This window comes from Anabrus simplex, chromosome 6 (genome assembly GCF_040414725.1).
Source record: "Anabrus simplex isolate iqAnaSimp1 chromosome 6, ASM4041472v1, whole genome shotgun sequence".
In the NCBI taxonomy this organism is placed as follows: Eukaryota; Metazoa; Arthropoda; class Insecta; order Orthoptera; family Tettigoniidae; genus Anabrus; species Anabrus simplex.
Genome location: NC_090270.1, coordinates 306,039,533 through 306,616,248, shown reverse-complemented (window position 1 = coordinate 306,616,248; position 576,716 = coordinate 306,039,533). Strand labels below are relative to the sequence as shown.

General features: G+C 41.3%; 1 protein-coding gene across 1 annotated transcript; it reads left to right on the top strand.

The window, feature by feature from the left end:
- Positions 1–135,309: 135,309 nt before the first annotated feature.
- alpha-Man-IIb (alpha-Mannosidase class II b) lies at positions 135,310–556,624 on the top strand. Its single transcript, XM_067149358.2, has 3 exons — positions 135,310–135,478; positions 490,494–490,627; positions 553,355–556,624. The coding sequence occupies exons 1-3, from the start codon at positions 135,399–135,401 to the stop codon at positions 556,198–556,200; spliced, it is 3,060 nt and encodes a 1,019-aa protein (XP_067005459.2). The 5' UTR covers positions 135,310–135,398; the 3' UTR covers positions 556,201–556,624.
- Positions 556,625–576,716: the final 20,092 nt, after the last annotated feature.

Genomic DNA, 576,716 nt, shown 5'->3' with positions numbered 1-576,716 from the left:
GCATTCTAGAAAAGTGAGGATTACAACGTTTTGATGGCAGGTAATCAGTTATTTAGGATGTAACACATCACGTTGAGAAATTCGTGTTGCTAGCGTCATGAATGTAGATGCCGGGTCCTCTCGCACGACTGCGACGCGCATATTGCTACAGTTGTATAGCCGGGGGTGTTATATAGGACTGCTAATGATGCATTGATGAAGTCCTACTGTCCTAATTTAATGGGAATTGGCGTATTGACTTGGCACGGCCATCTATATACAGCGCTCTCAGGCAGACAAGCATGGCCTCTTCAATCAACAGCGCACACCTCCACAGCCTTCTCAATTAGGTTCCCAATACCTGCCCGGCAGAAATTAGCTTAAGCAGACAAGGTAAACCGCATCCTTCTCAATAGGGGGCTTCCAATAACCAAGATAGATCGAACACAACATCAGCACTGTTGCGGTAGATAATGATTCTTGATATCTTCATTGTTTGTCCTCAGTGCAGTAAACTCTTCGTTATTCGGACTAACACCGAGCAAGAGGCTGTGCAGTTTCGGTTACGTAGCTGTCAGCTTGCATTCGGGTGATAGTGGGCTCGAACCCCACTCTTGCCAGACCTGAAGATGATTTTACGTGTTTTCCCCATTTTCACACGAGGCAAATGCTGGGGGCTGTACCTTCGTTAAGTCCACGGTTTTTTCGTTCCCTCTCCTATCCCATTGTTGCCATAGGAACTATTTATGTCGGTGCGACGTAAAACAAATTGTATTCAGACTAATGAGGGGAAGAATATCCACGAAAGATCCAAAAAAGAAGATGAAAAGAAAATCTACAGTTGCCTTTCACGCCAGCAACTTAATTTTGAAAACATCCTAGGGATATGAGCTTGCATTATAAGTGAATAAAATATAATAAATTATGATAATATATTCTGTATTTATTCCTAAATATAACAATCCTTTTCTTAATTATAGTTATCTGGTCGATTAGATTAGAAGTTTGCCTTTGTCTACCACTACGAGCGCTAATGTGAGTCAGTACAGAGTTTCACTTAAGTCCTTATTACTACACTCAGTATGGACATTTTTCAAAAATCAAAAAATACCTGAGGGTACTGAACCAAGGAATACATTACAGAAATAATTATTATGTAAATAAATAAATTTAACTATGATTTGAATAAAAAAAAGAAACGAGGAAAGATACGAGCGATTTTAGGCTGTTTTTCTGGAACTGCATTTTGGTCGGAAGTAATTTTCAAAATTTGTTTTTAGTTTGATAGAGCTATCCAAGAATCACAATTTGAAACCTTCCCGGGCCCTTTAGCCCTTCTGCTTTGGGCACAATTGAGGAAATTTTCTTATTTTACTTTTTTTTCGTAGTATGCGGACCCCTACTTTGTCTGAATTTTTTTTTCAAGAATTAAAAACACGGATGATGTAAATGAGTGAAGGAATCTTGATAACATGGCAGGGTATTTTGAATCAAGCAAGAAAATATACTTTTATTAAAATTAAATAATTTTCGATAACATCTCGTACGTAGAATATGTGATAACAAAATTGATGATGATGATAAGGATGGACAATTAAAGACTTACTGAAAATATATTTAATCATGCCTCCTCACTAAAAGTCAAGGATAATTGGATATCGAATTTGAAAAAGACCTTCAAGAAATCAGCATAACAGGTGAAATTATAAGGGACAGGTCTAGATTTAGAACGCTGCTGAACAAACATCATTTTGTTGAAAAACCCAAGATGGGAACCACCACTGCTTGGACGGAAGAACGCAAGAGAAAGTACAGTGAGAGAATGAAGAGATTCTTGGGAGTAGAAGAAAGCAAAGTCGTCTGCTAAATACATTCAGTCGCACTCCGTAGTTGAGCAAAACGTTTTGAAAATAATAATAATAATAATAATAATAATAATAATAATAATAATCATAATAATAATAATAATAACAATAATAATAATGGAGTGTGACCTCCGGAGGAGGCAGGTGCAGTGCACTCGAACTGACGCCCGTGGACGACCTGAAATTCGTGTCATCATCCAGATGTGGTGCAGCTCTTTTCGGACACACCCCGAATGGAAGTACGTTTAACCACATACCAGCCCTTCCGCCAATCTCAAATTTCTGGAAATAGCCTAGCGGGAAACAAACCCGCGCTTCCTAGGACGGGAGCTACTAGCGCTAAACTTAACACTACGCATGTGGACTTGATAACAATGAAACGATAAGAACATGTCAATGGGTGTTTAAAATACTATTTTATTATCTGACTTCTCTCACTACAGAGCGAGTTGGCCGTGCGGCTAGAGTCGCGCAGCTGTGAGCTTGCCTTCGGGAGATAGTGGTTACGAACCCAACTCTCAACAGCCCTGACGATGGTTTTCCATCGTTTCCCATTTTCACACCAGGCAAATGCTGGGACTGTACCTCAATGGAGGCCACGTCCGCTTCCTTCCCGCCCCTATATGTGTCGATGCGACGTAAAGCCAATTGTAAAAAAAAAAAAAAAAAAAAAAAAAAGTGAAATTGTTCAGGGAATCAAGATGAATAAAAAGTAAATGAACACCATCTGCTATGGAGATGACGCCGCTATGCTTACTGACAATTTAGAAGACCTTCAGTTCCTTCCGAACAACATCAACTAACACATTCTGAAAAAGAAATTCTACTGAGCAGTGTGGCTCTAAAGTGAAGCTCTGCATTCAGGAGGCGTGTATGTTGACCCTCCCCATCGGCTATCCTGAGAATGGTTTACAATGGTGTCCTAGTCTCACTTACAGGCAAATGTCGGGACAGTTAATAATTATATGGCACTGCCGATCCCGCCTGACCTTTCACCTCACTCCAAATTAGTAGCACACATCTCCTGGGCGTAGAGAAGTAACTGGCCCACCGTATCAAGGGATGAAAAGAAGAGACGTCATGGTGATCGGACAACAGAAAATCGCCACAGACAGAAACACCATTCAAATGGTGTCACTGTTCAACTATCTAACACAAGAAGAGGGTAGTCAGGGGTTTGGTTACCATGGAAATGTGGGCGGATCACTGCGGTCGCCATGGAGACGAGCTTGCTGTTGCTAGGACTCGCCAGAACTTTCACTTCCAATAACGGCACTACAGTAGTCCTTCCTTCTTGCGCTGGCAGTCATAATGCTAATTTTAATATTATGGTTATAAACCTCGTGACTATCGACAGCCCTGAAGATGTTTTCTCGTTTTCACACCAGGTAAATGTTGGAGCTGTGCCTTAATTAATACCACAGCTGCTTCCTTCCCACTCCTAGCCTTTCCTCTCCCATTGTCGCATAAGTCCTCTCTGTGTCGGTGTGACGAAAAGCAAGTTGTAAAAAAATGAAAATTAACCTCGTCACCAACGAGAAATCGTATGAAGTTTTAATCGTCGCAAAATGCAGGAAAGCAGTCAATTTCAGTCAAATCTTCTGAAATGACGAGTCCAGTCTGATAGAAGGAAAACGTGGACGTGGATTATATACGATCCAGTCATACCAACCTATACAGAAACAAGGTAAAGTTGTATTTTCCACTAATAATTACAATATTTATTTGCTAACTGCCACACCACATCGAACAGTTATTCTTTACGACCTCCGGTTTCCTATTTCTATCTGAATAGTGTTTTCTGCAAAGAGAGATATAATACATTTTTAATACTGCATGATACTCCATGTGAAATAAGACAGTTTTCAATATAGCTTAGTTTATGAAATGCAGGAGTAGCGTATATAAATGCCATAATAGCCTTCCCCAGTAGAAAACAATTCTTAGCAAAGTATTGGTCCCCATACTATGAAAAACGTAAAATTAAGAAATGTCTTCAATTGTGCCTGAAGTCGAAGGTCTAAAGGGCCCGGAAAAATTTCAAATGGCGAGTCTTGGATAACTTTTTTCTTTTTAAATAAGAAGAATTTTTTTTTTTTTTTTTTGCTAGGGGCTTTACGTCGCGCCGACGCAGATAGGGATTGGAAAGGCCAAGGAGTTGGAAGGAAGCGGCCGTGGCCTTAATTAAGGTACAGCCCCAGCATTTGCCTGGTGTGAAAATGGGAAACCACGGAAAACCATTTTCAGGGCTGCCGATAGTGGGATTCGAACCTACTATCTCCCGGATGCAAGCTCACAGCTAAAGAAATTTTAAAAATCACTTCTGACCTAAATGCAGTTTTGAAAAACAGCCTTGTTTCTTTACTCGTTTTATTTTTTTTTTTTCAAATCCTAGCCAAATTAACTTATTTACATAATTCTTTGTGTAATGTGTTCCTTGGTTCAATACTCTCAGCCGTTTTTATAATATTTTGAAAAATGTACACACCGAATTTAGTTATAAGGGCTTAAATGAAACTCAGAATTGACTCATATTATCGCTCGTCGTGGTAGGAGAAGGTTTAATCAACCAGATAACGATGATTAAGAAAAGGATTGTAAGTTTCGGGAATAAATAAAGAATATATTCCCACGTTTTATTATATTTTATTTACCTAAAATTCCTAGCTAGATTCCTGGGATGTTTTCTACATTGAGTTGTCTGCCTGAAGGGCTAGAACTGTGGTTTTTTAAGACAGCCAGAAATCAATATCGAATTTAAAATGCAACCTGCTAAATTGGAAACAAATCCACACGCTGGTTCGTATCCAGGTTTAATTGAGCTTTCAATTCGACATCCAAAACTCATTCAATTATCCTTCTAATTATGGAATAGATTGTTATAGGACGCCAGGAAGATAATTTATTAACACGTCCTTTTCCCTTGTAAATTAGAAATGTTCGTCTACATCTAAACTTTTCTGGTACATGGTAAGTAAAGTGACAGTATACAGGTTGTCCTTTAAACGGTTCCAATATTTATAGGCGAGGCAACACTCAAAACAAGAAGGAAATAAGGTCCTATAAACATTGGTCTCAAACCAGTATCTTCGGAGTTATGGTCCGCTACCATCACCATCAATGATAATATTGTACTGGCATATATATCGTTCTTGATACTGGGTATATCCGTCATGATGTTCCAAACTTTCAGGAATGATGGAGAACTGCAAATGGATCAATTTGAGATAAGGAAGCATAATCCGAAAAGGATCGAGTCAAAAGTTAAGGAAAATTATTCTCATTTAAGTCCGTTTACCTGCACAAGTTTCACAAACTGCTCTGTTTACAACAAATGTTCGAAATCGCGTCCCACTGCGTCAATGCAGGCGTGGCAATGTTCTGTCGTACCCATTCGAATTTCCCCGGTATCGTTTGAACAGCGTCGCAGGCAGCGAGAATCCTTGCTAAGATGTCATCGTCAGTGTCGACATGGCAACACAGGAAGAAATCAAGTGGGGTGAGATCAGATGAACGAAATTCCCACACCCCGGCGTCTCTTAAGAACGGGAGAGTCTTATACAATTTCGATTATTGTTAACTTTTCACTCGAACGTTTCCGGACTGCTGTTCCTTATCTCAAATTGATCACTTTTCCTTCCTCCCCCTTTCTTGAAAGTTTCTAATATCATCACGGATACATCCTGTATATGTGCCAATGCCATACTGGGGTATAGTGCGCATTGGTATCACCCAAATATCACTATAAAATTCGTCACAAATAGAACATAATAATTGCTTTTTCACATATCAAGTGAAAAATCTGCGGCAAATTAAGAAATATTTAATTTTTGGAGGATAATATTATGTCTTTTGTCTTACACTTTCAACAATTTCGTGTGTGATATCTGTGTTCACTGAAGTTCTTTACTTTCGTTTCATTGCTTCACTTGTCAATGACATCATTTCATGAACTGTATATAGATATGCAATATTTAATAGGCGACAAAATGGTATGGCCAATGTACATAAGAATTCAGAGAACTAGTGATTTATTGGTCCAGAGATCGAGCTACTTTCGTTCGAACAGAAATAAAAATATTTATTGGTCCAGGGATCATGCTATTTTTCTGTTGACCTCCATTTTGCTGTTTGAACTGGCCGCTCTAGTCATCTGGACAAAGATAATGATAATCTACAGACATAGCACTCCCATTCCACGGTGCTAGCCCTGGACCTGAAGAAAGTAACAAAAGACGACGCCAGCAGCGAATGGACAAAGATAATGAGAATCCACAGACATAGCACTCCCATTCCACGGTGCTAGCCCTGGACCTGAAGAAAGTAACAAAAGACGGCACCAGCAGCGGAGTACGACATAAACTAGTCCTGTCTACAAGCCTTAAGTGTGTTTTCATATTTCTCAAATAACGACGGTATTTCTTAATTTGCCGCAGATTTTTCACTTGATATGTGTAAAAGCAATTATTATGTTCCATTTGTGACAAATTTTATAGTGATATTTGGGTGATACCAATGCGCGTCGTACCCGCCTTACTGAGCATGGTGGTGTGTTGCCAACATTTTATATTCAGGTATTCTACCTCGAGCTAACACACCATCCGTGTGTGTTCCTTGCAGTACTAGAACGTCAGGTTCCTGTTCCACTAAGATCTTACCAATGAAATCACTCTTGGCTATATTTTATATACCTTCAGTGTCTAATTGGCAGGTTGTTACTTGTGGGCCTATTATCCGTGTTTGGAAAGGTACCTCCTTAACAGGACTATGAGATGTTTTCGACTTGTTGCCGTGAGGCCCTGAAGGGCAGTGTGGCGGCATATGAATCACTGTTGCTTTTTTTTTAAATGCTATTTATTCGAGGCGTCGATCTAAGGAAATATTTTACCCCTACTTTGCACCATATGTTATGAACCTGCATGCATTTGGAAATTGCGGAAGTATAAAGTGTTGAATGTGAGAAAAGGAACATTAAGGACGACACAAATACCCAGTCCCCAGGCCAGGGATATTAATCATGTACAATTGAAAACCCCTGACCCGGCTGGGAATCGACCCCGGGGCCGCCGGGTGACAGGCGGACGCGTTTCCCCCTACACCGCGGGGTCGAACATCACTTTTGCTTACTTAGCACCACGCGGGGGACACGTGTAAGGTAGCGACCGTCAAACAACGCTCGACGGAACTAGAGTATGGTTCCAGTGTATGTGATCCTCACCAGGATTATCTGATTCAAGAACTGCAAAAGTCCAAAGAAAAGCAGCTCGATTTGTTCTGGGTGATATCCGACAAAAGTGTAGTGTTACAAAAATGTTGCAATGTTTGGGCTGGGAAGACTTGGGAGTAAGGAGAGGAGCTGCTAGACTAAGTGGTATGTTCCGAGCTGTCAGTGGAGAGATGGCTTGGAATGACATTAGTAAACGAATAAGTTTGAGTGACGTCTTTCAAAATTAGCAAGAAGATAAAGTTGGAATTCAAGAGGACAAATTGGGGCAAATATTCGTTTATAGGAAGGAGAGTTAGGGATTGGATAACTTACCAAGAGAGATAATCAATAAATTTCCAATTCGTCGCAATCGTTTAAGAAATGGCTAGGAAAACAACAGATTGGGAATCTGCCACCTGGGCGACTGCTCTAAATGCAGATCAGTAGAAATAGATAGGTAGATTGATTGATTGATTGATTGATTGATTGATTGATTGATTGATTGATTGATAAACCTTATTGCGACTGTGCTATCATTCCACAAACAATGGAACACACACTGTTGGATTGTCCCCTCCGTGCCTTCCCTGGATGTCTGGAGGACCTGAACTCAGCTATTCCTGAAGCGGTGGATCAAGAATTTAGAGGTACAAATCTAATCTTTCAGCTGTGTGAGACTATATTTGGTGATTTACTTATGTATCTGTATTATTTCATTTTTATTTTGCATTGCATCATACGCTAAATAAATAAACCGTCAGTGATCACCATGTCTTTGATCTACTCTTCAAAAACAAGTGGTCGACGTGAGCGCCACCCGTTGTAATGCAGCCTTCCACCCTACGTCGCATGGAATCACGCATTCGTTGGAACAACTCTGGCTGTTGCTGGATTGCACCAAAGGCATTGTACACGCGTTCTTGTAGTGTAACCATATCATTCTTGGGGACTGCATATACCGTAGTCTTCACATGTCCCCAAAGCTAAAAATCTAAATGGTTAACGTCAGGCGAACGGGCAGGCCAAGGTATTGGCCCTCTCTCGCTATTGGAAGACCCGTGTTGTGTGTCACGTAAGCCTACGATGAAAATGAACCGGTGCCCCATCATAATAAGACCATAACAAAGCACTTACGGCCAACGTTTAGGTATGAAAGTTTTCCGTTTTTTGTTCCATTGGAACATTGAAACATTGTGATTATTGATAATATGTTTGATGTACGACCAATGTTTATAGCACCTTCTTTCCTTCGTTAATTGCGTGCCGCCTCCTCTGTACATATTGGAACTTTTTTCAACGACACCCTGTACAAGCTAAAGTAGCGTAGATTTGGAGCTCTCTGACCGTTCTTAACAGTACACGATCTGGTCTGGTAGAAGTGTCCAAAGACATGCTTTTAATTGCTCTCTAAATTTTGTTTCATATATGTCAAAAATATTGTTCTTTATGTCACTAGTGATGCAAGTGTAATATACTAGTATAACCTGGAAACAATTCTGTAACCCATGGGTTGTTTGCTATACATCAAGAAGTTTGGACATTTCTCCACAGATGACACTGCCAAAACAACTATGATCATGCACCCTGGTGCAAAGTGAAAGGATTTATAATTTAAAGAAGTTTTGTATTTCTAGGTTTTTGTAACTGATTGATGTTCATTTATTTTTGGGTTGGCAATATTTCCTTTTCCTTTCCGCCAGTTTTGAATCTGGCCAATGAAAAATTTCTGTAATTAATTTTCAACTTATCACAGGCTTCTTCTTCGCTTTTGAGTGTTACTTTTGAACTCAACCAATAAAATTGAGAGGGTGTTGTTAGTTTAGTCTTGAATGATCTCGAACCTTCTCTGAGGGTTTGTAAACTGCGGCTTTTCGCGTTTCTTGGCCAATTGATCGTCATCTATCTGAGTGTGTGTGTGTTAAGCAGGAGGAGGGTGGCGTCTTTCGTCGGCAGCTGAACATCTATAAGGTAATGGCCACATAAACTACATCTCTCTTGTTGTAGCTACCTCCGCAGATTATTCTAAGGGGAAGGTCCGAATATTTAACCATGTAACCTACGTTTCTGAAATGTAACGTTCTTCCGGCTAATGTAAAAATTTCATAAAATCTTTGACTGTAAATCGGGAATAGAGAGTCAATTACCCTCTCGAGCTCCCCTTCATCTTGGTTTGAGTTGACTACGTTTTGTAACTTTTTCTTCTGTAAGGTGTTAAAGCAATTTCTATACGAGTCACCTCAGTAGTTTAGGAATAGCCCCTGTTTCATCGACCTAGAGCCTTTTAGGTTTTTAACCCTGACAGTAACACCATACGTTTTTCTGACGTGTTGTGCGAATGAATGCCATATATTCCTCTTAAGGAGGGGAGAGTTATCCCCTCCACCACCTCTATTCCTTGTTCATTCCATCTGGTAACTTTAATGTAACTTTAAATAATAGGCTTTGAGTGACACGTCTTCGAAACGTGTGGTGTAACTAAAGCGATATTTATAGACGTGTTACTGTCAGGGTTAAGTGTTCATTATTTTGGAGCGCGTGTGCCTCCATTCACCTTGGGTTTGGGCCAGTTACCTAACATGTTCTTTTCCATGAAGGCCCCGTAGGTTGGTAATTAAATACCCCTGTAAAAATAAGTTCCATTTGTAAATGGTGGTTTGAAAGACCAGAGATTGATGTAATGTTGCCTTGAGTAGGCAGTGAGGAACCTAGAGCTTGTTAGCCCTTTTTCAAGTTTTGTAATTGTAAAGAGTGCCTCTGGAAGGCTACATAGTGTAATTTTAGGAGCAAGTGCTCTCTGAATTAGGGGATTTCTGCCCTGGTAAATTTGAAGTGCTATAAATATAACCTTCAGTTTAAGTTTAATTAATTTTGATATTGTAGATAGACCTATTCACTCCGGCACCTTCTTTAACCTCTTTCTGCTCCACGGGTAACCCCGTAACAATTATTATTATTATTATTATTATTATTATTATTATTATTATTATTATTATTATTATTATTATTATTATTATTATCATGTTGTGTCGTACTTTCCTAGAAGCCTGGTCAGGCAATGTACAGTATATGAAGAGGCAGTCTTGGGAGTTGGAATTGAGTTGTTTAGCGAGACTTGTAGTGAAAGTCATTAGCCGAATGTGTGAACCCATGTTGTGATTCTGTTGTGTTCGTAATGGTTGACATGCTAATGGAGCAGTCTTCTTCTTCTTTGTAGCAGTGCTTTGTTCAAGCCGGCAGTTTATTAGTGTGCGTCTATATAATTTGTAAGTAAAACAGTTCACACAGATGACAGCATCTCCTGTGTGCATCCTTGTGGTTACAACACTAGTTGCACAGTATTCTGTGACATTTTCATTAGCTGCGCCAAATATATTCAGAAAACCGTCCTGTATTTCACTTGGCGAAATTGGGCACCATTTTGAGGGTTATCTGCACCCATACTTCTACGAACCACTGTTCTTCGTCTGTAATACTAATTATACTGAGCTACTTCGTACTTGCATATTCCTTGGTTTCTTTCCCTTCGAGGGTGGGAAGATCTCTGAGGGTTAGACGAGCTCTTGTGATGTATAGCTGAGGTCTGTTTACGTTGTTTCCTCAGTCGATAGCAACGAGTGGCAGGGTGTTCCGAAGCTGGTGATTTAGAGCTGGCTGCATGCAGAAATGTAAGAAAACTAAAAGTTTTGCTATTAAATTGATCAGATTCGAAAGAAGGAAGCTGATCATGGATTTCCTAAAGCAGTCTTCGCCAGTCTTCTAATTTAGATTGCACTTCTGGGCTTGCGATTAGGGGCGCTCAGCTGTGAGCTTGCATTCTGGAGATAGTGGGTTCGAATCCCACTGTCGGCAGCCCTGAAGGTGCTTCTCCGTGATTTCCCATGTTCATATCAGGCAAATGCTGGGGCTGTACCTTAATTAAGACCACGGCCACTTACTTCGCACTCCTAGTCCTTTCTTATCACATCACCGCCATGAGACATATCCGTGTTTATGCGACGTAAAGTCAATTTTAAAAATATTCGGCTTATTTTCGAGTTGAGTGTTTGAGAATTCCATGGGCTATAGTCGTAATATTGAAAGATTCGTTCTGACAGTTCTTAGAGGGAGGTCCGTTTACTACCTACCTGGGCGAGGAGAAAGGTATAGGAGGTATGGTTACCATGGAGACGTGGACGGACCCACTGCGGTTCCCATGGAGATAAGCTTGTTGGCCGACTCATGTTGCTTGGAGTTGCATAACCTCTCACTTCTGAGTTATTTACACCAGAACACAGCGGTCTGAACGAAAGAACGAGTGATCCGGAAGCGAAGGGAATGGGAAAGGAATGCAGAAATGTGGCAACATGGCAATATCATGCAATGGCACGTGCACTGCTCCTTCCTTTATCCCTATCTGTCAAAACACTTATTTTAATATTACGTATATAGTATATCCTCTTGGGACTTCTCTACCTCAGGCCTACCTTGCCGTAGAGATTAAGTATCCTTACCACTTGACACTTGAGCTGCCTCTTAATTCGTGGACAGAACTGAAATATAGACCAGAAAAAGGACAACTATGATTAGTATCGTTATTTATTTCATCGCCTGCAGAATCTGCTGTAGATTCTTGGAAACAGTTATGACTTCCGGTTCCTGGTCATGCATATCTTCCCTGTGGCAGGAATTTTTGGTTGATTGAAGAAATGAGAAAGGCTGATCCCTCTGTTTTTTTGCCGGATGAATGGATGGTTTTAGTAAAAGGAGATGAAGTAAAAAATGTCATTTCAAGTAGTAAAAATGACAAGTGAGCACTCAACCTTGAATGGCATCTCTGAATAAGGAAAGAGTACTGATTAGTAAAGTTTCAAGTATACTATTTAATAAAGATGAACCATTTAAGGATTTTTTAAAATATTCATACGGTATTATTGAGCAATATGATTGTGTTGACATTGACAAAAGCAACAGTATTGGCGGTCGACCGTCACTTGCTGGTATTGAGCCGCCACAAAAATACAATCGTACAAGACCAGTAAAGCAAGCAAAGATGAGGGGAATTGATGTCGTATCTACAAATAAGTTTGCAGGATCTTTATATATAAAAACACGTTTCTTGTATTGTACAATCATAAAATAAAGGTAAACTAAGCCTACTGGATAAACAGTTAGTTACCCCTGGAGAAATCATTACAAGTATCATTTAATACCATGTAACTGCGCCTCTGGACTTGATGAACGCCTGGATTTGGTTAGGAATTGAGTCCAGGAAGTTTCGCAAGTACGTCGCATCCAGGTTAAGCCACTTGCTAAGGATTTGATCGCACAGTTCCACTAAATTTTGGGGATACTTATGTCGGCGTTGTACCCGCTGTTCCAGCATGTCACGCAGATTTTCGCTCGGGTTCAAGTCAGGTGATTTTGCAGGCCACTCGAAGTATAATAGTGTGGGAGTGTGTTCCAAAAACCAGCCACGTATGCGTTCAGACCGATGAACTTTGTGTTGTTGTCAACTTGAAACAACGGGGTATCAATAATATACTCATCATGCAGATGTTGACTGAAAGGCAACACCTGATCATCCAGAATGGTTCATGTTAGTGCTCACCTTCATGAACGGGCCCAATCCATGATACGTAAAACCTGACTTTGCACGCATCCAGGATGAAATGCTACATTTGGTCTTCGGTGCACTCGACGACGTGCGTCATTGGAATATCCACGTTCGATGATTTCTAGCCCATTGAAGATGCGCAGCTCTATGTGCCTGTGTGAACAATGACCTCTTGCGAGGTGACCGACTCCAAGTGTTCATTGGATGTAGTTCCCGTCGCAATGTTCTCTCGCTAACAGGTTGAGGTGGACCTTCAATCACTGAATGCAGGAATTCCTGTCGGGTTTGGAAGCGATTTTGATTCACAAGCCGTGAAACGCGTCTCCGGCCCCTCTCAGTCAGGATCTTTTTCCGACCACAGTTCTGAAGACATGTTTCGTGGCCCCGTGTAGTACACCACTGCTTGTAGACACGTTGAATAGTCCGCTAGGAAACACCAACAAATCCAGCAACTTCACGCACCGTTTGGGCATGGGCACAGCCAAGCACGATTGCCTCTTTTTGCCACTCTGTCACATGCTTATATCTACCCATGGTGAAATACATTGTCGGCTTAAAACTTCTATGTCTGACTGATCACTGGTGCCTTATACTCACGTAAAGGCAGTGCTCGTGCGGTTGAGCATGAGACTCGTTCGCTGCGCATCTGTACAGGGATAAAGATCCATTTGTGCGTGCGCACTAAGCTGACTTTTTCTTTTGTCCGGTGAGCATAATATCTATAACTACGTCAATGCAAATGTAATTTCTCTTCAGTTTTTATAATCCTATTTTTCCAAGCATTTTAAATATACTAAACGGCCGTAGCCGTGTTGAAACACCGGATCCCGTGAGATCTCCGAAGTTAAGCAACATTGGGCGTGGTCAGGAGTTGGATGGGTTGCCACGCGCTGATGGTGAGGGTAAGGGAATGGAGGAGCGGAAGGGAACTGGCCACCCTACTGCACGTAAACTCCGGCTCAGAAACACCTCTGCGGAGGTTCGGACCTGCCTTCGGGCAGAATAACTCTTACCTTACCTTAAATGTACTACATTCAGATAAAATAATGAAAAAAAAAATTTTTGTACAGGTCTTTTATAGACATTTGCAGACGTTGCTTTATCTCTGTTCTGACCAAATGATGGTTGTCCCGTTCTTAAAAGCACCTATATCCGGCCCTGCGGTGTAGGGGGCAACGCGTCCGCCTGTCACCCGGCGGCCCCGGGTTGGAGTCCCGGCTCTGCCACGAAATTTGAAAAGTGGTACTGTAACGGTTCAAATCCCGTTACAAGATGATATCTGTATTTTTATTATTGTATGATTTTATCTGTATTTTATTATTATTATTATTATTATTATTATTATTATTATTATTATTATTATTATTATTATTATTATTATTATTATGTCAGTATTATTATTATGTTATCTGTGATATTGTACTATTATTGTAATTATCCGTTTTATTCAATTTTGCAATTGCCTGTTGCTTGCAAGATTGCACTTAGATGTATACATATATACGTATGTGTAGTATAACACTCAATACCTGTACAGTGAGAATTGTTGTATATATCAGAGATTGGAAGTGACGTTGTGATATTGCGACACCACTGGCGATTCTGCCAAGTCATCGCCGCGCCTTGGCTATGTCATCGTATTTATTTAGATATGCGCGCACGGAGTCGATCGCCGCGGGGCTATTTCACCACTGGATGTAATATCTGTCGCGTAGGTGGGAGTATGTCATTGTTATTTCTGGAGATTACGTAGCTGTGTCAACCAACGTCTATATAAGGTGGATGCATATTGTAGCGTCAGTCATTACTTATACGGATGCAGTACAGTGAAGTAGTCTACTAGATCAAGAGGCCTTGGTTGGCCAGTCAACCAGTGTGAACGAGAGATGGAGAAGACTCAGTGAGCCATTATTGGTCATTGAGAGAGTGAGACCAAATGGTTGGTCCGTCACTTAGTGGAAGACGCGGACGCAAGGCTTACCAAGGAGTCAGAGAGGGCAACCCTGGACCTACCAAGAGGTCATACCATATTGACTTACAAAGAAGTCAGATGATATGGAGAAGAAGCAGTCTCAAGGATGTATCACCACGTTAGGCGTGACACATCTACAGTAAACACCAGAGCAATGGATTACGTCGTAATTACACTAAAAGTGTTGAAGGTACAGTCAAGTGAATCAGTGAGGGAAATATTTCGTATAAATTGTTAAATGTCCGGTCAAGAAGAATTCAAATTCATGCCTAGTTTCTTTCAGTTGCAATGTCATAATTTCATATTCTCATCTGTTTTATCGCAACAAGACTCACTATTTTTTTGATATATTATTTAAAGAATATATATTGTTCTATCAAACGAATTCATAGTTTCATTTCATTGACAGTAAAATATCTTAACCTCAAAATTAATGGGGAAACCGAACGCCAATCTCCTTTTCCCAGAACTTATATGGTATGTTGTCAAAAGTAAGCTTATTACCCCACACCCTGTTAGTTATTTTAGTAATAAATATAGTCACAATGTGTCGACGCAACGTGGGGCTCGAATAAATTCAGAACTTGGTCTGAATGACAGCATATCATAGGTTCATTCTGGGAAGAGTATGCACAATTAAAGCCAACGGAAGTATTACCGGTAAATGTCAGGAGTATAATTTTGTGGTATATATTTGTATTTTGGGGATATGTCAAGGGATTTGAAGAGGGAAATTAATTTGAGATCGCGTACTATCACTAGTGAACCAAAGATGGACAAGGAAGACAATAACAAGTCATGTGAGGACGAGGTCATTGCTTCTGCGGACATCCAAGGTGAAATTCAGAGTAGGGAACAGGTGAATACGATGGAAGCTTCTGAGATAATTCAGGAAAGTGCAGAAGTTGGAAAGCACACTGAAACTCAAAAGAAATTCTCCGGGGTAATGAATTTACAACAATTTAATTTGCTGATGGCCAAAATAACCGAGATGATTGAAGACTGTAAGAAAGGGACAGAAGAAATAAAGAATAGTAGTTTCGAAAAGTGTAAGGAAAAGACTGATAATGATAATAAAGAAATTAAAGAATTTTTTATTAGTAGTACTAGTGAAAATAATAATAATAAAGAAATGGAACAAATAATTAATAGTACTGAAAGCAGTCATAAACTGAAGGAGGAAAAGATTGATACTAGTAGTGGAAATAATAAGAAAGAGATGATAGAGATGAAAGAATTATTTAGTAGTAGTAGTAGTAGTGAAAATAGTAATAAACGAATGGAAAAGATGAGTGAAAATAATAAGAAAGAGATGAAAGAATTAATTGATAGTAGTAATGAAAATTTTAATAAACTGTGTAACTCTCTATGTAGCAAAATGGATCAGTTTATTAGCAGTAATAACGAAAATTGTAATGCGATCATTAGTAAAATAGATTCTAAGATATTAGAGATAAATAATCAAACATCTAAGTCAACATGTAAGTTAGAAAGTAAGTCAAATGAAGAATGTGTTGAAATTGAAGGTGAAATGAAGTTGGATCGGAGCGATTTTCATACTCAAATTAAGCATGTCAAAGGAACTTGTACAGAGAATATCGTAGAATTAAGTGATAAAAGTTCTAGTAATCGGGAAGAAATTCATGAGGTAGTCGAGAAGAGATTGGACAAGATTTGCAATGCAGTTGGGGAAGAGATGGGGGAACAGATTAGTAGAAATGAACAAATTGAAAGCAAACTTGTGGAGGTCACTGAACTGCGGAACGAACAGGAAACGCTATCACAGCAGGTGAGAAAGAGAGAAGAAGAATTGCAGGAAGACGTGAGAATAGTGGAAGAGAGTTCTGAGAGAGCAGCGGAAGAAGAAGAAGAAGAAGAAGAAGAAGAAGAAGAAGTTGTAAACTGCCAGGAAGTGATACGGCAGAAAGGTAGAGGTAAGACAGGTTTAGACGTGATAGTAGTGAGTGGTTTGTTCAGTAGGGATCGTGATTTAACCAAGTTTTCTGGAGAACAGTTCAGTTCTGTAGAATTTGTAAAAGTAGTTGAGAAAAGATTTGCAAGTAAGTTGTGGAATAATGTTATTGAATGGGAATATGTGTTGGAGATTTTGTCTAATGTTTTTGTCGGTGAAAGTAGAATATGGTTTCGAGTGTACTGGGATAATATGTCTAATTTGGGAGAATTTAGAGAAAATTTCATTGACAGGCTTTGGAAGGAATGTGTGGAAGGGCGCGCGCGTGAGAGAGAACGCATGATGTCTAGGGAAAGTAATATTGTAGAGAGAAGGGGGAAAATGTTAGCCGTGTATCAGAGAAGTAGTGATCATGATCCGCAGAGGATTAACAGTTGTGTTGATGGTGATAGTGGTCAGAAGAGTAACGAGAGAGAATCGGAAGATGGGAGGCTTATGGATTTCAGTTGTGAGAGAGAGGATCAGAAGAGTAATCAGAGAGAATCGGAAGATGGGAGGCGTACGGATATGAGTTATCAGAGGGACTATGATAGTCTTAATATGAATGTTATCCAGGTGTCGTTATCGAGCCAGAGTATTTCAGATTCACAGGGAATCGGGTAAGTTAAGTGAACAGGCTGAAGGTGGAAGTTGAACCGTATTTAGTATAAGTAGTTATGTAGTGAAAGTAGATTTAAGAGTATAGTGTGATTGTGACCTAAGTAATGTTAAGTGAGATATTTAAGTAATGACGTAGTCGTAGATAATGAAGTAATTAATGGTAGCAGTAAGTTAGACGTAAGAAGTGTTCTGGTAAGTGATGTAAGTACTTGTGATACCGAGAATATGATGTAAGTAGTGAGGTCGTAACTTCGATGATGAAAATTGTGATATGAAGAAGGTAAGTGAAGGTACTATCAGATCTTATAACAGCCGTTGGGTGAGTCAAAGTGAGTAAATAAAATAATAGCGGTACCGATCATAAGTAAAGATAATTGTAAGTTTCAGACATGCCTTGTTGTACCAGAACTTGTGTATTCAGTTGTTTTAGGAGCTGACTTGGTTGCAAATCATGGAAGTAGAGTAGACTTTAATTTAGGTAGTGTGTGTTTGTTCTGGGAGTAAAACTAGCAAAGAAGTACGTGTTAATTATGATGGTCTGAGGTAAGTGTTCGGTGACGTGTGTTCTTTGAAATATATGAGAGGTAAGTGAAGTTGTTCCTAGTGAGAGGAAATGTTAAGGTGTGTTACGTGTCTATAACGACCAGTATCCGAGGGATCGTCGGTATGAGGCAGTGACGTGAGGTAATTTGAGTGAATTACAGGAGGAGTAATTGTGGTCGATGTTAGGTAAGCATCGAGATGTATTTAGTGGTAAGTGAGGAAGAACACGTATATGAACATAAATTTGTAGTACATGACCATAGATCGTTTGTGGGAGGTAAGTACCCCAGTCAACTTAAACATGCTAGTGACGTCTAAGAACAAATAAACATTATGCTGGATTACGGAATAATTGAACCATCTTGTAGCTATGGTATTGTTTCTTTAATTATTGTTGCCAAGTAGGATGTGATTTATTGAGATATATAAGTTAACAAGGGCAAAATTGATTCAGTTTGAGTGACAGAGTGCTACTCAGAGTTCCATTTTCATCATCTGCAGAGGCGGGAAATATATGTTGAAGTTATTCTTTTGTATCAGGGGTATTTCACTATTGTGAACCGTATCGGGGAGTGTGCATATTCTTATAAAGATCAGGAAGGGAAGATTGTCGGTATTTATAGTATAATCAATGTAAATAAGTATTTCACGTGAGATTTGTTGAGATAATAATAAGATGATTAATTTTGTGAGAAACTGGCAAAATAAAACTAACATAAATGAATTTGCGTGTGAACCAAGTGTCGTATTGGTATATTGGAAGAATAAGTGCTACATTGTCATGTACTGTGTGACAAAAAAAAACGGAGAACAGGACATTGGACAGTTATCTGCGATAACCATATGCGAGAAAAGTTCTCATATAAGTGATATTTCACAAAATATTTTGATATGTTAAAAAAAAAGAAGAATGTAGTGTAATCATTTAAAATTATTTGTGTGTGTTAAATTAAGGGCTATGCTCTTGTGTATTGTATGAGAATGGGACACTGAACAGTTATCTACGATGGCAATGTGCGAGAAAAATTATAAAATGTATGGATGCTGAAAAAGAAAATTATTGTTGTATACTCATTTAAAGTGTTTATCTGTGTCAGTGTTATATATATAATTTTGTTCATAAATCAATCGATTCTTTGTTCTTCGATTTATTTATGAGGGAGGCGAATTGTAACGGTTCAAATCCCGTTACAAGATGATATCTGTATTTTTATTATTGTATGATTTTATCTGTATTTTATTATTATTATTATTATTATTATTATTATTATTATTATTATTATTATGTCAGTATTATTATTATGTTATCTGTGATATTGTACTATTATTGTAATTATCCGTTTTATTCAATTTTGCAATTGCCTGTTGCTTGCAAGATTGCACTTAGATGTATACATATATACGTATGTGTAGTATAACACTCAATACCTGTACAGTGAGAATTGTTGTATATATCAGAGATTGGAAGTGACGTTGTGATATTGCGACACCACTGGCGATTCTGCCAAGTCATCGCCGCGCCTTGGCTATGTCATCGTATTTATTTAGATATGCGCGCACGGAGTCGATCGCCGCGGGGCTATTTCACCACTGGATGTAATATCTGTCGCGTAGGTGGGAGTATGTCATTGTTATTTCTGGAGATTACGTAGCTGTGTCAACCAACGTCTATATAAGGTGGATGCATATTGTAGCGTCAGTCATTACTTATACGGATGCAGTACAGTGAAGTAGTCTACTAGATCAAGAGGCCTTGGTTGGCCAGTCAACCAGTGTGAACGAGAGATGGAGAAGACTCAGTGAGCCATTATTGGTCATTGAGAGAGTGAGACCAAATGGTTGGTCCGTCACTTAGTGGAAGACGCGGACGCAAGGCTTACCAAGGAGTCAGAGAGGGCAACCCTGGACCTACCAAGAGGTCATACCATATTGACTTACAAAGAAGTCAGATGATATGGAGAAGAAGCAGTCTCAAGGATGTATCACCACGTTAGGCGTGACACATCTACAGTAAACACCAGAGCAATGGATTACGTCGTAATTACACTAAAAGTGTTGAAGGTACAGTCAAGTGAATCAGTGAGGGAAATATTTCGTATAAATTGTTAAATGTCCGGTCAAGAAGAATTCAAATTCATGCCTAGTTTCTTTCAGTTGCAATGTCATAATTTCATATTCTCATCTGTTTTATCGCAACAAGACTCACTATTTTTTTGATATATTATTTAAAGAATATATATTGTTCTATCAAACGAATTCATAGTTTCATTTCATTGACAGTAAAATATCTTAACCTCAAAATTAATGGGGAAACCGAACGCCAATCTCCTTTTCCCAGAACTTATATGGTATGTTGTCAAAAGTAAGCTTATTACCCCACACCCTGTTAGTTATTTTAGTAATAAATATAGTCACAGTACGAGGGCTGGAACGGGGTCCACTCAGCCTCGGGAGGTCAACTGAGTATAGGAGGGTTCGATTCCTACCTCAGCCATCCTGGAAGTGGTTTTCCGTGGTATCCCACTTCTCCTCCAGGCAAATGCCGGGATGGTACCTAACTTAAAGGCCATGACCGCTTCCTTCCCTCTTCCTTGTCTATCCCTTCCAATCTTTCCACCCCCCCCCCGCAAGATCCTGTTCAGCATACCAGGTGAGGCCACCTGGGTGAAGTACTGGTCATCCTCCCCAGTTGTATCGACCGACCCGAAGTCTGAAGCTCCAGGACACTGCCCTTGAGGCAGTAGAGGTGGGATCCTTCGCAGAGTCCGAGGGAAAAACCAAGCCTGGAGGATAAGCAGATTAAGAAAGAATGAAAAAAGATTGATTAATTCCAAGCACACTAGAGAAAATGTACTCATGTGCTCAAAGTTCAAACTTACGCCCTCTTCGTACGCAAGTGAAATAGTGGATGGTGTAATATGCTGTAGCAGTCTATGTCTGCTGACCACGTATTGCTGATGTATTCCCAGTACATGCCGAGGCATCTTTAAGGAAGGAAGGAAGGGACTGAGAAAAAGGCAGCTTAGTCTTGGCGTGTAAGGGACGACGCTGCTCCTGGCCGTATTTACAAGGCTAGCCGTAGTCTCATGCATATAAATGACAAGATCTTTCTCAGGCCGGGGTACATAATGTCGTGATGTTGGTACACCAGGCACGTCCGAATAAGAGTGTGACAGTAGCGCGATCGAGGAGGCTGTGCAAAGGAGAAGCTCTGTCCTTCCACTCTTGTCCTTCATTATTAAGTCGTGTTCTCCTGTTTATTTCAGTTGCTAGATGTCTTCTTTTTTATTTAGTGGACGTAAAAAATAGTAGTATTCCGCTTCATGTCGAGGTACGCTCGAGATACACATTGCGTACTTTTCAGACTAGATTTATCCCAGGCAAAGCGATATTTTAAGAATATCTCTGGTAGGGCAGAAAAAGAAAAGTTCAGACGAGTAATAAATTAATAGAATATTCACCAGGCACTACAACAACAGGTTGAAGAGCGAGCGAGTTGGCCGTGCGGTTAGGGGCGCGCAGCTGTGAGCTTGCACTCGGGAGATAGTGGGTTCGAGCCCCACTGTCGGCAGCCTTGAATATGGTTTTCCGTAGCTTTCAATTTTCACACCAGACAAATCCTGAGGCAGTAGCTTAATTAATGTTACGGTCACTTCTTGCAAATTCCTAGCACTTTGATGCTTCATTATCGCCATAAGACTTATCTATGTCGGTGCGACGTACAGCAAATTATAAAAACAATGCATTTGCCTGTAAAATGAACTTTATCCATGCGGGCTCTAGTTATCTTATATTATTGTAAATTCGATCGAAACATAGCCAGTCTATTTGTAGTCTAGTTGCTAAGTTACTACTAAGTTCCCGAAGGTGGTGGTGGTGATCATTGTTTTAAGAGGAAGGACAACTAGGCAACTATCCTCTATATAACACTAATCAGAGAGGAAAATGCTTTTTTTTTTTTGCTAGTTGTTTTACGTCGCACCGACACAGATAGGTCTTATGGCGACGATGGGACAGGAAAAGGCTAGGAGTGGGAAGGAAGCGGCCGTGGCCTTAATTAAGGTACAGCCCCAGCATTTGCCTGGTGTGAAAATGGGAAACCACGGAAAACCATGTTCAGGGCTGCCGACAATGGGGTTCGAACCTACTATCTCCCGAATACTGGATACTGGCCGCACTTAAGCGACTGCAGCTATCGAGCTCGGTAAAGAGAGGAAAATGAAATGAGTCCGACGCTTCGTAAAATGAAGATATCGGCCAAAGGAAGACAAGGGTGACGAAGAGGGTGAAAATGGAAGACACCGTAGACCTCCATACGTTATACCATCGGGGTCGGAAAGGAACAAGAGTTGACCAAGAGAGGTCGGATAGGATAGATGAAAGTGAGGAGCCTGGCACAAGTAAATAGAAGCAATGCCAGGACTCAGCTAAGGGCCCCATGGTCGCCAACCCACGCTCCAATGTTCAGAGCCCCTGGGGCCCCTTTCAGTCGCCTCTTACGACAGGCAGGGGATACCGTGGGTGTTAAGTTTCCGAAGTTTAGTACTAGGAGGATCAAGTGAACCCGGTCCCCAGATTCATTCTACTGTGCGCTTATCAATAAGTTGTCTTAGGAGGGGTAAGTTAGGTGTTTTTAATACACCAAGCAAATCTTGGCTCTTCTCTACAACTGGTACGTCCTCTTCGGAAACAGTTCATCTGTTGTTTCACAGTAACCTATGAACGACGTGCAATGTTCGCCGTATGTTATCATGCTGCAAAGCACCTTCGTGCTCTGACACACCTTTATTTGTGTCTTTATTAAGTGGCGAAGTTAGGGTTCTTGGACCTCTCTTACACTTAACCACATGCATTTTTAATTTATTTTTACAGTGAACAATGAAAACCTACAACCTGTTTTCCAGTCATTGACCAGGTCAGGGATGTAATGAATGAAACATATATAGGCTGTTATTACAATGGGGTCGCCACTCCCAAGGTGATTTATTAATGAGTGATAAATGCTATGAAATGGTAATGGAGAGTGTTGCTGGAATGAAAGATGACAGGGAAAACCGGAGTACCCGGAGAAAAACCTGTCCCGCCTCCGCTTTGTCCAGCACAAATCTCACATGGAGTTACCGGGATTTGAACCACGGTATCCAGCGGTGAAAGGCTGACGCGCTGCCGCCTGAGCCACGAAGGCTCTTTATTTTTACAGTATTAATTTAAAATATCATTGCAATAAATAAGTGAGTCAGGTAAGGAATAATAATAATACAATTAAAATTACTATTGATGAAAAATTATAGGATAAATACAGAGTGGATAATAACAAAAAGATATCAACTTAATACCTAAAGAATATATCTACTAACTAGCGTAAAATAAAACTTATTCAAATATAAGGCTAAAACAACTTAACTGAATATTAGTACGTTAAAATCTGAGTATACTAAAATCTAGTTTCTATGAAAGATTCTAGGAACATTAAGTGATAAGCATAAACTGTCTCCAGATGTGTCGTACCTCGCTACAGGGATACTGCATTTCTCATACATCACTGGATGAAACATTCGATCTGGTCATATCTGAGGGTAGGCCGGTAAACTTTTAATAATGTTATTGTTTTTTTTTGTCCCGATTGCTACTTTCTTACGGTATTCGGAGATGTCGAGGTGACATAATTTTTTACCATAGGAGAAAATCTAGAGAGACGAAGCTGGCGTATTTGAGCATCACGATCACACTGAGGCGAGAGAGGACCCGGAAACATGGGATAAAAAAAAAACAGCGTTCTACTGTACTGCCTGAACTACTCATCCTGGTGACACGCCTTTATTTGACTTCCTATTATTTATTTATTTATATATTTATTATCTTTGATTATTCTTACGTTAGGGCCTACTAGGGGTTTTATTCCAATTTCAATTCTTCATCCTTTGTTGTTGTTCCTTCCTTTTCTAATATTCCTTCATTGTTTCACTAGGTTTCTTCGTCTCTCTTCACACCACTTTGTGCCCGTTTTCTTTGCCTCCCTCCCTTAGAATCCTTTCATCTTTAAAACTTTCTTCCTGAAAATTTATCTTTCCATTATTTCTTCTTCTTCTCTGATGTTGTTCCTTTCCAAGTCTTTTTTGATCTTTTGAATCCAGGTGGTTGTTGACTTTTTCTTCCAAAGATACGCGAAGATCTTTATGGTTAGTCTATTGTAGTCCATTCTGTAAATATGTCCAGAAAATAGCAGTCTCCTCATCCGTACTGTTATAGATATGTTTTCTATGTTCTGATAAATTTCGTTATTATCTCTTAATTTCCAAAATTCTGTAGTTTTTAGAGGGCTAATATTTTTCTTATAATTCTTCCTTTTAGTACTTCCAACCGTTCAAGTTTATATTTCAGTACTAAGCATTCACTGGCATATAAGCATTCTGGTTTCACAACTGTATTGTAGTGCTTTATTTTAAGATTTTTAGATAAACATTTTTTGTTGTGTATGTATTTTTTGCTATACAATATGCAATTTCCATTTTGTGTATCCTTACCTCTATAGCAGATTTCTCCAAACCATTTTCTTGGATTATTTCCCCCAAATATTTGAATTGCTTTACCCTTTCGATTGAACCAACATCTGTTCCTAGCAATTTTGGAGCATTTTTTATATTCGTCAAGAATTTTGTTTTCTCTGGCGAAATTCTTAAGCCTGTCATGTTGGCCGTCTCTTCCAGAAGATTTACTTGTATTGCTGCATTAATCAGGCTTTCAGAGAATATGGCAAAATCATCTGCGAATGCTAGTCAATTTATTGCAACAACTTTGTTCTTTCTCCCCAGCATAAGTGGTAAATTTATTTATTTATTTATTTATTTATTTATTTATTTAATTAATTTCCCTATTTTATAGTTGGTAATATCGCTCGTTATTTCGATATTTTACTTATAACGAGTAGAAAAATCATAATTTACAAAAACTTACAATATACGTCTTCAATATTCTCTTCGATGTAGAGGTTGCAGCTTTTTCTATTTATAGTCCGTACTGAGCATTCAGGAATGTTCTTATGATGTTGCAGCATTTTGTGCCACGTTCTGAGTGTAGATGGGGAGCTGTGTTATATTTAATTTCTCTGGAAATGATTTTGGTGTGAGGCCAGAGGGATAAAGGACAAAAGGAAGAATTGTCACTCTGACTTGTTTCCAGATCCTTACTACTTCCATAGCCAGAGGAGTATATTTGTGGATCATCTGCGGGAGGAAGAGGATTTAAAAGAGGAAGTAGGAATGTGATTATGTCTTGCTGCCTTGCTGCTTGTATCTTTCCATCAGTTATTTTGCGCATGCACTTTTACATTTCTTTGGCACTGATATCGCTCTGACATCTTGAGGCAGGTTGTTCCTTTCACGAATTGCAGTAACTGTGAAGGAATTGTCATATGCTGAGGACTTGTGACTGGGTATGGTAAGGATATACATGTCCTGTGCTCTTGTGTTTTTCCGTGGTGTAATGAGAGCTTACAGAAACATTCCTTATGATAAGGAGGAGAAGTGGCATTTAAAGTTAGTTGCAGTAATGTTAGAAAGTGAAGATTACGTGTGCCTTGCAGACGGAGCCAGCCGAGTTTGGTGTAGGACAATGTCAGTCTTTGTATTTAAGTTTGCAGATGAACCTCACACAAGCATTTTGCGTGCGCTGTAACTGCTATAGTGATTTATCAGTGAAGTTGATATAAACTATATCACAGTAATAAATAATTGGCATAAAATGTTTCAATTAAATTCTTTTTGAGTTTAAATGGGAATATAAATTTGAACTTGCTGAGGGTATGCAATGATGTAAATACTCACCTGCACATCGATGCCGTATGTGTGGACCATGATAGGTGTTGCTAAACTGGACAACTAAGTGAAAATCCTCAGCCTGTTTCCAGTGATTCGACCGGATCAAGAATGGAATTAATGAAGCCTCCATCTAGCGGCGAGGTCATGAAATATGCCGGCTACCGAAGCCTGTCGCACTCCTCTGGGGCAATGATTAATTAATGACTGGCAGATGAAATGAAATGATATTGGGGAGTGTTGATAGAATGAAAGATGACAGGAGAAACCGGTGTACCCGGAGAAAAATCTTGTTCCGCCTCCGCTTTGTACAGCACAAATCTCCCATGGAGTGACCGGGATTTGAACCACGAAAACCAGCGGTAAGAGGCCAGTGAGCTGATACCTTATTCACGGAGGCTCTAAACTAGGCAGTTAAACAAAGAGCTAAATGGGAATTCAGTGCAGTATAGAAAATCTGCATGATGCAATAATGGAGCGTCCGACTCGTTGGCTGAATTTTCAGCGTTCTCGCCTTCGGTTTAGAGGGTCCCGTGTTCGATTCCCGACCGGACCGTGGATTTTAACCTTCATTGGTTAACACTCTAGTGACTGTTGTCATCCACGGGTATAATTTTCTTTGTATTGTATACATTTTTAAACAATTCATTTGAATATTTTGCGTAATCCTCAAAAAACAATCCCTAATGATATCTCTGAAGTTTAAGGTTAATTTCTCCAGATACTTCATTATTATGGCATTTCAAATGCAAGTGGATGACAATAGTCACCCATGCGAGCACTGACGGTACAATTTATTGTTTAAGTTACCTATCATTTTTATCATATTCACGAAGTTTTCGGACTGATGAAAGGGACATGGCACGTTACCTTAAGGAGAGTATGATGTTTCTAGAAACAGTCGACGCTGACCATTGAAAGCACTTTTTGATCTTATGAACACTGGTGGAACCAATGCATTAGTATTTTATAAGAAGAACTGTGGTTTTCCAAATAGTTTGAGAAGGAAGTTCCTACACGACCTGTCAAAGGATCTCATCAATCCCCATATATTAAGGAGTATACAACAAGAAATGATTCTCAAAGAAATGAAGAGGCTGTGTAAGTTATTTGTTTGAATTGAAGATGATGAGAGACCTGCTAACTGTCCGCAAGTTTGAGCGCGAGGACGCTGCTACATGTTCGGAAGAAGTCGCAACAAAACCACCCAAAAATCCTGCAGTACGTATTTCAAATGGATTTGCGCTCATCATGCAGATACAGTCTGCCTCCGCTGTTCGTGTGAAACAGGAGAGGAGGCAACAGACAATCAAAGTGGTTGCGGACAAAGACAGATGTAAACAGTTGTAAATTTCTGGGAATTTCTGGGAGTTTCTGTCATAATCTTCAAAATATTGTTTGTAGCGCGTGATATTAAGTTTCAAAGATAAACGGTATACTTTTTCGAATAGATAATGCCGTTATTGAATAGATAAAATGACCTATGAAATACGTATATATATATTTTTTAATTTCGTGTGGCTATTTCTAGCCGAGTGCAGCCCTTGTAAGGCAGACCCTCCGATGAGGGTGGGCGGCATCTGCCATGTGTAGGTAACTGCGTGTTATTGTGGTGGAGGATAGTGTTGTGTGTGGTGTGAGTTGCAGGAATGTTGGGGACAGCACAAACACCCAGCCCCCGGGCCATTGGAATTAACCAATTAAGGTTAAAATCCCCGACCCGGCCGGGAATCGAACCCGGGACCCTCTGAACCGAAGGCCAGTACGCTGACCATTCAGCCAACGAGTCGGACATACGTATATTAATACTTGAGGTAGAATAAAGGAATTAATATGGATGGCAATTGTCATCCGCGCGAGCACTTGCGGTAGAATTTACAGCGTGAGCAGCGCAGTGTTAATTCCAATGGCTCGGGGGCTGGGTGTTTTTGGTGTATCCAACATCCCTGCAACTCACACACCATACATAACACATAGTTACCTACACAGGGCAGATGACGCCCACCCTCATCGGAGGGTCTGCCTTACAAGGGCTGCACTCGGCTAGAAATAGCCACACTAATAATAATGGAACTATATTCTTGATGGATTGGTGATGAACACCAGAGTCGTACTAACCAGGCGCAGTAAAAGTGCTCCACGTCTTGGGAACGCGCCAGCAGCCTTGACCGCTCTGATCGATAACTAGTTTTACGCTTCGCTTGTGAACAGAGACCTTCCTGATAATGAATGGCCTGTAAGACCCGTCTACAATTACTGTTATGTACATACGAAGTAGCCCTCCCAAACTCCCGGGAACGTCCTCATATATTCATCTATGTTGAGCCTGCTAAGGCCCTAGAGCAGGACGTCGACAGACGATCAGAACCCCGTTACGACTGCATGAGAGAACGCCTGCTGCCTCCTACCCCCAATGGTGACCCTGATGCGAACGGCTGAATACCGAAAGTGATTAGTCGTTCGTCTGGTATGTTCACGAGATCGAACCTTAAGAGTACTAACATAAAAATACCTATTTACTCGAAAATAAGAGCCCCTTTTTAACGCAATTTTAGCCGTAAAATATAGGGGTCTTACAAACGGATATTTCAGAAAATAAAAATCAGGATATGCATTCTATTTATCTCGATATATTAAATTTATGCTTTATTAATCACTAAAACTGTTGTATGTTATACAGATAAAAGGGGTGTTTTATTAGGTGTTGCGTGTTATTTGACATCCGGTTGTGTAGCTTTATCTCTTTGATTTCTCCAGTGACGAATCATGTTCGGTTGTACCGAATACTTGCAGCTTGCGGGCCGCATACAATGGTTTTTCGGCAAATTCCAAAACGTCTACGTTAACTTAAACTCCACGAGGAAGATTAATTTTACCGGTAACCCTGACAAATACGGTAAACTAAAGAAGCACTCACTCAAATGGGGTTGCTGCTGTACTGACCACAAGACTTGCTCTACTAGCGTAGTATACTAGTACTTACCGGGCGAGTTGGCCGTGCGCGTAGAGGCGCGCGGCTGTGAGCTTGCATTCGGGAGATACTAGGTTCGAATCCCACTATCGGCAGCCCTGAAGATGGTTTTCCGTGGTTTCCCATTTTCACACTAGGCAAATGCTGAGGCTGTACCTTAATTAAGGCCACGGCCGCTTCCTTCCAACTCCTAGGCCTTTCCTATCCCATCGTCGCCATAAGACCTATCTGTGTCGGTGCGACGTAAAGCCGCTAGCAAAAAAAAAAAAATACTAGTACTTTCACTTACCTCTACCCCTCCATCACCTCTCACTGAACCTTACCCGACAGTTGGAAACAAGCTGATATCACACTTATTTTCAAATCTGACAACAAACGTGATATTTCATCATACCGCCCCAATATCTATTGTCCCAATACCATCCTCTGTCCTTGAAAGAATAATCCACAGTTAACTCCTCTTTTTCACACAGCCGTACCTATTTGAAGAACAACATTAATTCACTCCGGGAAAATCATGCTTCACTAAACTCAGTTCTCAATCACCACATCATTTCAGCAATAGAAAATGAATCTCATTTAGATGTAATCCATACAGCTGTGCCTAAAGCATTCGATTCAGTGGATCACGCACTTCACCTTCATAAGCTCGCTACCAGATTCCATATCCGTGGTCCCGTCTTGTCATTGATAACTAGTTACTTTTCCGGCAGAAAACAAAGAGTGTTACTCCCCGAATCTGCCTCATCATGGTTATCTGTCACCTCAGGGCAGTACTCTGGGACCCCTACTGTTTGTTCTCTATATCGACGACATAATTCAACGTTCCCTCCTCTTGTACGCCGACGATCCTAAAGGAAGAGTCTACGCCTGATGACTGTTATGAATTACAGACTGTTCTCAATTCGCGTAGTGGTGGTTTAAGAAATGGAATCTTTCTCCTAATGTTAAGAAGTGTAACACAATAACATTTTTCATTGATAAAGCAAAGAATGAACACTGCCTATACCATCCAGGGAAATACTCTGCAATCGACTTTTCAGTAAGAGACCTTGGTGTTACAATGGTCTCTAAAGTGATCTTATCTGCTCAAATTGAGTCGGTTACTATTATTAGTACCATTATTAGTAGTAGCAGGGCCAAGGTTTTGGTGATTTAAAAATGTTTTAAAATGACCTATAAAACTACGGCAAAAATCCAGTAAAATGTTTTTCGCATCTTCAGAAGAAAATCTCCTCCGTTCACGAGAAAGATTTCTCCAGTTGGAGGTCTCTCCTGGAATGTGAACATTTCCAAAAAGTAAGTGATGAACAAAGTTTCATTAGTCCCCAGACTGGCAAAGCTTTGTGAAGATTATCAAGTCTTCGTATTCATCCTCACTTAAAGTTGCTATAATAGCCAATACTACACGCTTAAATGCTTCAGAATTTTCAAACATGTAAGAAAATGATTCAAAAAGTATAAAATAGTCTAGTAAATTCCATAAAATGACCAAATAGTGATGTATAATTTTAGTGTGTCGCCCAAGTATACAAAATGGCAAAATGACGAAATAAATTAGCGTTTCTTGTCATTGATAACAAGTTTCTTCTCCGGCAGAAAGCAAAGAATAGTACTCCCCAAATCTGTCTCATCATAGTTATCTGTGTTATCTGGTGTACCTCAGGGCAGTATTCTTGTCATTGATAACAAGTTTCTTCTACGGCAGAAAGCAAAGAATAGTACTCCAAGAATCTGTCCCATCATATTTATCTATGTTATCTGATGTACCTCAGGGCAGTATTCTGGGACCCCTACTCTTTGTTTTCTATATCGATGACATAATACTTTGCACCCGAAATAGTCAGTGTTCCGTCCTCTTGTACACCGACGACCTGAAAAATGTGGAAAATATGATCAGGATTTCTGCACATGTTAGCAATGTGTATTATGAACCAATTAAAAGATGACATGTAATCAAAATCCTAGCCCTGATTGTTAGTATATTCAGAATTAACTTTGTTATTTGTAACCAGTGGAAGTACCCTCCTGTCGGAGAATTTTCTATTCGGACTTCATTAAACTTTAAGTTATTAATGACACATACTTGCCTTCAGACCTACGTTTCCTCTTTGTAAACTTTGTACGTTTTGAAATACCACGGCCTGTTTCCAGTCATTCGACATGGTCAGAAATGGGATGGATGAAGCCCCCATCTAGCGGCGAGGATCGGAATTGTGCCAGCTGCCGAAGCCTATCGCACTCCTCTGTGGCAATGATTAATGACTGACAGATGAAATGATAGTGGGGAGTGTTTCTGGAATGATTGATAAAATCTGTCCCGCTTCCGCTTTGTCCAGCACAAATCTCACATGGAGTTACCGGGATTTGAACGACGGAACCTAGCGGTGATAGGCCGGCGCGCTACCGCCTAAGCCACGGAGGCTGTTAAAGTTTGTACATTTTGTAAAGTTTTATTTCTGAATTTTGTAAATATAAATTAGAAATGATAAAGTGATTGTTAAACATTTCGATCCACCTTCGCTTCCCCTCTGGTGACTTCCTTTCCCGACGGCCTTTGTTAGTACCTCCTCGGAGGGGTGGTTTCTTTATCAGTGACAACACTGATATAATTTCCTTGTGAACATAAAACAATGATTTTCGCGTATACATACGTCAGGATAGTACCCAACGTAACTCACAGTAGCCTTCACGGACTCGTCCATCGAAGAGGAGGGTTCATCTCTACGAGAGGTAAATACCGTATCTCAGCCACATCTCTTTTCCTCCGCCAGTGTAGAACCAGAGACGTTCCCGTCTCATCGGTATTCTCGGAAACAGATGAGTTAAGGGGCATAGTTTTCGCCTTGGGACTCTCAGGTACTAAAAAAAAAAAAAGAACGCTTTCCGCATGCGCTATGCTGCGAATAATACCGTAATCTCTGAGAGACCGATCGAATGGTTAGTATCCAAAATGTTCTGGGAACAGAAACAGCGCACATGGATTAATATTGAATGTGTAGCACGACAGGTCTTCGTGAGGCGTGCGGGAATTCGACGTTGCCGTATAGAACCGTGGCACTGTGGGTTAAAGCCTTCAATAACTAACGACAGCTTGTGGCCGCCATGTCTCGGCTGGGTCACCCTGGTCGCAATTAATTGGGCTGTACCTTAATTAAGACCACGGGCGCTTCCTCCCCACTCCTAGGCCTTTCCTCTCCCATCGTCGCAGTAAAACCCATTTGTGTTGGTGCGACGCAAACCAGTTGTAAAAATGTAAATACATAAATAAATTAATAAATTCAGTAAAAACTTTTTAACAATGTAAAAGTTATCTGAGTTTCACTGCATCAGATATCTAAACTTAATGGTACGGTATTGATAATTTTTTATGAAGTGCTACGCAGGTGAAAAATTTAGGATGGTGATTTTAGAAAGAGATAAGCAAGATTTAGTGTACAATTTTAATTATTGCATTGGCGCGTTGTTTAGCTTAAATTTTGATTTTCATTTTTTAATTTATTTCCTTGTAGACTACAAAACATGTTAGTAGTAATGCACCAGGTTTGCAGTCGTGAGAGTTGTTCCGTTTAGGTTGTTTGTAACATTATATGTATTCTTTCGGATTTCTTTCTGTTTTATGTGTGATATCATTAAGGTAGGCTGTTTTTGTTTTAACTACTAACATTATTAAGGCAAAATTTGTAACCCCTGCCCAGAATTATAATTAACTATTGCATATACGTTGTTATACACTTAATTTTTTACTTATTCTTCTTCTATACAATCCAATAAATAAACAAATAAATAAGTAATATAACTTTAGATTATCACTGTCCACCAATCATACTTCTTTACGAAATACAAGTGACACTGTTTTCTGGAGGTTAATCTACAATTCATATTAAAACTAAATTTTCCTATAATAGTCGAATAAACATTGAACTAATGCCCAATTTCTCCATTTCTTTTGCAGGTGAGTTTGGAGTCTGGTTCCTTCTCGGTTTGTGAAGCAGTTTGCTGGTAAGTTACATGAACGAAGTAGGTTATTCTACTATGTATTATCACCTGTCTGTGAGGAACACCATGGGTCTACGTTGCTTGTATGGGATCCCCTTATGCGAGGAACACCATGGGTACGCGTTGCCGTGAGTAGATCAACTGATCTGCATTTAGGGCAGTCGCCCAGGTGGCAGATTCCCTATCCGTTTGTTTTCCTAGCCTTTTCTTAAATTATAGCAAAGAAATTGGAAATTTATTGAACATCTCCCTTGGTAATTTATTCCAATCCCTAACACCCATGCTTATAAACGAATATTTGCCCCAATTTGTCCTCTTGAAATCCAATTTTATCTTCATATTATGATCCTTCCTACTTTGAAAAACACCACTCAAACTTATTCGACTACTAATGTCATTCCACACCATCTCTCCACTGACAGTTCGGAACATACCGCTTAGTCGAGCAGCTCGTCTCCTTTCTTCCAAGTCTTCCCCGGCCGAACTTTGCAACATTCTTGTAACGCTACTATTTTGTCGGAAATCATCCAAAACATATCAAGCTGCTTTTCTTTGAATTTTTCCAGTTCTAGAATCAAGTAATCATGGTGAGGGTCCCATACACTGGAACCATAATCTAGTTGGGGTCTTACCAGAGATATGACCTCTCCTTTACATCCTAAACACCCTCATAACCATATGCAGAGATCTGTACCCTATATTTACAATCCCATTTGTGTGATTTCCCCGATGAAGGTCTTTCCTTATATTAACAACTAGCTATTTACACTAATTCCCAAAAAGAACTTTCACCCCAACAACACAGTAATTAAAACTGAGAGGACTTTTCCTACTTGTGAAACTCACAACCTGTGATTAGTACCACCCCATAAATAAGTCGGATAAGCTGTAGGAAGTTTGTGTCGTTAATTTTAAGGGTACGAAAATGTTATTAGATTATTTTTATTACTATTACGGCCGAAATCGCTCCTAATGACCCCGAAGAGACCGCCAGTCAACGGTCATTATAGGCGATAGTCGCATAAACCTCTTTTTTTACTGTGGTTAAAATGTAATGTCTGTAAGTTTTAGGCTGCGCACGTACATGGTTAATGAACATAATTATTAAGCTAAAACTTCAAAAGACGTAACTGAAATAAGTACTGTATTTACAGAACAGGATCTGTGGTGTGGGACTGAGGGGAATTTCATTGGCTTTCGCTCGAAGAGTAGGTCCAGTGATCGGCACCTATTTCTAATCGCCATATGTGTGTGAATTTCCTTCAGTATTAAACACTTTCCTTTTCTTTTGCGACATCTTCACAGTGATGGTTTCCTTGACTATTTAACATACAGACTGTTGTGGAATCTATAAGATCAGGTGTTAGATTGTTGTCAGCAATCCCCAAACACGTAACAAACAAAAACCAACAGTTGACGTATAGCCGATATATTTATCCGAAAATGTTACCAAAATTCGTCGTTTTATACGACGTCGTACTAAGCTATATTTTTTATATACGGTACAGTGTTTGTATACGATTTAGACGGGACCATCAATACGTCGTTGAAAGCGATGTCGCCATGAACGGTTTCGACTATATTATTATTATTATTATTACTCGTGAGGTGTGGCTAAGAAGTTGTTTAAATCTATTAGTATTATTTTTATTTACGCACTTATGAACGGACTTTATTTGGTATAAATCGTGATCATATTATTTGTGAGGTTATGTCATGAAACATCTGCTGTATGTACCGTATATATGGTGCATGAATCCACTGAAATGTTGTGCACACACGGAAATAGTGGAGAAAAACGCATCTCCGGAACTAGAGAGTTACAGGAAAATCCATCCATTGTGCTTGTGACGATGATCATGATGCTTGTTGTTTTAAGGGGCCTAACATCGAAGGTCATCGGCTCTCCATTCATTGTAGTTACGCTATTCGAGACTCTCGAAATTACGAGAAAACATGTCGTGTCATATTCTTCTAGAAGCCTGTCAGGCAATGTACATAAAGACGCAGTCTTGGGGGTTGAATGGAGTTATTTTAGTGAGAGTTATGAGTGCAAATCGTTAATCGAGTATGTGAGTTTGTTACGTTGGTAGTTGGTTGACATGCAAGTGTTGCAGTCTACTGTCTTCTTCGTAGTAGTGTTTTGTTCATGATGGCAGTTTATTAGTTTGTGTGTGTATATTGTGTAAATATTTGCAAATAAAACAGATATTAAACTTAACTAGCTGATGTCGTTGCATTTTGCTTCTCCGTAAACCTCTTCACCTTCTCGGTGTGGCTTTTCCTTCGATCTTTTGACCAGGTTTTGTTGGTGGTAGTGCTTGTATGATGTGTAAAGTGGTGATTGTTGTCTAATTTTCTGAACTTAGATCTGTCTAATACAATGTCATTTCTGATGCCTATTTCCTGAAGATACCGTATTTTCCAACTTCGAGCAGCCGATAGTGTTTTTTTTTTTTTGCTTTACGTCGCACCGACACAGATAGGTCTTATGGCGACGATGGGATAGGAAAGGCCTAGGAGTTGGAAGGAAGCGGCCGTGGCCTTAATTAAGGTACAGCCCCAGCATTTGCCTGGTGTGAAAATGGGAAACCACGGAAAACCATCTTCAGGGCTGCCGATAGTGGGATTCGAACCTACTATCTCTCGGATGCAAGCTCACAGCCGCGCGCCTCTACGCGCACGGCCAACTCGCCCGGTACATAGTGTTTTACTTTCGCTGATATGGCAAGGTTCAGAATTCTTTTGGTCAATCTTTGATTACTCATTCTGAGAATATGTGCATAAAATATCAATCGTCATTTCCTAAATATGTCTGAGGTTTTCTCTGACTGTTGGTACAGGTCATAAGATTTCCTTGACATCCAGATTCTCCCTGTTCAGACTGGTCTTAAGATTTTTCTTCCTTGCTTTTGTACATATTATTATTATTTCAGATGTAAAGCGTTCGTAAACATCTTAAATGTTCATTATTCAGCGGCATTCATTTTTATATTTCACTGCGTTGTTTATCTCTTTTCATAACTTACAATGTCTCTCACAAACCAAAAAGAATGCGTGTGTTGAAATATATGATTTGTAGATCTTATTGCATTTTAAAGCGGGGAAGATTTGGAGAATAAGGCTAGATTGACGTCTCTAATATCGGTTGTATGTTGGTTCCGCAGTTTCTGGTTAGGGGAGTAATATAATTCATCTGCTCGCTGTTCCACCATGTGGGAGTGCCTGTAGTTTCTGGCCGATCGCTTGTTCAGTGAACTGAGATATGAACGGAGTCAATAAAAAGATGTTCTCTCCTGCAGCTGTGTAAACAGACCGAATTCCCTGCTTCCTTCCCTGCAGATTCCTAATAAATATAGGGCACAATGTTCCTTGTTGGTTTTTTCTTTGCTTGAATCTGTCTTTTTATGAACTCTTTGTCGTCGAGACTGACTATGCACCCACTGAACACCAAAGGCTACAGTGATAGTTTTCGGGTACGGCGCCATTCTGAGGAGTAGAGAAATTCGAGTCTGAATCTCAAGGAAAGCTTGTAAACAGTTTCGTTTGTTAGAGATATTGTAAGACGTGAGCTTGCATTTGGTGGTAGTAGGTTCGAACCCCACTATCGGCAGCTCTGAAGATTGTTTTCCATTGTGAACAGAAGAGGTTTTCTTCTGAAGACGTGGACTCTACGAAACGACGGAAGTAAGATTGTAGTTCTACGTTATGCATACACTCAGGAAGTACGGCAAAATAAATTATTTCAGAATTGGATTTTCCGGAAATCGCAAAAACACTTTGGATGTAATATGATTTGTTCCGCGCAGTACGGTAACAGGAGTGCCCACGTGGCTCAGGTGGCAGCGTGCCGGCCTCTCACTCCTCGGCTCCGTGGTTCAAATCCCGGTCATTCAGTGCGAGGTTTGTGCTGGACAAAGCGGAGGCGAGAAAGGTTTTTCTCCGGGTACTTCGGTTTTCCCTGTCATCTTTCATCCCAGCAACACTCTCCAGCATCATTTCATCTGTCGGTCATAAACCGTTGCCCCAGAGGAGTGCGACAGGATTCGACAGCGGGCAGAATTCCTATCCTCGTCGCTAGATGGCAGCTTCACTCATTCCATTCCTGACCCGGTCGAATGACTGGAAACAGGCTGTGGATTTTGAATATTATCATTCACAACAGCACTTTGTACAGTTACACGGACTTACTTAAATTATTGCAGTCTATCGCAAGTGAAGGAAACTAATGTATGCAGTTCGCATTTAGTGTTCCGCTACATCGTATTCTTGCTTTATCATCGAACTGCAAATGAGCTCAGTCCGTCTTGTGTTGTCGTAAGCGAACGGCGCTTAATTTGGAGATTTCCAATATCTCGCAGTTGTCAGCAAAGAGAGGGCTATATTCTGTTTCGTTCAGTTTGGGCGGTATATTGTCCGCAAACAAGGAAAATAGAAAAAGCGCCAAGAGCCCTGCCTTGTAAGACACCGGAGTTGACTGGTAGCCATTACCCTAATATTACTTCTATCTGCCAACGGTTGTGTAGGAAGCCATCGAGAAAGGTCAGAAGACTGTCATATATGAAATGTATAAAGTATATAGGATATATAACCCTATATATTAAAAGTTCTGAGAGTTTAGGGAGCAGCAGAGTATGGTCTACAGCAGGGGTTTCCAACCTTTTAGCAACTGTGTAAAACTTGAAATTTTTAGAAATACTCACCTACCAACAGTCCTAATTATTTTTAGGAACATATTTACTATCGGAAAAGTGCCCAATGGCTTGTTTTGTTTTAATTCATTTATTGAGAAAAATTCATAGTTAATTATTAACGCGCTTGTATTTCCCAGTCAGCATTGAGTTTCACATGTGCTTCACAATTTTCGCACCATTATGCCGCAAATGTTCTTGCAGTGAATTATTTCTTAGCTCACAATGAACTTGCAGACAAGTTTTTGTGAGTTCCAACGTATTTAATCTCTTTCCGCTCAGTGATCATTGAAATTCAAAGTGAACTCACAGTGAACTCACAGTGAATTTATTGTGAAATTCAATGATGACTGGGCTTTATCAAGACAAAAATAAATATATATAGATTTTTCAAAGTTTTCTTGCTAATTCTTATTTAAAAATCTATAGAGGTATACGTATATCAATAACATTTTTATAATAAAGGGAAAACGATTACTGCAAATTATAGTTTTTTATTACTCATAGATCTAAAATTCTATGTAATTAGTACAAACTAAACAAAGAAAAATCAACATAATCAAAAAATCAACTTTCAGTGCGAAACTTGGTGTTTGGAACTTAACTTTTAAGTCCTCTTCAACACTTATTCTGTTTCTAAGATTATTTTTCATGTACAACAGTTCAGAAAATTCTCTCTCCTTCTATCTTCGATGCATCGGATCGGCGTGTTTGCGTACTCTATCTCTGTATTACCTCTACGCTCGTATCACCCACGCGTACCACCTGAAACGTTCCCGCGTACCACTGGTTGGGAACCCCTGGTCTACAGAATCAAAAGCTTTCGAAATGTCTACATAGTAGGTATCCAGCTGCGATTTAGTTGCAGTGGCATGGGATGCGAAACTATGCAGAGTGGCCAGGTTTGTTAGATAAGAGCCACATGGTACGAAACCATGCGCACTGGTTATGCTTTTCACGGATATAAATTAATACCCTTTGTAGTTAGTCCTCGGTATGAAAATGTATCTTACGTTCTGTTATGTAGGATATGTTTTCTTGATTATTATTATAAGTAATCTACTTATTGATTATGTATTAGTGGCAGTTAGTTGCAGGCAAAGGGATCTCAGGCGACTTATAATTAACTTAATAAATAAATAAATAAATAAATAAATAAATAAATAAATAAATAAATAAATAAATAAATAAATAAATAAATAAATAAATAAATAAATAAATAAATAAAGTTGAACCTCGATATCTCGAACCGCCATTACTAGAATATTCGATATCTCGAAGTAACTTAAATTTCCCGGTCGTTTCTCCTATTCTTCATGTGTATTTATTTCTCTGTTACTCGAAATTCGGTTAGACGAATTTCTCGATTTCTAGAAGCAAACATTTCCTTCCTTGAAGCAAAAAATACTCTCTAACTCGAATTTTGTGCCCTATTAACTGTGCAGTACAGCATTAGTGAGTGATGAGGAACAGTTAACAAGTAAAGAAAGAGTTTCAGTGATGCTGGGAGCTAATATGACGGTAACCGAATAACTAAAACTTCTAGTGATCGGAAAAGCGGCGAAGCCTCGCTGTTTCTCGGTTGTGAATTAATTAGCGATCACGTTCGAAAGCAACCCCAGAAGTCGTGGATGACAAACTCCATTGACGAATCTCCATTGCGTGGTCTTGACGAGAAGTTTCATCGTGGAGGGAGAGACTAACGATTTTTTTTCCAAAGGTGTTAACGGAGGTATGTTTCTTGTTTCACTGCTGTATGTATAAGTATTGTAATTATTTACTATAATAAAACCAAACCAAACCCCATGGCACTACAGCTCTTGAAGGGCCTTGGCCTACCAAGCGACCCCTGCTCAGCACGAAGGCCTGCAGATTACGAGGTGTCGTGTGGTCAGCACGACGAATCCTCTCGGCAGTTATTCTTGGCTTTCTAGACCGTCAGATAGCTCCTCAATTCTAATAACGTAGGCTGAGTGGACCTCGAACCAGCCCTCAGGTCCAGGTAAAAATGCCTGACCTGGCCGGGAATCGAACCCGGGGCTTTTGGGTAAGAGGCAGGCACGCTACCCCTACACTACGGGGCCGGCTTACTATAATAAGGGTTATAATTAAAGTGATGCCTTAAAATAGATTGTGTTTGTATATTTTTAAATTTTGCTGAATTATTATATTTAGTATAAGCCAGTAGATGACCGCCTCTGTGGTGTAGTGGTTAGCGTGATTAGCTGCCACCCCCGGAGGCCCGGGTTCGATTCCCGGCTCTGCCACAAAATTTGAAAAGTGGTACGAGGGCTGGAACGGGGTCCACTCAGCCTCGGGAGGTCAACTGAGTAGAGGTGGGTTCGATTCCCACCTCAGCCATCCTGGAAGTGGTTTTCCGTGGTTTCCCACTTCTCCTCCAGGCGAATGCCGGGATGGTACCTAACTTAAGGCCACGGCCGCTTCCTTCCCTCTTCCTTGCCTATCCCTTCCAATCTTCCCATCCCTCCACAAGGCCCCTGTTCAGCATAGCAGGTGAGGCTGCCTGGGCGAGGTACTGGTCATACTCCCCAGTTGTATCCCCCGACCAAGTGTCTGAAGCTCCAGGACACTGCCCTTGAGGCGGTAGAGGTGGGATCCCTCGCTCAGTCCGAGGGAAAAACCGAACCTGGAGGGTAAACAGATGATGATGATGATGATAAGCCAGTAGATAAATATGATTCAATTATTTGTTATACATGCTCAAAAACGGTATTCCTTATATCTCGAAATTTTGATAATTCGAGATAAAATTCAGCTCCCGAATTGATTCGAGATTATCGAAATTTCGCTGTACATTTCAGTTTAAATACTCTTCATAAACAAAAGGTTATCTTCCATCACATCTTGAAATATTGAGTCCTTTGTATTAAAATTATTATGTGATTATGCAATTCAGGAAGTGAAGAAGAGGAATCTACTCGTGTTACTCCCTAGCTTTACGATGCTGTGGCCCTGCGACCACTGACTGCCCGTCGTAACTGAGGTTTCACTCCCTCCCCCTCACCGTCGTGCGCCACTCACCTGCCGTGCAACCCCTTCGAACGGTCAGTGAGACTAAATTAATGCCGAGGAAGTGCAAAGCGTTGTTTATACTCCCGAAATGCCTTGACCAAACGCTTAGAGTGGGTTTTTTTCCTGTTTCATTTAGGGGCAGGATTCGTGGACTGAGAAAGAGATAGGTGGAGTGACGGAAAAATTAAAGTGTTAAAGTGAGTGGGGGCCTGAACAAACCGCGACATAACCTCAGCGTCGTGCCGGCTGGAGACACGGAAATTAGTAGAAACCTGTCTTCATTATAACACATTACATTTAATTAAAACCCACCTCCCGGCCGTGGAGATTATGAGCACTTTCTTACCGACTTGAAATGGGCACTTATGTCTTCCTAGGGTCACGGATTATGAAGATATTTCTCTTATAATTATGCAAGGATGACTTCTGAAATAACTATGAGAGAAAAATGTTTCTTTACAAGTCTACAAAAACGGCGTTGTCTTTGGAGAAATCTAAAATCTCCAAATAAATTAAATCGCATCTTCCGGATTATTCTTGTTATTCCGTTTTATTAAGTACAATTCTTCCTTTATACCAAAATATGACCGTACAGAAACAAAATTGGCGGTAAACACTATTATAACGGCCGTGGGGTTTTGTAGACTTAAGCACTTAAAACTACACTGGGTGTGACATTTTTCAAAAAATCATAAAACACCTGAGAGTATTGAACGAAGAAACACATTACAAAAATAATTATGTAAATAAGTTATTTTGGCTAAGATTTGAATATAAAAAGAAAACGAGTAAAGAAACAATCGATTTAGACTGTTTTTACGTACCTGCATTTAGGGCGGAAGTGATTTTCAAAATTTGCTTTCTTTTTAGTTTGATAGAGCTAACCAAGACTTACAATTTGACACCTTCCCGGGACCTTCAGCCTTTCAGCTTTCGGCACAATTGAGGAAATTGCTTAATTTTACGTTTTTCGTCGTATGGGGACCCGTACTTTGCCAGCTATGAAATATTTTGAACATTACAAACTTCGTGAGCAATTCAGTACGATCCCTCTCAAAGATTTTCATGAAAAAGGAATCAGGAAACTACCAGTGCAAGGAGAAAATTTTTACTCGTTAGTGGAGTCCATTTCAAATCCACGTCTTGTTTCTAGTATTCTGCCGGGTCAGGAATGGAATGACCATCGAGCGGCGAGGATAGGAATTGTGCCGGCTGTCGAAGTCTGTCGCACTCCTCCGCTGGAATTGCTTAATGACTGACAAGTGAACTGGAATGATTTGGAGTGTGTTGCTGGAATGAAATATGACAGGAGAAAGTGAAGTACCCGGATAAAATGCCTGTCCCGCCTACGCTTTGTGCAGCACAAGTTTCACATGGAGTGACCGAGATTTGAACGCCGGAGCCCAGCGGTGAAAGGCCGGCGCGCTGCGGCCTGAGCCACGGAGACTCTAAAGGAGGCTATGATTGTATAAACATAATTTTGTGTCCATTTGATGTACATCAGTTTCATTAGTGTTTTGATTGAATTTCGTAATATTCTTAATCATTCGCAGTATTACTGGAAATCTTGGAATATGTTGGACCAGGTTGCAACTCCACCTGTTATACCGTTCAACGTTATCCGTGAATGCTTTGATTCACACACACTGTCCCCTGAGTGCAGTAAATAATAAACTTTAATGTCATATTAATTAGATGATAATTAGATTTTAATGATATATAGAGTCACTAAATCGCGAGGATGCCACGGGGTAATGTATTGTTAATACGCAAATATGTTATTGTAATATGTAATAATTTAATGAGCCCTTGGCGCACTCTGATAGTGGAATTTATTATCCGCAATCATGTTTCCCACTGGGCAGAAGCGTAATGTATGAAATGTTTGCATTCCCTTGAAAGATGTTTTCCTCATCATCTTCATATACTAAAGGCTAAGGCTTGTCGCTGCAACCATTCTCCTCTCAGTGCTGCTGTTGTCTTCGCTTCCTTGTAGTCTTTATATCCCATCAAGTTACTCACTCTTCGAAGTAGGTCTTCTTTGGTCCCTCTCTTTCTTTCTTTTTTTCTTTCTTTCTTTCTTTCCTAGTACTTTTCCTTCAACGACGTTTACAAGGAAGTCGTGTCTCGGGATATGACCTACAACTTCTAACTTCGTTCTTTCCATATCCTTTATCAATCTCCGTTGCTAATTGACTTCATTTAGAACATCTCCAATCGTCTTTTTTTTTTCTTGAATCCATCATGTCCTCGTTATTCTCCTCCAAATCCATATTCCAGTTGCTTTCAGTGAATCTCTTTCCTTTTTTCCAATAGTCCAGCTCTCACAAAAAACCTTCTTCTTTCTGTGGAAACCTCTGTGGCTCGGGAGGCAGGCTCCTGCCTCTCACCGCTGGATACCGTGGTTCAAATCCCGGTCACTCCATGTGAGATTTGTGCTGGACAAAGCGGAGGCAGGACAGGTTTTTCTGCGGGTACTCCGATTTTCCCTGTTATCTTTCATTCCAGCAACACTCTCCATTAAGATTTAATTCCATCTGTCAGTCATTAATCATTGACCCAGAGGAGTGCGACAGGCTCCGGCAGCTGGCACATTCCTATCCTCGCCGCCAGATGGGAGCTTCATTCATTTCATCCCTAAGCCGGTCAAGGGCGCCCATACCAAGGGGCAACGTGGGGCCGCCCCCCCCCCCCACCTGTCTCACAGGGAAAGGCAAAAGTCTAGTCTAGTCAGGTGTTTTCCTTTCAAGAAAATGATTTAAAAGTCAGTATTACGCAGAAGCGTTGAAAGTACAACTGCAATGAAAGATTGTAGCGAAAACTGGAGTGCCCGGAGAAAAATCTCTCCCACCTTCGCTTTGTCCAGCACAAATCATACTTGGAGTGACCGGGATTTGAACCACAAAACGCAGTGGTGAGAGGCCGGCACGCTGCCGCCTGAGCCACGGAGGCTCCATGATGCAGCAATTCAAAATGCATAAAGACTCTCTTTGCTCCTTCAGGTACCGATATGAAATACAAGATTTAGTTGCACGTTTCCACTGCAGGACCCCGAAATAAGGCTCTGAATTAAGCAATAGAAAAGTGATAATAGTCGCTACACGTTAGACTGTATAGCTCTCACTGTGGGCAAGCTAGCAGTGGAGCGACGAGCAGAAAACTGTGAGTCCGAGTCCGCACAGCTCGCCGGAAAGGTAGGGATTGTCCAGCTGCTGCGCGGTACCATGTGATCAGGTAGGATTCCAGCTTCGATTTCTGGGTCATGCAGTGAAAACTGGCAGCTATGTTTTTGCATGTGTTCCTCTCGTAGCACACCAGTTATATCACCCAATCTTTAAGGAAAGTGCTATACTTCCCTTCTTAATAAAATTCACTCTCTCAGAAAACCGAATTTACACGTTGACTTCTTCCAAAAGTTCCTCTCTATTTATACAGAGTGTCCTCGTAAAACGTTCCATTGTTTACAGAGGATGCAGCACTCAACATACGAAGGAAAAAGGCTCCTATAAACATTGGTCGCAAACCCAGTATTTTGGAGTTATGGTCCGCTACCATCAGTGATCACCGTGTCTTTGATCTTCTCTTCACAACATGTGCTCGATGTGACCCCCATCTATCGATAATTCAGCCTCCCTTACTACGTCGCATGGAATCACGCATTCGTTGGAATACCCTTCGCTGTTGCCGGATTGAACACGCGTTCTCATAGTGTATCCACATAATTTATGGGAAACGCATACATATGGTCTTTACATGACCCCAAAGTCAAAAATCTAAGTGGTTAAGGTCAGGCGAACGGGAAGGCGAAAGTATTGGCCCTTCCCGACCAATCCATCGCTCTTGGAAGACCCTGTTAGGTTTCGCTTAAACCTACGATGAAAATGGCCCGATGTTCCATCATAATAAGACCATGACCCAACACGCTAGTAGGTTTACGACCAATGAATAGGTAGGAAAGTTCTTCCGCTTTTTGTTGCATATGACCCTCCATAAATTATTTAAACCTTGTGATCTGTGATGGCAGTGATAGTGGACCATAACACCGAATTATTGGGTTTGCGACCAACGTTTACAGATCCTTTTTTTTCATTCGTTTGTTGCGTGATGCCTTCTCTTTAAATATTGGAACCATTTCAAAGACACTCTGCATAGTGCTCTACCTATGTAAAATATGAAATATGCCTGTAGTGCATTCAACATGACTCTTTTAATATTATCTTCGATTCCTGGCTGTCTTTCGCTTTACAGTCTATTTGGGTAACAGGAACAGGAAACAAAAGTTTAGTCGTATTCTGCTGGATTGTTCTGAACGTGTGTGGGGGAAGAAAAGTCATTCAATTTGTAATTCAGCCAGCAATCTCCTTCCCTTTGATACTTTAAACCCAACCTCATCTGAGTCTGTTCCTCGTACTGGGTATTGAGATGATATTCTAGAGCTTTATACAAATGAATTACAGAATTGATTCTGGAAAAAATTCAAGGAAAGCCAGCTTTCATATCGTATAGATTGCTTAAAGTTGGGTCGTCTCACAGACGGCTGCTTTGGACGAAAGTGGAAACAGGAAGAAAAAGACTGTATTGTAAATTTCAGTAATAGTTTTATATTTTCTTGCATATTTCCTTTTAGTGGCTATCTTTTGTTGGTGGATGTGAAAACTAGTGATGAATGAATGAATTAATACTTTTCTCTCCCTATAATGAATGAGCAACGGCTAAGAAGAGAGTATATTCATCGTAATCGTAACTATTGCGAGGATATATAGTTGACGGCATGGACGATGAGGGTAGTGGAGACCGAGTCAGAAATACAAGTATCACACGAACTACGACGTTCCAGCAATAGGCTGTCAGTTATCCTTACATTAGGTTGTGTTCTGTTAGGTTTCATTAGTATACAGGGTGGTGAGAAATAACGTGAACCGAGTATATGAGTGCTAGAGCGTTGGTCATACTGATAAGTAATTTGAAAAAAAATATTACGTGGATATCTCGCGCCGTTGTAATTTTATAAGCTGCTGAAATTACCCAAGAATTTATGAGGCTGTGTTGCTAAATCTGCACGTGGCTTGGTCGGGCTTGAGAGCAATGAGCATCAAACATTAACACACCGTGGGTTTCAGTCAGTGCCACCGTAGCGTGCTTGCTGTGGGCCGAGGCTATCAGCAGGGAAGTGCTTGTTCATGTCCCTCCCCTGGAGAAGTTTGTTTCTTCTGTTGGTATTATATTGTTATAAGCATGCACAGAAATAGTGTCCCCACATAAACAAATCCTCCTCGCTTAATGCATTGGTGCAGGTAGACAGCCCGCTACAATTGTGTTGTGATTGAAATGGGCACAGTGGCGGATGTACAGCACCACACACACTGTGCCTTCACTCCATTCAGTCCTTTTCAGTTCTGTAGTGAGGCAGAGTTGATAATCTATGTCGGGACACTATTTCTGTGCATGCGTGTACTCTCAAGCCGGTCATTAGCGCAGATTTAGCAACACCATCTCGCAAAGCCCATCTGATATCGCTCGCGAAGCGATCTCATTCGGTGACTTCAACAGTTACGGCGCGAAATATCGAATTACTTTTTTCCCAATTAGTTATCGGTATGACCAACCCTCTAACGTTTATGTACTCGCTTCCGACCACCCTGTATAATTATCACGTAAGATTCTAGCCGTTGGAGATATTCAGCTACAAACCTCCAGTATACAAGACACATTCAACATGTTGCTGTTGTTGTTTGAGTCATCAGTCCATAGCCTAGTTTGATGCAGCTCTCCATGCTGCCCTATCCTGTGCTAATATTTTAATTTCTACGAAACTACAACATCCTGCATCTGCTCCAATCTGCCTATGATATTTATATTTACCCCTACCGTTCTTACCGTCTACACTTCCCTCAAGATCCAACTGAACAAGTCCTGGGTGTCTTAAGACTTGTCCTATCATTCTATCTCTTCTTCTGGTCAAATGTAGGATCCAAATCGATCTCCTCTCACCAATTCGATTCAGTATCTTTTCATTCGTAATTCAACCTACCCATCTCACCTTCAGCGTTCTTCTGTAACACCACATTTCAAAAGCTTCTATTCTCTTCCTCTCTGAGCTAGTTATCGTTCATATTTGACTTCCATACAGTTCCACGCCCTATATGAAGGTTTTTAAAACAGATCTTTTAATTCTTTTAAGAATTACAGAGCACATCTTAAGACACTGAAAACTTATTCAGTTGGTTTTGGGGAAAGAGTAGATGGTAAGCACTGTAGAGGTAGACCAAAGTTTGAATAACACAAGAAGATTAGTCCAGATGTAGGATGTAGTAGTAATGTAGAAATTAAAAGTTTAGCACTGGATAGGGTGGCATGGAGAGCTGCATCAAACCAGTCTATGGACTGAAGACTCAAACAACAACAACAAAATGAAATAAATATATGAAATTGGCGTAGTAATTTATGACATAAAATGAATTTGCCTAAATGTGATCTGGTGCCTACAGGTTGAAAACTCCTGCTCTGGGGTAAGCAAGTACCTGAATACTAGGAAATATTTGTAGCTTTATCTATCTCGATAAATTCGCGAGGCTACATCTCCGAACAGCATAAATCCCGTGTTATCTGCATAAGAAGAGAGTTGTATAAGGGCGCCATTATTAAGACGAGTTATCGCCGTTCCGGCTCTTATCATTAGTGAATATGAATTCAGGTTTAAATCGTATAATTAAATGAAACTAGCTCTTTAAGATGTGTAGCGTGCGGGCAACCGCGGTAATTCATGGTAAAGGTTCGCAACTGTGATTGCATGTCGGCAACCGGCGAGATGAGACTCGATCAAAGGAGCGGTTTTCTGACGCCTGGCCTGCCCCTTGTCGACTACCACATCTTGATACATGCATCACTCCCAGAAGTGAATAGCTCGGGCGTGCAAATTAATCAGTTAAAATGAAAGAGAATACAGAAGCACACGAAAGTCTAATTGCTATAGTTCACGCTCCTCTCAGCGAATCTACACGTTTTATAACATATCCGGAAGAGTATAATCGGATTACTAGTTTTAACCTGACCTCCTAAACCACTGGTTATCACTCTATGGTACGCGTACCCTTCGAGGGTACGTGAGGAATAATTGATGATGGGTAGGCAAATCTTTTCAGTGATTTTTTTTAAATATTGAAAACATTTCCTAGCAAACAAAGTGTCCACATGAAAAGCGTAAAATTATGCAATGTCCTCAATTGTACCGAAAGTTGAAGCGTTAATGGGCCTGGGAGGGTTTCAAATTGTGAATCTCTATCAAACTTTTTTTTAAAATTCGAAAATCACTCCCTGTTTAAATGCAGTTCTGGAAAACTCCTTGTTTCCTTACTCGTTTTCTTTTTTATTCAAATCGTAGCCAAATTAACTTATTTACATAATTCTTTCTGCAATGTGTTTCTTGGTTCGATACCCTCAGGCGATTTTTGATTTTTTGAAAAAATGTCCACACCGAATGTACTTATAAGAGAGTAAGTGAAAGTCTGAGTTTGACGCACATTAGCGCTCGTAGTGGTGCTTAAGTGAAACAATGCAATGACTCACATTAGCGTTGGTAGTGGTAGAAAAAGGCAAACTGCCAATCTATTCACGGCCGACTGGATCCCTCGCTGCGATCCTAGCTATAGCGACGCATCAAGTTGGTCGTGATCTAATCGACCGGATAACGATGATTAAGAAAAGGGTTGTAATTTTTAGAAATAAATAAATAATGTATTCTCCTACTTTATTATAGTTTACCTACAAAAAATTCGTAGCTCATATCCCTAGGATGTCTTCAGCATTGAGTTGCGTGCGTGAAGGTCTAGAACTGTGGATTTTTTTGTTAAATTACTTCACTATCACAGCAGTGACGATCGCTTCATCCTCCAGGTAAAACTTGGGGAAGTTGAAGAACGGGTGGTCGGTATATGCAGAGTGGGTCTCGATCCCTACGTGGCCATGGCTCTACCGTGGCTCTACGCCTCTGCATTCGGGAGACGGGGCAGGGCTAGATCTCACGGCTGGCCACAATCGTTGGCTGTCCTGAGAATGGTTTTCCATTCTCCTGCACTAAGGCGAATGCCGGGACAGTTCTTAAAATAGGCGACGGCCGCCAACCCCCTCACCTTCTCCGAACATTTCCTTCACCGAACACATCTCCCGGCCTGAGAGACGGCGTCACCGTCTAGGAGGCCCGCCTCCCCCTTCAGGGGAGCAAAGAACACATTTTTGTAGTAGCAGCAGTAGTAAGAACGGGTGAAAATAAGTGCTGAAAAAGGGCAAGACTTTATCTGATTTCAAAAGTGTGACGTTAATTTTTTTAAAAAAAAGCAATGTCATCTCCGTACGGGCCATGAAGGCTCTTGGAGGAGTGGGAGGTAAAGGTTTCCGCTATCCGTAACCTCGGCACTTGATGGAGTAGAGTGGTTACCTCTACACCCGGCCGCTTTTGCCCCACGATTTAACCTGGTACTCATTTTTGGTGAAGGATGATTTAACATTAGGGCCAGTTCACCTCCAGAAGTGGAAATCTCGTTTCATAAATTTTCGTCTTTCTGACGGGGAATCGAACCCACGTCCTTCCGGGTGAACCGAGCTTAATAAGGCATGAGTATTACACTGAATGTCCGCGTCTGTGGTTCAGTGGCTAATGCTATTAGCTGCCACCCTGGGAGGTCTGGGTTCGGTTCCAGGCTCAGCCACGAAATTTGAAAAGTGGTACGAGGACTGGAACAGGGTCCACTCACCCTCAGGAGGTAAACTAAGTGAAGGGGATGGGGTTCGATTCCCACCTCAGCCATCCTCGAAGTGGTTTCTCTCTTTTCTTCCAGGGAAATGGCGGGATAGTACCTAACTTTAGACCACGGCCACTTCCTTCCCTCTTCCTTGCATATAGCTCCCAGTCTTCCTATTTCCTACAAGGTCCTTGTTCAGCATATCAGGTGGGGCCCGCACGGATGACGTACTGGTCCTCCTCCCCATTTTATGTCTCGCGCTCCAGGACATTTCCTTTGAGGCGATAGAGGTGGTATCCCTGGCCGAGTCCAGGGGGAAAGCACTGGAGGGTAAACAGATTAAATAAATAAATAATAATAAATTGCACTGAATGATAGCAGAAAAAAAGACTTGTCAATAATTCAATTCATCCTTGACGAAGAACACAAATAGTTTCATCTCAACATAAAATTTAAAAATTTGGTGTATAATTATCATTGCCTCAAGAATAGGTACGATAGAGAGTAAATTGTTAACAAGCCCCTTTAATAATTCTTACAGCCAAGTCAGTAAGAGTGTGTTGTTAATTTTTGTAGATAAATAGACCAATCAATAATACAGTTTAAATGTTTCGCGATTTTTCAGTATTTTATAAGTTTATCCGGGAGGGTATTGGTACACCACCAAACAGACGAAAAAATGACGAACCTAAAAGGAATATGGGGATCAGTGTAAGTACCCAAGTGTTATTATATTGAAAGAACTTCATTGTGGTTATCGCATAAATGGGATTTTAAACAAAGGGTGCGACCTCTCCATATGGTTATGCATGTATTTAGGGCTTGTAGTTATGATGCGAAGGAGAGGACATGTAAGTCTCTGGTAAGACCCCAAATAGAGTATGGTCCCAATGTATGCGACCCTCGCCAGGATTACTTGATTCAAGAACTGGAAAAATTCCAAAGAAAAGCTGCTCGATTTGTTCCGGGTGATTTCCGATGAAAGAGTAGCGTTACGGAAATGTTGCAAAGTTTGGGTTCGGAAGACTTGGGAGAAAGGAGACGAGCTACTCGACTAAGTGGTATGTTCCGAGCTGTCAGTGGAGAGATGGCGTCGAATGACATTAGTAGACGAAAACGTTTGAGTGTTGTTTTTAAAAGTAGGAAAGATCACAATATGAAGATAAAGTTGGAATTCAGGAGGACAAATTGGGGCAAATAGAAAATAGACAGAGGAGTTAGGGATTGGAGTAATTTACCGAAAGTGATGCTCAATAAATGTCCAAATTATTTGCAATTATTTAAGAAAAAATAGGGGAACAACAAACAGGGAATCTGCCACCTGGGCGAATTCACTAAACGCAGATCATTGGTGATTGTTGTTGTTGTTGTTGTCGTTGTTGTTGTTGTTGTTGAATGGAATAATAGATGACATTGGAAGATCAGTGGTTGGAAATCATTACTTATTTCGAAGGGAAATATATTGAGACTACATAAAATATTATTATTATTATTATTATTATTATTATTATTATTATTATTATTATTATTATTTTCTTGTAACGTGATACAGTCTGCCCTCGGTGTTTGTGTTGTGACCTCAAGTGATTGTCGTGTGCCCTCAGTCTTCTCGGATTGAAGACATGTATCATTGTCACAGAACCTTTTTCTTCCCTTGTCGGCTCTTCATTACACATCTCGCGAATTGCCTCAGCTCATGTCCACAGGGAATCGCTCATCGTTTATGAGACTCTCTTCTTTCTCCACAACACGGTGTTTTTACAACGTCTTGAGTGGCCGCCAGCAAGAGTTTAAAAACAAGTAATCTGAGATATACCAAGTGAGTAAGCTTGTTGTTTTTATGTAATTGATGATATCGTTTTCACAGAAATTATGTGGAATCCGCCGTTCCCATATATATTATCCAAGATTGGATCGCTGTCGTCGCATTTCTTTTCTTCCATAAATTGACCTTTGGCTACATTACCATTTGGTCATCACAGACCTCAATATAAAGCAATATACACAGAGCAATAGATAAAAATTTACAACACAGATTACCATGGAATCAAAATTTTACTTTAAAGACTTCGTGTCGATATAAGGAAAAGTAGCACACATCATACTGTTGATGGTAATTCGTCTGTCGGATGGGGCCGTAAAGCTTTGAGCAGAGCCTTTAGTGTTAAGCGACACCGGCTTTCACCCTGTCACTACCTCATTGCCATTACAATTCGACATCAAGACGCGCAAGGAGCCTATGGGTGCCGAATAGAAAGGTCTGCATCAGATGGACCGAACATGTCCTCGGGCACTCCCGGTACTGAAAAGACATGCCAGAAAAAGAATAATGAATAACATCCTCTCAGCTACTACTACTACTACCACCATCACTATCACCGAGTGAGTTAGCTTGGAGGTATCGGCCGCCTAGCTGTGAACATGCATTCGGAAGATGGTGGGTTCGGACGCCACCATCGGCAGTACTACTATGGTTTCCCATGACTTCCCATTTTCACACCAAATTCTACGTCTGTACCTTAATTGAGGCTATGTCATTGCATCTTTCCTATCTCATCGTTCCCGAACACCGTTTTCAATTAAATGACTAGTAGCTGGGCTGAGTAGCTCAGTCTGTAGAGTCCTGGCCTTTTAAGTTCAAGATGGTGGGTTCGATCCCATCTCAGTCCAGTGGTGTTTGAAGATGTTTCGATACTCCAACCTCGAGTCGTGTCGATAGATTCGAATTCCACTGTCGGCAGCCCTAAAGATGGTTTTCCGTGGTTTTCCATTTTCACTCCAGGCAAATGCTGGGGTTCTACCTTAATTAAGGCCACAGCCGCTTCCTTTCAATTCCTAGGCCTATCTGTCTCGGTGCGACGTAAAGCAAATAGCAAACAAAAAAGAAGATTTACTGGCTCGGAAAATAACTGCTGCGCGACAAAATTCCGGTATCTCGACGTCTCCAAAAACCATTAAAGTAGTTAATAAACGTGAAGCTTACGACATTGTTATTAAACCGCTACTAAAATAAGAGAAAATGTGTTTGTCAACGCTATTTCTTGGTCGTCCAGGAGGGAAACAGCATAACTTTCTATGCGTTTCAAACAGTCATTGATGTTTCTTAAAGTCCGACTCATTGGCAGAATGGCTAGGATTGAGGCCTTCGGTTCAGAGGATTCCGGGTTCGATTTCAGGCTGATTAATTATTGTGCCTCGGGGACAGGCTGTTTATGTTTGTGCCAACACTGTCCTCTTCATATTCAGACAACGCACCACACTATCAACCCTTACAAAAACACGCAGTTGTGATGAAAACCCTCCACATAGGTTTTGGCGTTAGGAAGGGTATCCTGGCGTAAAACAGGGTCATGCCCACATGTGCTACCCAACAGCTGTGGGAAAAGTAGCAGAAGAAGAATTTGTGTTTCCTAAATTATCCGCTTTTGAGAAAAGCAAATCGGATCTAATTATTTATGTTGAATCTATTGGCGAAGAAATAGAAATGTAAACTTCGCTGAAAATTTAAAAAATTCACAGTTACCCAAGGCAAGGAATTCAATGTTGAACACATCCTGAGGATATGAACTACGAATGTTACGTAAATAAAATATAATACAACATGAGAATATATTCTTAGCTATTCCTAAAAATTATAATCCTTTTCTTTAATCGTAAATCGGTCGATTAGTTTGCCTTTTTCTATTACTACGAGCGCTAATGTGAGTCAATACAGAGTTCCATTTAAGCCCTTATAACTACATACGGTGTGGACATTTTTCAAAAAATCAAAAACCGCTTGACGGTATTGAACCAAGGAACACATTACGGAAATAATTATGTAAATAAGTTAATTTCGCTAGGATTTGAATAAAAAAGGAACCAAGTAAAGAAACAAGCGATTTTAGGCTGTTTTTCCGGATCTGCATTTAGGCCGGAAGTTATTAACGAAATGTGTTTTTTTAGTTCGATATATCCAGGACTCAGAGTTTCAAACCTTTTCGGACCCTTTAACCCTTCAACTTAATTTTACGTTTTTCGTAGTATGAGGACCCTACTTTGTCTGTTATGAGACTTTCCTAACTGTCTGACGAAATTTACAAACATATGTAAATCTGAATTTAACTTGAAAAATCTGAATATCTGCATTTAACATGAAAATCTGAAAATTAATATTCATTAACTAAAATACACACTCGTCGGACCTTGTACTCACACTTACTTGTTACCTGCTTACTTACACATACGTTATTTGAAGGGCGCCAGCTACCACTCAGTGCAGCAATAATAGAATGAGAATCTTGACTACCTCTAGGGTGTGGGGTAATAAGCTTACTTTTGACAACATACCATGTAAGTTCTGGGAAAAGGAGATTGGCGTTCGGTTTCCCCATTAATTTTGAGGTTAAAATATTTTACTGTCATTGAAATAAAACTATGAATTCGTTTGATAGAACAAAATATATTCTTTAAATAATATATAAAAAATAGTCTTGTTGCGATAAAACAGATGAGAATATGAAATTATGACATTGCAACTGAAAAAAAAACTAGGCATGAATTTGAATTCTTCTTGACCGGACATTTAACAATTTATACGTAATATTTCCCTCACTGATTCACTTGACTGTACCTTCAACACTTTGAGTGTAATTACGACGTATTCCTTTGATCTGGTGTTTACTGTACATGTGTCACGCCTAACTTGGTGATACATCCTTGTGACTGCTTCTTCTCCATATCATCTGACTTCTTTGTAAGTCAGTATGGTATTACCTCATAGCAGGTGGTATCCCTCTCTGACTCCATGGTAAGCCCTTGCGTCCGTGTCTTCAACTAAGTGACGGACCAACTTTGGCCTCACTCTCTCAATGACCAATGATTAATGGCTCACTGAGTCTTCTCCATCTCTCGTTCACACTCGTTGACTGACCGACTGAGGCCTCTTCATCTCGTAAACTTCTTCACTGTTCAGCTTCCGTTTAACTAATGGCTTATGACCGACTGAGGCCTCTCCTTCCCGTAGACTGACGCTATAAGGCGCTGGTCCTCGTATTTATAACCATTGGTTGGCACACCTACGCAATCTCCAGAAATAACAATGTCATACTCCCACAACGCCTCAAACTGTTGCATGTAATGGTGAAATCCCCTGGGGCGGCTGAGTCTCTGAGTGCATTGCTGAAAGCTCACGATGACGTAGCCATGACGTGACAATGACTTGGCAGAATCGCCAACAAAATTGCACAATATAGCAACGTCACATCCACATCTGATATATCGAAACTCTCACTGTACATGTATTGAGTGTTATTTTACACACACGTATATATGCATACATCTAAGTACAATCCTGCAAGCGACAAACATTGCAAAATTGAATTGAATAAGAATTATAACAAAATAATAGTAATCTCACAGATAAAATAATAATAATACGGACATAATAATAATAATACGGACATAATAATAATAATAATAATAATAATAATAATAATAATACAGATATTATCTAGTAACGGGAATTGAACCGTTACAGTTAAGAAATGTTTTTCAGCATTAAAATATATTTGTATCTCTCAGTTTGATGGTGGAAAGTATTATCATTATGCTTGTGATCTCTAAAGCTAGGAATATCGTGTCATTATGCGGTTCTAGATTAAGTTTTGATGTTGACTATTGATTACATTGTTAAGGGCAGTCCACTATGCCACTGGTCTGGCATGACTAAATAGAACTACTAGAGGGTAATCATTTTATTAGGGCCCGTTTGCTGCTACCCCGTGGCCTCGGGCTCACGTACTGCTCGCCTGCTGACGTTTCATCCTCTTCGGCGGAGCACTTCCCCACCTCCTTGTACTCGGCTGACCTTGCTTTCCAACTTTATTGCTATTTGTTAGTGGGTGAGCTAGGTGTCTGTGCTCCTGAGACTCTGTCGCTCAAGAGTGCGCCTGCGGTGCTGTTGAGGTGTGCCTTTTCCACTTTATGTTACGTGAGAATGTGTGCGCGTCCGCCTCTGTGGTGTAGTGAATAGCTGCCACACCCGGAGGCTCTGCCACGAAATTTGAAAAGTGGTATGAGGATTGGAACGGGGTCCGCACAGCCTCGGGAGATCAACTGAGTAGAAGGGGGTTCGATTCCCACCTCAGCCATTCCGGAAGTGGTTTTCCGTGGTTTCCCTCTTCTCCTCCAGGCAAAAGCCCGGATGGTAGCTAACCTGAGGCCACCGCCGCTTCTTTCCCCCTTCCTTGTCTATCCCTTACAATCTTCCCAACCCCCGCAAGGCCCCTGTTCAGTATAGCAGGTGAGGCCGTCTGGGCGAGGTACTGGTCATCGTCCCCAGTTGTATCTCCCGACCAAGAGTCTGAAGCTCCTTGAGGCGATAGAGGTGGGATCCCTCGCTGAGTCCGAGGGAAAAACCGACCCTAGAGGGTAAACAGAAGAAGAAGAAGAAGAAGAAGAAGAAGATGTGTGCGCATCGGCTCGGCTCTCGGCTGTAGGAATTGGAGTGTCTGCAGGCGAACAGTGCGGGCCCGAATAAAATTATGACCCTGTACTAACTACTACTAATACCGAACGCTCCAACACAGCTCGGAGGCGAGTACGATCATCGCTCTCTTAACTGAGCAGCACGAATTCCCTATCAAATAAAATCCCATGTAAAATCAACGCAGCGATTCAAGTTTTCCGTAATATTTCTTTATAAGAACCCTAAATCGAGCGCTTGTAATGACGCTTAGGTCATCATCAGAGTTCCTAGTTGCTTCACTAAATAGTCCATTAAATTGTTGTTGTTCTTGTTTGGGTCATTAGTCCATTGAGTGGTTCGAAGCAGCTCTCCATACCACCCTATCCTTTTCATTTCTGTAGTTGGGTGCGAACTATTAACGACTGTCGGTGGGGGTTAATTATTGGATGTAAATCCTAGTTCTATTCCCCGTACGGCCATCCCTGCCTGTAAAGCCTCACCAACTTGCTCTGGCAGTCACCTAACCCCTACCATAGTAATTGAGTATAAGCGCAGCTTGATCTCTTACTTGCATGTTAGCTCGTGTTTATATCCGGCCGTCTTCGCCCCTGCTAACACTGTTGGGACTCGCTCGGCTGTGAAGTGATGTAGTAATATCCGCTACCGGAGGGCAGCACCTGCGGGTAGCTTCCTTCATTGAACGGCTGTTGGGGGGCCATGACTACGCCATTTGCTCCAGTATTAGCAGGATAGCTCTAATACACTACCGGTTTGTTACCTTGAAGTATAGATTGTTGCTTGCGAGAAATTTAAAGGCGTGCATACCAAAACCTAACTCTAGAAATATTATTTTTAACACAAGTAGGCTACGTAAAGAACACCGCCTACATAAGGGGAAGATATTTTTTTCTCCCTCATTTCGGCCGACTATGGACCACGTTTGACAATCCTTGCGGAATTTTTAGCCGTCTCTCTTTGCCACTTTTTCATTGTCTCCTACTTTTCTGTTCTTCTGTATAGGATCTCCCTTTTTTTAACTACTGTTCCAAAGCCTCCTAGAAACCGCGGAACTTTTGGAGAAGTTGTCTAAATGGATATCCGTCCATGATGTAATTTTCCGCAACCCCCGTCTTCGTCACGTCCAACCTCACTTCTCGAAACCATTTCAGCTGTTATAATAATAATGATAATAATAATAATAATAATAATAATAATATCCGGCACCGTGGCTAAATGGTTAGCATCCTGGTATTTGGACACAGGGGTCCCGAGTTCGATTTCGGGAATTTTAACCATAATTGGTTAATTCCCCTGGCACGGGGGCTGGCTGTAAGTATCGTCTTCATCATAATTTCATCCTCATCACGAAGCACAGGTCGCCTACGGGAGTCAGATCAGAAGACCTGCATCTGTCGAGCCAAAATTGTTCTCGGGCACTCCCGGCACTAAAAGCCATACGCATTTCATTACAATAATAATAATAATAATAATAATAATAATAATAATAATAATAATAATAATAATAATAATAATAATAATAATAATAATGCAATTGGCTTTACGTCTCATCCACGCAAATAGGTGTTATGGCGACGATGGGATAAGAAAGGGCTAGAACTGGGAAGGAAGAGGTACAGCCCCAGCATTCTTAATAATAACAATAATATAACCGAAAAATGAAGAGTCTGCCATGGATCCAAGAAGTCTAAAAGGACCTGGAGAAAGCCCGGATAGATACATCAGAAATATTAGACAGAAATCTATTCCGTAGAAAAGTGAACATATGGGGGTAATGCAGCCAGAGAATGAAGTTGCAAGGAGAACAGGAAAGAAATGGACTGAAGAAAGGAAGAGGCCCACGGAGAATAAATGAAAGCCATAAGGAAGACCAGATTAAAAAAAAAAAAAAAATGCTATTTATTAGGGGCGTCGACCCAGAAAAATATTTTGCCCCTACTTTGCACCATATGTTATGAACCTGCGTGTATTTGAAAATTGCGGAAGTGTAAAGTGTTGAATGCGAGGAAAGGAACGTTAAGGTCGATACAAACCCCCAGTCCCCAGGCCAGGGATATTAATCATTTACAATTGAAAACCCCTGACCCGGCCGGGAATCGAACCCAGGGCCGCCGGGTGACAGGCGGACGCATTGTCCCTACACCGCGGGGGTCAGACTAAGTAAATAATAATAATAATAATAATAATAATAATAATAATAATAATAATAATAATAATAATAATACAATTGGCTTTACGTCGCACCGACGCAGACAGGTCTTATGGCGACGATGGGATAAGAATTATTATTATTATTATTATTATTATTATTATTATTATTATTATTATTATTATTATTATTATTATTATTATTTATTACATTCTTTATAGGAATTAGAAATAAATATTTTTCCGCCTTTGTGGTGTAGTGGTTAGTGTGATTAGTTGCCACCAACGGAGGACCGGGTTCGATTCCCGGCTCTGGCACGAAATTTGAATAGTGGTACGAGGACTGGAACGGGGTCCACTCAGCCTCGGAAGGTCAACAAAGTAGAGGGGTGATCGATTCCCACCTCAGCCACCCTGGAAGTGGGTTTCCGTGGTTTCCCACTTCTTCTCTAGGCAAGTGCCGGGTTGGTACCTAACTTAAGGCCAAGGCCGCTTAATTCCCTCTTCCTTGTCTATTCCTTCTAATCTTCCCATCCGCCCCACAAGGACCCTGTTCAGCAGAGCAGGGGAGGCCGCCTTTGTGAAGTACTTGTCATCCTCCCCAGTTGTATCTCCTGACTTAGAGTCTGAAGCTCCAGGACACTGCCCTTGAGGCAGTAGAGGTGGGATCCCTCGCTGAGTCGGAGAGAAAAACCGACCCTGGAGGGTAAACAGATAAAGAAGAAGAAATATTTGAAAATTTTTGTCTGGAGCGTGGCGTTGTACGGAAATGAAACGGATGATAACTCGCTTAGAAAGAAAGAGAATAGAAACTTGCGAAGTGTGGTATTACAAAAGAATGCTGAAGATGAGATGGGTAGATCGAATCGCGAATGAAGGGATACTGAATGGAATTGGTGAGAGGAGATCGATTTCGCTGAATTTCTAGGAGAAGAAGATACAGAATGATTGAAAACATGCTAAGACACCCGAGACTCGTTCAGTTAGTTTTTGAGAAAAGTGTAGGTGATAAAAACGGCAGGGGTAGACCAAGGTATGAATATGACAAGCAGATTAGAGTAGACGTAGGGTGTAGTAGTTATGAAAAAAATGTTAGAACAGGATAGGGTGGCATAAAGGGTTGCACCAAACTAGTCTATGGCCTGCTGACGCTAGCAAAAACAGCAACAACAACAACATTATTCACTTATGATTATTCGTAATGGAACCTGCGAATTACCTACTGTGGGTACAGGTGCAGAATGCGGTACTTCCTGGCCTACCTGCCGTAAGAGGTGGCTGAAAGAGGAGGACTTCTCAAGGGTTCGCAATTTCAGACCATTGCTTCCGTTTACATGTGCCAAGTTCGTTTCTCTTTCATTCCGTCTTCCCTTGGTAAACACTTGTTCTCTTCTGGCTCCAAAGGTTTTAGTTAATTATATTTGCTTTACAACCCGTAACTAATATTTCGGTTTTCTGAGACGCCGAGGTGCGAGAATTTAGTCCCGCAGGATTATTTTTTTTCGCGCCAGTAACTCTACCGACACGAGGCTGACATATTCAAATACCACCGGACTGAGCCAGGATCGAACGTGCCAAGTTGGGGTCAGAAAGCCAGCGCCTCAACCGTCAGAGCCACTCACCCGGCCCCAAGGTTTTAGGTTTGCGAGGCCAGGGTACAATTTTCACACCCTTCCGTTCGTCTACCGATGCTCTCACTCTTCGAAAGGTCGGAATTCTTCCAGTGTTTCGTATTGTTAGTGTTAAGAGGGGAAGTTTGCCTAGTTGTACTTTTCCTTCAAAAAAATACCTGTGGGTGAGGGACGCAGACGAAGAATACACCCACGGTATCCCCTGCCTATCGTAAGAGGCGACTAAAAGGGGCGTCCAAGGGATGGTTGTATTTGAACCATGAAACTACTTGTGATTAGTACCATCACGCAGGTAACACCATGGGTCACCTTTACTTGAGAGTAGTACGACTATATTAATTACACAATAGGTTTGTGATTAGTAGCAGCCGAGAGTGGTTCACTGTGGGTTTCCAGTACCCGTGATTAGTACCACTATATGAGTAACACTACAGGAATACCGGCGCCCGTGATTAGTACCACTATATGAGTAACACTACAGGAATACCGGCGCCCCTGATTAGTACACACACATGGGTGAGGAACACTATGGGTTTGCGTTGCCCATGATTGGCGCCATTCTGTGAAAAACACCATAGGTCTGCATTACCTGTGCGAAGTACAATACTTGTGAATGATACTATAATGTGTGGAACACCGTGAGTCTTCGCTACTTTTGATTAGTACCGCAACATGACAAATACCATGGTTCTACTTTATTAGCGACTAGCGAATGTACCCGTGCTTCGCTACGGTATTCTACATTGTATTCGAATATCGACGTAAATAGTGTACATGCAGTAAATAAGATTGTTTTAAAATTGCATGTCTCTTAGCGTTATCCGAGAAAGAGCATGGGGAGGTCCCCGTACGTTGTTTCCAATGTAACAAGTTTGTTATGTATTTGTGATATAACGGCAGGCTCACTTGTCTACTACCATTCACAATCGAGTTGGGAAGTTTACATTATAATTGCAGGCCCCATTGCCTACTACGCGGACAGAATCGATTTGGGGAGTATCGTTAAAATGGCAGCCCCCTTTCCTACTTCCAGACAGATTACAGTTGAGGAGTTTTTATTATAATGGCAGGCAATTACCCTACTATCACTCGAAGTTGAGTTGTGCAGTTATCATTATAATGCCAGGTCCATTTTCCTACTTCCAGCTACCTTACTGCCAGTCACACCAAGTTGGTGAGTTTCCATCAAAATAGCGGGCCACTATGCCTAATGCCAGTCACATTTTAGATGAGGACATTTCTTTATAATGGCGGGCACCCTTGCCTACTGCCAAACACAATCGGGTAGGGGAGTTATAAACAAAACTGCATGCTCACGTGCCTTCTGCAAGTCAAATCGAGAAGGGAACTATTCATTACTATTGTAGGCCTTCCTTACTAATGACAGTTACACAGGAGTTGCAGAAGGAACCCTTTCATACTGCCTGTCAAAGTGCGTGTGGGGAGTACTGATTACAATAGCAGACCCACCATTTCTCGATCGCTACAAATCGACATCAGTGAATATATATAGATCGCCATACGAAAGTATATGCGTGTTTACAATATTGAAGACCTTCATTTACAGATTAACTGCTACTAAACGTACGTCATATCGACAAAGGATTATACCATAAGACACGCCGGATTTAGTGGCCTAAATGGCTGGTCTTATGATATGTCATCTATTCTTGGGTCAGATTGAGTTAGAAACGTGGAACAGGGTAACGTTTTTGTAATATTATCTCACATTACATTACTTTCCGGATAATTATGTGACGGCTACATACATAGCATTTGGCTCACATATGGCTACTGGGTGGGCCAATTTTCGTGAAGAGTTTGATGATTCTGTATTTCATATGAGTAATCGAAAGTATGAATTATGCTGTGAAAATTCCAAATTGACTTAACATCGATTAATAGAGAAAAATCAAACGTAAAATGTATACAGATACGGCAAAAAGTCATAAGACCAAGGTTGTAGATCATTCCAAATTGAACGGAGATTGTGCAATCTGTTATGTGGTAGGAATTTCCGAAGGTCTGCACCATCATAAAAATTGCCTGCATATTTCGATATTCTTCGGGGATAAAAAATGAAAAATTTAATGATCTTGGATGTTTTCCGTTCGTTACAGGCTAAAACGTATAATTTTGTCAAATTTCAATTATCTTCTTTTTCTTCTGGCAAATTATGCCGCAATCTGGATTTTGGGCGAGGCGGGTAAAAATTAGGACTTTCAGGAAACTAAACCAAAAATTATGGAGATGGTCATTATTACCCCTTAAACGGAAAGCTTTACGAAAATTTCGCCAAAATAGTCAGTGTAGAGGTACACAGTCGTTACGATTTGATTTATATTGATAAGGAATCTGCTCCATGTAAAACACCTTTTGGGCTATGTCCGCTGGACTTAACCTGCAAAACTGACCATTCATGATATCTCCCTTATTAATCCTCCTCACGAAAAAATGCACATGAAAAAAGGTTTAGAGGTGGAATTCCATCACGTTTGGTCGATTTCCAGTCAGGTTGGTCTTGTTCTGTATATATTGTGGAAGAGTAAAATCACCATTTCGGTTCCCTATAGACCGCCAGTCCATCCCGGAACATGAAATCTTATTTACGTTTAAAACCTACCTTTGGACAGGTGGATGCTAAATATAAATTTTGGTTCGAATGTCTTCAGTAGTTTTCAAGTTGTAAGGAATACGCTTTACACGCACCCGCTCGTGAGTTAAGTCCGATGGGACTTGTACAGAAAAACGGTCCGTTAATGATATCTCCGTTATTAATCCTCGTATCGAAATGATGCTCATGAGAAAAAAGGTTTAGAAATTAATTTCTACCAAGGCAGGTAGATTTAAATTAACTTTGGTTGTGTATATTTTGTGGAAGTGCAAAATCACTGTTTCGGTTTCGTATAAACCTCCAGTCTCGTCGCCATAAGACCTATCTGTGTTGGTGCGACGTTAAGCAAGTAGCAAAAAAAAAAAAACCTCCAGTCAGTTCAGGGATTTAGAAACAATATTTGCCCTAAAACCTATCAAGGACAGGTGTATATTCTAAATATGAGTCTTGGTGGAAATACATCCAGTAGTTTGTAGCACTCGCGTACATACGGCGTAATTAAGGAAGAAAATAATACAGTTAAGAAAGTTGAAAGTAGGCCTAATAGAAAATGGATTATAACTGAGGACACCCGGATAACGACAAATATGTAAATGCCAAGTGAATGTATTGGAAAATCAAATGCCCCTCAATAAATTATGCTAGTGTGAGTTATGGATATAATAAAGCGGTAACAGAGGAGAAATTTAGGTCCATTGATTCCTAGGTAAACAAATAATAAGATGACTGATGGTGTTATTACTTAATCTATTCGAGGGAGCCGGAGTTTACGTGCAGTTCCTCTCCGTTCCTCCATTCCCTTACCCCCACCAACAGCGCGTGGCAACCCACCCAACTCCTGACCACGCCCAATGTTGCTTAACTTTGGAGATCTCACGGGATCCGGTGTTTCAACACGGCTACGGCCGTTGGCTAAACAACAAGCAAGCCTTTAAAAAAGTGGTGTCAAATTTCCCTATGGGAAAATCGAATGATCATAAGTCAGTCTCTCAGTCATGGCTGCTCACTTCAAATTTTTTTATGTTATTTATTTAATCGTGTCAGAAGCTACATTAGTGTTAAAAGTACAAGATTAACGTAAGAAGTACAATATAAAAGGTACAAATTTTGCTAATACTATAAACAGTCACATTTTAACCGTCAACGATAGGTTATGAAAACTCTATAAAGGGAACCTGAATTAGATATTACTGTGTGACTGGTATCTTGCCACATATGATCCTTCAGGAACGATACGGGATCCTGCTGTCAGATCATAATTATACAGAGTGTATCATAATTCATAGAGGAAATTGAAACAGCTCTAAGTACACGACACTAGAAGCGAAAGAGTCTTAATAAACATGGGTCCGCAAACGAGCCGTTTGCGGGATAATTTAGACTTTGTGGCTGCAAGTCACCACTGTCTTGACTGCATTTAAATGTCGCACTAGTTAGGAAAACGTATTAATACAACATTAGGAAAAGTTGTTAGATACTTTGGTAGAAGTGCAGTTGTGTTCTGATGAACAAGAAAACAGTCTTACTTAGAATGACTACAGTGTACTGACTCGTAGTTAAAGGAAGTGTTCAAAGTGTCGTCCTTGTACCGGAATGCAGGCCTGTAATCGTCACCGCTTTAAGTTCCGAATTCTTCCATACACCTCTGGATCATTCTGAAATTATTGACAAGCACTTACAAGTATCTGCTCCAATTATTCAACCGCGTTAGCCGTACATTTTACAAAACAATCTCAATGGACGGGATTACCTTCGGTTTCTGCGGCGACATCTTCCAGGATTCCCTGCATCCGGGTACATGAACGACGCTTTGAAAACTTCTTTAACTACGACTAAGTACTCAGTACAGTCATTGTAAAATATAACTTTAAAATACTAAGTAAGACTGCTTTCTTGTTTATAAAAAACAACTGCACTTCTACCAAAGTATATATATTGTCTTGATGTTGCATTGGTACCTTTTCCTAACTAGGACGACGTTTACATACAATCAAGTCAGTGGTGGATGGTAACTACAATTCTAAATTGGTTTGCGGACCCATGTTTACTAAGACTGTTTTGCTTCTAGTATCGTGTACATCGAGCTGTTTCAATTTGCGCTATTATTATGATAAACCCTGTATATCTGTTTCCCTTCAGCAAGCACTCCAGAGGAGACCTGTACCAACACCAAGACAATACACTCGCCCGTCGCTCGCGAATTGTGGTCGATAGATCCGATAAACACTGCACTGACATGAGAATGCTTGTCTAGCTACAGTAGTTGCCCGATATCAGTTATTGCGCTCATACGTGTCTGCTCGTCCTGGACCCTGCTAATCAGATATTTCCTTGCATTACGAGAGACTGCGCAACTGCCATGGATACGTATGGCTCCCTAGCGCTTCTGGTGTCTTGTGGACTCTATATCACACCGCCGTATGATGGGCGAAGTGTGGGGGGGAGGGAGATACAACATTCTACTAACCAGGTAACTCTAATTCAATTGCTCATCGGTGTAGTGCAGTACAAGAATTACTAAGCAATCACAGAGAAATTCGCAGGCAACTTAAAATAATATTTCCAGTACCTTAACACATCGATTTGCCGTAGATTCAGCAGTATAATATATTTACGAAAGATGCTTCTGTTGACCCTGCCCTGAACGAAGCTTGTAGGTTAATCACATGATGCTTAAAACCTACCCCTGTTGAGAAGTTATATACTGTCTTCTGACGTTGCACCTCCAAGTAGTCGTCGAGAAGTCGCTGCTGATCAAGACGTTGAAGCTTACCCACTGTTTGGTCATCAACGATCTCAGTCTAGGCTGAAATCCAGGAAAAGTTTCCTCCAGACATCAAAGCCATGGACATAACCCCCAGATAAGGCAAGACTTTCCTTGTGGAAATCTAAGCAGCGAGACTGGATAGATCCGCGTGAACGTCTTCCGACTGGCTACAATGAAGACTGGAGTGTTTTGAGGTCCCTAACAGGTTATGAACTGGTGTAGGTAGGGCTAGGTGTGCTCTTAAGTTATGGTGTTTCATATCAGGGGACAGCAAGTCCGACTGCGATGAAAAACAAACAGTGAGCCATATGTACCAATGTCCTCTCGGCCCATGTTCATGCTCAGAGCAAGATTTAATGCTTGCTGATGACAATGCCGTAAGTGTGACACAGTTTCGGAAAAACACCATCAAGATGTACAGTAAATTTGGTCAATTTCATTTGTTTGCTAACTTTTGTAAATATTCAAATTATTATTTTATTTTCACCGTATGCTTCTGACACGAGTAAATAAATAAGCCGTATAATGATTATTTTAACATTTGCATATACACTACAATCACATAGGTAGTCCTAAACGTAACAAATTGGCTGTGCGGTTAGGGGCGCGCAGCTGTGGGTTTGCGTTCGGGAGATAGTGGGTTCGAACTCCATTGTCGGCAACCCTGAAGAGGGTTTCCCGTAGTTTCCCACTTTCACGCCAGAAAATGCTTTGGCTGAAGCTTGATAAGGCCATGGTCGCTTCCTTCCTTCCTTCCTTCCTTTCTTCCTTCCTTCCTTCCTTCCTTCCTTCTCCTAGCCCTTTCCTATCCCGCCGTCGCAGTAAGACATGCCTGTGTTGGTGCGACGTTAATGAAAATTGTAAAAAGGAATAAAAACCTGGCGTTTTTTCTTTTTGGTTGTGCTTCTATTCGACTAAGTAGAGAAATTCATGAAAATAAGTGCATCCATTTGGTCCTTGTGACAGTTGTAATTTTGTGGAGTCTACAGGAGGTACTGATATAGAGTAAAAACACAGTTTAATTATTCCCATTATCCTCATTTCTTAACTGTTCAGCTGTGGTCCGGATAATGAGAGAATCCGATTACTATCCAGTTGTAATTATTGGCGATTTTCTATAGTTCAGCAGTTACAATAGAAGACATTCTCATTGTTCACATCTGCGTTCTATCTGGCATTTTAACTTTTCCGATATGAAACATTTGACGCTTCCTTCAACAAACAGTGGAATATTGCCTGGACCTCAGCTGGAAGAGACCAGCATTAAATTGTGGACCGCGCCAATGTGCGTGCGTGTGTTCATAGTCGAACTTCCAGTACTTTTTCAGAATGTCAATATCGCCGAGTTAACGGTACTAAATGTGTTCTATCAGACCAGGAAAATGTTAGGACTGTACATTAATTAATGCCATGGTCACTTCCTTCCCACTGCTAGCCCTTTCCTATCCCTTCTTCGCCGTAAGACCCATGTGAGTCGGTGTTACGTACAATGCAAATTGTGGAAAAAATATGTTCGATTAAATGCAACTGCACTATCTTCTTGACGTAGCATTATAATAAGGGGCATTGACAATTTAAGAGTGTGCTTATTTTCGAAATCCGACAAGTAATTTTCTAGAAAATAGAATGCCTTTAAACTTGCTTCACTTACCAGTTGTGGATGCCCTACTTAAATGAATCACCAATCAGGCGGCCAGGGCAAGCGCTTCGTATGATCCTGGGCCTCTTCTCATTTAGAGGTTTTCACCCTGTTATGCCAACGGCCGTAGCCGTGTTGAAACACCGGATCCCGTGAGATCTCCGAAGTTAAGCAACATTGGGCGTGGTCAGGAATTGGATGGGTTGCCACGCGCTGTCGGTGGGGGGTAAGGGAATGGAGGAGCGGAAAGGAACTGGCTCAGGAACACCTCTGCGGAGGTTCGGACCTGCCTTCGGGCAGTATAACCCTTACCTACCCTGTTATGACACTTGGGTATTCACTCTAATGTGTACTAAAGTGTTCTATGATACTATTGTATTGTTGAAAATGTGATGTCCAACCAATGTGTCTGAATGCTTGAAATTAAAATTGTACACTGACTGACAGAGCAAATGCAACACCAAGGAGGAGTGTTTCGAAAGGGATGAAAGTTGGGGAAAAAACAGAGTCGGCACGGAAGAATAATTGATGTTTATTTCAAACCGATATGCAGGTTACACAATGCGCACGGCATCGACTCAGTAGCATGTAGGACCACCGCGAGCGGCGATGCACGCAGAAACACGTCGAGGTACAGAGTCAATAAGAGTGCGGATGGTGTCCTGAGGGATGGTTCTCCATTCTCTGTCAACCATTTGCCACAGTTGGTCGTCCGTACGAGGCTGGGGCAGAGTTTGCAAACGGCGTCCAATGAGATCCCACACGTGTTCGATTGGTGAGAGATCCGGAGAGTACGCTGGCCACGGAAGCATCTGTACACCTCGTAGAGCCTGTTGGGAGATGCGAGCAGTGTGTGGGCGGGCATTATCCTGCTGAAACAGAGCATTGGGCAGCCCCTGAAGGTACGGGAGTGCCACCGGCCGCAGCACATGCTGCACGTAGCGGTGGGCATTTAACGTGCCTTGAATACGCACTAGAGGTAACGTGGAATCATACGCAATAGCGCCCCAAACCATGATGCCGCTTTGTCTAGCGGTAGGGCGCTCCACAGTTACTGCTGGATTTGACCTTTCTCCACGCCGACGCCACACTCGTCTGCGGTGACTATCACTGACAGAACAGAAGCGTGACTCATCGGAGAACACGACGTTCCGCCATTCCCTCATCCAAGTCGCTCTAGCCCGGCACCATGCCAGGCGTGCACGTCTATGCTGTGGAGTCAATGGTAGTCTTCTGAGCGGACGCCGGGAGTGCAGGCCTCCTTCAACCAATTGACGGGAAATTGTTCTGGTCGATATTGGAACAGCACATGCTGAAGAATGGCGGTTGACGTGGCGTGCGGAGCTGCCACCGCTTGGCGGCGGATGCGCCGATCCTCGCGTGCTGACGTCACTGGGGCTGCGCCTGGACCCCTCGCACGTGCCACATGTCCCTGCGCCAACCATCTTCGCCACAGGCGCTGCACCGTGGACACATCCCTATGGGTATCGGCTGCGATTTGACGAAGCGACCAACCTGCCCTTCTCAGCCCGATCACCATACCCCTCGTAAAGTCGTCTGTCTGCTGGAAATGCCTCCGTTGACGGCGGCCTGGCATTCTTAGCTATACACGTGTCCTGTGGCACACGACAACACGTTCTACAATGACTGTCGGCTGAGAAATCACTGTACGAAGTGGGCCATTCGCCAACGCCGTGTCCCATTTATCGTTCGCTACGTGCGCAGCACAGCGGCGCATTTCACATCATGAGCATACCTCAGTGACGTCAGTCTACCCTGCAATTGGCATAAAGTTCTGACCACTGCTTCTTGGTGTTGCATTTGCTCTGTCAGTCAGTGTATTTTTCGGTAATAGCATGAATCAGTAGCTGAGACCTGCGGATTATTATTTTTTACAAGTTACTTTACGTCGCACCGGCGCAGATAGCTCTTAGTGCAACGATGGGATGGGGAAGGGCTAGGATTGGGAAGGAAACGGCCGTGGCCTTCATTAGGATACAGTCCCAGCATATGCCTGGTGTGAAAATGGGAAACCATGGATAACCATCTTCAGGGCTGCCGACAGTGGGGTTTGAACCCACTACCCCCCGAATGCAAGCTCACAGCTGCGCGACCCTAACCGCACGGCCAACTCGTTCGGTCCTACTATGATTATTAACCTTGATTTGTTATGCACAAGTAAGAAGCGCGCTTGTTTGAACTTATTTAGAGTCAGGTTACTTCTTCCTTACTTCCCAATATCTAACCATTCGTTCACGATGTTCCTTTCTCCGTTCTTTGGTCCATCCTGTATATTTCTTTTTAGTTTGTCTACCAACTTATGCTCGCTTATTAGGATTATAAATTTTGCTTTATCTTGAAGGGTTTCTTCCGTAATGCCAATTTCTTGTAGATCTTAGTTTATTTCCACTAACTAATTGTTGCCAGATTTTTTTTCAGGAATGGTACTAGGTTAGGAGTTTCTTTATCAACTAGTGTTATCCATTATGTGTAGGCATCCGTAGAATTGAGTCGCTTTTTCGTAATTGTATCTGTGATTTGATATATTTTCCGTGGTTTCATTTCCATCCAAATTCCATTTTCGTATTTTTGTCGTGGGAGTTTTATGAGAATTTTCTTCTCTTGTTTTTCGACTTTTTTAAATTATTGACCTCCAGCTTTTTATGAAGGTTTCGGATACATATTATTATTATTATTATTATTATTATTATTATTATTATTATTATTATTATTATTATTACATTAATAAAGGTACATAGTAAGAGACACAATGGTTAATATCGCACGTCAGAATAATTATGTTGTTCCATAGAACCTGTTGAATATCCGTGTTTCCTTTACGTGGTACTTGCAAGAGTATTAAAAGTTTTAAATCATTCAGCGTTATCAGCATGCTTTATTTACGTGCACGTTAAGACAAACACGTAGCTGTCAGAAGAACGTTGAAGTTCACTGTGTGTTAATAGGCCCAGGATTCATGTGTAGTGTGTAGCGTGGACGACTGCTTAGTGATTACTTCGCGCAGAGCGGCCCGCGGCTGTCGAATGAAAGATTTACCCGGCAAGTATTATGTACTTATTCTGACTTACATTTGTGGCGAAGTTAGGGCTCACAACCCTCTCTTACACTTAACCATTTTAAATAGTATAATTTTACAATGTAAGATATAGTAATTCTACAAAAAATTCCTACAGACAGACACGCTAATACCAGGTTACAGATCAGTAAGGCAATTACTGTAGAGTGATAATACTAATAATAAGAATAAAAAGACGAAATATTAATATCATAATAATAACTGAAGTTCGTAATAGATAAAAGAACACCCATTCACACAACATACGCACGATGACTCACACAACTAAGTTATCATCATACAACTAGTCGTTCTGCTCATTGCTGAGCGTCGAGACCTCGTAACTCTCTCATTTCTGCGTTACAACCTTGACGAGATGTCTCCATCCAGAGCGGTTTTCAACTTTCCTTAGCATGATCTGAAGAGGTAGGCCAGTGATCTTCTTTGCTTGATCTAACCATCTACTTGATGTTCTTCCCCGTGGACTACTGCCTTCATCTCAGTTATATGTACCTAGAAAAACCTTTCGGCGGGCAGATTAGAATTTATGAAAGGAATTCAAGTGCCGAATGTCCATTGGGAGTGTATTCTAGTCTCGATGTTGTAACTAAAAAAGAATGATTACAGACATTCGTTCGATTGAGTGGAATTTCAAGTAGGGAACCAGAACGGGTACTAATTTCATGGAATGTGGAAAGGAAACGAAATTTAGAAGACAGGTAAGTAGGAGTGTTTGTCGAGAGTCGTTGGTAAACAAGTGACATTAGGTGAAAATTTTTCCATTCATTTATGCGTACATCTCAAATTTTGAAAATATGAATTCGATACATTCTTTCCTACTGTGTTATATGGAACAGCTGACTGGGTTAGAATTGAACTGCCTTGTTGTAGGCCTAAATGTGCTTCATCTCCCATGAACACAGATATCCAAGTTACAGAGAAAATAACATCTGTCCCCAACCATCTCTCCCAGTGGGAGAGGGTGGTAGAATAACACCCATGGTAACCCCTTCCTGTCGTAAGATGTGCCAAAAAGGAGCCCCAGGTGCTCTGAACTTTGGAGCGTGGGTTGGCGACCATGGGATTCTTAGCTGAGTCGCCGCGTTGCTTCCACTCATTTGTGTAAGGCTCCTCACTTTCATCTATCCTATCCAACCTCCCTTGGTCACCTATTGTTCTTTTCCGACCCCGACGGTATTAGAGCACTCCAGGCCTGGGCAGTCTTTCATTCATATGCCCTTCGTGGCCCTTATCTTCCTTTGGCCGATATCTTCATTTTCGAAGTTTCGGATCCCTTCCGTATTTGCTCTCTAATTAGTATTATATAGAGGAGGGTTGCCTAGTTGTACTTCCTCTTAAAACAATAAATACCTCCACCTCTCCCACCATCCTACTTCCTATTTTATTTGGAAGTGAACTGCAGTTTCGTTTTCAGTTTAAGAAAGTAATAATCATTCGCAGGACGCACACAAGTACAGACATTACAAGTTGTCATACACGAGAACACAGAGATTATGCGAAAAGCGTGACAATCGTAACGAGAATTATGTTTAATGCTAACGGCAACATTTAATTTCAATTTCTCTGCTGTATTATCAAGTAAATATGTACGCCCTGCTCGTTTTCATCGGATATAAAATAGTAAATAATTGAGAGGACTCTCTGCTCGTCTTTATTGGGCCAATTAAAGTAGATGAAGTGTATTGGACTATTGCAGCCAATATAAGAAATGAGCTCAAATTAATGAAATATTTCTTTTTTTAATTCGAAGTGGACCGTGTAAAATGCTCACCCGTATGATTTAGCTCTAAATAACTCCGAGAGCGGGATACAGCGTCAACTTTCTCCTGCCTTGTATATAAAGCAAGCAATTAAATGTTTTTTAATTTCATCTCGGCTATTTTACGTAGCAATCCTCCATATGTACCGTACCGTTTAGCTCCTCCCACCATTTGCTATCCTCATTTCGCTGTCATTAATATGCCGTCTCTAATGTTCGCTCTTCTCTGTGAAATTCAAACGAACGTTGGCGATCCTTTACTTTCTCGAACTGCAGTTTTCGTCTCTTAAAAGCCGTCCCGTTCCCGTTCCAGCCTCTTAGTGCATGGGCTAACGTAGCCATTTCCGCCACTCCTGTGGTTTATGCTAAAAGCTTTACGTCTGTCTACCTCCCTGCTGCTACTGCTGTTGCTTGCTTCTCTGCCGACTCTCAACTTTTCCTCTCCCCTCTTCACTTCTCCGTTGTAGGAAAAGTTATATCCAGAATTGAAATTAAAAGAAGTGAAAGTAAACGCCGATCACAGATCACGGTGGTGGCTCCGTGGCCACATGAATGGCATTATATTAGTAGAGACGGGATTTCTGAGCTTTAGTAGGTTAGAATGCAAACTTATTGAAGCGAGTAACAAGTATAGTCTCTCCTGTACAACGGTTATGTTATGAGTCTTGCATAAGCATTAGGAGTTAGGCCCATCAGAACCCCTAGCATGTATGTTACTCTCACTACATCACGGAACAGAAGTCTAAACGATACCTCCTAATAACCAAACTTGTTTGTATTCTAACCAATGAGTCCGTAAAAAGCCTGATTTTAGAGAGGTGAGAGACCGGTATTGTTTCCCATTTTCACACCATGCAAGTGCTGGGTTTGTACCTAAACTAAGGCCACGGCCGCTTACTTCCCACTCGTAGGCAGTTCCTATCCCGTCGTCGCCATAAGACCATACTGTGTCGGTGCGACGTAAAACAATTTCTAAAAAAATAAAAAAATAGAGAGAGTTGAGATAGGCTATTGGTTGTTCTATTGGAAACGGTTCGCAGGTCCATCCGGAGAGCGGATTCTCGTAATCGAGTACCGAGTCTCGCCATACTTTTAGCCCTTTCATCCTATGTTGGCACTAATTGACCTACACATCAGTTTCGATTGTATGCTACTATCATCGGAACCATGAATCAGTTGTAATGAAAATCTATACGCAGACAATCTAGATCACTTTGCAAGATTCAGTGGTAAAAATCCTGAAAGAAAACATTATTACCAAAATTATAGGTGAACGAATTATTGTGCTTTAAACGTTCGACAGGTACATTTATGAGCTGTTGAAGTAGGTGGATGCACATATCACAAACCAATGGGACGTTCTAGATCTAGTGTTTCAAGTTTTTTAAAATGTCATCTTCATGGGAAAAGATATATTAATTTCTCTTCTCAAGCTCTATAAACAGAACCATTTTTATTCACCATAAAAGTAATGCACAATACAGGGTAACCCGAAAGTAATTGGAGGTAATGTGGTAATAATTGACACAAAATAAAGTACACAAAACAACCAACAGATGGTGCTTCATACGATACATAAGCAATAATTAGCTTAACAGTTGAGGTTTAACAAAGGCGATGTTCTTTATAACACAGGCTCACCGTGCCGGCCATCATTCATCAACAATACCTGTAGTTGAGGGACAATGTTGTGAAGAGCACTGTACAGAATATCCGTAGATATGGTGAGAAATTTCCGTCGTATGTTGTATTTTTGCATCCCTAATGAGATCGGACGATCGTGGTAGACTTGCGACTTCTCGATGAATTAACCATTAAAGGTTAAAATGTTAAAATCCCTGACGCGGCCCAGGATCGTAGACGGGGCCCTCTGAACCGAAGGCGACTAAGCTGACCATTCAACCAAGGAGCCGGAATGTTGCGTGGCCTATGTTATATTATATTTCAAATGGAGAAAGAAATTTCAAAATGGCTCCAGTAGTTTCTAAGATTAGTCTACCCGTTACGTACAAACAAACTGACTACCCCTGTTTATATATTACTGTAGTATGGATTCTAGTATCGAATAATAACGCCACGTTCTATGAGTAATGCACAAAGAAACACACATTATACTTATCATAATATTTAAAGATGCGTTCTGACAGTTCCTTCTTATTTTAATGTTGAAAACATTCCCTAGCAGACAATCCCCTTACTACGAAAAACGTAAAATTAAACAATTTCCTCAATTGTGCCGAATGTTGAAGGGATAAAGGGTCCGGAATGGTTTACAATTGTGAGTAGTGGATAGCTCTATCAAACTAAGAATAAACTTAGAAAATTACTTCCGGCCTAAATGCAGTTAGGGAATGAAGGCCCAAAATCGCCTGTTTCTTTACTCGTTTTCTTGTTTGTTCAAATCTTAGCCATTCTAACTTATTTACATAATTTTCTTTCTAATGTGATTCATGGTTCAGGCGTTCTTTAATTTTTTGGGAAATATCCACACCGAATGTAGTTATAAGGACTTAAGTGAAAGTCTCCATTGACTCACATTATTACCCCCTGTGGGTGGGGGCGGTAGAATAACACCCACGGTATCCCCTGCCTGTCGTAAGAGGCGACTAAAAGGGGCCCCAGGGGCTCTGAACTTTGGAGCGTGGGTTGGCGACCACGGGGTCCTTAGCTGAGTCCTGACATTGCTTCCACTTGTGCAAGGCTCCTCGCTTTCATCTATCCCATTCGACCTCTCTTGGTCAACTCTTGTTCTTTTCCGACCCCGACGCTATTAGGTTTGCGAGGGCTAGGGAGTCTTTCATTTTCACGCTCTTCGTGGCCCTTGCCTTTCTTTGACCGATATCTTCATTTTTCGAAGTGTCGGATCCCTTCCAATTTTCCCTCTGATTAGTCTTATATAGAGGATGGTTGCCTAGTTGTACTTCCTCTTAAAACAATAATCACCACCACCAGACTCACATTATTGCTCGTAGTGGTAGAAAAGCGCTAATCTAATCGACTGGATTACGATGATTAAGCAAAGGATCGTATTTTTAGGAAGAAATAAAGAGTATATTCCCATACTATATTATATTTCTTCACCTGAAATTCGTAGCTCATATTCCTAGGAAGTGTTCAACATTGAGTTGCTTGCTTGAAGGGGAAGAACTGTGGATTATTATTAGGTTTTTTTACAGTCTGCTTTATGTCGCACCAGCACAGATAGGTCTTATGGCGACGATGGGCTAAGAGTGGGAATAAATCGATTAATCGATAAATCGATAAATCGTTAATTAAGATACAGATCCAGCATTTGCCTGGTGTGAAAATGAGAAACCACTGAAAACCATCTTCAGAGCTGCCGACAGTGGGATTCGAACCCACTAACTCCCGAATGCGAATTACCATCTGCGCGCCCCTGACAGTACTTAAGGAGATCCGTTTACTTCCTGCCTGGGTGGGGAAAAGAGGGTAGCGAGTATGCTTGCCATGGAAACGTGGACGGACCCACTGCGGTTGCCATGGAGATAAACCTGCTGGCCGGCTCATGTTGCTTGTAGTTGCCGAACCTCTTACTTCTGAGTCACGTACAACAGAATACAGCGGTCTGAACGAACGAACGAACGAACGAACGAACGAACAAGTGAGCCAGAAGTGAAGTGAAGGAAAAGGAATTGCAGGAGTGTGGCAACACCGTGCAAAGGCATGTGCAATGAACCTTCCTAAATCCCTGTCTGTCAAAACGCTTTTAAGATTACGGGTATACACGATGTATCTCGTAGACGTACCATGCAGCTAAAACAAGTTAAGAACTATGGAGGAACAGATTTTAAGTACTTAAGAAAAGCAAAATATAAAGAATAAGATTGTTAGATGGTGACTCAAACCTGTGTAAGTTATATTAAGGAGCTATGACCATTATGCTATGAGGAAGATTTTGAAAATGCTGGCTTGTATGACTGCTTATACCTGGTGACTGAAAATTGAAACAGTAAAATCTCGAAATTAAAGTGCATTACAAAGAATACCCCATAGATATTGGTAATTTGACCTTGTGAAAACTCCACAAAGCACACTCTACAACAGGGGTGATCTCGCTGGGCGTTTCGTCCCGCGTGTGCCCAGCACTGTTAGCGGGTGGGCTGGCAGGCGATTCACGTGTGCTAATCAGCCACAGTGACGTTGTGGTTACGTCACAGGTCGTGAAGGTTGGGCGAAGTTCTCCGTCACGCTCGATCATGCAGTGGTTCCCGAGCTTCAAATGGAGGCAAATATAATGAAAGAAAGAGGGCAGAAATCCTCGTCATTTTCAATTTACGTTCTAAGGAATAAGTAATTTATGCTCATTCCAGTTTGTGATTGGATACAATAAAGAGTTAGGCCTTCAACCTCAAATATCTTTGTAGCGTACGTAATGAATTACAGCTTTCACTATTTTATTTTCAGGGGTGATTTCAGAAATATCTCTAATAAGGTGGATAAGCTGTGGCTTGCGGTTGCTTGGATTTAAATTATCTGATAAACTCACCAACAATCAAATCATGCTTATCGGGAATGACATTAGTCTATCTATCTATCTATCTATCTATCTATCTATCTATCTATCTATCTATCTATCTATCTATCTATCTATCTATCTATCTATCTATCTATCTATCTATCTATCTATCTATCTATCTATCTATCTATTAATGCTTTCATTCCCCACACTGAGGGGGTGGGGCGGGCCACCTAGAGGGTAACGCCCTCTCTCAGGCCAGGTAACATTAGTTCGATTATTTATTTGAAGGCATACTGTACATTTATTCGGTAGATCCATTTATATTGTTGTTATATTTTAATTTTGAATGATCAATATGTATGTCTTCACTCATGATTAAACTCCCTCGCCATTTAGAAGCTAGCTATTGTCATCGGACTTCTGATAATATTTAGATACTATTTTCAGAAATTCATTGAATAATGAAAGTCACACAACATTGTGCAAAATCAAGCAATAAACTTGTTGAATTATGTAAATATATTACATTTATCTTAGGGGCTGCCTGGCCGAAGCGGTAAAGACGTGCTCGGTTCGCCCGGAAGGACGTGGGTTTGAATCCCCGTCAGGAAGTCGTAAAATTTAAGAAACGAGATATCCACTTCCGGAGGTGCACTTGGCCCTGAGGTTCATTCAGCCTACACTAAAAATGAGTGCCAGGTTAATTCCTGGCGGCCGGGCGTAGAGTTAACCACTCTACCCCATTAAGTGCCGAGGTTACGGTTAGTGGAAGCCTTTACGTTCCACCCCTCCAAAGGCCTTCATGGCCTGTATGGAGATGACTTTGCTTTGCTATTACATTTTTCTTAATTAATGACGTTAATTTTACTTTTTAAATATGAAAATACTGTCATTTAAATCCAAGGATTTGTGAGTCGTGCCTTATATGCTTAAACTTAATCTGCGTAAATTGTAACATAAAAAATTAAAATATGTCAGTTTTCATTCAATTTATAAATATAAGGAAATAGTTGTAGTACTCGGCCTTGCCCGATTGATTTTTGAATGTTTACTTTTAAGATTAGTACTAACAGTTAGTTATGTGCGAAGTGAATTTTTATAGAATTCATTTTTGGGATATTTATTTTTAACATTTATTATGAAGCTTTAGAGTTATTTAGATGTGTTTGATTTCAAGTTTTCGATTATTTAATCATCAAGTAAAACTTTATCCTTGTGGAAGTTCGAATTGACTGGGAAGTATTTGATCCTTTCAAAGTTAATAAGGGGTAACTACATGTATGTATTAGTCGCGCCATAGATATGATCTACACGATTTCAACTCTCTTTGAGACTGTCACCTATCAGCCTTGTGACTCCAAAAGCAGTGGATTCAACACTAATCTCGGTCATTTTAGACTATTTACTGTACTATCAAACCCCATTCGACCTCCCGTCTCAATGGAGGCTGAACTTGGACTTAAACGGTATTCACAGCGTCACAGTTCATCTCAGCGACACATAAACATTGGATTAGACATTAATATCCGTTATTTTCTATTATTTTCAAATGCCATCTCCTCTCATTCCCAACCCCCAGCCTGGGTTGGTATGTTTTATCTCCATAGTATTATTCTTCCAGATGGTAAGTCATATGTGTAACAAGATTCGTTGAGAGCTATTCTGGAACATACCCACATACACCCATATGTAAGACTTAACCGTCCAGAGTATCATAGTTCAACTCAGCGACCTCGTAAACGATGGTATTCGACATTAATATCAGTCATTTTCGTTCATTTTCATATTTCACCACCTCCGCTAGGAGTGCTAGGGGTGTTTTATACAACAGTATTTTCTTTAGATATTAAGAAATATGTGTACCAATTTTGTATGAGGCCTATGTTGAAAGAAACACTTATACATCTGTAATTTCGGTCGTTTTCGGCAATTATCTTTCCATCCCTTCTCCTCTCCATGCCTATTTGGGCTGAAGATGGACCAGTGACGTCCGGAGTGTCACTATTCTTCTTAGCGACCACGAAAACTATGGATTCGACACTATTTTCGATTATTTTTACATCTCAGCCCCTCCCACCCCACCCATAGGGCTGCTAGGGTTACCCTACCTCCTCGCAGTTTGTCTCCTGGAAATAAGTCATAAGTGTGCCATGTTTGGTTGAAATCTCTCCCGTAGTCCAGAGAAGTATGGATTCAACACTAATATAGGTCGGTATGAGTTATAATTATATTTCGCCCCATTCTGTTGGGCTTCTTGGGGTGCCTTGCCTCCACAGTATTTTTTTCAGATAGTCCGTAATATTCTTACCAAGTTTAGATGGCACATATGATGGAACAACATATAAACATCCATAATACTGTATATGGTCATTTGGACATTTTTATTTCATCGTCCCTTCTCTCGCCCCTGCCGATTGGAGCTTAACTTGGACTTATACGACATCCGGAGTGTCGCAATTCATCTCAGTGACCACGGAAACTATGGATTCGACACTATTTTCAATTATTTTTATGTGTCACTCCCCCCTCACCCCCCACCTCAGAGGGTGCTGAATATGGACTTCAGAAAACCCGGTGTGCAACTATTCATCTCAGTGACCCCGAAAACTGTGGATTCAAAACTATTTTCGACTATTTTATACCTCTCCCCTTCCCCGACCCCTACCTGTAAGGGTTAAAAAGCCTGGAGAGTCACTATTCATCTCAATGCCCCCGAGAACTATGGATTCGACACTATTTTCGATTATTTTTATATCTCACTCCCCCTCGCCCCCACCCCAAATTGGGCTGAAATTGGACTTTAAAAAAACCCATAGTGTCACTATTCATATCAGCGACCCCGAAAACTATGGATTCAAAACTATTTACAATTATTTGTATATCTCACTCCCCCTCGCCCCCACCCCAAAAGGGGCTGAAATCGGACTTCAACAAATCCGAAGTGTCGCTATTCATCTCAGCGATCCAGAGAACTGTGGATTCGACACTATTTTTGATTATATTTATCTCACTCCCACCCTCGAACCCACTGCAAAGGGGGCTGAACTTGGATTTTTAAAAAATCCGGAATTACACTATTCACCTCAGTGGCCGCGAAAGCTATGGATTCAACACTATTTTCGATTATTTTCATATCACCCCATTCAACCCCCACCCGTAAGTGATAAAAAGTCCGGAGTGACACTATTCATCTCAGCGACCCCGATAACAATGGATTCGACACTATTTTCGATTATTTTTATATCTCACTCCCCCTCGTCCCCAGCCCAAAGGGGCTGAAATAGGCCTTTAATAAATCCGCAGTGTTACTTTTCATCTCTGCGACCCCGAAAACTATGGATTCGACACTATTTTCGATTAGTTTTATATCTCACTCGCCCCCGCCCCAAACGGGGCTAAAATTGGACTTTAAAAATCCAGAGTGTCACTATTCATCTCAGCGACCCCAAAAGCAATGAATTAAACACTATCTTCGATTATTTTTATATCTCCCCCTAATGGATACAAAATCCGGATTGTCACTATTCATCACGGCGACCCCGAGAGCTATGGATTCGAAGCTACTTTCGATTATTTTATATCTCACTTCCCCTCCCCCACACCAAAGGGGGCTGAACTTGGACTTCCAAATATCCGGAGTGTCACTATTCATCGCAGCGACCCCAAATAAGGATACGATGCTATTATCGATTATTTTTTAAAATCAGCCTATCGCCCCCTCCCCACTCGCATTTAAGGGTGCTTGTGGTGTCTTTGCCCCACAAAGTTTGTGTTCTGATACTAAATCACAAGTGTACCAAGTTTGGTTGAAATCGCTCCAGTGGTTTAGGAGATGTAATACATAAATATCCACATATAATGACATTGATGTATATAGAACTACAGATAGATTACATAGACTCGCGTTTGCTCTTTGGGAACCTTCAGTTGCTCTTCGTTAGAAGTGGGTGATAACTCGTGTCATTCCACTCTTGATATTCTATATGTTTCACGGTTTCTTAAATATTTTACACATCTAATACAGAGCTACATTCTTCAACTGGGCAGACCTATCAAAGTTGGTCCTATATATTGAAATTACGTCTCGATTACGGCATGTTGGATTGCTATTTTCAGATAACAGCCACGGTCATTCATGAAGCTCCTAGCAAGGTATGGTACTTTATAAACCAGGGTGACGTGTTCCCATCCTCCTACATACAGCATCTCTTAACGGACTATCAGGATATAGCGTAAGGTGCTGTCGCCTAGCAACAATTTGTCCATCAAGTCGATTCAATCTTGGTGCGGCTTTGAAATTTAATAAAATTACATAAAATTACTCATAATAAAAAACTACCTATCCGATTTCATTCAAACCACTTCATAATCGCTCTCAGATGTAGTAAGAACAAACTGTGAAAATTTCAGCGAAATCGGTCCAGTAGTTTTTGAGTCTATGAATTACAAATGTACCAACATCCAATTTTACATATATAGATAAAACTGACGTATATCGAGCTCTGTACAAATCAAACCGGAATATCTTGAACAGGTTGGTTTTCAGTCTATTATAATGTTTTTAATATTGTACGGAACCACAGTCAACATTTCGCCGTGTAGTTGAGGAGAGATTTGTATTCCCAATCAAACGTCACCGTTCCACATCCCTCTCAAATGTGTTCGCTCTCTCACTTCACTGTGACGTATGCTTGCTACGTAAGCTGCCCGCATTTACGTCAGGCCATCCCGGGCGCACTGGGCTAGCCTCAACGAGCGCCCAGGTGAGCACGTCTCATTGTAGGCCAAGTGTAAGTGTCAAGTATCAAGCCCTTTAACTTCAGTTCGTCCAGGGACGTTCGAAGCCTGTATAGAGACAGCGTACCTTTACATTTACGAATGTAAAAATTAGAATGGATTCAGTGACGTAAAGATCAAAAATTTATGTATATGTGTTCGATTTGACGTGTAATGACTCACATGTAATAGCTGTCACATAGAATATACAACACTTCAATGTGTTATCAAAAAGGGAACCGCATTCCCGTCTCGAAAGCCTGTAAAAATAGTTCAGTGCTCTGTTATTTATTGGAGAAGATATGCCCGAGCAGAAACCATTCCAGTCAAGAGTGTAAACGCATCACATGCATGAGAATTCTATAACATAGCGAAATATCAAAGGAAGAGGAGACGACGACGAAGTATTCTCTACAATAAAAAATATATATTCGCATCACTCCTTTCACTCCGCTTTCCTTTATTTACAGCTGACAGGGCAAACACAATTCCCCAAAACTTTTCTTCTGAGCGGATTTGACTTAGCCTGGTTCCTCTTCATTGCTTTATTGATTTGAACGACAAGGCGACGGTCGGGACATCAAATATTCATTGAAGCAGGAAATACAACGTCATCAACAAAGGAATCTTAAAATCACTTTGAGGATGCTGTGCTTACACGCCTTGAGCAAGGTAATTGGAAACGATGAGGCAAATTATCTCTCCCAGTAATGTGTCTACTCAGGTATGAGGTGAGTATCTGTTGAAATAATTTGATTCAGGGATGGTTCATGACCGTGAATACTGTTGCCTCCTCATTGAAGATGGTATGAGGCGTACCATGTAGATAATGGTGAAATTCAGGTTGCTTGTTTCAAGGGAACAGTTAAAATTATTTCTGTCTTGGGTGAACTCACCATCAGTTCTTTTACCTAATTTTCTGCATGTTGTAGTCCGCCTGGTGGCTGTGAATGTCAAGGTAAATGAAAAATAAAATGGCGTATGGCTTTTAGTGCCGGGAGTGTCCGAGGACAAGTTCGGCTCGCCAGTTGCAGGTCTTTTGATTTGACTCCCGTAGGTGACCTGCGCGTCGTGATGAGGATAAAATGATGATGAAGACGACACATACACACAGCCCCCGTGCCAGCGAATTTAACCAATTAAGGTTAACGTTCCCGACCCTGCCGGGAATCGAACCCGGGATCCCTGTGACCAAAGGCCAGCACGCTAACCATTTAGCCATGGAGCCGGACAATGTCAACGTGTCCGTCATGGTCTGACACCGTGGTTAATTGGTTCAGTTCCCATTCTCACCATCAGAATGTTGGCCGGCAAAGTAGAAGTTGTGGTAATGAATATCTAATCACAAGATTTCTTGCTAAACGCTTAACTTCAAATCAAAACCTTTCCACACTGTTCATATGGAGTAAGGGCATGACACTGTTGATAGTGACTCGTCCGTCGGATGGATACGTTAAGCATTCAGCAGATACCTTTGTGTCGACACTGGATTTCACCCTCTCCCCATCTTATAATAATAATAATAATAGTAATAATAATAATAATAATAATATCATCGTTTTCTTTTGTCCCGCTAACTACTTTTTACGGAGACACCAAGCTCCTGGACTTTTGACCCGCAGGCGTTCGTTTACGTGCCAGTAAATCTACCGACACGAGGCTGTCCTATTTGAGCACCTTCAAATACCACCGATCTGAGCCAGGACCCCCCTGTGGGTGGGGGCTGTAGCATAACACCCACGGTAACCCCTGCCTGTCGTAAGAGGCGACTAAAAGGGGCCCTAGGGGCTCTGAACTTTGGAGTGTGGGTTGGCGACCACGGGGCCCTTAGCTGAGTCCTGGCATTGCTTCCACTTACTTGTGCCAGACTCCTCACTTTCACCTATCCTACCTGACCTCTCTTGGTCAACTCTTGTTCTTTTCCGACACCGACGCTATTAGGTTCGCGAGGGCTAGGGATTCCTTCATTTTCACGCCCATCGTAGCCCTTGTCTTCCTTTGGCCGATATCTTCTTTTTTCGAAGTGTCGGACCCCTTCCATATTTTCCCTCTGATTAGTGTTATATAGAGGATGGTTGCCTAGTAGTACTTCCTCTTAAAACAATAATCACCACCACCATCTGAGCCAGGATCGAACCTGCCAAGTTGGGGTCAGAAGGCCACCGCCTCAACCGTCCGAGCCACTCCCGGCGCGAAATTCCTACAGCATGTCACTAGCTTCCGCGGGACACAATTTCTATAAAACCAAATGAAAATTTTGTAACAGGGAGTATTCTATTGCTCCCGAAGAACCTTTCTCTGTTTGAAAAATGTTTCCACAGTGTCTGTCAGATAATTTATTCCAGCCATGATTCATTAGAACAGGAGGCTGTTGCGGAGTGGCTGTCTTGGTGAAACGTGTCATTATGGTATTCTTAAAAACTCAGCAACAATAATCTACACAATTTTTCGACTGACTGGAAAATGTTTTCTCATTCAAAAACTAGTGAAGATTGAATGTAAATCATGGTTTCTCTCCAGTCAGATTGCGAACTCTGAAGGAGGTGGTAGATGGCTAGATATTTTCTTGTAAACCATTTGAATTAGGGATAGTTCAAAGAAACTATTGTTCAGTACGGTACGTTCCTCCAAAATGTTCTACTACTAATCTGCAACTGGCACCATGATATTTCATACTAACCACAAGGAGATATTTTGTCTGTTGCTGAGGTATCGATTTTCGAACGAACGAACAAAACATTTATCGTTGGTATTGGCAGCATCAAATTGACAGTTGATGTTCTGCACGCTATCGCATTTAATTATCTTCCTTGCATTGATCTGACGTTACTCAGGCTGCTGTCCGTAACGCCATGTCTGCCAGCGACTCATATCGTATTTTAATGAGACAAACTGCGTTGGAGGACAGGGGAGACTTGGGAGTTCTTGTTAATTACAAACATGGCCCACTGTCGATCAACAAAACATAATTTTCTGTACCTCTATAGTTTTTCGATAACTTTAACACTGGAGAAGCCAAAAGCTACATCGACGGTGCGCGAGCAATATCTCGAATCCCGCAATGTTCTTCCTATCCATTATTCTCCTTAAGACTGGCCACGCCTTCCAGCCACACATGCATATGCTGTCCATCAGAACAATGTTCTTTGTGTTCATTTTCCTATGCCAGTATGTAAAGAAAAATGATCTTTATTGTACCGTACTGCAGCAATGTATATTTTCACTAAGTATCAATCAATACTGATCTGCATTTAGGGCAGTCGCCCAGGTGGCAGATTACCTGTCTGTTGTTTTCCTAGCCTTTTCCTAAAAGATTTCAAAGAAATTGGAAATTTATTGAACATCTCCCTTGGTAAGTTATTCCAACCCCTAACTCCCCTTCCTATAAATGAATATTTACCCCAGTTTGTCCTCTTGAATTCCAACTTTATCTTCATATTGTGATCTTTCCTACTTTTATAAACGCCACTCAAACTTATTTGTCTACTAATGACATTCCGCGCCATCTCTCCGCTGACAGCTCGGAACATACCACTTAGTCGAGCAGCTCTCCTTCTTTCTCTCAGTTCTACCCAGCCCAAACTTTGCAACATTTTTGTAACGCTACTCTTTTGTCGGAAATCACCCAGAACAAATCGAGCTGCTTTTCTTTGGATTTTTTCCAGTTCTTGAATCAGGTAATCCTGGTGAGGGTCCCATACACTGGAACCATACTCTAGTTGGGGTCTTACCAGAGACTTATATGCCCTCTCCTTTACATCCTTACTACACCCCCTAAACACCCTCATAACCATGTGCAGAAATCTGTACCCTTTATTTACGTATCCCTACATAAAAATGCATTTAATGTTCATTTTGATGGCTTAAATACTTCCTTGTCTCCATAGGTCCTATGATACAGTTTTGTATCCAATTTATAATGATGTATAGGGTTAAGCGTGAGATTTGTGCTGGAGAAAGCGGAGGCAGGACAGGTCATTCTCCGTGTACTCCGGTTTTCCCTGTCATATTTCATTCCATCAACACTCTCCATTAACATTTCATTAAATCTCTCAGTTATTTATCATTGCCCCAGAGGAGTGCGACAGGCTTCGGCAGCCGGCATATTTCCTATTCTCGCCGCTAGAGGGGGGTACGTTCATTCTATTCCTGACCCGGACGATTGACTGGAAACAGGCTGTGGATTTTCATATTCATATAGGGTTAAGGCCAAGCTGTGTTGTACTATGTCGCGAATAAAAAGGTAGGCTAAACTATGATAGGCAGCCCTTTAAGGATGGTGGACTAATTGAAGAGGAAGCTTTGTTCTTTGACCCTGTCGTGGAAGATGCAGAAAGAGAAAGAAATTGGAAGGAGAATAATTCATGGTGAATCCCATCATTTATTCTAGAATTGTATGAAAAAATGATGAATTACAAATTATTTTCGTCTAAATCAGAAACAGTTTCGTGAGCTTCTCTCTATTAATAAACAATGACTATTATTTTTAGAATTGGCTTTACGTTGCATCGACATGGATACGTCTTACGGCGACGATCGGATAGGAAAGGCCTAGGAATGGGAAGTAAGCGGCCGCGGCATTCATTGAGGTACAGCCCCAGCAGTTGCCTGGTGTGAAAATGGGAAACCACGGAAAACCATCTTCAGGGCTGCCGCCAGTGGGGTTCGAACCCACTATCTCCCGGATGCAAGCGTCAAAGCTACGCACCCCTAACCGCATGGCCACCTCGCCTGCTAAAAGTGAATATGAAGTACGCAAATTATAGAATGTAGGTTAAAAATGTATGTAAGAGTAATAAATGATACATGAAATGACCTACCTTTCCAGAATTTCTTTTATTTCCCGCCAACTGTTGTCTTTCAGAGAAGTGTATTTTTGTACCTCAGTCAGTGTTCTACTACTTTGATAATTCCCTGATAATTAACAAACACAGAAAAAATTAAGAAATACACAGTCAAAAAATTAGGGGGGAACATGTTTTTGAACGTATACCATGCTGCACAAAACAATACCTCACATCCAGGTGTATTACCAAAGAAACCTTTATTCTTTACCGCTGAAGTATTAAAACACAAACGGAAATGTCCAATTAGGGGTGAAAACAAAGTGACAACAGTCCTCCAGGGTGGATTTTCATCACAGTTGGAGAGCTTCAGTATGGTGTATGTCCTCCACGAGCATTTATCACAGCTTGGCACCTACGTGGCATGCTCCGTATAAGTCAACGGAGGTCAGGTTGCGGTATCAGGTAATATTCTACAATGAGAGCCTGTTCGAGGTCTTGGAGAGTCTGTGGTGGAACAGGACGCCCACGAACACTTCTGTCAAGCCTATCCAACACATGCTCGGTGGGATTAAGGTCAGGACTTACTGCTGGCCATTCCATCTCTTGAATATCCGGTTCTCGAAAGACAGCTCTGATGATGCACGCTACATGAGCCTTTGCATTTTCGTGCAAAAGTACGAATTCAGGGCCAACACCGTCTGTAGCAACCAACACATGCTGTAGCAGTATCTGCTCGGTGTACCCCGCAGCGGTAAGATTACCACGGACGACGACAAGATCCGTACGGCCATCAATTCTGATGCCACCCCACACCATCCCAGATCCTTGTCCGAATCGGTCGCCTTCCTGGACAACATTTGGCATGTTCTGCTCACTACGGCGTCTCCATACACATTGACGTCCATCACGCTGTGTCAGGGGTAATCTGGACTCGTCTGTGAACAACACAGGTCTCCATTGGAGAAGTTGCCAGTTGTCGTATGTACGGGCAAACAGAAGGCGAGCTGCGCCATGTTGCTGCGTTAAACGGGGCACTCGAACAGGACGTCTGAGTCGTAAGGACACTTCTATTGACATATTCCTTACTGTCTGGTCAGACGCCGTGACTCCAGTGTCTCTCCTGAGGTCTTGTTGCAGTTCCCTGGCAGTTGCTGAACGACGCCGCAACGCACAGATTGTCAGACAACGTTCCTTCTGTGGGGTTGTCATGCGTCCACGACCTTGTCCAGCCCTCCTTGTGAACTGGCCTGTCTCATTGTAGAGATTCCACAAGCGTTGAATAACTGACGGAGGGACATTGAGATCTACAGCAACATGACGAAAAGTCCATCCTTTCTGGATCAAAGTGACGGCCCTTGCGACTTGAACCTCGTTAAGATGTATCATAGGATGTGCTGGTTGACGTACAGCGCGCTCAAATGACCGCAGTAGTCTGTGTATGAAACAACGACACACAGACGCACCGCTATTCACTTTGTTTGAGGGGTGACCTGACAGTTTAATGCATGGCTACGCCTACAGTTGGAGTATTAACTTCGATTTGACATACACTGAGTAGCTGAGATCTCAAAGTACGCTGTACGAACATTGAACCCCATCTACCAAATTAACGTTAACATACCAGATGTTACAGAACATGTTCCCCTATTTTTTGTAACTGCCGTATTGAGGTAATTCACGAAAGCCACTCACGTGAACGTACTGTTTGCTAGATGCTGGGCAAATAAAAGTACTCATGCGCATGTGCGAAGCCAGCTACAGCTACGAAAATCGGTCCCTTGGCGATCTGTAAAATTTAGCTTGGCATTGCTTAGGTTAAAATACAACCTGTGACAATAAAGTTCGGTGAATAGTCCTGTACTATCAACATAGATGAACAATGCACGACAGTTACCTTAATGTCCTTCGAAATAGTCCCCTCCCATAACTATGCACTGCTGAGATCGGCGATACATTTCCTGGAAACTTTGCAAGAAGGCTTCCTTTGGGATGGTGTTCAAAAGCCACGCCACGTTTCCTTGGATGCCAGGAATATCGTCAAATTTCTTTCCTTTCAAAGCGAGTTTGAGTCGTGGGAATAGGAAGAAGTCTGGAGGATTGAGATCTGACGAGTATGGGGGATGTTCAAGTTGCACAACCCTCTTTGTCATAAACACTTCCCTGCCTCCTCGAAAACGGGCCAAACACTCGTACACACACTTCAAGGACAGTGCGTGATCTTCATAAACAAGTACTTGCATCGCATGTTTTTTTCGGTGTCTTGCCAAGCTTAAAACAAAGCTGTACATTGATCTTTTGGTCGTTCATGTTCCTGTTCGGAGTTCAGAACCAATGCACTAAACATGCACTGTGTCAAACAAGTCTTACACGGCACACACACGATGCTCAACCGAACAACGTTGGGAGCAGGTGGTCAAAACCTGCTGCTGTGCAGGTGCAGCGTTGCTTGTCGCCACTGTTACCGGATCGACCGTCCTGACTTCATTCACCGAACTTTATTGTCACAGGTTGTTTGTTGGTTTCCCTTTAAAAACGTCGCGTGACCCTCAACTGACCATCTAAACTTTCCCCAAATAAAACATGACAAATAGCATGTTCATTCCCCCTTAATATTAAGCAACTTTTATTTCAGACAGTTATTTGTACACCGTTTAGGTTTTGTGATATTATACAGTGTCAGCCTACTTGGTCCACCCTGTGCATTAGCGGTCCACAATAATTGGGTGTCACAATGAACACGCGGTCCGAGTGGAGCGCACGTTGGGGAACAAGCCTTGCTGTGCGCTGAGTCCAGCCGACAATAAAGAACGCATACAAGCATTTGACGAAGAACTCACGAACACGACGGGGAATTCAATTGTTCATTATTATTTTGTGGAACACTTTCAGAGTGTGGCGCCTGCTTCTGATTAGCAAGCATGAGCTCATCTATGAGCTTGCTGTTTGAAGTTGGAAGGAGAATAAGCCTTCCATCGTCTCGTACACATGGCGCGAGCTGTGTCATTGTATTCAGGTATCTGTATGCTACAAAATGAGGCCACATGGAAGCCGGATACATTTTTAATATTACTATCTTGTTCACCGACGAGAAACAGAGCGTAAAGCAGAGAAAATATACTGCTCTTCAAACTAGTCTACCGTTGGTGCCGGGGAAAAACCTTTTCAATTAGACAAACATGGAATATAATTTTTTCTAGTCGTACAGCGTGTAATCACAGAGAGCAAACACATTCATGATAGAATCTAGGACACATACTAGCGGAAATTATTAATTCATCAAGCTCGCGATTGGACTGGGATGGTTGGTACAGAATAAACCGAAATTCACGCACTCGGGAGTCGCAGCGCGACTCCTCACATGCCAGCAATAAAAAATGTCTCTCATAAAAGTTCGTCCTGCGAGTATATCCGGCAGAAAAAGGACGCTGAAGAGTGGCAATCTGGCAACTCTGTAACCACATGTAGGGTAACTACCCCTGTCAGCACATAATAGTCGTGCTGTACAGTTGGTGCAGTGGACAGAGTTTTGGGTTAGCATGCAGGAGGTCGAGGGGGTCGATACTGGTTTGAGGCGTATGGTTTTTATTTCGTAAATGTAGTCTAGGCCCGGGTTCAATTCTGGGCTCTGCCACGAAAATCTGAAAAGTGGTAAGAGGGCTTGAACGGGGTTCTCTCAGCATCGGAAGGTCAACTGAGTAAAGGTGGATTCGATTCCCACCTCAGCCATCCTAGAAGTGGTTTTCCGTGGTTTCCCACTTCTCCTCCAGGCAAATGCCGGGATGGTACCTAACTTAAGGCCACAGCCGCTTCCTTCCTCCTTCCTTGCCTGTCCCATCCAATCTTCCCATCCCTCTACAAGGCCCCTGTTCAGCATAGCAGGTGAGGCCGCCTGGACGAGGTACTGGCCATTCTCCCCAGTTGTATCCCCGACCCAAAGTCTGAAGCTCCAGGACACTGCCCTTGAGGCGGTAGAGGTGGGATCCTTCGCCGAGTCCGAGGGAAAAACCGAACCTGGAGGATAAACAGATTAAGAAGAATAAGAATATTATTATTATTATTATTATTATTATTATTATTATTATTATTATTATTATTATTATTATTATTATTAAAGAAGTACCGAGCTCGATACTGCAGTCGCTTAAGTGCGGCCAGTATACAGTATTCGGTAGATAGTGGGTTCGAACCCCACTGTCGGCAACCCTGAAGATAGTTTTCCGTAGTTTCCCATTTTCACACCAGGCAGATGCTGGGGCTGTACTTTAATGTAGGCCACGAACGCTTCCTTTGCACTCCTGGCCCTTTCCTATCACATCGTCGCCAAAAGATTTATTTGTGTCGGTGCGACGTAAAGTAACTTGTAAAAAAAAAAAAGAAGTGTGTACCAATTAATTATATGGACATAATTTTTTGCAAATGTTAATAGTTTAAATCAAAATATACAGTGGCCACAGAAAGTATTCTTACACGTATTGAAAGTGATAGAACATCATTACGACTTACGAGCTGAAGTCAGATTTATAAACGGCATAACGACAGACATCAGATATAGGCTACACGGTGAACATACAGATCGTTTTAAAATGTGACATGATCGGCACGATACTACATATACAAACTGCAGATCGTACCGCCAAGAAAGTATTCGTGCACTGTCTTTGTGATTAGTTAAATCAGTTGTCACCACAGTTGTGCCTGCTGGTGGGGTTGTTATCTCTTCAGTCATCACTGTGCTGTCGTTGCCGTAAGGTTATTTAGTATGGGGCGAAAGAAGACGGAACCTTCATTGAGTCCACGAGATAATATAGTGTTACTGTGTAAGCAAGGTAAAAGTTATCGTCAGACTGGAAAACAACTCGGCATTAGCTTTACTACGGTGATTTCAGTAGTTAAGTACAGCGGGCAAACGGAAAACAAACCCAGATCTGGTCGTCCAAAGGTGCTGACAATACGGGAGCGACGCAATATTGTGCCTTCGGCACGAAGGAACCGTTCCGAAGTGCTACAGAACTCGCTTCAAGGCTCAGCAAAAAGGTGAGTGTGCAGACTGTAAGGAATGTATTGCACAGTGCAAACCTACGCAGTAGATGTCCACGAAAGAAGCCATTTATAAGTGAAAGAAATAGGCAGATGCGCCGACAGTTCGCGAAAGAGTATTATGAAAAGGCAATGGACTTTTGGAACACCATTATCTTTTCTGATGAAGCGAAGTTTACACAGTTTGGAACTGGTAGGAACAGGAAGATATGGCGGCAGCCAATCACCGAACGTGAATCTCAATACGTAATCCCCATGGTAAAACATGGAGAAGCGAGTGTTAAGGTTTGGGGCTGCATGGCTGCGAATGGAGTGGGAAACCTGGCATTTATTGATGGTATTATGGATGCCAGGATGTACATAGATGTGTTGCGCCGTAATTTAAGCAGCAGTGCACACAAGCTTCATCTGGAAGGAGTCTTCCGCTTCCAACGGGACAATGATCCTAAGCATTGTGCCAAGATAACCAGTGAATGGTTGTTGTACAACGCCCCAAGGAGACTTCCCACTCCACCGCAGAGTCCAGGCCTCAATCCCATAGAGAACCTGTGGGACCATCTAGGCAAAGAAGTGCAAAAACGCCATCCTACTAGTAAAGAACACCTTAAGAAGATACCCTCAGATGCACGGTCCAACATATTTGAAGCGTACACCAAACGTTTAGTTAACTCAATGCCAAGACGTCTGGAACAGATCATCAAAGCTAAAGGGATGCATACAATGTATTAAGACTGTGTTGGAATAAAAACTTCGGAAAGTGTTTGAATTATCTAGTAGTGTACGAATACTTTTTGTTTTGTTAAACGACCAGTTTATTTGTTTATTATGTTGAGCGTTGTAAATCGCATAGCAAATGTACAGCTAGGTGTCTTTTCTTTATGCATATGTCTCACTGGATGTGTTTATATTACTTCATGGTGCTTAATATACAAGGTATACATTAAGATGTTGGTGTACGAATACTTTTTGTGGCTAATGTACTCTCAACTCTCAATTAACCGGGATAATGTAGGGTTAAGGCTTCCCGGATAAGTAAAATCGCAGTTAATCCGCAAAACGTTAAAAATAAAACACGCGTTCTGAAAGTAAAGTTAAAATGATAATAAATGATACTACTGTATTGTTTTTTATTAACTAACCCAATACGTTGCAGTAAAACTAGCACTTAGCAAAATCAGTATATAGAAAATTAAACAGCACATTTCGTTGAAACTGATAAAACAAAGAAAAATATTCAGACTACCTAACTTTCCTGATTTTGTGCCGAGAAACACTTTTTCTTTATTTCGCTTCTCAAATTTCTCAAAACAAGTTTTTCGGTGATAATAGCATCATCCTGGCCCTCGATGCACTCCAGCAATGACTCGACACTTGCCAACGCAGCCCCATGCGTAACTGTTTGTTCTGCTTGTGCGGCGCAAGAAGCGATATTACGACTCGGCAATATTATCCTGACCCTTTGTAATTCTGCATTTCTGTAACTCCTAACAGTCGTGCATTTTTAGTGTTTTTGATGTCGCGCTTAAGCCGCAACTACAAAAATCAAACATACTGTATACTCTAAATGGTTGCAAGTATCACCACCAAGATTTTTTTTGAAGACTTAACAATAGGCGGGGGCCATTTTATTATAAATTAAAAAAATCCAAAAACGTGTGCTTTGGAAACAGCCCCTTGGTAAGTATATACCATTGTTTTAACTTCATACTCACTGTTCACCGCCGTCTTTTTAAAATTCTAGTCAGTGGATTGATTTTGTATTTTTTTAATATTGTGAGTTGCATCCGCTGAATTTTTATATTTATCAAATTTTTAATTCTGGTCAGTGGATGAATTTATATAATTTTAAATTGTCATTACATTTCGTGCCATTCTGACATTCACAAATTCGTCATGTGGAGTGAGAAAAACGTGCATTCCCATTGGCCTTCAGTACGTATTACGTCATGCGCTTCCCCTCCATGCTCGTTCAGCTGCTCTCGTTCATCAACAGCGCGGAGCAAACTGTCTCAGGAGTTATTTCACTCTGAGTTGACACGAGCTGCGCAAGAGTAAACCGGGACTGAACATCGTGTCACACATTTTGCATCGTTCAGTAAAGGAAATCAAACAGGAATTTGCAAACGAAGACCATGCGATTTGCCGATGATATTGTTACTTTATCTGAGACTGCAGAAGATCTCCAGAAGCTGCTGAATGGTATGGACGAAGTCTTGGGTAAGGAGTACAAGATGAAAATAAATAAGTCCAAAACAAAAGTAATGGAGTGCAGTGGATGCAGGAAATATTAGATTAGGAAATTAAGCCTTAAAGGAAGTAGATGAATATTGTTACTTGGGTAGTAAAATAACTAACGATGGCAGAAATAAGGAGGACATAAAATGCAGACTAGCACAAGCAAGGAAGACCTTTCTTAAGAAAAGAAATTTGCTCAGTTCAAACATTGATATCGGAATTAGAAAGATATTTCTGAAGACTTTCATCTGGAGCGTGGCATTGTATGGAAGTGAAACATGGACGAAGACTAGCTCAGAAAGTAAGCGAATAGAAGCTTTTGAAATGTGGTGTTACAGAAGAATTTTGAAGGCGAGATGGATAGAGCGAATCACGAATGAAGGGATGCTGAATCGAATCGGTGAGAGGAGATCGATTTGGCTAAATTTGACGAGAAGAAGAGATAGAATGATCAGACACATCTTAAGACACCCAGGACTTGTTCAGTTGGTTTTTGAAGGAAGTGTAAGCGGTAAGTACGGTAGGGGTAGACCAAGGTATGAATATGACAAGCAGATTAGAGCAGTTGTAGGATGCAGTAGTTACGTCGAAATGAAAAGGTTAGCACAGGATAGGGTGGCATGGAGCGCTGCATCAAACCAGTCTATAGACTAATGACTCAAACAACAACGAGCCGATGACCTAGATGTTAGGCCCCTTTAAGCAACAAGCATCATCGTCATTATAAATAATAATAATAATAATAATAATAATAATAATAATAATAATAATAATAACAATAATAACTGTCTAGTGCAGAGTCGTTTCATACTTTTAAAAATAAAGCAATGGCAAGCCTTAACTCGCTCCACATCTTATGCAATGGCACTGCTTCTTTCTTTTTCTAAGCTGCCTGCAAACGAGTGAGTATATTATGGCGAAGTGTATCTGTTTGTAGGGATATTGTGCGGTATACCGCAGCGTGTGATGATATTGTATGCTGCTGATGGGTTGTAAGCTTGTGCTGATACTTTTTATCCTAGGTGAGCTTGCGAAAGGGAGTGGGCTTAGCGGTCTGAGACTTGTGGACCGTAAATTATCCGGCCGGGCCGTTCTCTTGTGTACGGCGGAATATCCACTTCGCATTGCGTCTGAGCGAACATTTTGTTCAAACTGGTGTGATAGATAGGATTTAACTGAAAGTATGCGGGTGTGAAATGAAAAATGACTAACTATTTATCACTCCCTCTCTAATTCCAGTTCTAATTCTCGGTGTTTAGCTGCTGTGATAACAGTATCATTCTCAAAGTTATTCGTCTGGAAATTTTGTATTATTTTAAAAGGGTTTTTTAATAAGCTCTCATTTACGACGACAGCGTCTCAGTTGAATCCGACAGTTCAGATTGTGTTGCCATTTTATAGTGCGATATTCGTAAGAGCTAACATGACGGATTTAGCCTGAAAGTAGAAACAGTTTAGCAGCATTACCGAATAGAATGTTAGCGTGCTGGCCTTTGATCACTTTGGTCCCGGGTTCGATTCCTGGCAGGGTCGAGAATTTTAACAATAATTGGTTAATTTCGCTGGCTGGGTGTATGTGTCGTCTTCATCATCATTTCATCCCCATCACGACGCGCAGGTCGCCTCCGGGTGTCAAGTCAAAAGACCTGCATCTGGCGAGCCGAACTTGTCCTCGGCCACTCCCGGCACTAAAAGCCATACGCCATTTCATTTCATTTTACCGAATGGAATAATCTAATTTGACTGTTAAAGTTTAGAACGAGTTGGCCGTGCGGTTTTGGGCGCGCAGTTGTGAGCTTGCATCCGGGAGATGGTGGGTTCGACCTCACTGTCGACAGCCCTCAAGATGGTTTTCCGTGGTTTCCCATTTTCACACCAGGCTGGGGCTGTACCTTAATTAAGGCCAAGGCCGCTTCATTCCCATGCCTAGCCTGTTCTATCCCATCATTGCCACTGTGACTGTACGACGTAAAGCAAATTCTACAAAAAGTAGTAATAATAATTTAATAATTAAACTTTATTAAAAAATATACGGAAGTTGAACTTAAATAAAGCGGGAGGCCGCTTCACTTACTCACATCTATTCTTCTTTTTTTTTCTGCGACACACTTTTCTTTCTATCTTCATGTTTATTGTATTCCTCTATCCTTTTAGTCCTTCGTTGCACTTTATTTTATTTTATCATTTCATTTTATTTTTTCTACCGCATTCGTCCCTGATCCATCTGATGACCATGTTATTTACTTCGCACGCTCACACGACAGAACAAGAATCATGGAGCTCGGAAGGCTATCGCACAGTGAGCCAGTCATCTAGTGACGAACAATAGTACCACTTACTATAGTCGAACGTTAAAGTATTCTTAAATTCAAAACTTCATTATTACCCAGTGAGTTGGTCGTGTGGTTAGGGGCGCGCAGCCGTGAGTTTGCATTCGGGAGATAGTGGGTTCGAATCCCCAATGCCGGCAGCCCTAAACATGTTTTTGCGTGGTTTCCGTTTTTTCACACCAGGCTTTGGCTGAAGCTTAATTAAGGCCGGGGTCCCAGTCCTAGCCCTTACCTAAGCCTTCGTCGTAATAAGACCTATCTGTGCTGGTTCGACGTAAAGCAACTTGTAAGAAAAAAACTTCATTATTAAAGATTTGGTCCGTAGCTGCCAACCCCAGAGACCCGGGCTCGATTCGCGACTCTGCCACGAAATTTGAAAAGTGATACGAGAGCTGAAACGGGGTCCGCCCAGCCTCGGAAGGTCAACTGAGTAGAGGGGTTTCGATTCCCACCTCAGCCATCCTCGAAGTGGTTTTCCGTGGTTCCGCACATCTCCTCCAGGCAAATGCCAGGATGGTACCTAACTTAACTCCACGGCCGCTTCCTTCTTTCTTCCTGGTCTATCCCTTTCAGTCTTCACATCCACCAACAAGACCCCTGTTCGGCTTAGCAGGTAGGCCTGCCTTGGCGAAGTGCTGGTCCTCCTTCCCAGTTGTATCCCCCGACCCCAAGTCTCACGGTCCAGAACACTGTCCTTGAGGCGGTAGTTGTGGGATCCCTCGCTGAGTCCATGGAAAAAAAACCAACCCCGGACGGTAAACTTATTAAGAAGAGCGGACCTCGTTCCTGCGGGAGAATGATAAGTGGATGAAGAATATATTAGTGGAACATTATCCTCTGAACCATCTTACTGTCCTTCTTATTGTAACTACCTGACTTACTTTATGTTTCATAGTTATAGATTCCCAGTTAGAACATAACACTCTTTCAAGTAAACCATCCTAGATAACAGTCCCAAGAGGAGATGCAGAATCTTTCGAGCTCGGCTGTGAGATTTAGGTTGGTAGGTCTGAAACGTCCTGAAAATTGTCTCCACATTTTGATATTTTCCGGGTCCTAAAAGTAATACATTTGAACAGTCTGGAATGGTAGTCTGGAATACTCCCTCAATGGAAAAAGTGCGCAGTGACCAAGCGAAATAATGTACATAACAAAGGAACGTAACGTATAAGGGATGTTTAGCATGTAGTCCACAGACTTTACAGAAAATCAATAGTATAAGAGAAAATGGAATAAAACTGTTGCGTCTTCCCTACAAACCCCCATTGTGTTCAGTGATTTTCAAATCATGTGCATATCTAAACCCTCCCCTGGATCATTATACTCTATACGTGAAGTTTGGTTGAGATCTATTAAGCCGTTTCGTCGTGAAGGTAAATAGTAATTTCGTGTGGCTATTTCTAGCCGAATGCAGCCCTTGTAAAGCAGACCCTCCGATGAGGGTGGGCGGCATCTGCCATGTGTTGGTAACTGAGTGTTATTGTGGTGGAGGATAGTGTTAAGTGTCGTGTGTGAGTTGCAGGGATGTTGGGGACCGCACAAACACCCAGTTACCCCGGGCCATTGGATTTAACCAACGAAGGTTAAAATCCCCGACCCGGCCGGGAATCGAACCCGGGATTCTCTGAATCGAATGCCTGTACGCTGACCATTCAGCCAACGAGTCGAACGCCATGATGGTGGAACAGACCGACAAACAGGCACGAAAGCTAAAACCACTGATACGGACTTGATTTGACATAAATCGAATAAATATCTGAAAAATTGGCAAAACAAACGAAATTACAGACAGCGGATCCCTAGAACTTCATTTATATAGATAATTATGTTAATTGGTTTATATCGAATATAGTTATACCGCTGAAATAGGTAGCCTTTTCTGAAGCTTGTAGTGTAATTTGTTTTGCAACATTGTGGGATGTAACATCAGGAGCGTAGTAGAGAACAAATTGCCTCGCACTCCGATATGATGTGTTCAGTTAGATATTTCTTCTCCAGTAGCTACATAACATTGGCAATAGCGAAAATTCTCTGACCCCACCTCATTTGGTGGCCGCGACTATTAGGATATTTTCAACTATATTGAGGCCCTAATTTATTTATCCTGCTTGTAGACTAGTGTGTTTCTTAGCTCACCACGGTAGGGTGTAATTCTCAACAAACACACTGTACCGTAATGGGTTATTGGGTTTGTGTTAGAGATAATGGCTTATGTGCCAAAGTCTCCCGTCGACTCCTAACCTCATCGCTAAGTGCTGCATTAGAGGGTGAGATTCCAGCTCTCCTAATTGCCATGGAAGTTATTTATTAACGCGAGGACTTCTTTCAATACTCGTAATTAATTAATTCCTGGAGTCAGATGTGGAAATATATTAGAGGATTCGGTCGAAAGACATTGAAACAAACGTCTGTTATCGGTGGGATAGACGTTGCCGTTCCATTCTCAAGTTAAAGGGTTCGATCTCAGCCGATATCGGTAGATTTTGAAAGTGTCTGAACATTTAAGTAGAATTAAAGAACCGGACTAGTTGGCCCTTGCGTTTAAGGGCGCGCGGCTGTGAGCTTGCATCCGGGAGATACTGGGTTCGAATCCCACTGTCGGTAGCCGTGAAGATGGTTTTCCGTGATTTCCCATTTTTTCACAAGGCAAATGCTGGGACTGTACCTTAATTAAGGCCACGGCCACTTCCTTCCGACTCCTAGGCGTTTCCTATCCCATCGTCGCCATACGACCTATCTATGTCGGTGGGACGTAAAGCTACCAGCAAAAGTTTTTTTAAAAAAAATTAAAGAAACGTACTTTTTAAAAATTAATTACAAGTAGAACTAGAGGTCCCTTTGGCTGTAACTAACTGCCACTGTAATTAAACGAATCAATGAATATACAAAACCTAATATCTTTCTTTCTTTCTTTCTTTCTTTCTTTCTTAACCTGTTTACCCTCCAGGGTAGGTTTTTCCCTCGGATTCAGCGTGGGATCCCACCTCAACCGCCTCAAGGGCAGTGTCATGAAGCGCCAGACTTTGGGTCGGGGGATACAACTGGGGAGAATGACCAGTACCTCGCCCAGGCTGTCTCACCAGCTATGCTGAACAGGGGCCTTGTGGAGGGATGGGAAGATTGGAAAGGACAGGCAAGGAAGAGGGAAGGAAACGGTCGTGGCCTTCAGTTAGGTACCATCCCGGCATTTGCCTGGAGTAGAAGTGGGAAACCACGGAAAACCACTTCCAGGATGGCTGAGGTGGGAATCAAACCCACCTCTACTCAGTTGACCTCCCGAGGCTAGGTGGACCCCGTTCCAGCCTTCGTACCACTTTTCAAATTTCGTGGCAGAGCCGGGAATCGAACCCGGGCCTCCGGAGATGGCAGCTAATCACATTAACCACTACACCACAGAGGCGGACAAAATCTAATAACAAGAACATAATAACGCGTAAGATGCATATCTATGACAAATGAACGGACGAGAAACATATACCGTCAGTACTGTTTCGCGGTTACAACTCGTACTGAGTAAGGGAGAATATTAATTTTTTTTTTTGCTAGGAGCTTTTCGTCGCACCGACACAGATAGGTCTTACGGCGACGATGGGATAGGAAAGGACAAGGAGTTGACATTGAAAGAAGGACGTTAAAATACAATGTTGAATATGCGAACTGTAATATTATTGAAGCTCAGGAAACTCAAACACTAACATTTGAATGATTATTCCAGAGGCATAGCTATAATGGGTTGTCGGAAATAACGTGAACCGGTTATATCAGCGTTAAAAGGTTGGTCATACTGATAACTGATTTGAAGGAAATAACTTGGTATCTCACACCGTCGTCATTTTACCAGCTGCTGAAGTTAGCCAATCAAATCGCTTCACGGGCGAATTCAAATGGGCTTTGTGAGGCGGGTTGCTAAATCTGTACGTGCTCTAACACCGGCATGATAACAGCAGTCGAAGAATAAAACGTCACCAGTGGAGGGGTTTGAATACAGACCTCCAAGCAAGTTCACCGACTAAAATCAACCTTGTGTTTGTGTTTGATGCTGATTTCTCAGCTTTTTTATTTTTGAGAAGAAGTGTGTTAAGACGAGTGCGAACACCCATTTCCCGAACTAGAGTAACCATACATACCTAAAATCATCTTCACCGAGCAAGTGACTGTGCGGTTTGGGTCACATCGTTATCAGCTTGCATTCGGGAGATAGTGGGTTTTTCGTGGTTTCCCATTTTCAAACCAGGCAAGTGCTGTACCTTAATTAAGGCTACGGCCACTTCCTTCCCACTCCCAGCCCTACCCTGCCCCATCGTCGCCATAAGATCTCTGTGTGTTGGTGCGACATAAAGCGGATTATATAAAAAAAAAAGAGAGGAGCTGCTCGACTAAGTGGTATGTTCCGAACTGTCAGTGGAGAGATGAGGTGGAATGACATTAGTAGACGAATAACTCAGACCAGTGTTTTTAAAAGTAGGACAGATCACAACACGGAGATAAAAGTCGAATTCAAGAGGACAAATTCGGTAAATATTCGTTTACAGCAACAGGAGTTATGCATTGGAATAATTTACCAACGGAGTTGTTCAATAGAGAACCTCCGTAGCTTAGACGGCAGCGCTCTGGCCTCTCACTGCTGGATAACGTGGTTCAAATCCCGGTCATTCTATGTGGGATTTGTGCTGGGCAAAGCGGAGGCGGGACAGGCTTTTCTCCGGGTACTGCGGTTTTCCCTATCATCTTTCATTCCAACAATATTCTCCACTATCATTTCATTTCATCTGTCATTCATTAATCATTGCCTCAGAGAAGTGCGACAGGCGTCGGCAGCCGGCACAATTCCTATCCTCGCCGCTAGATGGGGGCTTCATTCATCCCATCACTGACCCGGTCATTGACTGAAAAATGGATTGTAGGTTTTTTTAAGTAGTTCAATAGCCTATATTTACTAATTCTTTGCAGTTATTTGAGAAAAGTCTAGGTATACAACAAGTACAGGGAATCTGCCACGTGGGTGACTGTCCCTAAATACAGACCAGTGATGATTGCATTTTTTAAGAGAGAACACTGGTAAGTTGCCTCCCTTGAAACATGTTGCACTTTTACAACACAAGATCCTTCATAATATATCAATTACCTCTTTCTCCATTGAATCTGATAAGTGTCTCTCATGTTGTTTATATTCATAACCTTTTACAATATCGGACTGACAAAAAGACAAGTACCCCAGTTGACGTACGTGAAACATATTTGTAAATTAATTAAGATCATTTTATTGCACACTTTTATATTGGCTTGACGACGTTTTACTATCCTGTATACGTGGAGAAATATAGATTGGGGAGGTATTTTTATATGAGCTATTTGATATATGAATGCTGAGTTTAAAATGCAAACTATAGTACTTTCCGTTTCATTTATTATGCTCAATTAATTATAAATAATCTTCTGATCCCATTTTTATAAAAATGCCATGTTTTATTTATAGAGAAGAGCATTTATATTCGGTCTCTTTCTACTTCATTGGTTTTCAAATAAATAGGTGATTATACATGAATAAATCCGAATATAAACTAAATGGATGGTTGGACGTTAAATCCATAATACATTTTAATATTACAGTGTGATAAAAAATGTCAGTCTTGCATGTTACATTGATGGAGCTGAGCTTGAAATGAGTTCATACGACCAGAAGGAAACCTACGTTTTGCAAGAATTTAGACATCATGTGATTTCCCTCCATGGCGAAGTTCCTTCTCGTTGGTGTTGCTACGCGCTTGTCATTTTCCTGAGACTGAGTCAGTCTGACATGCATTGCATGTAAGTTTTGGGAAAGCATTCTTTCTGATTATATCAGACATATTTGTGAAATTAATAAATGGTTCGATAGAAGGTAATACGGGTATGGAAAAGGTTATAACACTGAAGATCAGCTTGTAGGATTCCAGCAAGGTATAGCAGATTTGGGTTCAGGAGGTCAAATGGACTGTATTGTGCTTGGCCTTGTTAGGCATTTGATAGCCTGGATCATGGGAGATTACTGGCAAAAATAAGTGCATTTGGACTAGACAAGACTCCTGCCATAATAATAATAATAATAATAATAATAATAATAATAATAATAATAATAATAATAATAATAATAATAATAATAATAATAATAATAAAATTGCAAGACTTAGGAATTAACATAACCTAAGCTTGGACATGTAACACTCTCTAAGATATCTTTGTAAAAAATACATTTTTCCCTGACATGGTCTTAACGAAAACAGTTCCGCATTTAGCATTAATCTGATACTTTGGAAGCTCTGTAATAAATGTTATTTTTGCCATACACGCACGGTGGCGATATAGTTTGCTAAAATATTTTACTATATCAGGTGTTGAAAGGTCATCTCCGTCTTCATCACTACGACGCCTGAAGCGTGTTTACCAGCGGGAATGTCGCATCCGAGTGAAAAATTACACTGCGGAGGAAGCTAATTGGTTCCATCGGTGACGAATCGACGTAGCTGATGGAGCTGCGCCGGAGAACTTTTGAGAGTTCATCCATCATTGATATGTCACGACAGTTCACCAAACATATCTAAGGTAGGCCGGCTAATTGTGGAAGCACTTTCCGTCGCAGTAACAGCGTCGAGTTCTAACGTTCTCTGCAACTATATCACAAGAATTCATGTAATTTTTAATATTCTACCACCAGAAGAGTGTTGAAGATGAGATCGATACATCGAATCACGAATGAAGTGATACTGAATCGATTTGGTGAGAGCAGATCGATTTGAGTAAATTTGACGTGAAGAAGCGATAGGGTGATAGGACACATCTTAAGGGGAGTCATGAATGAAATTTGGAGCCTGCCTGATAGTCATGATTGTTAAAGCGTGAAGTCTATATGGTCTGACACCGTGGTTAGCCGGTTTGAATCCAGTTGGTCGAAACAATTCACCGTCAGAATGTTGGCCGGCAGGGTAGGGGAGGTGGTGATATACAATTTCTAACCACTAGATTGCATTCGAAAAGCCTGGATTAAATTCCAAACCTCTCCGCAGTGCTCATATGGAGTGAGGGCATATGACGCTGTTGATGGTGATTCGTCCGTGGGATGGGGACGTTAAGCCTTGAGCAGACCCCTTGGTGCTACTCGACAGGTGTAGGCTATGTGCCGGCACTGGATTTCACGATCTCCCTTCCTACTTTCATATATCACGTCGTCAATCATTTCATCTCATTAACTCTCTATACGCCGTGCCGCTACTCGTTAAATCTGACATTCAGAGCTGTAGAAAAGGCGTTAGGGCAAAAGTGATGACGGGATTTGAAAGAGGAAGAATTGAGGATTTTTAAGATTAAACTGCAAATTCGGTCCACCTCTATGGTGTAGTGGTTAGTGTGATTAGCAGCAACCCCCGGCTCTGCCACGAAATTTGAAAAGTGGTTCGAGGGCTGGAACGGGGTCCACTCAGCCTCGGGGGGGGGGGGGGGGGGAGGTGTCACCTGATTAGAGGGAGTTCGATTCTCACCTCATCCATCCTGGATGTGGTTTCCGTCGTTTCCCACTTCTCTTCCAGGCAAATGCTGGTATGGTACCTAAAGGCCACGGCCGCTTCCTTCCCTCTTCCTTGTCTATCCATTCCAACATTCCCGTCCCTCCGCAAGGCCCCTGTTCAGCATAGCAGGTGAGGCCGCCTGGGCGATGTACTGGTCATTCTCCCCAGTTTCATACCCGACCCAAAGTCTCACGCTCCATGACACTGCCCTTGAGGCGGTAGTGGTGAAATCCCTCGCTGAGTCCGAGGTAAAAACCAATCCTGAAGGGTAAACAGATTAAGAAGAAGAAGAACGTTTCAGTCACGACTCCCCTTAACACACCAGAACTTGTTCAGTTGGTTTTTTAGGGAAGAGTAGGCGGTAAGAACGGTAGCAGTAGACCAAGGTATGAATATGACAAACAAATTAAAACAGATGTATGTTGTCTTAGTTACGTAGAAATGAAAATATTAGTAGAGGGTGCAGAGCTGTATCAAACCTGTCTACGGACTTAGTTGTGAAGCTTCTACATTATATAGATTTATTTAGTTCTTCTTCCAGGTTGAACCGTGTTGTTGTTTTCTTGCTGTTTGCCGACGTTTCGAATGCTAACTCTGAACAAGAACTAAGAATCAGTTTTCTTTCTTCTTGTTTCCGAATTTTGCCGCTTATGGTCCGCATTGATCTTAAGGCGTTCTCTTCTTCTTCTTCTCCTCCTCCCAGAACCTCTTCATCTACTTCTGATCTTCCTTTCTTTCTCAGATATGACCAGTTTGGGTCTACATTTTGGTGGTTTCTCCTGGAATGTTTTGATGCTGTCCACTCGGCTTCTAAATTATTTTCTGTTGTGAATCATATTCATTGTAAGTCCAATTTTTATTGCATCTATTTTTACCTCTTCTACCCACTGCGTCGAAGCTTTCCGTCCAGTGATGTACTTGAATATTTTCTTAGCTGTTTCGCATCCGTTCCTTCTAGATGCCCATAGAATTTTAGCTTTCGCTTTCGCATGGTGACAGTGATTTTTTCGGTGTATTTATAGAGATCATCATTTTTTCTATTCCTCCACTCCCCATCAACATTTTTCTGTGGTCCTAAAATTTTTAATTAAGATTCTCCTCACCCTTTTTTTCGAGATCTTGAAGCTCACCCTTTTTATTCATTGTCAGGCTCTCTGAGCGTAGAGACCCTTTGCCTTTACCACTGTGCTGTAGTGTCTAAGTTTCGCCTTTTAAGATACTGCGCTTTTGTTTTATCTGTTCTGGGTTAACCTGTAAGCCAATTCTAGTTTTCTAATTCTTACCCCTACTCGCCTCTTTATCCAATCTGTTAGGTTCTATCCATTCCCCTAGATATTTAAATTTCTCAGTTCTTTTTACAGTCACATGCTTCACTTCTAAGTGTCTCTCCCTTTGATCAGAATCAGTCTGTGGAATGATGACCTAGATACACACATGGATTCCAGCGCCGAGAGTGTCCGAGGACATGTCCGGCTAACCTGTTGCAGGCCTTTCTTTGTGACCCCCATGGGTGACCTGCGTGTCCGGATGTGGTATGATAAAGAGGTGGGGAGAGGGTGAAACCCGCTGTCGGCATGTAGCCTACTCCTCCATAATAACACCACTGGGTCTGCTCAAAGCTTAACGTCTCCATCGGACGGTCGAATCACCATTATCAGCGTCATATGGCCTCACTTCATAGGAACACTGCGGAGAGGTTTGTAACTTAAAGTAGGTTATTGGCACGCAAGCTAACGACTATAAATTGTATACTACGACTTCTCCTACCCTGCCGGCCAACATTCTGACGGTGAAATTGTTTTCGATCAATAGGACTGAATCGCCTACCCTAACCTAACCTAACCTAACCTAACCTAACCTAACCTAACCTAACCTAACCTAACCTAACCTAACCACGGTATCAGACCTCATAGACATGATGCCTTAACGATTCTCGCCATCAGGTTAGAAATACTAAAATATATCGCTCGAAATCCTTACCAACAAATAAATGAAAGATCATTCTTTTCACCGAAGAAATTGATCTTTCAGAAAATGTTTAAGAAGAAACAATTCAAAAATAACAGAATTTTACATTTCAGCTACAGTAGTACGGTTAACATGAACAAGTGAAAAACATAGGCCGAATTACGGAATATTTTATCATTGAAATGCAGAAGTATCATGCAATTTGTTATAATAATTTAAACAATTAATTTCAAATTAAATGTTTTCATGTGAGTAGAAGCAGGCCTTTGTAAATTACATTGTTTAAGATACAATTAAATTATCCAATTGTAAATTATATTAATATTGAATTCCCTTTAATTTCAACGTACAGTATCATAGCTATGGAATTTGATATTGCCCTCAATTTAATTTCGTCCCGAGTATGAAATAGCAATAATAATTATATTAATTCTAATAAGTGGACATCGTATTACATTCACCAATAATTAATTATTTTTAAAATTCTATTTAGTACCTTGGAAATTTGATTTGATATAATAATAATAATAATAATAATAATAATAATAATAATAATAATAATAATAATAATAATAATCCACTTCTTTTCATAAAAGTGGACAAACCAAGTATATTAAATGAGAAATGTTGTGTGTAGTTCGGTCACTAACATTGATGGAGTCTTATGCATATCAATACAGAATGACAGACAATATTCAAAGAGAAAAGTGTAGAAATGGAAGACAGGAATTAAGGTTATTTGAAGTGGAAATCAGATGTTGTACGACGAAGGAAGTGTTTATCTGCCAAGCATGTTATGATCTGTTCTGTAAATAATATATATTGAACTCGGCGCAGTTTCGTTTCATTCACAAATTAGTACGTAGATATTTTGCTAGATTGCCCTAATTTACCTAGATGCCAGAAAGGTTGTCATCATCTAGTGGCCCTAGGATTTCTGATCAAAACGAGTGGGATGGTGGATATAATTCGTCCGTCAGCTTGTTAAATTCGTAGACATCTTAGGAATTCCTTTTAGATAGTCTTCCTGGTTTCCTGTTCTACTGTATGGAGAAATTAAAAATATTTACTACTTTGTCAGTCATTTTAATATATAGTTCCTTATTTTTCACTTCTTCCATATCTGCTTTGAAAATACGTATATTGCTTCGTTTATACGAGTAATAATAATAATAATAATAATAATAATAATAATAATAATAATAATAATAATAATAATAATAATAATAATAATAATAATAGAGTCATTTTCATTCTGTTGATGATAAGTAAAGAACTGTTAGTTCATGAGATACGGTATGAAAACATTGTTTCTTCTCGTGTTGTGGACATGACTCACTAGACCAGCTATATCGTTTACATGTGAGATTGCATTCCGGAGATGGTGGATTCGAATCTTTTTTTCTATTTGTTTTACGTCGCACCCACACACATAGGTCTTATGGCGACAATCGGACGGGGGAAGGGCTAGGAGTGGGAAGGAAGCGGCCGTGGCCTTAATTAAGGTACAGCCCCAGCATTTACCTGCTGTGAAAATGGTAAACCACAGAAAACCATCTTCAGGGCTGCCGACAGTGGGGTTCGAACCTACTATCTCCCGAATACTGGATACTGGCCGCACTTAAGCGACTGCAGCTATCGAGCTCGGTAGGATTCGAATCCCACTGTCGGACTAACCACATAAGAGTGGAAGCTTAACCTAACAGACTTAAAGTTCGATATCCGAGCTAACTGCATAAAACTGCAGGCCTAACGTTACTACCCGTTAACCTAACTTAACCTCCTAGGGACTTGGAAAAAATGGCGGCTGTAAGGCTCAGTACTTATGCTTTATTCATAGGGGCGCAACATTGGAAAGCGACTAAAGGTAGCTTGGAGCTGAACTTGGAGCAAGATGGCGGCTATAGGGCTTAATACGTGTGCTTTATTCGTAGGGGTGTAACATAATAAGAGAAGGCTGGCGCCGTTGAACTTTGAGTCTCGTAGATTAAAGCTTGTACTCTTAGGATTCGAACCAGGGTCTCTACGGTTAACGCCCTTAAGCCTGGGGTCAAACGCGGGTCTGTAGGTTAAGCTTGGACACGTAGCCAGCGTAAGGTCATGTAAGGTTAAGAGCGTGCTCTTAGCCAACCGCTCTAGTGAGGTCATGTGAGATTAAGCACGTACTCTCTGTCAGCACATGCCGGGTGGTGGAGGCCTCGTCCAGGGGCCGGGTGGTGGTAGTGGTGGTGGTGGTGGTGGTGGTGGTGGTGGCTGCCGAACCCGTGAAAAGTACCTACTTATATCCTATGTTCCTTCCTTTGGGACAAAATTTTTCCCTAAGTTGATCAGCTAGGTTATGGAACTCAATTTTGTAGGATGATACTTAGTTTTATCAGCTTAATGCCCGGATGCATCATTCTCGGTAAATATCAGGCGTTACAAAACCGTGTTAATGTCATTAACCTGTTGCACCATTGCTAATCCTTGGTTTCGAACCCGAGGTTTCTTGACGCTCTTTCCTCTCGCTATTATTCTCCTCAGAAGAAATTCAATGTAGTATTCAGAAGGCAGTGATGAGTTTGACAGTCACTTGTTTTTAATTTATCCAGAAGGCAGTGATATGTTCGACATTCATGTGGGTCTCATTTGTCCAGTTCAGCTGTCTTTTTATTTATAGAACGAATATTATTTAAATTATTTTACACTTCTATAAAAAGTTTTATAATCATTTTTCTCCTTTTCAGTATCATTGTAGTAATTTTGATCATACCTTCAATTACAGCCCTTTATTTCTAAGATTAATGAATTTTGTTTCGTTAGGTTAGTTTAGGTTATCATCAGTATCAGACGATATGGAAAAGGAAGGGCGAACGAGAGCGCCAAATTTTACTGCATTTGAAACTGAAAAGTTCACCGATTAGATTACTTCTTGGCGAAAAAGGATTACTTCTATGAGTTGGGAACACGAGTTGGTCACCTGTTAGTTGTAACAAGGACGCCACATCTCTTTCTCTCTGTTCATCATCCTCAAGATATTGTAGATATCCATTTTAACGAAAAGATCACGGCACTTTGAATACACGTGATGTGAGGTTCTATCGCTCACTCATAATACACAGTGAGTTTCTCTCATCTGTTGGCCGGCAGGTGCACCCAGCTTACCTGCCTCCCGTTGACTCATCACTACCCGCTCCGCGGCATAGCAACAAGTACAGCACTTATCTCGCTTTATCCGTGCATGAAATTAGCTAACAATTAAAATTAAGAATTAAGAAAATAAGTAGTTAAGTATTAAGAAAATAATCTCGTACCTTATGACGGGAGACGTTGGAAATGTTCTTCTCCTGCATCCACACACTTCTACCTTGTGTGGTTTCAATTTAAACATTTTTGTAGCCCGACATGCTGAGCTCTTCGAAATTCCGGCTTCTTGTCCAAGTTGTCTTAGGGATATTTTAGGCGTATGTTCCTAATCTTTCTGCGATTTCATTTACTTTTTCCTCGGTAAGTACACGTATCTTAACACTTCGCTTCTTATCGAGTAGAGAACCTGTTCCTCTCAATTTGTTTACGAGTTTCCGCACCGTCTATCAATGTGCAGGGCGTGCACCTGGAAACTGTGTTACAAATCGCCTAACGATTTCCCTGCAAAACTCTATTTTCACATAATTACCGTACATAGATATATTTTTCTCTACCGTGTACACATGTGGAGGCATTAAAAGAGTTATACCCCGCAGACTTCACAATTCGAGAACATTTTGAGCGATAGATCAACACTTAATACACGTTCTAAGCACGGACATGAACAGCGAAGTGCGAGCATTGCAGTGCTGTCGCTGCGCTATATAACGGAAAGTGATGAGTCAACGGAAGTCTGATAAGCTGGGCGCGCCTGCCGGCCAAACGATAAGAGAAATTCACTGTACAACTTACTCGTGAGGTTGTGTAGCGTACATAGGCCTGAAAGCCTCGGTTAGCTGCTTAAACTCTTGCTCACGACCGGTTAACGTTTAACGCGGTAAAGCGGCACAGTTTTCAAAACCAGGCTTGATGCAACAGAAATTCAACTTAACCTTGGTGAGCTATCCACGGTTAAAGCGTAACCGAATTTGACGTACCCGGGCATTAAAATTAATTATCCACTGTATTTTATTCTTACAATTGGGCCGATGACCTTCGATGTTAGGCGCCTTAAAACAACAAGCATCATTCTTACAATTTGCTTTACGTTGCACCAACACAGATAGGTTTTATGGTGACGATGGTGTATAAGTGTACTTGCCTCCGTCAGAACCTGACTTCATTGGCACCGACATTCCGGATCCGTGGAGCGATGGTGAAAGCTGCTGACGACGTCTTAATCACAGGAATATCCCACAACTTCAGCCGCTAGTCAGTAACGTTTTCCTTTTTTTGTCTTTAGGTACAGACCAAACGACCGGCTACAAATATATTGGAATAAAAATCATCCCTTTCCGGCCCTTAGCGCCCGAAAGCGCCCGATTGTTCATTTAGCCTTCCGGTCCTTAGCGCCCGAAAGCGCCCGGCTGCATTATCTGCATTCGTCTGCGATCTGTGCGATAGATTTTTATTTTTCTCGTCAGAGGAGTATTTATAAGGCATTTATGAACACGCAGTGCAATCTACAAGTCTTAGGGAATAAAGGAAGAGAGATAATCTGTCTTGACGTTGCCTAGGCAACGGTCTTGAACTTCCGCGAGCGCGGGTCAGCTGTTTCGTCCGTAAACATGGCGGGATTGAATATCGCGTATATTGAAACTGAGCTGAATATGGGCGAAAAAGTGACACAGAATCCTTGTGTAGGGGTGCAGGTGAATTTTTAATGAGTGAATAATGTATCAACGAAGATAATTTTAGTGATAACAGTGATATGAATGAAAACGAATATCAATAAATCGGACCTGATGGCGATGCCACGGCAATACAGTTAACACAAATATTACGTTTCGTTACTCCGAATGATTAAATGGATGATGTTGAACCTGCGCATAATTCGGAAGGAGTATTAGGGGAAAGAGATTGTTTTTACGTATGTTAGGAGGAGAAAAACTAATAATAATAATAATAATAATAATAATAATAATAATAATAATAATAATAATAATAATAATAATAATAATGTTATTTGTTTTACGTCCCACTAACTACTTTTTAAGGTCTTCGGAGACGCGGAGAAAAACTATTCAGTGACATAGTCTATTGCGCATATAACAATGCAGCCTTCAAACAGTCGCATTCCGGTAAGATAAAAACAGAATGGGAAGACCCTTGCCCAGATGAAATAAAATAGTATATACATGGGCATCATTCCACTTTCAAAATCACGTGATTATTGGTTTTGAGGGATTCAGACAACATGGGAATGTGACAAATGCAGACTGTCTCTGTGTCGAGTATCACAAGGAGGGGGGAGGGGAACACATTATGACTCAATAAACAGAGAAATGGATGTGATGGTACATTTTCTAATGTTATTGAAAATTTGAATTCATTGTGACCAATAGTTTTTACTGTATTTAACTTTTTCTGAAACAATACGGTCTGTTTCAGTTTTGGCTAAATAATAGGTTGAAACCTGCGGATAAGCGGAGTGAAAATGCGGGCAGGAAAGGGTTATAAGGAGTAAATATACACTTAGAATACATATGCAAATATGAATGTTCCAAAATATTGTACTTGGATTTCGTAGTTTTAGTAGTTCTTGACCTTGAAAAATACTCGCGCGCACACACACATAAACAGAGAAAAAAGGAGAAATCTAAACACTGCAACTGTAGTATGTTTAGTTAGTTTTTCGATGTGGTAGCACGTCAGATATTGTAGTCTTAAATCGGTGTATTTTAAGAATATGGCGATTGCATTATACACCTCTGGTTGCTGGAATGATCAAATGCACTGTATGTTGAGTGGTAGTTGGAAGTGGATTGAAAGTAAAATTGTTATTCATTGTTTCCGCTGTACATTATAAAGGTGGCGCGAGCAGAAGATGTGGTTGAGGTCAGCGATTGCTTGGCGGTCACAGAAACAGTAAGGCGAGTTTAGGACTCTTGTACGGCAGAGATGGTTTGCAGAACTGCCGTGATGGAACCTAATGCGAATAAGAGAAGTGACGTATCGGCGACAAGCTTTCCGTTTGGAGAACTAAGATGAGTGAGGAGGGTATGGTTGTACTACAGCGTATTGTCTTTCCCGTTGTCTTTTTGTAAAATTCCATTCTTCTTCAATTTGCGTTCGGAAACGCTGCTTGATACGTGGAACATAGTCTCGAATAGACTCTGATGAATTTAAGCGTTGTTGACCCAAATGCATTGCTGCTCTACAGCAACATATTCGTTGTGTTGGATACATTTATGGCTAGGTATCCAGAGGAAGTGCACCTCAGTATTGAGACGTGAACGTTGTAGAAATATCTGAATGATCTGCATTTGATTAACCGTTAGTCTGTCGTAGTAGGTGATTGACACTGAGACACTGAGAGAGTCTGTAATTATAAGAACTGCTGAACGTTTAACACTTAAATTGTACGCTGGAGCTTCGGGAATAGCAACAGCTTCTGCTTTAAAAATAGTCCAGTTATATGCAAAGTAAATAAACCATATGCTTCAGTTGTGGGACAGACGGTTTTCGGAGACGCGCGGTTCCGGAATTTAGTCCCGCTGGAGGAGGAGGGTGCGGAAGGCCGTGGGGAAAATCCTTAGAGATAGAAAACCAGAACAAAAAGATGGCTCTGAAGCCATCCAAATTGACTGATAGTAGCAGATAATGTTACCTGAAAGCATCCCATTGCAGACGCTAAGGGTATTTTTGAGTCATCAGCGAAGATGCGAAGAGCATTGGGCCTCTGGCTTTGAGTATATTCTACAAAGTAAGACTGAACTCTGGTTACAGGAAGTAAGTCTATTATGATAAGATGTATTGGAATGGAAAATAATGACTAGGAGTACGGAATCTCAAATGCAAGGCAGGACTTGCGGAGTGCTGACGATGGAAGTATGGGGCATAGAAACTAAAGACTGTTCAGAAGGCAAATATTTTTTCATCCATTTTGGGTTTCCGTGCTCCCCCATAATGGTTTCTAAATCAGCTGCAGATTGGTGGATCAGTCAGCAAGTTATACGCTCTACTGAAACTAGGCCAGTATACTGTAATTAATTACTAGCAGTAAGAGATCGGGCAGGGTTTAGTTCTTACGGGTGCAGTTTCCAATATTTATCTCTGGTAGGATAGTCTCTGGAATGGATCTCATTTAGTGTATTAAATCTCGGAATGCCGGCATTCGAGGTGGTATAGCCTGGCGAATATCCATTTCATTCCACAACTGAGGCATAGCTCGTGAAAAATCCGCGAGCATTCCATTCCAGACCATACAAAATAATTGAAAAGTCGAACAAATATGAATGAATTTCTCGTTTTTCCTATTTGAAAAAAATCCCTTTCATTTGGTTAATGTACAGCAGGACAGATACAAAAGTGTTTTTCTACAAGGCCTCTAATAATGTCCACACATTTCTACCATAGCACTGGTAGTTTCTTGATTCCTTCTCCATTAAGAAATTACGGGTAGGTAGCTAGTTGCGCAGTGTTCTACATCTACTTCTTCGGACTTTGGAATATTGGTTAAATCCTCTGGCTTGAGGGCTGGGTATTGGTGCCGTCTTCATAAATAATAATAAGAAGAAGGAGAATTGACTTTACGGCCCACTAATTTCTTTTACGGTTTTCGGAGACGCGCGGTGCCGGAATTTAGTCGCGCCGGAATTCTTTTACGTGCCAGTAAATCTACAGAAACGAGGCTGACGTATTTGAGCACCTTCAAATACCAACGGACTGAGCCAGGATCGAACCTGCCAAGTTGGGCTCAGAAAGCCAGCGCTTTACCGTCTGAGCCACTCAGCCCGGTAGATTGAGATAGAAACAGGTGGTTTATTACGAATGTTTATTTATTTATTATTCGCTAATCGCCCAGCTAGGGAACACGATAGGGCTTAAGTCCCATTATATGTCCTGGCTTTTTTTTTTTTTGATCCAGCAAGTTTTCATCAGCCCACTGTGTCGAACACGGTGTTCGCCTGACCATTTAGCACCAGTTGTTCATTTTTTCATCTTGGAAATCCCCGAAAGTCACGATACTTTTTCTGAAGGGTTCTCGTTTGTGCCCATCTTCTACGTCGTTGTGGTGGTGGTGGTGGTCGCCACCCCACGCTTCAAAATTAAGAGCCCTTGCGTTTTTGATGGTAGATACGTTTCTTTGAGGTGCTTTTTGATGGTTTTTTTTGCTAGTTGCTTTACGTCGCACCAACACAGATAGGTCTTATGGCGACGATGGGACAGGAAAGGTCTAGGAGTGGAAAGGAAGCGGCCGTGGCCTTAATTAAGGTACAGCCCCAGCATTTGCCTGGTGTGAAAATGGGGAACCACGGAAAACCATCTTCAGGGCTGCCGACAGTGAGGTTCGAACCTACTGTCCCCCGAATACTTGACACTGGCTGCAATTCAGCGACTGCAGCTATCGAGCTCGGTTTTTTTAATGTTAAAGTACCCAAGAATTATTATTATTGAACACAGGAATTTCCTGAGATTGGTATGAGTTTTAATTATGATTGTGTTTTTTTTTAATGAAAAGACGAATTTCTGAAGATTGGACTTTGTATGTTAACCACGTCGAAAAGATTTTTCTTTTCGTTCCTGCAGCCGTTGCTAGGTATTGAGTTAGTACTCACGTTAAGTTGAACAACAGCAGTGGTACATTATTACCGTCGCGTACTCGCGAGATATATGTGTGCCTCTGTGACAGCTGTTCTTTGCTTTGCCCGGCTTGCTTGTCTTGAAACAGCCTCCTGTGTTTTAAGTCCTTTCCTTTGCTCGTATAGGGGAGGCTTTGATATATTTCTTACCTACTTTTTGTATGTGTGTGTGTGTTAACTTCTCTCTTCCTCTTAGTTGGGTTCAGAGGACTTTGCCAATCTTTTCCTGTCGGTTTACGACGCATCTCCTTCTTCCTGTCTCATTCTCCCGTGCCTCTCCTTCCTAGAATTGTATTAGTCTTCTTTTACTTTCTTTTACATGTAAAGTATAATTATCATCCTCCTTGTTCCTTCTTTCCCTCTTTTTCTTTTCTTCTCCATTTTCTCGCCGTTTTTCTCTCCTACTCCTCGTTGGCAATTCACTACGTCAGCGCCCCCTGGTGCTGTAATTATCCTGCTTCTCTCCTGGCCTCCTGAAACGGCGCGCACTCTATGGCTTTACACAAGAAGTATGGAAATGACTGGGTCTGTATAGAAGAGGCCGTGGATCTCAGCGGCTATCTTAGAACGTGACTTCGAGGACCCATTTTAAGGTAAAGAGACTAATAGAGATTTCTGACTGTGACCTGATTGTGTAAATGGGAAGACGACTTAATGCAACGATAAAGATAGGAGCGCATTCATTGTAATTACAGCTAATTCGTAGATAATTGCTCCTTCACAACTCGGTCGGTTACACTGATACCGTAACATGTAATACTTCAAACCTTACAGATAAGGAGTGGGTGACCGGGCGAGTTGGCCGTGCGCGTAGAGGCGCGCGGTTGTGAGCTTGCATCCGGGAGATCGTGGGTTTGAGCCCCACTGTCGGCAGCCCTGAGGATGGTTTTCCGTGGTTTCCCATTTTCACACCAGGCAAATGCTGGGGCTGTACCTTAATTAAGGCCACGGCCGCTTCCTTCCAACTCCTAGGCCTTTCCTATCCCATCGTCGCCATAAGACGTATCTGTGTCGGTGCGACGTAAAGCAATTAGCAAAAAAAGGAGTGGGTGTGTAAATTATTTTAGAATGAAAATTCTCAGAATTCAAGAAGAAAGCAGGCTCCTGATCGTAGGAACCTTGTTCGGTGTTTCTAAATCATCCTTGTAGGATAATTTGACTATATTTATAAATTAATGATTGGGAATTTCAAAACCAATTTTCCCGTATAGTTTCAGCACGTTAGTCTATTGGTGCATGCGGGAATGAATAACTCCTCCAACTTCCTATGAATAAAGGGAGTGTACTTAAATTTGTTCTATGTTTCCGAAATCGTATGAATTGTAAGCGTGGAAAATAGTGAATAGAATTTTACACTTTGGCATTATAGCGTGAATAATATAAGGTTACGTACATCCTAACCATGATGTAACGAAAATCGTGTACTTACATTCGTTTTATATTTATTTATTTATTTGTCTTATTTGCAATTTGGGAAGCCTCCGTGGCTCAGGCGGCAGCGCGTCGGCCTCTCACCGCTGGGTTTCGTGGTTCAAATCCCGGTCACTCCATGCGAGATTTGTGCTGGACAAAGCGGAGGCGGGACAGTTTTATCTCCGGGTACTCCGGTTTTCACTGTCCTCTTTCATTCCAGCAACACTCTCCAATATCATTTAATTTCATCTGTCAGCCATTAATCATTGCCCCAGAGGAGTGCGACAGGTTTCGGCAGCCGGCAGAATTTCTATCCTCGCCGCAAGATGGGGCTTCATTCATTCCATCCCTGACCCGGTTACTGACTGTAAAACAGGCTGTAGGATTTCATTTGCAGTTTGCTTTACGATGCGCTGACAGAGATAGGTTTTATGGAGACGATGGGATAGGAAAGGGATAGGCGTGGGAAGAAAGCAACCGTGGTCTTAATTAGGTGCAGTCTCAGCATTTGCTTGGTGTGAAAATTAGAAACCATCGAAAACCATCTTCAGGGCTGCCGACAGTGCGGTTCGAACCCACTACCTCTCGAATGCGAGCTTCTAGCTACGTGACCTTTACCGCACGGCCAGCTTGCTCAGTACGAGCTACTAAAAGTCGATCGTTCGATATTTACATACCTCTATTGACACATGAAATAGAATTTTGTTGAAGTTTGAACGAATATTGTAGATTACAGTAATTGTGTTTGAACATTGTTCATTTCACAATTATAACATATCGTACTTCAATTACATATCTAAAATACACAATTCCCTTGCAGCACATTTACGAAAAACCTATGATCGTCTTAATGTGATGTTTAGAAATCCATTTCATTACTCAGGATCTTGACGTCTGCTTCATAATTTGTTTACATCCAACCGGATGTATAAGTCCAGATGTTTATATATTAACCTGTTTCCGTGTTTATTTATTTTTTAAACTTCATGGTCGCAAATATTGATTTTAAGAGAGGTAATTGGAGCAATATAACACCTTCATTTTCTGAGCTATACTCTTCTATACTGCGTATTTTTCGCTGGGCAACGAACATACCAAAATCTGTCCTCATTTTCTTCTCCAACGGCACTCTCCCACACAAGCCGTTTCTTAAATTAACTGTTTCAAATTTAGCTGTAGCTTCATCTTTATTGAAATATGTTTCAATGGTAAGGCACAGTTCTTCAGGTTAAGAGGCATACTACAGGGTCTAGCATATAAACTAAGGCCATCCAAGCGTCGTTTTTACTCTGAGGTACGTAAGCCTCCGTATGGGAGGCGCGCGCATATTCCTTGACCTTCCAAGCAGCCTGCACGTGTTTGACCTGGCAAGCATCAGTCGCCAGTGTGAATCTCAGCTGTTAACGTAGTGAGACAGTTATCATTGCAACACTGTATTTTCGTATGTAAAAGTTCTGTTTTCGTCTTAATGGCCATGTGAACAGTCATAACTCTCACTATTGATGCGTAGAAAATCCTAGCGGTGTTTATGAAGTCCCTCATAATGATAGGAAGATTGGTGTTTTGTGTGCTGGCAGTGAAAGACGAATAATTGAGCATTTTTTTTTTTCGAGACGACAGTAAACGCCGTTCTTCCATCAGTTGACGGAAGGAAAAGAATCGCGTGGGTGATTTCAACAAGATTCAGCCCCTGCTCGTACAGCAGAAGATTCCCTTCTTACATTCTCAGAAGTGTTTGAAGTCAGAGTGATCAGTGCTGGTCTGTTTCCCCCTCGTTCTACAGATCTAACAGTCTGCGATTTTTATTTGTGAGTAAACGCAAAAGTGTATCGAACAAATCCTCACACATTGGAGGAACTGAAAGAAAACATTACGAATGAAATCAGAAACATTACAGTGGCAAAACTCACTCGCATCAGTCAGAATGTGGTTATCAGATACAATGCTTGTATAACCCAGGAAGGACGACACTTTTAGCATGTTATATAAGGTAAGGTTTCATATGAGACTGTATTCACGCTTAAAGCGGGGCGGCCGCGCGCGCGACATAAGTTCGGCTGAGGCAGCTGCCGTAGCGCAGAGTACAAACAGCGTGCTTTCGGTCTTAGTTTATAAGGGAGACTCTGTATACGGATACGAAGTGAACTCAGCCAGTGACACAGTCACTGAACAGGGGAGGCAACAGTGAACAATCATTTGTCAATCACGTGCTGCCTTCCTGCGGTGATAATCTAGGGAAAAGATTTTTAGGCTCAAATGTCTTCTACCCGCACAACACTTCTGCAGTGTGATTTGCCTAAATACAGGGTAGTTCCAAAATGTACTCACTGTTTGTAATTCAACAATTTCGAAACAATCTCATGCGTAAGTATAATGTAACGATTACGTTTGTCATGCGTTGGGGATGCTGGATATTCTCCGCGCATGCGTGAGTGGTTGTAGCCAGAACAGCGGACGACAGTCAAGTAGCAACAATTGCCGCGGTAAAGTTGTCACTTGCTGAACGCAAGGCTGTGTTGAAGTAGTACTGGAAGTAAGAGAACTCTCAGGAGGTGCAAAGGTGGTGGCAGGAGGAGCTTTGAACACTTCCACCAACTCGTCGTACAATTACTCGTCTTCGTGGTAAGTTTGAAGATGTCGGAACTCTGCATAATGTGCATAAGGCAAGATCCGGCTGACCACAGACAGCTACCTGCCCAGAGTCCGGTGCTGCGGTGTTTTAACTTAAAACACGATCACCGCGAAAATCAGCATACCACGGCGTGCACGAAAATGGGGTGAGCCATTCATATGTGAGACACATTCTTAAGGATGCAAAGTGGAAAGCGTGCGTACCACGACTGCCACCACGATGAACGAAGACGTCCCGTATCGAAGGACTGAATACTGCTATTGGTTCGCGAGGATGAAGGTTTTGTTGGGAAATTTGTGAAGTCAGACCAGGCGCAATTCAAACTTAACGGTACAGTAAACCGCCACAATTGTACTGGGCCCTTGTAAATCCTCACGTTCGTGTGGACAAAGCAGTGAATCTACCAGAGCTTTTTGTTTGGTGCGGGCTGTCATCGCGTGGTTTGATTGGTCACTTTATCTTTTAGGATACAGTAAGTAAGGATTTTTCCTGCCATCAAAACCCTCTGTGGCAATAAATTGTTTCACTTCCAACAAGATTGAGCCCCGCCTCACTACCATCGAAATGTCAGGTTGTACTTGGACGGTGGGTAGATCGCAGTGGTGCTGATGCTAAGTACCCACCTCGGTCACCTGATTTGACACCAATGGACTTCTACCTGTGAGGAAACATCAAGAACGAATATGGCGTTGGCTTACTAGGAAAACCTCGTATCTCCCAACGCTCTTCCTGTCCATTATTTTCCTTAAGAGTTTGTGTTGCGTATTTTAATGTGTTATTTTAACGTCTAACGTGAATTATATATATATCTGTACTTCCAGGCAATTCCTTACTCCTCTGTTACCTGTATTTCCTAATATTTTATTAGAAAATAAGGCATTGCAAATTAGATCCACTGATTGTTTCAATCTCATATTCATTTTTCTTCATCACCATTCTTTAACTGTAGTCAGTGTATACATTTTAAAATCTTAATTATCATCTATCATGTCGTCCATCTTGTTCCATTAGGGACCGATGACCTTCGATGTAAGGCCCCTTTGAACAACAAGCATCATTATCATCATTTCCCTTGATACAGGTCACGCCTCTCAGCCACATGTGAATATGCACTCCATCAGAACAATTTTCGTTGTGTTCCTTTACGTATGTGAATGTGCAAATGAAAATGAACCTTAATTACGCTACACTATACGAGTGCGCAAATACGTCACCAAACTTACAGTCCTATGGCATGATACGGCAAGGTTCATTTTCTTTTACACAACAGCCTAAGAAAATTAACCCAACAAAAATTGCTCTGATGAACTGCATATCCATATGTGGCTAGGAGGCGTCACCAGACTCAAGGCGATACTCCGAAGATAAAAATCGAAATATTGGTCATTTTGGTGAAATATTTTTAATGACTGAAATTGAAAGGATGGGTTTCTTTCTTCTCGTCACGAAGTTATTTAGCTGAATTCAAACAATTTATCACTGTAATAATTCTCTGTTTGCCTGTTGTAAATTTACATATAAATCCCATTTTCTCCCCTAATATTCTGCCAAATGTAACAAAATTTGTATGGTATATGTATCACAGCTATATTAAGAAACCTGCGTATGGAATTTTGATTGCAGAATTTTTTAGTAGTAGGGATTTTTATGTCCAAAATTTTAGAACAGAAATTATATACATAATTACAAATTTACATTGACATGTTAATTACATTTCATGAAAAATATAATTAACATTTCAAAATAAAATCATTATTTTTAAAAACTATTAAAATTGTATATCAAATAAATGTTTGTGTATCTGTACTTTTATGTAGGTGGCATTCCCACAAAGTTTCGTGAAAATCCATGCTTTAGGAAAATATATTTTTTTATCTCCGGAGTGTCGCCTTAAGGGAAATAATTGCTAGGGAGAGCATAGCGAGATACGAGGTTTTCTTAGTAAGCCATCGATAAAGACTATCCAACAGTGACTACATTTTTGGACTATCCTGTATTAGTGATCTGAACTATCTGAACCCGTAAATTGCATGCAATTCGCGGACTTAGCTGTAGAGCGGCTGGAGGTTACTTGCGCCTAGCTCAAATACGTTTGTATTCTCACCTAAAATTCCTTTACCTAAAATCACAACTCGATGGTTATCTCTCGGAATACTCAAAAGCCTGTTTACTAAAATGTCTCCGCGACCTACCTCAAATGTCCTGAAGATCCACGCGCTGCCGACCCCTACTACAAGATCTCCCATTCCCTGTTCTGCTGCAGAATCGTCATGAAGGCTTTGCGGAGGCTGGGAGCGTCCCTCTTGCCTGCGATGCCCGGGCGCGTGTATTAGCAGTAATGTAGTAATAATTATGTAAGAGAGTAGAAGCCATAACTCACATTTATGCTCATGTTCTTGAGCGCAGCTTCCTTTTCTCTAGCTCAGGTGATTGTCTGCCTCAGATGCATACAAATGGCAGTGGATATTCAGGCGGTAGCAATGTTTCTTTTCTAGCAAAGATCTGAGTGTTATACTTCGTTGTAACTTCTTTTTCATTTTTATCTTTAAACATCAGTAATTCGTATGCCTTGAACTGTGTGATGAGACTCTGCTGTTGGGAGATGCGAGCATTCAAGCGAGATTGTATTTTGACCAAAGCAACGATAAGGTGGAATAGTATCAGCTTTTTCAAAGGCTAAAACAAATAGGAGTCAAATATAAGGACATGAGAGTTATCTGGAGTCTCTGCAAAGAAGAAGTGGGGTTGATAAACTGCGGAGGGAAACAACAAGAAGCGAACATAAGACAGGGTGTAAGACAAGGATGTGCCATCTCACCAGTAATATTCAACTAATACATAATAGCGAGAGTGAAGAACAATTAACGACAATGCTAGATTTTTTTTTTACAATTTGCTTATGTCGCACCGACACAGATAGGACTTACGGCGATGATGAGATAGGAAAGGTCTATTAGTGGGAAGGAAGCGGTCGTGGTCTTAATTAAGGTACATCCCTAGCATGCGTCTGGTGTGAAAATGGACCAAGGAAAACCATGTTCAGGGCTGCGAACAGTGGGGTTCGAACGCACAATCTCCCGGATGCTAGCTCACAGCTGTGCACCTCTAACCGTACGGCCAACTTGACCGGTAATACTGGAAATATTGGACAGTACTTATAGATATAATGTGAAAATAAATTCAGACAACAAATGTAATGGTGATAAGTAAGCAACAAAGAAGAAACAAAGATAGCTCTGCGTGAGAACCAGCTGAGTAATGTTGGAGGGTTTGCTTAATTAGGAAGGAAAATAACAGCTGATAACCGAAGTAAAAGAGATCCGGTCAGCAGAATTAATAGGCGAACATAGCGTTCAATAAAAGGAGAAAGCTCTTCACATCTAAAAATATCAGCTTAAAACTGAGAAAAAAATTAGTTACGACACGTGTTTGGGGAGTATTTCCGTACACTAAGGGTGGCGGAGAGAAAGAAGGTAAGAAGCCTTTGAACAGTGGTACTATAGACGAATACTGAATATTATTTGGGTATACTTCTGAATATAGCATTGTTTGCACTTGTCCCAGATCTCTTTTACATCGTTTCTAATCTTCGATGATCAACTTTACTTCATTAATGACCATCATCTTCTCTTCAGCGGACATTAATGTATGTAATTAATCAACAATTATAATTGTTCCACACTAGATGCAGTATATATGGCGGGAGTGTTGCCTATCCAGTAGGCACCCCAAGAAATATCTCGCGTACTTTGAAAGCCTCCCTAAGTAACTCGTATCTCGAAGTCCTACGAAAAGCATCACTAAACGGATATTCGTTTAAACACTCAAACAATGCACTGCGGAAGTTTCTCGATGATTCCGCTTTCTCAGAGGAGTTCCTTCGCCAAGACTTGAGTACAGGTTAATTACTGGCCAGCCATGGAGTCGACAACTTTGTCCAATTTAATGCCGAGTTTATGGCTTATCCCGAGGACCCTCAGAGGCTGTGTGAAGATGGGTAACTACGGTAAAACATCTTCAGTGCTGCCGAGAATGGGGCTCGAACCCACCATATCCCGAACGCTAGCGCATAGCTAGCCTACTCGCATACTCTGTTAGAAAATTATTGATTTTCAGAGTGTACCCTGTACAGAAAATATCTAGCTGGTTTTGGCTGTACTTGTGAAAGAAGTGACCCTAATAAACCATAGAGCTCAGCTGTAATCGTTTGCTAGCATTTGCATTTCAGCGTAGTTTGTCACGGCTTGTACCATTCTTCTTTCATAGGCTAGAATAGGGGTTTCCAAATAGTGGCCTGAGAAGCTATATTTTGCGACTCACTAGGGCGTTTAAAAATATTGTAAGTAATCTGCAGAAAATGTACAAATAATATTTTGTAGCTCGTTCAAAAATGTGTTAATTTTACACCCTTCATAGACACAAATCGTTCTTTAATATTGTTTCTTGTTATTAGGCATTCACTTGTTATGATTAGATTATTGTTATTTAAGAACTTAAAATCCAAAATTCGGTGGAAAATCAGCTCACACGAATGCCAGTGCTAGAACTTAACCGTTATAAATATAGCTATGGGCTCCGTACCCAATCTTGAACTCCATGTCAACTTCACTGTGGAAATTTTATGCACGGTGAAGTACTCCTAGAAGTACATTGCTGGGATTATAGGCTCTTTCAACTGTATATCATTGTTCCCGTCACTCTACTCCCTCTAAACTGCCCTTCTTTGAGTTTTGTTGTTTTGACTACATTATCAATTCTGAATGTTTTTAGGTATTTTTTTTCCTTTTTGTCATTTTTCCAATCTTAATTCAAATGAACTAACATTGTTGTATGCTCTTCTTCCAAATTCAATTGTCCTGGATGTAAGACTGTTTCATTCTAATTTTATGAAACTTGAAGATTGTGTTTTAAGCAATTAAAATTATTAAGCCCTCATTCCTGCATTAATATTTCATACGGGTAATTCTATACTATTTGTGGAATATTGCGAAAATTGGCCTACAGTTCATCCGTAAGTTTTCTTTTCCGTGGTTTCCCATTTCCACACCAGGCAAATTCTGGGGCTGTACCTTAATGAAGGCCACGTCCGCTTCCTTCCCATTCCTATCCCATCGTTGCCATGAGAACTATCTGTGTCGGTGCGACGTACAGCCAGTAAAAAGAAGTAAGTTTTCCAATGTCGCCTTCGAGCACTTCCAAATTGGAAACCCCTGGGCTAGAACATACTGTCCTCTCTCCATGCTCCTCTCCTTCAAATTAGACATTACTGTGAAATATGCAAACTAGATGTTAAAAAAGAATTATGAATAAAACGAGGGGGCGTTTTATTCCCTTCCTTGCTTTAGAAAAAAATATAGTTGATTACGTAGTCTTCTAACACAAATTTTCCTTGCAACCCCGTTTTAATTGTGTCGCTATTTGCATAGCATTTATGTTGCCTGAAATGTGGTGAAAGTGAATCACAGCGGGGAAAAGAAATGGCTGGTTGGAAACCTCATCCACTGAGTGAGGAAATCGCATTACAAGCCATCTCTGTGGAGAGTTGGATGTCTGTTTTTAATCACCTTTGGAGGATATTTTTATGACCAAGTTTCTCGAGAGACATGGTGTGAAACTTGGATGTGCTCTATGTGTCGTGTAATTGTGGGCTAAGCTTGCAGTCGAGAGGGTAGATTCGAATTCCGCCGTCGGCAGTCCTGAAGATTACGGTGTTAAAACTTAGTCCTTTGGCTTCCCATCGTTGTCAAAAACTTTCAAATGTTTTTGCGACCTTAAACATATGTTGTTGTTGTTGTTGTTCGGTCATCAATGCATACACTGGTTTCATGCTGCTGTCCATGCCACCCTACCCCTGCAGCTTTTACCGCCTACACTTTCCTCAAAAACCAACAGAAGAAGTCCTGGATGTCCTAAGATGTGTCCTATCATTTTGTCTCTTCTTCTGGTCAAATTTAGTCTCCTCTCACCATTCGATTCAGTATCTCTTCATTGTGATTCGATCTGTCCATCTCACCTTCAACATTCTTCTTCAGCACCACATTTCGAAAGATTCTATTCTCTTTCTTTCTGAACTAGTTATCGTCCATGTTTCACTTCCATACAATTCCACGCTCCAGACGAAAGTCTTCAAAACCATCTTTCTAACACCTATATCAGTGTTTGAAGTGAACAAGAAAGGCCTTCCTTGCTTGTGCTATTCTGCATTTTATGTCCTCCTTACTTCTGTCATCAATACTTACTCTACTACCCAAGTAACCATATTGATCTACTTCCCTTAAGACATCATTTCCTAATCTAATATTTCCTGCATCACCCAACTTCGCTCGAACGCACTCCATTACTTTTGTTTTGGACTTATTTATTTTCATCTTCTACCCCTGTATCCATACCATTCAGCAGTTTCTCCAGATCTTATTCAGCTCAGATAAAATAGCAATATCATCGACAATTCTCAGGATTTTGATTTCCTCTCGTTGGATAACGATTCCTTTCCCAAATTCCTCTTCGATTTCCTTTATCGCTTGCTGTATGTGGATATCGAAAAGGAGAAGGGACAACTAGCAAACATAAAAGCACCGTATAGCATACAGGTCCTAGTTATTCAAAGTTGAGGCATTCGATTTGGATCCTCAGTATGTTTCGGTTGGGGTCCAGACCTTTACCTTTTCTTGTAAGATCAGCGTTCAGGCCTTCAGTTCAGAGGAACCTATGTTCGATTCCAGATCTTCCAGAGGATTTAAATCGCGTCTGGTTGATTCATCCCGATGGTGGGTTAGAATCTTTGAAAAAAGTTTTCCGTGGTTTCCCATTTTCACACCAGGCTGAATCTTAATTAAGGCCATGACCGCTTCCTTCGTACTGCTAGCCCTTTCTTATCCCACCATCGCCAAAGAACTATCTGTGCCGGTGCGACGTAAAGCCAATTGTAACATTAAAACATCTGATACGGGACTGGATCTTAATCCTTTTCGCAACGGTTGGCGCCAGGAAGGGCATCCGAACAAAAACTAGGCCAAATTCATATGCTCGACGGAGTTCACAACCGCGAACAAACCAGGGTGTGGGGAAAAGCGGTGGAAGAAGAAAAAGAAGTGTATTTCTGTTAATGACGTGATGGCCTCGTAACGTTGTTAGCAAGGCGAATGGGATTAGAATCCTGGCTGGTGCATATGAGATCTCTGAAATGAAAAGACGCGTCTCAGTCTTACAGATTTCGTGTAAAACTAAAGGTCCCATAGCTATGGTCATGATATCAAGTAAAAAGAAAGACTTATATTAACCAGTTTATTATTTATTTATTTATTTATTTATTTATTTATTTATTTATTTATTTAACGTCGCACCAACACATCGAAGGTTTTCGGCGACGTAAGGGTTGTAAATCTAGCGACCGTCGTATTGATTAATGTACAACCCTAGCATTTGCCTTGTAGAAAATGGAGAAACTACGGTAAACCATCTTCAGAGCTGCGCACGATGGGATTCGAACCGATTTCCCCCAACTGTAAGCTCACAGCTACAAGGCCCTAACATTGTACGAGAATTCAATTGATCATCAGTTTAGTAGTAAGTGTTATCGCAAGTCTTTCGGTAATATTATTGAAAAGTGAAAACCCATTTTTGATATCTGTAACGGTGTATGAGCTATTTGAGATGAACATATTAGCTGATTCTTCCTGTAGAAATGTATGTAAAAATTCTGTGCATACATTCTCAGGATCTTGTAAGACGTTATCAAACAGTTTCGGTTTAAGGGCGTTGCTGCAGCGGACATGTAATGTACTGCGACTCCGATGCGGGTATATAAGCACGGACATGCAGGCAAAGGGATTGGTGTGGCAATCGTCTCAAGCTATAGCGCGTACGTTAAATGCGGCCACGGGAACTATGGCGACGTTATTACTGAATGCGTCCAAACAGGACCAACGTGCTATTATCCTGTTCTTTTCTGCCGGAGGTCAAAAACCGGTGGACATCCAGCGGAAAATGAAGACTGTGTACAGGGCAGTAAGTCTGTAAAAAAACCACCGTTGTGGAATGGTGCACCAAGTTGCGAGCGGTTCGCGTTTCGAAACAAGACGCCGATCGCAAAGGTCGTCACGCAAAAGGTACCCCAACTCAAGTGGGAGACACTCGAGCATCCGCCATATAGTCCTGATCTCTCCCCATGAGATTATCACGCCTTCAGGCCCCTCAAAAAGGCCTTGAAGGGACGACACTTCCTGCCGGACGAGGTTGTGCAGCAGGCGGTTACCGACTACTTCACGCAGCAGGACGCGATGTTTCACTCGATCCATGACTGTACGGAAACTTTTTGATCGCCCGATCTAGGGGTTGTATCGAACCGGTCCGACGGTCAAATCATTCCAAACATGTCTTTCTTCCATTACGGAACGTCGCCGTTGAACTGGTCCGACGGGTAGTTGGCAGTTAGAGGCAGGAATTTCCGAATGGTTACTAATCTAAAAGCCAACACATAACAACTGCCTCATTTGGTGTCGTCCTCATTGCGAACAAGTGGGAAATACTAAGTTGCCCAACCCGCTTGACTAGACATGTTGACTTGCATATGAACAAAATTCTAATTTGACGGGCTACAGAAAAATTAACCCTCAGTTGGTACACCAAGTTCTGGTACACATAATTGGAATACTGGGTAATACACACACAAAAAAGTTAAAATCATGTAAGAAAAAACCCACGAGTTTCCAAATAAACTATTTCACTTATTATGTATTATTTTGAATAATAATAATAATAATAATAATAATAATAATAATAATAATCAATAGTCTAAAGGCTAAAGCCTTGTCGATGCAACCCCTCACTTGTTTCATTGGTATAATAATAATAATAATAATAATAATAATAATAATAATAATAATAATAATAATACCGGACGAGTTGGCCGTGCGGTTGGAGACGCGCGGCTGTGAGCTTGCATCCTGGAGATATTGGGTTCAAATCCCACTGTCAGCAGCCCTAAAGATGGTTTTCCTAGGTTTCCCATTTTCACACCAGGCAAATGCTGGGGCTCTACCTTGATTAAGGCCACGGCCGCTTCCTTCCTATCCCATCGTCGCCACAAGACCTATCTGTATCGGTGCGACGTGAAGCCACTAGCAAAAAAAGTACTAGCAGAAGTGTTCAATGTCTTCCATGTTATGTGACAGGGGTTTTAAGTTAGTGTCTTTTAGGGATTTAAATACACTGACTGACAGAGCAAATGCAACACCAAGAAGGAGTGGCCAGAACTTTATGCCAATTGCAGGGTAGACTGACGTCACTGAGGTATGCTCATGATGTGAAATGCGCCGCTGTGCTGCGCACGTAGCGAACGATAAATGGGACACGGCGTTGGCGAATGGCCCACTTCGTACCGTGATTTCTCAGCCGACAGTCATTGTAGAACGTGTTGTCGTGTGCCACAGGACACGTGTATAGCTAAGAACGCCAGGCCGCCGTCAACGGAGGCATTTCCAGCAGACAGACGACTTTACGAGGGGTATGGTGATCGGGCTGAGAAGGGCAGGTTGGTCGCTTCGTCAAATCGCAGCCGATACCCATAGGGATGTGTCCACGGTGCAGCACCTGTGGCGAAGATGGTTGGCGCAGGGACATGTGGCACGTGCGAGGGGTCCAGGCGCAGCCCGAGTGACGTCAGCACGCGAGGATCGGCGCATCCGCCGCCAAGCGGTGGCAGCCCCGCACGCCACGTCAACCGCCATTCTTCAGCATGTGCAAGACACCCTGGCTGTTCCAATATCGACCAGAACAATTTCCCGTCGATTGGTTGAAGGAGGCCTGCACTCCCGGCGTCCGCTCAGAAGACTACCATTGACTCCACAGCATAGACGTGCACGCCTAGCATGGTGCCGGGCTAGAGCGACTTGGATGAGGGAATGGCGGAACGTCGTGTTCTCCGATGAGTCACGCTTCTGTTCTGTCAGTGATAGCCACCGCAGACGAGTGTGGCGTCGGCGTGGAGAAAGGTCAAATCCGGCAGTAACTGTGGAGCGCCCTACCGCTAGACAACGCGGCATCATGGTTTGGGGCGCTATTGCGTATGATTCCACGTCACCTCTAGTGCGTATTCAAGGCACGTTAAATGCCCACCGCTACGTGCAGCATGTGCTGCGGCCGGTGGCACTCCCGTACCTTCAGGGGCTGCCCAATGCTCTGTTTCAGCAGGATAATGCCCGCCCACACACTGCTCGCATCTCCCAACAGGCTCTACGAGGTGTACAGATGCTTCCGTGGCCAGCGTACTCTCCGGATCTCTCACCAATCGAACACGTGTGGGATCTCATTGGATGCCGTTTGCAAACTCTGCCCCAGCCTCGTACGGACGACCAACTGTGGCAAATGGTTGACAGAGAATGGAGAACCATCCCTCAGGACACCATCCGCACTCTTATTGACTCTGTACCTCGACGTGTTTCTGCGTGCATCGCCGCTCGCGGTGGTCCTACATCCTACTGAGTCGATGCCGTGCGCATTGTGTAACCTGCATATCGGTTTGAAATAAACATCAATTATTCATCCGTGCCGTCTCAGTTTTTTCCCCAACTTTCATCCCTTTCGAACCACTCCTTTTTGGTGTTGCATTTGCTCTGTCAGTCAGTGTATTCAAAAGGTGACAAGACACAATCGGGTCAAATGTTGCTACCTAACCTAACCTAAAGTACACTACATACATTTACTATATTGTAGTGTGTAATTTTATTGGGACAGTTGGTATAATATACGAGAAGACGATAAGGCTTCTTCGATCCCTGGTCATGATATATTAGCATCGGACCAGTTCGGCCCCACTCTCTGTGCTAATCGTGGGACCAGTCTGACCCCACTAATTGGTTGATATCCAAATTCTTATAACCATCGGACCAATTCGACAACACACCGTTCTAGATCTCCAGATCCAAGCTTCCATTTTTTAATCACATTATGTATTATTCTTCTCTCACACCACTCCTGAAAATTCGCGCTCTTTTTCACTCATTTTCTCACAAGCAGTTTCTGTGCCCATTAAAAGGCTCGGCGTCTCGAACAGCCCTGTTCACAGCAATATGAGGATTTTTTCTTTCAACGCTCTCTTACGGATAAAATCTTTTCATTAGGAAATTCATACTTATTAGCATGCTCGATACTTGCAAGACTCGTGAAATTGGAAAACAAAATATATTCCATACTTTATCAACAACCACTACTTGGATAATTGTCTTAATAATCTCGCACAGGATATTGCTCCGTGCCGCTACGAAACCTCCGTTTTAATAACAGGAGATCCCAGTGGGATTACGGAATATCGACCCCGTCTTCATGCTCTAATATATTAATATTAAAAATTGGATATTGGATATTGGTTTCACCATTATATAACCACAAGCTGAGGGAATGTGTTTGCGCCTCTTGAGTAGGAAGTTGATCTATCCACTTAGAAACGTGATAGCTTTGGAAAGTGCCTCACCGGTTCTTAGTAATCAGCATAATGCTCTAATATTCGCCTTGAATCGCACGGACACAGGTAGGCCTTATGGCGACGATGGGATAGGAAAGACCTAGGAGTGAGAAGAAAACGGCCGTGTTCTTAATTAAGGTACAATCCCAGCATTTGCCTGGTGTGAAAATGGGGAAACTAGAGAAAACCATTTTCAGGGCTGCGAGCAGTGGGGCTCGAACCCACTATCTACCGGATGCAAACACAGCTGCGCGCCCCTAACCGCACGGCCAACTCGCTCAGTGCTTATTTAAAAACATTGTGAATAATCTGAGGTTGCACTCTGGAGATAGTGGATTCAAACCCCACTGTCGGCAGCACTAAAGCAGGTTTTCCGTGGTATCCCATTTTCCATCCAGGCAAATACCGGGGCTGTATGTTAATTAGGGCCATGGCTGCTTCCTTCTCACCCCCACTGCTCTCCTATCCCACCGTCGCTATTACACTTATCTTTGTTTGTGCGACGCAAAGCAAATTCAAAAAAAAATTTAAAAAATCTGAGGAATAGGAAATTAGTTTTTAATTTACTTTCTACATTATATGCATGGGTTAGAGGTAATACGCTTCAATGACGTGCATAATTGTTGGTACAACACATGGGAACAATGGCAGGAATATTTCACATTACCAGACTGGCTGTGTAATGATCGCCTCCTATACTCAGGCTTGCCGAACTGAATAACCGACTTCGAATTCAGGACGTCTGTTAGGAATGTACGAATTTTCCGGGGATTTTTCGATGATACAGACCACTATCTGATCTGTAGTGAACTAATTATCTCTAGGCTTACAATAGAGAAAGTGAAATCTGACTGCAAACGAATAAGGGTAGAAAATCTCCAGGACGAGGAAATTAGACAGAAGTACATGGATATGATTAGTGAGAAACTTCGAGCAGGGTACAGTAAGCAGGTTCAGGATATAAAAAGGCATACAGTGATGCTGTAGTAGAAACAGCAAGGAAATGCCTAGGAACAACTGTGTGTAAAGAAGGGGAAAAGCGAACATCTTGGTGGAATGATGAAGTGAGAGCAGCTTGTAAACATAAAAAGGAGGCTTATCAGAAATTGCTACAAACAAGAGCTGATGTAGACAGGGAATTGTACATAGATGAAAGAAACAGAGCGAAACAAATAGTTGTTGAATCCAAAAAGGAGTTGTGGAAATATTTTGGTAATAACCTGGAAAGGCAAGGTCAAGCAGCAGGAAAACTTTTTTGGACAGTAATGAAGACTCTTAGGAATGGAGGGGAAAAGGAAATGAACAGTGTTTTTGGGCAATTTAGGTGAACTCATAATAGATCCAAGCGAATCACTGGAGAGGAGGAGTGAATATTTTGAACATCTTCTTAGCGTAAAAGGAAATCTTCCTGGTGGTGTTGCGAACAGCTGAGTTCATGGGGAGGAGGAAAATGGTGTTGGTGAAATTACGTTTGAGGAAGTGGAAAGGATGGTAAATAAGCTCCATTGTCATAAAGCAGCAGGAGTAGATGAAATTGGGTCTAAAATGGTGAAGTATAGTGGGAAGGCAGGGATGAAATGGCTTTATAGAGTGGTAAGATTAGCATGGAGTGTTGGTAAGGTACCTTCAGATTGGACAAAAGCAGTAACTGCACCTATCTATAAGCAAGGGAACAGGAAGGATTGCAACAACTATCGAGGTATCTCATTGTTTAGTATACCAGGCAAAGTATTCACTGACATCTTGGAAGGAAGGGTGCGATCAGAGATTGAGAAGAAGTTGGATGACAACCAGTGTGGTTTTAGGCCACAGAGGGGCTGTCAGGATCAGATTTTCAGTATGCAACAGGTAATTGAAAATTGCTACGAAATGAATAGAGAGCTGTGTTTATGTTTCGTAGATCTAGAGAAAGCACATGACAGGGTACCGAGGGAAAAGATGTTCGCTATATCGGGGAAATATGGAATTAAAGGTAGATTATTAATATCAATCAAAGGCATTTATGTTGACAATTGGGCTTCAGTGAGAATTGATGATAGAATGAGTTCTTAGTTCAGGGTACTTACAGGGGTTAGACAAGGCTACAATCCATCACCTTTGCTGTTCGTCGTTTACATGGATCATGTCCTGAAAGGTATAAAGTGGCAGGGAGGGATTCAGTTAGGTGGAAATGTAGTGAGCAGTCTGGCCTATTCTGACGACTTGGTCTTAATGGCAGATTGTGCCGAAAGCCTGCAGTGTAGCCTTTCGAAGACTAAATTGATGTCAGTAGGTAAGAAATTCAACAGAATTGAATGCTAGATTGGTGATAAAAAGCTGGAACAGTTAGATAATTTCAAGTATATAGGTTGTGGGTTATCCCAGGATGGTAATATAGTAAGTGAGATTGAATCAAAGTGTAGTAAAGCTAATGCAGTGAGTTCGCAGTTGCGATCAACAGTGTTCTGTAAGAAGGAAGTCAGCTCCTAGGCGAAACTATCCTTACATCGGTCTGTTTTCAGACCAACTTTGCTTTACGGGAGCGAAAGCTGGGTGGACTCAGGATATCTCGTTCATAAGTTAGAAATAACAGACATGAATGTAGTGAGAATGATTGCTGGTACAAAAAGGTGGGAACCGTGGCAGGAGGGTACTCGTAATGAACAGATAAAGGCTAATTTAGGAATGAACTCGATGAATGAAGTTGTACGCATAAAACGGCTTCGGTTGTGGTGTCATGTGAGACGAATGGAGGAGGATAGATTACCTAGCAGAATAATGAACTCTGTTATGCAGGGTAAGAAAAGTAGAGGGAGACCAATATGATGATGGTTACACTCGGTATCTAATGATTTAAAGATAAGAGGTATAGAACAAAATGTGGCCACATCACTTGTTGCAAATAGAGTATTGTGGCGACGTTTAGTAATTTCACAGAGGCTTGCAGACTGAACGCAGAAAGACATAACGGTCTATATTTATAATGTATGTTTGTATGTACATAGGTGTACACTGTGTTGCCTACATTGTAGGTGCCAGTTCATGAACGCATTGACTGCAGTCGTATTTACAGTAGCGGTACTTGTAAGTATAATGAACGCCCATCACTGAGCCAGGCTGTTGCTTCACTTTGCCTTTAAGTTCTCTCCCCCTTTAGACACATGCTATGTACGTTGCATTACCTAGGTACACAGCTACTCTACGCACGATCACATTTCCGTCAGGCTTATTATAGCTGAAATCTGACCTCAGTTGACTGCAGAGTAGCGAGCCACGTCGCGCATGCATACACTCTTTGTCACGTTCCCTTCTCACCCTACAGTAAATTAATATTCTCTGTGTCCGCTATTGTTTATCGCCCCTGTTGGACTCGGTACTCCGTAACTAGCTTCTACCTTGTAAACGAAGTGAATAGGCCTCGTTAGGGACGTCTCCTTCACTATCTGCTAGACTTCAAAGTATTTTATTGCGCTTTCATGGAAATTTCATTGAGACACGTTACTGTGACTGCCGTACTACTTCAGTTATTGCACTGGGGAAGGCCCTGGTTTCGGTTCTTGTCCCTGGTCATGTATAGCAGTGGTATTCAAACTTTTTGGTTGGTCTTGCCCCATGATGCAATTTTTCACCTTCGTACCCCCGAAGTACGAGTATATTGCGATTATACCTTAAATAACGAATTATTATTGCTGGATGCTACGTAATGTTAACTCAGATAAAAGGGAATTTTGTTTTATTCACATTCAATTACAGTCTATTTTTTTACATAGATTCCTGCTTTGGAAATCCATTTGCCCCAGCGTATGGGCACCTTTTTGATGCCCTCATCGTAGAAGGAACAGGTTTGTGTCACTAGCCAGTTACGCAAGAAGTCTTCCACACACTCATCATCTTCAAATCGTTGTCCTCCTAGAGCTTCTTCAAGTGGTCCGAACAAAAGAAATTCTCAGAACGATAAGTCAGGGCAATAAGGAGGATGATCAAGTGTTGTCCAGTGCATTTCATGTAGCTTGGAGGCAGTTAGAGCTGCAGTATGGGGCCGCGCATTATCGAATCGGTTGGTCTCATCTTTTGCTGCGATATGCAACCCTCGCCTTGTTCAGCAGCTCGCAGTAGTAATCAGCATTGATTGGGCGTCACTCATGCCAAAAGTCAAGCAGAAAAATGCCTAGCCGATCGAAAAAACGGTTGCAAGGACCTTGCCAGCTGACAGTTGAGTCTTGGCTTTCACTGGTGCTGCCTCCCCTTTCCTCCGCCACTCCTTACACACACGCGTCCTTGACAATGTTTGATGACCGAACTGAGCAGCCAATCTCTGGCAAATTTCCTCTACTGTAACTCCTTCACGAGCAAGAAATTTTATAATTATGCGTTGCGCAATGGAGGGGTGCATCTGTTGCTCCGACGTCGTGAGCTTTACTGGCGAAACGGCGGGAAGTATCTGACAGCACGCTCGCCCCACTCCTAACGGACCCACTTAAGAATAGCAGAAGCGCGGGGCCAGTCCTACCAACTGTTGATGTTCAGGAACAAAAATCCCGTTTATATTTGATCCACCTTAATCATCATCATCATCATCATCATCATCATCTGCATCTGCAGGTTAACCCCCTCGCTCAGAGTCTCTCCACGCACTGTGGCATGAAAGAGTTGTGGCCAGTAATTTAATGTCGTATGCCCTTCCTCACGGGCTTTTCAAGTGATAACCCCACCCCAGCAACAAGACCAGGAATCAAACCACGGTCGCCGGACATAGCAAACCTCATAACTCCTTGGAGTAAAGTTTACAGAAGAAACCCAAAACTGAACAGTCAGCAATGGCCAGAGAACTATCCCTGGCATTTTCACTACTTAAATGATATCCCAGTTATTCAACCATTGGTGCCTTCTGTTCTTTTCTCAGGGAACGCGACAAGCCCTCATAAGGCATGTGGAGAAACGTGGTTTTCTCGTGAGTGGTATTACAATGTTTTCATTGCCTAGCAACTATACACATACGAATATAATTCTGTTTGATTGTTTACAATTTGTTTTACGTCGCACCGACACAGTTAGGTTTTATGGTCACGGTGGGATAGGAAAGGCCTAAAAGTGGGAAGGAATTGGTCATGGCTTAATGAAGGTACAGCCTCAGCATTTGCCTGGTGTGAAAATGGGAAACCGCGGACAGTGGAATACGAATATATTCATTAATGCAACAATTACTATTTTCCTATATAACTTACACTGTACCTGAAAACAATTGACTGGATTTTGAAAGAAATTAAAAAGAGCATTGAAGCATGGTTACATATCTAGTCAATGGGAGGTACAAGAGGACACACATTTCAGAATGAACAGTTCGGAAAGGTGACCCTGATGTAGTGGTAGACAAAAACACTAAATCAAAAATAGATTTTATTGGAAATGAGCAAGCTCAAATCTTTTTTGAACTGCTCACAGCTATGAGCTTGCATCCGGAAGATAGTCTGTTCAAACCCCAGTGTCGGCAGCCCTGAAGATGGTTTCCCATTTTTACACCAGGCAAATGCTGGGGTTGTACCTTAATTAAGGCCTCTGTTAGATTCGTATTGACTACTAATTTTTGAATGGTATTTGCTTTACGTCGCACCGACACAGATAGGTCTTATGGCGACGAAGGGACAGGGAAGGCCTAGGAATGGGAAGGAACCGGCCGTGTCTGAAAATGGGAAATCATGGAAAACCGTCTTCAGGGCTGCCGACAGTGGGGTTCAAACCCACTATCACCTCCCGTATGCGAGCTGACAGCTGCCCGCACTAACCGCACGCGAAACTCGTCCGCTTTCATTATTGAACAACCTGTGAGAAAACAGGACTCCAAAGGGTCCGTCTGTCAATGCAATTGGTAACACATTCAGTATAGGTCAAAAATTGGAATGTTATACTCAACAAACTGCACTCAGTTCTAACAATGTATTGTACGGCAACACTTTAATTATAACCCTTATTGCATGGTTTCTCATTTTCACACCAGGCCACGATAATTGTTTCCCTGTCCTAGCCGTTTCCTACGCCATAATTCCTTTCTATGTTGGTGCGACATAAAACAAACATCAAAAAGGAAAGAAAGTGACCTGCATGCTTTATTTCGTGCAATATCGATACGTACAAGATGTACAAGATTTGGTCTTTACGTGACAAAATTAACTAAAATTCTGCCATGGATTGCGGAAGAGATCTGTTTCTGCGCCATTGACGGGTTAAAAGACGCAATGTGGAAACTGACGCGCAAGCAACCCGAAAGGCGTTAAATCAAAATGCCTGCATGCCGTAGCTGAGGCTATATTATTATTATTATTATTATTATTATTATTATTATTATTATTATTATTATTATTATTATTATTATTATTATTATTATTACCCAGCAAGTTGGCCGTGCGGTTAGGGACGCGCAGCTGTGAGCGTGCGCTCGGGAGATAGTGGGTTCTGACCCCACTGTCGGCAGCCCTGAAAATGGTTTTCCGTGGTTTCGCATTTAACACCAGGCAAATGCTGGGTCTGTATCTTAATTAAGCTCACGGCTAATTCCTTCCACCTCCTAGCACATTCCTGTCACATTGTCGCCATAAGACCTACCTGTGTCGGTGCAACGCAAAGCCAATTTTGAATAATAAAGAATGATAGTCGTAATTACAATTTAGCAGTAATAACAGTCCGAGTGTAAATGGAGAGTAAATATTTCTTATATGGGATTGTGAATAACTAGCCCAACGTTAAGCTCCGTAATTCGTCTGGTTTGTTTGTTCGTAGATATTGTTTACCGTCAGTGAAGAATGTTGTGATGTTTTGTTGCAGGTGATCCTCGTACCGCACTCGCACAATGACCCGGGGTGGCTAAAGACCTACGAAAGTTACTACCACTATCAGACGCGGAATATCCTCAACAACATGGTGGATAAGCTGCAGAAATTCCACGACATGACCTTCATGTGGACAGAAGTGGCCTTCTTCGCGCAGTGGTGGGAAAGGTGAGTTCGGAGTTCTTTTGTCTAAGAATGTATTTCCCTAAGAAGAACTATAATTAATGTCATGTAGGAATTTATTTCTCTTTTCGAACTTGGATCTTTGCTGTGTTTTTGGTGAACATGAAGTTTTAAATAATAAGAAAATATGGAGAAATTGCTGAATGGTACGGAGAGTCTTGCGGAACGATGAAAATAAGTAAGTCTAAAACAAAATTAATGGGGGCGCAATAGAACCGAGTCAGGTTATGCAGGAAGAATTATATTGAGAAAATGAAGTCTTAAAGGAAGTATATGAATACTGATACTTTGGAAGTAATTTAGTCCGCCTCTGTGGTGTAGTGGTTAGTGTGATAAGCTGCCACTCCCGGAGGCCCGGGTTCGATTCCCGCCTCTGCCACGAAATTTGAAAAGTGGTACGAGGGCTGGAACGGGGTCCACTCGCCCTCGGGAGGTCAACTGAGTGAAGGTGGGTTCGATTCTCACCTCAGCCATCCAGGAAGTGGTTTCCCGTGGTTTTCCACTTCTCCACGCAAATGCTGGGATGGTACCTAACTTAAGGCCACGGCCGCTCCTTTTCCTCTTCCTTGTCTATCCCTTATAATCTTCGCATTTAGCCGCAAGGCGCCTGTTCAGAATAGCACGTGAGACCGCCTGGGCGAGGTACTCGTCATCCTCCCCAGTTGTATCCCCGACCCAGAGTCTGAAACTCCAGGACACAGCCCTTGAGGCGGTAGAAGTGGGATCCCTCGCTGAGTCCGAGAGAAAGACCAACCCTGGATAAACAGATAAAGTAGAAGAAGGGAAGTAAAATAACTAATGATAGCAGAAGTAAGGAGAACACAAAATATAGATTAGCACAAGCAAGGAAGAGCTTTCTTAAGAAAAGAAATTTGCTCACTTCGAGCATTGATGTAGGAATTAGAAAGATGTTTTTGAAGACTTTCGTGTGTAGCGTGGCATTGTATGGAAGTGAAACATGGACGAAAAAATAGATCAAAAATAAATAGAATAGAAGCTTTTGAAATGTGGTGTTACAGAAGAATGCTTAAGTTTAGAAGGATAGAGAGAATTACGAGTGGAGAGATAATGAATCAATTTGGTGATAGGAGATCAGTTAGGCTAAATTTGACGAGAAGAAGAAACAGAATGATAGGAAACATCTTAAAACAACTAGGACTTTTTCAGTTAGGTTTTGAGGGAAGTGTAGGTGGTAAGAACGGTAGGGGTAGCCCAAGATATGAATATAACACGCAGATTAGACCTGATGTGAGATGTGTTAGTTACATAGAGATGAAAAGGTAAGCACGGAATGGGGCAGCATGGAACCCTGCACCAAACCAGTATTTGGACTGATGACTCAAACAACAACAAAATTATAATATGGAACTTTTTTCTTGTTGCAGTCTTTTCAAGATGATTAAGTTCTTATGTCTTATGAGTTTCTCATTTTTTTTGTGCAAACTGTGCATTGAGAAAGTGATTATGTTAAACATTCACATATTTGTCTCCCATCCCCTTTCTCAAACTATTCGCCATTAGCTGCCGATAAATTGCATACAACTTAATAATTTAATGTATTTCTTGTTCACGAACACTCATCTCGATGTCTGGGGTGGGTTTAATTGGGTAGGGTCCCTTGTTGGCAATAATATGTGTGAGGTAGATGTTGTCCTTACAGTTTGTAGACAATATGTTTGTTCCCCTAGCATCAGCACAGCTCCATAATCCTCAATGCGTTGGCGAGCTTGGTCCTTGGCAAGGGCCTCGTAAGATAGAGAACGCCGCGTCGTGTGAGTTATGTATGTACGTTGTGGGTTGACGCTATCATGACGTGCCAGTCTCACAGGACAGATGAGAATTTGCAAGCAAATTAATTGGAGTATCAAGGTGGTGTGGTGACGGCAGAATATTCAAAGGGATATTAACAAGGAGCAATCAAAGTATATGGAGTTTCAATTCTACATACATGCCGGTAACAATGACGTGATTGTTGAAGGTTCAGGTCAACCAATCTTCTTTCAGTAATCTAGTTAGGGAGTGTGTGTGTGAGTGGATGCAGGGCTTGTTCTAGATTTTTTCTGAATTAAACTATAATTGGCAATTAGGACCGATGCGTTCAACACCCAGAAGGGTTGTGGTGATGGCCAACTAGGCAACCATCCTCTTTCACGGGGAGTCATAACAATCAAAACTGACAAATTTGGACAATTTCATTTTCGCATTTCACAGATAAATGGATCAATCTGCTTAATTTGCTGTTTGTTTTGTTAAAAGTCCCATATTTACGATCTGAAATTTATTTTTAAATACACGGTATAAAAAATTTAGGGAAACATGTTTTTTGTACGTATGCCATGCTCCACAAAACAATACCTCACACCGAGGTATATTACCAATGAAACCTTTATTCTGTACCGCCGAAGTAAACGAAAGAACATCGATAAATTCGCCTTCATTTTCAGAACACAAACGGAAATGTACAAATAGGGGCGAAAACAAAGTGATAACTGCTCTCCATGGTGGATTTTTATCACAGTTGGAGAGCATAAGTAGGGTATGTCTTCCACGAGCACTTATCACAGCTTGGCACCTACGTGAAATGCTCCGTATAAGTCTACGGAGGTCACGTTACGATATCAGGCGCCATTCTTCAATCAGAGCCTGTTCGAGGACTTGGAGAGTCTGCGGTGCAACAGGACGCCCACGAACACTTCTGTCAAGCCTATTGCACACATGCTCGATGGGATTAAGGTCGGGACCCAATGCTGCCCATTCCATCTCTTGAATATCCGGTTCTCGCACGACAGATCTGGTAATGCACGCTACATGAGCCTTTGCATTGTCGTGCAAAAGTGCGAATTCAGGGCCAACATCGTATGTAGCAACCAACACATGTTGTAACAGTATCTGCTCGATGTACCCCGCAGCGGTGAGATTACCACGGACGACGACAAGATCCGTACGGCCATCACTACTGATGCCACCCCACACCATCACAGAACCTTGTCCGAATCGGTCGCCTTCCTGGACAACATTTGGCATGTACTGTTCACCACGACGTCTCCATACACGTTGACCTCCATCACGCTGTGTCAGGGGAAATCTGGACTCATCTGTGAACAACACAGGTCTCCATTGGTGAAGTTGCCAGTTGACGTGGGTTCGTGCAAACAGAAGGCGAGCTGCGCGCGATGTTGCTGCGTCGAACGGGGCACTCGAACAGGGCGTCTGGGTCGTAAGGACACTTCTCTTAACGTGTTCCTTACTATCTGGTCAGACACCGTGACTCCAGTGACACTCCTGAGGTCTTGTTGCAGATCTCTGTCAGTTGCTGAATGACGCCGCAACCTGTGGGGTTGTCATGCGTCCACGACTTGTCCAACCCTCCTTGTGAATTGGCCTGTCTTATTGTAGCGATTCCACAAGCGTTGAATAACTGACGGAGGGACATTGAGGTCCACAGCAACACGACGAAAAGTCCATCCTTCCTGGATCAAAGTGACGGTCCTTGCGACTTGAACCTCGTTAAGATGTATCATAGGATGTGCTTTCTTACGTACAGCGTGCTCAAATGACTGCAGTAGTCTGTATACCTCAGAACGACACACGGACGCACCGCTATGCACTTTGTTCGACTTGACATACCCTGAGTAGCTAAGATCTCAAGGTATGCTGTACGGCCATCGGAACCCCATCTACCAAATTAAAGTTCACATACCAGAGGTTAAAAACATGTTCCCTTAATTTTGTTGTACTGTGTACAGCGCTGTGTTATTGTGACGGAAAAAATCTGAACTCATACACAATCGTTTTTGTTCTAATACTTAGTTTAGATATTTAAATGCAGAGGATGAAGTAACTCTAGAAACATTCACATTCAAGAATAACAAATAAAAAGCTCTTATGGTCGCTATAAAAAGCTTACCGACCACGACCAGAAACAAGAATCAAGATAATAAATGATCTATACACTTTCCCAACGTTCCTTTCCCATGTTCACACTATTCGACTTCATTACCTCGAAAGATGTATAAATCTTCCCCAGCACTTAGCTTATATCCGCTCGCCAGCGTTATCCTTCACAAACAGCCATCTTCCACCATCAAACACCTATTTCCTTCACCAACCTTTGCTCACCGTTAAATATTGTTTTATTACCCAATACGATGAGCCACTGCAGATTACACATGCCTGGGTACCTTTCCCACATTGGTTAACCGGCTGTTCGCGATGGTGTACCTTATGGCGATACCACCACCATCTTGTATTGCAATTATCAACTATGTACTACATAATCATTCTCAAACACTACGACGACTTGGCTCTGTTTTTGACATGATAGGCGCAACTTTACAAAGCTGTCATCAATCAGAAATACATTTTAGTGATTTGTTTTCCTATCAACGACTGTAATGGTAATGGTACTTCTTTTGTGTGTAAATAATTTTCCGAAATCTTCTGTACTTACTTCCATTATGACGACCCTTACAGAAAAAATGGTAATACGCGATTTTTTTGAGATACAGTGTATGCCAGAACGGAAAACCTCTTAATTTTAGAAAATTTGTTTTGTAAGCATACTTTGTGTTCCTAACAGTGTATTATTCAAGACAATTACATTGAAAACACAAAGCTTTAACCAACAGACTGATAGACAGCAAGATAAATAATTTACTTCTGTGTTTGTATGCATGTTTTTGTACGATAGGCCTGTATAACATGTGTGATACAGCACACACCACCCATGAAACAAACAAGTACGGTAAAAAAAAAAAACTTGTGTCAATGGCCTAAGAGCTCCTCCCACTCCCATAAAAGTAGAATGAAACAACAGTAAATTTGCTCATTCCGAATGGTTGAAAAAGTGTTTGAAAGGAAAAACTCAAAATAAATTTTTCGACAACAGTGTGTGGTTGAAAGTTCCCAAGATTACAGGTCTTGAAAGACCTTGGAGTCCATGTGAAGGACATGAACACCGAGCTCGATAGCTGCAGTCGCTTAAGTGCGGCCAGTATCCAGTATTCGGGAGATAGTAGGTTCGAACCCCACTGTCGGCAGCCCTGAAAATGGTTTTCCGTGGTTTCCCATTTTCACACCAGGCAAATGCTGGGGCTGTACCTTAATTAAGGCCACGGCCGCTTCCTTCCCACTCCTAGCCCTTCCCTGTCACATCGTCGCCATAAGACCTATCTGAGTCGGTGCGACGTAAAGCAACCAACAACAACAAAAAAAAGGACATGAACAAAATGGAAATTTTTAAGGTGGAGATCTCAGCATCGAAAATTACAAAATTACCTCAATCTAAGGAAAGAATGGGAGCGATGGGTCAACAACATGCAGAAGAAGAAGAAAAAATACAAACTTGGAGGGTTTTAGAATATGTATTCTGCATAAAGTGAGCTTAGGTGGTAATTCACTTTAAATTCACTTTATTCGAAAATACATTTCTTTCTTTCTGTCCTCCTTTCTTAATTCATTTACATTCCAGGGTTGGTTTTCCCTCGGACTCAGCGAGGGATCCCACTTCTACCGGCTCAAGGACAGTGTCTTGGAGCGCGATACATTTGGTCGGAGATACAACTGCAGGCGAGGACCAGCACCTCGCCCAGGTGTCCTTACATGCTATGCCAAACAGGGGCCTTGTGGGGAGATGCTAATATTGGAAGGGATATGCAGGGGAGAGGCAAGGAAGCGGCTGTGGCCTTAACTTAGGTACCATCCCAGCATTTGCACGGAGGAGAAATGAGAAACCACGGAAAACCACTTCGAGGATGGCTGAGATGGGAATCGAACCCACTCTACTCAGTTGACCTCCCGAGGCTGAGTAAAACCTGTTCCAGTTCTGGCACCACGTTTCAAATTTCGTGACAGATCCGGGAATCGCACCCGTGCCTCCGGGAGTGGCAGCTAATCACTCTAACCACTACATCACAGCGGGGGACTCGAAAATATGTTCATAAATGCTCCGTTATCTGTGAAACCACTAGTTGTATATCTCAAATAAATTTTTACCACATGTACCTACAGAATAGCGTTCTTGTGCTGTGGAACCTCAGCTTTCAAGTTTCCTTTAGTATATTATTTAAAAAATGAAAATGTCCAACTTTTTAATAAAAAGATTGGAACTATTATTAAAAATTGTTTTTCATAATCTTTATATCAACACGAATAGGCCACAAAATATTGTGCCGACCAATTCGTACAATACAGTACCGATCAAAAGTTTAGGACCACATTAAAAAATCTTGAAGTTCCATCTAGAAACTAAAATTGTGCTAATAGACCTCTGTATTCGTTTCCTCAGCTCTCTCATCTAATATGATATACATCGCCTGATTTCAGTGATTTACGCAAAGGATTGTATAAATTATACATTTTTAACTGTTGGAAGGTCACATCAGAAAGTCAACAATTTTGGAAAAGAAAATGTACTATATTTTCTAATTGGATTCAAGTATCTCCACCAAGATTATTTTATGCACATAGCAATAGTTGGGGGCCATATTAGAATAAATATAAAAATTCTGAGAAAATGCGGCACCGATTTCTGTGCGTTTTTTTCAAACCTGCGCTAAAGTGGTCAATTTTTCCTTATTCTTGTCATAGGTCTCAGGTCGAGCTATCGGCATCAGTAATTTGTTCGTGGATGTCATCCGCAGAGTGCAAATGAAACTATCAGCCGATAGCTCGTCCCGATACCTTGGGCCATACATGACAAAGGCAAAGAAAAATCAAGCATTTTGGCCCTGGTTGGAAACAAATTAAATGCGCAAAAAACGGTGCCACATACTTACGGAATTTTTATATTGCTAAGTCAATAAAAAAACTTGGTGGCGATACTTGCAACCAATTAGGGTATAGGCCTACAGTACATTATATTACCATTTTTTTTCTTTTTGGTGTGACATTCCAAGAGTTAAAAATTCATCATTTCTACAGTATTAGGACTAACTCAATGAAATCAGGCGACATATATCCTATTAGATGTGAATGCTCAGAAAGAAAATTACAGATGTCTAGTGGCACAATTTTAGGTTCTAGATGACATTTCGTGATTTCTTGATGTGGTCCTAAACTTTTGAGCGGTACTGTAAGTGTTTAACCGGGAGCTCATTAACTGATTTTGGCCGGTGATCTTAAACTTCGTTTAGGTACTGTATCTTTCTTAACACTTGTTTTCTTCTAACCCCAGCGGTGTCACGTTGGCGCGCCTATAATTCTTCAGAACGAGCGAGTTGATTACGCGGTTTGGGACACGTAGCTGTGAGCTTACATTCGAGAGACGGCAACCCTGAAGGTTGATATCCCTTCTATTCCATTTTCACACCATAAAAATGCTGAAAGTGTTCCTTATTTAAGGCCACGGTTCCCTCCTTCCCTCTCCTATCCCATTGTCGATATGGCGTAAAGTACATACATACATACATTATCATTATAGACTGTTATGCCTTTCAGCGTTCAGTCTGCAAGCCTCTGTGAATTTACTAAACGTCGCCACAATCCCCGATTTGCAACTAGTGTTGTGGCCTCATTTAGTTCTATACCTCTTATCTTTAAATCGTTAGAAACCGAGTCTAACCATCGTCGTCTTGGCCTACCTCTACTTCTTTTAAAGTCCATACCAGAGTCCATTATTCTCCTAGGTAACCTATCCTCCTCCATTCGCCTCACATGACCCCACCACCGAAGCCGGTTTATGCGTACAACTTCATCCATCGAGTTCATTCCTAAATTAGCCTTTATCTCCTCATTCCGAGTACCCTCCTGCCATTGTTCCCACTTGTTTGTCCCAGCAATCATTCTTGCTACTTTCATGTCTGTTACTTCTAACTTATGAATAAGGTATCCTGAGTCCACCCAGCTTTCGCTCCCGTAAAGCAAAGTTGGTCTGAAAACAGACCGATGTAAAGATAGTTTCATCTGAGAGCTGACTTCCTTCTTACAGATTACTGTTGATCGCAGCTGCGAGCTCACTGCATTAGCTTTACGACACCTTGATTCAATCTCACTTACTATATTTCCATCCTGGGAGAACACACAACCTAAATACTTGAAATTATCGACCTGTTCTAGCTTTGTATCGCCGATCTGACATTCAATTCTGTTGAATTTCTTACCTACTGACATCAATTTAGTCTTCGAGAGGCTAATTTTCATACCATACTCATTGCACCTATTTTCTAGTGCCAAGATATTAGACTGTAGGCTTTCGGCACAATCTGCCATTAAGACCAAATCGTCAGCATAGGCCAGACTGCTTACTACATTTCCACCTAACTGAATCCCTCCCTGTCATTTTATACCTTTCAGCAGATGATCCATGTAAACTACGAACAGTAAAGGTGAAAGATTACAGCCTTCTCTAACCCCTGTAAGTACCCTCAACCATGAACTCATTCCACCACCAATTCTCACTGAAGCCCTATTGTCAACATAAATGCCTTTGATTGATTTTAATAATCTGCCTTTAATTCCATAGTCCCCCAGTATGGCGAACATCTTTTCCCTCGGTAGCCTGTCATATGCTTTCTCTAGATCTACAAAACATAAACACAACTGCCTATTCCTCTCGTAGCATTTTTCAATTACCTGGCGCATACTGAAAATCTGATCCTGACAGCCTCTCTGTGGTCTGAAACCACACTGGTTTTCATCCAGCTTCCTCTCAACGACTGATCGCACCCTCCCTTCCAAAATGCCAGTGAATACTTTGCCTGGTATACTAATCAATGAGATACTTCGATAGTTGTTGCAATCCTTCCTGTTCCCTTGCTTATAGATAGGTGCAATTACTGCTTTTCCCCAATCTGAAGGTACCTTACCAACACTCCATGCTAATTTTACTACTCTATGAAGCCATTTCATCCCTGCCTTCCCACTATACTTCACCATTTCAGGTCTCATTTCATCTATTCCTGCTGCCTTATGACAATGGAGTATATTTACTATCCTTTCCACTTCCTCAAGCATAATTTCACCAACATCATTTTCCTCCTCCCCATGAGCTTGGCTGTTCACAACACCACGAGGATGATTTTCTTTTACATTGAGAAGATGTTCAAAATATTCCCTCCACCTCTCCAGTGATTGCCTGGGATCTATTATGAGTTCACCTGAATTACTCAAAACACTGTTCATTTCCTTTTTCCCTCCCTTCCTAAGATTCTTTATTACTGTCCAGAAAGGTTTCCCTGCTGCTTGACCTAGCCTTTCCAGGTTGTTACCAAAATCTTCCCTGGACTTCTTTTTGGATTCAACAACTATTTGTTTCGCTCTGTTTCTTTCATCTACGTACAACTCCCTGTCTGCCTCGACCCTTGTCTGGAGCCATTCCTGATAAGCCTTCTTTTTACGTTTACAGGCTGCTCTCACTTCATCATTCCACCAAGATGTTCGCCTTTTCCCATCTTTACACACAGTTGTTCCTAGGCATCCCCTTGCTGTTTCTACTACAGCATCCCTGTACGCCATCCATTCTCTTTCTATATCCTGAACCTGCTTACTGTCTACTGTTCGAAACTTCTCACTAATCATATCCATGTACTTCTGTCTAATGTTCTCGTCCTCGAGATTTTCTACCCTTATTCGTTTGCAGACAGATTTCACTTTCTCTACCCTAGGCCTAGAGATACTTAGTTCACTACAGATCATATAGTGGTCTGTATCATCGAAATATCCGTGGAAAACTCGTACATTCCTAACAGATTTCCTGAATTCGAAGTCGGTTAAGATATAGTCTATTATGGATCTGGTACCCCTAGCCTCCCATGTGTAGCGGTGAATAGCCTTATGCTTGAAGGATGTATTCGTAACAGCTAAACCCATACTAGCACAGAAGTCCAGCAAACGCTTCCCATTCCCATTAGCTTCCATATCGTCCCCACATTTACCAATCACCCTTTCGTGTCCTTCAGTTCTATTCCCAACTCTCGCATTGAAATCGCCCATTAGCACTATTCTATCCTTGCTGTTGACCCTGACCACGATGTCACTCAATGCTTCATAAAACTTGTCAACTTCATCCTCATCCGCACCCTCACATGGTGAATACACGCACACAATTCTAGTCCTAATTCCTCCAAATGACAAATCTACCCACATCATTCGCTCATTTACGTGCCTAACAGAAACTATGTTCCGTGCAATGGTATTCCTGATAAAGAGCCCTACCCCAGACTCTGCCCTTCCCTTTCTAACACCCGTCAAGTACACTTTATAATCTCGTATATCTTCCTCGTTATCTCCCCTTACCCGAATATCACTTACTCCTAGCACATCCAGATGCATCCTCTTTGCTGACTCAGCCAGTTCTACTTTCTTTCTGCCATAAGCCCCATTAATATTGATAGTTCCCCATCGAATTCCATTTCGTTCGCCAAGTTGTTTCCAAGGAGTCCCTCGCCTGTCAAATGGGAGTGGGACTCCATTACTCCCATAGGTCCGAGGCTTGCTTAAAGTGTTCTCAGCTCGGTAGATTCATGAAGCAGGATGCTACCCTACTTACACATAGTCCAAGTGAGGATCTCTCCTCTAACGGGTTATGGACCACCGGTGGATTGTATAGTCCTAGCCGCCTGAGCACAAGGAGGGCCAGGACTCAGAATATGTCCGAGATGCCCACTCCCATTCCATAGCAACTGGTATCCCCACTATCAGGACCACTTACTAGGCCACTCAGCCGTTGCCCATAGTTCACGAACTGGGACGTGACTACAGTAACCCACAAACATGAACCGTAAAGTAAATAATTAAAAATAGAGTTATTTATATATGCCCTTCCTGGCCCATCAATTTAATTAACAGATACGGAGATTAACTAGTTATGTTGGTGCATCCCCTAGTCAACACTGTACCAAATCAACTGTGTAAAAGGTTTCATCCATTATACTCTCGAGAATAGATAGAACATGTTCGGAGAATATATGGATTCTCTTCTTCAGCTATACAGGTTAAAACCATATATTTATGTTAAGACCTTATAGGAATAGCAAGGAGCCGCCCTTAAAAGTTAAAACTGAAAAGATGTACAATAACACAAATTAAAAATAGGATGAAATGAAATGGCGTATGGTCTTTAGTCCCGGGAGTGTCCAAGGACATGTTCGGCTCGCAAGGTGCAGGTCTTTCGATTTGACTTCCGCAGGAGACCTGCACGTCATGATGAGGATGAAGACAACACATACACCCGGGTGCCGTGCCAGAAAAATTAAGCAGTGGTGGTTAAAATTTTCGACCGTGTCGTGGATCGAACCCGGGAACCCTGTGACCAAAGGCCAGCACGCTAACCATTTAGCCATGGACTCGGAAAAAGTAGGATGATAATGTCTTCGATCATGCTTCCAATATTGTCGTGTTCATATAAAATCTACATTGTAATTTAATAATTCTGCAGTAATTGTGGTGCACTATCTCGGTGTGGCGTCAAATGTGTCCTTCTTTTAGCGAATACACACTTGACCAGATCTCTGTTTTCTATCCTTAGATGTAGTAAGCTGTAAAATAAGATATTGGCAGGACGTCCCCAACTGAAGACTGCTAAGTCTGTATTTTTTCCCTAAGTTTTTATTTCCCTCCCTGAAGGGGTGGGATGGGCCACCTTGAAGGATACGCCCTTCACCCTGGTCAGTAGGTCTGTATTTTACCCTACCAGATTGAGTAAAACCATTGTATGAAGAATGAAAATTGATATAATGGTGTGATTGCAACACGCAAAGTGGCTCCTTGCGTGCAAGTAAGAATTTTTGACTTACAAGGCAATGGACAGACAGTGGGATAGTGAATCAACCGAGCAGAGCTACCAGTAAAGCGGACTTGGATTAAGAGGGGAAGTGTATGTACGGGAGCATAGTACCGCTTTCAGCCCATGCTCCTCCCTATGTTTATCACTCGTTCTCTTTTTTTCCCTACTTGAATAGTGCGTTGCCAACTTAAATAACTGGTTCTCTTCTGCCATCTTTTCATTAAGGTTATTCTCCACCTCAAATTTCTGTACCATGTACACTGCCGGCCAAAAGTTTCTGTACAAGAATTGAACTGTCAAATAATGGAGTAAGATTAAAAGAAAACAACATACCTTTGCAAAAAATTGACAAATATATATTCTAAACCTAATATTTGACAATCAAACTACGTTTTTAGATTGCATCTGAGCAAGAAATAGACACTGTGTACACATTTACTCCCACAGGTCTCCAGACGACATCAGACTCTCTTCTGATCAACGAAACCCCGCTTTGCTGCAAGTACCCGTTGAACTAGTCTCGGCATTCTCAAAACAAGATTTTCTAACACTAACTCAGGTATGCTTTGCCAGGCATTCTGCTAGATGTCCCACGGCTTTTACAATGAAGAAGTACGCTCTTTTCGGATTTGCCGATCCAATTCATCCCACAACAGCTTAATTGAATTTAAGCCCGGGGATTGGCGGGGTCCATTCCATTAAAAACAATTAAACCAGTGCCTTGTTTGTTTTGCAGATAATTCATGCAATAGCAAGATGTGGGTCTGGGGCCATTGCCTTGTTGGAGGACAAACCCACGTTGCTGTCCAGACGGAAGAGTATAACGAGCTAGGATGGAATGGTGGCCGTTTTTGTCCAGTGTTCCTTGAATTTGGTGCAGTCTACCAACTCCACTGAATGTGAAACGACCCCAGATCATCACAGAGCCCCCTCCATGTTTCACTGTAGGTGTTTATACCGTATGACTCATTTTTACCGGTGCTGAACGTCGAACATAAACTCGTCACCGTTGCCTGAAAACCTTCGAAACTTGGTTAGAGTTCATTAAACAATCATTAAACATATTCGTGCGGATACATATGTTTTGTCCGGAAACGTTTGACCGACAGTGTAGATTTTCAATTTTTCAAGTACATTCATTAATACGATTATGTGAATACGGACCCATCACTGGCCAATGTGAGCAAGATTATACATATAGATACGAGGATATCAGCGTTGTAAAGCCCGACTTGCTGGCTGAACGGTCAGCGTACTGGCCTTCGGTTCAGAGGGTCCACGGTTCGATTCCCGGCCGGGTCGGGGATTTTAACCTTAATTGGTTAATTCCTACGGCACGGGGGCTGGGTGTATGTGTTGTCGTCACCATCATTTCATCCTCATCACGACGCGCAGGTTGCCTACGGGAGTCAAATAGAAAGACATGCACCTGGCGAGCCGAACCCGTTCTGGGATATCCCGGCACTAAAAGCCATACGACATAAAAAAAGCGTTGTAAAATAGCGTCGTGTTTTGTGACGGGCGTTTAAGCGCAAGAACACGCCCAGCGCTGAACCGTAGAGAGAGACATTTTCATGTCAAAACACGTAGACTACTCTACGCATCTTGTTTTCATGAAAACTGTTAAGATAATCTACCCGGAGGGAGCAGGCAGCTAAGGCCAATAGCAAGTATGCTACAAGATTGTGAACAACTGCAAAAAGACCTGGACAATATTGTGAGATGGACAGCAGGCAATGGATTGGAATAATTTACCAAGGGAGATGTTCAATAAATTTCCAAATACTTTGCAATAATTTAGGAAAAGACTTGGTAAACAACAGATAGTAAAATACCGAGCAACTGGATGTGCGGTTTGGGAGATAATGGGTTCGAACCTAACTGTCGGCAACCCTGAATATGGTTTTCCGTGGATTCCCATTTTCATATTAGACAAATGCCGGGGCTAATTAAGACCACGGCCATTTCGTGCCCACCCCTATCCCTTTCCTATCATTTTGTCGCCATAAGATCTACCTGTGCCAGTGCAACATAAAGCAGACTGTAAAAAATGTATCCACAGTTCTATCCCTCGAAGCAAACAATTCAGTGCCGAAAACATCCTGGGGATATGAGCTACGAATGTCGATCAAATGAAATATAACAAAGTATGAGAATATATTCTTTATTTATTCCTAAAAATTACAATAGATTTCTAAATCATTGTTATCTGGCCGATTATATTAACAGTTTAACTTATTCTACCACTACGAGCACTAATGTGTGTCGATGCATTGTTTCACTTAAACACCACTAGGCATCACTAACGTGAGTCAATTCAGAATTTCACTTATGCCCGTATAACTATATTCGGTGCGGGAATTTTTCAAAAAATCAAAAAAAGCTTGAGGATATTGAACCAAGCAACACATTACAGAAAGAATTATGTAAATAAATTAATTTGGATAGGAAATTCACTGTAAATATATTTTTCCTTTCCGGAACTCTGTAATTCGGCTTCTCGCTGTTTTGGTTTCTCAAATAAATAAATAAATAAATAAATAAATAAATAAATAAGAAAACGAGTAAAGAAACAAGTGATTTTAGGCTGTGATCTCTAGAACTGTATTCAGGCCGGAAATGATTTTCGAATTTTTTTTTTAAGCTTGATAGAGCATACTCAAGACTCAAAATTTGAAACCTTTCCGGAACCTTTAGTCCTCCAACTTTCGCCAAAACTGAGGAAACTGTTTAATTTTACGTTTTTCATACTATGGGGACGCATACTTTGTCAGCTAAGAAATATTTTCAACATTCCAAAAGTAAATAAAAAACCGACAGCGAATCTGCTACCTAGGCGACTGCTCTAAATGCAGATCAGTGGTCCTTGATTGATATTTAAAATGAATTGAATGGATGTTGATTGTGATGATGATGATTAAAGCCCGGATTTGTATGCAGTAATAGGTTAGATTGCAAACTAATTTGGTTAGTAGGAAGTGTCGGCCACCCGCTCTGCCATAGCGTAGTAAGAGTAACATAAATTACAGGGGTTTTGATGGATCTTACCCCTAATGTCTATGCAAACCAATAGCACAACGGTTGTGAAGGTAGACTATTCCTGTTACTCGCTTCAGTAAGTTTGCATTCTAACCTATTAATGCATAAAAATCCGCGCTCTAATGATGATGGTGCCTTCCACCACACGTGTCTACAACTTGATTGGATGGGTATAGTGAATGATTTATGCTGATAGACGTGATCTATCGAGCACGTTTCTCGTACTTTACGAGGCCACACATAGATGTCGTATGTCGTAAATTACCAGCGCGGACGATTAACTTTCTACTCAGATGATGTTGCAAGCCTCTGGCAAGCGTGTTTTATTGGCTCTTCCAGGGGGCTATGGGAACGAACAGAGAATTCTGGGAACGAATGATGTGTCTAATAATTTATTCGCCACAGAAAAGCCTTTCAGAAAGGCAACACTGCACGTCTTGATAACGCTCTCTATGAGTTACTGCCAACTTCTCTTTTACCCACGTTTATTGGTTGGTGGAGGCGCAGACTTATTCGCTTTTTATGAGCCTATATTTCAGTCAAGTGCTTATCTGTCTCTTTCGATAAAGGTCTTGTTTTCCTTCAACGTTTCTACCTGTGTAGCAAATATGTACGTTTTTGTTATTTCGAGAGATACCTGAACATTTTATAATCAATCTTCCGTTGTAAATCACGCCCCAGAAAGTGATGTCGTCACCTTGAACACTGCTAGGTTTATACGATTGAGCGTTGTATTTGTATTTTGAAGATCTTGAGTTTGATCCTAAAACGATATATAACAGTTTCAGACCCGTCAGAGGAGAGATGGCGTGGAATAACATAGTAGACGAATAAGTTTTGTTTTTGTTTTTGCTATTGGCTTTACGTCGCACCGACACAGATATGTCTTATGGCGACGATGGGACAGGAAAGGGCTAGGAGTGGGAAGGAAGCGGCGTGGCCTTAATTTAGGTACAGACCCAGCATTTGCCTGGTGTGAAAATGGGAAACCACGGAAAACCATCTTCAGGGCTGCCGGCAGTGGGGTTCGAACATACTATCTCCCGAATACTGGCTACTGGCCGCATTTAAGCGACTGCAGCTATCGAGCTCGGTACGAATAAGTTTGAGCGGTGTTATTAAAAGTAGGAAAGATCACATTATGAAGATAAAGTTGGAATTCAAGAGGACAAATTGGGGCAAAAGGCCGTTTAGGAAAAGAGGAGTTAGGGATTGAGATAATTTACCGGGAGAGATCTTCAAAAAATGTCAAATTCATTCTAATTATTTAAGAAAATAATAGATACAAAACAGTAGGGAATCTGCCACCTGGGCGATTGCCCTCAATGAAGATTAGTGGTGACTGACTGATGCCTGGTGGTCCAGATAGTAAAGGGTTTTATGAACCCAGGTTGGCGGGTTCGATGATATTTGAAGATTGTGAAGTATGCCTTCCTCGTGCCAGTAGATTTATCGGCACTTAAGCGAACTCCTTCGAGACAAAAAATGCCTGCGCCTCCATGTCTCAACTGAAGCGAAAAGTTATATAACTATGGTTTACAATCCCTTCTCGTTTCCATGTTCTTGGCCTTCAGGTACGCGGGGTTGAATTACTGGCTGTAGGAGCGGGGCAATGGCTGGTGCGTGCATTGTGCTCGAGACACGTTAGGAAATATTTTCACCTAATGATTAGAGTTCTGTATTGGGTTCCTGCACATATCTTTGAAACACAAGACTCACGGGTTAAGAACATTTCTTTACCCTTTCCTCGTCTACAGCAACTGCTGGTCAGTTTCTTTGGTCACGAGAAAGATATGTTGCAATTGTGGCCATATTTAAGATGAATGTATAATTGCTTATGTTGTCACTTGTGGGTTTTTATCAGTCTGCTAATAAATATTGCATGCATAAATTAAAAAATTAAATTGATCTAAATGTTCTTCGAAATGCTATATATTGACCTTAAACCTTGTTGAGATTTGGCATAATGACTAATCATCCCTAATCGGCAGAAATGCAAAATAATGCAAGATAAAAATGCGTTATTATCGTTTGTTGTATTGCAGAATGAATTTCTACGCTAGGGAGCAACGTCCTAATGCAAAGGGAAAATTGTGATATTTCAACGACTCCATAATAATAATAATAATAATAATAATAATAATAATAATAATAATAATAATAATAATAATAATAATAATAATAATAATAATAATAATAATAATAATAATAATAATAATATAATTATAATAATATAATATTAATTATAATAATATAATATTAATTATATTATTATTATTATTATTATTATTATTATTATTATTATTATTATTATTATTATTATTCCGAATATACCTTCTTTGGACCACGCTTCTTCAGTCGTTCAGCTTAGATCTTGGTTCAGCATTTTGGCATATTTTTTCCGCCAGGGTGAGTTGATCGGACGTTAGAGCACTGGCCTTCTGAGCCGAAATTGGCAGGGTCAATCCTGGCACAGTCCGTGAAGATCGATATCAGGAGAATCGTCCCACCCTGAAGACTACGCCTGCCTTGGATACCTCACGGACAATCTTCAACCGAACCAACCATTGCCTGTCAGAGGCGGTAACCTCCCTACTGGCTAAAGGAGGAAAATTTGCGGTTACCCCTCACTCGATTCCTGTGGAGGAGATCGTCGCGAATACTGAAGCTCCTATTCGCAATTTACCATCTGACCATGCAGAAGAAATCCGCCACGAAGCTTCACGGATACTGAGAAAGGCACCGGCACCGAAGGGAATCCTCACGGTTCAAGAGAGGAAGGTCATTAGAACTCTGAACATGGACGAGAGTGTACTCATTCTTCCCGTGGATAAAGAGAATGCCACTGTCATCATGGCTACTAATGATTGCATTGCGAAGATGTCGGAGATTTTGGACCCAGAGACCTACCACAGACTACCGAAACATTCAACCAATCGGATTCTTCGAAACATCAACAGCCTTATTAAGGCGTCGTCATTGCCAGACAATGTGATGAGGGAAATCTCCAAAAATGAAGCTCTACCTCCGAGACTATATGGATTACCCAAGGTACACAAGGAAACGTACTTCTACGGCCCATCGTGAGTGCTAATGGATCACCGAACTACAATATTGCTAAACATCTGCCTATCTTACTACAACCTTACATCGGTGGCATACAGTCGTACACCAGACATCCGGGCCACATTATAGGTAAGCTGAAGAACATCCAGTTAGAAACCGAAGACCTGCTTGTCGACTTCGACGTGGTCTCACTATTCACTAAAGTACCTTTAAGTAAGGCCCTGGACCACATCGCTCAGAATTTTCCCGAGAACATTACCAACTTGTTCAGTCATTGCCTCACCACAAGTTATTTCCTGTGGAATGACAATTTCTACGAACAAATTGACTCTGTCGCCATGGGCAGTCCTCTAAGTCCGGTGATAGCAAATTTTTTTATGGAAAAGTTCGAATAAACAGCACTCGAGACCGAATCACTGTAACCTAAGGTGTGGCTACGCTTCGTGGATGAAACCTTTGTGATCTGGAGCTACAGACAAGAACAACTATAGCAGTTTCTGCAGCATCTGAATAGTATTAACACCAATATTTAGTTCACTGTGGAGACAAAAAACGAAGGAAAATTCCTCTTCCTCGTTGTTCTGATAAAGAAGACGGCCGATTTAAACTTGGGACACACAGCGAACCGCAAGCCGATCCACACAGACCGCTATCTTCAGAAGACCTCCAACCTCCACCCACGACGAAAATACAGAGTTATTAAGGCCCTAGGCGACCGTGCTAGGTGAATTTGTCAACCAGCACTTAAACGAGGAGCTCAGCCACCTCAATATGGCCCTACTTCCTAACGCGTACAGCCATAAAGATATCCAGCGAGCGCTCCATCTCGGAAGTCCAACAACCAGGGAAAAAGAAGAGGAGTGGTCGGCAGCTAAAGCCTTTCTGCCCTATATTGTGAAATCACCTGACAGAATAGGGAGGCTACCGGAGTTCCGTGGTGCAAAAACCATATCTAGGCCAACGAAGAAATAAAGGAACTGCTTTAGTCAGCCAAAGACAAGCGCCATCTTCTCTCCACAACACGTGTCTACAAGATCTCGTGCTGCAGCGGCCAGGGGTACATAGGTACAAAACGCAGCGTCGCCACACGACTGAAGGAGCACAACATACATAGTCGGCTGTGACAAGCAGATAGATCATCAGTCGCTGAACACTCGCTGCTATCAGGCCATGGCATACAGTACAGCAGCACCAAAGTACTGTCAACTGCTGTATCTTATCACGCCCAGCTACAAACGAAGGCCACTGACATCCTGAAGCACACCAACCGCTTCAACCGTACGGGTAAACAAAGCCTGGTTTCCAGTCCTGAAAGCCTTAAATCCTAAAAGACAGGATGGCCGTGAAAGAACAGAAAAAGCAACGGGTGATCAGTTGCCTGTCTTCGCCAAGGCATGTCGATGTACAGTACATCGGCCTCTTAATGCTTCAACCGTTGGCCGAAGAACAGCCAATCAGCGACCGCCCTTCCAGCATGGCGGACCGATAGGCGAGCAGCGCACCGTAGCTTGCACTATACTGGGTAATGACGTGGAATTAAACAGAACTTCATTCCACTGTGAGCTTCGTTTCTATCGAACGCAATCTTCAGTGAAACGTTGGGACCATCGCACGTTCGTGAACCACGGCCTACAGGCCCGGAAAACACTAACATAATTTGTAATGCCGGCCGTAAAAGGCTCAATTGCTATATACAGATGCAGGTTCTGTTTAGTAATGATTCTACACGACGATCTCTTCATTCTCACTTGCACAGGTAAATGGCGCTGAGATGTCATCGGATTTCATTCCAGTCTTTCCTTTAACTCGAGCAGTGTTTTCTGGTGTTAGATAGACAGATAGACATGATTTATTTTAACTGGCAAAGTTAGGGACACGTGTCCCTGTCTTACACTTAACCAGTGAAATACATAATTAACATAAAAATATATAACATACTGAATAAAAGAAAAAAGAGACTGAAACAAATTACTACGGTACTATGCTATCCTGCTGTACATAAAAATAACTATCATAATACACAATATAAATTAACATTTTGCTTCCTGCGAAGAAATTAACATACAACAAAGGACGGATTACAATTTCAATAATAATAATAATAATAATAATAATAATAATAATAATAATAATAATAATATAGATAAACCTACTAATATTTACAATTAATTTGTCCAATTCCAGAAGTATAACACAATGACGAATGTTCAGTTTTCATGTGTTTACTGTGGGTGAAAAACATTGCAAAATGGGGATGGGGATAAGGATAACTATGCAGGAAACCACAGCTGAGTACTTTCTAACACTATTGATGAATAATAATAATAATAATAATAATAATAATAATAATAATAATAATAATAATAATAATAATAATAATAATAATAATAATAATAAATAATGATAATAAGAAGAAGAGGAAGAAGAAGAAATACCATGGGGAGAAGAAGAAGAAGAATGACCATTAGAAGAAGAAGAAGAAGAAGACTGTCGTACTACGAGCTCGTTTCATAGAGATTTTTTGAACAGATACTTTTAAATCTTCCGTAGTTTGATATCCCTCTGACCTCCTGCGGAAGGAAGTTCCATTCACGGCTGGCCACAACAGTGAAGGAATTGTTGTAGGTTGAGGATTTATGCTTAGGAATAGCGAGCAATGTCGAGCTCAGCGCTCTGGTGTTTTTATCATGGTGTTCAGAAAGACTATGAAATCGTTCATACAGGTATGATGGGAATTGTAAGGTAAGGATTCGGTGCAATGAAGTCAGGGTATGCAGCTTGCGTCTGTCTTCAAGGCGTAGCCATCCGAGGTCGACGTAAGACTGGGTAACATGATCTGAAAATGGTAGTGGTAGTTACCTACATATGGTTACAGTGTTGCCAGATTGCTACTCTTTAACGTCCGTTTTCTACCGGATATACTCGCAAGACGAAATTTTGTAAGAGACATTTTTTTATTGCTGGCATGTGAGGAGTCGCGCTGCGACGCCCGAGTGCGCGAATTACGCTTCACCCTGTGTATGTGCGTGGGTGTGTGTGTGTGTGTGTGTGTGTTAGCATTAAGATAATGTAGGGTGAGAGTTGATGCCTAATACCGGATATGGATATATTATTTGCGAAACTACTTTTAAGACATTACAACTAATGGTGCAATACTTTTACAGTAACTGTCGAGTCGCCGTTCTGTCATTGTATGCATTTAGCAGTATGAGGAGATAATTGAGTGAATTCCTACTTTGACTGCGGCCTATTTCAACATAATATGTAACACTTGTTAGCTGGGTGGGAATGACATCATGGGTGTTTTTAACTTGTTGTATGACTTGGGTGTTATACCATGTGACAACTAATGTCTATATAAAGAGCTGCGCACGTACAGACATGTGATGGGCAGTTCATTAACAAGAGTCAATTTCGCATCAGTCTTAAACATATTTTCCGGGCCTGTTTTATTTTGCGCATCCTGTATATGTGCTGTGGGTCAGTATTTCTGCAAAAATGTTATCGCATAGCGGTTTTTGCAGGCTCAGCGACGATATGTGGCCAATTTGGAGTTCCAGCACGTCAGCCTTTCCTATGACAATGCTGTCACCTGACTTCTGGCTTATCTTTGGGAAGTAAATAATTGTATTCTTTTGAAGTTCAGTGATACTTATTATTATAATGTTATTGTTTCTGCGTCGCACTAAATAGTTTGACGGTTTTCGGAGAAGTTGAGGTGCCTGAATTTTGTCCCGCAGTAGTTCATTTACGTGCCAGTAAATCTACCTAAACGAAGCTGAACACCTTCAAATACCACCGAACTGAGTCAGGATCGAAATTGCCAAGTTGCGGTCAGAATACCAGCAATTCAGCGCGGTAGTGATAAATGTCCTTTTATCAAAGAATGCACCGTGACACATAATAATATTAATTAATAGGTGAAACATGCCCAGCACGACGTCTGTGTTCCAACCCATAACCAATAGAAGGGGCCGAAATCTCAAGTTATAATTCAGACCATAGCAGCTCTCTTGAGATGAGGTTCTAAAATCCCTGCCACTGCTAAAGGTTGGATCTTGGACTATCATACTTCGAAGTTACTGGTTTATCCGCTAACAACCTATTTCCCTACCCAGTTTGATGATTCAATTCGGCAAGTGTAATTGTCTCCATAGCTCAGGTGGCAGTGCGCCGAACTCTCACCGCTGGGTTCCCTGGTTCAAATCCCGATCATTCCACGTGAGATTTGGGCTGGAAAAACGGGATGTAGGACAGGTTAAAAAAATTTACCAAAGTACGGGGATCCCCATACTACGAAAAACGTAAAATTAAGTAATTTCCTCAATTGTGCAGAAAGTTGAAAGGCTAAACGGCCGGGCAAGGTTTCAAATTGTGAGTCGTGGACAGTTCTATCGAACTAAACATCAAATTTGGAGAAATCACTTATGGCCTAAATTCAGTTCCGAAAAAAGCCTAAAATCGCTTGTTTCTTTATTCATATCCTAACCAAAATAACTTGTTATCTAATTCTTTCTGTGATGTGTTCCTTGGTTCAATACCCGCAGGCGTTTTATGATTTTTGAAAAATGTCGACAACGAATGTAGTTACAAGGGGGTTAAGTGAAACTCTGCACTGACTCACATGAGCGCTCATAGTGGTGCTTGCATGAAACATTGCATTGACTCACAATAGCTCTCGTAGTGATAGAAAAAGGCAAACTGTTTATCTAATCGACCAAATAACGATAACTAAGGAAATTATTGTAATTTTTAGGAATAAATAAAGAACATATTGTCACACTTTATTATATGTTATTTACCTAAATTTCGTAGCTCATAACCCTAGGATGTTTTAATCATTGAGTTGCTTGCCTGAATGGCTAAAACTGTGGATTTTTATCCGGGTACTCTGGTTTTCCCTGTCATCTTTCATTCCAACAACATACTACAATATCATTTCATTTCGTCTTCCAGTGATGAATCATTGCTTCAGAGGAGTGCGGCAGGCTTCGGCAGCCGGCACAATTCCTAACCGCGACGCTAGATGGCGCTTCATCCGTTCCAATCCTGACCCGGTGAAATGACTGGAAACAGGCTGTGAATTTTTTCATTTCGGCAAGTGTTACGTATTTCTACTATGTTTGCATTAAATTTGAGCTTCCGAGAAAAATTCTTGGTCAAATTCGCTTCGTGTGATTATTAATGCGCTTGACGATGTTATATTTCTGTAGCTGTTCATTCTCATCCTTTATCATTATTTCCTGGTTGAGGGTGTAGGATCGACGTGGCGCTATGTCATTGTTAGTCAGAATTTAGGAGCTGTGTGCTGCACTGAGGACCGGAAATTAATGTCGCAGCGTTACTGGACTGCGTGTTCCGCCCAGCTTGATTTACACTGCGCGCGTCTCCGTGCTATTTACTGCGGTTGCGATTGTATACAGATAGTGCAAGATGGATGATTAAAAGGAGAATTATTGTAACATGATGCACGGCCGAATCGATTTCCTTTGCGGTGAGTTGTAAACTAGGCTCTCGTGTCAGGTGAGCTCATGTTGAGTTGCGTCGAACTTCGGAGTTAAACGCTCGGATACAGTGCTCAGACATCAAAGACCAGGGACGATACCAGTTACCATAAGTGTGACAAGTTTGTTTTCACCTGGTATCCCCTCTTTAAAAAAAGCATTTGAAACATTTGCCAGGTATAATATTTGTACACAACCATCTTGGACATAAAGCCTAAAATATATAATGTCACAATTGCCTTAACTCCACCATTTGTGTTGTCGAAAAAGATATTGAAATTTATTAATTCGGTCACGTTATTAATTTTATCAGCAATATTAATTCCATAAGTGAATTCGGTCGGTCCTTAGTGTCCCTAACGACGAATAATAAAGCGTGCCTTATGTCGCACACAGGGCACCAATGAGAAAGAAATTGAAATGGCGTATGGCTTCTAGTGCCGGGAGTGTCCGAGGACAAGTTCGGCTGGCCAGGTGCAGGTCTTTCGATTTGACGCCCGTACACGACCTGCGCGTCGTGATGAGGATGAAATGATGATGATGATTACACATAGAACCTACACCCAGCCCCCGTGCCAGCGGAACTAACCAATGATGGTTAAAATTCCTGATCCTGCCGGGACTCCTGTGACCAAAGGCCAGCACGCTAACCATCTAGCCATGGAGCCGGAAAAATTAAAGCGCTAATGGTGGGAAGGAAGTGGCCGTGGCCTTAATGAATCTGCTGAATGCAAGCTCACAGCTGAGCGACTCAACCACACGGCCAGTTCGCGCGATAGTAATAATAATAGTACATCACCAGCATTTGCCTTGTGTGAAAATGGGAATCCACGGAAAACCATCTCTTCGTTTTCTAACCGAAGAGGTTTACCTCGTTGCACGGAATTCGTGTCAAATAAGGTATAAGACCCATCTCTCTTAGCCGACATAGCAATGCAGTCATTAAATCAGAATGTCTTTATTGGGGTCAGAAACGCTAATTTTGAACTGGAAAGGAGTGGTTGAAAACACTGAGAAAAAGGAACGCAAAATCATAAGGAAAATTCTAGGCCCAAAACTCGCCGACGGACAGTCGAGACTCAGAGGCAGAGATGAAATCAAACAATATACAAAAATGCACAATGACACTAGAAAACGAAGGTAAAGATTCTATGGACATATGAAAAGAATGCATCCTGACAGAATTACACAACGAATACAGTATCGAATTCTATGAAAACGTGAGTACAGCCAAAAGAGACACAATTAAATGGATTATCGAAATCAAAACTGATTTAAAACAGGCAGGACTTACACCAGCAAACGTTCAGAACCGAGTAATCTTCGGATCCAGAATTCACAAGTGGTAAGGTAACGAATAGGAAAGGCCAATGAAGACCGTAACAACTTGGTTTGAAGAAAGAAAGAAAGAAAATGCAGAGTAAAATAATGAAATAAACGTAGCCGCAAAGGAAGTCAGACGTACGCCTCTAAGTACTCTGCGTAGTCTTAATGGGCTTATTCGCAAATATATATACCGGGTGGTTTACCAGCCCCTTATTTTTTCGGAGGTAGGTAACCCAACCAACGGGCATATACCATATCATATCATATCATATCATATCATATCATATCATATCATATCATATCATATCATATCATATCATATCATATCATATCATATCATATCATATCATATCATGTCATATCATGTCATGTCATGTCATGTCATGTCATAACATAACATAGAAAAAATTGCCGGGCTGAGTGGCTCAGACGGTTAAGGCGCTGGCCTTCTGACCCCAACTTGGCAGGTTCGATTCTGGCTCAGTCCGGTGATATTTGAAGGTGCTCAAATATGTCAGCCTCGTGTCGGTAGATTTACTGGCACGTAAAAGAACTCCTCCGGGACAAAATTCCTGCACCTCGGCGTCTCCGAAAACCGTAAAGGTAGTTAGTGGGGCATAAAGCAATTAGCATTAATTAGAAAAGCATTAGTAGGTCCACTTGTTTTTTATGACATTAGTACAATACTGTTTGTATAATGCTCGCGAATGTAGTATAAATCATTAACGGCAGTGTTATTTCTATTACTTAAACTATAAAGAACGTGGAAAACGATTATAGCTGCGAACAACACCATCTTATGTTTGGACAGGAAGTATCTATAAGGACTACGACGTGCTAGCAGTGCACCGAGGCTTGCTGTGTCAACCAAGCTGTGTGGTAGTAGGTTCGAATCACAGGCTGGTACTATATTTATTTTATTTTTTCGATTAACGCCGTTTACGGTGACTGTAATATTGCCGCATATCATTCTGTCCCAAAGAGTGAATTTTTCTTTGGTCCTAAAAAAGGACCGTTTTTATCCGATGATACGTAATCAGGTTGAACTACGGCGTGATGGTCTCGACGTAGAAGTAGGATAACCCGCATATCAGAGTAACAAGTGTGCGAAATATTGACCACTTTACAGTATTCGTTTAACTTTTTACCATTACGGAGCACGTGACTTAGATATTGATTCGACCGTACATTGACCGTCCGCCTCCGGAGTGCGATTCCCGGCTGTGCCAAGAAATTTGAAAAGTGGTATAAGGGCTGGAACGGCGTCCACTCAGCCTCCTGAGGTCAACTGAGTAGAGGTGGGTTCGATTCACTCCTTAGCCATCCTCGAAGTGGTTTTCCGTGGTTCCCCACTTCTCCTCCAGACAAACCCGGGATGGAGATAACATAAGGCCACGGCCGCTTCCTTCCCTCTTCCTTTCCTGTCCTTTCCAAACTTCTCATCCCTCCATAAGGCTCCTATTCAGCATAGCATGAGAAACCGCCTGGGCAAGGTACTGATCCTTCTTCCAGGTTGTATCCACCCGACCCAAAGTCTCACGCTCCAGGACACTGCCCTTGAGGCGGAAGAGGTGGGATCCTTCGCTGAGTCCGAGGGAAAAACCGACCTTGGAGGGTAAACAAATTAAGAAAGAAAGAAAGAAAGAAAGAAAGAAAGAAAGAAAGAAAGAAAGAAAGAAGCTTTACACCATAAATTAACAACAGTTCAACGTACTCTTCATAGGAATACATTGGGTGGAAATTAATAAGCGCTGTGATGTGACCTGGTAGGTGTGGATTATTATTTGTGTGCGTTGGACTCGGGAGGTTGTGGATTCGAAACGCATGCTGGCCATACTGAAAATGGTTTTCCTCGGTTTACCATTCTCACTACCAGGCAAGTGCCGGTACCTTAATAAAAGGCAAAGGTCGATTTCCTTCTCAATCCTTCCCCCACCCATCTTTAGAGGAAAGACGCCAAATCAGAGCGCACCCCTCAAAACCAATAACAAAAAAGTATAGATTATTACTGTATCCCCGCTAAAATGGACCACCTATGTCGTTCAAAAATTTGCCTCGTCTGGATTCGAACCACTACGCTGCTGATAGGCACTCATCTTGTCCTCCAGCCATTAACCGATTCAACCACGAAGTCGACGTACGTGATGCTTGCTAGAGGTTTTAGTACTTATTTATGGCCGTTCCACCTCAAAAGTTAATATGATGGTTTACAGTGTTCATTTAAATATTTACAATACAGAGCACGTGGCATAACCTATTAATTCTGTCGTATTACGAGTATGTGTGTTATTTCAAAGAGCAATAAATCACATGTTTGCAGAATGGTCCTTACTATTTGGCAAGAAATTGTGCATAGTACTCCTTTGCTAGGTCCATGGATAGCCAGGGATAGCCTTATCAAACATAAGGAGAAATTTCAAGTTATTTGCTGTTCATAAAACCAAATTATAAGTATCTTTAGGTTATACGTGTTATTTGTATTGCATATCTCCGAAAAATAAGGGGCTGGTGAACTACCTGGTATGTACTGATACTAAGAGAATAACATTCAATAAAACGCATCTCGTCTCGCATCTGAAAGAATTTACATTTGAAGTACTGTATTTACCTATTAATCACTATATCTATTTATGTATAATTCACTCGTTAGCTTGTATTCTTTGAACGTACGGCTCGGAGCATTGTTATTGGTGAAAGAACTTTACGATTGACAGCTTGTTAGAGACAGGGTGTCTACTTTTCCTTTTGTCTTTCTGTTTTTCGTTTGTGAAGGAAGTGAATAAATTCCTTCATTAGCTTGCTTATCCAAAAACACTGTAGGCAGCTCGTTAGTAGAAATTAGATTTCATAAATGTTTGCCGGCGCGAGCATAATCCGATTTCTTGTCTTTCATCTCGAATGAAGTCAATAGCAGGTGTGTCGTCAACCAGCGCCGTGACGTACAGGGAAAGCATCACGTCCATCGTCTGAGTAGTGCGCGTTGCATTGGCCATCTCAAGGCGTTATCACGCGAGAGCCTGGCTGCCGTGTTAGCGGTTCTCCTTAACGGTAGAGCCAAATCATGTTAAAACTTGCTAAATACGATATTCACCAAGAAAAATATTTTCCCTAACCAGTGAGAGGAAGAATGAAGTAATTCAAATATTTATGTGCACCAAATTCCGTTTCCATAAGTAGCTTCACAGAAATAGGTCTAAATATCAACCCACAAAAAAAGTAAATCTATTATCGTAAAGAAGGGAAAACTGGTTCCGCTAAAAATCACCACTCTTCAGGGATCAGTAATATTATCAGTAACAAATGAACGAATCAAGTATCTAGGAATTTATTTCAGTAATGAAATACCTCTGAAGAGATCTAAAATAATTAATATCCTAAATTGGGATTTAAACAATTTAGTTAAAACTACACTTTTAAAGGCGGAGCAAAACCTTCCAATTATCAATGAATTTATTTGGCCAGATTTGATATACCCTCTACAGTGCGCACCTCTATCTTGGTTATCTAGCACTTTTCTTAAAGATCTGAACAAAATTATAAGAATTCGGTTAAAGAAATATTTGTCCCACCCGATGATAAACCAGACTCCATGTTATATAGTCCAAATAAATTCAGAGGTAGAGGACTACTCTGCACCAAATGGGAGGCTAATATTCAACACTATAATATCTGCAGTCGCTTACTCCCAATTAAGGACGTACATCTGCATCATGTACGAAAATTTTCCGATGAGCAGAACATGGCACTCCATCAACTGAACATCAGTAAAAAAGATCTTCCCTCTAAAACCAATGGAAGAATTCTGTGAGAGATAATGAGAGATCGATCTTTTCAGTTATCGTGTCAGTTGCCCCATAAAGGGAGGGGAGTGGTTTCGTAAGCCGATCACCCGAAAGCAAACTCCTGGATATCTCGCAAGTCACCTTTATCTTCATTCCAATGCATAAATGCTATAAAAATATCGTACAACCTGACCGCAGTAAGATAAGCTCCCGGCAGAACTTTTACCTCAACCCGTTCCCGCCAAAGCAGTTGCAACGAGACAAGAAACGCTTGGATATGTGCTGGGGTTTTGCAGGAGTACCGCATTGCTGCGTAACAATCGCCGCCATCGAGTAAGGACATCAACTGCTCAACGCAGCGTGGATAGGAGGTGCACGAAGAAGTTCACTGCTTCTCTACCGACGACTCAACGAGAAAAGTGGGCATCATAGACATCAATAACAAAGAAAACAAAACGATTGTGTTAGATCCATCAATAAGAAAGAGAAAAAAGCGATTGTGTTAGATCCATCCATAAGAGGACAAAGCGACGGTGTTAGATCCTACAATTCCTTCGAGAGGGGCGTGCAACAAGCTCCGGATGTTATTTTTTAAAGCAAGCAATTTATACTCCATGTCTGCCTTATATATCAGCCAAATATAATATTCCTCTTGATCAGTGGGTTGTCAGAGGCCTCCTGTTTGGATCAGGAGGTACCCTGTCGAAAAACACAGTCACTATCCTTCAAAATTAAAACATTGTTTTACGACATAGAGAAAAACTTATTATATATGTCATATTCATGAGAGATTCTCTGCAAATTATACACTTGCATTTATACTTGAAATCGTAATCTCCTTACGATGAATTTTCCAGCAAAGATGTTATTTGATTATTATAATCACATACTGTAAGTTAGTATTCCGGATCATTATGGTCACCCCTACTGGACGACGGATGATTTTTAACAAAGTTTTCTACTACTACTACTACTACTACTACTACTACTACTACTACTACTACCTCTCCTCCTATCATACCACAATATATGCTCTGGCTCTTCTGTAACTATAACTTTCGTAGTCACTGCCACTAGGCTGTAGAATAGTCTCCCTACCACCATTAGAGATTTTGGTCACTGTAGGAAATTAAGACATATGGCCAAAATCTGAGTGGTTCTAGTTGGCTTATAGGATGGATGAAGTGAGAATGAGTGAATAATAATATAATAATAATGTTATTGGTTGCCTCTGTGGATGAGTGGTAGAGTGTTGGTCTCCGAATTCCAAGATAGCGGGTTCAAACCCGACAGAGGTAGTCGGATTATTGAAGGGCGGAAAAAGTCCATTCGACACTCCATGCCGTGCGATGTCGGCATGTGAAAGATCTCTGGTAACACATTTGGTATTTACCGACAACATTCATTAAATCTCAGCCACAGACGCCCAAGAGAGATTTTGTTTCTCTCTCTGCCATCTAGTAGGCCTAGAGTAAAACGGAACGTCGAAATCGACGAGCAGACAGCCAGATGGCATCAGATTAAAATGTCTGCACACAGTACATTCCACTAACCACATTTTATGTTTCTTAAAGACGCCGAGGTGCCGGAATTTCGTCTCGCAGGTAATTTTTTTACATGCCAGTAAATCTATCGATATTCGACTGACGAATTTCAACACCTTGAAATAGCACCGGACTGAGTCACGATCTAATCTGCCAAGTCGGGCTCAGAAGGCCAATGTTCTACCGTCTTAGCTGCTCAGCCCGACAATGAGTGATTGAATGAGCATGGATAAAAAAAAATGGTTATAGATTTGCACCGCAATTTCTCGTTTTTATTATTACAATTGATATTCTTATAAATATTATCTTCATTTATATTGTCACTTTGTAGAGAACATTTCTATAAATTATGGGTTATAGTTTCCGTTTTTTTGTTACTAGTAAAGTGCTTTACAGTTCAATTTTCTCGTGGTTTGTTGTTATTTTAACTATTTCTGTTGTATAGTAGTATAATTGTAAAGTTGTTCATCCTAAATGAAGTGGTTAATTGTAAGAGAAGAGATTGCCCCCTAAATTCGCCACGAATAAAGACATTATCTCTGTATCTAACCGCCCCTTTAAACAACAAGCATCAACCAATCATCTCTATCTAACGTTTCATATCCCTTCTTCTTTGAGTCATCAGTCCATAGACTGGTTTGATGCGGCTTTCCATGCCACCCTATCCTGTGCAAACCTTTTCACTTCTACGTAACTACTACATCCTACATGTGCTCTAATCTGCTTGTCATATTCACACCTTGGACTACTTCTATCATTCTTATTGCCAACTCTTCCCTCAAAAACCAACTGAACAGGTCCTGTATATCTTAAGGTTCATCATTTATTTATTTATTTATTTATTTATTTATTTATTTATTTATTTATTTATTTATTTATTTATTTATTTATTTATTTATTTATTTATTTATTTATTTATTTATTTATTTATTTATTTATTTATTTATAGCGAAATTAAGGCTCACAGCCCTCTCTTACACTTAACCACTATAAACAATAAAATTTAAAAATTTAACGTAAAAGTAAGACAGAAATTCTAAAAAGAAATAATATTACGGACAGATAATTCTAAGACTAAGTTAGGCCTACATAACAGTACGGCAATTAGTGTGACAATAATAATAATAATAATAATGATAATAATAATAATAATAATAATAATAATCATTCTACCTCTTCTTGTCAAATTTAGCCAAATCGATTCCCTCTCACCATTTTGATTCAGTATCTCTTCATTCGTGTTTCGATCCACCCATCTCACCTTTAGCATTGTTCTGTAACACCACATTTCAACTTATATTCTCTTTCTTTCTCAGCTTCCTTACAATGCCACGGTCCAGATGAAATTCTCCAAACACATATTTCTAATTCCTATATCAATTTTCGAAGTGAGAAAATGTATTTCCTTTTAGGAAAGGCCTTACTTGCTTGTGCTAGTCTGCATTTTATGTTCTCCTGACTTCTGCCATCGTTAGTTATTTTACTACCCAAGTAAAAATATTCATCTACTTATTCTACGAATTCATCTGCTATTCTAATATTTCCTGCATCACCTGACTTCGTTTATTTCCAAGTTGTCTGCCGTTGTGTCGTGAGCTGTTCTTCATACATCGTAGTTAATGTAGGAATTTTTGTAATAGAGGTTCGCTTGTTTTATGAAACTGACAGCTTGTTACCTGTCGGCCTGTTAGTCTGACAGTGAAGTATCTACTTTGCTGATGACAAATAACCCTCTGTATAATTGGCAAAGAACATTCTCCTCTTATTCTTAAGCTTTGTTGATGAGAAAATGAGGTTGTCGCTCGGTCATTATATCGGTCAATATTGTCGACAGCAATTTAGTAGATACCTCATTATTACTTAAATAGCTAAGCTGAGTTGCCCGATCAATAGCAGCACTGGCCTTCTGAGCTCAAGTTGTTGGGTTCGATCCCTGCGTTTACATACGCCAGCCTTGTGTGGGTATATTTACTGTCACATTAAGAAACCCCAACCGAACAAAACTTCAACATTTCGTGTTTTCCGAAAACCAAAAAACTAGTTAGTGGGATGTAATTTTTGTCTCTCTCTATGTTCCTATTGGTGGTAGTAGTAGTAAATGAAGCCTTAAAGGAAGTCGAATAGGTGAATATTGTTACTCGGGTAGTAGAATAACGACGGCAGAAGTAAGGAGGACACAGAAAGTAGACTAGCACAAGCAAGGAAGGTCTTTCTTAAGGAAAGAAATTTGCTCACTTCAATCAGTGATATAGATTCTTTTCTAACAAGTTTCTTTACCTCGCACTGACACAGATAGGTCGTATGGGAACGATGTGACAGGAGAGGGCTACGAGTTTGAAGGAAGCAGCCGTAGCGTTAAGGTACCCAGCAATGTTCCTCTTCTCAATTTTTGAAGACTCATTTATCAGTAACTGCAAATGGAAAACGTTTCGCGCGCTAATTAAGTCAAATACTAACGTCTACAGCAGGAGAAAGTTTCCCTTTGGACTTCAATATAACACCAACGCCACTGGTCGCGCGATGAGAGAACTTGTCACACAGGCCGCACGAACTCGTGCGAATCTTTGTTCCGACTAGAGAAGGGGATGCTTACCCTTCAAAATGTGCATGGCCTCACTCACGACTGTTATCAACTCAGCTAGAAGAGGGAAGAGTCACGGTGATCACTGATAGATTGATACGGCTCACAAACAATCCTCCATGGCCAGAGAGAGGGTGCTGCACTCTAGGTGGCCCGCCCCACCCCTTCAGAGTGGGGAACGAAGACGTATGAATGAAAACAATGCTCGGATTGTTTGTAGTAGCTGTAAGTAGAGTACGGTTTTTTTGTTATTTAATTCAGTTGTGCGTTCATGATCACGATTTTTTGTATTGGTGTAGGCGAACCGCTTGAGTCTAGTTAAGGAATCTTAAGTTTGCGTTTCATAAAAGTGCTTAATAACATGAAAGTATGTGCATGCTTGCGTGTATATTTCACTACTATTTGCGTTATAGTTGCATGCTTATATTGTTGGTTTATACAACATATAAATCCGATGTGTACTTGGAACAGTATACTGATACGGTATCCCCGAAGGTTTGTCGGGGGAGTTTGGGTTCCTCCAGTAAATATACTTTAAAAGTAGTTCTGAATATTGTGGGGTTAGACACGTTATGCGGCAGGGTGTGTGTAATCCTGTTGTATGTGTTATTCTGTATAGAGTATTAAATAAGTTACAAGATTGTGAGCAACTGCAAAATGACCTCAATAATGTTGTGAGATGGACAGCAGGCAATGGTATGATGATAAACGGGGTTAAAAATCAGGTTGTGAGATTCAAAAATAGGAAAAGTCCTCTCAGTTTGAATTACCACGTTGATGGGGGTGAAAGTTCCTTATGGGGACCACTGTAAGTACTTAGGTGTTAATACAAGGAAAAATCTTCATTGGCATAATCACATAAATATGATTGTGTATAAAGGGTACAGATCTCTGCACTGGTTATGAGGGTATTTAGAGGTTGTAGTAAGAATGTAAAAGAGAGTGCATGTAAGTCCCTGGTAAGACCCTAACTAGAGTATGGTTCCAGTGTATGGGACCATAATCAGGATTACTTGATTCATGAACTGGAAAAAATCCAAAGAAAATCAGCTCGATTTGTACTGGGCGATTTCAGACAAAAGAGTAGCGTTATGAAAATGTTGCAAAGTTTGGGCTGGGAAGACTTGGGAGAAAGGAGAGGAGCTACTCGACTAAGTGGTATATTCCGAGCTGTCAGTGGAGAGATGGCGTGGAATGACATCAGTAGACGAATACGTTGAGTGGTGTCCCTAAAAGTAGGATAGATCGCAATAGGAAGATAAAGCTGGAATTATAGACGAAAAATTGGAGCAAATATTCGTTTATAGGAAGGGGAGTTTGGGATTGGAATAACTTACCAAGGGAGATGTTCAATAAATTTCCAATTTCTTTGCAATCATTTAAGAAAAGGTTAGGAAAACAACAGATAGGGAATCTGCCACCTGAGCGACTGCCCTAAACGCAGATCAGGATTGATTGATTGATTGATTGATTGATTGATTGATTGATTGATTGATTGATTGATTGATTGATTGATTGATTGATTGATTGATTGATTGATTGATTGATTGATTTGTGTACACACAAGTAATTCAATTGCTTGTTTGTAATACAGCATATGTCGCTGTCTGCGGTTTGTGTTGAGTCTGGGGTGAACTCTGTCATTTCAGGTGAAGATTAGTAGTAGTGTGTACAGTACAATATCAGCTTTAGATAGTGTTTACGATTCATGTGCAATGCGTATTTCCCGAATTGACCGAGCCATAATTGTGGCATTGATAGAGGGTGGTAATACACAGGCAGCAGTATCACCCATCGTAGGGGTTTCCGAAAGTATAGTGTCAAAAATGTGGAAAAGGTACTGTTGGACCAGTAATGTGACTGACTGACCGAGGGAAGGTTAGGCTTTATTATACGGAATTCATTGTCATGTCTTCCAGGGACACTCTTAACTTGAACTCATTATTTTGTTGTCAGGTCAGACTTGAGTATGGCTGAATTCTTTGGAACCCAATGACTACAAGGAATATCAATCTAATCGAGAGTGCTTAAAACAATTTCTTAAAATTTATGACATAAAATCACCGGAAATTAACCAACCTTCGTAAATTACTCAAGTATGGTGAAAAAACATTGTAAATAGCTTGCGCCACAGAAGAAATTAAAAAATTGGAATTTCCTGTATAAAATAATTAATTATAAAATTGGTGACTCAAATACGTTACAGTCAATAACTTTCTGTGCGCCACAAAAACTAAGTCGTCCTGGAAATATCTTCTTTCTATCAAAGGCTAAGAGTGAAATCCATAAGAACACCCCACTTAGCAGAGCAATGAGACTTTACAGTAATATTCCTCCCTACGTTCATATTTTTAGTATAAAGACCGAAGATACATTCACTTCGTCATGTAACACTGTACTTCTGAATATAACTCTTTTTTTGCTAGTTGTTTTACGTCGCACCGACACAGATAGGTCTTACGGCGACTATGGGACAGGAAAGGGCTAGGAGTGGGACGGAATCGGCCGTGGCCTTAATTAAGGTACAGCCCCAGCATTTGCCTGGTGTGAAAATGGGAAACCACGGAAAACCATCTTCAGGGCTGCCGATAGTGGGATTCGAACCTACTATCTCCCGGATGCAAGCTCACAGCCGCGTGCCTCTACGCGCACGGCCAACTCGCCCGGTCTGAATGTAACTTAAGACATCATGAAGAACATAAATAAAACTAGTATAAATGCAGTAAACCATTTATTAAATTTATTACATTCCAAGTGAAAATCCTGTTATAATAATTGTCATAAGTATTATAATACATCTTAATTAGAACTCTAATTTAATTTTAGTTTTACTGTATGATCCTTAATTTTTTAAGGTATATTAATATGACTTGTGTGTCACTAGAATTTATTTTTAAAATTATTCTAGCTATACATTGTGTTTTAACTTGTATTTTTAACGTCTAAGTAACAATTGTCGTGAACATTGTAATTGGGACTCGTGGCCTATTATGTTCACAATAAATCATTAAATATATATACAAATAAATTAAATAAATATCAGCTCAGAGAAGACCAACTTCGACACCTTAACAATTACGAGATGATATCCTGAGGGCGACCTGCTACATATTGCCCAGTCAAATTGTCTTCGACTTCTTCGACTTGTTCATAGATATACTACGGACGTACGTTCTGCTGGAGAGGAGGTGATGGGCCATCTAACATTACAGTATTGTAGTTAAGGATTGGATGAATGGCGGTTTGCAGTTGAATCGTATCGTTTAGCCCAGATAAGACGGCAAAGGTTGTGGAGACGTAAGTGTCGCGGTGTCAAGTTCCATTATTTCCAATAGATGCGTGCATTTAGTGGCGGTAGTGTAATGTTTTGGGCTATGATTATGCGTGGCCGTCATACACCTTTGATATCAATGCCCAGCAGCATACCCATGAAATATGTACGTGCGAGATGCATTCTGTGGCGGATTTGATTACTTGACGCCCTAAGGTAAATAGGACGCAAATATCATACATTTCTAGTATCGTGGTTTGGATCATCAATCCATAGACTGGTTTGATGCAGCTCTCCATTCCAACCCTATCGTGTGTTAACCGTTTCATTTATATGTAACTGTTGCATCCTACACATGCTCTAAGCTGCTTGTTACCTTGGTCTACCCCTACCGTTCTTACCGTCTACACTTCCCTCAAAAACTAAGTGAACAAGTCCTCTGTGTCATAACATGTATCCTATCATACAGTCCGCTACTGGTGAAATTTTGACAAATATTCTCCTCTCACCAGTTCGATTTAGTATATCTTCATTCGCGATTCGGTCTATCTCACTTTCAACATTGTTCTGTAACACCATATTCGAAAGCTTCTCATCTCTTCCTTTCTGAGCTAGTTACCGTCCATATTTCACTTCGTCACAATGCTCCAGACCAATGTCTTCAAAAACCTCTTTCTAATTCGTGTATCAATGTTCGAATTGAGACAATTTATTTTCTTAAGAAAGACCTTCCTAGCTTGTGTCATTCTGCATTTTATGTCCCCCTTACTTCTGCCATAGATAGTTATTCTACATTTTCCTTCATCCCTAGTGTAAAATTTCCATTGCCGACTTTGGGTCCCTTTCTCTGAAACTGGTCGCGACTACACTGTTGCGGCCGTCTCATGTTTTCTCACGTTGTACATGGACTCACTTACGCCCAGTCTTGGACGTTTTAGTCTTGTTAACGTCGCACTAAGACATCGAAAGTTTTAGGCGACGTAAAGATGTTAAAGAGACAGGATTGGGAATGTGGTGGCCGTGGCCTTAATTAAGGTACAGTCCCAGCATTTGCCTGGTGTGAAAATTGGAAACCACGAGAAACCATCTTCAAACCTGCCGACGGCGGGTTTCAATCGCACCATCACCCGAATGCTAGTTCACTGCTTTACGACCCTACCTTTGCTAGCCTATTATTATTTGCCAATGATGTAACAATGTTGAAGTCCTGAAGTCTCTGAAGTTAAGCATCATTGGGCGTGGTTACTACTTAAATGGGGGGCCGAGGTGCTGTGACTAATAGGATGAGCGGAAAGGAACTGGCCACGCTACCGCAAATGAACTCCGGCTTATTATGCCTCATTAGGCTTTGGCTTAGCCGGCCCCGCCGTTTAGGGTTAGCGTGCCTCCCTCTTCCGCGGAGGCCCCGAGTGTGATTCCCGGCTTGGTCAGTGATTTTCACCTGATCTGAGGGATGGTTCGAAGTCCACTCACCCTACGTTACCAGGCAAGTTGGTCGTGCTGTTAGGGGCGCGCGGCTGTGAGCTTGTATCCGGGAGATAGTGGGTTCGAATCCCACTGTCGGCAGCCCTGAAGGTGGTTTTCCGTGCTTTCCCATTTTCACACCAGGCATATGCTGGAGCTATACCTTAATTAAGGCCATGGCCGCTTCCTTCGAACTTCTAGGCCTTTCTATCCCCATCGTCGCCATGAGACCTATCTGTGTCTGTGCGACGTAAAGCCACTAGCACCCTACGTTATTACAATTGAGGAGCTATCTGATGGGGAGATAGCGGCCTGGTCTAGAAAGACAAGAATAATGGCCGAGAGGATTCGTTATGGTGAGCGCACGACACCTCGTGATCTGCAGGCCTTTGGGCTGAGCAGCGGTCGCTTGGTAGGCCAAGGCTGTTCGGGGCTGTTGCGCCATGAGCTTTGGTTTGGTTTCTAGGCTCTGATTTACATTGTGGTACTGAATAGGTCGCCAGAGTTCAGGTCTGCATAAAGAACATAGATAATAATAATATTTTCGTGTGGCTATTTCTCCCCTTGTAAGGCAGACCCACCGATGAGGGAGGGCGGCATCTGCCATGTTTAGGTGACTGCGTGTTATTGTGGTGGAGGATAGTGTGATGTGTGGTGTGTGAGTTGCAGGGATTTCGGGGACAGCACAAATATCCAGTCCCCGGGCCATTGAAATTACCCATTGAAGGTTAAAATCACCGACCCGGCCGGGAATCGAACTCGGGACTCTCTGAACCGAAGGCCAGTACGCTGACCATTTAGCCAACGAATCGGACAAGAACATAGATGAACGATTGTTCATTTATTTGCGTTGCGTTTGAAGTAAGTTCTAATGGTAGCAGAAGAACTTTCATGAAACAGTTTATCGTACGGTGACATCCCCAGTTCTGGGAGATGTTAATGCCGGTATAAAGAATCACATATTGCAGTTGACATGCAGCTCATTTTATTAAGGTTTGTGTTGTGCGCTCTGTGATACAGCGGGAGATAAATGAAGATGGAAATGTCACAGAACACTGAATGAACAGAATAAAATATTGCTGACGTACGCAGGCAAAGTTAATATGAGAATAAACAAAGGGCACCTGTAAGGTTGAGTTCCAGGTAAACGAAGCGCACGGGAGTGTAGAAACTTGAAGGACGAAATGGAACGTGCCACAGGAGAGTTAGTGGAAACTACCAGTCTTGTTGTAGAAAATAACTTCTCTCTTTGTTATAGCAGACATAGAATATCTTATTAATGTGAAACAGAGTATTTTGTGAGGATATATCGGGGCAATTGTTATCTTCTTCTTCCTTTCTTAATCTGCTTACCCTCCAGGGTCGGTTTTTTCCTCGGACTCAACGAGATATCCCACCTCTACCGCCTCAAGGGCAGTGTCCTGGAGCTTCAGACTGTGGGTCGGGGATACAACTGGGGAGGATGACCAGTACCTCGCCCAGGTGGCCTCACCTGCTATGCTGAACAGGGGCCTTGGTGAGGGATGGGAAGATTGGAAGGGATAGACAAGGAAGAGGAAAGGAAGGGGCCGTGGCCATAAGTTAGGTACCATCCCGGCATTTGCCTGGAGGAGAAGTGGGAAACCACGGAAAACCACTTCGATGATGGCTGAGGTGGGAATCGAACCCACTTCTACTCATTTGACCTCCTGAAGCAGGGTTTACCCCGTTCCAGCTTTCGTACCACTTTTCAAATTTTGTCGCAGAGCCGGGAATTGAACCCGGCCCTCCGAGGGTGGCAGCTAATCACACCAACCAATATACCACAGAGGCGGACTGGCAGTTGTTATACCACATTTAATTTGTTTTATTATAATGTAAATTTCTGGGTTATAATAATTCAGTATGGTATTCCGTCGGTGTATATGTTAAAACTAAACTCACCGGACAAAAAAAAATGTCTCCCGTGGAGAAATAAATACAAGCATAATTCAATTCCGTGTAACTCCGCCTCTGAACCTGATAACCGCCTAGATTCAGTTAGGAAGTGAGACCACAAAGTTGTGCAGGTACGTTCATCCAGGTTAAGCCACTCGCTGGGTATTTGATTGCTGCTGTCGGTGTTTTATTCGTTGTTCCAACATTGCCCATATATTTTCAATGGGGTTCAAGTCAGGTGACTTTGCAGGCCAATCGAGATGTGATAGGGTTGGGAAGTGTACATAAAACCAAACATATATCCATCCAGCCTGATGAACTTTGTTGTTCTCATCTTGAACAGTCGTGGTGCCAATAGCATACTCATGTAGATGTTGACTGAAAGGGAACACCTGATTATCTGGAATGTTTAAATAAATATGGTGGTTCATGTTAGTGGTCACCTTAATGAGCGGGCCCATTCCATGGTATGAAAAACCTGACATTGCAAAAATCCAGGATGAATTGCTTCATTTGGCCTTCGGTGCACTGGACGACGTGCTAATTGAAATATAGGTAAAACCGTGATTCGTCAGACAACATTACGTTCCGCCAGTCAGCTACTGTCAGCGTTCGATGATTTCTAACTCATTGAAGACGCGCAGCTGTATGTACCTGTGTGAACAATGGCCTCCTGCGAGGTGACGGACTCCAAATATTCATTGCATGTGGTTCCTGTCGCAGTGTTCTCTGGCCAAGTTGGGATGGACCTTCATTCACTGACTGCAGTAATCCCTGTCGGTCGTTGGCTGAATGGTCAGCGTACTGGCCTTCGGTTCAGAGGGTCCCGGGTTCGATTCCCGGCCGGGTCGGGGATTTTAATCGCTTCTGATTAATTCTTCTGGCTCGGGAACTGGGTGTATATGTCCGTCCCAACACTCTCCTCATCATATTCAGACAACATACTACACTACCAACCACCACAGAAACACGCAATAGTGCTTACATCCCCCCATAGAGGGTTGGCGTCAGGAAGGGCATCCGGCCGTAAAACAGGGCCAAATCCACATGTGCGACTCAGTTCGCACCCGCGACCCCACAGGTGTGGGAAAAGCGGCAGGAAAAGAAGAAAGAAGAAGAAGTAATCCCTGTCGGATTTGGAAGCAATTTTTATTCACAAGCCATGACAGGGCTTTCCGATCCCTCTCAATCAGGATCTTTTCCCGACCACAATTCTGACTTCTTGTTTCGTGGCCCACATGTAGCATACCACAGCTTGTAGACACGGTGAACAGTCCGCTGTGAAACACCAACAAATCCAGCAATTTCACGCACCGTACCGTCAACAGCTTGACGAGTGTTGCAAAGTAGCTCACAAAATAGATTTTAAACTACTATTGGGACGCGGCTACTCAAGGTTGCGATGTGGATTTCCATTAAGATACAATGGCATGCGGTTAGTCAAAAAATTCACCCCGACTAAAATTCAGAGATTGTTTAAACTTATACGATGAGGCATCTTAAGTTCAGGTTCCTTCTACAGGAACTACTTTTTCATGTAGATAATGTGTACGCACACACGTAACAGTTCTCATAATTCGAGTTACAGAAACACATTTTAGATCTGGCCATCTAATCTCCTTCGAGGTATCGAAACATTCAAGAAATGGGACCTCGAGCTATAGAAAATATGTACCCATGAATAGATGAGATACGAGAAAATATCATAGGTCCATCCATTTAAACCGCTAAATATGGCGTCTTATGGTACAATCTGTTTGTCGATATGATGTACCATTTAGGAGCAGTTTAATCTGTAAATGAAGGTCTGCAATATTTTAAACGTACATATATTATTGTGTGTCAATCTATACATATTCATTGATGTCGATTTGTACCGATAAAGAAAGGGTGTGTCTGCTATTGTAATCACTACTACCCACATCATGATGTCGATTTGTACCGATAAAGAAAGGGTGTGTCTGCTATTGTAATCACTACTCCCCACATCAACTTTGATTGCCAGTAGGAATGGAGTACTTCTCCAACTCCTGGTTTAGTGGCATTAGTAAGGAAGACCCACCATTGTCATGAATAATTCCCTTTTCGATTTCATTTCCAGAAGGCAAGGGAACTCCCCTATCCGATTCCGTTTGGCTGTAGGCAAGGGTGACGGATGAACAAATGTACCCATCTGAAATGTGACTGGCATTAGGCACAGTGGCCTTCTGTTTTAATACAAAACTCACCAGCTCGGTGTGACTGGAAGTAATCTGCCTGGCAGTAAGAAAAGGAGCCTGTCATTATAACGATAATAGCACAACTCAGTTTTGACTGGCAGTAGGGAAGTTACCTGCTATTATAATAAAAACTCATAATCTGTCTGGAAGTAGGAAAGGGGGCCTGCGATTGTAACGAAAACTTCCCAAATCAATTGTGACCGCGCATTAGGCAAGTGAGCCTGCCGTTATCATCACAACTGCGCAATTCACTCTTTACATTGGAAACAACGTATGTGGACCTCCCCATGCTCTGTCTCGGATAACGTTAAGAAACATGCAATTTGAAAAAAAATCTAATTCACTGCATGTACAGTAATTTACTTCGATATCCGTATACAATGTAGAATACCGTAGCGAAGTACGGGTACATTTGCTAGTCATCTATTAACGGCAATGCCTTGTCCTTGAAGTCACATCTGACGATCTTCTGCTAGCTTCTTCATGTTGCTGTTTGAACCACATGCCAGTTCACCGAAGGAGTTCCTGATGTATGACATCCTTGTTCATCTCCTGGATCTCTTTCCCAGTACTTTACCTTGAATGGTGGTTTGGAGAAGAGAGTCATGTCTCAGTACATGTCCAAGGAACTTTGTTTTCCTCTTCTTTGTCGTATTTAATAAACGTATTTTCTTCTTCTTAATCTGTTTTCCCTCCAGGGTCGGTTTCTCCCTCGGACTCAGCGAGGGATCCCACCTCTACCGCCTCAAGGGCAGTGTCCTGGAGCTTCAGACTCTGGGTCGGGGGATACAACTGGAGAGGATGACCAGTACCTCGCACAGGCGGCCTCACCTGCTATGCCGATCAAGGGCCTTGTGGAGGGATGGGAAGATTGGATGGAACAGGCAAGGAAGATGGAAGGAAGCGGCCGTGGTCTTAAGTTAGGTACCATCCTGGCATTTGCCTGGAGGAGAAGTGGGAAACCACGTAAAACCACTTCCAGGATGGCTGAGGTGGGAATCGAACCCACCTCTACTCAGTTGACCTCCCGAGGCTGAGTGGACCCCGTTCCAACCCTCGTACCACTTTTCAAATTTCGTGGCAGAGCCGGGAATCGAACCCGGACCTCCGGGGGTGGAAGCTAATCACGCTAACCACTACACCACAGAGGCGGACATAAACATATTTTACGTTCTTTAAAACAAGGTCATTTATTTCTTTATCCATCAACTTGTTTTTGTAATTATTCTCCAAAACCACATTTCAGCAGCCTCAAGTTTTGTTTCTTCCTGTTTCCCTACTGTCCATGTTTCGTATCTGTACAGTAGCACACTCCAGACAAAGGTCTTGAGAAATGATTGTCTGGTCTCCAAACTCAGAAGGTTGTATATCAATAAGGCTTTCTTATTTCGGAAGGCTTGTTTTGCTACCGCTAATCATTTCGTGAATTTCGTGAATTTTGTTTTCTGTATATTTATTTTTAGTTGGTTTTTGTAAGGATTTGTTTAATGTTATTTGCATCATACTCATATCCTTTTCAGAATTAGTTAGCAATATCATCTGAAAAGCGGATACGGTGCATCTGAGTACTATTAAAATTCACCCCATGAGTATGCTCTTTCATTTCTCTGACTGCATTTTCTATAACAGGTTAAAGAGATATGTTGACTGTGCGCAGCCTTGTCGAACTCCTCTCCTTCTATTTTTCTACTCTTATAGTACCATTAATATTAATTTCGTCCAGCCCCGCGGTGTAGGGGGCAACGCGTTCACCTGTCACCCGCGGCCCCGTGTCCGATTACCGGCCGAGTCAGGAGCTTTTAATTGTAACTGGGTGTTTGTGACGTCCTTGATCTTCCTTTCCTCACACGCAACATTCCACACTACCGCCATTCTAATTACACGCAGTATGGTGCCAGTAGGGGCAAATGATTTACGTGGGTCGACGTCCCGAACAAATAACATTAAAAAATATATATTACTGTAACTTCCCTTTTATTGAGCTTTATATGGGTACAGAATAAGGCGCCTGTCTTAGTCAAGTCCCATATTCCCCATTACTTGAAAAAGCAATTTCCACTGAACAGTATCTAAGACTTTTTCCACGTCAATAAATGTTACGGTCCGCCTCTGTGCTGTAGTGGTTAGTGTGATTAGCTGCCACCCCCGGAGGTCCGGGTTCGATTCCCGGCTCTGCCACGAAATTTGAAAAAGTAGTACGAGGGCTGGAACGGGGTCTACTCAGCCTCTTGAGGTCAAATGAGTAGAGGTGGGTTCGATTCCCACCTCAGCCATCCTGGAAGTGGTTTTCCGTGGTTTCCCACTTCTCCTCCAGGCGAATGCCGGGGTGGTACCTAACTTAAGGCCACGGCCGCTTCCTTCCCTCTACCTTGTCTATCCCTTCCAATCTTCCCATCCCTCCACAAGGTCCCTGTTCAGCATAGCAGGTGAGGCCGCCTGGGCGAGGTACTGGTCATCCTCCCCAGTTGTATCCCCGACCCAGAGTCTGAAGCTCCAGGACACTGCCCTTGAGGCGGTAGAGATGGGATGCCTCGCTGAGTCCGAGGGAAAAACCAACCCTGGAGGGTAAACAGATTGAGAAGAAGAAGAAGAAGTTTTCCTGTTAACCTCTATCCTTCTTTCCAAAATTTGACGTAATACTAATATAGCTTCCCTAGTTCCTTTCTGTGGTCTGAAAGCCACATTGATCGTTATGCAGATGTTGTTCTAGTTTCCTTCTTAATCTGTAAATGAAAAAAAGAATTGGAAATTTCGATTTGAGTTAAGTCGAAAAGGCCAATAATGGAAAGTATGCGAGGACATAAACGTAGGAAGTGTTCCACTAGACTTCTTATAAACGCATTTTCTACACCAAACTTTTTTTTCGCTAAACTACTTCTACAAATCATCTTGTACAAGAAAATACCAGATTTATTCTATAAATTACAATTTTAAACAAGAAAATACTATACTTACTCCAGGAATTATCATCTGGACTATAAAATACTAAACTTTTCTAGAAATCACTATTATGGACATCATCTCCTCGTTAATGTGAGGCGATAAATTAAATGAAAAGAATATGACAAAAACACAATTTTTAAGAAACGTTTGCTAGCTGTCAAAGTGTTAACGTTTATTTATAACTGACGATTACTTTCATCATCAAACGTAGAGGTTTACATTTATTACTGTTCTCGTGCCGTAGGAGCCTCCGTGGTTCAGCCGGCAGCGCGCCGGCTTCTCACCACTGGGTTCCGTGGTTCAAATCTCGGTTATTACTTCATTGCTGGACAGAGCGGAGGCGGGACAGGTTTTTCTCCGGGTATTCCGGTTTTCCCCGTTATCTTTCATTCCAGTAACACTATTCAATATAATTTCATTTCATCTGTCAGTCATTAATCATGGCTCCAGAGGAGTGAGACAGGCTTCGGCAGCCGGCACAATTCCCTTAATCGCCGCTAGATTCCTGACCCGGTCAAATGACTGTAAACAGACTTTGGATTGTTCACGTTAATAAACATTTTTAATCTCTTTGTTGCGTCCCAAATCGCTGAATATTGGAGCGACCAAAGAGTCCTGTTGTTTTGTATGATTGTCCTACTTTAGTACCTGTTCTGAAAACTCTTCAAATTAAACTTCCTTTAAATATTTGACGATTACCTGAACTGTTATTGACTTCCAGCTAAATTAACTGCAACCATGCATTTCTCCACATTAAGCGTTAATTACACATGCGATATACACAGCATATTAATTTCCGCTACGTCCATATATTCAGGTCATGGATATCAATACGTGATGATAGCGTAATACAAACAAAACGGACGACGATGTGTACATAGAACACGAAGATGGGATGAAGCTAAATGTTTTAGTTATTTATTTAACTTATGGTTCTAGTTTAGTTGCGTACAATTTGAGTAAGAATAGCATTACGAAAAACAACGAAAAATTCGCAAAACAGAATAAACGCAAAATGTTAAGATAAAACACAAAGTAGAAATCGAGAAAGAGATGTTCTGTACGGAGAAATACAAAAGCACACAAATAATGTACAATAATAATAATAATAATAATAATAATAATAATAATAATAATAATAATAATGGCGTATGGCCTCCGGAGAGGCCTGGTGCAGGTCTTTTTCAAGTAGACGGCCTATTAGGCGACCTGCATGTCTGTGAAGATGAGGGCCCTACCCAGGATGATTTATAAAATACGCCCACATACCCAGCCCCCGAGACATTGGAATTAACCAATTCAGGTTAAAATCCCTGTCCCGGCCGGGAATCGAACCCGGGACCCTCTGAACCGAAGGCCAGTATGCCGACCATTCAGCCAACGTGTCGGACAATGTAAAATAGAAGTACATTACATAAACTAACAAATGTGAAATGTGAACTAAACTGTCTAGGAACCCCACTGTCGGCAGCCCTGAAAATGGTTTTCCGTGGTTTCCCATTTCCACACCAGGCAAATGCTGGGACTGTACCTTAATTAAGGCCACGGCCGTTTGCTTCCCAGTCCCAGCCCTTTCCTGTCCCATCGTTGCCATAAGACCTATTTGTGTCGAAGCAACGTAAAGCCAATAGAAAGAAAAAGTGTCTAGGTAACGTTGATTTAAGTCTTATAAGTAATTATGCATCGAGTGACAATCTCAAAATTAGTCCTCTTAAAACACAATCAATGATCATCCACACTTCGAAAAACTTCCACATCTTAAAACAGTACGATATTCCTCCTTTAGCACTAAACAATACCATTATTAGATATTGTGGAACAGTAGTGAATCTTGGTGTGGCTATAAGCGAAACATTAAACTGGTCACAACATGTGACGAGTGTGTGCAAAAAGATATATCAAAGAGCAGTCTTTTGTTTTTACTTGAGGTACAGAGCCGGCACCGATGAATGGGAATGCTATGTCTGTGAATTCTCATTTTTTTCATTTGCACTTTCCCCAAAACTACCATTTAAACCAATGTGAATAAAAATTATTTATAATCTAGAGCAGGGCCTCTCAAACGCCCAAAATCTGACACGTGCAAATCGAGGCGCAGAGACTCCGTGCACTGTGAATCGGTCCGACTCGGCTCAAGTCGGCTTGACTCGGATGGTGTAGTGTGCTAAGAGCGACGTAGCGTTCGGTGATGAACGGCTTGTTTATCAGTGAAATAGATAAGCGCGAGGCAACACCATAATAATGGAGCAATCTATTTCGAAGAAAGCAAAGACTGCCGGAAGTCCATTTCAGTCAAACTGGGAACTTAAGTATTTTTTGTCAGTGGTGACGATAAAGTCAAATGCTTAATCCGTGGGACAATAATTATGTGATAAGTTAATCAAAAAGATCAATTTTGCAATATAAAGGCTTTGCTCAAATTCTACGAGAATTTGTCGAAGGAAGATTTTCCTAAGCTGCATCGAGAAGGAGCTAAGATTATTTCTATGTTTGGTTCCATATGCATATGTGGAAGGTGTTTTCTTCCTGCTTTGACTTGCGTGCGAGTAGGCTTATTTCTTATTGTAATTTAAAGAAGGCTCTCAGAATTGCTGTAAGCTGGTCCCTTGTTCCAGGCATAACTGGTATAATTGCAAAAATAAAGGAAAAGTAGAGCTAGAGAAGATGAATTGTCTGCTCAAACCAAATTGAAAGAAGAGTGTTTTAACACCGGTAACATTGTCCCATACAACAGTGTCGCCGCTCACCGCACATAAACAGTTTGCAGTGAGGGGGAATCAGCGGGGAAGGTGGAGAAAACGAAGACAGGCCGAACGGGTGAGACAGGTGTAGGGAAAGTGGAGTGGGGGTTCGCACTCTGGTCAAGCTAGTGAAGTCGTCTCCTGCACCTCGCGCCGTGCAGTGCACGGGCGCATGCACCCTGAGAGGCCCTGACCTAGAGTGTAGCACCTTATTTCCTTACTTAACATACCGATTTTCATTAGATTCCCTTCAGCCGTTCTCTCGTGATGCCCGTACAAACATACGTACATACGTACATACATACGTACAGACAGACAGACAGACAGACATAACAGAAAAATAAAAATTGCATTCCCTTGTTACCGTGGACACGACTGATACAGAAATACCATTCTTTTCAAATTCTGAGCAATGTAGAGACAAAACTGTTGTTTATATATATATCATCATCATCATCATCTGTTTACCCTCCAGGGTCGGCTTTTCCCTCGGACACAGCGAGGGATCCCACCTCTACCGCCTCAAGGGCAGTGTCCTGGAGCTTCAGACTCTTGGTCGGGGATACAACTGGGGAGAATGACCAGTACCTCGCCCAGGCGGCCTCACCTGCTATGCTGAACAGGGGCCTTGTGGAGGGATGGGGAAGATTGGAAGGGATAGGCAAGGAAGAGGGAAGGAAGCGGCCGTGGCCTTATGTTAGGTACCATCCCGGCATTCGCCTGGAGGAGAAGTGGGAAATCACGGAAAACCACTTCCAGGATGGCTGAGGTGGGAATCGAACCCACCTCTACTCAGTTGACCTTCCGAGGCTGAGTGGACCCCGTTCCAGCCCTCATACCACTTTTCAAATGTCGTGGCAGAGCCGGGAATCGAACCCGGGCCTCCGGGGGTGGCAACTAATCACGCTAACCACTACACCACAGAGGCGAACACATATATATATATACTGTCTGAAATCAGAAGCTACGATAAACGTGTGTACCCCTTGAGACGACCCCACGTGACACACTTTGAATACCACTGGTCTAGTGGATCAGTTACGCACTAGCGAAGACTAAGCGCCGTCAAATGCCACCGACTTCAGCAGAGATTAAACCCGCCATCTTGTGAACAGAAGCGAGTCTGTACCACTGAGATTGGCCGCTTCCCCTCCTTTATATTGCGTTCCTCTTGGAAGTAATCCGAGTTTAATGAGTTCTGTATACAGCTTTCATCAAGATTATATTTAACACCGTGGGCTTGGCAGGCGTAACGCCTGATGATAAATTAGACGATCAGATCGTAATTTGGTATATATAACACTGTCTAACGGAAGGGAAGACAAGAGAAGTCCTTAAATTATATTCAGGAAGTTAAGACTTGCGCTACATAGCAATGTCATCGGGTTAGAGCATCGATGACTGGTAAGAATTGCACCTTGCACGGTGAACCCTGGATTTGATGATGATGATGATGATGATGATGATGACGATGATGATGTTGTTTGTTGTTTAAAGAGACCTAACAACTAGGTCATCGCCCCTAATGGTACTAGGTGAACGAAATTAAAATTTAAACTTCAAGCTCTATCTACTGACTAGAATCTAAAACAAATTGTTGATGAAAAATGATCGTGAAACAAAAACACTAAATGGATCCAATTCATAATGCCTTAGTTACTGGGAAGATGCTTATTATCTAAAGGGGTCCAAAATCCAGGTCACCGGCCCTTCATAACGATACCAATCACTTGTAAAGCAGAACCATGGTGTTCCTCCTATAGTGGTACAGGTAACGTTGACTCATGGTGTTTCTTGCATGGTGGTACTAATCACAGGTAATGTAAACCCATGGTATGGCACCACTCACAGGTAACACAAATCCATGGTGTTTCTCACATAAGGGTATTCCTCACAAGCAACCATGGTGTTCCTCACACAGTGGAACTAAGCATAGACCACATGGTGTTGCTCACATAGTGGTACTAATCATAGGCAATGTTAACCCACGGTATATCACACATTATGATCACACCCAAAGAAACCCACACACCCATGGTGTTCCTTGCATAATGGTACCACTCTCAAGCAACGCAAACCCATGGTTTTCCTCACATAGTGGAACTGAAATGAAATGTCGTATGGCTTTTAATGCCGGGATATCCCAGGACTGGTTCGGCTCGCCAGTTGCAGGTCTTTCTATTTGACTCCCGTAGGCGACCTGCGCGTCGTGATGAGGATGAAATGATGATGAAGACAGCACACACACCCAGCCCCCGTGCCATTGGAATTAACCAATTAAGGTTAAAATCCCCGACCCGTCCGGGAATCGAACCCGGGACCCTCTGAACCGAAGGCCAGTACGCTGACCGTTCAGCCAACGAGTCGGACAGTGGAACTGATTACGGGCGTCAGCCAAACTCGTGTTGTTTCATACATAATGGTACTAATCACAGGCAATATAGACCCATGGCGTTTCTCATAAAGTAGTACTACACATAGTCAACGCAGACCCATTCTGAAAACAGTGGAACCGACCATGATGACAATTATCACAAGCAACACCCAGACTTGAACCTGTTCCTCGCATAATTGTACTGCTCCTATGTAACGTAGACCCATGGTTTTCCTCGCAAGTTAGTCCTAATCACAAGTAACGTAGAATTATGGTGTTCCGCGTGTAATGGTGTTACTTTTAAGTAGCTTCATGGTTCTAACGTCATCATCGCTTGATCGCCCCTTTAGTCACCTCTTACGACAGGCAGGGGATACCGTGGGTGTATTCTTCGTCTGCGTGCCCCACCCACAGCGGGTACCCTGGATTTGTAAACATGTTCGGTGAATTCGGGCAGGGTACATTTTATTCCGGCTAATACAGTGCGTCTTACTTGACGCTGTATCTCAGAATAATAAAATCGCTTGTGAGAAGAAAGCAAGTGCAAACGTCGAAATTGGGACGTTATGAAGGCTGCCTAAATGGCACTGGTTCTAAGGTACCTAGGCGAAATCAATCTCTGCCAACTAGTTGTTAATACTGACACTCTCAGGACTCGGATATAGAATCAATCGCGTCTGCTAGGACGTCCCTTAGCAGACATGGAGTATATTCATTTGTATATTTAATTGTGTATAGTGAAGGTAACTCCGTAGGTTCGTAACAACAAAGCTTCAAGTCACAGCTCGTAGTGGCCTCACGCTACCGTCTTAACAGTACACTGACACCCTACTCTTTAAAAGTGGCGATTATGCCGCTACAATGCTTGTAACAATGATATTTGCTATCACAGGTACGCAGCGGAGGGCCTTGGAACTACGCCAGTTGTCACACGGTACTGGTGGAAGACTTTGGAAACACTACAAGAAAATGAGACATTTAGAAATATAGAAAATCTGCAATCCTACCAAAACTACTATTTTTCAGCGGACCATTTGTTCATACGCTTTAAAATGAGAGGTTGCACTTCGAAATCTGTTCAGCCATCTTTTCAAAATTTCCATCTCCGGAAAACGACTTATCAAATTGCGTAGTAGTAGTAGTAGTAGTAGTAGTAGTAGTAGTAGTAGTAGTAGTAGTAGTAGTAGTAGTAGTAGTTTTTGTTGTTGTTTTTGTTTTTGTAATAGCGGATGATGTTATAGGCTACTGTATAGAGTAATAAATAAATTACAAGATCGTGAGCAACTGCTAAAAGACCAGTCATTGTTGTGAGATGGACAGCAGGCAATGGTATAATGATAAACAGAGTTAAAAGTCAAGTTGTGAGGTGAGTTTCACTTGTAGGAAAAGTCGTCTCAGTTTTAATTACGGCATTGATTGCGTGAAAGTTCCATACGGAAATCACTGTTAAGGACGTAGATGTTAATATAAGGAAATAACTTCGTTGGTTTAATAACAAACGGTATTATAAATACAGGGTACAGATCTCTTCACATGTTTATGAAAGTATTTAGGGGTTGTAGTAGAGATGTAAAAGAGAGGGCTTATAAGTCTCTGGTAAGACCACAACTGGAGTATGGTTCCAGTGTATGGAAACTTCACAAGGATTACTTGATTCGAGAAGTGAAAAAAACACAGAAAAGAAGCTCGATTTGTTCTGGGTGATTTCCGACAAAATATCAGCGTTAACGAACATTTTGCAAAGCTTGGTCTGGGAAGACCCTGGAGAAAGGAGACGAGATGCTCGACTAAGTGAAATGATCCGAGGTATCAGTGGAGAGATGACGTGGAATGACATTTGTAGACGAATAAGTTTGAGTGGTGTTTTTCAAAGTAGGATAGATCACAATATGAAGATAAAGTTAGTTTCAAGAGGACAAATCGGGGCAAATATTGGTTTAGAGGAAGAGGAGTTATGGATTGGAATAACTTGCCAAAGGAGCTGTTCAATGAATGTGCAAATTCTTTGCAATTATTTAAAATAATACTAGGTAAACAACAGACTGGGAGTCTGCCACCTAGGCGACTGTCCTAAATGCAGATCAGTGGTGATTGATAGTAGTAGTAGTAGTTTTTTTGTTATGGCAGGGGAAAATCTTTTAAAGACACCACTCTGTGTGGGAGTTGGATTTCCACAAACTAAAAACTCCTGCCCTCTTCACTCAGCCCATTCTGGAACTGCTTGTCAGCATAACATCAGAATGGAGTGATGTATATTATTAAGTTCTTCCTTTCTCTTCTTTTTCCTTCATCCCCATAATGCTCGTCGTCATTGCCTTTACTGTGTTTTAGGCAAACGGGCTCTCTAACATAATCTGAACCAGATTCCCTGGCGTGAGTCGTCGGCCAAGTTGTTGGCAGACTTTCCTTCGTTCTTCTTCCCATCGAACACAGTAGAAAAAAGTGTGTTCTACTGTATCCCTTTCAGAACAGTACCGACTACCATCTCCCTGCGTCTTTCCCATCTTCATGGCGTATACGCCGAATCTTCCATGTCCTGTCAGGATCTGCGACAGATAGTAATCTACCTGCCGATGTCTACATTTAAAGCCAGTCTCTTATGTCGGGTTTTAGCTTTTTTGTCAATTGGCCAACATCGGTTGTGCCTTCCCATCGGTCTTGCCAGTCTAGTAAGAGTTGGTCCCTCAAGGCTTTCTTTTCATCAGCAGATATAGTCGCACCCCTTTCATGCCAAAGTTTTCTCTCTACAACGGGGAGGTCAATGGGAATACTGGCAGCTACAACTTGTAAAGCTGCTGTAGAAACAGTTCGATATGCACAGGTAACTCTGAGCAGCATTTTCCTCTGTACTCTTTCCATAGCTCTTCGGTGAATCTTCCTCCTGAGTGCATTGTGCCAGATAGGTGCAGCATAAAGTAAAATGGAATATACTGCAGAGCACATAATCTGTCTCTTAACTGTTCTTGGTCCCCCGATGTTAGGCATAAGTCTGGCTAATGCCGATGCCTTCTCCTCTGCCTTTTGGGTTACTGCCTTCACATGTGCACCAAATGTGCAATTCCTGCCAATAAGAACCCCAAGGTATCGTGCAGACATCCCTGGGATAATCACTGTATAATTTAATAAGAAACATACATTTTTCCAATTACTGGAACCTTTCAAAATTACTGCCTCAGTCTTATGTGGAGCCAATCTCAATTTATTATTTACCATCCAAAGGTTAACTCATCTCAGTGATTCATTTAATCGAAAGGTCAGTTCTTCTACATTCTCTGCTATTACCAATATTGCAAAGTCATATGCATAACCGATAGATGTTGTCCCTTTTGTCAACTGCAGGCGTAAGACACCATCATATAGCATGTTCCATAAGGTGGGTCCTAGAACAGATCCCTGTGGAACGCCAGCACTCATTTCAAGGTCTTCTAAATCATGAAGTCGAATTCTTCGTCCTTTGAAGTACTTAACGATTATTTGTTGTAGATACCGAGAAATGTTCATCCTACGAAGTTCCCTCAAAATAATGCTCCAAGAAGCAGTGTTAAAACCATTTTTGACATCTAGCGTTATCAAGGCAGCCCATTTCTCACTGCTTTCTGCCTGTATTTGAATCACCCTCTCAATAGCTTGGGTTGTGGTTTCACTCTTTCTAAATCCAAACTGGTTCGAAGGAAGTCCTCCCTGTTGTTCAAGTTCTTTCTCCAGTCTACTTTTAATCAATCCTTCGTAAAGTTTGCTGAAGGTGTTTAATAAGCAAAGTGGCCTGTACGCTGTTGGATCTAATGATAGTTTTCCTGCCTGCAATAACAGCACTAGCTTGGCTACTTTCCACTCATCGGGGAATTCACGCTTTTTTAATAAATCATTGAAGACTGATAAGATCCAACCAGGTGCCACCTCAACTGCATACTTGATGGCTTCTGGTGGGATTCCATCTACACCTGGTGCCTTACCAGTCTTCATATTGCGTGCTACCTCTTGTAACTCAACCACAGTAAACGGTTCTGCAAGACAAAAATCTGATTCCGTTTGAAGTCTGTCATTAGTACAAGGGAACAACTCCATTGATATGGCTTTCCTTCTATCAGCTGGGAGCTGAACTGGTACCTTGTTGATTATTCGACCGGTCACTATCTTATATCCTGCCCCCAGATATCACTGTCTAGATCTTCGCATAGCTTTTGCCAGAGATTTCTCTTAGAATCCTTTATTAGCTTCATTAGTTGCCTCTTTGATGCCTTAGAGTCAGCTTCTAATTGTATTAAGTTGACCTGGCTGATTTTTTCCTAGATCTTGTAAGAATTCGTCTCTTGCGATTTCAGTCTTTCCTTTGCATGTCTATTTCATTGTTCCACCAGTAAGGGACTCGTGTTTTATATTTTGTTGATCCCCTCAATCGGCTGGTCCTACAAGCATCCTTAAGAACAGCAGTTACATTTTTTAGAGTATGTTGCACTGTATCTACAGTTTGTGACATCCACTCGATTGCAATTTTAAAAGTTTCCCAATTATAGTTCCACACCGTTTTCGTGATATCATTAAGCTTCTTCGATCCCTTAACTTGAAAATAAATAAAACGATGGTCGCTGAGAGATTCATCTTCCATAACTTCACTGTCAACAATGAATGATTCTATACCCTGCGTTGAGCAGGTGACGTCTAATGAAGACTCTGAGATCTCTCTGGAAAAAGTTGGTAAGATTCCAGTGTTATGAACCACCAAGTCTAGGGTCGCTATCCATTCTGCCCAATATTCTCCCCTACGATCTGCAGTTGGTGCCCCCCACAGAGGCGACTTGACATTTAGGTCCCCGAGAATGATAGATTCAATACCTGACGCCATGCAGTCCTGAACTATTGCATCTACTTTAGTTTTGAAAATATCAAAAGGGATGTTAGGAGAGATATAACAACAATAAATCTGATATTGCTGAAGTTGAATACACAAATATCCCTCTTCTGCCCTTATGCTTTGCACCTCCAACTTATAATTTAAAAAATATGCAGCTACATCACATCTTTTGTCCATGAACCAACCACCTTCCGCTAGTCGCCTTCTGTTTGGCTCGCTAACAAGCACTAAGTCTACTTTCTTTTCCGAGGCTGTCGCATACATAATGTCATGACTGTCGGGTTTCCTCATGAGATTTGCCTGCAGTATGTCCATTACTGGTCGTTTAAATTCAACTTCCTTGCCTCCAATATTAGCTTCCTGTAAGTAGGGCATTTCATTTGATCTGAGCGGTGGCCCTCCACTTGGAAAATGGTGCAAAACGAAATGTTCCCACAATCCTTCGCCAAATGGCCTTCTTGTCCACAATTTAGACAGCTCCGTGACCGGTCATCCTTAACATCGCAGTGTGGCGCTTTATGTCCAAATCCAAGACATTTAAAACACCTTGCAACTGTAACTCTTTCCTTCACCATACAGGTTGCCCATTCCACATTTATTTTCTTTTTCTTTAACAGTATCTTCGATGGTTCCGTTGGCAAGATTACGGTAGCATTCAGATTTCCGAACCTCCCCGGTCTCATGGACGTAATATTGATCTGAGATTCTTCAACAGCAGCTTCTAAGGAGAGTGCTGCTCTAAGATAGTTTTCATTTAAATCCGGATCCATACCGTACACTAGAATTGTTGTCTCCTTCCTTTTTGTTGAAACCTCTATTTCCTTGTATGTATGTTTAGTCCTCAGCCCGAAGGCTGGTTGGATCCTCAACAGTTCCGCCATCAGCTGTCATGGATGGCCTAGGCATCACTGAAGAGGCGTACTAGGGAAATGAGGAGTGAGGTAGTTTCCCGTTGCTTTCCTCACCGAGCCAGAAGTTGCTATTACACATCAGTCTGCCAAGCCCACTGAAATGCATGCACCAACTGACCCTATGAGCAATATTTTCACACCATTCATAGCAGGGACTGGCTGCAGAAGGAATGGCATTACTCATACCTCAGTCACTTTCATTTTGTCAAAGCTAAGGATAAAGCTGAGACAGATCAATGAAAGTAACAAAATTGCTCTAGCCCATACCAGAGGACATAGTGCACTGTAAACACTAGGTCCTGCCAGCAAAGGCACCTTGACATTTTTAATTATCTCATGTTGTAATACGTCAGCCTTTCCTTTGCTTCCACAGTAAGTATAAGGTCATCCTTTGCTGTTTTCCTTATTCGTTTTATTTTAACGCCAATTTTTTCGATGTTTACTCCTTCCTGTACTGTTTTAAGCAATTCGGCGTACGTTTTGCCCGCAGCTTTGCACATAACTGTTTCCTGAGTATTATCATTTAAGGATTTCTTTTTTGATGTTAATCCCACAGAAACAGCCTGTTTTACCTGTGTTTTACCCGATTCCAAGCACCCTATTTCGATATCACTCTTACGAAACATCCATTCCAAGATTTTCCTTATATAATTCCGATCAAGGTAATCCGGGATAGTTATCAGCACCTTCTTTCTTGCATGAGTCTCAATTATCTCTCTCCAGTGGGTGAGACATGAATACAGGCTCTGCAGGTCATTTACTCCATCCTGATTAAATGAATATGGTATTACATACACATATCGCAGCTTCTCCCGCTCTCCTCCTTGACTATTGTAGGTTTGCGTAACAGTGCGCAGGAATTCCGTCTTACCTTCCTCCAGATTAGAGTTCAGCAAGTCAGAGATTTCTGTATGCATATTCTTCATGCTTCTCATAATACCATCCTCCTCTGTAAGATGTTTGGGATTTACAACCATTGATATATCCCAATCAGTCAATTTCCCTATATTTCCAGAGATGACGCGCGTGTTACTGTAAACACAGTCAGGCCATTCCTTATCCAATAGCTTCGCAAACTCGTCAAAGCACGTAGCTTCCAAGAGCGTCCGCTCTATATCTAGCACTCTGTCACTGAATTGCGCCTGTGTCCTAACATCACGGGCTATTTTCTTGCTGGAGGTAGTGCCCTGTTCCAAATCACTCCTAGCCTTTGGATCTTCATTCACATCAAATTGTTCCCATTCCCACGAACGACTACGAATGATTTCTGCATTTGTCCCATTTCTTTAATACCTTTCTTTATCTCCGCTTTGGTATTAGGAGTCATCTTAACTAATGCTAATAAGTCTTCACTGTGCTTGACTAACTTATCAATTTCTAGTCGCATCTCTTCTAATCCTACTCTTTGGTTTGTAGTCTTCGTACTCTGTAGTTCCATGGTTACGTCCAGCTCCTCATCCGACAAAGTATCTCTTTGGTTTTCTACATCTATTTCAATCTCTTTGGATTTGACATTGCTATTCTCAGTACCTCTACTCTCTTTTCTCTTCTCTTTGAGAACATAACCTTAAATCATTTAAAGGAATATAAATGACCTATTTACCTTGTCAGAAAAGGGATGCCTCTTTAGTTCATCAAAGAGAGATAATACCGCGTTCTGAAGGGCAGCACTTCCACTTATAATCGCAATATATTTTATCTATACACAGCCTTTAAAACACCACTTAATTAAGCAAATACGCGGAGCACTAAACAACACCAGCCATTCAATAGCAGCACGTCAGTAGTAGTAGTAGTAGTAGTAGTAGTAGTAGTAGTAGTAGTAGTAGTAGTAGTAGTAGTTCCGATGAGGACTGCTAAGGACCACGTGCCAGTTTCAATTCAATTCTTCATAATTCGTTGGTTTTCTCTTCGTTCCTTCCAATATTCTTTCATACTTTCCCTATGGTGTTTTTTTCTGTCCTCTGACAACTTCGCACCAGGTTTCTTGTTCAATCTTCCTTGGAATCGTTCCAAGCTTAGTACTCTCTTTATAAAAATCTGTCTATAGTCTCTTCTTCTCTTACATTATTTCTTTCTAAATATTTCTTTATTAAATCCAGCTAGTTGTTGTCTTTTTGTCCCAAATATACCTGAAAATCCTTTTTGTTAATCTGGAATCATCTATTCTGTAAATATGTCTAAAAAATTGCAATCTTGTTTTTCTTATGGTTTCTGTTATGTTTTCTATGTTCCTGTGTATTTCATCATTAGATATGAATTTCCATGCTTCTGTTATGTTCACCTGGCCTGAGATTTTTCTCATTATTCTCCTTTCTAGTACCTCAAGTATATATAATCTATAGTTTAGTACTAGACATTCACTTGCATATAGGCATTCCGATTTCACCACTGTAGTGTAGTGCCTGATTTTAAGATTGTTAGATAGACACTTTTTGTTATAAAAATTCTTATTTTAAATGTATAATTCATATAATTATATATCATATAATATATACCGGTACGGTAATTCTATATTTAATTAAATACTGTAATTTGAAAATGAAAATCCACAGCCTGTTTCCAGTCATTCGCCCGGTTCAAGAATGGAGCCCCCATCTAGCGGCGAGGATAGGAATTGTGCCGGCTGCCGAAGCCTGTCGCACTCCTCTGGGGTAACGATTAATGACTGACAGATGAAATGAAATGATAGTGGAGAGTGTTGCTTGAATGAAAGATGACAGGGAAAACCGAAGTACCCGGAGAAAAACCTGCCCCTCTTCCACTTTGTCCAACACAGATCTCACATGGAGTGACCGGGATTTGAACTACGGAACCCAGCGATGAGAGGCTGGCGCGCTGCCGCCTGAGCCACGGAGGCACCCAAATATTGTAATTTATAATTTATAATTATTATTTCTTGTCGCGTAATCATCTTCACTCTACTGAGTGTGCATTTCTCCTGTACAGTTTATCTTTTATTGAACCTCTGAGATGATAGTCACAGGGGTTAGATCACGGCAACGGGCGGAACAAATTCTGCTATTGATACTTCTATCGTCAAAGACTTCCTCGCGTTGAAACAGTGGTTGTATGGGCCGTCCGTCTCAGTATCCTCCAAGAAAAAAAGGAAACTAAATTTCCTTTGAATTAACTCAGCAAAGAAATGTAGTAACATTATTTCCAGATATTTCTGTCTATAATTGTATCTTCTAAAAACGTTAGGCCTATTATTCTTCACCAGCAACTGAACACCACACTGTTTGCTATATGAAGACAGAGTAGCAATGGTGCTTGTATCTGCAGGTTCACTGACGTCGCCTGGATCATATTCCGCTACGATTTTTCGCTCTATTGTAATCTGCTCTTCGTGGTGAATTAAGCTTCTGTTCGTCGGTCACCCACCTCCTATACTGCTTCGTTCCAACGTGTGCTGTGCTGCTACAGGCTTTGTTATTGTGCTTTAGTCGTATTAATGTTGCACTATCTTTTAATTACCACGTCAAGAGCTTGGAATTCATAAAGAAGTTAATTAAGTTTCTATGTTTCAGTTTCTTTTCAATTAACCATCCATAGAGACACCTGCTTGCAGTGAAAGTGTTTGTCTAATTTCGTCATGTGTTCCTTTCTTCATCCGTTTACCCTCCAGGGTTGGCTTTCCCCTCCGACTCAGCGAGGGATCGCTCCCGGGCTGAGTGGCACAGACGGTTGAGGACTGGCCTTCTTACACCAACTTGGCAAGTTCGATCCTGGCTCAGTCCAGTGGTATCTGAAGGTGCTCAGATAAGTCAGCCTCGTGTGGGTAGATTTACCCGCACGTAAAAGTACTCATGTGGGACAAAATTCCGCCACCTCGGCGTCTCCGAAGACCGTGAAAGTAGTTAGTGGGACGTAAAAATATTATTATTATTATTACCACCTCAAGGGCAGTGTTCTGAAGCGAGAGACCTTGGGTCGTGGGGATACAACTGGAGAGGCGGACCAGTACTCACCCAGGCGATCACACCTCCTATGCTGAACGATGCTCTTTTAGAGGAAGTGAAGATTGGAAGGAACAGACAAGGAAGAGGGAAGGAAGCGGCCGTGGCGAAAGTTAGGTACCATGCCTGCATTAACCTGGGGGAGAAGTGGGAAAGCACGGAAAACCACTTCGAGGATGGATGAGGTGGGAATCGAACGTCCCTCTACTCAGTTGACCTCTCGAGGCTGAGTGGACCCCGTTCCAGCCTTCGTAATATTTTCAAATTTCGTGGCAGAGCCGGGAATCGAACCCGGGTCTCCGCGGGTGGCAGATAATCACACTAACCACTACACCACAAAGGCGGACAGTGTTATTATTATGGAATTCCGCATATGTTTTCATGTAACGTGATATGAATTCCCATTACATTGCTATCATTTTTATTCAATTAATATGAATAAATGCAATATAATATAACCTCTGCAAATTGTGTTATGACAGTAAATAGCCTATATTTCAAAAAATACGTTGACGATAACCTTACTATTATTTTCTCTCATGAAAATTATGGTATATTGCGCATTTCTCCCTTTTTAAAGGAGGTATCCCACACCTAGTCCAAGAACCACAACTGCTGTTTGCCTTTCCCCCATGTTAAAACAAAATGTCAAACCTTCAGCAATGTTGAATAAGATTCATAGCGGAGGGCAGTGTTGTGTTGTATTTATGTAATGATCATTTAGCATTATCTTAGCCATCATAAAGTTATGTTTAAATTTATTTCCTAATACATACATCGTATGTAGCTAATCTATATTATATATAAAATAAAAGTTTAGTCTGTACATTGCTCAGAATTTAAAAACGATGGTATTTCTAATTCAGTCGTGCACACAGTAACAAGCAAATGCACTTGTAAATTTTCCGTAATTTCTGTGTGTCTGTCTGATGTATGCACACGCATCACGAGAAAATGGGAAGGAAGCGGCTGTGGCCTTAATTAAGGTACAACCCCGGCATTTGCCTGGTGTGAAAATGGGAAACCACGGAAAACCATCTTCAGGGCTGCCGACAGTGGGGCTCGAACCCACGATCTCCCGATTACTGGATACTGGCCGCACTTAAGCGACTGCAGCTATCGAGCTCGGTACTTGTAAATGCACAGAATATATCACGGCATTGGCGGTGTAGCAAAGTGGGGTTGGGCTGGTCCGACAGCTCTGCACTCCGACCGACCAACCGAGCAAAAGAGCCGTGGCTCTACGCCTCTGCATTCGGGAGACGGAGAGGGGCTGGTCCCCATCATCGGCGGACCTGAGAATGGTTTTCCATTCTACTGCACTAACGCGAATGCTGGGACGGTTCCTAGTTTAGGCCACGGTCGCCAACCTCTCACTTTCACCGCACATCTCCTTCACCGTAACAAATCTTCTGGCCTGAGAGACGGCGTCACCGTCTTGGAGGCCCGCCTCCCCCTTCAGGGGAGGAATTCAAACATTTTAGTTGTAGCGGCTATATTTCGAATATTCGATATGTGTTTTCAGCGTATACAAGCACTTCGAGATATCGAAGTTCGGTTGTACTTGTATTTTCATTTCTGTAGTTTCAGTCCTTTAGTTGCCTTCCGTTCTCCTGTTTATGGAAGCACTCAAATTTCGCTAATTTTAGAAATACGGTGAAGGCCTTCCCTCTGGTGCTCCATTCTTGGCGAAAAAAAAAACACACGTATGCCGCTTAAAGTTTACCTCTCTATCACCGTTAAGGATATAAAATAAAGTTATCACGAACAACTTAATTTTTCTTTCTTTTATTTCATTTTCGTTGCGAAGCGAGCAAGTGAGAGGCCTTTAGAATTGCACTCGTGATCTGCACAGCAGTCTGTTGATAAACTTTACATACGCACACACAACATAGTCGTCCTGCAAGTGCTTTCCTCGCTTCATTCAGGAGCTAGAAGAGGTTCACCAGCTAATATACAGCATCGAAGTGTAATATCGCTTCGGTGTATAGCTGGAGATTGAAGCGTGGAGAGGATGAGGAAGCGGGGAGAGTGATGCTGCCATGAATGGTTAATTGGAGTTAGGTCACATCGAACGCAGTTTTACTTACTTTCGAATGTCTACTTTAGGGAATTCAAATAAAACTTACGGGGTGTTTGAAAATTCCTATCTCATCCGTGTTAAAACTACCAAATTTTCCATAAATTCTACAGTTTTGCCAGAATCGTAGGGACACACTGTGATTTCAACATAGCCGTGCCTGACCACCTACTGTGAGGAGGACAGAGAATTTCCAAATAGACAACAATGAGAGAAGTGGGTCATTCATGGTTAAATAGGATTTGTTTGTGTGAGAAAATATGTGTAAACTTATTGGGTCATCCTAGAATTAAATTAAATCGATAAAACTGAGTGCTTCATTCGTAACAGTATATGGGTGTTTAACAAATTCACGGCGTAAGTTGAGGGTTGGATTCCTCAAATGTAGAGAGTGAAAACGTCTTTATAAACATGAATACGGAAAATTTGTATTTTTTGGCCTCCGCGAATCACCTGATCGAAACCTGTAAGATTTCCTTGTGTGCAGTTACGCGAAGTCTTTGGTGAATAAGACTGCTGTGGAGGATGAAGCAACACTTCACGGCAGAATTGTAAGGTGTTTTCAAACTATACGTACAACACTGGGCATATTCGGTTTAGATCGTAACTCCATGCCATGACGGGCACAAGCCAGTATGATAGGAGGAGAGTATTTTTGGCACCTATTATCATATAATGAGCGGAGTACATCAGTGCATGCAAGGTAGCCCACAACAGCTGAGGTTCTAGCCCACGATAGAGTTTTATATCCCGGAAAGTATAAAATTCCGGACCCATGTTTTTATAGAGCTTTCCCTTGTCCATATGTGAGGAATCTAACCCTGAATGTCCTTTACCCACAGAGATTGGATAGGAATGAAATTGATGTTATTGGTTTTACATCCCACTAGCTATCTTTACGATTTTCAGAGACACCCAGGTGGTGGAATTTTGTTAATTTACGTGTCAGTAAATCTATGGCACAAGGCTCTATTTGCTCATCTTCAAATACCCTGAGACAAAGCTACGATTGAACCCAAGAAATTGGGCTCGGAACGTCCATACTCTACCGTCAGACCACCTCAGCCAGGTTCTCAAGCATTAACATATGCCCGTAGCTACGCAAGCCGGCCCCGTGATCTACGGGTAGGGAATGTGTTCGAACCCCACTGTCTGCAGCCCTGAAGATGGTTTTCTGTGGTTTCCCATTTTAAACCAAGCAAATGCTGGCGCTGTAGCTTAATTAAGGCCACGGTCGCCTCCTTCACCCCTTGCTCTTCCCAATCCCATCGACGATGAAATACCTATAATAATAATAACAATAATAATAATAATAATAATAATAATAATAATAATAATAATAATAATAATAATAATAATAATGCACTTAACTAGTCTTAACATAGAATGTAGTTAATAAGAACTACTGATGGTCCGCCTCTGTGGAGTAGTGGTTAGTGTGATTAGCTGCCACCCCCGAGACCCGGGTTCGATTTCCGGCTCTGCCACGAAATTTGAAAAGTGGTACGACGGCTGGAACAGGGTCCACTCAGCCTCGGGAGGTCAACTGAGTAGAGGTGGGCTCGAGGCCCACCTTAGCCATCCTGGAAGTGGTTCTCCGTGGTTTCCAACTTCTCCTCCAGGCAAATGCCGGGATGGTACCTAACTTAAGGGCACGGCCGTTTCCTTCCCTCTTTCTTGCCTGTCCCTTCCAATCTTCCCATCCCTCCACAAGGCCCCTGTTTAGCATAGCAGGCGAGGCTGCCTGGGCGAGGTACTGGTCCTCCTCCCCAGTTGTATATCCGACCCAGAGTCTGCAGCTTCAGGACACTGCACTTGAGGCGGTAGAGTTGGGATCGCTCGCTGAGTCCGAAGGAAAAAACGACCCTAGAGGGTAAACAGATTAAGAAGAAGAAGAACTACTGGTGGCAATAAGATGAAATGGCGTATGGCTTTTAGTACCGGGAGTGACCGAGGACATGTTCGGCTCGCCAGGTGCAGGTTTTTTGATTTGACTCCCGTAGGCGACCTGCGCGTCATGATGAGGATGAAATGATGGTGAAGACAACACATACACCCAGCCCCCGTGCTAGATAAATTAACCAATGATGGTTAAAATTCCCGACCCTGCCGGGAATCGAACCCGGGACCCCTGTGACCAAAGGCCAGCACTCTAATCGTTTAGCCATGGAGCCGGACGGCAATAAGATGAAAACGTATTAATAATAATAACAGTAATAGTATTAATAAAATAATCAAATCTATTAATATTAAGGAAGAAACACATCATATATAAAGAACAAATCATGTCATCTGTATGAAGCACATTGTATCCGTACATAAAACATATTCATAATAAGTACTAGATAATTTTATAGACAACTAATTAAAATAAAATTTCACACATGTGTAAATTTCAAGAAGATACCGAAATATCACCTTCAACTGAGAGGCTAAGAGAAGGAAAAGAAGAAGGAGAAAATAATGTGTGAAAATAAGTTGGAAATAATGATGAAGAGGAAGTACGAGGAGGTGTTTTCAGGTCGAAGCTAGATGGTTCCTACATGTTTATCTAGTAAACAGGCATGTTTAAAAGCTGAGTTGCTGGACATGCTTCTGGCGTCCACTGGTTCGAGATTTCATTGTCGGGAAGGGATAAGCACATGGTGCTGCAAGACAGGGTATTTTTAATGGCCTGTGGAGAGGAGTCTGATGCGATCACGGAGATAGGCTGTGTCACTGCGATGTAAAGCGTATTGTGAAAAAGAATCGATTCCCGCCTACATACGACAGCTTTACTCAGATTTAAGGTTCACTCAGCCTACGTGAAGACAATTGAGGACGGTGAGACGGGGTAAGAATAACAGCCGAGAGGAATCGTCGCACTGACCACTCATAACGTCGCAAACTGCAGGCCTTCATGGTGAGCAGCTGTCACTTGGTAGGTCAAAGCCCATCAGGGCTCTTTATTAGCTATCTAACTCCCAGAACTATATAATTAAATCACGCGGAATATGCATGATTAATCTGATTTGTTCCCTATACATCACCGCCGGCAAGGATATCATACGGAAATATCGTTCAGGTATACCAGAGAAAAGGAGTTCAGGCAGAATATCGTTAAAAGTTCGAGGAAAATCAATCGGCTTTATATGTGAGAGAGCGAGAGGGAAGAAACCATCTTCTACTTTTAATAAAGCAGGATGTTGGATGAGACGAGAGTTGAAGGTCCTTTAGGAGGGAAACTTTCTCGAGAAAATTCTATTCTCTACGTAGAGAACTTTGTCATGGGGATAATAATCTACGTCAAGAGCTTTATAAAGCGATATGTTTACTGCAGTCTCCGGCGAGCGTACAGACCTGTTAACTTTCTGACTCATGTAACACGTCCTACAACAGTGACATCAAGGATGGTGTACATGGGTCGAGTAGCCGATCAAGAAATGATTTGAATGGTACAAACAGCCGATCAATCACTTGATTAAGTACTTGAACCAGTAGCAGGCAAGTCAAGCGAGCTGAATGGTGCTCAAATTGTCCCAATAGGTTTGTCTCTACCACGATGGTTTTGGCATAAATACATCTTATGGCTAGGGGTCTTACGAATATTTGTGTAACGTAACGCGACAAAATGTGTGACGGAAGTGTAACTATAGCAACCATGCAGGCAGTGATGTAAAGTAAGGACGGATAGTCGGACAATGTTACCTAGCAACCATGCTGGCAGTGATGTAAAGTAAGGACGGATAGTCGGACAATGTTACCTAGCAACCGTGCAGGCTGTGATGTAAGGTAAGGACGGATATTCGCACAATGTTACCTAGCAACCATGCTGGCAGTGATGTATAAGGACGGATAGTCGGACAATGTTACCTAGCAACCATGGTGGCAGTGATGTAAGGTAAGGACGGATAGTCGGACAATGTTACCTAGCAACCATGCAGTCTATGTCTTATGGCTGGAGCAGCCGTTGATGGTTGGCCATGACCGGAAGATACATTTATGATCACTTGATTTTCGAAGAGGGAAAATTAGTTTCTTTTCTTACTAATGGTTTAACGTCACACTAACACATCGAATGCACAGCTCCAGCACTTGTCTGGTGTGAAAATAGGAAGCCACGGGAAACCATCTTCAGGGCTGCCGACGGTGGCATCCGAACCCAGTATTAGTTTTGCAAAGCTAGGGAGATTTTTCGTTTTCACACCTTTCATGGCCCTTCCCTTTCTTTTGTTGCCCATACCCTCATTTTCTAGAGGGTCAGACCCCTCCCATTATTTTCTCTGATTAATGTTAATGGAGGATTGTTGTCCAGTTGTATTTCCTCTTAAAACAACAATCACTACCAAGTATGTTTGTATGTATGTATGTATGTATGTATGTATGTATGTATGTATTTTTCAAGTATTGAAATACATTCTACATGCTCCATCACACCAGTAATATCACATGTAAAGATATTTCCTTGATCTATGTTCTATAATTATTATATGTTTTTGTACACAATTGCAATGTGGGATATGTACAAATAATGCTAAGCTATTGTTTAGTTAGACGTAATTTTGTCCCTTACACTAGTGATGAATTTTAGGAATTTATCTTTGTATTTACTTATAAGCCGGCCCCGTGGTGTAGGGGTTGCATGCCTGCCTCTTACCCGGAGGCCCCGGGTTCGATTCCCGGCCAGGTCAGGGATTTTTACCTGGACCTGAGGGCTGGTTCGAGGTCCACTCAGCCTACGTGATTAGAATTGAGGAGCTATCTGACGGTGAGATAGCGGCCCCGGTCTAGAAAGCCAAGAATAACGGCCGAGAGGATTCGTCGTGCTGACCACACGACACCTCGTAATCTGCAGGCCTTCGGGCTGAGCAGCGGTCGCTTGCTAGGCCAAGGACCTTCAAGGTCTGTAGTGCCATGGGGTTTGGTTTTATTTACTTATAAGTCTCTGTTGATTTACTGGCGAGTTTTCTTCCTTCAGTATTACCCAGATTAACATATCTCTTTCTTAATCTATTAGTTTACACTCGAAAATAATACGGTATATCTATCGCTTGTTCGCCTATAGTACAAGGATGCATTGTGTATAATGATGAGCCTGTATAAATAGTTGTTAAATATAGATTTAAATCTAACTTTAGTTTCAGACTGCCGCGTATGTTCGGAAAGTGTAATTTTGTGATACTGCGTTTAGCGGTTTGATTCCATTATGTAAGTACGAGGTGTGCGTTTTTAAACGTTTATTCACACAATAATCACCATCACGTATGTATGTATGTATTTTTCAAAAATTGAAATTCATTCTACATGCTCGATTACACCAGTCATATCGCATGTAAAGATATTTCCTCGATCTATGTTCTATAATGATTATATGTTTTTGTACACAATTGCAATATGGGATATGTACAAATAGTGCCAAGTATGTTGTTTCCATATATACGGCAAGATGGCTAATAAATGGTTGCAGGTGTACATTGGAAATCAATTATTGAAACATAATAGATTCCCTAAATATCTACGGGTCACCTTAGATAGAACACTCTTCTTTGGACGACAGCTCCGTAACATCCAATCCAAAGTAAGAATCCAAAAGATGTGGTATAACTTGGGGTTCAACAGCCACTTTACTTCGATGCACAGCTGCCGACTACTCTGCTCATGTTCGGTTAATAGCCCTCACATCAACCTCATTGTACGCAGCTCGACACCACGATATGTCTAATCACCGCCACAATAAGGCCTACATCCACGTATTGTCTGCCTATCCTCATCCATATCTCCCCAACAGATCTTTGACGTAAAAACGCTCTCCTCGAAGACTTCAAGAAAGTAATGATCCCCAGTCACCAATACATGGCGACATCGCTCCTGTCCATCTGAATCGTCTAAGGTCTCGAAATACACCAATAAAAACTGCAATTCAAGAATAAATAAGGAATGGCAGGGAAGGCAAGCCACTCGGCCTGAGTCAACTCTGCCACAAATTGGTTCGCTGCCACATGCATTTCAGCTTCCTCGTAAAACCTGGTCTACACTTAACAGGATACGATCGGGCCATGGTAACTGCGCAGATTTTCACTACAAATGGAACATAATTTCTAAAACTAACTGCGATTGTGGTGCCTCTCAGCAAACCATCCACCATATCATCACCGAGTATCCAAAAAAGAAAGTACAGTGGTGACATCAGTGATTTGCTTATGCGTTTCCAGAGACAATTAGTTACATAAGCAAAGTGGACAGAAAGATATACTTTGCTTTCCAAAATCGTGCGCGTATGTATTGTATCTGTAAATCCATACGCTAAATAAATAAATAAATAAATAAATAAATAAATAAATAAATAAATAAATAAATAAATAAATGTGCTCAGTTCCCACTGCAAGGTCTATTAAATTACACAGTTCAAAAAAATTATAGTAACGTGTTTTTTGAACGCATGCCATGCTCTACAAAACAATACCTCACACCCAAGTATATTACCAACTAAACCTTTATTTTTGACCGTTGAAGTAAAAAAAAAGAACATCGATGGATTCGCGTTCATTTTCAGAACACAAAGAGAAATGTCCAAATAAGAGCGAAAACAAAGTGATAATAAGAGTCCTCCAGGGTAGATTTTTATCACAGTTGGAGAGCTTCAGTGTGGTGTGTGTCCTCCACGAGCATTTATCACAGCTTGGCACCTACATGGCATGCTCCGTACAAGTCGACGGAGGTCACGTTGCGGTATCAGGTCCCATTCTTCAATGAGAGCCTTTTCGAAGTCTTGGAGAGTCTGTGGTGGAACAGGATGCCCACGAACACTTCTGTCAAGCCTATCCAACACATGCTCGATGGGATTAAGGTCGGGACTCACTGCTGGCCATTCCATCTCTTGAATGTTCAGTTCTAGCAAGACAGGTCTGGTGATGCGCACTACATGAGCCTTGGAATTGTCGTGCATGAGTACGAATTCAGCAACCAACACATGCTGTAGCAGTATCTGCTCGATGTACCCCGCAGCGGTAAGATCACCACGGTCGACGACAACATCCGTACGGCCATCAATTCTGATGCCACCCCACACCATCACAGAACCTTGTTCGAATTCGTCGCCTTCCTGGACATCATTTGGCATGTACTGCTCACCACGGTTTCTCCATACACGTTGAAGTCCATCACGCTGTGTCAGGTGAAATCCGGACTCGTCTGTGAACAACACAGGTCTCCATTGGCGAAGTTGCCAATTGACGTGGGTACGGGCAAACAGAAGGCGAGCTGCGCGATGTTGCTGCGTTAAATGGGACACTCGAACAATACGTCTGGGTCGTAAGGACACTTCTCTTAACCTGTTTCTTACTGTCTGGTCAGACACCGTAACGCCAGTGACCCTCCTGAGGTCTTGTTGTAGCTTTCTGGCAGTTGCTGAACGACGCCACAACGCACAGATGGTCAGATGTCGGTCATCCTGTGAGGTTGTCATGTGTCCAGGACCTTGTGCGACCCTCCTTGTGAACTGGCCTATCTCGTTGTAGCGATTCCACAAGAGTTGAATAATTGATGGAGAGACATTTTAGATCCACAGCAACACGACGTAAAGTCCATCCATGCTAGATCAAAGTGACGGCCCTTACGACTTGAACCTCGTTGAGATGTCTCATGGAATGTGCTGGTTTACGTACAACGTGCTCAAATGACCGCAGTCTGTGTATGTCATTACGACACACGGATGCACCGCAATTCACTTTCTTTTGAGGGGTCACCTAACAGTTTAATTCATGGCTATGCCTACAGATGGAGTATAACTTCGATTTGATATACCCCTAGTATCTAAGGTCTCATGCTGTACGACCATTGGAACCCCATCTACAAAATTAACGTTCACATACCAGAGGTTAAAAAACATGTTCCCCTAATTTTCTTGAACTGTGTATTTCGTCTCGTTTCTTTCAAAGCTGTGTGTGATTTTGCACTCTTTTCTGCTTTAATAACAATAGGTATAGGTTCTGTAACGATACACTGTGCTTCATTAGATATGTAAAGTATGTATGTATGTATGTATGTATGTATGTATGTATGTATGTATAAATTATAAATTAGTCTTTTGTGTACTGAACATTCATTTACAGTTTAGTACGGTCATAGCAAGTTCTCAATGTAAGAGATTTCTGTAGGGTCGTCTAAACGCAGAGTGTCACTTTAGCCAAAGGGGTCACCGAACATATTAATTTCTATTTAGCGAGAAGCCCCGCTGCTATATTTAACGTTGTTACTCCCTGATGAGGTCCTGTCATATACGCTATTAAACTCTTCAATCTATACTTCACAATTTGGAGAGCAGAACAGAGTTTAATGGGCAATGGCCATCATGTAGACATCAACGTGATATTAAAAACCCTGCAGTGATGCCAAGCAAACCTTGTTATACCAAATATAATTACAGTACCGTTGACCGTGAAGCATCTACTACTGTGTTTTAAAACCTGTGTGCTCAAAATTTATATAAAATATATATTGGTTTAAAACGCTGTTACCTGATGATTACATGTAAACAAGTGTTTTTAAAACGACGACTGACAAATTCTTTTGTATGAAATACAATTATCTGCATTTCTAAATAATTAATGTCATATAGAGAGTATTGTCGTATTTAAAGAAAGGTTCTGCACGTTAATGCCTGTTTTACATACTCCACAATAAAGCCATAATGATAATTTGTTTGACTTGTTATGTTCAACTAAGGAGCACGTTTGAACTCCTTACCACTAGTTTGCCTTTTCAGTTCATCCTGTATCTAGTCGAGTGGGCTTTGCAGAAAATTTGTGTCTGTGAATTAAGGTTCTGAATTTTATTCTATCTTGAATGGTTTCTTCATTAATCTCAATTTCATTTAGGTATTCACTCATTTCTTTGAGGCAGGTATTGTGATTTCTCATTGTTAAGGCTAAGTTTAAAAAAATTTTGTGAGCTTGTTATTATCCATTGTATACAAGTGACCATAAAATTGTAATCGCCGTTTCCTGATGGTATCTGTGATATATTTTTTTCTGTAACTTGATATAATTCGGATGATTTCTATTTCATCCAAATTCCATTTTCCCATTTTGATCCTAAGATTTTCTGAGGACTTTTCTTTCTCATTATCTCCCGGATGCAAGCTCACAGCTATGCGCCCCTAACCGCACGACCAACTCGTCCGGTAAGACAAGAATTAGAAAGATTTTTTTTAAGACTTTCGTCTGGAACGTGGCATTACATGGAAGTGAAACATGGACAATAACGAGTTCAGACACAAAGAAAATAGGAGATTTTGAAATGTGGTGTTACAGAAGAATGCCGAAAGTGAGATGGGTAGACCGAGTCACAAATGATGAGTTACTGGATCGAATTGGTAAGAGGAGAATGATTAGGCGTAATTTGGTTAGAAGAAGAGACACCTTATAAGACACCCATGACTTGTTGAGTTAGTTTTTGACGGCAGGGACAGACTAAGGTATGAATATGACACACAGATTACAGTAGATTTAGGATATAATATTCGTAGTTACGTAGAAATGAAAATAAAAATAAATGAAACGGCGTATTGCTTTTATTGCCGAGAGTGTTCGAGGGCATGTTCGGTTCGCCAGGTGCAGGTCTCTTGATTTGACTGCCGTAGGCGGCCTGCGCGTCGTGATGAGGATGAAATGATGAAAACGACACATAGGCCTACACCCAGCCCCCGTGCCAGTGAAATTAACCAATGATGGTTAAAATTCCGGACCCTGCCGGTAATCGATCCCGGGGCCCCTCTGACCAAAGGACAACACGCTAACCATTTAGCCATGGAGCCGGACGAAATTAAAATGAGAGCACAGGGTAGGGTGACATGGAACGCTGCATCAGGCCAGGCTATGGACAGATGACCCATTCCCACACACATTAATTTTTTTCAACTCATTGTCTGAATAGCCAGCGTATTGGCCTTCGATTCAAAGAGCTCCGGGTTCGATTGCCGGTTGGGTCGAAGATTTTAACTGTGTGTGGCTAATTCCCTTGGCGTTGGAGAAGGTGTTTGCGTTCGTACATTCTCTTCTTCTTCATACAAGGTAGGTACCGCACTACGAACCACCACAGAAACACTGATTATTCCTCCAAATGTTGTTGGCGTCAGTAAAGACATCCCATCGTAAAACTGAGTCACATTTCCATCAAATGCCGACTCTAATAATTTGGAAAGAGGGCCAAGAATTATTATTATTATTATTATTATTATTATTATTATTATTATTATTATTATTATTATTATTATTATTATTATTTTGTTAGTTGCTTTACGTCACACCGACACAGATGGGTCTTATGGCGACGATGGGACGGGAAAGGGCTAGTAGTGGGAAGGAAGCGGCCGTGGCCTTAATTCAGGTGTGAAAATGGGAAACCACGGAAAACGATATTCAGGGCTGCCGACAGTGGGGTTCGAACCTACTATCTCCCGAATACTGGATACTGGCCGTGCTTAAGTGACTGCAGCTATCAAGCTCGGTATTATTATTATTATTATTATTATTATTATTATTATTATTATTATTATTATTATTATTATTATTATTATTGTCCGTCTACTTGGTTCAATGGTCAGCGTTGAGGCCTTTGGTTCAGAGGGTTCCGGACTATATTCCCGGCCGGGTCTGGGATGTTAATAACGTTTGTTTCGCCGACTGTACCCCTGCCTCCTGGTTCACGTCAATGCACCCTCCTCACACTCGAGCAATTCATATAATACGGCCCTAAAGCGCCCAGCTTTTATAGTATTTTTGACGGAAAGCCAGAACTCTTTACTGATAGGCTGGATTCCTCTAACACACCCAATTTTAATTGGCTAGAGAAAATATTTACTAGTTTCTGAGAGGTTGATTACTACTAAAGAAGGAACCAGCTGAAGTGTTGACAACTTTGATGCATAAAGAAAACAATCCTCGAAACCTAAAGTTGACCAACTGCAAAAATAAACATTTCGTTATACAATAATTAGAGTTCGTCCCACTAGAGGGAGCAATTTTTTTTTTTTTTTTGCTAGTTGCTTTACGTCGCACCGACACAGATAGGTCTTATGGCGACGATGGGACAGGAAAGGACTAGGAGTGGGAAGGAAGTGGCCGTGGCCTTAATTAAGGTAGAGCCCCAGCATTTTCCTGGTGTGAAAAGGGGAAACCACGGAAAACCATTTTCAGGGCTGCCGACAGTGGGGTTCGAACCTACTATCTCCCGAATACTGGATACTGGCCGCACTTAAGCGACTGCAGCTATCGAGCTCGGTAGAGGGAGCAATTAAAACGGTGATAGAGACATCTAACAGTTGATTACCAAGGTATCTTGTAGTACACCAGTTCAGATAGATGACCTTATAGAAGGCGCGCAGTTTAACTGGCCTGGAAAGGTGTACCCCGGTACAATTATTATTATTATTATTATTATTATTATTATTATTATTATTATTATTATTATTATTATTATTATTATTATTATTCTCTGAGGTTTCCAGTTTTAAGTGACGGTCCCGAGCGGGTAACTCGATATTTATCCTGATCATTTTAGACTAAATTCTGTTATTTATTTAACCACATATTCGTTCATGGCATATGTGTCATGTTATAAAGATTATTTCAGTTCATTTACACATAAAACACAATGTAGTACAGTAGTTAAGGGCTCAGTTAATCAGTCACTGAATCAGTCAGTAATAAGAGAGACAACAAATTAGTTTCCACACTAACAGATTAATCAGCAAATCAATCAATAACGTGTCCGCCTCCGTAGCGTAACGGTTAGTGTTATTAGCTGCCGTCCTCGGGGGCCCGGGTTCGATTCCCGGTACTGTCAGGAATTTAAGACTGGCAGGAGGGCTGGTATGTGGTTGAAATGGTACATGCAGCTCACCTCCAATGGGGGTGTGCCTGAAAAGAGCTGCGCCACCTCGGGATGAGGACACGAGTTTACAATCAATAACGTCTTCTTCAGTGTACTAGTACCATTCCTTTGTCGCCGTTCTGTGGTCCGTAACTTTTCAAAGCAAAAAGTGTCTGTGACAGTTCTTTGTGTATGCCTGGAGCTCTCTACTGTACAATTAAAAGGCAGTGCATGCATACACACAGAGAGACAGGAGAATTTACGTAGTGCCCGTCAACATATCTGACAAGTCAGGCTCAAAGTATGAAAGAAACAGCCCCGTAATTCGATAAATTAGACCGTTTTTTTAAAGTCCGGAAATTCATTTCGCTCTTCTTTCTCCCGTTTTGTCTTTGTTTTGTTTCTAAACTGAGTTTTTTCCCCGTAGCAAAAGGAAGTTACGTCCAATGTTTTGCGGCACGGCGCGGTGAAAAGACAGACGAGGCTTGCCTGCATGCAACTGACAGCAACGTTCAGGAAGGCAGGAACAAACAAAGCGGTAGGATACGATTAAAATGAGTTAGCCTATAAAAAGGAAAAAAAAGACTGAAGAGGGAGAAGGCTGCAATGAAACATCTAATGCTAGAGAGAATGACACGCCATTCGCTCCGGGAGTTCTGACAGAACATACAAGCACCTGCTGAGAGGACTTCTCCCTGTACTCTCTAGTACATGATATGCGGCGTATAAAAGCAATGTCTATGATAACCAATATCAGAGGAACAAGTATAAATTTATGTGTAGCCATTGTTGTGGATTAAATTCTAAAATGCTACCAACACCCGCTGTTGTAGAGAGTTTTGGAACCTACTCTCTGCATCGTAGAGGTCGAGGCTCAACATAAACAGAGCCTAACCATGTGTGTTGAACGCTACTGACTTTTGCAAAGACATTCGATAGCTCACCCTGTACAGCACAGATCTACAGTGCATTAAGCTAAACATTATAAGATTATTTTGAAAAAAAAAAACCTAACACAAATATATTTAATATCAAAAGACATTAGTTCACAAACCGTAAATCACCACAAGGATTCTAACTTTTTATAATTGAGACGGCGATAGCCGAAAATATTAAAATTATTGTACGGAAAGGGAACACTGAACGATTTATCATTTAGGAGTAGAAGGCCTATAAATGATTATTTAAAATAGTCACTGAATCCTTTAAATGTCCACTATGTTTTTATCCAGAGTCGTGTGGACTCTAAGCTTTTCAAGATTTCCCACATATTCTTAGGTACACTGCCTCTGCTCGCAAAAATCAGATCCATCACAGAGCAGTATTTTAGGCGAATGTTATGTCTCTCACTCAGATATGGGTAGCATGATTCATAAATACTCTTCTTTTCCTGGTCAGCTTCCTTGGCCTGGGATAAATCTCTTTCGAACCGGGTGGTTGGATCAAGAATAATAGCTGTTCGAGTCTGCTGGTGGATGGCAACAATATCTGCTCGTCTGCTTTTTTTTTTTTTTTTTTTTTTTGCTATTTTGCTTTACGTCGCACCGACACAGATAGGTCTTATGGCGACGATGGGACGGTAAAAGCTTAGGAATGGGAAGGAAGCGGCCGTGGCCTTAATTAAGGTACAGCCCCAGCATTTGCCTGGTGTGAAAATGGGAAACCACGGAAAACCATCTTCAGGGCTGCCGACAATGGGATTCGAACCCACTATCTCCCGGATGCGAGCTCACAGCTGCGCGCTTCTAACTGCAGGGTCAACTTGCCCGGTTGCTCTTCTGTTAGACTCCGAGGAAGAGATACAGTGTAGGCTGCTTCTTAAACTCTCCTATCGTCGCCGTAAGACCTATCTGTGTCGGTGCGACGTAAAACAAATAGCAAATAGTAAAAAAGAAATAGCATAAACTCTCCACTGTAATCGCTCAGTGCGGAGGCCAATATTGTTCTAACTCTGTTATGACGGGTGTTCCTTAGCAATTCTCCTTCGCGGCAGTATCCTAACACATGACCAAGAGTTTTATTCTTGTCATAATCTGGATGACGACAGCGGATTGTGCCAGGACATTTACCAGGACGTGCTCGAACCGCCGAATGTTGTACGTCCTTTTGAGCGCGTGTGCCCATACCGAGTTTGATAATTCCCGTTACTTATGTAGAAGTTTGCCTTAGGATGAGCAGTACAAACTTCAACGCCTTTCCCTGTATAATTGCGGAAGGTTTGTTCTTGTAGTAGTATAAGAATTTGCCGACCAGCCAATGGATCGTTAGTATCATCAATATCTAACTTCTCTCCAATACTGACTTATTTTCCTCCTGTAAGTCTCTGATAGCGCGAAGGTGATCGACTCTAACACGAAGAAGATGGCTGCTAGAGAGATATCGTGCACAGCTATACAGAGTATCTCAAAATAAGTTATGGAAATTGTACAAGGATATAATGTGCTGAAAGACAAATCGGTCTCTAGCGTATTTTTTTCCCTCCGAGTGAATGCTTACCAGAAAATCGATATAAAGAAGTACAAGTTCAATCGTGAGCAACTTTTGTGTCAGCCTGTACAGCGTGTGGCCGGCCAAGCTCTCTTGTTTGATAACCTTGTGCAGTGCGCTACCGTAGCACACTGACGTGTTGCTCGCTCACATGCAATCTTGCTAATTATCATGTCCGGATATTGAAGCTTCTTTATCCAGATTATCATGCGCTATGGCATCCCCAAACGACTGACCTACAAAACTCCTCCCAGTTTCGGGAGCCAGCAAAGGCATTATTATTATTAATAATAATAATAATAATAATAATAATAATAATGTCGTATGGTAGTGAGCTGGCCTTCTCAGCTCAAGTCGGTAGGTTCGAACCTGGGTCAGTCCGGTAGTATTTGAAGGTGCTCCAAACCGTCAGCCTCGTGCCCGTAAATTTACTGGTGCGTTAAAAATACTCCTGGAGGACAAAATTCCGGCACTTAGGCGTCTCCGAAAACCGTAAATGTTCAGTGGTGGCTCGTGAGGTATGAATTTATTTATTTAGTCTAGTTCCGTTCTGCTCTCGCATGTGTGACCCCCTTAATTCATATCTCACGAGCCGCCACTGATGGAAGCTAGTCTCAAATTCGTCATGTGGGGTGGGAATAACGTGCATCCCCATTTGCCTTCAGTACGTATTACGTCATGCACTTCCCCTCCATCCTCGCTCAGCTGCTCTCGTTCCACGACAGTGGGGAGGAAACTGCCTCCGAACGCTCTGAAATGACACGAGCTACGCAAGAGTAAACCAGAACTGAACTCGTGTCACACACTCTGCATCGTTCAGTAAAGGGAATCAAAGATGAATTTGGAAAGGGAATCACAATCCAAGGAGAGGAAATCAAGACCTTGAGATTTGCCTATGATATTGTTATTTTATCTGAAACTGCAGAAGATCCCGAGAAGCTGCTGAATGTTATGGACGAAGTCTTGGGTAAGGAATGCAAGATGAAAATAAATAAGTCGAAAACAAAAGTAATGGAGTGTAGTCGAACGAAGGCATATGATGCAGAAAATATTAGATTAGGAAATGAAGCCTTAAAGGAAGTAGATGAATATTGTTACTTGGGTAGTAAAATAACTAACGTTGGCAGAAGTAAGGAGGACATAAAATGTAGACTAGCACAAGCAAGAAAGAGCTTTCTTAACAAACTAAATTTTCTCAGTTCAAACATTCATATAGGAATTAGAAAGATGTTTCTGAAGACTTCCATCTGGAGCGTGGCATTGTATGAAAGTGAACCATGGAAGATAACTAGCTTAGTAAGAAAGAGAATAGAAGCTTTTGAAATGTGGTGTTACAGAAGAATGCTGAAGGTGAGATGGATAGATCGAATCACGAATGAAGAGATACGGAATCGAATTGGTGAGAGGAGATCGATTTGGCAAAATTTGACGAGAAGAAGGGATAGAATGATAGGACACATCTAAAGACACCCAGGAATTGTTCAGCCGGTTTTTTAAGGAAGTGTTGGCGGTAAGAACGGTAGGGGTAGAACAAGGTATGAATATGACAAGCAGTTTAGAGCAGATCCAGGATGCAATAGTTACGTAGAAATGAAAAGGTTAGCACAGGAGAGGGTGGCATAGAGGGCTGCATCAAACCAGTCTATGGACTGATGACTCAAAGAACAAGTTCATGATGCAAAATTTTCAGATGACCTCCAGCCAAAATACATATTTATCACGAAATAAGAACAGAAAAATGAATCTGGTCTTCTTATTCCATACCCAGAATAGTATTCGCCAAGCCTTTAGCAGCTGGTCACAGTTACACTTGTCATTTGTTTCCCACGTCACTCCTTATTGCACTGGCGCTAAAGGATTAAAATTCTTGAGAGTACAGAGGGGAAAGAAACGTGAAGTTCTGGCATTCTTATGCAAATTGGTCCTTGTCTACTTTGTGCTTGTGTTCGTTTCTTTTGAGTCCGTGATGTAAAACACAATAAAGAATTGTAGTTTCCTTTCTTTCTCCCCTATCCTTGTTCCTTTTTGCTCCATTATTCCTTTCTTCCGGCTTCTCCTTATTAGCTGCACAAGACGTATGAAGCTCGGCTGTGCCCCGCGCAGTGTTAGATACAGCGCTAGAGGCCTCCCTATGCTGCTTAGGTATCGCATACAACATTCCTGATTCAAAGATTACAGTAGTGCAGTTGCCCAGTACTAAAACTTATCATTTACATTTTCATAGCAAATAAGTCGAAAGTTGATTCATATACAGTGAGTCAAAATGAAACTCATACATTAGGGGAAAGCTTGTTTAATTGGACTCGTCAAAAAATATAATCCCTTATAGCAGTGTGGTAATGAAGTAAAGTTAAAGCATAATTACCCAACAACAATAATAACTACAACAAGATAAAACAAGCAATTCCATGGAAGAAAATATTACAAGAAATACTAGTAGTTTAACACAGCTTCATTATATACAAATTCACACACAACTTAAGCTATTTCCAATGATTAACACTACAGTTTACAATACTATGTGCTGAGTATTACAATGACTTACAAAAATACAACACCATCATATACAAATTCACACCAGCTTAAGTACTCAGGATAGATAGACAGACAGATATATAGATAGATAGATAGATAGATAGATAGATAGATACATACACACATACATACATACATAGATAGATAGATAAATACATAGATAGATAGATAGATAGATAGATAGATAGATAGATAGATAGATAGGTAGATAGATAGATTTGTCATCAACAAGTTACTTTCCCAATTAAAGATGATTCAATAAAACATAGTATACAACAAGTACACCTTAAATAAATAACACTAATGTCCTAAAATAATAACCAAGTTCAAACTAAACCTAGAAACCTTTATATATGCATATTTACAACACCTTAAATGAATAAATAAATTAAAAAATAAATAAATAAATATATAAATAAATAAATGCCCAAATTATGCTGAACTCTCTACATGAGATCGCTGAGAAAACGGGTCTCAAAGTGTCATATGAGAAGACGGAATACATGGAATATGGACATCAAGGGGAGAGACACTGAGAAGTGAAGCATGGAACTATAAAAAGAACGGAGAAAATTAAATATCTAGGGGAATGGATAGAACCTAATGGATTGGATAAAGAGGCGATAAGGGCAAGAATAGCAAAACTAGAATTGGCTTACAGGTTAACCCAGAACAGATACAACAAAAGAGCAATATCTTACAAGGCGAAACTTAGACACTACAGCTCAGTGGTAAAGCCAGAGGGTCTCTACGCTTCAGAGAGCCTGACAATGAATAAAAAAAGGTGAGCTTCAAGATCTCGAAAAGAAGGAGAGGAGAATCTTAAGGAAAATTTTAGGACCACAGAAAAATGCTGATGGGGAGTGGAGGAATAGGAAAAATGATGACCTCTATAAACACACCGAAAAAATCACTGTCACCATACGAAAGCGAAGGCATTCAAGTACATCACTGGACTAAAAGCTTCGACGAAGTGGGTGCAAGAGGTAAAAAGAGATGCAATAGAAAGTGGACTTACAGTGGATATGGTTCACAACAGAAAATAATTTAGAAGTCGAGTGGACAGCATCAAAACATTCCAGGAGAAACCAACAAAATGTAGACCCAAACTGGTCATATCTGAGAAAGAAAGGAAGTTCAGAAGTGAAAGAATGAAGAGGTTCTGGGAGAAGAAGAATAATAATAATAAGAAGAAGCCTTAAGTTCAATGCGGTCCATAGGCGGCCAAATTCGGAAACAAGAAGAAATAAATAAATAAATAAATAAATAAATAAATAAATAAATAAATAAATAAATAAATAAATAAATAAATAAATAAATAAATAAATAAATAAATAAATAAATAAACCCAAGTCTCCTTAAATAATTGACATTATTAAACCGCATATAGTAACATTTACATGTTTTACAGATAGGGCCTTACATTCATGAGGTCATTAGGGCACATCTGATTTTAGACGGGGGTGAGTGTAAAAGGTCGACTGATCACCCACCTCATTCAGTGATGTTAGTACCCTCGCAAGCCATGAGTAAGCCCGAGTAGATTGAGCGGTCCAATTACTATTATTTTAGTATTGTTCGGCCTCATGGCCAAATGGTTAGCGTGATGGCCTTTGGTCACAGGGGTCCCGGTTCAATTCCCGGCGGGATCGGGAATTTTAATCATAATTGGTTAATTCCGCTTTGCACGGAGGCTGGGTGTATGTATCGTGCGCAAGTCGCTTAGGGAGACAATTCAAAAAAGACCTGCACCTGGCAAGCCGAACTTGTCCTCGGCACTAAAAGTCATACGCCATTTCATTTCATCCCAGCATTGTAAATACAACACGTTCATTTACAAATTCACACACCTTAAATAATTCAGATGCCTTAATACTACAATTTACAGTGGATTGAGCGTTACATTAAGATATGACACCATCACATAGAAACAATTTACAGAATGCTGGAGTCTACTCTTGAAGCATCTTACATTTTTGGGAAAAGGCTCTAAGACAGCTGCAGGTAAAGCATTCCAATAATCAACTCCCCGTTTTACAAACTACTATTTACCATAGTTATTTTTCTGCGATCAACCTGTTACTTTATGCGGAAGATCTGTCCTGCTTATGTAATAAGTAGAGCCCGGATTTCCATGCAAATGCATGTTTTTCAATAAGCTAGCTACACTTCTCAAACTTTGCAAATATTCGTTTTACGACTTAACAATTCCAAATAACCGTCCTTTTTCCGTGCATGTTTGCATGTTTTGGCCATTTTATGCAAAAATTCATGCATAATGCATATTTGGAAGATTTTGGATTTAATAACGAATATTTGGACGTTTAATATTGAATAATATGACTTTTATTCTGATTGTGACGCATATAAATTGTTAATACGCCATTTCTGAATGTTAGTGTGCAGAATTTGGGACAATGTTTCCACGTTATAGGCTATCGTATGTCTATTACTGAGAGACGGAGAGAATGTATTCCTGGCATCCTATGTGACAATCAAAGTAGCCTGCATACGGTACAAGTCCTATAATCCAATTAACCAAACACTTCCTTATCTGTTGCTTGAGTAAATAATGACGTTTTTCGGAAGTCCCCACGTCGATGTCTAATTCTTACGATAAGGTGTCCCAGTTTTACAGTTGTACATTGCTATAAATTGAACCGTAAATTGTGCATTAATCATTGACGGCTCATTTTTCGTCTGTTAGACGAAAAAAAGAAAACTTGTATCGCACTTCTGTGGCGCCGAGTTACTGGGATAGCAGCTTACAAACTCTGGTTTTTCATTGAACCCTCTACCGTTGTTATCCTGGAATGTCGTACCCGGAACTCTCACTCGTCACACGTCTTTGTTATCGCAGCAGGCAATCGTTACCAGTTATTGAGGACATTCAAAAGTGCCTGCAATCATCGCATGGAGAAGTAGCTGCCGCAGCTAGATATACGTTGAACAAATTAATTAGTTCAAATCCTGATTTTGAATTCGTCAAGCTTATAGAAGACGTATTGTGGTGAAAATGCAAAAGATGTACAATTTGACCTCATTTTGCCCAAATTTCTTCATTGAAGTATGCATCTATCACTTTCTGCGATGTAAAAAGATCATTTTCTGTGCTTAAGAATGTGATTACAGATAAATGGATGGGCTTAAATCAAGACAATTTGGAGAAATTAGGCTAGTTTCTGTACAATGTTTCAAAAGGAACTGAATTTTGATGGTGCATATTTTCCAGTTTATTGCGCATGTTTTGCCACATGATAGTGCATGATTGCATGCATTTTTTGAGATTTGATAGTGCATGGAGATCCGGGCTCTAGTAATAAGGCTTTTCTAGTCGAGTGTTCAACTCTCCCCGAGCTGGCATTATCCACGGCGCATAACCGTGTTCGTTTCCTTCTAGCCCCCAGCGTCTCCTACCCGAGTTTCTCTATCATACTTGTCACACTACTTCTAGAATTGAAATAGTTAACCAAGAATATAATTGTTACTTTATTTTGGCCTTGGTTCTGGTTGAACAAATAAACATTTCTCTACTGACGTACAAAATAAACCAACTCTGATTTCTTATATTTACAAAGAAAATGAGTACGTAATTCATAAACGTGCAAAGAAACAGGTCAACGTCAAACTCATACACCTTCAAATAGTTCCTTAGCTATCTCTAAGGAGACAATACTTTGCAAGATACCCTTTAGCACTTTTCATGGCCCTTAACAGGTTACGTACAGATGGTACCAACTTTTTGCCATACGATTGCTCTGTTTTCTCCCATTCCTCATATAAAACCGTTTTCAGATCATATTTATTTGAAATCTGGTCTTTTCTTATGGTTACTTCCAAGTAATGCCATAGACGTTCTTTCTCATTTAATTCTGGTGAATTAGGAATTGTCTCGACTACTTTTGGACAATTACACAGTAGCTACATCCTCACTTTATGAGCTGTTTGCTTCGGATCATTATCTTGATAATACTTAAATCGATGAGGTATACCGTGGTTTTGATAACTAGGTCGTATATGTTCTTCCAATATACAGTAATTAGATACGCATTTTGATGGATTGTTGAAGATAGGACAAATATGTAGCTTAAATACCATATGGATGTACTGTATTGGGAAAATGAAATGTCCCTCTCGTAGGTAGATGTCAATTGGCATTCGGAAGATAGTGGGTTCGAACCACACTGTCGGCAGCCCTCAAGATGGTTTTCCGTGGTTTTCTCAGTTTCACACCAGTCAAATTACGTGCCTGTGTCTTAAAGCCACGGCCGCTTCCTTTCCAATCCTAGTCCCTCCTATCCCATCGTCGCCATAAGACACATCTGTGTCGGTGCGTCGTAAAGCTTTCCAATTATTCTCCTTCTTCTACCGCGTTTCTCATACCTGTTGGGGCGCGGGTGCGAGCGGTGTAGCGCAAGTGGATTGGGCCCTGTTTTACGGCCGTAAGCCCTTCCTTTGTGGAGGGATGCAACCACTCATGCGTGTTTGTGTGATGGTTGGTAGTTTGGTGTGTTGTCTCAATTTGAAGAGAAGTGTGTTGGGAGAAACACAATGCAGTATGCAAGGAGGCCTGCCGTTATAATCAAAACTCCCAGTCTAGATTGTGACTGGCAGTAGGCAAGCGTGCCTGCCATTTAATTAAAACTCCCCAACTCGATTATAGCTGGCATTAGGAAAAGGGGTCTACCATCGTAATGAAAACTCTCCAACTGGATTGTGAATGAGAATTGGCAAGTGAACCTGCCGTTATAGTAGAAACTCCCGAACTCGATTGTGAATGACGGCAGGAAACGTGGTCTGCCATTGTCATCAAAAGTCCCCCACGCACACCCTACATCGGAAGCAACGTATGGGCCCCATGGTGTTTCTCGGATAACGCTGAGAGTCATGCAATTTAATAAAATCTTGCTCACTACATGTGCAATAATTTACGCAGAAATCCGTATACAATGTGGAATACCGTAACGAAGCACAGGTACATTTGCTAGTTTGTTATACATTTCTTTCTTAAGTGTAGACGAAATATCAAATACTTTTTTGTGAATGTACGTTAAATAAAACATTTACTCTGATTGATGTATGTTCAATATAATTTCAGATATGAAATACGTATCTTCGTGTAGAAATTTAACTTTCCCATTCCTCTTTCCACAAGGTAAGGTAAGGGTTATACTGCCCGAAGGCAGGTCCGAACCTCCCCAGAGGTGTTCCTGAGCCGGAGTTTACGTGCGGTAGGGTGGCCAGTTCCTTTCCGCTCCTCCATTCCCTTACCCCCCACCAACAGCGCGTGGCAACCCATCCAACTCCTGATCACGCCCAATGTTGCTTAACTTCGGAGATCTCACGGGATCCGGTCTTTCCGGTCTTTCAACACGGCTACGGCCGTTGGCTCTTTCCACAAGGACGTGGAAAATTACTATTTATACACATTTGTAATTATTTTGTGGGGGCAATACTTTATGCAATAAACATGTTTACTATCACTGTTTCCCTCGAATCTCATTCTGTGAACAAGCATAATTATTTACTTTAATGTGCAGTATGAATAGAACGCGTCCGCCTCTGTGGTGTAGTGGTTAGCGTGGTTAGCTGCCACCCCCGGAGGTCCGGGTTCGATTCCCGCCTCTGCCACGAAATTTGAAAAGTGGTACGAGGGATGGAACGGGGTCCACTCAGCCTCGAGAGGTCAACTGAGTAGAGGTGGGTTCGATTCCCACCTCAGCCATCCTGGAAGTGGTTTTCCGTGGTTTCCCACTTCTCCTCCAGGCAAATGCCGGGATGGTACCTCACTTAAACCACGGCCGCTTCCTTCGCTCTTCCTTGTCTATCCCTTCCAATCTTCCCATCCCTCCACAAGGCCCCTGTTCAGCATAGCAGGTGAGGCCGCCTGGGCGAGGTACTGGTCATTCTCCCCATTTGTATCCCTGACCCAAAGTCTGAAACTCCAGGACACTGCCCTTGAGGCGGTAGAGGTGGGATCTCTCGCTGAGTCCGAGGGAAAAGCCAACCCTGGAGGGTAAACAGATTAAGATAGAAGATAGATGAATAGAACGCAACAACTTTCATTTTTAACTTCTACGGGCTGGTGTCGAGCTGACTGGTACACTTCAAATGTTTCGCCTCCTAACATTTTGTTTATGGCCGATTTCTTAAATATTTTCTTTTCACCACTAAGGCCATCTAGAATGGGCACTTATTGCCTTTGTTTAATTTCTATTTACTCACAGTCTGCTGTGGATCAGACTGTCGAACAGCAAAGACAGTTAACTTTGTTTTCTAGGTTTATCTATTGTTTGGATAAAGAAAATTGTGCCTTGGAGAGGCTAGATTGTAGTAAGTTTTGGAGCTCAGTCTCCTAGATAATAAACTGAGTGGAGCAAAGGTGCTCTTTGAATATAGTGCATCTTTGAGCTACAAGCTCATTTTGTAACTAAATTCTGACTGTGTGTCAATGTTGTGATCAGAGCTGATGAGCGTTGTTCATCAAAGTTTAAAGTCAGAAAAAAAAAAGAAAGGAAGGAAATACAATTTCAACTTTGAATGTTTTAAATTATGCTCTCGTCTTTTCTCTGTCCACCCATTCAAGCCCGTACCTTCTTACACCTCTGCAACGTAAGAGATCCCCGTAACAATAATAATAATAATAATAATAATAATAATAATAATAATAATAATAATAATAATAATAATAATAATAATAATAATAATAATAATAATAATAGCTTTTATGCAGCCACTGAATAGCCATTCTTGAAGCTGTTAGAAGGTCGTCGATATATCTACGGCAAGCTCTATGTGGACATATGAAGGTGATGGCTCACATTACCTGGAATTCTTCACCAGAGTCACAGATTGGAGAAAGTCGAAGGCTCCAAGAATTCATCCCAAAACTACTTATTCCATGCCCAGTGCGCACTCTGTTTAGTGGAACCCATACACTCCGCGGAAGATAAAATCCGGGCGGGGACTGCTTAAGGTCAAAGATCGATCTCCATTCATTTAGGATAAAGAAGAATAGAAAACCGAATACAGGAAGTGAATCCAGCATTTATGGAATTGTTAAGCCGCTGAAAGGCTTCTTGTAGCATTGTCTTCACCAGATTTTTCCAATCCTGGCGACAACTGAAATTAGGGTTTTTCATCCAACGAGGAACATGTTCTCTGATTAATGACCTTCAGTTTTCGTTGGATTCAAAGAGCCTTGAAAGAAAGAAAGTGTATTAGTGATCACCAAAATAAAGTACACAGAATGGCCAACGGATGGCGCTGGACAGCAACACGTCAAGTGCAAATGGCCAAACATGTTTGATATATATATATATAATTTTGTGCGGCTATTTCTAGCCGAGTGCAGCCCTTGTAAGGCAGACCCTCCTATGAGGGTGGGCGGCATCTTCCATGTGAAGGTAACTGCGTGTTATTGTGGTGGAGGATAATGTTATGTGTGGTGTGTGAGTCGCAGGAATGTTGGGGACAGCACAAACACCCAGCTCCCGAGCCATTAGAATTAACCAATGACTGTTAAAATACCCGACCCGACCGGGAATCGAACCCGGGACCCTCTGGAGCAAAGGGCAGCACTCTAACTATTTAACTATGGAACCAGACATGCTTGACATGACATGGGTTATATTGTGACACCAACAACGAGTGCACAAACAGGCCAACAGATGGCGCTGGACAGCAATACGTCAGTGATGCCACATGAGACTCGTGTACGGTATAAAAGGAGCTGTCGTAAGAGAGGGCGTCAGATGCGCCTGTAATCGCGGCATGTTGACGTTACCAGAAAAGGCACTGTTCGTGAAGCTTTATTTACTTCATTTTGGTGTCAATAAAACCCCATGTCATGTCAATCATGTGTGTCAATTATTACCTCTATACCTCCAGTATTCCGTGAAGTATTACCTCGTCAAATATTAACAGACATTTGGGTCACCCTGTACTTTATAAAGAAAGGTATAAAAATTAAATGAAAATAGCGATGAATTAATGAGGCACCTCCTGGCCCCGGGAGTGTCCGAGGATATGTTTGAATCGCCAGTTTTGTTGCTACTTTTCCCGGTACACCCTGTGGGGGTGAGCTACATATACCGCTGTATAAGGGTGTTCTTTGTCGAAGTGGCTGCAATTGAATGGGCGAGGAATAAAAATGAAGGGGCCGTGACCTTCAGAAAGGCAGACTACCATCCCGGCGTTTGCCTGGGGGTGACAGGGTAAAGGAAGGGAAATCATTTTGAGGATGGTCGATGGGGGATTCAAACCCAACTGCGTTCCGAGTACAGAGCTATCAGTCATAACTTGCTGCACTGGCTTACCTGTTCGCTACAGGGTGTCTCCAAATAAGTTACGGAAAAAATTTGGGCCTAATAAACCCAATAACGTAAGAGACGATCCACCATCTATTTTTTAACCGTTTGGTTAATCGCCAGGTGTTACTGAAACTTAGTGCACTGAGTTTGCAACAGAACGTTAGCGGTGAAGATCGTTAATATTAGTATTCAAAATTTCCGAGGGAAATGCGAGGGGTACGCAGAAATCGTCAGAATTTCTACTAGTGAACGGAGTACAGACATGAGCGCTTGACTGAGGACCGTGCGACATCGGCTGTTTACATGTGCTCTGCAGTTGGCAAGCAATACAGTAGAGTGCATTTCGTGACTCAACAAATGTAGGGGAGGGGAGTGGACAAGCGGGACATCGGGAAAGAGAAATTTAAAAACTCATTTCCTGTAAGCTTCCGCACTTATGCCCTTCGTCGGGTGAATCACACATTACAAAAATTTAATAAGAATATTAATGTTCACAGTATGTACAATACATAAACAATGAACAGGAATCAACTATCACTAAACATATCTCCTCAGTGGCCTAAAAACACTAAAGTATAAGTTGTAAAGGCCCAGCTTCCTACGTCAGGAATTGTAAATAACGTTCAGATTATGTTTGGCATTAATGGCATTTCTAATTAACATATATCAAAACACCATAATGACGTACGGAACTACGTTGAACTTAGTATTATTACCCTATATCCTAGGTTACCTAGTTCTAAACTTAGCCATTAATACCCGCCAATTCCACACAATGTGATTGCAATGTTTACTTTTATTACATAACCTATGTTTTAGGTTATATGCCATTTCAGTAATTATTTTGCTGTGTGGCGACCTGCACAAAATGTTCTATGTTTACCGATATGCTTCATTGGCTAGAATAAATTTGTTACTTTCATTGCCCTGTCTCAGTCTCATCCTTCGCTTTGAAAGTGACTGAGGTGTGAGCGCTGCTAGTAACACCATTTTTTATGCAGCCAGTCCCTGTTATGATTGGTGTGATAATATCGCTCATATGGTCGGTTGGAGCGTGCATTTCAGTGGGCTTGTGAACCTGTGCCCTTAAAGAACAGCCGTTACTGAGGTCCACGAAATTCAGACATTATAAAAGGACTTGCAGGTGTTTGCTATACTCTTCTCAGTGGATGTGCAAACTATTAAGACTAGATCTCCAGCTAGTGCTGATTGACTTACGGTGCGAAATCAAATGAAAGATCAATTTGCAAAAGACATACGGTTTGATTGACTTATATGTTTGTTTTCCTTGTTCTTGTTGTTTCGTTTTGTTTAACAGGGGCTTAACATCTAGGTCGTCGGCCCTGTTCGTTTCCCACGGGAGAGATTTCCTAGATTGCTCAGATGTAATGCACATGTTTTAAGTATAATATTCGGATTTTATGCTAATAGCTGTTTTCATTAATGAAGATATGTAAATCAATACACAGAATTAGGCTCATCAATCGGAACTTCAAATGTGCTTTGCATTTCCTGTATGCAAACGATGGTACAAAATATTGAAACAATACTATCTAAAGGAACCCAAATGTCCCGTGGAGGAGCAGGTGTACATCAGTGATATATTTCAGTTCGTGTGTTTAGTTTGTTGTCGTAGTTATAAATGACATACGCCCGCCTGGTGGCCATGATCGTTAAGGCGCTGAAGTCTAAAAACGGTCTAACACCGAGGTTAGCCGGTTCGAGTCCCGTTGGTCGAAAAAATTTTCACCATCAGAATGTTGGCCGGCAGGGTAGGGGAGGTGGTGGTATACGATTTCTAATCACTAGATTGCGTGCCAAAAGCCTGGATTAAATTCCAAACCTCTCCGCAGTGCTCATATGGAGTGAGGGCATATGACCCTGTTGATGGTGATTCGTCCGTCGGATGGGGACGTTAAGCCTTGAGCGGACCTCTTGGTGCTATTCGACAGGAGTAGGCTATGTGCCGGCACCGGGTTTCACCCTCTCCCTACTATCATATATCACGTCATTCATTTCATCTCTCATTAACTCCTCTGATGAGGTTGACGTCAGGAAGGGCATCCGGTCATAAAAAACCGCCACGACAAATTCATCTCACCTCATACCCGACCCCGTAGGGAAACGGGACAAGGGTTGGACAAACAAACATATATTGAAATATTGTTTAAAGTTGGTGCAAACAATGTGCACAAACCTCATAAGATGCATTTTCTTTCAGTAAATACACGCGTCACAAAACTCTACGTACGTTATCGTGAAAATGTATGTATTCAAGACGTACTAGAGTGTGTTGTTCGTTCTTTGTCGATGAATAATTTTGTTGCCCTGTTATACTCTATAATCTGTGTTCTGTTCGTTCCGCATAATCCATGCTCCAATAATAATTATAATAATACACTGTTGTTTTTGTTGTGCATATGGTAATGTCTCAGTGTGGTTGCTGCAAGTACCGCCACGGTATGCAAACCGCCTGTCCGCTACTCTCTGCTCAGGCGGCAGCTGGCCGTCCCGAGCGGAGCAGGTAACTACGCGATGATGTCTGCTGTAGCGATTGCCAGAGAAACTGAAGCGGTGTTGAGTGAACTGTTTCCCTGAGTATGAATTAATTTTGTCGGGTAAACACCAGATGTGTCACTAGATAACCTTTATATGTGGTCATTATTCCACATAGAGTGCTGAATGGACTTGTCTCTGCCCTTCAAAAATCCGACTACTTCTGCCCGGTTTGAACCTGCGCGCTGCGATCAAGGAATCCAGAGGCCGTCATTCTAATACTCCCCACACACTGCTGGTCTTCCGGGGATGAAAAGGGAGTCCCACTTGCCCCTGGTTTAGGACCGAATGCCCTTCCTGATGCCAACCCCATAATAATAATAATAATAATAATAATAATAATAATAATAATAATAATAATAATAATAATAATAATAACAGTGGATGAAGAGATTGCTGTTAAACAGCTAGAGATATTTAAAAAAAGTGCAAAAAAGGTGAGACTACAGATGTCATTCGAAAAAACTAAATTCTTATGTTCAAAGACAGATATCAAGAGCCTGAGACAAAAATATGGTAAAATTGACGGGGTACCTTACTTTAAATACCTCAGAGAATCTATCGAACCGACAGGCCTTGAAGATCTCACAACAAACTAGTCTCCAAATTATTATAAAAGCTTTAGGGTTAGTCCAAAACATCTACAAGAAAAAGATCCATGTCAAGACTACACAGTCGGAAAACCAACAGTCCTTTAAGCAAGTGAAACACTGCCACTTAAGAGAAAACAACTTGAAGAAATAAAGAAGAGAGGAAGATCATTAGGAAAATCTTAGGAGCAAGATACACCCAAGCCGATTACAGGTTACAAGCAATCTAAACAACAGAAAAATCCTCAAACATGGAAACTGACATTAGGAAAAGACGAATGAAATTCTTCGGTCATCTCACTAGATCCCCAGAAAAACGATTGGGAAAAATGATAATAGATTATGTGACCTATGAACTCAACACCCTGGTTTAACGAACTTCGAAAAGATCTCAGAAACGCAAATATAAGTTCAACATACATTCTAGAAAGAGTCATCTTTAGACACTAGTTAAACAATTGGGAAGCTACATCAGAGTAAGCCGGGCTGAGTGGCTCAGACGGTTAAGGCGCTGGCCTTCTAACCCCAACTAGGCAGGTTCGATTCTGGCTCAGTCCGGTGGTATTTGAAGGTGCTCAAATACGACAGCCCCGTGTCGGTAGATTTACTGGCACGTAAAAGAACTCCTGCGGGACTAAATTCCGGCACCTCGGCGTCTCCGAAGACCTTAAAAAGTAGCTAGTGGGACGTAAAGCAAATATTATTATTATTATTATTATTATTATTATTATTATTATTATTATTACATCAGAGTAACCACAACAAAAAGAGTACAGACCAAAGTGGTCGGAAGAAAGTAAACAAGCCTTCTCGGAAAGGAAGAAAGCCTATTGGAACAACAAGAACCTACAAAAGAACTGATTGACTTATTTGCTTGACCCCTTCCAGTATTGGGAGAATTCGCTACTACTACTACTACTGGTACTAATAGTAGTAGTGGCTATTTCTAGGCTGGTACAGCCCTTGTAAGGCAGACCCTCCGAATGGGTAGGCGGCATCTGCCATGTTTGGGAAATTGCGTGTTATTATAGTTCGGGAGTTGCAGGGGTGATCGGGACAGTACAAACACTCAGCTCCCGAGACAACGGAATTAACCAATTAAGGTTAAAATATCTGGTTCCAGGAATGAATATTCTCTTTTTCTGTGTATTATACCTTTAAAGCTCCTGCTATATGCTGTTACTTTGAGAGGGTTCGACTCCATGGCTAAATGGTTAGCTTGTTGGCCTGTGGCCCAGGGGTCCCGGGTTCGATTCCCGACAGGGTCGGGAATTTTAACCATCATTGGTTAATTTCGCTGGCACGGGGGTGGGTGTATGTGTCGTCTTCATCATCATATCAGCTGGCCCCGCGATGTGGTGTACCTGCCACTTACCCGGAGGCCCCGAGTTCGATTCCCGGTCAGGTCAGGAATCTTTACCTGGATCTGAGGGTTGGTTCGAGATCCACTCAGCCTACGTGATTACAATTGAGGATCTATCTGACAGTGAGATGGCGGCTCCGGTCAAGAAAGCCAAAAATAACTGCCGAGAGGATTCGTCATGCTGACCACACGACACCTCATAATCTGTATGCCTTTGGGCTGTGCAGCGGTCGCTTGGTAGGTCAAGGTCGTTCGGTGCTGTTGCGAAAAGGGGTTTGGTTTGATTCATCATCATATCATCCTCATCACGACGCGCAGGTCTCCTACGGGAGTCAACTCGAAAGACCTGCACCTGGCAAGCCGAACATATCCTCGGACACTCCCGGCACTGAAAGCCATACGCCATTTCATTTACTTTGTGAGGTTGTATCACCTTCAAACATGGAGTATAAACAGGCTATGCATCACTGATAGACTTTTTTATTCGCCCCACGTCTGAGAACACTGCAAAAACTTCGAGTGAGATCCTGTCAAACATCATGATGTCAAGATTGTTAGGTTGACTTCATCTCCTCCTTCAGTTCCTCGAAACCATTCCCCAGTCTAAATTAGAAAAGGCTTAGGAACTGGGAAATGTCCAAGCTATACATAAATTTCTCCCATCAATCCAGGCGAAAGAATTGGATTGACAAGAACAGCGATGGATTTGTGTCTTCCAAGAAGACCTTTTTATCCTCTCTGGCAATAAGATGATGTAAGTTTTACAACCCGTCGAAGTGTTTTAACTTTGCCGATCAGGTGTGATCAATAAATCATTTCAGAAGGAGGTATCATTAACAAGGCTCAAACTGGTTTTTGTAATATCTTTCTGTCAACATTTGTGATTAACAAGACGTTTGAGGACTGCGGTGTATGTAAATAAGCTTTTAGGGGCCTACAGTCTGTACACTTGTTTCTTTTGAATATTTATCCATGTCTGATTGTATCGGAGCATGTATCCATACTAGGGACTGTAGAATATCTAAACCTCTTCTCTACCAAGGTATACGCTGATGGACGTGTGAAAATTGTCAGTCATATTTACCGAGAAATACACACATACTTTTGAAATGGTATGAAGACACATTAATCAAAATATTAGTTCGAAATTGAAAGTGCTTGTAAAGAATAAAGACTTATTTAAGTCGTTATACCGTCTGACTTAAATATTTTAAAAGGTGACAGAATAGAATATATATTCAAGTTATTTGTTCAAATATTGTATTTGATCGTTATTGATGTATATAAAAATACTATACTGTTCTCTCAGAAGATAGGTCTTTCATCCAAAGGACAGTGGTCTGTGACTTCTACTTGCAAAACTCAGCAGTTGGTGTGTTGTATCTGCAATGGCAAGTGTAGCTGCAATACGACTACGACTCTTGGAATGATCAGTTTTGGGTCACAGTGCAAACTGTTCTCATTGACATCATGAGAAAAATTAATCCCATGAATGTTCTAAGAATATTAGAAACAAAGTTTCGACGTTCTGAATATGGAAACGCAATCGGAGTCGAGGATGTGGAGATGGCGAAAAAGTTATATTGCATAACAGTGCAGAAATATAAAAGGGATGACGCAAAAATGCGTGATGTTACGCTGGATAAATATAATGATTTTGAAGGAGAAGAAGAGCTTTGACTTGAAGGTGGCTGTTCGAACAATACTGTACTATCATCTCCTCAGGAACAACAACCAATAAGTCGAAGCGAGTACGAACTATTTCTACCGAAAAAGTCTACGGGCAGTGTATTATAATATTTATGAAGACTATTACAATCGTGGCTTCAAGCCCTTTAGCAAATCAGGGCTGCATTAAAACTAAATTGAATTGCAATTTCATATTACATTATTTAACTAATAAACGACGAGAAGGAGCTCACTTCAAAGAACCAGGCTGTTAGAATTACAAACTTTAAAACACGGACACAATATGTTTTTAATTTAATAGATTCGGCGGTATGGATTTACATTTCACTATTGGAATCTGCATATGCACAGGAGCTGAATGGGCGCTAAAACTAGTACTGTTATTTATTAGCTCCTTAGATAGTGAATAATTAGTCTAAATCATTTCGGAGTTTAAAAAGGAACGGGACAAAATATGTCACCTTTGCAGTTAATTCAGAACAAAATTTAGTATGCAGTGCCTGATCTTTCTACCTGGGATGAGAGAGAAAAAAAAAAGTTTCTACCAAAGCCTACTGGTTTTCGGTGACTGGGGTTTGGACAGTGCTATGATGGGAAAAGTGTATATGTAAGTGTACGAGAGAAATAACAGTAATAACAGTACCGGGCGTGTTAGGCGCGCGGCTGTGAGGTTGTACCCGGGAGATCGTGGGTTCGAACCCCACTGTCGGCAGTCCTGAAGATGGTTTTCCGTGGTTTCCCATTTTCACACCAGGCGAGTGCTGGGGCTGTATCTTTATTAAGGCCACGGCCGCTTCCTTCCCATACCTAGGTCTTTCCTATCCCATCGTCGCCTAACACCTATCTGTGTCGGTGCGACGTAAAGCAAATGGCCAAAATATATATATATATAACAGTGCTTCTCGGTAAAATAGAAAACCACGGAAAAAAACCTTAATCCGTGCTACCAACCTAATTTTTTCTTCTCTTGTTTAGTGCTACAGACTTGCGAAGACCTGATTCTTAATATTGAAAACATTTCTTAGCAGATAATGTATACTACGAAACACGTAAAGTTAAGCATTTTTTCTGAAATATGGCCAACGGCCGTAGCCGTGTTGAAACACCGGATCCCGTGAGATCTCCGAAGTTAAGCAACATTGGGCGTGGTCAGGAGTTGGATGGGTTGCCACGCGCTGTTGGTGGGGGTAAGGGAATGGAGGAGCGGAAAGGAACTGGCCACCCTACCGCACGTAAACTCCAGGTCAGGAACACCTCTGCGGAGGTTCGGACCTGCCTTCGGGCAGAATAACCCTTACCTACCTCTCAAATATGCCGAAAGTTGAAGGGCTAAAGGTCCCAGAAAGGTTTCAAATTGTTAGTCTCGGATAGCTCTATGAAACTACAAAAAAATTCCAAAATCTCTTCCGGTCTAAATGCAGTTCCGTAAAAACAGCCTAAACTCGCTTGTTTCTTTACTCGTTTTCTTTTTGATACAGATCGTAGCCAAAATAACTTGTTTACATAATTCTTTCTGTAATGTGTTCCTTGGTTCAATACACACAGGCTATTTTTTGAAAAAATTCCGCACCGAATAAAGTTATAAGGGCTTAAGTGAATCTGTGCTTTGATTCACATTAGCGCTCGTAGTGGTAGAAAAATTCAAACTCCTAAACTAATTGACCGTACAATGATGATTAAAAAGTACTTTAATTTTTTGGAATAAATAAAGAATATATTCTCATACCTTATTATATTGTATTCATCTAAAATTCATATCTCATATCCCTAGGATATTTTTAACTTTGAGTTGTTTGCATGAAGGGCTAGAACTGTTAATTTCTGTTATCATTTGTATCTATTTAAGTTGTACTTTCACAGAGTGTAGGTCGTTTATTCACTTCTTCTTCTTCATCCACACCTTGGTGTTGCGGGTATGATCCGTAGCGCACGTTTGGATTTGGCCGGATGTCTTTCCTGACGCCAGCTCTGTGTATTACATGGTATTTTTAATGGTTGGTAGTGTGTTGTGTGCATGTCTGTGTGACGAGGTGTTTATAGGAAGGAATACAAATACCCAGACCTCGAACTAAAAGAATTAACCCTAAGCGCCTAACTTCCTCCACCTGGCTGCAAACCCAACTCGGGACCTTCTGAACTAAAGGGGCGACACTGGGCGTTCAACCAAGGAGCCACATCGTTATTGATTTTCTAAGAAAGTACAGATAATTGCCATTTGTCATGTTCTTCCTGTTACCGTAATCTAACACTTGCTATCACTGCAAATCGTGAATGGAACAATCTGCCACACGACATCAGAGCCCAAGAAATGTAAACGTGGATACACAAAATATCTTATTGAAGTACACAAATAGCAAGGAAGCAAGTCACAATCACTTTCCTACTTCCTCGTCCTCTTTTCTTTCAAATCGTCTTACCTCCGTCTACTTGAACCTTCCTCTATACCTTTGTCAACTAGAGTGGAAACTTACTGTACAGGAGCAATTTTTATTCTATTCTGTTTCATTTCGTAATTTTCTTATTTTTTGCAACTTGAATGTTTCTGTATAACTTCACAAATGTACTCCTTTTCTGTAATATTGTGCTCTTTCCCCGTGACTTTTATAACTTTTAATGCAAAAGTAGTTATTTTTAGCTATAGTTCAATAGTTCTGAATAGATTTTAAAAGTTTATGATAAATTACTTAATGATTTGTAATTAATTATTTAACAATCTAATTCTGTTTCTGGTTCAGTGTAAGACAGCGACACGTGTTCCTAACTTTGACAGGATAAATAAATTATCTATGTCTCTACTTTCTATCTATCTCTCTATCTATCACAGAAATAAAGTTCTCAAATTTAAGGTCATTTAAGGTCATCTATAAAGCCCGGATTTTTATGCAGTAATAGGTTAGACTGCAAACTAATTTGGTTAGCAAGAAGTGTCGGCCACCCGCTCTTCCACAGTGTAGCAAGAGTAACATAAATTACGTACCTCTAGTATTTATGCAAACCTCATAGCATAGTCGTTGTGAAGGTAGACTATACTTGCTACTCGCCTCAGTAAGTTTGCATTCTAACCTATTAATGCATGAAAATCCGGGCTCTAGTCATCTACCTTGTAGACTATTTGAATTTATACTATGGTATGTTGGGATAGATTACTGTAGAATTCAACAAGGAATATGTCCTTAAAATGATGTACATTAAGTAGCGATCGTCCTGTATTATCCATTCTTAATTAATTATAGCTTTCTTCTTTTCAGGTAAGCTACATGCATTGAATTTTGAGCTGAGAACTATCAAGGTGAGAACTTTCCCCCATGTAATTACGTACATAATGCAGATCAGTGGTCATCAAGCCTCTTATAATCCGTAGAAGTTCGCGCAGTGGGATCATTATCGGCACTGTATTCAACCTGCGCATATACATAGCAGCTATAATATGGTCGTGCTGCAGATTACTTTTGACTATAGTGACACTTGTTCCATCAGTATACGCCAAGGAATTGAAACTATACTCGTAATATTGAAAGATGCGTTCTGACAGTTCTTTGCGGGGAGAAGGAGGGAGTAGCTGGTATGGGTGCCATGGAAACATGGGTGTAACCACTGCTGTTGCTATGGAGATAAGCCTGCTGGCCACCTCGTGTTTCTCGGAGTTATCAAACCTCTTACTTTTGAGTTACGTACGACAGAAGTAGTGGTGGTGGTGGTGGTGATTATTATTTTAAGAGGAAGTATAAATAGGCAGCCACCCTTTATATAACACTAATCAGGGAGAGAAACTTGAAGGGATCCGACATTTCGAAAAATGAAGTTTTCGGCAAAAGAAAGGCAGGGCCACGAAGGGTGTAAATTTGAAAGGCTCCCTAGGCCTCGAATGCTCTAATATCGTCGAGGTTGGAAAAGAACAAGAGTTGGCCAAGAGAGGTTGGATAGGATAGATGCATCTGAGAGAGCCTGGCACAAGTAAGTAAAAGCAATGTCAGGACTCAGTTGAGGGCTCCGTGGTCGCCAACCCACGCTCCCAAGTTGAGATCCCCTGGGTCCCTTTTAGTTGCCTCTTACGACAGGCAGGGAATACAGTCGGCATTATTCTAGCGCCCCCACCCAGAAGAGGTGTACAACAGGACACAGCTGTCTGATCGAACGAATACCTTCAAATACCACCGAACCGAGCCAGGATCGAAATTGCCGAGTTGGGATCAGAAGGCCACCGCCTCAACCGTCTGAGCCACTCAGCCCGGCAGTTTAGTATTTTGGGAGACCTGCTATTTGTATGTAAAAATAGCTCACGGGATTCGTTTATGGCTATTTGGAAGTTCTTTGTCGAGTTTATTTGCTAATTCTTTCTATCTTTCTTTCTTTCTTTCTTTCTTTCTTTCTTTCTTTCTACTAACATCTGCGACCACCGCGCGAGTTATGCACGAAACAATATACTCTGCTGTATTGGTTTGTACCATGGTTCATGATCAGATTTTTATATTTATATTTTTTTTGCTAGTTGCTTTACGTCGCACCGACACAGATAGGTCTTATGGCGACGATGGGACAGGAAAGGGCTAGGAGTGGGAAGGAAGTGGCCGTGGCCTTAATTAAGGTACAGCCCCAGCAATTGCCTGGTGTGAAAAGGGGAAACCACGGAAAACCATTTTCAGGGCTGCCGACAGTGGGGTTCGAACCTTCTATCTCCCGAATACTGGATACTGGCCGCACTTAAACGACTGCAGCTATCGAGCTCGGTATATATTTATATTTTGTCTTAAGAATAAATTAAATGGTAACATGTTTAAATAATCGATGCAAAATATGCTCTTGACAGCCCTCATTTGCCTTTTAAACGACACGCGCCTCTTGTGCTCAGAGGAAATAAACCGACTGAGAACCCTCATTATGACTAGGGCGGGCCACGTTTTGGAATCAGGAGCTGCCGCCTGGGAATACGTTCGCCGTCCCAACTTTATGCGTACGTCAGTTTAAAAGCTACTGCTCTAGAATGTCCTGAAAACTTTGATAGGTTGTATTTTTTAAATTAAAAATCACAGACAGTGGTCGCTGATGCCAGAGCAGTAAAGAAGTTTACTCAGTACTGGCCATTGTACCAGATAGTTTGACAGTAGTCGTCGAAGTGTTTTAACTGTTTCTGTCGAAGCATGTCACAAACATTAGTAGCTGCTAACCACAACAGTTAAAGACTCGCTTTACTTAAAGTTGCTTTCTCTTCCTCTTTGACGCTCAACTCGCTTTTTGTTTGTCCCCGCCCCTCCACTCAAGGTAAACAGAGCCCTCACTTGTGCTCACGGAAATAAATAAAACTTGGTTGAAACTCTCGTCTACTTCAGACAGTTGGAGTTAGAACTTCATCACAGTTATTCTGGGCCGTGCAAGCATATGGTTTCTTTTGCGGGAATGATGGAAGACTCATTGGAGAAGTTCGTACGTCTTTAATAACTCGGTCTTCCCTTTTAAGAGTGGCAGAGAACGGGCATTTATATTTCTATGAATACTCCCTAAATAGTCCTGTATGACTTCCTCATAATAATAATATATATCATTTGAACGTCAGAAAACTGCAATACTAACGCCTATATATTTATACCTAGGGAAAGTTCTCCATCTTAGGATAATTACAAAATATGATTTATTTCATTAAGTCCTTTATTTACGTAAAATAGTCATTTATTCTTATAATACAATGATTAAGCCATTGCTCTTCACTGAATTCGCCGGTAGATGGCTATATGAAATTTGTCTCACGCTGATCTTTCTACGCCAGCCCGATAGAGAGCTCTACGAAAGTTGTCTATGCAGATCTTTCTATGTTAGTCCGATAGAGAGCTCTACAAAAGTTGTCTATGCAGATCTTTCTATGTTAGTCCGATAGATAGCTCTGTGAAATCATGTTAACACCAAAATGTTATTGTTGCTCCATGTTGGTTCTAATAAGCGAGAAGTATAAAGAAATCCATCTCACGATATTCTATTTCAAAAAGTCATTTTTTATGAAACTTGCATTGAATTATTCAGTGCAGGGTTATTGACTGAAATCTGTATGCACTGCCAAGCACATTTTACTTCGAAAATGGTAAATGGACATTTTAATTCTTGTTGCCTCAATGGATTTGTCCCTATTTTCCACAACCTCAATTAAACGACATGACGCTAAATGATAATGATTTTATGAACCATATAAAGCAGTATAACAGTACAATGTCCTTTGCATCCTTCTCTGCTAACAATAACCACAACCTAGGATTAGGTCCTTAGTGTTTTAAGATTCAGAAGATGATTCATAGGTACATTGTAGATTACTGCCAGTGAAAATTGCCTAGCATTATACGGACAGCTTTATGTGATATACACTGACTGACAGAGCAAATGCAACACCAAGGAGGAGTGGTTCGAAAGGGATGAAAGTTGGGGAAAAAACAGAGACGGCACGGAAGAATAATTGATGTTTATTTCAAACCAATATGCAGGTTACACAATGCGCACGGCATCGACTCAGTAGGATGTAGGACCACCGCGAGCGGCGATGCACGCAGAAACACGTCGAGGTACAGAGTCAATAAAAGTGCGGATGGTGTCCTGAGGGATGGTTCTCCATTCTCTGTCAACCATTTGCCACAGTTGGTCGTCCGTACGAGGCTGGGGCAGAGTTTGCAAACGGCGTCCAATGAGATCCCACACGTGTTCGATTGGTGAGAGATCCGGAGAGTACGCTGGCCACGGAAGCATCTGTACACCTCGTAGAGCCTGTTGGGAGATGCGAGCAGTGTGTGGGCGGGCATTATCCTGCTGAAACAGAGCATTGGGCAACCGCTGAAGGTACGGGAGTGCCACCGGCCGCAGCACATGCTGCACGTAGCGGTGGGCATTTAACGTGCCTTGAATACGCACTAGAGGTGACGTGGAATCATACGCAATAGCGCCCCAAACCATGATGCCGCGTTGTCTAGTGGTAGGGCGCTCCACAATTACTGCCGGATTTGACCTTTCTCCACGCCGACGCCACACTCGTCTGCGGTGACTATCACTGACAGAACAGAAGCGTGACTCATCGGAGAACACGACGTTCCGCCATTCCCTCATCCAAGTCGCTCTAGCCCGGCACCATGCCAGGCGTGCACGTCTATGCTGTGGAGTCAATGGTAGTCTTCTGAGCGGACGCCGGGAGTGCAGGCCTCCTTCAACCAATCGACGGGAAATTGTTCTGGTCGATATTGGAACAGCCAGGGTGTTTTGCACATGCTGAAGAATGGCGGTTGACGTGGCGTGCGGGGCTGCCACCGCTCGGCGGCGGATGCGCCGATCCTCGCGTGCTGACGTCACTCGGTCTGCGCCTGGACCCCTCGCACGTGCCACATGTCTGCGCCAACCATCTTCGCCACAGGCGCTGCACCGTGGACACATCCCTATGGGTATCGGCTGCGATTTGACGAAGCGACCAACCTGCCCTTCTCAACCCGATCACCATACCCCTCGTAAAGTCGTCTGTCTGCTGGAAATGCCTCCGTTGACGGCGGCCTGGCATTCTTAGCTATACACGTGTCCTGTGGCACACGACAACACGTTCTACAATGACTGTCGGCTGAGAAATCACGGTACGAAGTGGGCCATTCGCCAACGCCGTGTCCCATTTATCGTTCGCTACGTGCGCAGCACAGCGGCGCATTTCACATCATGAGCATACCTCAGTGACGTCAGTCTACCCTGCAATTGGCATAAAGTTCTGAGCACTCCTTCTTGGTGTTGCATTTGCTCTGTCAGTCAGTGTATTAAAGTCTTGCGAACATAATTCATTGTCAAAATTCTATAAATAGCCAAGGTTCAAAAATTCCGTATGAGACGGTCTGCTCGACTAAGTGGTACGTCCGAGCTGTCAGTCGACACATGGCGTGGAATGACATCAGTGGACGAATAAGCTTCAGTGGTGTCTTTAAAAGTACGAAAGATCACAATATGAAGATAAAGCTAGTATTCAAGTGGAAAAATTGGGGCAAATATTCGTTTATAGGAAGGGGAGTTATGGATTGGAATAACTTGCCAAGGGTGATGTTCAATAAATTTCCAAATTCTTTGCAATCATTTAACAAAAGGCTAGGAAAACAACAGATAGGGAATCTGCCACCTGGGCGACTACACTGAATGCGGATCAGTAGATTGATTGATTGATTGATTGATTGATTGATTGATTGATTGATTGATTGATTGATTGATTGATTGATTGATTGATTGATTGATTGATTGATTGATTGTCACAACGGAATTGTAAGTTTAAAGGTAAATAAATGGTCATCCGGAGTTCAGTATATTTTCCGTTACTTTCCTCACGCTTCCTTTATCATCACTTTTAATTTTAGTCTTTGTTCGCAGATACTGCTGCGATAGACCACTAGTATATATAATAATATATATTATTTTGTGGATTTGGCAGGGTGGTTCAAAGAGGGAAATAATGGAGGGAAAAAACTCACTCCACGTTTCCCTTGTTTATCTCTTCAGTGGTAACTAGATAATCTGTGACAGATGATGGTGAAGCTGATAAGGATCCAACCAGCCTTCGGGCTAAATACTCAAGGTTCATTGCCAGCCTTATGGAGCCCTTGAAAAGTAGACTCTTCGGCGAGGGTAGGTGGCGTATACCTTGCAAGGCAAACTGCGTGTCAGTGCGGTGGTAGAAATTTGTGTTTTGTGTTATATCTCGATTTGCAAGGATGTTCGGGACAGCACTAATACCCGGTCCCCATGCCAAGGGAATCAACCATTTACGATTTAAGTCCCTTGACAAGGCTGAGAATCGAACCCATGGCCCTGAGGATCGAAGACGAAGACGCTAACCAGTCAGCAATGGAACCGGATAGGAGACAACAGTGGATATAGTTATATTTAGAACGTAAATTTGCCGGCCTGAGAGGCTTAGACGGTCAAAGTGCTGGCTTTCGGACCCCATCTTGGTTCAGCCCGGTTGTATTTGGAGGTGCCGGTATATTTACTGGTACATAAATGAACACCTGCGGGACTAAATTCTGGCACCTTGGCAATTCCGAAAACTTAAAAGAAGTTAGTATGACGTTAAGCAAATCTTCTTATTTCACAATCCTAAGATTGGTTGGCAGTAATTCTTCTTCTCCACTTTTTTCTGTAATCCGCTAATCTCTTCCACATTTCCACATATGAGCTTGTTCCTACGTCATCTCTGATCTGTCTTGAATATTGCAGTCTAGGCCTTCCTCTTGCTCTTTTACCTTGAATCATTCCTTGCATGACATTAATTATGAAACCATTGTGCCTAGAGAAATGGTCAATTGAATGGTCCCTTCTCTTTCTTATTGTTGCTAAAATGATCCTTTTTCACTTGTTCGCCGAAGAACTTCATTGTTGAGTTTTGCTGTCCATGACGTCTTTTCCATCTCCCTCCAGCACCACATCTCAAATGCTTCCAGATGTTTCTTATCATTAACATTATTATTTCATCCAAAAAATTGGAAGATCTAGCACCACTGCATCACAGAAGAATAGAAAAAATGTGGGAGGAAGAATGAAAAGTTACTGGCAGAAAGTGATGCCAGAGACGGAGAAGCATGAAGTAAAGACTCAAGCGTGGCCAGTAGATGGCTCAAACGAAGAAGAAGAAGAAGAATTCTACTACCACACGTAGAAACAACCTCTGGGTATTATCTTTGTTTATAGCTTAGGGCGTTGCCCTCGTAAAAGGCACGTGTATATCACTCAACGTGGTTAATGGTATAAATTAGCTTTTTATTCACTCAAGCTGCCGGTACAAAATGCAAAGCCCTATGGAACATGTTTGATCTACTCAACCGGGACAGGAAATGGAGAAGTTTTCGCAAATGCCTAGCCACCTTGCGTGACACGCCTGCCGCTATGTTAGTCACGTCACCTCCAGGCCAGCAGCACTCTGTGTGTTCAGCATTTCTGACATCAATGCTAACATTAGCACAGCTCGTAATGCATGCAAGCACGCGAATATGCCGCTGACAAGACTTAATGCTTGGTGGATCACACGATTGATTTTGTGACACGAAAAAAGGGAAGCCTTCACTCAAAACAGAGACCGTACGCTATGGTCAATACTGACGTATGAATGTAATATACAGTCAGAGATAGAAGTGGTGGTGAACGTTATTTTATAACATACATAATCATCTCATCATTTTCCCTTAGCTCCAATTCTGAACTGTCATTGCTTAGTAAGTGGGTTATGCAGAATGGCATCAGAATCAACCCTAGAAGACGCAGTCACTACAATAGGTCAGCAAACACCGTAACAGAAGTGGAAACCTATGTGACGTTTTGTTACATTCCTTTTGCCGTTATTCCTTTTCTCCCTTCATTCAATTTTACTGTTCAAAACACTTCTTAGAAGACAATTCTTTTTTTGCTAGTTGCTTTACGTCGCACCGACACAGATAGGTCTTATGGCGACGACGGGACAGGGAAGGGCTAGAAGTGGGAAGGAAGCGGCCGTGGCCTTAATTAAGGTACAGCCCCAGCAATTGCCTGGTGTGAAAATGGGAAACCACGGAAAACTTTTCAGGGCTACCGACAGTGGGGTTCGAACCTACTGTCTCCTGAATACTGGATACTGGCCGCACTTAAGTTATTGCAGCTATCGAGCTCGGTCTTAGAAGACAAAGCAGTGGTCCCCACACAATGAAAAGTGTAAAATTAAGCAATTTTCTCAATTTTACCGCAGATTGAAGGGCTAAAGGTTCCGGGAAGATTTCGAACTGTCAGCTTTGGATAGCTCCATTAAACTAGGAAAACAAATTTCGAAGATCACTTTCGGCAAGTTCCTGAAAAACAGCCTAAAATCGCTTGTTTCTTTAGCCAGATTTATTTATATACATCTTTCTGTTATGTGTTCCTTGGTTCAATATCCTCAGGCGTTCTTTGATTTTTGTACAATTCGCAAACCGAATATAGTTATAAGGGCTAAAGTGGAACTCTGCATTGACTCACATTAGCGCTCATAGTGGTGCTTAAGTAAAACAGTGCATTGACTCACATTAGCGCTCATAGTGGTGCTTAAGTAAAACAGTGCATTGACTCACATTAGTGCTCATAGTGGTGCTTAAGTAAAACAGTGCATTGACTCACATTAGTGCTCATAGTGGTGCTTAAGTAAAACAGTGCATTGACTCACATTAGTGCTCATAGTGGTGCTTAAGTAAAACAGTGCATTGACTCACATTAGTGCTCGTAGTGGTGCTTAAGTAAAACAGTGCATTGACTCACATTAGTGCTCGTAGTGGTGCTTAAGTAAAACAGTGCATTGACTCACATTAGTGCTCATAGTGGTGCTTAAGTAAAACAGTGCATTGACTCACATTAGTGCTCGTAGTGGTGCTTAAGTAAAACAGTGCATTGACTCACATTAGTGCTCGTAGTGGTGCTTAAGTAAAACAATGCATTGACTCACATTAGCGCTCATAGTGGTGCTTAAGTAAAACAGTGCATTGACTCACATTAGCGCTCATAGTGGCAGAAAGAGGTAAGCTCTTAGTCTAATCGACCGGATAACGGTGATTAAGAAAAGGATTGTTATTTTTAGGAATAAATAAAGAATATACTGTATTCTCGTACTTTATTATATTTTATTTACATAAAATTCGTAGCTCATATCCCCAGGATGTTTTCTACAATGAGTTGCCTGTCTGAAGGCCTAGAACTGTCAATGTTTCTGTCATATCTATTTTAAAAAGGCAATATTTTTTAATTTTTTTTTTACTGTACTATACCGTTACTTTCGTGTCATATCTGTATTTATTTTACTGTTCCTAGCTGTAAGTTATTCTCTTCGTATTACTTTCAATCTTTAATTTTCTCCGTTCTTTTCATTTTTCTACATGTATTATTGTTAATTTTTGTGTCCCTATAGTTATCGTGTAAGTTTTTAATTTTCTTCAGCTACTTTTGTCATTGGATGAGTTTACTTTATTGCTGTTTGATTGTTTTATTAACTTTGAATTTTGCTACCGCGTTCTAAATATATTCTTCATTAGGAACTCCGTAATTTGGCATCTCCCTGTTTCAGTTTCCTAAATAAATAAAAGTAAAATAAAACAAAGCGAAATTTGCCCGTGGTAAAAGAAGTATGAAATCATGGAGTTATCTATACGAATAGAAAGAGAGACTGCGAGTTTGTTTGTATGCAAGAGGTAAACTCAGAAACTACTGGACTGATTTAGAAATATCGTTCATCATGTGGAAGATAATATTATTCTGGAATATGACAGGGTTTCCATGACAAGCATGGTTGAAGAAAAATGGTAGTAATAATAAATTTGAATGTTTTTATGTTTGCCGGTCTGTATTATTTCACTCAAAAATGTTTGACTGATGTAGTTCAAATTTGACAAGGCTGTAACCAGCAACTTCTGTTAACATATAGACTACTTACTATCACGATTTGTTTTAAGTAGGACATGTAGTGACAGTAAATGTTAAACAAGTGATAAGGAAAAGTACACCTGGGACCCTTAAAACTGGATACGTTCCCTAAACTGTTAGTCCTATTGAATAATGGAGCGCACCAAGTATAGTTAAAAATTCGATTTCCCAGAAAAAGTTTTTAAAGAATTTTCATCGGATCTCTAATAACTTCTGAAAATTTGTGTGTGTGTGTTTTGGCGGATGTTTCATCTTTGGTCTCTTGATCTTGGTTTCTTTCACGTAAAAACTATAGGGTCTTTGTTTAAGCTTGGCAAGGACTTTCTCGCTCGACCTTGTCCGCCGATGACAGGCCGCTACCGGCCGCTGGCGCGCGCGGTTTCCGGCACTTCTACAGTTGCTGAGAGCTGAGTTCCGAGATAGTAGGGTGTTCAATGAAGCTCTTGTGTATAGTGCTGTAATGTATGTGAAATGTTCGTTACGTGAACATGTATGTCTGCACAATACTTACAGAAAATCGTGCGCTAGGACAAGACAAAAGTTTCGAGCGAAATTTCCAGGGAGACCCATTCCTATCAATCGTACAATAAAACAACTGTCCAAGAGATTCAAACGTTCAGGTTCAGTGAACAATAAAAATAGACGTAAAGGTCGTTATCTCCTTACTGAAGTGTGTTTGGTACGATATTATAAGTAAAAATCTGTGGCCCCTCGTAGCCCAGATTTAACGGCATGTGATTTTTATTTGTGGGTAATGTTAAAAAATGTAGTTTATGGGAACAACCCTCACACACTAGATGAACTTAAAGACAATATAAGAACTGCAATTGCATCCATCAATGCTGAAGAACTTGGTAGAGTAATCGAAAACTTCATTAGGAGATGCCGATTATGTTTGGCAGCGCATGGGGAACATTTTCAGCATAAACTGTAAAAATGGTGAATAAAATGCATGATAAATGCATGATAATTATTTTGAGCACCGTATTCTGCCGTACATCGCACGCGCGTTAGCCGGCAACTGAACCGTCACTGGCGGCCAAGGTCGAGCGAGAAAGTCCTTGCCAAGCATAAATAAAGACCCTGATTCTTCACAGACCGTGCTCAAATTTGGCTAGCATACAGCTCGAACCTTTCATTAACATAAGGGGGTTGTTTGCTATTATTTCATGTCTTAAGGGAGCCAAGCAGGGAAATTAAATATGTATCAAGAACATAGGAAAATACACCTGGGACCATTAACACTGAGTACCCTGCCTAAATGGTTAGCCCTATTAAATAACGGAGTCAGCGAGTGCACTTTCGTAACTGGCAGTAGACAAGGGGGCCTGTCAATAAAATGAAAACTCTCCATTCCGGACTTCTCATGAGAAACGATGTAGAATTCCGTATCAAAGCATGGGTACATCAGCTAGTGTTTGATAAAGACCTCCCGTGAGCAAAGCATGTAAGAAATACTTGTTCAAGTGTGTATCGATGTCTCCATCAGTTGCAAAAATACAAGAAATTTCGACTTCTAAAGTCATAAAATCTAAAGAAGCGTTCTGACAGTTCTTAAAGGGAGTCCGTTTACTGACTGCCTGGGTGGGGAGAAGGGATTAGGGGATATGACTAACATGGAAACGTGGCCGGACAACTGGCTTTACGTCGCACTGACACAGATAGGTGTTATGGGGACGATGTGACAGGAAAGAGGTAGGAGTGGGAAGGAAGCGGTCGTGGCCTTAATTAAGGTACAGCATCTGGTGGGTGTGAAAATGGGAAACCACGAAAACCATCTTCGGGGCTGCCAACAGTGGGGTTCGAACCCACTATGTCACGAATGCAAGCTCACAGCAACGCTCCTCTAACTGCACGACCAAGTTACTCGATATTATTATTATTATTATTATTATTATTATTATTATTATTATTATTATTATCATATTCGTAATACCGTTAGCTTTATGTTATGGGACATTTCCTAAAATGCTTTCTGCCGGGCTGTATGGCTCAGACGGTTGAGGCACTGACCTTCTGAACCCAACTTGGCAGGTTCGATCCACGCTCAGTCCGGTGGTATTTGGAGGTGCTCAAATGCGTTAGCCTCGTGTCGGTAGATTTACTGGCGCGTAAACGAACTCCTGTGGGACTAAATTCTGGCACCTCGGCATCTCCGAAAACCGTAAAAGTAGTTTGTGAGACGTAAAGAAAATAACATTATTGTTAAAAATGATTTCCTGTTTGGTTTCATTGTATCACTTTCATGTAGTTATAAACCGTGTTATAGTGTACGTGTAGGATAGCCTTAACTACGCCAATCAAAATAATGCAAGTACAAATCTACCTAACTAAATTAATTAATTAATAAAAAATATTTTTTCGCTTTTACTGTTAACTCACTTCTATCACTTTTGAAATTTCTTATAAAGTAACTGCATTGTACTGTTACTTTTTTATGCTTTACATTTTATCTTTGTTTAAACGACACTATAATATTGGGCGTTTCTGTTGACGTACCAAAATCTCTGGACTCTGCTCCTGTTGCTGTCTAAATTCTGTGTGATGTTCAGTCGTGACCAGGCTGAAATTGCCAAGATTATTTCCGTAGAGAAGAACATAAGATAATAGCATCGCTGTGTATTGAGCGATATCCCCTTGGAAATAGCTGGGTGTGAAAGCTTAGCTCTTCTTATCAACTCCGTATCACGATCAGGGAAGGGAGATCAGCTCTTCAGAGCGTTTTTGAAAATTAGTGTACGAAGGGACTAGTTGTAGAGAATAGCTACTTAGGAGCTCACATCTCGTGATTAAGATTTCAGGATCGAATCGCACAGCTGAATCACTCGACATTTTCACCCCATTACCAATACAGGATTGTCGGAAACAACGAGAACCGAATATGTGAGCGTTAGAAGATTGGTCATACTGATAAATATTTTTTTATAGAATTCGATATCTTCTGCCCATGTCATTTTATTAGCTGAAGTTAGCCAATCAGACCGTTTTTCGGGTGAATTCAAACGGGTTTTGCGCGGTGGAGATGCTAATTCTGCACCTGGCTTAAAACCGCGTTGAGAGCTATGCTGAGAAATCAGTTTCATCCGGTGTCATCGTAGCGTACTTGCTAAGGCCACCGCGCAAAATCCGTTTGAATTCGTCTGCAAAATGATCTGATTGGCTAACTTCAACTGCTGATAAATTGACAACGGCGCGAGATGTCGAATTATGCTTTTCATTATTTATCAGCAGGACCAACACTCTAGCGCTAATATGACAGGTTCACGTTGTTTTCAACCACCTTTTACATCGTATAGCATATCTACAACACGGTTTGAAAATTGATTTGCACACTTCTGGAGTGAATTTCGTGAACCAATACATGTTTCACAGGTTATGTGATAGGTGTTCACTGAGTTGCTCAATCGTGAATTGATCGGTTGGTCGGTCAGTCGGTTATGGTATGATTTAGGCTAGATGGTCCTTCCCTAAATCTAACCAGATTAATACCAGGCTACATATTAAATTAACATATAATTTAACAAAAAATCCTCATTGAGTATATCGTCATTGCGCCTAAAAAACCCACTATGTGATAATATTTCAGCTTATAACTCTGATCAGAAAGGTTCTGTCATGTAAGGTTCAATATTGCATGAACTGTACCGACGAATTTTCGTTGTAAGTGATAGTATTGCGGGTCAGTATTTCTTCCCTCAACATTGTCACATAACAGCATGTGCTGCGGGTCGGTATTTCATCCCTCAACATTGTCACATAACAACGTGTGCTGCGGGTTAGTATTTCTTCCCTCAACATTGTCACATAACAACATGTGCTGCGCGTTAGTATTTCTTCCCCCAACATTGTCACATAACAGTATGTACTGCGGATCAGTATTTTTTCCCTCAGCATTGTCACATAACAGCATGTGCTGCGGGTTAGTATTTCTTCCCTCAATATTGTCACATAACAGCATGTGTTGCGGGTCAGTATTTCTTCCCTCAACATTGTCACACAACAGCATGTGCTGCGGGTCAGTATTCCTTCTCTCAACATTGTCACATAACAGCATGTGCTGCGGCTTAGTATTTCTTCTCTCAACATTGTCACATAACAGCATGTGCTGCGGGTTAGTATTTGTTCCCTCAACAATGTCACATAACACCATGTGCTGCGGGTTAGTATTTCTTCCCTCAACATTATCACAACACCATGTGCTGCGGTCAGTATTTGTTCCCTAAACATTGTCACATAACAGCATGTGCTGCCGGCCAGTATTTCTTCCCTCAACATTGTCACAAAACAGCACGTGCAGCCGGTCAGTATTTCTTCCCTCACTATTGTCACATGACAGCAAGTGCTGCGGGTCGGTACTTCTTCCTTCAACAATGTCGCATAGTAGTATTTCGATTAATTATTCCGGCTCGGACACTGAGTTTTCATGTTTGTCCAAACATTTTCTTGTCAATATCAGACAACACACTTCACTACCAACCACCACAGAAACACACAATAGTCTTTACATCTCTTTATATAGGGTTGCAACAAGAAGGGCATGCGGCCATAAAACAGTGCCAAATCTACCGGTGCGATACGGTTCGCACCCGCGACCCGACAGATGAGGAAAAAGCAGTACAAAATCAAGAGAGCACGGGGGATTGTATATAATTGGTATATAAATCATTTCCACATAGGATAAAACATGAAAGCTAACACATATATAAAACTCAATCCATGTAAATGTGCACTCTTTCAAACTATACCCTAATATTGGGATTAAGCAATTGAGAAATAAAAATTAACGAAATATCAGTGAAATAATTAAAATATGTTTATACTTTGGATATTTAATGAAATGTGTACCGTATGACTCCGTATGTGTGAATCTAGCACAAGTCAGTGAGTAATATTTTGACTTTATATAAAATAAATGCTTTGCTGTCTTCCAGCAACTCGTACGTCTACCCAGATTTTGCAACTCACTAACTCCCGCGCAGCAACTTACAATGCATTTGTGTATTCCACAGCTTTGATGTTATAAGGAATTCAATTCTCTCGCAGGATGTAATAAGAGAAGTAATTTCCATACATGGTAGATCAGTGGGTAGGTGATTCTATAAGGGAGGTATGTTAAAATAGAGCAATTCTGTCATCTTTTGAGGAAAGGTAATTACTTAAGAAACTTCTCAGGTAGCTCGGTTGAAAGTGATAGTATTTTGTGAAGGTCATTTGATAGACTTCCTGTAATATCTATTGATGACCTCGAAGTGATCCGCCATTATAGTATTGAGATGGCGTTTATAACTGTTTTCATTTGTAGGAAGTCATCGATGTCAACCTAAAAATCACAATGCTGGAATCCATACACTTGCTACTGTGTATACAAGATGTAACATACAAGCATTATGCCTTTAATAACTTTGTGACATGGATTTTCTCCTTAAAAAATATAAATCTTCCAGACAATTTAAAGGTAGTATTAAAATATATTTGTAATTGCATAAAGGACTAAGAGAGCCTAAATGCTAGAACATAATATATCTGAAGTCCAGCGTCTCTTCGGTTGATCAGTATATGAAGTGATTAACGATTATTATTATTATTATTAGTAGTAGTAGTAGTAGTAGTAGTAGTAGTTTTCGCATAGAGATAAGGGCCACATGTGTGCTTATCTTCGCTTCACAGGAGTATTAGAAGCTAAAATTTACATTTCGTCACCTTATCGGACTACATGTCCATTGATGAGGAACAAAAATGCCTCCTGCTCTCTATTATTATTATTATTATTATTATTATTATTATTATTATTATTATTATTTATCCGTTTACCCTCCAGGGTTGGCTTTTCATCGGACTTAGCGAGGAATTCCACCCCTACCGCGTCAAGGGCAGTGTCCTGCAGCGTGGGACATTGGGTCGGGTGAAACAACTTGGAAAGAGGACCAGTACCTCACCCTGGCGGCCACACCTGCTATACTGAATAGTGGCCTCATGGAGGGATGGGAAGATCGGAAGGGAAGGAAGCGACCGTGGCCTTAAGCTAGGTACCATCTCCGCATTTGTCTGGGGGAGAACTGGGAAACCGCGGAAACCACCTCGAGGATGGCTGAGGTGGAATTGAACCCTCTCTACTCATTTGACCTCCCAAGGCTGAGTGGACCCTGTTCTAGCCCTCGTACATCTTTTCAAATTTTGTGGCAGAGCTGGGAATCGAACCCGGTCTCCGGGGGAGGCAGCTAGTCACCCTAACCACTATAGCAAAAGGGCAGCATAATAATAATAATAATAATAATAATAATAATAATAATAATAATAATAGTTAAATTGGGTCATATTCTCGGCCATCCTCGTTTGCCCCCTTCAGTTCTATATCGATGCTAATATTTTGAACTACAAAATATCTACAAGTACTTCCTTCGCATTTCTAGATCCAGTTGATTTCGAATGTATCCACCAGTTCGGACATCGTATTCACACAGACTCTGTTCTTACTGAGTATACGTAGCTGCTGATCACTGTATCCTATGCCTTTAAAACGAAGTATGTGAATAGGAATCACCATTGAAAATGTACTCGACGTTAGAAATGTTCATCAAATCACTTTAGTTCTCGTCTAAGAGACAGAAAATCATTTCAACCACATTTCCGTCAACTCTCCTCATGGTAACCACGCATTCCAGCCAGTGAATGTGAAGTTGTTGGAAACATTCCAGAAGTCAAGTTGCGAATGCATCTTCAGTCCATTCGCCGTGCTATGCATGGCATCAGAACTTTCTCTCGCTATCCGTAAAAGTTTATGGGAGCTGCATACCCACGTCTATTCAGTGCATTCAGTATGCTTCATAGCAAATGGTCTTGTAGTGCGATTTTCACTATAAAGTGTCATTTAATTTTCAAAGGTAGTGCACTTAGTAGATCATACTCAATACTAGTGATTTAGCTGTGTGGTTGGGGTCGCGCACCTTTGAGCTTAAATTCTGGATATTGTGGGTTCGAACCCCACTGTTGTCAGCCCTGAAGATGGTCATCCGTGTTTTACCATTTTCACACCAATCAAATGCTGGGGCTGTATCGTAATTTAGGCCATGACTGCTACCTTCCCAATCCTAGCCTTTTCCCATTCCTCTATCTCCTAAAACCCTCCTTTTGATAGTATGATGTTAAACAAGTAACAAACAAATAATCTGATCGAGACTCTTGTAAAAAAAAATCAACCGAGCGAAGTGGCTATGGAACCAAGCTCCGCACTCGGAAGATGAGTGGGTTCGAAACCCACCGTCGCACACTGAGACCATGGAAAGAATAAACTGGCAAAAAGTCCAAATATCAAATCCTGGAAATTTTGTAAAACGTCCCTACTTTCAGTAAGTTGAAGTCCATGTGCCATATATCTCCATAAGGAAATTATGCAACAATGCTCTTCGCTGTGCGGGTCTCAAGTGCCACATCGCACTCAAGCGACTCATTGAGTAGTCGATGAGTGGAAAGAGTGCTGTGTTTTCAAGCTGCAAACATCCGTTCTCTGTTCACCAACGAAAGAGAAACCACAATGGAATCGACACCTGGAGGTATGCAGTTTAATATTACACTATGTTTAAGTTGTTTACTTAAGGGAAAAAAGGTTGAAAGTATTAAGTAGACAAACTATGTATTTCGTTAGGAATAAAAACTAGTTCATTGTTACATTCCTAAGATTTCAGTTAGTTTCCGGACAAGTCCGGGCTATAAATTTAACTTTTTCTGCTACTCGCGTTAGTCATATTGTGGGAACATTAATAACAGTTTGCTAATATTTGCGTAATTCTGCTGATTAATACCTTCATTAAGGCCTGTCGTGGCCAGTTATATTTGAATATATAGGCAAATTAAGAGCCAAATAAAAGGTGCCAGATAAACATTCAAGAAGATGAAGGCATCATTGTGTGATGATGCATTAAAATTAAAACTTCGGTAGAGTATGGTGAAATATTATATTGGTCTACTATCCTTTATGGGGTTGAAGCTTGGACGTTAAAAGAGGCCACCATCAAAAGACTGGAATCCTTAGAACTTTTGGTTCATAGAAGAATGCTCAGAATCTCGTGGATTGACCATGCCACTAATGAACAAGTATTACAGAGAGAAAACTGCAAAAAAATGAACTGGTAAACACCATCAAATGCAGAAAAATTTCATACCTAGGGCTTGTTTTGCGTGGTGAAAAATACACAGTTTTACATCTAATTTTGAAAAGCAAAATTGAAGGGCGCCGAAGAGTAGGCAGGAGGAGAACAACATGCCTTAAGAATATTAAAGACTGGGCAGGCATAAAAAGCACTGAAGAACTCTACCGTGTTGCTGAAGACAGAAAACCACTCTCCACATTGATAGCCAGAGTCAGGGTGACTGGACATGGCACATAGAAGAAGAAGGTAACTGTATTATGTTCTTTAATTTTTCCTGCAGGATCTGGCTGTTCTGATATTTTCTTAACAGAGCTGACCCTGTGTTATGTAGTAAGACATTTAGGGAAGATAAATTGTGAGTATTGAATAAACTTGCGAAATAAAGCACTAAATGCAAGAAAAATCTAACTTCGGATTTAAATAAGTGATTTAAAATTATAATGCAAACGATATCCAGTGGAAACAACATAGCAACTGGCAAATTGAGATCATATGCTTCGGATACGGCTAAATTATTTATCGAAGAGTATCCTTGGTACGCAATGCCACCAGCCGTTCACACAATATTGATTAACGGTCAAATGCTTCCTTCCTATTGCACAATTAAGTGAAGAAGCACAAAACGTCAGTAATGAAGTGTTCGAAAGGTATAGAGAACATTTTAGAAGAAAAATGTGCCAAGATAAGATTAATAAGATATGCTTTATCGGCTCTTGATTGCGTCTGACCCGTAGATTTCAAGTATGGAAACATAAAAAAAGATTTCTTATGATAAAGAAGTTTTAGATATGTTGCTGCCACCAAACATTTACTTCGGTTATGAAAATGAATCAAGTAATAACAGTTCACATTCTGACTAGCAAAACTATATGCTGGCTTTCTAAATGCAGCCAAAATGTCGCCATATCAATCAGTGCAAATACAGGTCTGTCTAATTCATATATTATCTTTGTACTTAGAAATGTAAATTCTTGTCCTTTTAAATTAGTTATTAAATTATGACGCCGCGTTGTATATGTGGCGTGTGTAGAATTAAGTGTGTTGCAATGTTCCAGGAAACACTAAAGGTGTGGTTTTCGGTCATATCGCAGCGCCAGGCGTTAGACTGTGTTAAGTTTCTTGAAACGAGAAGTTAAATATTTTAATGAAAATCAGTTACAATCTGTTCGTGCCGGTAAAAGTTATAATAATGATGTTGTTGTCTGAGTCATCAGTAGATAGACTGGTTTGATGCAGCTCTCCATACTACCCTATCTTGCGCTAACCTTTTAATTTCTACATAACTGCTGCATCCTACATCTACTCTAATCTGCTTGCCATATTCATACCTTGGTCTACCCCTAACGTTCTTACCCCCTACACTTCCCTCAAGAATCAACTGCACAAATCCTGGGTATCTTAGCATGTGTCCTGTCATTCTATCTCTTCTTCTCGTCAAATTTCGCTGCAACGATCTCGTTGATTACGTATGTACAATAAAATATGCTATTATTTTCGTATTAACATGTGTTTCTGTCAATTAAGTTACCAACATACCATCCACATAATTTTCGCCAACTTTTCTCCCTTTCGGCTCCATTGCGTTGGCTGTCATGAGAATGTTTCCTTTGGATTCCCACTTTCACTGCCAGTTGCAAGAGCAGTTCCCATTCATAGGGTATAGCCGATTCCATCCAATTTACCACACACTTGCATTCACTATCTTTAATTTAATATTCGGATCCGTGACTAAATGGTTAGCGTGCTGGCCTTTGGTCCAGAGGGCCCTAGATTCGATTCCCGGCTGGGGTAGGGATTTCAACCTTCATTGCATAATTCCCATGGCTCGGGAACTGGGCGTGTATGCTGTCTTCATAATTAGAATTCATCCTCACAGACGCGCAGGTCACCTGTACGGCGTCAACTCGCAAGATCTATAGCAGGCCACACGCCATTAATTAATTTGATCTTCATTAGCTCCTCAACTGAGGTTGGTGACAGGCGTAAAAACATGCTATGTACTGTCATCTCACCTCATCACCGATCCCGTGTCAGGAAACGGGACTAATTTATTTTGTAGAAAGTCAAAATGGAGCCTTCTTGTTCTCCTTTGATTGATTTACGCTCATGTCTGTGTGTATTAAAAGTCAGAATTATAAATAGCAAAGCATTCCCCTTGCAGGCCAATAAGGCCATTTTATGAATGGTACAGTATGTATGGACTTCCATCCTCATCATTACTTAATTGTCCCCGTTTCTGCTTCATGCAATGTTTATATACAGGGTAACCCAAAGTCATCTCGGAATATTGGAGGTAAAGAAGTAATAATTGACACACATGATTGGTACGACATGGGGTTTTATTGACCAAAATAAAGTACACAAAGTGGCCAACGGATGGCGCTGGACAGCAACACGTCAGCTACTAATGGACACACATGCTTAACATGATTTGGAGTTTTATTGACACCAATAACGAGTGTACAAACAGGCCAACAGATGGTGCTGGACAGCAACACATCAGTTACTAATGGACACACATACCTGACATAACATGCCGTTTTATTGACACCAAGAATGAGTGTACAAATAGGCCAACAGATGGCGCTGGACAGAAACACACTAGGTACTAATGGACACACATACTTGGCATGGCATGGGGTTTTATTGACACCAAGAACAAGTGTACAATCAGGCCAACAGATGGCGCTGGACAGCAACACGTCAGTTAACTCGTGTACGGTATGAAAGGAGCTGTCGTGAGAGAGGGCGTCAGATGCATCTGCAATCGTGGCATGTCATCCTTGACCTACCTGGTCCCCCGACCTCAATCCATTTGATAATTGGTTGTGGGGAGACCTGAAGTCGCAAGTCTACCACGATCTTCCAACCTCATTAGGAATGCTAAAAGACAACGTTCGACGCCAATTTCTCATCATATCAATGGACATGCTGACAGTGCTGTTCACAAAACTGTCCCTCGACTACAGGTATTGTCGATGAATGACGACCGACATGTTGCGCATGTGTTTCAAAGAACATAGTTTTTGCTAAACCTCGATTGAAATTATGATTGCCTATGTATCGTACGAAGTGCCATATGTTGGTTTTGTTGTATACTTTTTTTGGTGTCAATAAAACCCCATCTTATGCCAATCATGTGTATTAATGATTACTTCTCTACCTCCAATATTCTGTGAATTTTTACCTCGTCAGATGTTAATGGACTTTTGGGTCACCTGTATATTACTAGAATGTGACTATTACGATTCTCTTTCAAAAAGCATACTGCAAACAAAATGTATTTATTACTTTATTGTTGATACTTAATATTGTTGTTTATGCCTTTGTTATCTTTTACACTTATTTAAACTTATTATTATTAGTTTAACATGGCCCTCCATAGGCTATATATAATAAATAAATAAATAAATTACATTTTATAATAAGTAACGATTACAAATAAAATGACTTAAAAATTATTCTCAAACTAATTTGATTACTTTTAGTCCGTTAATTCCCAACTCTGCTTATTACGTTCCGAAAATATTGATCGTCAGTTTAATCGGTTCTCATAATTCATAGTACAAATACCTCACAAGCGGGCGGCGAAATTTAATAAATTATGTATTACTTGTACATCACACACAATTATTTATTTATAATTTGTATTCTAGAAAACCTCCCACTCAACTATACTGGTTACCCACATCGAAGCTAATTGCCATCATATTGGTAGTGCATTGCCAGGGCTACCAGATGTGATGATGTGCTATTTCTGCACAAGAAGTATTAAAAACACTGAAACTACAGTATTGAACAGAAATAATACATTATTACATTAAACCAGATCACACCGCTCCTAGGTTAGTCTGACATGCATTCCACTTACGTGTTTTATCAATCAATCAGTCATCAATGATCTGCATGTAGTGGTTTCGTCCAGGTGGCATATTCCCTGTCAATTGTTTGGCCCTTTCTTAAACATTTTCAAAGAACTTAGATATTTATCGAACATTTCCATTGATAATTTATTCCAGTCCGTTACTCCTCAGCCTATAAATGAATATTTGCCCCAATTTGTCCTCTTGAGTTCGAACTTTGTCTTCATATTGTGATCTTTCCTACTTTTAAAAACACCACTCAGGCTTATTCGTGTACTAATGTCATTCCACGCCATTACTCCGCTGACAGCTCGAAACATTCTACTTAATTGAGCATCTTGTCTTCTTACTTCCAAGTCTTCCGAGCCCAAAGTTTGCGTCCTGAACCAGTAATGGTACCGGATGTAATTGTTTCCAATAATTTGAGAACCGATACTTCCGGCTCTGGTACCGGTTCCACATTTTTGCCATAGTGAAACAGAAACCCTTGCACTTGTCTTGGGAGCTTGAGAACATGATGAAGTCCTTAAAAAATCTCTCCATCACCGTATTCGGACGTTGATTGGAGACCCTTGAGAGAACGTCAGTACAAAGTATACGGAGAAGTACATAGACTTGCACTAGCGCATAGGTATGATACACATTCCAACAGGCTCGAATTGTGGATTACGATTTGGCTTTAGAACTCCAACCAATCGACACCTACAACCCACAATTGAGGAGTGTCTGTCCAAAAGTTCCTATTTCCAGCATAAGGAAGTTGTGGAAAAACGCAAGAAACGTATAATAAAACCCACGTGATCGGGTATGGTTTAGAAATATGCTGTGATCGCAAATGTACACGATGAGAGTTCGGTCGTTAATATTAACGTCAGTATAAATATAAACAAAATGGAAATAGCTCCTTTTGATCGGGTACCACACAAATAGCCCTTTACTGCCCAGAAACATCGTAAATGACCCCCTTCGAATGGGAATGAGGAAATAGCAGAGAACGAAACAACAACAAATACACCATAGATTTACCTACTTTTTTAACAATTTGGGATAAGTTGTACACTTTTTAACAAATGAACATGGCACTTGACATCATGTTCAATGTTATCACAATCCGTTCCTGCTCAATGTCACCCACAGCTTATTTCAGTCAATCAGAATCTGCATTTTCCCAATGTCTGCGTGTGATCATTACATAATGTTTGTTACATACGTTCCACTAACGCATTAAAGTACGTTATCACAAAATATCAACAGAGAGATCTACGTCACTATTAGTACACAAAGGTACGAACGTGCAGTGATCACAGCAAAGTGCATCCAAACTACGAGTGCCTTGTGTCATACCGTGTCTTTGCTGTCTGCCTGCTAACAAGTATCACCACATATAGGCCTCCTTGTCAGGTATACCCCTCATACTTTAAATTCGACAATGAAAACCCATATGAAATACGACCTTTTGAAAGGGAATATTTTCTCGTTTGTTTCCGACATTCATTCAGTTATTCTAAACGCACACCGATGTTCACAATACATATGGGACCTTTTGACCCGGATCATGTTGCGAGGGGTGTGTTAACACAAAAATTACACCTTTCTTCAGCAGTGCACATGGCATTCGATAGTACTGAACTACTGCAATGTATGTGCAAGAAATGCCCATTTTAAAAAGAATAGAAATAACACATTTGGAACAGACACTACTCAATTGCATATTACACTGAAATTCGATCACATCTTAAGATGTGCCTAACAGGTTTTTTCGTATAAAACCTGACCGCTCGCGCGCAGCTGAGCTGAGGTCGGGCGGCTGCCTTGTTGGCTTCCCCCACTCTCGTGGCTCACGGGGCTGGATGGCTCGCATTCTTTCATTCCCTTCACACGCTGTAGTTAGTAGTCCGCGTTCGCTTGCAAAGATGGGAAGACTGTTACCTTCAGAACAACGTATTTTGACATAAATATGTTTTAGAGCTGGGATCGTCTGAAAATGTATGTAAACAAATATAGTAGTGTTATGTAATAAACTGTGTGACGTAACTGTTACCTAGCAACCGTACAGGCTGAGGGCTGGTGGTCATTAGCAGCCGTTGATGGATGGCCATGACCGAGAAATGTGAAAGACATATTTACGATCATTTCATTATCCGATAGAGAAATTTGACACCATTTTTTAAAACTACACATAGGGAATCTTCCACCTGTGGGAGACTGTCCTTAATGTAGATCAGTGGTGATTCATGATGTGTTCTGCCATATGGCAGGTCTTCACATGGCAGCCCTCCACGCAATCCTCTCTCTTGCCACCCTCTTTGTTTCCTCATTCTTGTATTCTATCCTGATATTGTCCAGCATTTGATATATTCTCCTCCCTCTTTGTCTTTCTTCCATTTACCGTTCCTTCTATAGCATCTACAAGCAAGCAATCTCTCCTCATCCAATAACCAATCCAACTGTGCTTTCTCTTCTATATTACTTTTAATATATTTCTCTCTTCCCCAACTCTTCTCAAGGCTTCTTCATTCTTTACTTTTTCTATCCATTGTATACGTTCCATTTTCATCCAAATCCACATCTCAAATGCTTGTAGTTCACTTTCGTCCTCTTTTCCCAATGTCCATGTCTCAGCTCCATATATTGCCACGCTCCATACAAAGCACTTCACGAATCGCTTCCTCATGTCTCTATCAATGCCCCCACAAAAAGTCTACTAATCTTGTTAAATGCTTCCTTCGCAATAGCAATACGAGTTTTTACCCCTCGACTGCACCTCATGTCCTCTGTTATTACACTTTCCAAGTATTTGAAAGCATCGACCTCTTCTATTATTTCCTGCCCTAAATTTATGATTGTCTTGACTTTTCTTGTGTTTATCAGCATACATTTTGTCTTTTTCTTATTAATTCTAATTCCAAATTCTTCACAGACAGCATTTAGATCTGTTAGCATCGCCATCATAGCTCGTTTACCCTCTGCCATTAGGACCATGTCATCAGCAAATCGAATACAATATATTCTTCTACCATCAAATTTCACTCCTCAGTGTTTTATAAACATACAAAAATGTATTTCATAAAGGCAACACTGTCGAAACTGATTATAACGACTACGAAGGGACGGCTAATAACGTTCGTTATAGACGATATTCGCACAAAGCGGGTTTTTTGTTGTTGTTAAAAATGTCACATCTGTAAGTTTTAGGCAGCACACATACGTGGTTAATTAATAGTTTATATTTAAAACCTCAGAAATTATAAGAGAAATAAGTACTGTATTTGCGGAGTGATACTGAGAGGAATGTTTCTTGTAATGTTTACAAACAATAAATAATATGCCAGCAAAATAGCAGCAGTGTAAACTGGTCCGTAATATCGCACATGATCTTAAATAATAAATGAGACGCCCTCTCTGTCCTTCCAAGTTGTAAAAATTGTTCGGTGTGATATACACAATTCCTTCGCGATGCTAACGTTTGTTTTCCCATTTTGTAATCGCCATATAATTTGTGAATTTTCTTCATTATTAGTCAGTAATCACTTTCCCTTTCTTTTGCGACATTTATACAGCTATTCTTGCTTTCACTATTTAACAGACAGACTGATTTGAATTCTACAATCCAATGAAAAAAAAGAGTTTGAAACTTTACATTGTTGTCTACAATCCCCAAACGTGTAACAAAACAAAAATTAATATTGGACGTTAGAGTCGATAAATGTACTCGAAAATTGATGCAAATATGCCGTTTTATACGATATGTCGTAATAAGAAATGGCGTAATAAAGGATTTTTAAAATAGTTTGCTTATGTAGGATTCAGATGAGACCGATAGTTTTCGCCGTTATATGCAATACATCTTTTAAAGCGATGTCACAATAAACTCTTTCGACTATATTTTGTTTATTGAGGTGCATTTCCCCACTTTAGGTTTCTTTGATAATACTTTACGTTTGTCTTTAGTTCGTTTACACGGCTTAATACAATTATTCGCTGTCTGCCACCTGAAATATCCGTTTCTTTCTGCTGAATCTTTAGACAGTGTGCTGAGAAGTAGGTCTCAGTTTCTCCCATTACGCGAGAAAGGGGAGGAGAATGGAGATAAACTTGTTAACACGCTGATAATGGGTGTTCGCTGTAACGTATGCCCGTGAACAGCTGTGCCCTGCACAGAGCCACACCGCCGTAAATCATTACCGCATGGATTTTTAATGACTCTCCGTGTGCACACCCATTCTTTGTGTGCTCACATAGCTTCTGCTTTTATTGTTTGCCTTACCTTTCTGTTTTTTAGGGAGAACAAAGCTTCGTTTCCTAATCCATGGTTTACAGCGAACTTTCAACTGGCGCGGTAAACATCAAAATGCAGTGCAATTAAATAATCATGTTGAAAGTTACCATTTCCCCATTTTCTGTTATGCGACTAGTCCGACACTAACTTAATCTTGTACATTGGTACCGTGGAGCGTTAATCATTACAGAGACAAATGCAGTTTGCGGTGGACATAACAGCAAAATAAAAAAAATAAAAAAGAGATCTCGTGCACAGTTAAGCTGTATACAAGCTTTTAGGGTGGAATTTTCGTTAGAAGTGTAATGAACAGAGATGTGCAATATGTTATTTTCTGCTAATACGTCTCCCTGTAGGTGGGGGTAGTAGACTATACTGTATGTGCCACTCGTGAGAAGATTTATTATTATTATTATTATTATTATTATTATTATTATTATTATTATTATTATTAAATTCTTTACTTTTATTATACAAAGAATGGGTGTGCACACGGAGAGTCATTAAAAATCCATGCGGTATTATTATTTACAGTTTGCTTTACGTCGCACCGACACAGATAGGTCTTATGGTGACGATGGGAGGGGAAACAGCTAGGAGTGGGAATGAGGCGGCCGTGGCCTTAGTTGGCTGTACACACACCCCACTGTCGGCAGCCCTGAAGATGGTTTTCCGTGGTTTCCCATTTTCACGCTAGGCAAATGCTGGGGCTGTACCGTAATTAAGGCCACGGCCGGTTCCTTCCCAATCCTAGTCTTTTCCTATCCCATCGTCGCTATAAGACCTATCTGTGTCGGTGCGACATAAAGCAAATAGCAAAAAAAGAAATTGAAGTACAGCCCCAGCATTTGTCTGGTTTATTTTTAAGTTCATAGATCTAGAGAATACTGGCGGACTATGGGATTACGTAGATTATTAAAATCGATCAAAGGCATTTATGTTGACAATTGAGCTGCAGTGAGAATTGCTGGTAGAGTGAGTTCTTGGTTCATGGTACTTACAGAGTTTAGACAAAGCTGAAATAGTTCTCCTTTGTTGTTCGTAGTTGACATGGATCATCTGCTGAAGGCTATTTAATGTCAGCAGTGATTCAGTAAGTTCGAGATGTGTCAGCAGATTGTAGATGGTAGATTGTGCCGAAAGCCAGCAGTGAAATATCTTGGAACGTGAAAATAGGTGCAGTGAGTATGGTATGAAAATAAGCGTTACTAACACTGTCAATAGGTAAGAAATCCATTGCATATCAGATTGGGGATACAAAGCTTGAACAGGTACATAATTTCAAGTATTTAGGATGCGTTTTTTTCCAAGATGGTAGTATAGTATGTGAGATTCAATAAAGGTGCAACAAAGCTAGTGTAGTGAGCTTGAAGTTGTGATCAACAGTATTCTGTAAGAAGGAACTCAGCTCCCGTACAAAACTAGCTTTACATTTGTCTGTTTTCAGACCAACTTTGCTTTACGGGATTGAAAGGTGGGTGGACTCAGGATATTATATTCATAAATTGGAATTAACATACATAAAAGTAGCAAGAATGATTGCTCATACAAACGGGTGGACACAATGGCAGGAATGTACTCGGAATGAGCAGATAACTTAAAGGGAAATATAGGAATGAACTTGATGGATGAAGCTTTACGCATAAACCGGTGTCGGTGATGGGGTCAGGTGAGGCGAATGCAAGAGGATAGGAATGATAGATTCTGCTATGGAAGGTAAGAGAAGTAGAGGAGACCAAGATAACGATGGTTAGACTCAGTTTCTAACGATGTAAGGATACGAGGCATAAAAATAAGTTAGCTTCTGTGGTGTAGTAGTTTGTATGATTAGTTGTCACCCTCGGAGGCCCGGGTTCGATTCTGCGCTCTGCCACGAAATTTGAAAAGTGGTATGAGGGGTCGAACGGGGTCCATTGAGCCTCGGGAGGTCAACTGAGTAGAGGGGGTTCAATTCCCACCTCAGCCATCCATCAATTGCCGGGATGGTATCTAACTTAAGGCCACGGCCTGTTCCTTCCCTCTTCCTTGTCTATCCCTTCCAGTCTTCACATCCACAGACAAGACCACAGCTAAGCATTGCAGATGAGGTCGCCTGGATGAGTTACTGGTCCTCTTTCCCAGTTGTATACCCCGACCCAATGCCTCAAACTCCTGGACACTGCCCTTGAGGCGGCACAGGTGGGATCCCTCGCTGAGTCCGAGGGAAAAACCAACCATGGAGAGTAAACGGATTTAGAAAGAAAGAAAGAAAGAAAGAAAGAAAGAAAGAAAGAAAGAAAGAAAGAAAAAGGCATAGTAATAAACGACGTTACAGAACTAGTAGTTACAACTAGAGGATTGTGGCGGCGGTTTGTAAATTCAGTGAGGTTTTCAGACTGAAAGCTGGAAGGCATAAGTCTATAATGAACATGTGTGTGTGTGTGTGTGTGTATGTTTGTTATTATTATTATTATTATTATTATCATCGTTGGGGCCATCTAGGACCACGTTAAGTCTTTTACATTTGGCAGTTTACTTCGCTTTCTTTTGATCCCAGAATTCCCTCATTCTCTGTGAGTGCGCCAGCTTGCGTTCCTCTGTCCAGCTACTTGTCTCGCCTGAACCCATTCGTCAGTATCTATTTGCGGAAGAGATCTCTGTTAAAGGCGTCTTCGAGTTTTATATGCAGCATTTGGAGGTCTTCCTTGGTGTTCATAAACCAGGGCATTGTGATTTTGGGTTTGGAGTAAAAAAAGTGAAAGATCTGATTCTGATTAGTCAGTCTGTTTCCGTCCATTCGTTTGAGATGACCGTAATTTCGCGCCCCTCTCTTACAGATTGTTTCTGTAATTTTTACACTTCTTTGTTGGATTTTTTATTTTTATTTTTTTGCTAGGGGCTTTACGTCGCACCAACACAGATAGGTCTTATGGCGACGATGGGATAGGAAAGGCCTAGGAGTTGGAAGGAAGTGGCCGTGGCCTTAATTAAGGTACAGCCCCAGCATTTGCCTGGCGTGAAAATGGGAAACCACGGAAAACCATCTTTAGGGCTGCCGATAGTGGGATTTGAACCTACTATCTCCCGGATGCAAGCTCACAGCCGCGCGCCTCTACACGCACGGCCAACTCGCCCGGTGGGATTTTTTATAATGGGTGCTATTCTTGTAATTGGATCCCATGATACTTCTGATGATTTTGCGTTCTCTTTTCTCCAGTTCTTCGTGGAGTCCTTTATTATCATTTAGGGATAGAGTTTCAGCTGCATACATAACTACTGGCTTCAGAACAGTTTCATAATGATGTAGTTTAGTATTTCGGGACAGGCATTTTTTGTTGTAGATCGAGCGCGACATTTGATAGGCTATTTCGAGTTTGTGTACTCGTTCCTTAAGTGCTACTTTGTCCAGTCCATTTATTATTATTATTATTATTTCTATTATTATTATTATTATTATTATTATTATTATTATTATTATTATTATTATTATTATTATTATTATTATTACCACCCATTCCCTCATTCTTTGAAGAGTCAGAGTGACAAGAGTGTATGTCTCCTCTGCACTATTTTCACTGTTTCATCATTACCACGCACACTCTACTAATACTGGGTTTTTGGAAACTGGGAAAATAATTTTTTCGAGCCTACTGTTGAAGTAGGCATGAAAGTTATCAGAACTAAGAGAAATTGTGCATACAAAGCTTGTACGTTAATTAGGTACTGTTCACAGAAGTTTGACTCGTCTGAAAAGTAGTATTACACTCGTCTTTCAAATAAGCTGGAACGATTAAAGGCACTACGAAGGTATGGAAGAATTCCCTTCTGGTTTCTAGTGAGAAGCAGTGGTAGTATGTCGTCTTCGTATCGGTACAGCAACGCACTCCTATTCACTGATGGGAGAACCTCCACCCCCGCCCTTCTTCCAACGGTGTGTACTTGCGGCGGTCATTTGATCGTAGCACACATTCGTACGGAGTGCGTATACCTGGCCGATCTGCCTCGTAGTCTGAAACTTCCGAGTACCATCTACCTCATTCTACGCAGCGAATAGACTTCTTAATCTGATATATGAAGGATAGTGGCCTGTTTTATCGTGTTTAAAAGTAAGTGTTCTATTTGTTTTTTTATTTTAATTTTATTGTTAACTACGTTTTTATTCTATTTACTATCTTTTTCTTTTCGTTCTCGGACAACTGAGGACCACGTTAATTCATATGTTTCGTTTCTTCTCGTCGTCTCCTTGTCCAATCTTCTTTAATTCTCATACTTTTCAACCTTATTTCGCTCTTCTGTCAACGATGATTCTGTTCTGGGCTTAGTTCTGTCCTGAAAATATGTGCACCCCTGATTTTTTATTTAAAAATCACTCTGTTGTATATCTCTCTGGTTTCTGTATTCCCATTTTTTCTAGATCTCTTTGTACCGCTTGGATCTAGCGTACTTTGGTTCTCTTGTTCACAATAAACCAGGGCCTCTCAAACGCCCAAAATCTCACGCGTGCAGAGCGAGGCGCAAGAGCTCCGTGCACTGTGCATCGGTGCCGCTCGCCATGACTCGGATCAACGCTTCGTCTCTGGGCTACTCGGCTAAGCTCGGCTAAGCTCGGCTATACTCGGCTCAACTCAGCCCGGATTTGGAGCGCTACGGCGCAAGTGGGGCAGAGGGAGACAGGCGGAGCGAGCGAGACAGGCGTGCGGAAAGAGAGAGTAAGCGCTATTGTTCCAAATCGAGGAGTGGGGGTCTGCACTCTGGTCAACCAAGCCAAGTCGTCTTTTGCACCGTGCACAGTGCATGCACCACGCGCATGCACTCTGAGAGGCCCTGCAATAAACTGTAATATTAACAGTGTTAACCCCCAGGATGTGCCCGGAGAACACCCTCCTTTTCCGTATGATGTGCGAGATTTTCTAAATTGACCGTCCTCTGTTCTTAGCGGTCCCAATATCTTCCTGAGAATTTTTCGTTTCCCCATTTATAATCTCGTAAGTACTCCTGTTCTTACCAGGTTAAGATTTCTGATACGTATACGGCCGCAGAATGGATACCTGTATGGTAGTGTCTCAATTTTGCATTAATTTAAAAATTCTTCTTATTGTAGACGTTCAGAGTTAGTTTTTGTTTGTTCAAGCTCCCGTTATTTCTTTTTCTGTCAGCCCAGTTTCTGTCCATTCTCCTAGGTATTTAAATTTCTCCACCTTCTAAATTTTCCTTTCTCCTTTTTCCATCCATCTAAGAGCTGCCTTGGTGTTTGTCGTATACTGTGTCTTTCGATAGAGATCTGTAGGTCTGCTTTAGCCACTTGTCTCTGCAGTTGCGTGTTTTGGTTAACCGCCTCTTCTAATGGTTCCGACAGTATCACAATATCGTCTGCGAATGCTAGGAAATCTATCCGTATTCCTTTTTACTCGCACCGCAGTCGTATTCCATCCACTCCTTTCACTTCCCGTCGCCAGTCCTTCATCACCTTGTCAAGTTCACAGCAAAGAAGCAAAGCAGAGAGTCCTTCTCGCTGTCTGTCTCTGGTTGTAATGTGTCTTTTCTATTTTTTACTTTTCATTTGAGTTATATATATGATTTCACTTCAAAGCAACGCTTCATTCCATTTTAATCATTTTTATTTCATTTTATACGAAAATAATGCTTTGTGAATTAGATTCACTGATTATTTTAAATTCATAGTCAATTTTTCCATCATAATTTGGTTTAAATTATAGTCAGTCGATAAATTTTAATAACTTAGCTTTAATACATGTAGTTTCACCTTGTACCATTAGGGACCGATGACCTAGATGTTAGGTCCTTTTACATAACAAGCATAATCATCATCACCATCATCATTAGTAGTAGTATCCTTTAATAATCATAATAATGCTATTTGCTTTACGTCCCACTAACTACTTCTACGGTTTTCGGAGAGTAGTATCCTTCTAAATGATTAGAACAAATATCATACGTTCTTGTAATAGTCTGAGTTTTTGTTCAAAGCTCTTTTTGCGAGTTGCTTATAATTTCATTCTGCAACCAGGTGAAGTGCTAACATCCGTAATGGCGGACGGCACGCGGTACGACCTAACCCTTTCCTGAGTAACAGCACGATAAATGGAGCTAGGGTCGAAATCGTGACAGGCTCTCATTTTTCATGACAGTCAGTTCGTACATTAATCAGATGGACGTTTGACATGATGCACACCAGGGATATTCTCAAACTTTGTATAATTTCCCTTGCGGCTTATTGTTGGCAGCACTTATCTTATGGACAAGAGGTGAGGGAATATTTTGGATAGGATCTCTGATGGGAGAAATCCGCTGATCCTATGAAGTAGTTCCCTTCAGTTTACGTTTTAGATGGCTCTTGTTCCTGAAATAAATTGTACCGTCAGATGAAAACTTAATATTTCGTCCGAACTGCCAAAGTTGTGTTCTACTTCAGACCAGAAGAGTGGGGGAAACGATGTGAGTGAAGGAACGTGGATATCTAGTGTGGAATGGTTTTCTTCTTCTTCTACTTCTTCTTCTACCGCTGCCGGGCTGAGTGGCTCAGACGGTTAAGTCGCTGGCCTTCTAACCCCAACTTGGCAGGTTCGATCCTGGCTCAGTCCGGTGGTATTTGAAGGTGCTCAAATACGACAGCCCCGTGTCGGTAGATTTACTGGCACGTAAAAGAACTCCTGCGGGACTAAATTCCGGCACCTCGGCGTCTCCGAAGACCTTAAAAAGTAGTTAGTGGGACGTAAAACAAATAGCATTATTATCTTCTACCGCTTTTCCCACACCTGGAGAGTCGCGAGTGCGAACTGTGTATACATGTGGATTTGGCCCTGTTCTACGGTCGTATGCCCTTCCTAACGCCAACCCCATATGGAGGGATGTAATCACTGTAGAGTGTTTCTATGGTGATTGTTAGTGAGGTGTTTGTGTGAATATGGAGAAGGGAGTGTTCGGACCATCGGTTTTCTACCCCCTATGTACGGTTCGAAAGTCAAACGTTCTATGAACATTTTAAATGCATTTTTTTATTATTCGAGAATTTCAGATTTTGTATGCAAAATTATTTTTCTCCTATTTGAGCATACCTCATTTCCTGGTCTTGTTTGACGTGGCCTCCATTTCTCCAGGAGACTGTCAAGCTTTGAATGTTGTGATTCACCTTTCAGCTGGTTTCAGGTCAACCAATGGAGCGCCTGAATAGTCTGACACGTGGGATTTTTCTGTTTCACTCTGCGGCCGGGATTACCTACTTCAAACTTTATCAGCTGGAGATCTCGTAGTCCTACATTTGTTTACAGTCATACTCTCGAATCAGCCCTCACCGACCTCCGCCAATCGTCAAGTGTGGTGTAATATGAAACATGTAACAGTGCAGCATCTAGTTGTAAGTATTGTGGATAACGTGATTTCGTCAAAATTACGAATTATATTGTAATGTACTTACAAATTATTTTGCGTGACAGTTCAGTGCTTCAATTTCTTGTTAGTTAGCTTACTATGAATTAATTATTTATTATTTTATTTGGCGTTTATTTTGAACGTTAAATAAATAAAGATGCGGTTGACTTCTGATTCCAAAAATAAGGCAGGTCCTTTGACACCCAAAAAATTGAAACTTTTTTGAAAACGTCCAGAAGGAAACAAAAGTACAGGCAGTCATGAGAGAGTACAGACAGTATAGGAAGTGGCTGCTTCCTAATCCAACATGTCAAGAAAGGGCAAAGTGTGTATGTTGCATTTTCTTACTTCCAAAATACGTTTCAGTAGAGTATACCTATTTGATATTATTGATTTAAAAAACGAACCCCATGGCACTACAGCCCTGAAGGGTCTTGTCCTACCAAGCGACCGCTGCTCACCCCGAAGGCCTGCAGATTACGAGGTGTCGTGTGGTCAGCACGACGAATCCTCTTGGCCTTTATTCTTGGCTTTCTAGACCGGGGTCGCTATCTCATCGTCAGGCAGCTTCTCAATTCTAATCACGTAGGCTGAGTAGACCTCGAACCAGCCCTCAGATCCAGATAAAAATCCCTGATCTGGCCGGGAATCGAACCCGGGGCTTCGGGTAACAGGCAGGCAGGCTATCCCTACTCAACGGTGCCGGCCTGATATTATTGCTACTTGCTATTATTGCACGCATTCTATTTAATTTTAGTATATTTGGGTGAATATTAATACTGTGCGGTTTTATAATAAAGAATACGGTTTATTTTGATTTCTATACGTTTTTTTCAATTTTCGTAGGTCGGCAACGCTGGTTGGGAGAAACAAAAATACCCAGTTCCTGAGGCAGAATAATTAATTAGACGAGATTAAATGCTCCGACCCGGCCGGTTATCTAACCCGGGACCATCTCAACGCTGACCGTCCAGCCAAGGAGTAAGGCATCAAGTGCGGAATGGTGTTGGTTTATTTTCCACCGAGCAGCTGGGCTTGAAACAGAGCTCTCCATTCGGGAAGTGTTGGGCTGGTCCCACCATCATTTCTCCTGAGAATTGTTTTCCGTGGTTTCCCATTCTCCTGCACTAAGGCGAATGCCGGGACAGTTCCTAGTGTAGGCCACAGGCCGGCAACCATCTCACCTTCTCCGAGCATGTCCTTCACCAATTCAAGTCTCCTTGGCCTGAGACAAGGCGTATCTTCCCCTGTCAATCAATCAATCAATCAATCAATCAATCAATCAATCAATCAATCAATCAATCAATCAATCAATCAATCAATCAATCAATCAATTACCACTGATCTGCATTTGAGCGGTCGCTCAGATGAAAGATACCCTATCTATTGTTTTCCTAGTCTTTTCTTAAATAATTGTAAATAATTGGGAAATTTATTGAACAACTCCCTTGGTAAATTATATCAATCCTTAACTCCTCTTCCTATAAATGAATATTTGCCCGAATGTTTCCTCTTGAATTCCAACTTTATTTTAATACTTTTCCTACCTTGAAAGCACCACTCAAAATTATTCGTTTGCTGATGACATTCCACACCATCTCTCTACTGACGGATCGAAACATACCAATTTATCGAGTAGCTCGCCTCCTTTCTGTCAAGTCTTCCCAGCCCAAACTTCGCAACATTTTCATAAGGCTACTCTTTTGTGGGAGATCACCCGGAACAAATCCAACTTCTTTTCTTTGGATATTTTTCCAGTCTCGAATGAAGTAGTCCTGGTGAGGGTCCCATATACTGGAATCATACTCTAGTTGGGGTCTTACCAGAGATGTATATGCCCTGTCCTTTACATCCTTACTACAACCTATAAATGCTCCCATATCCATGTGCAGAGGACTGTACCCTTTATTTACTAAAACGGCCTGTAAGGGCTCTTAAGTTGGAAGTGTGGGTTGGTGACCAGGGGTCCACTACCCGTGCCCCGGCACTATTTCCACTTACTTGTGCCAGGTTCCTCACTTTTATCTATCCTATCTGACCTCCCCTGGTCAACTCTTCTTATTTTTCGACCCCGACGGAATTAGGTTTCTGGTGCCTAAGGAGTCTTTTATTTTCACGCCCTTTATGGCTCTTTTCTTTCTTTGGCCGATACCCTCAGTTTTCGAAGTGTCGGAACCACTCCATTTCTTCCCTCTGATTAGTGTTAATAGATAATGGTTGCCCAGTTGTACTTCCTCTTAAAAATGAATCACCACCACCACCACCAGAATGCGTCTCCTTCTTGGAGGCCCGCCATACCCATTAAGTTTATGGAATGAAAACTTTTTTTCTTTTTTGCTGTTTGCTTTACGTCGCGCCGACACAGATACGTCTTCTGGCAACGGTGGGACAGGAAAGGCCTAGAAGGGGAAGGAAGCGGCCATGACCTTAATTAAGGTACAGCCCAGGCAATTGCCTGATGTGAAAATGGGAAACCACTGAAAACCATTTTCAGGGCTGCCAAGAGGGGGGTTCAAACCCACTGTCTTCCGAATTCAAGCTCACAGCTGCGCGCCACTAACCGCACGGCCAACTCGCCTGTGAGAGGTGTCCCCCTCTAGGACGCCCCTCGTACTCCATCAGGGTAAGGAATGAAAGCGCTTAGTATGCCGCCTTGTTTCCCGGTGCGTAGTCTACTTTTCAATTAGTTATGAAATAGCTCCCTTTATGGAGCAGTGGTGAAATGTTGGCAAGCAGACCCCAAAATTGCGGGCTCAAATCCAACAGAGGTAGTCAAATATTTGAAGGAGAAAATAATCCATTGGCTACTCCATTTCGTACGATGTCGCCATGCAGAAGATCTCTGGTGACACATTTGGTATTAAGCCGACAAAATAGATGATACTTACAGAGTGAATTGGCTGTGTGGTTAGGGGCGCGCGGTTGTAAGCTTGCATAAGGGACCCCACTATCAGCAGCCCTGAGGATATCTTTCGGCGGTTTCCGTGTGGTGCGTTTTTGTATCTTTGATTGTTCATCTGGTTGTTTCGTTGTTTGATTTTCGTTTGTTATTTTGTTTCTTTGTCTCTTTGATTGTTCGTCTCGATGTTTCGTTGTTTTTATTTCATTGTTTGTTTTTTCTTTGTTAAGTTTTGTTTCTTATTTTGTTTTGTTTGTATCTTTGCGTGTTTGTTTTGTCTCTTTGTTTCTTTGATAGATCTTTTAAGACTGTTTTATTTTTGTTCCTTTTACTTTTTGTTTTTTCTCTTAGTTGCTTCTTTGTTATTTTGTTTGTTTACCTTGTTCTGTTCCTTCTTGCTTTTTTGTCTCTCTGATTGATCCTCTAGTTGTTTCATTGTTTTGTTTGTTTCCTCGTTTGTTCCTTTGTTAGTGTGTTTTGTTTCTTTGTATTTGGTTTGGATTGTTTCTTTGTTCGTTTTCTTTTTCGTTGCATCTATCGGAGTATGTATAGTTCTTGGCTAGTGTGTCCAGATCGTCAGCATAGTTGCCTGCAGTTCAGAGTTGCGGGTATTCTTCCCAGACGGGCCAAATATTTTAAGCTATGTCTGGTTAAATCCTCCAGCTCAGGGATTGTTTGTTCGCGTGTGTCTTAATACACATCTTCATTTGCATATTACACTTCCAACCAATTAAGACATTTGCATTACTGAATACATTCTTCCACACGGGACTGGCCTCTTGAAAGGCATCCGGCCGTGAAACGGTGCTTAAACGAAACCAAACCAAACCCCGTGGCGCAACAGCCCATGAAGGGCCTTGGCCTAACAAGCGACCGCTGCTCTGGGTAGAGGCCTGCAGATTACGAGGCGACTTTCTGTCGGCACGACGAATCATCTCGGCGTTATTCTAGGCTCTGTAAACCGGGGCCGCTAACTCACTGTTAGATAGCTCCTCAATTATAATCACATAAGCTGACTGGACTTCGAACCAGCCTTCCGATCCAGATAAAAATCTCTGGGCTGGCAGCGAATCGAACCCGCAGCCTCCGGGCAAGAGGCAGACACGCTACCACTGAAGCATGGGACCGGCGAAATGTGGCTTAATCGGCGTATAATATCGACCCCAAAGTACAGTAATAGGGAAAAGGCGAAGGGGAAGTAGAAGATTCTGGCCTATCAGAGCACTTAACTTGAATGGATGGCTTTTACCATTCATAAAACCATTAATTGTTTTGGCGTTTACAATTTTCATCGTCAAATTTGGCACGTCAAATTAGACCGTGTCGTTTCCAATCATGATATCTGAATCCCTCTTAGAAATCCGTGATGTATACTAAGTTTTCTAAGTAAATTCTGCGGTTTTGTGCTGCAGAATTATTAGGGTCAACTTAAAATAACCTGCGCTTTCAGTGATCCCGTGATAGTCTACCATTTTTCACTTCTCGCATCATCTGCAATTTTCTTGGTTGCTGCGATACGGGCGAGAACTGCTGAACATTCACACCTCGCTACAAAACGCCGACCAAGTTTGGTGCGCACTACACTACTGCGCAACACAACAAAAATGATGGATAGTAGCGTGCTAGCATTTTGTTAACTCGACGTGCTAATCTGGGTCGACCGCTTACCGTGATGAACTCCAGTAGCTTTGGAAATGCTACGAGCCATACGTAATGAACCATCATTTCGTTGTTAAAATTCATAAGAGCATTAATTGTTTTGACGCATTTTTCGTTTACGATTTTCAACGTCAAATTTTGCACGTCAAATTAGACAGACGCCTCCTAAAACAGATCTGTTGGAAAGTTGCTCGTTTGAACTTTATCATTTCTGTCATTTATATTGTGCTTGGAATGTGCACGTAGATGGCAACTAGACTTTCTTCTTCTTAATCTGTTTACCCTCCAGGGTCGGTTTCCCCTCGGACTCAGCGAGGGACCCCACCTCTACCGCCTCAAGGGCAGTGTCCTGGAGATTCAGACTCTGGGTCGGGGGATACAACTGGGGAGGATGGCAAGTACCTCGCCCAGGCGACCTCACCTGCTATGGAAAACAGGGGCCTTGCCGAGGATGGAAAGATTGGAAGGGACAGACAAGGAAGAGGGAAGGAAGCGGCCGTGGCCTTAAGTTAGGTACCATCCCGGCATTTGCCTGGAGGAGAAGTGGAAAACCACGGAAAACCACTTCCAGGATGGCTGAGGTGGGAATCGAACCCAGCTCTACTCAGTTGACCTCCGGAGGCTGAGTGGACCACGTTCCAACCCTCGTACCACTTTTCAAATTTCGTGGCAGATCCGGGAATCGAGCCCGGTCCTCCGGGGGTGGCAGCGAATCACACTAACCACTACACCACAGTGGCGAACTCTTTCATTTATATTCTGCTTCGAATAGAATTGTCGGGACAATCATAGCATGTGCAATATTGAGGCATGCTGTTTTACTCGCGATGCAGCAGTAAACCCATCTATCAGAGATGAGTGGCAGCAGAAGAGAAAAATCACATTACAACAATGATCAATGTAATGTTATTGTTGATCAGTTTTATGAGCTTTCAATATTGTAGGCCTTCACATGCAATTTTCCTCAGACTCTGTCATATTAAGGCATGTAATATAAAGGGACTCTTTCTTGTCTTGTTCCTCAGGTGATCGTTCCGTAACGATTTTCTCATTTTTTATAATCATCTTTACAGTTATCCTTGTCGATGTGGACCGATGACCACGCAGTTTTACACATAAAGATAATCATGACAAAAACCGTTACCAGTATTGAACAGTATTTCCATATCTGCAATGCCCGACTTTGGTATGAACTAAGTAACAAAAGACTAAATTCATGAATTCTGTTATAACAGTCCGTGTGGTAAAACTGTTTAGGACATAAATGATCAGAAAATGTATTCTCCAAAACATTTTTGTTATGTAGTACTTTTCGATAGGACCAATAACATAGGTAACTAAAAATTTAATTTTAGTCGCCTTTCCCTAAACTACCATTTATGCAGCGTGAATAAATTTTTTAATAGCCTAGACTGCAGTGCATCATTCCCTGAATTTGCATACGGATTTCATTAAATTTTGTTTACACATTTTCTCGAGGTTCCGCGTTGATATGGACTTAGCAACAAAAGTGGAGCTTCATAAAAAAATCTCTGTTGTCATAGCCGGTATGGAAATGAAATGAAATGGCGTATGGCTTTTAGTGCAGGGAGTGTCCGAGGACGTGTTCGGCTCGCCAGTTGCAGATCTCTTGATTTGACACCCGTAGGCGACCTACGCGTCGTGATGAGGATGAAGTGATGATGGAGACGACACACACATCCAGCCCCCTTGCCACCGCCGAAATTAACCAATGATGGTTAAAATTCCCCACGCTGCCGGGATTCGGAGCCGGGTTCCATGTGACCATACGTCAACACGCTAACCATTTACCCATGGAGCCAGATAGCCGGTATGGTAAAACTCTATAAGATATAAATGATCAGATATTTAATTCTATATAACTTTAGTTATGGAGTATGTATCTACAAGACTACTAATAACATAGATTGTTGAGAATTAAATTTCATATTTTCCCCTAAACTGCAGTTTCACTCAGCGTGAATAAAGGTATTTCAACCCGACTTCAGATACCGATTTTCATTCAATTCTCTTCAGACTTTCTCTCGTGATGCTCATACGTGCATGCATACAAATATTCATACAGACAGACAGACAGACAGACAGACAGACAGACAGACAGACAGACAGACAGACAGACAGACAGACAGACAGACAGACAGACAGACAGACAGACAGAAATAACGGAAAGCTTAAAAGTGCATTTCCTTGTTACTGTGGACATCATCGATACAGAAATACAATTATTTATAAATTCTGAGCAATGCACAAACAAAACTCGATAGATATCCTTCTACTGTAAAGCCCGACTCTTTGGATAAATGGTCAGCGTTGAGGCCTTTGGATCAGGGGGTCCCGGATTCGATTCCCGGCCGGTTCAGGGATTTTAATCGCGCCTGATTATTTCTTCTGGCTTCTCTGTTGTCTGGGTGTTTGTGTTTGTCCCAGCACTTTCCTCTTCGTACCCAGACAACACATTACACTACCAACCACCACAGATTACATCCGTCCATATAGTGTTCGCGTCAAGAAGGGCATCCGGGCGTAAAACAGGGCAAGATTCACATGTGCAACACATTTTGCACAACACATCGCGCGACCCTGCGGATGTGAGGAAAAGCGGTAGAAGAAGAATATTATTAAACGTAGGCTGATTTTTGCTAGAGCAATTTTGTTACTCATTTTTATCATTAGCTTTGACAGTATGAAAGTGACCGAGGTATGAGCGATACTAGTAATGGATTTCCATATGCAGCGAGTCCCTGGTACAAATGGGTGAAAATGTTGCTCATAGGGTCGGTTGGTGAGTGCTAATTTGCAATAAAATCCATTAGGCTTTCTGGCCTTTGTCAGCTTATTTTGCCTCTTTATTTTTGGTTTCCTTAGTTGTTAGTTAGTTTGTTTGTTCGTTTTTGTTTGTTTGTTTGTTTGTTTGTTTGTTTCTTTGTTTGTTTGTTTGTTTGTTTGTTTGTTTGTTTGTTTGCTTGCTTGCTTGCTTGCTTGCTTGCCTGCCTGCCTTTATGTCTCTTTATTTTATTGGTTTCCGTAGTTGTTAGTTAGTTAGTTAGTTAGTTAGTTTGTTTGTTTGTTTGTTTGTTTGTTTGTTTGTTTGTTTGTTTGTTTGTTTGTTTGTTTGTTTGTTTGTTTGTTTGCTTGCCTTTTTGTCTCTTTGATTGTTCCTCTCGTTTATTAATAATTTTGTTTCTTTTTCTCCGAGAGAGTTTACCATCTTTTCGGTGAGCTAGGAAGTCCCAAATTTTCATACTTATTATCTCCATATCACCGTTTTGTTAAAAACAATCATAAAATTAATAAAAATGAAATAACATCCGACGCAAAATTGGAAGGCTGTGTGTTCGGGTCTCATAGGTGTTTTCTTGGTCACTTTCCGTACTTAACATCTCTTCGATATGTACTATATGTTGAAATTCTATTTCTTATAGCCATAGTGACATTGCCTCTGGCTTTTCACTAAGTGGCCATGGTTCGAACCCCGACAAATGCACGTGATATTTTTGAAATGAAATATCACCTCCCTGTGCTTCGGACTTCACATAAAAACAGAGATCGCGTGAATATGATCGAGATATAAACACTCACGTAGAGCAACGGGGTAATCTGTTGAATCCCATACAACTGTTAGCTTTAAAACAATCAGAATGGATTTTTTTCTTTTAAGGTGAGAGAGAATTTTACGACCGTCTATGAATCATGTTCATCGTCTCCTGAACAGTTTCTTTCACTTAACGATGCAGTTGGGAATTTCTGAAGTGATCTCCTGTTATCCAGCCAAGAGGGCTGTGCGTTTGTCTGTGTGTGTGTTTGTGACAAATTGCTAATAACTTGTCAACAGTTGTAAATGTCTGCATGAAATTACTATAAATATCATGGATGCCTGCGTTTCGTTCCTACTCCCAGAGTTATTGCCGGACAGGAAAGGTGAGTGTTTTTCACAGACCATGTTCGTAAATTAAGTTCTCTTACATAAATCAATCAGTCACCAATGATCTGCATTTAGGCCTGGTGCTCAGGTGGCAGATTCCCTATCAGTTTAGAATGATGCTTAATAATTCTGTAATAGTGGACATGACAATGAGCATGATAATAATAAGATAAAGTTCGTATTATCATGTCCCTGTCAGTTGTTTACCTAGCATATTCTTAAACGTCATTAAAAGATCTTGGAAATTTATCGAACATTTCCCTTGATAATTTATTTCAGCCCCTTACTCTTCGTCCTATAAATTAATACGAGGGTTGTCAATAAAGTACCGGCAACGTAGTCCAGACACTCGCAGGAGACCGGGCATGGGGGCAGTCAGGTGGCGGTCTTGTCGATGTGTAGTGCGCATTTGACGCGCATCCAGTTGGGAGTGTTGTTGCTGTGTGGCGTTGAAGGGAAGAGTGTCGATTTCTCCGTTCTAAAGTATATTTTCAAAAGATGATCAGCGTTCGTCGATTAAAATCGAGGTTCCCCGTGGCAAAAATGCATCAGAATGTTATCGAGGATTACGCGAAGCCTGTGGCGAGAATGTGTTACCGTATAGGATGTTTGCACGATAGGTCAAGGTGTTTCGTGCGGGTCGGAATGAGGTCATGGAACATCCTCCGTACTCACCAGATATGATACCTTGTGACTTCGACCTGTTTTCGAAGTTGAAGGAACTCCTCCGAGTCCGTCGATTTCCTGACGTTGCATCTGTACTCCGCGCAGTAGGGCGCTCCGTCCCTGTCATCAACATAGAACGCCTTGCCAACGGTCCCCAACGGCTTCCTGTTATTTGGCAAAAGGTAAATAGACTTTGCGGGTGACTGAGTTGAAGGAATGCAATGCAATTTTGTTAGTTATTTAAATACTGCATTCTATCAATATCGCCACTACTGTATTTACATCCCTCGTGTTTTCCTCAATCTATAGCAGTTAGCTTGGTAGGAGTTCTGACCTAATTTTCATTGCAGAACAATTACGATATTGGACTTACAAAGCTTTATAAAGTGAATAGAACTCAACAATGATGTCCAGCTCGTGTATTACCTGGAGAACCCAAGTTTGATTCCTACTTGTCTAAGGAATTTTAACGTAGAGTATATGTACATACCGGTGTCTCACATAAGAGTAGACAGGTGAATTTTCTCTGGTGTTTCAGGAGATACGTTCACTTTCGTTTTTGTGTGTAATTTCTAGGTAGAGTCTACTCGAACAAGGACTCCTGATCAGGCAGGTCATGTGGAGCAGTGCTGAAGCTGGAAGTTTGCGGCCGCCGCCAACTTACGTCAGTTTACTGCTTAAGTGCATAAATGTAAAAGCATAGCCGAAATACGAACATTGGACGGGAAGTAATGAAAAACGTATATTAGTACCGGTTTTCATTATTTATTTATTTCTTAATCTGTTTACCCTGCAGAGTTGGTTTTTCCCTCGGACTCAGGGATCCCACCTCTACCGCCTCAAGGGCAGTGTCCTAGAGCTTCAGACTCTGGGTCATGGGATACAACTTGGGAGGATGATCAGTACCTCACCCAGGCGGCCTCACCTGCTATGCTGAACAGGGGCCTTGGTAATGATAATTTCGTGTGGCTATTTCTAGCCGGGTGCAGCCCTTGTAAGGTAGACTCTCCGATGCGGGGGGGGGGGCGGCATCTGCCATGTGTAGGTAACTGCGTCTTATTGTGGTGGAGGATAGTGTTATGCTTGGTGTGTGAGTTGCAGGGATGTTCGGGACAGCACAAACGCCCAGTCCCCGAGCCAAGGGAATTAACAATTTAAGGTTAAAATCTCCGACCCGACCGGGAATCGAACCCGGGACCCTCTGGACCAAAGGTCAGCACGCTAACCATTTAGCCATGGAGCCGCACAGGGGCCTTTGTGGGGGATGGGAAGATTCGAATGGATAAACAAGGAAGAGGGAAGGAAGCGGCCGTGGCCTTAAGTTAGGTACCATCCCGGCATTTGCCTGGAGGAGAAGTGGGAACCACGGAAAACCACTTCCAGGATGGCTGAGGTGGGAATCGAACCCACCTCTACACCACAGAAGCGGACACAGATTATTTAGAATTAATATTTTTTTTAAATTTAATGTATAGGAAAAGCGACTCTGATATGTAAATGTACAATGAAATGAAATGTCGTATGGCTTTTAGTGCCGGGATATCCCAGAACGGGTTCGGCTCGCCAGATGCAGGTCTTTCTATTTGACTCCCGTAGGCGACCTGCGCGTCACTATGAGGATGAAATGATGATTAAGACAACACATACACCCAGCCCCCATGCCATTGGAATTAACCAATTAAGGTTAGAATCCCCGACCCGGCCGGGAATCGAACCCGGGACTCTCTGAACCGAAGGCCAGTATGCTGACCGTTCAGCCTACGAGTCGGACTGTAAATGTACAAATGCTTAAATATAGCTAATCTGTTAACCGACGATCTATGGTGAAATCTGTTTCATCTCTCTAACAGCAGGACACAGAGGAAATTTCACATTGACTGATTAGATTACATTAATACGATAAACATGTGCGTCCATTGGGTTTGTATCTATAGCATGAGTGCTTAAACTTAAAAACATACCTGTATCTGTTCCGTACAGTCGAGCTGTGACTTGAGTAGATGTGTTCTGTTTCATGCCTGCTCTTAAACCACGTATTCTTTCCTTCACAATATGCTTTGCGTCGCACCAACAGAGACAAGACATGTGGCAACGATGAGACAGGAGTGGGAAGGAAGGGGTTGTGACCTTAATCGAAGTACAGCCCCAGCATTTCCCTGCGGTAAAAAATGGGATTCCACGGAAAACTATCTTCAGGGCTGCCGACAGTGGTTCGAACCCACTACCTGCCGGATGGAAGCTCACAGCTGCGTGCCCATAACCGCACGGTCAAATCTCTAGGTACCACATATTCTCTCTCAAATACATATCATAAGGGTAATTTCGGGTAAAGGGGATTCATACACTTTTTATACTTTTAGAAAGCCTACGTGAATTTGACTTCTCGAATATGTGTCTCAGAGGCATTGCGCCGGATATTCAGGCATTCGCCAGAAAATCCCTTTCGAAACATTTCGAGTGTCTTATGTTACATTCTATGTATATTCTAGGTAAGAATATTTATAATGTTTGAGAACGTTAGCGAAGTGACAATCGAGCACGTGGCTCAGTGGGTAGCGCGCGTGTTCTGTCATAAGAGCAGCCCTGGTTCACGTTCCGCTGCATGCTTGGTTATGTTATACTCTAGGTTAAAAAAAATGCTTCAGAAGTTGGGTACAATAAAGAAAAATGTCAGGCAGGAAGTTGAAAATATTTGTATTTCTCATTTCAAAGCAAAATTAAAATTTTCATTTCCTACCCAATGTTTCTCATTTGTGTACGCAACTTTTCAACCGTCACAAATATTCTTACCTGTAATATAGTCAGAATGAAATACGAAGGATAAGAAAGAAATAAACCCATCCACGCAGATGGAGTTGAATCTTCGATCCCTCAAAGCTACCTTCTGAGCTACACACTCGCTTGCTGCTTCGTTAACGTTTTGTTGATATAAGGTGAGGGTTATTCTGCCCGAAGGCAGGTCCGAACCTCCGCAGAGGTGTTCATGAGCCGGAGTTTACGTGCGGTAGGGTGGCCAGTTCCTTTCGCTCCTCCATTCCCTTACCCCCCACCAACAGCGCGTGACAATCCATCCAACTCCTGACCACGCCCAATGTTGCTTAACTTCGGAGATCTCACGGGATCCGGTGTGTCAACACGGCTACGGCCGTTGCCTTCGTTGATATAAGACACTTGAAATGTATCAAAGCCGATTTTCTTGAGAATGCCAAGATATTTATCCCAATGGTTTGGAGATATTCGTATTCGAGGGTACACCTTCATGTAGTATGGAAAAGCAGTCCGTGACCCGTCTACCTGAAGGCCACCGTTGTCCCGCATGAGCAAGTAACTCTGCCTTCTACACCATTAGGTATCATTAATAAACCAGTAAATGACCAAGAAGTTGTAACGAACACATGTAAGCCACTTATCGGTGTACTGAACTCCTATTTCTTCCTTCTTTCTTCGCGAAAAGGAAAAGCTACATTCAAAAACGATGCAGGTTTTCACCATTCTTCCACTTTGCTAAACATGTGCATAGAGTAACTGAAACCGAAGCTTCATTCAGAACAGTAACTTATGTTTTCGGTAAATCTGTAGTGACGTAAGATGGCGGCGGGCGTAAGCTTTCGGCTTCACTAGCACCAATGCTACGAGACAGAGCTTTGCCTGTCTATTTACTATATGTTTCTGAGTTCTTACTGTGAATAAGATGTTTTAGGTGTACTTCTGTGTGCCCAGTCCACAGAGTAGCCTCAGATGAGTCTCTTGCGATATTCCATTCAAGGAGATTGACAGTAAGAGTACAAGAGTTAGTAGTTTCAGTAGCAGCTGTGAGACTGCTGTATGACGGGTGTGTAGAGACAGCACGGCGCGACCAGGGTAGCTGTAGTGTCACATTCAATAAATCTATCGACTGGTATCATAAAATTGCATTTTAAACAACGTTTATTTTACAGCGAGAACCTAAACGACGTTTTCCATTGACACTGCATGTCGCATGACGTTGTTTGGGCTGACTCAGTCTACACATTGCAGAAACGAAATTTATCTCCCGAAACACCAGGGAAAAGGCGCCTGACGAGTCTCAGGAGACACACGGGCCACTGATGGTTACCCAAACATTCTTCTTCTTGCAGTGCCTTCTCCATCACTGAAGGTTGGCCACGACCACAGTGAAATCTATACTATGTTCGGCTGTTCTCTTGGACTGACCACGTCTCCAATGCTGTCGTACTCAGACCTGAGGAGGGAACAAATGTTGGTGTGTACAATCAAAAGAAGAAAGATAGCCTATCTCGTGCATATTATGTGTAGTGTAAAGTATATCCTACTAAAACTGATCATGCAGGGTAAAATTGATGGACTCAGGGCTCGCGCTCGAACGAAACACTCTTGGCTGAGTAACTTATAGGTTTGGACAGGACTAGATGCGAGTAGACTGAAGAGTAGGGCCCGGATGTTTATGCAGTAATAGGTTAGAATGCAAACTTACTGAAGCGAGTGACAAGTAGAGTGTACCCGCACGACGGTAATGCTATGAGATTTGCATAAACATTAGGGGTTAGGCCCATTAGAAGCCCCTAGGATTTATGCTACTCCCACTACATTACGTTAGAGTGGGCTAGTCGATATTTCCTACTAAATAACTTTCTTATTAAATCATTTTGTTAGTAGGAAATGTCGACTAGCCCGCTCTAACGTAATGTAGTGGGAGTAACATAAATTCTAGAGGTCCTAATGGGCCGAACCCCTACTGTTTATGCAAACCTCATAGCACTACCGTCGTGCGGGTTGACTACTTATTACTCGCTTCAGTAAGTTTGCATTCTAACCTATTACTGCATAAATATCCGGGCCCTACTCTTCAGTCTACTCGCATCTAGTCCTGTCCAAACCTATAAGTTACTCAGCCAAGAGTGTTTCGTTCGAGCGCGAGCCCTGAGTCCATCAATTTTACCCTGCATGATCAGTTTTAGTAGGATATACTTTACACTACACATAATATGCACGAGATAGGCTATCTTTCTTCTTTTGATTGTACACACCAACATTTGTTCCCTCCTCAGGTCTGAGTACGACAGCATTGGAGACGTGGTCAGTCCAAGAGATCCGTTACATCCTTCAGAAGACCCACATCTCGAAAGCATATATTTTTCTAATGGTATTACATTTCACAATACAGAAGCACTGAATATACATCGCATCTGACGTAATTGTGACCTTCTGTCACACAGTAGATTGCTCACTTTCAGAAAGCTAGCACGAGCCATTTCTATTCGTACACGGATCCCTAAATCCGGGTCTAAATCCTCAGTAATCCAGCTGCCAAGGTACTTTAACTTCCGAACTTGTTCAACTTGTTCTCCATAAATGTTCCTAGGAATGTGTTTGTTACGAATCTAGTAATGTTAATCACCTTTGCATTGTTGGTGATAATTTTGAGTCCAAATCCCTTCTACTACGATTCTCTCTTCCAGACAGCCAAGATGACAGAGTCATCTGTGTAACTCAGATTGTTGATCAGCCTGCCGTTAACTTTTACTCAATCTTCAGCTTCTTGAAGAGCAGCTCGGAAGATCAGCTCAGAGTATACACTAAACAGCAGGGGAGATAATGCACATCCTTGCAGTACTCCCTGATTGATCCTGGTAGCGAGAGTCTCGCAGTTTTCAATTCTCATGGAAGCTTCTAGTTGTTCATACAGCTTTTTGGCAAATGTAAGATCTTCCTTATCTATTCCTGTTGTGTGCAGAATGCGCAGGAGTTGGGAATGTTTAGTACAACTATGAGTAAATGCTCGGGCATAATCAATGACGCAGATATACAGGGTGGTCAAAAACAACGTGAACCGGGTATATGAGCATTAGAGGGTTGGTCATACTGATGAGTAATTTGAAAAAAAATATACATCGATATCCTGCCGTTCTCATTTTATCAAGAGCTGAAGTCAGCCAATCAGATCACTTTGCGAGTGATATCAGATGGGCTTTTGCGAGGCGGTGTTGCTAAATCAGCACGTGGCTTGTGACCGGCTTGAGAGCGTCAATAGGAGAAATAAACTTCTCCAGGGTAGGGACTTGAACAAGCACCTCCCTGCAGATAGCCTCGGCCCGCACCAAGCACGCTACAGTGGCACTGGCTGAAACTCACGGTGTGTTAGTGTTTGATACTCATTTCTCTACATGGCTCTCAAGCCCGACCAAGCCACGCGTAGATTTAGCAACACCGCCTCTCAAAGCCCATTTGAATTCGCCCGCGAGGCGATCTGATTGGCTAAATTCAGCAGCTGATGAAATGACAACGGTGTGAGATATCAACGTATTTTTTTCAATTTACCTCTCAGTATGTCCAAAGCTCTAACGCTTATATATTCGATTCACGTTGTTTCTGACCACTCTGTACACATCTTAAGACTGGTCTGTACGATTTTGTAAAAGTATCATCAGGTAAAACAAGGCATCACTTGTATCAAAGCCCTTGCGGAAATCCAAACATAAAATTTTAAAATCGTAAGTACTTGTATAGTTCTTGAAATCTCCTTGTTAACAACGCTTTTGAAGCCCAGCTGGCTGGCTGTTATTCTGTAAATAGTAATAAATATATCACAAGATTGTGAGCAAGTGCAAAAGACCTCGACAATGTTGTAAGATGATAAGCGGGGTTAAAAGTCTGTTTATGTCCGACTCGTTGGCTGAATGGTCAGCGTACTGGCCTTCGGTTCAGAGGATCCCGGGTTCGATTCCCAGCCGGGTTGGGGATTTTAACCTTCATTGGTTAATTCCAATGGCCCGGATACAACTCACACACCACACATAGCTCTAACCTCCCACACAATAACACGCAGTTACCTACACATGGCAGATGCCGCCCACCCTCATCTGAGGGTCTGCCTTACAAGGGCTGCACCCGGTAGAAATAGCCACACGAAATTTAAAAGAAGTCAGGTTGTGAGTTTCACAAATAGGAAAAGTCCTTTCAGCTTTAATTACTGCGTTGATAGGGTAAAAGTTCCTTTAGGAGATCACTGTAAGTACCTAGGTGTTAATATAAGGACAGATCTTCATTGGGGTAATCGCATAAATGGAATTGTAAATAAATGGTACAGATCTCTGTACATGATTATGTAGGTACTTAGGGGTTGTAGTAAGGATGTAAAGCAGAGGACATATAGGTCTCTGGTAAGACCCCAACTAGAGTATGGTTCCAGTGTATGGGATCCGCAGCAGGATTACTTAATATGAGAACTGGAAAAATCCAAAGAAAAGCACTTCGATTTGTTCTGGGTAATTTCAGACAAAAGAGTGGCGTTACGAACACGTTGCAAAGTTTGGACTGGGAAGACTTGGAAGAAAGGAGACGAGCTGCTCGTTTAAGTGGCATGTTCCGAACTGTCAGTGGAAAGATGGCGAGGACTGACATTAGTAGACGAATAAGTTTGAGTGGTGTTTTTAAAGTGGAAAAGATCACAATATGACGATAAAGTTGGAATTCAAGAGAACGAATTGAGGTAATTATTCGTTTACAGGAAGGCGAGTTGGAGATTGGAATAACTTATCAAGGGAGATGTTCAATAAATTTCCATATTCTTTGCAATCGTTTAAGAAAAGGCTAGAAAACATCAGATAGGGGATCTGCCACCTGGGCAATTGCCCTACATGCAGCTCAATGTTGATTGATTGATTGATTGATTGATTGATTGATTGATTGATTGATTGATTGATTGATTGATTGATTGATTGATTGATTGATTGATTGATTGATTGATTGATTGATTGATTGATTGATTGATTGATTGATTGATTGATTGATTGATTGATTGATTGATTGATTGATTGATTGATTGATTGATTGATTGATTGATTGATTGATTGATTGATTGATTGATTTTCTTGTCCCTGGAGTACCAGGAATTTTCCAACGCGAGACACAACTTTGTAAAGTCTCTACCGATCACTGTACGTTGGAAAAAAATAACAGTTGATGATTGGCCACCGAGAGCCAGCAGGGAGACTGGACAGAACTGCGTGCAGCTGTTCAACATTGGAGACCTGACAAGCGAGTCGGCTTCAGGATCGGCACGGTATAGAAGGACTCCACGTGGACTGTCGCTGACCAACCAAGCATGCTATTGGTCACGAGCCATCTACTGCTGCTCATAGTAGAGGCAAATGTAGACAGTCATAAATCCGGCTATTGTCGCGGGTGCTTTAAAGAAGAAGAAATACAGTACAGTATATCTATAGGTCATTCCATGTTAAGAATTGAGTATTGCTCTCATGACAACAGGGTTGCCATATCGAACGGCTCAACAGCATCCCGGGAAAGCATTGATAGGTAAATTTGTGAAATTCAGTATTTATGTTCAAGATAAAGAGAGGAAGGAATTAAGCTGAAAACTATGTTAATGAACTCAAGGGTACGGGAGGGGGCTCATTTTAGTATTCACAGAATAACGGGTAAACTGCAGCACGTAAATTTATGAAACACACAGTTTTTAAGTTAAAGATAAAGGAAGGAATGTGCTGCAAATCAAGAGCTTCCTCAGCCTCGTCTGTAAAGTAATTAAATCACTGCCTTAACGTTAAAGAAAGAAATCGCAAACGTAGGCTAATCAATCACACAACACTCACTTAACACAAAACAAGTACACATGGATATAAAGACTAAAAACTTTCGCATCACATAAAAAGATGACTTCTCTACAACAGTAATAAGCAGCTAGGATTCACAGATTAACGGATTATGCGTTACATGTACCAGAGCGACACAGAAGGAAAACGAGGCAAGGCAACAAAGCGATGGCTGTTACCTCCATTGTGCTTCCTCCCTAGGAATGTATTTATCACAAAGAAAAGCTTCAGTCATTATTTTAATAAAGTACGGGCAAAAAATGCTTCTCCTTTTTTCTTTATTTCATAATACAATATAAAATACATTATAATATTCATTAATCACGAGGAATTTTGGGTATCTGAGAGGGGGTGTGTTCGCTGCTTGTAGGTTCATGAGAGCAATGCTGCAAGAGTCTGATCTCATTACGACGTCATCGGGTGATGCGACAGTGCTGCCATCTTCAGGTACTGAGGTCGCAGTACCGTGTGGCTAACACTTGTGTAGCTCTGGATTGCGACGCGATAGCACACCGTGCCAGATGTCTTTGATTCATCTGCTCGGATACGGCAAAGACAACATTAAAAAATTAACGTTTGAGAAAATGTTGTCGGGAAAAAGCGCGAATTTCTTTCCCGCAAAATGTTACGACATATAGACAGTTAAAGACTTCAAAAGTATCGAAAACGAATTCGAGAGGATAGAGAGGCTTATCAGCATTTAAAAATTTCGTGAATGGTTCAGTTATTTCTCTCCTATATTTTTCACACTTCTTTTAAAAATGGTATGTATAAGTCAGGAAATCCTTTTTTTTTTTTTTTTTGTTTGCAAGTTGCTTTACGTCGCACCGACACAGATAGGTCTTACGGCGACGATGGGGCAGGAAAGGGCTAGGAATGGAAAGGAACCGGTCGTGGCCTTAATTAAGGTACAAACCCAGCATTTGGCTGGTGTGAAAATTGGAAACCACGGAAAACCATCTTCAGGCCTGCCGACAGTGGGGTTCGAACCCACTATCTCCCGAATACTGTATACTGGCCACACTTAAGTGACTGCAGCTATCGAGCTCGGTAGTCATAAAATTACTTGTACTCTTCTCCTATATATAGGTATTAACATGTTTACTAGACTAGTACTGTTAGGGCTAAATGAAATACTGGACATATAGTTTAGTTAGACCAAAGATCGAAATCCCTTCCACGGATCACACAGTCGTCTTATCTTATTTTTAACATTATCTGACTTAGGTCCTATACTCTTTTTCCCTGGCAGCCTAGATTTTACCCCATCTTCAGTGTAAATTAACTACGAATTAACTCAAGCATTTACTTGAAGTCCGTTCTACTTCACTCTAACATGCCTTAAGGCTCTGTTATATGACAGCACGTCATCTAACCTCCTTGACCATCTACTGTAGTGGAAATTGGTACAGGGTGGAGTTAATTACTCCCCCTACCGCTCCTCCTCGTATTTGCTTCCCTACATCGATTAGGTAAATGGTGAACATTGAACAAACATCAGGCGACCCCCATCTGGCGTAATTGTGGCTCAGTAATGGTAAACCTACCCAGGGTGACCTTCATTCGCCTGAATTATGATATAGACTGCCGGTATTCCCCGTGTTTATCTCCACGTCGTGAACTCTGCGTTCTGTAGCCTGTCGGTAACTGCCGAGTTATCGTGTCAGGAGTCCGAGCATATAACTTACATAACTGTATGCTTATTCTTCTTGAAGTACTACTCACTTTCCAGTAACTGTTAGCGTTACCCTGAATAAAATATAACGTCTTCTAATCGGTGCTATGGATATTAGTCCAGTCTGTAAGTGGTGGTGGTGATTATTGTTTTAAGGGGAAGTACAACTAGGCAACCGTCCACTGTTAACAGTAATCAGAGAGAAAAATGGAAGAGGTCCGACACTTCGAAAAATGAAGTTATCTGCCAAAGAAAGACAAGGGCCACGAAGGCTGTTAACTGCACGACACAGATTTTGAACAATTTGGAGTCACCTAGAGCACCCTCGAACATCTTGGGTTGGACAATTGTGGCACCGATTATTATTCTCAGGATTATGAATCCTTGCCTTTTCAATGAACACGGCTCTGAAACTGATGACGAATATTATTGAAGCCACCATCATGACTGATCATGCCGTGGGCGAAGTAGTATTCCTCGGACTGTAAGTCATATTCGGAAGTGTTTATGCGTACGTGTGCGAAGCTCAGTCAAATCTACGACAGACAGAAATCTGAAATTTTGACATAGGACAATCGCTTAAAGTTGTAGGACTCCATCTTCGAAAAGGGTGCTTTCGCCATTGTCAACTGTACGTGGATTGTTCAAGAGTTCGAAAGGCAAACACGATATATTATACATCTTACCTCCAAATGGAAGGACATTAATACAGTTTATTCCGAAGCTCTATAAGTAAACAATATTTTTTGTTTTATATAACATGGTCTTTTACATGGTTTTAATATTATTTTTACCATCCATCTACCCGGTATCTTAAACATTGAAAGTAACAATATACTAAAAATAAAATCATGTATTTAATGCAATTTACGTCAAAACTATGTGAGTTAATAATCATAATGTTTTAATTTGCTTTTGAATAAATAGTTTAGAAACATCTAACGCATGAATTAATAAACGCGGGCAAAGCTGCTGGCACATGTTAGTAATAATATTTGCATTTGCAGGTGATTTCTCCACACTTTCAAAAACCTGAAAAGTGTAGCAATACAAGTCAGCCTCTTGGAAGAGACAGGCAATAGATCAATTTTTAGAATTCTGTATAAGAAACAAATGTATGATAAGTATAAAAAATGCTCCAGAATTTCTAATAACAAGCTACGTAAAGAAATTAAAATATTTGGAGGAAACAATTCAAGAAAACCGTTTAGAAAATCCACTGTAGAGGAAAGAATGCACAAGATGGAAAGAGCGTACGGTATAACAAGAAATATTTACAACAAATAGTGTTTATCTGAAAGCCTAGTCCGACTCGTTGGCTGAACGGTCAGCGTACTGGCCTTCGGTTCAGAGGGTCCCGGGTTCGATTCCCGGCCGGATCGGGGATTTAACCTTAATTGGTTAATTCCAATGGCACGGGGGCTCGGTATATGTGTCGTCTTCATCATCATTTCATCCTCTTCACGACGCGCAGGTCGCCTACGGACGTCAAATGGAAAGACCTGCACCTGGCGAGCCGAACCCGTCCTGGGATATCCCGGCACTAAAAGCCATACGACAATTCATCTGAAAGCCTCAAAATAAAGCACTGAAACACAGTAGTCAAACTGGAATGCCTATATGCGAGTGGATGTCCAGTAGTAGCTGAATAAATTAGCAGTATACTTTAAAGAAGGATTATACGGAAAATACTCAGTCCGCTAAGAGCTACAGAACCCTGGAAATCAAGAAGTAATGATGAAATATTCCGGAACATAGAAAACATAACGGAAACAATGTGGAAGAGGCGATTGATAATTTTTGGACGTGACAACAGGTTAATCAGATAACTTCAAGAAGTCAACAAAAACCGGGATTCATGGAGTCAAGAATGATTTGGTAATTATCACCATAATAGAAGAAGTAGCGACAGAAAGAGAGAGATACTTTTTAAGTTTTAAAAATGTGAGGACGGAGTATTGGAAGAAGAATAAGGAACAAAGGAACAAAAAAGGAAATAAATAATAAAAATAATAATACAAATGCATTACTATGTCCGGTTCCTTGACTAAATTATTAGCATCGCCATCTTGGGTTTAGAGGCCTCCGGGTTCGAATCCCATCCAGGTCGATTTATATTCATCTTCACATAGTGTACACACTACCAGAGACACGCAGTAGTGAGTAGATTCCTCTACGTAGTGTTGACGTCCCCCTTTGGGTGGAGGTGGTAGAATAACACCCACGGTACTCCCTGCCTGTCGTAAGAGGCGATTAAAAGTGCCCCAGAGGCTCTAACTTGTGGGCGTGGTTTGGCGACCACGGAGCCTTTAGCTGAGTTCTGTCATCGCTTCGACTTACAGTACTTGTGCCTGATTCCCCACTTTCATCTATCTTATCCGACGTCCTTTGGTCACCTTTTGTTTTTTTTCGGCCCCAATGGTATTAGGTATCGAGACCTAGGGAGTCTTTCATTTTCACGCAGTTCATGGCCCTTGTCTTTCTTTGGCCGATATATTCATTTTTGAAGTGTCGGATCCCTTCCATTTTTCTACTTGATTAATGTTTTTTTGTTGTTGTTGCTATATTATTTACGTCGCACCGACACGGATAGGTCGTATGGCGACGATGGGGCAGGAACGGCCTAGGAATGGGAAGGAAGCGGCCGTTAGGTACAGCCCCAGCACTTGCCTGGTATGAAAATGGAAAACCACGGAAAACCATCTTCAATGCTGCCGACAGTGGGATTCGAACCCACTATCTCCCGGATGCGAGCTCACAGCGGCGCGTCTCTAAGCGCACGCCCAACTGATTAGTGTTAATAGAGGATGATTGCCCAGTTGTACTTCCTCTTAAAACAATCACCACATAGGGTTGACGACAGGAAGGGCATCCGTCCGTAAAACATGGCTGGTTTTACACGTAGTGCCGACTCAAAATTATTGGCAAAAGGACAGAAATGAGAATAAGAAGAAGAACGTTATTCGTATAATATTGCAGACTAACACTACTATTACAGCTAGACACTAGGGGAGAAACTCAAGGACTCTAGGGAGGTCACACTACTGACATTTATACTGCTGGTGGCAAGAACTCTTGGGACAAAGAAAGAAAGAAAGAAAAAGTAAGTAAAGGAAGACGCAATAAAAGAAAAAGGTGGTGAGTGTTGATCAAGTTTATTTATCACCACAACACATCGACCGTCAAGCCCAGGCATGCGTTACTTTGCCCTGGAGACTCTCAGAACAGCAACATACAAAAAGCTAGCTACAAGAACAAATGAGGTTCTATTACCCAAGTCTTCCGAAAGTTTGGAATGCAATAGAATGATGAACTAGTGTTATCAATTCTAATGACGCTCTTACTGCTTGAGTCTAGCGCAGGCTAATGTGCTGTAAATTGAATAGATTGGGACAAATATTTGAGTTTAACAAATAATTCGATTTTTCAGTATCTCGAAGAAACTCAAATTTCCCGGTTGTTTGCCATATTCTTCACGTGTATTTATTTCTCTATTACTCGAAGTTTGGTTAAATGAATTTCTGGATTTCTTGAAGCAATCATTTCCTCTCTTGAAGCAAAAAAAAAAAATACTCTGTAACTGGAACTTTGTGCAACATTAACTCTGCAATACGGCATTTGTGGTTTGTAACGAACAGTTAACAAGTAAACATAGGTTTTAGAGTGATGCTGGGAGCTAATACGGCGGGACTTGAAAAACTAAAACTTCTAATGATCGGCGAAGCCTCGCTGTTTCTCGGGTATGAATCAATTACCGGTCACGTACAAAAGCAACCCCCGAAGTCGCGGATGACAAGCTGCATCTCAGCTGCGTGGTATTGACGAGAAGTTTCAACGTGAAAGGAGGAAAGGTTAATAGTAATAAACAGAAGAGACTAACGGATTTTTTCAAAAGGTGTTAACCATGGTATGCTTCTTCTATCACTATTGAATGTACTGTATCCTGTCTTCTAAAAAGTTACTATAATAAGTAAAGCCCGGATTTTTATGCAGTAACAGGATAGACTGCAAACTAATTTGGTTAGCAGGAAGTGTCGGCCACCCGCTCTTGCACAGTGTAGCAAGAGTAACATAAATTACGTACCTCTAATATTTATGCAAACCTCATAACATAGTCGTTGTGAAGGTAGACTATACTTGCTACTCGCCTCAGTAAGTTTGCATTCTAACCTATTAATGCATAAAAATCCGGGCTCTAATAATAAGGCTTATAATTAAAGTGATGCCGTAAAATAGAGTTTTTGTATATTCTTAAATGCTGTTAAAAGTAATGTATTCAGTATAATCCCGTACAAACATGCGATTCAATTGTGTGGCTTGCATGCTCAAAAACGTTATTCTCTATATCTCGAAATTTCGATAACTCGAGATAATTCGAGATATCGACTTTCCACTGTGTTAATTTACATGCTTGTCACTCGTGCGCTGTTCACATGTAAAGGTATCACTTTTCAATATTGAATCTATCAAGGCCATGATTGGTCTGCCTGATCAAAATAAATAGGCTCCATCTACACGGTGTATCATAAATACGCCGATAAAAAAAAATCAGGGATACTCTTCATGTTTCGTTAAGAGCGATGGAGCAAACAGATTGGCAGAGAAAATTTTTCTTTTCGTGAAAATGAGGTTGCCTTTTTTACTCCCAGGTGCGCGATCCAAATCGACGAACTCACAGTATTTTCTATGTCAGAGCGCAAGTCGCTGCCGTGCTTCAGGGAAGCGGAGGGGATGGAGGGGAAGTCGGGTGTATGATGGGGACAGAGGTAATGCTACACGCGTATGCACATATTTCCTTGTTCGATTCGTACAGGATTGTCCTTGAATCTTACAGACAATATCCAGAGTTCGTTTATTAAATACCGTGACCTACACACGGTACAACCGCGATCAAAAGAATTCCGGGTCGAAAAGGAAACGGGTAACGTTTGGGCGAAGATTTTGGCCACTCCTGAGGATGAAGGAGAAGTAACCGAGTCAACGTCACATGTGTTCGTCTTCCTAGAGGTGTGGCTTGCCACGCTGCACACTCAGAGGCCACTCCCAACTCCATTTTCTCGGGAACTGATTAAGATGTTTCTATGGTTAAACATTATGGCTATATTATCTTTTCCTAATCAAGGAAAACAATTAATTGAATGTAATTTAATCGCGATGAAGTGTGCACGATGTAATCCCACCCCAGTATATGGCCTTTAATTGTTTGATCAGGGCTGACAACAACTTCATAGGAACGGTTTTCAAAACGCCCTTGTGCCTCTGATAATCATAATTATTTAATGCCAGGTTATTTTTATTTCGGTTTTTTAGTTTAACAATTATTATTATTGGTCATATTTAACAGGGCCTATATTGACTAAAATAAGCGTCATTCATTCTTACAGTGGTTGAGCGCGATGCCATTTGATAAAGAAGTCATAGTCGAAACCGCTAACATTTCAGCCAATAATTAAAAATAAATTAGAGGATTTGATCCTCACTGAGTTGACATGCACATTACATCTGTTGCCTTGAAGGAGGCGTGTGGTTCCTCCATTCATTCCCCTCTCCCTTCATTGCCGAGCCAGTGGGACGTGTGGTTAGGCGGGGAAACAAGTACCTTCCCCTCCGCGTGTATTTTGTTCATGCTAGATATCCTCGTACTTCAGTTTTCTCCACCTCCCCTCACTCTTCAGATATGTGCATGTGGTAACGCTTCTGATAGATGTGACCAATGAGAGAGTGTGTGTAAGCAGGTACTGGGTGCTTCTGACGGCTGTACTGATTCCTTGCCTGAAAATAATATGATTTCGAGTGTAGAAGAAAACACTGTAATTAAGACACGCTTGTCAGTCAACTAATGCACAAGATCGTTTCTCCTCTCGTCTGTTGGTCGCAATGATGTTCTTTACTATTTAATATGCCCGAAGATGGAACGCTGCCACCCCGCGATTGTGTATTATTTCACTCACTACATTGTAAATAGAATGAAATACTAAGCGAAGTAAACAATACGCCCACTAATTTGATTACAGTATATGTTCAATATGCCCCCCTCCTACTTCGATGCACAGTTCACAACGGTGTAGTAGTGACCTTTGTACTCTGTTCAGGATGTCTGATGTGTCGCGCATTACCTCTGTCTCCAATTTCCCACTTCCCACTTCCCTTCCCTTCCCTTCCCTTCCTTCCCTTCCTTTCCCTTCCCTTCCTTTCCCTTCTCAGACGCACAGCAATAGGCAGCGGCCGGCCCTCCGGCATAGAAAATGCGGCAAGTTCGTCAATATGAATCGCACGCCCGGAAGTAAAAAAAGTAACTTGATTTTCTTGAAAAGAAAAAATGTTCTCCGACAATCTGATTTCACCATTATTCTTAACATAAAACGAAGAGCATCCTTGTTTTTGTGTCGTTATAGTTATGATACACCTGTATACGAAAACTCAATTGACGGACACGATTACACTGTACTTTTGCCGAAGCCAAAACATACACAATGATACTGTACACAATAACAGTAACTCAATCTAGTCTTCAACAGCATAATGACCGCTGGTCACCCAAGAGTATAATATTGCGGGACACTGAAGTCTAAAACAAAGATTGTTGCTTTTCAAAGAAGTGCGAGTTGGCAGAAAATCCGTAGAGATGGCAGCACTATCCAGTAAGGCTAGAGTTCGGAAGAAAGGGCACAGTGGACGTGTGCGTTTCCCATACAGCAACAGCTCCGTAACGTATGTTGTCACCATCACTTGCTCATGCGTGAAACCTGCCATAGCGAGAGCACAAGACCGATGTTCACATGCAGGTAATGCTGGAAGTTAAAGCGTAGAATCTGGCAAATTTAAAATACCGAGTAATTAAAGTGTAACACGTCACGAGGTCCCTGTTCCATCTTCTGGGTGTTCACGAGCACTTGTGCTCTTATACACGAACCGCTGCTGAACTTGAGATTGATGTCGTCATTAGAGAAATTCTCTCTCTCTCTCTCTCTCTCTCTCTCTCTCTCTCTCTCTCTCTCTCTCTCTCTCTCTCTCTCTCTCTCGCATACACTATTTTCAGCATGAAGGCTGGTTGGATCCTCCACAGCAGCCGTAATAAAGAGCCTAGGCATCACTGAATAAGCATACTAGGAAAATGAGATGTGCTTTCCTCACCGAACCAGAAGTTGATGTTACATATTCGTTTGCCAAGCCCACTGAAATGCATGCACCTACCGACCCTATGAGCGGTATTTTCACACCATTCATAACAGGGACTGGCTGCATAAGTAATGGTATTACTAGCATCGTTCATACCTCGGTCACTTTCATGTTGTCAAAGCCAAGGATAAAACTGAGACAGTTCAGTGAAAATAACACATTTATTCTAGCCCATGTCGTAAGATATAGTGCACTGCAAACACTACATCTCGCCAACAAAGGCAACATTACAGATTATAGATTGCAAAATTAAAAACAATTACCCGGTCAATACGAGAATCAGCTTGTGTGTAAACGGACACCCGGGTAATACGGGTATCCACATACTGGGGATTTAATGCTCAGGTAATCGGGTATCCGATGTAAGGTATCTGAAAATGCCTCGTTAATTCATGTCCATTTTCTTTGGCTACACTTCGACTGCAATGTATTAGTATAGATTGAGGAAATTGTCAGTGCCTGTGTTAAAGTGTATTTCTTACAATATTAATTTTGCTATCTGTGTAACCATTAATCACAGACAAATAAAATTCGGCAATAGTGTTAAAAATGGATCATAAACTTGAATGGAGCTATTTATTTTTGAAAATGAGGCCAATAAAAAGTTTGAAAATATTTATTTGAATAACAATATTTTAATTCTTCTTGACAAATTTTGTTTTAAAAATAGTATAATCGTAGTCTACTTTGTAGCTACATGTGTGGGTAGTAGCTGTCAAAATATTATTCACGTCACATTAATGGTTTCAGAGTTTACCCTTCCGATAGCTTGGAGTGAATTTGCAGCTTTACAAAACATCTCAAGGAATAAACTGTCATAAAAATAAATCATGAAGTATAACGATTAACTAATAAGCTAATAACAATAAAAAATGCTTTTTCATTGCACATTATAAGTTTTGTCTACCTGGTATACATATTTATATCCAAACTAGCTGATGTACCCGTGTTTCGCTACGGAATTCTACATTGTATATGTTACGGAGTTTTTCCGTGGTAGGTAGAGGTGAAAGAAGGTGCGGGTGTGAATAGGTCTCCAGCTACGAAAGCAAAATTAATTTAAAATTTAACAAGGTTATATTTTCTTTTCAAAAACAAGAAATAACAAGCATGGCAGGTACAAAGTAGCAAGTCAAAAAGGGTAGTTACAATATTTACAGGAATTGGGCTTCGCGCCCTGATTTTACACAGCTTGGGCAATCAGCTCAGTTTTACCCCAAACACGAGTTTTAACAGAGGGGCAGAAAACCCCATTCATACCTAGGAGCCCTTGCTCCAAATTACGCAGAAAAGCCTCCACGAGGCATACAACACTTAATTTTCAAAAGAGCCACTCGCTCTCAAAATTTAAGCCTCTCCCAGGCCACACCAAACTCCACCTTCAAGTTGTCCTCACTGGACATAGACACAGGGGTACAATACCCAACCTACTGAGGTCTATTAAATGAAAAGGGGGAATTACATGACCTCTAAAATAACAATTTGAGAGGAGGCAATCTGCACTCCTAATACACTTGTTTTTAAAAAAAACCTAATCTGGCTCTAGGCCACTAATGCAAGGGCTAATCCCATACTACCGAGGTGACTTTAGAAAAGAGCAATTTGTTTTACATTAACGAAGAATAGGTTGAGAAAATAAGTTCACCTCAAGACAATGTGAGTGGGAGCTCGAGAGGGTTAGCACTCTCTATCCCAATATGCAGCTTAAAAGAGAATAGAAGAAAAGATCGTTACATTTTAGGAAAAGGTTACATGGAGGAACGCTTCGCACCCGCCCCGAGAGTTAAACTGCTGAGCTAGCAAAGAAAGAATTTATTAATCGGCCATTACCTTATTGATGACCGTTGCCGAGGAAAGAGGCGCTTCCCGCCTCCTGCTATGTACTTTATACACTGAAAGATGGAACAGAAGTGGCCCGGAGACCCTAAAATCAGCAGTTTATATCCTCTCGCGGAAGGTTCTAGGCGTTAGGGGAATGAAAACACCCTCCCACAAACTTTTTATTGGCTCGGGTACAGAAACATATCCAAGTTGGGGGAAGATACATCGGATTGGTCGGAAATAACTCAAAGAAATTCAGGATTGGTTAAATGCAAAACAAGGGGAAAGAGAGGGGTATACAGCCAACTTAACCAAAGACTGAAAAAAAATTTAGCAAAGACCAAACATTTGAAATAAAAATTTCTCCAACAAAATAGTTCTTTGACTCCGCACTAGGGTGCACTATTGTTGATCTTCAGTAGTGTCCTCTAGAAGAGAAAGTTCACACTTCTTACTTCAAGCGAAACAAAAACACATCAAAAATGACACAGTTCAAAAACTCAAAATTTTCCACGTGGTGACATCTTCTGAGAAGGTAAGGAATTAATAGCGTAGATAAAGTTCAGACTTCCTCCAGCAGAGGAATTTCAACTGGCGCACATTTTAAATTAGCGGAGTGGAGGTGTACCTCCCGGTACAGTATACAGAATTCTAGGTTAGATGTGTACACGTTGTAAATAAGATTAAACTGCAAAGCTCTTAAATTACCCTAGAAACGCGGCGGGGAAGTCACCAAACGTCTTTTCTCATGTGAAAGCTGTGGTAGGGAATTTTCATTGTAATGGTAGGCCATCTTCCTTACCACCAATCATAATCAAATTGGGGAGTTTTCATTATAATGGCAGACACTTCCTCTGCAGCTGCCTTTTTACATTCTCAGAAAGACTCTCTTTGTGATTTTTCCAACTGAATTGAACATAGGTCATTACAATGACGTCAGTAGGAATGTCGCGATTAAAAGCAATGCTATCGTATGAAATACTCGATCAAATAAAAAACCACACATTTTCTCACTTTCAAAGAACATTACTAAGCTGCCGATCTAACACTCCAAAGTTCCAGAGCTGGAATGCCCAGGCCGCAGACAGCCGTGAACACACTTTTTTTGGGGGTTATGGCGGCGGCGGGGGGGGGGGGGGGGGAGCGAATAGTGGAGAGTCCCAGGGCGGAAACTATTATCATTTACTTGTATGTTCCCAAGGAGTACCCGTTGAGTTAGAAAATCTCAATTCACCACACTAGCGGGGAAAGAACTATGTGAAATGGAAGCAAATTTTCCTCCAAGCCAGAGGAGACACCCCCTCTTCGCTGCTACTTTGGAATAAAAAGAATGCAGAATATAATAAATGTGAAGGGAAAGAAGCTTTTCTTAAGAAACGGCTCATTTCAGGGTTGAATTTTGAATTATTTAGTGAATTGTGGTGCTATAATTTGGAATAGGCCGAAATTGTAATTCTACACCAGGTCATAAGTGAGCCTTTGCCATTATTCCGTTAAGTGCACACACTGTTCATACCAATCAACGAGTCAGATTAGGGAGCGAATAGCTGGAATACTATGATGAACCAGCGTGTTACATACCAGCAGTATCAGCAAATGTATGAACCAGAGTAATTGCATGCTAAAGAAAAAGTTATCCAACTCCCCAGCTATTTCACGCCAGTATTCGGGCAGGCTGTTTTACTCGGGACGCAGCAGTAATGCCATATTTCGGAGATGAGAGGGAGCATAAGAGACGAAGAACATTTCAACAAGGAATGGCCAATGATATGTTATTGATGATCAATTGTATGAGCTTTCGATATTTTGGGCCTTAACATTCACTTTTCTTCCGACTTTGAAATACCACTCTTATCATAGTCGGTACGGTAAATCTCAATAAAACATAAATGATATGAAATTGTATTCTCCATAATTTTTGTTATGTAGTACTTTTTGATAAGGGATTGCCTGGCCGAGGCGGTAAAGGCGTGCTCGGTTCGCCGGGAAGAACGTGGGTTCGAATCCCCGTCAGGAAATCGTAAAATTTAAGAAACGAGATTTCCACTTCCGGAGGTGCACATGGCCCTGACGTTCACTCAGCCTACACCAAAAATGAGTACCAGGTTAATTCCTGGGGGCAAATGCGGCCGGGCGTACAGCTAACCACTTTACCCCATCAAGTGCCGAGGTTACGGATAGTGGAAGCCTTTACCTTCCACCCCTCCAAGGGCCTTCATGGCCTGTACGGAGATGACTTTACTTTCAGTACTTGTTGATAGAATCAGTAACATAGTTATTTAAAAATTAAATGTTAGGCCTTCCCCTAAGCTACCATATCACTTAGCATGAATAAAATAAGTTATAGCCTAGATTATGGTTGGTCATTTCCCGACTTTACATACCGATTTTCATTAAATTCTCTACAGCCGTTTTCTCGTGATGCGCGTACATACATACAGACAGACAGACATGATGGAAAATTAAAAAGTGCATTTCCTTATTACTCTGAACATGTCCTGTACAGAAATACCATTCTTTTTAAATTCTTAGCAATGTACAGACAAAACTCTTATTTTATATATAGAGATTATGATGGCAAAAATAGTAATTTTCCACTGTTTTACTGTGATATCCATGGCCTCTAATTATAACATAGCGGTCTTCACAGCCGCAGCGAGGATGTTCTGTGTTAGCAATGTTTTTTTTTTTTTGTTTTTTTGTTTTTGCTAGTTGCTTTACGTCGCGCCGACACAGATAGGTCTTATGGCGACGATGGGACAGGGAAGGGCTAGGAGTGGGAAGGAAGCGGCCGTGGCCTTAATTAAGGTACAGCCCCAGCATTTGCCTGGTGTGAAAATGGGAAACCACGGAAAACCATTTTCAGGGCTGCCGACAGTGGGGTTCGAACCTACTATCTCCCGAATACTGGATACTGGCCGCACTTAAGCGACTGCAGCTATCGAGCTCGGTAGCAATATTTTAGTGATAGTCGTCAGACTTCTTTTCACTACCCCAGGATGCTGCATTTACGATCAGAAGGAAGGCCTGCTGTAATACTTCGCTTTAATAAACTATTCTGTATTCTGATATGGCGCTCTTGCGTATTTTGCTTAGTCTCCTTTCTAGCGCGGATTACGAATACAGTAACAATGCAGATTATGGCGCTGTTTGAAAGCTTAAAGCTTGGAAGTGCATGAAGCATTACTCAGCAGAGTTGTGTTCGCACGAGGATTAAATACACCGAGCATTTCATATTTCTGGTGATCTCGCGTATATTGCGGCTCCACTAGTATGCAAACAACCAGCAAAGCGTAAATTGCGGCCACATCGAAAGCGCAAAGTATGTACGTACATTGCAGCCCTATTATTGGAACAACTCCTATATAGCCAGAGGCGTACTCTATGCCTACTGCTATCGATACAAGTCAGCCTGCTAATGCACACATTGTATCCTAGGTGGCACTGTGTTACCATGGGGACTTGTTTACATTTGTCATTTACGACAGTTGTTGTCTGTCGTGTATAGTTTAATAGGTTAGTAGTGCTCTTCTCTTTTGTGTGGGTTGTATACAGCTACTATGCTCGTAATAACGAAATATGATTCCTGACATTTCTTGGAGGGAGGTCCGTTTACCGCCTACCTGGGTGGGGAGAACGGAGTTGAGGGCATGGTTGCCATGGAGACGTGGGCGTGCCCACTGTGGTTGCCATGGAGGCAAGCCTTCTGGCGGGGTCGAGTTGTTTGGAGTTGCCAAACCTCTCACTTCTGAGCGGTCTGGACGAACGAACAAGTGAGCCGCAAGCGAAGGGAAGGAGAAAGGAATCCAGGAATGTGACGACACCGTGCAATGGCACGTGCAATGCTCTTCCCTCCTGTTCTAACTGTCAGAACGCTTCTTTAAATATTATGGATGTACAGTTACATTCGGCAGGATATTTATTTCTTGAGCAGGTAGATATAATATTTTACGTATGGCTGCGCAGAGGTAATGGATACGAGACTGCACGGCTGGATCAAATAGGCTTTCCACACCGCAGGTGCCAAGTCATCAAACGGTTGCCGGATATTTGCGGTCAAGGGGATTTGCGGTTACTGAGATATAATTGTGTCCACTCATAGAAATTCTCCAGCAGCTACTAGAGATTTGCGGCCACTACAGCAAGGGGTGGGCCTTATTACCTTGATCTCCGAGTATCCCCGCTAACCTGCCTGGGCTCCTACTCGCTCGCTTCGAGAGCAACATTCTTCCCACTCGCCTATTATTTAGATACTGATACCTTCAGCTACAAACAGCATTCTATATCGAAACTCCCTGGTGTAAGTTCTGTATTTAGCAGTGGCGTGCGGTGAACACACTCGTTACCCCAGCTGCAATAATTTAAAAAAAATAACAATCGCAGCCCCATCACTCTCTCTAAAGCCAACATTATTATTTTATAAACTCACTCGATAACTAAGTGGAAATATAACAAGCAAACAGATCATAAAATTAATAAGACTATTTAGGTATTGAAGAACTTATGAAATTGTAATTCACTTGAATATTTCCGACCACATGTTCGCACATATTTCCAAATTGGTATTCACAGCAGTGACGACACCATCATAACTTAAGCTACAGCAAATTTTAAATACTTTAGACTAACTTACTGTTTCACCCTCTGTCGCTTCGTAATAGAGGTCTACAGTCATGGTTTTCACAGAAATATACTGGGACTAACTTTTTGTTTTAAAAAACCTAACCTAAACTGAATGAGCAAAATTTACCGGTATTTTACCGCGCCGGATTTTTACAGTGTCACTCGCTTATGGAGTGTAGGTACAGCAACGAAAAACGAGAGGAAACATTCCTCACGACGTATACCACTGTTAGGGGCTGCCTGGCCGAGGCGGTAAAGGCGTGCTCGGTTCGCCCGGAAGGACGTGGGTTCGAATCCCCGTCAGGAAGTCGTAAAATTTAGGAAACGAGATTTCCACTTCCGAAGGTGCACACAGCCCTGGGGTTCACTCAGCCTACACCAAAAATGAGGACCAGGTTAATTCGTGGGGGCAAAGGCGGCCGGGCGTAGAGCCAACCACTCTACCCCATCAAGTGCCGAGGTTACAGATAGTGTAAGCCTTTACTTTGCACCCCTCCAAGGGCCTTGATGGCCTGTACGGAGACGACTTTGCTTTTGCTTTTTATACCACGAAGAATGCCACAGAACTTCACCAATAATCCAAGAGAAACGCTACAAAAAATTCACCACTACAGGCAGACCGACTCGTATAGAGCATCGAAATACAACATTGGGCATTTGTACTTCGCGCTTGGCTCTGTGTTCATGCTGGGCAATGTAATTATTTGTCCGCGTGTATCAAAAAAACGTTTTCTACACGTGCCATCTATGAATCGCTCCCACAAACTTCATACATGCCAAAATCCAAAAATAAAATACTTTTTTTAATAATCGATTTCATAAAATGGCTGTTTTTATTATCAGCGGTATATGCAAGTAGCTGTACGACTTTTGTTGTTGTAGCCTCTGGCGAATAGCGCTGAACACTTAGAGTGTTTGCTCTTACAGCCAATATGTACCCAAGCTAGCTGCTCATCCGCCGTAAGACGCTGTGAATCTGGAGCGAGGTCAACAGCTGTCACCCCGCCACTCCGAGAAGAGGAGGGTTAAATCGCATCCGTCAACCAAGCGACTTGAATTTCGCTGGGGTGCCTCTCTTTCGCGCCGGCAAAGGACCCCAGCTCCCTGGAGAGACTTGGACTGGTTTCGCGCTGGCAAAGAAACTATGAAAGTGCGAACGGCCGTACTTGCCTTCACTTAGCCGTTTGCAACGTGTTTAAAACTTGATAAAGAAACGCTGTAAGGAGTAATAAGAAAATGTAAGTACAAAATTCTTTGCCCCAGCAGGGCTGGGGTAGCTGGGGTTCAGTATACGCCACTGTTGTGTGCTGTAATTGAGTTGACAAGGCAAATCGTTGAGCACATTGCAGTGGATATACGTACAGAAAGTATAGAGAAAGTCAAAATGGCATAGTTACCTGGGTGTATCTCAAGGAGATGAACAGATGTAAAGGATGGCTAAGGAAAAGAGGAAAAGAAATACTGGATCATCTGCTGAAAGGTATAAAATGGCAGGGAGGGATTCAGTTAGGTGGAAATGTAGTAAGCAGTCTGGCCTATGCTGACGACTTCTTCTTAAAGGTAGATTTTCCGAAAGCCTGCAGTCTAATATCTTGGAACTTGAAAATAGGTGCAATGAGTATGGTATGAAAATTAGCCTCTCGAAGACTAAATTGATGTCAGTAGGTAAGAAATTCAACAGAATTGAATATCAGATTGGTGATACAAAGCTAGAAATAAATAATAAATAAATAAATAAATTAGCCGTATGAATCCCCTAAGGGCTATGGCCTCCTGCAATGCAGGGACAGTGCTCAGTTTAGCTCATCAGGTGAGCAGGTCCTGAAGAGCATTATTATATTGGTTAATCTGTAGTTTTTCATGGTAACAAAGCTAGAACAGGTAGATAATTTCAAGTATTTAGGTTGTGTGTTCTCTCAGGATGGTAATATAGTAAGTGAGATTGAATCAAGGTGTAGTAAAGCTAATGCAGTGAGCTCGCATTGCGATCAGCGGTATTCTGTAAGAAAGAAGTCAGCTCCCTGACGAAACTATCTTTACATCGGTCTGTTTTCAGACCAACTTTGCTTTACGGGAGCGAAAGCTGGGTCGACTCAGGATATCTTATTGATAAATTAGAAATAACAGACATGAAAGTAGCAAGAATGATTGCTGGTACAAACAGGTGGGAACAATGGCAGGAGGGTACTCGGAATGAGGAGATAAAGGCTAATTTAGGAATGAACTCTATGGACGAAGCTGTACGCATAAACCAGCTTCGGTGGTGGGGTCATGTGAGGCGAATGGAGGAGGATAGGTTACCTAGGTGAATAATGGACTCTGCTATGTAGGGTAAGAGAAGTAGAGGGAGACCAAGACGACGATGGTTAGACTCGGTTTCTAACGATTTAAATATAAGAGGTATAGAACTAAATGAGGCCACAACACTAGTTGCAAATCGAGGGTTGTGGCGACGTTTAGTAAATTCACAGAGGCTTGCAGACTGAACGCTGAAAGGCATAACAGTCTATAATGATAATGTATGTATACATTGGGGGTGGATTATACTGTACTTTTTTGTACTGTAATTTGCAGAATTTTCTTGTTTTCAAAAAGATGGCGGTTTTTTAGAAACACTGTCCTAAAGTTGATGCAGATTCAAACGCGTTTTAAAACGGGCCCTTTTTTGCACGGGTGATAAAAATAATATAAACTAGGCCTACACACTCGAAACCTAAATGATTTAACGTGAAATGAAACGAGGAAACTGTGGTGTTATTGGATTTTCTGTGAGCCTATTGGTTATTTCCAAACTCGAGTAGGCTACACACAATTTTTTGGTCGACTAGATTGATGACCATACTTATTTCGCACTGTGGCCAACATAACTCAGAGACAAACACGTCTCAGTGACCGTAAATATCCGTGATTTTGTTATGACGGCAAGTGTCCGGACTTCCATCAAACTTTTGCTGCGGTTTGTCGTCGAGGGAAAAGCCATTTAAGTTTGCATTGTTGACAATGTCACATCTGTCGATAAACTTATGGCTCAGACGGTTTAGCGCTGGCCTTCTGACCCCCACTTAACAGATTCAATCCTGGCTCAGTCCGGTAGTATTTGAAGGTGCTCAAATTCATCATCCTCCTGTCGGTAGGTTTACTGGCACGTAAGAGAACTCCTGCGGGACTAAATTCCGACATTTCGGCGTCTCCGAAAACCATGAAGTAGTTTGTGGGAAGTAAATCGAAATAGCATTATGATTCGAAAGACCAAAGGGGACAGAACTGAGATGGTAGAAAGTGAAAACTACCCGAGACAGACTGGTTTCGCATAAACTAATATCAATAACAGGTATGAATTTAGACGAATTGTCAAGAGTCGGGGGTTCAAAGTGGAATTACAGTAGTGCGCAGAAGACGAAGAGAAAGAAGGCGCAGATCGATGGCCTTAAGGGTGGAAGTTCGTGGGCGCTCAATTAATTAATGCTGAAACTTACCATAACATTTTTCATTATATCTATAATAATATGAGAGGTCGAAATGCACAAATTTTACCATGTAAAGTCAAAGCCTTATTGATTTTAATGGATTGCAATTCATAGTATTCAGACTTCTAGTTTCTTTTGCGGATTTTTTTTAATTTGAGAAATTTTACAAGGTCTTATTGAAACATATCGTCATGTTTGTATTGAAGTACTGGTACCACTGCTTCCAAATTTTCACCACATATTCGTAGCTGCATGAAACTCTTGAAAATGTAGAATTTGATAAATACTTGCCCCTTTAGTTATAAATTAACATTTAATTTTAAAATATTGTAACTTTTAACAACAAAAAGAGGTTTATAAAAACCACAATTTAGAAGCAACATTAAAAATTATATAGTTTTAGTATCACAGTACAGTCATAAATGAAAAAACCTACAACCTGCTTTCCACTCAGTAACCGCGTTAGGAATGGGGCGAGGATAGGAATTGTGCCGGCTGCCGAAGCCTGTCGCACTCCTCTGGGAAATGATTAATATCTAACAGATGAAACGAAATGATAGTGGAGAGTGTTTCTGGAATGAAAGATGACAGGGAAAACCGCAGTACCCGGAGAGAAACTTGTCCCGCCTCCGCTTTGTCCAGCACAAATCGCACAAGGAGTGACGGGATTTGAACCACGGAACCCAGCGGTGAGAGGGCGGCACGCTGCCGCCTGAGCCACGGAGGCTTCAATACAGTCATAAATGAGTGTTCAAAATTTCATACCTCTAGCTAGAATATTTTAATGTGGAAAAAAGAATAGTTTTCTGGAAACTGCAGTCAAAGTTTGTGCTTCACTCACACCGGTCTCAGAACTTTCCAGGACCATATTCTTCTTACTGCTGGCTCTCCTCATCTTCTCTCTTCCTTTTTCTGTTTCCTTAGTGGATTCTGCACTGGATATTGGGGATTTTTTTCACACGGTCACTGCCAAAGTCCCTCATCGACTTCAACAGCTTTACCCCAGGCTTGATACCCTTGTCTTAAGAAATACTGGCGGAATGTCAAAACAAGCAGACGATCAAGATTTAGACACTAACAAAAACATTGGTCGTTAAAGCTCACAGTCCATAGAAGTTCTACTCAAATGTAAATTCCAATTTTCATACTAATGCTCAGGTGCCAAAATGCAATCAAGTAAGTAGTGAAATTTTCATCAGAGTTTTATTGTTTACATGGCGGCGCAGACTTAATTGACTTAATTCCTTTTGCACCAGTGTGGAGCATAAGTCACATGTTAGAGCTCTCCATCTGGCCCTGTTCTTTGTCATCTTCTTTATGTTAATCCAGGAGTACCTAATAACAGTCACCTCTGCTTCAGTGGTCTGCCTCTCCGCCTTGCTCCTCGAGGGTTATATTCCAGCTTTGGAATATGTTGTGCGCCTCTTCTCAAAGTGTGTCCGCTCCATCTGCATTTCCTTTCTTTTATGACTACCTCAATCAATCAATCAATCAATCAATCAATCAATCAATCAATCAATCAATCAATCAATCAATAATGGTCTGCATTTAGGACAGTCGTCCAGGCGGCAGATTCCCTATCTGTTGTTTTCCTAGCCTTTTCTTAAATGATTTCAAAGGAATTGGATATTTATTGAACATTTCCCTTGGTAAGTTATTCTGTGAGTGGGCACAAGTATATCTCAATGACCGCAAATCACTGAAATGCATGCACCAACCAACAATGCGAGTGATATTTTCACACCATTCATAACAGGGACTTGTTAACTCCCCTTCCTATTAAAGAATATTTGACCCAATTTGTCCTCTTGAATTCCAACTTTATCTTCCTATTGTGATCTATCCTACTTTTAAGGACACCACTAAAACATTCGTCTACTAATGTCATTCCACGCCATCTCTCCACTGACAGCTCGGAACATACCACTTAGTCGAGCAGCTCGTCTCCTTCCTCCCAAGTCTTCCCAGCCCAAAATTTGCAACATTTTTATTACGCTACTCGTTTGTCGGAAATCACCCAGAACAAATGGAGCTGCTTTACTTTGGATTTTTTCCAGTTCTTGAATGAAGTAATCCTGGTGAGGGTCCCATACACTGGAACCATACTTTATTTGGGGTCTTAACAGAGACTTATATGCCCTCTCCTTTACATCCTTACTACAACCCCTAAACACCCTCAGCTTTCCGTTGTTGGGCGCGCTGCCAAAGTTCTTCGTTGGAGATAACTTCTGGGCAGCGTACTCCCACTATAGTCCTCAAATATTTTTCCTAGACAGACTTGCATCCCATAAACTAGTAACAATAACAGGAACGAATTTAGATGAATTGTCAAGAGTCATGTATCAGGGGTTCAAAGTGAAATTACAGACACCTCGCGTTATATGCTGGACTGGAGACAAAGCAAGACTTCATTAAGATAAGTTCCAGATATCATGTTGCTAAGTACTTAAACAAAAATGAACACAAATATTTATGCATTTGTAAATATTTGAGCGTGTTTTGATAGAATCTGTTGATGTTCTTACAAGAACGAAATATAAAAATATAAAAAGCAGAGCAAAGAAGGCCCTTGGAGGGGTGGAAGGTAAAGCCTTCCACCATGCGAAACCTCGGCACGTGATGAGGTAGAGTGGTTAGCTCTACGCCCGGCCGCCTTTGCCCCCAGGAATTAACCTGGTCCACATTTTTGGTGTAGGCTGAGTGAGCCTCACGGCCATACGCACCTCCGGAAGTGGAAATCTCGTTTCTTAAATTTTACGATTTCCTGACGGGGATTCGAACCCACGTGCTTCTAGGCGAACCAAGCATGCCTTTACCGTCTCGGCTAGGCAGCCCTTAAGAACGAAAATTATCCTTCTATATTACTTAAGTCATTTCTTTTTTCAAATATAAAACAGATAACTCTCTTATGCATGTTGGTTGATACCTGGTATCTCTGTCTACAAGTAAATACAATTTTCTCTTTGACAAAGAGAATATAACATTCTTCTTTTCTAGTTTTTTTTTTGAGAGGTTGGCACGCGTTGGGCATGTCATGTGCGCTACCAACGTTGCGCAGCAAGTTTGTTTGACGCGATGTATTGCTTTTATTGTGTCTTTTCCACTGCCTGCTCGATCTGCATCCGATGGCTGCTTATACTGCCTGCTCATTACAACATTTTAACATGGCACTAAATGAAACACTCCGCTTACAAATACCTACAGCAGGTGGCAGCACAAACCGGCTCCTGAACTGTCGGAATGAAATAGCGGGAAATAGGGTAGTACAGTATTTGTTTGTCCGCCTCTGTGGTTAGTGGTTAGCGTGATTAGCTGCCACCCCCGGAGGTCCGGGTTCGATTCCCGGCTCTGCCACGAAATTTGAAAAGTGGTACGAGGGCTGGAACGGGGTCCACTCAGCCTCGGGAGGTCAACTGATTAGAGGTGGGTTCGATTCCCACCTCAGCCATCCTGGAAGTGGTTTTCCGTGGTTACCCACTTCTCCTCCAGGCAAATGCCGGGATGGTACCTAACTTAAGGCCACGGCCGCTTCCTTCCCTCTTCCTTGCCTGTCCCATCCAATCTTCCCATCCCTCCACTAGGCCCCTGTTCAGCATAGCAGGTGAGGCCGCCTGGGCGAGGTACTGGTCATTCTCCCCAGGTGTATCCCCCGACCCAAAGTCTGAATCTCCAGAACATTGCCCTTGAGGCGGTAGAGGTGGGATCCCTCGCTGAGTCCGAGGGAAAACCGACCCTGGAGGGTAAACAGATTACGAACGAACAGTATTTGTTTACATTGAAAATGGCGTACTGCTGCGTGCCTTTCTGCATATCAAAGAAAGGGAAACTAGAATGCCGTGGTATTTCATTCCATGACACGGGCATTTTCAGGAGATCCAGTTGAAGCCATGTTTAGTTCTATAAGAATAGGAGAAGGGTGCAATGACATGACTGACTCCCGGGCTACCGGTAGTCAGAATTCCATAATGTCCACCGATGGTGCTAACGTTATCCACAAGCACAATTCAAAATTTTCTGCCTCAGTACCCTCTCCCGGACTGGACGAAACAGAACCAGTGTTATTTATTTATTTATTTATTTATTTATTTATTTATTTATTTATTTATTTATTTATTTATTTATTCATTCGTGAAACCTCTACTTAGTAATGTAGGGAAGTACCATACAGACAAAGTTTGCTGGTTTTCTTGTTCGTCGAAATCGCTATCACTCTCTAGAGCACCTCTTTATGCGTACAATTATTAAATTTTCCTGTTACTTTCAGATTTTAAATTTTGCTTGTATGCTTATCTAGCTGTATTCACGCGATAACTGGGTACGTCTGGTTCTGCGATCTAGCGGCAGATTGTTTGTAAGTCGTGTTACACGTTTGAAAATGGAATGAGCAGGTAGTATAAGCAGCCATCGGATGCAGATCGAGCAGGTAGTGGTCTTTTCGAACTGTACTGCGAATTTGTGTAGGTTAAGATGAACACTTTTGTTAAAAATACGTTCAGGTACTGTTAGGAAGTGACAGTGATATTTCTTCCAGTGAAGATGATAACAGTGAGACAGACAGTAACAGTTAAAGTATCGTGCGAGTTGGCTGTGCGGTTAGGGGCACGCAGTTGTGGGCTTGCATCCGGGAAGTAGTGGGTTCGAGTCCCACTGTCGGCAGCCCTGAAGATGGCTTTCCGTGTTTTCCCTTTTTCACAGCAGGCAAATGCTGGGGCTGTACCTTAATTAAGGCCACGGCCGCTTCCTAACAACTCCGAGCCCTTTCCTATCCCATCGCCACCATAAGACCTATCTGTGTCGATGCGACGTAAAGCCACTAGCAAACAGTTCAAGTAACAGATATTAGGCCTAATGGTGTTATCCCTCCTCAAATTACTACTACTAACGACGAAAGTGAAGATGATAATGCTCTTAATCTTAACAATCTAAGTGCAATTCAACATGACGACGAACTTAACCTCATTTTTCAGTTTTGAATTTCAAATACTAAATCATTTAGTAACTTTTAAACATAGAGATTTAAAACTTTTAACACTAAAACACAACACAGTTTAATGATTCTAACAGTGACATTGAGATGTATGTGAACTAGTTATTACTATTCCAAATACTAACTCAAAATTGCAAAATTAATTACAGAAAGTGGAAATTAATAATTTATTAATTTTTAACATAAAGGCATAAGCGTCACGAAAATGAATCACAGGACATATACATGGATATATCATGAATAGTCTAAACAGAAAGTCATCTATATAGCTTGAAAACTGAGGCGAGTACAAAAATTTCAGTAAGGCCTTACATTTCGCCTTAATTTAGGTTGGCAGTTTTAACAGTACAATGTATTTGGCAGAATTTTACCCTGACAGGGAAAGGGTTAACAACGAATCATGTTGTATGTTTAGTCCTCAGTTCGAAAGCTGGTTGGATCCTCAACAGCTTCGCCATCAACTGTCATAGATAGCCTAGGCAACATTGAAGAGGCGTACTAGAGAAATAAGGAGTGAGGTAGTTTCCTGTTGCTTTCCTCACAGAGCCAGAAGTTGCTATTACATATCAGTCTGCCCAGCACACTAAAATGCATGCATCATCCGACCCTATGAGCAACATTTTCACACCATTCATAGCTGGGACTGGCTGCATAAGGAATGGTATTACTAGCATCACTCATACCTCGGTCATTTTCATATTGTCAAAGCCAATGATAAGACAGAGGCAGATCAATGAAAGTAACAAAATTGCTCTAGCCTATACCAGAAGACATATTGCACAGTAAGCAGTGCGTGCCGCCAGCAAAGGCACACGAAACATGTTACTCTACTGTAATTAAGTTGTTTTTTTAAGCATACTACTGTTACCATCATCATCATCATCATCATCATCATCTGTTTACCCTCCAGGTTCGGTTTTTCCCTCGGACTCAGCGAGGGATCCCACCTCTACCGCCTCAAGGGCAGTGTCCTGGAGCTTCAGACTCTTGGTCGTGGGATACAACTGGGGAGAATGACCAGTACCTCGCCCAGGTGGCCTCACCTGCTATGCTGAACAGGGGCCTTGTGGAGGGATGGGAAGATCGGATGGGATAGGCAAGGAAGAGGGAAGGAAGCGGCCGTGGCCTTAAGTTAGGTACCATCCCGGCATTCGCCTGGAGGAGAAGTGGGAAACCACGGAAAACCACGTCGAGGATGGCTGAGGTGGGAATCGAACCCACCTCTACTCAGTTGACCTCCCGAGGCTGAGTGGACCCCATTCCAGCCCTCGTACCACTTTTCAAATTTCGTGGCAGAGCCGGGAATCGAACCCGGACCTCCCAGGGTGGCAGCTAATCACGCTAACCACTACACGACAGAGGCGGACTACTGTTACCATATGCTTATAAATGTTCGTTCGTAATCTGTTTACCCTCCAGGATCGGTTTTTCCCTCGGACTCAGCGAGGGATCCCACCTCTACCGCCTCAAGGGCAGTGTCCTAGAGCTTCATACTCTGGGTCGGGGGATATAACAGGGGAGGATGAACAGTACCTCGCCCAGGCGGCCTCATCTGCTATGCTGAACAGGGGCGTTGTGGGGGGATGGGAAGTTTGGAAGGGATAGACAAGGGAGAGGGAAGGAAGCGGCCGTGGCCTTAAGTTAGGTACCATCCCGGCATTTGCCTGGAGGATAAGTGGGAAACCACGAAAAACCACTTCCAGGATGGCTGAGGTGGGAATCGAACCCCCCTCTACTCAGTTGACCTGCCGGGGCTGAATGGACCCCGTTCCAGCCCTCGTACCACTTTTTCAAATTTCGTGGCAGAGCCGGGAATCGAACCCGAGCCTCTGGGGGTGGCAGCTTATCACACTACCCACTACACCACAGAGGCAGACGCTTATAAATATATTAAAATTAGTTTCAGAAGACTGAAGAACCTAACAGTTATAAATTAAATTCTGCTGGGGCTGTACCTTAATTAAGGCCACGGCCGCTTCCTTCCAACTCCTAAGCCTTTCCTATCCCATCGTCGCCATAAGACCTATCTGTGTCGGTGCGACATAAAGCCCCTAGCAAAAAAAAAATAAATTAAATTCTATCACAAGTAAAATGATTTCTAGTTACATTTACAATGTCTAAATTGTCCACAGAGAATGTGCAGTTGAGTAAAGTAACATTGGCGACCAGTACGTTAAAGTGGTAAAGAGCTCTATTTCTTTATACTCGTGCATCATGACAAATTAGCACAAACATAATAGAGCTGGCAGTCAGGTCCACACACATAAGCATTTTGTTCGGAGAGTGATTTCCAAAGCTGGTTCATTTTCATCTATATCAATTAATGTTCCATCAGTTGCAAACAGTGTAAAAGGTAATCCATCAATCTGACTAAACATCATATTAACAGCTTCGCCTACATTTTCAAACCAACGCACATGTTCTTTAAAAAGTACTGCATTTCTACTGTTCACCACACATTTAATTATCCTACACACAAACGGTTTTCAAACTCCAAGCATATCAGCAATACTGTGATACTATGCGCCTATACCTAGCCAATGTATGCAATTTGTAATTGCTATTTTGGTGCTAGATCCCTGTTTTTGAAGTATTATGCTCTAAAAATGGTTTGATGGAAGTTAGCAGTAGATTGAATTTATTTGCAGTTAGATGGAACGTTTCATTGTATTGATATGCTTCCTCCATATTCTTCTCACAATACTGTGTTCTTCATCACTGGATAAGAATCCGTTTTTACAAAATTATTTTCAAGATAAATTATTATCTGCACGGAACTAGAATGAGATTGACAGCTGCTTCAACACGTGTTCTCAAGCTATGGTAGAGATGAAGTGGGAAGAAAGCGTTAGCAGGTTGTCTTGACCACCCGACATTTGACCAATCACATGAGACTATCTATGAAAGAGCACGAGTCAGCGAGGAGAAGCGAGAGAAAGCTTCAGACAATGTAGCCGTTTTCGCAATACATGCGACCATACACGTAAAATTGAAAGAAGCGTTTTGACAGATATGGCTGGAGGGAGGAGCACTTCACGGTGTTGCCACATTCCTGTATTTTTTTCTCCTTCCCCTCACTTGCGGGTCACTTGTTTGTTCGTTCAGACCGCTCAGATGTGAGAGGGTTGGCAACACCAAGCAACAGGAGCCAGCTTATCTCCATGGCATCCGCAGTGGGTCCGTCCTCGTTTCCATGGCAACCATACCCCCTACTCCCTTCTCCTCACCCAGGCAGGCAGTAAACGGACTGTCAGAACGCGTCCTTCAATATTGCGATTACAAAGAGAGCTTTCCCCCAGTAGTGTTCATTGTGCGATTAGTTTCTTAACAGTGGTTACTTTTCGTTTGTATTTTTGTGTCCACGTGTATAAGTGTATAGTTATTTATAAACAGTTTCTCTAAAGACTTGTGCGTGTGTATAATAATAGCGTGCCGAGCTCGATAGCTGCAGTCGCTTAAGTGCGGCCAGTATCCGGTATTCGGAGGATAGTGGGTTCGAACCCCACTGTCGGCAGCCCTGAATATGGTTTTCCGTGGTTTCAAACTTTTACATCAGGCAAATGCTGGGGCTATACCTTATTTAAGGCCACGGTCGCTTCCTTCCCACTCCTAGCCCGTCCCTGTCCCATCGTCGCCGTAAGACCTATCTGTGTCGGTGCGACGTAAAGCAAATTATAAATAATAATGGCATAGTTATAGTGTATAGTTAATTTTTAAATAAGTTTTGTGTATGCAGGGTGGCCCACTTAAACAAGATAATTTCGTTACAGTAACTTTGCTGTACGAATTATGTACGTCCTGAAGTAGTACAATACAGAGTACTGCACTGTACTGTGTAGGTAAATAAAACACGCAAGAGAGAAACCGTTATTTACATATCCTTTTGCTGTGGCAGGAAACCCTTCCCTTATTTTCATCCCTCTTTATAACAGTGCAAATAGCATTAAGTACAGCGCCTGTCGTACTGCAGTACGGAAATCATATCGCGAGTAAGAGGACCGTGAGGTTCGCGCTTGACTCTCGGGATGTGCAACTGCTGCGCGTTTCGTTTATCTCAACTTCACGTTGCAATATCCTCGGATGTAATTGACCTATTGCGATGAAACAAACGCCATTATTTATATGATTTTTCATGTTAATGATTGCGCACGAAGTAATACAGGGTGTCTATTTAAAAAACGTAAGTTGATGTTGAAAATACTATTTTCCTACGTTTATGATTGCCTCATAGTATTTACTTTAATTAGCCCCTTCCCTGCCTTCATACCCGTGAAGGTCATTTTTCAATATCTCTTGTTGATCCAGATATATCTGCGGTAAAAAGTTTAAGTGGGCCACCCTGTATTATATGTTCATTATCTTTTAATTTTAATCCAATGGCGGAAAGTGAAGAGAGGAAACGTTCCGGCAAAGGCATTCCTGAAAGGGACAAACTCGAGACGTTATTTGTTATGCACGAGAGTGCGGTACTTTGAACGGGAGAAAAGTAACAATTTTCCTCTCATTTCTGTAAATAAAGTGTTAGGTAGAACTGCAGCAAAATAAGAGAAAAAACATCCTAGGAGGAGACCTAAATTCGAAACACGCCAGCTGGGGCTGCCTGAGACCTAACTCAGAAGGCACAAGGCTGTGTAAACGAGCAATTGTCCCGCGGGAATTACATTTATTGACATTGAATAATTTTTTTCTTGTAGCAAATACTAATCTCAATTATGCATTACATACGTTTCTTTTTATATTTTCACTTTGAATATCTGGTTGAATTATTTGAAATACATATTTAACGTACGATACTTACTTTGCTGTGAAGCGGCCTTCGTTAACTAATACAACGTGGTAACGCTGAGCATCTCACTCTCCTACACGTCAATGCCATTCAAATTCCGCGTGGACAATAGTTGTATTACTTTTAAATATGCACTACTAAATCAATATCACTTATCTCATAAAATATACTGAGTATTAGTATTACGATCACTGTACAGTGTAGAAGTTAAAGGAAGTGTTCAAAGTGTCGTAAGACAACTGCACTTCACTCACTCAATCACGCAGTCACTACTGATCTGCATTTAGGATTCCCTATCTGTTGTTTTCCTAGCCTTTCTTAAATTATTGCAAATAAATGGGAAATGTATTGAACATCTCCCTCGGTAAGTTATTCCAATCCCTAACTCCCCTTCCTACAAACGAATATTTACCCCGAATTCCAACTTTATCTTCATATTGTGATCTTTCCTACTTTTAAAGACACCACTCAAACTTATTCGTCTACTGATGTCCTCCCACGCCATCTCTCCACTGACAGCTCGGAACATACTACGTAGTCGAGCAGCTCGTATCCTTTCTCCCAAGTCTTCCCAGCCCAAACTTTGCAACATTTTTGTAACGCTACGCTTTTGTCGGAAATTACACACAACAGATCGAGCTGCTTTTCTTTGGATTTTTTCCAGTTCTTGAATCAAGTAATCCTGGTGAGGGTCCCGTACACTGGATTTCTACCAAAGTATCTAACAACTTTTCTTTATGTTGTATTGCTACCTTTTCCTAACTAGGACGACGTTTACAGACAGTCAAATCAGTGGTGGCTGGTGACCACAATTCTAAGTTATATCGCAAACAGCTCGTTTGCGGATCCACGTTTACTAAGACTACTGTGCTTCTACCAGATGTATGCATAAGTCTTTTCCGGTTTCACTAAGAGATGGCGCCATCGAACAGTACGCAGCGTATCAATTTGACATTTACGTCAGTTTGTTCGTTTGACATTAACCTACCAACCGGCACAAGTTCAGTCCATCAAACACTATCGTCTGTGTTGTATCGTTCAGCGATCATGTCGACGTTTGTGCCTGAAAAAGAACATCTGCGGCACACGTTGCTTTTCTTATTTAATCAAAAGAAAAAGGCATTCAAAAGTCATCGTTTGTTGGTAGAAACATATGATGAACACACTTCATCGATTAGAACATGTGAAACATGATTTAGAAAGTTTAAATGTGGTGATTTCAATGTGAAAGACAGTGCACGCTCTAGTAGACCACATAAGTGCGAAGACGAGCAATTGCAGGCGTTACCGGATGATGCCATAACTGAAACACAACGCTATCGGCAAAAAATGATTAATTTACATCACGCATTGACGGAAGTACGACCGGAATGGGCCAGAAGACATGGCAAAGTGGTTTTGGTACACGACAATGCACCGTCTCACACAGAAAAACCAGTGAAAGACACCTTGAAATCGCTTGGATGGGACATCCTTCCGCACCCGCCGTACTCTCCCGACCTGGCGCCATCTGACTATCACCTCTTCGCATCAATGGGGCACGCGCTCCCAGAGCAGCACTTCAGCAATTTCGAGGAGGTTGGAAAATGGCTCGACGAATGGTTTGTCGCAAAAGACAAGCAGTTTTTCCGGCATGGTATACATAACTTACCGGTACCTGTAAAATGGGCGAAGTGTATAGAAGCCGATGACCCCTATTTTGAATAAACAAAAAATGAATTTGCCTTGAAAATTAAGTGTTTTCTTTACCACAAAACCCGGCAAAAACTTATGAATACATCTGGCAATATAGCGTACTTACAACTTTTTTTTTCAGTTTGTGCTATTAATTATGATACACCATATATTACATATCCGCTATACACTTACGAAAACCGAGCTCGATAGCTGCAGTCGCTTAAGTGCGGCCAGTATCCAGTATTCGGGAGATAGTAGGTTCGAACCCCACTATCGGCAGCCCTGAAGATGGTTTTCCGTAGTTTCCCATTTTCACACCATGCAAATGCTGGGGCTGTACCTTACTTAAGGCCAAGGCCGCTTCCTTCCCACTCCTAGCCATTTCCTGTCCCATCGTCGCCATAAGACCTATCTGTGTCGGCGCGACGTAAAGCAACTAGCAGAAAAAGAACACTTACGAAACAGAACTGGGTTCGTAAACAGCCTCCGATCTCAGACGAATTCAAGTATCCCTTTTCCGTAACCATGTCTGATAGAGCCAGTTTCGTTCGCGGTCCAAGATACTATCTAGTCACAGTTTTCTGGCGAAATGAATCACTCAGCACACATCTCTCGAAAGAAGTGTCACGGACGACTCTCAGTCAGCCTGTTCAAATATTCAGTATGCGGTTTTATTAGACCATATATACACAGTATCAAGTTTCAACAATGTTAAACTACATTTCTGAAAAGTAAGCGGGCTGTGTTAGTCTATAGAGGGATTCTTAATGCAAACACACAATTTCTCCCAAATTAATTTCACCCAGTGAGCTCGTTCCATCTAAATTGCAATTCTGTTGAAGTGTGTAATTCAGGTATAGGAGAATTATCTGCAGTTACTTCAATTGTCCCCTATAATACTATTAAGTCTACTATTGTTGTCTCCGGCTATGAACTAAAGCTCTGATATATAGTCACTACTCATAATGACGGATAAATCACCTCAGTACCTAGCTAATTCTGCTTTTCTCAATGCAGTTAGCACGAGAAACAATTATCCACTGTGTTCCATTCTAGTTTTGAATGCCTGTTACTGATTAATCCAACCTACAGTCCATTTGGTGAGCTGATGGACACTTTCCGTTTCTGTATTGAAAACAAGCATCATGTGACATGGTGGTTGAGGGATAAGAGTTACCGGGTGTTTCAGAACGTATTGTCAGTAATAGTGATAATTCTGCCGTGTGCACAACGAATTTGGTATATCACTTTCAAATAATTAATGCCGGGCTCTGCACAGTGATGAATTGATTGAAATAATGCAGAAATACATTAACACAACAATGGCTTTATTAAGGGAACCGGGAAGTGCGATAGCCTCAAAAATGTCGATTTTCGTTTTTGACCTTAAAAAATATTTCCAATCTTTTCTGAAGAATTTCGTGTATCAACTATTCTGCTGAATCAACTATTCTGCTCAAGTTATATTACAGGTTTTCTGACATCACAGATGTAAATGCCCTCAGAGCATTCTACGTTTTCTGTATCTTACCTATTGTTGAATACGCCTCTCCAGTCTGGTCCATTTCTGCTTCTTCAAACCTCTGCCACCTTGACCGTGTACAATCTTTTTTCTGTGCTATCGTCAGAGCCAGGGTCCCTGCATGTCGGAACGTAAGCACTATCCAAGTGCTTGGGAAACTGAACCTCATGACTCTTTCTGCTCGGAGGAAAGTAGCCGACCTAAAGCTGCTATACAAAGCAGCTAATGGTCTATTTAGGTCTCCAGATTTAGCTTCCTTATTCCCCCTCCACGTCCCATCCCGTAGTACCAGAATGAAGACTCTATTCCATATTCCTTACTCCCGGCTTTCTCTCACCCTTTCTATACGTATTCCAGCAATGTTTAATACATTATAGATCAACATGAACCTAGACATCTTCGTAACGTTTCCTTCCTTCTGTCATGATATTTCTAATATAACTTAATTTTCCTTCTTCTTCTTCTTTCCCGTTCTGCTCCTGTATTTACTGTAAATGTATTTTTCTTTGTTAATATCGTTGTTTATGTAAATATGTATCATATATGATTGTACAGTTTTATTGTGTATATTTGTGTTCTTTGTAAATATTTATATATCTTTCATTTTAGATTCATAGCTATTGTACATAGCTCGGATTTTTGTAATTCGGCGTTATGCTGTTGCTGATCCTGAATAAATAAAAATAAAAAATTGAGGCAATAAAATTAGGCTTAAACATAACTCTGCACACTGTATATCATTAAACGCCAGATACAAGTCCAATATTCTTTTCGGATTTTCCGTAAATAATATTTTTAAGATTTTGTGTATCTTTTTCTCAGAAACTATCAAATCAATGTGTTTGAAACTTGGTACTCTCTTTGATAATATATACATCTGCTTGACAAAATAAATTTAATCAGATATCTTGATTAGTTCATGGAGCCCATCTTGGAGAGTACTGAATATGTTACAGAAAATTTCAGTTTTCTACTATGATATAAAAATAATAATTCCTCAACTCCTGTAAACAATAGGTCAATAATGTTACTTCAGCAGCTCCAGAAAGGTTTAAATATTATGCACCGGGCGAGTTGGCCGTGCGCGTAGAGGCGCGCGGCTGTGAGCTTGCATCCGGGAGATAGTAGGTTCGAATCCCACTATCGGCAGCCCTGAAGATGGTTTTCCGTGGTTTCCCATTTTCACACCAGGCAAATGCTGGGGCTGTACCTTAATTAAGGCCACGGCCGCTTCCTTCCAACTCCTAGGCCTTTCCTATCCCATCGTCGCCATAAGACCTATCTGTGTCGGTGCGACGTAAAGCCCCTAGCAAAAAAAAAATATTATGCATGCAAAGTTTCTTTGGTCTGATATGAGTTTTTTCCCAGAAAAAAGGTACATCAATTCAAGCAATTTTTAACAATGCTTTTTTAGAAATATCAGATTTTTAATGTTCTTTCTGACACAAAAATTTAAACATACAATCTTCAAATTCTACCTATGTAATGATGAATATATTCTAAATATCTCAAAAAACATTCAAGGAAATACCTTAGTTTCTGAGATATACAGCTATTCATCGGAAGTTGCATTTTATTATCGTTTCACCCTTCTCGGTTCCCTGAAAGGTTTTACAGTCGTGTTTTCGTTAAAACATTTGGCATGAAGAATGAGACAGTCGCAGCTTCTTCAAGATTAATAGCAATCATCATAAAATATCCTTGAACAATCTGTAGGATAATCATGTTCGTGTTATATCCACTAGTCAATCATATAACCTAAAATAAATATAGGCTTGCTGCATAACTCTATATGAGGAGCAACCAATCAAAACATAATGTCCACCTCGGGACAAAGTTGAATTTGATGCAGTTTCATGGAGTCTTTTTCGTGCTTTACATGTTACCGCATTCACATTTTATATAACTCTGTACTGTAATGTTGAAGTAATATCTTGAAAGTGATAGGTTTAGGTTAAAACAAATAGTATATCAGACCGTATAATGTCCACCAATGACATTGTTCATTTTAATTTCCTTTCATGAAGTACATAAAATGTAATAAATGTAGCTATTCTAGACAATAATATTCTGCCTGTAACAAAAAGTTTTGTACTGGACCAGTTTCTACAAAGTAATTTCATCTTTGTTGAATTCCATTAGGTAGATATTCATTTTATGCTTTTCTAAGTAGGTACTGTGAATTTGAAGTGATTGGAAATCTAATTTTGTAAGTTATAATTTTCAGATATTAAAATAAATGTGAACTGTTGATGACACAAGTACAGGAAACTCATTAAAACATATGATGTCCGATAAAACAGATCAAAACATATCTTTTCCAAAATGTAAATTAATTTTCTAACATCACAAATAAACTATTGATTTCTTCAACATGACATCGAACTGCAGTTTCCTAATAAGAAACTAACTGTGGAAACTGCATTATATTTTATTGAATACTTTAGGAGCTATCGGTTTTTTCAATCCTCTTGAAAAATGTGTATTAATGGACATTACACGTTTCGATCAGTTGCTCCTCATATTTACGCTACCGTACATTATTCGCATTGCTACGTTGAACTGGATGGATGTTCGTCTTCTTCTTCTTCTTCACTCACAGTAAGTTTCCTGATCATAATCAGCAGCTAAGTTTATGGTGAACTTATCGGTGATTTGGTCGGTTATCTTTTTTCGCGTGCCGGCATGCATCTTTCTGCCACTCAATAGTAACTGAACGTGCCGCATCTTCAAATATTTGCAACACGTACCACAAAGTAAATTTTATATTCCTTTATTTTCGTACAAAGTATTGTACTTGTGCCCATGTAAGCTCGAGAGGCTAAACACTGCGTTAGTCGCATGTTATGTGAGAGATACGCGTTGGTGATTATTTGCTGTAACTTGAGCTTTCTTGAGACTAGAAGCCCATCTCTCCTCCTAGCTTCCTGTCTAGGAAGTGGTGACATCCAATAGTGTTGTGTCCTTCATGCAATACAAATGTCTCGAGCTGTTGCCGGCTTTATCTCACAGATACTATGCGAGTAAATTTTTAAATTATTCAAGTTTATCTCTACTGCGTTTGATTTTCTGTGAATTAGCTGTCATTATTGTTTGTGCTGGTGGTTGCAGCTCGAGAGTTTTTGAAATTGAAAATGATAATGAAGATGATTAGTAAAACTGTGTTGTGTTCAGTGAGTTTTTGACTAATCTATAACATTTCTATCCTGAAGAGTGTGAAAAGATAATTAGTTTAATTGTTCCAAATATGCCAGTGCTCTTTCGCAATATTTAAGTGGATATGTTGTAAATAAACCTTAAAGTGCATTTTATGTTGGTTTCTATCTTCCGCAAATTATAGAGGGGTTATGTAGATGGACTACATTTACGACGCGAGGACTGATGCTAGTTTTAGGACGCGCCAAATGCAGTGTGAAATTGGCAATGGTACGGAGGTAATCGAATTATACCATGCACGATTTCTTCTACAGTTTTATCTATTTCATACGTTCTGAATTGTGGTTTATACAACTGCATGGGTTATATAATTTAGGCTTAACCACGCGCCCATCGAACGGAATGTTGTGGGTTGTTTTCTCGTAACCACTTCCGCATTTGCGCTTCAGAGCTATTTGATGTGGGTACTTTGTCTAGTTCGCGCGAGTAATAACTCACAGCATTGTGGGCGATGTATTGGAAATTAACTGTTCTTTGAACCACTCCAAGAATCTATCACTATACTTCTTCGGTAGTTCTAGACCGAAAAACATGCAATGCATCTTCTATGAAACCGTCTTCGTTACAATCATATGAAACTCCTTTCCAATGGGAGTTTTTAAGCCTTCTTTGTTATCGTCAATAAAACACAAAGTAAAAGAAATGGCCTAGCTGAGGTACAAAAAAAGGAATACTGTACTGTTAAATGCAGCGCAAAACCTCTCGGCTGGTGAAAGTAGAGCTCCTTGTTGCTTCATGATGTCTAAACTTAAAATTGCTAGTTGCTTTACGTCTCACCGACTCACATAGGTCTTCTGGCGACGTTGGGAAAGGAAAGGCATAGGAATGGGAAGGAAGCGGCCGTGGCCTTAATTAAGGTACAGCTCCAGCATTTGCCTGGTGTGAAAATGGGAAACCATGGAAAACCTTCTTGAGGGCTGTCGACAGTGGGGTTGGAACCCACTATCTCCCGGATTCGAGCTAATAGCTGCGCGCTCCTAACCGCATGGCCAACTCTCCCGGTAACTTAAAGTTGTAATAACAATGAATGCGGTTTGAATTTTGATAGAATTTTTCTAACCTCTTCTTTACTGTATCCCTGGTGTGGAATATCTTCATTTTATATTTTTCAGGGAAAAAACCATCATCTCAGCAAACGAACTGCAGTATTCTAAATCACAGAGCACGCCAGGGAACTACAAGAACAGAGCTCCTAATGCGGTGCAGGCAAAATGTTCATGTTATTATTGATTTCGGATAAGACAACTATGATCTACAAATGTTAATTAAAATTATTTGTAGTTTAGGTTATTAAAGATGCTTGTGCATTCTTTAAAGCTTTATCCTTGCCCATATATTATTATCATTGTGGCGGTGGTACGTCTTCTCCGTCCTGTTAAACTGCGCGCCTTCTATAAGGCCATCTGCGTTATGGAACTTAAACTAATATAATGCAAGCTACTTGGATTTTCAACCATTAGATGGCTCTACCATCGGCCTAAGTGCACACTCTGATGGGATTAAGGATAATTAATTCTTAAGGGAAAGTTACTTGTTTTAAGGTTGGATAACCTTAGTTTGAGAATGTTTTGTTCATGTATCAAAGTTACCAGCACTCCTATTGCTTCCTTCTTCTTCAGTTAATAACCAATCAGAAAGTTTTGGAATATTTCCCCTAGTCAATAAAAATTGGCGGTGTATAAAGAGTTCTGGAAACTTCCCCTCGAAACGCCATAAAAGCTTGGGGCTTTAAGGCCGTATTGTATTAGGGAGGCAGGGGCCGTAGATCGGCGTCCGGAAAGCCCAGCAAGCAAAGTAATGGCAGAAATTTCCTTAACATATAACTCCAGCAGATAGCTTGAGCGGAAGGTTTCAAGCTTCTTTTATTTTTGTAAAGTCCTAATTCATGGTTTATATGTAGATTTTCGGCAAGTATGAGGACTCTGTTCTAATCCCCGCTGGGAAACATGTAAATTAAGGGAACAAGGACTGATGGCCCTCTGTTGATTCCCATTCAATTTAGTATGGGGTGACTAAAATGTTCTAAACCTCTAAATTTTTAACATACTTTTGGGATTTAATATTTACCGTTTAGTCACCCTCTGCAACTTCGGGCTATAAGCTCACTTAGGGTTTTAGGAGTTTTTTTAGAAGGAGTGCAAGTGTTTCACCTCCTAGCCTTTTGTTCATGGCCATTCATATTAAACCCTTTCTTTTTTACATTAAGGTTATTCTCATTGTCCCTGTTTAGTTGAAATGGTTTATAGACCAGTGTGAACAAACTGCTGAGCAGAAGTGACTGCAAGTACATTACTTGAAGTTTGTCAAGCATAACCTTGTAAGAAGCTTGTGCCTCTGAGAGGCTGGACTACAGTATCCTTTGGAGCTCAGTCTTCTAGGATCCAAATTAGTGGAGCAATCATGCTCTTATGAGAGTGTACCGGTGTAGAGCTATATTGCTCAACCCTTGTACATTATAGTGTGGATCATTTTCTCTTGTTCTTGTACCTGATTTTTTGACTTACAATCCGCTGTTGTTATCAAAACTGACGAGCTCACTTGTTGTTGTTTATTGACATTTTCTATCAAATTTTAAACTCAAAAAAAAAAAAAGGAAAGAAATAACATTTCAAGATTTTAATACGGTAACTTATGCTCTGGTCATTTCCTTGTCCGCCCATTTCCCCTGGCACCTTCTTACACCCGTGTGGCCCACAATATTCCCGTAACAATATTATTAATATTATTATTTTTATTCTTAATATTATTATTGATGGTAGAATGAATTCTTTGTTCAGGGTACTTACAGGGGTTAGACAAGGCCGTAATCTTTCACCTTTGCTGTTCGTAGTTTACATGGATCATCTGCTGAAAGCTACTTTTTTGCTATTTGCTTTACGTCGCACCGACACACACGTCGTATGGCGACGATGGGATAGGAAAGGCCTAGGAAGTGGAAGGAAGCGGCCGTGGCCTTAATTAAGGTACAGCCCCGGCATTTGCCTAGTGTGAAAATGGGAAACCACGGAAAACCATATTCAGGGCTGCCGACAGTGGGGCTCGAACCCACGATCTCCCGATTACTGGATACTGGCCGCACTTAAGCGACTGCAGCTATCGAGCTCGGTCATCTGCTAAAAGGTATTAAGTGGCAGGGAGGGATTCAGTTAGCTGGAAATGTAGTAAGCAGTCTGGCCTATGCTGACGACTTGGTCTTAATGGCAGACTGTGCCGAAAATCTGCAGTCTAATATCTTGGAACTTGAAACTATGTGCAATGAGTATGGTATGAAAATTAGCTTCTCGAAGAATAAATTGATGTCAGTAGGTAAGAAATTCAGTAGAACTGAATGCCAGATTGCTGATACAAAGCTGGAACAGGTAGATAATTTCAAGTATTTAGGTTGTGTGTTCTCCCAAGATGGTAATATAGTGAGATTGAATCAACGTGTAGTAAAGCTAATGCAGTGAGCTCGCAGTTGCCATCAACAGTATTCTGTAAGAGGGAAGTCAGCTCTCAGACGAAACATAGGTCTGTTTTCAGACCAACTTTGCTTTACGGGAGCGAAAGTTGGGTGGACTCAGGAATCTTATAAGTTAGAATTAACAGACATGAAAGTAGTGAGAATGATTGCTGGTGTAAAAATGGCAGGAGGGTACTCGGAACGAGGAGATAAAGGCTAAGTTAGGAATGAACACGATGGATGAAGCTGTACGCATAAACCGGCTGCGGTGGTGGGGTCATGTGAGACGAATAGAGGAGGATAAGTTACCTAGGAGAATAATTGTCTCTTTTGTGGAGGGTAAGAGGAGTAGAGGAAGACTAAGACGACGATGGTCAGATTCAGTTTCTAACAATTTGAAATTGAGAACCAAAAGAGGCCACAGCGCTAGTCGCAAATAGAGGATAGTGGCGACATTTAGTAAATTCACAAAGGCTTGCAGACTGAACGCTGAAAGGCATAACGGTCTATAATAATAATAATAATAATAATAATAATAATAATAATAATAATAATAATAATAATAATAATAATAATAATGTTATTTGCTTTACGTCCCACTAAGTGCTCTTTACGGTCTTCGGAGACGCCGAGGTGCCGGAATTTAGTCCCGCAGGAGTTCTTTTACGTGCCAGTAAATCTACCGACACGAGGCTGTCGTATTTGAGCACCTTCAAATACCACTGGACTGAGCCAGGATCGAACCTGCCAAGTTGGGGTTAGAAGGCCAGTGCCTTAACCGTCTGAGCCACTCAGCTCTGCTGTCTATAATGTTAATATATTATTATTATTATTATTATTATTATTATTATTATTATTATTATTATTATATGTCTATTTAGTCCGGATTTGATTTCTTCCCCGGACTCAGAAGGGATCCCACCACTAACGCCTCAAGGGCAGTGTCTTCGAGCGTGGGATATTTGGACGAGGAAGAAACTGGGGAGGATGACCAGTACCTCAACCAGGCGTCTCTCACCTGCTGTGCCGAATAGGGGCCTTGTGGTAGGGGGATGGAAAGAACTAAAAGGATAGGCAAGGAAAAGCGAAGGAAGCGGCTGTGGCCGTAAGTTAGGTACCATCCCGGCATTTGCCTGAAGAGGTGAGATACCGCGGAAAACCACCTCGAGGATGGCTGAGGTTGGAATCTAACCCTTTCTAGCCGTGCTGAGTGGCTCAGGCGTTTGGGGCGCTGGACTTCTGACCCCAGTTTGGCAGGTTTGAACCTGGCTCAGTCCGACAGTATTTGAAGGTGCTCAAATACGTCAGCCTCGTGTCGGTAGATTTACTGGCACGTGAAAGAATTTCTGCGGGACTAAATTCCGGCACTTCGGAGTCTCCGAAAACCGTAAAAGTAGTTAATGGGACGTAAAGCTAATGCCATTATTATTAAACCTCTTTACTCAGTCGACCTTCCGAAGCTGAGTAGAACCCGTTAGAGTCCTCGTACCATTTTTCAAATTTCGTGACAGAGCCAGGAAACGAATCCGGGACTCCCGGATTATTATTATTATTATTAGTATTATTAACTTAGGCCTTATCTCCCTATTCCTCCTGCTACAGTTCCCACCTTCTCGGTAGCAGCAGTCATTCTCCCAACCTTCACTTCAGTTACTTCCAACTTATGAATAAGATATCCTGAGCCAATCCCACTTTCGCTCTCGTACAGGAAAGTTGGTCTGAAAAGAAACCGATATAAAAATAATTTCGTTCAAGAATTCTCTTCATTCAATTCTTTCATTTACGCAGCACATTTCATTTAAATGTTCTATTTGATGTGGTTTCAACAAGTAACCTATCTATTTCCACATATTCTACATCAACCTAGCTGTTAGAAACACAGTGAGGCCTACCCAAGGGAGACGCCCCACGTCACCGCTGCGGCACAGTAGCAACACTGCCACATCTCGTCACACTGATGACATCAAAAAACAAGGTGCATATCAAACACGTCAGTCGGCATTACTGTGAGGCCACCGCAACGGGCAGGCTGTCAAGAGCAATACAATCTCAGAATAGTAACGGCGCGACGTGAAGGGGGAAAAGAAAGATAACCAATGCCAGAAAATATTACACATTCGTTCAGCAGTCGCTAAACCTAATATGATCTGTCTGGTCAAAATAACTTTTTGGTATGACACATGCTGTTTCCACACGCCAAACTGCAGATGCTTTTATGAATAGATAGAGTGGCGTAGCTGTGAGCTATTCGGGGTTCGAATACCATCCTCGGCAGCCCTGAAGGTGGTTTTCTGTGGTTTCATACCATGCAAATCCTGGAGCTGTACCTTGATTTAAGTTCGGGGCCACTACCTTCCTAATCCTAGTCCTTTCGCATCTTTGCATCGCCGAAAGCATTCCAAGTGTTCGTGTGACGTCAAAAAACTACTCGTAGTGCTGTACATATAAGAAAAAAAGTAAATACATTTCTAAGGCTTAATTCTTACCATCATTATCCCACTCTACTTTTAATGGAATAATTTAGTTATATTTCGTAAATATTGTATAGATTCCAGAGTCCGACTCCTTGGTTGAATGGTCAGCGGCGAGGCCTCCTGTTCAGAGGGTCCCGGGTTCGATTCCCGGCCTTATCGGGGATTTTAATCGTGCGTGATTAATTCTCCTCCCTCGAGGGCTAGGTGTTTGTCCCAATACTCTCCTCTTCATATTCAAACAACACACCACACTACAAACCATCACAGAAACAGGCAATAGTGATTACATCCCTTCACGAACGGTTAGCGTCAGGAAGGGCATCCGTACATAAAACATGGCCAAATATGCATATGCGACACAGGAGTTGTGGGTTGATTATTATTATTATTATTATTATTATTATTATTATTATTATTATTATTATTATTATTATTATTATCATATAATTCGCTGGGGCCATCAAGGACCACGTTAATTCTTGTTGCATTTGACACTGAACTTGGCCTTCTTTAGAGATCAAATTTCCCTCATTCTTTGTGAGTGGGCCTGCTTACGCTCCTCTGTCCAAGGGGCACCGTGTCTTCTCTTCGGTTGCTCGTCTCGGTTTAGCCCGTTTATCAATATTTTCTTGCGGAAGAGATCTCTGTTAGAGGCGTCTTTAGCTGAGATATGTAGCATCTGCAGGTCTTCTTTGGTATTTCTAAACCAGGGAATTGTGGTTTTGGGGTTTGAATAAAAAAAGTGAAAGATTTCTTTAGTTAACTTTCTTCCGTCCATTCTTTTCAGATGACCGTAAAATCGTGCCCGTCTTTTTCTGATTGTGTCGGTAATTTTCTCTATTTTGCTGTAGACTTCCTTGTTGGATCTCTTTTGATGGATTCCATTTCTGTACTTTGATCCCAAGATTCCTCTCACAATTTTGCGTTCTCTTTTCTCCAGTTCTTCAAGGAGTAGTTTGTTGGCATTTAGAGACAGGGTTTCGGCTGCATATAGAACTACTGGCTTCAGAACTGTTTCATAGTGACGTATCTTGGTGTTTTGGGAAAAGCATTTTTTGTTGTAGATTGTGCGGGATGTTTGGTAGGCTATTTCCAGTCCATTTTTCATGATGATCTCAACCAGGTATTTGAATTTGTCTACTCGGGTTATGTCCCCGTATTTTGTATGGAGTTTTGGTGGAGCCTCTTTGATGTTAGTCATTACTTCTGTTTTCTCAAACGATATCTGCAAACCAGTTTGTTCGGCAATTTCCTTTAAAATTTCAACTTGAGCTCTAGCGGTTTCTATGTCGGTTGAGAGAACAGCAATATCATCGGCAAATGCTAAGCAGTCTGTTGCGATCCCCTTGGATTTGGTTCCTATTCTCAATAGACTGTAGTTGGTTTCCTGTAATCTCACCCGCCAGGTTCTGATGATCTTTTCAAGAACACAGTTGAAGAGTATCGGGGATAGCCCATCACCTTGTCAGACTCCTGCTTTGATGTCAAAGGAATGCGAGAGACATCCGTGGAACTTCACCTTGGATTTTGTATCGGTCAGGGTGGCTCTAACTAATGCCAGCAGTTTCAAATCAACTCCAAATTCATTTAAGATGTTTAGCAGGACTTCGCGGTCAATGGAGTCGTACGCTTTCTTAAAGTCCCCAAAGACAGACACATACTGCTTGGACCTTTGTGTACAATATCTGATGATCGTTTTCAGATTTTGGATCGGTTCAGCTGTTGAGCGACCTTTTCTGAACCCTCCTTGGTATTCACCTATATGATGTTCGACTTGTGCTTCCAAACGCTCCAGGATGGCAAGTGATAGAATTTTGTAAGTCACGGGTAGCAAAGATATTCCTCTGTAGTTGTTGATGTTCTTCATGCTGCCTTTTTTGTGTAATGGATGGATCAAAGCTATTTTCCAATCTTCGGGTAGGGTGTCCTTGTTCCAAATTTCTTCTATTTGCTTTTGCAATATATCAAGTGATTCTTCTGGGGCATATTTCCATAGTTCTGCTACTACTGAGTCTTCCCCCGTCGCTTTGATATTTTTGAGACGGACAATGTGGCGCTTGATTTAATCTCTGTCGGGTGGTCTGGAATCTGGGTACCTGAGTAAGGGTTCCTTGGTCTCAATGGCGCTTTGCGGTTTAGAGCAATTAAGTAAATTCTTGAAGTAATCTGCCAGAATGCTGCAATTTTCTTCATTTGACGTCGCCAGTGTGCCGTCCGTTCGCTCAAAGCATAGAGATGGTGGTTTATAGCCAGTGAGTTTGCGTTTGAAGGCTCTGTAGTACTCTCTGCTTTCATTCTTCCTAAAGTTTTGTACTATCTTTTCAATGAGAGATTTTTCGTATTTACGTTTCTCAGTTCTGAACACCCTAGCTGCTTGGGCACGTTGGATTTTGTAGGTTTCCCAATCATTTTCTGATTTCGTAGAGTTGTACTGTTTCCACGCATTGAGTCTTTCTTGGAGGACTGATTCGCAGGTACTATTCCACCAGGCATGCTTTTTGCTTCTCTTGATTTATGCAACGTCTTTGGTGGCCTCAACAAGGAGACTTTTGGCGTTGTTAAAGTCAGTATCATTTGGTCTAGCCTTCTCCTGGAACTCCTCGACACTTTGCCGAAGTTTATCATTGTCGAAGCGTGTGATCTGTTTGGTTGTCTTCCTTGTGTTTGCGGGAATTGGTTTGAATTTGATAAGAGATATATAATGATCTGAGGCCACATTGATGCCTTTCTTTACCTTGACATTCATAATCTCAGGGCTGTTTCTCCTGGAGATCGCAACATGATAAATTTGGAACTCTCCGAGAGCTTGGACGGGAGAACGCCAAGTCATTTGCTTTCTGGGTAAATGGCGAAAGTGGGTCGACATGACCTGCAGGTTGTGATTTTCGCAAATGGTCACCAGTCTTTTGCCGTTGGGATTGGTTCTTTTGTGAGCAGGATAATTTCCTATAACTTTCTTGTACTTCTGCTCACGACCTAGTTGGGCATTGAAGTCACCCAAAAGAAGCTTGACATGGTGTTTGGGGATTTTGTTCAAATTTTCATCCAGTAGGTCCCAGAAATTATCAACTTCGTCTGGATCAGATTTGTTCTTATCGTTTGTAGGAGTATGTGCGTTAACTAGGCGTAGGTTTTGTTCGCGCATTTAATTGTGAGTATAGACAATCTGTCATTCACAAGTTCGAAATTTGCAACCGATTTACGGATCTTGGTTCTAACAGCAAACGCGGTTCCAAGCATCACAGCTCCATCGAGGATTCCTCTTTGCGCTTTGCTCTTGAAAAATCGGTAGCCTTCAGATTCAAAAATCTCTTCATCTGGGTACCTTGTTTCCTGTAGGGCCACTATGGATATCTGATTTTCGTGAAGAGCTTTGTTGAGGGTTTTCAGCTTGCCAGTTTGTGTAAGTGAATTTATGTTGAAAGTTGCTAGAAAGGTTTTAGATTTTGGCCTGAGTTTTTGACTCTTCGGGGTACACCGAGACGCTCCGACTCGTCTCTTGCATGATGTCGAGTCTCCCCCAGAATCCGAACGAGACTCGTGCGCCGTGGCGTTCACGACGAGGGATTTATCCGAAGATTTACCCCCTGGGGTATGTTTCTTGAAATGTTGTGCCATCATGCTTTTTGACTTGACTTTGCTTTGGACGGGTACCCATCCTTTTACAACTAGGGTTGTTAGCCCTAGAGGTTGCCTCAAGATGTTTTCTGGCTTCTGGTCATTTACCAGTCTTCGCCGTAACCCTGGCAAGGGACCAGTTTTTTTCACGGTGGTATTTTGTTTCCCTACTACCCTCTGACTCTGCTGGCGGCAGAGCCAGCGAGCTTCCCCAATTCCAATGGGACGCGCCCGATGGAGGTAACCGGTAAATCCCCACACGGGTATTATTATTATTATTATTATTATTATTATTATTATTATTATTATTATTATTATTATTATTATTATTATTATTATTATTATTATTTACATCGTTATGCTCTACTCAGGAGCACGGTTGAACTTGGTTAGCTGATGTGTTGGCCTTCTTTTCCTCCCAAAATCTCTTCATCCTCTCGCTGAGCTTCTTCCTTCGTTCTTCTGTCCAAGTTATAGTAGCTCTGGTGTTGGGTTTGTCTTCAAAGTGGTGATTGTCGATTTTGGTTCTGAATTTACATCTGTCCTGTACAATGTCTTCTGAGATTTCCTGGAGATCTGTTTGAATTTCACGAAGCCAGCTGTTCTTGGTTTTAGACGAAAGGGCCAGGTTGAGAATTCTTTTAGTTAGCCTGTTGGTGTTAATTCTGATAATGTGTCCATAATATTTCAATTGTCTTTTCCGGAAAGTGTGAGAATTTTTTTCAGAATGACTGTATATATCCTGGGATGATTTTTTTCTCCATATTCCATCTATACAAACTGGGCCAAAAAATTTTCGTAAAATTTTCCTTTCATGTTTCTGAATGTCTTTGGTTAAAGATCCGCCACCAATGATTAAGGTTTCTGAGGCATATAACGCTTCAGGTTTGATCACTTTATTATAGTGTTTAAGTTTTTCATTATTATTATTATTATTATTATTATTATTATTATTATTATTTGTTATTTTAAGCTATTTCGTTTCTCAAGTGTGCTTCATTTCTCCTTCAGCTGCTGTTAGTTTTAAGAGTGTTAGTACCGAGCGAGTTGACCTTGCGGTTAGGGTCGCGCAGCTGTGAGTTTGCATTCGGGAGATAGTGGCGTCGAACCCCACTGTCGGCAGCCCTAAAGATGGTTTCCCGTCGTTTCCCATTTTCACACCAGGAATATGCCGGGACTGTAGCTAAATTAAGGCTACGGCCGCTTCCTTCCCACTCCTAGCCCTTGCCTATCCCATCGTCACCATAAGGCCTATCTGTGTCGGTGCGACGGAAAGCAGATATTTAAAAAATTGGTTGATTTAATCATATGACTGTATTTTTGTCGTGGTGATTCCTTGAATATAATTCTGTTATGTATTTTGTTTCAGGTAAGGAATTCTGTTGTGCTGTCTGTCGTCTGTGCGGTACCTGCTATGGTCATAACGGGGTAGGTGAATCTCTGCTTTTACCCTTCTGTGTATACATTTTAAATTTAGTACTTTCTTTGATGTCCCAGGGCATCCAACCAGATGTTGGCCCTTATGGATACACACAACTACAGGCATCACAATAACACTGCTCACCAGACAAATTTCGACACACTCAAATGAAAAGGGGCCCATAGAACTTTCGAACAATACAAGAATACACTGCTTGACTGTTTTGATGTACAGTATAGTGAATAAGTGTCCTCATCCTGAAGTGATACAGCTCTTTTCAGGCTCACCCCCAGTTGAGGTGAGCTGCGTGTTCCTACTTAATCACAGTCCAGCCGTCCTGCTAATAACACATTTCTGGCAGTGCGGGGAATGGAACCCGAATTCTCGAGGACGGCATCTGCGGAGACGGACATTTTGATGTATAATACGTCCATAGTTGGAGAACCGAACTTCGGCGTTGTAAAGGCTTGAATTTTTTAACATTGGTGTAATTTCTAAACAACACCTGCAACGGCAGTATTCAGTAACTCATTTCAAAAAGGAAGACCATTGTATCTCGCATTAAATATCGAGAATCATGTGGAGAAATCAGCATCAAATACTAAGATACCGTGGTTTCAGCCAGTGTCACCGTAGCTCACTTACTCAGAAGAGGTCCTGTAATTTCGGAAGTCCATGTTCAAGTCCCTCCCACGGCGAAGTTTTTCTTCTTCGACTGGTGCTCTCAAGCCGGTCTTAGGACACGTACAGTAGAGATGGCTGAAAAATAACGTAGTAGTTACTTTGTCACACTTACATATCTGTCACTCTTACAAATGTAACGATGACAAAAAATAACAGGTTATCGAGGAAGGATAACAGAATAACGTACTAGTAAAAACAGTAACTGGGAAGTGGTAACTGTCACTAGTAGCAGCTTACAGACACAGAATGTGAATTTCAGAGTTTAGATAGTACGCATGTCTTCCAAGTGAGAGCGCTTTCGTAGGAGATTGCTTTAAGTAATATACACTATAGTGCATAATACACTCTATAGTGTTATCTGTTTAAGTTGCTGCTGTCTTCTGGTAAATAAAGTGTAAACTCTTATGACATATTCACCTGCTCAGGGGTAATCGTTCACTCAGACATCGTGCAGGGCTATTTACATCATAATAATACACTGACTGACAGAGCAAATGCAACACCAAGAAGGAACGGTCAGAACTTTATGCCAATTGCAGGGTAGACTCACGTCACTGAGGTATGCTCATGATATGAAATGCGCCGCTGTGCTGCGCACGTAGCGAACGATAAATGGGACACGGCGTTGGCGAATGGCCCACTTCGTACCGTGATTTCTCAGCCGACAGTCATTGTAGAACGTGTTGTCGTGTGCCACAGGACACGTGTATAGCTAAGAATGTCAGGCCGCCGTCAACGGAGGCATTTCCAGCAGACAGACGACTTTACGAGGGGTATGGTGATCGGGCTGAGAAGGGCAGGTTGGTCGCTTCGTCAAATCGCAGCCGATACCCATAGGGATGTGTCCACGGTGCAGCGCCTGTGGCGAAGATGGTTGGCGCAGGGACATGTGGCACGTGCGAGGGGTCCAGGCGCAGCCCGAGTGACGTCAGCACGCGAGGATCGGCGCATCCGCCGCCAAGCGGTGGCAGCCCCGCACGCCACGTCAACCGCCATTCTTCAGCATGTGCAAGACACCCTGGCTGTTCCAATATCGACCAGAACAATTTCCCGTCGATTGGTTGAAGGAGGCCTGCACTCCCGGCGGCCGCTCAGAAGACTACCATTGACTCCACAGCATAGACGTGCACGCCTGGCATGGTGCCGGGCTAGAGCGACTTGGATGAGGGAATGGCGGAACGTCGTGTTCTCCGATGAGTCACGCTTCTGTTCTGTCAGTGATAGTCACCGCAGACGAGTGTGGCGTCGGCGTGGAGAAAGGTCAAATCCGGCAGTAACTGTGGAGCGCCCTACCGCTAGACAACGCGGCATCATGGTTTGGGGCGCTATTGCGTATGATTCCACGTCACCTCTAGTGCGTATTCAAGGCACGTTAAATGCCCACCGCTACGTGCAGCATGTGCTGCGGCCGGTGGCACTCCCGTACCTTCAGGGGCTGCCCAATGCTCTGTTTCAGCAGGATAATGCCCGCCCACACACTGCTCGCATCTCCCAACAGGCTCTACGAGGTGTACAGATGCTTCCGTGGCCGGCGTACTCTCCGGATCTTTCACCAATCGAACACGTGTGGGATCTCATTGGACGCCGTTTGCAAACTCTGCCCCAGCCTCGTACGGACGACCAACTGTGGCAAATGGTTGACAGAGAATGGAGAACCATCCCTCAGGACACCATCCGCACTCTTATTGACTCTGTACCTCGACGTGTTTCTGCGTGCATCGCCGCTCGCGGTGGTCCTACATCCTACTGAGTCGATGCCGTGCGCATTGTGTAACCTGCATATCGGTTTGAAATAAACATCAATTATTCGTCCGTGCCGTCTCTGTTTTTCCCCCCAACTTTCATCCCTTTCGAACCACTCCTTCTTGGTGTTGCATTTGCTCTGTCAGTCAGTGTATTATAAGTTTCACCCGCATAATTTTTTGTACCATAAATAAATTAGTAGGCTAACTTTCCATAAGCCTATTGATATTATAGATAACATAACATTACTTCGTTTTACTTAATCGATCCTCTTTTACCTGTTTGTGTCGAGGTTTGGCAGAAAGATCATAATCTTTTCCTGTCTTCTATCCTTGATCGGGGCATTATCAAACTCACTCCTCTAGATTTCAGAAAAAGACGTTATGTTGTTTTCCCATTTCATACGTTGTCTGCCTCTCGTTAACTTTATAGCAAATAGGAATGTGTGCTTTGCTGCACCGAGTTTCAACAGTGTAGTGATGAGTGCCCGCATGTGCGAGTGAATGAGTGGTACTTCGCAACACAGCTGTAACGAGACAAGCTTGAAGCCGTGACCGGGCTGTGACCAATAAAAGGTTAGTAACGTTGGACGTTATTTTTAACTGTTACTTTTCACAGTTACTTTATTGTAGCTGTGACAGATGTAGCAGTTACAAAAAATAACCGTTTGTCACACCTCTAACGTACAGATTTAGCAACACCGCCTCGAAAAGCCCATTTGAATTCGCCCGCGAAGCGATCTGATTGGCTCACTTCAGCAGCTGATAAGCGATCTGATTGGCTCACTTCAGCAGCTGATAAGCGATCTGATTGGCTCACTTCAGCAGCTGATAAAATGACAACGGCGCGAGGTATCGAATTTCTCTTTCCGGATGATTTATCAGTATGACAACACTCTAACTCTCGTATACCAGATTGACGTTGCTTTTTACCATCCTACATATACATGCGCCAACGACCGTAGCCGTGTTGAAACACTGGATCCCGTGAGATCTCCGAAGTTAATGGTCGAGAAGTGGATGGGTTGCCACGTGCTGTTGTTGGGGGGTAAGGCAATGTAGGAGCGGAAAGGAACTGGCCACCCTACCGTACGTAAACTCCGGCTCAGACACACCTCTGCCGAGGTTCGGACCTGCCTCCGGGCAGAATACACCCTTACCTTACGTCATATACACACAGGGTGACCCCGGATGAATGGTAAGTATTCATGGATATGACAGGAATGATCTTTTGAAGCCACGAACCTACTACGCTGGCGTAGCAGGGGGAGAGGTGATACTCCCACGTGGCGCGTCCCAGGTGGCGGATAGGGGGGTCCTAACCGGCTTGCCGGCGGACTTGAGGGAAATAAAATACCTCTCGTGGACCAAACACACTACCCCCTGCGGGTGGGGGACGCACATGTAGAATACACCCGCAGTATCCCCTGCCTATCGTAAGGGGCGACTAAATGGGGCAAGCAAGGGATGATTGAATTAGGACCATGAAACTACTTTTGATTCGTACCATCATGCGGGGAACACCATGGGTTGCCTGTACTTACGAGTAGTACCACTACATTAGGTACGAAATAGGTTTGTGATTAGTAGCAGCAAGAGGGGGTTCTCCTGTGGGTTTCCAGTACCCGTGCGTCGTACCCACGTGAGCAACACCGCGGGTCTGGGCGTTGCCTGTGAGTTGTACCACTATATGAGCGACACCGTGGGTCTGCGTTGCCTGTGATTAGTACCCACTAGTCCGCCGCGGTAGCGTAACGGTCAGTGTGATTAGCTGCCGTCCTCAGGGGCCCGGGTTCGATTCCCGGTACTGCCAGAAATTTAAGAATGGCAGGAGGACTGGTGTGTGATTGAAATGGTGCATGCAGCTCACCTCCAATGGGGGTGTGCCTGAAAAGAGCTGCACCACCTCGGGATGAGGACACGAGTTTACTTCGTCCGACTCGTTGGCTGAATGGTCAGCGTACTGGCCTTCGGTGCAGAGGGTCCCGGGTTCGATTCCCGGCCGGGTTGGGGATTTTAACCTTAAATGGTTAATTCCACTGGCCTGGGGGCTGGATGTTTGTGCTGTCCCCAACATCCCTGCAACTCACACACCACACATAACACTATCCTCCACCACAATAACACGCAGTTACCTACAAATGGCAGATGCCGCTCACCCCCATCGGAGGGTCTGCCTTACAAGGGCTGCACTCGGCTAGAAATAGCCACACGAAATTATTATTATTATAGTACCCACTATGTGAGGAACACCACGAGATAGTGCGAGTTTCTGTGGTTAGTACACCTAGGTGAGGAACCTCATCAGTTTGCGTTGGCTATGAGTGGCGCCATTGTGTGATAAACACCATAGGTTTGCGTTACCTATACGAAGTACAATACTTGTGAGTAGTACCATCTTGTGTGGAACACCGTGAGTCTTCGCTACTTTTGATTAGTACCCCACCATGACAAATACCACGGCTCTACTTTACTCGCGACATGTACCATTCTGTGGGACCTTAGACATGGATTTTGCACCCCTTTAGACATCAAGCATCATTGTGCTTTATAAGTGGTCCCTTGGTCAGTAATGCTATTATTCACGATCTTTTTTTGTGTCTGATCCACTGTTTTTGTTTGTTTGTTTGTTTTGTAGGGTTCATGTCCATTCATTCTTCATGACATTTTAAATTTGTTTTGGTCAGTGGATGAATTTGAATTTTTTGTTATTTCATTTCATACCATTAGGGGCCGATGACCTCGATGTTAGGCCCCTTTAAACAACAAGCAAGCAAGCAAGCAAGCAAGCAAGACCTTTTGAAGCAAAACACTCAACTCTTTGAACGCCAAGAGATTTTTTTAATTCCTCGATGAACTCGCCGAAAATGTCAGCAATGATATTTTATTCCTCGTGCAGACTCGTCTAGAAACCATCGTAGTTCTACCTTTTCTGTTAGATGGCAGCACATATCAGTATATTATTATCAAGAATGCACGGCCGACTGGCTAGCTAGAGCGACGCATCAAGTCGGCCGTGGAGAAAGGTGTGTACTCTCCGAATTCACCACTAGGAGCCACATAAAATTCTTTGTTTTCGTGTTACAATTATTATTTAAATATATGAAAGCCGTGTCCGTGCATCTCGTGCGTATGTTAACAGTGACGACAGGCTTGCGCAAGACGTGTTTACAAACAATGCTGATCTAGCTGATTACATAATATCTGCGCACTTTTTTGCGATAGCTTTACACCCTAGTGCTGAATCGGTCGACTTCGGTTATCTTCGAGATTCGTATTGGCAAACTTTGAAACACAAACCAAGAATCGCTTATCATCGCTGTGCGACATCTGGCGTACACTGTAAGTACTCGTACTGTTTTTGTATACACAGCAAAACCAAACTATAGAATTCATGCTAGGAACACGTTTCGCATCGGGAAATGTTATATAGTATTATATATTGTGTGTGTGACACAGTTGTTGGCGTAAGAAAATAACGGTTTAGAAAATTCATATCGATCGATCATATTATCGATTCAATTCAGATTTCATTTCAATTCAATTGGCAGTATTACCGGAACAGGAAGTGCTCCATTCTTACTCCTCAAGCGAGTACAAAAATCTATCACTAAAAAGTGCGCGTACAATACTTAGTTTAGGGAATGACGATGATTATGTTGAGTCAGAAAGTGAACTGGACTACATAATAGTGTTGAAAACACTTCTAGTGTGGTTATAGTCAGTGAGAGTGATCCTGAAAACAATTTTGTAAGTGGAACACCACCAATTGCTGTGGTTAGAGATAATTCAGAAAATGACGAAGATTTCCATGGTAATATCGATATTAACAATATCGTCACATTGTCTTTATTCAGTGAAGTTACTCCTGATAGTGCTTTTACCATATCAACCATCTCACCTTTCCGCGAGACTCCTGGACTGAATCATGCCATGCCTCTCCACATGATGCTGAATTCATAGCTTTTATTTTTATTTTTATGACATATTACCACCCCAAATGACATAATTTTATACAAAAAACTGTCAAGACGGTGTAATACCAGAAATACCAACAGTTAGTGTGGCATACTGACTTTTAGAGCTGCCTTAAAATGTGGATTTTCCTTAATTGAATTTAACATTTTTAAATTCATGATTTATTGTAATTTTAATTATAAAGTTTCTACATATAAAGTTCCATTAATTCGAAGGGAAATTCCTTTTATAAATAGAAAAAGTTTCACTGAAAATGGGTTTAAATTGAGAGAGCAATGAATTTTTTTTCTAGAGAGTTGCAAATCGGACAAAAAGTTGGTGGCACTCTTGGCTAGTACCTAACAAATACACGGGCACTGAGAGAGTTAATATGGACTATGCCCTATTCCCAATAGTTTATGAGATAGAACACATTTAATGTACACTTGTTTTCGGGCCAGTGGCGCATGTATGTGTCTCTGACCTCTCTGACGTTTTGAAATGGGTACAAGTTTTCCGCATGTACTGTCCGCCATACATGTGTTCATGGGGCATTGATACCTGCAGAAAGTCGCCATGGGCTGGTGGTAGAACTACACTGCACCATTTCAACAATGTATTCAGAAGAAAATCGTAACTTGGAAGAATACCTATTTCACGCAATGTGCTGAAAACTCTGGTGAACACCAATCAGGAATTCGACCTGTCAGAAAGCGCCGAAGGTATTCCTCGACAGCTGCAGGATTACTACGATCGCAGAAGTCTTAAACTTACAGCATATCTGCATATTCTTCATTAGTGCAGATGTGTGACATTTTAGCCAGCGCGTGTAAAAAATAATTTAACCGATGAAAAATGGCGTATGTCTTTTTAGTGCCGGGAGTGTCCGAGGACAAGTTCGGTTCGCCAGATGCAGGTCTTTCGACTTGACTCCCGTAGGCGTCATGATGAGGGTGAAATGATGATGAAGACGACACAAAGGAACAACAACATAACGATCTCGAGCGTTCTATCCGCATCATTGCCGGAGATACATAGTCACAAAAACCGTAATCGCCAGATCACCCGACTTCAGCACCTTGGATTTTTCCCTCTGAGAGCATGTGCGCCGTATGGTGTATGAGGAGCCTTTTAATCTGTTGGAAGGTCTTCTACGAAGGATTTTATTCTGTGATCGCATACGCCAGGATGACTGCTCGGAGGAAGAAGGAGATAATAAAATGGAAATAATAGATGGAGAAAAAGAAGAGAACCCGATAACATGGTGCAGTGAAAGCAATGACCACAGGTAAACCAAGTGGAAAAGACGAATTCAATGCTGATATGATTAAGGCAGCAGGAAGCGTTAGACTTCAGTGGCTATACAGAGCCCTCAATGCCATATGGAAGGATGAAAGGATACCTGAAGATTGGCAGCAAGGAAGCATTGTATCACTGTTCAAAAGAGGAAATAGGAAGAAATGTGAAAATTATAGAGGTGTAACCCTATTACCACATGGACTAAAAATAATGGAGAAAGTCATAGACAAAAGACTGAGGGATATAATAGATACACAGTTAGAGGAAGAACGATATGGCTTTAGACCAAATAGATCAACAATAGACTTGATATTTACAGTGCGAACGATGATGGAAAAACATCTGGAAAGGAACAAGGAAATCATATTCATATTTTTGGATTTGAAAAAAGCTTACGATACAGTTAATAGAAAACTGAAAAGGAATGTACCAAAATCATTAATTAACAAGATAAAAATGTTGTATAATGAGAGTAAAAGCAGTGTACAAGTGGGGAGTGGTGACTCTGAAATATTTTATATAAAAAAAGGTCTCAAGCAAGGAAGTGCACTGACACCAATGCTGTTTATTATATTGATGGATGAAATCATAAAACGTGTAAAACAGAGTAAAAGTAGTGATGAAGTGAATGCTTTGGTACTTGCAGATGATGTGGTGATTTGGGGAGAGGAAGAAATGGAAGTACAAAGGAGACTGGACATTTGGAATGAAAATCTGGAGGAGTTTGGAATGGTAATTAGTGAAATGAAAACTGTAGTCATGCACTATGGGAAAGAGTAAACGAGAAGCCAAGTGAACATAGACAGAGAACGCTTAGAGAATGTAGAAGAGTTTACATATCTGGGTACCATTATTAATGGAAGTGATGAAATCAACCCTGAATTTAATAACAGACTAAGTAAAGGTACAACATTTTATCATCAAGTCAGAGAGCTTTTATGGGATAACAAAGTACCGTACCTAAGAGAACGAAATTAATATTATATAAACAGTATTTCATACCAATTTTAACATACGAACTAGCAACGCTGGTAACTAATAAGAGACAAGACAGTAAGATCCAAGCAGTAGAAATGAAATTGTTAAGAACATCGGTTAAAAGACAAGAAGAGATAGAATTATAAAATATTAAAATCAGAGAAGAGTTAAATACAGAAACGTTACTACGGAGCATACAGAAAGCAAGACTGAGATGGTTCGGACATGTAAAGAAAAATGAGAAAGAAACGGGTAGCAAGAAGGGTATTGGAAAGAGAACAGTTGGGAAACCGAGAAGAAGGTGGATGGATCAGATTTGGAAGGACATTAGAGAAGCTGGATTGGATGTGGCGGAAGTAATGGAGCAGGAAAAGTGGAAGGACAGAAAGGAGTGGAGGAGGCTTGTTAACCACACCCGGGCAACTGGAGTGGGACATTGATGATGATGATGATGATGATGATGATGACATACACCATACGCCTGACATTTTTGAGTGGATGTGGAAGTCAATGAGGAGAAGTTGTCAGTGCTGTCCAGAAGTAAAACGACGGTATTTTGACATAAATAAATCTTATGACTTGGAGTCATTCGAAAATTTGTGTAACATGACGAGACAAAATGTGTGATGGAAATGTAACCATAGTAACCGTACAGATAGTGATGTAAGGTATGGATGGATGGTCAGACACTGTTACCTAGCAACCGTGCAGGCTATGTCTTATGGCTGGTTCCCATCTGAAATTAGCAGCCGTTGACGGAACGCATTTGACCGGGAGACATATTTATGATCATCTGATTTTCACTAGGGGAAAAGTGGTTTCATATTTATTAATTTATTTATTTGTCTTCAGTAGTGAGGAAGTTAGGACTCATGATACTCTCTTACACTTAACCACATATCTGGAGAGGAAAACTTTAAAAAAATATAAAATATAAACCTTATGTGAATAGTAATACAAAATAAGAACCACTTTAAACTAACATGCACATATCATTAGACAAACGGCTAATTTAGGTTAATGAAAATTAACTATCTGATTTTGTACGATCGTTGCGGTAGTGATTGGTGTCCATAAACACAATTAATCGTACAGTTGTTTTCGTGTGTAGTATACTATTTCTGTAATTCAGTTACAGTGTACCCAACAGTTGGAGTTGATTTACTGATCCATGCATTCAATTGCCAACCTGTTACATGCATTATTGAATAATTAGTGCTGTATGCAATGCATTAGTAAACAAAAAACGAAATGAATAAACGAATACTGTCAAGGCGACACTCTGGTGATAAAAATCGAAATTTTTTTCATTTTGGTGAAATTTTTTAATGGCTGAATTGGAAAGGATTGAGATATTTTTTCTTGTGACGAAGTTATTCCGCTGAATTCAAACAATTTATCACTGTAATAATGCTTTGTTTGCCAATCGTAATTTTACATTTAAATCCCAGTTTTCTCCCATAATATTCTGCCAAATGTAACAAAATTTGTATCGTAAATGTATCACAGCTATATTAAGAAACCTGAGTTTGGAATTTTTGATTGCAGAATTTTTTCAAATAGTAGGGATTTTTAAATCTAAAATTTTAGAATTATTGTAGAATTTTACAAAAAATTTAGTACGATATATCTCCTTATATAAATTATGTACAGCCAAATCGACACGTAGTGCTTTTAAAAGAAGTATTATCTACCTGATTACGAATTTACATTAACATGTTAATTAAATTTCATGAAAAAGTTGAATTAAAAATTTAAAAAAAAGAATTTTGGAAAAACTATTAATTGTAGATGAAAGAAATGTTCGTGATATCTCTACTTTTATGTAGGTGACATTCCCACCAAGTCTCGTAAAAATCCATGCATTAGGTAAAAATATATTTTTATTTCCGGAGTGTCGCCTCAAACACTCTAGCCCATGGGCTACCAACTGTTATGATCTTAGCTTCCTAGTATTTCCAGTACAGATGCGGTCCGAACGTCGTGTTTGTTTTCTTGTTATTCGCTTGCAACAATATGTTCTATATATGAGTTTGTCGCATTCGTAATTAATCACCTTGTATGGTTAGCGAGGATATTCACCTGTTTGTGGCCTATGGGAATATTTGAAGGCATTATTGGAATGTGCTAATCTATTGTTTCGTGCCAGCCTTGTGGTAGTCCCTTTCGGTACTTCCTGGAATTGGCTGGGTCTGACGATCAGGGATCTCCCAACCGGCCTTTTCGTGTATTGTTCTCGTCGGCTGGTCTACCTGTAAGCTCCTGGGAGATGCAACGAGAATGTTCCGTCTCTAGGCATTATTCTGGTATACATCACCCGAGCTATAAAAAGGGAGGCTAGCCGCGGACAGTCAGTCAGTTTTGGACTCGGGGTCAGTGTTAGAGTCACTATGGGATTCAATGTTGAAGTCAGTGTGAGACTCATTGTGTTGGTGTTCGGTGGCTGGGCTGACTGCCTCAGGGGTGTTGGCTGTCACTAGTGCTCCACCGAGGTCTGAACGAGGAGCTGTGGGTGTGGTGTCAGAGTGTACATTCCGTAGCTGCACTGGAGAGGACGTACGGGATAGAAGACTGTGTACTGCCTTAGAGTGCTGCGTGTTGGTGTACTTCTGTGGTCTGAGAATCGTCGCAGACTCGGCGACTGGAGCAGCTATCGTGAGTGTAATGGAAACAACCCTAGTGGTCGTTTAGAGTAGTGGCCTCATGGTTAGCACTGTTTGAGCTGTTGCTGTTTATTTGTTCACCGTGTTGGACTGTGTGATTTACTGGACTGTCTCCGGAGTCGAACCAAGGAACAGTTGGCGCGTGTTGTACAGCCATTAGCACTGTGAGGAACCTACCTATTTCAAAAAATAAGAAAATGAAAAGGGGCTGCCAACGAATGATGTAATTAGAAACATGAGACTACTTGTGATTAGTACCACCATTTGAGGAACATCATGAGTCTACGTTACGTAGGAGCAGTACCAATATGTGAGGAACACTACGGGTCTGGACGTTGCCTGTGATTAGTATCATCGTGTGCATCCCAGCGAGGCGGAGGGAATGGGCTCTCGGCGCACAGACCAGTGTCTAGCGCAGGAAGGCTCGAAAATGTTGCTTCCACCGAGTTCAGAATGGGCCGGCGTTGCCTGTGATTAGTACCACTATGTTAGGAACACCACGGGTTTGAGGTCTGCCTGTGATTAATACCACTGTGTGAGGAACACCATGGGCCCGCGTTGCTTGAGAGTAGTACCATTATGTGCGGAACGCCATGGGTCTGTGTTGCCTGTGGGTGGTACCACAATGTGTGATACACCGTGGGTCTACATTGCCTATGATTAGTACTGCTTTGTGAACAACACCATGAGTAAACGTGGCCAGTGATTAGTACCACTATGTAAGGAACACCATGGGTCTGCTTTGCTTGTGAGTAGTACCATTATGTGCGGAACACAGTGGGTCTATGTTACCTGTGAGTGGTGAAAATATGTGTGACATGGATCTACATTACCTGTGATTAGTACCACCGTGCGAGGAACACCATGAGTCGACGTTACCTGCGACTGGTACCACTATAGGAGGAATCATAGTTCTGCTTTACCAGTGATTAGTACTATTATGAGGGGCCGGTGACCTGGATTTTGGACCCCTTTGAACAACAAGCATCACCTCAGAAAATAGGGCATTGTGAATTGGATCCTCTGATTGTTTTGGTTTCATGGTAATTTTTTCATCATCATTAGTTTTAGATCCTAATTAGTGGACACATTTTGAAGTTTGAATTATCGTTTCATTTCGTTGTACCTCGCACCATTAGGGGCCGATGACCTAGCTGTTAGTCCCCTTTAACAAAAAACATCATCATCAGCAGCATCAGCAGGAGCAGCACCACTGTGTTCAATCCAGCGGTCTTCATGAGCTGCTGTGTGTAAAGAAGAGAGACTTGCAAATATACACCTATTAGTAAGTGTGGTCATTCATAGCTGAATAGAATTGTGTGTGTGTACATTTATTGAGTCATCCTGAAATAAATTAGAGAAATAAAGCAGGCGCTGTTTTATTCGTAGCGCTATTAACTACATCGTGACGGGGAAAGTTCATTGCTTCAGATAAAACGTAGAGGAAAACGCTACATCTGACCTGGGTTCTCATGTTCCAATAATGTGTATGCTGTAGCTCGTAAAACCTCATAAAGCCAACCTCTCTTTGTTTACTCTCACTAATCTCCCTGCGTTATCTTTTTCTTGTTCCTGGCGATTCATTGGTCGGCTGTGATTCCTATCTTGCATTGCAGGAAACCATTTGGCCCGAACACAATTACGAAAGCAAAGCATTATTTAGTAATTTACTGCAAACAGCTTCGAGTAGAGTATTAAATAACACGACGCAAAGTTACAATAAGTTGCAGTGGTGCGGCGATTGGCTGCACGGGCGTACGGCTGGAAGTATGGGGGGAGAAGGTTCCTGCTCTCATGGCCTCCTGCTGCTAAAGAGCGGCACTGATCATGCTCCGTTTAGCGTATTCCTCCCTTGCTAACATAAACCTCCCCCGAGTGGAAACTGGGATGTTTATAATTATTGTTATTACTCGACAAGAAGATGTGGAAAACGATACTTCCTGATATAAAAGTGGAAGTTTTTTTCCCGATAGAACGTTTCAGCTCAAATACATACAGTATGCACTCATATTAGAAATAATGAGACCAATGGACATTAATCAACCTTTTTTTTAAATTTTAGAAATGTGTTTATACTGTTACAAATAAAACTCCGTCTGTTTATTACTCTAATTTATTTTAGGATAATGTACACACACACATAATTCTATTCAGCTATGAACGGCACACTTACTAATTGCTGCCTCTTTACAACTCGCTCTACCTTATGGCATAGTAGGCGGTCCGGCACCTTCCTTTTACCTTAGGAACGGCTAATCCTTACTTTCACTTCCCCACATCCGGTCACCTCATACAGCAGCTGTGTGTAGACAGCTGGATTTGAACACAGGACTAAAGGTTACACAACAGAGGATGAGTACTCCTTGGCTCGGCTCCAGAAACAGTCCAGTAATTCACAGAGTCACATTCCGTTAACAACTAAATAGCTCAAAAGTAAACAACAGGACGATACTCACAACAGCGAATATTAACACAGGTCCATTTACGCTCACGCTCACGATAGCGGCCTCTCTCGCTGACTCACAGCGTTCCTCAGTCCACTGAAAAACACAAACACAGTATACAGTCTTGCGTTACGCACGTTGTCTCAAGCTCACCTACTCACTGGACTCTCCGACACCACAACAGCAGCTTCTAGTTTAGACCTCGGTGGCACACTAGCGACAGTCAACACCTCTGTCGCTTTCCTACCCTGGCTGCCCATTCTTCAAAAAGCAATTAAAGCTCACTATATTGGTAGCAAACACCTTAATCACCAATCACCAAATCCAAAACTTCCGTCTCTGATAAATCTAAATCTCAACCAAAATAATAGCCATACAGTGCAACCCCTCCCCACGATAGAGCTTTTAAAATGTCTTCTCTCTCTTCTAAAAAGCACAAACTAAGTCAAGTGTCCCAAGATTCAAGACCCTTCCCAACCCAGAAACACCGTATGCCTAACCAACAATAGCGCACGCGTAATAAATCACCTCTAGACTACAATCTAGCCAGACCGATGGCAAGCGCCTCTAAAAATTCAAGTAGTCACATACCCCTTGCCAACCAATCATTGTACAGACAAGTCGCCATCACCACATTTCAACCACTCCACATTCGCACACATTCCTACCTTCCCGAAAATACCGAAACTACTTTTCAAATAGAAAACAACGTAGCACAGCAAAAACGTTGAAAACAAGAAGGCTCAACCAGCAGACATGGGACATAGGACCGCAAAGCTCGGAGGTCCCACCTTTCAATCATCTAGTACACAGGGAGTCGCAAACAGTTCGGATCGGATCATGCTCTGAAAATGAAACAAATACGTGTTACTAAAACAGTTATGTAGAATTTGTCTTCAAACCCCTATTAACACAAACAGTACGGTTACTTCTTTTTTCCTTTTCTTATCGCGATGCGCGGTGTGTCACCAACTACTTCTCCATGCTTTCCATTGTGAAGTTTTGTCGCTGGTCCGATAAAGTTCTCTTGTAGGCTGAGAAGGGGCGTTCAACATCGCAAGAAGTCACCAGTCCAGATTCTGAAAAATAAAACTAGGTGAGTGAAATATCTTCCGGGGTCTCTTGTTGTTCGCCACGAATGATCTTGCAAACAGATAGAGAAATTCAATACCTTGAATTTCGTTTCAAGACTGCGTGAAGTTTGTTGAAAATTCTGACCAATGGAAGTCACCTACCCATCTCTGATTCCGAGAAAGGATTAGTGCTGTTATATGTAGTTGAGACACTGAAACCTACTGTATTTCACATACAAATGGTTAGAAATCCAAATTTTAAAGGGATTTTAAAGTCATCTTTTGCGATTGAAATATTTTCTTTAGGGGATGAAATTCGCCAAATATTTTACTAATATCTGACAATGAAATGAAATGTCGTATGGCTTTTAGTGCCGGGATATCCCAGGATAGGTTCGGCTCGCCAGGTGCAGGTCTTTCTATTTGACGCTGGCAGGCGACCTACGCGTCGTGAGGAGGGTGAAATGATGATGAAGACAACACATACACCCAGCCCCCGTGCCATTGGAATTAACCAATTAAGGTTAAAATCCCCGACCCGGCCGGGAATCGAACCCGGGACCCTCTGAACCGAAGGCCAGTACGCTGACCGTTCAGCCAACGAGTCGGACATATCTGACAATTAAGCGAGCTGTCACAATATTTAATATTCTTAATAATATCCTACATATGTACAAAAATGATACATTCTTCACATAATATGTAAAAGTGTGTAATATTACGAAGAATATGTAAAAATAAAATACAAGAATAATCTTATCAGAGCCATAATTCGCCGACATGTTTCATTTACAGTCGCCTTCAAGTAAAGGAATGGAATATGGAACTACATAGTTCAAAAAACTTAGAGGAACATGTATTGTAACATCTGGTATGAGAACATTAATTTGGTAGATGGAGTTCCAATGGTCGTACAGCATACCTTGAGACGTTAGCAACTCATGGTATGTCAAATCGTTATACTCCATCTGTAGGCGTAGCAATGCATTAGACTGACAGGTCACACCTCAAAATAAAGTGAATAGCGTTGCGTCCGTGTGTCGTTGTGAGGTACACAGACTACTGCTGTCATCTGAGTACATTGTACGTCAATCAGCACATCCCATGAGACATCTTAACGAGGTTCAAGTCGCAAGGGCCGTCACTTCGATCCAGGAAGGATGGACTTTTCGTCGTGTTCCTGAGGATCTCAATGTCTCTCCGTCAGTTATTCACCGCTTGTGGAATCGTTACATTGAGACAGACCAGTTCACAAGGGGGGTTGGACAAGGTCGTGGACGCATGACAACCCCACAGAATGACCGATGTCTGACAATCTGTGCGTTGCGGCGTCGTTCAGCAACTGCCAGAGAACTGCAACAAGACCTCAGGATAGTAACTGGAGTCACGGTGTCTGACCAGACAGTAAGGAACAGATTAAGAGAAGTGTCCTTACGACCCAGACGTCCTGTTCGAGTGCCCCGCTTAACGCAGCAATATCGCGCAGCTCGCCTTCTGTTTGCCCGTACCCACGTCAATCGGCAACTTCGCCAATGGAGACCTGTGTTGTTCACAGACGAGGCCAGATTTCCTCTGGCACAACATGATGGACGTCAACGTGTATGGAGACGCCGCAGTGAGCAGTACATGACAAATGTTGTCCAGGAAGGCGACCGATTCGGACAAGGTTCTGTGATGGTGTGGGGTAGCATCAGTATTGATGGCCGTACGGATCTTGTCGTCGTCCGTGGTAATCTTACCGCTGCGGGGTACATCGAGCAGATACTGCTACAGCATGTGTTGGTTGCTGCATACGGTGTTGGCCCTGAATTCATACTCATGCACGACAGTGCCAGGGCTCATGTAACGCGCATCACCAGAGCTGTCTTGCGAGAACTGGACATTCAAGAGATGGAATGGCCAGCAGTGAGTCCCGACTTTAATCCCATCGAGCATGTGTGGGTTGGGCTTGATCGAAGGATTCGTGGGCATCCTGTTCCACCACAGACCCTCCATAATCTCGAACAGGCTCTCATTGAAGAACTCGTACTGAAGATCTCGAGCTGTGATAAAAAATCCACCCTGGAGAACTGTTATCACTTTGTTTTCGCCCCTATTTGGAAATTTCCGTTTGTGTTCTGAAAGTGAACGCGAATCCACCGATGTTATTTTGTATACTTCAACGGTAAAGAATAAAGGTTTAGTTGGTAATATACCTAGGTGTGAGGTGTTGTTTTGTGGAGCATGGCATATTTTTAAAAACATGTTCGCCTAATTTTTTTTTAACGTTGCACCTAAGAAACTGTGTCCTACTAATAATTTATACGCCTTCTCCTTTACATCCTTACTACAGCCCCTAAACACCTTGTTGTTGATGCTTGCTTTATTTACAACCTCCTTAATGTTATTACTCCGATGAAGAGCTTTCGTTATATTAACACCTAGGTACTTGATGTTCTTTCGCTCCATCAACAGAGTAACTTTATTAAAAGTGAGAGGATTTTCCCTCTTGGTGAAACCTACAACTTTACATTTTACTCCTCTTATTATCATACCAGTTTTTTTCTGCCCATCTCATAGCTTTGTCGAGGTTCTTTTGCAAACGCTTAAATCCTGTAAGTTATTTGTTAGTCCATACCAAGGATGGCAAACCTCTACCGACTATCGTGTCATTTAAGTTCTTTTTTATTACTATTTACTGTCTTGTGTGCTGTCGATTACTTTCCTTCAAAATCATCATGAAACCACTTATTTTTCTTCATTTAGGTGTTAGATTGCATTACATATAAATCAATTCGACTGAATGTTTCATTATTTTAATTTGCAAACGTCACTGAAAATTACATTTTTGAAAAGAAAAAACATAAGAATAATAAAATCTATATAAGTTACATAAAAAAGAGTATTGTCTGTTTTATGATGACATTGCCTGTAATCGCTACTAAAGGTGTGACAAACGGTTATTTTTGTGTAACTGCTACATCTATCACTGCGACAATAAAGTAACTGTGAAAAGTAACAGTTAAAAATAACTTCCAACGTTAAGAATTTATGAATAAGTGTATTTCTGTATCGGTCGTGTCCGCAGTAACAAGGAAAAGCACTTTTTACTTTTCCGTAATGTCTGTCTGTCTGTCTGTCTGTCTGTCTGTCTGTCTGTCTGTCTGTCTGTCTGTCTGTCTGTCTGTCTGTCTGTCTGTCTGTCTGTCTGTCTGTCTGTCTGTCTGTCTGTCTGTCTGTCTGTCTGTCTGTACGCGCATCATGAGAAATGGCTGAAGAGGATTTAATAAAATTATGTATGTAAAGTCGGGGAATAGGTCACTACAATCTAGGGCATAAATAATTTTAATCACGCTGAGTGAAATTGTAGTTTATGGCAAGGTCTAAAATTTAATTCTCAAATATTTATGTCAATCAATCAATACTGATCTGCATTTAGGGCAGTCGCCCAGGTGGCAGATTCCCTATCTGTTGCTTTCCTAGCCTTTTCCGAAATGATTTCAAAGAAATTGGAAATTTATTGAACATCTCCCTTGGTAAGTTATTCCAATCCCTAACTCCCCTTCCTATAAATGAATATTTGCCCCAGTTTGTCCTCTTGAATTCCAACTTTATCTTCATATTGTGATCTTTCCTACTTTTATAGACGCCATTCAAACCTATTCGTCTACTAATGTCATTCCACGCCATCTCTCCGCTGACAGCTCGGAACATACCACTTAGTCGAGCAGCTCTTCTTCTTTCTCTCAATTCTTCCCAACCCAAACATTGCAACATTTTTGTAACGCTACTCTTTTGTCGGAAATCACCCAGAACAAATCGAGCTGCTTTTCTTTGGATTTTTTCCAGTTCTTGAATCAGGTAATCCTGGTGAGGGTCCCATACACTGGAACCATACTCTAGTTGGGGTCTTACCAGAGACTTATATGCACTCTCCTTTACATCCTTACTACAACCCCTAAACACCCTCATAACCATGTGCAGAGATCGGTACCCTTTATTTACAATCCCATTTATGTGATTACCCCAGTGAAGATCTTTCCTTATATTAACACCTAGATACTTACAATGATCCCCAAAAGGAACTTTCACCCCATCAACGCAGTAATTAAAACTGAGAGGACTTTTCCTATTTGTAAAACTCACAACCTGACTTTTAGCCCCATTTATCAACATACCATTGCCTGCTGTCCATCTCACAATATTTTCGAGGTCACGTTGCAGTTGCTCACAATCTTGTAACTTATTTATCACTCTATAGAGAATAATATCATCCGCAAAAAGTCTTAGCTCCGATTCCACTCCTTTACTCATATCATTTATATATATAAGAAAACATAAAGGTCCGATAACACTGCCCTGAGGAACTCCCCTCTCAACTATTACAGGGTCAGACAAAGCTTCACCTACTCTAACTCTCTGAGATCTATTTTCTAGAAATATAGCAACCCATTCAGTCACTCTTTTGTCTAGTCCAATTGCACTCATTTTTGCCAGTAGTCTCCCATGATCCACCCTATCAAATGCTTTAGACATGTCAATCGCGATACAGTCCATTTGACCTCCAGAATCCAAGATATCTGCTATATCTTGCTGGAATCCTACAAGTTGAGCTTCAGTGGAATAACCTTTCCTAAAACCGAATTGCCTTCTATCGAACCAGTTATTAATTTCACAAACATGTCTAATATAATCAGAAAGAATGCCTTCCCAAAGCTTACATACAATGCATGTCAAACTTACTGGCCTGTAATTTTCAGCTTTATGTCTATCACCCTTTCCTTTATACACAGGGGCTACTATAGCAACTCTCCATTCATCTGGTATAGCTCCTTCGGCCAAACAATAATCAAATAAGTACTTCAGATATGGTACTATATCCCAACCCATTGTCTTTAGTATATCCCCAGAAATATGATCAATTCCAGCCGCTTTTCTAGTTTTCAACTTTTGTATGTCGATAAATACTATGTATTAAATTTCCGAATATTTATGAGTTATGCATTTTCATCTTACCGGCTGTGATAACAGAGATATTCATGAATTTGTATTTTTGTTGCTAACTTCATATCAACGCCGAGTCGCGGGAAAATGGGTTAAACACATCTCGATGAAAACTAGTATGCAAAGTTGGGGAATAAGGAGCTACAGTCTGCGTTATAAATAATTTTATAAGATGCCCTAATATCACTGCGTCGGAAGACAACTAAATGTGAAGATTTACGAAATAAGAAGCTCATAAAATAGATCATCTATAACATTACATTGACCATTGTTTTTGTGATGTGCTTTGTGTCTTCTGCTGCCAATCATCTCCGATAGATAGGATTACTGCTGCGTACCGAGTATAACAGCGTGCCTGAATATTGGCGGAAGTAACTGGGGAGTTAGATCTCCCTTCTTTAGCTTGCTATTCCTTTCCTCTCGTTCATAAATTTTATCATGCTACTGGTACATAACACATTGGTTTATCATAGCATTCCGGCTGTTCAATCCCTACTCTGAGGCACTGATTAGAATGAGCAGTGTGCACATTTAACGGAATAATGACAGAGGAGTGTTCGCAGCTGTCCGTTTCCTGGTCATTCCAGCACTGAAAATTCAGACTGTTGGATCGGCAGCGAAGTACTGTTCGTTAAAAGACAGTGAGAAAATGTGTGGTTTTTCATTTGATCGAGTATTGTACTATAATAACATAGCCTTTAATTGCTACTAAAGGTGTGACAAACGGTTATTTTTATGTAACTGCTACAATAAAGTAACTGTGAAAAGTAACAGTTAAAAATAACGTCCAACTTCCAAGCCTGGTCACGGCTTCAAGCTTGTCTCGTTACAGCTGTGTTGCGAAGTCCCATTCATTCACTCGCACATGCGCGCACGCATCACTACACTGTTGAAAGTCGGTGCAGCAAAACACGCATTCCTATTTGCTTTAAAGTTAACGAGAGGCAGACAACGGATGAAATGAGAAGACAAGCGTCTTTTCTGAAATCTAGAGGAGTGACTTTGACAAGGATAGAAGACAAGAAAACATGATGATCTGTCTGCCAAACCTCGACACAAACCGGTACATGAGGATCTTATAAGTAAAATGAAGTAGTGTTATGTTATCTGTAATATGTTATCTATAATATCGATATGGAAGGTTAGCATACTCATTTATTTATGGTACAAGAAAAATTATATGGGTGAAACATATAATAATATTATAATGTACGTAGCCTTGCGCGATGTCTGAGTCAACATGCGTACTATCTGAAATCTGGAGGTCACTTTATGTGTCTGTAAGCTGCTACTAGTGACAGTTACCACTTCCCAGTTACTGTTTTCACTAGTACGTTATTCTGTTGTCGTTACTCATTAACCTGTTATTTTGTGTTCTCGTTACATTTGTCACAATGACAGGCATGAACCTGTGACAAAGTAACTGCTACGTTATTTTTCAGCCATCTCTAATTCCCTACTTTCCTACTGACGTCATTGTAATGTTCTATGTTGACTTCAGTTTGGAAAACCGCAAAGACAGTCTTTCTGAGAACTCCGTAGAGAAGCACGGGTATATCAGGTAGTTTGTAATAAATATGTCCATAGAAATACAGAGCCATCTGCATACTTTCTGCTTTATCCAAAGCGCTAGAGTTCATCGCTCATAGACAAATAACAGACTACATGACGACTTACAACTTATTTGACCCACTAAAATCTGGTTTTCGTCAAGCACACAGTACTACAACGGCACTACTGAAGGTCACAGAAGACATCCTAGAAGCTATGGACAACAAGGAAGTGACAGATTTGAGCAAAGCTTTTGACTCCGTTGACATTGACATTTTGCTCTCGAAATTGTATTCCCTCCCCTTCTAGGACAGCGCCCTCCTTTGGTTGCATTCCTACCTGCATGGCCGTCGGCAGTGTGTTACAGATAGAATAAACAAATCAACTTGGCGGTCTGTGCAGTGTGGTGTGACCCAACGGTCAGAGTTAGGACCCCTTCTTTTTTCTATTTACATTAATGATGTCTCCCAAAACCTAACGCACTGCAAATACCATATTTATGCTGATGATGTACAAATGTACCTCCATACATCTCCAAATCTAATACTTTCGGCCATAGACAAAATCAATCAGGATCTAACATCGTTTTCTTCTTGGTCTTTGAGATGTGGGCTTAGGTTAAACCCAGCAAAAACGCAAGCCATCATCCTTGGATACCCAAAACTACTCGCGAAGGTCAATCGACCAGAGATTCCATCTATAAGGTTGTGTATCCCACTATCGGCAACCCTGAAAATGGTTTTCCGTGGTTTCCCATTTTCACACCAGGCAAATGCTGGGGCTGTACCTTAATTAAGGCCACGGCCGCTTCCTTCCAACTCCTAGGCCTTTCCTATCCCATCGTCGACATAAGACCTATCTGTGTCGGTGCGACGTAAAGCCCCTAGCAAAAAAAAAATAAGGTTGTGTAATACTAACATACCATTCATGTCATCAGTAAAAGTCCTAGGCATTACTTTCGATGATGACATGTCATGGAAAACGCATATCACGAACACCACCCAGAAAACATTCTCTGCATTGCACATGCTGCGCGGGTATAAATACTTATTTCCTGAAAAACTCAAAAAAATGCTGGTAGAAAGTCTGGTTTTCCCTCATTTCGACTATTGTGACGCGATTTATAGAGACGCTCGAGGCAAGTTATTGAGCAGATTACAACGTGGTCAAAATGCTTGTGTGAGATACGTCTGTAACCTACGGTACTATGACCACGTAACTCCTTCATATAACCATCTGCCTTAGCCCCGACTAGAAATTCGTCGCACTGTGCATTCCCTATGTCATCTCCATAAAATCCTTCATTCTTCACAACCATTTTACCTTACTTCATATTTGATATACTTATCCTCTTATCACAGTCTTAACACCAGATCCACTAATAATTCCATCCTTGCTTTACCTGCCCATAGAACTGCCATCTATGATAAATCATTCACAGTAATTGCCTGCCGTGAGTGGAACCTCCTTCCCGAAAATATCAGGGGGTTAAGCGCTATTCGCACTTTCAAGGAAGCACTTTGGAGACATTTTATGCACCAGTAACGATTATCTGTAAACTTGATGCTGCTACTTACAACCTTTCTATTGTTATGGATGTCCTGGTAGAGAGTCTAAAATTCTGATCCGAGTTGTCTTTAAAATCAAATTTTATGTACTGCCTTTTTTTTACATGTAGGATATTAGTTTTAAGAATCTATCCCTTTTTATATCTGATTTATTTCAATTTAATCTTAATTTATTAATTTAATAATTTATTTCATATTAATGTAATCTGACCATTCTTGTGTTATTATTAATTTAATTTGTATTGGTTCTAGTTATTGTAAGTAATACAATGCAATATATGTATATTTCAATTCCTGGTTAGATGGAAGAGAAGGCCTGAAGGCCTTAATCTTGCCAGGTAAAATAAAACATTACTAAACTAAACTAAACTAGAAATTGAGACATACTTCTTTATTAAAGCGTAATGTTAAAATATGCTACTTTGCCAGATTTTCGACCTACTTATTACATGTTACAGATATTAAAATATGTTGGTACGTTGTCCAGTGTGCCACTGAAGTCATGTTCGCGCGTCATAGGTTCACCATCTCTGCTCTGTATAGTCTAACATCATCCGCACAAAGGTTTACTATTCTGTTTCAATAAAATATTTTACACTTCCTTCCAGTCCGTCATGTTCGATACAGTTTCTGTTGGTCCATCTGATTTATCGATTTGTAATACCCGAGAGGCTATTGAAAACGTTCTGTATCTCTTGGATTATAGCTCACACAAAACGCCATAAATTATGTATGGAGTAAACCGTTCTAAATCCTAGAGACAATCTGGTTAGTTGCTTAATTCCAGTGTACTTAATTTCATTAACGTTTTAGATAATCTGGCGATATTTCGAGTCTTTACGGCTTTTGCTTGATCAATAGACGAGCGAGCGTTTGGGAATAAACAAATGACATAGGACACGCGTAATTAAGCTTGGAGGTTGCAAGAGGCTCTGTCTGCCGAGTTGAAATTAATTTAATGTAGTTTCCGTTAAGCTTGTTTCTGCGAGACCATATACTAGTTGAGAGGCTCTCTTAAGCCCTGTTATAAACTTAACTCAACTTGTGAGGCTGTTCTAGCACTCCAGAGAACTTACTATTGTCCAGGCCAAACTTCTAACGGCCTCTCCTGTCATCGCGGAATGATGAATATTTCTAGATTACCGTTGCAGTTCATGAAGAGATCATCGGCAATGTTATTTGTTGTTAGGGGCGAAGCTACAGTACGATTTGTTTACACGCCATGTGACGTTAAATATTTGCCTTATCATTTAGCGGTAACGTCTCGGATTTTTATCCCTAGGTTAGCCCAATTTTAGGTGGAACAATGAACAAATAACTAGGAAAGTTTAGATATGTCGTAGCTATTTCAATTTTTGAGATAGATCAACGATATTTTGCATACAGATTGACATTAGGTTAAGCACTGTGACTGGTAGGCTACCATTGGACATTTTGTGACGACACGGTATTTTTCCATCCTGTTTTCATTCATTTGACTTATCACACAACTCGAGTAATTATTTTTTCAAAAATCTGCCGAAATATTGGAAATTTTGTATGCCTTGCCTATGACATCAGACCTCATTTATTTATTTATTTATTTATTTATTTATTTATTTATTTATTTATTTATTTATTTATTTATTTATTTATTTATTTATTTATTTATTTATTCGTTTCGATTCTTAGGATCTCGAGTGACTTCAGCACATCTTCGTTCTTCCCATTGCCTCTTCATTCTTTAACTCCTATTTCTCTTCGCTTCTGTGATTTGGATCTTGACCTTAGTATCGGTACATTTGTGACTTCCGACGAGCTTTTTGTAAGTAGATCTATCCTGCACAGTCGTTAGTGGATATTTATCTCTTATGCCAACAGCCTTCCAATCCTCCCTCACTTCGCATTCCATATCTTCTTTGTTAACCTGTTGTCTCCCATCCTCTCAAATGTCCCACGAAACTCAACCTTCTTTTCCGTAATACACTTGAAATTGCTTCTAGTTTCCCGTATATCTCCTTTGTTTTTGTTTTTTCTGTTGCTTGTTGTTTTAAGGGGCCTAAAATTGAAGGTAATCGGGCCCGTATATCTCCTGCCTTGATGTATGTATCCATACTTTACCCTGCTTTTTGTTACCCATTTCCCTCTCAAGATCTTTCTTTCCTCCTTTTACAATCGAATGCAAGCTTTTTTGCCTAATGTCATGGTTTCAGTAGCGTACAATGCAGCGTTCCGTGTGGTCATCATACAGTGTCGCAGTTTTGCGTTCTTCTCCTCATAAGTCGTCTTGGGCGTGAATCGTAGTTTCTGTAGGAGTTGTGCTTTGTCCCCCGCACTCCTATTATCTGCAAAAGTGTGTCTATATTTCACCCCTCAACTTGTATCAAGTATTTTTGTAACGTACCTGGTATCATGCCACAGCCCAGATATTTTATAATAAATTAAATGAAAATCCACCGCCTGTTTCCAGTCATTCGACCAGGTCAGGAATGGAATGAATGAAGCCCCATCTAGCGGCGACGATAGGAATTATGCCGGCTGCCGAAACCTGTCGCACTGCTCTGGGACAATGATTAATTACTGACAGATGAAACGAAACTATACTGGAGAGTGTTGCTGGACTGAATGATGATAGTGTAAACCAGAGTACCCTGAAAAACCTATCCCGCCTCAGTTTTGTCCACCACAAATCTCACATGGAGTGACCGGGATTTGAACCACAGAACCCAGCGGTGAGAGGCCGGCGCCTCGGCCACGGAGCCTTATATTAAATTAAATATTCAACTGAATTCCTTGTGCGTTCAATCACGTCACAGCAAAATTTAGAACAAACCAAGAAGGAAATAGCAAAATACTAAAATTCAACCCCGAAAAAATGGAACTTTCCATTTTGTCACTAATGTAGAACATATGTTTGTATAATAATTTCCCTGCTGGAACAGTCTTTTATAAAGAACCTACAACCGGTGTAGAACGACATTTTTTTTTCTGAACTCAGTAGTTTTGTATTATTATCGTGAACACACTAACAAACCTTGCCTTCCTATAATACCTTACTTAAAATATAATCTTAGTGGAACGAAGATTGTCACTATTTCAGCAAGGTATGATTACCAAACAAGCCGGCAGAGGGTACATATCTCTGCACATGGTTATGAGGGTATTTAGGGGTTGTAGTAAGGATGTAGAGGAGAGGGCAGATAAGTCTCTGGTAAGACCCAAACTACAGTATGGACGCTCACCAGGATTACTTGATTCAAGAACTGGAAAAAAAAATCCAAACAAAAACAGCTCGATTTGTTCTGGGTGATTTCCGACAAACGAGTAGCGTTACTAAAATGTTGCAAAGTTTGGGCTAGGAAGACTTGGGAGAAGGGAGACAAGCTGCTCGACTAAGTGGTATGTGGAGAGATGGCGTGGAGTGACATCAGTAGACGAATAAGTTTGAGTGGTGTCTTTAAAAGTAGGAAAGTTCACCATATGAAGATAAAGCTGAAATGTAGGAGGAAAAACTGGGGCAAATATTCATTTATAGGAAGGGGAGTTAGGGTTTGGAATAACTTACCAAGGGAGATGTTCAATAAATTTCCAACTTCTTTGCAATCATTTCAGAAAAGGCTAGGAAAACAACACATAGGGAATCTGCCACCTGGGCGACTGCCCTAAATGCAGATCAGGATTGATTGATTGATTGATTGATTGATTGATTGATTGATTGATTGATTGATTGATTGATTGATTGATTGATTGATTGATTGATTGATTGATTGATTGATTGATTGATTGATTGATTGATTGATTGATTGATTGATTGATTGATTGATTGATTGATTGATTGATTGATTGATTGATTGATTGATTGATTGATTGATTGATTGATTGATTGATTGATTGATTGATTGATTGATTGATACGTGATTACAATTTTGAGAAGCTATCTGACGGTGAGATGGCGGCCAGAAAGCCAGAAAGCCAACAATAACAGTCGAGAGAATTCATCATGCTGACCATACGTCAACTCTGTTAACCACGGGGTCTAAATATTTCTCTTCTGTCAGTAGGACAAAATACGATTGGTCACCCTAGAAGAATTCATCCTTGATATGTGCCCATAGAAGGTCAGGCGTCCCTTCCTGGCCACGTCCCTGATCTTTTCTGTGTAGTTGTAGAGCTCCTGATTTTGTCGCCTCTTGTATTCACCTTCTGTTTTGACTGGCCCTATTATCTTCCTGAGAATCTTCATTTCTTTGATCTCTGGTTTTGCAGCTGCACCTTTCCTGTTAAGGACCAGTCTCTCGGAGGCACACAGGGCTTCTGGGCAGATGACAACATGGTAGTGTCTGAGTTTGGTGTTGCGGGAGAGACACTTTTGTTGTACGTGTTTTGGTCAGATGGTATGCCAGCTCTAGCTTATTAATTCGGGTTGTTACGGGTACCCGTTGTGACAGATTAGGTTCAAGCCTTTCCCTGAAATACGTGTTGACTTTCTCCATTAAGACTAGTTCCAACTGTAATTCTCTGGGGCTCGCTGATGTTAGTGAGATATTTTGATATTCTTTAGTGATACTTGCAATCCCACCTTGGCTGCCTGGTGTTTGAGTATACCAGGTGCCAAGTCGTCTGCAAAAGCCAGGCAATCTATAATGAGACCTTCGCGCTTGTGTCCTTGATAAATCCCACTCTGAATGTTCTGTCTATCCAATTCCTTGCATCACACTCTGATAACCTTCTCCAGTTAAAGAGAGGAGGGAGAGACCATCACCCTAGTCGGCGGTTACAGAGTGGGCTTTGGCTGGTCCGACAGCTCTGCACTCCGACCGACCGACCAACCGAGAAGAGGAGGGATGGCCACGGATCTGCCGTGGCTCTACGCCTCTGCATTCGGGAGACGGATAGGGGCTGGTCCGCACTATTGGCTGTCCTGAGAGTGGTTTTCCATTCCCCTGCACTAAGGCGAATGGCGGGACAGTTCCTAGAATAGGCCACGGCCGCCAACCCTCTCACTTTTTCCGCACATCTCCTTCACCGCAACAAATCTCCTGGCCAGAGAGACGGCGTCACCGTCTAGGAGGCCCGCCTTCCCCTTCAGGCGAGGAATGAAAACAGTTTAGTAGCAGACCATCACCTTGTCTGACTCCTGCATTGACCTCGAAACTTTCCGAGATTGTTTCCCTGAATTTCACTCGTGACCTGGTGCTACACATGATCTGTTGGATGAGACTGTGGATCTTCTGGTCCAGTCCCAGCTCTTGCAGGATTCGCATGAAAGTAGGCCTATCAACGGAGCCATATGTCATTATTATTATTATTATTATTATTATTATTATTATTATTATTATTATTATTATTACACTCAATTTCTCTGAGTTGGTCATCGACAGGCACAGTACCTAGTGTATAAATAATTACATCAAGATTTGCTGCAGGAGGTGAGGCGCCATCTGCCCTATTGTTACGTGTATTCCCGGAGAGTGGATAACCGTTCAATGGCTAATATGTGGATTTACTCGTTATATGATGGGACTTTAAACTAGTCCATATGAAGCCCTCTTGCGATAAACAAAATAGAGGTATTAAAGAGAGCGGGACGCCGGAGCGATAAGCCGGATATCAGATAATCCGCGCTGGAATACTCGAGAGTCCATCGTATTTCCCTAGTGACGCGTTGCCGGGCTGTGTATATTTCAGAGCACAATACAGTTCAAATGTATAAACATAAAGTATGTTGCCGCAAGCGAACTGTGTCTTCTCGCAGGTATAAACTAGGTCACAGGAGCTTCTCTTGATGCTCAAGTCTGTGTCAAAGGAAGTCTAAAAGTGAAATATTGAAGCTGGCTTTACTTATATTTCTGGTTCAAACCTCGTCCAGTCCTCTCCTACCCTTTGAATATTTCATTAGTCTCCTCTAAGGACATCCTACCTCGTGCCGTCGTACAAGAGTAAAAGCGCGCTAGCTTCAAGACAAGATTTGCTTTATCGTCACACGAAGACGACTGGGATGTGACGAAAGAAACAGCATAGCTGCCTGTGGCTTTGTGTTGTTACCACCTTTGATAAAAAACGAATAAGGTTGCTTAGTAATGTAACGGCACAGGGATACTACCAAATGTAGAATGGGGGCGGTAGCTTTCGCTGGTTAAAGTATTACTCTTCTTCTCCTTCTTTCTCCGCTACGGTCTTCTACGAACCACGAGACAATTTCAATGCTTCATACTTTGTTCTTCTTTCTTCCTTCTCCAAAACTCCTCCATCTGCTCACTATGCCTCCTTCTCCTCTCCTCAAACCATTGAACCTGTTTTCTTTCCTCGTGACCTTCGACTCCTTCCATTTATAACACTTCCTTGCTAAAATCTCTTTCTGTTTTGCTTCTTATTCCCTTTTGCTGTTTCTTTCCAAATCTTTCTTGACTTCATGAATCCAGGTGGTTGTTTACTTCTTGTTCCAAAGATATTTGAAGATGTGTTTGGTAAACCTATTGTCATTCATTCGGTATAAATGTCCAAAAAATATCAATCGCCTCTTCCGCATTGTATCTGTTACATTTTCTATGTTCCGGTATATTTCATCATTTCTTCTTGATTTCCATTGTTCTGTAGTTCTTAGCGGGCTGAGTATTTTCCGTATAATTTTCTTTCCAGTACTTCTAAGTTATTCAGGTTTTAATTAAGTACTAGTCATTCACTCGCGTATAGATATTCCGGTTTGACTACTGTGTTGTAGTGTTGCATTTTGAGGTTTTCAGATAAACACTTTTTGCTGTAGATATTCCTAGTTATACCATGCCTTTGCTAGCAGATGTAGTGTTTACAGTGCACTCACTATGTCTTCTACTATGGGCTAGAATAAATTTGTTACTTTCATTGATCTGTCCCAGTCTCATCCTTAGTTTTGACAATATGAAAGTGACTAAGGTATGAGCGATTCTAGTAATACAATTCCTTATGCAGCCAGTCTCTGTTACGAACGGTGTGAAAATATCGCTCATAGGGTCAGTTGGTGCATGCATTTCAGTGGGCTTGGCACAACGATATGTAATAGCAACTTCTGGCTCAGTGAAGAAAGCAACGGGAAACTACTTCACTCCTCTTTTCTCTAGTATACCCCTTCAGTGACACCTAGGCTATCTATTGCGGCTATTGATGGAGCTGTAGAGGATCAAACCAGCCTTCGGGCTGAATGCCCAACATACATAGTAGTTGTACCGTATGCTCTTTTCATCTTGTGTATCCTGTCTTCTACAGCGGATTTTCCCCAACCGTTTTCTTGAATTATTTCCCCCTAATTTGGAATCCTTTACCTCCTTTATTAGACCAATTTCTGTTACTAGAAATTCTGGATCATTTATTATTATTATTATTATTATTATTATTATTATTATTATTTTATTTGCGAATTGACCCCTTAGGATCACGCTACAATTTCATTTTTTCTTTGCCTGATGTTTTCTCTCCCTTCACATAGACGCTGTGCTCTTTTTTCTCTCCATCCATCCAGGCTCTTTCCGTCTTTGAAGTTCTTTTGACTTGAAACCCTTCCAAATTTTGAATCATGCTCCGAAATGTTATCCTGTGTAACATCTGAACTTGCTGGATTTTGGATTTCTCTAGATCTTTAGAAACTTTCTCAATTCATACCGTCGTTGTCTTGTTCTTCGAATAACATTTTGGTTAGTCTGGTTTTGTCCATTCAGTAAAAATGTCCTCTTTTTCATGGTCTCTGAAATTTTCTCCACATTTTTGTAGACTTAATTGTTGCTTCGAAGTTTCCAACCGGTTTCAGTCTGGATCGGGCCGAAGATTTTCCGTAGTATTCTTGTTTCTAGTACCTCGACGTTCTCCAACTTGTAATTCATGGAGAAGCATTCGCTGTCATACAGGCATTCTGTTTTTACTACAGTGTTGTGATGCCTTATTTTAGCATTCCATGAGATGTTTTTCTTGTTGTATATGTTTTTAGTTAGTCTATAAGCTCTCTCCATTTTTGAAATACCATCGTCTACAACAGCTTTCTCTAGTCCTTTCTCTTGTATGATTTCACCGAGGTATTTGAACTTTTTAACCAGTCTCTGTTTCAAGGAATTGTGGTCCATGTTTGTCATTCATCATGAACTTAGTCCTCTCTATCGAGATCCCAAGTCCCGTAAAATAATAATAACATGAATTTTGACCGGGCTAGTTGGCCGTGCGGTTTGGGCCGCGCATCTGTGAGCTTGCATCCGGGAGATAGTGGATTCGAACCCCATTGTCGGCAGGCCTGGAAATGGTTTTCCGTGGTTTCCCATTTACACACCAGGCAAGTGATAGGCCTGTACCTTAATTAAGGCTACGGCCACTTCCTTCCCAATCCTAGCCCTTTCTTATCCCATCGTCGCCATAAGACCTATATGTGTCGGTGCGACGTAAAACAAATAGAAAAAATCTTTTCGCTATTACTATTTATCTATTAGTGCATTGCAATAAAACTTATTAACTATTTCAATCCAATTTTGTAAATTGTAGTTTTTCTTTAAAGTTTACTAATTTGTTTTGTCCTAGACGTGAACAGGGGTCTCAAGGTGCATACACTGGTGCATGGCGCGGTGCAAGGTGCAAAACACGACTTCGCTAGGTTCACTAGAGTGGAGATCCCCCCATTCCTCAATTTTGAGCAATAGCGCTATCTCTCTCTTTCCCTACGCCTGTCTCTCTCGTTCCGTCTGCTTCCCCTTCCTCACTTGCTCTGCAGCCCCCACCCCCCACCCCATCATCCGAGCAGAGTAGATCCGAGCTTAGCCGAGTCACCCCCGAGACAAAACGCTGGTCCGAACCGAGACGAGTCGGACCAAGGTCTGGTCACGCTCCCAGAATTCTTTGCGGCAGCGGTCATATTGGAACCAAAAGTCTCCACTGTGTGCTGTGCAGTGCAATGAGATTAAGTTGCCATGGGTTATTGTCTCGCTCCAGATTGTAGAAGTCATTCATGTAAAGGCTCTAAGTTATTTAGATTCCCGAAAGATAAGAACAGGAGGGCAAAATGGGCTCAAAATTGCCGACGTGATAAGTGGCAGTGCACAGAAGATCCGCAGCTGCGTGAGGTTAGTATAACCTTTGCTAGATAAAAATAATCACGAAGTTTAATTATATTTGCTTTTGTGGTGTAGTGGTTAATGCGATTAGCTGCCACACCTGGAGGCCCGTGTTCGATTCCCGGCTCTGCCACGAAAATTTTAAAAGCGGCACGAGGACTGGAACGGGGTCCACTCAGCCTCGGGAGGTCAACTGAGTAGAAGGGTGTTCAAGGGTGTTCAATTCCCGCCTTAGCCATCCTCGAAGTGGTTTTCCGTGGTTTCCCACTTTTCCTCCAAGCAAATCCAGGGTTGGTAGCTAACTTAAGACCACGGCCGCTTCCTTCCTCTTCCTTGTCTACCCCTTCCAATCTTCTCATCCCCCGACAAGGCCCCTGCTCTGCATGGCAGGTGAGGAAGCCTGGGCCAGGTACTGGTCCTCCAACCCAGTTGTATCCCTCCGACCCACAGTGTCACGCTCGAGGATACTGCCCTTGAGGTAGGATCCCTCACTAAGTCCGAGGGGAAAACCAACCCCGGACGGCAAACGGTTTAAGAAAGAAATAATATCGTAAAATCTGCGTATCTAATTTAATAATAATAATAATCTTATATATTATATAATATGGTGGGGAGACAAGAGGAGATGGAGAGGCTTATGTTCCAAGCAGACCCGGCCAACAGCTGGAAACTGCAGATGATGATGATGATGCTGATATTATATAATAAATTATTATTATTATTATTATTATTATTATTATTATTATTATTATTATTATTATTATTATTATTATTATTATTATTAAATGTTTATCGCCAAGCAAGCGACTGCGGGTCTAGTGTCATGTAGTTATCAGTTTGCATTCGGGAGATAGGGGTTTCGAACCATACTGTCGGCAGCCCTGAGGATGGTTTTTCGTGGTTTCCTATTTTCACACCAGGCAAAAGGTGGTAATATACCTTAATTAAAGCCAGGATCGTTTCCTTCCCTCTCCTAGCTCTTTCCTCTCCCATCGTCGTCATAAGACCTATCTTCATGCTTAGCTACCCTAAATTAGGCCTACTGGCTGAAAAATTGATAATGATAATTTTGTCGTATAGTCTTTTCCTAATTCCAGCTCGCCTGGTGGCCGGCCGGCAGTGTAGGGAAGGTGGTGGTATACAATTTCTAATCACTAGATTGCGTGCCAAAAGCCTGGATTAAATTCCAAACCTCTCCGCAGTGCTCATATGGAGTGAGCGCATATGACGCTGTTGATGGTGATTCGTCCGTCGGTTGGAGACGTTAAGCCTTGAGCAGACCCCTTGGTGCTATTCGACAGGAGTAGGCTATGTGCCGGCACCGGGTTTCACCCTCTCCTTACTATCATATATCACGTCATTCATTTCATCTCATTAACTCCTCTGATGAGGTTGACGTCAGGAAGGGCATCCGGTCATAAAAACCCGCCACGACAGATTCATCTCATCTCATACCCGACCCCGTAGGGAAACGAGACAAGGGTTGGTAAAACAACAAGTATTTTCTTAATTCCATTGCAAGTGCTCACAATATATGAAAACCGAGTGCTTATAGATGACAAAATATATATCTTAACATTATTTCAGAATTCGCGGATTATGGTAAAACTATTAATTACATGTAATCAAATGTAAAAGGCTAATTTTATCAGCTTTTTTGTTCTTAAATCCATTTTTAAATTCGAAACTCGCCTGTACCCAACACGGAAGTACTGTGGGGAATGCCCAGACTTAGTCCCAATATGGCGGCTCCGTAAGTAACATGCGTGTCCTGACCTGTGTATATAGACCTTGAGTCGGACCTCTTGCGCCTTTGTTTGCACGCGTGAGATTTAAGTTAAGGCGTTTGAGAGGCCCTGGGCTACCACATACAGGTATCTTACCCAAAATTATCCTACAATTACAATATACATTTTGAATGAATTGAACGAATGAAAGGATTTATTTGGATCGTATGGTGATTATAACAACAAATTCGTAAGTCCAGGTCCAAGTGTTTCAGACACTCTACAGCACTTTCTGAAAGATGAAACAGGTCACTGGGGCTTCCGGAGTAGGCATGACAAGGGCAGCGCAGGATGATATGGTCCATGGTTCCTCAACACTGCATTCACACGTTGGAGAATCCATCCAACCCTACTTATGGTGTAAGAAATTGTAGCATCCATGCCCAGTTCGCAGTCTGTTGAGGCGACACCATAGTATTCTTGGGAAGTCGAATCCCTTCATTTTCCGAGTTGGAAAAAGGAATGAATGAGCGCCTATGAATTGGTGAGTGAATGACTTCATGACTGAATTGTGTTCGTGCATGATTGAATGAATAAATGTATGAATTTATAAAAAAAATAACAAAATCCTCTCTCCTAGTCTTGGATAACCACCAGCTTGGGAGAGAGTTTCATGAATGACCGGATGCTAAAATGAATGAATGAATGAATGAATGAATGAATGAATGAATGAATGAATACATTTTCTCATTCAGTTCACATGCATTTTAATAATTAAGGAAAAAAGAATAACGACACTACAGTACGTTTTTTTAAATAATTTTTAAACTTCATTCAAACAGAAGAAATGGATTCAACAGTGTGACATGCGCAGTAACAGTAAACACACACGCAGCGCATGCTGAGTAGTTACAGGAAGCGCTGACATGGATATGGCAGACTTTAACACTACAAATGTCACTGCAGGTGTTGGATTTGGCGGATATTGAAACTCAACCTCATATTTGACTACGTACTTTAATGGGATATGTCAAGTTTTGATCTAAAAATCATGAATTCCTCGGGATAAAAACTGTTAGTAACAGTGTATAACTACATTTTGCCAAAAAATAGATTTGGCGCCTTTTGATACTAGGCCTCTCATATTTATGATCATTTGATTGTTCCATATGGACGTTTGACGCCATTTTTAAATATATTTCTTTTGCCGATAGCTTCAACCTTCGAAGGGTCGGACCTCTTTCGTTACTCCTTTCATTTAGTTTTAAGAGATCATGGTTGCTCAGTTGTACTTCCTTTTAAAACAATAATCACCATGTTTTAAGATAACGTTCTACCCGATCTGCTGCACAGTTTTACAACATTGCACTGTGATAACTGTTAGCATTACGGGAACCGTGAGGGGCCCGAGTTGTCACGAGGGGGTAGGATTTGTTTATGTCACGTTGTGAAACATTTGGTCTTCCCGTCTCGCGGGACTGTCGACGCCAAGGGGCTAGGAGAATCAAATTATATTCGAGAGCCGGCGTTAGAAGGAAGTAGGGACGTGACGCCTCTTCCTGCCCAGGACAGAAGAGGTGTAGCTGCTGTTTCTCCTCGCGATAATTGATGTCACAGGCATCGGCCCCGTGTACTTACTCTACACGCTTACTCTACTCTTCGTGGGAGTGAAACAGCCGCAGCTGGTCCCTGGCCCGTGATTATGTATAGTGCAAGCCTTTACCTTCTACTCTTCCATCGGCTTCTACAGAGCGTACAGAGATGGTGTAGTATTAGTATAAATGAAATGGCGTAGGCTATGGCTTTTGGTGCCGGGAGTGTCCGAGGAAAAGTTCGGCTCGCCAGGTGCAGATCTTTTGATTTGACTCCCGTAGGCGACCTGCGCGTCATGATGTGGATGAATGGTGTTGAGGACGACACATACACCCAGCCCATGAGTCAGCGGAATCAACTAATGATGGTCAAAATTCCCGACCCTGACCAAATCGAACCCGGAACCCCTGTGACCAAAGGCTAGCAACTTAACCATTTAGTCATGGAGCCGGACAGTAGTAGTAGTAATAGTAGTAGTAGTTGTTGTTGTTGTTGTTGGTGTTGGTGGTGGTGATAATCATTGTTTTAATAATAATAATAATAATACTAATAATAATGTTTTTCCGTCTGTCGGGCTGAGTGGCTCAGACGGTTGAGGCGCTGGCCTTTTGGCCCGAACTTAGCAGGTTCGATCTTGCCCCAGTTCGGTAGTATTTGAAGGTACTCAAGTACGTCAGCCTCGTGTCGGTAGATTTAGTGGCACGTAAAAGAACTCCTGCGGGACCAAATTTCGGCATCCCGGCGTCCCTGAAAACCTTAAATAGTAGCTAGTGGGACGTAAAGCAAAATAACATTTTTATTATTTATTATGTTTTTAGAGCCTCACGCAGCGCGCCGGCCTCTCACCGCTGGTTTCCGTGGTTCAAATCCCGGTCAATCCATGTGAGATTTGTACTGGACAAAGCGGAGGCGGGACAAGTTTTTCTCCGGGTATTCCGGTTTTCCATGTCATATTTCATTCCATCAGCTGGAATATCATTTCATTTCATCTGTCATTCGTTAATCGTTGTCCCAGAGGAGTGCGACAGACTTCGGCAACCGGCACAATTCCTATCCTCACCGCTAGATGGGGCTTCATTCATTCCATTCCTGACCCGGTCAAATGACTGGAAGCAGGCTGTAGATTTTCATTATTATGTTTTTACGTCTCACTAACTACTTTTGACGTCTTGCGGAGACGCCGAAGTGCTGGAATTTTGTCCCGCAGGAGTTCTTTTACATGCCAGTGAATCTACCAACACGAGACTGACGTATTTAAGAACCTTCAAATACCACCGGACTTGCTCTACATCGCACCGACACAGACAGGTCGACGATGGGATACGACAGACCTAGGACTGGGAAGGAAGTGGCCGTGCCTTATTTAAGGTACAGTTCCAGCATTTGCCTAGTATGAAAATGGGAAACCACGGAAAGCCATTTTCTGGGCTGCCGACAGGGGGGTTCTAACCCACTGGCCGCACATAAGTGACTGGAGCTATCAAGCTCGGTAATACCACCGTACTGAGCCAGGATCGAACTTGCCAAGTTGGAGTCAGAAATCCAGCTGCGCTTCAACCGTCTGTGCCACACAGCGCGGCGATTATTGTTTTAAGAGGAAGTATAGCTGGACAAATATCTTTCTTAACAGTAATTGGAGGAGAATATAAAACAGGTCTCACCTTTCGAAAATGGAGGTTTAAGCAGAAAACAAAGGGATGGGCTGCGAAGAGTGTAAAGTGAAAGGCACCCTAGGTCTCAGAGACGTGATATTATCGGAGTCGGATTAGAACAAGTTTCGCTGAGGCAGGTCAGGTAAGACATGTCAAAGTGAGAAGCATGACACAAATGGCAACAATGTTTTTGACTCAGCTGGGGTCTCCGTAGTCGCCAACCCATTCTCCCAGGTTGAAAACCACTAGGGATTACTTGTAGTTCTAGTACAGAAGGCCGTTCGGGATTTCTGGTGACGAGTTTGAAGGCCACTGGCGGCGCTGTTATCAAATTGAGCACCTCAAAACGGGGAGTGATGATTCACGTCAGTACTGAAATTAGAGTTTCGTGACATTAGCTGCAACAGTGGCAAAGCGGGTGGATGGGCTACATAACAGCCCTTTCCGATGCTAAAGATAGCTATTCTGCAATCCAATGAATGGAGAAGATTTCTTGATATCAAAGAACGGGACTGAATAAAAAAGGCAAAGGCCGACTGGGCTTAATTCCAGAGGGGAAGAGAACGAGCAAATCTACGACCAGCCACCAGCCGTTCACCAGATGGTGGTGGTGGTTATTAAGAGGAAGTACAACTAGGCAACCATCCTTTATATAGCACTAATCAGAGGGAAAAATTGGAAAGGATCTGACACTTCGAAAAATGAAGGTATCGGCCAAAGAAAGACAAGGGCCACGAAGGGCGTGAAAATGAAAGACTCCCTAGCCCTCGCAAACCTAATAGCCTCGGGGTCGGAAAAGAACAAGAGTTGACCAAGGGAGGTCGATAGGATAGATGGAAGTGAGGAGCCTGGCACAAGTAAGTGGAAGCAATGCCAGGACTCAGCTGAGGACCCCGTGGTCGCCAACCCACGCTCCTAAGTTAACATCCCCTGGGATCCGTTCACCAGAAGTGGTGAGGAAAGTGAAGGCCCTGGTCTTAGGTGGTAACCCTCCCCCCGCCCCCCCACAAAAGAGACTCTCGTACGTAAGTTGGGGATGTCTGATTCAACAATTAACACCTAATAAACAAGGACGTGCAACTAGAAAAGCGGCATACGCGCCGAGTTCACAAGCTGTTGCCTCGTCACATTTCGGAACGTCGCACTAACGCTAGAAAGCTGTATGAGTCTATATGGCAGGGGACAGATGGAAAAATGTGATCACATTAGACGAAGCATATGTGTACCTTAGTGACTGCAACAAACCCCGCTTGATTTACTGCCGCTCTAGAGACAAAAGCAAACTAGCATACATTGTATAAAGAATGCCAGGAAATTTGTTCAAGGGATTTCATGATCATCGCTGGATACTGCTACAGTGGCAAGTTAACTATTCACCGTGTCACTAATAATGTGAAGGTGAACTCTACATACTATCAGCAAAGATAGGAGTTACAACACAGAGATCTCAGCACTGTACGGAAGGACGAAAAATCAGGTATGGGTACATCAAGATAAAGCTTCCAGCCACACCTCTCGTTCGAGTCATCTGTTCTTAGAGAGAATGGAGATGGAAACTGGAATCCGTGCAGTTCCTTTTACTGACATTACGGTGAAGGCACCCGATGGGTCACCAGTGGCCATCTGTGCATGAGGACTCCTAGAAAGGGCCTTAGGAAATAGACGTCCACACATTATCGATGGCCTGTCAGGAGGAGTGGGATAAGATAGACATGCTAGCTCTGCGAAAAAGTCTGCTGCAATGCAAATTACGTTGTCGGGCTGTTGTTAGAATTCTGGCTTTATAATTGAGCATGGTCGTTGGTGGACCCCAACATGACAAATACCATGGTTCTACTTTACTAGCGATAAGTACCATCAAGCATCCTCGATTCAGGATTGTGCTTTATAAGTGGTACCTTGGTCAGCAATACGATTATTTATGATCTTTTATGAGTCGGATCCACTGTTTTTTGGGTTCATGTCCATCCATTCATTATTCATGACATTTTTTATTTTGCTCAGTGGATGATTTTGAAATGTTTGTTTGTCATTTCATTTCGTACCATTAGGGGCCGATGACCTCGATGTTAGGCCCCTTTAAACAACAGGCATCATCATCATAACCTTTATTTACAATCATATTTGTGTGATTTCCCCAATGAAGATCTTTCCTTATATTAACATCTAGGTACTTACAATGATCCCCAAAAGAAACTTTCACCCCATCAACGCAGTAATTAAAACTGAGGGTCTTCACGTATTTGTGAAACTCACAGCCTGACTTTTAACCCCGTTTATCATCATACCGATGCCTACTGTCCATCTCACAACATCATCGTATATAAGAAAACATAAAGGTCCCATAATACTGCCTTGAGGAATTCACTTCTGTTACAATAGATTTCCAAAATTCGGATAATATCATGATCTCGGATAACGCTCGCTTCTGTATTCGCAATATAATTTATTATCTCGGTTCATCAAAACTAGGTTTTCGTTTCAATTTTTCATACCGACGCACGGAAAACACATGACTACTTGCTGCCATCCCTATCGAAGTGTAAACAAGTTTTTAATTACATTCGGTGTTTGCAAATAATTGATAGTAAATTATGTCACTAGTAACCAGAAACGAAGCAAGAAGCCTAATACGACGTTCCAAGTGAAGGAATTGTTATTGAAGTCTGCATATTGTATATTTCACTCAAAAAATAAGGCAACATTCCTTAGTTCGTATTAAAAATTTGCCCAGTCGTGTGCCGTATAAGATATAAGCTACAATCGAGATTTCTTTTTAGGCGTAACTACTATATGTGTTGGGAATTCCAGGTTATGTTCCATCATGGATAACACTGACAGTGTCGAAACTTGAGATAACCTAAAACGTGTTTCAAAATTAGTGTCATCGTAGTTCTCAAAGTATGTAGCGCGTTCTTTTTATCCATCTAGCACGTTTTATTGCACAATCTTGGTTATATTCCTCGTCGTTATGATTGTATATTTTTAGTTAAATATTCCAGCCGTCTACGAGCTGCCATCTTGAAACACTGTATAGAGATGGGGAAATTCTGAACGAGTGATTCTTAATGAACGAATCATTGCACTGAACGACTGAATCATGATTCAGTGAACGAAATGAATCGACTCGTTTATGAATCGAAAGCTGAATCGAGAGATGGCAGCCGCAACTCGTTCCTTGATTCCTCGTTCCCCGTACGTTGTGATTCATATCGCCAAATCGGGTATCCACCATTTTTGAATCAATGAAAACTTGTGAAGAACGACTCTGTTATTTTTTATTTAAGCTGAACTAAAAGTCCGGTTCACAAGTCAAATACAAATAAAAAATTCTCACATCGTTTCAAGTCATACACTTCACGGAACTGCATTATACATTCATCTTCCAGCTCGTTGCGAAATGTTAGGTTAAGTTTACTTCAAGGTTCCCGTTCTCGTTAACTACTGTAATCTAACGTGTGGAACATGGCCACGAAAATGTGCATATCTGCTATAAATTTTAAATTCGATTGTCGCATGGTTTCAAATGGTAGCTACTTAAGTTTGGAAAGGATTAGTCGTATGTTGTGTAGCATTTTTCGACTGTAACCTCTAAAAAGGATGTTACTCTTGTTAAAATGCTAGAAATTACCTTGAACATTTCGCTTCTTGTAACCTGTAAATTTGTAAAGCAGTAGCAGTTATAAAGAACATAACGGAATGGTTCAGCTGAGTCCATGCTTTCCCTTTCGGCTCTCCGTCACGTGGTAATCGAATGAACGAATCAAGTGAACGAATCATTTTTGGTGAATCGTTTCAAATTAATCGGTTCTTCTAAATGAATCAGATTCCCCATCTCTATACAATTATCTTAGATTTCCTGTTTTGCCGGCCAACCTATCTCCGGTAAAATTTTAAACCGAGATAATACCCGTTACCCGAGATAATGTTGTTGGTGTATACAAATATAACTTTTATCTCGGTTTACGTAGCTTTAAATCAAGATAAAAACTTTACTCGCGTAGGTGATTACAGGTCTAAAACGGCAATAAGCTATAGACAATAGGAAGCGAGGTTTTTATGCTGAAATGAAATGAACTGGCGTATGGCTTTTAGTGCCGGGAGTGTCCGAGGACATGTTGGGCTCGCCAGGTGCAGGTCTTTTGATTTGACTCCCGTAGGCGACCTGCACGTCGTGATGAGGATGAAATGATGATGAAGACGTCACATACACAATTCCTCTTCTGTCATTTTGTACCAGACAAGGTGTCTTCTTCTTCTTCTTCTTTCCCTCCTCTTTTTGAATTGATCTACCTTGTCTTATGTCGCTCTCTCGCTCTCCTTCCCTAGAACTTCATATCCAACATCTGTTTTGGTATTCTTTTCTCCTCCATCCTCTTTACCTGTCCAAACCATCTAAGTATACTCCGGTCATTTAGGTTTTCAATTCCCACCTCCTTTCTCATATCTTCGTTCCTCAATCTGTCTTTCCTATCATACTTCTTGCGTATTTCATTTCACTGGCTAGAATTCTACTCTCCTCCCTCCTTGTGATTGTCCAAGTCTAAGCCACACAAGTCAATATAGAGGATAATTCTGTACATTATCCGTTTACACTTCCTTCCCATCTTCTTATTCCAGACTAGTTTTTTTACACTCTGGTAGAACGAAATACCCTGCCACACCTTCTTGCTAACCTCCGTGTCCACCCTTATATTCTGCATTAATTCACTCCCTAGGTATTTGAAACTGTCAACAATTTCAAGATTTTGACCCCCAATTTTCACAATCTTTTCCCTTCTCTTTCTTCTCTTGATATTACGATGGTCTTGCTTTTCTCAGCGATGATTTTCATACCATACTTTTCAATTTTCTCGTTGTCCTTGTACTTTTTTGTTGATTGTCCCCCAGACCACAATATTGCCTGTGAACACGTAGTAATAACTTCAACTCCCTTTTCCCATATGCTTTGTCTCCTTTACAATCTCGTCCATAACCAATAGAAACGAAAGAGATGACAGCACACCCCCGTGTCTTACTCCAGTTTCACTTCTAAACCATTTCGTATTTCCAATTGGGGTCTTTACGCTGCTGATACAGTTGTTGAACATTGCTTGCACCATTTCTGCAGTTTGTGTACCCAGTCTCTTTTTGACCATGGTTTCCACACCTCGTTGGAAACACTATCCTACGCCTTTGGTAGTTCTACCAGATCCTTTCCATATTCCTAATTCGTTTCCATTAATTGCCTCATGCTGAAGATTGGGTCCACTTTAGATTTTACACTTCTAAAGGCATACTGTTCCCGTTGCAACTCTCCTTCTACCTTCTCAGTCTCCCCTCTCATATCCTTTCCACTATTCTTGCTGCTTGTAATAAGAGTATTATTCCTGTACTGTTATCACACATTTTTTGTCCCCCTTCTTAAAGACTGTTATTATTATTTTCTTTCCCCAATCTTCTGACACACGTTCCTGTTTTTATATGCACTTGAACAATCTATCCGCCAATTGTAGTCCAACAGGTCCAGCAGCCTTTATTTCCACTCTAATTTCATCCATCCCTAGTGCCTTCCCCATTTTCATTTTACGGACTGCTAATTCCGCCTCTAACATGGTTATATCATCTTCTACTCTTGAGTCATCACACCGTTTTACTACCGTCTCCTCTACATTTTATGCTAAGTTATGTATGTTATGTTAAGTTAAATGTAGAATTCAGCAAGAAATATGTATTTAGAATGATGTACACGCATTAAGTTACGACCACCTAGTGTAGTGAATGGAAGTATTTGGTAAATCAATGATAAGCTCGAAGAAGAGTAAGAACATGAGGAAATAGGAAAACAACGGCTGGCAAGTAAGCTTGCGCCTTTTTTTAACTTCCAGACCGTGACGTTTTAAGAAATGACCCTACAGTTTACGTGAAATCCAAACCACAAGTACGGAACTTTCCATTTCGACAATCCAAAATCTCCGCCCATGTAAAACCACAGCCAGTGGCTAACAACGTCAGCCTTAAGTTATCATAACCTAACCTCATGGCACTACAGTTCTTGAAAGGCCTTGGCCAACCAAGCGATCGCTGCTCAGCCCGAAAGCCTGCAGATTGCGAGGTGTCGTATGGTCAGCACGATGAATCCTCTCGGCCGTTATTCTTGGCTTTATAGACCGGGGCCGCTATACACCGTCAGATACCTCCTCAATTCTAATAATGTAGGCTAAGTGGACCTCGAAACAGCCCTCAGGTCCAGGTAATAATCCCTGACCTGGCCGGGAATGGAACGCGCTTCCTCAGGGTAAGAGGCAGGCACGCTATCCCCACACAACGGGACCGGCTCTTCAGTTATCATACCCATAAGAAAATTGTTTTTACAGTTCGTGCTTTATTTGCCTTAGTTCTTTCATGCAAGCATTGCTCGCTCGTGGTGTAGAACTCTCTGCTGAGCATAAAATAGAGTACTGATTCGAATTAATTTGCCCAGATCCATCTGCGGTGAGATCCCAGTGCGAATAGTGCAGTTATATCTTCCAGTACGGGGTTGAACAAGTTTGTTACTTTCGTTTGTCCCTCTCTCTCTCTCTCTCTCTCTCTCTCTCTCTCTCTCCCTCTCTCTCATCCTTGGCTTTGACATTATGAAAGTGACTGTAGTATACGTAACGCTTGTACGAGGCCTATCCAGAAATTAAGTTTCCCTATTTATAAAAAAGAAAACATTACATTGTTACATGGAAAACTCCGTTGACACCCGACACAGCAATATTAGATCTATATTTCGACGTAATCACCACCATAATTGAGATACTTGATATGTCGTGGGATCAACTTTCGTATGCCAGTGTCGTAGAAGTCTGCCGCCTGGGAATGGAACCAGCGTTTGACATTCGTCTTCAGCTATTCGTTCATGTGAAAATGCTGACAGGTGGACAGGAATTTCTTGAGGTACAAGAAAATATGAACATCACTAGGAGCGAGATCGGGATTGTACGGTGGATGATCAAACACCTGCCAGCCGAACTCCTGCAGAACAGTTGTTGAGAGCCGTATGTGGGCGAGCATTGCCACGGATCAGTAAAACACAGTACTGAGCATTCCATTCCTCTTGTTCTGAATAGCCCATCGCCATTTCCGTAGAAACTTTATCACAGATTGAATCTCGCAGGCGGCGGGTGAAAAAATACGAGTCACTGCTGCTGCGCTACTGACACCAGGTGGGACTTGTCCGGCCGGTACATGATTGCTGCCTCATAGATCTGTCACGCATGCTCATATTTCATGCCATGCAGCCAGTACAGTGTCGCTCATACGGTCGGTTGGTGTGCACATTTCAGATGACTTGGCAGATTGATATACTGCAACCCCTAAACAACTTCCAACAACTTCCAGCGACGTCTGAGCTTCCTATGACTGTTAATGGTGAAGCTGTTGGGATTCTAACCAACCTTCGGGCTGAGGACTCAACATACACACAGACACATACTGGGTCATCCAATTATCTGCGAACCGGAGCAGTGGCTGCGAGTGACTAAGCTGACAACTGCGAGGGAGGGAGTCTGCGGGGACTACCGGTTCTAGCTATGTCTCGCAACGCAGTATGTTTCAGTGAGAGTAGCGCCTGTGTGTAAACTGAAGTGAGAATATAGAAAAAATTAGACCTAGTTATTCTATTCCACATCGAGTGTTTATTTACGATTTGTATGTCCGTACAGAATCTGCTCGTGTTGTTAAATGAAATGGCGTATGGCTTTTAGTGCCGGGAGTGTCCGAGGACATGTTCGGATCGCCAGGTACAGGTCTTTTGATTTGACTCCCATAGGTGACCTGCGCGTCGTGATGAGGATGAAATGTTGATGTTGACAAAAATATGATTTCAAGAAAAATCCCCAGATGTTCGAGTTCCAAGACGTGGGGCGGTTCATAGATTAATTCATAAATTTCGTGAAATAGGAAATATTAATGGCAAGAAGCGAACAAGGCGAAGTACAGTGCTAACGGAACAAATCTTGAAGATATTTGACAACAGCTGAAAAATTAGTAAGAAATTTCTTAGCCATCTTCCTCGGCAAACGGGAATTTCTTACGGTTTCGTACAAAGGGCTACGAAGTTATTTAAAGTAAAAACCTGTAAATGTACTGTGGTCGGGTGATCGTATGTGGGTTGTTTTTTTCTTGCTTTACTTCACACCGACACTGGTAGGTCTTACGGCGACGGTTGAATAGGAACGGCTTAGGAGTGGGAAAGGAAGCGGCCGTGTGTCCTTAATTAAGGTACAGCCTCAGCACTTGCCTGATGTGAAAATGGGAAACCACGGAACACCATCTTCAGGGCTGCCGACAGTGGGGCTCGTCCCCCTGTGGGTGGGGGCGGTAGAATAACACCCAAGGTATCCCCTGCCTGTCGTAAGAGGCGACTATAAGGGTCGCCAGGGGATCTGAACTTTGGAGCGTGGGTTGGCGACCACGGGGCCATTAGCTGAGTCCTGGTTCCTCACTTTCATCTATCCTTATTGACCTCTCTTGGTCAACTCTTGTTCTTTTCCGACCCTGACAGTATTACGTACGGAGGCCTTGCTATTTGTTTTACGTCGCACCTACACAGATAGGTCTTATGGCGATGATGGTACAGGAAAGGGCTAGGACTGGGAAGGAAGCGGCCGTGGCCTTAATTAAGGTACAGCCCCAGCATTTGCCTGGTGTGAAAATGGGAAACAACGAAAAACCGTCTTCAGGGCTACCGACAGTGGGGTTCGAACCCACTATCTTCCGAATACTGGATACTGGCCGCACTTAAGCAACTGCAGCTATCGAGCTCGGTATATGGAGGCCCAGGGAGTCTTTCATTTTCACGCCCTTCGTGGCCCTTTGTCTTCCTTTGACCGATACCTTCATTTTTCGAAGTAGTAGTATTTATTCATTCATCATGTCGTTTACATATTTACAGGACTCTGTTTTATATATACATAAATCTTCTAATAACATTATTACTTGAGAAATATTAATCTTATAACTAAACCACATATATTACAGAAGTAGTAGTATTATTATTAACATATTAATACTTAAAATAAATTGAACTTGTAACTATCTCTTGCACACATTAAATATATTATTATTATTATTATTATTATTATTATTATTATTATTATTATTATTATTATTATTATTATTATTATTATTATTATTATTATTATACAAAATCACACCAACCTCAACAGAGTCGAGTAGATATCAGTAAAATACCACGTAAGGTGAAACCTTGTGTGTGGTAATTTAGAATATTAATTACATAGAGAGAAATATATTTTAAAATGATGCCTGAAGTACGAGTATGGGTATGAATGAATGACGGATATGATGAACAGCACATGGTGGAGCATTGAATAGAAATTGGATATGGTGACGTGATATTCTCATTTAGTTATTTCTTCCATAACAGTTTTATTATCCCTGACAAAGGATTTAAGACACTTCAGACTCATTTTCTGACCTAATGAAGTAGTTTGTAAAGAACCGGGAAGGACATTAAAGAATTTTGGAATGAAGTACAAGAAATTGCGCTTTGTTATGCTAAGTATGGGTTTGTATAACATACAACGGTGGTACATCTTACTGCGTGTTGAATATTCATGTTTAATGTTCTCAATTATATTTTTGTTTTTTGTTGATATATTTGTATATTTCAAGGGCATAGAGCTGTTTTACATTAAATATATTTGCTTCAGCATATAATTGACTACTTGGGTATAATCTTCCTTTCTGGTACATTATTCGTAATATAAGGTTTTGAACAACCTGTATTTTATTGATTACATTTTTGTAGGCTCCCCCCCATGCCAAAATTCCGTAGCTAAGAATAGACTGAACTAAAGCGTTATAAACCTCTCTTAATTTCACACTGGATGTGTATTTTAAATTATGAAATATATAAACAGTTCTTCTGATTTTCTTTTTTAAATCGGTAATGTGACTTTTGCATTTCATGTTCGAATCAATTAATAATCCCAAATACTTAACATTACTTACTTTATAAATTTTGTAGCAGTTACAATTAAATTTACAGTTGATCTTGTGTACAATTAATTCATTAAAATCGTTTCGTGTATCTGTTACAGAAAAATTCATAAATTTTGTCTTTTTAATGTTTAGAAATAATTCATTATTATCTAACCATGCTTTAACTTTAAGCAGTGCTCGAGTTGCTCTTTGTCTGACGAGATTCCAGCTATCACCCTAAACATAAATGACTGTATCATCTGCATATGTTACGATGTGCGTATGTTCGGCATTTGCTATTGTTTTCTCTAGATCATTAATAAATAGAATAAACAATAAAGGACCTAATATTGTGCCTTGTGGGACACCCTTTATTATCCTCATCGGTGTGCTTTGATGTTGATTAATTTTGACATACTGTACTCGATCTGTCAAGTAACTCTCAAGCAAATCCAGGACATTACCCCTAAAGCCGTATTTTTCCAATTTCTGGAGGAGCAAGCGGTGTGACACACTATCGAATGCCTTTTCAAGGTCGAGAAATATCCCTGTGGAGAGCTGAGCAGAATTAAGATTTTCGTATATTCTCTTTGTTAAGGCGGATATAGCATCAGTCGTTCCGAGATTTTTAATGAATCCAAACTGTCTGGGCGAAAGCATTTGGTGTTTTTCTAAAAATTGGTAAATATTGTGTCGGGCGTCTTCCATTTTTTTCTCTGATTTAGTGCCCAGTTTTACTTCCTCTTAAAACAATAATCACCACCACCAGTGGGGCTCGAACCCACTATCTCCTGGATGCAAGATTACAGCCGCGCGCCCCTAACCGCACGGCCAACTCGCTCGGTGATCTTATGTGTAGGATTAGATTTAGTGAATGGAATTTGAATGGCGTGCATAACAGAGAACTTGAGTCTCAATCTCTTCTCACGCGAAGCGTGGCTTCACTTATGTGGGTACATAAATTCTCAAAACAGCCAATATTGGAGTGCCGAAAAATCTAATCTTCCACGAGGAACCTTCTCAGGACGACAATTTACCTTCAAACTGCATTAGAATGTATCAAGTAGTCACTCTAGCTTGCTCTCGCATTACCCGGCCCGCCTCAGTCTCAGCCTCGCCTTACCTTACCTTACCTGCAGTTCACCGTTACCGGTAATTGGATGACCTTGTACAGGGTAGCAAAATAAAACTGACTGCCTGCGGGTGGGAGGTGCAGATGAATAAACCAATACACTCCCTATCGTAAGAGGCGATTAAAAGGGGTGACCCAGGGATGATGGATTTTGAACCATGAAAATACCTGTGATTAGAACCATCACGCGAGGAACACCATGGGTCGACATTACATGCGATTAGTACCACTAAGTTAGGAATAGCATGGGTCTGTGATCAGTATCATCGGATATGGATAACTATGGGTTTGCAGTACCCGTGATTAGTACCACTATATAGGTATGAACGATACAATGGGTATACGTTTCCTATGATTAGAACCACTATGTGAGGGACACCACGAGTCTGGGCAGCACCTGTAGTTAGTACCACTTCGTTGGGTTCGGATCCCACTGGTGTCCGGTTGGACAATTTTGCTCTTTACTTAACATCTCTTCAACACGTACTATGTACGTATAGCACCACCTAATAGTTTGAAAGTCGATTTCGATTACCATAGTTCTACTTTACCGAGCTCGATAGCTGCAGTCGCTTAAGTGCGGCCAGTATCCAGTAATCGGGAGATAGTGGGTTCGAACCCCACTGTCGGCAGCTCTGAATATGTTTTTCCGTGGTTTCCCATTTTCACACCAGGCAAATACTGGGGCTGTACCTTAATGAAGGCCACGGCCGCTCCCTTCTCATTCCTAGGCCTTTCCTATCCCATCGTCGCCATAAGACCTATCTGTGTCGGTGCGACGTAAAGCAAATAGCAAAAAAATATTATAATAATAATAATAATAATAATAAGAAGAAGAAGAAGAAGTTCTACTTAACCAGTGATTAGTACTATTATGAGAGGCCGGTGACCTGGATTTTGGACCCGTTTAGACAACAAGCATCACCTATTTAGGATTTTCCTTTAGAGCAGTCCCTTATTTAGTTTATACATTGTTTAAAGTTTATAATCATTGTTCATCGTGGTTTTTTTTTTTTTTTTTTTTTTTTGTCAGCTGTTGGATTGTGGTATTTATTTAACTTTCAATTTTGTGAGTTGGATCCACACATTATTTTAAATTCACATTCATTCATTCATTCATTCATTCATTCATTCATTCTTTCTTTCTTTCTTTCTTTCTTTCTTTCTTTCTTTCTTTCTTTCATTCATTCTTCATCATCATGTTTTGAATTCTGGTCAGTGAATTAATTTGGGAATTGTAATTGTCATTTCTTTTCGTCTCATCTCGTACCATTAGCGGCCGATGACCTAGATGTTAGACCCTTTAAAAATAAGCATCATCATGAAAATAAAACTGGACCGGAAATTATTTATGAGACTGACGCGGAAATGGCCCTTGTTAATGAACAGAAGAATTGCCCATCACATGAAATGCTGTAAACCAGGAGTTCGGTGCACTAATCGGTTGCTGTCACATATCTGTGTGTGCGGATCTCCCGCATGCTCTGTCCCGAGTACGTCGCTGTGTCGAGTGAGAGGATCAGGCTTGTTTAGTGACCAGTTGAATACAACACAAAATGGTGCTCACGATAAAACAGCGCGTGTTCATTGTCGAATGTTATGCGAAGCACGATTCGTGGAAAACCTGTGCGGAACTCTTTGCGCTAGAGTTTAAGACTGGAGTGATGCACCTGCAACGACCAAGATCTCCACCACCACATTTCAACCACTCCCATTTTCCGCCGCGTCACTCATCAGCTATCCCAACCAACCAGGACACCTCCCCAATAACCCAGCTACTTCTTACTCTTCTTTCCTCTCATCTGTCACCTCAACTTCCCCTCCAAGTCCCCCTGATGCCCTCCCGGCAGCTATTAATCCCGTAATCAGCTCACCCTGTTCATCGCCTTGCCACCTTCAACTTGCCTTTTCTTCGTAAACCATCTTACACAACATCTCTCCAACCTTGCCAACTAGCACTAGTATTTGATTACTAACAGCTCAGCGAAGAGGAGGTTTCAGCTCTGACATGGTGGACTTGTTCCGTCATCGACAGATAGTTTTTCCTCCACTATGTGTATGTTGTGCTGGTGCTGATGCGAGTCTTCGCATTTCCGCTGCTACCGACGAGTAGAGAGGCCTTCTGTTCGCCTCGGGACTCTCGTGTATTTGATCACAAAAAAAAAATGTCCAGCAAAGTCTGCAATGTAAAACTTAGTGGCAAAATGGCGCGAAACGGGCTCTGTACAGAATTTAAAAAAACGTAACTATCCGAAAAGAGTACCAACGCCAGAAAACATTGCTGGAGTGAAGGAAAACCTGGAACGAAGTGCGACGCAATTTCAATGCCGTTTATCTGTACAAGTGAGAATTAAGGCAACGTCGTGTCGAAATATTATCAAAAAGTACCTACATTTGTATCCTTACAAATCAATCAACTGGCCACCTCGATCGCCTGATCTCCCTCCCTGTGGGGAAAATTCTATGGTTAGGTGTACTCCAATAATGCTCACACACTGGAAGAGCTGCAGCAGAACATTGGAAACGCTATTGCTGCTATCCCTCAGGCAAAGCTGCTATGCGTGTCTCACAATTTGATAAATCGAGCACACCGCTGCATCGACGTCAACAGCGGCCATTTTCACCGTCTTGTGTGATGTTGATCAACGAGGGTCAATCCCGCTTCAGTCCTATTGGGCCGGTTTTACTTTGCCCATCCTGTATGTACATATCATGTCTGTCAATGCATGTACCTAGTAAATGAATTAAAATCAGATGAAGAAATTTGGAGTGGAATGAAATGCATTAGTTTATGGCACTCCTAACACGAGACGATTACATTTAAGATTGAGCCCAAGTAATTTAATTATTGCTGTTGCTGAAACCAAGGCGCGAGCCAGAACTGCTCTTGAGGAGTGGCATGTTGATCTCGTAGAGCATGCTTCTGGTAGCCGAACGCGCTCTGTTGGTGAGGGCGCGGATCGTGTTGTTCTGGCTGATCATCAGTCGCGGGTAGAAATCCCTGCATATAGGGTCGTTGATGGCGTGTTTGTGACGTTGCATCCAAGGTAAACGTGTATCTTGTATCTGGCTCACGTAGATGTTCTTCACTGTGAACGTCGACCAGCAAGGTGACGGTTGTCGCAGTACTAGTCGTAGGATGAACAGATCTTTCCAGGAGCAGGCACTGTCCTCGGCCGTCAGCTTGAACTGGGGAAACAAAAGTAAACGACAGCTTAGTCAAGGATTCGTCGGGCAGGATTTTAATGTTGAAAATATTTCTTAGGAGACAAAATAGGGATCCTCAAAATACGATAAACGTAAAATTAAGCAATTTCCTCAAGTGTGCCAAAAGTTAAAGGGCTAAAAGACCCGGAAATGTTTCAAAGTGTGAGTCCTGCATACCTCTATAAAACTAAAAATTAAATTCGAAAATCACTTCTGGACTAAATGCAGTCCCGAGAAAACAGCCTAAAATCGCTTGTTTCTTGACCATTTCCTTTTTTATTCAAATCCCAGTCAAATTATTTACATAATTCTTTCTGTAATGTGCCCCTTGGTTCAATGCCTTCAGGCGTTCTTTGATGTTTGAAAAATGTCCACACTGAATGTAGTTATAAGGGCTTAAGTGAAACTCTGCAATGACTCATATTAGCGCACGTAGTGGCAGAAAAAGGCAAACTGCTAATCCAATCGACCAGGTAACGATGATTAAGAAAATTATTAAAATTTTGAGAATAACTTTTCATATCTTATGTTTTATTTGCCTAAAATTCGTAACTCATAGGCTATCCCTAGGAAGTTTTCGGTAGTGAGTTACTTGCCTGAAGGGCTAGAACGGTGGATTCTTTTAAGTGCCCAGCATTAAGGGAAGACGATGGCCATAGAGAATTGAGTCAAATGCACATAGTGTTCCCATGCGGTCATTTTTTCAAGTACTGACCACGCACAGTGTTGCTCAAATGTGGTAATCTGACTAGAACCAGTGTATTATTACTGTATTATTGTTATTATTATTATTATTATTATTATTATTATTATTATTATTATTATTATTATTATTATTATTATTTTAACTTTCCACAAATTGTAGATACAATTCAGGGATGGTGAATGGAGAAAGTGCATAGCTCCACATACAGGAAGGTGCCTCCATCCCCACTTAAAATTACAATATGAAATCATTACAATTGTAGGCTACAGAATGTTGTTATATACAAGTACCGTATTTACCGTATTTTCACAGGACCTGCTCAACATCTAAGTACTTCTACTTACACACACGTGAATCCCCACATATACTTCAGCTAGGCCGGCTTATTCATATCCACGTAGTCTCATACACATAAAATTTCATCCGTCCTCCCATACATACTGAGCATTCACACACGTAGAACATTACGTTATATGCATAAATGTTCATCTATATATATATAAAATAAGATTTTTATCTGTACATTGCTCAGAATTTAAAAAGCACGGTATTTCTGTATCGGTCATGTCCACAGATAAAAGGAAATGCACTTCTTAATTTTCCGTGATTCCTGTCTGTCTGTCTGTCTGTCTGTCTGTCTGTCTGTCTGTCTGTCTGTCTGTCTGTCTGTCTGTCTGTCTGTCTGTCTGTCTGTCTGTCTGTCTGTCTGTCTGTCTGTCTGTCTTGAACCCATGACCATTGTGCCCTAAAGATTTTTAAATCTTAAAGTTACCACATGAGGCCCCATGTCAATTGTAATGAGAAGCTCGAACATATTTTTAATATCACAGAGGCGACACGAGGCAGGAAGATGGCTGCTTTCTTTCCCACGCTATGAGATGTGACGTCATCCGCACGTGTCAAAGGTGGATGGATACAGAAGTAAGTTTAGGTTGAATAAGTATATTTAAATAAAAGAATTAGTAGTGAACGCAGTATAATGAGGGTCCTGTATTTATCTATAAGACAATTGGTCTTTAGTAGGACAGATTTGAGACTGGTAAGCCATTTGTGTGGATATGTCAATGAGAGACTCGCGTGTCTATTTTACACACGCCAAGTCGTCAGAAAATAGTGCCTATCAAATGAGGTCATTTAACCAGTTAATTTGGTAAGGAATAATTTTAAAATGTTCATGAACACTGCCGCTAGCAAGTTAGTATGTACGTGATTACAGCTAAAACGCTCTTAAATACAGTTCCACTAGTTCGGAAAAATTAAGCAAATTTTCTTGGCGGCAAAGAAAAAATGCGAGAGGGGATAGAATCTATAAAATAAGAGGGGATGTCATCTTGAAACCCCTGCATTATTATCATTGAAGCTCGAGAGAGAGGGTTGAACTGTTCAGTAAATCGAACGTCAAGAAGTAGACTAAGTCCAACAAAGAGATTTTTGGCCGATGTGGCCGGGGTCTTGACTCCATGTGGAGATAGTTGTTCATTTCAGAAGTAATCTGATAAAAGACAGTCAAGATACCGAAGTAGTATTTGTGAAGTTGTAAATAATTGTGTTGTAAAGAAAGTAATTCGTGTGCGGGTAACAAATACAATCAGTCGAGTGCGATCAACGAAGACACCAAGTGAAGGGCATTTCATTTTTTATGCTTTGTCCTTCAGAAAAGAAACATGAATAAAAACCAATGTGAAGCCAGAAATGTAAAATTGGCTAAATAAAAATGACAGAGGGTCATTGGTGAGCCTAAAATGGAAGGTGACGTGCAGTTAAGGTAGGCGAAATGTCATCTTACCGCCTATTATATCTTGTTACATGATGTCAAACTTATATGTATTTGTAATGGGTAGTTACGACGCAGTTGGTCACCCATATGTTTGCGTGAATGTCAGAAATATGACGAAAGGTCATTTGTTTTATTTTCTGCTTGGATAAAATTTAAAAGTGTTATGAGCGCCGTGTAACATGTTGTGAAAACTTATTAGTGAGGGTTACGAAGTGATATCACGTCCAAAGTAGATCGTCATTTCTGTGAATGTATCGCCTATATTTTCGTGATGTCAAGCTGTTTTATTTGACGTAAACATTTTCTGTTTGAATTTTGATGGAATTGGTGTAAGATACCCGTGGTTACCCATTTTCAATCGGGTATAAGTGCGCTGTCGTGTTGAGTAATGCAGATCGGTGGATATTTGTCACAAAGGGGAATGCTATTCTATGTCCGTTTAAACTGTGTCTGATTGACAGTAAAAATTAGTCAAGTTTGTCAGTCATTTTTGTGAAAATCCAGTTTTGTAAAATACGAGGTCATGTTATGAGACGTTGTCCATTATTAAAGTATGGTGCGTAATTTATGCATCGTAGATTCTAAGTAATTTTATTCCATTTCTTTTTGTCAGTGAGATTTTTGTCGAGCTGAAGGCACGAGGGACTTGTCGTATGAGTTGAATCAGGTGATTGGAAGCCTGTAATTGATGCCGGGATTTTTGAGCGCGAAGAAGATATTTGTATAATGTTTGGGATGGAAAAGTGTAAGAGAATCCACGTAAGTGTTAATTTGCGACGTGCACAATTATTGAAGGACATTTAAAAGTAAAATCTATGTGCATATCTGTTTCGTCAGGAATATCGTATTTTAATTTTATCTGCGAAGTCAAAGATTTCATTCTTTGGGACCAGTTAAGCGTGAAGGACAGATGTTTTATATCAAGTCGAAGATTTCATTCTTGTGGGACCAGTAAAGCGTGAAGGACAAATGTTTTATATCAAGTCGAAGATTTCATTCTAGTGGGACCAGTTAAGCGTGAAGGACAGATGTTTTATATCAAGTCGAAGATTTCATTCTTGTGGGACCAGTAAAGCGTGAAGGACAGATGTTTTATATCAAGTCGAAGATTTCATTCTTGTGGGACCAGTTAAGCGTGAAGGACAGATGTTTTATATCAAGTCGAAGATTTCATTCTTGTGGGACCAGTAAAGCGTGAAGGACAGATGTTTTATATCAAGTCGAAGATTTCATTCTTGTGGGACCAGTTAAGCGTGAAGGACAGATGTTTTATATCAAGTCGAAGATTTCATTCTTGTGGGACCAGTAAAGCGTGAAGGACAGATGTTTTATATCAAGTCGAAGATTTCATTCTTGTGGGACCAGTTAAGCGTGAAGGACAGATGTTTTATATCAAGTCGAAGATTTCGTTCTTGTGGGGCCAGTTAATCGTGAAGGACAGATGTTTTATATCAAAGCTGACAGCAAGGAGGGTCGCTTGTTTCCAATGCCGCCAGTTGATCGAGTGTGGCAGTTCGAAGATAACGGGAGTTGTGCTGCGTGTTACGTGTTGAAAATGAGGTTGCATTTCTTTAGAACGGAGATCATTAATGTGCGCGAACTAGTTGAATTTTCATCCGGGAATTACGTGCAGGTTACTAGGTGCTATTATTTTGTTTAATTGAGATCGTAATGTATATTTGAAACCACGAGGTTAGAGTATAGTGAGCGAAGTTAGCCAATGCAAGGGTTGTCCAAAATATAGAGTGATGGTAGTGATGATTGATTTATTTGTGAGGGGTGCACAAAGCTTCATGCAAATGCCATGATGAGATATGACATTGTAATTGGCTTACATTTTACGGCGAGTTACTTATGCAGTTTTTTGTTGTGTACTTCATTATTAGGGTCATTCAAGTATTAATAATTGTTAGTATTAGATTAAACTTAAAGTGTGATGTCATGAAATAAGATATAATACTGAAAATAAATTATGAAAATTTTCTTCCAGCTGCACGATTCTAACGACGATAAATTATTGTAACAATGATAAAATATAACTACGTCAGAATTTGAGTAGGGAAAAGAAACCATTTGTCCGCGGAGATAGAATTTGTTATTCATTAAGATTCATTAAATTATTTAAATGTATTAAATTATTAAATTCAGTGGAAATCGTATTTGTGAAATAACTTAAACCCAAATGAATAACTTGAAGGTGCATTCTGGAAATCTTAGTTTATTTGTCTGGGAAAGTTCAAATATTAACGTAACGCTTAAGGGGACATATCCGAAGGTAATGGATTTTACTGCCTCAAAGTATTGTGAGCGTTTTGTTGTTGTATTGTTTGACTTTGATTGATTGAGCATTAAATGCGCTGGGATTAGTAAAGTGGAAACTTTGGTCATCAACCGATGTAACTTAATTGTGTTTAGCCTTCAGCTTAGAAACTTGGAGGGTCATGGGGTCATCAACCTCAGTGACTTAGATTAAGGCCATATGCCATTGTAGCATCATTTTCCTTGCGGTCATCATCCACAATGACTTTAAAGTAACTTAGAAGTTTAGAGGTCGGTCCATGACACAGTCGCAGGTCACATCGATTCCATTAAGGGTCCATGCCGTACCACCATTGAGTGGCACACACCGATTGGACTGCCTTCATTATACCCAGAGTCCAGAGTTCGTGTTACGAGGGCTGGACCATCAATAATCATTACGATATTACATGCAGTCTCACATGGAAGCCGAATTTTAAGGATTTCCAGACTTTCTTTTCTTCATTTAATATCTGAGACAACGGTATCTAGTAAGGATGCCCATCAGGCAATTAATTCAAAGGCTCAAACCAGTATTCTGCTCCTCTGTGTTAAATTATTGTGGTGTCCAGTGGACAAGATTGAGTCCAAATTATATTGACTTTAATATTTTCTTTCGTGATTTCATTAAAAATACAAATATTTTTAATAGACCTTTCATTTGAGTAGATGGATTAGGATTACTTAACTCTATCTTTTACCTCAGCAAGTGACGAAGAACCCGTAACGACCCAGGAGACAGATCTCATGAAATTGCTGATAGGTGAGGAAGGTAGGTATCCTTCATAGTGGCCCAAGGTTTCAGTATGTATGTATGTATGTATGTATGTATGTACACGCATCACGAGAAAATAGCTGAAGAGAATGTAATGAAAATCGGTGTGCTAAGTCGGGGAATAAGTCGCAACAATCTGGGCCATAAATAATTTTAACGACGGTGAGTGAAGTGGTAGTTTAGGGGAAAGAGTGTCCAAGGACTCTGAACTTCGGAGCGTGGGTTGCGATCATGGGGCCCTTAGCTGAGTCCTGGCATTACTTCCACTTACTTGTGCCAGGCTCCTCACTTTCATCTATCCTATCCGACCTCACTTGGTCGTTTCTTGTTCTTTTCCGACCCCGACGCTATTAGGTTTGCGAGGGCTAGGGAGTCTTTCATTTGCACGCCCTTCGTGGCCCTTGTCTTTCTTTGGCCGATATCTTCATTTTTCGAGGTGTCGGATCCCTTCCATTTTTCCCTCTGATTGGTGTTATATAGAGGATGGTTGCCTAGTTGTACTTCCTCTTAATGATCACCATCACCACCTTAGGGGAGGCGTAAAATTGAATTCTCAAATATTTATGTTATTAGTGGTCCTATCGAAAAATAATACGTAAATAAAGTTATATAGTAATAAATTTCCGATCGTTTATATCTTATACACTTTTACCGTTCAGGCTATGATAACAGATATATTCATGAATTTGGATTTTGGTTGCTTAGTCCATATCAGCGCCGAATCACGAGAAAATGAGTAAACAGAATTTAATGAAACGGTATGTAAAGTTGGGGAATAAGGAACTACAGTCTACACGATAAAAAATATTTTTTTAAGAGGCCCTAATATCAGTTGGAAGAAAACTAAATGTGAAGGCCTACATTATAGAAACCTCATAAAATTGATCAACGGTAACATTACATTGACCATTGTTTGTTGTGATGTTCTTTATCTCTTATGGTGCCACTCATCTCCGATAGATAGGATTACTGCTGCGTACCGAGTATAACAGCCTGTGTCAGCAATGGCGGCAAGTAGCTGAGGACTTAGATCTCTGTCTTCTTTAGCATGTCATTTGTCTGGTTCATACATTTTCTGATATTACTGGCACGTAACACACTGGTTCATAATAATATTCAAGCTGTTCAATCCCTACTCAGAAGCACTGATTGGAATGAGCAGTGTGCATATTTAACAGAATAATGGCAGAGTAGTGTTCGCGGCTGTCCTGCGGGCTGATCATTCCAGCACTGGAACTATGGACTGTTAGATCGGCACCGTAGAACTGTTCGTTAAAAGTGAGAAAATGTGCGGTTTTTCATTTCGTGTATTTTATATTATAACATTGCTTTTAATCGCTACATTCCTACGAACGTCGTTGTAACGATCTATGTTGACTTCAGTTGGCAAAACCACAAGAACAGTCTTTCTGATAATTCCGTAGCGAAGCACGGGTGCATCAGCCAGTTAAATATACGTTCTTTTTACATCTTTACAGCATTTTTCTCAAACTGAGATGACTTTTCCTCTTGGTGAAACTTACAACATTACTTTTCATCCTATTTACATTCATACCATGGTCTCCTTCAGTGGCGTCTGGTGGTATCTGAAGCTGGGTGTTGCACCAAAATTATCAGTGTCACATTTTTATAGCTTACAGAAATAAAAAGAAACTCTATTATTGTTAAGTAATGAACTACATTCCCAGCTAAAACTGTAATATATCTGACAATTACAACCCAGAAAATAAGAGGCTACTTATACACTGTAACTACAGTTATTCTTAATAATATTATTGAATTTTCGTCCCACTAATGACTTTTTTTACGGTTTTCGGAGACGCCGAGGTGTCGTAGTTCTTTTACATGCCAGTAAATCTACTGACACGAGGTTGACGTATTTGAGCACCTTCAAATACCACCGGACTGAGCCTGCATTGAACCTGGCACGTTGGGGTCAGCCTGGCACAGTTACTTTTGCCTCACTTGAATTGAATTGAAAATTTGCCCTTCTGTTTTTCATTGTAGCAAGATGTTGGTAATATTGTGCGTGGTCTGGTATGGCGTAGAAAAGAAATTACCCAGCAAGTTGGCCGCGCGGTTATGGTCGCGTAGCTGCGAGCTTGCATTCGGGGGATAGTGAGTTCGAACACCACTGTCGGAAGCCCTGAAGTGGGTTTTCCGCAATTTCCCATTTTCACACCAGGCAAATGCTGTGGCTGTGCCTTAATTAAAGTCACGGTCGCTTCCTTCCAACTTCTAGCCCTTCTTAACCGTAAGACCTATCTGCGTCGATGCAACGTAAAGCGAAATTTGTAAATTAAAAAATGAAATGAAATAACCTTTGCGAGAGGAAAGTTGGAATGAATCTCCGCAGTGTGGCGCAATCTAACGGGGGCATTTGGAACTGTTTCTCGGTAGGGGACTTGCTAGTCTCGTGCAACTCCTTGAGACCGATACTGGCGAGCATGCTACCTGATGTTATACAGGCTTAGGCTCGTCCCTGCTGAGGTACATTGCGCCGCGCTGTCCGCTAGGGAGTTGCCGAAGGAAAGCAAACCCCCTGAGTTTGTTTCAAAGCCGGCGGCGTTTATTGGTCCGTTACGAAACATTATTCTTAACATGTTTCAAATATATGTTAGGTTTATTAAACTAAAACATTAGAAGAAAAGATGACAAATGAAGTGCAAAATTATTGGGAGTTGTGAAACCCTGCAACAATACCACGCACCGCCCCTGGTCTGCTGTCCATCTTACTACATTGTTTAAGTCCCCCGCAGTCGCTCACAGTCCCGCAACTTATTTACTACTCTATACATCATCCGCAAATATCATTATCCGTGATTCCAGGTCTTTACTCATATCATTTATACATATAAGAAAACATAAAGGTCCAATAATACTGCCCTCTGGCACCTCCCTCTTGACTCACTGATTTGGCTTCTATGGCAGTAATATGCATTGGAACTGATCACATTTCACGGTCACACCGAGTAAAATCCCGTAAATATGTCACACTTTTTCTACCCCAAAATGCATCATGATATATTTTAAAAGTAATTGTACAAAACGCTAATAATTAATTGTTGCTTTTTGGCTAGGATTTACTAACAGAGCTGGATAATGGGAAATTTAAAAAAACTCATGAATTCTGGCCCAATAAAATGACGCACAATTTGGAACGAATGAGGATTTAAATAATTGAATCTAGCACTTGATTATAGATTTGCGGGTATATTAATTATTTATTCTGGTCATTTTCAATTACTTCTCATACATTAAAATATAATGGCGTATAATGAGTGTTTACCGCTTCACTCGTACAAGTGGTTTAAGCATTATTTAACCAACATGAATTAGTTATTAACGGTGAGTTAGAACTTAATGCAATAATATTCGGAGTTTTCAGGAACACATCTTTTTAATTAAGTAATACTGCAAGTAGGTAGAAATTCCTACATTTAAATAGTGACTGAATGGGTGGCTATATTTCTAGAAATAGAACTCAGAGAATTAGGAAAGGTCAAGCATTATCTGATCTTGTAATAATTACGAGGGGAATTCCTCAAGACAATATTATTGGACCTTCATGGTTTCTTATATATAAAATATATGTAAACTGGAATCAGAGATAGGGCTGTTGCTAACGACGTTATGCTGTACAGATTAATAAATAAGTTACAAGACTGCGAGCAACTGCAAGAATACCTCGACTCATCAGCGCCCATATGACAGTTTGTAGGGGGCGGGGGCCAGACCTGGGGGTAAGTAGTATTTTTAATATTTTGGAAGATAAATGGCGACTTGTATTCTGTGGTAGAATAACTCACGGTATCCCCCGCCTGTTGGTGGGGAACGGTACTACCGCTTCTACGTAATACTGACTTTGACATCATTTTCTTGAAAGAAACATACCTGACTAGACTATATGTTTGCCTTTCCCTGAGAGCTAGGGGGGGGGGGGGCAGCCCCAACTTGCCCCCAAGTATGGGCGCCCTTGCATCGACTATGTTGTGAGTTGGAGAGCATGCAATGGTATGATGATAAACGGGGTAAAAAGTCAGGTTGTCAGTTTCACGAATAGGAAATGTCCTTTGAGATTGAATTACTGCGTTGATGGGAGTGAAAGTACCTTATAGGAATCACTGTACGTACCAAGGTGTTAAGATTAGGAAATACCTTCATTGGAATTATTACATGAACGGGAATGTAACTAAAGGGTACATACATCTGTCTATGGCTATGAGGGTATTTAGGGGTCGTAGCAAGGATGAAATGGAGACCACATAAGTCTCTCGTAAGACCCCAACTAGAGTATGGTTTTAGTGTACGGGACCCTCACCTGGATTACTTGATTCGAGAACTGGAAACAAAATCCAAAGAAAATCAGGTCGATTTGTACTGGGTGATTCCCGATGCAATTGTAGCGTTACGAAAATGTTGCAAAGTTTCTCTTGGGAAGACTTGGGATAATGGAGAAGAGCTGCTGCACTAAATGGTATGCTACGAACTCTCAGTGGAAAAATGGTGTAGAATGACACTAGTATACGAATAAGTTTGAGTGGTGTTTTTAAAAGTAGAGAAGATCACAGTATGAAGATAAAGTTGTAATTCAAGAGATCAAATTGGGGCAAATATTCGTTTATAGGAAGAGCAGTTGGGGATTGGAATAGTTTACCGATGGAGATGTTCAATAAATTTCGAAATTCTTCGCAGTTATTTAAGAATATACTAGGTTAACAACAGATAAGGAATATGCCACATGGGCGACTGCACATATTTTGGTCGACAGTAGTCAATAAGCACATATTAAAATATAACTTATGAAAACCACCGGTAATTCATATCCCAGCAACAATGGCCAACCTCAGGAAGAATGGGCAGTCTGCAGCTGTGAAATGAAATTAAAATTTAAACAGTGATAGCCTATTGCAACAGTTTAACCCTCCAGTTGTTATCTGGGGTGCTCATAACATCCCAGCATTACTATTTGTTATGTTGTAAAGTTACTAAGTTGGCAATGCTCTTGGCGAGCTCATTACTTTCTTACCGAATATTGTCATTTGAAAGCAGCTCAGTGTTGGCCATATCAAACAAACTGTTTGAATGCTATAAACCTGTATTGACACTGAGGTGCTGTATACACCCCAGCTAACAACTTGTGTAATATCTTTGTTGGCAAAGTCGTTTTTAGATTATACAGCCAATTCAGTGTGGAAGCTTTGTTTTCCTTGTCATGTCTTCCGAAGAAGAACAACAGCGTATACGGAGAATGCTTGAAGAAGAAACTGAAGATTCATGTGGCGATTCAGATTTTCAGGAGTCAGATGATGGTGAGCGGAATGATTGTGAACTTAGTGAGCATTTGACTGAAAGTGAGCAAACGAATGATTTTGCGGCTGATGAGGGTGAAACAAATTCATCTCCCGTTAAGTTTACTCTTCCTGCTTCAAACCCGGTTGCAATAGGTGTGACAAAAATTATGCTTGGAAAGGACAGAAAAGGAATAGTGGTTACGAAATATTAGAATGAACAATAACGTACGCAGCAGGTCATACAATATCATAACGTATTTACCAGCTACTAGATTGCAAGCTAAAGTTGCTAAAACACCACACGACTGTTTCAGTGTACTCATGAACGATGTCATAATCCGAGAAATCACTGAATGTACAAATATGTATATTGAAAAAATTCGGAGTAGTTACGTTACAAATTAGAGTGCTTGCCGCAAACAGATGAAATGGAAATTAGATCATTATTGGGATTACTGATCATAGCTGGGTCGTACCGAGCAGCAAAGTTAAATTTGAAGGATTTATTTTCTACAAATGGCCTAGGAGTAGAACTATTCCACACTGATATGTTACAGACAAGATTTTTATTTCTTTCGAAATATGTAAGGTTTGATGACGTAATTGATGTGTACAGCGTAGAGAACTGGATAAATTAACTCCGATCAGTGAACTTTACCGAGAACTGTCAAAAGTTTTACTGCCTTCGAGAATACACATGTATTGATGAACAGCTTGTACCTTTTAGCGGGAAATGTCCCTTCCGGCAACACGTACCGAGCAAACCAGCCAAATATGGCATCAAGATTCTAACACTCTGTGATGCGAGAACTTGGCATACATCACTCATGGAAATTTACTGCGGAAAACAGCCCGATGGTCCTTTCAGAGTCTCTAATTCAGTGAAATATGTCGTCCTCAGGCTCACAGAGCACATCTATGGTACACGGCTGATAACTGGTTTACCAGCATACCGCTAGTAGAAGAACTACTAAAGACTAACGCTTGTGGGCACCATGAACAAAAATAAACCTCAGTTGCCAAAGACACTGACTGATATCAAGGAAAGAGAAATTTACAGCACTGAATTTGCACACTGTAACGATGTATGTCTGTCTGTTAGGTCATCAGCCCAGAGGCTGGTTGGATCCTCAAATAGCACCACCAAAGGCTATGCATTTATAGGGAAACCGCAAAAACCAATGGCAGAGCCCAAATGAGGCGTACTAGGCAAGATGAGGAGTGAGGTAGGTTGCCATTGCTTTCCTCACTGGGCCAGAATATTCCACTACAGCACGACAGACCCTATGAGCAACACCTTTCATAACACTCAGACACTATTTGTGCTCCGAGTGTCATTACTCAGCACCACCCATACCCCAGCAGCTTCCATACTGTCACAGCCATGAATGAGACTGGTACTTCAGTGGGAGCTACACTTTGCACTGGGCCTGTGCCAAGAGATTGATACAAAAGTACTGCATCCACCAAGGAATGACAATAGACGGACTGTAACGATATCACATGCTTATCGTAAGTTCCCAAGAAAGGCAAAATGTTGTGATGATATCAACCATGCACCCTCATTCATGATATATTGACCCCTCTACTTGAAACCAGAAGAAGCCAGTAATAAATAGTTTTTACATCACAAATGGTGGAGTAGGTACGGTGGACAAGATGTCAGCTACAGGAAGGAAAACTCAAAGATGGCCAGTGGCTGTATTTTTTAGGATGATCGACCTAGCGTGCATCAATGCGCAAGTGATTTTTATGGCTATTAACCCTGATTCTACCATTGAAAGACGATATTTCCTTCGCCAGTAACGCCAAGAACTTGTGGAACCTCAAGTTGCGAAGAGAGCACTGTCAACGTCAGTTCCAAAGTTAATTCGGCTGAAGGCAACCCAAGTGTCTGACAAAAGCATAGTACCACCAGCTCCCGGAAATGAGGACCGTAGAAAAGGAAGATGCACTGTTTGTCCCAGGCAGTCAGACAAAAAAAACCATACACTTCTGCTACAGATGTCAACAGTTCATGTCCCTGAATCATATGGAGAGTGTATGCCGCACGTGCTGCAATGATCCTTCCTCTGATGACACTGGTGACTGTTAAAAATTTCAATAATGGTTTCGTGACGGAAGTGTATTAAAAATACAATATAATCCTCAGATTAGCGAGTGATTTTTACATTAACTTCGGTACAAAAGACATTAACTTTCCAATTTGCATTTAATATTTTCAGTCTCTTTGTCTTTCAAAATTTCTCTTTGTAAAACAGAATATCTTTAAAATTGTGTTGTTTTATGAAAGCGTGTTATGTTTAGGTTAATAAAGCACAAAACTGGATTTTCTTAAGAAATGAACCTACGCAAAATGCTTAAAATAGCAACATGTAGAAACAAGCAGCTAAAAATATATCTTCCAGTGGTTTTAATTTCTTTGTTAATTAATTTATTGTTGTAAGGTTATGAAAACTGGTTTAACAGTGGAAGAAGTTAGGGACAACCACGATAGATTTGCTAGAGACAAATTCGAATTAAATTTTAAGAACAATCCAGATGTGGAAACCTTTACAACTTCGACTGAACTCTTTTTACGAGTGCTGACAAGATATGCTCCATTGGTTTCTGTAGATGTCGAGGTGTTTCTCGCTATATAAGGATCTACTGAGCTCAAAGCGGCAACGACTTACTGCCAAAAACTTCGAAATATTGTGTGGAATCCAATATAACATGTTGATTAATTACTATTGAAATACTGTGTGTAATCCAATATAACATGTTGATTAATTACTATAACTCAGTAAATGCGATAAAGACATTTCATGTAACTGGTTTAAACTTTAATAAATATATTTCAACAACACCTTTTTTTCTCACCTATTTGTATGTATTTTCAGAACCTTTTTGCCCCTTTTCTGACCATACCTTCCACCTTAAAATCATTTCCTTAGTTATTAGTCTTACTTACTTCCTCTTCGGCGCCTACTTCCAAGTGTGGGTAGGGCATCAGCTGCCGTCTTGCGATGGACACCTTCCAGGTTGGTACTATGTAATGGTTGGAGCCACTGCCAGAAGTTAGCGTCTCGACACTGTCAACACTCTCCATGGAGTCATCTCCATCCCCCGACTCTTGCGCTTCGTGCGAGCGAGTCAGTATCATCACACTTATGTTTGCTGTGTAATAGTTCCTGAAATATACTTCCTGCACTGTAGTCGGCACGGGGAACACCATGTCTATCACGCTGCAGCCACTGCTAATGAGGGAGTCTCCGATCCCCGTGGTGAGGTACACTGGATCCTTCACTAGGAAGCACACGGGACCTAAGGACTTCCCTTGTGTTGAGTTGACGAACTGGATGGGGCCATCCCTCTGCATTGCTCTGGTCTGCAATCTTCAGCGGGAACAACCGCCCTGGAATCATCGATATTTTAACGTTGATTGTACACACAAGTATGGAGGCAGTAATGATTAATTAATGGAAGAAAGACAATAAGCTCATCATCGGTTGTGATGGTGGTGGTGATTATTGTTTTAAGAGGAAGTGGTGGTGATTTTTTTAAAGAGGAAGTATAACTAAGTTACCATGCTCCAAGCATGGGTGTGTTCTTCCTCCCCACATCCATGGTGTAAAAATAAATCAACAAGCTAACAAAGAACTGCAAAACTTCAAGCATCATACAAAATTACTTGGAACAGATACAATAAAAGAACTATATCAACAAAGGAAATATTACGACATTATAACACAGTAGTTAAAACAAAAGCACTTTATGTATCTGAAAAAATTATGATCGAACAACAAGAAAGGAAAATCCTCAGTACAGTCTTAGGATCAAAATGAGAAAGTGGAATTTGGATGAAAAAGAAGTCACATGAAATCGATCCAGTTACAGAGAAAAATCACAGATACCATCAGGAAACGACAATTATAAGTTTATGGTTACTTACATAGAATGAATAATGACAGGTTCACAAAGAAAATTGTAAACTTAACATCTATATATTTAAAAAAATTATGAAAATTTAAGCCAGTCAGTCTGGCCATTCTATCCGGTCGATTTCCTTCATTCTTTTTTAACTGAAAGGTATTCATGCACAGATTTGTCATCAGGTACTATAAATCACTTAACTTCCGCCTTCCTCAAATTATTTGATTTTTCAATTGTTTGTCTCTTTGAAGCAATCATATCTTTGGTTCTAACTGAGATACGGAGTTTCTTTTTGGCCTAAGAACACTCAGTGGATCAGGCTCTTTCATTTCAGCTCTTAACTATTCAAATTGATGTATTGTGAGGAAAGTTACGAGTGCACATTCAATCTGATGTCTCATTTCTTCAACATTTGTTCTCATTGAAGCAATCATATCTTTCGTTCTAATTGAGGTACGCAGTTCGTTTTGGTGTAAAAACACTCAGTGGATGAAGCGCTTTCTTTTCAGGCAATAACTACTTAAATTGGTAGATTCTGAGAAAAGTTACGAGTACATTTGTCTCCATGACGAAGATCTTTGAAGTAGTTTTTAACAGTTCGGCGCGTAGTGTTGTTCCAAGGAACGTTTAATTCAGTTTCTTAGTGTGATGTATTTTCAAGTGTTTTGTTGACATAATATTACATTCTATTATCACTGCAGATCATGTGCTTTATTTCATTCACTCGAAACTTTGCAAATACATCCGTGAGGGTAGTAACGAACACCACCATACTTTGTACATTGCGGGCGGAGCCAGCGGGAAACTACTAGTTATCAATAAAAAATCACAATAATTGGCTGAAAGAAATGAGTGAATACCTAAATGAAATTGGGATTAATGAAGAAACCATTCCAGATAGAATAAAATTCAGAACCTTAATTCACAAATTTTCTATAAAGCCCACCAGACTAAATACAGGGTGGACTGAAAAACGTACAAAGGAACACGGCGAAAGGATGAAGAGATATTGGGAAGAGAAGAAAAAAGTGCTAATAACTTCAAACACGCTTCTTAGTAGGACATAACGAATTCCTGGTACAGATACAATAAAAGAACTACATAAAAAGGCAAAATTACGACATAACGCAGTAGTGAAAATAGAAGCACTTTATGGGTCTGAAAAAAAAAAGATGATCGAAAAACAAGAAAGGAGTATCCTCAAAAAAAAACTTAGGACCAAAATGCGAAAGTGAAATTTGGATTAAAAAGAAATCACATGTATGTGATTGTTTTACTGGTGGAAGAGGTCCGTCGGTATCGGACTCTACAGGTGACCTGCCCTTTTGTGAGGATGGGGCCCTACCTAAGGTTGTTGAAGGTGGCACGAACATCTGGCCCCTGAGCCATAGGAATTAAAGAATAAGGGTTAAAAATTCCCGGCCCTGAGGAGAAGGACCCCTTGGACCAAAGGTGATAGTAATAATTGTTTTAAGAGGAAATACAACTGGACAACCATCCTCCATTAACACTAGACGGAAGTATAAAAGAATTCCGACACTTCGAAAAATGAAGATATCGGCCAAAGAAAGACAAGTACCCCGAAGGGCGTGTAAATCAAAGACCTTAGGCCTCGAGTGCTCTAATACCGTCGGGATCGGAATAGAACAAGAGTTTACCAAGGGAGGTGGGATACATTGATGAAAGTGAGGTGGTGATGGTAGCAATTATTCTTCTTAGAGGAAGTACAAATGGGCAACCATTCCCTATATAACACTAATCACGGAGAAAAATCGAAGGGAACTGACACTTCGAAAAATGAAGATATCGGCTAAAGAAAGAGAAGGGACACGAAGGGCGTGAAAATGAAAGACATCGTAGGCCTTGAATGTTCTAATGCCGTCGGGGTCGGAAAAGAACAAGCATTAACCAAGGGAGGTCCAGTAGGATAGATGAAAGTAATGAGCCTGGCACAAGTAAGCGGAAGCAATGCCAGGGCTCATCCAAGGGCCCCATGGTCGCCAACAAACGCTCCCATGTTGAGAGCTACTGAGACCCCTTTTAGTCGCCTCTTACGACAGGGAGGGGATACCGTGGGTGAAAAATGGAAGGGATCTGACACTTGAAAAAAAATTAACATATCGACCAAGGAAAGACAAGGTCCACGAAGGGCGTGAGAATGAAAGACTCTCTAGTCCTTGGAACCTAATAGCGTCGTCATAGGGAATGACGTAGATATATTCGACCGACGCCACCCACAGTCAATCAATCACTACTGCTCTGCATTTAGAGCAGTTGCCCAGGTGGCAGATTCTCTGTCTGTCGTTTTCTTAGCCCTTTCTTACGTGACCCTTAGTAAAATCATTATCACTTACTAACATGTGTTTATTGTTGGAAAGTGTCTAAGACCAAGATCATTGTTCCCAAGTTATTATTGTAATCCAGTTAGATGTTCAAAAGGCAACTTGTTCTCTACCTTCTTGAGTTACATTTTCATCCTGACCGCTGAGAAACTTCTGTATGTTTTTACTCCTCAGGGGCAAGCATTAGTTCGATTTTCATAAAGTATTAGCTGAACTAACACGATACGAGTGACACACTTCAAACTGCCCGATAACGATCAATTTTTCTCAACTTCAAGTTAACAGTTTGTTTTTGTAGCTGCGGATTGTTGAATTCATTTTCATCTAATCTGTGGTGTAGGAAGTGATTTGATAAGTTCACTTGCAAAGGAATAAGTCCGTATCTTCAACCAGACAAAGCGATATTAGTCAGTATACTGTGGTGTGCTGTTGCTTGTTGCTGAATCAGTTATTAGTTTATCACATGCAGAAACGTTCAAGAGAATTTAGCCCACACTCGTGGACGTTTCCATGTGAACATCAGATTATTGTTGACTTGTTTGTGTTACTTTGTTACCGTTCGTAACTTCTCAGATACAGTGTACATACCGTCATCCGGATTTCAGATCATCGTCTGTCATCCTGTACATTTTTATTAAAGAGGAAGGAAAGGAAGAACGTGAAGAATAATCGTAGATAGTGAATCATTGTACTTAAAAGTCGTCTTCTTCTTCTTCTTCTTCTTCTTCTTCTTTTTCTTCTTCTTCTTCTTCTTCTTCTTCTTCCCATGGTCCTTCTTCTTATTATTCATCAATAGTGTTAGAAAGTACTCAGCTGTGGTTTCCTGCATAGTTATCCTTATCCCCATCCGCATTTTGCAATGTTTTTCACCCACAGTAAACACATGAAAACTGTAACATTCGTCAATGTGATATATTTCTGGAATTGGACAAATTAATTGTAAATATTAGTAGGTTTATTATTATTATTATTATTGAAATTGTAATTCGTTCTTTGTTGTATGTTAATTTCTTCGTAGGAAGCAAAATCTTAATTTATATTGTGTATTATAATAGTTATTTTTATATACAGCAGGATAGCATAGTACCGTAGTAATTTGTTTCAGTCTCTTTTTTCATTTATTCAGTATGTTATTTGTATTTTTATGTTAATTATGTATTTCACTGGTTAAGTGTAAGACAGGGACACGTGTCCCGAACTTTGCCAGTTAAAATAAATCATATCTATCTATCTATATACAGTCGAAACTGTTTATTGCGACATCGCTTATAACGACGTATTGGATATAACGATAAAATCTAACGGTCCCGTAGAAATTCTATACAAACAGTGTTATTAAAAAGTCGCTTAGTACGGCATCGCTTATAGCGACACATCTTATAAAACGACGTAATTTTATCACATTTTCGGAGAAATGTTAATTTTCATAGTTACATATTCGAAGATTGCTGACAACAATGTGAAGCTTATTTCCACAGTCTTGTTTTCAGTAGATTATTTCAAATCACCCCCTCCCCTCCTCCAAACGTCACTTACGCCCCTGAAATGGCTCTGGCCTGCCCGGCGACCGCTGCTCAGCCCAATGGCCTGCAGATTACGAGGGGCCGTGCGGTCAGCACAACGCATCCTCTCGGTCGTTATTCTGGGCTTTCGAGAGTGGGGCCGCCATCTCACCGTCAGATAGCTCCTCAATTCTAATCAAGTAGGCTGAGTGGACCTCTAACCAGCCCTCAAGTCGAGAGAAAAATACCTGACCTGGCCGGGAACAGAACCCAGGGCCTCCGGACGAAAGGCAGGCAGGCAGGCACACTACCCCCTACACCACGGAGCCGGCATATTTCAAATCAGTCTGTCTGTTAAATAGTCGAGGCAGTCATCACTGTTAAGATGTCACATAAGAAACTGAAAGAGTTTAATACTGAAGAAAAATCACACATAAGATGGCAATTAGAAAATGGGGAAACAAATGTCAGCATTCCGAAGGAATTGAGTATATCACACACAATGATTTGTATGATATGGAAAGACACAGACAACATCTAATTTATTTGCCGGGATCGGGTGCGACATTATTGATCAATTTACGTTGTTGCTACTTCTTTTCTCACTTATTAGTGTATATTTTTGTATTATTATTAACAAATACATCGCAATTGGAAATATCGCAGTGACAATGATCACTTACGACAGTGTGATATTGAAGTAAGAACTGAACGTAAATAAAAATGCCCAACAACAACAACAAGAGTACAACAATCCATTCCATGGAAAGAAGATATTTAAAAGAAATACTACTAGTTTAACATTTTTTTCTCTTACATTTTATTTTACGTCGCACCGACACAGATACGTCTTATGGCGACGAAGGTATAGGAAAGGCTTAGGAATGGGGAAGGATGTGAGCGTACCCTTAATTAAGGTACAACCCCAGCATTTGCCTGGTGTGAAAATGGGAAACCACGGAAAACCATTTTCAGGGCTCCCGATAGTGGGACTCGAATATCGTATACCACATACTTGAACCATATGTATCTACGAACCTATACCGAGTATATTATTTTTAACACTACTTAAAAATATACACACAAGCTCTATTTTACGGCATCACTTGCCGGGCGAGTTGGCCGTGCGCGTAGAGGCGCGCGGCTGTGAGCTTGCATCCGGGAGATAGTAGGTTCGAATCCCACTATCGGCAGCCCTGAAGATGGTTTTCCGTGGTTTCCCATTTTCACACCAGGCAAATGCTGGGGCTGTACCTTAATTAAGGCCACGGCCGCTTCCTTCCAACTCCTAGGCCTTTCCTATCCCATCGTCCCCATAAGACCTATCTGAGTCGGTGCGACGTAAAGCCCCTAGCAAAAAAAAACGGCATCACTTTGGATACTGTATAACACTTATTATAGTAACTTTTTAGAGGACAGGACACAGTAGGTACAGTACTGAAAAAAAGAAACATAATTATGTACCTCCGTTAACACCTTTGGAAAAACTCCATTAGTCTCTTCTGTTTGTTACGGTTAACCTTCCCTCCCTTCACGTTGAAACTTCTCGTCAATACCACGCAGCCGAGATGGAGTTTATCATCCGCGACTTCTGGGGGTTGCTTTCTTAGAAGATCGGTAATTAAAATCACACCCGAGAATCAATGGGGCTTCGCCGATTTTCCGATCACTAGAATTTCTAGTTTTTTGGTTTCCGTCATATTAGCTCCCAGCATCACTGTAACCCTTTCTTTACTTGTTAACTGCTCCTCACAAACCACAAATGCCGTATTTCATGGTTAATGTTGCACAAAATTCGAGTTACAGAGTATTTTATGCTTCAGGGGAGAAAATTTTTGCTTCGAGAAGAGAAATTTGTGTAACCGAATTTCGAGTAATAGAGAAGTAAATGCATGTGAAGAATATGACATAGGTCGGGAAATTGAAGTTAATTCGAGATACTGAAAATTCAAGTAATTGAGGTTCGAGATATCGAGGTTTGACTGTATTTCCAATGCTTAAGGCCAGGCCGCTAGGGTCGCTTTCTTGCCCCCTGTCTACCAGGTTCGCGCCTTTAAACGTGTTTATTAACTGAGTTGGTTGGGAATGTGTTATGTATTCGTCTGATGTTAAGCACTCGCAGTTCCAGTCATGGTTTATTCACGAGAAATTAAAGGTTTCCAGTGAATGTTCAATGTTCAAAACATTATACAGAGGAAGTATTACGCATGAGATACGACTTCAAGCTGATGAAATTAGGCCTCTGTTCTTAAGTTTTGATCCGAGTTACCTCACAAGAATCGGGCGACCCCAAAATTTGTCACTGGACTATTTTGTAAACAATGCTACCGTGACCGGCGATCATTTGAGAGGCCTCTTCAAACTCAGAATTTGGAGAAAATGAATGTAGCGAGAGCTAAAAATATTGTATTTTCCCCTGAAACAATCTCTGGTTTGAAAAGTATGCAGGGGGTTTGTCCCGAGAGCATTACATATAGATTAAAATAAACCATTTGTTTTATGGAGCATTTTATGAAATTGTTCGATGCGCATGATATCTATAACACCTCGCATGGGACATATTCCAGGAATGAGAACAACCGAACCTCTTAGTACTGAAGATGAATGCCTCACTTGGTTAATTAATGATTTCCTGTCATATATTAAGAAAATTCAAATGCATTCAGAGAAAGTAAAAAAAAGAGTCATGAGGGAAATGTATTAGGCATAGATCTTGACTACCCAAACCACTGTAGCTTGCGTAAAATGTCTCATAAGTATGCATTTGCATTATGCATTGACGAGGAACCTAACAAGTGATGACATCGAGCTCTTCTTCAGCTACCTAAGACGCCAAGCGGAATACAATGACATTATGGTTCGTGTGGCAAAAGAACAAACAGACTGTAAAGGCTGTTTAGAACATATCTCTTCTCCAGCTACTCAAAGTCCAACATTGTGCCTTATTCGTTTTCAAGATCGAGGAGCCCTCAGATACCGAAAATCATCGCCTGTGACACTTCTGCAGTGAACGACCGAATTTGTCACCTCCGCTACTCAGTACTTGCCTCGAAGAGAGTTACTAACAGGTGTACGTTTTTCTTTCGAAAGACATGTTCAAAAGTGAAATTAAGTGTAGAAAGTGTAAAGATGAGAAACCACCTCTTTTTCTACTACGAAAATTTATGAGACCTCTATTAGACAACATTGCTTCGAGCCACTCAAGTGGAAGAGAGAAAGTTTTGAAACTTCATAAGAAGCCCCTCAAAAGGAAAGTTTTGAAACTTCAATGACATATCCAAGCCACTGCAGCACTGCTTTATAAATAAAGTACTGTCAATACTCGCAAAAATATTCAGTTCTTTTTATTTAAGATATAATTTACTTATTGACATATACGGCCATGCGAACGAAAGGGGGACAAGAACACGATCCTAGCGGCTGAATGGTGAACTAGGATGCCACCTGTTTCCATGAGTGCATTTCAAGGCCTTGTATTATAGCGTAGGCAACGATCAGACCTTAATGCTACTATCGATTGGGAGGAAAATGGCGCCTTCGTGGGCGAACGTTTGAGACATGTGGTTGGTACATATCTATGTTTACATTCTGTTAAAATGTATTATATTGATCGAGTTATTGAAGTATATATTTGGTAAAATAGTCATCTATAACGGTTTATTAGTATGGTGTGTTTGGTGTGTTGTTAGGAGTGTACATGATGATATGTTTAGTGTATAATAGTGTTTATATTGCCGTGCTGTAGCATTTCACAAAATTGGTCGTTTCTGCTGCGTTCTTGGTTGTAGATCGAATTATACCGTTGCTCAAGCTTTTAAATTCCCTGAAGATAGATCTTTACGTGATAAATGGATAAGGAATATTCATTGCAAAAATTTGGAAGTTAAAGATCATACTATCGTATGTGTGTAACCAATATTTGTGGTTAGGTAAATCTCTTTCCAACCGAAAATGGTGAGCCTATTCGTTATTGTTTTCTTATTCAGTCGGAGAAATTTCATGAAATTTGACGATAAATATTAGTTTCTTTGTACATAGAATATAAGTGTGTGAGTGTATTCATATGGGTCAGTGGTCACTTAGAATCGATACAGTCACAGAGAACAAATAGTGACTTGCAGGGATTATTTTCGTTTGTAACGCAGGAATTTTATTGTACCAATACCTTCCAATTCATGTTGTGGATATCTGTTATCAAGCAGTCTACACCAAACTAAAGCTCGTCCATGTAGGTTAAAGACATCATTGTTTAGAGTCATCAAAGTTTTTATACTCATGTTCTTCAATGAGGAAAATCCCATTATATCTTTAGTATCTGAACGTTTCATTACTAAGTTTACCATCATTGTTGGAAGTTCTGCTATACCATATGTCAACATATGTTTTAAAAGTTTCCAGTAAGGAAATCTTAACATCACTAGGGCCGTTCATTGGGTTGGTATAATCATTTCGTAGCTGCAGTCGCTTAAGTGCGGCCAGTATCCAGTATTCGGGAGATAGTGGGTTCAAACCCCACTGTCGGTAGCCCTAAAGATGGTTTTCCGTGGTTTCCCATTTTCACACCAGGCACATGCTGGGGCTGTACCTTAATTAAGGCCACGGCCGCTTCCTTCCCAGTCCTAGACCTTTCCTGCCCCATCGTCGCCGTAAGACCTATCTGTGTCGGTGCGACGAAAAGCCAGTAGTAGCATAATCAGTTCGGGTGTACTTCCCTTTCATTGATTGCTGACCATTAGAAACTGTCCACCACTTCGAAACTAAGGCAACACGTTATGTTTCATAGTTCTCATGAGAGTGAAGAAATTGAGGAATTTCACTCCTTAAATTATTTTTAAACATTCAAAATGATGTTATAAATGTAATTTTAATTTCCATCTATCCAGCGAAGTGAAATCTAGGAAATAACGTTATTTGACTAAGGGAAATTTCTAAATAATCAGCTTGTGGTTCTCTTTTGCTGTGGGGTTGTCCATCTATTCTAGCAGAATATGTGTGATTCTAGTTGATTATATGTGATGAGTAGTTGTTGGCGAAGTGTTTTCATAGGCGCAACAGTGATTTTCTGTATGATGTTACATTTATCATGTTAAATTACCACCGTTGGCAAAATATGTACGCGATCTTTTCGTATTTCTGGTGGATTGAACCAGATATTATGTAGCTCTTTCAGTCGTATCAACAAAAGTAATTTAATGTGACGCCGGGCTGAGTGGCTCATACGGTTGAAGTTCTGGCCTTCTGACCCTAACTTGGCGGGTTTGATCCCGGCTCGGTCCGGTAGTATTTGAAGGTGCTCAAATACGCCAGCCTCGTGAGATTTATTGGCAGATAAGAACTCCTTTGGGACTGAATTCCGGCATCTCCGAAATTCGTGAGTTTGTTTATCGTCGAAATAAAGTTATTGCGTGTTACCCTAACCTTAATCAGTCGGCTTCTACTGCGCCCACGACGTCCACCATCTTGGTTTTGATATTACGGTCTGATATATTGTACTATCAGCGCACTTTTTAGCGATAGATTTACACCCTAGTGCTGAAGCGGTCGACCTCGGCAATCTTCGAGATTCGTACTGGCAATCTTTGAAACACAAACTATGAATCGCTCTGCGACATCTGGCGTACACTTTGCGTACTAGTACTGTTTACACAGCAAAGCCAAACTATAGAATTCACTCTAGGAATAAAATTCGCATCGAGAAATGTTATATAATGTTATATAATGTGTGTATGACACAGTTGTTGGCTTAAAATAACAAAGGTTCGGAAAATTCATATCGATAGATTATATTATCGATGCAATTCAGATTTCATTTCCATTCAGTTGGCAGTGCTCTCGGAACCGGAAGTCCTCCCTCCTTACTCCTCAAACCCGTACACAAATCTATCGCTAAAAAGTGCGCAGATAGTAGTCTGTCTTGGCATAACACTACGGCTTACAGTACTATAGGTTGAGCTTACTACTAGCTTAACATTACAACATAGTCATATAGAAATTCACACCTACGTTAAGTATTTCAAAATTTTACACTATCACCTACAGTAAATGGAGTGATTCAATTACTAATTATTATCTTAGCGTTGTAAATACAGCACGTTCGTATACAAATTCACACTTACCTAAAATAATTCAGATGCCTTAATACTGCAATCTACAGTGAGTTTAACGTTGCATTGAACCATGACACCATCACATAGAAATGTACACACTATTTACAGAATGGAGTCTATTCTTTCACTTTAGTTTTTTGCAAGTTTCGACTTTATTCTGTTACTTAACCGTATAGGCGTGCAATCTTAAACGTACAGATATGACACATTTAGCAGCAACAAAGAGAGACCTATAACGATCGTTAATTGGTGGTCCCTTCGAAGTTGTTATACCCGGTTTCGACTTTATATAAAATCTCTATCCCGTCCGTTATTCACAGCGATACTGAGAAAACGAGAATGTTCAACAGCTGAAATTCCCACCAGTTATATGTCGTTTTCTTTACAGGAAGAATACGACCACGAATGTTTGTACTTTTTTAAAGAAAATTAAATATCCGAAGCGTCGTTGTGCCATGGAGCACAGAATGACACAGAGATGACGACACGTATTGGAATACATTCGCTCACTGAGATCGAGATTTGTGCTCGTTGCCAACGAGCATGGGATTGAAGAGCACCTCACGAACGTGCTACCGGAAATGAAGCTAATGAGCACGCATGGACGCCATGTTGTTCGGGCTATAATAATATCAACTGATTGCTGTTTATTATTGATCTATTGAACCACGAATGTTTAAAATAAGTACAAGAATTACGCATGATGATTTGAGTTTATTGAGATGTCAAAAGGAGTTGCAACAAAAAAGGAAGGTATGCATTTAGGAAAGAAATCAGAAATGTACATATAAATGACACGAAATATAAAATTAGTCAAATTAGCTGCAAAACTATTGAACTATTACGACTTTTCAGTGCCAGCCAATATCTGTTTTTCTTCGCACGGCAACGAGAATTGAGTTTCTTTCCAGAAAGTAGCAAGATACGTTAGCATCTTCAACCAACAGGTTACGTTCTGAGTTTTCTGAAAGGTAATAAAATAACGTACTTTGGTCCCCCTGTGGGTGGGGGTGGTAGAATAACACCCACGGTATCGCCTGCCTGTCGTAAGAGGCGACTAAAAGGGGCCTCAGGGGCTCTGAACTTTGGAGTGTGGATTGGCGACCACGGGGCCCTGAGCTGAGTCCTGGCGCTGCTCCACTTACTTGTGCCAGGCTCCACACTTTAATCTATCCTATCCGACCTCCCTTGGTCAACTCTTGTTCTTTTCAGACCCCGACGGTATTACGTATGGAGGCCTAGGGAGTCTTTAATTTTCATGCCCTTCGTGGCCCTTGTCTTCCTTTGGCCGATACCTTCATTTTTCGAAGTATCTGACCCGTTCTATTTTTTTCTCCCTGATTAGTGTTATATAGAGGATTGTTGCCCAGTTGTGTTTCCTCTTAAAACAATAATTACCGAGCTCGATAGCTGCAGTCGCTTAAGTGCGACCGTTATCCAGTAATCGGGAGATAGTGGGTTCGAGCCCCACTGTCAGCAGCCCTGAAGATGGTTTTCCGTGGTTACCGTCGTTACTACAGAAATATCTAGAGAAATTTGTATACATACTTACGGGCTGTAGGCAGGACTCCCATATGTTGTATTCCGCTGCTCGTGGCGTCTTTTGTTTCTTTCTTGAGGTCCAGGGCTAGCACCGATGAATGGGAGTGCTGCTTTTGTGAATTCTCATTATATTTGTCCATATGACTAGCGTGGGCAGTTCAAACAGCAAAATAGAAGGATCCCTGGACCAATAAATATATTAGGCCTACTTTTTTGTTGAAAGGAAAATAGCATTATTGAAAGGAAAATAGCATGATCCCTGGACCAATAAATATATCATTTAATGAATGAGTTAGGGCACAAAACGAATGAGGAACATGAAGAAGTCACATAATTAATGCTAACAACTTCAGTGAGCAAAGACATCACACCACACGAAAGTGTTAGACAAACAGAACACATTCGGAAACGCTGCGACGTAGCAAAAAAAAGTTTTAAGGTAGTAAAGTATGCATTCATATCATTCTCTGCAAGTAAAATATTTCGTACTATTTCTTAATTTACCGCAGATTTTCGACTTTATTTGTCTAAAAGCAATTATTATGTTCCATTTGGGACAAATATTACAGTGACATTTCGTAGATAGATATGCGCTACGTAACCTTGGTATCGTAGTCAATATGAATTACAAGTGCAACCTGATACCGTAGCGAAACAATTTCAGCATTACATGAAGCAGCTAAAGTCGAGCGCATTCATCACAAGCAATCTTTGTGCGTAAGGATCTTAGTACCACGTTCACATGTGTTCTCGATGACGGACAGTGTGGAAAAGGCTTTGGAGCCCCCATACGAAGGACCATTTCCTGTGGTGAAGAGGCGAGACAACTACCGGGTGGACAAAATTAAACTGCCCCGGGAAATATTTATAAGATTGACACGGAATTTTCCCCCTGAGGATGGGGGTGGTAGAATAACACTCAAGGTATCCCCTGCCTGTCGTAACAGGCGACTAATAGGGGCCCCAGGGGTTCTCAACTTTGGAGCGTGGGTTGGTAACAACGGGGCCCTTAGCTGAGTCCTGGTATTGCTTCCACGTACCTGTGCCAGGCTCCTCAATTTCATTTATCCTATTCGACCTTTCTTGGTCAACTCTTGTTCTTTTCCGACCTTGACGCTGTTAGGTTTCCGAGGGCCAGTGAGTATTTCAATTTCACGCCCTTCGGGGCCCTTGTCTTCCTTTGGCCGATACCTTCATTTTTCGAAGTGTCGGATCCCTTCCGTTTGTTCACCCTGATTAGTGTTATATAGAGGATGGTTGCCTATTTGTACTTCCTCTTAAAACAATAATCACCACCACTACTGACATTGAATTTACCTTTGTTAATGAACAGGAGAACTGTCCATCACAGGAAATGCTGGAAACCGTGATTTCGATGCACTAATCGGTTGCTGTCACATGCCTACGCGTGCTCACCTCCCTAGTACGTCGCTGTGTCATTACGTGTGAGTGAGTGAGAGGAGTGAACGTGTTTAGTGACCAGTTGATTGCAACACAAAATGGTGTTCACGATAAAACAGCACGTGTTCATAGTCGAGTCTTATGCGAAGCACGATTCCTGGAAAATCTGTGCAGAACTGTTTGCGCACGAGTTTAACACTGGAAATGTTTGGTAAAAACCTTCAGCAAAGTCTACAATGCAGAACTTAGTGGCAAAACGGCATGAAACGGACTCTGTAGTGAATAAAAACCCTAACTATCTGAAAAGACTTCGAACACCAGAAAACATTGCTCACGTGAAGGAAAGCCTGGAACGAAGTCCAACGAAATCTCAACGCCGTTTATTGGTGCAAGTGGGAATTAAGAGCTCTTCGTCTTGAAACATTATCACTTGCATCTGTATCCTTACGAATTTACTGTTGTGCTTACGTTAAAGAGTCCAGACGAACCTTCGCGTTTTGAGTTCTGCCGGTGGTTTCTGATTGAAGTGGAGTCAGGACTTTTGGATACTCAGTTTTTCATTTCTTCAGATGAGGCTATTTCAGCATCCTCTGTGATGTTCAGGAACAAGGGTCAATCTAGCATCAGTCCTGTTGTAAATATTTTCCGGGACAAATTTTATTTTGCCCACCCTGTACTTCATTATCCACATCGAAGCGAGAGACACTAATTTTTCAATAGACAGGCTCAAACCTGCTCATACTAGTAGAGGGTGAAACAAATTAAAATCCTGATGGACAATGTAACACCCAGTGACAAGATGAGAATGTCCAGGACAGTCTTCGTCTGATTCTTCTTCTTTTTCACACATCTATGGGGTCGCGAGTGCAAACTGCGTCGCACATGTAGATTTGGCCCTGTTTTACGGCCGGATGCCCTTCCTGATGCAACCCTATATGGAGGGATGTAATCACTATTGCGTGTGTCTGTGGTGGTTGGTAGTGTGGCATGTTGTCTGAATATGAAGGGTAGAGTGTTGGGACGAACACAAACACCCAGTCCCCGAGCCAGAAGAATTAATTAGAAGCTATTAAAATCCCCGACCCGGCCGGGAATCGAACCCGGGACCCTCCGAACCGAAGGCCAGTATGCTGACCATTCAGCCAACGAGTAAGAATGTCCAAGACAGTACACTTGTGAAAACCACACGAAAAGATAGAACGGTAAAATTTCCTTCCAACATCTTGAAATAATACAGTAGTATAGTACTTTTCGTTTAGCTGTTAATAATATTGTCCCATTGTGTTAGAATTTTATGTGAGGTGTTATTCAAAGACACCCTTCTGTTAACGTAACTTAGTTACTGTCAGGGGAGTGATGTAGTGGTGTATCTGGAAGGTAGTGAATGTCAACTTTCATTTTTTTAAATAAGATTCCTTGGAAAAATAGAGGAAGGAGGACTTGAGTTTTGTTTTCTTTATTGAATGTATGCTTTCCATGATGTAGTGCATAATAATTAAAACGCATATGATAGTTTTGAAATGATTGTGCATAAAGTAAAAGGAATTAGCAACCTTTCTGTCTTTCTTGATCAGTTTACCCTCCATGGTTGGTTTTTCGCTCGGACTCAGCGGAGGATCCTACCTCTGCCGCCTAAAAGGCAGTGTCCTGGAGCGTGAGACTCTGGGTCGAGTGCTGCAACTCTGGAGGACCGGTACCTCATCCAGGCGGCCTCACCTGCTATGCTGAACAGGGGCCTTGTTAGGGGATGGAAAGATTGGAAGGGACATACAAGGAAGCGGCCGTGGCCTTAAGTTAGGTATCATCCCGGTATTTGTCTGGAGGAGAAGTGGGAAACCACGGAAAACCATTTCGAGGGTGGCTGAGGAGGGAATCGAACCCCCTCTACTCAGTTGACCTCCTGAGACTGAGTGGACCCCGTTCCAGCCCTTGAACCACTTTAATATTTCGTGGCAGAGCTGGGAATCGAACTCCGGCCTCTGGGGGTGGCAGCTAATGACACTAACAACTACACCACAGAGGCAGTCAGAATTAGCAATCACAGGTGTAATATAATAGACATCTTTTCCTGTTATTAACTTGCACAAAATATCTTCCATGAGAATTGTACATCTTATGGAAGAAATTTGAATTGTTAAATGTGATTTGTTGTAGTAATGTGCATCCCTGTTGATGGAGGTGATATATAGTTGATATGGTGCATGTATCGTGCCGTAGTTTCTGTTTAAAAGCAAGTAAATCGTAACGCATAAAATGGTCCTCGAAACATGCCGGTTTCTCTTCAGATGGCCTAAATTAAAATGCCCATGTCGGTATTACTATGAAAATTGTTCGAATCGTTTGTGGTTATTTCTGCAATGTCGTCGTGTTCAGTGGCCGCGCGGTTCGGGTCATGTAGTTCTCAGCTTGCATTCGGGAGATGTGGGTTCGAACCCCATTGTCGGCAGTCCTCAAGATGGTTTTCCTTCGTTTCCCATTTTGACACCAGGAAAATGCTGGTGTTGTGCCTTAATTAAGGTCACGGCCACCTCCTTCCCACTCCTCGTCCTTCCTTATCCCATCGTCGCCATAAGACCTATCTGTGTCGGTGCGACGTAAAGCAAATAGTAAAAAGAAAGAAAATAAAGAAGTGTGGAAACACCCAGCAAGTTGACCGTGCGGTTAGGGTCGCGCAGCTTTAAGATTTTATTCGTGAGATAGTGGATTCGAATCCCACCGTAGGTAGCCTGAATATGGTTTTCCGTGGTTTCTCATTTACACATCAGGCTACACCGTAATTAAGGCCACGACCGCTTCCATTCCTGTCCTAGCCCGGCTGTTTCCCATTCTAAGTCAGTGCGAGATAAAGCAAATAACAAAGAAAACACGTATTATTATTATTGTTACGGAGTTTTCCGTGGAAGGCAGAGGTGAAAGAAGGTGCGGGCTGGAATGAGTCTAACTATAAGTTCGAAAAATGAATTAAAATTTCAACAAAGGTTATATTTTCAAAACTTAACAGTGGTGACATAGAATTTGAAAACTTAACAAGTCAACAAGCCAGCCAAAATCAGGTAAAAATAAATTACAAGTGTTAGGGGATAATTACACGATCTGGGCTTCGAGCCCCACAATGACAATCCTTGAGCTATTAGCCCAACTTTACCAAGGTCCAAAATTGAACAAAGGGGCAGAAAATCCCATCATGCCAAGGAGCACTTGCTCCTCATTACCATGTTAAGCCTCCTAGAGGCACTTTCCAAAATACCAGAAAGAGCGGACCTGCTCTCAATTTTACGAGCCTTATCAAAGGCCACAACAACCCTTACTCCTAACTGCCCTCAAGGCACACATAGGCCTACAGTGAAACAGGGGCATCTAATACCCAACCTACAGGGCCTTTGCATGAAGAAAACAAAACATCAGGATGCGTTACTGGCCCAAAGTACAGAAGGAACTGGAGGCGTAAACTTGCACTCCAAAATACATCTTTAAAACCTAAGTGACTCTAGGCCGATACACAGGGGCTAGTCCCAAGCTAGGGAGGTGACCCGTATGAGAAAACTTTAATACATTAAGGAAGAGAAGAAATGGTTATAAAAACGTAGTCACCTCAATTTCAAAATGAAGGGGAGTTCGAGAGGGTAAAGCACTCTCTATCCCCGCTTTACAGTAAAAGAGATTTGTAGATTTCACATAGACAGAAAAGGAATTTACATTTTAAAAGGTAGGTTACATACTAAAAGTTTCGAACACTCCCCGAGAGTTAAACTGCTGAGCTAGCAAGATATAAAGATATTAAATGGCCATTACCTTGTTGAAGAGCTGCTGCTTGAAGAAAGAGGCGCTTCCCGCCCCCTCTACATATCCACACACTGAGTTAGATGTTATACCAGTGGCCCCGAGACAAGAAAATCAGCAGTTTTTATATCCTCGTGGAGAATTCGAGACCTTTCAAGAATGAGTAGACACACCCCCTCAATTTTATTGGGTCGCTAAAAGTTATACATCAATATCGAAGAAGAAAGACACTATTGGTCAAAAATTAATTACAGAAATTAGTGATTGGTTAAATTCAAAACAGGCGGAAAGAAAGGATTAATGTTGCCAACCCACAAACCACAGAACAAAATTTAGTAAAAACAAAACTTAGGAATACAAAATCTCTTCAGGAGAGTACATTCCATTACACCAGAGTGTATTACCATAGTTTTTGGTAGAGACATCTGTTAGAGAATGTCCACACTCCTTGATCCATGAAAAACAAAAGCAAATCAAAAACACTCAGTGACATCTTCTGAAAAACCGTAGAATTAGTTCAGTAGTGAAGTTCAGAGCTTCTCCTGTAGAGGAGTTTCAATTGGCGCGATATATGAACTTGCGTCGTGGAGGTGTACCGCCCGGTACAATTATTATTATTATTATTATTATTATTATTATTATTATTATTATTATTATTATTATTATTATTATTATTATTATTATTATTATTATTATTATTATTATTATTAACTGGGGTGAAATTTTATTTCAGTTATATTATGATTGTGTTTAATTCTTCTTCTCCTTCTACTGATTTTTCCCACATCCGTGGGATCGCTGGTGCGAATTGTGTCGTTCATGTGGATTTGGCCCTGTTTTACGGCCGGATGTCTTTCCTGACGCCAACCCTATATGGAGGGGTGTAATCACTGCTGCGTGTTTCTGTGGTGGTTGGTAGTATAGTGTGTGCCTGAGCCAGAAGGATTAATCAGACACGATTAAAATTCCCGACCCGGACGGGAATCGAACCCGGAACCCTCTGAACCGAAGGCTTCAACGCTAACCATTCAGCCGAGGAGTCATACAAGCGTTTAATTATTTTTTATCTAGTAATAATTACGGTAGTATTATGACTCTAAAGGGGCCCATAGACGTGCAATATTATTGCGCAAAATGGATTGTACAATATATTGTTAGCTGCCTATAGACGTACAATATTATTGCACAAAAATCGAGTTTGTGCAATAAATAGAATAGTGTGGAGATAATATTGATAGTTGTGAAATATATTGTGCAAAGCGGTCATAGACGTACAATATGCGTTGCAATATATAGTCAGTCCATGCCGGTATTTTATTTGGTGATTATATTGAGTGACACTGATCTTTGCTGCGTTTTGATCGCCGTGGGCGAAAGTGCCACAAAGAAGCAGAAACGGAAATGAAGCACAAGGGCCAAACAGTGGTTTCTAGACAGAGAAAAGTACACTCATGAAAATTTACTCAATGAACTGAGAAAATGGGAACCAAATGATTTTCGAAACTTTCTGCGCATGAATGGTGAATTGTATGATGAACTCCTCGCTTTGCTCTTAACGTCCCACAGAGCCGGAAGGCCATGGTACACTTCGATAAACTCCAAAATAAACTTTTTCTCCTCCTTTTTGCCTGCCATCACGATACCTTCTCCAACGCTTGTTGATACCAACTAGCGGTAGGACGGGATATTGCACAATATTGCCAACACACAGCACAGTATTTTGCGATTTGCGCAATATATTTCAAACTTTCTTGATTTCGTACAATATATTGCACAACCCTTCAATATTAAATACACACTATCAATTTTATTGCACAAACCCCGATATTGCGCAGTAATATTGCACGTCTATGGGCCCCTTAATGTATACTAATTAGTTTAGTGTAAGAGAAGGGCCAATGGCTACGCCAATAAAGACATTTATCTATGTATCTATAATAATAATAATAATAATTGTTCCGAGGTATCTGTGGAACAGCAGAGGTGAAAGAAGGTGCTGGGATGAATAGGTCTCAACTTACGAAATTAAAGTTAATTTAAAATTTAACAAAGGTTATATTTTATTTTCAAGATCAAGAAATAACAAGTATGACAGGAACTCAGTTATATATCAACCAGTTAAGAATGTACAATTACAGTTTATTAATGGATTTTGGGCTTCGAGCCCCAGATTCACAATCCCTGAGCAATGAGCCCAACTTTACTTATACACAAGGTACAACAAAGGGGCAGAAAACCCCAATCATGCCAAGGAGCATTTGCTCCCAATTACCCAGTTAAGCCTGCTCGAGGCACACAGAAAATACAATTTAAGAAAGAGCAACCCGCTCTCAAAGTTCAAGCCAATTCAAAGGCCACACCAAACTCCAGTTTCAAGCTGCCCTCCAGGCACACAAGAACAGGGGTAAAAATACCCAACCTACTGAGGCCTATTCAGTAAAGAAACAGGATAATTACATGGCCCCAAAATACCAACTTGAGTGGAGGCGTAACTTGCACTCCTAATACACCTTTTTAAAACCTATTTGGCTCTTAGGCCGCTTATGCAAGGGCTAGTCCCATACTACGGATGTGACACGATAGGAAAATTTTATTACATTATGAAGCGACGAAAAACGGTTATGAAAACGTAGTAACCTCAAAAACAATATGAGAGGGAGCTCGAGATGGATAGGCACTCTCTATCCCGATTTGTAGTTGAAGAGACGGAATTTATACCAAGTGTCTTTTACATTTTAAAGGAAAGTTACATGATAAAAGTTTCGAACCTGCCCCGAGGGTTAAACTGCTGAGCTAGCGAGCAAAGACGTTATTAAAAGGCCATTACCTGATGGATGAACTGCCGCCCGAAGAAAGAGGCGCTTCCCGCCCCCTGCTACATGATCACACTAGGATAGATGTTACTGAAGTGGCCCGGAGACCAGAAAATCAGCAGTTTAAATACCCTCGTGGAACATTCGAGACCTTTCAAGATTGAGAACCCACACCCCCCTCAACTTTATTGGCTAGGATCAAGCAACATATCCATATCGGAGAAGACATACGTTATTGGTCAAAAATTAATTAGAGAAATTCGGGATTGGCTAAATTCAAAGCAAGCGGAAAGAGAAGGGTTATACTGCCAACCCAAAAAATGACTGAAAGAAATTTAACAAAGAACAAACTTATGAACACAAAATTTCTCAAAAAACAGTTCCTTCACTTCGCACTAGGGTGCTCAATTGCAGTTCTTTAGTAGTGCCATCTAGAAGAGAATGTTCACACTTCTCACTACAGAGAAAACAAATATAAATCGAAAAAGACACAGTTCAGAACTCTTCAAAATTTACAATAGCGACATCTTCTGAGAAACTTTAGAATTAACATGGTGGTTAAAGTTCAGGCTTCCTCCAGTAGAGGAGTTTCAACTGGCGCAATGTTTGAATTAGCGGCGTGGAGGTGTACCGCCCGGTACAATAATAATAATAAATTAGGATTATTATTACTGGGTGAGTTGATTACGCTGTTAGAAGCGTGTAGCTATTACCTTACATTCGGAAGGTAGTGAGTTAGAACCCCAGGTCGGCAGCCCTAAATATAGTTATCCGTGGTTCCCCATTTTCACATCAGACTGTACCGTAATTGAATCGATTATTTCAGAAACCAGTCAAGCGCCAAGTCTGTCTTTCTAGGAAAATGAAAAAAATGTCTAGCATCAGACAAAATGTTATGGCAGGGGTTTTTAATATTTTAGCATGAAAGTATTATATCTTTTAATACTTTATATCTAAGGAAAAATTATTTGTGCTTATTAACTTTGCTGTAAAAAATTCCGAATAATTTTCCACTTCACTAGTTGCTGAAATAAACGAGTGTTGCAAACATATTTTTGTGGGATAATTCTTGAATTTTGAAACGATTTTGTCATAAAACCCATATTTGTGGAAATAGACAATATTTTAATATGTTTAGACTACATTGCTGATACAAATATAATATTAAAAGGATGAAATCAGCAGTGCCTGCTCGTCATGACAGGAGGTAATCAATCCTCATTAACAAACTCCACAGCACATTCTGTCTCTGTAGTAGGCTTTTGTAAAATGCTGTCATAAAAGTGTTTATATCCCATCAGGTAAGGTTTTAAGGCATTTAGGTCACGTATCTTCTCGATATTGATGGGCACCTAAAACAAACAATAACAAAGAATAATGTAGGGCTCAGGCCAGGTACTTCCTTTTACCCTTTTACCCTTGCATTCCGAATAATATTACGCATATGAGTTTGTTTGTCTGCCACGCCTCGTTTCATTTTATATACAGGTTCGTCTTCTGAACTTTCAGACATATTGCTACGATTATAAAAACACTGCACCAAACAAAAAGAAGCACTTTTCCAAACAGTTGTTCACAAAACTACGAAAAACACTTAGTCTATATCAAACTGTTGTTCACAAAACTACGAATATGCGATTCCAGTAACACAACAATGACAATAAAAACAGCTCAACAGCTGGCTATTCTGGATTCAGAGCAGCAGCGTCAACTGGCAAGGTGCGGCACATCACAAAATATACCAGCAGTTTACTGCAGAAACCAGCCAAGCAGTGCCACTTAACTGTATTCTGAACTAAATACGAAATTCAACGTAATGCCTGACCTTTATAGGAGGACGTTTCTTGACTGGTTTCAGCACCAAAATGTGCGTATACCCTCTTAGTAACATACTCTGCCATTAACTCATGTATTTTCCATTTTTTGACACTTGATAGCTTTCTGAAATAATTAATCGATTCAGTTTAGGCCACGGCCGTTTCCTTCCCATTCTAGCCTTGCCCTATCCCATTTTTAAATCAGTGCGACATGAAAGAAATTTTAAAAAGCAGGTATTATTATTATTATTATTATTATTACTATTATTATTATTATTATTATTATTATTACAGGGTAGGTTATTGAATTGTCTTATGGTAGGAAATCACTTTGCATTAATATAAATTCAGTTTCTGCTTTAATTGAATTGCAATGCAATATCTGAGATTGAAACAAGGAAGTAAGAAATATTGTCCAAGTATTCCCATTACTTTTATATTTTGATTTTGTATTACGTTCGATTGTTGGTTGGCGGCTCCCTGGGGCTGCAGTAATTGTCTGGAGCTGGGCTCCATTGTGGATGGTATGTGTGAGTGAAAGGGGGGTGGGGGGACGGGGGGCACCCCGCAGCGCCACCCATCTCAAGAGCGATATTGCGCGCAGTCGATTCAATCGGAGCGATTGCTTCGCCGCGGAGTCAATATTTGATTCCACGGCACCGCATGTCCTTGCCAAGTGTAATTCTGTCAAACGAGGCGTCTGAGTTTTTAATGTCAGCATGGAGATCGCTTACAGCAACATCCCTCAGTCTTGATGAAACTGGTAATTATTCGAAATCGATTAGCAATGGATTAGCAAATACACCATAAACAATTCATGCCACTTTGCGAGATATCGCAAGTCATTGATTGCCAGCACACATTGCAGGACAGCCTTGAATCTGAGTATAGAACTGCACTATACACAATGAATTATGCCGAAAGTGTCAGGTTCCAAGTCGTCTTTAATTAAAAAGTGCTTACAGGAGTTTCTTCATTTCACATTGGATGGTAAAATTATATTCTGTGACGTTTGCAGTGAAGAGGTGATTGAAACTTGTTTTATATTGACCCCTAACGAGTTATTGTCAATTTAGCAAAAAAAAAACTCTTTTTTTTTTTGCTATTTGTTTTGCGTCGCACCGACTCAGATAGATCTTATGACGACGATGGGATAGGAAAGGCCTAGGAATGGGAAGGAAGCAGCTGTGGCCTTAATTAAAGTACAGCCACAGCATTCCCTGGTGTGAAAATGGAAATCCACGGAAAACCATCGTCAGTGCTGCCGACAGAGGGGTTCGAACCACTATCTCCCGGACGCAATTTCACAGCTGCGCTCTCCAAACCGCACGGCAAACATGGTTTTTGAAAAGGTGCATATTAAAATAAGTAAAATTGAAGCTCCCTAAAAATATTTTAGAACCTATTTGAGAGTCTATTATAGTTAACGAAAATATAATTTAAGCCCTGAAAACGAGGTCTAGTAATCACTATTGCATGCTTCTGTGGTGATTGAAAATGTAGAGTGTTGTCTGAATATGAAGAGAAGCGTGATGGAACAAACACAAATACCCAGTCTCCGAGCCAGAAGAAGTAATTAGACGCGATTAAAATCCCCGATCCAGCCGGGAACGAATCCGGGACCTTCTGAACCGTAGGCCTTAACGTTGAACACTTAGCCAAGCATTCGGAGAAAACGAAATGATTATTTCTGTTAGTATTAACATTCAACTTTCGTGGTAGAACAAAGCAATTTTAACATACAACTTTTGTAGTTTCAATTGTCCCATTTCAACTCCGCTACTCATGAATCACATGGTAAGACACCTATGGCCCTCGTGTTCAGTTATACACTATATTCTCCTATGTCGAATGTGCTGTGTATTGAAGATCTCTTATCTGAATTGTCTAAACCTAATGACGTTCGTAAGACATGGTCCACAGTGAGACACGGCTGATTTTAAACATTTTTAATTATCTGCGGAAGGAAGAAATCTGGTGGTTAAAACAGGAACTAGAATCAATGTTGGCTATCCTGATCCCAGAAGTCTTGAAGAAATAGTTTCTTTGTTATCTCAGCAGATTACTTTAGAGGTGTCCGGCTCCATGGCTAAATGGTTAGCGTGCTAGCCTTTAGTCACAGGGGTCCCGGATTCGATTCCCAGCAAGGTCGGGATATTTAACCATCATTGGTTAATTTCGCTGACACAGGGACTGGGTGTATGTGTCGTTTTCATCCTCATTTCATCCTCATCTAACGCGCAGGTTGCCTACGGGAGTCAAATCAGAGAGACCTGCACCTGGCGAGTCGAACATGTTCTCGGACACTCTCGGCCATACGCCATTTCATTTTTACTTTTGAGGTAATTAAAGTAAACATTTTATCGTTCGCTTCGTGTGTTCTAGCTTTTTATAGTAGAATATAATCACTTTTCAAATATTACTAATAGAATAAAGCTAGCAATAGGTATAAAATGCTGTAGAAGAAACTTTGCTATCGGTTGTTTTTAGGTTAGAAAAACCGTTGTTTACAAAAGCACTACATGTGGGTCACAGTGAGACATACTGTAGCTAGATGGGGTACTATGAGACTGTCTCACTGTGCCCCGTACAACAAATTAAGGTTAGCTTTAAAAATAAACTTTTATATAACCCCATTTTGTATGTTATTATATGATAGAGGCTTTAAAACAAATTGACTAAAAAGGAATACTAGTTTTTTTCCTTTTTATTACAGAAGATGGCTTATAAATCGAAAAAAGAAAACGAATAATTGGTGCATTTTCTTCTGATTGCATGAAAGAAGCAGTTGAGTTGGTTGTGAATCAGGGCTTCAGTATTCGACAAGCAGCTCACCGAAAGAATCTTTATTTTCATACATGTTTAAGGTAGGATCGTTATTCCTGTTCATTAATACAGATGGCAGACCAAGAATTTCCTCAGAACTAGACCTATACCTAGTCTGGACTCTTTCTTTCTTTTCAGATATGTAGGGAAAAAACGTGCTAACCCTGAGGGTGTTGTTCGTATGAGTCCAAATTATACCTGCCGCAATATAATGTCAGATGTGGAAGAAGATATCTTGGAAGACTATATTTTAACGAGTGCTAAAATGAATTAACCTTTGACAATATTAGACTGTCACCGTCTAGCATATGAGACAGCTGTGAAGAACAATATTAGTATTCCAGATCAGTGGAAAGAGAACAAAATGGAAGGCTTAGAATGGTTTCGAAATTTTTTGAACGTCACCCAACTCTCAATATAAGGCAACCTGAAAGTTGTAGTCTCTCTAGGGCTACTTCTTTCAACAGATTTAATGTAGATAACTTTTTGACAAACTTGAAATTGTTTTGGAGAGGAGTGATTCGTTTGCAGATGGTTCTCGTATGTGGAATTTAGATGAAACTGCAACAAATGTGCAAAAAAAAAAAAAAAAAAAAAGGTAGTGGCAGGAAAGGTTACAAAGCAAGTTAGTCAAGGAACAAGTGGTGAAAAGGGGACTTTAGTAACACCAATGATATTTCCTCGCACACATTTTAAAAACAATATGATCCGTGAAGCACCTCCAGGTACACTTGGCTTAGCTGCACCATCTGGGTGGATGAAGCAGAAATTTTGGTTGATGTAATGCGACATTTTATTAAACACACATGCTCATCTAAAGAAAATCCAACGTTGCTCCTTTGGGATAATCATGAAAGCCATCTTTCTGTTGGCTGTTTGAATCTAGCAAAAGAAAATGGGGTTACACTGCTAATATTCCCCCCAAAACTGTACACTTAGACCTCTCGAGGTAGGAGTTTATTTCTCCTTCAAGTCTCATTACAATTTAGCAGTCAATTTCTGGCTTGTAAACCATCCTGGAACTCCGCTCACAATATATGATATTGCCAGCTGTGTTAAAGTAGATTTTCAACTATCAATGACACCATCCACCATTGCATCTGGATTTAGGAAAACAGGAATATTTCCTTATGACAAATATATTCACCGACGATGATATTCTTCCCTCTAGCGTCGCTGATAGATCCATTTTAGAGATGAATGTAGCTGCTGGGAAAGAGGAATCCACATCACTTTCACTATGTTCAAACCATACTGATTCTCAAAGTGACAGTAATATAAAGCCTATTAATCAGTCGAATTCAATTCATGAATTAGCAACAGATGAAGGCACATCATATGGTGAAAAGAATAGCAACTCACCATGTGTTCGTACAGCTAGTAAAGATGTAATTTCATGGCCAGAGACTGAACATTGTAAAATTGTAAGCCCACATGTGTTTCGGGGCTTCCCGAAGGCTCATCCTAGGAAATCCAGTCCAAAAAGGAAAGGCAGAAGCATGATAGCTACTGACACACCGGAAAAGAATGAACTAACAGAGAATGCATTAAAGCATAGGACTAAAATAATCAAGTCATCAAGCAAGCGAAGATTGATTGAGTAAAATGGACACAGATTCAATCAGTCAATAAATCAATCAATCAATCAATCAATCAATCAATCAATACTGATCTGCATTTAGGGCAGTCGCCCAGGTGACAGATTCCCTATCTGTTGCTTTCCTAGCCTTTTCCTAAATGATTTCAAAGAAATTGGAAATTTATTGAACTTCTCCCTTGTTAAGTTATTCCAATCCCTAACTCCCCTTCCTATAAATGAATATTTGCCCCAGTTTGTCCTCTTGAATTCCAACTTTATCTTCATATTGTGATCTTTCCTACTTTTATAAATGCCATTCAAACTTATTCGTCTACTAATGTCATTCCACGCCATCTCTCCGCTGACAGCTCGGAACATACCACTTAGTCGAGTAGCTCTTCTTCTTTCTCTCAATTCTTCCCAAACCAAACTATGCAACATTTTTGTAACACTACTCTTTTGTCGGAAATCACCCTGAACAAATCGAGCTGCTTTTTCTTTGGATTTTTTCCAGTTCTTGAATCAGGTAATCCTGGTGAGGGCCCCATACACTGGAACCATACTCTAGTTGGGGTCTTACCAGAGACTTATATGCACTCTCCTTTATATCCTTACTACAACCCCTAAACACCCTCATAACCATGTGCAGAGATCTGTACCTTTTATTTACAATCCCATTTATGTGATTACCCCAATGAAGAACTTTCCTTATATTAACACCTGGATACTTACAATGATCTCCAAAAGGAACTTTCACCCCATCAGCGCAGTAATTAAAACTGAGAGGACTTTTCCTATTTGTGAAACTCACAACCTGACTTTTAACCCCGTTTATCAACATACCATTGCCTGTTGTCTATCTCACAACATTTTCGAGGTCACGTTGCAGTTGCTCACAATCTTGTAACTTATTTATCACTCTATAGAGAATAGCATCATCCGCAAAAAGCCTTACCTCCGATTCCACTCCTTTGCTCATATCATTTATATATATAAGAAAACATCAAGGTCCGATAATACTGCCTTGAGGAATTCCCCTCTTAATTATTACAAGATAAAGCTTCACCTACTCTAATTTTCTGAGATCTATTTTCTAGAAATATAGCAACCCATTCAGTCACTCTTTTGTCTAGTCCAATTGCACTCATTTTTGCCAGTAGTCTCCCATGATCCACCCTATCAAATGCTTTAGACAGGTCAATCGCGATATAGTCCATCTGACCTCCAGAATCCAAGATATCTGCTATATCTTGCTGGAATCCTACAAGTTGAGCTTCAGTGGAATAACCTTTCCTAAAACCGAATTGCCTTCTATCGAACCAGTTATTAATTTCACAAATATGTCTAATATAATCAGAAAGAATGCCTTCCCAAAGCTTACATACAATGCACGTCAAACTTACTGGCATGTAATTTTCAGCTTTATGTCTATCACCCTTTCCTTTATACACAGGGGCTACTATAGCAACTCTCCATTCATCTGGTATAGCTCCTCCGACCAAACAATAATCAAATAAGTACTTCATATATGGTACTATATCCCAGCCCATTGTCTTTCCCCAGAAATCTGATCAATTCCAGTCGCTTTTCTAGTTTTCAACTTTTGTATCTTATTGTAAATGTCATTGTTATTATATGTAAATTTTATTACTTCTTTGGCCTTAGTCTCCTCCTCTATCTCGACATTATCCTTGTAACCAACAATCTTTACATACTGCTGACTGAATACTTCTGCCTTTTGAAGATCCTCACATACACACTCCCCTTGTTCATTAATTATTTCTGGAATGTCCTTCTTGGAACCTGTTTCTGCCTTAAAATACCTATACATACCCTTCCATTTTTCACTAAAATTCGTATGACTGCCAATTATGCTTGCCATCATGTTATCCCTAGCGGCCTTCTTTGCTAGATTAAATTTTCTAGTAAGTTCCTTCAATTTCTCCTTACTTCCACAGCCATTTCTAACTCTATTTCTTTCCAGTCTGCACCTCCTTCTTAGTCTATTTCTCTATTATAATAAGGTGGGTCTTTACCATTCCTTACCACCCTTAATGGTACTAACCAGTTTTCGCATTCCTCAACAATTTCTTTAAACCCATCCCAGAGTCTGTTTACATTTTTATTTTCCGTTTTCCACCGATCATATTTACTTTTTAGAAACTGCCTCATGCCTGCTTTATCAGCCATATGGTACTGCCTAACAGTCCTACCTTTAAGACCTTCCTTTCTATCACATTTATTTTTAACTACGACAAAAACAGCTTCATGATCACTAATACCATCTATTACTTCAGTTTCCCTATAGAGCTCATCTGGTTTTATCAGTACGACATTCAGGATATTTTTCCCTCTGGTTGGTTCCATCACTTTCTGAATCAGCTGTCCTTCCCATATTAACTTATTTGCCATTTGTTGGTCATGCTTCCTGTCGTTCGCATTTCCTTCCCAATTGACATCTGGCAAATTCAGATCTCCCGCTACAATCACATTTCTTTCCTCGTCGTTTCCCACATAGCTGACTATCCTATGAAATAATTCCGAATCTGCGTCAGTGCTACCCTTTCCCGATCTGTACACTCCAAATATATCAAGTTGCCTATTATCTTTAGAAATGAGCCTTACACCTAGAATTTCATGTGTCTCATCTTTAACTTTTTCGTAGCTTATAAATACTTCTTTCACCAGAATGAACACTCCACCTCCCACCCTTCCTATCCTATTTCTACGATACACACTCTAGTGCCGTGAGAAAATTTCTGCATCCATTATATCATTTCTCAGCCATGATTCAACACCTATTTAATATCTGGTGAATATATATCTATTAAATTACTTAGTTCTATTCTTTTCTTTACAATACTTCTACAGTTCAACACTAACAATTTTATGTCATCCCTACTTGTTTTCCAGTTCCCTGTTCCCTTATCACCGCTCCCTAGGCCATCCCGTTTCCCTGAATGTACCTCCCTATTACCCTTCCAAACAAATTTCCTAACTTATGCGTACCACTGCGGTTTATATGAAGGCCATCTGAGCGCAGATCCCTATCTCCTACCCACCCATTAGGATCTAGAAATTTCACTCCCAGTTTCCCACATGCCCACTCCATAGTCTCATTTAAATCCCCAATCACCCTCCAGTCAGTATCCCTTCTGCACAGTATTCCACTAATAACAATCTCCGCTTTCTTAAACTTCATCCGTGCTGCATTTACCAGATCCCACACATCTCCAACTATGTTGGTACTTATATCAGCTTGCCTTACGTTGTTGGTACCAACGTGAAACACTACCACCTTCTCCTTCCCTTCCTCCCTCTCTTCTACTTTCCTCAACATCTGCCACAACCTAATTCCTGGATAACACTCTACCCTGGTACCCTTTCCTCCACACACTTTCCCCACGTGTCTAACGATGAAATCCCCCATGACCAGAGCCTCAACCCTACCCACCTGATTTGATCCCCTCCCCTCCTGGTCAGCCCTATCTTTCCTGATAGCTGCAGAAGCTACTTCCTCCTCCCTTTTCTCCTTCCCATGACCCTGTTCCACCTGTCTTTTCCTATCCTCTACTCTACATTTTCCTTTCCTAGCTTTTCCCTTCCTCCTACTTCCACACATCTCAGCAACAGTTCCCTGTCCCTCATCTTCCCTCTGTTGTTCTACCTGGAGTGACTCGTACCGATTTCGCACAGACACCTGTCCTGAATTCTGATCCTGAATAGAGCCCTTGGCCTCCAATCTCCTTCCCCTTAGAACATTAGATCACCTGTCTTCTACAACTCCTCCCTTTCCTTCCCCTCCTTCAGATTCTTCAGATGACAATTTTGAAATCTCTTCCGGTTCTTCAGTTATGGATGATGAAGTAACATTTTCAGGTTTTGAAGAACTTAATAAGCACCCAGTTGTAGGAGATTACGTTTTGGTTGAATTTCAAGGAAAAACATGAAATATCATTCCTTAGAAGGTTTAAAAACACAGACAAATTTATACATCCAGGGACTCCAGATGTTGCATCAGTGGATGAAACATGATCCTACCTAAACCAAAATTGTTTGGAAAAATCAAACGGCAAAATAATTATTTAAGTTTTGAGATTAAGTTTGGTAACCTGAATGTAAAGTAGGTTGTCCCACTGTGGACCATACACTGTCTCATTGTGGACCACCGTGGGTTACAGTGAGACAACTTCTCATGGCTCAGATTTTCATTTTTTATGAATTTTCTGTTAGTATATTAGAAGTAATTATGTTTTTTGTATGTGAATAAGAGTTAGTCATATCATATAATGTAAATTTTCAAAGGGTTTTGTGAAAAATAATATTCTAAAAATTGTGAAAAAAAAAGTGTCTCATTGTGGACCACTCTCCCTTACCTACACAAAATGTACTAAGGCATCATACTGACATAACATAAAAATATAAGGTAATTTTACATAATCTCTCTGTGAATGAACATATTGTCGAAATCATATCAATTATTTAATTTGTCAAATGTCTTTGGTATTTTCCTCAGAAATGAAACAAAAACAATAAATAATTGTAATGCCTTTGCTGCACTATATTTTCCGGTGTAGGCTAAAACAAATTTGTTACTTTCATTCACCTGTTTCAGTCTCATGCTTGGATGTAGGCATATAAGTCTCTGTTAAGACCCCAACTAGAGTATTTTTCCAGTGTATGGAACCCTCACAACGATTACTTGATTCAAGAACTGGAAAAATCCAAAGAAAAGCAGCTCGATTTGTTCTGGCTGATTTGCAACAAAAGAGTAGTGTTACAGAAATGTTGCAAAGTTTGGTCTGGGAAGACTTGGGAGAAAGGAGGCGAACTACTCGACCAAGTGGTATGTTCCGAGCTGTCAGTGGAGAGATGGCGTGGAATGACATTAGTAGACGAATACGTTTGTGTGGTGTCCTTAAAGGTAGGAAAGATCATAGTATGAAGATCAGGTTGGAATTCAAGAGAACAAAGTGAGGCAAATATTCGTTTATAAAAAGAGGAGTTAGGGATCGGAATAACTTACCAAGTGAGATGTTCAATAAATTTCCAATTTATTTTCAATCATTTAAGAAGAGGCTAGGAAAACAACAGTTACGGAATATGCCACCTAGGCGACTGCGCTAAATGCAGATCAGAAGTGAGTGATTTTGATTTTAAGATATGAAAATGACTGAGGTATGAGTGGTGCTAGTAATGCTATTCCTTATGCAGCCAGTCCATGTTATGAATCGTGTAAAAATGTTGCTCATAGGGCCGGTTGGTGTGGGCATTTCAGTGGGCTTGGTGGACTAATATGTAATAGCAACCTTTGACTCGGCGAGGAAAGCAACGGGAAACTACCTCACTCATTTCCCTAGCACGCCTCTTCAGTGCCACCTATGGCGGCTGATAGAACAGCTGTTGAGGTCCAAACCAGCCCCCGGACTGAGCACAGAACAAACTGTACATACAAATAATCTTAAGTGATACTAAACAATAAAATTAAAACTTAACCAAATGTAATATTAGGTATTACTTGTCTGAATGAAAATCTTCACTGGCATACACTACAAAGCACTGCAAAAAAGATAGGACAGGCGTCATAAAAGGCATCTCCTACTAATATTAATAGTGTGTGCGTTCCGGAGAGGTCTAGTGCAGGTCTTTCGAAGGGACGCCGTACTGGCGATCTGCGCGTTGTGAGGATAGGGCCCTATCTAAGATGAAATCTAATACTGAGGACCGAGCAACCGAGCCGTAGGAATTAATCAATGAAAGTTAGGATCCTCGACCCGACCGGGAATCGAACCTGGGACCCCTTGAACCGAAGGCCAGGATGCTAACCATTTACCCATGAAGCCGGACACTACTACTAAAAATGTATTAATTCCCTTCCCTGATGGAGTAGGGCGGGCCTTCTACAAGGTTACGCCCTCTCTCAGGTCGGGAGATGTGGTGTGGTGATTTATTTGAGGTGCAGAGAAGGTGAGAGGAGAGCGGCCGTGGCCTATAAAAGGAACTGCACCGGCATTTAGTCTTAGTGATGAAAATGGAAAACCAAGGAACCCCCTTCTTAGGACAGCCGACGGTGAGACCAGCCCACCGCCTCCAGAGTGCAAAGCTGTGAAGCCATGGTAAAACCGTGGCCACTGTTAGCTGAAGATACTCCGCTCGGTCTTCGGAAAAGGCCAATAATAATAATAAAAATAATAATAAACAATAATTTCGTTCGCCTCCATCATGTAGTGGGTAGTGTGATTACTTGTCACCCCAGGAGACCCGGGTTCGATTCCCGGCTCTGCTACGAAATTTGAAAAGTGGTACGAAGGGCTAGAACAGCGTCCACTCAGCCTCAGGAGGTCAACTGAGTAGAGGGGGTTCGATTCCCAACTCAGCCATTCTCGAAGTAGTTTTCCGTGGTTTCCCACTTCTCCTCCAGGCAAATGCTGGGATAATAACTAACTTAAGGCCACGGCCGCTTACTTCCCTCTTCCTTGTATGTCCCTTCCAATCTTCCCATCCCCCTATAAGGCCCCTGTTCAGTATAGCAGGTGAGAGCACCTGGGCGAGGTACTGGTCCTCCTTCCCAGTTGTATCCCCTGACCCAAAGTCTCACGCTCCAGGACACTACCCTTGAGGTGGTAGAGGTGGGATTCCTCGCTGAGTCCGAGTGAATAGCCAACCCGGAGGGTACATGGATTAAGAAAAAAGGAAGAAAGAAAGAAAGAAAGAAAGAAAGAAAGAAAGAAAGAAGAATCATTTCGCGTGGCTATTTCTAGTCTGCTGCAGACCTTGTAAGACAGACAATCCGATGAGTGTGGATGATATCTCCCGTACATAGAAAGCTGCGTGTTGTTATAGTGGAGGATAGTGTTGTGTGTGCGAATGTGAGCTGCAGGGATGTTATGCACATTACAAACCCCCAGTCCCCAAACTAAGGGAATTAACCATTTAAAGTTAAAATCTCCGAACCGGCCGGGAATCAAACCCGGGGCCCTTTTAACCAAAGAGGTATACGGTGAACATCCAGAAAAAGAGCGGGACAATAAAAAGAAAAATAGCCATTATTGTTTTTAATGAAGGTCCGTTTGTTTTGGTAACGTTTTAATAGTATTCGTAAATAACTTTTTTGTAACTACATGGTGTATGCATAACTTTTTGCCGGTTTTGTGGTAAAGAAAACTCATAATTTTCAAAGGAATTTTTTTTTTTTTTTTTAATATTGGCCATCGGCTTCCACACACTTCGCCCATCTTTCAGGTAAGTTATTAATACCATGTCAGAAAAACTGCTTGTCTTTTGCGGCATACCATTCGTCGAGCCATTTTCAAACTTCCTCGAAATAGCTGAAGTGCTGCTCTGCACTTGATGCGAAGAGGTGATAGATGGCGCCAGGTCGGGGCAGTACGGCGGGTGCGGAAGGATGTCCCATCCAAGTGATTTCAAGGTGTATTTCACTGGTTTTGCTGTGTGAGACGGCGCATTGTCGTGTAACAAAGTCACTTTATCATATCTTCTGGGCCATTCCCGTCGTCTATCGATCAATGCGTTGGCGATAGCATAGTGCAATAACGGTTTTTCCGCTATTGCTCGTCTTCGCACTTTTGTGGTCTACCAGAGTCTCACATTTCCAATCCATGGAGCGTGAGGACCACGTTTCTACCAGCAAACAATGACTTTCCACAACCTTTTTTGAAGATTAAATAAGAAAAGCAATGCGTGCAGCAAATGTTCTTTTTCAGACACAAAGGTCGACATGATCACTGAACGATACAACACAGTGTTTGGCGGACTCAACTTGTGTGTGTTGGTAGATTAATGTCAGACGAACAAACTGACGTAGCCTATGTGTCAAATTCATACACTGCCTACTGCTCGCTGGCGCCATCTCCTAGTGAAACCGGAAATACTTATGCAAACACCTGGTATATGCTTTGTGACGCATTGACACAGATAGGTCTTATGGCGATGGAGGGACAGGGACTGTGCAGGAGTGGTTACACATTGGCCGTGGTCTTAATTAAGGTACATACAGCCTCAGCGTGTGCCTGGTGTGAACATGGGAAACCAGGGAAACCATCTTCAGAGTGGGGTTCGAACCCACTATGAACCGACTACAAGCTGACAGCAACGGGACCCAAACCGTGCAGCCACTTGTTCTGTCTATATAACTGTTCAAGTTTGTAGTAATTATGGATCATTCCTAAGTCTGCCTTACATGCATTTATCGACAAATTTAACTTGATTTTACATATTCTTTCTTTCTAAGGGAGCGTGATACTTTGTGTCGGGGATACAACTGGGCAGGAGGACCAGAATCTCGCCCAGACGGCCTCACCTACTATGCTAAATAGGGCCCTTGTGAGGGATGGTACGATAGGAATTGATATACAAGGAAGAGGGAAGTAGCCATAGCCTTAAGTTAGGTACCATCCCGGCATTTGCCTGAAGGAGCAGTGGGGAACCACGGAAAACCATTTCGACGATGACTGGGGTGGGAATCGAACACCCATCTACTCAGTTGATCTCCCGAGGCTGCCTGAACCCCGTTCCATTCCTCGTACTTGGCAGATCCTGGAATCGAACCCGGTTCTCCGGGGTTGACAGCTAATCACACTAACCACAGTGTTCTCCCTAGGACCTTATTTAATGGGCCCTGCCATTTTTTCCAGACCGCCCGGTAAACATAACCTAGTTACATAATATTAATACACATTTGAGTCGTTAGGTGCTACAAATTAAAATGCAAATACCATAAAACTGTTTATTTAAATGAAAAATCTTCATAAGTGTCAGGATTATTGCATCAGTTACATTCGGAGTTTAAATGTTTAGCTTGATCATCACGTAGTGTCGTGCGCGAGCGGTGTCTGGATTAGCGTGGAATCACATGCGAGAATTCGATTCCACAACCGAGTGGTAAGCTTCGGTGTTACATGGTTATGCTATTGGCTTTACGTCGCACCGACACAGATAGGTTTTATGGCGACGATGGGACAGGAAAGAGCTAGGACTGGGAAGGAAGCGGTCGTGACCTTAATTAAGGTACAGCCCCAGCATTTGCCTGGTGTGAAAATGGGAAACCCCGGGAAACGATCTTCAGGGCTGCCGACAGTAGGGTCCGAATCCACTGTCTCCCGAATACTGGGTACTGGCCGCACTTAAGCGACTGCAGCTATCGAGCTGGGTACATGGTTATGAACGAGCAGTAGAACACTACAAGTTCCACATACTGTGGTATGTCTTATTCGTGATAATAACACTAAAATAGTTCTGTCCTAAAATAATCATTTCGGCCTTTTCCAAATTATAGTACCACCCTCTCATTAAATACTTCTAAATTAAACCCTGAAAAGCGCCGTTTGTTAAGAAGGCTCCTTCCTCCTCACCTCCGCTAACTAAATTTATTTTTATTCCAAATTACGTAGCGATGAGTAGTGCTGGGGACGGAGCGGAGCGGAGCAGTTGTTGTGACGTCATCACCCGGTAGTACCGAGTGAACTACCGAGTGAATGTCCTGACGCGGGACGTTTAAACACGTTATAGGTATGGCACTGCGAAGGTATTGCATCCCCCTATTAATACCCTTCTCTCACAACGTAACAACTGTAAATAACTGCATATATATTCACTATAATTGTTATATACGTAACTCCTAGGGAGTAGGAGGTAGTATGTTGAATAAATGTTAGTAACTCGTATAGTTAACTCATTCAAATAGTGAAACAAAGTATGGCGCATACCTACCGAAATGGTTTGTATACAAGGGGATTGGCAGTTAACAGAAAAGTAATGTATTAACAATTATTTCGTAAGTTCATTTGATACGGTACACTGTTAATGAGAAGTATAACCTGAATATGAAGAATCTTATCAGAATATAATGAAAAACACTGACATAATTTCATCTACAGGATGACAAAAGTAATTACGTAAATGAACGTTGACTGGAATGTCCTTCTTTGCAATTGTGATAACAAAACATACCTGACAACATATTACTACACGACCCAATGCCAAACAGCTATCAGTAGAATGCTTCTATAAATACAGTTATTATATATTATATTATATTATATTATATTATATTATATTATATTATATTATATTATATTATATTATATTATATTATATTATATTATATTATATTTGATGTGCCACCACCCGTCCCGTATGTGCGGCCACAAAATTTGCATTTTGCGTGTTTCCTATTATCAGTGATGTCAAAAAACTGCCAGGCATCCGACGGTTTTCGTGGCATTTGTGGAACAACTTTCTGTAAAAATTTCCTTAAATTCCTTTAAATATTCTAAAAACATAACTACTATCTACGAATATGTTTAAATATCACACTAACACCACAAATATAATCTAACAGACTTTACATTATCTACAAAACATAACAAGCGTAGGAAATATATACGTACATTCGAAACACACAGATTGAATGCAGGTACTTTCGTACGTGTGTTGTGCGCTACACTGTGCTCAGGTCCTCCGCGAGTACTCGCAGTTATAAGCGGACGGGATCGGTGGTGCGCTCTACCGCTACAACCGGATTACTCATCGGTATTACTCGCTCCGTCCCCACCTCTAGCGATGAAGGGGTTTTCTTCTCTGACTTGTAAGCCTTACGCCTAAAAGACAGATTGATTTTACCCCCGCTAGTGCATGATTGAGATTTGCCGACTCATCGGCTATTCCTTGGACACAGCTGAGTTAAAAGGGCACAGTTTTCGCCCTGGGACTCTCCATTTCTTCGCCCAGAACAATAAAATATTGCTGTTGATGTTTACCTGTCTGTTATTGTTAATGCGCTGAGGGGATTAAATTGAAATTTTATCATATTCATTTTTATGTGGCATCCACCCCTCCCCCCTCCCCCAGCTGACGAAAATGTCTGGGGAGAACACTGAACTACTACATCACAGAGGCGGACCGTTTTACACATTACATCTTATTATGTACATAGGCGTCCGCCTCTGTGGTGCAGTGGTTAGCGTGATTAGCTGCCACCCCCGGAGGCCCGGGTTCGATTCCCGGCTCTGCCACGAAATTTGAAAAGTGGTACGAGGGCTGGAACGGGGTGGACTCAGCCTCGGGAGGTCAACTGAGTAGAGGTGGGTTCGATTCCCACCTCAGCCATCCTGGAAGTGGTTTTCCGTGGTTTCCCACTTCTCCTCCAGGCGAATGCCGGGATGGTACCTAACTTAAGGCCACGGCCGCTTCCTTCCCTCTTCCTTGCCAATCCCTTCCAATTTCCCATCCCTCCACAAGGCCCCTATTCAGCATAGCAGGTGAGGCCGCCTGGGCGAGGTACTGGTCATACTCCCCAGTTGTATCCCCCGACCAAGAGTCTGAAGCTCCAGGACACTGCCCTTGAGGCGGTAGAGGTGGGATCCCTCACTAAGTCCGAGGGAAAAACCGAACCTGGAGGGTAAACAGATGATGATGATGATGATGTACATAGGCTTTGGTTTACTTGGTAGAATGACTGCGTAGTGATATGACACTCAACACTTTAGATGTGAGTTACCACGTGCGGATTTGGTCGTTGATTCTATTTATAGGAAGTGCGGGTATCGGAACAGCACATCTCTTGTGTCCAGCGAATGATTAGGAAATTGTTAAATCATGTCTGGCTACGAGGCCGTGCCCATGACGGTTATTGGACGTGGAACTGGTCGGGATTGAATCTCAAATGAATGTTCTGTTATACACGTGCTGTGAGCGAAGTTACTTAATTAATCATCACGGAGAATCTCGGCCGCAGCAGAAAGGATAGTGGGCGGTCATGTAATTCAGATCAAGGGAGCGCAGTTAGCATTTCTGTGGTAACAGCTAATTGTGAACGCAAATAGCACAGAGATAATTTTATTGGAGTACATTATAGCAAGCCGCCTCTGTGGTGTAGTGGTTAGCGTGATTAGCTGCCACCCCCGGAGGTCCGGGTTCGATTCCCGGCTCTGCCACGAAATTTGAAAAGTGGTACGAGGGCTGGAACGGGGTCCACTCAGCCTCGGGAGGTCAACTGAGTAGAGGTGGGTTCGATTCCCACCTCAGCCATCCTCGAATTGGTTTTCCGTGGTTTCCCACTTCACCTCCAGGCGAATGCCGGGATGGTACCTACTTAAGGCCACGGCCGCTTCCTTCCCTCATCCTTGCCTATCCCTTCCAATCTTCCCATCCCCCTACAAGGCCCCTGTTCACCATAGCAGGTGAGGCCGCCTGGGCGAAGTACTGGTCATACTCCCCAGTTGTATCCCCCGACCAAGAGTCTGAAGCTCCAGGACACTGCCCTTGAGGCGGTAGAGGTGGGATCCCTCGCTGAGTCCGAGGGAAAAGCCGAACCTGGAGGGTAAACAGATGATGATGATGATGACATTATAGCAAACCTTCATTCTCCTTTACTTCATTTTTCCTTGTTTATTACTTACCTTACATCACGCCGATACAGATAGGTCTTATGGGATAGGAAAGAGCTAGAAATGGGAGGATAGCGGCCGTGGCCTTCATTAAGTAATTAAGGTGCATTTGTCTAGTGTGAAAATGGGAAAATACGGAAAGCCATCTTCAGGGCTGCCGACTGTGGGGTTCGAACCCATTATCTCCCTAACTCAAGAAACAGCTGCGCGACCCTAACCACACGGTGAACTCGCTTGACAAAGAGAGAGAGAGAGAGAGAGAGAGTGTGTGTGTGTGTGTGTGTGTGTGTGTGTGTGTGTGTGTGTGTGTGTCGGCCAGTTAATGAACGTTAATGAACTCCTGCAGGACAAAATTCCAACACCTTTGCGTCTCCAAAAACCGTCAAAGTATTTAGTTGGACGTAAAATCAATATTATTGTTATTATTATTATTGATATATTTGAACATGTTTGTGAATTATGCCAAAATTCCTCAATTTTCAGTTACAAACCCTTCAGTAGAATTTTTATTTACGGTCGCATTTTATTTTTTCTAGTGTTTTCTGATACATCTCGTGAAAAAAAATCAAATGATACGTCACTATCGTGACATCTACACGCAAAACTACACTGCGCGGTAAGTAACTTACTTCCGACTGTCAAATTATACGTTCATTTGGCGGCCAACTTGTGTTTGCATGATGAGTATTAGGTCAGCCTTCTTGGCCACGTCGTGTGCATTCATTCATCCATCTACCTCAAAATAATATACAAAGCATTTCCGTGTATTTAACACTTTTTGAGTTATAATCACTTTGTTGTGTTTCGTGATAAACGTGACATTTTTGCATCCGGGAGATAGTAGGTTCGAAACCCACTATCGGCAGCCCTGAAAATGGTTTTCCGTGGTTTCCCATTTTCACACCAGGGAAATGCTGGGGCTGTACCTTAATTAAGGCCACGGCCGCTTCCTTCCCACTCCTAAGCCTTTCCTATCCCATCGTTGCCGTAAGACCTATCTGTGTCGGTGCGACGTAAAGCCCCTAGCAAAAAAAAAGTGACATCGAATTTTCATCAAAGATCTCTCACCCCATTGTGAAAGCCTTTTCACACTAAAAAGCAAATGATAATTTAAATCAGACCTTGTGATAGGCGTAGAAGCAGTGAGATATCCGCCAAGCCAACTCAAGTGGTGTGTGGGACTTGAGTAGTAGTATCCAGTAACGTCAGATCCAGTACAGCTGCGCTCAAGGACCTGTATGTGCCATGATGTCCCTTTGTGTGTCTGACTCCACTTCTCGGGATATTAGTATACACGAGACGGTGGGGAGAACGCTTGGAAATCGATCCAACCACTAACCGCACTCCTGGTCCGCAAGGGGAAGTAGTTAACCTCACGAATATTTTATTGAAAAGTTCATCACTCTGCTGGCTGAAGAAGTCCGTCAGATGAGGGCCCAATAACAGCGAAGGAGCGGGAAAAGAAGAAATGAATCTATTAAAGCCTATTGGTGCTGGTGTTTGGTCTACAGGCTAGTTTGATGCAGTGCTTCGTGCCACCTTATCCTGTGCTAACCTCTTCATTTCTGAATCCCTTATCTGCTCTTATACGAAGGCACTATTTTTAAATAAGGACTGTTTGCTGATAAAATAAGACGTGTCGTCTCAAAACATCCCAGTCTCAAATTATCCGAAATCCAGAGGACGCTTTAACGAGTCAGTTTTCTGTCTGCACGAAGAATCTCAAAATATCCGAATTTCCAACAGTGGTACTGTTTTATAACAGTCTGTATGTATACAGCGTTATTATAGCAAACTCAAAGTAATACAAAAAAAGTGTAGGGACCAATGTTCTAGTTGTTAGGCCCCTTTAAGCAACAAGCATCATTATTATTATCATTATCATCATCATCATCACCACCACCATCATTATTTTTGTGTGGAATTTGCTTTACGTCGCACCGACACAGATAGGTCTTACGGCGACCAAGGGATAGGAAAGGCCTACGAGTGGGAAGTAAGCGGCCGTGGCCTTAATTAAGGTACAGCCCCAGCATTTTCCTGGTGTGAAAATGGGAAACCACGGAAAACCATATTCAGAACTGCCGACAGTGGGGTTCGAACCCACTATCTCTCGGATACAAGCTCACAGCTGCGCATCATCATCATCATCACAAAAAGATGTGCAGAAAGGTTCGTTTTAACATCAGCCAGGATTACGTGCCCTCTTTAAAAAATGGTACCGCAGTATTGAGGTGGGCCTGTAGTACAGCCTCCCTGAAACATATATGACAGGGCTTCAGGAGACCCGCGCAAAGTTACGCCTAGTCTAATTTCTTTTAATGCAGCTTTTGCTTTTCCAAATGTGTACAATATTGATTATTTACAAATGTTACTATGAAAATATTTACAATTATTTCGTCAGAATGTTTGAATTTTTAATGTAAGATACTGTTCTCAGAAACACTGTCCGACTCGTTGGCTGAATGGTCAGCGTACTGGCCTTCGGTTCAGAGGGTCACGGGTTGCATTTCCGGTCGGGTCGGGGATTTCAATCGCTTCTGATTAAATCTTCTGGCTCGGAGACTGGGTGTATGTGTCCGTCCCAACACTCTCCTCATCATATTCAGACAGCATACCACACTACCAACCACCACAGAAACACGCAATAGTGCTTACATCCCTCCATATAGGGTTGGCGTCAGGAAGGTCATCCGACCGTAAAACAGGGCCAAACGCATATGTGCGATGCAGTTCGCACCCGCGACCCCACAGGTGTGGGGAAAAGCGGTAGAAGAAGAAGAAGAAGAAGAAGAAGAAGAAGAAGACGAAGACGAAGAAGAAGAAGAAGAAGAAGAAGAAGGAGAAGAAGAAGAAGATTGTTCTCAAAAACACTGTTGATGTCTCCAGATTCCCGAGTTTTAGCTGTAGACCTTTTGATTCCTTCGTCAAAATTGCACTATTTCTTCGAACCTTCGTGATTCATACCCACCCATATCTATATTTGAAAATCAGATGTTTCAGCTTATTAATGTTGAAAACGTATTTTAGCAGATAAAGTAGGTGCCTCCATACTACGAAAAACGGAATATTAAGCAATTTCCTCTATTGTACCGAGAGTTGAAGGACTAAACGGCCCGGAAATATTTCAAATTGTGAGTCTTGGACAGCTCAATCAAACTCAAAAAAGAAATTTCGAAAATCGCTTCCAGCCTAAAGGCAGTTCCGAAAAAACTGTCCAAAATCTTACAACTTGCTTTACGTCGCACCGACACAGATACGTCTTATGGCGATGATGGGACAGGAAAGGCCTAAGAGTGGGAACGAATCGGCCGTGGCCTTAGTTAAGGTACAGACCCAGCATTTTCCTGGTGTGAAAATGGGAATCTACGGAAAACCATCTTCAGGGCTGCCGACACTGGGGCTCACACCAACTATCTCCCGGATGCAAGCTCAAAGCTGCGCGCCCCTAACCGCACGGCCAACTCGCCCGATCAGCCTACAGTCGTTTGTTTCTTTACTCGTTTTATTTTTTGTTAAAATCCTAGACATATTGACTTTTTTTTACATCATTCTCTCTGCAATGTATTCCTTGGTTCAATACCCTCAGGCTTTTTTTGATTTTTAGAAACATGTCTACACCGAATGTAGTTATAAGGGCTTAAGTGAAACTCTGCATTCACTCATATTAGCGTTCGTAGTGGTACAAAAAAGGCAAACTGCTAATCTATTCCACCAGATAACGATGACTAAATATCGATTGACCGAACTCGATAGCTGCAGTCGCTTAAGCGTGGCCAGTATCCAGTATTCGGGAGATGGTACATTCGAACCCCACTGTCGGCAGCCCTGAAGATGGTTTTTCGTGGTTTCCCATTTTCACAGCAGGCAAATGCTGGGGCTGTACCTTAATTAAGGCCACGGCCGCTTCCTTCCAACTCCTAGCCTTTCCCTGTCCCATCGTCGCCATAAGACCTATCCGTGTCGGTGCGACGTAAAGCAACTAGCAAAAAAAGAAAAAATCGATTGTAATTTTGAGGAATAAATAAAGAATATATTCTCATACTTTATTATATTGTATTTATCTGAAATTCGTAGCTCATATCCCTCGGATGTTTTCAACACTGAGTTGCTTGCCTGAAAAGCAAGAACTATGGACGTTTTCTTTCAAACAAGATAGCAAGTCCTTGAGGTGAGGCGAGGTCCCGAATATTTTGAGACACATTAGCTTATTTATTTCGGCTCCATATTTCCTGTGGATATTCTGATACCGTTTTCTGCCAATTTCGTGTTCAGATAATTTGAGACTCACCAAAATAAGAACCATTACATGTTAATGGTCGGGGCTGTAGGGAGTCTCCTCGAACTGCTGCCAGCCAAAAGACTGGGTAATTGCTTGCGTTTGAACAGCTCATACTGTCTACCACATCATTCTACATCTGAAAAATTTCCTCGGTGAAAAGCGTCTCACCTCGATGACGAAGTGAAAATGACGATTCAAAAATGGTTTTCCTCGCAGACGGCAGACTTCTACGACGTGGGTATGCAAAAATCGCTGGTCTCACGCAACGATAAAATATTAGATTAAGCATGTAAATAATGTTGAAAGTAGCTGAAGGTATGTAGAATGGAATAATATGCGGTGGTCCTAATTTTATTGGCAAACGGCCTTTAATTAAAAATTAGCCCTGATATAAGAGTTGTTCAACTGAAAAATAGAGCTGGCAACATTACAAATGATGGGACTTTGAGGATTTTGAGTAAACTTAACTGTTACCAACGTCGAATTTTCCTTTGATTCTCCTTTATTCTGGACAAGGAAGTAAGTTTATTGATACCTCCACGCTGACCTCAGGAGCTGGCGACACGAGATCATTTACAATGCCCCCAATTCTTTCTCCAGTCACGTCTAAGGGTGGGTCTGATGAGGGTTCGGGTCTTAAAGCTGGAGGCTTTTAATGCTGCTCAGTATCTGAGTAAATCACTCGGGACTGATGAGAGCTGTTGCATTCTTAAGGCGACCAACAGGGAACCTGCTGAACTCGCTGAGATAAGCTGAAATGAAAAATTAGTTCTCATTTATCAGCCTTTTCTGTTTCCTTCAGACTGATTCATATTTAGTGACTTGTGTAAGGAACGTTAGCGTCGATATCGTTAGTATCCGGATTGAAAAAGAGGGGAGACGAAGGCTATCAAACTCCTGATCAACGAGTAGTATTTATTTATTTATTTATTTATTTATTTATTTATTTATTTATTTATTTATTTATTTATTTATTTATTTATTTATCACAGCACGGTAAGTCTCATCCCCCTACAGAAAAAGTACTGCTTCGAGTCCTTAAATTGGAGACTGAAAAAGGAAGATTGGTGTTTGTGGTTTTCATTGATTTTGGAAAAGCCTTTGACAGAGTACGGTGGGAGAAATTAATGTACGTACTGGAGGAAAAAGGAGTATATAGTGAAGAAGGAAGACTAATAGGGAATCTTTATATAAATCAAACAGTTCGGGTAAGAGTAGGACAGAATTTGTCGGAAGGAAGAAAAATTGGTAAAGGGATTAGCCAAGGTTTTGTCTTTCACCAGCCTCATTTAATATATGGCTTGAGGAAATTATTCGTTGTTGTTATCCAGGTAAGCAAGGTGTTAACGTGGGAGGAAAGAAAATTAAATGCGTCAGATTTGTTGTCGACATGGTAGTCCTAGAAGAAACTGAGAAAATGATGAATGTCATGTTGGAAAATTTGAGCAGTTCGTTTGAAAACTCTGGTATGAAAATTAACAGAAAGATGACTAAGGCAGTGATAAAAAGAAGTTGAAATAGCGTATGGCTTTTAGTGCCGGGAGTGTCCGAGGACATGTTCGGCTCGCCAGAAGCATGTATTTTGATTTGACTCCCGTAGGCGACCTGCGCGTTGTGATGAGGATGAAACGATGATGAAGAAAGTACATACACCCAGCCTCCGTGCCAGCGAAATTAATCAGTGGTGGTTTAAATTCCCCAAACCTGCCAGGAATCGAACCCGGGACCCCTGTGACCAAAGGCCAACACGCTAAGCATTTAGCCATGGAGCCGGACAAGGCAGTGATCATGAGTAAGAAGAAGGATGTAACAGCAAAGACAGTTCTCTCAGGTGAAGAAATAGAACAACAAGTATCTGTATTCAGATATTTAGGAAGTACAATCAGAAGTGATCTATATTGTTCGAAGAGCAGGATCACAATGGCCAAAGAAGAATACATGAAACAAAGGGTTCTGATGAGTGGGCCGCTGAATATGGACCTTAAGAAGAGGTTAGTGAAGTGCTTTGTGTGGAACGTTGCTATTTATGGGTCTGAGACTTGGTCTTTGAGAAGGGAGGAAAAAAGAAGACTATAATCTTTTGAAATATGGGTATGGAGAAAATGGATATGATCAGCTGCCAACACAAACTAAAGAATGAAGTATTGGAAAGAACAAGTGAAGAAAGGACGACAATACAGAAAACCATTCAAAAGAGAAGGAAGAATTGATTAGGTCAATGTTTACGAAGAAAATGTTTAATACACAGTCACTGGAAGTAAAAGTAGCAGAGAGAAGGTTGATAGGAAGAAAGAAGTATCAGATTGTGGACAGTGTGAAAATTAATGGAAGACTAAAAGGATGGCAGAAGACAGATCGGCTTGGAAAATGCATGCGGAAACCTGCAGATAGGCAGAGAACAAATGACGATGAATGATTAGTGCCTTGTTCAGTGGAGAAAGTAGTTTTTAGTCCCTCTCCTACACTTAACCACATTGTATTTATAATATCACATTAAATAATAAATATAATAAATAGAACTAAAACTGGATTTAACTAAATAATGAACAGATTAAATCAATATACAAGGAAAAAGGAAGGTCCTTGAACATCTGAACAATGACGAAATTCACCTGCTAATCTACTGTATTATTGATAGGTCGGCCTCATGATGAGTTTATCTTTTAGCCACAGTCGCCGGGTTAGATTCAAGGATTTTAATTTCGAACTGAGACCATGTGAGGAGCTGCTTGATACCGGAGAAGCAAGCTTATAGTTTTATGTTACTGTTGATGTAATCATAGCAACAGGACCTCCGTTTTTCGTTGACCCCAGACTAATGGAACGTGATTCTTCACTTCAAAAACGAGATTCACTTAACGAAATTCGAACCGTGGGCCAGTGACTCGGGTTATAACCCCTTCCGCTTTTTGTCTAATACGAAAAGCAGCGGACTTGGTCGAGGAAGCCAAGGAGTACAGACGAGGATGTCAAATTGTCCACATGACATTTCATTATCCACAGACCACCTGGATAGGAAAGCCAAGGGTTTTAATCACCTGTACTGTACGCGGTAAGGTTTTGTTTATTTTATTTCGTTTTGGTTCATTTTCGTTTGTTTGGATATCCGGCTGTTAGTTTTGTTTGTTTTGTTTTGTTTAGATATCCAGATGTTAGTTTTGTTTTGTTTAGATATCCAGACGTTAGTTTTGTTTTGTTTTGTTTTGTTTCGTTTTGTTTAGATATCCAGGTGTTAGTTTTGTTTAGATACCCAGGTATTTGCTTTGTTTGATTAATTTTGTTTGGATATTCAGGTGTTTGTTTTGTTTTGTTAGTTTTATTTTGTTTGGATATCCAGGTGTTAGTTTTGTTTATTTTGTTTTGTTTAAATATCCAGGTGTTAGTTTGGTTTTGTTTGTTTTGATTTGTTTAGATATTCAGGTGTTAGTCTTCTTTTGTTCGTTTTGTTTTATTTAGATATCCAGGTGTTAGTTTTGTTGTGTTTGTTTTGTTTAGATATTCAGGTGTTTGTTTTGTTATGTTTATTTTATTTTGTTTGGATATCCAGGCGTTAGTTACGTTTTGTTTAGATATCCAGGTGTTAGTTTTGTTTATTGTTTTGTTTTGTTTAGAAATCCATGTGTTTGTTTTGTTTAGAAATCCATGTGTTTGTTTTGTTTAGATATCCACGTGCTAGTTTTGTTTTGTTTGTTTCGTTTAGATATCCAAGTGTTAGTTTTGGTTTGTTTGTTTTGTTTTATTTTGGTTAGATATCCAGATTTTTGTTTTGTTTCGTTTGTTTTGTTTTGTTGTCTAGGTGTTAGTTTTTTGTTTTACTTTGTTTGGATATTCAGGTGTTTTGTTTCGGACATTCATGTGTTTAGTTTTGGATATCCAAGTACCTTGGTTTCTAAGATCCACATGTTTTTTTATATTGGCTTCGGATATCCAGGTGTAAACCAAGAAAGATACGACAGTAAATATTAAATATTGGAACCTGGAACAAGTGACGGAGAGGATTGCTAGCAGCAAATGAACAAATGAAGAAACCTTACAACATACAACATTGTTATTAAAATTTCTCCGATTTTTAAATATTTAAGTAGTTGTTGTTCGGCTACTTGTTTGTGTAAAAGGTTAGGGTCGTCTTAATCAATAGCCTTAAAATGAACTTCAGTGTGTACTCGGAATTAATAATAATAGTTTTATTGCAGCTAAAAGGCCATGTAACGTGTAATCGGAATTTGAACCAGGCTGAGTAGCTCAGACGAAAGAGCGATAGCCTTCTGAGCCCAACTTGGTGAGTTCGATCCTGGCTCAGTCCGGTGGTATTTGAAGGTGTTCAGCTACGTAACATTCGTGTCGATAGATTTACTAACAATTAAAGAATTTTTTAACAAGTTGCTTTACGTTGTACTGATACAGATAGGTCTTATAGTGACGATGGGACAGGGAAGGGCTAGGAGTGGGGAGGAAGCGGCCGTGCCCTTAATTAAGGTATAGCCCCAGCGTTTGCCTGCTGTGAAAATGGGAAACCACGGTGAACCATTTTCAGGACTGCCGAGGGTTGGGTTCGAACCCACTATCTCCCGAATACTGGGAAAGGAACATTTTCGGGACAAACGTCAGAACCTCGGCGTCTCCTAAAACCTTAAAAAGTCTTAGTGTGACGTAAGGATTATTATTATTATTATTATTATTATTATTATTATTATTATTATTATTATAAAATGTGAAAAATATGTCTTTCAGATTTTAGAAGCTTTTGTTTTGTGATGTCTGACGAGGTTTGATATGTTACTATTATTAATCGATCCCGGTGAGAGTTTAGGATTGCTTCTTGTGGGAAGTTTGCTGTAAAAATAATTGATTCATTTCAGGTCATGTCAAGTGCGATGAACGCTTTCGGACAGGTCTCGTTCTGTGCACGCAGTGCGAGGTTAGACACAGATCCTGCACGAAATCCAATCTGCACCTGTCACTGATAAATTCACACCGAGTTAGAGAACTGACCGCATTCATTAAGGTCAGCCATTTTCGAGTAGGGTTACTCCAAATAAACAGGAGATTCTAGCCGTTGAGTGCACCTCTTTGTGTAAGCTGCTTCTCCTCATTTTCATGAATTCTGTCCTGTGTTTTCAGATTTAATTCCAACAGAGGAAATTTTTGTTCATCCACATATAATAAAGTTAATAATAATTGTTACGGGGATATCGTGGTGGACAGAGGTGAAAGAAGGTGCGGGAATGAATGGGTCGATATACGATAATGAGAAGATTAATTTAAAACTTTAAAGTTATATTTCCTTCTCCTTTTTTTCCCTTTCAGATGTTATTTTTAACAAAACAATTCTCCAAGCGACAAAACAAGACTTCAGGGTACAGAACTAGCTCCTTAGCATAGGTACAAAGTTGGAAAAATCAACAAATTGCCAATTAACAATCTGAGCTTAGAGCTCCCACATTTAAGATTTTCTTTGAGCACTGCTGCTCCATTCACACAACAGTCAAGGAGACGGATCTTCCGATTTCTTTTACACCAAGTCAAGAGCCTCCTGCTCTACAAGTTTGTGTAGGAGACTATTCACTAAACCTTACAACACTATAGCCTTCCAAAGGCACCATTCAACATTTACATTAATAAACAGAGCGTTTCTGCTCAATAAAATTTACATTTTCAACAAATGTCCAGGCCTATCAAAGGCACAACTTACATCTTACAATAATTATCAAACAGCACTTCGTCGTTGCCGGGACAAAACCTCGTATGTGATAATATTTTAGGAGATATACTGACCCGCAGCACACACGTTATGAAGAGCGAGAATGCCTTGACCATATTCACACAATATTGCATCTTAGATGACAGAACCTTACCGGCCAAAGTTCTAAGCTAAAATATTTCACATAGGAGGTTTTCTCCCGGCAACGACGGTTTACTGTCTTAGATGCTCAACAGTCTAACATCTTAACATTAAAGGAATGAAAATGTTTAACAGAGGTATCGAGTACCCATCCTTCCAGGCCTTTGTGAAAAACAACAGGTTAAGTTACTGGCCCAAAACTCAAAATGGTGAATAAGTGGACACTTGCGCTCTTTGAAAATCGAAATGAAAATTTAAAACCCTATTTGGGCTTATAGCCCGAAGTTACAGAGGCTAATCCTGTACTACTGAGGTGACTAGATGTAGAAAATATTTCACTTACAGAGATTCCAAACGGTTATGAAATCATAGTCACCTCCAAATTAAGTTGATGGGGACGCGAGAGGGTATCTCACTCTCTATTCCCTGATTGCGTTTTAAGTTCCTTTGGTTTGTTTGAGATTTACATTCGAAGTTTGAAATTAGAAGTTAAGAAATTTACTTTTTAGAAAATTGAAGTTACATTATTAAAGATTGGAAACCTTCCACTCGAGCTAGCTTTCAAAGACTATCACTTAGTTAAACCAGCACTGCCATTACGCTGAGCTGATGGACATCTCGAGGATGAACGAGGCACCTCCGCCTTCCTTTACAATCACACACACAAGACTGGAGCGAAGAATACGACCACCTGGTCCGAAAAATGTGACAGCTTTTATACCCTAGAAGAAGGTTCCAAAAAGCTCTGGGCTAAGGCACGACACGCCCCTAATTTTCACTGAGTAATTACATAGATACAAGAAAAAGTTTATTGGCTGAAAATTAAATATACAAAATTTTCTATTGGGCAACATCTTAAGTTGGCGGGAAGAGGTTTATGTATAGTAAACTTTAACACACCAAAAACAAAGAATAATCAATTCAGTTGAGGAAACCTGGGAAGATAAAATTACTTGATAATTTTAGTAGTCAATTTTCACACTAGAGGGCATAATATAAATTTATAGTAGAGACATCTGTAGTCCAAACTTCTAGTTTTAGTGTTGCGCATTTTAGTTGTAGATGGCATTCTTCAAGGCGCTTCATTTGAATGAACGGGGCGGGTGTACTTCCCGGTACTATGATGTTAATAATTCTTCTTTCTTTCTTTCTTTCTTTCTTTCTTTCTTTCTTTCTTTCTTTCTTTCTTTCTTTCTTTCTTTCTCTCTCTCTCTCTCTATCTATCTCTTTCTTTCTTGATATGATTACCCTCCATGGTTGGTTTTTCCCTCGGCCTCAGTGAGGTATTCCTCTAGCGCATCAAGGGCAGTTTCCTGGACCCGGAATCTTTGGGTTGGGGATAAAACTGGGGAGGAGTACCAGTACCACATCCAGGTGGCCTCACCTGCTATGCTGAACAGGGGCCTTGTGGGAGGATGGGAAGTTCGGAAGGGATAGACCAGGAAGAGGGAAGGAAGCGGCCGTGGCCGTAAGTTAGGTACCATCCAGGCATTTGCCTGGAGGAGAAGTGGGAAACCACGGGAAACCACTTCGAGGATGGCTGAGGCGGGAATCGAACCAACCTCTACTCAGTTGACCTCCCGAGGCTGAGTGGACCCCGTTCCATCCCTCGTACCACTTTACAAATTTCGTGGCAGAGCAGGGAATCGAACCCGGGCCTCCGGGGGTGGCTGCTAATCACGCTAACCACTACACCATAGAGGCGAATATAATGTTAATAATAATAATAATAATAATAATAATAATAATAATAATAATAATAATAAAATTAATAATAATAATATTGTTGAGTCATCGGTCCATAGACTGGTTTGATGTAGCCTTGCATGCCGCCCTATCCTGTGCTAACCTTTTCATTTCTACGTAACTGCTGCATTCTACATTTGCTCTAATCTGCTTGTCATATTCATACCTTGGTCTACCCCTACCCTACAGCCGCACAAGTCCTGGCTGTCTTAAGATGTGTCCTATCATTCTATCTCTTCTTCTGGTCAAATTTAGCCAAATCGATCTCCTCTCAGCAGTTCAATTCGGTATCTCTTCATTCGTTCTTCGATCTATCCATCTCACCTTCAGCGTCTTCTCTAACACCACATTTCTAAAGCTTCTCTTGTCTTTCTTTCTGAGCTAGTTAACGTCCATGTTTCACTTCCATACAATGCCACGCTCAGGACAAAAGCCTTCAAAACATCTTTCTAATTCTTATATCAGTGTTCAAAATGAACAAATTTATTTTCTACAGAAAAGCCTTGACTTACGCTAGGCTGCATTTTATGTCCTCCTTACTTCTGCCATCGTTAGTTATATTAGCACCCAAGTAACAAAATTCATCTACTTCCTTTAAGACTTCATTTCCTAATCTAATATTTCCTGCAACATCAGACTTCATTCGACCGCACTTCATTACTTTTGTTTTGAACGCACTCATTATCATCTTGTACTCCTTACCCAAGACTCTGTCCATACCATTCAGTAATTTCTTCAGATCTTCTTCAGTCTCAGATGAAATTACAATATCATCAGCAAATCTCAAGGTTTTGATTTCTTCTCCTTGGGTTGTGATTCCCTTCCGAAATTCCTCTTTGATTTCCTTTACTGCCTGTTCTATATAAACATTGAAATGGAGGGGGGGGGGGGGGGGAAACTGTAAACCTGCCTCACTCCTTTCTATATTGCTGCTTCTTTTCAAAGCCCTCGATTCTTAATACTGCAGACTGATTAATAAAAGTAGTAACGAAAATCCGCAGCCTGTTTCCAGTCATTCGACCGGGCCAGGAATGGAGTGAATGGAGCCCCCATCTAGCTGCGAGGATCGAAAGTGTGCCGGCTGACTAAGCCTGTTGCACTCCCCTGGGGCAATGAGTAATGCCTGACAGATGAAATGAAATTATATTGGAGAGTGTTGCTGGAATGAAAGATGGCAGGGAAAACCGGAGTACCCGCAGAAAAACCTGTCCCGCCTACTCTTTGTCCAGCACAAATCTCACATGGAGTGACCGCGATTTGAACCACGAATCCCAGCGGTGAAACTCCGGCGCGCTGCCACCTGAGCCACGGAGGTTCATAATAGTAATAATAATACGAAGGGCATATTATATTGTTTTGCACTTCTATTTTTTTCTACTCAAATGAAGTAAATTACACATCAGTTATTGCGTCCTCCTTCTCAATATAATCTCCTTGTAATTGTATACGCTTTTGCCATCGATGTGTCAGTTTCTCCAGACCTTCCTGAAACCATTCTTTCGGAGTGCTGCGTATCCATGCCTTGACAGCTGTGTCCAGTTCTGCAAAATCCGCAAAACGGTGACCACGCAGAGGTTTCTTCATGTTCCTGGGCACTGTCATTTTTCAGAAGCACACCTTTAGCCCATTTTTCTGGCCGCTTATTTTGAATGGCACAACGTAACCGCTTAAGGGTTGCCACATATGCTGCACTGTTAACCGTGGCCCTAAATTCCAGACAGTCAATAAGGTTGATGCCCTTTATGTCCCAGAATACTGTCGCTATTCGCTTGCCAACTGATGGCACCGCTCGACATTTCTTTGGCGGCGGACTGCCCCTATGCTTCCATTGAATCGATTGTTGTTTCGTTTGTGGATCATGGTAATGGAGCCAACCATGTCTCATCATCTGTCGCAAGCCTAGCCATGAAGTCGGTTGGATCTTGATCATGGCGTTGCAAAAGTTCTCTGCACACGTCCACACGCTTCTGTTTTTCGTCTGCAGACAAGAGTCTAGGCACCCACGTGGATGACACCTTCCCCAACTGTAAGTGGCCGTGAACGATCCGCTGCAGGGTGTTTCGGCTAATTCTCGTGGCTGCCTCCATTTCCATAAATGTCATGCATTTGTTTCCTGTTCAACCCGGGCAATGTTGGCTCGTGTTCACACTGTCACATTCCTTTCAGAACTGGTTCCCTTGTCCACCGATGTGCGCCCTGTTTTCCATCCTTCCACCCAGTTGTAAACTGTTTTCCGTGACGGCGCATGTTCTTCACAGACTGCCATCAAGTGCCAATTAATTTCTGCAGTGGTCACGCCTTCTTTCCATAGAAACCAAGTCGTATAGCGCTGTCCCTGACGGTTACTGTCCATGTTGTCCGCTCCTACGCCGACAGTGTTCTTATGAAAAGGCTATGACGAGTGCATAAGTTGGCCCCTGTGCGTGTGCTGCTACCAAACGGTGGAACAAGACGCTTGTCAACACATTCAAAAGTAAAATGTGAACCATACGCGGACGTACAAAAAATAAAGTGTAAAATAATATAGTACGCCCCTCGTAATAATCGTATGACCGTGTGCAAGCATTTTAATTTGACGCTATCTGCCTAGGCCTAGTAGATGGCAAAGTTAACTATCTCTCCTGGGCGTCTCTGGCTGAGTTCTAATTCATTTTGTCGGGTAAAGACGAAATGTGTCACCAGAGAACTTTTATATGCCGACATCGTGCGACATGGAGTGTCGAGTGGACTTTTTTACCAGTCTTCAAAAATCCGACTACCTCTGGCGTGTTCGAGCCGGTTATCTTAGAATCCGGCGGCCGACACTTTACCACTGATTCACGGAGGGAGCTCATGGACAGATACTAAGTGTGATACCTTATTTCAGGGCCTCTCAAACGCCCAAAATCTCACGCGTGCAGATAGAGGCGCAAGAGCTCCGTGCACTGTGCATCGCTGCCGCTCGGCATGGCTCGGATCAACGCTTCGTCTCTGGGCTACTCGGCTAAGCTCGGCTCAACTCGCCTCTGCTCGGCTCAAGTCAGCCTGGATTTGGAGCGCTACGGCGCAAGTGGGGCAGAGGGAGACAGGCGGAGCGAGCGAGACAGGCGTGAGTAAAGAGAGAGTAAGCGCTATTGCTCCAAATCGAGGAGTGGGGGGTCTGCACTCTGTTCGACCAAGCCAAGTCGTCTCTTGCACCGTGCACAGTGCATGCACCACGCGCATGCACCCTGAGAGGCCCTGCCTTATTTATTGTTCTTCGGGCTCATTGTCCTCACAGCTAAGGAATTGTGATCTTATAACTTAGTTGCATCTCCTGACTAAGCCTCTTTATTAGAACCGATCCTCTGATAGAGGTCTGAGCATTTAACTATCTAATTGCTGTTCGACCCCTAATGCACTTTCCGTCTACCTTTCCTTGGACAGATTGTTTCTTAAAACTAGTTCCAACACGGCGAATCACATGCCCAAGTACTGTAGAATTCAACATCGGTCAGTTGTGGATAGCCTGTACTGAATATTTAATTCATTTAAAATGGAGAGGTTAGTTCTTATGGCTGTCCAAGGAATACCTAGCATTCGCCGCCAGCACCACATTTCAGTATCATCCATCCGATTTACATATGATGCCTTCATTGTCCATGATTCAATACCGTACAGAAAAATAGTGAACACCGGCGTTTCCTTAAGTTGTTTCTTTGTGTGTTTCCTAAACTGTTTATCGGACCATCTCTTCGGGCAATTCTCATACGCCTCCCTGCCTCATAGCTGCCCTGACTAGAAACTGATTGTCTAAGGTAGACGAAATCATTTTTTTGCAATAGCAGTGTAAATGTTAATAGTACCTCACAAAATCAACCGAGCAAGTTGACTGCAATACAGGCCAGGTAGCTGTAACCTCGCATTCGTGATATGGATGGGTTCGAACCCCATCATCGTTTCACCATGAGAATATGGCCGGTAGGATACGGGAGAGGTGGTAGTATACAATTTATAACCACTAGATTGCATACTAAATTCCAAACTTCTCCGCACTGCTCATATGGAGATGTTGATAGTGATTTTTCCGTCGACTGGGGACGTAAAGCTTTGAACAGACCCTTAGTGTTATTCGACAGGAGTAGACTATGTCCCGAACATCGAGTTTCACCCTCTGCCAACTTCGTTAACATCATCATCCCATTCCTACATACAGAAGCGCAGGTCGCCTATGGGAGTCAAATAGAAAGATCTGTACAAGACGAGCCGAACATGTCATCGGTTTTAGGTGTACAACGTCTGCACAGAGACGAACGAAATAAATTGCTTTACAATGCAATCTGAAAGACGGCAAGACTTTCGTAAGGCTTTAAATTATTTTCACTCCTCTAAGTTTTTGGGCTAGAGAGATGTTTGAAACTGTTACGTGTTCATGCAACCGTCAGCCTTGTCGCAGCCCCTTCGGTATTACCTGAAAGGGGATGACTAAGCCAGCTCGGGGAACTTCCCAGCCCGCCCGAGGACATGCCACGGCCCTTCCTCTATGTTCCCTTCATCTAGTTTCTCCATGCGATTTCTGGAACATACGACAGGTAAGTTCGATCTCCAGCCGATCTCTGAATGTCTTAGTGGCCCAACATCGAGGTATAAATACAAGGTCTCTGCGAGCGAGCTGTCGTTGTGGTGTCGGAGATACCAGTGAGTGGGTGGGCTGGAGATGATGGAGCAGTGGACTGTACTGTGTGTTCGTGTATTTCTGTCGACTGAGGCTCAGCGAGGGAGGCCGTTATCGCGAGTGTGAAGGTAAATGACCTGTGTTAATGTTCGCTGTTGTGAGTATCGTCCTGCTGTTGAATACTGTTGAGCTATTTAGTTGTTCGCTGCATGTTACTGTGTGAATTACTGGACTGTCTGTGGAATTGAACGAACGAACGAACGAACAGCCATCGTGTGTGCAGTGGCCCGTAGCCCTGCGTTCAGATCCAGCTGTCTACACACAGCTGCTGTATGGGGTGACTGGGCTTGAGGGAAATGAAAATAAGGATTAAGCGTCCGCAGGTATAGCAACGGGCTGGACCTCCTACTGTGCTGTAAGGAAGAGAGACTTGTGAATAGACTTGTAATTAGTAAGTGCGGCCATTCATAACTAATTAGAATTGTGTATGTGCATTTCTTGGGTCATCCTGAAATAGATTAGAGTGATGAAACAGATGGAGTTTTATTCGTAACAATACAGTATAGAAAGAAGTCATATAATATATGTAAAATCAGCTTCCTTGAATCATCTACATCCTCCATGCGCGTTAAGCCTGTTGTACACGTTCATATTTTCTCAAAGTTAGGACTTCACAAGACTTCACAAGAATTTTCAATAATTCACAAGTTTATTGTCGATCTCTTGCAATACTTGAGAAGTCTTCAAAAGTCTTGCAAGGGAATTAGAACATCGTCTAATAATTCAAAGAATTGCCTGATGTGAAAATGGGTACCCACGGAAAACCATATTCAGGGCCGCCGACAGCGCCGTTCCAACCCACCATCTCCCGAATGCAAGCTGATAGGAACGTGACCAAACCGCACAGGCACTTGCTCGGTAAATTATTATTATTATTATTATTATTATTATTATTATTATTATTATTATTATTATTATTATTATTATTATTGTCTGTGGTGTAGTGGTTAGTGTGGTTAGCTGCCACCCCCGAGGTCCGGGTTTGATTCCTGGCTCTGCCACGAAATTTGAAACGTGATACGAGGACTGCAACGGTGTCCACTCAGCCTCGGGAGGTCAGCTGAGATGACAGAGGTTCGATTCCCGCCCAGCCATCCTCGAGGAGGTTTTCCGTAGTTTCCCACTTCTCCTCCAGGCAAATGCCTGGATGCTACCTAACTTAAGGCCACGGTCGCTTCCTTCCCTCTTCCTTGCCTATCCCTTCCAGTCTTTTCGTCCCTCACAAGGCCCCTGTTCAGCATAGGAGGTGAGGCCGCCTGGATGAGGTACTGGCCCTCCTGTCTAGTTGTAACCTGCGACCCAAAGTCTCACGCTCCAGGATACTGCCCTTGAGACGGCGGAGGTGGGATCCCTCGCTCAGTCCGAGGGGCAAACCAACCCTGGAGGGTAAACTGATTAAGAAAGGAAGATTATTATTATTATTATTATTATTATTATTATTATTATTATTATTATTATTATTATTATTATTATTATTTCCTAATATTGTAATCACGATATCTAAACAGAGCAGCTAGAATAGTAACGCCAAGCTACTTACAGTTGTGAGGATATATGAGCATCTATGGTAAATCTCTGTATTGACTCGACACCTTATTCGTGTTACAAAGCTCAGGGTTAACTGCTGTGTAATTCCAGCTTAAGTCTGACGTGTGGCGATGTTTAATACATGGACCACATATGGAGCGCTTTGAAGTGCATATCAGACAACCGGAGAGAAACAAGAGGCTTTTGGTGTACTCAATAAACTGAGGAGAGATCTACTCGGAGAGAAAACATCGGGGTAGAAATATAAACTTCTCGCTTGTAGTTAGCCTATTTTAATATACATAGAATCATTGACAATATTACCCTATCGCCTCGACATCATAAATGCTTCTGAGTCATCGAGGTATACACCGCGTATGAAAAAATTTCGTTGTAACGGCCGCAGGGGTTTTGACGATTTCGTAGACTTGTTGTTTGAGTCATCAATCCATAGACTGGTTTGATGCAGCTCTCCACGCCATCCTATCCTGTGCTAACCATTTCATTTCTACATAACTATTGCATCCTACATCTGCTCTAATCTGCTTGTCATATTCATACCTTGGTCTACCCCTACCGTTCTTACACCTACACTTCCTTCAAACCCCAACTGAACAAGTCCTGGATGTCTTAAGATGTGTCCTATCATTCTATCTCTTCTTCTCGTCAAATTTAGCCAAATCGATCTCCTCTCACCAATTCGATTCAGTATCTCTTCATTCGTGATTCGATCTATCCATCTCACCTTCAGCATTCTTCTGTAACACCACATTTCAAAAGCTTGTATTCTCTTTCTTTCTGAGCTAGTTATCGTCCATGTTTCACTTCCACACAATGCCACGCTCCACATGAAAATCTTTAAAAACATCTTTCTAATTCCGAGATCAATGTTTGAAGTAAGCAAATTTCTTTTCTTAAGAAAGCTCTTCCTTGCTTGTGCTAATCTGCATTTTATGTCCTCCTTACTTCTGCCATCGTTAGTTATTTTACTACCCAAGTAACAATATTCATCTACTTCCTTTAAGACTTCATTTCCTAATCTAATATTACTTTTGTTTTGGACTCGTTTATTTTCATCTTGTACTCCTTACCCAAGACTTCATCCACACCATTCAGCAACTTCTCGAGATCTTCTGCAGTCTCAGATAAAATAACAATATCATCGGCAAATTTCGTAGACTTACTTATTGGAAATAAAAGACAAATATTATGTGGATAATAAATCTGATTCCGTAAAACGTGGTACACTTGAAATGTGGGCAATAACTCTGTGTAGTTCGGGTCTGTGAGATGAGAAATAAGAGACATAATTTAATAGTGAGTACTATTACGAATAAAAGTAAGATCAATAAATGAATTGCCCAATGTGCCGGGATAGTGGCTCGGTACACCATTCAAATTGAAGTGATGTTTGAGAAAATGAAATGCCTTTTCATTTCTTTGGATGTCTATATTCAAATCGGCCGTTATGACAATTGGCACATCAACATCAGTATCAAACTCGTCGTCAATCATTAAACTTGATTCAGAGTAACGCATGAGTGCACTAAAGAGGAACATTTTCAAACCGCCAGAATTGATGGAAGGATGAATATATACTGTAACCTAAATGCCGTACTTGGGCTAGAAGTGCATAAGATTCAACGCAGGGCGTGTACGGTACAGAAATGGAGTGCTACAGAGAGGTTCGTTGGAATAATGTCTGATTCAATAAAACTGAGTTTATTAACAAAAGTTCAACTTTCATATCACCTCTGTACAGAAGAAATACTGGGATGTGTCCTTTCCTTGTCCTACGGCTGGCGACGTTTCTCGAAATCCGGTTGCTACTCTCGTACTACCATGGGTCCCCTCTCTGCAACATGGAACCACGATTCCTCCCTCGATGGAAATTGTAGACGTTCTGATGGTCTAGAATTCCTAGAAGGTCTAGTCGATCTGGAAGTTCTAGTAGTATGGGCGTCGAGATTGATCACGTATAAGATGAACGTGAATACACGCGCTTATGCCCTCGACGTATTAATTTGGAAAGCGGCTTCTGCACAGATGAGAGGTAAGGTAAGAGTTATTCTGCCCGAAGGCAGGTCCGAACCTCCGGAGAGGTTTTTCCTGAGCCGGAGTTTACGTGCGGTAGGGTGGCCAGTTCCTTTCCGCTCCTACATTCCCTTACCCCCACCAACTCCTGATTACGCCCAATGTTGCTTAACTTCGGAGATCTCACGGGATCCGGTGTTTCAACACGGCTACGGCCGTTGGCGCACAGATGAGAAAGAGATATATTAATGATATAAACAAGGTTCATAACACGTAGAAATCGTGTACTCGAAGAATGAATCAATAACTATCACACGGTAGAATGTCACTAGAATCTACCCCGTGTTCTGAGATTAATCATTTGAAGTAAATTCTGTGTGGCCGAATGTCAATAAAATCGAGCACGCAATTCCGTCTTAACACTTAAAAGGTAAGTAAGCGGAGTCGAATGTCAATAAAATCGAACTCGCAGAAATAATAGCCACTTAAAATTGTACGATAATGTAACTTCGTATTGTCGAATGTCAATGAATTGACCTAGTAATTTCGAAGAATGTGATACTTGGCATGAGTTGAAGTTTTCTCACTTGACAAATATTCCTAAGGTTTTATAGAGTTTTGAAGGCAATCACTTTGATTGGATGAAAACGAAAATATTTTACTTGTGAAATTAGTACTATTCACATATGTTAATTGAAAAATAAATTGAATAAATAAGTCTGCGTTAAAAAATAACAGTTTATTATGTAAGAAGTATTCATATGCGTAGATAAAGGCTCAATGAGACAATTTCTCTGAGATTTGATTGTCAACGTTGGATATAGTTATCTATTCTCCGGATCGACTTTTGAGCAGACTAAAGCGGAAGAGAGGGTATTGGCCAGGGAAAGACGCGGGTGAGAGGAGCTGTGCCCGGTGCTGTCACATTGTAGGAGAGGGGAAAGGGGGCGCGTGTTTCATGCCTCCTGTCCAGCATGAGTTACGGCAATGCTGTCGCCAGTGCGGAGCTGCCATACTTATTCAGTAGATGTCTTGACCACGTAGGTTTAAAACAGCAGTGGCAGTGGGACTCCACTAATAAGAGTACGGTAAAGCATTAATTCTTTCAAATGTGCTCATGTTACAACCGGTGAGCTGTGCTGTGTTATAGTGTTGGGGTACAACTTTCAATCGTGCGCCGGTTCATTTGGCAACCATGGCGAGTGTGACGAGGCAATGACGTTACTTCCGCTTTAGACTGTTCAAAAGGTGTCCCGGAGTATAGTAATTACTCACACATACGCGGAAATGACATGAGAAGAGCCTGTGTATAAATTTATTTGAGTACGAAACGTACTCACCGGAACCGAACTTCTGGTTAGAACTGCATAAACATAATGCGATATGCCCGTTCTTTCCATCGAAACCACATTGCTAGGAGCCAAAAGGACGTAGTTTCGATTCCTCGTCAGGAAATCCAAAAACTTAAGGAACCAGATTTTCGCTTATGGGGAAGCACATGGCCCTGAGATACTCTCAGTCTGCACCAAAAATCAGTACCAGTCTAATTACTGTAGGCAAATACACAGAGCTGCTTGCTTACTTGCAGATTACGAGTAAGATATCCTGACCCTTCTCTGCTTTCGCTCCCGCGCAACAAAGATAGCCTGAAAACATATCGATGTAAGGACAGTTTCTCCTGGAAGCTCACCTCATTCTTACAGAGTACCGTTAGTAACAACTGCGAGCTCACGCATTAGCTTTGATACACCGTGAGTACTTGAAGCCATGTACGTACTCCAGTATTGTATTCCTTACTTCTTCGGCTGCTTACTCACTGACATTATTTTAATCTTGAAAATGGTAACAGGGTCGCGCAGTTGTGAACTTGCATTCAGGAAATAGTGGGTTCGATGTCCCAGTGTCCGCAGCCCTGAAGATGGTTTTCCGTGGTTTCCCTTTTTCACGCCAGGCAAATTAATTCCACGGTCACTTCCTTCCCACTACTAGCTCTTTTCCACCCCATAAGGCCTGTCTGTGTGGGTGCGACGTAAAGTACGTTGTAAAAAATAGAAACTATATTATATTCGCTGCATTTCTTTTCAAAAATCTAAATATTAGACTAAAACTTGCATCACACAGTCTGCCATTAAGAACAGGTCGTCGACGTTTGTCGATCGGTACTGTAACGGTTCAAATCCCGTTAAAAGTATTCATCTGTATTATTTTGTTATTATTGCTATTATCGTTATTTAATTTGTGTTCTTAATATCATTATTGTATCTGTATTATTATTATTATTATTATTATTATTATTATTATTATTATTATTATTATTATTATTATTATTATTATTATTATTATTATTATTATTATTATTATTATTATATCTGTGTTATTATTATTCTCAGTGTATCTGTATTATTACTATTATTGTACTATTATTATTGTTTGATTCAATTCTAAAATCTGATTTCGCTATGTATTAATTAATTATCACTTGCTTTGTTGTATTTAATGTGTTGTGTATATATGTGTGCGTGAATATTAGCATTAAAACCATGTAAAGTGAGACTTACTATCTAATATCATATATGAATATGATTTGTGAAGCATTTTGACATTGCAACACATGGTGCAATACTGCTGCCGTAACTGTCGAGTCATCGCTTCTGTCATTGTATGCATTTATCGATGAGCTCGTATTTAGGGAACACCTAGATCGTTTTAGGCTATTTCACTACAACCTGTAACACTTTGAGTTGGGTAGGAGCGACATCATAGTTATTTTTAGAGATTACGTAGGTGTGACAGCTAGTGTCTGTATATACTAGGACCAGTCTTCTATAGTAGTCAGTCATTTGGAGAGTGAGGCCAGAGATGGTCAGTGAAGTCAGATGGATGGAGCCTTGGTCAATGGATAGTCGTATGGAGAGTAAGGCCACAGTTTGTCAGTCACTGAGATGGAGAAGCAGCAGTCACATGGATACTTAGTCGTCAGTTACCAAATGGATTAAATGTTCGGAGTGTTTTTCCTGTGTCTAATCGGTCGAGTTTTTGTGCCAGTGCGGTGACAGCTGAATATTGAGTCGTCGCAATTCAGACTAACATTTATCAGTGAATTACTTTGTGAAGTGTGAATCTCATTTCAAGCCATGCTATATCTCGTCAGTGAAACAAAAATGATACATCACCAAGTTAGGCTTGAGATACCTACAGGATTACCAATTCAAAGGAATTCATCGTAATAACACTTTTAAATGTCCGGTCAATAGGATTTCAAATTTAATGCCTAGTTTCTTTCAGTTGTAACATAGTTTTATATTACAATGTTAATTACCTCATCAAATCTTGCTATTTAAAGTCAAAATTTAAAGAATTTTTTTTCATTATCAAATTAATTTATCGTTTTATTTTAATGGCAGAATTATATAACCTCAATTTAATGGGGAAACAAAACGACAATCTCCTTTTCCCAGAACCTATATGTTATGCTGTCACAGTAAGCTTATTACTCTACACCCGAGAGATATTTAAGACTCTCATTCTATTACTGCTGCAATGAGTTGCAGCTGGCACCCATCGAATATTGTACGTGTAAGTGATCAGGTAAGAACTAATGTAAGTAATCAGGTAAGAACTAAGTGTGAGTACATAGTCCGACGATAAAATATTTTATTTCATGAGCATTTTAATATTGTATTTCAATTTAATTCAGATTCAGATTGTAAAAATCAGTGAGTAGTACTGTAGTTACGGTACTATATTTCTACCTAACTCAGATTTGCTATAGAACTTAAAATTCCCTTCTCTCCCTGCTCACGCCTACACACAGGGTTGTATATCCGGCTCATTAGTGACCTCCCTCTGTTTACTCCCTCCAGTAGTATTTAAGACACGACTCTCTCCAAGCCGATTACTTCGCTCGCTTGTCCCCGCTCCAGGGGAGCTCGGGATCATATTTGATGTCTGAGAATGAGGGAGAGGCGCTCGTTCGTCAACATAAGCCGTGCGCCTGCTTCCATCGTAGGTGTCCCTGCAATATGAACTGAAAGCTACTCAGAGTTATGAGGAAATTCATCACATCGGAATTTTCGTAAAATTTATCGCTATATTAAAGTCTTGACGGATTTAAAGCGAATTTTTTATGTGCAATTTCAACTGAACTGTTTGATTTACATAGTTTACTTGATTTACTTAAATTGTGAACAGAATTGTGGAAGATCTAGTGAGAAAAGGGCGAGTCCACGCACATATAGAATGTTTCCAAGATCTATCCTCAAAATGCGATATTATTTAAATACTGTACTGTATTTACATATTTTAACTGCCTATGGTGGTAAAGTTAAAAAATGCGTCCTGACAGTACTTTAGAGGGATGTCCGTTTACTGCTTGCCTAGTTGGGGAAAAGAGAGCAGAGAGTATGGTTGTCATGGAAACGTGGGTGGAACTACTGCGGTTGCCATGCTAGCCGGCTCGTGTTGCTTGGAGTTGCCAAACCTCTCACTTCTTAGCTATGCTCGACAGAACATAGCGGTCTAAGCGAACGTACAAGTGAGGCGAAAGCCGATGGGAAGGAGAAAGGAAATGTGGCAACACCGTGCAATGTTTCTCCCTCCAGCCCAAACTGTCAAAACGCTTCTTTGAATATTACGGGCATATGTGTTAATATAAGGAATGATCCATATTGGAGTAATCATATTAACGAGGATGCTAAGATATGTTACAGATCTCTGCACGTATGAGAGAGTATTTAGGGATCCCACTGAAAGCAATTCTCAGGATAGCCAACGATAGATAGTTCGATTCGGTTCATAACATTCAGCCATACATCGCTCAACAGACTCCCGGTTACACTGCCCTCTGGTAGAAAAACCGGAACTTCGAAATTGACGCACAAGTACCCAAAGTGGTGTCAAGTACTTGCATACGGCAGATGAGGCCATACGATGATTGATTGATTGATTGATTGATTGATTGATTGATTGATTGATTGATTGATTGATTGATTGATTGATTGATTGATTGATTGATTGATTGATTGATTGATTGATTGATTGATTGATTGATTGATTGATTGATTGATTGATTGATTGATTGATTGATCTTAGGACGAGGCTACTGTTTATTTCTTATAGGTCACATTCCATTATTAAGGACAATACGAGGGAGCTTCGACTATGATTTTAGACAGCTACTCGGCCGTCCCTTTGAATAGTCCCTGACGTTAAGAGCCGAATCACCGACCGAGTGGCTGCGTGGTTTGGTGTCACGTAGCTGTCTGCTCGCATTCGGGAGATAGTGGGTTCGAACCCCACTGTTGGCAGCCCTGAAGATGGTTTACCGTGGTTTCATTTTTTCACGTCAGACAGATGCTGAACCTGTACCTTAATTGTGGCCACGGTCGCTTCCTTCCCTCTCCTAGCCCTATTCTATCCCATAATCGCCATAAGACCTATCTGTGTCGGTGCAACGTAAAGCAATTTGTAAAAAGAAAAAAAAACGAAGCTAATTGCATGTGACTGCGATGGGCGGGTGTTCCCTCCCACGGTTGGTGATCAACCATGGCTGGGAGGAAGGGGATTCTGTTCATTTCCTTCGCCCATTCATATGTAATATGAATGTACAAGTGGAGGTATCCGGATTTTTTTTCAACACGGTATAGGTTTAGGAAGTGCCTCACAAGGTTGTATAATATGTATTGGGTATGTAACATATATTTCTAATATTGTTGTATCATTTCACTAATTGGAATATCTTTAGTAATTTGTAATACTATCTAAACTAACTCCATGTAATAATTTGGATTATAATAAGCGCATACTCTCTCGTCATTTGATGGTCATCCATGACCGGGAGAGAAGAGTATCCATTCATTCATTCATTCATTCATTCATTCATTCATTCATTCATTCATTCATTCATTCATTCATTCATTCATTCAATCAATCAATCAATCAATCAATCAATCAATCAATCAATCAATCAATCAATCAATCACCGGGCGAGTTGGCCGTGCGCGTAGAGGCGCGCGGCTGTGAGCTTGCATCCGGGAGATAGTAGGTTCGAATCGCACTATCGGCAGCCCTGAAAAGGGTTTTCCGTGGTTTCCCATTCTCACACCAGACAAATGCTGGGGCTGTACCTTAATTAAGGCCACAGCCGCTTCTTTCCAACTCCTAGGCCTTTCCTATCCCATCGTCGCCATAAGACCTAGCTGTGTCGGTGCGACGTAAAGCCCCTAGCAAAAAAAAAATATCAATCATTCAAGCTGGGCTGACTGCCTCAGACGGTTGAGGCGCTGGCCTTCTGACCCCAGCTTGGCAGGTCCGATCCTGGCTCAGTCCGGTGCTACTTGACGGTGCTGAAATACGTCAGCCTCGTGTCAATAGATACACTAGCACGGGACCAAATGTTTGCACCTCGTCTCCGAAAACTGTCAAAGTAGTTTTTATAATTTAAAATATATATATATATATAATGATATTTGTTCGTGGCGTCGACCTATGAAGATTTGAGAGGAACCTGCGTGTAAGTGGAATTGCGGAATTGTAGAGTGTTGAATGTGAGACAAGGAACGTTAAGGACGACACAAACACCCAGTCCCCAGACCAGGACATTAATCAGTTATACCGCGGGGCCAGGCTGTCAAAGTAGTTAGTGGGACATAAAAACCATAACATTATAATTTATCATAATTAATTCAAGTTCTGACAAAATGAACCGAATCAAACTTCAGCGCTACAGCGTGCGTAGCTAAAGTTGTCTGACGGGAACATAGGATATCCATCCGTAAAACTAGGTCAAGGTCCGCCTCTGTGGTGTAGTGGTTAGTGTGATTAGCTGCCACCCCCGGAGGCCCGGGTTCGATTCCCGGCTCTGCCACGAAATTTGAAATGTGGTACGAGGGCTGGAACGGGGTCCACTCAGCCTCGGGAGGTCAACTGAGTTGAGGTGGGTTCGATTCCCACCTCAGCCATCCTCGAAGTGGTTTTCCGTGGTTTCCCACTTCTCCTCCAGGCAAATGCCGGGATGGTACCTAGCCTAAGGCCACGGCCGCTTCCTTCCCTCTTCCTTGTGCATCCCTTTCAATCTTCCCATCCCCCCGCAAGGCCCTTGTTCAACGTAGCAAGTGAGGCCGCCTGGGCGAGGTACTGGTCATCCCCCCAGTTGTATCCCCCGACCCAGAATCTGAAGCTCCAGGACACTGCCCTTGAGGCGGTAGAGGTGGGATCCCTCGCTGAGTCCAAGGAAAAAACCGACCCTGGAGGGTAAACGGATTAAGAAGAAGAAGAAGAAAAACTAGGCCAAGTACATATGCCCTGACAATCCCAGTAAATTGGGAAAAAGGCCAGAAAAGAAATAAATGAATGCAAGATGCGTACTTCCTCTTGAGCAGAAGGTGGGGCTAATTAAAACAACTGGGTACCAGCGCAGTATTTCTTACGTTTCAGTCTGCTGGGTGAAGGGTGCGGCTTGACTTCATGTCTGTCAGAGCGTGCGGTCGTACGGCTCTCAGATGTGATTAACGGACTCTCGTCGATACCCGATACGGCTGAATAATTTCCGTCTAATTTATGGTCTCTGGCCATTGTTTCCTGCGCGACACGCCCTCGCCGCACGCTCTCTGACGTGCCGCTGTTATTGAAAGCTTCGGCTAATTATTCTGCGTGTTTGATATTCACTCGTTCAGCTGCTGTACGAGCACGCGACGCGACATATCAACTGTCTCCACATACACTCCTAGTGTCTGTGACCCATACTGAGCTTAGCTTTGTGATTTCCATCTAGTCTCTTCATACACTTCACAGCAAGTAAGAAACTAATTAAACGTGATAGCTAATAATCATCATCATCATCTGTTTACCCTCCAGGTTCGGCTTTTCCCTCGGACTCAGCGAGGGATCCCACCTCTACCGCCCCAAGGGCAGTGTCCTGGAGCTTCAGACTCTCGGTCGGGGGATACAACTGGGGAGTATGACCAGTACCTCGCCCAGGCAGCCTCACCTGCTATGGTGAACAGGGGCCTTGTAGGGGGATGGGAAGATTGGAAGGGATAGGCAAGGATGAGGGAAGGAAGCGGCCGTGGCCTTAAGTTAGGTACCATCCCGGCATTCGCCTGGAGGTGAAGTGGGAAACCACGGAAAACCACTTCGAGGATGGCTGAGGTGGGAATCGAACCCACCTCTACTCAGTTGACCTCCCGAGGCTGAGTGGACCCCGTTCCAGCCCTCGGACCACTTTTCAAATTTCGTGGCAGAGCCGGGAATCGAACCCGGACCTCCGGGGGTGGCAGCTAATCACGCTAACCACTACACCACAGAGGCGGCTATAGCTAATAATACTAATAATAATCATTCTGGTCCGCCTCTGTGGTGTAGTGGTTAGCGTGATTAGCTGCCACCCCCGGAGTCCCGGATTCGATTCCCGGCTCTGCCACGAAATTTGAAAAGTGGTATGAGGGCTGAAACGGGGTCCACTCAGCCTCGGGAGGTCAGCTGAGTAGAGGTGGTTCGATTCCCACCTCAGCCATCCTGGAAGTGGTTTTCCGTGGTTTCCCACTTCTCCTCCAGGCGAATGCGGGGATGGTACTTAACATAAGGCCACGGCCGCTTTCTTCCCTCTTCCTTGCCTATCCCTTCCAATCTTCCCATCCCTCCACAAGGCCCCTGTTCAGCATAGCAAGTGAGGCCGCCTGGGCAAGGTACTGGTCATTCTCCCCAGTTGTATTCCCCGACCAAGAGTCTGAAGCTCCAGGACACTGCCCTTGAGGCGGTAGAGGTGGGATCCCTCGCTGTGTCCGAGGGAAAATGCCGACCCTGGAGGGTAAACAGATGATGATGATGATGATCAACATAACTTGAATAATGATAAGAAGAACACATTTTTGCTTGAACCTGCTACAATACGTTAATTACATGTGACGTGACTGTAAATTAATGACATACATTAAAGTATTGTTGTTATTCCAAATATTCGAGTCCGGCCCCGCGGTGTAGGGGTCTCCGGGTTCGATTCCCGACTGGGTCAGTTGTTTTTAATTGTAAATGATGAACATCCCTGGCCTAGGGACTGGGTGTTTGTGTCATTCTTAACGTTCCTTTCCTCTTCCTCCATTCCAGTTACGCGCAGGTTCATATCACATGGTGCAAGTAGGGGCAAAAGATCTCTATAGGTCGACGCCCCGAACACATAGCATTGAAAAAAAACCATATTCGATATTGAAAGTAATGTTTGAAGCAACTTAGATGAGTTCAGAAACATTTAGACCCTCGGACTCTGCGAGGGATCCCACCTCTACCGCCTCAAGGGCAGTGTCCTGGAGCTTCAGACTTTGGGTTGGGGGATACAACTGGGGAGAATGACCAATACCTCGCCCAGGGTGCCTCACCTGCTATGCTGAACAGGGGCCTTGTGGGGGGGATGGGAAGTTTGGAAGGTATAGACAAGGAAAAGGGAAAGAAGCGGCCGTAGCCTTAAGTTAGGTACCACCTCGGCATTCGCCTGAAGAAGTGGGAAACCACGGAAAACCACTTCTAGAATGGCTGAGGTGGGAATCGAACCCACCTCTACTCATTTGACCTCCCGAGGCTGAGAGAACCCCGGGCCTCCGAGGGTGGCAGCTAATCACACTAACCACTACACCACACCGAGGCGGACAATTATTTGTCATTACTTGTTCTTAGTATCAGCAACTGTGAATCACCGACAAGTTTACGCAACGTAAACTATATTGTACATAATTATATAAACATGATTTAAAGTGATTTGATAGAACCTGAAAGTGTTCTTGTAGAACGAAACATGTCATTCTTTGTTTAATAGTGTGTAGCCCATATTTTACGGGCATGTTATAGTATTATATGTGTTATAATTAGTGTTTTGCGCACATTGAAAAGTCTTAAAGTTACATTAACTAAGTCTACACTGGAAAATATCGCTTCCTTCTTAACAAAAATCCTAATTAACATTACTAGCATTACTGTAAGTTACTTCAAATTCAGAAAAATAAAAGTGAATAAAACTAACATCTGAGGTAGCAAACGGCCATACCACCGCAATTAAGCAACATTGGTCGTGGTCAGTACTTGGATAGGTGACCGCTTGGAAACACCACGTGCCGTTGGCTCAATTCTCTTTCAGGGTCAAAGGATCTTTCTAGGTCGGCGCCCAACAAATAGCATTTAAAAACATCCGTGGTAAAATCAGTTAAAAAAAAAAAAAAAAAAAAAGAGATAGAGAGAGAGAGAGAGAGAGAAGACGCCTCAGGCTGCAAACTGGATCACAACTCATGGTTGTCCAATATCTATATCTCTAAACTTCGGTCCATTCGTCCTCTAGAACCATTCTTCACATTCCTCTTTTCATACAGATACATGCTGCCGTTGTCGAGTACCGGTACCTAAAATCTCAGATAAATGAGGTTAGCACAGTACCACATAATTTTCATGAACACAATTTCACTAACACACATGACTCATTGCAATGAAAATCCCGTATGCAAATTAATAACATTCACGTTTCACAATGACTTTCAGTACATGTTGTTGTTGTTGTTGTTGTTATCTGAAACGTCAGTTCAGAGACTGGTTTGATGCAGCCCTCCATGTCACCCTATCCTGTGCTATCTTTTTCATTTCTAGGTAACTACTACACCCTACATATGCTCTAATCTTCTTGTTATATTCGTACCTTGGCCTACACCTACCGTTCTTACCTCCCACACTTCCCTCAATATCTAACTGAACAAGTCCTGGGTGTCTTAAGATGTGCGCTATCATTCTATCTCTTCTTCTCATCAAATTTTACCAAATCAATCTCCTCTCACCAACTCGATCCATTATCTCTTCATTCGTGATATCCATCCCACCTCCAGCATTCTTCTGTAACACCGTTTCACTTCCATACAATGCCACGTTCCATACAAAAGTTTCAAAATTGCCTTTCTAATTCCTATATCAATGTTGAAGTCAGCAAATTTCTTTTCTTTAGAAAGGCCTTCTTTGTTTCTGCTAGTCTGCATTTAGTGTCCTTACTTCTGACAGCATTAGCCACCCAAGTAACAACATTCATCTACATCCTTTTAAGACTTCGTTTCTTAATGTAATATTTCTTACATCACGAGACTTCATTCGACTGCATTCCATTACCTTTGTTTTGTATTTTTTATGTTTATTTTATGTAGATTGCAAAGTTTTGTAGTCGAACTTACTATACATCCCTGTCTGACGCTCGAAATTCTACGCGGGGCACAGTACAAGAGCGGAACGAAAGACATATTTTACATCAAAGACGTTGTTAATAGAAACATTATGTCAATAGCGAAGTAGAGCATGGTGTTTTCGGTTACAAGATACCGCGGTTGGCCCCTTTTGTCTTCATAACAATAAGGCGGTAATCTATCTGTTTTGTGTCGAAGACTGTGACGAACACGGCAGGCTGTTTGTCGTCCAATACAAGAGCAGTGGCACCTTAGCAAAGTAGCTCCATCGCTTACAATACAATACCGCTGTGGGGCTGGTGACAAATTGCCTTCCATCAGGGCGCCGACACAGCCCTGGAGAGTCGTGCCGCCACATTGATGTGGTGTGCTGTGCCGCTGATAAAACACTGCATCTCCTTACAGCATTTCTTTCTTGTCACTTCGCCAATATTTGTAATAGTGTCAGATGGGAGGTGACAGTCGCGGTACAAGTACGTTTAAGAAATGGCTTTGAAAATTATTAATGTTGGTGCAAAGAGAGAAGATAGATACGCCTAGTTTACTGGTGACTAGAGCTCAGAAGTTGAGGAAATATCCTTTCTCTCTAGTGTCTGAAGATGAAGGTAAGGCAAGGGTGTATTCTGCCCGAAGGCAGGTCCGAACCTCCGCAGAGGTGTGCCTGAGCCGGAGTTTACGTACGGTAGGGTGGCCAGTTCCTTTGCTCTCCTTCATTTCGTTACCCCCACCAACAGCGCGTGGCAACCTATCCAAATCTTGACCACGCCCAATGCTTAACTTCGGAGATCTCACGGGATCCGATGTTTCAACACGGCTACGGCCGTTAGCTCCGGAGATGAAGACCAACATAATATTTATTCTTTCTGGGTCATTGTAAGCCAGAAAATTGTGGATTTTATTTCTCCTTTTCTGCCTTTTTCGGCGTTTTTTGGTCTTAAAGGATTTTTTAACTTTACCTTCTTTCGATTACATTTTTACTGCCCATTCTCAATTCGAATCACCATCTCTTAAACATCTGTTCTGTAGTAACAGAGAAAATGAAATGAAAAATGAAACTAATGCTTGAAAAATCCAGGGGTACCAAATTATGTGCAAGATAAGTGAAATATTGAAAGGAGAATATTTCGATGTGAGTGTCTTTGAAGAGGAAAATCTCTCACTTGCTTCAAATATGAACCCTTAATATCCGTTGATGTGGAGAGAATTTTCTCGATGTTCTGCAACGTACTGTCTGAAAACCGACCATCCTGTACACTAACAACCTGGAGATGACTATTGTGATATACGGCAAAGCCGACTGAGGTACGATTTCCGAATTCCATTTCTGTAACCCTAGTGTGGTTAAGCTAAATCTGATTCGAAGTATATTAATTTTAATTTCTTTCTCCAGGATGTCCATTGCGGGTTCGCAAAATTTTCAGCTTAGTTTCTTCCGCCTTTAAATACAGAGTTTCACAGATTTACCTGCTGATGTTTCCCCGTGATGTTGTTGAGCAGAGGAGTTCGTCGGTATGGCGACCGTGTTGTTATAAGAGCAATACTGTTTTCTTAACATGGAATGAATGATCTATAGGCGCGACGGACAGACAAAGAGTCGAAGCATTCGAGTTATAGTTATGAAAGGTCGTTGAGAATATCCTGCAGAGACAAAGAAGTAGCGGAAGAATAAGAAAGACTCCATGCTTGACCATGTACTTGAGGGAAAGAAGGAACGTCTGGATTAAACACATAATCAAGCATGGACATTTACTAGCCAGTATCTGGAGGGTTTTGTTGGGGAAGAAGAAATTGCTGAACTGCAATACGAAGGACAACTAGTGGAGGAACTGGGTTCTCAATCTTGACGGGGAGTAAGACTGCGACTCGTGAAGAACGGGGTTGGCAGCCTTACAGTAGAGGAAGTGTTGGTGGTTGTGATTATTATATTAAGGGGAAATACCTGGTGGGCAAAATAAAACTGTGCAATAGAACTGACGCCGGATTGACCTTGTTCATGAAAATCACAGAAGATACTGGAAATGGCCTCATTGGAAGGAATGAAAAATGAGGATCCAAAAGTCCTGATTCCACTTCATTCAGAAACCACCGACAGACGCTTTGACGCATGTGCAACAGTAAATATGAAAGACTGCAGATGCAGTTCATTTTTGATAAATTTTCGACACGACGATCACTTAGTTACCACATTGTGATTTTGTCGGTCTTCGTTCCAGTCTTTCCTTCACTCCAACAAGGTTTTTTGGTGTTCAAAATCTTTTCAGATAGGTGAGGTTTTTGTATTCGCTACAGAGCCCGTTTCACGTCATTTCGCACTGCAGACTTTGCTGAAGGTTTTGCCGAAACATTTCCAATCTTAAGCACTTGTGCAAAAAGTTCCGCACAGGTTCTCCACGAATCGTGCTTCGCATAACAGTCGACGATGAACACGCGCTGTTTTATCATGAACACCATTTTGTGTTGCATTCAGCTGGTCACTAAACACGTCTGCTCCCCTTACTCATTCACATGTAACGGCACAGTAGAGATGACTGAAAAATAACGTACCAGTTACTTTGTCACAGTTACATGCCTGTCACTGTTACAAATTTAACGAGGACAAAAAATAACAGGTTACCGAGTAACGACAACAGAATAACGTACTAGTGAAAACAGTAACTGGGAAGTGGGAACTGTCACTAGTAGCATCTTACAGACACAGAATGTGACCTTCAGAGTTCAGATAGCACGCATGTCTTCCAAGTGAGAGCGCTTTCGTAGGAGATTGCTTAGAGTATACTATACACTATAGTGTATTTGTTTAAGTTGCTGCTGTCATCTGGTAACTAAACTGTTATGACATATTCAACTGCTATGGGGTAATCGTTGACTCAGATATCGCGCAGGGATATCTACATTATAATATAAGTTTCACCCGTGTAATTGTTCTTGTACCATAAATAAATTAGTATGCTAACTTTCCATATTGAAATTATAGATATATTATAGATAACATAACATTACTTCATTTTGCTTAATCGATCCTCTTTTACCGGTTTCTGTCGAGATTTGGCAGACAGATCATCATGTTTTCTTGTCTTATATCCTTGATCGGGACATGTTCAAATTTACTCCTCTAGATTTCAGAAAAGACGCTATGTTGTCTTCTCATTTCATCTGTTGTCTGTCCCTCGTTAACTTTATATCAAACAGGAATGCGTGTTTTGCTGCACCGACTTTCAACAGTGTAGTGATGCGTGCGCGCATGTGCGAGTGAATGAGTGGTACTTCGCAACACAGACAAGCTTGAAGCCGTGACCAGGTTGTAACCAGTAAAAGGTGAGTAACGTTGAACGTTATTTTTAACTGTTGCTTTTCACGGTTACTTTATTGTAGCAGTGACAGATGTAGCAGTTACACAAAAATAACTGTTTGTCACACCTCTACGGCACAGCGACGTAATCGGGAGATTCGCACGCACAGACATGTTTCAGCAACCCACTGATGCACCGAAATCACGGTTTTCAGCATTTCCTATGATGGGCGGTTCTCCTGTTCATTAACAAGGGTTAACTCCGTGTTAGTCTTATAAACATTCTCCGAGCCAGTTTTATTTTACCAACTCCCCTTAACATAATAATCGCCATCATCAATACGTAGGCCTATTCTTCTTCTTCTGTAAGGTTGTCAACTCTGTTCTTCAGTAGTTCCAGACCTACTCTTCAATAGTGAAGAAGTGTTGGTGGTTGTGATTATTACGTTAAGGGAAAATACAACGAGATAATCATCTCCTCTGGACTCTAACCAGAGGTAGAGTTGCCAGCTATCCGGTTTTCGACCGGACAGTCCAGATTTCAAGTCGAAGCTAGCATATCCGGTCAAATACGTCGACCGGGTGGAAAATGTTCGATTCTCCTGGTCTTCCTTAACAGTCACGAATTACATAAAAGTCGTAATATCAATGCCTCCGCGGCTCAAAAGGCAGAGCGCTGGTCTCTTACCACTGGGTTCCGTGGTTCAAATCCCGGTCACTCCGTGTGAGATTTGTGCTGGACAAAGCGGAGACAGGACAGGTTTATCTCTGGGTACTCGGGTTTTCCCTGTTTTCTTTCATTCTAGCAACATTCTCCACTCTCTCATTTCATCTGTCAGTCATTAACGTTTGCCCCAGAGGCGAACGACAGGTTTCGGCAGACGACACAATTCCTATTCTCGACGCTAGATGGAGGCTTCATTTATTCCATTCGTGACCAGGTCGAATGACTGGAAACAGTCTGTGGATTTTCATTTTTCTTAATATTAATATTCAGAGCTTCACCATTTTTTATTGGTATAGTCACAAGGGTCTTCAACAGTTTAAGACTTTCACACAATATGCACTCTAAATTAACTTATAATCAACTGCAATAGAACACTAGCAGTAGAACAGTTACAAAATCTTTACGCATGTAAATAATCGCTGGCTCAGTTCGACGTATAGCAACAACCGTTCTTCTGTCCAACCTGTACCAAATAGCTTAATATTAAGCTATTTGCCTGTACATATTCTTTTGAGTTTCTGTGCAAATTTGCTGTATCTTGAATGATATCCTCGGCAGAACCAATTTCTTCTATGTCTTCGTTTATTTCCACTAAAGAATTGTTGCAGATTTTTTAGGGACAGTGCTCGGTTTAGAAGTTCCCATGTCAGCCTGCTGTTATCCATTCTGTGTTGTTGTCCGTAGGATTTTGATCACTTCTTTGTAGGTAATTTTATCTGTAATTTTTTCTTTGACTTAAAAATTCCCTGTGGTTTCTTTTTCATCTAAATTCCATTCTCGCCTTTTGGTCCTAGGATTTTTGTGAGCATTTTTCTCTCTTGTTTTTCTATGCTTTTTATTTGTGACCCGCCAGTTATCGGGTGTCGTATGTATAAAGTACCTCTGGTTAGATGCTGTGTTGTACTGTCTTTTATTTTTTGTATAGATTTTTGTTGTATCTATTCAAGAGGATTTTATAAGCCCTTTGTAGTTTGACGGTTCTTTCTTTCTTTCTTTCTTTCTTTCTTTCTTTCTTTCTTATTTCGCTTCCTGACTTGTCCCTGCTGCTTGAATAATTTCGCCTAAATACTTGAATTTTCTACCTTGAATATGTTTTCGAATTTGGTGATTAATAACTTAGTTGATTGTCGAATCTTCATTTAGTTCCTACCATATACTGCGCCTTTTCAAATTAAATTTGGAATCCTGTTTTGGCCGCTATTTCATGAAGATATTTATTTTTATTTATTTTTCCTCTTCTTTTCTTTTTTGTTAGGGGTGGATAGTGCAGAGTCCCAGGGCACGAAGAGTCGAGAAAATCTCAATTCACTGCACTGGCGGAGGAAAACTGTCTGACTTGGAAACAATATTTTCCTTCAAGCAAGAGAAACCCCCTCTTCGCCATTAATTTGGAATACAATAATTTTTATTTAGTGAAGGTGAAGAGGGAGGAGCTTTTCCTAAGAAACGGCTGTTTTCAGGGTTGAATTCTGAGTAATTTAGTGAACCTTGATGCGATAATTTGGAATAGTCCGAAATGGTGCTTCTAGACCAGGCCATAAGTGAGCCAAGGGCCGCGGTGTTAATGACAAGTATTCTGCTTCTTGGCCCTTATGACCTGTTTTAGAATTGAGATGTCTTAGTTATCTTGTGTATCTGAGTTCTAATAGTCGGAATACTGACTTGGGAACGTATTTTTCGAAAGTTTGTATATGGACTGGATTGTTTCTTGTCTGTTGCTGGAAAGTGTTGAAATGTTATCTACAAACACTAAGCAAGAAGGTGAATTTTGTTTAAGAAGTCTGCCAGTCTTTATCCCTTTACTATTATTATTATTATTATTATTATTATTATTATTATTATTATTATTATTATTATTATTAATATTGAAATCCACTGCCAGTTTCAACTGGGTCATGAATGGAATGAATGAAACCCCATCTAGCGACGAGTATAGGAACTGTGCCGGCGGCCCAAGCCTGTCGCACTCCTCTGGGGTAATGTTTAATGACTGACAGATGAAATGATATTGCGGAGTGTTGCTAGAATGAAAGATGACAGGGGAAACCGGAGTACCCGGAGAAAAACCTGTCCCGCCTCCGCTTTGTCCAGTACAAATCTTAGATGGAGTGACCGGGATTTGAACCACGGAATCCAGCGGTGAGAGACGGGCGCGCTGCCGCCTAAGCCACGGAGGATAATTATTATTAGTGTTATTATTTCCAGGTAGTTTGGTTTTATCTCTATAATTTTTAGTCACAATTCGTTACTGATGGTTTCAACTCTGTTCAATATATGTAACTTCCCTCAAGAAGGACATGGAACCTTAACCCCTAGCGCAAATCCCAAAATGAACAATCAACCGCAAAGGTATCTGGTATAAACTGAAGAAAGATGTTTTCTGTACCCATCCACAGGGTTTACGACTGAGAGAGAAACAAGGCCCCAAATCCGTGGTGCGAGTGATACGAACCTTACTGTGACAGAGACAACAGCTGTAACTCCATTCTAGCGAGACAGGCAAGCTCTCCACAGTAATTGAAGTAAAAGTAAACAAGCGATTTACTGTGCTCTGTTGGAATTCCCTTCCCTTCTTCCGAGACGCAATTGTATACCCTTCCTGCGTGGCGAACTGGAACAATAAGCACGGTCTAGTTACACACCAGCCCGTCCGCCACGCTGCGCTGTCGCTCTAAGCCAACAATGGGCTGCTGTGTAATTCAACTAATGGGGGACAACGAACCAAACGGGACACACTACTGTTTCTCAAACTTGGATTCTTGATGACGTTAACGTTACGACAGCATTATACTTATCATCCCTTCAAATACTTTCTATAGATCCATAATAATAATAATAATAATAATAATAATAATAATAATAATAATAATAATAATAATAATAACTAGATCTCAGAACAAACTCGTCTCCAAATATATATATATATATATTTGCTAGTTGCTTTACGTCGCACCGACACAGATAGGTCTTATGGCGACGATGGGATAGGAAAGGCCTAGGAGTTGGAAGGAAGCGGCCGTGGCTTTAATTAAGGTACAGCACCAGCATTTGCCTGATGTGAAAATGGGAAACCACGGAAAACCATCTTCAGGGCTGCCGACAGTGGGACTCGAACCCCCTTGCATCCGGGAGATCGTGGGTTCGAACCCCACTGTCGGCAGCCCTGAAGATGGTTTTCCGTGGCTTCCCATTTTCACACCAGGCAAATGCTGGGGCTGTATCTTAATTAAGGCCACGGCCGCTTCCTTCCAACTCCTAGGCCTTTCCTATCCCATCGTCGCCATAAGACCTATCTGTGTCGGTGCAACGTAAAGCCCCTAGCAATATATATATATATTAATAAAGCATTAGGGTTAGTCCAAAATATCTACAACAAAAAATCCATGCCAAGACATACCAAAATTCGGCATTACGACATAGTCATAAAACCAACAGTCCTTTACGCAAGTGAAAGACTGGCACTCAACAGAAAAAAGAACTTGAATGAATCAAGAAAGAAGAGAGGAAGGTCATTAGGAAATTCTTAGGAGCGAGGTACACTCAAGACGGTTACATATTGCAATCAGTCAAAAGAAGAGAAAAGTTCTCAAACATTGACGTTAGGAAAAGACGAATGAAATCATTGGGTCATCTCACTAGATTAGCAGAAAATCGATTGAAAAGTATGATAATAGATTATGTAATTACACTTGAGAATTCAACACCCTGGCATAACGAACTTCGAAAGGGCCTCAAAAACGCAAACACCTATTCGACAGACAATCTAGAAAGAGACATCTTTAGACACAAACAATTGGGAAGCTATCTCAGAGCAACCACAACAAAAACAGTACAAACCAAAGTTGTCGAAAGAACGCAAACAAGCCTTCTCGGAAAGAATGAAAGGCTATTGGAACAACAAGAACAACCCGCAAAAGAATTGATTGAGTTATTTTCTTAACGCCCCCCCCCCCATGGCACTACAGCCCTTGTAGGGCCTTGGCCTACCAAGCGACCGCTGCTCAGCCCGAAGGTCTGCAGATTACGAGGTGTCGTGTGGTCAGCACGACGAATGCTCTCGGCCGTTATTCTTGGTTTTCTAGACCGGGGTCGCTATCTCACCGTCAGATAGCTCCTCAATTCTAATCACGTAGGCTGAGTAGACCTCGAACCAGCCCTCAGGTCCAGGTAAAATCCCTGACCTGGTCGGGAATCGAACCCGGGGCCTCCGAGTAGGAGGCAGACACGCTACCCTTATACCCTTGTCTTAACGTCTTCCAATATTGGGAGAATCTGTTACTACTACTACTACTACTACTACTACTACTACTACTACTACTACACGTCAGTATGTAATGTATGAATGTACTGTAATCCTTCCAACAGCTTTATATGCAACAGTGTGTCTCCTCAAGGCTTAAAGTCTCCATCCGACGGACGAATCACAATCAACAGCGTCATATAACCTCATTTTATGAACACTGCGGAGAGGTTTGGAACTGAATCCAGTATTTTGCCACGCGATCCAGTGATTAGAAATTGTATACCACCATCTCTCCTACCCTGCCGGCCAACGTTTTGACATTTATTTCGATGGACGGGACTCGAACCAGAAAACTTGAAACCTTAACGATATCTCAGTATCTTAATTTACGGAAGATTCAAGGATACCGCAAAATGAAAACAATTATAAATGATGAGCCAAATAAAATCGAACAAGTCCAAGATGTCAGAGAAAGGTGTAAGAGAGCCTACAGACAAGGTAAGAAAGACGAGATGGCCGAGCGCCGCGAACCACAAATGAGTAGGTCATAAGCATAAGCATAGTTGAGAAATAATTGAGTATAAGTAATTTAAATGCCGGGCTGAGTGGCTCAGACGGTTGAGGCGCTGGCCTTCTGACCCCAACTTGGCAGGTTCGATCCTGGCTTAGTCCGGTGGTATTTGAAGGTGCTCAAATACGTCACCCTCGTGTCGGTAGATTTACTGGCACGTAAAAGAACTCCTGCGGGACTAAAATTCCGGCACCTCGGCGTCTCCGAAAACTGTAAAAGAGTAGTTAGTGGGACGTAAAGCAAATAACATTATTATTAAGTAATTTAAATACTTGTAACGATTACTTTTATAGTAAATTTACTCGTAATTGTAACTTTTCACAAAACGTAATTACTTGTAATTCTTTTTATAATGTGCATTCCTTTTGCAAGTTGCTTTACGTCGCACCGGCACAGACAGGTCTTTTGGCGACGATGGGTTAGGAAGTGGTTAGGAATGGGAAGGAAGCGGCCGTAGCCTTAATTAAGGTGCAGCCCCAGTATTTGTCTGGTGTGGAAATGGGAAACCACGGAAAACCATCTTCAGGGCTGCCGACTCGTAATTTACTTCTTGAAATAAAATTGTAATCGTTATATTTTAGTAATGGGTTTACATCGCATCGAGAGCTTAGCAACTCATGAGCCCCAGAACTCGCAAGGCGTCGCGCCAAGGGTAGAATTCCAGGAAACGTCGCCCACTCGTTCATTTACTGGCATGTTGGCATGGTTACTGGTTGAGATTTAGAAAATCGTACAGTACTTAGTCCAGCTGGTGGTGGTGGTGATTATTGTTTGTTTTGGGAGGAAGTAACTTACTACCGGGCAACCTTCCTCTACTAGTGATAATCAGAAGGAATATGAAGGAGGTCTGACAAAGAAAGGGAAAGGGCCACGAAGGGCGTGGAAATGAGAGACATCCTCGGCTTCGAAAACCTATTATCGTCGGGGTCTGGAAGAAGCGATAGTTGACAGAGCCCACTGACACATGTAAGTGGAAGCAATGGCAGACTCCCGTGGACGCCAACCCACGCTCCCGAGTTGAAAGTCCTTGATCTCCATTTTAGCCACCTCTGACGACGGGCAGGAGATTCTACCACCCCTACCCCACAGAAGTAACGTGGTCGAGATTGCAGCCGGAATGAATATGTGATGGAGAAGGGGTTAAGGCATTTCCAGTCCCCTATTTAAATACATGTTTTGAGTTAGTTATCCCGATAATAATGCAAACACAAAAAGTGCCATGCAAATTTAGCTTGAGAGCAATAATTTTTAAAGTGTGATTATTCTCACCTAATGATATAATAATTTCGTGTGGCTATCTCTACCCGAGTGCAGCCCTTGTAAGGCAGACCCTCCGATGAGGGTGGGCTGCATCTGCCACGTGTAGGTAACTGCATGTTATTGTGGTAGAGGATAGTGTTATGTGTGGTGTGTGAGTTGCAGGGATGTTGGGGACAGCACAAACACCCAGCCCCCGAGCCATTGGAATTAACCAATTAAGGTTAAAATCCCCGGCCCGGCCGGGAATCGAACCCGGGATCCTCTGAACCGAAGGCCAGTACGCTGACAATTCAGCCAACGAGTCGAACTCACCTAATGATGATAGTCACTGACTGAAATGTTGCGATTTTTCACACACACACACACACACACACACACACACACACACACACACACACACACACATGCACACACACACAAAACGAATTTTGTTGGGACGATGACTTTCTTCCAGGTTTATTTGTACAATTGTTCTTATTGTATTTGTTGTGGTATTTGAATTATTGAAGTGGTTTTCGTGTGTTCTGCTCGGCTCCTCTGTTGGACGCCCTTAACAGTGGGCTGGGAAGACTGTTAAACTTGTCTTGGCAACAATGATCGATTGTAGTTTTGAACTTGAGCTACTATGTTTCGCTTATGGCGCAGCTAGCAATGATCGCCGCGCGCTACTGTGTTGCTGCTGCTGCTGCTATTTCATTCTCCCTGTTTGGGAGCGGGCCACCAGTCCAACTATGGGACTCTTTGGTCGTGGATTTTGGTAATATTGTTTAAATTTCACCCAGTTGTCTATCTCTGGTATGGTATGGCACACGCATTTTTTATTTTTTTGGTATTGATTCTGGCGTATGGATTGTCACAAGGCCAGTATTTTTTTATTATATTTTCATTTCTTCTTCTTTTAGAGTTTTTGCTCGTTATTCATTTCTCATTATTCCATATACCAATATTTACATGATTTAATTACATAATATTCACAAAATTTAATTTCGCTGCACTTTTCACTTTAAGTTCTTTCTTGATGTTGTTCTTTTACAATTTTTAATCTTTTGTTTTATGTAGTTGTTACATTTTGATGGAACTACTGTGTTTCTGAACTTCTGAATTATATGATGTAAATATGGATAATAAATTAGTACTCATTGACATCCGTATATGTTTTACATCGTGAGCTACCAGAGAGATGTTGTTTTACCAGCAAACAAATAGATTTTCAGTTTTAACCTTGAAAAGTACCCCATTCTTCCTCTTTCAAATCCCGTATCATTTTTCCCTAACGCCACTTTTGAAGACTAAATGCCGGATTTAAAGGGTTGCGGTACGCCATATACAGTTGAACTTCGTTATAACGACATTTGTTTCAGCGATAACTCGTCTATGACGTCATTTTTTTTTTCTGTCGTACGGACATACTCCTCATAAGAAATGTGTTTTTCAGCCTTTCTTTAATACGACAAACACATATGCGTCTACCTCGCATATAACCTCATTTTCAACCTCAGTTCGGATTAAGATTTTCTAAGAACCAAAGTATTTCACCCCCTCTGGATGGGGGTGGTATAGTTGGGCCCACGAGAGTTGAAATCTGACGTTTAGCGCCACCGGCGAGAAAAAGTTGACTAACGCTGCTCGAAAATTATCTGTTGCTATGCCAACGATAACAGAGATGCCACATTTATGGACGCTATCGCCACGTGGGTTGGCTTGCTCTCAGACGCTTATGTGACATTATACGGAGTGGTACTGTATTAGCTGTGTTACTTCTTGCTGGTTTATGTAACAATTTAAGTGTCTGTTTCCTGAATATTATTTTTGTTGTTAGTTTATTTTTTCTAATTTAATCAGTGGCAAGTTTTACAGTCCTATTCGCTATTTAACATGTACTTTTTTTAAAGGTTAATTTCATTTTATTGAATATGAAATCTCATATCTATCGGCAATGGCGTTTTCTGTCTTAAATGCCGGAATTATTAGCACGAGCTTAGGAACGGGTCAAGGCTTATTGAAATGCATTAGGCCAACATAGTTGATGAAATATTCAGCCTATATGAAAGGGTGATATGTCGCAGATTGAGGTAACTATGACAACGCAGCATACTTCGTAGTTACTGCTTTCGCCGCTCAAATATCAGACTTCAACTCTCGTGGGCCCAACTATAGAATAACTCCAACGGTATCACCTGCCTGTCATAAGAGGTGACTAAAAGGGGCCCCAGGGGCTCTCAACTTGGAGCGTGGGTTGACGACCACAGGGCCCTTAGCTGAGTCCTTACATTGCTTCCACTTATTTGTGCCAGGCTCCTCGCTTGCATCTATCCTATCCGATCACCCTTCTTCAACTCTTGTTCTTTTCCGACCCCGACAGTATTAGAGCACTCGAAGTCTAGGGAGTATTTCATATGTTCACGCCCTTCGCGGCCCTTGTCTTCCTTTGGTCGATACCTTCATTTTCGAAGTATCGCATCCCTTTCATTTTTCTCTCTTATTACTGTCATATAGAGGATGGTTCTCTAGTTGTACTTCCTGTTAAAAGAATAATCACCACCATCACCAAAGTATTTCAAGAAATATTTTGTTGGAATCTGGCAACCTGGCTCATTCTTTCCTGTCCCCTTTTGTCATAGATCTAGGGGATGCAGGCAGATTCCCCACCCCATTGTAACCCGCCCGAATTATTGCGGTATAAATGGTACCTGCGTGCGGTCCGTTTCGACTGGAAGTTTTCTCTAAAAAATACCCTATGGCGCAACAGTCCTGAAAGACAATCGCCTACCAAGCGACCGCTGCTCATCCCGAAGGCCTACAGATTATGAGGTATCGTGTGGTCAGCAGGACGAATCCTCTCGGCCGTTATTCTTGGATTTCTAGACCGGGGCCCCCATCTCACCGTCAGATAGCTCCTCAATATTGTAATCACGTAGGCTGAGTGTACCTCGAACCAGCCCTCAGATGCAGGTAAAAAACCTTGACATGGGTGGGAATCGAACGCGGTGCCTTCGGGTAAGAGGCAGACACGCTACCCCTACACCACGGGGTCGACGGAAGTGGACGCATTTTAACGCAGCATGACTATTAAAAGAAGCATTTTAACTTTGGAAAAAAAAAGGTAAAGTGATTCACCAAATTGAGAATAGAATTTTTAAAAGTTGAAGTGTGTCGTGAGTTGGACCGTGCTCACTTTACAGTCCAAACGATTTGGAAGAGCAAGGATAAAGTATTTGCTGGATTTGAAAATTAAGCGTCTACGTAAACCTAAACGGAGCGACGGGATGAAGCCTAATACGTTTGTTACTGTATTTTTCATTTTCCACCTCACTAGACTGGTAATTCGATTCTCGGTTATTACGACACTCGTCGTCGTCCCTTGGATGTCGTTACAACGGAGTTCTACTGTATAGAGCAGGCACACGTCCCTTTCTCTCACTCTGTCAGACATTAGTTTCAAAGTTCTTTTGGACTACTCTTTCAGTACTACTACTACCAAAATGGTTTCATTCCTTCCCTGAAGGGGGAGGCGGGCCTCTTAGACGGTGACGCCGTCTCTCAGGCCGGGAGATTTGTTACTGTCAAAAAGATGTGCGGAGAAGGTGAAGGGGTTGGCGGCCGTGGCCTATACTAGGAACTGTCCCGGCATTCGCCTAAGTGCAGGAGAATGGAAAACCACGGAAAACCATTCTCAGGGCAGCTGACGGTTGGGGCCAGCGGTGAGGTCCAGCCCTGACCCGTCTCCCGAATGCAGAGGCGTAGAGCCGCGGCCACCCTCCTCTGCTCGGTTGGCCGCTCAGAGTGCAGAGCTGGTGGACCAGCCGTGGCCACTTATGGCCCAAGACCCGCTCTGCATCTACCGACCTACTTCAGTAATACCAACACCCGAAAAGCAAACCCCATGGCAGTACAGCCCTTGGCCTACCAAGCGACCGCTGCTCAGCTCGAAGGCCTGCAGATTACAAGGTGTCGTGTGGTCAGCACGACGAATCCTCTAGGCCGTTATTCTTGGCTTTCTAGATCGGGACCGTCAGATAGCTCCTTAATTCTAATCACGTAGGCTGAGTGGACCTCGAACCAGCCCTCAGGTCCAGGTAAAAATCCCTGACCTGGTCGAGAATCGAACCCGGGGCCTCCGGGTAAAAGGCAGGCACGCTACATCTACACCACGGGGCCAGCTCAGTAATACTGCTGGATTATATTTACCTTGCAGTAGGCCTGTGCTGTATGTGAGAGGAGAAAAACATTTGAGGGAGTAATTTACACTCCAGAGCAGTTTTAAAGCAGGTATGTTTCTTAAAACTTTCAGATGCTGTTTTATACCTTAAAACTTTGTCAGCACTTTGCCTACATAAAATGCCCCCTGCGACAGATTTTTTTTATCAGATTACACTGAAATTTTCGGAGAGTATTTGAATATGTACATGAATTAGGATTTCTGCATTGTATTATCATCTAAATATTAGTTCCTTTTTTTGTTTGTAAAATACTGTAGCACGAAAGTAAATTTTTGCCTATTGAATGAATAACGAAAAATTGAAAAAAAAAAATCTCCAATAGTTTATACCTGACTGCAAAACACGGATTTTTTCTTAAGTATATGAGTATTTTTACAAGTCTGCCAAATTATAGCCCACAAAAATGAAAACTGTGCCGCATGGGCATTCTCTATTCAACATACAAAGAAACAATAATTTGTTAATAAATTTGCAAACTTTTTTTTTTTTGCTAGGGGCTTTACGTCGCACCGACACAGATAGGTCTTATGGCGACGATGGGATAGGAAAGGCTTAGGAGTTGGAAGGAAGCGGCCGTGGCCTTAATTAAGGTACAGCCCCAGCATTTGCCTGGTGTGAAAATGGGAAACCACGGAAAACCATTTTCAGGGCTGCCGATAGTGGGATTCGAACCTACTATCTCCCGGATGCAAGCTCACAGCCGCGCGCCTCTACGCGCACGGCCAACTCGCCCGGTAATTTGCAAACTAATAAACTCCAAATTTTATGTGGGGACTAAATCTCATTGATATCTGCTTGTGTTCTAGTGATACGTGGTAAATTGCAGAGGTTCAACATTTCAGATAAGACTCCCCCTTAAAGTCTCTATGCTAAATAACACGAAATGGAGTAATGTATTTTTCGTTTGGTATCATTCCATTCCATTTGAAAAAAATGTCAGCGATTCCCTTAAAGACTCGCGTTCTGCGAATAACGGTAATTGTAATTGTGATTTTACTTATTTCTTTTTTAAAAAGTAATGAGTAATTGTTACTAAGTACATTTTAATGTTAAAAACATTTCTTACCCGGCAAAGTAGGGGTCCGCATACTACGAAAAACTTGTAAAACAATTTTCTCAATTGTGCCGAAAGTTGAAGGACTAAAGGGCCCAGAAAGGTTTCAAATTGTGAGTCTTGGATGGCTCTATCAGACAAAAAAAAAAAAATAATCGAAATTCACATCTGGCCTGAATACAGTTCCGGAAAAACAGCCTAAACTCGCTTGTTTCTTTACTCGTTTTCTTTTTGATTCAGATCGTACCCAAATTAACTTATCTACATAATTCTTTCTGTAATGTGCTCCTTGGTTCAATACCCTCTGACATTTTTTTTAATTTTAGAAAAATGTCCACACCGAATGTAGTAATAAGGGCTTATGTGAAACTCTGCATTGACTCACATTAGCGCTCGTAGTTTAACTACTTCTCTCGGTTTTGAACCCGAAATCTAGGGATCTGGAACCTAACTCACAAAGAGAGCTTTAAGCGACTCACCTGTAAACACGAGTGTTCAACTATTAATACGGTGGTGTAAAATAAAGAATATCTAGGAATGTACATGAAATGTGGCTATTATAATGTATGGGATGACCTCGTGGGGCTGGCCGCGGCTCTACCTGCTGCAAACAAGCGTAACATAAATAATTCCAGAGCAGGAAGGCTGAACAAAGAGTGGAACTTAACCAGGAAAAGGAGAGCGGGAATAAACTGCGCTCGGGGAGCAATAATGAAGATATGTGAGGAATAAAAATTTGACACGACGAGAGAAGAGAAAATTTCTTTGCTTGTTTCTCCTCGTCTTCCCTGGAATATACATACAGTGTCCGTGATAAAAGAGGATATGTATGAGACATTTCAGAGGGAGAAATGACGGGTTTAAATCAAAATGAAAAGCCAAGCGAGAGAAAAATATATTCCACGAACAGTTTCAAAAAGGAGCAGAGGCAAAGAATGAGAATTGTATGGAAGACCAAAATTGGTCGGGGGAGAAATTAAATGTAAGGTTTGGTCAAGTGAAAAGTTGCCGACCATTACTGGGGGTCAGATGTACGTACAGTCGAAGAAAAAAAAAATTTCGATCTTTTGCATCGGGACTCACACGTCTTTCTCATTCCACTGTTTGCAGTACAGGTTGGCAATCCCATTATTCTTTCGAAAAATTTCTTACAACTACGTCTAATGTTAAAATTTCATCATCTACTCCCCAAATTTCTGCTCCATACAATAACTGAATTAAATACATTTTTCTTAACTTCGTATTCTGTTCAATATTTTTATACTAAGCCAGAAAACATACGCCCCTACTTTTGTTCTTTTTTAAACTGTTCTCTCCATCTGCCATTGCTGCTTATGATCGTCCCGAGGTATTCAAATTTGTTAACAACTTCTAATTTTGTCTTACCTATCCACCACTGTTCACTTTTTATGAGTTTTTCACCCCTTTTGCAAACCATAACTCTGGTTTTCTGCGGATCAATTTTTAGATTGCACTTCTTACAATAATTTACTGTCCCATTAATACTATTTTGCATTTTAACACGTATTAATGCGAGTAGAAGGATATCGTCTGGGAAGATCCTACCCGGAATATCTTGGTTCTCGAGACATGGAAAGGCTCTTTTCTCACCGCCTTCCGATTGGAAAATGTCATTAATAAATAATAAAAGTAATATTGTTGATAATTTGTAACCCTGTTCGAGACACAGTTTTGAAAATATCACTCCCACTACTAATCATCTTTCACCTTGATAGAACATTTAAATTCCTCATATGTATTTTCAAATTGCTCTCATCATCTTCCTTGATATTCCGATCTGACTCATATACGACAGCCCGTCTTCTCACCGAATCAAAAGCTTTCTCTAAATCGATTGCCCTGATGAACAGTTTGACACTTTTCTTCGTGTTTTTATGTGTTTCTGGTTTACACAATATACTAGGCCTCTTTCCGTACTATTGGCAACTATTAAACCTTTCATATTGGTGGAGAATACGTCCTTCGCTCTTGAGATCTCTTTGTAGCAGTTGTTCTTTTCTTCTTTCCTTTTCCTCTTTTAATTTTGCAGATTTTTAATTTGAATAATTTCTTATTATATTGTGTTGTATGTAGGCCTATAATAATTTAACTACATATTTTAACAACGAATAATATTTCTAGTATTGGTCCAAAGAATCCACACACTGAAAAGCCCAAAAACAGTGTGGAAACATGTATGCATAATTCGTCGCTGTTCGGGCAAAAGGCCATATCTCACAATGCCTTTCGTATCCATTATTTTCGTTAAGACTGGTCACGCCTCCCAGCCAAATTTGGATGTGCAGTCCATCAGAACAATTTTCGTTGTGTTCATTTTCGTATGCTAATGTGTAAAGGAAAATGAACCTTATGTATATTATACTGTAATAGCTCCATGGCTAAATGGTTAGCGTGCTGGCCTTTGGTCACAGGGGTCCCGGGTTCGATTCCCGGCAGTGTCGGGAATTTTAACCATGATTGGTTAATTTCGATGGCACGGGCGCTGGGTGTAGCCTATGTGTCGTATTCATCATCATTTCGTCCTCATCACGACGTACAGGCCGCCTACGGGTGTCAGATTAAAAGACCTGCATCTGGCGAGCCGAGTATGTCCTCGGACACTCCTGGCACTAAAAGCCATACACCATTTTTTTTAGTGCGTAAATATACAGAACTCTTATATTCGATATGCCTTCCAGCTCCGACATGATGCCCATATAACACCATACTACAAAAAGTTGGGATGGTTACGTTTAAATGACCGTAGAAAAACCCACCAAATGACCCTCGCCTATCAGTTGCTTTCTTCAAACAGCCCCACATATCTATCGTTCAGTTTTAGGCTTCTTTCTTCATTCCATGAAATTAACACTCGTTCCGGATCACTACTTGAAATAGCACCGCATCGAACACATACCTACAGCCATTCATTCCCGGTCTCTGCTTCGAGGTTATGGAATACGACCCGGGAAGTTATTAAAAGGTCTTGCTCGTCTAGGACATTTAAAACAGCCTATCGTAAATTCCTCCAAAGTAGGCCTACATACAGTTGACTCGAATGAATGTAAGAGTAAATGACGTGTGAATAAAACCAAACATTACGTACTAGATTTAAGTATCTTAGGCTATCCCATTTACGTTCTGTCTCCTCTCATTTAAGGCTGTAGACTGCTCCTAGAAACAGACGACATAGTAACATCGATTTTAGTATACTCAGATTTTAACATTCAGTTAATAATAATAATAATAATAATAATAATAATAATAATTTCGTGTGGCTATTTCTAGCCGAGTTCAGCCCTTCTAGGGCAGACCCTCCGATGAGGGTGGGCGGCATCTGCCATGTGTAGGTACCCAACTGCGTGTTATTGTGGTGGAGGATAGTGCTATGTGTGGTGTGTGAGTTGCAGGGATGTTGGAGACAGCACAAACACCCAGCCTCCGGGCCATTGGAATTAACCAATGAAGGTTAAAATCCCCGCCCCGGCCGGGAATCGAATCCGGGACCCTCTGAACCGAAGGTCAGTACGCTGACCATTCAGCCAGTGAGTCGGACATTCAGTTAATTTATTTTAGCCTTATATTTGAATAAGTTTTCTTTAAGCTAGTTAGTAGATATATTCTTTAGGTATAAAGTTAGTATCTTTTTGTTATTATCCACTCTCTATTTATCCTGTAATTTTTCATCAATAGTAATCGTAATTAATTGTATTATTGTTATTCCTTATTTGACTTACTTATCTCAATAACTGTAATTGATTACAATGATATTTTAAATTAATACTGTAAAAATAAAATAAAAATTGTATGTGGTTAAGTGAAAGAGAGGGCCAAGAGCCCTAACTTCGCCACTTAATAAAGACACAAATACTAATAATAGTAATAATAATAATAATAATAATAATAATAATAAATAATTCGTGCTGGGCTGAGTGGCTCAGACTATTTATACGCCGACCTTCTGAGCCCAACTTGGCAGGTTCGATCCTGGCTCAATCCGTTGGTATTTGAAGTTGCTCAAATAAATCATTCTCGTGTCGGTAGATTTGCTGGCACGTAAAACAACTCCCGCGGGACTAAATCTGGCACTTCGGCGTCTTCGAAAACCGTAAAAAAGAGTTAGTGGGACGTAAAGCAAATAACACTATTAAATAAGTCTTGCAAACACACACTCCTAGAATCGGTACGGTAAGGTTCATTTTCCTTTATAGGTAAGCATAGGAAAGTGAACGCAGCGAATATTGTTTTCATGGTCTAAATACCCTTGTGTGGCTGAGAGACGTGACCATTCTTAAGGAAAGTGGTGGGTACGAAGCGTGTATGACCTTTTGCCCGAGCAGCGACGAATTAAGATGTTATAAATAGCATAGTAATGAGAGGACAGGCTGATTAAATGTTACCATTTATGTACGAACATCTTATACATCTCAGGCCCGGTTTCTTAAACATGCCCCACAACGGGCGACTTAAACGCACTCTACAGTGTGCTAGCAGGAGTGCCAGACCTGTAGCTCAGATCCTTTCAAACAGAACAAAGATGGCCTAGGCCACCATAGCTCAATCGGTAGAGCAACCGACGCAAAATCGGGAGGTTGTGAGTTTGGATCCCACTGGTGTCCGGCTGGTCATTTTTATTCTGTACTTAACATCTCTTCAACACGTACTACATGTACGTAACCCGACCTAATACGTTGAAAGTCTGTTTCGATTAGTGTTAACACCGTTCTAATACACCGCTCTGGGCACTTTATGTAAAGAAACAAAAGACTCACGGCCAAACGCGTTCAGAAATCTCAGAGAAACGTGTTAATTTGTCTTTAACAATGGTTTCGCAACAAATGTTGGAAATGTGTTCGTGAAACAGGGATAACCGAAGTGTTAAATTAATAACAATTGTTGGTCAACATTTGTTAAGTAAAACGTACCAAGTGAGTTGTCCGCGGGATGTGAGCTTGCATTCGGTATATAGTGGTTCAAACCTCACTGTCGGCAACCCTGAGATGGTTTTGCGTTGTTTCCCATTTCTTCACCAGGCAAATGCTCAAGCTGTATCTTAATTATGGCCACGGCCGCTTCCTCCCCACTCCTAGTTCTTTCCTATCCCATCGTCGCCGTAAGACCCATCCGTGTCGGAGTGACGTATAGCTGATTGTAAGAATTGGCGGTAGGCTGACACTATTGTAATGACCGCAGGGTTTTGAGGAGTTCATAGACTTATTAAATTTTTTTCGCTGTTTAAATTTCTCATTGTCACACTTATTACGCTCTCTTCGTTTCATTTCGTTTATTCTTTCATCGTTCACTTTTCTTGTATCCACTCTTACTTTTGCACGGTTTTTGCCGAATTCTAATCAAATATTTCTTTTCCATTATTAAATTTGTTATTCTATACAACTGACCACGGTGTATTCAGAACGACAGCTAACCTCCAACTGAGCACGCGAGTCAACACGGCGCCATCTTATAACAGAGTATGCGGGTGATGGCACACATCATCATCATCATCATCACTGGCACGACAGCCCCTTGTGGGCCTTGGCCTTCTGAAGAAATTTTCCCCATTCTTTCCTGTTAAGTGCAGAGCTCCTCTAATTCTTGACTCCAATTATCTTTACATCCTCTCTCACCCCTTCTTCCTACCTTAACTTTCCTGATTCCTTCTGGCACTGCATTAAATATCTTCTTTATCATTCTGTCATTAGCACGCAGCACATGTCCTGCCCACTCCAACCTTCTGATCTTTATACAGTTAACAATGTTTGGTTCGTTATATAAATTATACAATTCATGATTATATCTTCTTCTCCAGACACCATTTTCTTCCACTGGCAAAAATTTGCCTCAAAATCCTTCTTTCAAATATACCAAGCTGTCTTTCATCAGATTTTGAGTGTGTCCAGGTCTCAGCACCATGTTAATACAGGCTTTACTAAAACTTTATACATCAGGACTTTAGTTTTCCTAAACAGCAACTTAGACTTCAGATGTTTTCTGAGGCCATGATAGCACTTGTTAGCAGGCAGTATACGTTTTTGGATTTCAGAACTAACATTGTTCTTGGAATTAACTTCTGATCCAAGGTAGGTAAATCTATGCACAACATCAAACTTATACGAGCCAATTTCTATGAATGTAGACCCACTCAGGTGGTCTTTCTTGGTTACGGGCATATACTTAGTTTTCCCTTCATTAATCTGTAAATTCATCTTTCTTGCTGCTTTTTCGAGGCTTGTGAAAGCTTCTTTCAATGCTCTTGGTGTTCTTGCGATTAAATCAATATCATCTGCATATGCCAAAATTTGAACTGATTTATATAAGATGGTTCCCCTTGTGTTAACACTTGCATCTCTAACAACTTTCTCCAGAGCTATATTGAACAAAAGGCATGGTAATGAATCTCCTTGCCTAACTCCGTTCTTCGTCGTTACAGCACTTGAAAACATATTCTGGATCTTAATTTGATTCCGAGTATTTTCCATGGTAGCTTTCACAAGGGCGATCAATTTCTTAGGGATCTCAAACTCCTCCATTGCTACATAGAGATTACTTCTATCAATGCTGTCATAGGCTGATCTGAAGTCAATGAAGAGATGGTGTGTATCAATTCCGAATTCTTTACATTTTTCAAGTATCTGGCAAATTGTGAAGATCTGATCAACAGTAGATCTTCCTTGGCAAAATCTGCATTGATAGTCACCAACCGCATTTTCCACGTAAGGCACCAATCTGATAAAGAGAATATTGGAAAATATTTTATAACCAATGGATAATACGCAGATACCTCTATAGTTAGAACACATCATGATATCACCTTTCTTATGTATCGGGCAGATGATACCTACGTTCCATTCATCAGGGATTGTTTCAGCTACCCATATCTTGGTCACTAGTTTGTGAAAGTGTTTAACAAATTCTTTTCCAGCATTTTTTACAAGCTCTGATTGTATTAAATCCATTCCCGGGGCTTTGTTATTCTTTAACTTCTTAATGCCAAGCTCAACTTCCTCAACAGTAGGTATCGATACTTCTATGTCTGATTTTCTTGTATTTACAGGAGGTAAGGTTACTTGGTTATCGCCTGGACTTTCATTTAACAGTTCGTCAAAATATTGGGCCCATCTTTCTAGTATTGCTTCCTCACTGCCCAGTATTATACCATCTTTATCTTTACACAAACTTGTTCTAGGCTGGAAATCCTTACGACTTTTATTTAACTTCTGATAGAAAGCTCTCACATCATTCATCCCTTTCAACCGTTCCATTTCTTTTGCTTCTTTCCTCTCATACTGTCTCTTTTTCTTCTTGTGCAATCTCTTTTCTTCTCTTCTGGAAGTTCTATACTCTTCCACTACTTTTCGGGTGTGGTTCCTCTGTTGCATTCTCTTGTATGCTTCATTTTTTAAGGTTGTTGCTCGTGCACACTCTTCATCAAACCAATCGTTGTGCCAGACTTTCTCTTCCCTTCCTAAAACTTCATTTGCAGTTTTTGATAGTGCGTCTTTAAGATTCTTCCAGATTTCATCAATACTCTCACTATTAGGCATATCGGTCAGTGCCTCATTAAGCAAGCTAGCATATCTGAGAACAGTTTTGGGCTCCTTCAGCCGAGCACTGTTGAATTTTCTTGTATTGGATCCATGTACATTTCTTGCATTAGATATTCGACTTCTAATAGCTGCTACCACAAGGTAGTGGTCAGAGTCAATATTGGCCCCCCTATAACTTCTAACATCCATCAAGTTAGAGAAGTGTCTTGCATCTATTAGGAGGTGGTCAATTTGGTTAAAAGTACTTCCATCTGGAGACTTCCATGACATTTTATGTATGTCCTTGTGATTAAAAGTTGTACTTCCCACTACCATATTTCTCGAGGATGCAAAATGTATAAGCCTGATTCCATCATCATTAGAAGTATCATGCAAGCTTTATTTTCCAGTACAAGGTCTGCATTCGTCTTCCTTTCCTATCTTCGCATTCAAATCACCAACGATTATTTTACAGTCTGCTCTTGGGCACTCATTATAAATTTCATCCAATTCATCGTAAAATGAATCTTTATCTTCGTCACTCTTCACTTCAGTTGGAGCATGTGCACAGATAAGGCTGTAATTGAAGAACTTCCCTCCAATTCTAAGTCTGCACAATCTATGCGATTTTGCCCGAAAATCCATGATAAGGTGTTTTATCTGCTTATTGACAATGAAACCAGTACCAAACAAGTGATCCTACATGTGGCAACTGTAGAATACCATGTGATTTTTCCTCTGTATCACTCCTTCACCAATCCATCTCACTTCTTGAATATCAGTAACATCTAGTCGATACTCATCCAGCTGATCGAGCAACTTTCTGAGGTTTCCAGCTTGGTAAAGAGTTAAAACATTCCACGAACCAATTATCAAGTCCTTTACACGTTTGCGAGGTCGTCGTATAAAGGTCAGGCCGGCTATTTCTTCTTCAGACTTCGTAACGAGAGTTTTTTTTTTTACAGATTGGGTTGTCAGCCCAACGCCAACCCCTAGCAATCCTGGAGGGCCGATGTTTTCTTTCGGGGTTGGGTGACGTCACACATTTAGTACAAATTTTGCCTTACTCTGAAACGCTATTTCATGAAAAGTACTTTTCAGATTTCTTTCAACAAGTATCCCCTTCTTTTACCTGTCAGTTAAGACATTAAGCGTAATCGTACGTTAAATACTTTCGGGGATATTCGCGTGCTACCCAAACACTAAAAGCGTCTTAACTTTTTTCTTTCCCTGAACCCGTTTTCGAGGAACGTAACTCTATGTTAAAAAAGTTAAACACAGATTTGAAGCATCACTGTAGCTAGTGTAAGGACGATTGATTCACATCTACGATTCTTGGCAGTGGAACTCGAGAACCAGGCAAGTTGATATGCCGAAAGCGTGTTGCGATGTTCAAGTTGCGGAAATGACATGTAATGTAGAATTACAGAAGTGATAATTGGAAACCGGAGAAGCACTCCCGTCTGCTACCTAAAATGAGTTTTTCATCTAAATATAAACATCACTTTCTCACTAATTTTGCACCTAGCTTGTGCGAGAATGTAGAATTTAGATTATAATTTCCAATCGAGCCCTCTCTCCCGCATCTTTCCTTGCCGCATACTTCAGCCTCTTCTCCCACCACTCCTCAGATCTTCATTCAAGTCTAGGCCCCCTGTAAACAAGCATTACATTATAGATGAGGCTGCGAGATGAGATTTTAGGAGTCGCGTATGCCACCCTCACAGCACCTTGATTACTTCGCTACTAGCAGTTCTGAAAACGTTAATACTCGAATATAAAGTATTTCTAGTGTTTAAGCATTGTACACGAGAAATTGATCGCATTTCACTATTATACAGGGAAGTATTCTGGATGACAATATGGCGGAAATGGAAGTGAAATAGATGTAACTGCTACACATGGGACAGTACATTTAGTAAAAACTAACATGATGGGCCATATATACAAGTGCATTGATTGACATTAATAATTCCATGTGTCACACGTTATTTTACGTAAATTCTGTATTAGAAGGGACATTTGTCATTCACCGTTTTAAAGATAGTCCTGTCCCATATAATTGCACCTCCTATACTGATTTCTTGGAAGTGTTTTTCAGTTTAGATTATCCAATTATTCTTGAATTTTAGTTAGTCTTTCATTGTTTATTCTTTGAATATGGCCGTAACATTTCATTCGCCTTTTTATAATAGTGCCTAATATTTTCTCAGAATTGTGGTATAATTCAGGAGACCACCATTCCATCCACACTCCTCCTATGCATCTTCCTCTTCTTCTTCGACCGTTTTTCCCACACCTGTGGAGTCGCAGGTTCGAACTGTATCTCACATGTTGATTTTGCCCTGTTTTACGGCCGGACGCCCTTCCTGACGCCAACCGTATATGGAAGGATGTAATTACTATTGCGTGTTTCTGTGGTGGTTGGTAGTGTAGTGTGTTGTCTGAATATGAAGAGGAAAGTGTTGGAACATACACAAACACCCAGTCTCCGAGTCAGAAAAATTAATCCAATATTATTCAAATCCCCGACCCGGTCGGGAATCGAACCCATGACCCTCTGAACCGAAGGCCTCAACGCTGACCATTCAGTCAATGCCACACTCCTCCTATGCATACTGAGCCAAATATTGTCCTAAGGATTATCCTTTCTTGTTTTTTTAATTACTGGTCTGCCTCCAATGATCCAAGTTTCTGAAGCGTATAATGCTTCAGGCTTACTTACAGTGTTAAAGACCGAGCTCGATAGCTACAGTCGCTTAAGTGCGACCAGTGTCCAGTATTCGGGAGATAGTAGGATCGAACCCCACTGTCGGTAGCCCTGAAGATGGTTTTCCGTGGTTTCCCATTTTCACGCCAGGCAAATGCTGGGGCTGTACCTTAATTAAGGCCACGGCCGCTTCCTTCCCACTCCTAGCCCTATCCTGTCCCGTCGTCGCCATAAGACCTATCTGTGTCGATGCGACGTAAAGCAACTAGCAAAAAAAAAAAAAAAAAAAAAAAAAAAAACCAGTGTTAAAGCATTTTGTACCTGTTCCATGTGATTCTATAGGCTTTTTGTAATTTAGAAATTATCTCTCTGTTTCCTTCACGATTTACTCCGGATGGTTGAATGATTTTCCCTAAGTATTTGAAATTGTTTACCTGAGAGATTTTGCCAAACTGAGTTACCATAGGTTGTCTGTCTGAGTATAGAGGTCTTTCCATGTATCGGAATTTTTAATTACGATGTCATTATTATTATTATTATTATTATTATTATTATTATTATTAATTCTTTCTCCATTAGGGTTCTCCAGGGACCACGTGACAATATCAATGTTTCATTCTTTGTTGTTCCTTCTTCTTCCTCCAATATTCCTTCATCTGTTCATTATGTTTCCTTTTTCCTTCCTCGGACCATTTTGGTCCTGTTTTCTTTCCCTCCCGACCTTGGAATCCTTCCATTTTTAAACCTTTCTTTCTAAAAAAAATCTCTTTCCCTGTTGCTGCGTCTTCTCCTGTATCGTTTCTTTCCAAATCTTTCTTGACTTCATGAATCCAGGTTGTTGTTGACTTCTCGTTCCGAAGATATCTGAATTTCTGTTTGGTTAACCCGTTGTCATCCATTCTGTATAAATGCCCAAAAAATATCAATCGCCTCTTCCACATTGTTTCTGTTATGTTTTCTATATTCCGATATATTCCATCATTACTTCTTAATTTCCAGTGTTCTGTAGCTCTTAGCAGGCCGAGTATTTTCCGTATAATGTTTATTTCCAGTACTTCTAATTTATTCAACTTTAATTCAGTACTAGACATTCACTCGCGTATAGGCATTCCGGTTTGACTACTGTGTTGTAGTGTTGTATTTTGAGGATTTTAGATAAACACTTTTTGTTGTAGATATTCCTAGTTATACGGTATGCTCTTTCCACCTTGTGTATCTTTTCTTATACAGCTGATTTTTCCAAACCATTTTCTTGAATTGCTTCTCCCAAATATCTGAATATCTTTACCTTCCTTACTCGACCAGTTTCTGTTATTAGAACTTATGGAGCATTTTTTATACTTGTCTTAATTTTTTCTACATAAATTCTTATACCTGTGAAATTGGCGTGTCTAGGATCAAATGGGCCAGACGTGAACATGTTTACGCTGATTTAGAATTTTTGAATATTAATTTTCTCAGAGCTAGCTCGATTTTAACGCTATACTTGTGGTCTGCTTGCAGTGCCCACCCGACCAAGAGACGAGTGGTCCGCGAGCTGTTGGCTGAAGGTCGTCTCGAGATCACCACTGGAGGGTGGGTTATGACGGACGAAGCTAACACCCACATCTACGCCATGGTAGACCAGCTGATTGAAGGTAAGCTATTATCCTTCCAAAGTCATAGTATTTAATGATTATGCTCGCCTATAGTGTAGTAATACACCCATGTTATTTTCCTTTCTTCGCGAGGCGAGAGCAATTGAGGACCATTTTTGTAAAGCTCAACAGCTACAAAAAGTAAAACTTTTAGGAAGCACATTTTATTATCTTTCAAAAGAGAAAATCTATATTACACTGAAAATTCACTTATAATAGAGCATTAATAGCAAAGTTATAACTGTAATGCACTTTTCAAAATAATTTTTAACAGCAGCAGAAAAATAGGATTGAAAATTGTGGATTTTCTGCAAAACTCAACATCTACAGGAAAAAATGTTTACAAAATTATTTTCAAAGGTAATATTTCACATATTATGTAGAACTACACATTGAAAAGTTAGTATACTGGCTCGTTTGGATACTGAACATCATTATTGTCCTCACTTCTCTCTGAGCAACGTTGCAACACTGTCTCCTCGAAGGATGAATCGAAATATTTCGTAAGTTTCTTAACATTGGCGTAATTTGATAATTTGATAGGCGATGTCTTGTCCATACTTCTGAAATTGGCTGTATCACTTTTCAACACCTCAACAACAATAGGATCACCAAAGTAATTTGTTCGAACTATACAATGAACTCGATTTTTTTTTATTTCACGTACGTTAAAACCGGCACTTCTGTCATCTTGAAGGATAACCTATGTTTCAAAATCGGTTTACTTGCTGATTTCAAGTCGTACACTTCCCAGTCCTTCCGAAGAACAAGACATCGCCCGTGCTGATTCAGTATTTTGTGATATTGAGGCGGAAATGATATAGTTTCCACTTTACTGAGTTGTCTCTCAATATTACCGAAAACTTATATGGTTGCCAAAAGTATAAATCAAAAACTACCTCGTAAATATAAATAAAATGCGAAATAATACATAGATGATGAGTTTTCATACATTTTCATTCCCGTAGATGTGGAGTTTTGCAAAAACTTGTAACATTTGAAGCTCATTTACAGTGGTAGAGTTCAGTTTAGCTAAATTCTGATTAGTCCAATCGATTCCTCTCTTATTAAACTACACGACCTCATGTATAACTCTATTATAAGTGCAGAATAGAACAATTTTGTCTCCTCGAAGGATGAATCGAAATATTTCATAAGTTTATTAACATCCTCACATCAGACCAGCTAATTGAACTTTAGTAGTTGTTGAGTTTTGCAAAAATAGGTCCTCAGTTATTATTTAGGGTACCGTACTCATATTGTTCCTTCGAAGTAAAAGTAGCATTGGTTTGACAGTACCTATTTTAGTAAATAGACCGAACTTTCACAGCAGTTGGTTACGTGCTCAATTCCTATCTCAAGAGTGCAAAATCGAATCCTTTCGCAGGCAGTCTGTAGTGTGTGTGTATATATGCGAAATACCACTCGCTCACTCATTGCGATATCTCAGAAACCACCGTCACACTGAATATTAAATCCAACTGATTAGTCCAAATGTCACGTCTTGGCGAAACTCTGCAAACGCACACGGCCTAACCACCCAAAATCTGGTTCTATATCCGTAATTTTTACAAAAGTGAAATTCACTTAGAAGATCCTTTCAATTCATAACAGCTAACAAACCTGGGTTTTTTTTATTCTCTGAAAATTCAACTCCTAAAGGAGTAAAAATAGAGACGATCACGGAAAAATTGACAATATTTCGAAGTATTACTGTAGATCGCGGCTTAATATCTTCTTCAAATGCCATATCCGGTCCCCCAGACATTGATGATCACCCTGCTACGGTTGATAATTTTATGCTACTTGGTAGTGTTGATAGGTCGTGGGCTGATTTTATGCATTTTGGTAGCGTCGGTAGATTGCGGGCTGATTTTGTAGTTATTTTTATCTTCCTTGGTTGCGTGTCATAAGTATTTACACCGGGCGAGTTGGCCGTGCGCGTAGAGGCGCGCGGCTGTGAGCTTGCATCCGGGAGATAGTAGGTTCGAATCCCACTATCGGCAGCCCTGAAAATGGTTTTCCGTGGTTTCCCATTTTCACACCAGGCAAATGCTGGGGCTGTACCTTAATTAAGGCCACGGCCGCTTCCTTCCAACTCCTAGGCCTTTCCTATCCCATCGTCGCCATAAGACCTATCTGTGTCGGTGCGACGTAAAGCCCCTAGCAGAAAAAGAGAAGAGAGAATAAGTATTTACAATTGGCTTTACGTCTCACCGAAACAGAGAGCTCTTATAGCGACGATTGGATAGGAAGGGGTTAGGAGAGGGAAAGAATTTGCCGTGGCCTTAATTAAGGTGGGAAACCACGGGAAACCATTTTCTGGGCTGTCGACAGTAGGGTTCGATCCCACTATCTCCCGAATGCAAGCTCATGCGCATAAAATTAAAGGAAATGGAAAGAGAAGGAAATCGTGGACACCCCGTCGTGATGTTTCTGGGGAAATCCTAAGAATCAAGGAAGAAATGCATTTTTACTTTCTCTGTTAAGAATACGCACTCCCGTTAATACGTAGTTATAATCGTACTATCTCTATTTTCGACATGCAGGTCTTCTGAAGGGACACCATACAGGTGACTTTCATGTCATTTTTGACGTTTCTTTAGAATGCTGAGAGGACTTTGCATAACGCGCGAGTTGGTTGCGCGGATTGGGTCACGTAGCTGTGAACTTGGATTCGGGAGATAGTAGGTTCGAAACCCCTTATCGGCAGACTTAAGATGGTTTCGCGTGGTTTCCCATTTCACCCCAGACGAATGTTAGGACTGTATCTGATTTAAGGCGACGGTCGCTTCATTTCGTGGCCTATCCCTGCCCTGTACTATCGTCACTACCAAACCTGTTTGAGTCGGTGGGACCTAAAACAAACTGTAATAAGAAGGGTTTACTGTTTAAAACACATGAGGCGTTGCGAATACGAAGGGTGACGTCATGTGGGTAAAAACATTTCAAATCATTTCATTCAGGCTTATCACCAGTATCCAAAGGCAATCCCTTGTTCTCTGGCCTCAGCGCCTCGTTTCATTGCATAATAGGAACCATAATCAAGACTCTGTACCAACTCCTGAAGGATGTTTTGTTCATCGGTATTCCTCGGCCTTTCAACCCCGTGTGATTTTCCCTTCCAGCAGATTGGTAAGAAAGGTATTATGTCGCAAGATGTGGCCAGTGAATTTAGCTCTTCTTCTCTGTATCGTTAGCATCAGTTCTCTCTTCCCTTGAATTCAATGCAGAACGCTTTTGTTAGCTCTCTTTTCAATCCATTTCATCCGTAGCATTCATCTCCAGACTCGCATCTCAAACTCAAACGCTTCCAGTCGTTTCCTATTTTGAAATCTGATTGTCCAGGGTTCACATCCATACAATAGCATACTCCATACAAAAGTCATTACAAATTTCTTCCTAATTGCAATTCTAAATTTGCCCCGCTCAGAAGATTTCTCTTATTACAAAACGTCTGTTTGGCAAGCGCTATTCGCCTTTTGATCTCTTTCTTGCACCTGTTATAATTGGTGATCAGATTTCCTGGATAGGGGAAACTGGTGACTTGTTCAACTAGGTATCATGTCAGTAAGCTTGATGTTGTTGTGAATTCGTTCAGTATGTTTACTCAGAACTAATACCTTGGTTTTCTTAGCATTAATGTTTAAGCGTGAATCTGACAATGCTGATGATAATACATTCAGTTGCGGTTAGGGGCGCGCGGCTGTGAGCTTGCATCCGGGAGATAGTGGGTCCGAATCCTGTCGGCAGACCTGAAGATGGTTTTCCGTGGTTTCCCATTTTCACACCAGGTAAATGCTGGGGCTGTACCTTAATTAAGGCCACGGTCGCTTCCTTCCAATTCCCAGGCCTTTCCTATCCCATCGTCACCATAAGAAAAATAAATACATTCAGCATCTTGGCCAACTCCGTCTAGGAGTCTGCCACTATTGCTATCACATCATTCAGGCTAACTCAACAAAAAACGGGCTTACAAATGTTATGTACTTCTTTTTTCTGCTATGCTATCTATTCTCATTCACTAGAACCATACTCTGATTGGGATCTTACTGTCCGCAGCCCTGAAATCATGTTCCGCAGAGTCCCATTTTTATACCGAGGAGGTGTTGGGGCTGTACCTTAATTAGGGCCACGGTCGCTTCCTTCCCTCTCCTAGCCCTTTCTTATCCGTTTGTTGCCGCGTGTCGGAGCGACGTAAAGCAAATTGTGTTTTTAAAAACTACTTTACATCCTTACTACAACTCCTAAATATTCCCATAACCATACGAAGAGGTCAGTAACCTTTATTTACTACTATTTTACAAGTTTAATTGTGACTATTGGGCTTGGCTGATATATGCAATAGGACTTTCTGGCTTGGTAAGGAAAGCAAGGGAAAATGACTTCTTATTTCGGTAGTGCACATCATCATTGGCGCCTAGGCTGGGTATGCCAGCTGATGGTGAGTCTCTTGAGGATCCAACCAACCTTCAAGCTGAGGACCCAATGAAAATGAAAATCCACAGCGTGTTTCCAGTCATTCGAGCGGGTCAGGAGTGGAATGAGTGAAGCCCCAATCTAGCGGCGAGGGTAGGAATTGTGCCGGCTGCCGAAGCATGTCGCACTCTGGGGCAATGAAATGAAATGAAATGATATTGGAGGATATTGATGGAATGAAAGATGACGGGGAAAACCGGAGTACCCGGAGAAAAACCTGCCCCCCCCCCTTCCGCTTTGTCCAGCACAAATCTCACATGGAGTGATCGGTAACTGAACCACGCAACCCAGCGGTGAGAGGCCGGCGCGCTGCCGCCTGAGCCGCGGAGGCTTCTGAGGACCCAATATAGAGCATAAATCTCGTGTTGAAATTGTATATTCCATCAACCCGCGAGTGTTTTACTTCCGGCATCGACAGTTTATTTAAACGTCTGTCCTACATTTCACGGAACAGTGTTTGACAGGTAGTTCCTCTCAGTGAACTGAATTCAATACTAGAGAGGAGAGTGTTGTTCTGCTTGTCTCACTGCTGTTGTAGGAATGAGATGTTACTTTTATGTTCTTAAAGAGAAACTGCCTGTTATCTACACAGGTTGCCTGTTCGCTCGTGTTTTATTCAGAAGCACGATACGGCGTGGTTGGGTTGGGTTGGGCTGGGCTGTTTCTTCTTTCCCATCCTGGGAGAATCATTACTTGCTCTTTGGCGGTGAGTGCGTCAACTTGGTGTCTAATAGACGTTATTTGTGGAGAGAAGTGCCGCTGTTTACAGCCTTTCTTCCTCACACCAGCTGTTGCGTCACTTTGTTGTCTTTTACTTTGACTCTGAAGACATTCCCTTCCCCCCCCCCCCCCCACACACCCTGACGCACTGAAAGTGTGATTTGCACGAAGTTGAGAAATAAGAGTAAATTAAACCATTAAGAAAGTCTGTTTGAGTTTGCTGTGATGAGTTCGTATTTTACCATTCAGCTCTGTTTAAGTCATAAAAATTCACCGGTTGGTTTTTCACTCTCTTGTCCTGAACCCTAAAGTGTGTAATACAGTGAAAGCCTGATATAACGCGGTTGATGGGGGACATATTTCGCTATATGTCGGAAGGTGGCTTGTACGGTGACAAATGGCAGGGTGGAAGGACAAAAGAATACTACACAATCAATAAATTAATCAGTTAATTAATCATTGACCTGCATTTAGGGCTTTCATCCTATCAATTGTTTACCTAGCTTTTTCTTGAACATTTTCAAAGGACGTGGAAATTTACCGAAGATTTCCCTTGATAATTTATTCCAATCCTTTACTCCTCTTTTATAAATTAATATTCGCTCCAATTTGTCCTCTTGAAATCCAACTTGAAGATAAAGTTGCATTCTTCTACTTGCGTCATTTCACGCCAACCGACCACTGACAGTTTGAAACATACCACATAGTCCAGCATCTCATCTCCTTACTCCCAAGTATTCCCAGCACGAAATTTGCAAAATTTTCACTACTTCTTTGTGGAAATTCCCAGAACAAATCGTGCTGCTTTTTCTTTTAGTTCTCGCATCAAGTAATCCTGGTGAGGGGGATCCCGTACACGCATGCACAAAAATGGTGTCCCGATATAAACAAAGCATGGAGTCTCCCCACTTCCTCGCTTAACGCATTGCTGCAGGTAGACAGCCCGCTACAAGACTGTTGTGATTGAAATGGGCACAGTGGTGGCTGTATAGCAATACACACACTGTGCCTTCAACACTACCCCGTCCACTCCTTTCCCCTCCTTTTCGGTACTGGAAAGGATTTCAACATTACCCCTTGTCTCCCTCCCATCCTTTTCAGTACTGGAGTGGGGCATTGTTGATTGTTTATATCGGGACACAATTTCTGTGCATGCGTGTACACTTGAACAATATTTTTAGTGGATGTCTTACCAGAGACTTATACTCCATCTTCTTTACATCCTTTACATCCCCTAAATACTCTCATAACCATGTGAAGGGATGTGTGACTTTTCTAAAGTACCTCGTTTAAATGATTACTCCAATGAAGATAATTCCTTATATTGACCCCCGTGTACTCACAGTGTTTCCCATGAGGTACTATCACCCCATCAACGTCCGACTCGTTGGCTGAATGTTCAGCGTACTGGCCTTCGGTTCAGAGGGTATTGGGTTCGATTCCCGGCCGGGTCGGGGATTTTAACCTTCATTGGTTAATTCCAATGGCCCGGGGGATGGGTGTTTGTGCTGTCCCCAACATCCCTGCAACTCACACACCACACATTACACTATCCTCCACCACATCAACACGCAGTTACCTACATATGGCAGATGCCACCCTCCCTCATCGAAGGGTATGCCTTACAAGGGCTGCACTCGGCTAGAAATAGCCACACGAAATTATTATTACCCCATCAACACAATAGTTCTCTTGGAGAAACTTACAACTTGACTTTTCATCCCATTTACATTCATATCATTGTCTGCTGTCTATCTCATAACATTGTTTAAGTCGCCCTGCAGTCGCTTACAATCCTGCAACTCATTTACTACTCTATACATCATCCGCAAATATCCTTGTCTGTGATTCCAGTTCTTTATCGCCCTGCGGGGCCTCTCTCTCTCTCTCTCTCTTAATTATTACAGGATCAGATAACGCGAAATACAGTAGAGATAATACACGACAGTCTGCGATATATCGAGCGACAGCGATTAGAACTCAATCTAGCGGAGTGGCCTAGAGTTACAGATTCTGTCATAACAGCACGAGTATTTGTTTGTGAAGTTTTTGGTGTTATTTATGCGTTTTCAGTAAGTTAATATAAGTAAATAGTAGCGTGTGTCATTCCTTCATATCTCCTCTCAATATGAGTGGAAAAATATGTGCTGTGTTTGGCAGCAATAACTATGAAGTGCAGAACGATTTGGGGTCTTTCTTCCGTTTCCCTCGTGACAAGAAAATGTAAGTAAATATTCAATTGCTTTTGTATTCTTCCAGTGACAAAGAGATGTTTATAGTACTTCCTAAACTTCTGACCTGCGAGCCCCATATTTTAACTGGCTTAAAATATAATAAGCTTATTTTATTGTATAGTGCAGCAGTTAACCTTCAATACCGATGTGTTGTTGTAGGTGTGAACTGTGGGTTTCGAAATGTCAGAGAAGTGACTTCGATAAGGTATATGTGAAAGAAGAACGATACGTTTGAATAAGAATTATCCGATCTGTTCAGATCATTTTCAGGTCAGCGACAATACAGCGAAGGGTATGTTAAATTCTTACTGTAATTGTACGTAAATATTCCCCAAAACATAATTTTCATGCTTTTCTTTATTTTATCCCTCTTCTCAGATTAAAGCCGTGATCTGTACCAACACAGAATCTTACAAAAAATAAAACATCAAATGCTACCGTCCCTTCCAAAAGGGTTGGTCCTTCCAAGGGAAAAAGAGAGGAATGTGCCGATCTGTTTATTGACAAGTGTCTTAATGTGATGGTACAATGTTTTTAAATGAGGGAATAGACAAATCTAACCGTAAACTTTCAGGCAAGAATGCTAAAGCAAAAGAAAGTAATGCATACATGAACGATTAAGCCCTTTCACAGCAGTGGGTTTCACATCTTGATTATATGTCTAATTTCAGTCTTTAAATAAGTAAGGTAAGGGTTATTCTGCCCGAAGGCAGGTCCGAACCTCCGCAGAGGTATTCCTGAGCCGGAGTTTACGTGCGGTAGGGTGGCAGTTCCTTCCCGCTTCTCCATTCCCTTACCCCCACCAACAGCGCGTGGCAACCCATCCAACTCCTGACCACGCCCAATGTTGCTTAACTTCGGAGATCTCACGGGATCCGGTGTTTCAACACGGCTACGGCCGTTGGCTCTTTAAATAATAACCTGTTAAATAATTCTTCGTTCATTTATCCAGAATTTCGTTAGCAACTTTGAAGTTAATATCTTAATAACTCTTTCTAGACGTAATTTATTTATCCATTTCCGTATATGAATTTACATTGATATTTGAATTTTCTAGGAGCGTCACTTGCGAATTGTCTCCCATTTTAACAAAGCTAAATCCGGAAGTGTCGTCTATTGTCTATACCGTATTTGATAACGCTTCGCCTACTCTAATTCTCTGAGCTCTTGAACATGCCTTTGACTCCCTATTCTTCCCATGATATTATTTTAAATTTATCACTCGCTGAATATGCTTTTCATTTCTGCGACATCGCGCACATGCAGTGAACTAGGAATTCAGCACTAGAAATGCCCTAGAACACTGTGACATAGCCAACACTTGTGAACGGGAGGGGAAGAGGAAGAAGGACTTTGTTGACTGCTTCAAAGAACACCGCTGCTTGGTTCGACAAGAAATATATGATTGTGCTTATCTAAACGTTACTCTACTTTGATGTTCATTGGCCTGTGCTGCGCCAATGATAGCTTCAGTAGACTACAGTAGATCATTCCGCGGTAAGTAAACAGTATTGCTCTTATGGCAACAAGGTTGCCATATCGAAGGGCTCTACTCAACATCATCACGAGAAACGGAGGCACGTATATTGGTGAAACTCAGTATTTCAGTTAAATAACTATAGTAGCTCTAAGGCTTTTCAAGCGTTTGCTTTATAAACCAGAGTTTCGTCTTAGGGATGTGTCAGGCCCTAACCCACCAACGCTGGGGTGTAACTTTGTAACTTTGTCGCGTCACATTACACAAATTTTCGGATGGCCCCCAGCCGTAAGACATATTTTTGTCAAAATATGCATGCCGAGCTGAGTGGCTCAGACGGTTGAGACGCAGGCTTTCTGACCCCAACGTGGCAGGTTCTATCCTGGCTCAGTCCGGTGGTATTTGATGATGCTCAAATACGTCGGACTCGTGTCGGTAGATTTACTGCCACGTAAAAGAACTCCTGCGGGACTAAATTCCGGCACCTCGGCGTCTCTGAAAACTGAAAAGATAGTTACTGGGAAGCAAAACCAATAACATTATTATTACAATATATACATATATTTCTCAACACTAATTATCACTAATGTGAACGGACTTATTGGATACACCTCTTACTATGAATGACCTTTCCTAAGCCTATAACATCACATATATAGTCTGTTTCCTAACTCTTGTTTAATGACGATTTTTGTAATACCGGTACTCTAAGATCAGCGGCAGAAAGACACAATGTCATCTTCATATTTCCCACTTATTGTACATACTGTATTGAGACAGAGCACTGCTCTATATAAACAAGGCAGGCTGGCGGATTACATAAAGGTAATACGGAAGTAATTTAAACCAGCAGAGAGGCGGCGAATACCAAACCCGGAGATTACTCCACCGTTTCATTAGAGGATATGAATGCTCCAGAACGACAGTAAAAGAGCTGGGCGACATCAAAAACCAAACTGAAGCTTTGAGAAGCAAGAGGGCTTGGCGCAGTGTGCGTACAGTAAAGAGCAGAGTCCGCGTTTTGGAACAGAAGATATTCTAAAGAGAGCCAATAAACAGACTACGGTCCCTTTGACAGCAAGAGACATCAGTTTACTCTCAACTATATGGCTTACAGTTTGCATTTAATGTTTGAAGACTCCTTTGTTGATCTAGTAGTAGTAGTAGTAGTAGTAGTAGTAGTAGTAGTAGTAGTATTGACCCTGATCAGTAGGAGTTGATAACCTTGTCACTTCTGCCCTTATAAAACATATATAACTTCTAAGTTTTTACAGTCTGTCGAAACACGAAATATAACATTGAGAACAATATATCAAAACTAGGAAACAACCTATTAGTAACAGAATGACATGTTTCGCTCTACAAAATCATCCTCAGATTATATTAATCACTCTTAACCATGCGTCTGTATGCGTACAACATTGTTTACGGTGCATAAACAAGCCAGCTTTTGTGAGTTTGTGATATTGATATAAATATGTCTTATTGCTGGAAGTCACCTTAAAATTTGCGTTACGAAATTACCATCAAAAAGTGTGTGACGAAAGTGTAACCTACCAACCGTGAAGGCTGTGATGCAAAGTATGGATAGATGGCCTGGCAATGTTTCCTAACAACTGTGCAGGCTGTGATGTAAAGAATGGATGACCAGACATTGTTACTAGCAACCGTGCAGACTGGCAGACTGTGATGTACAGTAAGTATGGATGGATGACCAGACATTGTTACTAGCAACCGTGCAGACTGGCAGACTGTGATGTACAGTAAGTATGGATGGATGGCCAGACAGTGTTACTAGCAACCGTGCAGACTGTGATGTACGGTATGGATGGATGACCAGACATTGTTACTAGCAACCGTGCAGACTGTGATGTACAGTAAGTATGGATGGATGGCCAGACAGTGTTACTAGCAACCGTGCAGACTGTGATGTACAGTAAGTATGGATGAATGACCAGACAGTGTTACTAGTAACCGTGCAGACTGGCAGACTGTGATGTACAGTAAGTATGGATGGATGACCAGACATTGTTACTAGCAACCGTGCAGACTGGCAGACTGTGATGTACAGTAAGTATGGATGGATGGCCAGACAGTGTTACTAGCAACCGTGCAGACTGTGATGTACAGTAAGTATGGATGGATGGCCAGACAGTGTTACTAGCAACCGTGCAGACTGTGATGTACAGTAAGTATGGATGGATGACCAGACATTGTTACTAGCAACCGTGCAGACTGGCAGACTGTGATGTACAGTAAGTATGGAAGGATGGTCAGACAGTGTTACTAGCAACCGTGCAGACTGTGATGTACGGTATGGATGGATGACCAGACATTGTTACTAGCAACCGTGCAGACTGTGACGTACAGTAAGTATGGATGGATGGCCAGACAGTGTTACTAGCAACCGTGCAGACTGTGATGTACGGTATGGATGGATGGCCAGACAGTGTTACTAGCAACCGTGCAGACTGTGATGTACGGTATGGATGGATGACCAGACATTGTTACTAGCAACCGTGCAGACTGTGATGTACGGTATGGATGGATGGCCAGACAGTGTTACTAGCAACCGTGCAGACTGTGATGTACGGTATGGATGGATGACCAGACATTGTTACTAGCAACCGTGCAGACTGTGATGTACAGTAAGTATGGATGGATGGCCAGACAGTGTTACTAGCAACCGTGCAGACTGTGATGTACGGTATGGATGAATGACCAGACATTGTTACTAGCAACCGTGCAGACTGTGATGTACAGTAAGTATGGATGGATGGCCAGACAGTGTTACTAGCAACCGTGCAGACTGTGATGCACGGTATGGATGGATGACCAGACAGTGTTACTAGTAACCGTGCAGACTGTGATGCACGGTATGGATGAATGACCAGACATTGTTACTAGCAACCGTGCAGACTGTGATGTACGGTATGGATGGATGACCAGACAGTGTTACTAGTAACCGTGCAGACTGTGATGTACGGTATGGATGGATGACCAGACAGTGTTACTAGCAACCGTGCAGACTGTGATGTACGGTATGGATGGATGACCAGACAGTGTTACTAGCAACCGTGCAGACTGTGATGTACAGTAAGTATGGATGGATGGCCAGACAGTGTTACTAGCAACCGTGCAGACTGTGATGTACGGTATGGATGAATGACCAGACATTGTTACTAGCAACCGTGCAGACTGTGATGTACGGTATGGATGGATGACCAGACATTGTTACTAGCAACCGTGCAGACTGGCAGACTGTGATGTACAGTAAGTATGGATGGATGGCCAGACAGTGTTACTAGCAACCGTGCAGACTGTGATGTACGGTATGGATGGATGACCAGACAGTGTTATTAGCAACCGTGCAGACTGTGATGTACGGTACGGATGGATGAACAGGCATTGTTACTAGCAACCGTGCAGACTGTGATGTACAGTAAGTATGGATGGATGGCCAGACAGTGTTACTAGCAACCGTGCAGACTGTGATGTACGGTATGGATGGATGACCAGACAGTGTTACTAGTAACCGTGCAGATTGTGATGTACGGTATGGATGGATGGCCAGACAGTGTTACTAGCAACCGTGCAGACTGTGATGTACGGTATGGATGAATGACCAGACAGTGTTACTAGCAACCGTGCAGACTGTGATGTACGGTATGGATGGATGGCCAGACAGTGTTACTAGCAACCGTGCAGACTGTGATGTACGGTATGGATGGATGGCCAGACAGTGTCACTAGCAACCGTGCAGACTGTGATGAACGGTATGGATGAATGGACAGACAGTGTTACCTAGCAACTGTGCAGACTGTGATGGTGGTGGTGATTATTGTTTTAAGAGGGAGTACAACTGGGCAACCATCCTCTATGTAACACTAATCAGAAGGAAAGAATGAAAGGGATCCGACACTTCGAAAAAAGAAGGTATCGGCCAAAAGAAGACAAGGGCTACGAAGGGCGTGAAAATGAAAGACTCCCTAGCCCTCACAAACCTAATAGCGTCGGGTTGACGGATAGGATAGATGAAAGTGAGGAGCCTGGCACAAGTAAGTGGAAGCAATGCCAGGACTCAGCTAAGGGACCCGTGGTCGCCAACCCACGCACCAAAGTTCAGAGCCCCTGGGGCCCCTTTTAGTCGCCTCTTACGACAGGCAGGGGATACCGTGTGTGTTATTCTACCGCCCCCACCCACAGGGGAATGCAGGCTGTGATATAAAGAATGGATGGATGGGAGTACAACTGGGCAACCATCCTCTATGTAACACTAATCAGAAGGAAAGAATGGAAGGGGTCCGACACTTCGAAAAAAGAAGGTATCGGCCAAAAGAAGACAAGGGCCACGAAGGGCGTGAAAATGAAAGACTCCCTAGCCCTCACAAACCTAATAGCGTCGGGTTGACGGATAGGATAGATGAAAGTGAGGAGCCTGGCACAAGTAAGTGGTGTTACCTAGCAACTGTGCAGTCTCTGAAGTAAGGTATGGATGGATGCACAGACAGTGTTACTAGTAACCTTGCAATCTGTGATGTGAAGTATGGATGGTTGGCCAGACGGTGTTACCTAGCAACTGTGCAGGCTGTGAAGTAAAGTATGGGTGGATGGTCAGACAAGGTTACCTAGTAGTATGAACTACGATATTACATAATACGTGAATTATACGCTCACCTTTTACTGTTGTTTCAATTCTTACAGTGAGAGCTGGAAGCAGAACTTCCTCTGTTGCTTGCAGACATGTTTCATTTCCTATCCCCACTAAAAGAATAACACTGCTTTATTGTTCACTAGCTGCAGTGCCCGCCCCTGTTGGGCTACGTTTTTTATGTTCACTGTTAGGATTTGTATGACCTGTTTGAAGTGATTTTTTGTAGATTTCGTTATTGTGACTGATAGTTAACGAACTCTTTTGTAGATGTGTATAATTTTAATTTGAGATTGTTTAGTTTCGCGTTAAACTATTTCCTAGTGGCACAGCAAATTGTTTGGGAAGTATTCGTAGTTGATCCTTTCAAGCAACTAATACACTGACTGACAGAGCAAATGCAACACCAAGAAGGAGTGGTCAGAACTTTATGCCAATTGCAGGGTAGACTGACGTCACTGAGGTATGCTCATGATGTGAAATGCGCCGCTGTGCTGCGCACGTAGCGAACGATAAATGGGACACGGCGTTGGCGAATGGCCCACTTCGTACCGTGATTTCTCAGCCGACAGTCATTGTAGAACGTGTTGTCGTGTGCCACAGGACACGTGTATAGCTAAGAATGCCAGGCCGCCGTCAACGGAGGCATTTCCAGCAGACAGACGACTTTACGAGGGGTATGGTGATCGGGCTGAGAAGGGCAGGTTGGTCGCTTCGTCAAATCGCAGCCGATACCCATAGGGATGTGTCCACGGTGCAGCGCCTGTGGCGAAGATGGTTGGCGCAGGGACATGTGGCACGTGCGAGGGGTCCAGGCGCAGCCCGAGTGACGTCAGCACGCGAGGATCGGCGCATCCGCCGCCAAGCGGTGGCAGCCCCGCACGCCACGTCAACCGCCATTCTTCAGCATGTGCAAGACACCCTGGCTGTTCCAATATCGACCAGAACAATTTCCCGTCGATTGGTTGAAGGAGGCCTGCACTCCCGGCGTCCGCTCAGAAGACTACCATTGACTCCACAGCATAGACGTGCACGCCTGGCATGGTGCCGGGCTAGAGCGACTTGGATGAGGGAATGGCGGAACGTCGTGTTCTCCGATGAGTCACGCTTCTGTTCTGTCAGTGATAGTCACCGCAGACGAGTGTGGCGTCGGCGTGGAGAAAGGCCAAATCCGGCAGTAACTGTGGAGCGCCCTACCGCTAGACAACGCGGCATCATGGTTTGGGGCGCTATTGCGTATGATTCCACGTCACCTCTAGTGCGTATTCAAGGCACGTTAAATGCCCACCGCTACGTGCAGCATGTGCTGCGGCCGGTGGCACTCCCGTACCTTCAGGGGCTGCCCAATGCTCTGTTTCAGCAGGATAATGCCCGCCCACACACTGCTCGCATCTCCCAACAGGCTCTACGAGGTGTACAGATGCTTCCGTGGCCAGCGTACTCTCCGGATCTCTCACCAATCGAACACGTGTGGGATCTCATTGGACGCCGTTTGCAAACTCTGCCCCAGCCTCGTACGAACGACAAACTGTGGCAAATGGTTGACAGAGAATGGAGAACCATCCCTCAGGACACCATCCGCACTCTTATTGACTCTGTACCTCGACGTGTTTCTGCGTGCATCGCCGCTCGTGGTGGTCCTACATCCTACTGAGTCGATGCCGTGCGCATTGTGTAACCTGCATATCGGTTTGAAATGAACATCAATTATTCTTCCGTGCCGATTCTGTTTTTTCCCCAACTTTCATCCCTTTCGAACCACTCCTCCTTGGTGTTGCATTTGCTCTGTCAGTCAGTGTAAAAGTAAAGTATAACTGTACCTGTATTTATTTACGCTTCGCGCTAAAGATATGACGTACATGATTCCAGCTGTCACTGGGACTGTCACCAATCAGCCTAGGGACCCCGAAAACTATGGAAACAACTTTCTTCTCTCAGTTTGGACATGTTCATTTTCACGCCTTCTAAATCCCCGTGGCGAGGGGGGCTGAACTTGGACTGAAACGATATCTCGAGTGTCACTATTCGTCTCACCAACCCCCAAAACTATGGCTTCTACACTAGTATTCATCCTTTTCTAAGTTTATACTTCACCCCCTTTCCATCCCCACCCAAAGGGGTGCTATAGGTGTCTTACCACACAGTATATATATATATTTCTTTTTTCAGATAGTAAGTCACCGAGCTCGATAGCTGCAGTCGCTTAAGTGCGGCCAGTATCCAGTATTCGGGAGATAGTAGGTTCGAACCCCACTGTCGGCAGCCTTGAAAATGGTTTTCCGTGGTTTCCCATTTTCACACCAGGCAAATGCTGGGGCTGTACCTCAATTAAGGCCACGGCCGCTTCCTTCCCACTCCCAGCCCTTTCCTGTCCCATCGTCGCCATAAGATCTATCTGTGTCGGTGCGACGTAGAGCAAATAGCAGATGCTGGAACATGCATCCATAATCTCGCTTCTGTAGAATCTTTGAGCTAACGTTGCCATGGTTACCGCCGCTCGTTTCTTCATCCGATTCCCAGAGCGGAAGGGGGGGGGGGGGTAGTGTGGTACCAATACATCGAAAGCGGTTGGTTCTAGGACCTTAAAACATGGTTTTCGGCCCCATAGTGCCTTAATGGGTTTTGTTCTTCGTGTTGTGAGATTTACAATGAGCTCTGTCCCGTCCTTATACGACAAATTTGATATTTTGCCTATATTAGCCTATGATATTTTTTTTTTTCAATCACTACTGATCTGCATTTAGGGCAGTCGCCCAGGTGGCCGATTCCCTATCTGTTATTTTCCTAGCCTTTCCCTAAATGATTGCAAAGAAATTGGAAATTTATTGAACATCTCCCTTGGTAAGTTATTCCAATCCCTAACTCCTCTTCCTATAAACGAATATTTGCCCCAATTTGTCCTCTTGAATTCCAACTTTATCTTCATATTGTGATCTTTCCTACTTTTAAAGACACCACCCAAACTTATTCGTCTACTGATGTCCTCCCACGTCATCTCTCCACTGACAGCTCGGAACATACCACTTAGTCGAGCAGCTCGTCTCCTTTCTCCCAAGTCTTCCCAGCCCAAACTTTGCAACATTTTTGTAATGCTACTCTTTTGTCGGAAATCGCCCAGAACAAATCGAGCTGCTTTTCTTTGGATTTTTTCCAGTTCCTGAATCAAGTAATCCTGGTAAGGGTCCCATACACTGGAACCATACTCAAGTTGAGGTCTCGCCAGAGACAAATATGCTCTCTCCTTTACATCCTTACTACAACCCCTAAATACTCTCATAACCATGTGCTGAGATCTGTACCCTTTATTAACAATCATATTTACGTGATCACCCCAATGAAGATATTTCCTTATGTTAACACCTAGGCCTACTTACAATGATCCCCAAAAGGAACTCTCACCCGATCAACGCAGTTATTAAAACTGAGAGGACTTTTCCTATTTGTGAATGTTAATGTCCCAAAGGCCTTAAATCTAATGAGGAGAGCTGTTAAAATTTCTTGCAGATAGGGTTAACCGCAGGGTTGTAGTAAGGATGTAAAGGAGAGAGCATATTTGTCTCTGGTGAGACCTCAACTTGAGTATGGTTCCAGTGTATGGGACCCTTACCAGGATTACTTGGTACAGATTGGTGGAACGATATAGATTTGTACAGGGTGTGAAATCAGAAAGAAAGGTGGGAGGGGGGGGGGAGAAGTCTTAATTACTAGTGTTTATTTCAGGCAGTATCCAGCGGGGGCAGGGGATATAAAATTCCCCTGTAATTTAGTTGCCCTCTCCCCCCAGAAAAATGTAAATTTGAGATCTTTTTGTTTGAAATTTGTTGTTATAACGAGAATGATAAACATTAGAACGTTATTCCAATCAGCTGAGAAGTTTATGAGAGACTGTCGCTTTCTTAAGAAAGACCACACGAGGCGCGATTTGTCATGATTTATTGCTTTTTTAATGGAACCTTCCTCTACCAAGGCTATGTGTTGACTGAACAAATGTGTCGGTTTGCGCCCTACTTAAGTGAATATTTTCCTATTGATACCTACAGGAAACACGCCCTCTCCAAGAAGTACAGGAGTGGTGTAAACTCGAGCTACTTACAGCAATGACTAGGGAGGAGAACTTGAAGAAATTTACATTTTTGCCCGGGTTTCGGATGGACTTGCCAGCGTGAAACATGAAAAATAGCCGGCAGGTGTGGAGTTGCCACTGCTGCGTTGTTTTATTGCTCAAAGTCTGGCAGTCATTTGAATTATTTTTTTATGAAAATATGACCAGTAAAAATCATTAATGTCAGTAATAAATTATATGGGTTCTATATTTTCCCGTTTATTTTATAATGAAAGAATCCCCGGGCAATTTTAGTGGGGGGAACCTTTGCGATAAAATCGTCGGTGGGGGGGGGGGAATCCCTCCCTTCCCCCCGAGATTTCGCATCCTGGATTTGTATAAGGAACAGGACAAATAGACAGACAGACAGACAGACAGATAGACATTATAGACATTCTACTTTATATTATATACTAGCTGATGTGCTCGTACTTCGCTGCGGAATTCTACATTGTATACAGAATTCTAGATGAAGTCGTGTACACGTTGTAAATAAGATTTTATGCTTGACGATGCCGAAATATAAATATTATATGCCAGAAAACTGAAACTTAATGAGGCTCCTTATAGTTCAAGTTTCATTACGATACAGATTCTCCACCAATCAGAGTTTAGCATATCATTATGATACAGTACAGGTTCTCCACCAACTAGAGTTCAGATTTTCATTATGATGCAACTGTTTGACCAGTTAGGTGAGGATAGCAAAATCAAACTTGTCGGACACACATATTAACATCAGCGCACCTTCTACTTCCAATATTCCACAACCACACGGCACATTCCCGCAAATTCACTTCACCAACTGTTCAATGAACAATTTGCATTTGAAATAAAACTAGGTTATGCTAACTTTCTATCAAAGCTTTGAAAACATATGACATTGTCAAGGTCTCTGATCCACTCACAGAAAATCAATAACCGAGCGCATGCGCTCTGCGCTGTGTTCAGTAAACTCAGCTATCATGTGACATCTCGACAGAAATGTATAAATATTTAAAAAATAGAGTTAGAATTATCGTCGAGCATAAACAGTCGTATGCAACTCGCCTATAATGGTAATTGATACACTCGTATGGAAATTATAAAACTCAATTCGCTCATTTTATAAACATACTCATGTCTTAATTCTTGCCATTATAGGCTTGTTTCATAATGCTTTTTTTTTTTATTAAACTGCATATTAATTTAATAACATAGGTATTTAAAATTTAAATTTTAGGTGTCTTCCCCTATACTACCAACGTGGATTAAGTTATTTGTACCTTAGACTATAGTGCTTTATTTTCCGACTTTATATACTGCTTTTCTTTAAATTCTGTTATCCGGTTTTATGCTAAAAATGTATAAGACATAAATGATCGTAAAGTAATTATATATAACATCAGTTATGTAGTATTTACCTATAAGACAACTAATGATATAGATTTTTGTGAATTGAATTTTAGGCCTTCCCCTAAAGTACCATTTCACTCAGCGTGAATAAAATTATTTACAGCCTACATTGTAGTGCCGTATTCCCCGACTTTATGTAGCGATTTTCATGAAATTCTCTTCAGCCATTTTTTTTTCCGTGATGCGCGTACATACCGGTACATGCACAGATGACAGAAAATTAAAACATGCATTTTCTTGTTGCTGATACAACCGATACAAAAATACCTTTCGTTTTTAATTCTGATCAATGTACAGACAAAAGTCTTATTTTATATATATCGAAGAAGATAAATAAATTTCCTGTTACAAACATTGTATTACTAACATTGTACACATACATAGACATGCTTACCAATTTAGAATTGAATTATGGTCAACGTTTTATATGCATTTGAAATAGCTGAATCTGTAGGTGACACTGGGAACTGACAGATTTAATAATTGAAACCTTTATTATTAGGGAAGTCTTGCCCGTGAACAGACGACGTTTTCTTCTGCAGACGCGGAGCAAAGTTACTCTGCGATTTTTCATACCGATTTTCTTCGATTTTGTCCACGGAAACGCACCTTTTAATTTTCCGTAATATCTGTCTGTATGTTTGTTCACACATCACGAGGAAGCGGTTCAAGAGAATTTAATGAAAATCGGTATGTAAAGTCCGGGAATTGGCTGCTACAATCTAGGTCATAAATAATCTTCTTCATGCTGAGAGAAATGGTAGTTTCGGGAAGACCTAAAATTTAAATCTCCAATATTTATGTTATTTAGTGGTTCTATCTTAATGAAAATTGACATGTAAAGTCCGAAAATAAGTCGCTACAATCTAGGCTATGAATAATCTTATTCACGGTGAAAGAAATGGTAGTTTAGGGGAAGGCCTAAAATTTAATTCCCAAATGTTTGTTATTAGAGGTCCTATCTTAATGAAAATTGGTATGTAAAGTCCTAGAATAGGTCACTAAAATATAGTTCATAAATAATCTTCTTCACTCTGAGAGAAATTGTAGTTTAGGGGAAGGCCTAAAATTTAGTTCTCAAATATATATGTTATTAGAGTTCCTATATTAATGAAAATCGGTATGGAAAGTCGGAGAATAAGTTGCTACAATATAGGCTATACATAATTTTATTAACGCTGAGTGAAATGGTGGTTTAGAGGAAGGCCTAAAATTTAATTCTCAAATATTTATGATATTAGAGTTCCTATATTAATGAAAATCGGTATGGAAAGTCGGAGAATAAGTTGCTACAATATAGGCTATACATAATTTTATTAACGCTGAGTGAAATGGTGGTTTAGAGGAAGGCCTAAAATTTAAGTCTCAAATATTTGTGTTATTAGTGGCCCTATCGACAAATACTACAGAAAGTAACCCTGTACATTCATCTCAATCCTTCTTTTCTTGACTTCCAATAATTCTTCATCCTTTCAGTTTGCTGTTTCCTCCTCTCTTGTGTTCAGATGTTATTATTACCTTTCCTCTGTTCATTCTCCTGGAAACTATTGAAATTTTGCATCAATCTTCTGAAAGTTGTTCTGTTATATACCGATTTTCATTAAATTCTGTTTACCCATTTTCTTGTGTCTCGGCGCTGGTATGGACTTGGCAACAAAAATCCAAATTTATGAATATCTCTGTTATCACAGCCCGTACGGTAAAAGTGTATAAGACATAAATGATCGGAAATATAATGCTATATAACTTTAGTTATGTAGTATTTGTCTACAATTACAGGCCGTGAAAGCACCAATCTAAATATTGAATTCAGTTGTGTGTTAATTATCCCATGCGGCACGATAAAGCACAGTCTTAACACGCGGAACTTGGGAGGGAGTACGGAGTATCTGTGTTGTGTGGTGGTGAATAATAACACACTGCCTTGCTTCGTGTTAGCTGTCTCCTCGTACAAAACCACTCCTGTCGCCCGCATGTGGTGTAAGATAAAAATGTGCTCAAAGTGTTACACTTGCGGGTTTGGGGCCGGTAAATGAGGTGTTGAGAGGAGAACGCGGCGGGTGTGTAAAACAAGTTGGGTTGAGGGAACGGAGGGGAATCCCAGAGATTGATCCAGCCGGAAGAGGAAGGAACCCATTAGGAAACTGCGCGAGGGAACGTGTGATAATGGACATTCCGTATGATGAATGGTACAGCGGAGTAATTGTGGAAGGAATAGCAGAAACAACAAGAAATAAGGAGAGGAGGAAAGAGAATAAGATTTATAGTCCACGATCAATAATCTGATAGAGCGTATTAAAGTAATACAGAATTAAATAAACCGTGATAAATACGGAGAAGTGATGGATTACGAAACAAAGTTACATGAGAACGGCGGGAATATCTGTTCTTTAGATGTCGTGCGTCCTTAAAAGTTTTCGCTGACTGAGTACCAACGCAGTGCCATCGGCGTATCTTTGTGGGTGAGTATTAACATATTTATATTAATTAAAAGTGCTTTATTCAAAACTATAACAAACAAACCCCATTGCACTACAGCCCTTGAAGGGCCTTGGCCTACCAAGCGACCGCTGCTCAGCCTGAAGGATTCAAAACTATAGGGTAATATAAATTTAAAAATCCATAATTTTGGAGATTCGGTACGATACATTTGTAATCCGAGGCTGACAACCCTTAACCCGTTCCTGCATAGTGTTGCCGTGGGGCAACATATCACTTTTCACCTATGTATGTGAATACATATTGTGGACAGATGTGGTTTTAGGGCACACCTTCATCTGTACAGTCAATCAAACACACATGCCAGTGATGCCTTGTTTGGGAGGTGGGGTGGGTAGATCGAATCGCAAATGAACGTGAATGTACACCTTACACCCCGTGAACATGCACAAGTACCAACCACCGTTTATTTTCCGTGGGCCTACCCATCCAGTTACCACACACTTCAAGAATAACTCTGACATCGAACTCAAAGGCATCACAGAGCTACGGTCGTGCAGGTATACTTGCGTCTTGCAATACGTACCCATAGCCAGTAGCCAGTAACGATCGGTATTTGAATTAGCGAAAAATCGTAGAAAATTGTATATAAGCCCCTACACGCCAGTATGGCAAATCACATCACATACGAGGTGTTAAGGTATTAGCCCCAGTTAAGAATTGTTGGTAAATCTAATATGAGCAAAGATCTGAAATCACAGATAAGGCTCTTTGTGGATGATCAATCAATCAATCAATCAATCAATCAATCAATCAATCAATCAATCAATCAATCAATCAATCACTACTGATCTGCATTTAGGGCAGTCGCCCAGGGGGCAGATTCCCTATCTGTTAATTTCCTAGCCGTTTCTTAAATGAACGCAGAGAAATGGGAAATTTATTGAAAAGCTCCCTTGGTAAGTTATCCAATCCCTAACTTCCCTACCTATAAATGAATATTTGTCCCAATGTGTCCTCTAGTATTCCATCTTCATATTGTGATCCTTCCTACTTTTAAAGACATCATTCAAACATATTCGTCTACTGATGTCATTCCACGCCATCTCTCCACTGACAGCTCGGAACATACCACTTAGTCGAATAGCTCGTCTCCTTTCTCCCAAGTTTTCCCAGCCCGAACTTTGCAACATTTTTGTAACGCTACTCTTTTGTCGGAAATCACCCAGAACAAATCGAGCTGCTTTTCCTTGGATTTTTTCCGGTTCTTGAATCAAGTAATCCTGGTTAGGGTACCATACACTGGAACCATACTCTAGTTGGGGTCTTACTAGAGACGTATATGTATATTACTTACTACAACCCCTAAATACCCTCATAACCATGTGCAGAGATCTGTACCCTTTATTAACAATCATATTTACGTGATCACCCCAATGAAGATGTTTCCTTATGTTAACACCTCGGTACTTACAATGATCCCCAAAAGGAACTTTCACACCATCAACGCAGTGATTAAAACTGAGAGGACTTTTCCTATTTGTGAAACTCACAACCTGACTTTTAACTCCGTTTATCATCATACCATTGCCTACTGTCCATCTCACAATATTATCGAGGTCATTTTGCAGTTGCTCACAATCTTTTAACTTATTTACTCTGTACAGAATAACATCATCTGCAAACAACCTTATCTCTGATTCCACTTCTTTACACATGCCATTGATATACAGTATACAAAAAAATAAAAGTCCAATAATACTGTCTTGAGGAATTCCCCTCTTAATTTATTACATAGTCAGATAAAGCTTCGCCTACTCTAATTCTCTGAGTTCTATTTTCTAGAAATGTAGCCACCCATTCAGTCACTCTTTTTTTCAGTCCAATTACACTCATTTTTGCCATTAGTTTCCCATGATCTACCCTACCAAATGCTTTAGATAGGTCAATCGCAATACAGTCCATTTGACCTCCTGAATCCAGGATAGCTGCTATATCTTGCTAGAATCCTATAAGTTGAGCTTCAGTGGAATGGGTAGTAAATGAGTTGCGGGATTGTAAGAGACTGCGGGGGACTTAAACAATGTAATGAGATGGACAGCAGACAGTGATATGAATGCAAATGGGATGGAATGTCAAGTTGTAAGTTGCACTAAGGGGAAAAGTCCTCTCAGTTTTAATTGTTGTGTTGATGGAGGTACCTCAGGGCAAGGCCAACTAGATAGACAGGCCATAAGGCTCCCCCTCCACTTCGGGCGCTACGTCATACTAGTCGCCGGCCGCTTCACTCCCCGCCAGTGACTTGTAGGCTGATCTGAACCTCGCAGCAGTGAGGCTATCGATGGTATTGAATGATATAAACGTGTGTGCACATTGTGAATTATGCCCACGTCGTGTTGTATACCTGGTTGTAAAATCAACTATAGTTCAAAACAACCTAATATTTCAGTGTCTAAATTTCCTACTGACTTGTTTCGCAAACGAAAGTGGATCATAGCCATCCATCGAGCCGAATTCGTCACTTCAGCGAGCTCAGCTGTGTGCAAAAAAACACTTCGATGAACGTTTCGTAATTGGGGAGGATTCTGTTAAAAGTCCTGATGGGTCTATTTTAACTGTAAAACCAAACAATTTAAAACTCTCGAAAGACACTATTCCTAAGTTTGAAAATAAACCATCCAGTCAGGGAATATGGTATATAAGACCGGTACCGGTCGACAAGCCACAAGCTTACGGCTAAATCCCATACAAAACATTACCCGCACCCGCATCCGCGAAGGCTTATCCGCGAGTATTGCAACTATTTGACTATATTACACCCGAGGCATTGTCGCGGATAGATCTGTTAATAGGCCTGATACCTGGCACTGGAACCCCTACAGTCACAGGTTTATAAGGGATTTCCTCTTGCGACAACTACCTACATATTGAGCGGTTCTCTCTCTGAACTTTTGTTCTTTCCTTCAACTAATTGCGGGAAGGAGCCAGTTAGACTTAGGTCAGATTTACGGATTTATGGACTCAGAATCATTCGCCCCTATCATTCTCAAGGATTGCCTAACCACAAGCAAAAGTAAGAGGATACCTGAGTTAAAATCAATAAACTACATTATTTAGAAATTGTCAGCAAAATTATCCGCACTGCCATACAGTGTGAATCCGCCAAGACAGTAGGGATCTAGACAGGATGGAATTATTCCAAGTCCGGATTTCTTACTTGGAGTTACCGAGTTCTGTCACAGAAGAGTAATGAGACCAGACACCTACGGCTGTAAATATCATTATAATTGCTTTTACATAGTTAGTTTACATTCTTGATGTCCAGATGTCATCGCTGAGCCGAGTAGGACCCGAGGCTGGGCGACCTTCCGATCGCCACGGGAGATACTAATTAAGGGCTGCGGAGAGAGTATTTCTATTGTTGCGAACGGCTAAGCGCGCCTGCAGGCTCAGATAAGCTCTCTTCTCGCTAATCCTAGGCTGCCTTTTGTCTCCGCCATGCCACGCTACGGCTAATAAGCTGCTATGGAGCATCCCTTCCTTCCAACACCAGCACCACATTCTCCCGTATATTTCATCCAGCACTTTGTTTTACACTCACAATCCTCTACATTATTATTTTTTCTCTCCCCTGTTCATTCCTTTGTCCTCTTACTCGTTATCACTGGCTGGCTATGTGCGAATCCTTTTTTTCCATTTTGAATCAGTCAGATTTCACCCACTTTCCGTTTCTGGAATTCATTGCTATTCCAAGCCGGATTGCTGGATAATGTAAACAACCGAAAGAAAGATATATTTTGTGAGGCGTAAGTACCAACATTATGAAGATTACTCTGTTTGAGATTACACGTTCAACACTCGGGCACTGAGAGCTGGTAACGTTTGCACCCTCACTCAGTTTCTTGTAGCGTTAGATACAGTAGCGGCGACTGGGAGTTAGAAGTGTTGGGGGGGTGGGGGGGGGGGCAAAAAAATATATAAACAACAGAAAGTAGTCGGGTTGAGGGATATAGCGGGGGGGGGGGGAGGGGTTGTACACATCAACACTGAACAAAAACGCTGCAAAATGGTAAGCTTTTGATGCTCTTTGAGCGAATTTCAACAGAGAGGTGCGTCAATAATAGTTTTTTGAGATTTTTATTCAATACTTACTATACAATAAAACAATAAAAGAAACAGTATTACACACGTATTACAATTAAATGGAACTACGGCGTTATTATGAAATTAAACAAATCTCTGCACTCTAAGAAACTAACAGATAATATTAAAGAGACTGCCAGACTGACTAATGCACGCGGCAAGCAGGTGAATCATACCTCAGTGTCCACGACCTTGGCAAAAAATGCCCCTGTTACCCTTCCTCATAGCATTTGCGAAGTCTCCACTACTTGTTGTGGCGCTATACAAATCGGTTAGCCGCAACGAACGACATTTTGTGCGTATTTTCGATAATAATTTTGTTAATAATTAAAAATTTGCACAAATTGTTTCTTAATAATTCCTAGCTTCAGCCGACTAAAATGGCATAAAAATGTAATGTTTTCTCTACAAAGTGTGGGGGGGGGGGCGACTGCCCCCCCTCGCCCCCCTTAGTCGCCGCTACTGGTTAGGTACAGTATTTAAGAGTGATCATCACAGAGAAGTCCGGCTCCATGGCTAAATGGTTAGCGTGGGGGTTCCCAGGTTCGATTCCCTGCAGGGTCGGGAATTTTAACCATGATTTGTTAATTCCCCTGGCACGTGTGCTAGGTGTATGGCTTGTCTTCGTCGTCATTTCATCCTCATCACGACCCGCAGGTTGCCTACGGGTATCAAATCAAAAGACCTGCACCTGGCGAGCCGAAGTCGTCGGCACTAAAAGCCATACGCCATTTCCATTTCAGTCACAGAGAAGTGCCTTTAAAATTTCTCCACGCGTAGGACCCTTATGTGAAGAGGGAAAGAGCTAGAGACTGCGTGGACATTATCACTTCCCTTAAGTGATGTCTCGGGTTTGTATCCCAGGCAAATCTTCTTCCTCGCTTGGTCGCCTTTCAAGATTTTACCGATGGCGTCGTAATTGTTGAGGCACTGTTGTAGATCCATTTGACAAGGCGTATCTATATAAATAAAATCGTAACGACTGTGTGTTTGTGAATTGACTATTTTGGCGAAATTTCCGCACAGTTATCCGTTTCAGGTGTATCTGCATATGTTTTAGGTTTGGTGTCTGTTTTTTCTGTAACTTGAAAACTGCTGGATATATTTCTGCCAAACTTCATATTTAGAATCCACCTGCCCTTGGGTAGGTTTCAGAGTCAGTATTGCTTCTAAATTCCTGAACTGACTGTGGGTTTATACGAAACCGAAACCGTGATTTTGCACTCCCACAAAATATACAAACCAAACTCGATGGAAATCTACCTGACTTAGACCCTAATATAAATAAATTTCTAAACCGATTTTTCTCATGTGCATCATTTCGATATGAGGATTAATAAGGGAGATATCATTAATGGACCGTTTTCCGGTACAAATCCCACGGGACTTAACTCAAGAGCGGGTGCGTGAAAAGCGTATTTCTTATAACTTGAAAACTACTGAAGATATTTCAACCAAACTTCATATTTAGCATCCACCTGTACAAAGGTAGGTTTTCATTTTTCATTTTTACCATTTCAAATTCTCGGAATGGACTGGGGGTTTATAGGGAACCGAAACAGTGATTTTACTCTCCAACAATATATACAAGACTAACCTGACTGAAAATCGACCAACCTTGATGGAAATCCATTTCTAAAACTTTTTTCTCATGTGCATTTTTTCGACAGGAGGATTAATAAGGGAGGTATAATGAACGGTCGGTTTTGCAGGCTAAGTCCAGCGGACATAGCCCAAAAGGTGTTGAACGTGGAGCAGATTCCTTATCAGTACTTGAAATTCACTGCATATACTAATTTATTTCGATATCCGTATACAATGTAGAATAGTGTAGCGAAGCACGGGTACATTTGCTAGTCAGCTTTAAATGTATTACTAGTCTATTATTATTATTATTATTATTATTATTATTATTATTATTATTATTATTATTATTATTATTTAGCAGGGTTTGTGCAAATGTGCCCTAAAAACTAGCTAAACATGACCTAAAATATGACTTAAGCATTTTAGGGACAGATAGCAGGTAAAATATTAGAATATTACTAACATTACATGTGCCAGAAATTTAATCATACAAACCTTCAGAGCTACAGTAGGTAAATTGAAATTTTATACATTCATTCAGTATCATAGACCTGAGGCACAGTCCACATTCTGCTTTCTAGAAAATAAGGAGTTCGTATGCTTTTTGTTATCTGTCGGCGTACGTTCGTACAGCATTTTGAAATCCTATGTTCGAAAATCGACACAGATAACATGTATCTTGTTAAAACGATGCCTCAATTTCAATACGAATGCTCAGAATATAACCAAGTATAACCTTATGTCACTAGAATGAGTAAAATATGACCAAAGCAATCAAAATGGCCGAAATGTAACATAAAATTCCTTTAAACGGGGTCAGTGACCCATCATTCAGTTATTTCATAGATTTCAGGAATGAAATATGACTTCCTTAACATCCAACCTTAATAATATTATTATACATCTTATTGGATTCACGTCCCACTACCCACTTTTACCGTTTCCGTAAATGTCGAAGTGCTGTAATTTAGTCCCGCAGGAGTTCTTTTACGTGTCAGTAAATCTACCTACACGAGATCGACGTATTTGAGCACCATCTGACTGAGTCAGGATCGAACCTACTATGTTGAGGTCAGAAGGCCAGCGCTTCAACCGAAAACGTTTGCACCCGCAATTTTCTGTAGCGTTAGGTTCAGTGTTTAAGAGAGATCGTCACAGAGAAGTGCCTTTACAATTTCTGCACGCGTATGTGGGATGAGGGAGAGAGTTAGAGACTGCGAGGACGTAAACACTTCCCTAAGCGACGACAAGCTATTCATGTCTCGGATTCGTATCCTAGGCAAAACTTCTTCCTCGCTTGGTCGTCTTGAAGTTTTTTACCGATGGTGTCCTAATTGTGGAGGCGCTGCTGTAGACCCATCTAAAAAGACCCATCAGCTTTCAATGTATTATTGTTACTTCGCACGCACGTAGGCCTTCGATGGAACAAGGAACACTTTAATTCGAGCCAAGATGGTGTCGTTACCTCCAACTCTAAGTTTCTTGCAGTGAGCCATCTGGTGACGAGCGAGAGTACCACTTACTCTAGACCACGGCCGACTTGATGCGTCGCTCTAGCAGCAAGGGATCCAGTCAACCGTATAGACCAACGGTAAAGCGTTCTTAAGTTCAAAACGTCATTATTAGAGAAGTCTTGGTCGTGAGCAGACGAAATATTCTTCTGGTAACATGGACCAAAGTTGTCTGCGAAAGGGAAATAACGCCTCTTTGTTTCCTGACACGGTAAAAGATTATTAAAAGGAGGGAGACCCAACTTAAGAGTATAAATGACCATTTTGTTGAAAAAATCGTATTTTTTGATTTTTATGCCTAAACATTATTTGGAATTCGCCGATCAATTTGGTGTATGATTTATTAAATTTGCTTCATTAGAAGTATATTTAAGTATATTTAAGTATACTTAATATCTCAAGAACCATACGGTCTAGAAGGCTGTGGTTTGATTTAAATTATAGTGGGAACATTGCTGCGTAAGTTGGTGGGATTGGCATAGCATTTGCATTTATTGTTTACGTTGTGCGCGCAATATTCTTGGTAGGTCTATAACGTGCATATTTTTCATTCTTTGTGCTGTTGTGCTAGCGTGTTATTGATCTTCAGTACATTTGATCATGACAAGACCAAAAGGGGTCGTATGCTAGACAATGCCATCAATAAACTATCCGATTACTATGATCAGGCGATCAAAAGCAATTAAAATAATCTACATGATATAAAAAAGGCTGTGTGGGCAACATTTTTCCATAAAATATCAACAGATGACAATCCAATCCACAACCTTCATCTGGCGAGTGCTGTAAACACAAAAGATAATTTTGACCCATATGAACTCTATACCTGAGGCTGTTATGTTGGCTATAAAGCCAGTTAATAGAGATTTGGAAAATCCAGATCTACTGAAGAAATGTCTGACAGGGAAATCACAAAACGTAAATGAGTCATTCAACAATGTAGTGTGGCCAAGGGTACCTAAAAATGTATTTGTGGGGTAGCATACATTGAAGATTGGTATGTATGTTACTAGAGACAAGACCGACTCCAATCCTCAGACCGTAATATAAGAAAAACATGGCGGCCGAAGTAGCCGAATTGCTGGTATTGGCTAACACGAAAATATCACGTGCATTTTATATAAACGGCCGTAATTTAATATGATAAATGTAACATCGTAAGGAAAAGCACTTTTACACGTATGAAAACGCTTCGCCAACAAGTACGCACCACATATAATCAACTAGAATCACATATATTCTACTAGAAAAGAGACCAACAAGCTGATTATTTAGACATTTCAATTCGTCAAATAACGTTTTCTCTTAGATTTCACTTCGCTGGATAGATGAAAATACGTGATAAAACTGTTAAAATGATATTTCTAGCATCATTTTGAATATTTCAAAATAAATTAAGGTGCAAAATTCCTCGATTTATTCGCTCTCATGAGAACTGCGAAACACAAACATAACTTGTTGCCTTAGTTTTGAAGTGGTAGATAATTTCTTAAATTCACCACCCAATGAATGGGAAGTACACCCGAAATCATAATGTTATTCGTTTTACGTCCTACTAACTACATTTTTTACGGGTTTCGGAAACGTCGAAATGCCGAAATTTAGTCCTGCAATAGTTCCTTTACGTGCCAGTAAATCTACCGACACGAGGCTGACGTATTTGAGCACCATCAAATACCACCGGACTGAGTCAGGATTGAATCCAGCAACTTGGGATCAGAAGGCCAGCGCCTTAACCGTCTGAGTCACTCAGATCATTGCGAGTTTTTTGCTAATTGCTTTACGTCGCACCGACACAGATAGGTCTTATGGCGACGATGGGACAGGAAAGGTCTAGGAATGGGAAGGAAGAGGCCGTGGCCTTAATTAAGCTACAGCCCCAGCATTTGCCTGGTGTGAAAATGGGAAACCACGGAAAGCCATGTTCAGGGCTGCCGACAGTGGGGTTCGAACCTACTATCTCCCGAATACTGGACACTGGCGCACTTAAGCGACTGCAGCTTTCGAGCTCGGTGTCACTCAGATCAAGTACACCCGAAATGATTATGTTAACATGATGTTAATATAACGTTGACATATGGCATAACAGCACTTCGCGCAATGATAGTAACCTTAGTAATGAAACGTTCAAACACTAAAGATATAGCCTAATAGGTTTTTACCCATTAAATAACATGAGTGGAAAAACTCTATTGACTAAACATTGATATTTAACCACATGCACGAGCTTCAGTTCGGCACAGTCTGCTTGATAACTGATAGCCACAGCATGAATCGGAAGGTGTTGGTAGTGTAAAACCCTACGTTACAAATCCAGCTAATCCCTCTAAGTCATTATTTCTTTTGTGTAACAGTATACAGATTGCTCCATCTGTCACACTTATAAGTTTTGTTATACTCCAAGATCCAGCCAAACATTTCCGCAGGCAAAGCACAGATTATTGTAAAATACACTTGCATCTAAATCACTAGACACTTTGAAGCACATAGACACTGACGGAATAACACAATATCAATTATATTCTATCTAAGTTAATATTTTTCGAGGAACACGAATAGTTTGGAAGTAGAGAACTAGATTTCCTAACCTCAGACTTATTCTCAAAATGATGTATGCACGCTACGGTTTTGCCATGGACTTCAAAATAATCACGATGTATATTCCTAATCGATTTCTCTTCTAATGTTCTATTTCGTAGGAAACTTAAGAATAGTTGTATGAGAGGCATTGCCATAGTTAGACTAAAAACTGGTCCACCTAGTGCACTCATGTTTTTTAATGAGTAAAAATACGATCAAAACAAGCACATTCTCACATTGCTGCGTATAATTACAGATCCTATGTACCCACCGACTCATATAAATACACTCGCACACTTATATTCTACAAAGAAACTAACATTTATCGTCAAATTTAATAAAATTACACCGACTACATACGATAACAACAAACCAAAACAAACCCACATTTCCAACAATTTCGGCTACTCGATTCGCCATCTTTGAACGATCGAGAGTAGCATTAAGGTCTGAGGATTGGAGTAGGTCTTGCTAGAGATGGGCACTATCGACTGAAAACCACTATCGACTAGTCGGGCGATAATCCCTTCAAACTATCGACTGAATAGTCGAATGTTTTCAGTCGAACAAAAGTATTCATTACTTCCTGTTGAGAAGACTGAACAGTCGAATGATTTCAGTCGAAAGAAAGTATTCATATAACGCAAGCAGTCAGTCCATGAAAAACATTCGAATGTTTCCAGTCGAAACTCTCCGTATCAAAAGTGGAGAGTCGTACTTTTACGAATTCGACTGATTTTAATGCAATTTACCAATAATTAGAAATCACTTGTATAGACACCCATTAGAACAAAAGTAATGTTATATTGAGTGACTTACAAATTACACCACTCCACATTAAGAATAACAAGCTACCACCTGGATATCCCAGGTCCGTATTCCATTCACTGACAGCGGATACCATATCCTTAAAGCAGTTTTCCATGGGGTTTTCTACATTCATTCCTGGCAATTGCCACAACATTACTGTACCTTGGGCGCATACCCCAATCCCAGACTAATATAATCACACTATCGAGGAATTCGCAGTCGCGCAGGTTAAAATCCGATTTACGTACTCGTCCGTACACGGGCCTAATAAATAGGGAGATGCCCTTTACGAATCAGCATCATAGGAATGGCCTTTCTTGGTGCTAAATGGACAGTGACACATAGAAAGACGACAATGAGGCTCTATTCCCGAACAATGCTAGCAATAATAATATGTAAAATTTGTTGCTGTAGTACACAATCAAGATATATATGAGAATAGCCAAACACACTACTACTGTATTTTCTAGATTATTATTATTATGCTTATGCAGATTATTTTATAGTTATGCCTTATTTATGAATAACGTAATTAATATAAATAAATATGCAACGAAATAAAGAGCACATAAACGACAAGAGAAAATCGCCACATTAAGTATGTACATATAAAATTAACATATTATATATTACATATCCGAAATGACCATAAACTGATAGTTCCATTCGCTTCCGCGTCGCTGTGACGGGAGTACGACTGAATTCAGTCGACTTGTTTTGTGCTGACTGGAGAGCAAAGCGTGGAGAGATCCGTGACGGGGACTGCGACTGAATTCAGTCGACTTGTTTTTTAAAGTAGTCGACTGTTACGATAGTTTAAACTATCGACTAGTTCGATAGTTATCAGTCGATAGTGCCCATCTCTATATGTTACTGTCATCACATTTAATGATGCCAGTACTGGTAGACTGAAAGTCTTGGAGGAGCTGGGTGTGAAGACTGGTTGGAATACATGAGCCATACTGAAAGAACTGGACAAGGAGCGAGTCGACAAGGCAGAGCTACAGGCCCAAAAATTGTCCAAGGAGGCAAGACCTTTGAGGAGGAAGAAGAGGATACACTCGGACAATGTAGGAGATGATGAAAACTACACTGCCGGTGATTTTTTACTCCTGTTGCTATTGAAAAGTGAGTTACAATCTAAATTAATTTTTATTTGCAATTTCTGAAAAAGTATTTTTTTTAGACAAATAACCCGTTATCTCCGGATCAATAGAAGATAAACCCTTGATATTTTCACTGTTCATGTACAATATCCTAGTAATACCACACCTCTAGTATGGTAGAGATTAATTGTACATTTGAAGAAAAATTTTAAATCATTTGACAAAAAAAGTTGTAAAAAAATAACACACAGAATTTTTTTTAAATCCCAACTCCTAGAAAATGTACTCCAATTAAACTAGAGGAGTAAGTACATAAAGCATATATAAATAATCTGTAAAAGTTTCATTGCCTTTCATGAAGTAATTCTTGAGAAAATGGGTCATGAAATAAGCATCTTTAACATTGGCAGGATAGGCCATTCATACTCCCCTTAACACGGGGAAAATAGATCAATATTCATTCGATTGTTATATATACTACAAACATCGTTGAAAAATGCTGTATTGGAATGCTTCCTAAGAATCAGAAGAACTTCAGTAATGTCAAAATTCAAATTATAACAATTTTAAATAAAATGTTTAAAAATTTCCCGCCTTTTTAACAATATATCAAGGTTTCCTTCATAACTATCTTACTGTTTCATGGATAATTGTGATTTTTTCAGGGTTTTCTCTCATAGTGTTGTACTACAATCTGTACCTCATTCAGATCAATAGGATTTATATTAGATTTTATACAATATATTTATTTTTAAAAATATTAATATTTTCAGGTGCTCGGAATAAAAACTCGACAAAAGTATCTAAATCACAGTCTATGTTAGTGATTGAGGTTCATTTTGTAGGTGGAGGTTTGATACACACTTTAAGAAAGGAAAAGTGCGAACATTCTTGGAATTTATGAGGGAAACAGTGATACATTGTTAAAAAGGCGGGAAATTTTGAACATTTTATTTTAAACTATTATAATTATTAGAATTTTGATATTATTGAAGTTGCTTCTGGTTGCCAGGAAGCATGCCAATACTGGGATATGTGCAGCAATTTTCAACAACAATTGCAGCATATTTAACAATCGAATGAATATGAACCTTTTTCTTCCCTTCGTTAAGCTGGGCCTCCCCCCTTTTAGGATTATTATTATTATTATTATTATTATTATTATTATTATTATTATTATTATTATTATTATTATTATTATTATTGGCCAGTTGTGGAGCACGTGAAGTAACTTCAGGCTTTTCATCCTCTCCTTGCCTTCCTATCTTTCCAGGACTTGTTCATTCTTTCACTACGTTCCCTCCTTTCCTCCGCCCAGAAAGAGATTTCCTTTGCTGCTTCAAGTTATACTGGAATACCTCACCCCCCTTTCCCAGATCAGTCATATCAAGTAATCCTGGTGGGGGTCCCATACACTGGAAGCATAGTCTAGTAAGGGACTTACCAGACACTTATAAGCCCTCTCTTTTACATCCTTACTGCATTCCCTAAATACTTTTATAATCATGTGCAGAGATATGTACCCTTTATTTACAATCCCATTTATGTGATTACCCCAATGAAGATATTTCCTTATATTAATACCTAGGTACTTACAGTGATCTCCATAAGTAATTTTCACCCCATCATCGCAGTATTAAACCTGAGAGGACTTTTCTTATTTGTGAAACTCACAACCTGATTTTTAACCCCGTTTATCATCATACCATTGCCTGCTGTCCATTTCACAACACTGTCGAGCTCTTCTTTAAGTTGCTTACAATCTTGTAAAGTATTCATTACTCTATACAGAAGAACATCATCTGCAAAATGCCTTGTCTCAGATTACAGTTCTTTACTCATATCATTATATATAAGAAAATATGTCCAATAATACTGCCTTGAGGTATTCCCCTCTTAATTATTACATGATCAGATAAAGCGTCACCTACTCTAATTCTCTGAGCTCTATTTTCTAGAAATATAGCCACTCATTCAATCAATCTTTTCTCTGGTCTAATGGCCATCATTTTTGCCATTAGTCTCCCATGATCTACCCTATCAAATGCCTTAGATAGGTCAGTCACGATACAGTCCATTTGACCTCCTGCAAATTGAGGTTCAGTGGAATAACCTTTTATTGACACCAAATTAAAGTACACAAAATGACCAATAGATGGTGCTGTATAGCAACACGGCAGGTAAAAATGGCCACACATGCTTGACATAACATGGTGTTTTATTGACACCAGCAACGAGTGCACAAACAGGCCAACAGCTGGCGCTGGACTGCAACACGTCAGTGATGCTGCATGAGACCCGTGTACGATCGTTGCCTACGAGATATACAAGGCGGGACATAGCTACTAATTTGCCGCTGAAGAGACGGCCCGACCGGGTTCACGGTTTGGCCGCTAGATATCAGGATTCTGTTCTGTTCTTGGCGGACTTTTATCATAGAGATGTGCGGAGTAATTGTGTTACTGTGTTGATTTTGTGCAATTTATTGTGCGTACTGATTCTGTCGGTGAATGACTAAGATGTTGACCAGATGGCGAACAGTTGTGTACCTCTAATGTACTTCGGATACCGTAATGCTAAAAGGCAAGAAAATGTGACGTTTCATAGTTTCTCTTCGGAGTACGGTTTTAGAGAGAAATGGAGGTAAGTTATTTCGAGGCAGGGTGATAAAGTAGGATCTCTTCGGGTGCCTAACAATTTCTTTCCGAGTGTGTAACTTGCATTTTAAGACATCAGATCTCAATCTAAGCACATCAATCAAACGAATTCTTCCCAACAAATTTTCTTCGGATTTTATTCTATATCCTGTCATAAACATGAAAGTGTCAAATACAGGAAGGATCCAGCTCCTAGAAATGACGTATTTCTATCAAAATTTAGTAGGATTCCCGATTCGGATAAAGATGAACACGCCATATCTTCAGCAAATAACTGTTCTACGTCAGACACAAACAAAAAAGAAGTGAAAGTCCCGTTTCTGTATCGAGGAAAGGGTACGAATAGCTGTGTTAAATATAAATTGATGAGACAATCAAATACCAGATTAAGGAAAACTGTTTAAATTGAGAAGTAGGATACGGGTTATGAAATCAGAAAAAAAAGTTTAGGATATCTGTCAGGATGGTATCTTAAAGAATTTCAGAACGAAACCCCTGAATCCAAAGTATCGAGATGGTGATAACTTCCTGAAATTCAGGTAATCTAATGTGATATATCGGTACGTCATAGAAGATTGATAATATTTCTATGAGATGAATTGGTCCTTGCGAACATTTGAACATAAATGCTGCTGAAATATTTGTCTTAATTACTTATTTAGTTTCAGTATACTGCAAGAAATACGTTGTAAAAACTATGTCATGCAGTTGCTCTTGGTCTATTTTTATCTGATCTCTGTTTGGTGTCTTCTGCAATTACTCGTTTTAATGGTTTTTTATATACGAACATGTTGCAATGAGCGAGTGAGACAGCTCAGTAAAGAGAACTCTAGTGGCGGTAGTCGGAAGTATGTCGAGGCCGAGTCTAATGTGCTGTATTTCCCGGCCTTCAGTATCTTGTAAGCAACGGTACCGTATGGAAGGAGCTGTCGAGATGGAGGGTGTCAGATGCGCCTGCAATCGTGGGATGTATGTTTGGCCTCCGAGGTCCCCCGACCTCAGTCTGTATGATCATTGGTAGTGGAGTTAGCCGAAGTCGCAAGTCTACCGCGATCGTCCGACCTCATTAGGTATGCTAAGAAACAACACCCGGCGCTAATTTCTCAGCATTACTACGAATATGCTGTACAGTGCTGTTCACAACATTGTCCCTCGACTACAGGTACTTTTTGAGGAATGACGGCCGACATGTTTAGCATGTGTTATAAAGAACATCGTCTTTGCTAAACCTCGATTGTTATTCTAATTATTGTTTGTGTATCGTATGAAGTGCCATCTGTTGATCATTTTCTGTACTTGATTTTGTTGTCAGTAAAACCCCATGTCATGCCAATCATGCGTGTCAATTATTACCTCTCTACATCCAATATTTCGTGAAGTATTGCCTCGTCAAATGTTAACGGAATTTTTGGTCAGCCTGTATACCGGTATGAACTTATGGTTTTATTATATAATTTGAGTTCCATTGTGGTATAACATATATGCAAAGAGTAGGAATTAAGGGCGTCCTTTTTTTTTGAAATGATATATATATAAGCCTTGCCATGATTTGGCAACCTTTATTTTGAGATTGCAATAAAGGTTAGCTTTCTTGCTTGCCTGGATGGCCTTCCCATTACAAGATATTAGAATCATTCCGTATTGACGGTTTTACACTTTACAGAGGTGAAAAAATGAGAGTGTCCTCCTAATTCAATACATCATAATCCATCATTAGACGGAGTAAAAAAATTCAAACATGTTTCGGCTCGTTTGAGCCATCTTCAGTGATAAATGAGGGGGGTTGAAATAATTTACATAATACAAGTTAAAAATGCCAAAAAAAATAATGAAGGAACAAATGAAAGAACAAACAAAAGAGAGCCTAGACGGAAACAAAATTAGCACAAATATACAATATTTACATCAAAAGTGGAGCAAAAAAACTCACTGCGACAAAATTCAGTGAAACAGGTAATACAAAAATAATAATTGAAACTAAAAACTGCATTAACCTAAGAAGAAAAGAAATGAAAAACAAATGATACAGCTGGAAATGAACAATAGGTGCACATGGTGAGGTTGCGGACCTCGTAGTTTACAAAATATTGGTTTTGTAACAGTAACAAAACAGGTTAAAATCACTGTCAAAAATTCAGGCAGAAAATCATCCTATAGAAACCCATCGCATCAAATTGGTTAGCAGGGAAGTGGGAGCGAAATTTGTTTTGAGAAACCAAGCCTGATATAACGTGCAGGCAAAAAGCCTGTGACAATGAAAAACACCGATGAAATTTAAAGCTTTAGAAATAGCAGCATTCTCAATATCTTCTCAATTTAGCGGTCCCAATGTTGATTATCGTTTCATAATGTTGGCTGGTTGGTTTGCCTAATTATAAAGGGTCGGAAGGGCCGCGACAATATACAAGCATGAACTTACAGTTTTGATATATACATTGAGTTTCGATGAGGGAAAATACACAGTCGTAGAGTTTATATACAGTATACGCCTGATTATACATTGCGATATTGGTTATGAATACATATGAAGGATAAAATTGTACAAGATGAAAAATGAGCGGTTGTGATTGCCCTTAGAGGTTCAATTATACTCAACCTGGTTGTCCTTATTGCATGTAAGGAACATGGAAGATACAATGTTATCAGTTCTGTGTTTGAGGCTGTAGATGGTTCTTACGGGGTTTGCCACCCCTGGTTGACTGGTGTTTACCCTATATATCCCATGACCTTCTTTCGATAGTTAGCATTCATTCCCTCTGGTAGCGTGATAGCAAACAGAGCACGATACAGAGGAAGCAACTGCACGTATTCGATTGAAATACTGCTGACTAATTCTGTGACATGGATTATTCCTCTTGACGTTAACACCATGTTTGCCTCGTCTGCACTCTGATGACGTGCAGTTAATGTTGTTTGTGAACGGCTGCCTCACAAGCTGATTGCTGAACGAAGGAACAAAACTGACATCAGCACTGTCCTACATCTTCAGCTGGTTATTACAATAACGCAACAGTCATGTCACGCATCATAACCAGATGTCAGCACATTAGCGAGCCTGCACAAACCGCAGTAAAGCAATTTACCAGCGCTAAATGCGTTATAGGGAGACAAATCTATGCTACTGTTCATCGTCAGTAAGAGTTGGATTTCTGTGACTTAAAACTTCCCGATATATTCATGCACTTCAGCACTATAGGATACCAAACTATGACATAAAATCTTGGAAATATGGCGCAAAGGAAATTAAATATAGTCCACCTCTGTGGTGTAGTGGTTAGTATAATTAACTGCCACCCCCGGAGGCCCGGGTTCGATTCCCGGCTCTGCCACGAAATTTGAAAAGTGACACGAGGGCTGGAACGGGGTCCACTCAGCCTCGGGAGATCAACTGAGTAGAGGTGGGTTCGATTCCCACCTCAGCCATCCTGGAAGTGGTTTTCCGTGGTTTCCCACTTCTTCTCCAGGCGAATGCCTTAAGGCCACGGCCCCTTCCTTCCCTCTTCCTTGCCTATCACTTCCAATTTTCCCATCCCCCCGCAAGGCCCCTGTTCAGCATAGCAGGTGAGGCCGCCTGGGCGAGGTACTGGTCATCCTTCCCAGTTGTATCACCGACCCAGAGTCTGAAGCTTCAGGACACTGCCCTTGAGGCAATAGAGATGGGATCCCTCGCTGAGTCCGAGGGAAAAATCGACCCTGGAGGGTAAACAGTTGAAGAAGAAATAAATACAGTGTTGTGTACCGGCAGCAGTACACGCATGCACAGAAATGGTATCGCGATATAAACAATCAGCACTGCCCTAGTACTGAAAAGGAGGGAGGGAGTGAGTGAAGGGGTGATGTTGAAGGCCATTCCCGTACCCAAAAGGAGGGAAAGGAAGTGAACATGTAGTGCTGAATGCACGGTGTCTGTATTGCTATACATTCACCACAGTGCCCATTTCAATCACAGCAGCCTTTTAGCGGGCTGTGTCTACCTGCAGCAATTCGTTAAGCGACGAGGTAGGGACGCCATGCTTTGTTTATATCGGGACACCATTTATGTGCATGAATGTACAAAAGTATTGAAATCATCCGCGTAAGCGTCTGCTTACATCTGACTGCTGTCGGGATACCATAGGTTTGAGATGTTTATTTCTTGCTTAGAATCAACTCCTTATTTATCTCAGCTGTCTGGAGGTCTTTTCTTGAAATCGAAGCTTTGAATGTGATTGGTACGCTGTTTGAATGAGCTAGAATGTATGGCAGACGGAATCCTTTTTACCAGACTGCTAATGAAGCGTTCTATACCCTTTCCTCCTCGCCTTTCTTTGATCAATCTTATTTCGTAAGCTTCGTGTTCGTTCTTAATGGGAGAACCTCTAATGCTAAGGGGATTCTATAGAATTCAAATATGGGAATATATTAAATGCTGTCACGATTTTCTCCACAGTAATTGCATATGCAGTTTCTTCTTCTTCTTCTTCTTCTTGCTTCAATTTCCCCGCAAGATGGGGAGGTTCATGGGTGCATTGTATGTCGCATATGTGGGTTGGGTCAGTTTTACAGCTGGATGCCCTTTCTGACTTCAGTTTTATTTGGAAGGATGAATTCGACCAATACATGTTTCATTTCACGGTATGGTTTATTAGGAGTCATAACATGTATGTATTAACACAAACATAAAAACTGAGAAATATGACACATGGAGTTCACTCAGTTTACCCTGGAAATGAGAACCCGTTTAAGAACAAGAGGAACAAAGGAAACTGGACATAGAGCTAACCACTCTTTTCGTATTAAATCCAGAGATTGTAAGTTGGTGGAGCCTCCGTGGCTCAGACGGCAGCGCGTCGGCCTCTCGCCGCTGGATACCGTGGTTCAAATCCCGGTCGTTCCATGTGAGATTTGTGCTGGACAAAGCGGAGGCGGGACAAGGTTTTTCTCCGGGTACTCCGGTTTTCCCTGTCATCTTTCATTCCAGCAACACTTTCCATTCTGATTTCATAGCATCTGTCAGTAATTAATAAATCACTTTGGGAGTGGCGACCCCATCGTACTCTTAGCCAATATCTTGTTCATTCATTCCATCCCTGCCCCGGTTAATGACTGGAAAACAGGTTGTAGGTTTTTCATTGTAAGTTTGTGAAATCCTTTGTCTTCTGCTGCTCCGCAGGGGCTTACGGAAATAGGTTTCCTTCCTCAGCATTTTCTGTTCTAACTAGAGATGTAACAAGAAATCAGTAGGGTAGCCAGGATCTGTCGGTGGGTGGGGTGAACCTCGGAGCTAAATTTTATTTCCAGTTGTCGAAATTTCGAGATATAGGGAATGCCATTTTTGAGCATGTATAGCAAGCACATGATTGAATCATAAGTATCTACGGGATTATACTGAATACATTATTTTCAACAGTATTTAAAAATATACAAACAAACTCTATTTTACGGCATCACTTTAATTATAACCTTTATTATAGTAACTTTTTAGAAGACAGGGTACAATACATACAGTAGTGATGCAAGATACCTACCTCGAATAACATCTTTGGAAAAATTCCGTTAACCTCTTCTGTTTATTACTGTTAACCTTTCCTCCCTTCACGTTGTAACGTCTCGTCAATACTACGCAGTCGAAATCCGTAAGTGGAGCTTTTCATCCACGACTTCGGGGGTTGCTTTCTTACGTGACCGGTAATTAATTCACAACCGACAAACAGCGAAGCTCGCCGATTTTCCGATCATTAATTAGTTTTTCTGTTCCATTCATATTAGCTCCCAGCATCACTGCAAACCTCTCTTTACTTGCTAACCCTTCCTCACAAACGACAAATACGGTATTGCACAGTTAATGTTGTACAAAATTGGAGTTACAGAGTATTTTTTGCTTCAAGGGAAAAAATGTTTGCTTCGAGAAATCGAGAAATTCGTATACCGAATTTCGAGCAGTAGAGAAGTAAATACACGTGAAGAATAGGAGAAACGGCTGGGAGATTTAAGTTACTTCGAGATACTGAAAATTCGAGTAATGGAAGTTCGAGATATCGCGGTTCGACTGTAGATATAAAATGATGATAGAACGCTAAGAAAGTGCTTGTGTGGGGCAAGAATGCATAGCTTGTCATTATAAGGACATTGATACGAGTGAATTACTGTATGTTGATATGGAGATTGCAGTACACTACAAAATCTTACATTAAAATACAGAACAAGAACAATACTATCAAAGTCAGCAATTTTACAGTGAATGCTATGTTCAGTTTACAATCTAACATCCAAATTTCTAGGCTTCTTAGAAAATAGGTTAAACAGACCTGTTGGTTCTACAATTTTGTCTCTGAATGTTTATTTATTGTTCACTACTGTACATTGTGTACGGATTTTTACGTAAACTGGGGGACCTGTGTGAGAAATCTCGCATGTTCATAAAGTATGTGGTGGAGTAGCCCCCTGGTGAACTAAGGAATACACGAATCAGTACAATATTAGACAGTCTTAATGTAATCTTTGATTTTTTTTTTAACATTGATGGTATCCACTTGAACGGAAGCAAATGTAAGTGCATTATTATGCTGACGAATGTTCCGGCAGTAATTTTGGCTTTTACTATCATTCTTTTCTTAACTGATAATCACAGCATATTATTGAAAAAACAATCACACTGGTCAAAATGTGAAGTGGACAGCAATGATGGTGCGTATTTTCCTACAGCAACAGGATTTGCAAATCGCACACTTCGTGCAATCTTTTTAAACTAATTTTAAAAAGAAATTATCGATATTTATGGAGTGGGAGTGCAATTCGTCACTGCTAATGTATATTCTCTTTCTTTTGAATGCGCGTTTGTCACGATCGGTTACTTGTGAGCGCCGCAAAAGGGATCTATACTACTGAAATAATATATATGATTACTGTATTGTTGGGAGATCAGAAGAATGCACATGCGCGGTGAGGCACGGGGCGAAGGGGTTTTCACCAACAGAGCCAGTGACGCAATGGTTACCATAGCAACTCCGCTACTACCTAGGCGACTTTATATTAACTTCTACTGGTAGCTCTTCGCTCTTGTCAGTTGTAATCCAGCAAACTGCAAAGTGTGAGTCAATGTTTTCGTGTAGCAGATAAGAGCAGATAAGAGCCGATCTGTCTGGGCAGAACAGGAAGTTCGTGCTTGCAGGCCACATTCCTCATTCTTGCATTCTTCTCATCTCTACACAATACACGCAGTGAGAAAGATTATACCGGGTGAGCAATATAAAGCAGAACCAGTCCCGCAGCCAGGCAGTGAAACCTGCACACGGGATGTGCGTGCGTGACAGGAAGTCCAAAGTAAATATATTGTCGCGTAAGCTATTTCTAACAAATAACGCACCACGCTCCTATTTTTACATCATGCAGGGATATTTGGTGAAGCTGATTAGGCTTTTCAGTAGTCCAATAACGATTATTTTGTGTGTTAATACTGTATACCTACTTAGGTGAAATCACGATTCGTCCGAAAAGAACATTAGATTAGGGTCAATTTCTCCGTCATGTATCGCATTCAAAACCCATTCACAAGATCGCATTCGTTTTGCAGAGTCACCCGGTTTATGTTCTTGCATTGCAGTAATTTTATTCGGCTTTAACTTCAGTAACTTTGTACGCGTTCGAACAGAACCATAGGAAATGTTCATTTCCTCAGCAAGTTGTCGAAGTGATTTTGTAGGAGACCTTTCCTTTCTTGTGTGAGTACTGTACGTGGTTTATTACGTTTCATATCCAGAACACTTCCCGTCTTATGTGATTTATTTATTAATCTATGAATCGAAGTCCCACCTGGGACTTGATCAGGAAACTTCTCTTGAAATAATCTCTTTACGGCCCTGTACGGACGTATGAATCGTCTTTGTGGAATAGAATACCGATACCCGACTTGAGCCACCTGAGCCATTTCACTGAATTCACACACTGTACTAGTATATCCAACTAAACACATGCCACGTTTGCAAAACGTTCAACAAATACTGAAACCGGGCGCGGTAGCGCGTCCTTGAGAACATCCGGCACTGTATTTCGTCACCGAGCGTCTGACTCACTCAATAATTTCCGCACACAGGATGGAGCGGTTCCGCTCTGTTCTGCTCACCTGGTATTAAATTGCATGTAGTTTAGCGTTATCCGAGAAAAACCACGGGAAGGACCCCATACACTGCTTCCGTTGTACGGTGCCCGTTGGAAGTTTGGTTGATAATGGCAAGCCACGTTTCCTACTGCTATTAACAATCGAGTTCGGGAATTTCTACTATAACGGGAGGCTCACTTGCCTAATGCCATTCACAATGGAGATAGGGAGTTTTTATTATAAAGAGAGAAATACACCGCAGAATGGCAGCTTGGCGTCTCTCTTGCTCTCTACCCAACGAACAACAATGAGTTTCCAGGAATAACGACGAAAACGGCATTACATCACTTCCCTGCTGGCAAGCAGCTAGAGGCGTTGCCATGGTAACCGGTAGGCTTGTTGGTCACTCAGTGCAGAACATGAAACCCGCAGAAAATAGTAATTTTCTCCGTCATTTGAAGAATAAGCGAAATTATGGACATAACAAAAGTTGTTTAAAATAAAGGTATGTTTCACGTGTAGTTTACGGATTTTACAGAAAATCAATAGTATACGAGAATATTGAAAAGTCCTGTTGTGGTCTTCTTGCAAACCCACCAGTCCGTTCAGTGATTTTTAAATCTTAAGCACATCTAAACCCGCTCCTGGATGAGTATACTCTAAATATGAAGTTTGGTCGATATCTATCCAGCTGTTTTGCTGTGATTGTGGAACGGACAAACAGTCATTAAAGCTAAAAACCACTGATACGGTTTTGAGTTGATTTAAAACGGACAACTACCTGGAAAGTTGGCAAAATAAACGAAATTACAGACAGCGGACCCCCTACAACTTTATTTATATAGAATATTGTTAGTTTCTATTATTTGCCTTCGTAAACATTTCATGGAAGTCTAACCCCCAGTGAAACCCCCACCCTCTACCCCATGGCTACGCCCCTACAAGGAATAATGTGACGGGGAAAATGCTATGAAATGGCATACACTTCACATTTAAAAATACAACATTGATACATTTGTGCATGAGAATTACTTACATAATTAGTCTTGCCCGCTGCTCATTCCGTTGCACTGCAGCCAAGTGTCTCGTATGGGAGGCCATAATGAACATTGATGGAGTTGTTTGGACTGAGGTGTAGCCCTTCAGTGCTGAGGGCAGCGAATAATAAGTTCAAAACTCATATTATTTCCACCCCCTTTCCTCTTCAATAGCGGCTCACTTCTCTGGAACCGTAATATCTCCTAAATCTTTCTGCTCTCATTGTTTTATCTCCTATTTAATTCTGCCTTTAAAAATAACCGCGTGCGCCCCAAGCCACACCCTATTGTTTTCAGCATTGTATTGATTTGACGGCGAGCTCATTGTTCGTTCCGTTGCCGTGGCAACAATGGGTTTCGTAATGAAGTTGGCATTGACCAGCCTATTGTTGTCATGCCCTGTTATTGCCAAGTGTGCAGTGTGATAAGGAAATTACGGAGATAGCCAGCACGGACCATCAAGAAGGTTTTCACTATTTCCCCCTCCTTTGTTTTGCTTTCATAATGCATTGTTAGTGACCCAGCACGAAGAATGGACAGAAGCTTTTATGGCTGGTGCTATGGATTAATACGAGAATGAGTCGTTATATTCATAGCTTGTACAGGGAGCTCACTAATGCATTGCCTGAGCCACTCATTGGCGGGTTGACTCGGGGTTGGATTGTCAGCTAGAGCGTTCCAACCTTAAATTGCAGTACAGCGTACATGGAGCGCGCTGTTGCGAAATCGACTCGTGAAGATCACGCTCGAGTGTGACTCAAACAGGGCGTCACAGTTTCACATTTTTCGTTTGTAATTTTGAATTTTAAGTTCATTCATTCATAAATTAATATTTGTAGGATGGTAAAATAAATACAACATACCTTAATCACTGGCGTTGTTCTCAGACATTGGACGTACACCTTCTGTCCTTTCTGCAAGGCCTGCTGTTCCCGCTTTGGATGAACCGGGTTCGGGAGATGAACTTGAGGATGATCCGGACGATGCCAGAGGCGCCAGGTCGATGCACTCATTCCAGCTAACGATGAAACTATGAACATATTTACGATATCGTTTCAAAATATGTGTTTTGTTCGTTTCTAACAAAAAAAATAGTTCGTTTTAGCAAAAAGCTGCCCGGACGGTTCTTTGTTACGAAGAGGACGTTTGGTAACTAGAGGTGCACGGTTAGCACGTAAACAGTTTCGAAGTAATCGGAAACTATTTGAAGTTATTGAGGCAGAAAAACACTATTTTTGTCGCCCTAGATGGGAACACTATTGAAAGGATGTCACATTTTAAGCACCTATGTTGAAGAGTACGTAGGAATGGGATCTAAATGTAGAAATAAAAATTAGAATCGGAATTGTAAGAAGTGTGTTTTTTAAGTTAAAACATTGTCTGTGCGACGTGACTTCCCCTTTGAAGCTAGGACGTATGTCGTACGACTTATCGTATTTACTATGTCATGTGAAACACTGAGTGCATAGCGTATTATTATTATTATTATTATTATTATTATTATTATTATTATTATTATTATTATTATTATTATTATTATTATTGTACCGGGAGGTACACCTCTACGCCGCACGTTTAAATCTTGCGCCAATTGGAACTCCTCTACTGGAGAAACACTGAACTTAAACGGGACCTATTTAAACCTTTCCTCTGAAGATGTCACTGTGTGAATTTCGACTTGTTTTTGTTTACTATTTATCAAGAAGTTTGGACATTCTCTCATAGATGTCACCGAAAATCTATGATCATGCACCCTGGTGCGAAGTGAAGGAACTTTATTTGAAGAAATTTTGTATTCATAAGTTTGTTCTTTACTAAGTGTCGTTCATTCATTTGTGGGTTGGCAATATTTATCTTTCTTTCTGCCAGTTTCGAATTTAGCCAATCCAGAATTTCTGTAATTAATTTTCAGCCAATCACCGGCTTCTTCTTCGATTTGGTGTGTATCCAAGGTATCCAATAAAATTGAGAGGGTGTGGCTTAATTATTCATGAAAGGTCTCGAACCTTCCCCGAGGGTTTATAAACTGCTGATTTTCACATCTCTTGGCCATTTGATCTACGTCTATCTAAGTGTGGGGATGTGAAGCAGGAGGCGAGTGGTGCCTCTTTCATCAGGCAACAGGTCTTCAGCAAGGTAATGGCCAGTTAACATCTTTATTTCTTGCTAGCTCAGCAGTTTAACCCGCGGGAAAGGTCCGAAACCTTTACAATGTAACCTGTCTTTCTAAACATGTAATTTTCTGCTGGCTTATGTAAACACTTAATTAAATCTGTAACTGTAATTCGGGAATAGAGAGTGATTTACCCTCTCGAGCTCCCCTTCATTTTGGTTTGAGGTGCCTACGTTTTGGTAACTGATTTTGTTCTCTTCCTTAATGTCTTCAATAACTCGTATACGAGTCACCTCCATAGTTTGGGGCCGGGCTGAGTGGCTCAGACGGTTGAGGCGCTGGCCTTCTAACCCCAACTTGGCAGGTTCGATCCTGGCTCAGTCCGGTGGTATTTGAAGGTGCTCAAATACGACAGCCTCACGTCGGTAGATTTACTGGCACGTAAAAGAACTCCTGCGGGACTAAATTCCGGCACCTCGGCGTCTCCGAAGACCGTAAAAGTAGTTAGTGGGACGTAAAGCAAATAACATTATTATTACTATTATTATTATTATTATTATTATTTTCATCATAGTTTGGGAATAGCCCCTGTTTCATCGGCCTCGTGCCTTTTAGGTTTTAAGAAGCTACATAGAGGAGTGCAAGTATCCGCCTCCTTCCTTTTGTTTGGGCCATTTATTTAACGGTTACTTCTTTTACTCGAAGGCCCTGTAGGCTGGGTACGAGATACCCTTGTTTCTATTTGTAAGGTAGGCCATGGAAGGCCAGAAAGTATAAGACATTTTTGGTGTTGCCTTGAATAGGCGTGAAAAACTGAGAGCGTGTCACCTCTTTTCATGTGTTGTAAAAGTGCCTCGGAGAGGCTTGATATTCTAAGTGTAAGTGCTCCATGTATTAGGGGTTTTCTGCTCTTTTGAACAAACTGTTGCTTGGCTAGAGTTGAACTAGGAGCTCAGAATTGTAAAATTAGGGCTTGCTACCTCAAGAATGTTTAACGGTTGAAATCTTGGACCCTTGTAAGTCTTTGTTCTAAATTGCCATACCGTTGTTATTGTTGTTAAAGTTTTGTTATTCTTATTTGTTAAAACTTAGAAAATATAACCTTGTTAGAGTTTTATATTAACTTTGATTTGGTAGTTAGACCCATTCACCCCGGCACCTTCTTTCACCTCTGCTGTTCCACCAAATCACGGTAACAATTATTATTATTATTATTATTATTATTATTATTATTATTATTATTATTATTATTATTATTATTATTACCGTCCGGATCTATGGCTACATTGTTAGCGTGCTGGTCTTTGGTCACATGGGCTCCGGCTTTGATTCCCGGCAGGGTCGGGAATTTTAACCATCATTGGTTAATTCTGCTAGCAAGTGGGCTGGGTGTAAGTGTGGTCTTTATTATCATTTCATCCTCATCACGACGCGTAGGTCGCCTACGGGAGTCAGATCAAACAACCTGCACCTGGCGAGCCGAACATCTTCTCGGACACTGCCGGCACAGGACGGCCTTACTCCTTACTCTCCGTAGTAGTGTTTTGTTTTTTAAGATGGCAGTTTATTAGTGCGTGTGTGTAGAATGAAAATGAAAACCTACAACCTGTTTTGCAATCATTGACCGGGTCAGGGATGTAATGAATGAAGCAGATATAGGTTGTTATTACGATGTCGCCACTCCCAACGTGATTTATTAATGAATGGTAGATGCTATGAAATGAGAATGGAGAGTGTTGCTGGAATGAAAGACAACAGGGAAAACCGGAGTACCCGGAGAAAAACCTGTCGCGCCTCCGCTTTGTCCAGCACAAATCTCACATGGAGTGACAAGGATTTGAACCACGGTATCCAGCGGTGAGAGGCCGACGCGCTGCCGTCTGAGCCACGGAGGCTTGTGTGTAGAATATGTATATATAATTTGTAAATAAAACAGTGTACACAATTGACAGTATTTCGTGCGCGCGTCTTTGTGGACGCAACAATATTATGCTCCAGACTCTTTTCATGTAATTATAGGCGACTATGTTCATGAGTGCAAGACAAGAGGGTGTACAATTCTGCAAATAATTCCTGCTGATATTATTTCCCCGCAGTACAAGAATGCCCGAAAATCATTCAAGACAAATCAATTATTACATTTTATCGGTGTTGTAGGAGCCTGTCTGACTAAATACTATTCCAACATACCACTATAGGAGCAAGTATTTTTGTTAAGAAACAAAAGACACTCACTGTTAGACGCGTTCAGAAATCTCACGGCTACATGGGGGCATTTGTCTTTAACAACAGTTTCGTAACAAATGTTGGAAATGTGTTCGTGAAACAGGATACTTTTAACCGAAGTGTTAAATTAATAACAATTGTTAGTTAACATTTGTTAAGTAAAATTTAACACAGAGTTGAAGAAATCGAGCTTAGACTCGGTTCTAAAGGCCATGCTAAGGTCGTGAAAACAATATCCGATGCTTTGGGATTGTTTATCATTGCTGATAGCCTTGACAACATCGTTCTCTTCACAAAGAAAGAAAAATCATCGCACAGCGGGCCAAGCACGAACCTGACCAACGATAGAATGGAGGTACCTATACAGATTTTGTTAGATTATTGTTGAAAGTATGATTTTTTAAAATAATATTTCGTGTATGTTCGTTATGTAGAACCCTCCTAAATCTTATAAAGTATTTCAGTCGTAATATGCAAACTGCCATTTAAAATATGGGGCATTCAGTGTCTCATTGTTCTCAAATACCTACGTTTCCAGTCCGGGGTTAAACTGGTGGTTGTGGTGATTACTGTTTTCGGAGGAAGTACACCTGGACAACCATCCTCTGTTAACACTAATCAGGGGGAAAAATGGAAGGGATCCGACGGCCAAAGAAAGACAAGGGCGTGAAAATGAAATACTCCCTATGCCTCGAAAACATAATACCGTCAGAGTCGGGAAAGAACAAGAGTTGACCAAGAGAGATCGGATAGGAAAATTGAAAGTGAGGAGTCTGACACTGTAAGTGTAAGCAATGTCAGACTCAGCCAGGGGAATCGTGGTCGCCAACCCACGCTCCCAAGTTCACGGCTCTAAGGCATCATTTAAGAATGACAGGTAAGTAATTGGCAGGGAATCTGCCACCTAGACGAACGCCCTAAGTGCAGATCAGCGGTGATTGATTGATTGGTTGATTGATCGATTCATTGATTGATTGATTGATTGATTGATTGATTGATTGATTGATTGATTGATTGATTGATTGATTGATTGACATACTTAGAATTATTCATCTGTTCCTGTATCGTATTCACTACGTGACATTCTATCCCTTGAAGTTTCTTACTGACTGACATCACTGTAGTATTTGAAATTCTAATTTTCATATCACATCCCGCTTTTCAAGCAGAAAGATGTTAGTTTGCAGCCTTTCGGCACAGTCTGCCATTTCATTATGATGAAGCCGTCAGCGTAGATCAATCTGGTTACTGTATTTCCACCCAGCTGAAGCCTTCTCTGTTATTTTATACTGTTCAGCAAATGATAAGCGTAAACTATGAACAAGGGCGAAAGATTACAGCCTTGTCGAACCGCTAAGACTACTTTGAACCAAGAACTCGTTTAGCCATACATTCTCACTGTGTCAATATGAATGCCTTCGACTGCCTGTCAGATATTTAATTTCTTTTGTTTCTAAGAATTTGTAATGAAAATGTATTTGTTTCTCTCATCCTAGTAGTTTTTCCTACTCCCTTATTCTGTATAGGATCCTTCTTTTCTCACTAGTGTTTTCCCAGTCTCCTAGAAACCACGAAAATTTTTGTCTAGTTGTCTGAATCGATTCCTGTCCATAATGTAATCTTCTGGATCTCCCTTCTTCGTCCAACCTCACTTTTCGAAACCATTCCAGCTCTGTGTTCCTCTACCTAAACAATTCAAAGATTCTCCTCGTTTGCCTGCTACTGTCCATCCTCAACAAGTGTCCAAGTGTCTCTTCCTCATCAATTCAACCACTCATTCCGTTCTTTGATACAATTCTGTTAGATTTGAGTCTCCTCGCTCCATTTTTCACACTTGGACCTAGAATTTTTCTTAGCATGTTTCTTCCTCTTTTCCGAACATCTTTAAGCTCACCATAATGATAAGGAAAGGGTGATAGACATAAAGCTGAAAATTACAGGCCAGTAAGTTTGACATGCATTGTATGTAAGCTTTGGGAAGGCATTCTTTCTGATTATATTAGACATGTTTGTGAAATTAATAACTGGTTCGATAGAAGGCAATTCGGTTTTAGGAAAGGTTATTCCACTGAAGCTCAACTTGTAGGATTCCAGCAAGATATAGCAGATATCTTGGATTCTGGAGGTCAAATGGACTGTATCGCGATTGACCTGTCTAAAGCATTTGATAGGGTGGATCATGGGAGACAACTGGCAAAAATGAGTGCAATTGGACTAGACAAAAAAGTGACTGAATGGGTTGCTATATTTCTAGAAAATAGATCTCAGAGAGTTAGAGTAGGTGAAGCTTTGTCTGACCCTGTAATAGATGAGAGGTGAGTTCCTCAGGGCAGTGTTATCGGACCTTTATGTTTTCTTATATATATATATAAATGATTTGAGTAAAGGAGTGGAATCGGAGGTAAGGCTTTTTGCGGATGATGTTATTCTCTATAGAGTGATAAATAAGTTACAAGATTGTGAGCAAATGCAACGTGACCTCGAAAATGTTGTGAGATGACAGCAGGCAATGGTATGTTGATAAACGGGGTTAAAAGTCAGGTTATGAGTTTCACAAATAGGAAAAGCCCTCTCAGTTTTAATTACTGCGTTGATGGGGTGAAAGTTCCTTTTGGGGATCATTGTAAGTATCTAGGTGTTAATATAAGGGAAGATCTTCATTGGGGTAATCACATACATGGGATTGTAAATAAAGGGTACCGATCTCTGCACATGGTTATGAGGGTGTTTAGGGGTTGTAGTAACGATGTAAAGGAGAGTGCATATAAGTCTCTGGTAAGACCAGAACTAGAGTATGGTTTCAGTGTATGGGACCCTCACCAGGATTACCTGATTCAAGAACTGGAAAAAATCCAAAGAAAAGCAGCTCGATTTGTTCTGAGGGATTTCCGACAAAAGAGTAGCGTTACAAAAATGTTGCAATGTTTGGGTTTAGAAGAATTGAGAGAAAGAAGAAGAACTGCTCGACTAAGTGGTATGTTCCGAGCTGTCAGCGGAGAGATGGCGTGGAATGATATTAGTAGACGAATAAGTTTGAATGGCGTTTATAAAAGTAGGAAAGATCACAATATGAAGATAAAGTTGGAATTCAAGAGGACAAACTGGGGCAAATATTCATTTATAGGAAGGGGAGTTAGGGATTGGAATAACTTACCAAGGGAGATGTTCAATAAATTTCCAATTTCTTTGAAATCATTTAGGAAAAGGCTAGGAAAGCAACAGATAGGGAATCTGCCACCTGGGCGACTGCCCTAAATGCAGATCAGTATTGATTAATAATAATAATAATAATAATAATAATAATAATAATAATAATAATAATAATAATAATAATAAATCTCCTGGAAGAAATAGCCAACAGAACCGGTTTAAGAATTTCTGTACAAAAAGGAAAATTTATGACAAATATATAAAATGCTCCTGATTTTGGTGGAATAAGGAAGGTACATAAATTCATATATTTGGGAGAAAAAATTCAAGAAAACGGTTTGGAAAAATCCGCTGTAGAAAAAGGATTCGCAAGATGCAAAGAGCATACGGTATAACTAGGAATATCTAAAACAAAAGGTGTTTATCTAAAAAAAACTCAAAATACTACACTACAGCACAGGAGTCAAACCGGAATGCGAATGTCTAGTACTGAATTACAAGCTGAATAAATTAGAAGCATTGAAAAGTAATGATGAAATATATCGGGATATAGAAAACATAACAGAAACAATGCGGAAGATACGATTTATATTATTTGGACATTCTTACAGAATGGATGACAACAGGTGAACCAAACAGATCTTCAAATATCTTTGGACCAAAAACTCAACAACCTGCATTCCTGAAGGCCTCCCTAGGATAAAATCTAAAGTCAAGGATGGCACAAACACCCAGCTGCTCGATAATTACGAATGAAGGTTAAAATCCCCAACCCGGCCGGTAATTGAACCGGCACCCTTCGAACCAAAGGCCAGCATGCGAAATCATTGGCTACGGTGAACCAGCCATCCTAAGAATTATGATACCTAAAGAGCAAGCTAGGTGCGTCCCAGATGTTTGTGCCACGTTGGAATCGAACTCGGACGGAACGAACTAACCATACTAACCGTTAGACCAGTTGAATCGTACGCCATTTGACCTCTTGTTTTATATCCAAATTAGCAAAAAGTTGTAATACATAGAACACAACTTCGGTTTTCTAAAATACATTAAACAAGCAACTAATCTCACTGAGAAGAAGTTTCTGTTAGACTAAAACACATTTGCTGCAAACAATACATATACTCTGGCAACTTGAATCATAGACCTCATAGAAAGTGGCATGGGAAATGAGAGTTTACAAACCCCTCGCTGAATTAAACAACACCACTGCCTCGCATCTCAATAAAAGGGCTTGGTATTCATATTTGCAGCAATTTAAAGTGGAACATGAACGTTGAGGAAATAAGGTGCAAAGCATGGATTTATCCACAGATCTTTACTGAGAGCTAGAAAGAAAGCAGTTCAGCCGGCCTATTTTATATTACTCCAGCCAACAGTGCTCAATCAATCAATCAGTCAATCAATCAATCAATACTGATCTGCATTTAGGGCAGTCGCCCAGGGGGCAGATTCCCTATCTGTTGTTCTCCTAGCCTTTTCTTAAATGAGCGCAAAGAAATTGGAAAATTATTGAACATTCCCATTGGTAAGCTATTTCAATCCCTAACTCCCCTTCCTATAAACGAATATTTGCCCCAATTTGTCCTCTTGAATTCCAACTTTATCTTCATATTGTGATCTTTCCTACTTTTAAAGACAGCACCCAAACTTATTCGTCTACTGATGTCCTCCCACGCCATCTCTCCTCTGACAGCTCGGAACATACCATTTAATCGATCAGCTCGTCTCCTTTCACCCAAATCTTCCCAGCCCAAAATTTGCAACATTTTTGTAACACTACTCTTTTGTCGGAAATCACCCAGAACAAATTGAGCTGCTTTTCTTTGGATTTTTTCCAGTTCTTGAATCAGGTAATCCTGGTGAGGGTCCCATACACTGGAACCATACTCTAGTTGGGGTCTTACCAGAGACTTATATGCACTCTCCTTTACATCCTTACTACAACCCATAAACACCCTCATAATCATGTGCAGAGATCTATACCCTTCATTTACAATCCCATTTATGTGATTACCCCAATGAAGATCTTTCTTTATATTAACCCCATCACCCCATCAACGCAGTAATTAAAACTGTGAGGACTTTTCCTATTTGTGAAACTTACAACCTGACTTTTAACCCCGTTTATCAACATACCATTGCCTGCTGTCCATCTCACAGCATTTTCGAGGTCACGTTGCAGTTGCTCACAATCTTGTAACTTATTTATCACTCTATAGAGAATAACATCATCCGCAAAAAGCCTTACCTCCGATTCCACTCCTTTACTCATATCATTTATATATATAAGAAAACATAACGGTCCGATAATACTGCCTTCAGGAATTCCCCTCTTAATTATTACAGGGTCAGATAAAGCTTCTACACCGAGCTCGATAGCTGCAGTCGCTTAAGTGCGGCCAGTATCCAGTATTCGGGAGATAGTAGGTTCGAACCCCACTGTCGGCAGCCCTGAAAATGGTTTTCCGTGGTTTCCCACTTTCACACCAGGCAAATGCTGGGGCTGTACCTTAATTAAGGCCACGGCCGCTTCCTTCCCACTCCTAGCCCTTTCCTGTCCCATCGTCGCCGTAAGACCATCTGTGTCGGTGCGACGTAAAACAACTAGCAAAAAAAAAAAAGATAAAGCTTCACCTACTCTAATTCTCTGAGATCTATTTTCTAGAAATATAGCAACCCATTCAGTCACTCTTTTGTCTAGTCCAATTGCACTCATTTTTGCGAGTAGTCTCCCATGATCCACCCTATCAAATGCTTTAGACAGGTCAATCGCGATACAGTCCATTTGACCTCCAGAATACAAGATATCTGCTATATCTTGCTGGAATTCTACAAGTTGAGCTTCAGTGGAATAACCTTTCCTAAAACCGAATTGCCTTCTATCGAACCAGTTATTAATTTCACAAACATGTCTAATATAATCAGAAAGAATGCCTTCCCAAAGCTTACATACAATACATGTCAAACTTAGTGGCCTGTAATTTTCAGCTTTATGTCTATCACCCTTTCCTTTATACACAGGGGCTACTATAGCAACTCTCCATTCATCTGGTATAGCTCCTCCGACCAAACAATAATCAAATAAGTACTTCAGATATGGTACTATATCCCAACCCATTGTCTTTAGTATATCCCCAGAAATCTGATCAATTCCAGCTGCTTTTCTAGTTTTCAACTTTTGTATCTTATTGTAAATGTCTTTGTTATCATATATAAATTTTATTACTTCTTTGGCCTTGGTCTCCTCCTCCATCCCGACATCATCCTTGTAACCAACAATCTTCATTAATTATTCCTGGAATGTCCTTCTTGGAACCTGTTTCTGCCTTAAAATACCTATACATACCTTTCCATTTTTCACTAAAATTTGTATGACTGCCAATTATGCTTGCCATCATGTTATCCTTAGCTGCTTTCTTTGCTTGATTCAATTTTCTAGTAAGTTCCTTCAATTTCTCCTTACTTCCTCAACCATTTCTAACTCTATTTCTTTCCAGTCTGCACCTCATTCTTAGTCTCTTTATTTCTCTATTATAATAAGGTGGGTCTTTACCATTCCTTACCACCCTTAAAGGTACAAACCTGTTTTCGCAGTCCTCAACAATTTCTTTAAACCCATCCCAGGGTCTGTTTACATTTTTATTTACCGTTTTCCACCGATCGTAATTACTTTTTAGAAACTGCCTCATGCCTGCTTTATCAGCCATATGGTACTGCCTAACAGTCCTACTTTTAAGACCTTCCTTTCTATCACATTTATTTTGAACTACGACAAAAACAGCTTCATGATCACTAATACCATCTATTACTTCAGTTTCCCTCTACAGCTCATCTAGTTTTATCAGCACGACATGCAGGATATTTTTCCCTCTGTTTGGTTCCATCACTTTCTGAATCTGCTGTCCTTCCCATATTAACTTATTTGCCATTTGTTGGTCATGCTTCCTGTCGTTCGCATTTCCTTCCCAATTGACATCTGGCAAATTCAGATCTCCCGCTACAATCACATTTCTTTCCATGTCGTTTCCCACATAGCTGACTATCCTATGAAATAACTCCGAATCTGCGTCAGTGCTACCCTTTCCCGATCTGTACACTCCAAATATATCAAGTTGCCTATTATCTTTAGAAATGAGCCTTACACCTAGAATTTCATGTGTCTCATCTTTAACTTTTTCGTAGCTTACAAATTCTTCTTTCACCAGAATGAACACTCCCCCTCCCACCATTCCTATCCTATCTCTACGATACACACTCCAGTGCCTTGATAAAATTTCTGCATCCATTATATCATTTCTCAGCCATGATTCAACTCATATTACAATATCTAGTAAATATATATCTATTAAATTACTTAATTCTATTCCTTTCTTTACAATACTTCTACAGTTCAACACTAACAATTTTATGTCATCCCTACTTGATTTCCAGTCCCTGTCCCCTTATCACCGCTCCCTAGGCCATCCCGTTTCCCTGAATGTACCTCCCTATTACCCTTCCAAACAAATTTCCTAACTTATACGTACCACTGCGGTTTAAATGAAGGCCATCCGAGCGCAGATCCCTATCTCCTACCCACCCATTAGGATCTAGAAATTTCACTCCCAGTTTACCACATACCCACTCCATAGTCTCATTTAAATCCCCAATCACCCTCCAATCAGTATCCCTCCTACACAGTATTCCACTAATAACAATATGCGCTTTCTTAAACTCCACCCGTGCTGCATTTACCAGATCCCACACATCTCCAACTATGTTGGTACTTATATCAGCTTGCCTTACGTTGTTGGTACCAACGTGAAACACTACCACCTTCTCCTTCCCCTCCTCCCTCTCTTCTACTTTCCTCAACATCTGCCTCAACCTAATTCCTGGATAACATTCTACCCTGGTTCCCTTTCCTCCACACACTTTCCCCACGTGTCTAACGATGGAACCCCCCATGACCAGAGCCTCAACCCTACCCACCTCATTTGATCCCCTCCCCTACTGGTCAGCCCTATCTTTCCTGATAGCTGCAGAAGCTACTTCCTCCTCCCTTTTCTCCTTCCCATGACCCTGTTCCACCTGTCTTTTCCTATCCTCTACTCTACATTTCCCTTTTCTACCTATTCCCTTCCTCCTACTTCCACACATCTCAGCAACAATTCCCTGTCCCTCATCTTCCCTCTGTTGTTCTACCTGGAGTGACTAGTACCGATTTCGCACAGACACCTGTCCTGAATTCTGATCCTGAATAGAGCCCTTAGCCTGCAATCTCCTTCCCCTTAGAACATTAGACCAACTGTCTTCTACAACTCCTCCCTTTCCTTCCCCTCCCTCTTGTACACCTACTGTAACCTGTACATTGTTTGAGGGAGTCCTATCTTCCTTCCTGTCTTCTGTGAGAATCCTAATTATCTCCTTCAAACTTTCCAACTCCTCCCTCATACCCCTCAATGCCTCATCGCACCCACAGTAAGTACACTCGCGCTCCTTAGCCATTCTTTACGGAAAAAAATGAAATTAAAAATAAAATAATTTATTTGCAAAAAAATAAATGAACGGAGGGATATATTGTCTGGAATAGTACACAACAATAAGGTAATTAATATACGACTACACTACAATACTACTTAGTCGTGCTCTATTTTTTTATCATACAACCCCTAACAGGATAAAAACTGCTGTTAATTACTGAATATCGAGAGTAATACACAAGAACTACACAATTCCAAACTGCAATTAAGCCTATCCTATTTACAACAACTGTATTTTAGTAAGAGTTTCTACGGATACCTCTACTACACCAGTACTACACAAATTTTACAATAATAAAATAAGCACACTAAATTCTAATAGGATATTACTCGTATACTACTGTACAGTACACTACAGTAATTTTAAACTACTTTCAGACGTATCCTAATTACGATACCGGTACCGTACCGTAGGTCAATACTAAGCACAACAGAAATGAAATTTGCAACAACTACTGTACTCAAAGATTACCAACGAAGCTAAATGCTTAGACAAATTATTATTAGTATTACGGTCTAATAGATACACACGAAAGATAACACACGAATATAGCAGGCAAGATACGGCACTGTATCTATACTACAATGTATCTACACTACACTACACTACACTACACTGCGTTTGGTTAAATGTTTAAGTATCAAAAGGATTGCCGTACACGAAGAAAAACACGAATATAACTGGCAAGATACTATCTAATATATTATACCTTATCTTCACTACAATTCTACTGAAATGTGGTTATGCGATTATTACAGCTGGCGGATTACTATTATTTTCCCTACTCCACGGGACGGAGAATAAAAGTGTCCTTAATTAGGCCTACTGAAAAATACGAGGTTGCCTACAATAATTTCTCAAATATTTCTATCAAAACTACTACTACTACTCCAGGGACTTGAACTGCAATTACTGGGATATATGAACTTTATTATTATTAGCTAATCGTTCATAAATAGTGAAAGATCGAGGGAGCGAAATATAAATTACGGATACTTTAACTACCTACTCAGAAGTACAAATGCATGGAATACAAGGTCAGCTGATTTTTATTTATATTTACTTGACTATACTACACCCTTTGTTCACGACTGTAGCCAACAATGCAATATTTGAATATGAGGAGCGACAATAATCAACAATACGACTGTTAACTATTACCGTGTAATCTCTTTAACTTCTTTTTAAATAGAAGTTTACAGGCGTATCGTGTTTTTTAATGTAGTAAATTATTACCTTCGCGATAGTTTGAACGGATATCTATACGAAATACCGGAGAAGTTGCTGCAGAAGTTACGGTACTATTCCTTATGATAATCTGCCTTTGTAAGTACAACCAACGAACCTACAGATATTTACAAATATTTTTAAAGTTAATATTATTACCTAAAGTATTTCATAAACCTTAATTCGAAACAAGGTACACCTAGCTAGCCTACTTAACCTAGAAAACGTAATTTACTGAAGACCAACTGAATTACTTGTTACAAAATTTAAATAAATATCACTACTCCCAATTTCTACCAACAAGCACTAAACACCACTATATAAATAGCACTAAATGAATCAGATATACACAAAATTAAGCTATTTCAATAGGTTTTCACTACTTTATCACTACAATAATGCAAGAGCTCTCTCAACAGCCAATCGTTCTCAAGCGCATCCTTCCTGGCACCCAAGGTAGTTAGAGTACAAGGTAGGGATCACGCGCAGGTCTCCCCACCACGCTTGGCCGTCGATGACGTCAAGGTGAACCCTCAGCGCCTTGTCTTCTGTATGAGGTAGGCTAATACACAGCTGTAAGTTATTCTGTTTTAGCCACAAGTTAGAGATAAGAGAACTTCATAGATATTTTAACATCACCTAAGAAAATGCATTCCACTTCACTATTACAGTAGAGTAATAAGGAGATCAAATACAGTGTGAATCCAGCAGCGTTTCTGAAGTATTTCGATCTGTATAAAAGGTTGTAACAATGCTAAGACTGTGATCGCAGTGGAATGGCCATTCCATATGTTCATGTTCTCAACACCTAACAATAACAAGGGGCTCTAATTGTTACAGACTCGAACATTAAAGCTTAATGACTGCAAGAAATATGTCGGTTGTTACAAGCAGTATTGGAAAACTATATACACTGTCAACAACACAAACAGCAAATGTTCGGAAACTGTCGACAACACAAATAGTACAGTAAATGTTCTCCAAGTGCCAGGAAAAGACAAATTCCACGTTAACATTAGATAGGCCATATTAATGAGCCTGTATATTAATATTCTTAGCACTGGTTTCATATACAACATAATAAATTGCCTTTCATAAAAAACAGGTATGTTATACACAAAGAATAATGCTGATATTAAAAAACATATCAAACATACTTATCCATAGCATCAGTGGAATTTCTTTGTTTTTCTTCTTTCTTTATCGGTGTTGTATTAACTGAAACCCGGTCTCTTGAATGTCTTACTTTTGTTTAAAGCGTCCATTCGAATAAAAGAACGGCTTCTCACGAAGCAACTTGCAAGCTCATAAATTTCGGGGAATTTCTTTCTCAGGATATCCGTAAGATTTGTGATGATGTTAGAACCCTCTTTCAGTTCTTTCCCGTGGTAAAATTTAAACTACCGAGCTCGATAGCTGTAGTCGCTTAAGTGCGGCCAGTATCCAGTATTCGGGAGATTGGGTTCGAACCCCACTGTCGGCAGCCCCGAAGATGGTTTTCCGTGGTTTTCTATTTTCACACCAAGAAAATGCTGGGGCTGTACCTTAATTAAGGCCACGGACGCTTCCTTCCCACTCCTAGCCCTTTCATGTCCCATCGTCGCCGTAAGACCTATCTGTGTCGGTGCGACGTAAAGCAACTTGAAAAACAAATTGGAACCCTTTTTGAAATTTAATTTCCACCCCTTGTAGTTTGACCTGTTTTCTCTCCGTAATTACTTTCTTTATCGAGGTTCTTCTTCTTCTTTATCCTAAAAGCTATGTAGGCAGTGAAGTCTTCAAGCAGCTCCTTGGTTTCACAACTGTCCTCGAGCTGTTTTACTAGATCTTCAAGGGCTTGCTCATCCTCCGATAAAAAAAATAGGATGTTGTGGGCTCAACGCTGGCCTTAGACTGGCACACGATATCCGAGTTTTGATCGAGTTCAGCAGTACGTATTTGGGCGTAATATTTCATAATCTTCCGGAGAACAGTTGGAATTTCTTATCGCCTCGGAAGCATGAGGCTAGAAGCAATGATTTCACCTTTCGCGTCACAGCTGTCGGAAGAGGATCGACATAAAGCCTTCCGAACCCTCGAAGCTGTGAAAGATAGCTTTCGATAATGTCTTGATTACTTCTGTCACCATTTATTTACGTCAGTGGTTTTAGGGAATTCATGAAAGTGTATGTTTCGTTCCTTCGCGTGCCTGCTATGATTTGTGCAGCCTGCAATGGCATGACAAAGCATACTGAAAAGTGTACACTATTACTGCTTTTTACGTTTTATCTCATAAAATAAACACACACGGTTTCTTATACACCACAGATATGTTACTATCGTCTATTATTAGCTCCTAGCTTCTGCGTGCACAGCGATTCTTATTCGAACTACCTCTACCTCATTCAGAGCAGACTCAACGCGAGGGTCCAGCGTGACGTCACAGCTCTGCTTTGCCACTGCGCACCTCTCTCGTGATCCCTACCTTGTATTCTACGTACCTTGCCTGGCACCCATCTACAGTAGAGAATATGACGAAACTAACGGGAGTTCAGTTGCGAGCAGAACGGCTAATTACGGTCATTTAAATCCAGCCACGTCACTGTTCTCTGTACAAAAATAGATATTGCTTTTCTCAGAAAATTCCTCGCAGGTAACAGATACATCAATCCTTTCAACCGCTTACAGCTGAACTATCGTTCCGCTCAAAGAGGTCGAGGTGTGTCCCTTTTTCCTCCACTTGCAAGAACAGCGACTTATCAAAGTGGCTTCTTTATTCGTTCTGCTCGGCTATGGAACGAACTCTCACCACAGACAAAAGAGCTATCTGCTGAACATTTTTGTAAAGAGGTAGAAAGAATCTGTGGATATCATAATTTTATACTGTGTGAATGTTCAGTATACGTGGGAGGACGGATGAAAATTCGTGATCCCGAGTGAGTAAGACTGTATATGCGTATAAATGAGCCGGCCTAGCTGAAGTATATGTGGGAATTCAAGGTGTGTGTGTGTGTTTGTTTGTGGGTGGGTGTGGGTGCGCGCGCACTCGTGTGTGTGTGTGTGTGTGTGTGTGTGTGTGTGCGGGCAGAATTTCTTAAATGTTGAACAGATCCTGTGAATATTATGTAAGTAATACGTCGATGTAAATTCGGTAATTGTATATAAGCACATTCCGTACCCTAAAATTGTAATTATTTATTATTGTATTTTTGAGTAGGGATGGAGTCACAATCGTGTATGTATTCACTATCCCTGAATTGTATCTACAATTTGTGGAAAATAATAAATAATAATAATAATAACATACCACAATCCTTCATAATAATTATCGGTATTAAAAATTGAATTTCAGGAAAATAACAAATTTCCATTTATGGTCCGTTTGAAGAGTAGGATGTTAAATTGTTTAAAAGTTCAGTCACTAGTTTGCGAAGTAAATGTGTTTGAATGCTATCCTTCTTTTTCACAGTTGTAATTGCTATGGTGTTTCGCCTGTTGCAGGTCACCAGTGGGTGAAGAACAACCTCGGCCTGGCTCCGAAGTCTGGTTGGTCCATCGACCCTTTCGGCCACGGCGCCACTGTACCCTACCTGTTGAAGGCGTCTGGCTTCTCGGGCGGCACTATCATTCAGCGGATCCACTACGCTTGGAAGCAGTGGCTAGCAGAGCAGCAGATGGGAGACTTCATGTGGCGCCAGAACTGGGACTCCGACGGCCGTACGGACATCCTTGTGCACAATCAGCCATTCGACATCTACTCCATAAAACACTCATGTGGCCCTCATCCACAGGTGTGTCTCAACTTCGACTTTCGCAAGATCCCTGGGGAGTATACTGAGTACTCGCTTCGGGCGGTACCCATCGATAAGCACAATATCAAAGAGAAGGCAGAGCTGCTGCTAGAGCAATACGGTCGGACTGGGTCGCTCTTCCCTCACAACGTGGTGCTCATGCCTCTAGGCGACGATTTCCGTTATGATCACGACATCGAGTGGGATCAGCAGTACAAGAACTATAAACTCCTCTTCGACTACATCAACAAAAACAAAGACAAATACAACGCCGAAGTTCAGTTTGGTACACCATCCGACTACTTCGAAGCTGTGAAGGAAAGATCGAAGACATTCCAGTCTCTACGAGGGGATTTCTTCGTTTACAGTGATATTTTCTCGGAAGGAAGACCTGCGTATTGGAGTGGTTACTTCACCACGAGGCCTTATTGGAAGATTCTAGACAGAGAGCTTGAGGCTAGTCTGAGATCTGCGGAGATTTTGTACACTATAGCGTTAAATAGAGCGAGACAGAACTCCTTCAATAAGACAATACAGCTACTAGAAAGAGATTATGAGCGTCTGACGAAAGCACGTAAGAATTTAGCATTGTTCCAGCATCACGATGCCATTACTGGGACTTCAAAAGCCTTCGTAATGCACGATTACGCACTGAAGCTTTTTGAAGGCATACAAGACACTGTGTATGTCCAGGGACGCTGTGCACAAGCCCTACTAGTGAAAGATTTCAAGGAAAATGTTAACAGTAAGATCACTAGCAAGAAACCGATTGAACCGTTTGTTAACTTTTTATTACCAGATACGGACAGAGAGTCGTACGAGAAACTGGCTCAGAAAGTGCCGCTCGTCGTGCCAAGGAATGAGCCTCGACGCATTGTTCTGTTCAATTCGTTAGTACAACAGAGACAGGAAGTGGTAAAAGTGCGGACAACGTCACCAAATGTAAGGGTGCTGGACTCTGACGGTAATGTGATCCCCTTCCAAGTAAACCCCGTGTGGAACCTCACGAGCAGTGTGAACAGTGCCAAGGAAGCAGGTATCAATGAAGGCTCTGAAAACGGAGACACCAATAAAGGAGACAGCGTGCTGCAGATGACAAGGGATCTTTTTGAAGTTATTTTTGTTGCAGATCTTCCACCACTTTCCCTTATGACATTTGTCATAGAAAGAGTGGCTGAGAAGAATTTGGAATCGCGTTCCATTGTTTATTGTGCATCTTGCGGCAAGAACTCTGAGGACTCTAGTTATGTGTCACCGTTTGAAGTGAAAAGTATGCAGGCTGGGGATATTCAATTAGAGAACCACCGGATGAAGCTCCTCTTCGATGGACGGTCTGGTTTCTTGAAGGCAGTGACCCGGAAATCTACCGGGCGTACAACGCAGTGTGGTCTCCAGTTCGCCGCCTATCCGTCCGCTCAGTACCATAGTGGTGCCTATCTGTTCATGCCCGATCCTAATTCGCGAGAACCAGAGCGAGAGATACTGTTCGATGAACCATATGGTCGAAGAAACCTGCAGATTGTTATCACTTCTGGCCCCATAGCTTCCGAACTCACAGTCATATACAATACTGTCCTGACACATTCTGTTAGAATCTACCACGCAGCCGGTCCTCTTAGCGAAGGCATCTATATAGAGAATATTATAGATTTCGGCGCACCACCAAAAAATCGTGAGACGGAGCTGTTTATGAGAGTAGTGAGTGATATTAGCAATGGTGACCCTCCAGAGTTCTACTCCGACCAGAATGGTTTCCAGATGCAAAGGAGAGTGAAAGTTGAACGTATCGGCATAGAAGGCAATTACTTCCCCATCACATCTATGGCTTATATCCAGGATACTACCCGCAGACTAAGCCTCCTGGTAAACCATGCTCAGGGAGCGGCATCATGGCAACCTGGCTGGCTCGAAGTGATGCTGGACAGGCGAACACTGTACGATGACTCCCGAGGGATGGGAGAAGGTATCGTGGACAACAAGAGGGTGTTGACCAAATTTTGGCTACTTCTTGAGGAAATCACGGAAGGAAATGAAAAGGATACCTATTCTCGTCCAAGCTTATTCGCTCATCATCTGTCGAACAGTCTTCTCTATCCCGCTAATCTTTTCGTGGTGGAAGGGATTTCTGAAGGACAACAGAATTCAGGTAAAGAACAGCATGGTAACCAGGAGAGAGAGTTGACACTACACAAGAAGGTGCAGTTGTTGACGAAGCCATTTCCTTGCGACGTCCACCTTTTAAACATGCGCACTTCCTCCGATCCGAACTACATGCAGTTCCCTTCAACTTCGTCGCTTCTTGTGTTGCATAGGCAAGGATATGCTTGCAATGTTGGCGCAGGTATCGTAATTCCCCAGTGTGGACTTGAACCTGGCACTGAAGGTAAACCCTCTCCAGCTTTCCATAAGAGGACGTTATTTCGTAATCTCAAACTGCACACAATATCTCAGACGACGTTAACAGGACTTCATCAAAAAGCTAAGTACGTATCATTAGATGATGTTCGAATGGAGCCCATGGAGCTCCTCTCCCTCAATATCACCTTTGTGCTGTGATGATATGTGCCCCGGGATGTGAACCGCAGACTTGTTCAGATTACTGTAAAGTCAATATTTTTTACAAAGAGAAGGAAAGGAAAACTAGAGACTGCTTAAATACTGTGGTGATATTTTGAAAGTGTGACTCCTAAGAGAAGTTTCTAAGGAAAACTTTTAAAACTTGGTGGTGATTTTTTAAAAAGTGTGTGAGTGTCATGTGACATACAGAGAGAATGGAAGAACTGATATAAGTAGTTTCAGAGACTATAATTAAAAGAAATGTTATATAAAAGTTAGGGTTGTAAATAATTATTAAATTATGTATTTGAGGGAAGGGAAATATATGTTTTCTCACTGAAATTCCCATTTTTCCCCACTGTTAGTTTAATGATGTTTATGGATGGCCTTCGGTCAACAATTAACGTTATGAAGTTTCGCACATCTTTATTTGAAGGTACGTGTAAAATAGCTACAGACAAGAACGGAAAATTCGTGGTAGGGTAGAGATTATTGTTTCAAGGCTGAGTACAACTAGGCAGCCATCCATTTATCGAGACATTTGTCAGTCTGGAAAAGTCGTTGAGACGTCGCATTGAAGTTGAACGTATTTTCCCGCAACTGCCGGGCACAAACAGATTTGCGATTGTTGTATAACTACAAACTAGAAATAGTTATTACATCCAAAGCACTGCTGGAAGTGGCTTTTGTAACTTTTTCATTATAATGTGTCTTGGATATTCTACAGTTATTTCTATTATTTGAAAGGTTGTTTGAAGTTGATAAAAATTTTGTAAGAAGTTCACTGTTTGATATGTTCTTCATCCGAAATTCGTGATTTAAAAAATAAGAAATGTAATGATCTCAAAGTATTTCTCTTTGCAAATATGTCTTTCATCTGTGGTGACCAAGGCCTACGGTAACGACTAATATGACTTTACTGACTGTACACTTTCTACTTCAACACACAATATTTACACAGTCTAATATATACAGTTCGGAAGCTCTAATAAGAGGCAGGTTCATCCACTTGACAGCTGGAGCGATACTAGCACCTCTAGCGGCGAGGTAGAGGCAACTTGCTTGCAGACAACAGGGAACGAATTACCACTACAGTCTAAAATGGGCATAACTTCTGAACCATTCATGCAAATCATGTCCTGACAAGGTTATTGTAATCTTCATGAAATAGTGGAGGAGGTCAAAGAATTTATTTCGATGAGGAGTTCGAGGATAATATCGAAATATTTATTTATTTAATTTTAAGGAGTTATTTCTTTCACCGGGACTGTAACATAAAATCGCTTCTAGAGGGCAACCGCTTCGAAATAGGTATGTACCATCGCAGACGTCTTTTTATAGAAGTTTCTATGCTCTACAATTCGTACGCTTACACTTGGGGTCTATCGTTGACGGTTCAGGCACCGTAAGCCGAGAAAGAAAGCAAGTGACCGACCATGGTAGAGCGCTGGCCTTCTTAGCCCAACTTGGCTGGTTCCATGTCGGTCGGTCAGTCACTTGCTTTCTTGGCTTACGCTGCCTGAACCGTCAACGATAGACCTCAAGTGTAAGCGTGCGAACTGTAGAGCATAGAAACCTCTACAAAAAAGTCCGTGATGGTATATACCTATTTCCAACCGGTTACCCTCTAGAAGCGATTTTATGTTATAGTCCGTGGTAAAAGAAATGACTCCTTAAAATTAAACAAATATTTCGATATTATCCTCGAACTCCTCATCGAAATAAATTGTTTGACATCCTCCACTATTTCATAAGGATTACAATAACCTTGTCAGGACATTATTTGCATGAATTGTTCAGAAGTTATGACCATTTTAGACTGTAGTGGTAATTCGTTCCCTCTTGTCTGCTAGCAAGTTGCCTCTACCTCGCCGCTTGGAACACTATAGTCACCTCGGATGAAAAATATAATCTGAGCTTCACGACTGTATATATTTGACTGATATTAATACAAATCCACAGCCGCAGCATCTTTGGCGACCAAGGCCTACGGTAACGACTAATGTGACGTCACTTCCGCCACGCATTTTGTCACGTTGCACAAATTTTTGGATGACCCCCATCCATAAGACACACTGTATTCATGTGAAAATAAAATGCGTTCCGACGCACGTAAATATTATTGTCTCATTGTTCCACGAGACTTTCTGCCAGTGAATGGCGTTATTGGAGACCGCATGCCATCTAAAAGTAGTCAATACCTTCATTGTCCTGACATCCTGCTTTTCATTTACGGTATTGAATGAGATGTTTTCATTTTCAGTGCGTTCTTTTATTGCAAGATTGCCTTATGCAACATAGCTTACCAAGAACTGGAGGCGCACAGATGGATGCACAACATGAGCAAAACAGCTGACCAGAGTTTTTACCACATTCTAAGCAATATGAAGGTGGTTCCGAAAGATGGCGATTGATCCTTTGACAACAGTTATGGCGAGACATTCTGTACCACGGTGATGGTGGTTTAACTGAAAGTACGAATGGTGTAGTTCATGGTGTGAGTTAGTGTATTCACGTCCTAATTCGTGAACCAGAGCATCGGCTGAGTGGCCTAATACGTGGTCCTGAGAGTCGGGATAGGAATTGACATGTCGGGCGCATTATGAATCATGACCCTAGGTCTCTACCAGGTGTATGCATAAGTTTCTGCCAGTTTTGTGGTAATAAAACACGTCATTTTGAAGGAAAATTCATTTTTTTGTTTATTCAAAATAGTGGCCATCGGCTTCTACACACTTCGCCCATCCTACAGGTAAGTTATGGATACCACCTCAGAAAAATTGCTTGTATTTTGTGGCAAACCATTCGTCAAGCCATTTTCCAACTTCCTTGAAATTGCTGAAGTGCTGCTTTGAGAGCACGTGCCCCATTGATGCGAGGTGATAATCACATGGTGCCAGGTCGGGGCAGTACGGCGGCTGCAGGAGGATGTCCCATCCAAGTGATTTCAAGGTGTCTTTCACTGGTTTTGCTGTGTGAGACAGCGCATTGTTGTGTAACAAAGTCACTTTGTCATGTCTTCTGGCCCATTCCGGTCGCCTTTCCATCATTGAGTGATTTAAATAAATAGTTTGTTGGCGATAGCGTTGTGCATTAAAGGTTTCGCTTCAAGAGTTCATAATACACAAAACCGCTCTGGTCCCACCAGACACAAGCATGGTCTTCTTGCCGAATTGATTTGGCCTTGGTGTTGAAGGACTGGCCTCGCCAGGTGACAGCCACGATTTTCTCCGCTTCGGGTTTTCAAAATAAATCCATTTTTCGTCACCCGTCACAATTCGGTACAGAAATGATTTTCTTTCATGGATTTGAAGCAGCATTTTACACGTGACTTCGCGATTTTCCATTTGCGTTCATTCAAATCGTGTGGGACCCATTTACCGAGTTTACTGATCTTCCCCATTGCTAGTAAACGTCTTTGATTGTTTCTTGTGACACATTTAATGCCTGCAATTGCTCGTCTTCGCACTTTTGTGGTCTATCAGAGCGCGTACACTTTTTCACATTAAAATCAAAACAAAGCAAAAGTCACCTCCGTACAGGCCATGAAGGCCCTTGGAGGAGTGGAAGGTAAAGGCTTCCACCATTGTTAACCTCGGCACGTGATGTGGTAGAGTGGTTAGCTATACGCCCGGCTGCCTTTGCCCAGAGGAATTAACCTGGTACTCATTTTTAGCGTAGGATTAGTGAACCTCAGGGCCATATGCACCTCCGAAAGTGGAAATCTCGTTTCTTAAATGTTACGACTTCCTGACGGGGATTCGAACCCACGTCCTTCCGGGCGAACCGAGTACGCCTTTACCGCCTCGGCCAGGCAGCCCCTTCACATTGAAATCACCAAGTTTAAATTGTCGAAACCATGTCTAAACGATGGGGCGTTTTCTTTTGATTACATAAGAAAGGCAATGCGTCCCTCACATGTTCTTTTTCAGGCTCAAACGTCGAAATGATCACTGAACGATACAACACATACGCTAGTGTTTGACGGACTCAACTTGTGCGTGTTGGTAGGTTTCTTCCCGGTTAAATATTTAGAAAACAGGAGAAAACCCCTAGAACCATCATCTAGCGAACATAACTTGACCCTGGGAACTCAATATCGATTTTCCGGATTAGTGGCGATACAATAATTTATTTCAGAGTTTATGATCAATATACGATCCATAACAACTGTACTCTTATCGGCGGGTTTGATTTTTTTATATGTATTTATTCTTTGTTCTGTTGCGGTATTAGTGACAATGCCGGAAGGTATACAAGGATAATTTTAAGTCTAAATTTTAGGTGAATTTCAAAACTAAATTCCCATTTCTACGAGAAGCAAATTCGAAGCAGAATGTGTGTTGTGGAAGTATGTTTTAGATATTTTATGTGCGTGGGAGAAGAACACTGCTTGTCCAGTCCCCCAGTCTGCGCAAAGTCGTCCATAGTTTATTAGAGTGAGACATTTAAATCTCTTTTAAATCTATTTGCTTTCGGATGATTCTTCTCCTTATCACACGGAGGGAGGTCAGACCTTCTGGGTCATGTAGGCAGCAAATACACTCGAAAAATAAAGAAGCTCAGGACAGGCCACAGAGATTTATACATTTCTTCCCGAAAGCCCACACCAAGAGGGATCTGTAGATAGCCGCAGCAGAGGCACCATCATCAGACTTTTAACTCTATGATCTATAACTTATTAGCAAACTGGTTGAAAGGGTTTAAAGTGATTCCGAAATAGCATAACACTTTTCCTGACCCAAAACAAAATGTGTAGCATTATAGGTCTGCTCACGCCAACGCGGAACGCTGGAGTGAAAGAGAAAGCGAACCCATGGCCAACTATTGGCACGTAAGGCTATACACTAAAAAGCAAATATCGCCTCTCCATTCTCTTTTTTAATGGCTCATCACTGCTGCCAACTTGACGAGTTACATATTGAAATCACGAGACATAACCGTCAGCAAACTAACTTCAGTGTAAGAAAAATGGAGGTTCCCTTACCCAAGTAAGTGATTGATTCTTCTGTGTTTGCATGGTGTAAATGTCCGACTCGTTGGCTGAACGGTCAGCGTACTGGCCTTCGGTTCAGAGGGTCCCGGGTTCGATTCCCGGCCGGGTCGGGGATTTTAACCTTAATTGGTTAATTTCAATGGCACGGGGGCTGGGTGTATGTGTTGTCTTCATCATCATTTCATCCTCACCACGACGCGCAGGTCACCTACGGGTGTCAAATAGAAAGACCTGCACCTGGCGAGCCGAACCCTTCCTGGGATATCCCGGCACTAAAAGCCATACGACATTTCACTTCATTTCATGGTGTAAATAATTCAGCTCCCTTCCTGAAATTTTCTATTACTTGTAATTATACACACAAGCAAATATATTACCTGCGCATATGCCGTAAGTCTATTAGACTACACAATGGCTAAGTCCGTAAACCGTACTAAAGTCGCGACAAGACAAAGTTAGGTTAGGTTGATAACGAGATTTCCTTCCATTTCATATGAACTGGTCTTCATAGAGAAGGTACAAGTACGTGAACCTCTTCTTGATACCAGGTTTTACGTAGGTGAGGAGTAAGGAGGGAGCTCTCCCGGTTCCGGTTATACTTCCAACTGAATTGAAATGAAATCTGAATTGAATCGATAGTATGACCGATCGATAGGAATTTTCTAAACCTTTATTATCTTAAGCCAACAACTGTGTCACACACACATTATATAACATTATACAACATTTCTCGATGCGAATCTTGTTCCTACCACGAATTCCATAGTTTGTAAAGTGCACACCAGATGTCTCACGGCGATTCATAGTTTGTGTGTCAAAGGTTGCCAATACGAATCTCGAAGATAACCGAGGTCTACCGATGAAGCACGAGGGAGCTGGGGTATCACGAAAAGGTTCGCGTACTGTAATGTTGCTTCCCTTGCATGGTGTAAATAATTCAGCTCCCTAACTGAAATTTGCCATTACTTGTCGGACTTACATGAAATCACGCTGTAATAATACACACAAGCAAATATATTACCTGCACATATGCCGTAAGTCAATAAGAATACAGAAAGGCTAAGTCCGTAAACCATACTAAACTCGTGACAAGACAGAGTTAGGTTAGGTTGATAAAGAAATTGCCTTCCATTTCATATGAAGTGATCTTTATAGAGCAGGTAGTGTTGTTTGCCTTTTCGGAGGAGTTCTTGCAGATTTTTCTTGTTTTTTAGACATTCTAGTTGAGTTCTATAAATATGAAATGGACGGAAATAAGACCGTCTTAATAAAATGGTGCGTTTGTCATTTAACATGAACCACGTTATTAAATGCATTTTTCGAACATGTCACAATTCTACTTACTTAGTATTCAGTAGCGGCGACTAAGGGGGGCGAGGGAGGGGGCAGTCGCCCCCCCCCACTTTGTAGAGAAAACATTACATTTTTATGCCATTGTAGTCGGCTGAAGCTAGGAATTATTAAGAAACAATTTGTGCAAATTTTTAATTATTAACAAAATTATTATCGAAAATACGCACAAAATGTCGTTCGTTGCGGCTAACCGGTTTGTATAGCACCACAACAAGTAGTGGAGACTTCGCAAATGCTATGAGGAAGGGTAACAGGGGCATTTTTTGCCAAGGTCGTGGACAGTGAGGTATGATTCACCTGCTTGCCGCGTGCATTCGTCAGTCTGGCAGTCTCTTTAATATTATTTGTTAGTTTCTTAGAGTGCAGTGAAATACTAAATGATTTTTTCAATTTCATAATAACTCCGTACTTTCATTTAATTGTAATACATGTGCAATACTGTTTCTTTTATTGTTTTATTGTATAGTAAGTATTGAATCAAAATTTCAAAAAACTATTATTGACGCACCTCTCTGTTGAAATTCGCTCAAAGAGCATCAAAAGCTTACCATTTTGCAACGTTTTTGTTCAGTTTTGATGTGTAAAACCCTCCACCCCCCGCTATATCCCTCAAGCCGACTACTTTCTGTTGTTTGTATATTTTTTGCCCCCCTCTTCTAACTCCCAGTCGCCGCTACTGTTAGTATTAACCGTACAGATTTATAATCCTAAAGAATAAAGAAAATGTGCTTTACTTATACCCAGAAATGTAACACTAGTGATTTTCACAAAATGCAGTAGGAATACGTAAATGTCACAAGCCACGATAAAAATCCTGACCATATAGTGATAACATGCAACAGCTGTAAGCCGTCGTGTCGGCAAGTAGGGTCCCTAAACTGTATGCTTAGTGACTTTTATTTTTACAATTTGCTTTACGTCGCTCCGACACAGATAGGTCTTATGTCGACGATGGGATAGGAAATGCGTAGGAGTGGGAAGGAAGCGGACGTGGCCTTAATTAACGTACAGCCCCAGCCTGGTGTGAAAATTGGAAACCACGGAAAACCATCTTCAGGGCTGCCGACAGTGGGCTCGAACCCACTATCTCCCGGATGCAAGCTCACAGCTAACCGCACGGCCAACTCGCCCGGTGTCAGTGACATTGAATCGAACCGAACAGTTAGAGAATAACTATAAATCACTACACTCAGTATTAAAAAGGGGAGAAAGAATCAGGTTGTATCTTTAGTATATACGCATACATGGCAGGAAGTGTACAGCGGGATGTGAATCCACTCACACGGGAGCGTCATTCTCCCGCGTACATGGCGGGACTGCAACATATTTCCAGTTCGTTGCATGCAGCGTTTTCCCGCGTCCCGTGTTCATTGTGAGTGGACACTGAAGCTGTTGATAGAGTGCGTTAAAAACATCCTATACTTTACGATACGGGCAATGAAGATTGTAGGATTGTAGAGAGGAAATATACAATTATAATAATTATCATAATAGTAGTAGAAGTCCCCTCGGTTTTAATTTTTTTTTTTTTTACTAGTTACTTTACGTCGCACCGACACAGATAGGTCTTATGGCGACGATGGGACAGGAAGGGTCTAAGAGTGGAAAGGAAGCGGTCGTGGCCACAATTAAGGTACAGCCCCAGCATTTGCCTGGTGTGAAAATGGGAAACCACGGAAAACCATCTTCAGGGCTGCCGACAGCGGGGTTCGAACCTACTATCTCCCGAATACTGGATACTGGCCGCACTTAAGCGACTGCAGCTATCGAGCTCGGTGATAGTACCTCGTGTGGAATACTGTAAGTACCTGGGTGTTAATACAAGGAATGATCTTCATTGGGGTAATCATATTAACGAAGTAGTTAAGAAAGTTTTACAAGTCTCTGGTAAAACCACAGTTAGAGTATAGCTCCAGTGTATGGAACCCTCACCAGGACTACTTGATACGTGAACTGGAAACAATTCAAAGGAAAGCAGCACGATTTGTTCTGGGTGATTTCCAACAAAGGAGTAGTGTTACTAAAATGTTGCAAACTTGGGAGTAAGGAGACGAGATGCTCAACTATGTGGTATGTTTCGAGCTGTCAGTGGAGAGTTGGCGTGGAATGATATAAGTAGAAGAATAAGCTTGAGTGGAGCTTTTAAAAGTAGGAAAGATCATAATGTGAAGATAAAGTTGGAATTCGAGAGGACAGATTGGGGCAAATATTCATTTATAGGACGAGGAGTACGGGATTGGAATAAATTATCAAGAGAAATGTTCAGTAAATGTCCAAGTTCTTTGAAAATGTTTAAGACAAAGCTTGGTAAACCATTATAAATAAATATAAATATTAGGTAAACGAATGCAGGTGATTGATTGATTGATTGATTGATTGATTGATTGATTGATTGATTGATTGATTGATTGATTGATTGATTGATTGATTGATTGATTGATTGATTGATTGATTGATTGATTGATTGATTGATTGATTGATTGATTGATTGATTGATTGTGTTACGGGGTTACCCGTGGAACGCAGAGGTGAAAGAAGGTGCCGGGGTGAATGGGTCTAACTACAATGTCAAGAATTGTATTTAAAACTTAAACTGAAGGTTATATTTTCAGGACTTCACACATAACAAGATTTTATGACAATATTGCAGGTACAAGTAGCAAACGTTAAATAAGATTGGGAAAAATCCAAGATACAGAATCTTAACACTTTGGGCTTTAAGCCCCTAGCCTTACATTTCCTGAGCTACTAGCTCAAATTTACCAAAGAGCACATATTTATACAAGGGCAGAAATCCCCTAATTCAAAGAGCACTTGCTCCCAGCATTACAACATCTGGCCTTCCAGAAGCATACATTAATCATACAAAACTTTGATGAAAATCTGATAATCTCTGGCTTTACGAGGCACTGTTTACACATAGAAATCTTATTACACAGAGGTATCTAGTACCCACCCTACAGGGCCTTAGTGAAAAAAGAACAGGTTAAATAAACGGCCCGAGTACAATTTGAATGGAGTCGAAGACTGAGCTCCAAATAAAGCTTTAAAACCTATAGGGCGCTTGGCCGACGAAACAGGAGCTATTCCCAAACTACTGAGGTTGCTCGTATGGAAATAACTTTAATACATTGCAGAAACGAAAGATTACAAAAACGAGGCACCTCAGACCAAAATGAAGGGGAGCTCGAGAGGGTACTTCACTCTCCATCCCCGATGTACAGTTAAAGGTTTTATGAAGTTTTTACATTAGCCGAAAGATTTACAGTTTAGAAAAGTTGGTTACATGGTTAAAGTTTCAGACCTCCGCCTTGGGTTAAACTGCAAAGCTAGCAAGAAATAAAGATGTTAATGGGCCATTACCTTGTCGCCGTACAGTTGTCGGACGAAAGAGGCACCTCCCGCCTCCTGCTTGACACACACACTAGGTCGTATGACGATCAAATGGCCAAAAGACGTGAAACTCCGCAGTTTATAAACCCTCGGGAAAAGTTCGAGACCTTTCACGAATAAACCAGCCCCCCCCCCCCTTCTCAATTTTATTGGTCGATTCAAAAGTTACACTCAAAGTCGAAGAAGAAATACAGGATTGGTTGGAAATTAATTACAAAAATTAGGGATTGGTTGGATTCAAAACTGGCGGAAAGAAAAGATAAATATTGCCAACCCAAAAATAAATGAACATCAATTAGCAAAAAACTTATGAATACAAAACTTCTTCAAATCAAAGTTCATTCACTTCCCACCAGGGTGCATGATCATAGTTTTTGTAGTGACATCTGTTGAAGAAAATCCAAACTTCTTGATAAATGGTAAACAAAACACGTAGAATTTCATACAGTACATGAAACTTCAAAATAACAAAATTTCTGTAGTGATATCTTCTGAGTAAAGATTGAAGTAGGACTACTTTCAAGTTCACGATTTCTCCAGTAGAGGAGTTCTTTTAGGCACAAGATTTAAATGTGCGGCGTAGAGGTGTACCTCCCGGTACAGATTGATTGATTGATTGATTGATTGATTGATTGATTGATTGATTGATTGATTGATTGATTGATTGATTGATTGATTGATTGATTGATTGATTGATTGATTGATTGATTGATTGATTGATTGATTGATTGATTGATTGATTGATTGATTGATTGATTGAATACTAAAACATATCCTCTTATCCAATTTGCGATCGTGGAAACCCAGGTCATTGTGAGTTTTGACGGAGTCTTTAGGACCGGTTGCCTGTAGGTAAGCCACCGAGCTAACTCGCGCTCCAACGTAATATTGATAACTAAATAATGCTAATACGAAGGCGAGTGTAATTAACTCAGTGGCTTAGTTGCTGACCTCCTATCGCGAAGGCTAAGGTTCGAATCCCGGGTAGAGGTTTTCATCTCAAAAATCAGGTGGCGTCAGGAAGGGCATCAGGTCTTAAACCCCGACCAAAATAAAAATGAGTCTGCTAGGCCCCAGCGACCCCAGAAATAACTACGATAAGTTGAAGAAAGTAGTATTAATTAATTAATTAATAATAATAATAATAATAATAATAATAATAATAATAATAATAATAATAATAATAATAATAATAATAATAATAATAATAATACGAAGCTGCGGCCATCATCTTCAGCAACTGCTAGAAGCAGAAGCACTTCCTCATCAGACGAATTCTCTCTCTGGTGTGAAGACAAAGACGAACTTCGCAGCGACCGCGGGATTGTAGGTTTCGCTGTTGTGCCCGCTTCCTGCGTCCCGCGTTGGTGTGAGCATTAATCAGTAATGTTATAGCTCACGATTGCCTGGAACAGTTAAAAGGCCAATTGAAAGTTAATTTTCTCAGTGTGTGTACTGATGCAAGCAACAATGGAAATATCCTGTACTGGTTCAGTTCTCCTCGTGATATTCCCCCCGTGTTTTTGTTTGTGTTTTTGTTCAAAATTACAAAACTAAGATAAACGCATACGAAAAGAGTAAGTAATGTGTATAATTACGCCATATGCCTAAAATTAGTAATGACATTTAAGAAGAGCTCAAAATAGACATTCTGTGTTCAAAAACAAACTTAACCTAATCCAGATACAAAAGCACAGTAAAATACAAAAGCATAGTCTAAGTAAGTGAACCAACTTGAATAATTATAATAATGTAATCTAAGAAAAGTCCGAAATCAGAATTTTACATACATTGACAAACAATCTAAACTATTTACGAAACTACTGTGAGATAGTTAACAAACTAAATGAACTAATTTGAATGATTATGAAATGGCCGGGCGAGTTGGCCGTGCGGTTAGGGGCGCACAGCTATGAGCTTGTATCCGGGAGATAGTGGGTTCGAGCCTCACTGTCGGCAGTCCTGAAGATTGTTTCATGTGGTTTCCCCATTTTCACACCAGCCAAATGCTGGGGCTGTACCTTATTCAGGACACGGCCACTTCCTTCCCACTCCTAGGCGTTTCCTATTATCTCGTCGCCATAACACCAATCTGTAAAAAAAAAAAAAAAAAGTTATAAGACGAGTTGTTAAATCTAAGATAACATTTTTTGGAACAATTTTTGCTTTACGTCGCCCCGACACAGACAGGTCTTATGGCGACGATTAGATAGGAAAGCGGCCATGGGTTTAATTAAGGTACAGCCCCAGCATTTTCCTAGTGCGAAAATGGAAAACCACGGAAAACCATGTTCAGAACTGCCGACAGTGGGTTTCGAACCCACTGTTACTCTAGTGGATATTTACAGTTGCGTGATCCTAACCGCACGGCTAACTACCTCGGTGAAATGAAATGGCGTATGGCTTTAGTGCCGGGAGTGTCCGAGGACATGTTCGGCTCGCCAGGTACAGGTCTTTTGATTTGACTCCCGTAGGCGGCCAGCGTATCGTGATGAGGATGAAATGATGATGAAAACACCACATACACCCAGCCCCCGTGCCAGCGAAATTAACCAATTATGGTTCAAATTCCCTACCCTGCCGGTAATCGAACCCGGGACCCCTATGACCGAAGGTCAGCACGCTAACCATTTAGCAATGCAGCCGGACAATTCCCTCGGTAATCTAAGAAGCCTCCAAGATCGGTATTATTGTAGTCTACAGTAAAGAACTTGACCTAATCCAGTTTAAAAATGTACTTCATATTGAAGTTTAAGAACGTAATTTTCGAAAGTGTCCGCCTCTGTGGTGTAGTGGTTAGTGTGATTAGTTGCCACCCCCGGAGGCCCTGGTTCGATTCCCGGCTCTGCCATGAAATTTGAAAAGTGTTACGAGGGCCGGAACGGGGTTGACTCAGCCTCGGGAGGTCAGCTGAGTAGAAGTGGGTTCGATTCCTACCTCAGACATCCTAGAAGTGGTTTTCCGTGGTTTCCCACTTCTCCTCCAAGCAAATGCCGGGATGGTACCTAACTTAAGGCCACGGCCACTTCCTTCTCTCTTCCTTGTCTATCCCTTCCAATCTTCTCATCCCCCCGCAAGGCCCCTGTTCAGCATAGCAGGTGAGGCCGCTCGGCGAGGTACTGGTGGTACTCCCCCGTTGTATCTCCCGACCCAAAGTCTCACGCTCCAGGACACTGCCCTTGAGACGGTAGAGGTGGGATCCTTCGCAGAGTCCGAGGGAAAAACCAACCCTAGAGGGTAAGCAGATTAAGAAAGAAAGAAAGAAAGAATTTTCAAAAGTTTTGCACTTGATAAACGAGAGCCTTTTTCTGTTACAGTATGGCCCTGCTTTGAGAATAATAAGGTCCCTTTTCTCCGTAAAACACAGACCTTACATTGCGGAGTTTATTGTTCTTTAGTAACATGACTGTGTTCCGAATATGGAGCGTCTATTAACGAGTGCCGGCTCATCTTCAGAGCAATGTCACGCGGAGTGTTTCTACAAGGCAAGAAAGACTGCACTGAAAGCGCTGCACGCAGCCCTTAAAGCCCCAAGCACCAATCTACTGGAAGATTACACCAACAAGAGACGGACCTATAAGGCACTCATAAAGCAGGAGGAAAAGCTATTTCAGGAACAGGAAGAACAAAGATTGATAGAAAAAGCAGAGAAATAGCCGTATAAAGCTCTTAACCCAAGACGCCCAAAATATCCGCGAAATGTTCCTATTGAGGTTTGGGAGAATCATTTGGGCCACGTATTAAGTACAAGAGACACACATCCTTGCAGTATTCTAGCTCAAACACCCACGGGAGAAGAAGACCTAGACACCGAACAGTTTACATTCAAGGAAGTAGAAGATGCTATAAACATCTCCAAGAATAATAAGGCTTGCGGTCCGGATAATATCTACAATGAACACATCAAACTTGCTTTCCCGACACTAAAAGAAGCAATAACATATGTCTTGAACTAATGCCTTAAGCAAGGAACGATTCCAAGCAGCTGGAGAAAGTCCACAGTCAAAATTATATATAAAGGAAAGGGAAGCACTGAAGATCCAAACGCTTATAGAGGCGTCGCTCTCGAATGTACGATGCTAAAGATCCTAACAAAACTCTTATGTCAACGCCTGACTAGAGAAGTCGATTCCAAACTACCAGAAGAACAATTCGGTTTTAGAAGAGGGAGGAACACGATTCAGGCCATCAAGTGTCTACTGGATGATATTGAAGCAGGTACAACTAGAGCGGGAGGCAAGCTGTACACCATTTTCGTAGACTTCTCCAAAGCCTTCGACTCTATCAGCCGAAAAATCATAATGGAGAAACTAGACAGATTAATGAGAAGTAATGCAAGTCTCAAACGCCAAATTCAGAACATATTGGCCTCAAACTGCATAGAAATTATTGACGGAATAGTGAAGTCCAACCCAATTCAACAAACCACCGGTGTACTACAAGGGGATCCACTAAGCCCAGTACTATTTATAATTGCTACAGCGAGCATTATAGTAATCCCTGAAGAAACAAGCATATATATGTATGCAGACGATATCGTGATTGCCTCGAGGTCCAGCAAGAAACTGCAAGAGACACTTGATGCGTTGGTGAAGTGGACAGAAGAGAATAAACTTCAGTTAAATTATGAAAAGACAGTATCAATGACATTTAGGAAAGGAGGTAAAGCATCAGAGTTTCATATACATGGGAGACCTCTAAAGAATGTATCGAACTTCAAGTATTTGGGAGTCACACTACAAACTAGAGGTAATGTTTTCTCTACCCACATCAATGACAGGACAAATGCAGCAATCAGAGCCATCAACGACATACAGAATTTGAATTTGTCTATCAAAACAACCTTGAAATTATTTGACCTCAAAGTGTCACCAGTGATCACCGATGGATTAGAAATTGTACGGCCGCATCTAAAAATGAAACAGTTTGAACAACTAGAAAAAGTGAAAGCCATGTTCCTGAAAAAAGCACTATGTGTCTCGAAGTATACGCCTTCAAGGCTTGTTTATGAGTTAACTCGCGAACCTTTCTACGTAGAGGATCTCCGTTGTCACCTACCGCTACCAACTACACCAACATATCTACAGTTCATAGAGAAATTAAGGGCAAAGAAGAGAGACATATGGAGCGAATTTTACTCGACGGACGCAATGATTTACAAGGACTGGCAAGGAGGAGGATATGAGCTCAGACACTTGATTACACGCTTTGCAATACACGGATTTCATTATAAGCTGTGTAAAACAAAGAAATTCCATCAACCAGACTGTGTATGTGAACGTTGTGGTAAGAGCTGTGAACGTTATCATGCCATGATGTGTACTTGTCGGCGCGAATCGATGATAGCCTTCTGCAGAGATGACTAATGCTGTGTATTCATGTAATATCTTTTGGCCATTGGCTGCAAAGAAATATATTATTATTATTATTATTATTATTATTATTATTATTATTATTATTATTATTATTGAGGTGAGAGGATAAACAAAGCACTGTCACTGTTTGCTGTTTCGAAACATCGATGTAGCTGACGTGCGGAACGACTGGAGTTTCTGTTCACGTGAAACGACACGCGAAGCAATCTCACTGCTTCGAAACAGGGAAGCGTTGTTGTGTCGAGGCACCGACGAGGCATACCAGGGAGTAAAGAATACATGGAGTTGCCCTGGAGCTCTGAGAGTGAAGCCCAATGACAGCGCTCTACATAAGGGGCGTGGTCGTATGCAGGCGCGAGAACGCATGTGGTTTTTTGTCAGCCAAACCCATCACAGCTCATTGAAGTACATACGGTGAACGCAAATTGTAATTGCGGGAATTTTCAGACGTGAACACTGCGTGACACACTAAAATATAAAGGAGATACTAACATAAAGTTGGTGTTGTAGCTATTATAATGTGTTGTGCGTGTGGTTGCACGACTCGGAAAACCAAAAATATTCCTGGAATAATTTTTCACGGCTAAGATTATAAGTATGGTTAATAATATGTACTACTGTATATTACTTTACCTCCACTGTTATTGTGCTAGTATCAGTATCAATATTAGTATCTTTATTTTCTCCAGATCTACAGTTTTTCAACCTTAATCCCTACGGAGAAAATAGCAAGAATTCAAAACCAAATAAAGGCGAAACATAAAACATAAAACATGGAAATGTCCGCCTCTGTGGTGTAGTGGTTAGTGTGATTAGCTGCCACTCCCGGAGGCCCGGGTTCGATTCCTGGCTCTGCCAAGAAATTTGAAAATTGGTACGAGGGCTAGAACAGGGTCCACTCAGCCTCGGGATGTCAAATGAGTAGGCCTATAGGTGGATTCGATTCCCACCTCAGCCATCCTGGAAGTGGTTTTCCGTGGTTTCCCACTTCTCCTCCAGGCAAATGCCGGGATGGTACCTAACTTGAGGCCACGGCCGCTTCCTTCCCTCTTCCTTGTCTATCCCTTTCAATCTTCCCATCCCCTCTAAGGCCCCTGTTCAGCATAGGTGAGGCCGCCTGGGCGAGGTACTGGTCATTCTCCCCAGTGGTATCCGCCGACCCAAAGTCTGAAGCTCCAGGACATTGCCCTTTAGGCGGTAGAGGTGGGATCCCTCGCTGAGTCCGAGGGACAAAACCAACCCTGGAGGGTAAACAGATTAAGAAAGAAAGAAAAAAGAAAGAAAGAAAGAAAGAAAGAAAACATTGAAATAATACATAAAACATTGAATAGTTGCAAATAAACCCTAATAAACAAGCCTCTTCGGCAAAACAGCAAAGAGTACAACCTTTGTGAAGTTATAAACAACGAAACAACAAAACATAGAGTAATAACCTGCCTCTCCAATCCTGGTTGAATCAGCTAGTCTTAATCTACTTCCATTCTACACGAGCTAGAGCACAGCAACCTTGTCCTTGTATCATTTCATTGCTTCTCGACAAGGCTGCTTGCTCCATGTCGTGACCTACCTCACTGTACTAAGATCTTGCTGATTCACGCTTTTCATTCCTTTAATCTGTTGAGTCTCATGCCTTCATTTTCTTTACTTTTAACTCACTACCTAGGTATCCAACATCGAGTCCAATTGTCTCAACACATAATTTCTTATTAGCCCACTTACACGGCCACTTCTTTGGATTTTTTAACACATAATTGTTTTTCTTTTTCCCTATCTTATACCCTCCAGGCTTCGCTTTTCCCTCGGACTCAGCGAGGGAACCCACCTCTACCGCCTCAAGGGCTGTGTCCTGGAGCTTCAGACTTTGGGTCGGGGGATACAACTGGGGAGAATGACCAGTACCTCGCCCAGGCGGCCTCACCTATGCTGAACAGGGGCCTTAGAGGGGATGGGAAGATTGAAAGGGATAGACAAGGAAGAGGGAAGGAAGCGGCCGTGGCCTCAAGTTAGGTACCATCCCGGCATTTGCCTGGAGGAGAAGTGGGAAACCACGGAAAACCACTTCCAGGATGGCTGAGGTGGGAATCGAACCCACCTCTACTCAATTGACCTCCTGGGGCTGAGTGGACCCCGTTCCAGCCCTCGTACCACTTTTCAAATTTCGTGGCAGAGCAGGGAATCGAACCCTGACCTCCGGGGGTGGCAGCTAATCACGCTAACCACTACACCACAGAGGCGGACCACATAATATTTTACGGCACTTAAATACCAATTCAGATTCCCTACCCTATTCCATTCTTTAATCACCCACCTAATAATTTTCTGCTCATTACTGTGTTTTAATAGCGCTTGCTAACTTACACTCAGAATTTTCACTCTCACTTTTTTGTTTCATTGCATAGACCTAGCAATTGCAGGTCTTCATACTCTTCACAAACCATTATTCTCGTCATTATTCCGTATTGAAAATAGCTAATTACAAAGTTTACACAAGGAGTAATTTTAATACCACCTATTCAACACAATTTATTCCACTATTGCGTAGTCAAATCACATAGAAGTTACCAGAATTTTAAAGGTACATCTTTCGCCCACTAGTGTGTGTTTTAAGTTTGAACGAGGCTGATGATGCCCAATAAATAGTGGGCGAAACATGTACCTTTAAAATTCTGGTAATTTCTATGTGTATTTGACCACACAATAGTGGAATAAATTGTACTGAATAGGTGGTATTAAGTAAAATTACTCCTTGTGTAAACTTTGTGATTGATACACTTCTCCACACAATATACATAATAATAATAATAATAATAATAATAATAATAATAATAATAATAATAATAATAATAATAAACTCGTGTCCTAGTCTGCCTCCGTATTAGCTGTCGTCCTCAGGGGCCCGGATTCGATTCGATTCGATTCCCGGTACTGCCAGAAATTTAAGAATGGCAGGAGGGCTGGTATGTGAATGAAATGGTACATGCAGCTCACCTCCATTGGGGGTGTGCCTGAAAAGACCTGCACCGCCTCAGGATGAGGACACAATATACATAATGAATTATCTTTATTTCTAATCCATCCATTATTTTATTGTGCTAGTATTTCGGAGTCCCGTAAGCAACGTCCATATTTCGTAAGAATTTTTAGGTTATACTTACTTACCACCTCTGAAATATGTATCCTATTGTGGGTGGTGGTGATGGAAAAAACTCACGATATCACCTGCCTGTCGTAAAAGGAGACTGAAAGAGGCCCAACGGGCTCTTAAAACTTGGGAGTGTCGTCGCCATAAGACCAATCTGTGTCGGTGCGACGTAAAAAAATAAAAAAAATAAATAATAATAATAATAATAATAATAATAATAATAATAATAATAATAATAATAATAATAATAATAATAATAAAATTGGGAGTGTGGGTTGGCGACCACAGACCCTTAGCTGAGTCCTGCATTGCTTCCATTTGTGCCAGGCTCCTCATTTTCATCTATCATATCCAGTCTCCCTTGGTCAACTCTTGTTCTTTTCCAACCCCGACGGTATTACGTGTGCAGGCCTAGGGAGTCTAATTTTCACGCCCTTCGTGGCCCTTGCGTTTCTTTGGGAAATACTTTCATTTTTCGAAGTGTTCGGCCCCTTCAATTTATTTTCCTGTAATTAGTGTTAATAGAGGATGGTTTGCTTGATGGTTGTACTTCCTTTTAAAACAATAATCATCACCACAAATCTAAAATATAGTAAACAATGTTGCTAAGCCAAGTTTGGTGATTTATTGCACATTCCCCTCAAGCATTCAGATTGCGATATGCCCTTATTAATAGCCTACTGCTTGTCTTTACCGATATCTGGTGAAGATTTACATCTCCTATTTTGCCCGGCTCCGTTGCTAAATGATTAGCGTGCTGACCCTTGGTCCAGAGGGTCCCGGGTTCGATTCGTGGCCGGGCCGGGGATTATAACCTTAATTGGTTAATTTCAATGGCTCGGGGGCTGGGTGTGTGTGACGTCTTCAGCATTAGAATTCATTATAGGTAGGACCTCATCCTCACAGACGCGTAAGTCGCCTATACGGCGTCAACTCGAAAGACCTGCACCAGGCCTCTTCGGAGGCCACACGACATTATCATCATTTCCTATTTTCAAGATACTCACTTTATAGTACTGGTGTTCAAGTGGGGAGAGAGTGGATTTAAGCCTGTGAGTCTTGAAAAACGCCTCTGTAGAGCTTAGTAATAAATCATTAATAGGTCTGCTGGGAAGAGGGATTCCACTCGTTTGCTGAATGGTCAGCGTTGAGGCCTTCGGGTCCCAGGTTTGATTTCCGGCTGGGTCGGGGATTTTAATCTCCTCTAATTAATACTTCTGGCCCGGTGACTGGATGTTTGTCCCAACACTCTCCTCTTCATATTCAGACAACAAACTACACTACCAACCATCACACAAACACACATCCGACCGTAAAACAGGGCCAAATCCACATGTGCGAAACAGTTTACACCCGCGACCCTACAGGCGTGGGAAAAGCGGCAGAAAAAGAGGAAGAAGAAGAAGAGGTCTGTTGCGAAGAGGATTTTGTTACAGTTAATCACCGTGTTATTTAGAAAACGGTTATTTCGGAGTTTCCTTAATGAATGAAAACCTACAGCCTGTTTTCCAGTCTTTGACCGGGTCAGGGATGTAATGAATGAACCAGGTACAGGCTATTATTACAATGGGGTCGCCACTCCCAAGGTGATATTAATGACTGATAAATGCTATGAAATGATAATGGAGAGTGTTGCTGGAATGAAAGATGACAGGTAAAACCGGAGTACCCGGAGAAAAACCTGTCCCGCCTCCGCTTTGTCCAGCACAAATCTCACATGGAGTGACCGGGATTTGAACCACGGTATCCAGCGGTGAGAGGCCGACGCGCTGCTGTCTGAGCCACGGAGGCTCCGGAGTTTCCTTACTCCCGAGAAAATGTCTTAGTTCGTATACAGTACATCCACAACATAAGAACTGCCATGTTTTGCTCCACATGGCGGTTGGCTTCAAGCGGTAGCCACACAGAGTATCCCTGTATTCTTTACTCCCTGCTGTATACACACACTAGTCAACTCTACAAGGCACATGTAACATTATACGGTAGTACCACATTTCAAAGGCATCAAAGCGTTTTCTGTCCAAAGCCTTTACGGTCCAGGTCTCACAGCCATATGAGAAAACAGAGAATACGAGGGTTTTAACGAGACGGATCTTTGTATTATTAGTTGCTCCCCCGTTCTGCCGGATCTTGGATAATTTCTTCAGAGCGAGTCGTGCTAGTAAAATCCTTTTCTGTATCTTCCTCGGATCTTCACGTCCCTGATACGAAGTCATACACGACCTCACGTATACAGTACAAAGAGAAAATTTCGAAC

Excerpts from the sequence above, each read along its gene's own strand:
- alpha-Man-IIb (XM_067149358.2), top strand. The coding sequence starts at position 135,399 with ATGGTGGATAAGCTGCAGAAATTCCACGACATGACCTTCATGTGGACA. Across the intron at positions 135,479-490,493 it reads TTCGCGCAGTGGTGGGAAAG|TGCCCACCCGACCAAGAGAC; the intron begins GTGAGTTCGGAG and ends GTCTGCTTGCAG. Across the intron at positions 490,628-553,354 it reads GGTAGACCAGCTGATTGAAG|GTCACCAGTGGGTGAAGAAC; the intron begins GTAAGCTATTAT and ends CGCCTGTTGCAG.